Genomic DNA, 426,221 nt, shown 5'->3' with positions numbered 1-426,221 from the left:
CTGTTTTCCATGGTTCAGGTGAGGAACACTTGAGAAAGGGTGGTATGTTCTAGGACACACACTGGGGATATGATGCTGAGCAAGAGAGACATGGCCTTAGCTTTCAAAAGATTAGAGTCCAGTGGAGGAAACAGGCATTACATAAACAATTAACAAATGTATGTACAAAACAAATAAGTACTTCCAAAGAAAGGAATACAATCCTATATGAGTAAGACAAAACAATCCAACCTTGGCAAATACTCTACCTCAGTTGGAACAACTCTTCAAAGTCCCTGCCTACACCCAAAGGACCACTCCTGTCAGCGTCACACTCATGATACACTGCCTATGGGAAACTCATACTTCATAGACTTAGAATGCCCATGACGTGGGCATCAGAGCTAGACACTTTGGCATGTCCCTCTTTCACTATTCCGATATGCATCCAAGGAAAACGTGTGCTATTCACAACATGGAGTGCTTCAGCTCTAACATTCTGTATTCTGACCCCGTAGGGTGTGTGTGTGTGTGTGTGTGTGTGTGTGGTGTATTAAGGAAGATATATGTCTTTCAACATGTTACACAGTAGGACATGTCCAACATACACTATCTTCCAGTAACAGAGTTTATATCTAGGACATAAGGACATGAACTCCTTGTAGGGATCAGCCCAAACCGAGGCTCATAAGTCTACTTCTGAGGTCCCTTTCTCAGCAGTATAGCTTGTGCTATACTGCCTCTTGAACACTACTCCATGAATCTAACTCCCCAAGTTTCTCTGCATCCACAAAGGACCTGAGACTATACTGAGGCAACTTAGAATCTCTTTATATTTGTCATATTCAGATCTTTGTGTGTTCTGGGAGAATACAGAACACAATGCTGGAGACAGCTTCCACTGCCATTGCTGGTTCAGTGACAGCAGCAGAGTTGAGAGAAAGGATGCTGGTATCTGAGCTCTCAATCTCCCATCTCTCTTCATTGAATCAGAAGGTTAATTTACAAACCCCTTACTCCATTAATTACCATTCCTCTCCTCCTTTTATGTACAAATGATTCACTTACTGACTCAACAGTATAAAGGGTTTTCTCAGGAAGACTCTAAAAGACTATCTTAAACCCAAGTAATGTATCTGTGCCTAGAAGTACTGTTGCCTACTGTGTATCAATCCTCCTCCTTCTATCCCAGTAAAACTCAGCTCTTGTTCAGGGTGATCATGGCCCCAGAAATTCTGGCAATACAGAGTGGCAACTGTAGCACTCTAAGGCTGGCACAGCTCTGTACTTTCTGACCTTCTCTCTTCTACCTATTTGCAATTTAAAGCTGATACCTGGAAGTACAGGAACTGTCCTGCAACCTTAAGATGATAAGCTAAAATATTAAGGATAGCGAAAAGAAAGAAAAAGAACATGGGTCCTTGACATGTAAAGACAAAGGTATCTCCTGCTTGTTTAATCCATGTGAACTCACTTTTTTGTTTTGTTTTGTTTTGTTTTGTTTTGTTTTGTTTTGTTTTGTTTCCAGCATAATGTGTTTTAATTGTTATCATCTTAGTTTAGAGGGAGGAATTGTTTAGGGGTATGGAAGGGCTCCTCCCAAGGAGGAGCTCACATGCTGCCCAGGAACAGGCTGCCTTGGCAGGGATAATTAGTCCAAGCCCACCAGGTGCTGATCTCCCATACACGTCACCTTTAGATCCTTCAGCATATTATTTATGAAGAGTTTCAAGTCCTTCCACTCAGGAATAAGTCTGGGTGACGGTGCCATCTTTGTGACATTCCAGCACTTTACAGACATCATGGCTCACAGAACCTGTGGGACGTAAACATGACTTAATCACATCTGATGTGAGACTGGAAATTGAGGGAACTGAGAAAGGGAAGAGCAACAGGGAAAGTGAGAGAAGGGGAGAAGCAAAAGCATTAGGAATAGAAGAACCTCTCTTATTTCAGAAAGATTGGAGTGACAATGAACTACTGACACTTGCAGCAATGTGGATGAATCTCAAAAACATTGGTGAGGGGAAGCCAGACACAAAAGAACAGGTACTACATGATTCCATTTAGATGAAATTCTAGCAAAGAGTAATCTGACCTATAGGGACAGAGCAGATCAGTGGTTACCTGGGTCTGAGAGACTGGGAGATTCCTGAGAAAGGGTAATAGGGGACTTTTTGTAGAAGTGAATGGAATCTTCTATATCTTGGTGGTTATATGAGTACATAAATTTGTCACAAGTCATCGAAACATACACTCAAAATGGGCCTACTTTATTAGATGTAAATTATACCTAATAAAATTGATTTTTAAAAGAGGATAGGAGTGGAGTGGGAGTTTTAGGAAGTCTAGAAATGGAAAAAATGTGGCAAAAGAAAGCTGTCAGGTGAGCTTAGGTGAATCAGTTGCAGCACAGTTGAAAGAATACACGAGCCTGGCTTTGCAACCCTTCCTTTTTAAAAAAAAATTTTTTTTAATGTTTATTTATTTTTGAGAGAGAGACAGAGCATGAGAGGGGAAGGGGCAGAGAGAGAGGGACACACAGAATCCGAAGCAGGCTCCAGGCTCTGAGCAGGCAGCACAGAGCCTGATGCAGGGCTTGAACCCACAAACCATGAGATCATGAGCTGAAGTCAGATGCTTAACCACTTAACCGACTAAGCCACCCAGGCGCCCCTGCCCTTTCTTTTTTTATTAAGATTTTATTTTTTAAAGTACTCTCTGCACCCAGCATGGGGCTCGAATTCACAACCTTGAGATGAAGAGTTGCATGCTCCATGGACGTGAGCCAGCCAGGAGCCCCACCTTCCTTAATTCTCTTCATTGTGATGCTCATTGTTGTATATACAGTTTTTAGACTTAATTATATCTATCCTACTTTACTACTGAAGCCTTTATGTATATAAGTCACTCACATGTTCAACAAATGTTTATTTGATGTTCATTATATGCCAGGCCTCTCAACCTAGAGCTGGAGATAAAGCGAGGAACAAGAATGATTATCTGCCCGCCTGGAGTTTACTATCTAATATGGAAGGCAGATACTCAACAAGTTAAAATAGATGTCAGGTTCTGGCCAGATGCCAGACTAAAATAACCTGAAAGTCTCCCACTTATGAACTTCTAGAAATTGTGGATAACAAGAGGCTGAATTCCAGGAGCCAACAATGAAGAGGGGAGAAAAAAGCAAGTAAGTGCAAAGCTGCCTCTGTGATAGTTCTGAGGAGGTATAGTTATCAGAACCCCAAAATGATTGTAATGGCTAGAAGCTAGGGTAGTGTTGCTCTGACAAAGAGAGGACATAGGACTTGGGCTCATAGGAGATAGGGAGCCAGAACTGAGATCCCTTCATTACCTTGGAAACAGACACTTCCATGGACAGAGCTGGCTTATGACCCACTCTCTGAAAGCTTACACACCTTTAAACTTTTTTCCAAGCATGAGTCAGGAACCTACATACCTCCAAATGCCAGGGGATACCCATCAAGTTCTCCGAAGTGATTCTCTGACATATACCTCACTTGGACTGACAAGGAAGAGGAGCAAGGGGGGGAAGAAGAAATACCACAAAGCACACCAACCATTCTCTCTAAAGAAATCATGTAAAATCTAGACCTGAAAGGGCAATAAGCTAAGGGTCACAAAAATCTCCTTTACAATCTTAGCATGTCCTGTATCACTTATCTGACATCTATTGTTCTCTAATGAAATTCCCAGAACACTGAGAGTCACATTTAATAACCTGTTATATGTGTATATTAAAAATGCTAAGGAAGAGGGGTGCCTGGCTGGCTCAATCAGTACAGCATGTGACTCTTGATTTCAGGGTTGTGAGTTCAAGCCCCATGTTAGGTGTAGAGCTTATTTTTTAAAAATGCTAAGGGGGCACCTGGCTGGCTCGGTTAAGTGTCTGACTTCGGCTCAGGTTATGATCCCATGTTTTGTGAGTTCGAGCCCCACATTGGGCTGTCTGCTGTTAGTGCAGAGTCTGCTTCCGATCCTCTGTCCCCCTCTCTCTCTGCCCCTCCCTGCTTGCACACACACTCTCTCTCTCTCTCAAAAATAAATAAACATTTTTTTTTAAATGGTAAGGAAGAGAGCTTTCCTCTACTTGCTAGAAGGGATGCTGCTGGATTCATGAATTGCTTAATAAAGTCAATTAGATCTTAAAATTTAAAAAAATACTAAGAAAACTACCAAAAAGAAAGAAACAAATAGAATGTAAGATTTAACCACTTGAGGAAGGGGATATGAAATAAAAGAAATACATATCAATCCAATGAAAGAAATATACGATGAAACATCACAAGGAAAAAAGAGGTATGACAAATAGAAACAGAGTAATAGAAACAAGTCAAAATATGTCATTATAGAATAAATATAGACTAAGCTCATTTGAAGACAAATTTTCAGGTTAGATTTTTTTTTAAATAAATAAAGTATAGTTGCATGCTTTTAATAAGGGATGAATCTAAAATGTAAAAACATAGAGGGGTGCCTAGGTGGCTCAGTGGGTTAAGTGTCCAACTTCAGCTCAGGTCATGATCTCACAATTCATGGGTTCGAGCCCTGCATCGGGTTCTGTGCTGACAGCTCAGAGCCCAGAGCCTGCTTTGAATTCTGTTGTCACCTTCTCTCCCTGCCCCTCCCCCACTTGCGCTCTCTCTCTCTCAAAAATGAATAAACGCTAAAAAAATAAATAAAATAAAATAAAATGTAAAAACATAGAAACATTAAAGTATCATTATTGCCATGGCCTTCTGTTCTGAAAGCATCTAAAATCAATAAAGAGAATCAAAGATCTTTGCAAACTCAACTTCAGCAAAACCAAGAGATAAGTATAATCTGTAAATAATAAATTACTCATAAAGGCTGAGAAAAACAACTGAAATCAGTGGCAATTATGACAAAAGAATTGGAAATAAGAAATTATGGAGACAAATTTGAGATGGAGGGAATGGTAATTATGGTAATTTGTTATAGCAGCAATAGAGAATTCAGGCACTAACATTTTTTTGGGAAAATTTATGCACCAAATACTTTCTGTGTATTGTCTCATTTAATACCAACAACCTTCTGAAGTAGGAGCTAGCTATATTCCCACTCTGCAAAAGAAGTTAATTAGTCTACCTATAGCCAGACAGCTAGTAAGAGACAAAGCCAGGATTCCAACCCAGAATGCGTGACTACAGAAGGCACCCCTTGAACTACTGAGCTACACAACCTTCCTAGAGTCAATGGAGCTCACAGAACTTATATTAAGGGTGTCCAAGGTGAAACAGTATCTCATCAGCTGAGCTCAAATGTGAGCCTCGTTTGTCTAGTTTCATAACTGTTCGCAAACAATCAACAAATACTTGTTGAGATTCTACTTTGTAACATTTTGCTTTATAGTATTTTGCTACCAACTGGGGATCCTAAGTTCAAAAGTAGACACGGTCTTCAAGGAACTTCAGATTGTTAAAACTGGATAATTGCTGTAATGGAGCACCTGAAGGTGGATGAGGCACCACAGAAGGAAATGCTGGCACCTAGCACAGAAATAGCATGAGGAGGTTGCCAGGCAGATAAGGCTTACTCAGACATTCCAGGAGGAGAGGATGGCACAAACACTTAAATGTATGATTTGTGCCGGAAACTACATAGGAGTTAAATATTCTTACAGCACAATGTTCAAGAAGGCGATAGAAGAAAAATGGCTAGACAGTTAGGAGTTACTATTAAATCTCATACTAAGGAGTTCAATTTTCATATTGAAACACTGAAAAACAGGGGCGCCTGGGTGGCTCAGTCAGTTAAATGACCAACTTCAGCTCAGGAAGGTCATGATCTCACAGTTTGTGAGTTTGAGCTCCACATCGGGCCCTCTGCTGTCAGCACAGATCCCGCTTTGGATCTTCTGTCCCTCCCCCCCCCCCCCCCCGCTGCCCCTCCCCTGCTCATGCTCGCTCTCTCTCAAAAATAAACATTTTTTAAAAAATAAAAAAAAAGAAACACTGAAAAACAGTGTTAGCAGGGGAGGGATGTCAGATTAACCTTTTAGAATGTGTACTTGTCCAGCCTGGAGCTGGATTGGGAATCAGTCAAGACAACCTGCCAGGAGGCTACTGTGATAGTAGAGATGAAATATAATTAAATATTCTGATGGAGAGCAGTGGGAAAGGAAAAGCAAATGACAATAACAATATAATATATTTAGGATAAAAATATTTGGGGGGTAGGATTTATGGATATTGCAGATTATTTGGGTATGGAGAGTCAGGAAAAGAGAAATCTAGAATGGTTCCTGGGTTTCTGGGTTAGGCTTTGAATAAAATTTGATATATTCAAATGGGCTAAAGAAGAGTAGGAGTGGGTTGTTCCATTGGAGGAGGTTCCATTGGAGGAACAACGATCAGTTTGATTTTGGATTTGTTGAGGTGGTTATAGAATATCTGAATGAAGACAACTAAAATGAATGGGTCTGGAGATTGGGTAAAAGGTCTGGGTTGGAAACAAATCTATGAAATGACCAGTCTGTAGGGATTGCTGAAGCTGGGGATCTGGAGCAGCTTGCCCACAGGGGGCTATGCTGCATGAGAAGGAGACTTGATAAGCAGACAATTAAGGGGGCACACACTGAGAAGGAACAACTATAAAGAGGTAAGACGTTCTTCCAGAAACCTGAGGAAGAGAGTTTCATGAAGGTAGGTCACCTGTAACAGAGAGGCCAAGTGAGACGAAGAGTGGATTTGGCGAACGGTACCGGTGTCCATTAAGGGAACAATATCAGCAGAGCAGTTATTCCTGAAGTCAGCCTGGAAGGAGCTGAGGAATCAGTGAAAAGTAAGAACCTTAGAAAAGCTTCAGGATGAAGGGAAGAGAGGGGTAAGAGGAGAAAGCTAGAGAGAAGGAGAGGGATAGAAGAGTTATGTGGGAAAGATTTTTTTTTAACTCCAGATTTTTCATTAAGTTCAAAAGACATCAAATTATTCTGTCAAATTGCTATAAAAGTTCCTAACTGCTTATTCTGAATTTCTGCACTTATCTTGCTGAGGACCAGGGCAAACAGCTCCCAAGCTGGCCCTAGAGTGCTCGGGAGGACCACGGTGGCAACTCCTATCTCTAGCTGAACATTTCCAAGCATTTTTCTTCCATCTAGCAACAGTCAACTACCTCACTTTAATTTCTACCACAAGAAAGGTTAAACCCTCCAGAATCCTAGATACAATTCTCAAGGACATTCATGGGAAAACCAAAAGACTGGCCCCTGGAGGGAAGGTTTTTTTTGTTTTTGTTTTTGTTTTTTTTAATGAGATCATTGAACGTGTTTAAATGTCAGGAGGAAGAAACCATGAAGGAGAGTGAAAATACAGAAAAGAGAGAGCAGGCTGCTACACCAAGCTAATGTGATGAGAGATGAGGGTTAGATTGCACAAGCTCAAAGACTCTCTAAAACTTCCTCTGGTAATTTAGGACTAGGAGCTCTGGGAAAATGGAAAATGCCTGACACTTCTGCCCAAAACCTGAGCTAACACTCCTTTCCACCAGGTTTGCAGTGAGAGGTATTTCACTTTAACCAGTCTTAAAGGAATGCTCTTCTCTTTTTCCCTACTAAAGCCTTTATTTTTTTAATTTTTAATTGAATTTTTTTAATGTTTATTCATTTTTGAGAGAGAGAGAGAGAGAGAACACGAGCAGGGGAAGGGCAGAGAGAAAGGGAGACACAGAATCCAAAGCAGGCTCCAGGCTCCAGCCTAATAGCACAGAGCCTGACACAGGGCTCGAACTTAAGAACCCTGAGATCATTACCTGAGCCGAAGTCAGTCGCTTAACCAACTGAGGCACCCAGGCGCCCCTCTACTAAAGCCTTTTATTTTTTTTAATGTTTATTTTTGAGAGACAGAGAGACAGAGCACAAGCGGGGCAGGAGCAGAGAGAGAGGGAGACACAGAATCTGAAGCAGGCTCCAGGCTCTGAGCTGTCAGCACAGAGCCCAACTTGAGGCTTGAACTCAACGAACTGAAGATCAAGACCTGAGCCAAAGTCAGATGCTTAACTGACTGCGCCACCCAGGTGCCCCAGGCCTTTAAAAAATTTTTTTTTAATGTTTATTTTTGAGAGAGACACAGAGCGTGAGTGGGGAGAGGGGAGAGAGAGACGGAAACACAGAATCCGAAGCAGGCTCCAGGCTCTGAGCTGTCAGCACAGAGCCCCAGGCAGGGCTCGAATCCACGAACCTTGAGACCAAGACCTGAGCCGAAGTCAGATGCTCAAACGACTGAGCCACCCAGGCACCCCAGCCATGCCTTTAAAAAATAAAGTGAAATAATGAAATTCAAAAGGTTTTACAATGAAGAAGTGCAACAGAACTTCAGGGTGCTATTACTATGAGAAGTGAAGGAGCCATGCTGAGACTGAGGTATAGGACAGACAAAAAAGCAAAACTTCGCAAATAGACTTACGTTTACAATCCTAGATTCTGCCACTTTGATGTTTCCTCTTGCCCTTTAGACTTCTCAGACTGAACAAAGTCTTATCTCACCTACAGCCACATGTCTTAATGAGCTCAGTGGGACCACTGCCACTCAATATACATTCTCCAAGTTGGGAAAAATCTATGACTCACATCGTACAAAATCACAGGCTTCCTGATTCCCTCTTCATTCCCTCCTAGTTCACACACCTTTATCTTCCACAGAAGATAACATGCCCCTATTCTAGATGAGACAGACTCTCATCACAGTTTTCCAGGGAAAGAGTGTCACTAGCTCCAACATCATAATGGTTCAGACTCCCTCAATAACCCCCCCCACCCCCACCCCCCACACACGTCTAGTGATACAGCACTAACATTACTAAGAACCTGCAAATCCCCATATGAATGTGCTAAGTGCCAGGACGTAGGAGGAATCTGGCCCTTTGTTATAGTGGAGTGGGGTCACTACAGTGCACTTGGGATGGAGAGGGCTTAAAAACTGACCTTGTATGACAGAGTGGCATTCGGTCATATTACATCAGATTACAAGACACACTACTGTGTTGGGGTGGGGGAGGGTACAGTGGGAGGAGCTCGGCCTGTTTACACCTGCCAGGAACTGCTTGAAGGGACTGTTGCTGCATCATCTCCCATAATGCCTTAAACCAGGGCTGTCAAATAAAATAGTTAAATTTGAATTTGATTCCCAGTTAAACTTGAATTTCAGGTAAACAATATTTGGGACATAATTATGCTTTAAAAAAGTATCAGTGTTTTAACTGAAATTCAGACTGGATGTTCTGCATTTTTATGCGCTGAATGTAGCAGCCCTCCTTAAAAGCACTATTATACACATATGCAGCCACACAGCTAGATCGTGGTAGGGCCACACACTCCAGGCATGCCCTTGGCTGCTATGCCAGTCACCGGACATGCGGGCATGCGCCCGTGAGGCTCTGGCCTTTATGACAGAGGCCTTGCATCAGCGGCCTGCGTGTGCAGCTGGCTCTGTGTGCTGATAAAGGGTGTCCCTGTGCCCTGTACGAGGGGAGCGCCGGGGCCGCATCATGCCCAGAGAAGCCGCAAAGCAAAACCTATTAATAAAAAGCAACAGTGATAGGAAACAGAGCAGTCAGTACCTAAATATTTCTCTGGCTTCTTTCTGCACCACCTCTCACAGAGGCAAGTAGGTGGCAGGGCGGCCACTGAAAGGCAAACCTGAAACAGATCACCTGGGCCGCCCCGCCTCCCTCCTTCTCCTTTGCCTTCGGTTTAGACACCTTGACGAAACCGATGTCTGAGCGGGTTGGTGTAGAGCGTGCACGCTGCCTAAGCGGCAGCAATCGCTCCCTTCCGCGCTTTCCTCCGTGAAATCCTCCGCGCAGGCCGCACCGCCGCCTTGCTTGGGCTGGTAAAAGCCACTACCAAATTTTGGCGGGAAAGCACGCGAGACCCATCCGCTACGCGTGCGTGCGGGCGGGCACACGGGTGGAGCTAGGGCGCGCGCGGGATTCAGATGCGCGTGCGCGCGCTGGCGCGAGAGGGCGCCATCCCAGATGGCTCTGCACGCGACCCCACTTCCTACCTCGGGAGCGCGCGCAGCTCGGTCCGCCTCCTCCGTGGAGTTCCGCTGCTGCCTTCCTTGGTCGCGCACGCGCTCGGTTCCTTTTTTCGAAGGACTCGCGGCTCCTGTGCAGTTCCGAGCTGGACCCTGGAAGGGAGGGATTGAGAGAACAGCGTGAAAGGGTGGCCCGGCGGGAAAAGTGCGGCACCTGCTTTGAGGCGGGAGACTTCGTCCCTCCGGGCAGGGGGATGGAAAGGCACTCAGCGGCCAGCGGCTTCCACCCCCGGTTTGGGCCGCGGAGGCGGAACTACATTTTCCGACGTCCCTGGTGAGATGCTCCCTAAGCCGTACCTTTATCCATCTCTGCCAGGCACGCGAGGGTTACCGACTAGATTTTCCAGGGTGCTGTCGTGTCCTGCAAACTGCAGTTGCCAGCATGATCCCTCCAAGTCACGGGAGTTTCGCCTTTGCCTTCAACTGCCCCTTTTCTAGAAAAACTGGAGTATATTATCGATATTTCCTGCTTCCAATTTCTTTTCTCTTGTTCTCTCTTGAACCCACTCTAATCAGACTTTTTTGCAGCTGTCACTCAACTAAAACTGCTCTGGTCAAAGCATTGCCAGTGATCTTCATTTTGCTAAATCTAGTGGTCGGCTTTCAGTTCTTACTCGACTTACTAGCAGCACTTGACAGAGTCGATCTTTACTACTTCCTTGATAGACTCTTTTAGTTTCTGTAACCTACATTCTTGTTTTTTTCTCCTACCCAGTAGTCAGTCCTGCCATCTCTGTTTCCTATCCTGACCTTTCCCTGACCTCTTCATGTTAGAGTTCTTCAGGCTACCGTCCTTGGTCCTCTTCCTTATTCACACTCACTTCCTTGGTCATTTTATCCAGCCTTGTGGCTTCAAGTATCATCTATATATCATCTATATACTGCCAAATTTACAGTTCCAGTCTGAACCTGTCTCCTGAACTCCAGACTCCTATATCCAGTTGCCTACTAGACCACTTCACTTCAGTGTCTGATAGGCATCGCAATCTCAATTTGTCCAAAACTGAACTAATTAATTTCTAATCTTCTTCCCAGTATAACTTCTAACTAACTTGATGGTGCTTCCAGCTTTCCACCTGGCCAAGCGAAAAACCTTGGAATCATCTTTGACCCTTTTCTTTCACATTTATATCTTATCAGCAAATCCTGATGGCTTTACATCTAGACAGATCCAGATCTGCTCAATATTTCTCACTTCTTTGGCTTCTCTCTGGTTCAAACCCACTATCCTCTAGACCCTCTGAATTATTGTAGTAACCTCCTCAGTTATCTCCCTTCTTCTTCCTGCCCCCATCCCCTGACTCTATTACCACAATTTATTCTCCATCAGAGTGGTTTGTTTTTTTTTTTTTAATGTAAGTTGGATTGTATCAGTCCTCTGCTCAGAACCCACCTATGGTTCCCATCTCATGCAGGGTAAAAGCCAAAGGCCTTAAATGGCCCAAAAGCCATTATAAGATATCAGGAAAATCTGTATGGTACCCTAGAACTAAGAGAGAGTACCCAAACAAGGACAAACTTGGAAGGATGGTCCCTCTTCCACGACGGGGGTTCAGACCTTATTGGAGAAAGTATATAGTTCAGCTCACTGAGTAGCAAAGAATTTTGCTGGTTTTCCCAGGATGGAACTGGTCTACAGTATCTGGGCAGATAGAAACCAACCCTCTGGAGTGCAGACAGTCCACAGATGGTCAACAGCCAGTGGCATGGGTGTGCAGAGGAAGCAGAGGCTTGCTGAAAACCATCTAAGCTGCAGGCCAACAGCACAGAATGCGATCCACAGGTTGGGGCCCTGGTTTTCCCATTAGTGCAGGAAGACCAGACCAAGGCTGCAAGGTCACTGAGAGAAGGCATGTTCTTGGTGGCTGGCAGTGGCAGGGCTCCTTTGGATATCCTCACTTCTATACTGCTGACACGTTATTCGGTAGCTGGTAATGGCAAGAGAGCCCCGTCCTCCAGTGTCCTTCCAAAGACCTCCACTGAGAAAGCTTAACGTTATGCTCAATGCAAAGGAGAGATGCTTAAAGGAACTCTATCCATAGGACAGAGCATATATTGAAGGGTAAATTTGAAGTTGAGAGGCAATCCATTGACAGCATTGTCTCTAACATGACAAGTACTTTAGCATGTGCTCAGGTCCCTTTGGTCTTCTCCCATCCTTGCCCCCTCCATTCATGTTGATATTGTCCATTGGATGTTCTCTTTATTTTATTTGACCTAGCCTTTTAATGCAATAATAATAAGAAACAATGAACAATTATCAAAATATTTGGTGACTCCTTTCTTCCCATTTCTCTTGTAGGATTATTCTTTTCTTATTTTTAATCCTTCTTCTAAAACCGTTTTCAAAGTGAGACTTTCTGTGACAAACCTTGTGAAGCCTTGTGAGCCTGAAGTGGGTATAAATTTATTTCCCTTCAATATTTTATTCCACAGTCTTCTTGCATCCAAGAGTTACTACAAAGAAAGCTAATGTCAACCTGAACCTTGTTCCTTTGAAGATAATCTAATCTTGGCAGAGTTTGCTTTGATTTTCTTAAAATGCACTACGTGTCTAGATTTGTGTTTTTATTTTATTTCGCAATCTTTTTTATTTTTTTTACTTCTTGGAAATTATAATTCTCTCTTCAAGTATTTGTCACCATTTTTATCTCTTGGAACTCTTATTGCCTGGCTGTGGGCACTTTTATTTCTGTCCTCTATGTCTAAATGGCCTTTATTTTATATTTTTTCTTTGTACGTTTCTGGCTGTCTTCTGGGAGAGCTTCTCAAACTGATCTTTCAACTTACTAATTTCTGTGCTGTATCTATCCTACTGTCTCATCTATTTTGTTCTTTATTTCAGTTATTACATTTTTAATACCTAAAACTGCCATCAAGAGGCAGTGGGTGTAGGATATTCAGAAGCACTAACTGGTAGGCTAGGCTACTACAACTGATAAAAAATGGAATGTGTAGAAGGTCTAGTGGTTTCCAAATCTGGCTGTTCGTTGAAGCCCTGTTGTGAGCTCTTAAGAAACAAAGAAAACTCCCGCACTCGCAGACCTAACCTCCAGAACTCCTGCACCGCCAGAGGAACCACTGCCTTTGTCCATAGGTCAGGAATGGCGGGAATTGGAAGGATCAGCGGTTGGAAGGGATGTGGGGAGAGTGCACACCAGAGGGGAATGGCAAGGCACTGCCTCAGTTTATATTATTCTGTGTTTTATATTGCAGATCTCTTCCCTGATTTGCTTAAGAGTATTTATCTTGATTCTTTAAAATTCTATGTTCACATAGTTCTGCTCCAGATGGTGTGTTTTTCCATCATGTTGTCTCCCTCTTAAGGAATTTGTGCTCCTCAGGTCTGTGTCTACTTTGGCCGGGGAGCTCATGTTCTCTTGGGGCAATCAACCTCCCTACCTATTAACATGTACTGAGAAAGGGCTGAAAACTAGGGAATGTTGTTGGCAGTTCTGGCGAGTTTGAGGACAGGAGAGGAAAGAGACCTAGAGTGGAGTGCCACAGGCCCCAAATAGCCAGTACTGATTATTCCCATTTGTTGATATTGCACTAGGAAACTTCTCCGAGCAGGGTGTCACCTTCAAACCCTCAGGGAGAATCTAGAAAATTTCTAAATTTTTTAAGCATACATTTAAGTCATTTAATCCTCACAAGATGACTAACTGTTCATCAAAATTCATGTTTCTCCTCCCATAGTAGAGAACTGACGTGAGGAAGGGACTGCCCAGCTAAGGCTGCTCAGCCACTTGCGTTTTAGTGAGACTATTAACCATTCCTGCCAATGGAATATAAACAGAAATGGTAAGTGTTGCTTCAAGGCCAACAGATTTGTTTTCTTCACCTCCTCTTTCCTGCATGCAGAGGACTCCCAAAGCCCTAGCAAGGGGTAGAACCACAAGATGGAAGAAATCAGGGTCCCCGAATGATGGATGGAGTATGTATGATCAGGGATATTTGCCGTGTATGCAAATGAGAAATAAGCTTTAATTTCATTCAGCCATTGAAATGTTAGTGTTTATGTTATAGTAGCTAGGTCCAGATCTGTCCAATACTCTTCACTTCTGCTGCTTCTTTCTCCATGGTTCAAACCAGCTGACCTCTTTCCTGTGAATTATTGTAGTAACCTCCTCATTTGCCTCTCTGCTTCCATTCCCTAACTAATACAGGTAGGTGTTGGTAATATACCCATTTTGGGGCGCCTGGGTGGTGGCTCAATCAGTTAAGCATCCGACTCTTGTTTTAACTCAGGTCATAATCTCATGGTTAATGGGTTCAAGCCCCACATCCAGCTCTGCACTGACAGCACAGAGCCTGCTTGGGATTCTTTCTAGGCCCCTTCCCCGCTGCTCTCTTTCTCAAAATAAATAAAAAAAATTTTTTAAATACCCATTTTACAGATGCAGAAACTTGAACCACCAGAAACTTGCAGAAACCCACCAATTACTGACTTACAATAAGCGTGTGGTCAGATCCCAAGAGATCACAGGGAACTGTGACTATTTTGTGTCTCTGTGTTTTTGTATTCTATAAGATGGTTGGTCAGGTGCAGCCGTCAGAGGAGACAGAGGAGAGGCTCAGGAAACCAGTTTATTATACTCACAGTTCCTAGAGGTGGGAGGCATGGCACACCACACAGGGCCACACGAGAAACACACCAGGGTGGTTAGGAGGCAGAAGACAGGACTCAGGGGAAGGCTTAGGCCGTAGTCTTTGTTGGGGGATTCTGAGGGACAGGCAGGGCGGGGCAGGATGAACACTTTAAGATTGGCTACTTTAAATGTTCTCATTAGGTTTTGGACCTAAGAGGTGGTCCCCCGTTGCCTGGCAACTGTCCCTGGCATGATTAAGCCAGAAGAATAGTGCCTCCTAGTCTTTTGTTTACTCTCTCCATTATTACTACATACCTGTTTTTCAACTGCATCAAGGTCTCCAATTATTGACCTTTCTCCCTATTCATCAGCCTCCTCTTGGCTTCATTTCCTTCTCTATCCAGCCTAGGTACCATGAGCATTTGATTTATCCACTCCTCTGCCAGTGTCCTTAATCCTCATTGCCTCTTTTTCCTCCCACTCAGCAAAACCTTCCACGGTAGATCAGCCTAGCTCTGCACATTGGCCAAGTGTTGACAATTGCGCATTTTTTTAACCCTCTGCCTTGACTTGACCAAACTTAAGCGAGGTTTCTCTTCTCTCCCAGACAGCCCCTGACATTTAACTTGACCTCATTTCTGAGCAAGCGCTAAAATGCAGAACATCCTCCCTTAACAGCTCTTCCTGCGAATCGGCTATCAGCTGAACACAGAAATATTTCCTGTCAGATGAACCTGATCATGCTTGCTGCTTACCTCCTTACTTGCCAGTTTCCCCATAAAAGTTCCTGTCAGTCCTCCCTATAAAGAAAAAGCCTTTATCTGATTTAACCACATTTACTGCCCTTGCATCCGTGCTTCTATTAAGCACTCCTGGAGAATATTGCACATCCTTGGAGATTGTTGCCTTGCAGACTCAAGTCTTTTCTCACTCCCTGTACTCTCCCAGCAAATGACTTTTTACTTCTCTCAAGAAAGTGAATGTATTATTGGATGGGCGCTCTTGCAAAGATTCTCTGCTTGACCAAACTTTGTCAGGCTCCTGAATCTTCTCCTTGGCCCATCTATGCACTTTATTTTATTTTATTTTATTTTATTTTATTTTATTTCATTTATTATTTTATTATTTTTAACGTTTATTTATTTTTGGCAGACACAGAGAGACAGAGCACAAGCAGGGGAAAGGCAGAGAGAGAGGGAGACACAGAATCCAAAGCAGGCTTCAGGCTCTGAGTTGTCAGCACAGAGCCCAACATGGGGGGCTCAAACCCACAAACTGTGAGATCATGACCTGAGCTGGAGTCGATGCTTACCCAGCTGAGTCACCCAGGCACTCCACCATCTGTGCACTTTAAAATCCAGTTTTAGGGGAGCATGGGTGACTCAGTCCATTGAGCATCTGACTCTTGGTTTCAGCTCAGGTCATGATCTCACAGTTCACGAGTTCAAGCCCCGCATCAGGCTCTGCACTAACAGCGTGGAGCTTGCTTGAGATTCTCTGTCTCCCTCTTTCTTTGCCCCTCCCCTGCTCACACACACACTCTCTCTCTCTCTCAAAATAAATAAACATTTAAAAAAAGATTATAGCTAGAAGGAACCCAAGACACAGCATTACTAAGTTACAAGCTATAGCATTTCTCCTGGTAAAATGGCCACTATGATGAGTGCATAGATTTCATAGTTTTAGAACTAAATTTATTGGTGTTCACTGCGTTAATAGCTTGGTATATCACTTTCCCAAACCACAAGAGCCAGGACTTGTCTTTGGTCACACGGAAGCTGGCAGCTGATGCATATTACATTCACTTATTTAAGAAATACTTCTGGCGAGTTTAACTATGTTACAGGCACTGTACCAGGCACTGAGAGTAAGCAGTGAACAAAACAAAGTGATTTTCTTCATAGAGCTGACGTAAAATGGGGAGAGATAGATGATAAATACAGAAATGGCAGTTGCTAAGTACTGTGGAGAAAAATAAAGCAGAGTAAGGAGGACGGAGGATGTTAGGGGGAGAAAGAGAAGGGGCCTCTCTGATAAGGCAACATTTGAACAGAAATCTGAAGGAAATGAAGAATTAGCCATGTGTTTTTCTGGGGGAAGAACATTCTAGGCAAAGGAATCATAAGTGCCAAGGCTCTGCCTGGGAATTGCACGTCACGTTTGAGCAAGGTTGCTGCAGCGTGAGAGGAAGAGTGACAGGAAATGTACTTAAGAGAGGTGAGAAGAGGGACTTTTGCTTTAGATGACGTAGGCCTTCTAGGCCATTGTAAGGACTTTGACTTTTCCTCTTGGATGGGGCACAATTGGAGGATTTTGAATAAAGGAAACAATGTGATCTGATGTTCATTTTAAAAGAATCCTTCTGGTTGCTGTGTGAATAGAATATAAGAGGTCCAGGGTATAAGACAAGTGAGACAAGTGAGTTCTCTTTTTTTCATTTAATTTTTTAATGTTTATTTATTTTTGAGAGAGAGAGAGAGAGAGAGAGAGAGAATGTGAGCGGGGGAAGGGCAAAGAGGGAGGGAGATACAGAATCCAAAGCAGGCTCCAGGCTCCAAGCTGTCAGCATAGAGCCCAACACGTGTGCAGCTCAAACTCCCAAATGGTGAGATCATGACCTGAGCTGAAGTCAGATGCTTAACCAACTGAGCCACCCAGGTGCCCCAACAAGTGTGTTCTTTATAATCCAGATAAGATGGAACTTGGGATGGTAAAGCTAGATGGGGCCTACTGATGGATTAGATGTGGGGTATATGTGAAAAAGAGGAGCAAAGAATGATTCCACGGAGCTTGAACAAATGGAAGAATAGAAATTGCCATTTACTGAGAAAGAAAAACTGGGGTGGAGTAGTTTTAGAGGGATGAGATCAGGATGCTTTAAGTTCGAGGTGCCTATTATACAATCTACATAGAGATGTTAAAAGGCAATTCGATATACTAGTCTAGGATTCAGAGTAGAGATTCAGGCTGGAGAAAGAAATTTGGAATGATCAGAATATGAAAGTATTCAAGGCCAAGAGGTGGGATGTCAGCCCCTTTGCGCCACCTCCTCATTTCTTTATTCGTACTGCTCACTCCCTGGAGTTGTCCAAATCTAGTGTCTCTTGGACCCCAATACAAACTATTTTTTGATCCCATAACTTTTTACTGTGCCTTAGCACCCTCACATCCTCACATCCTTCCTTATCATACTTGCCCATGGTCCATGATCCATCATTGTAACCGCTCTCTGGAATAGCCCCTCAACAAAGTTGCCCCTCTTTCCCTGCATAATATTGAACTAGGAAAACCTCCACCTTAGTTAAATTCAATTCCCTGCCTACTACAGGCTTGCATCCGTGCAGATAAAGAGCTGGAGAAATATTGACCATGCTGACTTGTTTCATTGAAATTCTTGACCACTAGCCTCAAATAGGAACATACTGCTGCCTGGCAATTTTACCACATGTTCCAAGTCGATTCATTCTGTCACTGTCCTAGATCTCCGTTTCGTTACTTCTCCTGAAACTTCTAGTACCTCCTTCCTCCTTCCCTTAGTTGATGACTTTGCATCCCATTTCAGTGATGAAGTGAGAAACAACCAGAAGAAAATTCTTCATGCTCCCACTGTGACATTTATACTCACCTATCCATCCTTCTCTCACTTACTATAGATGAACATTTTACTCCATGTTCTTATTTAGGACCCACCCCTGTGATTGCACACCGATTGTTATTACTAACCCTCTTAAGGTTATTACTCTAGTAATTTCCTCCTGTCTCCTGGATCAGTCCCATCATCATATACATATACACTGATATCCCTCATCTTTAAAAAAAAAAGTCCCTTTCTTGAACCCATATTCTCCAGCTAGCACACCGTTTCTTTCTCTGCTCCCTTTGTTTTTCAACATTTTTTATTATGGTAAAATACACATAAATTTACCATGTTAACCATTTCTAGTATACACTTCTTTATAAGTACATTCATAATGTACAGTCATCACCACCATCCATCTCCATACTTTTAGTCTTGTTAAACTGAAATTCCATTCCCATTAAAGTATAACTTTCCTTTCCATCTGCCCCTCAGCCTCTGGCAACCACCATCCTACTTTCTGTCTTTATGATTTTGACATTTATGATTTTTGTCTTTATGATTCTAAGTACCTCAGATAAGTGGAATCATACAGTATTTGTCTTTTTGCGGCTGCTTATTTCACTTAGCATAATGTCCTAAAGGTTCATCTATTTTGTAGCATATTTCAGAATTTCCTTTCTTTGTAAGACTGAATAATATTCCATTATATGTGTATAACACCTTTTGCTTATCCATTCATCTGTTGCTGGGCTCTTGGATATTTTAGCTATTGTGAATACTGCTGCTATGAACATGAATATCTTTTCAAAATCCTGCTTTCAGTCTTTTGGGTTTATAACCAGAAATGGAATTGCTGGATCATATGTAATCCTATTTTTAATCTTTTGAGGAACTGCCATACTATTTTCCATAGTGGCTTTACCATTTTACATTCCCACCAACAATGTGCAAAAGTTTTAATCTTTCTGTGTCCTTGCCAATGCTTGTTTTCTTTTTCCTCTTCATTTTTTATTAATAGTAGTCATTCTAATGGATGTGAGGTGGTATCTCATCGTAGTTATGATTTACATCTCCCTAATGATTGGTGATGTTGAGCATCCTTTCATGTGTTTATTGGCCGTTTGTCTATCATCTTTGGAAAAAGATCTGTTCAAGTTCATTGCCCATTTTTTAACAGGGCTATTTGTGTTTTGTTGTTGTTGAGTTACAGGAGTTCTCTCTATATTCTGGATATTAATGCCTTTATCAGATACATGATTTGCAAATATTTTTGTCCGTTCTGTAGGTTGCTTTTTTATTCTGTTGATAGTGTCATTTGATGCACACAATTTAAAAATGTTCATGAAGTCCAATTTTAAAGTTAAAAAAATTTTTTTTAATGTTTTTATTTATTTTTGAGACAGAGAGAGACAAAGCATAAGCAGGGGGAGGGGCAGAGAGAGAGGGAGACACAGAATCCGAAGCAGGCTCTAGGCTCTGAGCTGTCAGCACAAAGCCTGACACAGGGCTTGAACTCACAGACTGTAAGATCATGACCTGAGCCGAAGTTGGATGCTTAACTGACTGAGCCACTCAGGCGCCCCTAAAGTATTTTTCTTTTGTTACCTATATCTTTGGTGTCATCCAAGAAATCATCACCAAATCCAAGGTTGTGAAGCTTTTATCATGTTTTCTTCTAATAGTTTTATTGTGGTTTTACATTTAGGTCTTTGATACATTTTGAGTTGAGTTTTGTATATGGTGTTAGGTAAGGTTCTAACTTCATTATTTTACATGGGGATATCCAGTTTTCCCAGCCCCATTTGTTGAAAAGAATATCATTTCCCCATTAAATGGTCTTGGCAACCTTGTCAAAAATCATTTGACCATATATATGCAAGAGTTTATTTCTGGGCTTTCTCTTCTAGTGGTTTATATGTATATTTTATGCCAACACTACACTATTTTGATTACTGTAGTTTGCAGTAAGTCTTGAAATCAGAAAGTATGAATCCTCTAGTTTTTTGTTTTGTTTTGTTTTTCAAGATTATTTTGGCTATTTGGGGTCCCTGAGATTGTATATGCATTTTAGGATAGGTCTTTCTATTTCTGCAAAAATCATCATTCAGCTTTTCATGGGATTGCATTGAATCTGTAGGTCACTTTGGGTAGTATTGACATCTTAACAATATTAAATTTTCCAATCTGTGAACATGGAATGTGTTTACATCTTCTTTACTTTCCTTCAGCAATGTGTTGTAGTTTTCAACATACAAGTTTTTCACCTCCTTGGTTCAGGTTAGATTGTAACTATTTCACTCTTTTTGATGCTATTGTAAATTGAATTCCTTTGTAATTTACTTTTCAGATTGTTCATTGTTAGTGTATGGAAATAGCAACTGATTTTTGTGTGTTAACTCTGTATCAGGATACTTTGTTGAATTCATTTATTAGATCTAACAGCTTATTTTGTGTATGGTGTCTTTAGGATTTTCTACATAGAAGATCATATCATCTGCAAACAGATAATTTTGCTTCTCCCTTTTCTTTTCTTTTCTTTTCTTTTCTTTTCTTTTCTTTTCTTTTTAATTTGAGAGAGAGAACACATGCACAAGAGTTGGGAAGAAGAACAGAGGGAGAGAGAGAGAATCTTTTTATTTTTTATTTATTTTTAATGTTTATTTTTGAGACAATGCAAGAGAGTGTAAGCAGCAGAGGGGCAGACAGAGGGAGACACAAAATCTGAAGTGGGCCCCAGGTCTGAGCTGTCAGCCCAGAGCCCGATGCGGGGCTTGGACTCACCAACTGCAAGATCATGACCTGAGCTGAAGTCAGTCGCTTAACCGACTGAGCCACTCAGGCTCCCCTTGAGAGAGAGAATCTTAAGCAGGCTCCACACTCAGCACAGAGCCCATGTGGGGCTCAATCGTACGACCATGAGATCACGACCTGAGCTGAAATCAGGAGTCAGATGCTTAACTGACTGAGCCACCCAGGCACCCCTGCTTCTTCCTTTTCAATTTGGTTGCCTTTTATTGCTTTTTCTTGCCTAATCTAGCTACAACTTCCAGTACTTGATTGAATAGAAGTAGTGAAAACGCATTCTTGCCTTGTTTCTAATCTTAGAGGAAAAGCTTTTAGCCTTTCACCATTGAGTATGATGTTTGCTGTAAGTGTTTTATATATGGCTTTTACTATGTTGAGGTAGTTTCTTTCTATATCTGGTTTTATGAGTATTTTTATCATGAAAGAGTGTTGGGTTTTGTAAAATGCTTTTTATGTTCAACTGAGATGATCGTGTGTATTTTTTTTCTTTCATTCGGTTAATGGGTGTATTACATTGATTTTTTCTTAATGTTTACTTACTTATTTTGAGAGAGAGAGAGCAAGAGAGGGGCAGAGAGCGAGAGGGAGAGAGAGAATCCCAAACAGGTTCTGTGCTCTCAGCGCAGAGCCCAACGCTCATTTTTCCTTCTGTTATTGATTTCTGACTTCATTCTCTTGTTGGAGAAGGTACTCTGTATGACATCTGTCTTTTAATATCTATTAAGACTTGGGGCACCTGGGTGGCTCAGTTGATTAAGCGTCCGACTTCAACTCAGGTCATGATCTCACAGTTCATGGGTGCAAGACCTGCGTCAGGGTCTGAGCTGTCAGAGCTTGGATCCTGCTTGGGATTCTGTATCTCCATCTCTATCTGCCCTTCCCCTGCTCACACTTTGTCTCTCTCTTGTCTCTCAAAAATAAATAAAACATTTTTAAAAAATCTATTGAGACTTAATTTGTGGCCTAACATATGGTCTGTTTGGAAAATGTTCCATTTTTCACTTGAGAAGAATGTGTGTGCTGTTGTTGGGGAGAGTGTTCTGAATATATCTGTTAGATTAGTTGGTCTTTTGTGTTAAGTCCTCTATTTCCTTACTTCTGTCTGGTGGTTTATCCATTATTGTGAGTAGGCAGTTGAAGTCTCCAGTTATCGTAAAACTATCTGTCTCTGCCTTCAGCTCTGTCACTTTTTGCTTTATATATTTTGATGGGCTATCATTAGGTACATAAATGTTTATTTGTTTATTTTCTTTAACGTTTATTTATTTTTGAGAGAGAGAGACAGAGCATGAGCCAGGGGAGGGGCAGAGAGAGAGGGAGACACAGAATCCAAAGCAGGCTCCAGATTCCAAGCTGTCATCACAGAACCCAATGAGGGGCTCAAACCCATGAACTGTGAGATCATGACCTGGGCTGAAGTTGGACGCTTAACCGACTGAGTCACCCAGGCGCCCCATAGGTGCATACATGTTTATAATTACTATATATTCTTTGTGTATTAAAACTTGTATTAGTATATATACTATCCCTTTTTATCTCTTGTAACCATTTTTTATTTAAAGTATACTTTGTCTGATGCAGGGGCACCTGGGTGGCTCAAGTGTCCGACTCTTGATCTAAGCTCAGGTTTTGATCTCAGGGTGTTGGGTTCAAGCCCTGCATTGGGCTCCATGCTGGGCATGAAGCCTACTTTAAAAAAATAAATAATTAACTAAATAAGTAAGTAAGTATATATAGATAGCCACACTTGCTCTTTTGATTACTGTTTTCATGGACTAGAATGTCTTTTCCCATCCTTTTCCTTTCAGTCTGTTTGTGTGTTTGGATCTAAAGCAAGTGTCTTGTAGAGAGCAAATAGTTGGATCATGTTTTTTTAACCCGTTCTGCCAATCTCTGTGTTTTGATTGGAGACTTTAATCCTCTCTCTTTCTCTCTCTCTCTCTCACACACAAAAATAAACATTAAAAAAAGAGAAAATGCTACCATAAAATTTTTAAAAAATGAGTAAGTGTATTTATGGTATTAGAAGTCAGGGTACTGACTGTAGAAGAAAAGACATACTAATATGAAATAGGGACAGGCAAAAATGACCTCTCTGGAGATGGATTGAAATTGAAGGTATTGGTGTGAACTCATGGTCTCTAAAATATGTATGTTTATGTAGATAAGCATGTTTATGTGCACATGCATATATGTACATTTATATGTATTTATACATACACATACAGTATTTCCTAGCTGTGTCTGTTGAAAGGGCCACAAAGTCACCCCAGTAGCAATGAGCACACTTAGTGCCCAAGTCTTAATTGTTTCCTAGGGCAGTTAATAAATTATCACAAACCAGGCAGCTTGAAACAACAGAAATGTATCCTCTCATGGCTCAGGATGCCAGATGTCCCAAATCAAGGTGTCAGCAGGGTTGGTTCCTTCTGGAGGCTCTGAGGGAGAATCTGTTTGTTGGGGAACATCATCAAAAAGATGTGACAGCTGATTGACCCATGAACTGGACCCAGGCACTCGGAGGCTCCTCACTCCCTCCTCTACTCTTGGAATGCGGGCTCTGCTTGTCTTTCCCAGAGGCTCCCAGAGGCTGCTCCAAGGACAGAGCCTTGAGATAATGATGTGGTGCTGAAGGCGCTGCATGGTTTACGTGACTGAGCTCAGGGCCTCTTTATAAACTTTTAAACTTTGGAGATTTGGTGGGCAGGATCCATTCATCTTGCTGCTGCCAAGACAAGCCTCGTATATAAGTTCCTTTTGCCACCTACCAACCTGGAGTGCCGTCTTTCTTCACTCTCTCTCTGCCCTCTGTGTACGGGGACCCATTTCAGATTATACCTGGGAAGCTCCCAAGAGGGTTGTGAATTGTTCTGTGCCTCTCTCCTGTCTTCTCATGGTTGCTGGCAGTCCTTGGTGCTCCTTGGCTTATAATTGCGTCACTCCAGCCTCTGTCTCTGTCATCACCTGGCCTTCTTCCTTGTGCATCTGTGTGTCTCCAAATCTCCTCTCTGTATAAGAACACCAGTCTTTGGATTTACGATCTACTCTAATCCAGTGTGACCTCATCTTAACTTGATTACATCTGCAAAGACTCTTTCTCCACATAAGATCACATTCACAGGTTCTGCAGGTTAGGGCTGTAATATATCTTTTGAGGGGACATAATTCAACTCACAAAAGAGTTTCTAATACCATTCCCCATTAAGAGGAACCAGGTCTCCCCAGAGAAATAGCTAATTCCAGAGCTGGAGAAGGGTGGATATAAGATGAACCTGGAATATCTTGTTATTCCAGGAAGTTATGAAGTGCTAAAAAATAAATGAGGGGGGCATGTTGCAAGGATGCAAGAGGCTGAGGGCTGACTAGAAAATTTGGTGGGAATGCTGCAGTCAGAAAGCCACTTTACAGCCATTGTGGCAATGATTAGATCAACCAGTTAACTAATTAAGAATCATGAATGGATATTCAATCCAAGGAGAAATTTTGATGAGGAGCCAAATATTTGATTTTCTTGGAGGAGAATAAACAATAAAATATAGTGGAAAAATTGGGCAACACATTCACTAAGTGATCAAAATTAACATTACCAATGAGGAGTAAATGGACATCATATGCTCCAGATATGATGCACTAGCAGGATGAACATCATCTATACAGTATTCTCAAGAATGCATAACTTTGATCTGTTTATGAAGAAACGCCAGATGAATCCAAAACAAGAAATGTTCAACTAAGTGTGGGGATGGGCAGGTAGGGAGACTATATTTTTCAAAAATGACAATGTTATAGTCAAAATCCTAGATACAGAAAATAGAATGGTGGGGTGCCTGGGTGACTGCATTCGTTAAGCATCCAACACTTGATTTCAGCTGAGGTCTTGATATCAGGGTTGTGAGTTCAAGCCCCACATTGGGCTCCATGCTGGGCATGAAGCCTACTAAAAAAAAAAAAAAGAAAGAAAAAGAAAGAAAGAAAGAAAATAAAGCAGAATGGAGGTTGCCAAGTACTTCAGGGAGGGGAAGATAGGGAGCTAGTGTTTAATGAATACAGAGTTTCAGTTGGGGAAGATGAAAAAGTTCTGGAGATGGAGGATGGTGATGGTTGCAAAGACGTGAATGTACTTAATGCCACAGAACTGTACATTTAAAAGGTTAAAATGGTAAATTTTATGTCATGTGTATTTTACCACAGCAAAAAAGTGTCAATGTTGTGAAATGCAAATAAAGGCTATAGAAATGTTCCAGATTAAAGGATATTAAAGAGACACAACAACTAAATGCAATACATAACTATAGACTGGCTCCAAGAACAGAAGGGAAAGAATGTTACAAAGGATACCAGGTCAAGGGACAACACTGAAATTGGAATTTGGATGGCAGATTAAAGTATTATATCAATTGAATTTATGGAATTGATAACTATACAGTAGTTATGTAAGAGAATATCCTTGGGGCGCCTGGGTGGCCCAGTCAGTTAAGTGTCTAGGTCTTGATTTCAGCTTAGGTCATGATCTCACAGTTCGTGAGATCGAGCCCTGCATTGGGGGTCTGCGCTGACAGTGTGGAGCCTGCTTGTAATTCACTCTGCCCCTCCTCTGCTTGCACTGTCTCTCAAAATAAATATTTTTTTAATTTATTTTTATTTTTTAACGTTTATTTATTATTGAGAGACAGAGAGAGAGCATGAGTATGGGAGGGAGAGACAGAGAGAGGAGGAGACACAGAATCCGAAGCAGGCTCCAGTTTCTGAGCTGTCAGCACAGAGCCCAATGCAGAGCTCGAACTCACAAACCATGAGAACATGACCTGAGCTGAAGTCAGACACTCAACTGACTGAGCCACTCAGGCTCCCCATAAATATTTTTTTTTAAAAAAGAGAATATCCCTGTTCTTGGGAAATACACACTGAAGTGTTTTATGTAGCTTACCAACAAATAGTTCAAATATTATGTAATATACATACATACACACATACCTGTATGTGTGTGTATACAGATTGAGGTGGGGGTGGAGCTTGGGAGGAATGACAAATGAGGTAAAATGTTAACAATACTTGAATGTGAATAAGGCTATATAGGTTTATTGCATTATTTTATTTTTTCAATTTTTTATAAATTTGAAATTATTTCCAAATGAAAAGTATAAAACAGAAACAAAACCCCAAAGAGTTAATTGCTTTTATTCCATTCTCTTTTTATTTTTTATTAAAAAAATTTTTTTAGTTTATTTTTGAGAGACAAAACACGAACAGGGGAAGGGCAGAAAGAGAGAGAGGGAGACACAGAATCCAAAGCAGGATCCAGGCTCTGAGCTGTCAGCACAGAGCCCTGCGCAGGGCTCAAACTCATAAGCCATGAGATCATGACCTGAGCCGAAGTCAGACGCTTAACCAACTGAGTCACCCAGGTGCCCCACTAAACCCACCCTAGTCAGGCTGTCTATCCCACAACTCCACTAAAATACAGTTGTCAAGGTTACCAATTACATCTAGTTTGCCAACTCCAGTGATCAATTCTTGGTCTTTTACTTGACCTATCACTAGCTTTCACACAGTTTATGATTCCCTTTATGAAACGTGTTCTCTGGAGTTCTGGACACCACTCTTTAATGGTTCTTCTCTCACACTCCTGGCTGCTTCCTGTCAGTCTATTTGGCAGCTCCCTTTTAGTCTCCCCCTTCTAAACATTGGAGTGCGCCAGGCCTAGAATCAAGCCATCTCGGAGTTCCTTTGTGATGTCTGGGTCCATTTCCCAATCTCATTCTGGTGTCTTTATTCACTCACCCTAATTTGAGCATGCGGTATTCTTCTAGGAAATGTAAGGTCCTCCTCCCTTTGAGGTCTTACCCAAGTTCAATTCCCTATTACCTGTTTCCTGGTTCAGAGCAGTTGATAGCTGTGCACAGTACGGGAAGTCTCTCATACTACCCTGAGCACACATTCTAGGAGAGGGATGTGGGGCTGGAAACTCTATTTTTAAAGTCCTGGAGAGGTCCTAAGTGTAATTATCCCTTCAGAAATGAGAAATCTAGGGTCCAGTGAAGGGAAGGCCCTTGCTGTCAGCCATTCAGCTGATTACTGGCAGTATTTGAGCTAAGGCCAAGGTGTCTCTGCTGTCTCCTTAAGTGGTGACTTAACGTATTTGTTTTAGGAACTTCAAGAACCTGATGAAAGCTGCAGACTTTTTCCAGTGGTCAGTGGGGTGTAGCTAGTACATTCTTTTTCATCTAATTTCAGGAGCTTCGTGGCCCCTTAGAGCACATCCAGACCTCAGGTTGCAAACCTCTGCTACATCAGAAAAATCCAAAACATGGAGAAATCTACAGGATAACTGATTCTGTATCTTCAACAAATCAATAGTGTGAAAAACTGGGGAGAGGAGAGTATAAAATTTAAAGATTAAAAGAGTTTTAGGAAGTAACAGTCAAATGCAGTATGTACACCTTGTTTGAATTCTGATTTAAACAAAGTGTCCCCCCTCGGGGGACCACCACCGAAATTTACAGAGTATAGGATGACTTGAAGGAATTATTTTCTTAGATGTGAAATCATTATGTAAGAGAATTTATTTTTTAGAGATGAGCATCAAAGTATTTAGGGTTTAAATGTCATGATGTCTGGGATTTATTTTATTTTTTTATGTTTATTTTTATTAAAAAATTTTTAATGTTCATTTATTTTTAAGAGAATGGGAGAGAGAATGCAAGCCGGGGAAGGGCAGAGAGAGAGGAGGACATAGGATCCAAAGCAGGCTCTGCACTGACAGCAAAGAGCCCAATGCGGGGTTCCTACTCACAAACCACGAGATCGATCATGACCTGAGCCGAAGTCTGACGCTTAACTGACTGAGCCACCCAGGTGCCCCTGGGATTTATTTTAAAATACAAAGAAAAAAATAGATGAAGCAGTTTTTGCAAGAGGTTTTTTTTTTTTTTTAATTTTTTTTTTTCAACGTTTTTTATTTATTTTTGGGACAGAGAGAGACAGAGCATGAACGGGGGAGGGGCAGAGAGAGAGGGAGACACAGAATCCGAAACAGGCTCCAGGCTCCGAGCCGTCAGCCCAGAGCCTGACGCGGGGCTCGAACTCACGGACCGCGAGATCGTGACCTGGCTGAAGTCGGACGCTTAACCGACTGCGCCACCCAGGCGCCCCAAGAGGTTTATGATTAAATCTAGGAGATGGGGATCTGGAGGTTTGTTTTAATACTGTTCTACTTTTGAGATTGAAAAATTTTCATAATAAAAAGAATATACCAATAAGAGGATATCTAGAGTGTCACAGCTAGTACCAAGGTTTTGAGGCTCCCTAAAGAGCCAACCATAGAATTCCTGACTCTAGGACCACAGCAGCTAGATTGTGTGTGTGTGTGTGTGTGTGTGTGTGTGTGTGTGTGTGTGTGTGTTTTGTCATGGTGTCTTATTTTTGACTGGAGGACCCACTGATATCCTACAAAATGAGTTAGATAGGTATTGCTGTTCCCTTTCTGGGAGTTTCAGGGAATTTGTCCATTTCACCTATGTTGTCAAAATTATGGGCATAGAGTTATTCATAGTATATAGTCCTTGTTCTTTTAATGCCTGCAGGGTCTGTAGTGATGTTCATGGCTCTTTCATCCCTGATGATGGCAGTATGTGCACTATCGTCTTTCTGACATAGACAAACAGAGGTCAGAAAGGAAGGATGAAGGATGAAGCATGCAGAGCCAGCTGGACCATCCTTATTTCTGCTGCCTGGTCAGTCATCTTTTTGGGGCTTCCTGTCCCCGCCCATAACTCTTATACTCTCCATGTGGACCTATACTACTTGGCCTCTGAGGTGAATTCGCCTTCTCAGAATGTTCTCTTGCCCTCTACCCCTGGCTTCTCCCACAAAGCTAAACTCAGGTATAGAGAGTGGAATAACAAAGGAGAGCTTGGGATGAGGGGTAGAAAATGGCATAGATGGCTCACCAAAAGCTGATGGAAGGTTCAGCTTACCTGGAGAGAGGCAACTCTGAAGTTCCCATGGTAGGGAGAGGAGATCAGGGAAGGAACACAGTTACTGTCAGGGACAACTTCCTCCACTTTACCACCCCTTCCCTTTAACTTTTGTCTCCTTCATCGCTAGAGGGAAGGGATCATGAGATACACTCAGGGTCTCCTCAACACTCATCACACCTGCCGTTCGGGACTCCCAGCCATCAGCACGCAGAGCTATGAACAGTGGAGTAGAGTCTGCCTCCATTGCAAACCTCCAAACACTATGCTGGGTCTTCTGATTCTAAAGTCCATTTTCTTTCTACTATATCAGTGCCTCTTATATTAATGCCAGATCTTCATTTATTTCTGTGCCAGATACTTTCCTTCCTGTGGTCTTTAGGGGGGGATGGGGGAAGCAAGGAAGGAAGAGGACAAGGACAGACTCTTTTGGCTGAAGGCCTCCAGAGGGTAAGTGCCCAATGCCTTTTGGGATCTTTTCCCACTGTCAGGAATATATATCTGGCCTCCCTGGCTACCTTTCTGGAGAAGCAATGTTTGAGGAACAGGGACACATATTACAGGGCCTGCTGCAAATGAGAGCCTCCTCTTTATTCCATATATCGAAGCTTGTTTCTGGAGCTGGGTAGGGAAAGGGCTTTCGCCTGGCCCAAACTCTATGTGGGCCCTAGGGATAAGGGTCTAGATTATGGTGACAAGGCCTTTCTCCAGGTGGGAGTGAAAAGTCCTGACCTCCCGTCAGTCCCAGATTAGGGGGTGGGAGCAATGATGTGGGGCATTTCCTTGGTGAGGTGAATATCCGCTTCAGGCAGGCTCTTCCAGGCGAGTTCTAAGATCCCATAGTGAGCAATGCCCATGGGAAGTGTGGTACAGACATTATTCTGACCCGGGAGGGACACCACCTCCTGGAACTCCGGGGGACCCTTAGAGTTCTGAGAGCCACTGCAAAACAGGTGGTAAAACAACCGCTCCCCAGGAGCTAGGTCCGTGGCCCATAGGGCCTCCTTGTAGCTGATCTCTTGGGACTGGGGCTCCCCCCTCAGGAATAGCTCCTGCAGAAGCCTCTGGATTCGGGGCGACTTAAGGTGGTGCAGGTCCATGAGCTGGTAGAACTGTTCCATCCAAGTGGCGCTGTCATCTGCATATCGCTGTTGCAACATCCGCAGAACGTAGTAGAGTGCCACAAATGTCTCCCATTGAGGCAGCTCTTCCTTCTTCTTGGAGACGGCCTGTGCCTTCTTTTCCAGCTTGGGCAATTTGGGAAACCTGCCTTTATCCTTAAAAGCCCAGAAGTCCTTTTGAAACATCAGTGCAAGGGTTTGTTTTTCCACTGAGGCCTCAGCACCTGGGAACATGGCTTTTGTGGTGGGATGAAAGTGTCTCCTCTCCATCTCCCTGAGAGCAGCGGACATCTGCTCTGCCCGTGCGCTCCTGTAAGGCTCTCCTAGAAGGTGCCAGTTTACACCCTTTGGCGTTGGAATCCTTTGGGTATCTAATGGAGGCTTTGATGGGGGGACAGCCAGAGGTTTTAACCGGCTTTCCTTTTCCTTTCCTTTTATAGGAGGGATCACTTTCAGGTACTTTGGACCCATGGGCTCCTTAGTGGGTTTTGCACTTCGTGATTCCAGGACCTGCTTGTGACGGTTCACAATGGCTTCGAGTTGGGCCAGATGTATCCGGTCTAGGTTTCCCTTTGAGGTGAGGTCTTTGAGAAGCTGGCACAATCTGTGGAAACTATCCCTAGAAAGCTGTTCTCCTGCCTCCATCCGTTCTAGGACATGGTGGAGCCACTCTACATCCGAGAGTCTTACCTCAGCGCCTGTTTTCTTAGCCAAGATTTGGGGCACAGGTAATTGCACCTCAGTCTGTCTCCTCAGAGATGGATGATGCCACAAAATCCGCTGCCACTTGGGCCCTAGTGGTTTGCCTTGGAGTTTGTGAGCTTCCATGGTCTTCCTCAATATGTGAGATAAACATGAGGTCTTGAAGTCTGGCTCTGGGGACTGCAAAACTCTATCCAAAACTTGGAGAGGTACGGGCTTATGTTTCTTCAACAGTTCTTTTTTATCCAAAAACCTTGACGCTGGAAATGTCCTGGATGTCTCAAGTGTTCTGGCCTTTTCTTCCCAGGATACTTGTTTCATTGACACTGGCACTGGTATCTTCTTTTTCCTGTCCAAAGCTATTGAGATCAGTTTCTTGGAAGGGACTTTCAGAACTTTTAGTTGTATAGCACTGTCTTTGATATCAGGGATTCTTTTTCCAATAGAGGGGATTATTTCTCTTCCTCTTCGGTCTTTTTGTCTTTGTTCTTGAAACTTAGGTAATTTTTCTTTTTTTAAGATCTCTTTTTCCTTGTCTGCCTCTTCTTCCAGTGAGCTTTTCTCTAGTGAGTCTTTCTCACTCAGACTTTCTGAATCTTCCTCACTGATGCTTTCCTCCTCCTCCTCTGATACTTCCTCCTCCTCCACTGACACTTCCTTCTCTTCCCCTTCCTCCTCTTCCTCCTCCTCCTCCTCTTTTTCCTCTTCCTCCTCACCCTGTTCCTGCACCTCCTCCTCCTCCTCCTTCTCTTTCTCCTCCTTTCCCTCCTCTTCCACCTCCACCTCCTCCTCCACCACCCCCACCTCCATCACCCCTTCCCTTACTGCCCTCTCCTCCACTACTCCCTCCTCCTCCTCCTTTTCCTCCTCCTCCTCCTTTTCCTCCTCCTCCTCCTCTTCCTGCACCTCTTTCTCCTTCCTCTTTTTCTTTTTCTTCTTCTCTTTCTCCTCCTCTCCCTCCTCTTCCACCTCCACCTCCTCCTCCACCACCCCCTCTTCCATCACCCCTTCCCTTACTGCCCCCTCCTCCACCACTCCCTCCTCCTCCTCTTCCTCCTCCTCTTCCTCCTCCTCTTCCTCCTCCTCTTCCTCCTCCTCTTCCTCCTCCTCTTCCTCCTCCTCTTCCTCCTCCTCCTGTTCCTGCACCTCCTCCTCCTCCTTCTCTTTCTCCTCCTTTCCCTCCTCTTCCACCTCCACCTCCTCCACCACCCCCTCCTCCATCACCCCTTCCCTTACCGCCCCCTCCCCCACAACTCCCTCCTCCTCCTCTTCCTCCTCCTCCTCTTCCTCCTCCTCTTCCTCCTCCTCAGACAAGCTCTCTCCCTCTATTTCATCTAATAGGCTTTCCACTTCCTTGGAAAAGCTCTCCCTACTTTCCCCTTGACTGGGAAGCTCTCCCTTTGTTGTAACCACTGTCTTTAGCTCTTTTCTCTTTCTCGACCTTTGTTCAAGCAATGGTATTTCCTCTTCTTCCTCTGTTACTGCTCCCTCCTCTTCTTCCTGTATGATTTCTCTCTGTTGTCTGGCCAATCTGCTTTCTTCCTTGGTTATTTCTTCCTCTTTCTTTATCATTCTTTTCATTTCCTTGGCCAGTTTTCTCTGCTTCTTAGCCAGTTTCTTCTCATCTTTGGTTATTTCCAGTTGTTCCTCTGAAAAATCCCACTCTTTAGCATCAAGTTTATTTTGTTCCTTGCCCAATCTCCTTTCCTTTGCAAGGAATGACCTCTTTCTCTTTGTCAGCTCTATTTCTTCCTGGGTCAGCTTCGTTTCTTCTTTGATAAGGTTTTGAAGTGCCGGTAAGATTTTGCCGCTCGCTTTTGATTGTTCCTTGGAAGTGCCCTCCCTTTCTGTAGCCAACTTCCTTATTACTTTGGCCAGCTTCCTCTCTTCCTGGGCATACACTCTCTCTCCTCTGGTATATTCCAGTTTTCCTTTGGCAATGTCCCTTTGCTCTGTGGCCAATATCCTATCTTCATATGCCAGTGTCTTCTCCTCTAGTGACAATTTCTTCTTGATTAGTTCTAGCTCATTCTTAGTCAGTTTCCCCTGTTTTAAGGCTTCTTTGGTCTCTCCTGAGAAGAGAGTTTGCTTTCCCTCAGCCAGCCTCACCTTCTCTTGGGCCAGTTTCTTCATTTCCATGTCCAGTGCCTTTTCTTCCTTGCTGCTCTCCCACTCTCCTCTGAGGAGTTTCAGTTCTTGAAATATCGCCCTCTTCTCCACAGCTGACTTCATCTTGTCCAGGGATAGATTGTGCCGCTTCTCAGCCAGACTTTCCTCTAATTGGGCTAGCTTTTTCTCTGCCTTAGCCAGCTTCTCCTTCTTCTGGGAAAGTTTTTCCTTTTCTTCCATCAGCGTCTCCTCTACCTGAACCAGTTTCTTCTTGTACACATCCAGTTGCTCCTTTGCTTCAATTAATTTATTTCTGTTCTGGGTGAGGTTTTCTTTGAACTTCAGGAAGTTATTTTTCTTCTGAGTAAATTTCGCTCTCTCATAAAGCAGATTCTCCTTCTCCTGAGCCAGAGACTTCCCCCTCCAGGCTAGGATATCCTTGTTCTTCATGAGTTTCTCCTTCTTCTGGACCAATTTTTCTTTTTCCTGGGCCAGTTTTAACTTGTTCTCCATCAGTTTTTTCCTTTTCTGGGCAAGCCTTTCCTCTTCTTCAGGCAGTTTCTCCTTGTCTTTGGCCAGTTTCCTCTCTTCCTGGATCAGCAACTCTTCTTCCAGGGCCAGTGCTTTCTCTTCCTTAATCAGTTTCTGCTCTTGCCAGGCCAGTGTCTTCTCTTCCTGGCCCAGTCCTTCCTCCTCCTCAGCTAACTCCTTCTCTTCCTGGCTCAGTTCTTCTTCTTTCCAAGCCAGGTCCTCCTCCTCCAATGCCAGCTCCTCCAATTCCTGGGATAGTTCCTTTTCTTGCAATGCCAGATCTTGCTCCTTCTGCTCCAGTTTTTCCATTTTCTGGACTAATATTGTTTTTGCCTCAGCCAGCTTCCCTCCTCTCTTTGCTATTTTCTCTTCTTCTTGAGCCAGTGCCTCAGATTTCTTGGCCAGTTTCTTCCTTTTCTGGGCCAGTTTCTCTGCTTCCTGGGTTAGCTTCTCCTCTCTTTGGGCCAGTTTTTCCTCTTTGTGGACAAACATCCTCTCTGCCTGGGCCATTGTCCTGTCTCTTTGAGCCAGCTTCCCATATTCTCTGGCAAGTTTCCTCTCTTCCTGGGCCAGCTTTCTCTCTTCTTGTGCTAACTTCTCTTCTTCTTGTGCCAGCTTCCTTTCTTCTTGGGCTCGTTTTCTTTCAGCCTGGGCCCGTTTCCTCTCGATATAGGCCTGTTTATATTCTTTTTGGGTTTGTCTCAGCTCTTCTTCTTCTCCTCCTCCTTCTCCTTCTCCCCATTCCTGAAACAATTTTTCTCCCTCCAGGGTCAGTTCCTCCTCCTTGTCCTTGAACTGCGGCTCCTTGGACCTGGCTGATACCTGTTCCCAGATCTCTGCCCACTCATCCCATCTCAGCTTCCTCTTGTCCTCATCCAGCTTTTTCTCATCTGCGAGTGGCTTCTTTTTATCCGTTTGTGCTTCCTCCTCTTCCTCAAGATGCTTCCTGTCCGAAGCTTCCTTCCATTCATTCCAGGATATCCTCATCTCACCACGGGCCTGTGTCCACTCATCCCAGGACTTCTTCCACTCCTGCCAAGACAGCTTCCTCTCTTCTGTAACTGGTCTTCCTTCTTGTACAACCACTCCCTCCTCTGGTTTGGCCATTTCCTCCACTTCCTGACCCACATCCCTCTCTCCTTTGGCCACTTTCCTCTGTTTTTTATCCACTTTTATTCCCTGCCAGACTGCTTTCCTCTCTTGTTTAAAGGGCTTCTTAAAGGATTTCTTCTCTTCTTTCTTTGATATTCGTTTTCCCTTGGTTAGGTAACCTGGTTCTAAAAACATAACTTTCTTTTTCTTGCCTTTTTTGGAAATCACCTGGGTTTCCTGCAAGTCTGGCATGTTGCTTGCTTCCTTTTGCACTTGCTCATGTGCCTCTGGTATCTCATCCTCCCTCCTGATCACTACATCTTCTCTAATTGCCCCCTCATGAATAAAAATTGGTTTCTCCTCTGGCCAGGCTACATCCCAGTTGCGGTCCTCAAGCAGAACGTCACTTTTTTTCTTCAAAAAGGGGCAGATCTCCTGAAAAAGTTCCCAACTGGGCTGCCGATCTGCCAGTACCTCTTGAGCCATGGTCACTAGCTCCATGTTTAGAGCTTCTGACATTTTGGTTTGGGAACCAGATATTCTCAGGGTCATAAGACGACACAGAGCATCCCGCCATGATGAGCCATCTCCAGGGGTGGCCCTGTGGCCAGGCACTCCAGAGGCACCTCGCCCTCTGGCCTTCAGCGTCTTCACAACAGGTTCAACCTTTACAGCAGACAGAGATTTCTCAACTGTAACTCCAGATTCTTTTGTCTTCTTCTTGTGCCTCTTTAGGGGCTTCTTAACTGTTTTTTTCTTGCCTCTTCTGTCATGTAATTTCCTCAGCATCTTCAGGGTCAGTGCAGTATGGTCCTTTGGAGTGTCTTCCTCTGGAGGTTGTTGTTCAGCATCTTTTGAAATCTTTAACACACTTACGGTTGAAGACCTTCCAGAACGGATGGCTGTATCCTTCACCTCATATAGTGCAGCTTCACTCTGGTCACTTTCACCCTCTAAGGGACCTGGTGCTTTGCCAGCCCCTTTTATTTTCTTGAGGGCCCGCCATAATTTTCGTGCTGCAGGGAAGATCACGAGACATAGATAAGGAAGGCATGGCATGGAAGGCCTAAGTCACACCCTTCCCACTAATGGCATGAGCTAAGAGGAATTGCCATAAAAGAAGTAGCAACAGAGGGGCTGAGGCTTAAAAAAAAAAAAAAGGATTCTCCTTACTTTATTCCAGTCCTCCCCCCTCCCAAATCCTATGAACATAAGCCTTGAAGTCTCCCTGAGTTTGGGTAGATTCTTCCTAGGAAAGTTCTTTTGGTGAAAACATCTGTCTACTTGTCTCTAGTCCTACCTGGTTGATATCTCTTGACCCATGTTAGCCCTAACTGTGTTGCCTCTTGGGGACCCTGAGGCATGAACCAGATCACCCCATACATACTGTGCTTTTTTCTTCCTGCTCGGCCCCGTCTTTGGCCTTTGCTGGGCTTGATGGCAACTTCAGATTCTTTAGGAACTTCAGGTTTCTCGGAAAGGGACAAAAGTTCAGAAATTCTTGCAACCTCTAAAGAAAATGCAGGCTTTTTGTCTCCCTCTGACAAGGTCAGGTTTTCATTCAGTCGCTGCTCCACTTGAGTGTGAAGCATTTGTAGATCTGTTGCCTGCATCCCCAGCAGATGGTCCAGGGATTCCTCCCCAATCATTTCCCGCCTATGAAAGTCAAAGGAGATTCCTCTGACATGGTGAGTCAGAGACAACAGGGAGAATGAGAAGGAAAGAACTACCATGGAATAGGTTAGGGGCTTGGCAAAGTGGCTAAGAGACAGTGTATGTCGAGGTAAAGAAAGTCCAAGAAGAAAGAAGAAATCTAGAAAGCCAAGGTGGCAATGAATGGAGTTGTTTCTATGGGGATTGTAGGGGTAGGAGAAAAGGATGAACAGGGGAACTTCGAGAAGTAAGGGACACACAGGAGTAGGAGAAGAAATGGGAGACAGGAGTGAGCAGTGGGGATTGTCAGGAGGGTCTAGGAATGGAAAAAGACTATGAAAGAGAAAAAGGACAGGAAGAATGAATGCACAGGTACAAAGAGATAGTGAAGGAAGGGAAGGGGAGAAGAAAACTAGAGGCTAGTCAAGAATTGCAGAAGGCACAAAAAACTTACTGCATCTCCTGGAAGGTCTCTTGGTGCTGGATCAAGTTTAGGAGTGAGGACTTAGTGTGGATTCCAGTGTCATCCATGAGGCTCAGGGCCTTACTCCTCACTCTTTGGTCCTTGTCCATCAATCCTTGGGCCAGAGGCATGGCAAAGAGATGAGTAATCATTCCTAGACGCTTCAGCCCTTCCCAGGCTAGCTCTCGGATCAGTGGGTTGGAATTGGTGGTATCATCCAGTAGATGATGGGCTGTTTCAGAGCGCAGGGCTGAAGACACCTCGTAAGAGGCAAAGATTTGCCCTAATGCACCAATACAGCATTGGTACTTGAGTGGAGAAGCATGGATCATAATGTTGAGGATTGTCTCCACCAGGCTATTAATAGCTATTTCACTCATCTTTTTGCCCAGCCAACTGCGGTTTGCCGAGTCTGTAAGGACACTGTAGGTTACATCCTTGGATAATCTCATTTCTATGAAGTCTTCATCCTCCTTTTCCTGTAAATATACTCCTCCATCACTTACAAATTTTGCCCTACTGTGCCAGAAGAAGAATTGTTGGGACTTGTCCCATTCTATTTCCCGCATAGGTGAATGCAGGGTGCACTGGAGGAATATTGGACTGCCCTCTGGCCAAAGACGGGCACGAATCACTGAGTTGGGGATGTAGCAGTCAGGAGCCAACAGCCATTTCCGCCCTTTACCAAAGTAGCATCGCAGTATTTGGTAGGGGTTGAGTCCCTCCCAGGTAGTCAGCTGTAGTTGGGGAGGAACCACGTAATGGGAGTGATGAGATTTTCTCACCTCCATCGAATTGGTTTCAGAATCATGTCCGAAGGCAGACAGTACTATGGGACTCCCTTGCTCATCTTCTATGACATGGGGCACTGTATGGTCAAAGGCAATGGCCCGCTTATTGATCAGTTCCTCTAGTCCCACTAATTCCTGTTGCCCTTTTTCAAGGTAGATATACTTGGGCACAAACATGGTCTCAAAGGAGAAGAAAAAGCTGGGTATGAAAGGCTTAGGGGTCTCTAGCACTTCATCTGGCATGCTCATAAAGGAAAGGCGAGACAGCAGAGTTGGGTGAAGCAGTTTGAGACAGGACACCAGATAAAGACTCTGGTTAAAGGTCACAAGCAAGTCACCCCGGTCATTTGCAAAGCAGAGTGGGCCAAAGTGCAGTGATGAGTCCAGCATAGCTACAAGTCTGCCATGGAAGTTCCAGACCCGGACAGAGCCATCAATACCACCTGTGACAAAAAGACTCAAGGACAGGCAGACGTCAAAGGATGTGATGGTACACTGGTGCAGAGGCAATGTCTCTATGAACGCCGAGCCTTCCTGTGACTCAGAGGACAGGAAAGCACGGAACTTCCAGAGACGCAGGCAGTTAGTCTCTGTGATGGCACCCACAGAATTGGGTAAGAGTATCAGGTGTTTTAGGTGACAGCTGCTGAGGATGCTGGTAAGGGGCTTCAAACGTACTTTCTTCCCTTCAAACACTGCTTCTGATAGGTGGACGTAGTCATCCATTCCATAGGAGCAGAGCAAAGCATTTTCTCGGCTACCAAAAAGCCCTTCAGGCAGCGTAGAGAGTGCCAGTACAGCTCCAAAATGCATGAACTTCTCTATTCGGGCACAGCTGTGCTGGGAAAGCACTCTTATCACACCACTCTGGTGTCCAGAGAACATTAGTCCTTGTAGACCCCGACCCAGGTAGAAATGCCCGTAAGCCAGGCATCGTACCCAGTCTTGAGAATCGGGTGAGGTGCACAAGAGATACTTGGCCGGGCATGGGCAACGGGTCGTGTCAAACACCAGCACATCTGCGCTGCCTGTCGCTACAAAGAGCTCCTCTTTCTCTGGGTCATAGGCCCAATCCACAGCTTGGTCCAGGAGTGAGAAGGGCCAGGTGAGGAGCAGAAGATCCCCTGTGACTGGGGACACAAAGCGCAATAAGCCATCGTCAGTAGTGCACAGGATCCGGAAGCAGTTATCACCGCAGCGGACCCGACGCACCTGCTGGGGAGCAGAGCCACAGACATTGAAGAGGCTGTAGAAGCAGGGCAGGCGGCGCAAGGAGAAAGAAAAGGTAGTCTGGCAGAAGAAAGTAATGCTGTCAATAAACTGGAGTCGACAGAGCTCCTCCTCGAGTTCGAGCCACCGCAGCAGGTTCCCGGAAGTGAGGTTCCACTCCTTGATTAAGCCTTCCTTGCCAGCCGTCAGCAGGGTGTGGGCTTCGGGCCGGCTGCGGATACAGACTACTGATGAGAAATGGGCCTTGAAACTATGGATAGAGTGGCCCCGAATGAGGCTCCATACTTGGATTTCCCCAGTGTTGTTCCCAGCATAGAGAAGGCCCTGGTCAAAACAGGTGAAGCAGCAGGTGATAGAGGAGCCACTGGTGGTAGAAGTGAACCTCTCAACCTCAGCTAGCTGGCCGTGACCCTGGCGCTCGAGGACCCTCACCATAGTTTCACACAGGGCCAGGAGGGAGCCATTGGGGCCATTCAGCATGATGTCTTGGACAAGCTCATCACCAGGCATGAGAACCATGTGGGCTATTTGGAGGCCCTTGCCACTCCGCTCAATGATCCAAGTGACAATGGCCCCCAGGCTGCCTGACAGAAGCATTTTCATTTCTGGGTCATAGCAGAGGCAGTTGATGTTAAAGCGGCAGGGCACTATACTCAGGGGTTTGAATGACCGAAAGTGGTCCCCAAAGAGCCTCAGGATCAGGTCGCCACAGTAGGCCACGAGGATGTGAAAGGAACCTGTGTGGACCATGGACTGGATAGGCGGCAACCGTTCAGTCATGGAGAATACTCTCTTCTCGACCATGTCCTCAGTTTTGCTCTTCATCCATACTATAGCCTAGAAGACAGTAAGATGCAAACTGCCTAGAAGAGATAGTAGAAGAGGAAAGGGCAGAGCAGTCCACTATTTTCCCCCATTCTTGTCCTGAAGAGGACTTGGAAGACTCTAGAGTGTTTTTACCCCCTGGTTATGGGAATTGGGAATACGGTAGAAGCAGGAAGCTTGGGACCCCTTTCCTAACCGTAGCCTACTTTAGGGGAACCAGAAAATCTACTCAGTGGGGAGACTGTAATCGGAGAAAGGATGAGGGGGGAATCTTAGATCTAGGTCACTTTCATCAAGAGGTAGATTTTCCTTTGTTGGTCTGGGGTGAGAGCTTATGTGGGCATGGCCCCTGTAGAATGGGCTGAGAAGGAGAAGAAAAGCTAGGCAGTTTTACCTGTATTTCTTTTGTGCTTGTCACCCAAGAGAGGGAGGCAAAGAAGCTGGCATCGCTGAAGTAATGGCATATAAGCGGCATATTGTGAGGATGGCGAGACTCTCTGAACAGTATCTGGGACCGGTCGCTCAGCACAACTACATCCTTGTTTGAGTCATCTGAAGCTTGCTGGGGAGAGGTATGGCGTAAGTGAAGAGGCCAGGACACACAGGCACTAAGTATATTCTCACACAAGTCCCAACCGAAGCAGTTCCCAAAGTCATGCCTCGTGCCCATTACCCCCCCCATCTGCACAGCTTTATCCCTTGTAGGACACTCGCGCTTCACAAGCGAGCCACACAACACCCAACGCAAGAGAGAACCGAACCTCTACAGGGCCTATACGGGCAAATTTCATAGTGTGAGCACAGGGGAAATCATGTTCCCAACATACCTGTTCTCTATGTCATAAAAGACGCATTTAACACATTACCCAGGCAAGGGCACCACCGTATACCTACATTATATGTAACAGAGTGTGACCAAAAAAATCCATGCAGCTTGAAGTTCTTTTTGTTTTTTTTATTTTTTAAATGTTTATTTAGTTTTAAGAGAGACAGAGCGTGAGCAGGGGAGACGCAGAGAGAGAGGGAGACACAGAATCTGAAGCAGGCTCCAGGCTCTGAGCTGTCAGCACAGAAGCCCACACGGGGCTCGAACTCATGAACCACGAGATCATGACCTGAGCCGAAGTCGGACACTCAATCAAATGAGCCACCCAGGCGCCCCCAGCTTGAAGTTCTTAAAGCTTAAAAGTGCATAAAGACTTTTAGGACACCCTACCTGGCTTTTAAACTTGACAGAGGAAGATAGTGTGTGTATTATCCCACCGTGATAGAGCATGTGCTATGAAACATGTACCTGGGATGGTTTACACAGAGCCAACCATAGCAAAACTGAGGTTGGCAAATGTTCTGTCCGGTGCCTTCTCCCTTCTCTTTGAGAAAAATCTCTCTCCCCAAAGTGTTCACCTTCCACTATCAAAGTGTACTTGCAAGAGATCCCTAGACTCATTTGGAAATTGATGGCCCATCTCCTACTGTGCCTGCTTCCTGCTTCCATGGAAAAATCTATGCTCCTGTGAAGTGCTCATAACGATTAACACAGATAGAGGCCAATAACAAGTTTCTGTCCTACATATACATTACCTTGTTTTTATGTATGATGTCATTTATGAGGTATTTAAAATCCTGCCACGGGGGAATGAGTCTGGAAGAAGCCATCACCTTGATTATTCTGCGTCAGGACCGTTGCTCAAAAACCTGTGGGAATCCAAAAGAGGACAGCTTAGCCATTACTACTTTTTGAGGAGCTAGGAAACAAAAATCAATTCATGAAATCATGTTTATTGAACACTCTTTGAATGTCAGGAAATATGCATAAGACCTGCCTTCTCATTTAATCCTGAGGTGCTACTAGTAAGGTAGGTATTACCCCACTTTATAGATGAGAAAACTGAGGCTTAGGGAGGATAAATAAAAGAGTGGAGGATTGAATCTCAGCATTGGCTGTCCTAACTCACTAGGTTATTACAGGTGAAGGAAGCAGGGAGAGGGGCCAGAAAGGAATACCATCATAGGCAAATAACATTTCTTTTCTGCTGGTAGTGTGTCAAGAGAGTATTTTGCAAGCACTAGGAGTAATCAAAGCGTGGTCCCTGGACTTCCACTATGGGGATTCCTAGGGAAGGGGCCATCTTAACGTGGAGAACCCTAGGTTCTGGTCTAGACCTACTGAAGCAGAAGCATGGAGATGGGACCCAAGGGCCTTCACTTCTGACAACTTCCCTAGGTGTTTCTATGGACATTCAAGTTTGACTACTGAAACAGAAAATTGAGAGGATGGAGCCCAGGACTAAGAGTCGACCCCACCTTGCACTGCTGGAGAAAGGATCCAGCCATTTGACTTTGCAGGTTTTCCCAGGCTTGTAGAATCAAGTATCTCTCTTACCCGTGATGCATCTGCTGTTCATCATCCTTTTCCTCATTCCCTTCCCCGTGGCCTTCATGAGGACAAACCTCTACTTTTCCTTCTTGGATTGGGAATCCTACTTTTTATTTCATTTCATTTAATTTGTATTTTTAAAGTTTCTTTATTTTGAGAGAGAGCACACAAACAGGGCAAAAAGAGGGAGAGAAAGAATCCCAACCAGGCTCCTCACTGTCAGTGCAGAGCCCGATGTGGGACTTGATCCCATGATCCTGGGATCATGACCTGCGCTGAAATCCAGACTCAGCTTAACTGACTGAGTCCCCCCAGGCGCCCCTATTTTATTTTAATTTTATTTTGTTTTATTTTATTTTATTTATTTTAAAGTTTATTTATTTATTTTGAGAGAGTGTGCACAAGCAGGTCAGAGAGAGAGAGAGAGAGAGGGAGAGAGAGAGGGAGAGAGAGAGAGAATCCCAAGCAGGCTCCACACTCAGTGCAGAGCCTGACATGGGGCTCAATCTCACAACTGTAAGATCATGACCTGAGGTGATATCAAGCATCAGACGCTCAACTGACTGAGCCACCCAGACACCCTGGGAATCCTACTTTTAATAAGCCCCCTCTGTCAGGGAGTGTGGCATTACTGGTCTGACGATGGGCTTGTCTTCCTCATTTGTAAAATGAAAATATCAGTCTTGCCTACTTCACAGGATTGTTGCAAAGATCAAATAAGATAATTCCTGTGAATTGCTTTTTAAGTATACTCTGGAGCAACAAACAACGATTGCTGTTTTTAGACTGGTTTAGTTCTCAGACAAGTATTTATTTCTTTCCAAACCATACTTCGTACTTTTCAGTTGCTCTGGAAACGTGACAGCTAAATTTATAGTCTGGTCAGCAGAGGGCACTAGAGGCTATCCTTGTACCTGCCAGATGAAAGAAAACTGATGAACTTTCAGTTTTAAGAAGTGGCTCCTGAAGTGTGATCTCCTAGGCCAGCAGCGTAAGTTATCACCTGGGAACTTGTTAGAAATGCAAATTATCAGGCCCCACACCAGATCTAAAGAATTGGTAACTCAGAGGGTAGAGTTTTACAGCCTCTCCTGCTGATCTTTATGCCTACTGAAATCTGAGAACTGCTTACTTGGAGAGTATTTGGAGTTCTAGATCAGTTTGGCCTGGGCCTCCTGAGGCAAGGTCAGCAGAATCCACCCTCTGGCATGGCTAAGCCTAGACCCTGTGTTGCCACAGAGACTTGGTGGCTGGGTTTGGGGGGAAACAGTAGGCAAAACTTGTCTTCATCCTCTCATGTGTAGAGTGGGTTAGAGCCCCCTCCCCCAAAAGTTTTCACACCAATCACTTGATTAGTTCTCAAAAGAATTTTGAGAGGGAGATAATATTCATCTCCACTATACATTAGGAGGAACATGAATTCAAAGGGGAAAAGGGAGCTGTTGAAGACTACACAGGGTAGATCCAATCCACAATTCAGATCCAATTCATAGTTCAGGATTCTTCTCTCATATCAGAGGAGGAAGAGGTTCTGTCAGCTGGTGCTCAGGAAACTCTCTGACCCACAAACCTAATGGGAACTGGTGACTGTCAGGCACTAGTGTGCCTCTGTGTCTACTGTCCCCAAGGCTGCCCTCCTGCCGTATCTTTCCTTATTCTAGTCCCCTGTAACCCTATACTTGCTGCTGTCTTGGGCCACATTTCAGGATCCAGTGTGAGCTGCTTCACATCCTGCACATCAGTGGATGGCCCAGTGGGCCAGTCCCCATAGCTCAGATTTACCCCACTGGCTCCTCGACGCCCCAGAATTAGGGAGAGAGTAGTCATTTGTAACAAATTTGTAGTCACTGTCATCAGTTTCCATTGTTTATAATATCTGCTCTGGTCCAACTTCTCTTGACTAGCCTGCAAAAAGCAAGCGGTTGGGACCCTTTGGGGGCAACATTCCTTGGAGGTCAGTGAGAAAGAAGGCCTTCAAACCCCAAACCTGTATTTTTTTTTTTTTTTTTGCCACTCTCTCCTAACCCACATACCAGCTTCCTCCCGTTACCCTCAGAGGATACCTCTCTCCTAAAGTTCACCCACATTTGGTTCCCTAATCCCATTATCTATCCTTCCAAGCAAATCTGGAGTGAGCTCCAGATGCCTTAATCCCAATAGTCTTGACTTTTTACTATCTTGGTAACCCAAAGATGATCTAATGGGAGAATTCAAGCCCTGCAGTCGATTTAGGGGAGTTTGTACTCGGGGCCAAGGTTTGGTATGCCCTGCTATGGAGACAAACCAAGTCTGTGACTGGCACTGCACCACATACTTTTCTTAGCTGCAGTCCACTCCAAGCTACTTTGTCAGTGGTGGTGGGATGGAAGGCCAGATTTCGGCAAGCTCTGCCTTTGTAATAAAGAGAATTGGCTCTAGGGGGCACTGCACTCCATGACACCATTGGGCCCCTAGGCTCCTTGCGGGTCATTCATGCTCTGTTACAGGAAGGTGAGGGCATAGAGTTCTTGCCCTGTTCAGCAGGGAAGGCAGACACCAAAGAGTTGTCATAAAATTGATTACAATGAGAAATTCTGAGTAATGGGTTATATCATTCTTTGAACTTCTCTGCAACTTTTAATCTTCTCAAACTTAAATTATTCTATAGATGCAGTTTTAAGAAGGAAAGGAACACAGTGCTGTGAGTACATATAACAAGGAGACTTGGCCACCCAAAGGAAGAGTGATGTGCCCTCCACACACTGAGGTGGTCCCTGCATGGTGGCTCTCACGTTAGGGAACAGGGGTGCAGAAAGCTGGCACCAGAAGGGCCTAATTTGGCAGGGGGGCTGTAATGCCAGAGGTAATCCTGGGAACTGATTAGGCATTTAAAATATATTGTTTTGTTTTAATTCTTATAATGATTCTATGACTTAGCTAGCATCCTCCCTTTTTAAAAAGGACATAGTAGTCTCTCTCTCTCTGTCTGCCCCTCCTCTGTTTGTGCTCTGTCTCGCTCTCAAAAATAAACATTGAAAAAACTTAAAAAAAAAAATGAACATAGTAAAAAAGAACCAAAAGATACTAAGAAGCATATAATGAAAACGCCACCTTTCACACCTGATAACTTGTTCTTGTTTCCCCTTCACAAAGGTAACCCTGGTTGTGTCTTTTTGCAGGTGTTCTATACATACTCAAGTGTATGTGTAAAAAATATCCTTAGAAATGGTAGTACACTCCATACACTGTCCTGCACCTCTTTCTCACCGAGTATGTCTCAGAGATTAACTCGTATTAATACTCAATAGCTCTGTCTCATTTTTCAGCAGTTGCCAGCTGCATGGTACTTAGCATTTATTTATCCAAACTTCTATTCATGGACTTTGGGCAGTTTCCAACCTTTTGCTATGACAACCTCTGCCACAAATGAGTGTCTTTGTTAATGCCTCAGAGTTTTAATTTTATTTCAGTTTTGGTTAAATGAAATTTTAAAATTGAAGCAATGTAAATGTTTTCTCTTTAAACATAACTTATTTTGGATATATAGGGTTAAATATTAATTTCACCTTCCTCTATTTTTTTAATGTAATAATTAAAATGGCAAATATGGTTGCATTGTATTTCTGTTGGGTAGTCCCGCTTTAGATTGTCACCGTCTGGCGGTGGTCTGATATGCCCACCGGACTTAGCTTCTTCAAGGTAGGCACACTGTCTTCTCGGTGTCCTCACAATCACCCAACCTGGCATGAAGTAGGTGTTTAATACGTTTCTGTTGAATTAATGAGCAAATGAGTGACCCTCTGCCCTCCCCCAGGAATATGTGCTTCCCTGCTTCAAGTCTTACTGAGCATCTTCTTGGAAGAAAGAATGAGGTGGGAAAGGTATCGAATGGGTTTTCTTGACAGAGGACCTTGCACTTCCAGCCAGTTCCCTCGGTAACCCCTATGGAGTTGGAGTGGTATCATCCAGTTTTTGGAAAAAAAGGGTCGGATTCTAGATTATGTCAGCAGGTGGGCTAAATCTGAACAAAATCCCTAGGCGGTAGGTACCCAACAAGCACTAGACACCCTCAGAATGTGTGATCAACGACTGAAAGGTGGCTATCAGGGCCTCCAGGGCAGCCTTGTGGGTGGTGGTCCTGAGGCTTCGTCGAAGGAAGAGCTCTGGAGCTGCTTGCGCAGGAGAGAGGCCACCACATCCGAGTCCCTACACACTCGGGCATCCCTGCCATCTGGCGTGGGCAGGGAGGAGGGCGTGTCCTACTCTTCGAGGCCGGGGCTATGCCTATTACCTGTGACGACAGGACCCCCGACAAGGGACGGGTACGGCGTGTGTGGCGACACCCGGGAGCTCCTATGTGAAGGACTAGACCTAGAAGGAGCGCCTAAGGAGCGACCTTGGGGATGTTGCGGGAGGACTCGCCCGACAGAGCAGTTACCCCCCAACACCGCGCTCCGCAGAGTGTCCGAAGGGAGAGGAGTGAGCGCGCGTGCGCACTGGCGCGCGCCCGTAGGAAAAAGCCCAGCGCGCGCCTCCGCGCGCGCGTTCGAAAGGGGAAAAAAAAAGTCTCCCCCGCGGGAGCCCGCGGCGTTTAGGCCGGAGTTGGCCGGCGAGCGCGCGTGCGCGAGCGCGCACAGACGCCCTCCTCCGCCGCTCCCCTCCACTGGGGGTCTAGCGCACAGCTCCGCTGTCCCCGCCTCTCCTGAGGCTCGCGCCCTCGGGGTAAGTACCTCGCGCCTTGCGGAGGCGAGGGGGTGGTGAATCCGCCGAAGGAGGGCTGGAGGCGGACAGGGCTGGGAGAAAAGGAAAAAGCGCCCTCGCGGAACGAAGAGCTCGGCCACCGGGCTGGAGTCTGCAGAAGACACGCCTCCATCTCTCACGCCCCTCGGGGCTGCGGAAGTGCTCTGGAGGCTGGAGCGGCACCGAGGCGACGGGTGGACTACCATTCCCAGAAGGCGGCGCGGGGCTGCGCCTACTGCTCCCGGCAGTACCCGCGCGCCAGGCTTTTTTCAGTTTGCTGCCTCCTAGGGCGAAACTACAGTTCCCAGGAGGCCTCGCGCGAAGCGGCTTGGAAGTGGGCAGCCTGGAAGTCACTCGGGCCACCGGAGCTAGCGGCGTCTCCAGCAAACCGCGCGGGGCCGGACGCCGCGGTCGTGGGGCCCGCGGGGCGGGCAGCCGGGACGCCCAGGTATGTGGTTTCGGGTGCAGGGGTGGCCTCATGCACGGGTGGCGGGGAATTGGGGTCCACTCGGACCCTGAGGGTCAGCGCGGGCTGGGGACCCGGCGGACGGCCGGGTGTGGGCACCGGTTGTTGGGGGCGGCGGCGCCGGACTCGCGCCCTCCGGACCCGGCCGGACCTGTGCCCACATGATTCAACTTTCGAGACGTGCTACCCAGCGCTGTATGAAAGCATGGAGTGGGCGTCGGGTACCGATGGGTTCGCGTCCTGCCTCTGCCACTCGGGAGCTGCGTTCTGAGGAAATCGTACCGAACCTCAGTTTCCCCTTCGGTAAAATGGGGAGAAGAGTGTCTTTTGGTGGGGGATTCTGTTGAGATGTTGAGATATGGCGAATAAAGCATTTGGCACATAGAATGCACTTACTACGTGTTTGCGCTATTGTTGGCTCCCAAGAAATAGGATGAGGGTATTATCCATAAGCATAGGGTTAGTTGGAGGTGTGCGTGTAAAGGGTCGAGTCCATAGTTAGCACTCAGTGCAGGATGGCTGCCGTTAACAGAAATTATTTTGAGAGCTTTGGTTTGGGAGGCAGAGACCCAGATTCAAATTTAGGCTCTGCCATTTACCAGCCGTGTGACCTTGGGCAACTGACTTCACCTCTCTGTGGCTCGGTTTCCCTATCTGTAAAATGGGGATTTTAATAGCAGCCACCTCATAGAGTTGTTTGGAGGATGCAGTGAGAATACTATGTGTAAAGTGCTTAGAGCAGCAGCTGGCACATAGTCAGCGTTCAATAAATGGTACCATTTGTTCAGCCTTTTCCCAGCGTCCCAGAGACCCTTTGAGGGTGGGGCTCTGACTAGATCTAGGTCTGGGCCACTGGGGAGACCACTGGTCTAGTTGATTTCCTCTTCTACAGCCTCAGGTTCCTCATTTGTAAAATGGGATGACAGTGTCAGTCTCAGAAGGTTGTAAAGATTTGCTGAGATTGTATTCCTAGTCCAGAGCCATCTCTTACTAAGTAACAGCTCTTATGTATTATAATTGTTCTTCTTCAATGTTCTCCATCTGGCCCAGAGACTGTCTAACTGTGGGCTGTGACATGACAGCCCTGAGCTCCCCCACACATTCACTCCCAGCCTCAGTGTCCCATCTGTGAAATGGTAGTCATAGGTTTTTGTGCCAGGGTTGTTTTGATGATTCCAGGAGATAATTCATGTTTAGTGTTTAGCACAGGGCAGGGTGCATAGTAAGCACTTAATAAATGTATCTTGTTTCTCTTAATAAGCCTTTGCTGCTTATATTTATTTACAGAGCAGAGCAGGGATGAGGTTAGTGTCCCTCCCGCCCTAATTTTTACTCATGAAAGATTAAATTGTGGCACATACGTAGTATTAGAGCCTGAGAAGAGATGGTGCTGGCTGGCTGTCATCAGCCCCCTGCTCACCTTTCCCACACTTCCCCCACCCCCCGCCCCCTCCACCAGCACATTCACTCTAGTGCTTTCTGTACCACTCCAGTGCTGCCAGCACTTGACTCTGTCTCAAAGCCATATTAGCCAGCTCCACATGTGGGCCTGAGCTTCCTTGATGTCCTCTGGTGACTTTCCCTTGGGCACCATGAACTCAACGTATTTAACCTAAACTCCTTCTCCTCCCAGACCCAGTAGTCACCATCTCAGCAAATGGGCCAACACTGACCCAGTTGCCCAAGGCAGAAACTTGAGAGTTGTTCCTCTCCCCAGCCTTTCCAGGTCCAGCTGATGGGGAAGAAGGATGCCATTTCATAGAAGCACCATTTCATTGGCCTGTTTTGGCCTCCCATCTCGTGGGCACCGAAAGTGCACCTTGGCCACTAAAGATGGCTTTTCTGATAAGGTTGAGTTGTTTCTTTTAGATCACCAAGGATTAATGTGTGTAAAACATTAGTAAGGGGCAGAGAAGACCCTATGGACTTGGCCTGACTGCAGTGGCCACAAGTGTAGCCTAAAGGCCTGGTTTCCAGGGGGCCCATTTTTACCAGTGTGGATGAGTGGTCAGTTTCTTTCCCAAAAGTTACACTGTGTCAGTGAATTGAATATCCTGTTTGGGAAGAAGGCCATCCTGGGCATTTGAGGCAGTGCACACAACAGAGAAGAGGCTGGAAAGGGAATTTATTACATCCCTGTGTAGGCTTAAATCTGTTGCCAGAAACCTGTCATTGTGATTTCATTTGATGATGGGAACCCATGGTCTCAATCACATTTATGATGGCCACCAAATTTACCTAAGTGGTTTTTTTTTTAATTTATTTATTTTTGAGAAAGACGGAGTGTGAGCGGGGGAGGGGCAGAGAGAGAGGGAGACCCAGAATCTGAAGCAGGCTCCAGGATCTATCTGAGCTATCAGCACAGAGCCCAACACCGGCTTCAACTCACAAACTGCGAGATCATGACCTGAGTCAGTTAAGTTGGACACTTAACTGACTGAGCCACCCAGGAGCCCCCTAAATGTTTTTTTTAATATGAGGAAATAAAGCAGTGACTTAAAGAAATCCTGGTCTTAATTTTTAGTGACAACAGCACATGGTTTTTTAGCAGTCTGTGCGGAATGGTCTAAGAGTTAAATGTGAGCCTGTTTTTCAGAGATTGCAGTTGTCAAGTGGTAAATCAAAAATGGAATTTAGGATGCGTAGATACTGGCACTTTTTTTTTTTCCTATAAAACACATTTCGCCGATATATTTCAAATTTAGGTTTAAAAAATGACACAGGTTGGGGCACCTGGGTGGCTTAGTCGGTTGAGCATCCAACTTCGGCTCAGGTAATGATCTCATGGTTCGTGGGTTTGAGTCCTGCATTGGGCTTTGTGCTGACAGCACAGAGCCTGCTTCAGATTCTCTGTCTCCCTCTCTTTCTGCCCCTCTCCTAGTCTCATGCTTGTTTGCTCCCTCTCTCAAAAATAAACGTTAAAAAAGTGTGTTTTTTTTTTTAACGTTTATTTATTTTTGAGACAGAGAGAGACAGAGCATGAACGGGGGAGGGTCAGAGAGAGAGAGGGACACACAGAATCTGAAACAGGCTGCAGGCTCCAAGCCATCAGCACAGAGCCCGACGCGGGGCTCGAACTCACGAACCGTGAGATCATGACCTGAGTCGAAGTCGGATGCTTAACTAACCGACTGAGCCACCCAGGCGCCCCAAAAAAGTCTTTTTTGAAATGATACAGGTTATGGTAACAGCTTGACCTTGATCTGTTTAACTCTAATAATCTAAATTAAATGTATTTATGTGGGGTTTTTTTGTTTATTTTGGAGAGACAGATTGTGAGTGAGAGAGGGGCAGGGAGAGAGAGGGATAGAGGATCCAAAATGGGTTTTGTGCTGACAACACAGAGCGTTTGAACACGAACCCTGAGATCATGACCGGAGCCAAAGTCGTACATGCAGCCGACTGAGCTGACCAGATGCCCCTAGTGTATTTATGTTTTAATAAGAGAATTAAACAGTCATCTCCTTTAAAGTGTTTGTGTTTAGCTTTTAGAATGAGAAACTTTTGGACTAGTTCGTGCATTTGTGCTTTAAGACTGATACTGTTCTCATTGCTGAAGACTGTTCTGGTCATGGACTTACTTTTACTTTGCCTGTATGGGAATGGGTTGAATTTTGCTTTAAAAAAAGTTATGCAGCGATACACAACGCTTGTTGTAACATGTCAAACAACACAGATGTGTAAAGAAAATAACAGGTGCTGCCCTCCACTCTAAAATCCCTTCCCCCAAAGATAACCATTTATGCAGGCAGTGAGTATTCCACTGTCAGGTTTTGTAGATAAACACAATGGATATGCTTTCTGCCTTTGGCAATTTAGGTAGCTGCTCTCCCTTGCCTTTTTCTGTGCTTCTAAGGATGCACATATTGATTGTTTTCTTCCTTCTCCCTCGCCACTCCCCCGAAAAGGAGGGGGTAGGGATCAAGTCACACATATTTGTAACTTGAGTTTCTCAATTGATGATAGTCAAATCATTACGTACAGATCCTACTCATTCTTTTTTTTTTTTTTTTTTTTTTAAGATTTTATTTATTTATTTTTTCTTTTTTTTTTTTCAACGTTTTTTTTTTTTTATTTATTTTTGGGACAGAGAGAGACAAAGCATGAACGGGGCAGGGGCAGAGAGAGAGGGAGACACAGAATCGGAAACAGGCTCCAGGCTCCGAGCCATCAGCCCAGAGCCTGACGCGGGGCTTGAACTCACGGACCGCGAGATCGTGACCTGGCTGAAGTCGGACGCTTAACCGACTAAGTAATCTCTGTACCCAACGTGGGGCTTGAACTTACAACCCTGAGATCAGGAGTCGCATGCTCCACCGACAGAGCCAGCCGGGAGCCCCTGACTCATTCTTTTTAACAGCTAGACCCACATTCACATTCTTCAGTGTGAAGAGGCCATGCTTTATTCCCCCATTCCCCTGTCACTGGACATTTAGGTTGTTTCTGGGATGTCTTTTATCGTTGCAAAAACACATCCAGTAAGCATTCTGGTACATCTAGTGGCTAAAAGCTCTTGGACCGTGAACATAACAGACGAGATCCTCACTCTCCCAGGGTGTACATTCTAGCTGGGGAGACATGCAATAAGCAAGGTAATTTTAGATGGTTTAAGTCTTCTAGAGGAAATGACAGGCTGAGGGGATAGAGAGTGGCTGATAGGGCAGGCTGGTGGTGAAGAAGAGTTGGTTACATTACCTCAGATGGTACGGGAAGGCCTGCAGGAGCAAGAGGCACCAGCTGTGCCAAGAGCTGGGGGAAGAACATTCCAGGCAGCGGGAACAGCAAATGCAAAGCCCCAAAGGCGAGAACGAGTTAACTACAAAAACAGGGTCGGTGTGGCTGGAGAAGGATGAAATCACATTTTTCAAGTTCATGCTACTTTAATTTTTGTAAAATAATGATAATAATAGCTCCTTCTTTTTTTTTAAAGTTTGTATATTTATTTTGAGAGAGAGAAAAAAAGCACAAGTGGGGAGGGGCAGGGAGAGAGGGAGAGAAAATCCCAAGCAGGCTCCACACTGTCAGCACAGAGCCTGACACGGGGCTCAAACCCACTAACCGTGAGCCCACAACCTGAGCTGAAGTCGGACGCTTAACCAGCTGAGCCACCCAGGCGCCCCAGCACCTTACATTTCTCAGTGCTTCGTCTATACACTTTTTCTCAGCCAGTCCTCACCAAAGTCCAGTGAAGTAGGTAAGTTTATGGGACTCACTTTACAGATAAGGAGCCGATTCCGGACTCCAGACTCTGCCCACATGCCACACTGCTGCTCTTCCCAGGCGCTGTTTACTAGGCTGAGGCAAGTTTGTGAAGTGGCTTCAGCAGTTCCTTTCGAAGTTGTCTGACCTGCAAAGCACTGTGGACTATATTTAGTTCATCGTTCACAGACAGCAGGGGTGGTCCGGGGATGCTGTGGCATCGTTTCTACTGACAGTAAGACATGAGGGGGTCACTTTCTGTCGGGATGTTTGGTTGGTTGTTTCAGAACTGAAGGCCTGTCCTCAAATAAGGCAAAGTTGACTGCTTGAGGCGTGGTGCTGAAGGAGAGTGAACAAGGGGAGGGTCCCATTTGGGTGAGCTTTGATGGGGAACTTGGGCTGGTAGGGTGTTTCTAAGCACCAGACCAGCATTTTTGACTGTTAAATATCAAATATGGTCCAGTAACTAAAAAGATACCTGGCTCTGCAGGTGCCCTAGCAACCTGCTCCAGCCACCATGACTGTGTCCATTTTGACTTGATGTAGCCTGGCCTTGTGGGTTGTTAAATATGTTGAACGAAAGCCAGGCCTGGCTAGATGTGAAGACAGCGGTGGATGCATTTTCAGACCAGGAGAAATGTGGAGAACATCTTTATCCAGCCATCTATGAAACATTTTGTTCTACCCTAGCCTGTGTGCCGGGCACCGTGCCAGACGCTGACAGTATGGAGTCGAATGAGAAGACACTGGATGTCAGAGGTCTGCGACAATGTCCATTAGAAACCCACTGTGAGCTACCAACGTGGACCATATACAGAATTTACATTTTTATAATGGCCAGTTAAAAGTAAAAAGAGGGCCACCTGGGTGACTCAGTCGGTTGAGCATCCGACTTTGGCTCAGGTCATGATCTCGCGGTCCGTGAGTTCGAGCCCCGCGTCAGGCTCTGTGCTGACGGCTCAGAGCCTGGAGCCTGCTTCCGATTCTGTGTCTCCCTCTCTCTCTGCCCTACCCTGTTCTTGCTTTGTCTCTCTCTCAAAAATAAATAAACATTAAAAAAATAAAAGTAAAAAGAAATGGAAGAAACTAATTTGAATCGTATATTTTATTTGATCTAAAATATTATCATTTCATATGTAATCAGTGTAAAAATTATTGAGATGTTTTACATTTTCTTCCCACACTAAGTCTTCACAATACAAAGTGTATCTTACACCTTTAGTGCATCTCCATTCGTGCCAGCTACTGAACATCTCAGGTGCTCAGTAGCCACATGTGTTGGACAGCGTGGGCCTGGGGTATGAGACTCATGGAAATCAAGGGTGGTAGTTCACAGTGACAGATCAAAGATACTATCCCTGTTTTATCTTGGTGAATAAAGGTGGGTGAGTGATGAAAAGCATATTAATCACAGGCAGGTATAGCTAACCCCACACTGCCATCCATCAAAGGTGCCTTATGGGCCTGGAATTGTGCTCATTGCTTGACGTGTGTGACTTATGTTCCGAGGTGGCAGGGACGGGTTATCCCTGTTGTACACGTGAGGAAGCTGAGCTCTGGCAGTGAGAGGCCACTTGCTCGAAATTAGGAAGTGATGGAGGCTAAATTTGAACTCTGGTCCAGAGACCATACTCTTAAATCTCTGTCGGATATGCTGTATTCGTGTTTGAGGGGGATGGGCTCTGAGTTTTGAGCAAGAGAAGCCACAGGAAGGACTCATCACACAAAATGGATCCCCAGAGTTTGTCAGCAACGATCCTCGAGTTTATGTTGGTGCTGGGATGCTGGTGTAGACCTGTGTGACTGACACTTGCACTCCTTACTTTGAGCTCCCGGTTTGGTGGAAACAGGTCTTATCTCCTAGGAAAGAGAGAGGACTTTGGAGACTGAGGAGCAGGGTGGGCAGGGACAGTGAGGGAGGCAAGAAAAGGGCCCAGCCTTTTGAAAGGCCATTCTAAACTGCTTTTTTGGGCACGAGGCCTCTTTTCTCCTACTGCTGTGGACTCTGTTCCCCGAGGCTGTGGCCCTCTGTGGGAGCTGTGTGGCATCTTCCAGTGAGCTCAGCAACAGCCGTACTTACCCAGCACGTGAATCTTGCCTTTGCTCTGATCAAAAGTGGCATTGCTGGATGGGGGGAATGGGGGGAGCGATGCCGCAGTGGTTCCCTCTTTCATCCATGAGAGTCATTGTTCTGGACTTCTAATTACTCTCCTGGTTCAGGGTTGCCCATCTCAGGGGCAGGATGAATCTGGACCTCCTACCCAAGTATGACAGGTCCTGGAGATTCTCAGTTTGCTCATGTCCCCAGGTAGTGGCCTGGTGCCAGTCCCTGTCCCCTGGTGGTGACTCATGAGGGTTTTAACCTCTCCACAACTCTCCTCTCTTGCTGCTGGACAGTGCCTGGTATGTAAAAGACACTCAGTAAGTGTCTGCTGGCTGAAGTAATGATCCTAGCCAGCATTCACCAAGCTCTTACCGTGTATAAAGGCCCTGCTCTAAGTGCTTTTCTTGTAATTTCTCATTTAAGCCTCAGAATGACTCGATGGGGTAGGTACTGTTATCATCCCCCTTTCCCTGATAGGGAAGCAGGTCCTGAGAAGTGCATGTCCAAAAGCTGGAGTGTCAAAGTCAGGATTCAAACCCAAGCCGTTGGCTCCAGAGTCCAGGCTCTTAAACACTCACTGTGCGGTCTCTTGTGGATGGACAGATGGATGAACGGGGTGGGCAAGCAGGACCATACGGACTAGTTGCAGCCTCTCCACTCCACGTGTGGTCTCTGTTCTCCTGTTCTGGGACAGCCCTGCTTCAGCTCTCAGGCCCCTTCGTGCCTGGAGGCTTGAACACCTGTCTGGGCACAAGATTTTTCTATGATTCTGGAACCTGCACTTCCCCTTTCTCTAACAAACGCTAACTGGATATTCAATATTGTTAAGGAATTCTTATTTTTTTTAAATGTGATAATGATACTGTGGTTCTGCTTAAGAAAAAAGTCCTGATCTTTAAGCATACATTCTGAAATACCTGTGAACTGTTAAGGTGTTCATGATTTGGTTCAAAATAATATGGGCAGGCCGAGAGTAGAGGGAGACTGTGTGTATGGGTGAATGAAGAGATGAAGTGAGATTGGCCATCAGTTAATAACTGTTGAAGCCGGCCGATGGGGGATTATTATATTCTCTTTTCACCTTTGTATGTTTGAAATGTCTCATCCTGAAAAGTAAGAAATAAGGACAACGAAAGTCAGAATTTGTGTATTTTGAGCTCAAGTGTAAGTGTGGGGAGTTCCCTGCCCCTGCCCAGTCCACTTGTATGATAAAAACAGGGTTTTTTGGTTTTCTTGTTGGTGTTTTCGTTACAGGAGTCAGTGGTTGGCCCAAGGCTTTGGAAACCCCTTAGGTAAAGCAATGTCCAGGAGCAGTGAGGACTCTGGAAGGTTCCAGCGGCCGCACGCTTCCCCGGCTGCTCTGAGCGCCGGCTGCAGTGGCATCGGCTCTGTGAGTCAGTTTCCAGAGGTCCTGCTTCCCTGAGAAATGTCTCCCTGCAGCACCTTGACCGTGGGGCCCCTCCCACATTTTTTCCAAAGACATGTTTCAACAGGAGGCATCAGATCCTCCCCCAGTCCTCCCCTCAGGACAAACCTGCACCCAATCCTTCCTTTGATGGGTCTCTGTTAAAGCCCCACATGGAACCAGAATCCGGCATTTGGTTTGCCTCTGGCACTGCAGTGGGAGGCAGGGAAGGTGCCCCCTTTCAGTTCTGACTTTTGCCAACAGAAGGAAAGGGGCAAGATGCAGCTTGTGACAGACAGACGGCGCCTGGGACCTGATGGTATTCCTCTTCAAGCCTACGGTTAGAACTCCTTCATGACACAAGAGTAGAGAGGCCCCTGTCGCATTTGTTCTTTTGGGGACTCTCACTTAGCCTGAATCCTTGTGTGGAAATGGCAGGAAAAGAGGACACCCTTGTTTGGGGGTTTCTGCTTGGTGTTTGCCTCCCACGTGGGTAGAGATGGTTGTTGTGAACCTGCTCTGGCTCTGATCCTGCTAGAGGCTGGCATGTTCCAGCTCAGGATGAGTTCTTTTCTCCGGTGCCCCGTGTCTCTACACCACATGCTTGGTTTGTGGGCAGGGGAGGCAGGAGAGCCCCTGCCTCAAACCCCTGCCCCCAGCATTCTCTTCGGTTCTGCCCTTTCTTTTTCTTTCAAAGGCTCTGAGGTGAGCCCAGTGTGGAGAAACCACTAGGAGCGCTGTCACCAACTTAGCTTGATTTTCCCGTGTGTCCGGTGTAGACCTGCACGTGTGGGATCCCCAAATAGTGACTCTGCATCTGATTTTTCAGCTTACTCATTCAGCGGGTGTTCACTGAGCTGAGCAGTCCTCCAGGAACGGGGAATGTGGCAGTGAGCAAGACAGACAAGCTTCTCCCCTCCTCGGGCTGTCCTTCAAGTGGGGGGTTCAGACAGTAAACAAGATGGTAGTAAGTGCTAAGCAGAAGAAATTAAGCAGGGAAGGGGGATATGAAGGATTAGGTTGGTAGCAGGTGTTGTGTTGAGGTTTTAGGCAGGAGGGCCAGAGATAGCCTCCCTAGGAGGTGACTCGAGTACAGGCCTGAGGGAGCTGAGGCAGTGTCAGCAGTGGGGGTGTCAAGGCAGAGGGAGCAGCCAGTGCAAAAGCCCTGAGACATGGGCCTGGTAAGATTGAGGAGCTCACAAGGAGGCCCATGTGGCCAGAGCAGGAGATGAGGGCAGAGAAGTGACAGGCTTGCTGATCTTGTAGGATCTGGTACAAGTGTGTCTTCTCTCTGAGATGGGGAGATATTGCAGGGTTGATTGATTTATTAAATTTCATTAAATTTTGAAAAGTGGCCACATGTGCATGAAACCGAAGGCACAAAAGTAAGACAGTCACCTCCCTTGCTCAGAGGCCACCACCATTCCCGTTTCTTGCTGGTGACCAACTTCTTGACACCGCATTATTGGAGTGAGTTCCCTGGCTTGTATTAGGTTGAGCCATATGAAATTACCTTTTTGCCGTCCAGGAATGTGTGAATATTGGCAATTTTATGAGGTTCGGTGTAATAGCTTCCTTTGCACAGCCTGAGAAATCTGACCAGGGCTTTCCTGCTGCCGGGGTTAGTGGTCGGAGGCCAAGACTCCCCTCCCCCTTTCTGTATCCCACACTGCTCTTTCAGTGACCGGCCCAACAGTGTCGGCAGTGCCTGCGAATGCAGAACCCCGGCCCCACCCACAGCCCCCTACCCAGTCTTGCTGTTAAGCCTGATTAGAGGCTGCCTCTTCCTGCTGGGATCTTACCTGGGGGTGGCGTTTGTCATTCTTTGGCTTTCTGCATCTTGGTGGCACCAGTTTTGAAATCACAGGTAACTCCCAGAGGGAAGGGCAGCCCTGGACTCTTGTCAGATGTTTGGCATGACTCACATGGTGGGGGTGCTCTCTGGGGCCGGGCAGAGCTGGTGGGCATTCTGGATCAGTAACTGGGCAGAGTAGCCGGCAGAGTGTCCGTGGGGTATCTGCTGGGGCTGTGGAGGTTCAGGCTGCGGGAGGTGGTCTGAGGAGTGATGGAGAAAGGCCTCAGCCCCTCCTGTGTGTCGCATCCCTGCACTGACCGGGACAGTCTCACGTCTCTAGAAGCCCCAGGGCCCTGGGCTGGGTTCTGGGTGTAGTAACATAAAGGTAAAGGAGTTCTGGATCCAGCTTTGGAGGAGCTCCGTTAGGAAGTTGTGTCAGTTGGTATGCCTTTGGTTGCAAACAATAGTAATAGCAACAAAAGCAGCACCGAATAGGTAATTTATATAATGTCTACTCTGTGCTAGGCACTGTGCTAGGTAGGCACATCCCACAGAGTGACTCATCCAGACCTCCCAACAATCCTGTAAGAGAAGTATTCATTTTATTCCTCTTTTGCAGATGAGGCAGCTAAATTTAAATAACTTGCCCAAGGTCACACAGCTAGAGAATGGTAGTGACAAGATTTGGACCCAAGGACTCTTGACTCCAGAGGCCTTGCTCTGAAATGACTTGTGTGCTTCTGCAGTGGTTCTCAAACCTTAGCAGACAGCAGAATCCCCTGGAATGCTTGTTAAATTACAGATTGCCAGGCCCCACCAAGAGTTTCTGATTCAGTAGGTCTGGCTTGAGAATCTGCATTTTTAACAAGTACTCAGGTGCTCCTGGGTGCTCCTCGGCCTGAGAGGAGGACATCTGGAGTACCACTGATCTATTGCAGTAGGAAACCCAGATGAAATTGGCCTGAAGTCAGATTTATGATCTCATGCAACAAAGAAGCCCATAGGTTGGCGCCACCTTAATTGATTGACTAAGCACTTCCACAGTGCCTGTAAGCAAGCCCTCTGTTGTGTCACTCTGCCATCCTTGGTTTGTCTCCTGTGTCCTCAGACTCTCCTCGTGGCCACAAGATGACTGCCACAGCTCCAGCTGTCATATCCCGACAAGGCTGCATCTAGTAGTAGAAAGAGGGCATCTATTTATCACTCAATGTTTATCTCTAACAAGTGAGGAAACTTTTCCTAGATACTCTGCCTCTCAGATTCCCCTCATATCTCATTGGCCAGCATTGTGGCACGTGACCACACCTGGGCAAATCACAGGTAAGAGCCGATCATGATGTAGTCTCAGGGCTGAGGCTGGAACTGTCCTTACCTGAAGCACATGACTGCTGGGAAGACAGTGGCTACAGGAATAAAATTGGAGTACTGTTTTTTGTTTTTATGTGTTTTTTTTTGTTTTTTGTTTTTTGTTTTTTTTTTGAGTACTGTTTAGGAAAGGACTTGGAGAAAGGGATGGAATTGGTAGGCAAACACCTGGGTCTGCTGCAGAAGTTAGTAAAACAAAGTGGAAGCATTGCACTCATACATTTTCATGTCATTGTACTGACCCGCTTTGTTTTGTAGTTACCTGAATCAGGACATCACTTTTGTTCTCTACTAATGTCCACCTTCGAGAAGATGTACGCAGAGTCCCTGTACTGTAGGAACTGTCGGTCTTATCGGGAAACCCAATATTTTGTTTGAAAATAGAGGCAAACCCAAGCTGAGTGATGAGGCAGCAGTCTGAGGGGCAGTGTGCATGTGTTTGAGAGCATTTTCTCTGCTCAGAAACACTTGGCTCTCCCTCCTCTCTCTGCTCTTGACCAGTTGCTGTTCAAAGTGGTCCTCGCAGAGGCTCAGTTTCCCCTCCTGAGGACTGGCTCGAAAGGTGGTTGTATGGATGAAAGGAGAGGATGCAGGTCAGGTGCTTACCCCCGTTGCCGGCACGTGGTTGCTTACAAATATGATCTCTGCTATTAACACATGAGATTTATTAATTGAATAATTAAATTACTATTTAATGATCCCGCCCCCTCCTTCTAACAGCCTGTGAAAGTGACCATTCATTTTGCAGACTGAAGATTCCTGTGGATGCCGATTAGTCCCACATATGGACAGACACAGTGTAAAGTTACTGCCCTGCCAGACTACAGAGGGACTGAGGAATAGAGCGTGGGCTTGAGCTGAGGTGGGGCTGGTAGTGATACTGACCTCCTAGGTAGTTGGGTGGATGCCGTGCATTAAAATACGTAAAGCACTTAGAACACTGCAGTCCTGGCCCCCAGTGAGCACTTAATACACACCGTATAGGTGGTCCTTGGACAGGTCAGGGGTTAGGGGCACTGACCCCCCGTACAGTTGAAAATCTGAGTATAACTTTTGACACCCCCAAAACTTAACTACTAATAGCCTACCATTGACCTGAAGCATTACTGAGAACATACACGTATTTTGTGTGTTGTATGTATTTTATATGGTATTCTTACAGTGAAGTAAGATGGAGAAAAGAAATGTTATTGAAAAAGTCATGAGGAAGAGAAAATACATTTATAGTACTGTACCATAAGAACTACATAAATGGAGCTGCACAGTTCAAACCCATGTTCAAGGGTCAGTGGTATTTTTTTGTGGGTGAAAAGGGCAGCAAGAATCTTTATTTTTCTTCCCTTCAGCTGCCCACAGTTACCCCCTATTTTAAGGTATAAGCGGAATCTGATTGAATCTGAGGGCAGAATGTCATGACTATAGCTGATAGTTGTTCAGCATTTTTTGTGGGTTAGGCTAAGTGTTCCCCCATACAGACCTCACCAACTCTCACACACATCCCATTTTACAGATGTGGCAACTGGGACCCAGTTGGGGGGGGGGCAGTCTCTCATCTTGAAAGGGGATCTGGGTGTAGTGGTTAAGAACTGGAAACCCAGAGTCGCTGTGCTGGGATTACCTCTCTGCCCCACCACTTTCTTGCTATGTGATCTCCACGCTGTGACTTATCTATTTCTGAACTTTCTCACTTGTGAAGTAGCAATGATAATAGTACATCCTAGGAGAGTAGCTGTGTGGGCTAGGGGAAATAACTCCTAGGAAGTGCTTAGAAGGGTGCCTTGTGCAGAGTGAGCACCCAGGCTCTGGTGGTTGTTAATATCAGGCAAAGCCATTCCGGGCTGTGCTTCCAAAGCTGGCCGGAGGGGCCCAGAGGCGGTGCTTAATCATTAAGCTACATTGCCTCTGCCTCTGCCTGAGTGAGCAGACCGGGAGTCCGCACCGGGAACGGAGCCCACCTTTGGATTGTGAGGTTGTGAATGAAGCGGGCAGGTGCCAGCCCAGGGCAGGGGAGGCTGTGGGCACGGATCCAGCCCTGGCTCAGTCAGTGAACAGGTGGCCCGTTCCTGGATCAGCAGTAACAGGCGAGCCGTCTTTGTTACCTTGGAGCTTTCTCTTAAGCCCATTCAGGCTCCTCAGACCACGTGTCTGGTGAGTAAGGAGTCCTTTTTTTTTCCCTCCCCCAAAGGGACTGTTGGCGAAACAGTCCTCTTTGGGAGCACGCCTGTTTGCGCAGAGCTCCTCGTGGGGGAACTCCAGTGGCTGGCGTGTTCCCGCGGCTATTGAATAAGTCGCTGTTAGGAGCTGGCACGGCAGGTTCCCGTTTCCGCATTCCAGACACCCACAGTAGGCTGAGCGGGGGAGGCACTGGCCGGGGGCAGCCTGCAGAGCTCGGGCAGGTGGCCTTGCCGGGTCCGGCCAGTCACCTGCCAGCTCTGTGATCAGGGCTGCGCTCAGGACGTCTCTTGGGTGAGTGATGTTTGCTAAGTTTGGTAGTAACTTGTAGAGGAGAGAAAGGTAATGATGTGTTTCTTCTTTTCGGGAATTAGACTGGTGGCTTTTTTGTTTTCTTTTCCTCCCTTCCTCTGGCATGAAGTGTTTACCTGTCTGCTCCTAACTGTGAAGAACGGTGGGCGGAGTGTCGAGGGAGTGAGAAGAAAATGGAGGATATTTTCTCTCCGGAGAAGGAACCAATTGGTGGATGTTGAGCTCCTGTGGGATGCAAACTTCTGTGCCAGGGGCTGTGGGACATCCCGGCCTGGTACAGGGGAGCTGTGTGATCTCAGGCAGGTTCCTTTCCCTCTCTGGGCCTCAGTTTCCCCATCTGATGAAGGGGGAAGTAGGAGCAGTACCCACTCATCTTTCCAGTGAATCGTTATGTAAAGTGCTCACAGCCTGGGCAGGGAGTCGTCCTCAGTGTCAGCTAGCCCTGTGCCCCTGCCCCCCAAATTCCCTGGCCTTATCTTTGACTTCTTAACTGCTGCTGGCCGCACTCCAGCTGCTCAGGCCTCCTTCTGTTCCTCCCTCAGGGCCTTTGCCCTGGCTGTTCCCTTGGCCTGGAACACTTCCCCCGGTATCCCCAAGACTCCCCACCCCCTTCCAGGTCTCTGCTCAGATGTCACCCTCTCCGTGGGGCCTCTGTCCCTATTAAATAGCACTTTCTCCACCACTCTTAGTCCTTCACTGTGCTTTATTTTTCTTCACGGCATTTATTACTACTTGACATGTTTATTATCTGCCCCTCCCCCCCACCTGTAGGCTCCATAAAAGGGCAGGGACATCGGTCTCTATTCTTGTAGAGCAGTTCCTGGCATGTGGTAGGTGTGGGATAAATTATTTTATGAATAAATTTATGATATCAGGTGCAACATTGTCCAAGGATGGATGACTGTCCCCATTTGGGGTTTGAGTTAGAATGCCCCCAGACCTGCAGCTGTGGGGGAGGTGGCATTCCCACACCCTCGCTTTGATTCTCATCAAGCCTGTCTGAGGCATCAGGGCCTCTGGCTTCCTGTCCCTCATCCCCTGCAGTCTGGAGAATCCGGGGCCTGCCAGTGGCTCATCCGGGCAGCCTGGATTCATGTGGCTGGGATCAGACAGCCTTGGCCCTGGTGAGAGTTGAGGCTGCGTGCAGGTTAAATCGGGTGGCGAAAGCTTTGTCCAAGACACTGCCCGCACGTGCACACACCTGCGTGTATCTGGAGAGCCCACTTAATCACCAGGTCCTGCTCAGTGTTCCTGCAGTAAGGTCAGGGAATGCCTTGGAAATCAGAATTAACTGGCCAGGCATGGTTTATTGGTCTTCCCTGCTTTAACAGGCAATAATTCTCGTTCGGGGGCTGAACGCATTGCGATTAAATGGCGAACTCGGAGAGTGTGTCGTGGCTGATCCCACCTCATCAGTGCTCTGGCTCCTGGTGTCGGCAGTTGGTTCTGTAAAAGTGTCCTGGGCGGGGCTTCCCCAGGCTCTGCGGAGCGAGGTCAGTGGCCCTCTCAGATTTCTCCGGACGGCATGAGACACCGAGGCACCGAGGTGCTGATGGACTGCCGGCTGCATCCTGCACTGCCACACCTTTGGGCCTGAATGTGCCAGGTGTCCAAGAAACTGCTCCTCCAGCAGTTAACTGTGCCCTTTGAGCCCCAGGGGCAGTGGTGCAGTTTCAGTGCCCTTCCTGAAAGACCGTGGCTCTTCATGCTCAAGTCCCAGCACTGCCCGCACTCTGGGCACAGTGCTTACCTTCTCCGGGCCTGTGTTTCCTGATCTGGAAAATGGGAATAATTAATAATTCCCACATTAGATGAGAAGTTCAGGTGAGATCAGGTGACCTAGTCAAGCACTGTATCTGGTGCATAGAGAGCACTCGCTACTTGGGGGTGATGATCATGAATTAACTCCAAGCTCCTCTTCAATTTTTTTCTGTCCCTAGTTTGTGGACTCCTCTCTGCCCCACCCCCATGTCAGCATCCTCCCACAGTCCTTCACCCATAGTAACAATCAAGTACTTATGTGCGTATCTTTCTACCTTTCCTCCCATGGTTATATAATCCTGTGGAGAGAAATAGTATCCTACAAGGGATAATATTACCCTCATTTTCTTGCATTTTGCTTTTTTAAAAATATTTTATTTTTGAGAGGGGGGAGAGGAGAGAGGGAGGGAGAGAATGCGAGGGAGGGGCAGAGACACACACACACACACACACACACACACACACACACACACACAGAATCCAAAGCAGGCTCCAGGGTCTTAGCTGTCAGCACAGAGCCCAGTGTGGGGCAGGAGCCCACGAACTGTAAGATCATGACCTGAGCCAAAGTTGGATGCTTAACCAACTGAGCCACCCAGGTGCCCTGCATTTTGTGTTTCTAACATGGCAAAACCATATAGATATGCCTCCAGATTCTCAGGTAGCACTCAGATTTGTTCTTTTTGATAGCAAAAGATGTGTGTAACACATGGTGGTGTGGGTGTACCATAATTAATTTGGCTAGACCATCACTGATGTGCATTCCCTTTGTTTCTGTTTTTTTTTCAAATTATTATTTTTATTGATAGCCTTCTTTAATTAGTTTGCAGGTGTCCAACCTGCTTAGCCACCTTGTTAACTTAAGCTCTAAGCCTTTGAAAATGAATATGAAGTAGTATTAGTATAATGATACCTCTTGCCCAGATAGAAGATGTGTTTTCTGAGGGTTCTCACCAGGTCCAGCACAGTGTTGAACTTTCTACTTTAAATGCTTTTTAATTATAAAAGTAAGTAATAGATTCATCACCCTTAATATGGGTTAGTTGTGTTTAATGAGTACTCGTTAACAAAATAACAGAAGGTTCATATTTTTTTTTCCATTTTAAGGATCTTTGTTATCAATATGCAAGAGATTTTGTTGGGATCTTTGATCGATGGGCACATTTCCTTTTTAGGTGGCACTTTAATTATGGGATATATTTGGCTTTGTGAAACTTGTACAGTGGTGTGCCCAGATAGAGGTTTATTCTAGTTTTCTATTGCTACATAACAAGGCACCCTAAAACTTAAATGCCTTAAAATGACAGACTCTGCTTTACTGAGGCTCATGCGGACGGCTCTTCTCCTGGGCTTAACCGGAGTTTCTTACGCTGCAGCAGACAAAGGGTAGATGGAGCTGGAGCACTCAAGATATTTCGGCCACATTGTGCCTTGGAGATGGCTGGGCCCCTCTCTCTGTAGTCTCAGGATCTCTTCTTCCGTGTGGCCTCACCAGCCAGTAGCTGGACTTACAACATGGCAGCTCAGGGCTTCTGATGAGCCTTTGTAAGGCATAGTCCAGAACTGGCCCAGCTCACTTTCAGCCTCATTCTGTTGGCTCAAGTGAGTCACAGGTCAGCCCAGATTCAGTGTGGGAGGGACAGTGGAAGACTTGAGTTCTGAGAGATGTGCCCACTGGGGGTCATCTTCAGAGACTACGACAGCCTTCGTTTTCTCACGTAAGGAGAGGTGCAGAGGTTAGCAGGGAAAGGTGGTGCTGCAGCTTACCATCTCTCCAGTGTCCCAGGCTCTTCTTTATCTGCACTGCTGCTGCCCTTAGCCTCGTAGCGAGAAGAAGGCTGTTCCACCTCCAGCCCCACATCCTTGTCACAGGCAGGAAGAAGCAAAACTCTTAAGGAAGGGAGACAGTACCTCTATTGTAGGACACCAAAGCCTTCCCTGAAATCTTTAGCTGACTTCTGCTTGTGTCACTTTGGCTAGAGAACTCCATGACGTGACCACCCCTAGCTACGGGGAAGTCATGGAAATGCAGTTTTTAAATTTGGACTTAACCACCACCCTAAATGAAGGGTCAGTATTGAAGAAGGGAGAATGGACATGAGAGTAGGCATCTAGAAGGGGTCTGTTCAGACAGCTAGAGAAGTGGTGAGGTGGCATCTTGTATTCGTTTATCATCTGTTCAGTAAGTACTTGGGATGAGCAGTGCACCAGGCTTCTTTCAGAGGCTGCAAGTATGAGGGAAGGAAGCACAGCTGGGGGTTAAACTGACCAGGATCATTTGTAGGCCTTCACTAGATCATTGCTCAGCTCATGGCTGTCCTCCATGTACATGTTAGAAGTTAGACTAGTGAGAATCATAATAACCAGTCTCATTAAGGGCCTCCCTTGTGTAGAGGAGCTGTGAACCAACCCATTCAGTCTTCACAGGGGCCCCATGAAGTAGGCACTGTGATCACCCTTCCTTTTCTGATACAGAAACAGAGGCACAGAGAAGTGAAATAACCTACCTGCCTACTTACCGCAGCCAGGAAGTAGTGCAGTCGACGCGTGATCTCTGGTGGTCTGGCTCCGGAGTCCGTGAACCACTGCGCTATATTGTGTGAGTTCGTTATAGGAAACATTTCTTGTTGAAATGAATATTTAAGTGATGGCAGAACAAAACATGAAGCAGAAACCACCTACTACTTCATCCCCTCCGCTCCTACCTCCTGCCTCATTGGTCCCATATGTCAGTAACTTGGTGTACATGCTCTCTCACCTCTTTCTAAATATATTCCATTTTTTTAAAGATGGCCTTTGGACACGCAAAATCAGATTAATTGGAATCCTTGGTGCATGAAACACTGGTGTTTTTGGCTCATGCAAAATTGTCTGTTATAATTAACAGTAGGCTATTAGGACATTTTAACGTCCAAGGAATTTAATGCCCAGGAATTAGGACATTTTAATAACACATGAACCTGTGTGGTACTTCCCATTCCATACCCTGCCTCCTGTCCCAGAGGTGACCACCATCTTGAGTTTTTTATTTATCATTCTTTGTCTTAAAAAGAACTATTTTTGAACTTTATGCAAATGATACTGTACTGTATATAGTTTGGTGGGACTTGCATTTTTCCCATAGTGTTGTGAATCTAAGAGTGATCCAGACTATTTTTGTATAGCTGTAGTTCATTCTGGGTTTTTTTGCTGCTATATAATATTCCACTGGCTGAATGTACCACATTTTTATGTTAGTCATTTGCATGCCAATGAACATTTCATTAGTTTCTAGATTTTTTGCGATTCATGGGCTACTGTGAATGTTGCTACACATGTTTCCTAGCATGTATTGACATGAATTTCTTTTGGGTGTTATTAGGCACGAGATTGGCGGGTCGTAGGATGTGAGGATCTTTGACTTCGCCAAATACTGTCAGACTGGTCTCTGAACGTTGCCACCAAGGGCTTGGTTTGGTAAAACTTTTTTATTTTTTGCCAGATATGAAATGAAATCTCATTGTGGTTTTGATTATACTCCTCTGAAGACTGATAAGGCAGAATATCTTTTATCTTTCTTCTTCTGGATAAAACTTGCTCATCACTTTGCGGCATTTTAGTATTGATTTGTAGGTGTTCTTTTTTTTTTTTTTTTTTTTTTCCCAGAGAGAGAGCTTGCATGAGCAGGGGAGGGAGAGAGAGAGAGAGAGAGAGAATGAGAGAGAGAATCTTAAGCAGGTTCCATGCCCAGTGCAGAGCCCAACACAGGGGGGCTCGATCTCACAACCCTGAGATCATGAACTGAGCAGAAATCATGAGTTGAACGCTGAACTGACTAAGCCACCCTGGTGCCCCTGTAGGTGTTCCTTATATACGCTCGACCCTTAAACAGTGTGGGAGTTAAGGGCACATACCTACCCACATAGCTGAAAATCTGTATATAACTTTTGACTCCCTAGAAGCTTAACTACTAATTGTACTGTTGACCAGAAGCCTTACTGATAGTGTCAACAATTAACATGTATTTTGTATGTTATACATATTATGTACTCTATCCTTAAAGTAAACTGGAGAAAAGAAAATGTTATTGAGAAAATCATAAGGAAGAGAAAATACATTTATAATACTGTATGAACTATGTAAATGGACCTGCATAGTTCAGACCTGTATTGTTTAAGAGTCAGCTGTGCTCTGGTTACTAATCCTGAGGCAGCAGCCTATTTAACCTAATTGAAAATGTGGTTCTCATGTCATTATTTCCTTGGTTGTTCCCACCCGTTTACCCTCTCCCCAGCTCCATGATAGCTCTTTGTGTATCTGCAAGCTCACAGTGATTCTTCTTTGGAATAGTTCTCAATTTATGGACGTTTTTATACATTTGTATAGATATAGGACTTGTTCCACTCACTCTGGATGGTCTTTTGATCCCAAGTGTCAGGATTAGGTTCAATTGCATATAATAGAAAACCATATATAAAACAGAATATAATGGCCTAAGCAAGATAGAAGTTTCTTTCTCTATTACATAAAGGAGCCCAGTGATATAAGCAGGCCAGGGCTACATTCTTATTGTGGACGCAGGCTCCTTCTTCCTCTTGGATCTATCATCCTTGTCCTGCCACCTCATGATTCAATATGGCTGCTCAAGCTCCAGCCATTGCATCCCAGCCAGCAGGAAGGAAGGAATGAAGATGGGCACCCCTGTCTTTTTAAAAAGACTTAATGGAGGGGCGCCTGGATGTCAGTTAAGTGTCTGACTCTTGATTTTGGCTCAGGTTATCATCTCACAGTTTGTGAGTTCAAGCCCCGCATAAGGCTCTGCACTGACAGTGCGGAGCCTGCTTAGGATTCTGTCTCCCTCTCTTTCTGCCCCTCCCCCCACTTGCTCTTTCTGTCTCTCTCTCAAAAATAAATAAACTTAAAAAAAGACCTAATGGAAGTTGCACACGATAATTCTACTTATATAGACTCTTGCTCAGAACTTAGGGTACAATACATAGTTGCAAGGAGTCTGGGAAATGTAGTCTTTATTTCACATGCCCCTGTCCTTAGCTAAACATCAGAATCTGGGGGCACCTGGCGTGGCTCAGTCAGTGGAACATGGCACTCTTGATCTCAGGGTTGTGAGTTCAAGCCCCACGTTGGATGTAGACATTACTTAAAAATAAAATCTTTAAAGATCAGATTCTGCTAAGTTAAAAGGGGAGACTAAACATTGGATTAGGCAGCCAGAGGCTTTACTAGTTCTGAAGTGTTCCTTAAAAATGGCTCTTTTTTTTTTTTTTTTTTTTTTTTTTTTTAGTTTTTTAACGTTTATTTTTGAGAGAGCACAAGTGGGGGAGGGGCAGAGAGAGCGGGAGACAGAATCTGAAGCAGGCTCCAGGCTCCAAACTGTCAGCACAGACCCGGACGCAGGGCTTCAACCCACGAACTGCAAGATCATGACCTGAGTTGAAATTGGTGCTTAACCAACTGATCCACCCAGGTGCCCCTCCCTAAAAATGGCTCTTAAAGGAGCTGCCAGGCACTAGGATGGTACCTGAAGGTCATGTCGCTTTGGTTCTTTGATTTATTACACAAATATTAATCAAGCACCTGGTTTGTACAGATGCTGTTTTGGGAGCTGGGACGACTGTAGTGAACAAAACAAATGAAATTTCCACCCTCATGGAGCTTACGTTATAAAAGGGAAGACAGATAGTAAAGAAAGACATATATAGTAAGTCCAAAAGAGACAATCGGTGTGAAAAAAAATGAAGGTGGGTACATGGAATGAGAACAAGTAGCATGTGATGCTATTTAATTAAATCTCCCCCCAATTTTTTTTTAATGTTTATTTATTTTTGAGAGACAGGGCAAGCGGGAGAGGGGCAGAGAGAGGGAGTCACAGAATCTGAAGCAGGCTCCAGGCTCTGAGCTGTCAGCACAGAGCTCCATGTGGGGCTCGAACCTATGAAGCATGAGATCATGACCTGAGCTGAAATCAAGAGTTGGATACTCAACTGAACCACCCAGGTGCCCCTTTTCAAAACATGTTTTAAGGTTATTTAAGTAATCTCTACACATGCTCCTCCTACTGAGCCAGCCAAGTGCCCCTATTTAATTAAATTTTGAAGACTTTTGGTGCTGTTTGAGAGAGTGGGGTTAGGGAAGGCTTCTTTCAGAAGATGACATTGGAACAGAGGTGAAGAGAGGGAGTTGCAGAGCCATGTGGGTATCTGGGGGAAGAGCATTTGGGTGAAATAAGGGCCAGTGAGAGGTTCTGAGGTGAGAAGGTGCCTGGCATGCTTGAGGAACTTCAGAGTGCCTGCAGGGCTGGAGAGTGGTGAGTGAGGGAGAGATGGGGCGGTGGCCGGGGGGGGGGGGGGGGGGACGGGAATGAGAGGGGTGATGGGGGCCGATTGTGTGGGGCCTTGGGGCCACAGTAAGGACTTTGGCTTTACCCAGACTGACACGGAGCTGCAGGAGGAAGATGTCATCTGATCATTAGCCCTTGGCGGTGAAAGTAATCACGAGCTGCTTTCTCAGCCACCCTCTCGGTTTAATCACCTCTAGACACTGTTTGAGAAAAGTCAATAATAGCTTCAGCTCTTCTTAGCTCATGACCACTCTGGGTTTATTTGTATAGGCTGCTGCCCACCCCCACGGGATTATTTTATAGTTAAATAGTTCAGTTTTTATCTATGAAAGATAAGATTTTTAAGGACACAGTGACAATATCATGGTCATGATTAAGGTAACTAACAATAATTGCTTGACATCATCTAGCATCCAGTACATTTCAGATCCTCTCATAAAAGTCTTAGAATTGATTTGTTCCAATCAAGGTCCACTGTGGGATTTGGTTCACATGCTTGTTAAGTGTCACTTAATCTGTGGGTCCCCCCGCCATTCCCATTTTTCCCCCCTTTTTTCTTGGATAGTTTATTTGTTGAGAAAAGCCACATAATTTGCCCTGTAGATCTCCCACAGCCTGTGTCTGGGGTTGTATTTCTCTGGTGGTGGCTAACAAGTTCTTCTGTCCCTGTGCTTCCTGCAAATGGGTGGTTGGGTTTGGAGACTGGATCAGATTCAGGTGTGAGATGTGCACACACACGCATATTGGTGTGTGTTCTGGGTAGGGATGGCAGGGCATTCTCCTGGCTGTTGTGTGTTCTATCCTCAGCAGATGGGTAAAGCCTGTGTTCTCTTTCAGTGACGTCCTGTAGTTAATGGCTGTAAATAACCATTTCTGACAGCTGTGATTTTACTTAGGGTTTGCAGAAATTGTGACACTTGTAATTCTGTCCTCCTCTTCGCTTATTAGCTGGAGTATTCCTTTAGAGAGCAACCTTTCTCATCTATTATTTAGTTACCCTGAGGGTACTGACTCTTTTGAACTTTTGTTTACATTAGAAATGAGTATTGAACGACTGGGCTGGTGGCTTCTGATCTGCGGATTTTTCCTTCGGTGATCCAAATCCTCTTTGTTTTTGCATCCATTCATTCGATGTGTACGGGCCTCTGCTGGCACACCTCATCTTGGATTTGGGAATAAACAGATGAACCGCCACAGTCATCTTACTGTTCAGGCGCAGCTGCTTCGGGCCTTACCTTTGACCAGGTGGGGCCCTGTGTTCGTATGTGTCACCCACCGTAACCAGGGAGAGATGACTCTAGGCCGTTGTTGACATTTCCATTTTTTGTTCTCTTTCCCTGGCCATGAATTTTTCAAACCTACAGCCTCTAGAGAGTTCTTGTTCCATGCCAGGGGATTAAGCCTTTATGCTTGGGGCAAGAGGTTTTTGAGCATTTGGATTTCTTCTGATCTGAAACTCTCTTCCTAGACAAAAGAACAAAAACTGGCTCTGCTCCACGGAGAGGCTCTCCTTCTAGTAGCCTGGCCAGGGGCGCGCTCTGACCCCAGGCACTGTTGTCTGGGTCATAAATTCTTTAGAGCACTAGCACGCATGAAATCATTTGGATGCCTTGGGATCAGTTACGCATTATATTGCACACTACCTAAGGGCTTTCTTTTCTTCTGGAGATTACAACACATTTACTCCCTGGGGGGGGGGGGGTGGGAAGGGCAGAGATTTGATGTAGAATGATGTAGAATTCATTAATTCATTCAGTCACTGACTTGTGCCTTTGGCAAATATTCATTGAGCATCACATGTGTTCCCAGTGCTCGGGTCAGAACCTGAGAAGGCCTGTCCTCCTGGGGTTTTGGTTCACATTGAAGGACACAGAAGAGAAAGTAGTAAACAAATTAATAAGGTATTTCAAGTGGGGTCGAATCATGCTGTGAAGTGATGAAGCAGACTGACGAGAGAGCCACCTGGAAGGCGGAGAGGGCTGTGGGAGGCTGGGGGAGAGCTTTGTCGGGTAGTGATAGCAGCTGAGACCGTAATGGTACGAAGGTGCCAGCCTCTCGAAAGATCTGCGGGAAGAGGTCCTGGCAGAAGGAACAGCAAATGCATAAGTGCTGAGGCAGGAAGGAGTTTGGTGGGTGGAGGAACAACAGAACAGTGGTGTGGCTGGAGCCTTGTAGAGAAGGAGGTGGAAGGGTGGGCAGGGGTGGGAGCCGGGGAGAGGATTTGGTGTTTATTCTGAGTGTCCTTGCTGTCATTGCCTCTGAAGGAGTGGCAATGGAACAAGGAGGGAGGCAACCTTCCCTGGAGGGAGGAGAGGTGCCTGGCCTGCAGAGTGGCATTGGTGCTTGACAGAAGTGCATGGCCTGACAAGTTGCTAAGGGATTGGTCAGAGCATGGGGAGGGGAGTAGATTTTCCAGGGTTTCAGGCTTTGGGCTGCAGGTTTGGATGGATGGCAGTAATGACAGTCCCCGGCCCCCTTTAACTTGGGCTGGGGTGTCCTACTCACACACGTCTCCTGTAACCCTCTTTACGGTAGACTGTTACTCCCCATCTCGCAGATGAAGAAACTGAGGCCCAGAGAAGCGAAGCCCTTGATCCTTGTCACTCAGCTACTTGGGTCTGGTTTGGAACCTCGGTGGCCTGACCCACAGTCTGACCTTACTCCCCTTCCTCTCACTCCAGCCACAGCTGTTAATTCATGATGTTGACACAGCCTGTGCCCAGGAGGAGCTAATGTCCTACATTTATGAAACCAGGAAGGGATCAAGTCCACATCGGTGGCCCTTCCACCATCCCCACTAACCTAGATCCTGTCGTGCCTTTTATTACAGTATTTATTACAGGGCAGAAAACAGGGACTTTCTGGGTGCCGACACATACGTAACTTGACACTTGGGCCAGATAAGGTGTATATAGGCCCGGGACTTGGAGCTCCTGAGCCTGCTTAACTGATTGGGCTGAAAGCCTCCTTGCCCATCAAACTCTTCTTATCTCCTCCTCCAGCGATCCACATGTAAAGGGAGCTCACCCCCCACGGGGTGTGTGTCCTGTGTGATACCTCAGCCAGCCACATGGCTTTCCTTGGCATCTTCTGGGAGACAGGTGTGAGCCCACCCTCCATCTGCATGTGGAGCAGGTGAAAGGAGGTGCTGACTTTGGTCCTGCTTGTGCTCCCCTTGCATGCTCCTCTTGGAGATGCTGATCATCTCCTACTCCTTCTTGCATTTAGGTCACTTGGCAGAAATTTCATATTGATCTTTTTTTTTTTTTTTTAATTTTTTTTTTTTTTTATTGATTTAAAACTTACATCAGCCAAATGCCGATTGTAAACATTTCAAGCAGTGGAGCAGTATGTAAAGCAAAGCATGGCATTTCCTTGTTCCTCTCATGTCCCTGGCACCTGGCCCTCCCCCAAGTGTCTCTCGCCTGCCCAGAGTGACATTAAATGCTCTCTTCTTGTTGTGCGTGCAGTAGATCGTGTTTAAGAGCCTGGGCTCTGGGGCCACGGTTCTTCGGTTCAAACCCCAGCTTTGTCATGTACTGATTTGGGCCTTTACTTAATCATTCTGTGCCACAGTTTCCTCATGTGTGAAATGGTGGTGATGGTCCTAACGTCTTGGCTTGTAAGGATTCATCGTGCTAATATAGGTAAAAAAGTTAAGAGTGGCCCCTGGCATGTGATAAGCACTCACATGTTAGCTCTTTTTATTACACATACGTATGCCTATAGTTGTTTGTTGTACAAACATACTCTCTAGGTATGTTGTTCTACAGACGGCACTTTCCTTTAACAGTCTGCCTTGGAAAGCCTACTGTGGCAGTGGGTCAAGGTCAGCCACGCTCTTTTTGATGACTTCATAGTGTTCCATCCTGTCAGTGCCCTGTTACTGGACATACTGCTCACTTCCACCTTCCATATTGTAACTCTGAACATCTCACACACAAAAACCTTTGTTTTCTCCTTAGATTTTTATTAGACAAAGTTCTGGAGTTGCAATTACTGATACAAAGTGTATAAATATGTTTAAAGACTTGCGATATTTGTCGCTGAATATGTTTAAAGACTTGCGATATTTGTCGCTGACTTGTCTGTTTATTAACCATAGGTATTTCCTTGTTTGTTGCCTGTTTTTCTAGGGGGTAGTTTTTATTTCTTATTGATTTGTAAGGTATCTTTATATTACTGAAGGTAGGAATCATTTGTTACAGGTTGCAGATTTACATCCCCAGTGAGTTGTTTACCTTTTAATTTTATAATGTTACTAAATATCACACTCAGGTTTTTTTTTTTGTTAATGTTGTTGTTTGCTTTTATGCTTTGGCCTTTAAGATGAGATAAATACTGTATTTTCTTCCTACTTGATAGTTTCTTTCTTTCTTTTTCTTTTTTCTTTTTTTTTTAAGATTTTAAGTAATCTCTACACTCACCATGGGGCTTAAATTCAAAACCCTAAGATCAAAAATCACATGTATAGGGGCACTTAGGTGGCTCAGTTGCTTAGGCGTCCAAATCTTGATTTCGGTTCAGGTCATGATCTCAGGGTCATGAGATCAAGCCCCATGTCTGGCTCTGTGGTTGAGCGTGGAGCTTGCTTAGGATTCTCTCTCTCTCTCTCTCTCTCTCTCTCTCTCTCTCTCTCTCTCTCTCCCTCTCCCTCCCTCCCTCCCTCCCTCTCTCTCTCTCTCTCCCTCTCTCTCCACCCCCCCCCCCACTTCTCCCCCACTGCACTCTCTCTCTCTCAAAAAAGAAGAAGACAAAGAATCACGTGTATAGCTTCATTGTTCACATCCAACATCTGGAATTTTTTTTTTTTTCTGGTGTTAGGTGGGATAAAGATCTTAAACCTACACCCTGCCAATAGTTAATCAATTATCTCTTGCAGTATTGATTGAATCATCTGTCCTTTCCCACTGACTTGAAAAGCTTAGTACAAGCCTGGTCCTGGTCTGAGTGTTTTTATTGTTCACCTTCAGCCCCTGCCATAACTCAGTGAAGCAGGTTGGTAATACCCACTTCACAGCGATGAAACTGAAGCACAGAGAGGTGACCTTGCTTACTGTCTAGCAACTTGGATGAGGCACAGTCTGGTTTGGAATAGAGTGGATTTAATCAATAACTGGCTGCCTTATTGCTAATGTATTTTCAGCGGCTTTTCCTGCAGTTCCTTGGCAAACTTTCCTTTTGTCCATGAGTGATTGTCGTCTTGATGGCCCCTCTGCTGCAGCTGACTGTGTTAGGCCTGCCCCCTGCCTCACTGCCCAGCCGGGGCTTCCACGATGATGATAAATGCCAGTGGAGGTCACAGGCAGGTGTGGGTGCCTCAGATGTTTTATCCTGCAGGACCGCCCTTGATGGGGGCCCAGTTAGTCAGGGCCCAGAATTTTTCTGAGTTCCTAAGAAGTCCACGGTGGCCAGTGTGTGGCCATGTCAGTGAAGGACTCATCTGTCCCCCATGGCTGGGCCCAACCAGGGAAAAAGCCGACGTCAAGGGTGACAACTTGAGTACATGCAGCAGTGGACAACATTCTGGGACCTTGATTGAGATGAAGAAAAAAAGAAAGAAAAGAAAAAGACAGAGGTCTACCAGTGGGTCTGTGGGGAGCTCAGCAAAAAGATCTGGAGCTCTGTTGCTGGATCAGTAGAACTGGTTGCCCACCTGTGTGTCGTGAGGCCTGACATCAGACTGCTGAGCTTTGCAGCTTTGCCTTTTCTTGGCTGGGTGTCCTTGGGCAAGTAACTTAACCACTCTGTGATTAAGATGAACCTCAGCTTTCTTTTCTGGAGTAATAATGACTCCTACCCTAGGTTCTTGTGAGGAATAAATGATCCCTGCAAAGTGCTTGGAACTGTGGTTGGCACATAGTAACCACTCAAACAAAGGTTAGTCATTGTTTCTTTCCTTGTCCCCTTTTCTGTGTTCCTGAGGGCGGGGATAAAGGTTCCAGGAGATGTACAAAAGTGTGTGTAGGCAGATATCATCACTTAGGTATTTCCTGAACACCTATGAGATGGCACACAAATGCTAGGGCCACAGCGGGGCCCAGGATAAACACAGTCCTCACACTTCTGGCCCTGACATTCTCGAGGGGAACTGGGCTCTAAACAAACATAAATAATGTGATGTTAGGTAGGGAGATGTGCTGTGAAGAAAACCGACCAGGGGGAAGGCTGGAGAGTGGCACAAGCTACTATTTTAGCAGAGGTGATCAGGGCAGACCTCTGAAGAGATGACTTTAATCAAGACCTGGATATGAGGAGCCAGCCATGGAAACATCTGGGAAAGAACATTCCAGACAGCATAGTAAACACAAAGGCCCTGAGGCAGGAGCTTACAGAGTGCATTCTAAGAAGTACAAGGAGGCCCTGTGGCCAGAGGGCTATGAGGGAAGGGAAGGTGAGAATGGCAGAAGACGAGCTTAGAGAGGGAGCCAGGTAGGAAGTTCTTGGCCTGGGTTCTTTGGGTTGAAAATACAGGAGCCCATGTCCGATCCATCCAAGCCTAGAATTCTGAGATGCATCCTGGAGCTTGGGACCGGCATTGTCTGCTGGTGTTGTGATCAGCAGACCTGGGGCCCAGCCAGTCTCCCCTCTCCATTTCCCACCTCTGCCTCTACATTCTATTTGGTTCCTTCCCTTTCTAGGCTTCTCCAGGCATCATGGTGTCCCCAGGCTCCTTCCTTAATGGGGTGTCCAGGTCCCAGCCACAGTTGAAGACTTGACTGGCTGTTTCCATCCTGGAACAGGGGTCTGATCCAGCTTTGGTCTGTTGGCTATCTCTCCTCCAGTGAGCTCTGGCAAGGCAATAAGCATGACACACACACCTCTCATAAAATGAAGACTTTCTTTGCCCACCTGGCCTGGGGCATCATTCCTGTTCTTACATATGAAGCATTATCACCTTGTGGTGAAGAACCCGGGCCAGAAGGCCTGGATTCAAAGTTCAGCTGCTTGCTAGCTGTGTGACCTTGGGTTTATCACTTCACCTCTCTGGGTGTCAGTTTCCTCACCTGTAAAATGTGGATGGTAAATGTTTCTACCTCAAGGGGCCATTCAGAGCATTAAATAAGTTTACGTAAAGAATTTAGTTTGGGGCACCCGGTTGGCTGTTGATTGAGCATCTGACTCTTGATTTCGGCTTGGATCATTTCACAGCTTTGTGGGTTCAAGCCCCGCATGGGGCTCTGTGCTGACAGTGTGGAACCTGCTGGGGATTCTCTCTCTCTCTCTCTCTCTCTCTCTCTCTCTCTCTCTCTCTCTCTCCCTCTCCCTCTCCCTCTCCCTCTCCCTCTCCCTCTCTCCCTCCCCCCTCCCCCACTCTCTTTTTCAAAATAAATAAACTTCAAAAAAAATTAAAAAAGAAAGTAGTTTGAGCCATAATAAGCACTCAAGAAATATTATTTATCTCGTCCTTATTTTTCCTCCATGAGTTGGATAGTGCTCTGTAGTTCAAGCTAGGACTTGGGAACAGAGTCTGGAATTGATCCCAGCTCCACCCCAACTAGCTCTGTGATCTCGGCCAAGTGAGTAGCTTCTCTCTGCCTCGTAGGGAGAATCACAAGCTGACAGGACTTGTTCACTGCATGGATGTGTGTTGTCTAAGGTTTGGGGTTCTCGTGAAAATGCCAGCGATCCCAGGTGTCTGGGAGCAGTGCAGCCCTGGCTGCAGGTCTCACCCCATGAGTGTGAACTGATGGCAGGGGTGATGTTTGGACCTGCCTCACCTCCTTCACAATGGCTCGTGCAGGGCCCTTCTCTATGTGGCATGGCAGCACAAGGCTCCCTGTAAGCACATCCTTCACCTCTTAGGCTGAGCTCTGTAAGAGCAAACCCAGGTCTGACCCACCCAGCCCCAGGCCCCCATCAGGCTGTGCTGAGTGGGAGCACAGAAACACCTTCATCAGGTTTCTTGTCTTGTCAAAGACATCTGAAAAACAGCTCAAGAAGTGTCGTGTTTGTGTCTGATCATACCTGTTCCCTGGACAGTGGCACTCTGAAACCTGGCTGGGAATTGGCATCACCTAGGGACTCCACTCAACAGTTGGGATTCTCTGGCTTTATTCCTGGAGCATCTGTTGGGGCAGGTGTAGTGGATATCATCTGCTGGTTTGGCCCAACAACCATTCATGATTGTTTTGTGGTTTTCCTTTTGAGGATTTGCTCCCCCACCATCCAGTTCATTCATTCACTGAGCCCAGCTGTATGTATAATACTACTTTCTCTGGTGGGGAAGGGGGATGGGGGTGGCAATGAATCAAACGCCCTGCCCTTGAAAATGAAATGGGGGTAACTAACTATCTTAGAAGTTATAAATTATAAGTTATGCAATAGATAACTGTACATTAGCTAGCAGGGTTATAGCACCAGCACTTTCTAATTTCAGTAATTACACTGTAATTGAGAGAATATCATTGTTCTTAGTAGACACCCACTGATTTCTGTAGGGGTTAAAAACAAGAACAAATTCAGGGAAAAAGGGAGGCAAACCACTATTAGCTGAACAATCATAAAAATGGCTAAGATATTTATCTTTTTTCAGTTTGGGGGTATTGTCATAAAGGCAGCCCTAACGAAATGCTCTGTTGTACGGAATAGGTTTCTGCTCAACAAATCAGTACTTACATTCACAATTTGAGTTTAAAGATTCCGGGGCACCTGGGTGGCTCAGTCGGTTATGCATCTGACTTCGGCTCAGGTCATGATCTCACAGCTCATGAGTTTGAGACCCGCATTGGGCTCTGTGCTGACAGCTCAGAGCCTGGAGTCTTCTTCCGATTCTTTGTCTCCTTCTCTCTCTGTCTCTCCCCTTCTCATGCTCGCTCTCTCTCTCTCTCTCACAAAAATAAGTAAACATTAAAAAGTAAATAAAGATTCTGAAAACTTTAGTGTGTAGAATGTTTATAGATTGTTTTCATTTTTTTCTTTTTTTTATTTTATTTTATTTTTTTTATTTTTGGGACAGAGAGAGACAGAGCATGAACGGTGGAGGGGCAGAGAGAGAGGGAGACACAGAATCGGAAACAGGCTCCAGGCTCCGAGCCATCAGCCCAGAGCCTGACGCGGGGCTCGCACTCACGGACCGCGAGATCGTGACCTGGCTGAAGTCGGACGCTTAACCGACTGCACCACCCAGGCGCCCCTCATTTTTTTCTTTATATTTGTATTTTTCAATTTCTGGAGAGAACTTTTAGAAACAGGAGTATAAAAACAACTTAAAAAGCGCCTCCCCCACCTTCTTCCGCCTTGCGGAGCATTCTGGTCCATGTGGTTTGGATGTGGAACGGGAGCAGTCCTGGGCCATTCAGACTGTTCTCTTCCTCTCTGCCCCAGTGACTGGCTCAGGAAAGGGCTCATGAGTCACATCAGTCTGCTCAGAATTTATACATGTCTTTGGTGAGAGCTGCCAGGAAAGAGGTGCTTTCTTTCTACTGGGGTGCTGAGTTGTGGAGCATAAGCCTAATGTTGCTGGGAGCCATCCTTGCCCAAAGGGTCAGATGGAAAGAACACTGGAAGTGATTGGTTCTTGATAAATTCTTTGGGTAACTGGAAATTGGAATGACCCCTGAACTTTTCAGTAACGTGAAGCAGAAAATTGCTTTTTATTTTCTTCTTGAGCCAGTTTGAGTTGGGTCTCTGCCACTTGCAACCGAGAGTCCTTTAAGTGATTTGGTAATTCTTGTGGGCTCTAGAATCTGTACTTTAAAATTCTCCATAAATGGTTTGTATGATTCAGATGTTTGTGAACCACTTTGCTAGACTTTTCTCTGTGGTGGTCCTGAGACTTAAGGGAGCAACAGACTTGGCCTGGGGAACGTGTTAAAAATATAGAGGCTCTGTTCCACGCTGCTGGTGGTTCTGATCTGGGGCTTGGGAATATCTGAGTTCTGAGCAACGTCTTGGGTGACTAGACGTACCTCAGAGTTTGAGAACCACTCTGATACAGTGCAGGGATCATGCTCAGCCTAGGGCCTTACCCACAGAGGGGACCCAGGGTCTTTCTCAAATGAATGAAAGTAGTATGAGTTAAATCTCTGGACAACAGTCCTTTCCTGCCTGTTACCCGGTCTTGCACACTATATCGTGCTTTAAGGGAAATTTGGTTAGATATAGGACCTTTATTAGCATAATGGTTTTTACCTGTGTGTAGTAGCCCCTCTGCTAACTTAGAAAAAGCTGGATATAGTGCATGCTGAAATGTTGCTTCAGATTCAGAACAAAGTCATCTCTTGAAGAAGGGTTTTGCTAATAGTGGAAACTATTTAAGAGGGTAATTACTGACTCAATCCCGAGTAATTTATGGTGAATACTTCCCTCACGTGTGTGTGTGTGTGTGTGTGTGTGTGTGTGTGTGTGTGTGTGTACACACACGTGTGTGTGCCCATACTTACTTGGAGGTGAAGGAAGGGCCACAGCCCTTTTACTTGGGTGAAAGGGAATCTTTTGAGTTGACCCATTGGGCCAGAAAATCCCTTTTCAAATACTGTCTTGTAGCAGCTTTGCTTTTGAGGCCTTTTGAGGCCCCCGAGAGCTGAGAGGAAGAGGGTGTAGAGCTTGACTGACTGTCCTGTTTGGCTCTAACCCCAGGCACGTGTGACTTTGCCATTGTCTGGAGTCTTTCCCCCCCCCAGGATTTGTACCCCATGCTGAGTTCCTGTAGCTCAGCCACCAGGAATTAGGGCTGGGCTGGCCAGGATTATTCCAATTTGAACTGATCATCTTCAAATATTTTTGTGTTCCCTCAAAAGAATTTTGATAAACTATATCTCCTTGTGCATTATAAAGCTAACATCTAAAATAGTTGTATGGTAACTGTAAAATATTATTTGTGGGAGAAATAATGTAGTACATATTTTGTAAGGTGAGATATGATGGAGATTGACTGTAATTGAAATATTTTATAATATGGTTAGATAAAGTAGGTTTTTCACTACCTTATTGTGTAAAGCACACAGAATCTGAAAGAAAAATCACATACATTTTCCCCTGGGAATTTTTTTCTAGGGGAATCAAAATTTTGATGGTCCTGCAAAACATTCCCTTTAAACGAACCAGGGCCACTAACCTATATATACTGCTTTGAGTATTCTGAATTTAGGGAATCCCAGCACGGGCCAGAATATCCTGTTTTTTTTTTTTTTTTCAACGTTTTTAATTTATTTTTGGGACAGAGAGAGACAGAGCATGAACGGGGGAGGGGCAGAGAGAGAGGGAGACACAGAATCGGAAACAGGCTCCAGGCTCCGAACCATCAGCCCAGAGCCCGACGCGGGGCTCGAACTCACGGACCGCGAGATCGTGACCTGGCTGAAGTCGGACGCTCAACCAACTGCGCCACCCAGGCGCCCCCAGAATATCCTGTTTTTAAAGCCAAGATTCATATTTAACAGAAAGATGTGTAAGTCAGTGAAGGACAGGCAAGCCTGGGGGTTTAAGGAGCTTTCTCATTCATTAAAGACTACTTCCTCCAAACCAGTATTTTCATGTTTTGTGTTGTTTGGCGTCCTAGAGGCTTACACACCCCCTAAGCAGTGCTCCTTAGGATGAGGTGGGCAGGTGTAGTGTAGGGGGATGGACAACCGAGAAGGCAGGCTGGTTTGCAGTCAGATCAGTTTTGGGAAGGAGAACTTGGGGCCATTGAGGATCTGAACATTGCTTCCCTTAAAAACATTTGTGCCCTTGGGTCCATTAAAAGTCTGCATTAAACCCCTGGGGATAAACACATTCAAGCTTGAACAATGTCACCCCAAAGAATCTGGCTGTTTCTAATCTCATGGGAGGAAGTCCAAAGGTAGTTGGGTTATAGATGGTTGATTGGTTCACTACCATCACCATCATCGCAGACCCAGTTTATCTCATTTCCTTGGTTCTGGAGACTTCTTCCTGTGTGCAACCCTAGCCTGATCGCCTGCACTCTGGCAGTGTTGGGCATCCTCAGCAGACAAGACAGTGTCTAAAGGAGTAAGAAGCTGGGCACCTGTCTCCAGAAACCCTGGAAACTCACTCCTTTTATCCTATTGGCCCAGTGGAGATAGGCCAGCCTATCTCCTAGACATAAGTAACAAACTAATATGTTAAGATGTAAAATGCTCAAAAAAAAAAAAAAATCACTCCTTGAATACTAAACAGTTAATATGCTGGCTAAAAAACAGCTTTCACAGCCTTCACCCCGCCATTCCCCTCTGGTCAACAGCATCTCAAACTTGCATCTCTGTTGACCTCAGCCAACCTTTTCATGTCCACACATGGTTCTGACCTTCTACTGATTGTATTTAAAATGTAGTCTTGAGACTTCCTACTCATCATTTGTTAAAAATGTTACCTTGAGAGCATACAATTTTCCCATATAAAAATTAGATGAAAACACGTAATTACGTACATTCCACGAAGTTTGAATATTAAAAACCAAAAAGATACTTTACTGGGGAAAAAATGTCAACCTGGAAGACATTCTTTGCAGCACCCGTCATAAGCCCTCAATAAATATTGCTGTTGAGTGAATTAAGTGGTGAGTGAAATAGGAGGAAGTACAGGACAGTGGTTGAAGTGACAACTTTTTTTTTTTTAATTTTTTTTTTTTAACGTTTATTTATTTTTGAGACAGAGACAGAGCATGAACAGGGGAGGGGCAGAGAGAGAGGGAGACACAGAATCAGAAGCAGGCTCCAGGCTCTGAGCCATCAGCCCAGAGCCCGACGCGGGGCTCGAACTCACGGACCGTGAGATCGTGACCTGAGCTGAAGTCAGACGCTTAGCCAACTGAGCCACCCAGGCGCCCCAGAAGTGACAACTTTTAAGAGCCCTGGAATCAGACCTAAATTCTAATCCTGCCTCTGCTACCTTTCCACTGTGTGTCCTTGATCATATCATTTAATTTATCTGAGCCTCAGTTAATTTCCTAGTAAAAAGAGGATTAACTCAAAGGGTATTGAATTGGTAAGGATGGCTTAGGTTCTGCTGCTGTAACAAATAACCCTCATATCTCAGTGGCTTAAAAGACTTCTCATTGAGTCTCATTAATACCACATATTCTTCATGGTTTGGTGGTAGTCTCTGCTCTACATCGTCTTCATTTGGGGACCCAGGTACCACCATCTGGAACAGGTTTACTTATGCAATAAGGGAAATACAGGGGTTTGTACATCAGCTCTCAAATGATCCCACATGGAACTGACCACCATTGCTTCTCTTCATATTTCATTGGCTAAGGCAAATCTTATAGCCACTTCCAACTTGAGGATGGCAAGGAAATGCAGTTCTGCTCTGTGCCTGAAAAGTGAATGAGAAATAATTGTTAGAATACTATCATCTAGGGGTGCCTGGGTGGCTCAGTCGGTTAAGCATCTTCTTCTTGGTTTTGGCTCAGGTCATGATCTCACGGTTCATGAGTTCGAGCCCCATATCAGGCTCCGTGCTGACAGCATGGAACCTGCCTGGGATTCTCTCTGTCTCTCTTTCTGTTCCTCCTCTGCTCTCTCTGTCTCTCAAAATAAATAAACTCTTAAAAAAAAATAAAAATAAATTAAAGAATACTGTCATCTACTACAATTGCCCTGAAGTTTAAATAAGGTAAATTGTATGAAGCTGTTATCATTAAGCCACAATAAAAGCAGGAAATGTAAGTGCTAGTTTGTTATGGTTGATTATGGCAGGAGAATAAATGATTACTACTTATAGCTTGCAGATTGCAGTGGGGCGGGTGGATGAGCTTGGTGACTAAGGTGCTGGCCTAGGTTCCAATATCAGATCCCCTACTTGCCCTGTTAATAAGAGTAGTTATAGTAGCAAACTCCAGGGGATGTGGTGATTTGATGTTCATGCATGGAAGGGATCAGTCCAGAGCCTGTGCTGGACACAGTCAAAAGTGGGTTGTTCACAAATAATAAAATACCTAGGAATAGGCTTAATCAAGGAAGTGAAAGACCCGAATGCTAAAAACTATAAAACATTGATGAAAGATATTGAAGATGACACAAACAAATGGAAAGGTACTCCATGCTCATGGATTGGGAGAATAAATATTGTTAAAATGTCCACACTACCCAAAGCAATCTGCAGATTTAATGTCTGTATATACATATGTATGTATATATGTATGTACGTACGTATGTATACGTACGTATATATGTATGTATACATATCCATTGTATGTGTATATATTGAGACTACATCAAAATAAAAAACTTTTTAAAACTTTTTTTAAATGTATACACACAATGGAATATTAGTCATAAAAAAGAATGAAATCTTGTCATCTGCAATAATATGGATGGATCTAGAGATTATACTGCTAAGTGAAATAAGTTAGAGAAAGACAAATACCATATGATTTCACTCTGGTGGAATTTAAGAAACAAAACAAATGAACAAAGAAAAAAAGACAAACAAAAAAGCAGACTCTTAACTATAGAGAACAAAATGATGGTTTCCAGAGGAGATATGGGTGGGAGGATGGGTGAAATAGGTAAAGAGGATTAAGAGTACACTTATCATGATGAGCACTGAGTAATGTAATGTATCTTGTTGAATCACTATATTGTACACCTGGAACTAATACTATATTTTATACCAGAACTGAAAAATTAAATTAACAAATAAAAATACATTTGTCTGGGGGAAAAAAAGTAGGTTGTTACTATTGTTGTCATCAATATTGCTTTGTTAGGTGGCCCTGAAATAGCCTACGTAGAGTTAATTTAAAATTACTTAGCCACTTGTCTTTTACTTCTTTCTCAATTACACTCTATTTACTCTTTCCACATACCCTACAGGTTTTGACGTCATTTCTCATGAGTCATTCATTTCTAAATGATTTGCAAATTTTTTTAACTTTTTCAAACTTAAAAAAAAATTTTTTTTAATGCTTATTTTTGAAGGAGAGAGAGAGAGAGAGAGAGACAAAGCGTGAGCAGGGGAGGGGCAAAGAGAGCGAGAGACACAGAATCTGAAGCCAGCTCTAGGCTCCGAGCTGTCAGCACAGAGCCCGATGCAGGGCTCGCACCCACAAACCATGAGATCAGGACCTGAGCTGAAGTCGGACACTTAACTGACTGAGCCACCCAGGCACCCCCGAACTTTTTAAATTCTACACCCAATGTGGGGCTTGAACTCATGACCCCAAGATCTCAAGAATTTTTGTGTTCTACTGACTGAGCCAGCCAGGCACCCCCAAATAACTTGCAGGTTTTCTTTAATGTTTATTTACTTTTGAGAGAGAGGGAGAGTAGGGTAGGGGCAGAGAGAGGGGGGGGACACACAGATTTCGAAACAGGCTTTAGGCTCTGAGCTGTCAGCACAGAGCCCGATGTGGGGCTCATACTCACTGTGAGATCATGACCTGAGCCGAAGTTGGATGCTTAACCAACTGAGCCACCTAGGTGCCCCGTGTGATTTGCTATTTTTAAACAGCTTTATTGAGGTATGACTTTTTGCATCTGGCTTCTGTTACTTAGCATAATGTTTTTGAGATGTTCCATGTCTCAGCATGTATCAGTAGTTTACTTTTTTTTTGCTGACTAATATTCTATTATATGGGTATGCCACATTTTGTTTATCCATTCGCCAGTTGATGGATCTTTGGCTTATGTCCAGTGTTGGGCTGTTATGAGTAATGTGGTGATGAACATTTAGGTATAAGTCTTTGTGTGGACATATGTTTTCATTTCCACCTAGTAGAATTGCTGGGTCATTTGGTAACTCTTGTTGTTTAACTTTGTAAGAAACTGCCAAATTGTTTTCCAAAGTGACTGCACCAAAGTGCACTGCAAAGTGACTACATTGTTAGCAATGTATTGAGGATTCCAGTTTTTTCATGTTCTCACCAACACTTGTTATTATATCCTAATGGATGTGCAGTGGTATCTTCCTGCAGTTTTGATTCACATTTCCCTAATGACTAATTGATCATCCTTAAATGTGCTTATTGGCCATATGTATATCTTCTTTGATGAAATAGCTCTTTGAATCTTTTGCTTATTTCTTCTTGAGTTGTAAGAGTTCTTTATATGTTCTAGATAATAGTCACTCATCAGCTAATGTAATTTGCAAATATTTCTCCTAGTCTGTGACTTTTCTTTTGCTTTTTACTGGCTGCTTGGAGTTTATTTTCCACTTGGTGGAAGGCACACATTACAGGTTGTCGGGAAGGCTCACGTGTGGCTTTGATAGTAAAGTGTGGGGTTCTCTGAACTTCCTTTTTGGTGTTTTGCTGCTTTGATGAAAGAACCCAACTGCTTCTGCTTGCTGCAACCTGTCTCGTCTACTGGGTGGGGCAGGGAGGGGCTCTGAGGAGCTTAGTATATCCTCTAGTCTGGTGGCTGGTGATGGCCACCCAGGACTGGGGCCTGGTGTTGGCTTCACCAGGCTGGCCCCCAGGCTGCTTCTTCATGGCTTCCCAGGCCATGCCATAGGTGATCATGCCACTGGAGGCCTGGGGAGATTCCGAGCATTCTGGGGACTCTAACACTGTGGCCATGAACCAGAGAGTGGACTTTATGAAAAAGAAGCTTGCCCACCAGCGTCCTGAGTGGGCCTTTGGGGCACTGGGTGGTGTAGGATGGCTTCCCCAGGGTACTCTGTACTTCTGCAGGAGCTGTTACTGGAAGTGGAACCCAGGCAGTGCTGGTAGTAGTTGTCGGTGGCCACGAGTGAACGAGCCGCTGGAGGGAGTGGCTGCCTTTCTGTTGCTTGTGGGCTGGTGGAAACCTGGGCGGCAACCCCCCGCTCATCCCCTGCTTAGGCCTCAGCATGTGGGGACAGGGGCGCTAGGCTATGGAGCCCGTTTGCAGAGGAGACCATGGGAGGAGGCTATACCATGAGACACGGGGTGTATGTGTTCATTTTCATTCATTCGTTCATTCATTCATTCATTTTGAGAGAGAGAGAGCACGAGCAAGGGAAGGGCAGAGAGAGAGGGAGAGAGAGAGAGAATCCTAAGCAGGCTCCATACTGTTAGTGGGGAGCCAGATATAGGGCTCAAACCCACCAACCGAAACCAAGAATCGGCAGCTTAACCAACTGAGCCACCCAGGTGCCCCAGTATTCATTTTCTAAATGATGTCTTTGGAAATGCAAAAATATTTAATTGCAGTGAAATCTGGTTTATCAATTTATTCTTTTATGGATTCTGTTTTAGATGTCATTTCTAAGAACTGTTTGCCTAATTCAGTATCACAATGATTTTCTTCTGTTTTTTTCCTAGAGGTTTTATAATGTTTAGCTCTTACCTCTTACCTTTAGGACTGTAGTCCATTTGACACAATTTTTGTGTATTATGTGACGTTAAGGGTCTCAGTTTATCTGTTTGCATGTGACTATCCAATTGTCCCAGCACCATTTGTTGGAAAAAAGGCCATATTACTACAATGAATTATGTAAGCACTTTTGTTGAAAATCAGTTGACTGTTAATGTTAAGGGTGTATTTCTGGGCTCTCAGTTCTGACCCATTGATCTAAAAGTCTGCCCTATTGCCAGTACCACACTGTTTTCATTATTGTAGCTATTTTTTATAGTTTGTTGATAAATTGGGAAGTATAAACCCTTACTTTTGTTCCTTATCAAAACTGTTTTGGCTATTTTGGGTCCTTGCCTTTTCTTGTAAATTTTAGGATTGTCTTGTTAATTTCTGCATAAAAGCCTACTTGGATTAGATAGTGTTCATGTTGTTCTATATATAAATTTGGTGAAAATTCGCATGTTAACAGTAATCTCCCACTCTATGAACATGGGATGCTTCTCCATTTATTTTGATTTTCTTCCATTTCTCTCAGCATTTTTATTTTATAATTTTCAGTGTACAAGTCCTAACACTTTTTGTTAAATTTATTTACTTATTTATTTACTTAGTATTTATATTTGGGAGAGTGCAAGCCAGGGAAGGGTAGAGAGAGGGGGACAGAGGATCCAAAGCAGGTTCTATGCTGACAGGCTGACAGCAGCAAGCCCGATGTGGGGCTCAAACTCACGAACCATGAGATCATGACCTGAGCTGAAGTCGGACACTCAACTGACTGAGCCACCCAGGTGCCCCACTGTTAAATTTATCTTTATCTTCTGGTGTTATTTCTTCTTGTCAATTGTCATCCTGAAGGACTTCCTGTCGTATTTCTTGTAAATCAAAATTTGGCAGCAGCTAATTCTCTGTCTAGGAATGCCTTTATTTCACCTTGCTTTTTAAAGTATAGCTTTGCTGGATATAGAATTCTTGTTTGGTAGGATTTTTTTCTTTCAGCATTTAGAATATGTTATCCCGTTGCCTTTTGACTTCCATGTTTTTGGTGGGAAATAAGCTGATTGCATGATGCTTCCTGTGCATGATAGGCTGTTTTTCCTTTTTCTACTTTTGTATATATATTAAATATAGTATATGTTACATTTATGTTTATATATATCTTTTGCCTCTCTTCCTTTTCTGGGACTTCCATTATGTTCACAGTGGTGTCCTTGATGGTGTCCCACATGACTCTGACAGTGTTTATTTTTATTCATTTTTCTTCTGTTTTTTTATTGTTTGTTTCATATTGGTAATTTCTGTTGATCTGTCTTTAAGCTCACTGGTTCTTCCTCCTGCCATTTCAGATCTGCTGTTGAGCCCCTCTAGGTGAATTTTTTATTTCAGTTATTGTCATTTTCAACTTTAGAATTTCCCTTTTAAAAAAATTTGTTTCTTTATTGTCTCTCCTTTAATTATTTTTAGACATGGTTTCCTTTGTGAACATGTTTATGGTAGCTATTTGAAGTCTGTGTCTGCTAAGTTGAACTTCTGGGCCCTCTCAAAGACAATTTCTGTTAACCACTTCTTCCTGTGTATGGATCACACTTTACTATTTCTTTGTGTGTCACAATTTTTTTAGGTCATACATTTTAGCAACTCTGGATTCAGGTCCTGTCCTTCCTAGGTCTTTGTTGTTGATATATATTTTTTAAGGTTTTGCTTTTAAATCACTTTCCTGGGCCAGTTCTTTGGCCTCTGCTGCCTCTCTCTCCTCATGCTTCTGCTATTTTCTTAAAAAAAAAAAATCTTGTCTTAATTTTAAGCATAAGTTACTAGGGGTTGCCTTTGGTTCAGTATGGTTTAATGGTCAGCTAGTGCTTGGTCAGAGGTTGTCCTGAAAAAAAAAAAATAAGGCTTCCACTCTTGGCCAGTGGATCTGTGTGTGGGTTGGGGAATATTTTTAAGTTCAAGCAATTTATGAATCTGCTCCAGCTATTGCTTTCTGCTTTGCTATGTGGTGTCTTTTCTGCATATTCTTAAAGCCTCATGTTGTACCAGGTATATGTGGATAGCTAGGGCCCTCTCTAGTCTCTCCAGAACTTGTGTGCAGCCTTGTATGTATATGGATTCTTCAGATCAGCAGGGATGCAGGGGAGCTTACTAAGACCCACTATGGCTGTCTTATTCTGTGGATCTGTTCAATTCTGGCTTGTCTGTCTGTAGGTCTGCTCCTTGCTCCCACCAGATTGTAACCACAGTCTAGCCGTGATCATGGTCTTTCCCATTTGTTTGCCACTGAGATTGCTGCTATTTCAGCAGTCTCAGCGGGGCTTTTCCTTGCTCTGCTTGGAGTCAGTCAACCCCTACAACCCTGCCCCCCAGCAGTGAAGTTTTCATGGCTTGCTCTGCTTTGGTCCGATTATAGCTCCGACTCTAGCACTGCTGGAGTGTGTGATGGGAGCCTGTGATGGGACATGTGACGATCATGTGATAGAAACAAGCTAAGTTAAATACTGCATACCTACACTGTGCATACTTGGAAGTTCAACAGTTTCCCTTGAATAAATGTTTCTCGGGTTATTGTACACCTTTGATTTCTAGAGTCCTCAGATGGCTGTATTTAACACTTCAGTTTTATTTTTGGATTTTAGAAGAAACAATTTTCTGAGCTCCTCATTTCATCATTCCAGAGGTCTGGTTGGCAGTTTTGACTTTTGATTTTCTGTTTATCTTAAGACATACCCAGAGGTATTTACAAATTTCAAATTTCAAATGCAAAACCTGGCTTTACTTTGTGATCTGTTGAGGAACTTTAAAAATTGTTTTTGGGGGGCACCTGTGGCTCAGTTGGTTAAGCATCTGACTCTTGATTTCGACTCAGGTCATGATCTCACAGTTTGTGAGGTTGAGCCTCACGTTGGGTTCTGCACTGATAGCATGGAGCTTGCTTGGGATTCTCTCTCTCTCCCTCTCTCTCTGCCCCTCCTGCTTGGGTTCTCTCTCTCTTTCTTTCTCTCTCTCAGAATAAATAAACATTAAAAAAAACTGTTTTTGTATTTTACTTTTTATTCTTTCTTACAAACAGTTGCAAACACAAGATATAGAGCAACATATATTATCTAATCATGACCAGTCTTATCTCATTTATATTCTGAATTCACCTTCCCCCCGCCGCCCCACCTGTTATTTCAAAGCACACACTATATACATTATCTCCTTTCACCCATCAGTATTTCAGCATGTAGTTCTAAAAGGAGGTCTTTCTTTTTGTTTTTTATAAATTTTTTAAATGTTTATTTATTTTTGAGAGAGAGTGCGTGTGCGCACGAGCATGGGAGGGGCAGAGAGGGGGGGACAGAGGATCCGAAGCAGGCTCTGTGCTGACAACAGCCCAAATGCAGGGCTCGAACTCACGAACCATGACACCATGACCTGAGCCTAAGTCAGACACTTAACCAACTGAACCACCCAGGTGCCTGGAGAAAGGTCTCTTTTTAAAAAACGTAACCACAATACCATTATTATAGCTAAAACAGTAGTAACTCCTGAGTAACATCAGGTAGAGTTGGGGAACTTTGAAAAATAAGATTCCCTCCCAGTCCAGTGAGATAAGACTCGGTGGGGGAAGGTCCAGGCTTCAGGATAGGTTAAACTCTCCAGGTAATTGTGACATGCAGCCGAAGTTGTGAACCATTCTTAGATTTCTCGTTAATCCTTTCCCAAAATTGTTCTTCCTTGATAGTTTAAATGCGTTAGAGTCAGAGTATTGTGATAGGAGAAATTCTCTTTTGGAGAATTTAAGGTTTTTTTTCTTTCTTTCTTTTCCTAACATAGAATCAGTTTTTATGAACATTCAATGGATATTTTATAAAGACTGAATCTCATCTGCGTTCTGGTAAAAGAGTTTTATATAAACCTTTAAAACCAAGTTGCTAGTTTGTGTTATTTGAATTTCTCTAGCCTTATTTTTGGCCAGCTTTATCTGTTACTCTCCTAAAAGAAGTGTGTTCTCACAGTGATTATGATTTTGCCAGTTCTTATACTTTTAAATGTTTTAAACATTTAATTTCCTTCATAACTTTTTGCCACGTAGAGTGAAGGAAAACGGCAGCAGACTGTCTCCCTGCCGCCACCCGTCCCACCAGCTCTTGCATTTTCCAGTCCTTAGTTGCACTTGGAATGTTTTCTGATGTTGGTGTCATCAGCTGTGTTGAGTTGACATCAAATGCCATTTCAGCCCTTCTGTCACAGGCCCTGTCTCTGCAGGGTTCATGTCAGAGACCCAGACTTCAGCTGTGTCTTCAGTACAGCAGGACGTTGCCGCCTCCTGCCCACCCTCAGAAGCACCTGCTGCATTTCTGATCATTGTGTGTGGTAGGCACTTTGGGGAAATACGCACGTTAGAAGTGGCAAGCTGTAATTGAACACATGATTTTGCATGGCCCGGGTGTGTACTGGGCTAGTTCTCTACCCACTCTGTTAGTACCATTTGGTCTAGACACAGAGTCCCCCCCACTTCCCGGCTGTGTGATCCATGGCTCACTGTGTTTCCCAAAGGAAGTGCTAATAATTCATTTTGAATTCCTCTTGGGTTTTAATCCTTGGTCCAGAAATGATTTCTTTGAAGAAATGTTCCTCAGGAGGGAGAATCAGCATTGCAGGGAGCTGGCAGGCAGCTGGAAGGGAGCTGCCCTTCCCAGCTTGCCCCAGTAGCCATGGGCTTCTGCCAGTCACATGTGCCACCTGCTTGGGCTCAACAAGGGATGCTTTGCAGTGACTTGCTCAAGATGACAAGGACAGGTTTGGACAGAGCTCCCTTTCCTTAAGGGAGAGTGACGGGGCCTTGATTTCGCGGGGGCTGGAGGGATGTCATTTGGCCAGCTCAGAGTGGTGGGTCGTGGACTCCTGATCTGGGATTTAGGAGCCTTCCTGTGTCTTCTGGATGACTTCTGCCACAGGCCTACCTCCCTCTGTGTTGCCCATCAGAGGCCAACTCTGTTCTCCAGTCTGCCGTAGGAGGGAGAGGCCGGATCATGTCGTGCCAGCCATTCGGGGCGGGGAAGTGGTTTTGATTCGCCTCCACCCTCCTCTCCAGTGTTTTCTAATGCTCAGAACACTGGCCAGGATTGTCTTGCTTCTGTGTGTGGCCTCCAGAGACTTGCACCTCTGCAGCCATTCTCGTTTGTTCTCCTCACCTGCCAAGCAGTCGGGGGTCGGGGGTGGGGCAGGTGTCAGTCGTGCAGATGAAAAACAGGGAGGGCTCAGGACTTTTCTATATCCCAGGGTTGAGGGCAGAGCCATTCCCACAAGGCCAGAGGAGCAAGCACAGTGGTTGGAAACATGGCTTCCCAAGGTGGACAGACCTGGGACTTAACACTGCTGACTGGGGAATTGGCTGCAGGTTACCATGCCCTTCTGGGCCTCAGTTTCCTCTTTGCAGTATTAGTTTCCCGGGGCTGCCATAACCAAGTACTAGAGACTGGGTGGCTCAAACAGCAGAAATTAATTGTCCCGTTGTTCTAGAGGCTGCAAGTTAGAGATAAAGGTGTCAACAGGGCTGATTCCTTTTGAGGCTCATGAGGAAGAATCTGTTCCGTACCTTACTTCTAGCTTCTGGTGGTTTGCTGATAGTATTTGGCAGTCCTTGGCTTCTGCTGCATCACCTTAATCTCTGCCCTTATCTTCACCTTGTGTTCTCTCTGTGTATGTCTGTGTCCAAATTTCCCCTTCTTGTAAGAACACTAGACATATTGGATTAGGGTTACACCCAGTGTAACCTCATTCTAACTTAACCAGCTACATCTGCAGCAACCCTATCTCCAAATAAGGTCAGATTCTAAAGTACTGAAGGTTAAGACTTCAACACATAAATTTGAGAGGGACATAATTCAACCTATCGCATTGGTCATACTGCCCATGCACCAGGGCTGTTGGGTTATTAGTTCATACCAATAAAGCACTTAGCTCCGTTCCTGTCACATGGTAATTGCTCAGTAATGTTAGTCTTATTGAGGGGCTTTGATGACCTCCTCTCTCCATGGGACCGTTGCCATACCTCCTGATTGACTCACTGCTTCTGTTCAAGCCTCTTCCGTTCCATTCTCCAGAGATAGAATGAAGTCACATCATAGCCCGTTCGTAAACACTCCAGTGATTTCCCATTTCTAGCAGTCAGGATCTTAGGGCTACAGGGAACAGAAAACCCAACCCAAACTGGTTTAAGGAAATTGAGAGATTATTGGCTTAACATAATTGAAGTCCAGGGGTAATCTGGTTTAGGTACAGCTTGATCCAGAGTTCAGATAATGTTATTACCAATACTGAGGGTTTTTTTCTCCTTGATCTCTCAGATGGTTCCTCTGAGCTGTTTTTACTCATAACATTTAGGGCACCAAATGTGTGGGGTTTTTCCTCATACCAACTGATTCTCCAACTCTCCAGATGCCAACTGGGTATGTTGCCATTCAATTCATTTCTGACACTAACTACCCAGAGTTAGCACAGACCCTGCAGGTTAAGGGCTCAGTCCCACAAGACTGCCCCCACTTCAGACACCAGTAGAAAATTCCAGATTGCCACCTGTACTTTTGACCAACTGGCTGTAAATTGGGGTTCCAATAACCCCCTTCTCGGGTTTGATGATTTGCTGCTAGAATGGCTCACAGAACTTAGGAAGACACTTTCCTTACGTTTCCTGGTTTATTACAAAGGTTGTGACTAAGGAACAGGCAAATGGAAGAGATGCATGTCCGATGCAAGAGAAGAGAACCCAACAGCCCTGGTGCATGGGCAGTATGACCAATGCGATAGGTTGAATTATGTCCCTCTCAAATTTATGTGTTGAAGTCTTAACCTTCAGTACTTTAGAATCTGACCTTATTTGGAGATAGGGTTGCTGCAGATGTAGCTGGTTAAGTTAGAATGAGGTTACACTGGGTGTAACCCTAATCCAATATGTCTAGGCACAGGGCTTCCATGACCATTTCAGGCACACCACCTCCCATGTGTTCACCAACCGGGGAGCTCTCCAAACCTGGTGTTGAGGGGCTTTTATGGAGGTTTCATTATGCAGGTACTGTTGATTAAATCACTGACCGGGGATGGTTAGCTCTATCTCCAGCCCATCTCCCTTCCTGTAGGTTGAGGGATGGGTGGGACTGCCAGTTCCAACCCTTTCACCATGCCTTGATCTTTCTAGTGACCAGCCCCTTTCCCGAAGCTATCTAGGGGCCTCTCAGCCAAGGGTGGCTTTATTAGCATAAACGCAGGTGTGGTTGAAAGGGGCTTGTTAGGAATAACACAAGATGTTCCCATCACCCCTGTCATTCAAGAAATTCTAACGATTTTAGGGGCACCTGTGTGACTCAATCGGTTAAGCGTCCGACTTTGGCTCAGGTCATGATCTCGCAGTTCGTGAATTCCAGCCCTGCATCGGACAATGTGCTGATACCTCAGAGCCTAGAGCCTGCTTCAGGTTCCGTGTCTCTGCCCCTCCCCTGCTTGTGCTCTGTCTTTGTCTCTCAAAAATAAACAAACATTAAAAAAGAATTTAAAAAATACATATATAAAAAAAGAAACGTTACGGATTTTAGAAGCTTTGTGTCAGCAACCAGGGACAAAGACCAACTATATATTTATCACAGTTCTGGTCTCAAGTTGGTTGTTCTCTGATAGTTACAAGATGATTGCAACAAATCTCAGCCTCAGCCTTGAATTATGAGGCGCAAGTCCAATGGAAAAAGAGAATGAAAGACCTTTTTCGTGGGACCTTCTCCAAAAGTTCTTAAATTCACTGTGTGTCGGCTTAGGTCACGTGCCACAACCATTACCATTGCCACGACCGGGGGAAGACAGGATGCCTTCGTGGGCTTTGTTAGGCCGGGGTCAGGGCTGGAGCTCCCTGGATATCTATCTCGTGGCCTGAAAGTGGGGGCTGTCTGGACTCCAAGTGAAAATAGGGTGCTTTGTGGGAAGAAGTCCTTGTTGTGGCCTACACGTGCACCATGATGCGGCCCCTGCCAGTCTCGCTCACGGCGCAACAGCCAGGCTTTCGTGTAGTTTCTCAAACAAGCCAAGCTGTTTTCCTACCTCAGAGCCTTGGTATGTGCTCTCCTCTGACCTTAAAATGCTCTCTGCCTGTTGGCTTTTCACCTGGCCTTGTCCTTCTTTGTTTATTTTTTTAAGTTTCTTTATTTTGAGAGAGAGAGAGCACGCGTGCACACACATGAGCGTGAGCAGGGAAGGGGCAGAGACTAAGAGAATCCCAAGCAGGCTCAGTGCTGTCCACGCAAAGCCTGTCATGAGGTTTGATCACATGAACCGTGAGATCACCACCTAAACTGAAATCAGGAGTCAGTTGCTTAACTGACTGAGCCACTCAGGCACCCCTGGTCTTGTCCTTCTTATCCCTCAGATCGCATCCTAAATGTCAAGTCTTCTAAAAGGCCCTCCTGGACCATCCTGAATCTAAACTAGGGCCCCTGTTATTCTCACCTGGCAAGCCTTCAGAGAAGTTATCGTATTTAATTATACATTATGTTTACCTTTACATGTTTAATGTCTGTCTTCCCCACAGGAAGGTCAAGCCCAGGCCTATTTATATTCCCTCCCATTGCGTCCCCGATACAGAATAGGTGCTCAAAAAAAACCAAAAAAACAAAAAAACAAAAATGTTTATTAAATGAATGTGGTTGAATTGGAATAGTTTACTCATTTAAAATTACTGCTAGCCTGTCACTGAACTGGAGCAGGGAATAATGACTAGCCGGAAGTATTAAAAACCTGAAGGGAAAGTTTTACTAGTTGATTAACTGAAATGGATGCTTCAGCCATATTTTTGTAGGCCTGTTGGCAGTAATGATGCCCAGAACTTCCTTTTAGAGTCTTGGGGCCAGTTGACCTCTCACCTACATCTCCTAACAATGAAAACTTCACGTTTACTGGAGTATGACAGTTGACACATGTTTTTAATTAGCCCGTTAGTCATCTTATATCTGAGGAGGCCAGGGAGTGGAAAGCTAAGGTCAAGTGTTTTGACCATGCTGCTTACACTTCAGAATCTCTGCGAGGAGATTCTTGTCAAGGATGGAAGCCTTGTTCCAGGTCACCCCCTTCTCTCCTAAAGCCACAGTCAGCCTCTTAGTGCAGAGTGAAGAGGTCGCCAATTTTCTTCCCTGGCAGAAGGCAGATGTGGGAACACTCAAGGATGTGGGGGTGTATCTTATGGAAGAGTTAATTTGGGCAGTCATCAGGTAAAGCAGAAATACTGTAGAGTGAGACCACCTTTAACCTTTCCTTAAGATGTCGAGCATTAGTTAAATAATAGATTTGGCTGCTGTAACAGACCCAGAATAGTAGTGGTGTAAATGAGAGAGCAGTTAATTTGTTGCTCATGAAACAGTTTGAGAGTGAGCAGCCCGGGGCTAACACGGCGGCTTCGCAGTGTTGGGGGCTTGCCAGTTTGTCACTCCCCATTCCCGGGATGTTGCCCTCATCTGCGTGGTCCAGGATGACTCCCCACCATCATGGGCATTCCAGCCCAGGGGAAGGGAGGATGTGAGAGAAGACAGAGCCTCCTTTAGTCTTAAGGCAGGACATTTTTTTTTTTTTTACCTAAGATTCATACAAAATTTACCCTTTTGAGTGTACAATTCAGTAGTTCTCAGTGTATTCACAAGGTTGTGCCCTATCATCACAATCAAATTGCAGAACGTTTTCATTACCCCCCAAAGAAACCCAGAACCTATTCACTCCCCCTCTCCCCCTCCTCCCAACCCCTGGCAACCACTAATCTACTTTCTGTCTCCATGGATTTGCCTGTTCTGGACCTTTCATGTAAACTGAATAATGCAATATCGGGCCTTTTGTGTCTGGCTTCTTTCACTCAGCACAATGATGGCCAGTACTTCATTTCTTTCTATGGCTGAGCATTCCTTTGTAGGGGTGTACCACATTTTGCTTCTCCATTCATCAGCTGATGGACCTTTGGATTATTTCCGCTTTTTGGCTCTTCTGAATGAAGTGTGAACTTTCATTTATGTATAAATTTTTATGTGAACGTATTCTTCAGTTTTCTTAGATGTATACCTAAAAGTGGAATTGATGGGCCATGTGGTAACTATGTTTTAACTTTTTGAAGAACAAGGCAGAGGTTCTTAATGTTGGTGTGCCAGGGACTTTCTGACATCTACTTCTCAAAAGTGAAAGTAAAGAGGTCATCTCCATCTACCCCTCTAAATTACTGGAGTTCAGTTCCTGAATTCTACCACGCTTCAGAGGGGTGACCAGAAGTCATACACACCTCTTCCACTCCCATCTCATTGGTCTGAATTTGGTCAGGTGACCAAATTGCTGCAAGGGAGGCTGGGAACTATAGTCTTCATTCACATCAGCCATGTGCCTGGCTAAATGTAGGAGTTCAGTTATTAAAGGGAAAGGGAGAATGGGTATTGGGAGAAGTCAATATTACACTATACCGCATGCAGCCAGTTTCTTTCTGAGGTCTGTTCTTTCTTCTGAGAAGCACCTGCCAAAGGAGTTTGCCTTTAGAGGCCACGTTGTATGAAAAATGTGCTTTTTGAAACACTAGATGCTACTCAGAGGGGCAGGCTGCTCCATGATGAACTGAGCTTGCCTGAGGGAATAACATATGCTTGACTCTCATCTCACATTCACACCAGAACAAATGCTCATGAAGTGGAATAGTGGACATCTGTGCTATTTAAATTATTTGTCCTTTTTTAGGGGGTGAGAGGATTGAGGGGGTCAGGTGCATCATTGAATATGTGTGAGGTAAACATTTGATGCAACCTCTTTGTACCTTTTTGCTGTGCCATTGATGTGTGGTTGGCTTCTCAAATGACCAAATGTTGGTATTGTATTGGAATGCTTGATTCTAAGTGTCAGAACTCATCTTAGATCACCCAAGGCAGATGGGGACTGATTTATCAGCTCAGAATCCAAGAAAGTTAGCAACAAAGAGAGTGGGCAGCTTGGGGGTACAGAGGTAGGATATTGCAGGACACGTATGGCCCATTGGCAAAGTGACCTCCCCATGGTCTTGGTTGTAGGGGTTGAAGACCAGTGATACTGATGATAATAATGGTAACAACTGGTCTTTATTGATCACTTACTGTATACCTGGCAGGGTGCATGGATGAATTCATTTTACAGCAACCTTGAGAGCTGGACCCTGCTGTGTCACCATTTTCCTGATGCACAGGGATTAATTGACCCGCTCAAGATCATGTTTGTTTATTTGTGGTAGAGGTAGGATTTGTCCCCACAGGGTCCACTTGTGGCCTGTGCTTTTAATTTACCTTAGGAGGAAGGAGAGGGGGGGGGAAGGTAAAGTGCAGGAGTAGAGGCTTGAAATTCTGGACAGAAGAATGTGTGTTTACTTTCATGCCTTTGTTTCCCCAGTATTTATTTTTAACGATGACTTTTGAGTTTCCATAATTGTGCCATCGCAGTGGTACATCTCCCCCCTCCTTAGCGCCACCATGTAAAAGCTCAAGTGACTACTGATCTCTTTCTCTATCAGTTCTAGGCCAGCCCTCAGCCTGGTTTCAGGTTTTAAGAGCCAGTGTTTTGCTGTCCTAGTTTTAAACATGAATTTTTAAAAAAAGCAGTTGATTTGTTACTAAGCACATATTTACGGCGCGCACCAACCAGGTGCCGGGGACACACAGGTACATCATTAAGCAAGTCCTTGCCCTCATGAAATTGACGATCTGGAAGGGAGGCAGAGGATTTAGACACTAAACAAATAACTTCACAAACATTGACTGCCACCGTGATAAATACCATAAAGTGGAAATATAGGGAACTTGGAGGGCATATTAACGTGTGGAGCAAAGGGCCAGACCCAGGGGTCGAGGAAGGTGGCGAGGGGGCTTCGTGAGAAGGTGTGTGTCTGTGCAGAGCCCTGAGGCCGAGAGGGCAGCATCTGGGCAGAGGGGAAGCAGACCACCTCCAGGGTGAAGTTGAAAGGCCTAAGTACTGGTCGTAACCTGCCAACTCCCACTGGACTCTGAGGAGAATGCCTGCCATCAAGGCTCCGCCCACCCCCTCCCCCCTCCCCCACCCCCCCAGCAAGTCGGTTTCCTCATCTTTAAGATGGGAGCGGCGACTTTGGTCATGGTGTCCACTGCACTGGTTCCTGTGAGGAGCAATTGAATATTGTAGACAAGACCTCTAGAGCTGCTCCAGGCATGCAGCAGGGGCTCTGTGGGTATTAAGTGATTAAACCTTTTATGTTGTGGGACTTAAAAACAGCTAATAGAAAACCAGAATCCAAGTTAGGAAGGTGCTTGACAGGTGGGCTACCAGACATGGTGTGGGGGTGTGAGGCGCAACCACTGGATAGCACCCCCCGGGAGGCATTCAGAAATGTGTGGAGCCGTTTGGTCTCACGGTAACATGGGGGCCAAGAATGTTAAATTTCCTGCGATGCAGAAGACTGATGTCGTAACGCGGGATTGTTCCACCCAAAGTGCCGGCAGTGGTCCTCTGGGGACGGCATCCACTAACGTAGCTCTTTTGCTCTCCCTCCTGCTCCTGTTGGATTTCCTTCCCTACATGGAAATATGGCTGTGTGTGTAGGTGCAGGCTGCCCGTGAATGCCCCGACCACCAGTTCCACCTCCTACAATGTTCACAAGCTACCCCCACCCTGTGGCACTGGGAAGCAGTGCCAGCTCACTGGCAGGTGTGAAGCCAAGTAAATAGTCCTGGTTTATCAGTCAGGGTTCTTGGGTTGTAAGCAATAGAAACCAGCCTGGACACGTGCACTAGAAGTAAGACTGGGGTCAGGCAGCCCTGGGGCATCTTGAGGCGGGTATTCGGGGCCACGTCTTCAGGGCTGTCCTGGCAGAGGAGGAGGCGGTGAGGTGGCAGTGAAGACTGTAGCTGGCGTGAATCCCATCCTCACTGCTGCTTCACAAGTTTCCCAGTCTTTCTGTGCCTCGGTTTGTCAGCTGAAAGGGATAAACATAGAGTTCCTGCGAGGACCCTGTAAGGTGACACTTGGGACTTTTAAAACAGTGCTGAGTACGGAGTATGTGGCTAGATAAAAGCCACTATTTTTATTTTATTCCTGTTATTATTATCATTATTTTGTTATTTGTGTCATGAGTACGTTATTAGTAGCATTAGTGTTATTTTTGTCAGCAGCTTGGAATTCACATTCCTGAGGAAGAGCAGCTGATTGGCCCAGCTTGGATCATGTGGCTGGGCGGGGCCTGTGATTCGCCATGCTGGCCGCCCACTGCCCTACCCCCAGGCCCCTGGTTATTTGCCTGTTTTGTGCCATGGCCTGTGCTGAGCACAGAGGACACAGAGGAGACAGTCGTAACACAGGTATCTTCCTGACAGGTCTCAAAGTTCAGAGGGAAAGAGCTGGAGAATGAGGATCCTGGTTAAGACCAAGTGCCTAGAACAACACTTGGCCCTTAGGAGGTCAGTAAATAGTTCTTTTTTTTGTTTTGTTTTAAGTTTGTTTGTTTGTTTATTTATTTATTTATTGAGAGAGCGAGCGAGAGAGAGAGAGGACCAGCAGGTGAGGGGCAGAGAGAGAGGGAGACACAGAATCTGAAACAAGCTCCAGGCTCCAAGCTGTCAGCACAGAGCCTGACACGGGGCTCGAACCCATGGACCGCAAGATCATGACCTGAGCCGAAGTCGGATGCTCAACTGACTCAGCCACGCAGGCACCCCCCCACCCCCAGTAAATAATTCTTGAATGAACAGACACACAGGAAAATGCAAGAAGTTTATGGGAGCACACAACCAAAGCATCTACTCTCTATAGCCACCACTGATTTTAAAAGAAGCTCATGGTTGCACCTGCAGCTTCCAGGTAAAGCGCAGAGGGGCATGTGCCTGCATGTTCTTGCACACAGTAGATGTTTAATAAATGGCCACTGAATGATCTCCTAGGTGCGTAGCCCTGCAGCCCACCCAGTGTGATGGTTGGGGACAGACCCAGAATTGGGGAGCTGGCTGCCTTTTCTGTGGAACAGGATGTGTAGACGTGGCTCCAGGATGCATCTCTGTGGAATGCGGTTGCTAATACAAATGAACTTCCTCACGTCACAAGACATCTATTATGTGAACAGTTGGATGACTCACTGTGGGCCTGGGCGGGCTCTCAAGGGGAGTTTCATAGCCGCGGTTACGTTTCAGGCTTCCCTTCGGAGAATGGCTTTTCTCCACAAAAAAGACTCTTAATAAGAAAGATAATAATAGCTAGCACTTTCCAGGTGCCTGACACTGTTCAAAGGGATTAACCCATGGAATCCTCATTACATCCCATGAGGGCAGTATTAACATGATCCCCATGGCGCTGAGACTCAGGGAGGAAAAATACCTTTTGGGTTCCCAGCCAGTGAGGAAGAGAGTTGGTATTCTGGCCACGGTCTCTCACTCCAGAGCTTAGGCTCTTCACGCCATACAGTCTCCTTTCTCTCCGTAGTACTGAGTTTAAAACAGTATTTCATTAATTTGCACACGGTACCTCAGTGAAAAATAAAATCAACTTTCTTCCTTCCCCTGAAGCAGTCACAGAAGCAGAAGCAGCCACTGTGGCCTGTCTCCTTTCAGAAAGTCTCTGTGTATGTACGACTACTGTATAAATGCTGGCCAGACTCTCATCAACACCGAGGGCAGCAGACCACAGTCCACGGGCCATATTTGGCTCCACTGCCTGTTTCTGTAGGACCCAGGCTTTTACACTTTTACATTTTTAACGGTTGAAAAAAAATCAAAAGAACATTTCATGACATGTGAAATCACACGGCCTTTGGGCTTCCGCATCCATGAATAAAGTTTTACTGAAACACAGCCAAGCTCCTTTGGTTATGTATGGTGTGTGGCTGCGTCCACACCAACTGAAGAGGTGAGCAGTTGCGACAGAGACCACATGGCCCCCAGACTTAAAGTATTTACTCTCTGGGGGCTCTTCGGAAAGGGTTTACTGATCCTTGCACCACATGCTTTCCTTCAATAGTGTGTCGTAGAGCACTTTCCTTGCAAGGTGACTGTGTTCCCTTCCCCCTCACCCATTTGTTTCATGGAGACAGCCGGGCTGCAAATTGTGGGCCAAGCCCAGGTGTGCGGCAGGAGGTGGGTTGGTTGGTGCATCCACTCACGCTCACCCTAAGCATTTCTTGGGCACCAGCTGCGTGGCAGGCTCCCGGCTGGCAGCCACAGCAGGTCTGGGCCTGCACTCAGGAATCCACAGGCACGTGGGGGAGTCAGACATTCTCAGGCAGTCCCACCCAAGGATGCATTCCGGTGCCTTCTCTGACCCTCTCTGTCCATTACTCCTGCTTTGTTTTTACTTGTGACCCTTTTTAAAAATTAGGCCATGCATTTATATGCTTGAAAAGTCCACCTGTGTGTGTGTATGTGTGTGTGGACACACAGTGACAGGTCTTTCTCTGCTACTCCTTTTCCTGCTTGCCTTGTTCCTCCACCCCTTAAGCAATCATTTGTATTAGCTTTTGCATATCCTTCTAAAGTGTTTTAATGCAAATACTGATAATCTATTTTTATACCCCTTTTCCTTATACAAAATGTAGCTAACACCCTATCCTACACTTTGCAGTTTTTTGTTTCTTTTTTTAAATCTCTGTTTATCCAGTCCAGTGGTTGAACACTAGGGGTTAATTAGGGGAGAGAGAAAGGTGTGTTTTGAGGAAGAGCATGTATTGAGAAAACAGCATGAACAGCATGTGTGGAGGTCCTGGGGAGTGTGGCTTCCTCCAGGTAGAGGGAGGGCCTGTGAGCTAAAGCAAAGGAGGAGGGCCCTGTTCTGTCTGCCAGGGCCTGAAGGTCGAGGGAGGAACTGTGGCCTTGATTCTAGGAGCACCTGGGTGTGAGGTTCTGCTCTGTTTCCTTACATGCCCTGCTTTTCTCTGTGGCCAAGTGCATGTGGCCTTTATCACGTGTGGCAAAGGAGAGGCCAAGAATGTCCTTGAGATCAGGTTATTGACTGTGGTTGATAATGAAAGAAAATTTCTCTTGTAAGCTCTTCCTAGGAGTTGTGATCTAGCATCTAGTGGTTTGCAGGCCTGTGCCTCTGGCCTCAAGGGTCCTTACCAATCATGTGACACAGGACAAGTCCATCACCTCTCATCTTTTCAGTAGACACAGTCACGATGCCAACCACAGGGGTTTTTGGAGGGTGACACACACACCGTGCTCAGTTCCGAGGTTGCTACATAGTAAATGCTCAATATGTGGTAATGAGGGCTTCATTTATTTTTATAGGCTTGACTTGGGCTCACACTTAACATAGCTCACAATGAAGACTTTTGATTTGGGAGCCTGATCACCTGGATACTGATAACCCCTCTCTGCCAGTTGCTGTCTACGTTGGGCAAGTAACGTAACCCCTGCGTCTTGGTTCTTTGCTGAGGAGGAAAGGAGTTAACATTTGTATTGCACTTAAAATAGTGCATGCAAGTAGTGACCTCAGTGGATGCCAGCTATTATTATTATTATTGTTACTGCACACACTCTGCTTTCCGTCAGAGTCTCTACATGAGACTCTGGGGAACTTAATGTCAGTGATAGCAGTGCCACCATCATTTCAGGGAAACAGTGCCCTTTGTTACCATTAGCACCTCACCACTTCCAAAAAACACCCTTCTACAAATACCTGGAGCAAAGGGTTGTCAAGAATGGTAATTCCACTAGACTTCTCTTTATATGTCATGGGCCATATAAAACCACGTGACTGCCCTTAACTGCAAGGACGGCTGGGAAATCTAGAGTTTTCCTAATTGTCTCTCCCAGTAGAATAGAAATGCGTTATCACAGGGGTGCTCCGTAAGTATTTGCAAGTCTAACCATCAGGAGGGGCTCTCCTCCCAGCATATGACACACGTCCACGTCCACATTGTTGGGGTTGATTTGCAGAAAGTAACCTATGGATTGTGGCAGAACTCATGGCCTCCAGCCTGAAGTGCTGGAGGAAAGTTTGTGAGGGACACAGTTCTAAAGCCCCTTGAGTTGTATCCGTCTAATCAGGGCAACAATTATACCTCCTAGATCAAAGTCGAGAGGCAGGCGGTGGGGAAGAGTGCCTAGAGCAGCTGGAGAAAGGCTGCAGAACCGGTTTTTTTTTTTTTTTTTCCGTGCAGGTCTGTTTACCTACTTGCCTGTTTGCCTAGAGGACCATCCCATTGGCTCCTAGAGGCCTTCCAGGTCATCACCTCCCTTGGGCTGGGCCTCTTTTTGCAGATGGCTGGGCCCCCTTGGGCCAGGGAGTGCCTACTGTGTGTCAGGGCACTGTCCAGGGTGCTGGAGATAACAATAAGTAACACTGTGCACCGACCATGTGCCAGGCATTGCAGGTGCTTGGTTAACTCAGTTAACCCTCTCAGCAGCCCCAAGAGATGGGTCTGCATTAGGCCCATTACAGACATGTGAAAAAGCAAGTCTTGATTAAAAAAAACCAAAAAAACAAAAAACGGGGTTCCTGGGTGGCTCAGTTGTTTGGGTGTCTGACTCTTGGTTTCAGTTCAGGTAGTAATCTTACAATTTGTGGGATTGAGCCCCGTGTCAGGTGCTGTACTGACAGTGTGGAGCCTGCTTGGAATTCTCACCTTCTCTGCCCCTCTGCAGCTTGAGCTCTTGTTCTCTCTCTCAAAATAAATAAACTTTAAAAAATCAAAATAAAACCCTTACTTTTCATAATGTTCATTTTTTTAAATTGAATATCTGGTATTTCAGAATAACATGAACCTTTTTATTGATGGCTTATTTTGTTAGCCTAATTTTTTTTTTTTTTAGTATTTATTTACTTATTTATTTTGAGAGAAAGAGGGGGAGAGAGAGAGAGAGAGAATATGAATGAGCCAGGGAGGGGCAGAGAGAGAGGGGACAGAGGATCTGAAGCTGGTTCTCTGCTGACAAGAGAGAGCCCAATGTGGGACTAGAACTCCTGAAACATGAGATCATGACCTGAGCCGAAGTCGGATCCTTACCCAACTGAGCCACCCAGGTGCCCCTAGCCTGATTTTTTTTTAAATAGTGTTTGCTTTTCAGAGCACTTTCAGATTCATAGCACAATGGAGGATACCCCCTACCCATGCACGGTATGGGGGTGCATACTTACCCCACCCATGCATGGACCTCCCCTGTTATCAACATCATCCACCAAAGTGGTACATTATTACAATTGATGAACCTACACAGACATGGCGTCATCACCCAGAGTTCATAGTTTACAGACTCTTGGGGTACATTCTGTGAGTTTGGACAAATGTATAATGACACATACCCACCATTGTAGTACCATACAGAGTAGTTTCACTGCCCTAAAAATCCTGTGTGCTCCACCAGTTCATCCTTTCCTCCTCCTAACCCCTGGCAATCATCAGTCTCTTTGCTGCCTCCATTGTTTTGCCTTTCCCAGGATGTTGTATGATTGGAATAATACAGTATGTAGCCTTTCCAGATTGGCTTCTTTCACTTAGTAAATACACTTAAGGTTTCTCTATGTCTTTTTACGGCGTGAGTAATATTCCACTGTTTGGATGTACCAGAGTTTATCCGTTCATCTACTGAAGGACGTCTTGGTTACTTCCAGCTTTTGGAAATTATGAATAAAGTTGCTATACACATCTCTGTGCAGGTTTTTACATGAACAGAAATTTCTAACTCCTTTGGGTAAATACCAAGGAGCATGATTGCTAGATCGAATGGTAAGAGTATGTTTACTTTTATAAGAAACCACCAAATTGTCTTCCAAAGTGGCTGTACCATTTTGCATTACCATTAGCAGTGAATGGGAGTTCCTGTTTTCCCACATCCTCACAAGCATTTGGTGTCAGTGTTCTGGATTTGGCCATTCTACTAGGTGTGTGGTGGTATCTCGCTGTTGTTTCTAAGTAAGCTCTATGCTCATCATGGGACTTGAACTCATGACCCTGAGAGTCACATACTCTACTGACTGAGCTAAGCAGGTGCCCCTCTTGTTTTAATTTGCATTTCCCTGTTGATTATAATGTGGAGCATCTTTTCATATGCTTGTTTGTCATCTGTGTATCTTCTTTGGTGAAATGTCTGTTAAGATATTTGGCCCATTAGGGGCGCCTGGGTGGCTCAGTCAGTTAAGCGTCCGACTTTGGTTCAGGTCATGGTCTCATGGTTTGTGAGTTCGAGCCCCACGTCAGGCTCTTTGCTGACAGCTTGGAGCATGGAGCCTGCTTTGGATTCTGTGTCCCTCTCTCTCTGCCCCTCCCCGACTTGTGCTGTGTCTCTCTCTATCAAAAATAAATAACCATAAAAAAATAAATTAAAAAAAGATATTTGGCCCATTTTTTAAATCTTTTGCAAATATTTTCTCATAATCTGTGGCTTGTCTTCTCATTCTCTTGACATTGTCTTTAACAGAGCAGAAGTTTTGAATTTTAGTGAAGCCCAGTTTCTCAACTCTTTTTTTCATGGATTATGCCTTTGGTGTTGTATCTAAAAAATGATCACTATACCCAAGGTCATCTAGGTTTTCCCCTGTGTTATCTTCTAGGAGTTTTAGGATTTTTTGTTTTACATTTAAGTCTGTGAACGGTCCCTTTTGCATTAACTTTTGCAAAAGATGTAAGGTCTGTGTCTAGATTCGTTTTTCTGCGTGTGAATGTTCAGTTCCAGCACCATTTGTCTAAAAGATTATCTTTGCTCTGTTGTGTCATCTTTGCTCCTTTGTCAAAGATCAGTTGACTGTACTTATGTGGGTCTATTCAGTTCCATTAATCTATTTGTCTGTTCTTTTACCAATACTACACCGTGTTAACTACTGTAGCTTTGGTTTTTGTTGTTGTTTAATTTTTCTTTTAATATTTATTTTTTGAGAGAGCATGAGTGGGGTTGGGGCAGAGAGAGAGGGAGACACAGAATCCAAAGCAAGTTCCAGGCTCTGAACTGACAGCACACAGCCCGACTCACGGCTCGAACTCACAAACCATGAGATCATGACCTGAGCCAAAGTTGGATGCTTAACTGACAGAGCCACCCAGGCGCCCCTTAACTACTGTAGATTTGTAATTGGGTATTATCAGTCCTCTGACTTTGCTCTTCTTCTTCACTATTGTTTTGGCTATTCTAGGGCTTTTGCTCTCCATGTAAACTTTAGAATCATTTTGTCAATATTCAGAATCACTGGGATTACATTGAATCTACAGATTAATTGGGAAAGAACTGATATCTCTTTTTTTTTTTTTTTTTTTTTTTTGAGATGAGGTTTCACTGTGGTACCCAGGCTGAAGGCACTGGCTGTTCACAGGCATGATCCCACTACTGACTAGCACAGGAATTTTGACCCTGCTCCATTTCCAACCTGGGTTGATTCACCCCTCCTTAGGCAATCTAATGCTCCCCTGCTCCTGGGAGGTCACTGTACTGATGCTGAACTTAGTGCTAACACCCAGTGGGCATCCTCATGCCTCAGCCTCCCGAGTAGCTAGTACTACAGGCATGCGCCCACCACACCTGGCTGGAAAGAACAGATACCTTGACAACACTGAATCTTCCTATTTATGAACATAGAATATCTCTCCATTTATTTAGTTCTTTGATATCTTCCATCAGAATTTTATAGTTTTCCTCTTGTACATATTTTGTTAGATTTATACCTAAGTATTTCATTTTGAGGGATGCCAGTGTACCAAGGTATTGAGTTTTTAACTTCAAATTCCACTTTTTCATTGCTGGCATATAGGAAAGCAATTGAGTTTTTTTTTTTTTTTTCAACTTTTTTTTTAATTTACTTTTGGGACAGAGAGAGACAGAGCATGAACGGGGGAGGGGCAGAGAGAGAGGGAGACACAGAATCGGAAACAGGCTCCAGGCTCCGAGCCATCAGCCCAGAGCCTGACGCGGGGCTCGAACTCACAGACCGCGAGATCGTGACCTGGCTGAAGTCGGACGCTTAACCGACTGCGCCACCCAGGCGCCCCGCAATTGAGTTTTTATATTGACCTTGTATCCTACAGCCTCGCTATAATCAACTATTCCAGGAGCTTTGTGTTTTCTTTTGGTTTTTATTTGATTCTTTAGGATTTTCTACACTTATGATCATGTCATCTGTGAACAAAGACAGTTCTGTTTCTTCCTTTCCAATCTGTATACCTTTTCTTTTCTTGTCTTGTCTTGTCTTGTCTTGTCTTGTCTTGTCTTGTCTTATTGCATTAGCTAGGACTTCCAGCATGATGTTGAAAAGTAGTGGTGAGAAGGGGCATCCTTGCCTTGTTCCTGATGTTAGTGGCAAAGCTTTGAACTTTTCAAATCAACTACAATGTTACTGGGGCACATGGGTGGTTCAGTTGAGCATTCAGCTTCAGCTCACGTCATGATTCATGGTTCATGGGATTGAGCCCTGTGTCAGGGTTTGTGCTGACAGTGCGGAGCCTGCTTCGAATTCTCTGTCTCCCTCTCTCTCTGCCCCTCCCCCACTCATGTGCATGCACTCACTCTCTCAAAAATAAATAAACATTAAACATTTTTTAAAAAATTAACTAAGATGTCATAGACTTTTTTTTTCATTCATTAGTTCACCTAAGCCAAATGTTTGGAAGGTGGGGACCTTGCATCCACATCCCTTAGCCCAATTCTGACCATGCGATAGGTTTTAAAAACATTTCTGAATGAATAAGTAAATGATGCACGTGGTACAGTGAACAGCTAAACAGAACTTACATGGAGTATCTTCTGGGCAGATGTCAAATCAGGGTTAGAGAGGCACTTAGAGAGGTGGAGGGCAGTGACTGAAAGCAGACTCGAGCCATGGGCTGAGGTTCAAATCTGCAGCTTACTTGCAGGGCAGTGCCCTTTTCGGGACTTCGGTGTTCTCATCTGTGAAGTGGGGATAATAATAGGACCTACCCCTGAGGTGGCTGTGAGGGTTAAAAGAGTTGGAATTGTCAAGTGTCTGTCTCACAGGCACATGTGTAAGAGTTATCTATTGCTAGTGGGCCTTGTGTGGTAGTTTTGAACAAGAAGAGTGATTGAGTTTTAGCTTCAAGTATGTGGAGTAACAGCAAGCTCGATTCCAGGGGAAGGTGAAGCTCAATCCAGTTCAACCAGTGACTTCAGCCAAAAACAGCTGTCCAGCAATGATCTTGTATTTTATATATAAAATATAAAATTTTATACCCAACTCTGATCAACAAATTTGCTTAGTACAGATCTGGTTATAGAGGTGGAATTTGTGGAGTTGTGAGCAACTATGTGTGCTTTGTGGGAGAAGCTGGGAGAAAGATACAGCTGGGCTGAGTCTCCTGAGAATAATGAGTCACTTTCTCAGATGCCCTGTTTTTCCAGTCTCAGGGAGCACTGCCATAAGCCCTGTGCAGGGGTGGCCTGGGCAATGGTTAAGGGCCCTGCAATGCATTTGCTCCTTTACTAAATTGTGACCTTGGGCAAGTGACATCACTTTCTCAAGCCTTGGTATCTGTCTCCGTAAAATAAAGAACAAGTTCATCACAGGCTTATTAGTGAGCCTTGAACTAGTGAAGCACCTTGTACAGTTCCTGGCACATAGTAAGTGTGCATTAAAGCTGCATTAATATTATTGTAATTGTTTTTGTTGTTTTTATTGTTCTTTCGTTGCTGTGGAATATGGCTGGTCCCATACTCCACAAATAGAGTTTACAACTCTAGCAAACTAGAGCCTGTTGTTCTGGTGAACCCTTCCAAAGAGAGTCATCATTTCCTTAAACTGACTAGAAATAAAGATTCATGTATTCATTCAGCAATATTTAGAGGGCTTCTGCTCTGTGTCAGACACTCAACTAAAAGAGGATACTGTGTGATATGAGCAATTAGTGAGAGGGGTACCTTAGTGGGGTTAGGAAGCACCTGTCTAAGGAAGTGACATTTGATAGGAGATTTGAAGGATGAAAAGGGGCCAGCCATGCAAAAAGTTGAGAAAAGAGGGTTCCTGGCAGAAAGGACAGCAGGTACAAAGGCCCTGAGGTAGGAACGAGTTTGGCAAGTTGGAGGAACAGAGAAGAGGCTGGCATGGCTTGAGTTGGATGAACAAGATTGAGAATGTGATGGGAGAAGTTTGTAGGCCCTGAGTTTGCTCCCTGAAGCCTCCACTTTCTCCCATCCATGAGAGTGTTTGGAGGAAAGGGCTGTGGGAGGCTGATTTTGGCATCTGGGAAGAGGTGTGAGGGGACCAGAGGCCTGGCACCTGCCTTGCTCCAACTTTCTGAAGACCCTTACTCAGAGACTCCAGTCCATGAGGAAAAGACCCTTCACCCCAGAGCTAGGTTCCCTGATTTAAAACACATTTTTTTAAATGTTTTTATTTACTTTTGAGAGAGAGAGAGAGTGAATGGGGGAGGGGCAGAGAGGGAGGGAGACACAGAATCCAAAGCAGGCTCCAGGCTCTGAGCTGTCAGCACAGAGCCTGACACGGGGCTCGAACCCACGAACCACGAGATCATGACCTGAGCCAAAGTTGGACGCTCGACCGACTGAGCCACCCAGGCACCCCCTAGGTTCTCTGATTTTTTAGACAGTAGTGTGGTTTACATTTTTATCCCAAAGGTGGTGGCTCAGCTGTGCTTTTTTTTTTTTTTTTTAATTTATTTATTTTGAGAGAGTGAGAGAGAGAATCCCAAGCAGGCTCTACACTGTCAGCACAGGGCCCTATGTGGGGCTCGAACTCATGAACCATGAGATCATGACCTGAGCCAAAATCAAGAGTTGGACACTTAATTGACTGAGCCACCCAGGCGCCCCAAGCCCAGCTGTGCTTTGATGCTCTGTGTCTGAAGCCTACTTTCTTCTTCCCCAAAGTAGGACAACCGAAAGCTAGCTGCCCTGGCAAAGTGCCAGAGAACAGCGCAGCCAAATGGAGCCTGTTTCTTGGGGGGGGGGGGGGGCAGGGAGGGGAGAGGCGGGGATTAATGAGCTCTTTCCTTTGTGCCAGAGGTAAGGAAGGTATTAAAATACCAAGGCTTGGTACAATAGAGCAGCAGGTAGACTCCTAGACTTGGGTTTCAGCTCTGACTTCCCCACTTCCCCACCCATGGGACCTTGGGCAAATGATTTACCTGTGCCTTGCCTTTGCTTTCTCGTCTGTAGAATGGGGACAGTAGTTCCCATGCTTAGAAAAGTGCACACAGGAAGTGCTGTCTGTAATTATCATCACCTTGCGATTTTACGTCACAGTGAGATGAAGTCCTCTTTCCTCTAGTTGTTCATGAACAGTTACGATGCTTGGATTTGACTCCTGTTTCTCCGCATCGGCCAGATTCTTGCGCAGAAGCTTGGTGTCTGGTAGACAGCCAGGTCTCTGGTGCCAGAAGCAGCTCTGCCCCTGGGTGGTGGGGCGGGAGGTGGGGGGGTGGAACAGGTTATTTGATGCCAAGAAGCTGAGGGTTGATGGGATATCTGTCTCTAGAGATCGAGGGCTGTGTGGAACCTCCACCCTCCACAGTGGCTGCTCCCTCCAAAGGGCCAAAGGGCCAAAGACCCAGGAATGGAGATTTTCTGAGAGCTCCCTCATTTGCATTCACTGAATGTACCCGAGAACCACCTAGGAATCTTGCTAAAATGCAGATTCTGACTCATCGGGTCTGGGGAAGGACCGAGGGCCTGTGTATCCAAGGAGCTCCCAGGGGATACCAATGCTGCCAAATGCCCCTGCTCCTTGGACCACAGCTCCTCCCACTGGACCCCTCTCACTGAATCCAGTCTGCATTTTCACCAAATCCCTTGATGATTCACTATTTTTTTTTGCACTTTGAGAGCCTAGATCCAGGGTTTCTCAACCTCAACACTGTTGGCCTTTTGGGTGGGATCATTCTTTGTTCTGGGGGCTGTCCTGTGCACTGTGGGACTGACCACTGACCATGGGATGCGAGTAGCAGCAGCGCCCTGCCCCCACTCGTGACCATCGAAAGTGTCTGCACATGTTCTCTGGGGTAGGGGTGGCAAATCACCCCCAGATGAGAAGATGAGAACCAGTGGTCCAAAGCCCTCAAGCCTAGCTGTGCCCACAGATGCAGCAGAGGTCGTGGCTACTTTCATTCTGGGTGGAGTCAGGATCCACACCAAGCCTTCCTACTCGGGATGCATTCTTTAACTTGTTAACATCACCGCTCATTGGCGCAGCACATCCAGGCTGGGCCTTGGGTTTCCACCCACCCAGTGAAGGTGCTAGGTCCTTACTGAGCCAGCCTTAGAGACGAGGATTTGGGGTTCACTGCTGTGTTTGTTGATGTTGCTTAGAAAGACAACCATGGGGGCCACCCACCTGGCCTCTTGTTTGGCCTGGTGTCTGTGCATGAATAGAGCTCATATGTTTACTTAGGGTTCTGTGTGACGGGGTCCGGGAGGCACCTTCTCTGGTGTGTCCTCTGCAGAATTCTAGAGTGGTGTCGGCTCCTGTTTCTGTCACTGCTGAGCCACCCTGGAGTGTTTCTGAGTCATTTTATACCACATCTTGATCTCTGTGACCAGATGGACTAGATCACCAGATGCCTGGGGACAGGGATAGAGGCATCTTTTTTTGGTTTGTCAGGTCTGGCAGGTGGTAGGTGCTCTTGTTAAATAGATCTGAGGGCCTCATTCAGTCACTGGATGTCTCTTTGGGGGGCCTCTGGTGTGGCAGGCACCACCTTGGGCATGGCATGAAAGGGGAAAGCAGCAAATTGAGACAATCAGAGGGTTCTCTTCACACAAGACCCTGATCGTGAAGGGAGTGTTTATTGAATTCCGTCTCTTGCCAAGTCCCGGGGGTCTGGAACACTAGCCTCACCTTCATGGAGCTTTCTGTTTGATCTGGGGGTATGGACGAAGTATAAACATATAAACAACCAAACAAGCCAAATAATTGCAAGTGGACTATAATTACTGCTGTCTCATGGCTGGTCAGCAGGTCTTTTGAGAGAGTCTGCTTTTTCTTGATGTGTAGCTGGTGGGTGATCGCAGGGTCTCAGAGGCCCAGTGGACATCTCTACTCACCTAAGGGGTAGGAGTATGTTTTATTGGGTCACTCACACTAATAGTAGCAAACGTTTATATAGCTCTGAGTGCCAGGGCCGATTCTAAGTGTTTTAAATTTCCCACAACCTTATGATGTTGGTTCTATCGTTATTCCCGTTTAACAGATGAGGAAACTGAGGCACAAGGAGGGGAGATAACTTACCTTGAGATCCCACAGCTGGTAAATGGCAAAGCTGGGATTTGAACCTAAGCTCTCTGTCTTTAGAGTCCTTGTCCTTATGCACTCTGTGAACGCATTAGGCATTTGGACGGGACCAAGATGGCTCACTGGTCGATCTGTCTGGAGACCGGAGGAAGGCTCTGCTGGTGCAGAAAGGGGAGCACCAGTGGCAGACCTTCAGGGAAGAAACACCTCCTCACACCCCCAGAGCAAAGGTCATGGAGCAAAACCTAACAGAAGGGAAAGGGAGAGAGCAGTGTCACTGGTCAGTTACCATCACCCTGGAAAGACCTGGCCTGGTTCCTGGAGCTCCCCTGCAACATGAGTTCAGTGGGTCCATTGCTGAGGAGGGGGATGTGCTGATAGCTTCCTGGAGACCGTGCAGAGTAGCAGTTACCAGGAAAAGTGTGGCTGCTGAACTCTGTACTGCGCTGTGCTACCCTGTTACAGAGAAGACGGTCCACCCCATTTTCTCGGAGCTAGAGACTGATTTCTGTTAGGGGCTTGCTGGGAACAGGGAGATCTGGGATGGAGGTTGGGTATGAGGCTGTGAAGTCTTGTAGCCAATGGCTTCGGAGTCACACCGTAGGTAACTTTTTCCTGACTCCACCCTATACTAGCTGTGTGACCTTGGGCAAGTGACTTCCCCTCTCTGAGCTTCAGGCTCTTTGTTTTTAAAATACCTACATTATTGAGCTGTATGTGTATGGGAGTGGTGGTGTCAGTTCACTGAGGTCATCTTACGTGAAGTGTTTAGTCCAGAACTTGGCACTCCATGAGCACTCAGTACACGAGAGAGATTATGCTGTGGGAGGTAGTGTCACCAAGTGCTTAAGGCAGGGCCTCTGGAACCACCACTCCCAGCTCATTGGCCTTGGGCCACTGGCTTTAGCCTCCATGCGACTGCATTTCTTTATCCTAAAACAAGGGTAATGTTAGTCCCCTCCTCATAAGGATGTTGTGAGCATTCAGTGAGTCAGTACTTATGAAGCATTTAGCACACGTTAGCACATGGCCTGACACTCATGGTAAGCCCTGTAAGCACGGGCTGTCATGATGGCAATCAATTAAGAATGTGAGCGTGAGGCCTAGCAACTAGGTGAGGAGAAACCTTTCACTGAATTATGTTATGAATGGGTTGGTTTTAGAAAACTACAGTTTGGTCAGCCTGCTCTCCTTTGGGCATGAGGGATGGTGACGTGAGGTTCTGTTTGGTTGTATCAGAGACTCTTGTCCTCCTTTCGGAGGAGAGTTGGCCTCTCGGGGCTGAGTGACGTGAGCTCAGAGGGGACAGTGAGGAAGCCAGGGAGTGGAGGAGTGCTGTGACCTCCAGGAGTAAAGGAGGGTTCCATTCAGGTTCTGCTATACGCTGGCTCCATGGTCGGTTGTACACGGTGAGAGTGAGCACGAGAATTGACAGACCTGGGTCTCAGGTGTTCCCAGCTACTTTAGGCGAGTTCCTCAGGCTCACTCAATATCAGTGGTCCATCAGCGTAGATCTTGGTCAGTGCTGGCTGTTGTAGGGACAGCAGAGTAGCGAAGAGGTCAGAAGGGCAGCCCCAGAGTCAGTCATCTGGGTTCAGCCCTGGCTGTGGGACCTTGAGCAAGTGACTTAATCCCTTCTGAGCCTCAGTTTCCTCCTCTGTGAAGTGGGAGTAATACCACGTGCTTCACATGGTACCATTTGAAGATCGTGAGTCAATCTGTATAAAGTCCTTAAAGCAGCACGTGGCACAGAGAATGTCCTTCATGCATGTTGGCTTTATTGCTGTTATCTTTAACCCATCCTAGAAGACAATGTAAGTAGAAGGTATAAACCATGGATGTGTCCCAGGGGAATGGCGCCCTCATGAGGGAGTTTGGGAGAGATCTCAGCCTCTGGAAGGGTTATTTAGAGCAGGCATTTGAGCTTTTGTGTTTCTAGAATGGTGCAAGGTACAAGGGAGAGAGCGTGCTGACTGGGAATGATGTCTTAGTGCCATGGGCACAGGTTTCCCAAGGTCAGATCATAACACTAGATAATTTGAGGTGATGTATGAAGAAACACTTTAAACATTTTAATAGCTGTACTTTTATTTTAATGCGTAACAGGAAAAGAATTTCAATAGCACATCAAACCCAGTGTTCCATGGTTATTTCTGCTTTGGGTGAGGCTAACATCGGTATGTAAGCCAAAATAAAAGTGAATACAGTTAAGGAAAAATGCAGAGTAAGTGATAGTACAGGTGGTCTGGGGATAGACATGGCAACAACGGTGCCGGTGTATGTAGATCCTGGCAGTTGGGACACATGACGGTTGAAAAAGCAGCTCCCTCGCGAGGTTGCTGAGCCATCAGGCCCCCGCTGCCCCTTGCCTCTTCTGCTCTTTCGTGCGACTGCAGTCACCTCAGATGGCTGTGGTTCCCTCCATCAGGCGCCAGGCAGGGGATAAAACGTGCCGAGTATTCGATGCTGGCACCGTCTCCGTCTGCAGTGGAGTGTAGACACTGTGGAATGGCCTTGAGCAGCTAACTGTGATAATGGGAACAGTCTTCAACCAACACTGAGTGAGTGCCAGCAACACGCTAAGCAGTTTGCATGCACGATGGCATCGAACCCTTACTCTATGAGACGAACTGCTGGTTGGGACACGTTGGGCCTCAGGTAGCGAGATGCCTGGTGATTCTTGCGTGAGTGATGGAGACAATGAATTCTCTCGCTGCAAAGGATGGAGGAGACAAGCTCCGTGGCCATTGCAGAGGCTCAGTGACACCTTCGAGAACTGGCTGCTTTCTCTCTATTTCATAGCCCCTGTGTACATCCATTTCATCCCGGTGTTGGTCGTTGTGTGGTCATAGGATAACTGCCCTGGCCTGATGATCGCATCCTTACACATGGCGTCCCAAGCAGGGAATAGTGGCAGGGGAAGAGGCTTTTTCTTCCTGTGTCTTTCTTTTCCAAAGGGAACATGCTCTCATAAACACTCCTACCCCCGGTAGACTTCTCTTTATCTCTGAATGGCCAGCCATAAAGGAGCCAGTGATTGCCCCTGGTTACAAGGGAGGCTGGGAAAGTGGATGTCTCCGTAGTGGGGGGCAGCAAGGGACAAGGGTCGGGAGTGACCATAAGCTACACAGCTAAGTGTCTGCTGCAGGTGGATACTATTACTAGCTCCCCTCTATAGATGAACAAAATCAAGAATCAGAGAGATGATCCTATAGATCATCCTATAGATGAAAAGATGGCTTGCCTGGGTCTTTATAGAGTTTGTAATGGCAGAGCAGGGATTTGAACCCACATCTTTCCTCCTGCAGAGCCTGTGGTCTTAACCCCCGTCTAGTACTGTCTTCGTGGCAGGGGACACCCAGATGGCCATAATGCAGGGTGATGAGTGGTGAGTGGTGAGCACCGAGTGCCGTGGGAACACAGAGGACAGAGATTCTGCGCTGCAAGGTCAGGGGGAGTGAGCTGGAGAGGAGAGAAAAGAGTGTGTAGAAAATCGTGCTCAGGGATTGCTCTGGCCTTTGAAAGGTAAGTAGGACTCCTGCCAAGTGCAAGGGAAATGGCATGAGGAGGGTGGGCTCCAGAAGGAACCGAAGTGGGCATTGGGACAGTGCATGCTGGGTAGATTAATCAAGGCTCTTTGCATTGTCAGATGAATTTGTCTTGTGTCACTGGGAAGCCGAGAGGAGAGGAGCTTCAGACCTAGCCCAAGTAGGGGGCTCAGACATGTCATTGGGGCTCTGCTCCTATCCCTTGCTCCGCTTGACTTCACTGTGCAAACAGGCTGGGTCAAGGTGCAAATCCTCCTGATCTATGAAGCCAGTGGAAAGGGGATTGCTACTTGGCCAGGATCTCGTATTACACACTGAAACTTAGATGGCTTGGGTTTGAATATTAGTTCTCGCACATCAGAGCTGTGTAAGCCTGGGTAAACAACCGTACTTCTCTGTGCCTCCATTTTCATATCAGAACCAGGGAGAAAAATGCTTAGGACACTTCCAGGCATATGGTAGAGGTCAGTAAATATTTTTTTGATGAGTGCACGAATGGAAAAGCTGAGTTGGAAGATACGTACAGGTTGTTAGACCTTTTTGGATTTGTATTGCCAGGGGGCCCTCCAGAAAGCCATTACTCCATCGGTAGTAGACGAGATGACCCATTTCCCTACACCTTTGTCAATACTTCTCTTTTAGGGTCTTGTTTCTCAGAAAAAAATCATTGTTCTCTTAATCCGTAATGAAACCAGCCTGATGTTATGGACACGTAATAAAACGTCCAAAGTTTTCAGAGCTGCAAACTGAAACATGTAAGGTAAAATGATGTGATGTCTGGGCTTTACTTTACTTCGGCAAGAAGGAACGGGAGGAATAATAGATAAGGAATAAACGGAGCTCGTGTGGCAGAATCTTGGTAATTATTGAATCTGGGTTAGAGTACCTGGGAGTTCATTGTACCTTTGCACGTTTTTTAGAATGTTAACAGAACAAACCCAGCCCCACTCAACCCCTAGCGTGCACACACACACACACACACACACACAGCCTAAAATTGAATAGTGGTGAACAGCTCCTACTGCACACAGGCAGTTCGAGGGCCCATTGGATAAATGACAGTCTTAGCCCTCGGTATCTTCCCCTCATCCTCTGCCTGGAGCCCCTTTGTGGAGAGAGCCTTTGGGCTCAGCAGCTGAAAGCGTAGTCGCTTTCAAGCCCAACATAGCAATTTCTCCTGTGAACCAGGCATTCAGTGACCTTTTTCTGAAATGAGGGTTTTCTCTTCCCTCCCTGGAGGTGAGACAAACTCCCTGGTGATTAACCCCCGGGAAAACCCCCTTCAGACGTGGGTGTGGTTTTGCCATTCGGTGGAGGGAGTCATAAGCTGCTCTCATTCTGGGATCTGTGTGCTGGTGGCAAAAACATAACTGGCTGATGCTCCGCAGTGACCAGACACTGAGTCCAGCCCCGCTAGTCCTCTGAACACACAAGAGAAGGCCTTGCCTGTCCCTGCCACACAGGCTTTGCTCCCAGCCCCCTCTCCAGATTCACTCTTAAATAGGTGGTGGGCTGGGAGTTTTCCAGCGAGGCTTGTTCCCATCCCTCTGCAGCACTGGGAGTTAGGGAGGGGCCTTCACATCCCATCTGGTGCCGGGTGGAGTCTCAGTCAGTGGAGGGTCAATAGCCCAGGGGCTGACCCTGGACCCTCGAGAAGGGTCATCATTTAAGAATGTCTCTTAGGCAGCCTCGCAGGAGACCCACATGTGGATGTGGTCAGCTGTAGCTTCCGGCTCTCTCACTTGTGCTGAATTTCGGCAATTTCTCATTTCCTTTAGGAAACAGAATGAGTCTGGAGAGAAGTATGAATAATCATGATGACACGCTTGGCAGTAGGAACATTGGGAACCTTGCCCTGAAGCTCAGGGTTGGTGTCACTGTTGCCGAGGTCTTGAGCAGTGTGGACCAGGGAAAAGGGGACTCCTTGAGCCTCATGGCCTGGGTTCAAGTTCCAACACCACCATTTAACAGCCAGATGACCTTGGGAAAGTCACTTAACCTTTTTTGCCTCAGTTTCCTCATCTGTAAAATGATGATGATATCTGCCTCATAGGATTGTAAGGATTAAATTAGAGAATATCTGTAAAATGTTTTTTTTTTTTTCAACGTTTTTTTTTTTTTTTTTTTTAATTTATTTTTGGGACAGAGAAAGACAGAGCATGAACGGGGGAGGGGCAGATAGAGAGGGAGACACAGAATCGGAAACAGGCTCCAGGCTCCGAGCCATCAGCCCAGAGCCTGACGCGGGGCTCGAACTCATGGACCGCGAGATCGTGACCTGGCTGAAGTCGGACGCTTAACCGACTGCGCCACCCAGGCGCCCCTGTAAAATGTTTTAAATGGCCTCTTCTGTAGTAGTTGCTCAGTTAATGCTGACTGTGGCAGTTACTGTTATGGTCAGGCACAGTTAGGATTGAGAACTGCTGGTCTGTAGTAGGGGTCAGGTGGAAGCAGAAATTGGAGGAGAGGAACAGGGAAGGCTCCTTTCTCCCCACGTCTGTAGTTTGAGGAAATAGGCTTAATTTTGCCATTTGAAAATATTATTTTTCACTTGATGTTTAAAAGTCTCACAGAAAAGCACAGGTAGGAGACTTTAAAGGGGGGGAAAATCTCTCTTTCCATATCTCTTCTATATACACACTGTTCACACTAGAAAAAAAGACTGGAAGGAAGTAAACCAACATCTTTACAGTGGTTATCCCTTGGTCGGAAGATGGTGGGTAACTTTATATTCTCCTTTGCACTTTCTTTATTTTCCAAGTTTTTTTTTTATATGCATATATAAGCATATATTGCTTTCATAAGCAGAAAAAAATATGTTAAAGGTAAGGAATCATGTGAGCTGTGGTTTCTGGGAAGGTTGGGTAGAATTCTCCTGGGATGTAGCAGGCTGTTTAATGTTTGTGTCCCAAGAAGCCTGTGTTCCAGAGTTCCTTGATGAGGGATACACTCCAGCTCTATAACATTTCTACTCAAAAAGTTCTTAGTGTCAGAACCGACTCATTATATGTCCCTCTACCTGTCCAGCCCTGCTTTAAATTTTTTTTTTTCAACGTTTTATTTATTTATTTTTTTTTTTGGGGACAGAGAGAGACAGAGCATGAACGGGGGAGGGGCAGAGAGAGAGGGAGACACAGAATCGGAAACAGGCTCCAGGCTCCGAGCCATCAGCCCAGAGCCCGACGCGGGGCTCGAACTCACGGACCGCGAGATCGTGACCTGAAGCCCTGCTTTAGATAGTCACACTCTCTCCTATCCTTCTCTTGAGATGAAAGAGCTCCAGTTCTTTTGTGGCTCTGACCTTGAGAAGGAGCCTCATTTTCAAAGTGGGCGTAACAGTAGTAAGTCCCTCATGGGCTGTCGTGCCTCTCAGTTCACTGCCATGTGCATACAGGTGCTTACATGGTAGCTAAAGTTATGAATCACCAAATCGAGAACAAACCAGTTGACTTCTTTATTCAGGAAGCATGGATTAAAGACCTGTTCTGGGCCAGCTACCAGTGAGCAAGGCAGACACAGCCCACCTCTCCACAGAGAGAGGGAGAAACACACAGCCACCCTGATGAGTCCTGTGTCCTAAATGTTCAGGATAGGATTTTTTTGAGCCAAAGAATAGGGGCTTCCCAGAGGCTCCCCAGAGAAGTGAAGTTTAAGTAACATATTCCAGGTGCAAATGGAAAAAATGAATTTGGTGGACATCTCTAGATAAGCTTCGCTTCTGAATGTTTCCAGCTGCGGGCAGGGAGCTCCAGATGGGCGTTGCTATGGAAGCATCTTCCAGTTCTCGCTTCCTGACAGAGTTTATTTCCGAGTTTCCCGTGCCCATGCCAGTTCCCAGCTGTAAATACAGACATGGTGGGGGTCCCTTCTTCCTGCAGTCTCAGAGCTGTGCAGAGAGCGGATGTGGCTGGAAGCCAGCCTGGGAGCCTCCTCCCGACAGTTAGTTGTGGAACCTGCCGTGTGGTGGCTTCTCTTCCATCCAGCCTCTTTTCTCTTTTCTTTGTCCTCTCGTGGGACTGTGCCAGCATGCCCCAGCCTGTGTTTTGAAACTTTAGACCCCAGCTTGTATTTGATGGAGAAATGAGCTCATGAGGGCTTCCTCCGCCACCCAGCTACCGGAGAAGTTGAGTCCAATCTCTTTTCATTCCGATCCCCCACTGAGGCTAGATTTGCGACCCTCCTGACAGAAACTGGGCTGGCTGTTCTTTGGGGACTGTTTATGAAGAAAGGGCTTGCTGACCTGAACAAAGAAACAGCAAACAAGATGGGGGAGGGGTGTAGCTAATTGAGACCTTTCAGTTACCCTTCAGTGCTTTAGAATAATAATTGCTAATGTGTGGAGAATTTACAATGCATGAGGTATTCTTTAAATCATTTCTAATCCTCTTAACAACCCAATGAAGTGTTTATCATTACTATCCCCATTTAACAGCTGGGGAAACTGTGGCAGGGGCAAGTTAAGTCATTGGCCAAATTGCTGTTACTGCTCTTAGAGCACCTTAAGGCCTGTCATCTTTGCGGCTCAGGCAAAAAAAGGAGGATTTAACCAGAGCGTGCTGGATCGTCCAGAAAAATGAAAGCGAAGCCTCAGGAAGGATTGTGTACTAGTCAGTTACTTGGTTGCAAGTAACAGAAACACCATAAACCCAAGGGAAAGGATTGGCTCGGGCAACTGGAAAGTCCAGAGGTGGGGTCACCTTCTGGGCTGGTTGGGCCAGGAGCTCAGGGCCATCACAGTGACCCACTTTCTTTCTGTCCTTCCATTCTTCCCTCTGATAATTGGGTCATCCTCAAACTTGGCTGCCCTGGAGGTTGCAGACTAGCTGTCCCACTGGTCCAGGTTTAAGACTATTCCTGGCTGGAGAGAGAGGGAAGGTATCTGCCTCCAGTCACAGTGCAAGACATCAGAGCTCCTCTCTGATTGGACTACCACAGGTCCTGTGACCTTCCCTGAACCAATCACTGGGCAGGGTGGAATCACCAACGGACTGGTTGCTCCCACCCAGAAACTCCTAGAGGAAGAACAGAATGGGTGCTGGGAAGTGGCCAGCCTGTGGATTGGAACCAGAACACGAATGTCACTATCAGGATTCTTTCCCCATGGCTTCCCTCTGCCTGTGTCTGCTGTATTCATTCTCTTATATTAGTGTGACTGTCTGTCTGTCTCTCTCTCTGTCTGCCTTTCCTTCTAATGGCTGGGAAACCTGGTGATCCACAGACCAAGTTATACACCTTGCAGTACAGGCTCCTGCAGAGAATAACCCTGTATTCTCTCAGCCCGAGCCCAAAACAACCCAACAAATAGAAAATATCTCCCTTTCGACTCATTAATCAGGACCAGGAAGGGCTTCTCAAGACAGGCCCCGCTGAGGTCAGGCACTCTCCTTGGGCTAATCAGCTGTAGGCAGGGAGGGGTCATTGTTCACTCTGTCCTCTTGTGGGTACCTACTGTGTCCCCTTCCCAGGTCCTCTGGGCTGGGAGTTATTAAGCAAGACCCTGAGAACAGTGATTAAGCTGTACCTTTTTACTATACGAATACTAAAACTTCATTTCACTCCTGGGCCACTAGAGGATGAGGGGTGTCCCATGCAGTGTCCATGTTTCCAAAGCAGTACCCTGTAGAAAGGCCAGCCCAGCATGCCATGATCCCTGCCTGCCTCCTGCCCCTAGCCTCGTCCTGTGGGTCCCTCTGCATCTGCCAGCCAGCCACCTGGCCTGCTTTCAGTTCCTTCAATGCATGGCATTTGTTCCCTGCCCCTGGGATGCTTCCTCTTCTCCCGGTCTTCCCCCGCCCCTTCCAATTCTGGCCTGCCCTGCTGACTCTTCTTTCAGATCTCTCCTTAAACCTGACTCCCAGGGGCCTGCCCAGGCTGTGCTCCACCCTTCGTCCCTGAGCTGCTCAGCTGATGTATTCAGGCCTGTCATCCTCTCAATGATAGCAGCTCTGTGAAGGCAGGGACTACACCTATTTTGTTAAATAAAGGTGTAACACCTTCCACCAGATACATATCTTACTGAATCTTGCTGAGGAAATGAACACAATTATAATAGTAATGTAATAAAAGCAGTAGTGATGGCGAGCAGTGGCTACTTCATAATAGGTATACTGCTAAGCACTTTTACGTACAAAGCTTTTTTTTTTTAAGTTTATTTTGAGAGAGAGAGAGAGACAGGGTGAGTGTTTGCATGCAAGTGGGGGAGGGGCAGAGAGAAAGGGAGAGAGAGAAAATCCCAAGCAGGCTCCACTGCCAGTGCAGAGCCCAATGCAGGGCCTGAACCCACGAAATCATGAGATCGTGACCTGAGCCAAAATCAAGAGTCGAATGTTCAACCGACTGAACCACTCAGGTGCCCCTACATACAAAGCTTTTAAATGATTGCTCCCATTTAACAAATATAATAATGACAGTAGTTACTTATCAAGTAGTGAGTGCCAGCCATTATTCTAAGTCCCTTACCTGTGTCATCTCCTTGAATCCTAATGGCAGCCCTCTGAGGCCACATTGCTCTCATCCCGACTTCACAGCTGAGGTGCGTAGTAAACATAGTTTACATAAGTTGTTGGGCTTTAGTCCTTTTTCCTTTTTCTTCTTCTTTTATTCTAAGTATATGTGCTGCACAGTCCTTTTTCCTTCCTGGCGTGGGGAGGAAAAGCAGGAAGAGGGCGAGAGAGGTAGGAGGGCTTTGAATACTGGCGTGAGAATACTTGCCGGGAGGTGACGTGTTTGCCACACTGCCCCTGGCAGCATCTGTAGAAGTAGGAAGTGCCTGTTAGACGCAGAAAGGTTATTTGACATAAAAAGGTATTTGTGCGTAAGGCTTGTCTAGTGTTGGGCAGAGAGAAGATGGGACCATCACTTTGGAGGGGACTTTGGCAGGATCTGTCATTGTGACCCCCACACGTGCCTGTCCTCTGTCCCAGCAGTTCCGTTTTAGGACTTTTGCCTATAGGTATTTCCAAGTGTGGGAAGTGATCTGTGTCCAAGGCAGCTCATTACAGCACCGATTGTCAGCAAAGATGGGAGCTGTCCCTCCATGTCCATCCGTAGGGGACTGGGTGAATTCAGTTGTCTGTACAGTGGAATGCAGAGGCAACCAAGGGGGACCACAGTCCTGAGAGGGAGTACCTTCCCTGTCTGCGGTACACCATCAAGTATGAAAAAGGAAAGAAAAAGGAATGTCTTCTAATAGTGATTCTTATATCAGAATCTGAGGGAAGAGCATAGGTTTTATGAAGGTGCCAGTCCTGGTCAGCCCTCGAGCACTTTTTAAAAAAATTTTTTTAATGTTTATTTATTTTTGAGAGAGAGAGAAAGAGAGACAGAGCGTGAGCAGGGGAGGGACAGAGAGAGGGAGACACAGAATCTGAAGCAGGCTCCAAGCTCGAGCTCTCAGCATAGAGCTCAACGTGGGACTCGAACTCGTGAACTGTGAGATCATGACCTGAGCCTAAGTCGGACACTTAACCGACTGAGCCACGCAGGAGCCTCTCAAGCACTCTTAACTCTCAGACTAGATCCTTCAGGTTTCTACAGCGGGTGCTGTGTTCCTGGCTCTGTGTGTGTATATATTTTATATACAGACAGATGTATCCAAAATTGTAATATACGTATGCATGTGCTTATTTCATTACTTGATTCAGGTCTCTGCTTGAATGGCTGGGATACTGCCTCAGGCCTTCCCGAGCACCCTAAAATGGCCTAAAGTGACCCTCCTGTCATTTGCATCTCCTGTTTTATTTTTCTTTACAGCACTTGCCAAGAGCCAAACCATAACTGATGTTATGTTTGCTTTTTGCGCCATTCTTAACATGTGAGCTCCTTGTTTTATTGCTATGTCTCAGCATCTAGAGCAGGGCCTGGCTCCTAGTATTTTTTAAGTGTGTGCGGAATGAATGTGAGCAAGCCTGAATAGTGACTGTTTTCCCCATGTTACGGATGTGGACCTGAAGCCCCCCAGAGGCCTTGCCATCTTTTCATGGAACAAACCGAATACCCACTGCTATTCTGACTGGAGAAGAGGCAAGAAATTTGCCCTGGACTGCCATTTATGCTTCTCCATTGACTCACATTTCCTTGAGAGAGGTGGATACAGGCCAGGGTCTCTTCCACTGGGGCCTCTGCTTGTGAAGCACGGAGAAGCGTGCATGGGTAGCTTGGATGATGATGTTCTGGGCACTTACCTCATGGAGAATAGGTAGAGGGAGAAAGAAACTTCCATTTGGAAGGCCTGCCTCCTCAGGAGGACCCTTCACTTCAACCCTCTGCTTAATATCATCAGAGTCCAGTTTGCCCAAGGGACACCCTCAGACTTGAGAAGCTGAGAATGTCGCTTATTATTTCTTCAGTATTCCGGTTACTATGACAGCTTTGCTAACATCTTTTAGGCCTCCCTCTGTGCCAGGCACTTTGCCAGTCACTTGATACCTGTTAGCTCATTTAATCTTCCCAACAGTCCTGTCGAGGGTAGAAATTACTCCTCCTCTCCCCTCCCCTCTGTACTGATAAGGAAGCCTGGGACTCAGAAAGGTCTAGTGAGGAGTCATGGGTCACACAGGTGCTAAGAGGCAGTGCTGGGACTTGATTGTGGCTGTAGCTGACTACAGAGCTGGTGCTCTCCTGGCCACGTGGCCTTATTGCTTCTTCATCTGCTTTTGGGAATTCTCCCAGTGACCAGAACGGAAGGGTCTGGTTTCCTATAATGGGGTATGGATTGTTAATTGTGTTGCAGAGCCCTGCTGGCCAGCACGAGGCCTTGATGGGTTGGAGGAAGCGGGTGGAGACCTTTTGCTTATTTCAGACAGACATTTGCCACACAAAGACCAAACTTCTCTTTCTCGTTGGGATTGGTTTCCATCTTGGGCAGAGGAGAGAGTTGGATAAGCGGCCAGAGGAACTCTGTCATCACCCAATCAGATCTGACCCTCCTCTGCTGATAACCCCTCCCATGGCTCCATCTTACCCAGAGTAAGAGCCAAAGTCCTCACCTTGCCCAACGAGGCCCCACACAATCTGCCCCATTACCTGTGGGTCCATCTCCTCCTTCTGTTCTCCTCACTTGCCCTGTTCCAGGCACATGGGCCTCCTTTGTGCTCCACAGACACCCAGGTATGTGCCTACCTCAGGGTCCTTGTACTGGCTCTTCCTGCTACCAGGAAAGCTCTTCTCTCATACCCACATCCTCCCTAACATCCTATACGTCTTTGTTCATATGTTACCTCCTCAGGGAGGTTCTCATCTCTCTTTTCTGTTTTTCTCTGTACCACTTAACTAACCTATCTCTTACTTATTCTATTGTTCATCTTCCCCACTAGGATCATTAACTCCAGTGTTCTGTTCACCTGGATTCCTAGTGCCTAGAGCAGTGCCTGGCACCAAATGGGCACTCGGTAAACATTTCTTGAAAGCATGAATGAGCTCCCAAGTACAGAATGGTCCAATCTTGTATTATTGTGCTGGGGGAGGAAATGGGTGTGGGGGTGGTCCTGTTTCCGCTCATCAAGCCTCAGTGAGCTCCTCTCGTGCCAGGCTGCAGCTCTGGGCTCCAAACGCCAAGCTAAATACATCCTAGTTCTCCAAGCTCCATTTAAGCCATGGAGGGAGGGTGTATCTGCTGGGTAGAACTCAGATCCTGCACTCGTGGTCTGGCTGCAGGGGAGGCTGTGAGAGCCAGTTCCTGGCCTTTGTAATATCTGATAATGGGAGGTAGGCCCGGCCTCCCACCAAGACCCATAGGTGGGAAATTCCCAAATCATAAGGAATACTATGGGCAGCCAAAATGTTTTTAATTCTTTAAACATTTTATTAAGCTCTGTGTGTGTGTAGATATATAAGCAAGGGCACGTGCTGAAAGTGTGTAGCTAGATGAACTTTCACAAACTGAACACACTCATGTAACCTGCTCTAAGAACAGTATTTCTAGCCCCCAGAAGTCCCTTTCCTATTCTATCCCAGTTACTCCTCTCCTCTAGGCAAAACCACTCTCTTGATGTCTCACACCTGACTTTGAACTTTATGTAAATGCTCCTTTGTGCCTGGCCTTTCTAGTCAACATTATGTCTGTGAAAAGTCCATATCGCTGCATGTAGTTAGATTTCATGCCTACTCACTGTATACAGTCACAGGGAGGCCTTACTGGCAGGAAGAAACCAGCCTTGAGAATAGCTAGAGCAAAATGTGCAAAGGCCCTGGGGTAGGAATAAGCTTGGAAGGGAAAGAAGGCCAGTGTGGTGGGAGCATTGAGCAATGGGTGAAATGGAAGGAGATGCAGTTCGAGGGATTTTTTAAGCAAGAAAGCAATCTGATGTGATTCCTGTTTGATTCGATCACTCTGGCTGTGTGTGGAGAATAGAATCTAAGAAGGCAAGAGGGGACTCCAGGCCACCAGCAGGGATCTGATGGAGTTGTCCAGGTGAAAGATGAGGGTGGTAGCTTGGCTTAGAAAAGAGGAGGGGGCGCCTGGGTGGCTCAGTGGGTTAAGCGTCCGACTCTTGGTTTCAGTTTAGGTCATGATCTCACGTTTGGGGAGTTCGAGCCTTATATCAGGCTCCAAGCGACTGTGCGGAGCCTGCTTGGGATTCTCTCTTCCTCTCTCCCTGCCCCCCCACCCCGCCCCCGCTGCCTCTGTCTCTCTCAAAATGAATAAATAAACTTGAAAAAAAGATAAAGAGAAGAGGAGAAAAGAAATGGATTTAGGAGATATTTTTGGAAACAGTGGCAATAGAACCATTCAGTGAACTTGCCATGGAGGCCATGGAGGATGAGGGAAGGGAAGACATAAAGGATTCTGTTGCATGTCCGCATCAAAATTTGTTGGCTCATCCCTGCTAACAGACACTCAGGTTGTCTCCCATTTTCCTCACTTACAGAGGCTGCTCCAGCCAACACCCACATGTACACATCCTTGCCGAGCTGGGTCTCAAAGGATCAAGGGCAAGGTCATCCAGACAGAGGGGACTGCTCGAGCAAAGGCTGGGGCTTCCCCTACACCAGTCCCAGCTCAGACTGGAGCGTAGGCTGCAGAACGGTAGCAGAGGACCTGAATCAGGTAGACTTGCTGCCTGTGTTGAGATGTTCTCCCATGCTCTCCCCAACACCCCCCCCCCCCCCCGCCTTCCCCAGAGCTGCTTTCTCATCTGTTCCCCTCCCCTCTGCAGGTTAGTCCAGAACTTCGGCCAGCAATGCAGTAGCAGGTGTTTATATTGGAGTTGCTGCCATACGAGGGGCCCTTGCTCTCTGTGCGAGGTCAGCTTTGTTTTCCTGTCTCGTGAGTCACAGTGGGGCTTAAAGCATTGGCTGGCGAGGCCTTTGGTTTGGGGCCAGCCGTAGAGGATGCCTGGCCTGCAGGAAATGAATGAGAAGGCCTCCTGTTTGTATGAGCTTGATTCTTTTGTGTCTTCTGTCCCCCGTTCCCTCCTGTTTCTTGTCTCTGGCCTTGTTCTTGAGAGTGTGGGTCCCTTGGGCAGCAGCCGCTGCAGGCCTCTCTCCCCTTTTCTGAGAGACTTTGGGCATCTGGGAGACTCTAGGCCACTCGGCTAGAGAGGGCAGCTCAGCCAGCGTGAGTTTAAAACAGTGTGACCTGCAAGCATCGGAGGAGAGAGAGCCCCCTGCCCTTGTCTGTCTCTGCCATCCGTGCCCTCAGGTCCCTGAAGATCTGGCTGCCACCATGGCTTGGGCTTCTTTTTTGTGCTATGGGGAAGGGCTGGCCAGACTGACGTGTCAAAATTAGCATCTCCGGGAATCTGCTTCCTACCTGCCCAAGGGCTGTAGAATAGGAGGAATTATGGATCACAAGAAGGTAACATCTGACATGTTTCAACTCATACTAGGTCAAAACAAGAAGGGGACAGGAGGGACAGCCTTGAAGGAGAAAAATACAGGGCATTAATGAGTTCAGCTAAGTACTCTCCCAGGTTGCTAGAGGACGTGTGAATCATTGCAACCTCTTTAGAAGGCAGCCTGAAAAATATTTTTTTATTTTGAATGAGCAGAATATGCACGTGATAAAACATTCAGATGGCACCCAGAAAGTAAGTCTCCCCCTGCCCATCCACTGTAACCTAGTTCCCCTCCCGCGAGGACACCCATTTCAGGTGTGTTCTTCCAGAGACTCCATACAAAACCAAGCGGATGCTACATACACAGCTCTGCATCCTGATCTTGGAACCCCTTCCGTAATATAACTATATAATACCCATAAGTAGTCTTCAGTATAGCAGTCCTGCTCCTGAGAATCTACCCTATAGAAAAAAATGGCCCCAGTGCCAAAGGATGTTTATTACAGTATGGTTTTCAGGGGCAAACCAACCAACCCCCAGAAATAAAATAAATGCCCATTTTTCAGGGAATGATTGAGTAAAATATGGCACATCCATACTGTGGAATATTAGCTGCCAAAAAAAAAACAAACAGTGGGCAAGACCCACTATTAGTTGATTTGGAGGCATTTTTGTGAGAACATTTAAGGGAAAGCAAGATTCAGAGGAGTAAATATGATATCCCATTTATGGAAATTATAATGACTAGTGTATGTATCTGTGTTGTATTTGAGTGATGGTATCACACTCCCTTTCTCTTCCACGTCACATGGCCTTCTTAGCCCAGCGTTCTGTCTGGAAGATGTTGCGGTATCCTTAATTGTGGTCCAGACAAACTTCATACATTGGTCAATGTTAGAGATCCCTTGGGAGGGTGTTCCGGCCACAGGTGGAGAGTCCATGGTGTTGGTGAACCTTCACTTGGACCTCAGACTAGGAGAGGCTAACATGGGTGCTGCGTGAAAAGTCCCTTCTACCTGACCATGACAGGCACTTTGACCTACTTCCCTTTCTCTGTAGAATGAATAAAGCAGCGTTTGGTCAGCTGTTTGAAGCATTCATTGCTACCAGATCTGCTCCTTGTAAGAATGACACAGGGGAGGGGCATCTGGGTGGTTCAGTCGGTTAAGCATCCGACTTTGGCTCAGGTCATGATCTCACGGTTTGTGAGTTTGAGCCCCACATTAGGCTCTGTGCTGATAGCTTGGAGCCTGGAGCCTGCCTCAGATTCTGTGTCTCCCTCTCTCTCTGCCCCTCCCCTACTCATGCTCTGTCTCAAAAATAAATAAATGTTGAAAGAAAGAGAGAGAGAGAGAGAGAGAGAGAAAGAAAGAGAGAGAGAAAGAAAGAAAGAAAGAAAGAAAGAAAGAAAAAGAAAAGAGAAAAGAAGGGAGGGAGGGAGGGAGGGAGGGAGGGAGGGAGGGAGGGAGGAAGGAAGGAAGGAAGGAAGGAAGGAAGGAAGGAAGGAAGGAAGGAAGGAAGGAAGGAAGAAAGAATGACACAGGGGAGTTAGAGAAATGGTAAAGTCGAGGCATCAGGTCCCTGGCTATGTTCCAGATGAAGCTTCTTGGGACAGGCAACACAGGTGATAATTTTCCTTGTGTCCACAACCAAGCCCACTGCACAAGAACCATGCAGTGAAATGTTTCTCACATCCCACTCTTAAACCAGATAAGCCCTACTGCTGGGGAAAGTGGACCTAGAAGGAATGTTCTGGGTGGACACATCCCCACAAGACTGTTGCATTGCACCACTCCAGGGGCACTGTTTGCCCTGTGGTTTGTGATGGCGGTGGCCCTGTAGATGTTCTCTATGAGACTTCATTCCTTCCCCTTTCCTACTTCTGGTTCCAGGATGCATTCTTCCAGGGCTCTGGTGTTTCCCTCAGAATGGGTGTGGCTGACAGTGGTTTGGGGCTAATGACCCCTTTGGGATATAACTTGTCTTCTGCTGGTCTTCACTTGCAGTGGGACTTAAAGGGAAAGGCATAAGGGTCAAATTGACCCAAATTCCTCCCCTGACTAAACCATGTTTATTCACACTGCTTTCTCTCCTTCTCCCTCCCCCCTCTCCTCCTCCTCCTCCTCCTCCTCCTCCTCCTCCTCCTCCTCCTCCTTCTCCTTCTCCTTCTCCTTCTCCTTCTCCTTCTCCTTCTCCTTCTTCTTATGTTTATCTATCTATTTTGAGAGAGAGCACATGTGCAAACCGGGGAGGGGCAGGGAGAGAGGGAGAGAAAAATCCCAAGCAGGCTCCTCACTGTCAGTGCAGAGCCTGATGTGGGGTGTGATCCCAGAAGCCATGACGATCATGACCTGAGCCAAAACCAAGAAAGAATCAGACTCTTAACCCTCTAAACCACCCAGACGCCCCTCCCCTTCTTGACTATATCTCTTGCTCCTCCCCACCCCCACTAAAAAGACAGAGAACACTTCTTGTCTCTGTTTTCTCTCCTACATGTTGTTGATCAGAAGTAAGAGCTCCCTTCTTTCTGGCTTACCTATTTCTCTGTGCCCCTCAGAGATGGAAGGACCTTGTTGTTACTGACTTAGAAGCTTGACCTTGCTTATGGTGTGTGTATGTATAAAAGGATGACCCTGAGGTTTCTGATTTGAGCAGATGGGTAGCTGGTGGTGTTTAGTGGACCAGTTTCTACCAGTGGATGGGAGAGAAACAGGTATGGGTAAGGATATTATGTTGATAGGTAAGGATCCATGTGCGTATATATACGTGAAGAGAGAGAGAATTTAACATCTTTATTGAAAATACAAAAATGTGCCCCACAAAAAAAGCCAGGCAGTGATTTTGTTCATTTATTTAATTCATTTAACAGGCATTTGGTGACCTGCTGTCATTCTGTGCACAACCTGAAGCTGGCAGAAAACCACTTTGGAAAAATTCACGAGACACGTGCATCTTTCTTTTCAGCCTTACGCTCGTGGCCATCCCATCGTCAATGAGGCCTCTGTGTCCTTGATTTGAAATTCACATCTTTACCAGCCTCCTCCTTTCCATTCCTCTGCCCTCGCCCTGGTCCCAGCCACTGCCTCCTCTCCTTGGGTATTACAGTGGCCACCTCATCATTCTCCCTGCTTCTTTTAAACCCTGACCATCTCTGCACAACAGCCAGAGAAATCTTTCAGAAATGTAGATTGGAACACATCACTCTCCTGCTTCCCCTCATACTTAGAATAGAAAGCATGTGTATGACCGCGGCTCACAGGGAGCTCTGGATGTCTGCCACGTCCTGGAGCATTCCCTCTTGCACCACAACCATCTAGCCACACAGGCCTCCGGTGCATTTCCTTGAACAGCCTCCCACATTCGCCTCCATCTCCTGGGATACTTTTTTTTTTTTTCCTTAACTTTCATTAGAGACTTTATTATCAACATAGTGATTGAATCACAGTAGCCCTTTGAGTGCCTTTTAATTGAGATATAATTGACATGTCATAAAATTCACTCTTTTGAAGTACACAATTCAGTGGGTTTTGGTGTATTCACAAGGCTATGCAACCATCACCAGTATCTAATTCCAGAACATTTTCATTGGCCCCAAAAACAAAACAAAACTCATCAGCAGTCATTCTCCATCCCGCCCCCCCATCCCCTCCTCCCAGACCCTGGCAATCACTAATCTACTTTCTGTCTGTCTGGATTTGCCTCTTCTGGACATTTCATGTAAACGGCATCATACAATACATGGTCTTTTGCGACTGGCTTCCTTCACTCAGCATAATGTTTTCAGTGTTCATCCATGTTGTGCATGAATCAGTGCGTCATTCTTTTTATGGTTGAATAATATTCCATTGTGTAGATGCGCTGCTTTTTCTTTATCCGTTCTTCAGTTGATGGACATCCTGGAGACTCTTACTTCCACTTTTCACATGACTTCCTTCTCCTTTCTCTTCAGTTCTGGGCTAAAATTTACCCTGGTTTCCTACGTGGTACTTCTCACCATTCATACTCATACATGTATTTGTTTGCCTGTTTGTTTATTTTCTGTCCCCTGTTCTGGCCTGTGAGGTTTGTGAGAGCAGGGACTGTGCCTGCTTTTGTCTACCAGGTCTCACACCCTGGCGTGCACAGTGTCCAGCCTAGGGGAGCATTTCATAATTACTGAGTGAGTGGCTCAGGAGATCTCCTATAGGTCTTATTTTACCTCCTCGTAGGGCAAAATGGTTGTAATCCGGTTCTGTGAGAAATTCGGTACCTAGCTTTCTGCCTGCTCTTGAGGAGAGATTGAGGGTCCTCTAAAGCATGAGGACACTTCACATGGTGGCAGGTTTCTTGAGGGGTTTCTCTGGTGTGGAACGCTGTGGCCCATTGGCCGTCTGCCGTGTAAGACCATAATATCCTTTGAAAGTACACTCGGCTGCCGGTAGCAGAGACCAGAAATAATAATAGTTTACATTCCACGGAAGGTGGTGTCTCTGGTGATTAAAATGTCCAGAGGTTGACAGCCCTTGGCTGGTATGGCAGCTCCACAGATGTCAGGAAAAGCAGGATCCTTCTGTCTTTCTGCTTTACCGTCCCTAGCAGAAGGCTTTCATCCTAAAGGTGGCATCGTGGTCCAATATGACTCCTGGTGTCAGGCTAGAGAGTCTGAATCCAGATGGGAATTGGGCGGCGGGGTGGGGGTGGGGGGTGGTTTACAAAATTGTAGTCCACTCCATGTTTCTGGTGAGGAATTTTCCTTGAAGCCCCACAACAACTTCTGCTTACCTCTTGTTGGCCACCCCTAGCTGCAGGGCAGGTCGGGAGATCTTGCATTAGCTGAGCACTCAGAGAAGAAAGGGAAGGATGGCTACTGGGTGGGCAGCTAGCACCCAGTAGGTCTGTTTCCTGCCCACAGTACCCTGGGCCCTGGAGCCAGCTTCTCCTCCCTGGCCCGGACCTTCAAGCTTCCTTCCTTCCCTAAGGGACCAGAATCAGAGCAGTGCCTTTCTCTGTGTGTCCAGTGGAGCAGAGAGTGGGGTTTTGAAGCTTTTCACAGACCTTCCATCCAAAAAATTCACCATGTCACCAGCAATAAGAACAATGGCAGCTCACCTTTATCGAACATTTGCTATGTAATAGGTTTTGTTCTAAATATTTTTCATAGAGGGGCGCCTGGGTGGGTCAGTTGGTTAAGCATCCAACTCTTGATTTCATCTTAGGTCATAATCCCAAGGTCGTGGGATCAAGTCCTGTATCAGGCTCTGTGCTGAGCGTGGAGCCTGTTTAAGATTCTCTATCTCCCTCTCCTTCTGCCCCTTCCCTGTTTGCGTGCACGTGCAGTCTCTCTCTCTGTCTCTCTCAAAATAAAAAATAAAAACCTAAAAAATAAATAAATAAACATTTTCATAGAATAATTTATTTAGGCCTCACAACACCCCAATTATTATTTATTATCCCCATTTTATAGGTGAGCAAACTGAGGCACAGACAGGTTGAGTAATCCTAGATGTTCTTACTAATGATGTTTTTTTTTTTTTCATTCTTCCCTTTCAATATATTATGAATAAGAGGATTAAAAAATAAAGACTGACCTATTTTGGTAGATTGACCACTCTTCCATCTTCCATCTGATTAGCTGAGATCTGTGGGAGTGCTTTGTGGAAAAGCACCCGGCAGTCAACCACATTGACGAGCTGTCTTTATGGAGTGCAGGAAGGGGCTTAACTGTTGGCACATCTAGCAAATGGCTGGTGACAGGAGGAAAAAGGACCCACAAGCTCTGCAAGATTTCGCCAGCCTGGGAGCCTGGGGCCAGCAGACCCCAGTGCAGTTGTGCCAGTGGGCTGGGCTTGGCCCTTAAAATCACAGTCTCCCCGACTGCTCTTACAAGTCCATAGAGAGAAAGAAGGCAGCTTGCAGTTCAAGTCCCCCGAGAATTAATTTAGACACCACGTCATCCCTGGATGCCTGTGACCAGTCATGCTTAGTGGAAATCTGATTCCCAAAGTTCATCTCTGAGTCCTTTTGAGACACTTTCAAATCCGTGTTCGTGGCTGCTCGCACTCTCCACAGCCCGTGGCAGCCAGATCCTGGCTGCGGCAAGATGTTTTAGTTAGGCGTGCATTTGGCTGCAAGTATCGGCCTGAAACAGGCAGCATTGTCATTTCAGTACATAAGATGCCGTGTGTCAAGTAACATCTGGAGGGAGAAGATGTGGCTCAATGGTGTGGCAGAGGGCATGGTCAACGCCAGCGCTCCTCTGACTCTCTTACCCCCTCGTGGCCACAGATGGCTGCCGAACCCACTTTCCCAGGGGGCCAGGGCACCCAGAGAATTCAGTCCTTCTGTTCTGGCAGAGTAGTGTTCTGGAGACAAGTGGGACCCTCTCAAATCCGAGTAGCATCACACCTGCATTCCAAGCTAGTGAAGGGACAAAGACTGTGTGAATGAGTCTTTTTAAAAATTTTTTTTATTTTTGAGAGAGAGACAGAAAGGGCAAGTGGGGGAGGAGCAGAGAGAGAGAGAGAATCCCAAGCAGTCTCCACACTGTCAGTGCGAAGCCCAGTGTGGGGCTTGAACTCAGGAACTGCGAGATCATGACCTGAGCTGAAACCAAGAGTCAGACGCTTAGCCGCCTGAGCCACCCAGACGCCCCTGAATGCGTCTTTTTGTGAGACGGACACTCTCCTAGAATTCCTGAATGAGAAATCTTCACTTACACCAACATGAAGATACGCTCCTGTGTTCTCTTCCAGACACACTTGTATTTTGATCCATCTGAAATTGATGTCTGGATGTGGAGTCAGATGTGTTTCGGGGCTCAGCCCATACTCTTAACTGCTGTGTTTGGGAAGTGGCATTGTTGGCAGTTCTGGAGCCAGATCAAGTAGGTTCAGATCCCGGTGGATTTGTGCCATCTACTTGCTGTGTGATCTTGGGCAAGTTACCTCTCTGTACCTCAGTTTGCTGGTCGGTTAGAAATGGGGATGCTAGCAGACCCTCTTCACAGGGTTGTTCTAAGGGTCAAACGAGTTGATAGTTAACTGAAAACAGTGCTGGCATGTAGTCAAATCAAAGCAAAAACCTCATGCTTTAAACCAGAGTGAGAATTTGCAAGGCCACATGGGTCTGGGAACTCGGCAGGGAATCCCAGTCAGTGGGGGAGTGAAGTGTGTCACTGAGGTTACCGTCTCTTCCTCTTTACAAGAAATTGCCAGCTGCGGTCTCAAAATGTCTGTTCCTGTGTATGCTCCCACCCGCGGTGACTGAGAGTTCCCCTTAGCCTGTAACTTCAATAACATTCGGTGGTGTCAGAGTCTGACATTTTGGCCAGTCGGCTGTGCGTGAAGTGGTCACACGTTGCTGCTTTCCCTCAGCAGTTTCTCTGCAGAGGCCTGTCTTGAGCCACTCTACCGCGGAGTTACTTAGGCTAGGCTGGAGGTAGGACAGTGAAGTCCCCAGAGCCCTATATCATGATGCTTATCCTCTGTGGGGGACAGGAAATGAGGATGTAAGACCCTGGAAGTCAGTGACCCAGCCCTAGTCATATCTGTGGACTGAATCAATCAATGAAAGAACTAGTGCTAAGTCGTTAGTGTGTTATTAATAGAATATAGGTCCTAAGAGAAAGCATGATTAATTGCAAGATGATCTCAGCGGCTGCCATACAGTGTAGCAGTTGAGGGCCTAGATTTTCCCGAGGCAAAGTCTTTTCTTCGCACAGCAGCTTTTCTTTGTTGGCAGGTGGGTAGAGACAGTTGAATGAATAGATATTTTCCTAAGTCCCTATTCCAAAGGTGGGATGAGGATGGGCATAATGGGAATCTTCTCTAAGTGAAAGATGATTGAACCTCTTTATTAATAGGTGGGTAGGTCCCTGTGGCCCCAATGTGAAGCTCTGGTAAAGTCTAGAAAGGAGAAGGGAGCTTGTACCAAAGGCCCCCAGTGAGCTGGGTTCTCCTTTACCTTAAGTCTTAGTGCCTAGATCAGCCACTTGCACGGCAAGCTGCGCGGAGGAGAAAGGTCTGGCTGCCCCCATGAGCACTTGGTCAGGAGGAGTGCGTGTGCCGCGGGTGATCTTAGAGGGTGGATGAACACTGGCCAGGGTTGTGTGTCCTGCTCTAAGACAGAGAGCACCAGAGGAAGCCACCATCTCTGGGCACAGGGAGAGAAAAGAGCTGGTGCCTCGTCCTAGCCCTTGGGGCTAGTAATCCTGCCCACCGGAAGGGCAGGTGCCAGCCACTGTCGTAATCTCTGACCCATCAGATCAGCCACCACTTCTTGACCTGGTCTGCAGGGAGGACCAAGCCAAGGGGAGTGGAGAGGTGTAAGCGGATGATCCTTTCCGTACGAGCTGAGATCAAAATCCAAGGGAAGAATAGAAATGTGAGGCCCAGAAGTACAGGAGCAGAAAGGCCCGGGTGCTCGGGCTGCTTTGGGATCAGAGAGCAGCACCCTGGCTGGTTGTCCCTGCAGAAGCACCTCACGCAGAGCCATGGCAATAATGCCTGCTTCATTAAGATGTCAGTGAGGATCAAAACCAAGGTCAGGGGGCGCCTGGGTGGCGCAGTCGGTTAAGCGTCCGACTTCAGCCAGGTCACGATCTCGCGGTCCGTGGGTTCGAGCCCCGCGTCGGGCTCTGGGCTGATGGCTCAGAGCCTGGAGCCTGTTTCCGATTCTGTGTCTCCCTCTCTCTCTGCCCCTCCCCTGTTCATGCTATGTCTCTCTCTGTCCCAAAAATAAATAAAAAACGTTGAAAAAAAAAAAAAAAAAACCAAGGTCAGTAACATGTTAATACTTCGAAATGTGATAGAAGAGATCGGCTTTCCATATGTTACTGTGGAGTGGTAGAACTTCTGTCAGACACTTCCCTGAAAGCCCAATTTTTAAAGCAGAAAAAAAGTGGAGCTGCTGTGTTGCTAAATGGGGGCATGGGGTTCCGCAGCCTCACCCGCTGCCTCCCCTTACCCTCTGCAGTCTCGCCTGAGGACCGTACCTCTGGACCCTCTAGAGAGGCCTGGCTCTGCCTCCCCCTGGGCCCAAACAAGCCACATAAGCGTTCTGAACCTCAGTCTCCTTATCCATCAAGTGGACGGTTCAAACTGGATCAGAGTGTTCTTCACCCAGTTCCTATGGACAGCAGCTTCAGAGCCCTTTGGCATTTTTGAAACACAGTATTTTGTGGGGGTATTTTTTTCCCCCTCTTTCTGGAGAGACATGACATAGTTTTGTTTTGTCAGCTTCTTAGAAAAGATCGTGTTCACCGAAACATGAAGGAATGCTGTATTGATTTCTGAGGTCCCTTCCGGTTCCATCAGTCAGTGATTTCTGTTGTAAATGACAGAATCTTCCCAGCTCAAACTGGCTTAAACTGCACAAGGAAGTTAATGGCTTTGGGACCTGAAAGTCCCAGAGCTGGCCTGACTGGAGCCAACACTCAGGTATTCTTGTCAGGAAGCTATCCTTCTCCGCTTCTGGGTTCTGCCTCTGTCAGCTTTGACTTCTTTCTCCGGTACCCCCCCCCCCCCCACCTCCCAGGTGGCAGAGAGGCCTTCAGCAGCCCCTACCTTCCTTCCATCCCATCCCTTTCCCCCCAGTAATTCCAGCAAACTTTCCAGGGCCTACTCTGATTGGCCCTGCTTAGATCATGTGTCCCTCCCAGAGCCAATTGCTGTGGCTGAGGGGAGGAACCAGTCAGACTGTGAGTCAGGCCAGGCTATCCCCTCACCCCAGCTTCTGTCATCTAGGATTCTGTTTCTTGGTATAAACCCTGGGAAGCGAGACGCGTGGCCCCGCGACCAGGTGGGCTGTTGCTCTGGCGGGTGTGCTGGGATTGATGAGGCAAGTCCAAGGGCCTCTTCCCTTCCCAGGTGGTGTGAAGAGGGGCCCTGGGAGGTCTGGGGTCCTGGCTGAATTGCTGACCCTGTAGCCCACCTTTGCTGCCATTTCCACAACCCCTCAGCATCGTCCTCTCTGCTGTGACCCCTCCCATGTGTCAGGGACCCCACACTGGTGGATATGACAGCTCCCTCCAGTCAGAGAGATGTGGCACCACCACACGTCACTGCTGATGTGACTTAAAAGAGCCATATACATCACTCTAGAGAAAGGAAGGAGGAAGAATGAGAGTGGCAGAAAAGCAATTTCCGCTGTATTTTAAAAGGCAGCTATTAAAATTTTACAGGAGCTTTATTGCAGGGGCTTTCTGATCATCCCAGGAATTTTTTTTTAATGGAAAGTCTGGTGATAAAGGAAATGTTCTGGGTGCTTCTGGTTCCCTCATGCCCTGTCAAGCATCTTGAAAACCACAGTTGTCAGGGCTTCATAGACCAGCTTGGGGGAAAGCCAACTACCCAAGAGACTATTTCTGAGTTTTTAAAGAGTGTGTGTTTTTCTGTATTTGCTGTTTCTATGTATAGTAACTCTGTCTAATTTCATTTTGTGCTTTCCTAAATGCCTTGGTAGTGAGCTATGGGAATTGTCAAGAACTGCACTCAACTCTGCCCTTCTGTGCAATTGAGTCATTTGGTTTTGTGAACAAATGGAAATTCAGGTCAACCTGCTTAAGTGTAAAAAGAAGCATTTGCACTTACTTCCTGGGACATTGTACACTGAATAGCTTCAGGTGTGGCTAGATCCAGAGCCTCACATGAGGTTGCCAGGACCCTGTTTCCTTGTACCTCGTGGCTCTGTATTCTTTTGTGTTGGTTTTGTTGTCAGATAGGCTCTGAAGCCGCTCTGTATATATATCCAACCAGCTAAGCAGTGCCCCAAGAGAAATAAACCCATCTCTTTCCCTATAGTCCCAGGATATGTCCTGAGACTGCTTTTATTGAACCTAATCACCATGGCTTCAATGCCAGGGCCACTCCGAGCCATCTCTGAGGCAAGGAGCAGGAAAGAGGAGGTTAGTGGCTTTGTTGGCCAGACCTGGATTGTATGGCTAGCCCTCCAGGACCCCTTCCCATACAGTGTTCACAAGGATCTGAATCTGCCCCACACTTCCCAGTTATTACCTTCCCTAGGAATCTGCTCTGCCTTTTCCCTATTGGGATTCTTAATCCTGGGTCCATAGACCCTTGAAGGGTCCTTGGATAGAATTTAGAGGATCGCAAAGTTGGCTGGGAAAAAGGTTACATCTTTATTCCCTCTGCCATCTGGAATTTAGCATTTCCTTTTCTTCAGAATGAGAGCCAAAGCTACAGTTGTATTGCAGTACCTGTGACTTTGTCACCACTAGAAATTAAAAATATTTCCATATCACATTACGATTATTGCAGATATTGCAAAATATCACTTACACTCATCTGTTTCTAAATTACTATGGTTATTGGACACACCATTAGGATCTTATAATTTAAAGCATTCATAAAGAAGCACGAATATTACTGTATCTCAGATTAGGTTTTATTTTACAGATACTTTGATATCTTAATATAATTGGTTTCCTTTATAGCCTTGGGTATTGTATCTTGTTGACTTAAAAACATGATTCTGAGAAGGAGTCCACACTCGTCTTTGGCAGGCTGCCCACAGGGCTGTCTGGCATGAGAAAAGTTAAGAACCCCTTTGGGTTTCTCCAGGAACCTCTAGGAGCAAGATTATTGAAGATATCCTGATTCCTAGATTCTGGAGAGCTGGCTAGCTACTCTCTAGGTTTCCTTCCTGAGAGCTGGCTGGAGTTTGAGCTCAGCCTTGGTGTTTGAGTAGCGTTTGGGCATCGTGCTATTGGGGAAAGGGAGGCATTATCTGCCTGTAGTTAGCTCTCTCTTCATTGACCGCCATGGCCACTGGCTTAGCCACATGATCAGGAGTAGGTGAGTAGGCTCTGGAGCCAGGCTTCCTGGGTTCATCCCATCTGTAATATACTTTTGACTGGCCAGGCAGCTTCAGCTAGTGAGTTGTTTGTTGTTTTTTTTTTATCCATTCTGTGCCTCAGTTTCCTTTTCTATACCATGAATGTAATCATAAACATCTATTTCTTAGGCTTATTGAGAGAGTGAAATGAGTTAGCACATGTCTGCTAGGACATGGCCTGGCACATGGGGAGTGAGAGTCATTATTTAATGGCCATTCCTTATAGGAAGGTTCTGGATTATCCTCTCAGATCTCATCTCCCTGATTTGGTAAACCTGGCGTAAACAGAAACATGAGGGTGAACAATACAGACAGTGGAGACATTCATTCATCCATAAAATATCTATTCAAATGTGAACAACCATACTAAATATTCAAAAACATAAATTAATAATATACAGTTTTCATGATATAGCCATTCAAATATGAACAACCATACTAAGTATTTTAAAACATAAATTAATACTATAAAGTTACAAGTCAGGACAAGCGCTATTTATCTCTGCCACTTCTCTATTCAAAATTGTCTGAAGGAAATATCCTTATAATGGCCTTCCATCTGCCGCTATCACCTCCCTGCCCTCGTCTCCGACCACTCGCCCCCTCACTCACCCTGTGCCAGGCACATGGGCCCCTTGCTCCTCCTAAAATTCTCCATATACATACCCTGCCTCAGGTCCTTTGCACTGGCCATTCCCATGGCCTGGAATGCTCTTGCACAGAAAGTCACACAGCCTGTGGTCCTCCTGAATTAAGGTGTCTGTTCTGTGGCCACTCTTGCAAACAGCAGGCCCATCATTCTCCTCAGCCTGCTTAGTTTCCATCAAGACTGCTGACTACTCCCTGACTCCGCATCATGTATTTGTTTTATTGTCTTCCTCCTTTACTGGAATGTCTTCTCTCTGAGGACAGCAGTGTTGTCCTGGTCACTGGTGTTCCCTTGGTGCCTAGCACAGAGCAGGTGTTCAGTAAACATTTGTTGAGGGGGTGAATTTGTAAATGACAGAAACTGCGGCAGGAAGACTCAGACTGGCCAAAGACATAACCTTGTGTTGTTCTTCTCCACAGATGCACGGTCTTTGACATTGGCTCTCGTGGGACCCTCAAGGGACACTAGTGCCCAGAACACACTGAGGGTGAGTACAGTGTGGCTGTTTGCTTAAATTTTATAACTAGTCCACATAGGTCTCTATTATCTTTAAAAATTACTTGAAAAAGTATTGAGGGGAAAATGAAAGTCTCCTTCACTGTCCTATGCATCACCTGCAAGTCTAACACCTTCCCTGAGAGCTAATTACGTCAGCAGTCAGGTGGGTGTCATGACAGACCTCTTCCCGCGAATAGTCCTACTTAACGCACATGCGCACTTACATACTTCGCAGCACAAAGAGAAGAGAAGTCATGCTGTATGTGGGTGCTTCCACAGTGTGTTTCCCACCATCCCTAGCAGCAGAGTATCTCGGAGATCTTTGTTCGTGGCACACATCTGTGTATCACACTCTTTTTTAATTCAATTTTTTAAATTTACACAGAATAAAATTCACTCTCTGGCATAGAGTTCTCTGAGCGTAAGCAATTGCAATGTTTGTGTAACTGCCCACCACCATCAAGAGACAGACTGGCCCCCTCACCCACCCTGTGTGGATGTGCTGTTCCTCTGTAGGCTGAAGATACAGCGTAGGTACTGACACAGAATTAAAACATGTACATATGGCAAATACCTGTGATATAAAGATTTTGAATATGTTATAATTAGGTTTATGGGGACTTTGCTAGTGAACATCCTGTTCTGTGTCTTTGGCATAGGCAAAGCGATGGCACTCAGTTGCCAGTGGGGCATTCCAAAATGAGGGCGCCAACCTTTGTTGGCAGGATGCCATGCGGGTGCTTGGGAGTGAGGGTGCTGTCTGATCCTCGAAGCACCAAATGCCCTTAATGGTATGGCAAGTGGAGAACAGAAGATTCTGACGTCCAGACTCTGCCCGGTTTGTGTAACCATGATGTTGGCTAAGTTGCAGGGACCAGCGGGCTGACCCTTGGGAACCGAGTGAATCTAGACAGCAGCTTCTCTTCTTGGCTGCTTATTGGGTCTCTTCACCTTCCTTCATCCTGGCCCAAGGCTCTGCCCAGGTACCTGGAGCGTGTTCATGGAACAGTCTCAAGGGGCTGCATTTCCATCAAAGGATGCTTCTCAGCACAATTTCTTTTTTTTTTTTTTTTTTTTTTATTATTTATTTTTGGGACAGAGAGAGACAGAGCATGAACGGGGGAGGGGCAGACAGAGAGGGAGACACAGAATCGGAAACAGGCTCCAGGCTCCGAGCCATCAGCCCAGAGCCTGACGCGGGGCTCGAACTCACGGACCGCGAGATCGTGACCTGGCTGAAGTCGGACGCTTAACCGACTGCGCCACCCAGGCGCCCCTCAGCACAATTTCTTTATTAGCTCTTTTATTTTGAAGGAATTTTAGACCCCAGAAAAGTTACACCAAGCGTGCAGAAAGCTCACGTACCTACCCTTCACCCAGCATCCCCTAATGTCACCATCTTAGGCAGCCTTGGCACAGCTACCAAAACCAGGAAATGAGCACTGGTCCAGTACTGTGAACTAAGAGAGTTGAGTCAAGTTTTGCTAGTTTTCCACCGATGTCCTTTTCTTTTCTTTAAAAAAAATTTTTTTAAGGTTTATTTATTTTTGAGAGAGAGAGCAGGGGAGGAGTAGAGAGACAGGGAGACACAGAATCTGAAGCAGGCTCCAGGCTCTGAGCTGTCAGCACCGAGCCTGACGCAGGGCTCGAACCCATGAGCTGTGTGATCATGACCTGAGCCAAAGTCAGATGTTTAACTGACTGAGCCACCCAAGTGCCCCCTTGATGTCCCTTTTCTGTTCCAAGGTCCTATCCAGTATGCCACACTGTGTTTACTCGTCCTGTCTCCTTATTCTCATCCAGTCTGTAATGGTTCCTCAGTCTTTCTTTGTGCTTCATGACCATGCCAATAAATATGCCTTTGATTACCTACTGTTGTGTTCTAGGTACTGGGGATTCAGGAGTGAACAAAGCAGAATCCTTTCCCTGTGGGAACTGACATGCTACTGGAGAATAGAACAACAGACAGACAAGTGAATGTAGGAGAAGTCCGTAAGACAGGAATGGGGCTGCCTAGGAGGAACAGGAGTGATTTTAGGCGAGGTAATCCGGGAAGGCCTCTCTGAGGAAGCCCTGAATAAGAATAAGGCTCCCAACCTAATTCATCCACCAGCCAGCAGGAGATCTAAATAAATTATTTCACTTCGAAACAGGGTTTCAGGAATTGCAGCAACAGGACCATGTTTCCTCTCGGTGGGGCAGCCCCTTCTTAGCTCTCGCCTTTTGTTGCCCTGTAAAAATGCAAAGCATTGCCAGATCCTCTGACATTTTTTTTTCCTGATAGACAGCAAAAATGAAGAATTCTTGCTAGTCCAATAAACCCAAATTATGCTACATCAGATAACTTTTAGTGATTTGTGGATGAACATATTTTGTTTACCTTGTATTTGTTTATTATTATTATTTATTAAATTGCTTTTGTAACAAAAGATAACTGATTTTTCATTTTGGTAGTAATGTAGATTCCATTTTATTTTATTTTAGAGAAAGAGAACACAAGAGAGGGAGAGGGGCAGAGGGAGAAAGAATTCCAAGCGGGCTCCGTATGGAGCTCAACGTGAGGCTTAGTCCCACAACCCTGGGATTATGACCTGAGCCAAAATCAATAGTCAGATGCCCAACTGACTGCTCCACCTGGGGGCCCCAGTAGACTCGTGTGTGTGTGTGTGTGTGTGTGTGTGTGTGTGTGTGTGTGTGTGTGTTTAAGTTTAAAAATGAATTGGTTTAGTGGGGCTCCTGGCTGGCTCAGTCAGTGGAGCATGCAACTCTTAATCTCGGAGTTGTGAGTTCAAGCTCCACATTAGGTGTAGACATTACTTTAAAACAAATAAATAAAAATAAAAACGCATTGGTTTAAAGAAAATATTAAGTAAATAATTGCATAGATGGGACTAGATACAGCTGAAAAGAAGAGCAGAACACGGTGACTGAGGCTCGGTAGGCACTATTCTAATTCAGTTTCCCACTCTTTCTCCTCTAGTTCGGGGGTTCTCATCCGGGGACCTGAATAGAGGTTGGCAAACAGTTACCACGGACAGGTGCCCTGAACCATTTGTGTTATGGTGGGTCCATCAGCCAGGAATGCTTTTAGCTACCAGAACAGAAAGCCCAGCTTGCAGCATTTTAAACCACCGAGCATTGATTTCTCTCCCATAACAACAAACATGAAGGTATTTCGTTAGTTCAGAGGCTGAGTGGTGTCCAGCCTGGAGCTTCTTTGATTTACTCGGCCTTCCCTCGTGATTACAAGATTAGTGCTGTAGCTCCAGTCAGAACAAGGAGGGGAAGGCCAACACCCAGCCACACGTGTTTTCCTTTTCTGGACCACTTACGAATTCTCCCCAAAATCCTCCCACAAGGTTCCACTTACATCTCACTGGCCAGCAATGTGTCACGTGGCCTCCCCTAGCTCCAAGGAAGGTGGGAAGTTTCATTTAGCTTTTTCAGCCTCTCCTGAGGAGGAAGCCAGAGGAAAAGGGAATTGAGAGTGTCAGTCGGGTTAGCCAGCCAACAGTGTCTGGCTCCACAGGGGAAGAGAAACAATAATAATTAACATTAATGGGTACTGACTCTGTGCCCAGCCCTTCTGTGAGCACTTTACACGCATGATCTCATTCACCCCTTGCACCCACCCTGTGAAGTCGCTGCTATGATCTCCCCACAGGAATGACTTGGAAACTGAGGCACAGAGTGGTAAAGCCACCTACCAAGTCAGGGAGCCAGGGTGGGGACCTTTGCAGTTTGTCTCCAGAGCCCTCGCTCTTGGCATTACACTTGGTTACCTCATAAGAGGTAACCTGGGGTCCCCAGACTGCTGGCTGTGTGACCTCGGTTTTAAATTCTTCCAGCAGGGGAGAAACAGGGCAGCGTGTTTTCTTTGGGGAAGTTTCGGTCATTACAAAGCTTTCTTGTGAATCACGTCCGCCCTGTGCTCTACCTTTCCCTGGTCCTGGTCCAGTTCTGGTGAGCCAGCACCGCACATCTTCCTGGCTTGCAGATGGCTGAGAAGGCTAATCCTGGCCTCCCCTTTCCAAAGAAATTTTACCTGTGCTTTTAATGCATCTTTCTAGAATGAGGCTCAGGCCTTGTTTCCTTTCTTGGGGTTCTGCTGGTCGATTCAACACACATTTAACGTGCTCCTTCTCTGTGCCTATTCCTGAGGGGTAGTAGCCTCATGGCTGGTGGACCCTGCACTTAATGGGGCTCCTCCTCCCAGGAAGGAGGCAGGCCCTCAGTGACAGTGACAGCCCAGAGCAGTTCAGGGCTGTATGGGGGAAGCCCAGGGGATGGTGGACCCCGGAGGTGGCTAGCCAGCCTGGAGGTCATCTGGGGCTCCTGGAAGCAGCTTTGGGCCTTAGAGAAGAGAGAGATTCATCAAGGAGCAGTTTGCCCTTCTCCACTCCCCCTGTCTTCAGTGAAACTCCCCTTTCTTCTTTCTGAATCGCCATCCCTTCCTCTGTAAAATTAGGGGTTTGGACTTGGGTTTCCATCCATCTGTCTCGTAAACATTGGTCATTTCCCATTTCCTGCTCTTGTGCTGGGCACGAGGCTTACAGGGCGGCCCTCCTGGAGAGAGAGTATTGTGGGAGAGATCTCTGGGTAAACAGCCTGGAGCAATGGGAGTTCTAATAGGGGAAAGCCACAGGACTGTGGGAACTTGGGGGGACACCGAACCCTAACTTGACATTTCAGGGCAAGTTTCTTGAAATCGAAATGGCGAAATCAGGAATGGTTTGACGTGGTAGCCAAGAGCAAGAGCTCCAGAGTCTGGCTGCGTGCAGAGCAGGGAGTGTAACCCAGGAGCTTCCTAACCCTTGAGAATTGAAAAGTGATTATGGGGGCGCCCGGCTGGCTCAGTCGGTTAGGCATCTGATTCTTGATCACAGCTCAGGTCTTGATCTCAGGGCCGTGAGTTCAAGCCCCGCTTTGGGCTCCATGCTAGGCATGAAGCCTACTTAAAAAAAAAAAAAGAAAGAAAAGTGATTATGAATCTCAAATAGTTAAGAGTAGTGCCTGGCACAAAGTAGCGACATAATACATGAGATGGTGGTGGTAGTGGCCGCAGCGACAGCGGCAGTGGTGGTGGCTTATATGCCTTAGCCTTGACTGTGTGTCCCAGGTTAGGCAGCTTCGTCTCCAGCCCGTGAGATAGTAAGCACTAGCTGGTGGTGTTATGATTACTTATTTACCAAATAGGAGTGTTTACCTTGTGCCCAAGCTGGTATGGTGCCAGGATTAGCAGTGCTGTGCTCTGGGGACACGGCTCGTTCAGCTGAGACCTGGGCCAGAAATCTCACAGGAGCAGAGCAGAGTGTCTCTGTTGTGTATTGGAAACCCACTGTTGTGGGCTTCCCAGTCCTTTTCCACCTAACCAGTCCCTGGGCCTTTCAGCACTGGCTGCTAGCACGTGGGCTGCCCTTGACCTCTGTGGCCAGAACGCATGGATGCTCTGCTCAGCCCATCAGCTGAATCCCAAATTAGACCTGACAGCGTGATTTATTCTCTGGGATGGAGCTGGAAGGGCAGAACCCCAGTGGGTGATTCCGCGGGAAGGTTGTCAGCCCGAATTAGCCCGGGCCCTTTCATGCAGTCTTGCTGGTTCAGCTTCCTCTAGCTAATAGGGTTTTCCAGGGTGTTGCTGGCTTCTGAGCCTCCTCCTGTCCCCAGGGGCTGAGACTTGACTGTGATCCCTGAGGAGCTGTGTCTGATGAGGGCCCCGAGGTGGGCTCTTTCTGAAGGGAGTGGGGGCTCTGGGTCCTTTCATCGTTTGCATCAGGAATTGAAAGTGGCAATTCCCCAGGGAGTAGTCGGTCTGTCCACACACCCCACCCCACCCCCACCCCCTCCACCGCCTTCCTTTCACTGAGGTTCAGTTCTGGCAACAGGAGGCCACGCACAACCTTGATACTCACCTCCCAGTCTGTGATCACCCTTGTCTCTGCGTCTAGCTGCCTTCCTTCCATCTCAGGAATGCTAGCGATAGGCAAGCTTCTGCTGCGATAACAGGTTGACCCTGAAATCCTAGAAGTTGGAAATAACGAATGTCAATTTCTTACTTGTGACACAAGGTAGGTTAGGTTGGCAGGGGGCACTTTACCTTGTACCTCAGAGATGCAGGTCGATGTGGGCTCCAGTCTTGAAGCCTCATGACTAGAACACATAGCCTCCAGGGTCACCGTGGCAGAACAGGGAACTAGAGACTCCCACAGCACAGCACTTAGATGCTGAGGCCCAAAGTGACACAGTTCACTTCCGCTCGCACCCAGAACTAGTTACATGGCCCTGCCTAGCTGCAAGGGGCTAGAAATGTGGAGGTACGTGGGTATTCAGTGAACAGTAAATGTCCTGGCCACAACAGTCAGGTGTGGTATTTATTAAGCACCTTCTGTGGGCCAGACCCTTTAGAGCTTTGGCAATACAAAGGGGTCCTCACCTTCCTGGAACTCATTCTCAGTGGAGGAAACAGAAGTTAAGTAATTACAAAAACAGCTGTGTGATTGCATCTGTGCTAAGTGCCCTGATGGAGGAACCAGCAGGGCATATCTAAGGGGAGTCTGATGTGTTTTGGAGAGATCAGGAGATGTCTGTTGTGAGGACTGACATTTGGGAGGAGGCCTGAAGGATCAGTAGACTTTAATGGAATGCGAGGGAGCTCTGGGCTAGAAGAGTTTGACTCTGCGAAGGAACAGGACGAAGGCCAGTGTAACTGCAGGGTCACTACAGGGAGAAGTCAGGAGGAGATGGGTATTTGGAACACCTACCTTTTGGAGCTGTTGCAAGAACTGAGCTCAGTCATTGTTTCAGCAAATACTGAGTTCCTGCCCTTTGGCAGGCAGAGTTTCAGGTACTAGGGGCAGAGCAGTGAACAAGACAGACAAATGTCCCTGCTCTTGTAGAGCTGAAGTTCTAGAAGGAGGAGCTAGTCAATAAACAAGAAAAGCAAATAAGGTGATTTTACCTGGTTAAAAAATATATATATGTATGACCAATAAATAGGGTACTTTGTAGTAGAGAGTGTATAGCTTGGATGTTTTTGGCTGTAAATGACAGAAAACCCCATGCATGCTGGCGTAGGCAGTCAGGGAATGTGTCCAGAGGTCCAGTCAGGGACCAAGTCCAGAGGTTCTTTGGGCTGTTTTTTGGGCTTGTGACATGGTAGCTCAACAGTGGTGTTGAGGACCCAAGTTCCTTCTGCCACAGCTCTGCTGTTCCTGATGCCGCCTACACTTTAAGGCAGGTCCCTTCCACAGTCCTAGTGTGGCAGTTAGGGACACTAGGGGCACTCTCCTTTGGGAGCAGAAGCTTCTGCAAACTGTGTGTGCCCCAGGGACCTCTGCTAGCTCACTTTTGTGGGTAATGAACTGTAAGGGTGGTGGGAGGGCAATGGGGAGGCTGCTGCCATAGTCCAGATGGGAGGCGATGGAGGACAGGACCAAGGTGGGGGGAAAGGGGGGGCAGCTTGGGAGGTGGACTGGACAGGGCTTGCTAATGGCATGGCTGCTCAAGAGAAGGACTGCTGAGCAGACACACACACATACACTGACACAAACATCGACCTTGCACTGTCTTCTTCCTGTGAAAGCCATGGTACAAATTTGCACATTACAGACTCAGAAATCTTGCAGAAAAGATCCTGCATCTTCACCTGCGAGACCTTATTTTTTAAAAGACACTTAGTAACATGTTCTACAAAAAAATCTGAAAAATCTTGCTTTAATGGTTCTCATCCTCACCGCATATTAGAGTCATGTGGGGAGTTTTAAGAAACCCCAAGGCCTGGGCCCCACCCCAGACCAGTCCATTAGAATCACCAAGGGTGGGACCAGGCGTGGGATGTTTACTTTAAAGCTCCCCAGATGTTTCCAGGGTGCGGCCAAGGGTGAGGACTACTACTTCATCGTATCCTTGGGTGAGCTTCACATTTATTAACCTGTATTGTTTGTTCGCCTCTCTGATTATCAAAGTAATGCTGTTTGTTTAAAAAGAAATCAAAGGACTCAATCCTCCAGGATGATCACGATTGCAAGCTAATGTGTTCCTTCAAAATCTTTTTAAATACTTGGGCTAAAAAAAACCACATGTGTCCTATAACATGGTGTTTCCCATCTTTTCAAAGAGTTTTTTTTTGTTTTTTTGTTTTTTTGTTTTTTTTTTTTAAGTTTTGGGGCCTACTTGAAATGTTTAGGGATTATAAATAATATAATCAGCTGTCTACTTATATTTTTAAAGTTTATTGACTTTGTGACACATTTAGAATCACGATATCAAAAATGCTGAAATCTAAATGTTGCTTCCGTCTTCTCACATACCATGAAAACAATGTTACATTCTCCACAGACATCCTTGTCACGAGAGTCACTTTTTGGGCCATTTACACATATTTCTAGCATCCATCATTTTCACGTTCATCTGAAGTGTTTATGATGTGGCACTTCTTTATTTTTTTTTTATTATTTATGTTTAAATGTTACTTATTTTTTTTTTTAATTTATTTTTGAGAGACAGAGACAGAGCGTGAGCGGGGAAGGGACAGAGGGAGGGAGGGAGGGAGGGAGGGAGGGAGAAAGAGAGAGAGAGAGAGAGAGAAAGAGAATCTGAAGCAGGCTCCAGGCTCAGAGCTGTCAGCACAGAGCCCGACGTGGTGCTCGAACCCACAGACCTGAGCTGGAGTCGGACACTTACCCGACTGAGCCACCCGGGCATCCCTATCGTGGCACTTCTTGAACCTATGTATGATGTTTTCATCGGAGACTGTATCCCAAGCCTCAAGAACCCAGTCATATATATCAGTCAGGTTTTTTTTTTTTTTTTCCAATTAATTTTCCTTTTAGTTGTGTATGGGTAATTTCTGAAGTACAGGCACTAACTTGCTATGTTACATTTAAAAAGAAAATATATTTTCTGGGGCGCCTGGGTGGCTCAGTTGGTTGAGCGTCCGACTTCGGCTCAGGTCACGATCTCACGGTCCGTGAGTTCGAGCCCCGCGTCAGGCTCTGGGCTGATGGCTCAGAGCCTGGAGCCTGCTTCCGATTCTGTCTCCCTCTCTGTCTGCCCCTCCCCCGTTCATGCTCTGTCTCTCTCTGTCTCAAAAATAAATAAATGTTAAAAAAAATTTTTTTTTAAAAGAAAATATATTTTTTAAGGACAGTAACTGAAAATGGGTGAATGAATAAATGTGAATACATAAAAGTGATTACATAAGTACTTGTTTTTGAGTCAGACTAATCATCCCAATATGAATTAAAAATGTCAATTTAGGGAAATTAAATTTCACCCCCCACAGCGGCATTTTGCTTCAAGACAGGTTGCCTTACACACACTTTTTTTTTTTCCATTTTCAAAATTCTAGTTTAATGCCACTCTCTGTATCATAAGACTTTTACATCCAGTATTTTGTTTAGAATAAGTGGATCTGCTTACAATTATTTGCCCCTATTCTTTTTTGAAAGAATATTTAAAGGACCTGTTTAAGTGACTCACAACACTTGGGATTGTGATGTTGAGCCCTTGAGGATGTTTTCTAAATCTATTATAACATATGCTGCCTTTTTATCGTTATCCAGACCAGCATCATCTAAGTCTTTAGGTGCTAATGTGTCTTTCCCAAATATCACTTTGTCCAAAATAGTACGAAAACTCTGAAAGACAATTCTTATTTCTGAGCATCATTTTTGGGGGGAAATCTTACTTTATACTTGGACAGTTCTTGTAATCAAAGTAAATTAATTAGGTTAAATACACAGAATTAGCTCAGTGGTGTTGGACTTTCCTGCCACGAGCAATATAGTTGGAGAGCCCGAGCTCTCCGACTTTCCCAGCTTAATCTCATTCATTCATTTATTCATCCACTCATTCAGCATTGATTAATTTCCAGTCAGCTACCCTAAGAACTGGTATAGATGACAGTAGTAAAAATGGCCTGTGCTGGAACCCCAGCCCTCCAGTTCCACCTGTGTGCCTATGGCTAAAGCACTTACCTTCCTGTGCCTCAGCTTCCCCATCTGTAAACTAGAGGTAGTAATACTACCTACCTCATAAAATGGTTTGTGGAGAGTCAGGGATTTAAAATACAGATCCATGATCCCAGGTGGAACATGACTGAAACAGACTATCCAAATTATCCAGGGGCACCTGGGTGGGTCATTCCGTTAAGCGTCCGACTTCAGGTCCTGATCTCACGGTTCGTGAGTTCGGGGCGAGCCCTGCATCGGGCTCTGTGCTGACAGCTCAGAGCCTGGAGCCCGCTTCTGATTCTGTGTCCCCCTCTCTCTCTGCCCCTCTCCAGCTCATGCTCTCTCTCTCTCTCTCTCAAAAATAAACAAACATTAAAATAAATAAATAATCCAAATTATCCAGAATTCCAAAACACATCTAGCCTAAGAGGTTTGGAAAGGATTCATGAGGTATGAAAGCACTTAGCATAATGCCTAGCACATAATAAATGCCATGTAAATGGTACCCATTTATTATTATTTAAAGTGCGTTGCCTCATCTTCCTTAATCATCATCTTGGAAATGCAAATGATAACCATAGTGAGATAACATTCCACACCCACCTCGATGGCTAAAATAAAAGACGATACAGGAGGAAATGAGGTCAGAGAATTAATGCAAAGCCTTGTAGGGACTGAGGCTTTGTCCTAAATGTATAGTGGGAGGGTTCTGAACACAGAATCGACGTGATCTGAGTCATGTTAACAGAGTCCCTCTGGCTGTGTGTGGGAGCAGGAGTGGGAGCCAGGAAACTAGGGAGGAAGTTCCTGCTAATAAGTCCATGGTCCGGGCAGGAGACACTATGCGGGGATATAGGCAGGTCCTCATGTTTTCAAGGTGGGGCCAACCGTAAGTATGAACGGACTAGGTGTAGGATGAGAGAGGGGCCGGCGAAAGACGGCACTAAGGTTTTGTCCTCACCACCAGGAAGACCTTGAGTTGGGGACCACCTGAGCGGAGGTTTGCAAGGAGAAAGCGAAGGTGGTGTAAAGAATCAGGAATATGCACCTTTGGGTCTGTTAAACGTAGGCAGCTGCCCGAGCTGGCTGGGAAGCAGTCGGTATCCTAGTCTGGAGTTGAAGGGAAAGGTCTCTGCTGCCGAAGGAAATATAGGAGCCCTCAGCAAAGAGACAGTATTTAAAGCCAGGAGACCAGATGAGATCACCGAAGGATGGGTGTTGATAGAGAAGAGAAAAGCTGTCCAAGAGTCAGAGGCTGAGAAGGAGGTATCTGGAGGAGGCAGAGACCCAGAGAGCACGGAGCCTGGAAACAGCCTTGAAAGCTGGGGACATGACAGACAAATGGTTGATGGGCGCAGGTTCAAGAAAGAGCTTTTGGGTTTGTTTTTATTTGTTTTATTCATTTTTGAGAGACAGAGACAGGGCATGAGCAGGGGAGGGGCAGAGAGAGAGGGAGACATTGAATTCTGAAGCAGGCTCCCGGCTCCGAGCTGTCAGCACAGAGCCAGACGTGGGGCCCGAACCCACGAACCCCGAGATCATGACCGGAGCTGAAGTTGGACGCTCAACTGACTGAGCCACCCAGGCACGCCATTTGTTTGTTTTTAGAACAGTTTCAAGTTTACAGAAAATTGATCTCACAAAGGTATGAAATGGATCCAACCTTAACGATAATACAGAATAGGTTGATGTCCCACCCGTGTGTTCCTCCTGCTCTCCCCTACCTCCCGATCTTTTTCCGAGACAGGGCCTTGTGCCCACCTTCCCAGCAGACACGAGCTGTGTGAATGTACGGCCCCGCGTGTTCTCTTTGTTGCTCTGTCGCTGGTGCTGAGGCCACCACATCTGACGCACAGTAGCCGCACAAGGTCTTCTCTGGAGGAGGGATTAGAACTTGAAGGAGCCCTTGCAATCAGAGGCTGTCACTCCAGAATGTGACAAAAATGTGTCTTCTGGACCTGGGCTTCTGGCTCCTCTGGGTATCTTCCCTCTTCCCACCATGGGTTTTAGGGGGAAGGAATAATCGGGAATGAAACCCGGACATCCGGGTGGTCCCCAAACTAACCATTTACTAAGTGCCTGGTCCCGTGGCGGGACTGACATGGCTTCCCCATCTGTAAATGGGATACTAATAGTATTGACCTCACAGAGCTGTTGCATGGAATCAATGAGGTAATGCTGTAAAACACCGTAGGTGTAAGTGTGGGCTGTTGTTAAAAGTAATACCGTTACCATTATTCTGACTTCATGGCACTTCCCTCTCTGGTAGGGGAGATAGATATCAAATAATCACTCAAACAGCCACATAATTTAAGTGGTAAAGTAAACTCTAAGGAAAAGCCAAGGTGCCTTGAGAGAATAGCAGGGTGGGAGGTGAGGGTCTTATTTGAGGCTCGGGTGGGGATGGGAGGGTCCGAGAAGACTTTTCTGAAGAAGTGGCCCCCAAGGATAAATAGGAACTCGCCCAGGGGCGAGGTGTTTTGAGCAGAGAGAATAGCCTGTAAAGAGGCCCTGAGATGGCGCACAGCTGAAGTGTGTTGGAGGGACCCAGGCCGGTGTGTCCTGGGGTGGGGCGGGGGTCGAGTCAGCAGGCCCAACACGTGGGGCCCAGTGATAGAGATTTGGACTTTCTTCCCACAGCCCCTGGGAGCCACAGAAGGGTTTTAAGGAGAGCAGTCATACTATCTGGTTTGGTTTCGTTTGGTTTCTTCACTCCTGTGTGTACTTTCAAGTCTTGGTGTCCTGACTCCTTCCTCGAGGACCGTTTGTCATGCCTGCTCAAGCCAGGGTCAGGGTCAGACGCTCCAGCCCTCGCCCAGCATGCAGCACCCTGAAGCGTGCTGTCTTCTGCCACTCAGTGTGCAGGGTTGAAAGGAGCTTTACATCAGGAGAAGGTGCCCTGGTCCAGGCTCAAGGATCCTCAGGAAAGACGCGGCTTGTCGATCCATGCCTGCCCGGCCACCGGGGGGGGGGGGTGTCGGCGCATCGCGGATCACAGCAGCACTGCCTCTGTCTCAGAAAGTCTCTGGGCATTGCTGACCTGTGATCCCTTCCTCTCAGAAAAGAGACCAGCCTGCTCCCCGCAAAGATTGCCTCGTTTCGCCCCACACCTGGAGCTACCGACTGCACCCTCCCTCCCCAGTTCCCTGTTTATTTTGTCAGATGCCAACCAATATGTTGTCTCAGTTCCCTCTCCTGGGCCAGGCCCCGGAAAGAGGTGGGACAGGAGGGGGAGGCGAGTTTCCAGATGACCTGTGTCTCCTCATCACTGCACAGGAAATAGCTGTTTTGTGAGCCATTTGTTTTTGGAGGCCCTATATCAGTGCCCCAGCCCCTCAGGGTGGACCCAGGTGAGTCTGCCCACCTCCCCTTTGTCGTCGTCCCCCCCCCCCCCCCCGCGCCCACCTTCCAGCCTGGGAATCGTGTCAGATTCCTGGGGTGTGGAGAGGCTCAGGTACCCTGAGCCTCTCCTCTGCGGAGTGACGTCTGTCGGTTGCTGGGTGAGTGGAGGGCCCTGCTGTCCTTCCTCTGCTTGCCCATGGCTGCCTGCTCCCAAAGCAAGGAGGGCTGTGACCTCAGGGGGAGGGGGCCTCCCTTCAGAGCAGTTGGATACATTGTGTCTCAGGAAACCCACAAAGCTTACAGCCTGGGCTCCAGAGCTATGCCACCCACGTAGTTGACAGACTCTTCTAGAGACTCTTAAACAGATGGGTTCCCCACCCAGGCCTGGTCCTTGCTGTTAAGTGTGTCACAGGTATTGATTAATTTAATCCTTCCCACAGCCCTATGAAGTAGGTACTGTCGATTTTATAGATGAGGAAACTGAGGCACAGGTAAGCCAGGTCACTTGTCTGAGCCACACAGCTAGAACGTGGCAGAGCAGGACTCAAACCCAGGCCGTCAGGCTTCATAATCACTGTTCTGTGACTGCCTGCCCACTCCCCTGACACTGTACACACTCTCCTTACCACATCACCCTGTTTATTTTCTCCTTAGCACTTACCAGAATCAGTTTGTTGACTTGTGTGTCACCTGTCTACACCCTTTAGCATGTACGATTGATGATACAAATGATGTGTCTTATTCGTTACTGTAAACCCAAAATAGTATCTGGGATAGCACCAGGCACACGGAGCTTCTCAGGCAGTATCAGTTGAAGGAACGAACCAAAGTTGCCAGTGAAAAGGATGTGGAGATACTGGATCTCTCATAACTCCACGCACGGGAATGTCCAGTGGTACAGCCGCTTGCCAATACAGGTTGGCAGTGTCTTAAAAATTAAATCTATGACTGCGACATGATCCAACCGTTGCACTCTTGGGTGGTTATCTGTCCCTGAGAAATAAGACTAATGTCCACACAGAAACCTACACACAGTTGTTCACAGCAACTGTACTCATAACAGTCAAAAGCTGGAAGCAGCCTCGAAGTCCTTCAGCGGATGAATGGTTGCACATACTATTGGTACCACGCACCAGTGTGGATGAACCCGGGGAAATTGTGTTGAGCACAAAGTCAGTCCCAAATGGGATCATGCACATGCCGTGTAGGACTTCCACGGCTAGAGAGAAGTCAATGCCTGGCCACTAAGCTTCAAAGGACAGACTGACTCTCTAGTTAGGAGTAATGCAGCTGGTGACTAAGTTGAAGCCAGTGCTCAGTGATCACTCTGAAGATCCTAGGGCCCCTAAGAATTATGCTTCCTCGGGGCACCTGGGTGGCTCAGTTGGTTGGGCATCCAACTTCAGCTCAGATCATGAGTTCGAGCCCCACATCAGGCCTGCTGCTGTCAGGGTGGAGCCTGCTTTGGATTCTCTGTCCCCCTCTCTCTCTGCCCCTCCTCCTACCTCTCCTCCTGCCCCCCTCAAAAATAGTAACATTAAAGAAAAAAGAAATAATGCTCCATCTATCTACTCTGCCTCTGCTCTCTAATGGAACAACAAAGCCTGGATGACAGTGCATCTGTTTACAACATGGTTTACAGAATATTTTAGGCCCAATGCTGAGGCCTACTGCTCAGAAAAAAAGATTCTTTTCAGAATATTACTGCTCACTGACAATGCACCTGGTCACCCAGTAGCTCTGATGGAGATGGACAAGGATATTCATGCTGTTTTCACGCCTGCTGACACAATGTCCATTCTGCAGCCCACGGACCAAGGAGTCACTTCAACTTTGAGGTCTTAATATTTGAGAAATACATTTTGGTAGATTCTAGCTGCTGTACGAAGTGATTCCTCTGAGCAAAGTAATTTGAAAACCTTCTGAAAAGGATCCACCATTCTAGGTGAAGTTAGAACCTTCGTGATTCATGGGAAGAGGTCAAAATATCAACATGAGCACGAGTTTGCAAGAAGTTGATTCCAACCCTCATGGACGAATTTGAGAGATCCAAGACTTCGGTGGAGGAAGTCACTGCGGATGTGGTGGAAACAGCAAGAGAACTCGGATTAGAAGGGGAGCCTGGCGATGGGACTGAATTGCTGCGATCTCATGATAAAACTTTAATGGATGAGCAGCGACTTCTTATGATGAAGAAAGGAAGAGGTTTCTCAGGATGGAGTCTACTCCAGGTGAAGATGCTGTGAAGATTGTTGAAATGAAAACAAAGGATTTAGAATGTTACATAGACTTGGTTGAGAAAGCAGCAGCAGGCTTTGAAAAGATCGTCTTTTTTTTAAAAGCAGTTCTCCTGTGGGTAAAATGGGTGAAACAGCATCACATCTACACAGTAATCATTCATGAAAGGCAGAATCAATCAGTGTGGCCAACTTCTCTGTTGTCTTATTTTTCAAAATTGCCACAGCCATCCCAACTTACAGCAACCACCACCCTGATCAGTCAGCAGCCCTCGACATCGAGGTGAGACCCTCCACCAGCAAAAAGATTACCACTCACTGAAAGCTCAGAGTTGATAGCATTTTTCATCAATAAAGGATTTTTAGGTGTTTATTTATTTATTTTTTCAGAGAGTGTGTATGTGGTCAGGAGAGGGGCATAGAGAAAGGGAGAGAGAAGAATTCTAAGCAGTCTCCACACTCAGTGTGGAGCCCAACGTGGGGCTCAGTCCCAGGACCCTGAGATCATAACCTGAGCTGAAATCAAGAGTCAGATGCTTAACTGACTGAGCCACTCAGTCACTCCAATAAAAAGTATTTTTGGGGCGCCTGGGTGGCTCAGTCGGTTGGGCGTCCGACTTCGGCTCAGGTCACGGTATCGCAGTCCGTGAGTTCGAGCCCCGTGTCGGACTCTGTGCTGGCGGCTCAGAGCCTGGAGCCTGCTTCCAATTCTGTGTCTCCCTCTCTCTCTGCCCCTCCCCTGCTTGCTCTCTGTCTCTCTCTCTCAAATAATAAACATTAAAAAAAATTTTTTTAAGTATTTTAAAATTAAGGTATATACGTTATTGTGGGTTTTTTTTAAAGACATAATGCTATTGCACACTTAGTAAACTATACTATAGTGTAAACATAACTTTTATACACACTGGGGATACAAAAATTCACTTGACTCACTTTATTGCAATACTTACTTTATTGCGGTAGTCTGGAACTGAACCCACAGCATCTCTGACGTGTGCCTGTATGTGGTATCTCTGGGTATCTTACAAGTATATGTGAGTCTACAATGATCTCAATAAAAAATTATGTTTTAAAAAAGTTGCCAGAGAGACTGGAGGAGAGACAAAGGAGGAGCAGCGGGTGGCTGTGGCCAGAGAGGCTAGGGTAGGGGCAGGGCAGAGCACAGCACAGGGCCTCCTAGACCAGGGAGTTGAGAGTTTATCCCGAGGTCAGGTCTGGAAGGGGTTCAGGCAGGGGAGGAACCTGGCCAAATCCACATTTCTGCAGGAAAGATTGGGGTGAAAGAATCTGGTAAGTGAGAGCTGCAAGAAGGGGACCTGAATGTGGGGACAAGTGAACTTGCTGGAGAGCCTTTTAGGGGTGCAGCTGCCCAGCCTCCCAGGGAGAGGAGCAGGGATGACTGACGGACCCTAACTTGCTGGGAGTTAGGTCCTAACTCCTGTGTTTGGCCACCCAAATCTGGAAAGGGGCTTTGTGTACAAGGAAGAGGTCCTGGCTCCAGCCTCCTCATTCATGTGGGACAAATGGCTTTATAATAACCCCTGGGCCACCACAGTTCCCTAAGAATACATGTCCCTGTGGTCTCCTCACCTCCCCCCCCACCCCCCAGAGATGGGGAACTCTAGGGGAGGGAACAAAGTACTCAGTTGATACGTGTCATCGGCCAGGCTCTGTGTCTTGTTTGGGGTGTGGGTTACACAGGTATAGACATGTGTCAAAGTTCATTAACCTGTACATTCAAAACAGGTACATGTATGCAATTATACTTCAGTAATTAAATATATTCCATCAAATAAGAATGATAAAATAGTTCATATTTTTTTATGTTTTTATTTTTTTTGAGAGAGACAGAGACAGAGTGAGTTAAGGGAGGGGCAGAGAGAGGGAGAGAAAGAGAATCCCAAGCAGGCACCACACTATCAGCACAGAGCCCGACCAGGGGCTCAAACTCACGAACCATGAGATCATGACCTGAGCTAAAACCAAGAGTTGGACCCTTAACCAGCTAAGCCACCCAGGTGCCCCATAGTTCATATTTATGAAGCCTTTTCTCAGTGCCAGGCTCCATGCTAAACACTTGACACGTGTTAATTCATTTTACCAGCACAACAATTCTGTGGGATGGGTACTTCTCGCATTTTATAGGTGAGGCAGCTCAAGGGAGATCACACGTCCCTGGTCACAGAGCTCCCTGGTGGCAGAGCAGCGATGGCACCCGGCACAGGCAGACTCCGGAGCTCAGGTTCCTTTGGTTTCCCGGTATTCTCACCCCGGCCTTTCCCCGATTCTGATGGGCCGGTGGTACACAGCAGCTGGGGAGGGCTCCTCCTGAGGGCCTCTGGCCATGTGCTGTTGCAGAGAGCCCCACGGAGGTCAGATCTTAGGGCAGCCCAGATCCAGAAGTGCGACCTTTGATTCAGGAACAGAGCCGCTGCGGGAGAGCCAGGCTGGGCTTTCTTGTGCTCTCTCATCCTCGTCCCCAGCCAGCTGGGGATTAACCGCCTGCTGTTCTCAGTAGAAACAGAACATAGGAAACTTGCTGCAGCTCAGCTCGGCTCTCGTGATGAATGAGGGAAGTAACCCTCTGGGGGAGGTTCTTGAGCCCTTGTGCACAAAGGACAGCACAGCTGGCTGTTTCTGCGGCATCACATGCGTGGTGCCATCTGGGCGGGCAGGGGACATGCAGCTTGAGACCTGTACATAATCTCCTTATGTTGGGATTCAGGGTGTCTCTGATGCCCCATTGTCCTCTTACAGAGATTTCTCCTTGTTAACAGTCAGAAAACGGCTGCCTAGTCTTTGGGTCTCCGTTAGGATGCATTTAGATGCAGGTAACAAACCCCCGGCATCATTTGGCTAAATAGCAAAGAAGTTTAATGTGTCTTAGATGTCCATCGGGCAGTGGCTGTCTGGTGGGTGGGATCAGTAGTTCAGATATCTGTCATCAAGGACTCAGGTTCTCAGCATTAGCCTTACCTTAGTATGGAGATATAGATAGATAGAGATATATAGATATATCTATATACAGATACATATAGATATATCTAGATACAGATATAGATGTACCTCTTTGTCCCAAAATGGCTGCCAGTGACAGGGCTACTAGCTTTCTTGTCCACAGACATTAGGAGAGAGAGAAAAAAAAAAAGGCATCCTTTGTGGATTATAAATACTCCCTTTAGTCCGTGATTGGTCCAGCTTAGGTCATATATCCCCACCCTTGCCAGGCCAATCACATCACCAGAGGAATGACATACCTTGATTGCCTTTAACCAGTTGGGGCCCATTATCCAGGAGAAGAGGGAAGTAGGTACTGAGTAGACAATCAAACACCTGCCACAGCTGGGAAAGGCCTCCAGACTCCTCCCTGACCAAGGCTCACTAAATTAAAAAACTGTCAGGCCCAACAGTTTGTGGCATTTAAGGACACAGAAGTACGATTTTCATTTTTTAGTGTTTATTTTTGAAAGAGCAAGAGGGGAGGGGGACAAAGGATCTGAAGCAGGCTGTTCGCTGACAACAGAGTGCCTGATGTGGGACTCGAACTCACGAACCGTGAGATCATGACCTGCACTAAGAGTCAAACGTTCAACCGACTGAGCCACCCAGGTGCCCCTGCTTTTCTTTTGAAGAAGTACAGTGATTTGTGTCCAGTTTGTGCCTTCTGCCTCCCCTTCCACCCTCACATAACCCCACAAATGGGGAGCACGTAGAGTTTGTCTCCCATAGACTACTTGTCTTTTGGCAAAAACTGTGTTGCCTCCTTTCCCCGTGGGTAAGTTTTTCTTACTTTTTCCTACATTCTCTGTTTTTCCTTCCATTCCTTCCCCACCCTGAGGTGTGAGTGGTGTGGTCTATAGCTATGCACATATCCTTGCAAAAAGATATACTGAGATTTGAATAAGAGCTTCCAGAAATGGTTTTGGGCTCCATATATCATTTCTTCCGGTTTTCACCTAACAGCATGTTTTTGAGATTAGCCATGTCACTGTGTGCTCCTGTGTGTTTGTTTGCCCTCTGAACAGCCATAACGTGATGTATATCCGTGACTCCTGACATTTCCAGTCCCCCGTGATGGCACCCAGGTCACCCCCAGCAGACAGCATTCCGTGAATACCCACATACGTGTGTCCTTCTGAGTCCCTGGGGCTTATATCCAGGAGTTGTGTTATGGCAGGAGACAGACAGACAGGCATCTCTCTTCCCCCAGGAATGACCAGCCTCCATGAGGCTGCTCTGGCCCACACTCTCCCCAGAGTACAGGAGAGTCCAGCTCTCCCATTGACTTGTCATCATTTGCTTTTATTCTGCCTCCTAATTTGTGTCAAGCCAATGAAGTTGGGGTCTCAGGTTTCAATGTGCTTATTACTGGTCTGGCTGAGTGTTACCTCCTGCCCCCTCCTGCACCCTCCTGCACCTGTACCCTGATTCAGGCTTCCCTTAGCATGAGTGGCCTATTCAGAGATGAAGGAAGGTGGGGGGGCATGGTCATTAGGGGCAAACTCTGGAGCCCAAGCCAGGCTTGGGTTCAAATTCTGAGCCTGCCATCTAACCTGGCAAGTTACTTAACCTCTCTGAGCCTGAGTTTCCTTAAATAGAAAATGGAAATGGTAGTGGTATCTATATGCTAAGATATACTGCAGATTTAATGAGATAATATATATAAAGCATTTTGGACAGTATCAAGCATATATGTGATATGAAAATATCAGTAGTTAGTATCACTGTCATCATTATTGAGTGTTGTAAGGTTTCTAAACATTCAAATATTTTACTCTCTCTTTTACCCTATCTTTTCTTTTTTATTTATTTACTTATTTTCATTTTTGTGAGAGGACACACACGAGCAAGGAAGAGGAGCAGAGGGAGAGAGAGAGAATCTTTTTATTTTAAAAATTTTTTAAATGTTTATTCATTTTTGAGAGACAGAACAGAGCACGGGCAGGGGAGGGGCAGAGTGAGAGGGAGACAGAATCCAAAGCAGGCTCCAGGCTCTGAGCTGTCAGCACAGAACCCAATGCAGGGCTCCACTGTGGGATCATGACCTGAGCCAAAGGCAGACGCTCAACCGACTGAGCCACCCCGGTGCCCCAAGAGAAAGAGGATCTTAAGGGGTCTTCATAATATCAGGGTGGAGCCTAAGATTCTCTCTCAAGATTCCCAGCTCGGGGCTCAATCCCAGGACCCTGGGATCATGACCTGAGCTGAAATCAAGAGTAAGATGCTCAACTGACTGAGCCTTCCAGGTGCCCCATTACCCTCTCTTTTCTTTTAATTCACATCAGATTGTCTGCCTATGGAGGCATTTCTGGCTTCTCTCTGCTGGCTTCTTAGGGAGCATGAGAGAGATTATAGTGAAACTTGTACAAAGACAAATCAGGCCTGGATATACTCCTCTGTCCCACATTTGGGCAGCTGGTATCTATTCATTTCCAGGTATGTGATTGTATTTTTAATGTTTAAAAACATGGTATTTGAATTTTTAAAAATTTCAACATTATAGAGGTATATGAGGTCAACATTGAAAATGTTGCTCCTTCTTTCCTGGCACTCCCCGCCCCCTTCCAGTCTTACTTCTGGGAGATAAAATAATGATTGTGAACAGTTTGCTGTGTCAGCCGTGTTGTTAAGGGTGTGAACCCTGGACCCAGATGCCCTGGGCCTACATCTTGGTTCCAGCACTGACTGGCTCTGTGACCTACCCTTTGCTGTTGCCGTCATAACACGGTGTTGCAGACTGGGTGGTTGAAACAACAGAAACTTAGGCTCTCCAGTTCTGAGATCTCCAGTGTAAGACCACGGTGCCATCAAGGTTGGTTTCCTCTGAAGCCTCTCTCCTTGGCTTGAAGGCATCTGCCGTATTGCTCTTGTTCCTCTGTGCACACGTGGGCCCCACACGTCTTGTCTGTGTCCTGATCGCATCTTACAAGGACATCAGTCAGATTGGATTAGGACACACCCTAATGGTCTCCTTTTAATTTACCCCTATAAAGGCCTCATCTCCAAATACAGTCACATTCCGGGGTACTGGGGTTAGGGCTTCAACATCTGACCTTGACATTCTGTGCCTTGGTTTCTTCATCCATAAAATGGAGACAGTACACTGTGTCTACCTCATTAGGCTTTATGAACATATGATATATAACGTGTACAAAGTGCTGGCACCCGCTAAGTGGTATATTCCCATTTGCACTTGGTGTTGGAATCACTGGGTCCACAGATGTACATGGTTTCAATTTAATTAACTGACAAATTGCCTTCAAAGGAGTTTCTGCCAGTTAGTACCCCCCGCCAACAGAATAGGGACCTGTTTTTTCTTGCCTGTTGGTTTTGTTTTAATAATGGAAAATTTCAAACATTTACAGAGGCAGAAAGAAGAGCACGCAGAGCCCACAGGTGCAGACCTGTCACTAGAGCCTGTAGTTACTGGCACCCCGCCAAGCATGCTTCCTCCAACCCCTTGCCTTTGGATTATTTTGAAGCGGTTCCCAAACATCGGATCATTTCGTTTGGGAGGGGTTTAAACTCCATGCTCACAATGTTCCTGTGCCTTATGGAAGAGAGGAGGAGATTTCCATAAAATAATCCTTCGTTTGTGTGGGGCTTTTCACTTTCCAGCTGCGTCTTCTCCCCCTCAGTCTCAGATGCCCCTAAAATGCAAGCAAGACAGGTGTATCTGTCAAGAAAACAGAATCAAGGTATTTCTAGGGATTACTCTAAGTATTTCAGGCAGAAGGAATTCAACACAGAGAACTTGTGTTAATGAGCGATGGAGGAACAGAGGAACAAAACAGGGACGGGGAGGCAGTCCTGAGACTAGAACCGGAGCTGGAGGGACACAAGGGGGAGGTGGCATTACTGGAACCCAGGGCAGTGGAGGTGTCTGAGACTCTGTCCAAGGTTGAGGGTGAGAGGCAGAAGCACGCCCATTAGCTGAACTTAACCAGGAATCCTGGGAAATGTAGTTCTCTGTGATTCAGAGCAGAACCGGCAGTGGACCAATCAGAGAAGTTGATACCCATTTAATGATTGCAAAAACCAGAGTGTCTAAATGACCTGGTCAGGGGTATGTTGCTTAGTGATCTGCACCATCCTGGACACTGGGGTCCCTTGAGGCAGCTCTTTGGGCACTGCCTGCCTGGTGCTAGTCCCTGCGCCTGGGACAGGCCTCCCTTGAGAGGCTCAAGGCCATTTGCCCATGGTTACATTTTCTTCCTTTGCTGGAGGAATCCTTTCCAAACTTCCCCCGCCCTGTGCTCACAAGACACTCCCTTTTGCTCTGTCAGAGGCCTGGGTTGTGCCGTGACCTAATGAAAACCCTCCTGAGGACCCTGTGCCTGTAGGCAGGGTGGCTCTGCTTGCCTGCAGAGTCCTGGGTGGGGGGATGCAGGGAGCCCCGGCGGGAGGCGCCAATGTCTCGGGCCAGGAGAGAGGCCAGAGGAACGTCCCAGCACTGAGCGATGCCAGCTGGCATTTAGCGGGCAGTTGTGCACCAGCCAGGCGCTAGGCACGTGGGGTGAGAGGTATACTGCGCATTCTCCTGGAGCTGCTGGCTTTGGGAGGGTGGGGGAAGCCGGGGGAGGGGCAGGGTGCCAGCTCTGTAGACCTGGGAGTTAAACAGCAGTGTGGGGGTAAAATAAAAGTGTAGGCGGTCAGTCATCCAAGAGAGCCCCCAGTCAGAGATGACGAGGATTGCTAACGTTAACTGGGCCCTGCCCGTAAAGCAGGTCTGTTTCAAGTACTTCACACTTCACATAGATTCACTTCTTGGATTCTCACAGCAACCCTGTGAGGAGAGAAAGGCAGAGAGTTAAGTAACTTACCCGAGGTTGCACAAGCCAGTGTTCCCGGCGATCACCTGCGCTGGGCGCTGCTCTAGAACTTTACCTGTCGACTCCTTTAATGTTCACTTCAGCCCCGTAAGGGAGGTACGTCTGTTATTTCCATTTTATAAGTGGGGTAACTGAGGCACAAAGAGGTTAAGTGACTTGCCGAGGTCATGTGGCAGAGCTGGGACTCAAACTCAGGCAGCCTGCCTTCCGAATCTGTGCTCTTAACTGCTACGCTGCACCTAGTCAAAGATAAGAATTAACATTTGCTTGCAGAGTGCTTTCTACTGTACTTTCTCAGATTTCGTCTCCTTAAAGGGGAGACTGATCATGGTAGCCACGTGACGGGCAAGGAAACGGCAAGGATAAAAAGAAGCTGATGGTGATAGCAGCCAGCACACCTCCCTGGCATCCCACCAGGTCCTGTCCACATAGGGATATCGAAGTTTCCTCCCATGCCCTATGAGGTAAATACTCGCAGATGAGGAGACTGAGCTGAGGGAGGTGAAACGCCCGTCGTTCAGAGCTGGGAGGTACGTAGCTGTACTCAGGGCCTGTGTGCGTCACATTCTGGATCATTCACCAAACACTGTGTGCCGACTCTGTGCCAACTGCGCCCAGCACTGTGCTAGTGCTGAGGGACAACAGCGAACAAGACTGTCATTGAATTCAGATTCAGGCAGGACAATGTCCACCAGCTGCCATCCATTCTGGTTGCCTCTTGCCTTTGCCTTACTAGTTTCTAAATATTTTGTATCTCAGCCTGGGTTAGAAGTAACAGATACTCAGCAGTTCTGGGATGCTTCAATAGCTTCACATGTCAGAAGCCCAGGTGTTTGCTTCTGAAATCCTCTTAGCCTTTCCTCATATTTGCAAGATGGTTGCTGTGGCTCCAGGTGTCACATCCTGTCATAGCCATGAGGCAGGAAGCAGGGAGCCAGTCAGGACCATGTTTCTGCCCAACCCCCCCACCCCCCAGCAGACTTCTCGGCTCCAAGCTAGAAAAGTGAGTGTCTGGCTTTTTCAGCATCAATATTGGCAGGTAAGCAAAGGAGAATAGGATTGGAATGTTAAGGGGAGGCCAGTGAGTGTTTGCTGTGGCTTAGGAGGTGAGCTTTACATTCCACTCAGGCCTGACCCCAGGTGTTTTTCTTCGTGCCAGGGACATTTGTGCAGTTATTCATACAAGGCAGGAGAGCCAAGAGGTTAAGAGCATGGACTCTGGAGTCAGTCAGCAGGATTCTTGGAGCCCAGCTTTGCCACTTACCAGCAGCATGACCTGGAGCTTCAGTTTCCTCGTGTATAAAATGGCAATGATAATAGTACCTCTGGCAAAGGAATGTTGTGCGGATCAAATGGGTTAATCTGCAGGGCACCTGGGTGGCTCAGTCGGTTAAGTGTCCAGCTTCGGCTCAGGTCATGATCTCACGGTTTGTGGGTTCAAGCCCCACATGGGGCTCTGTGCTGTCAGCCCAGAGCCTAGAGCCTGCTCTTGATTCTGTGTCTCCCTCTCTTTCTGCCCTTCCCCTCCTCCCTCTCTGCCTCTCTGTCTCTCAAAAATAAACGCTAAAATGGGTTAATGTGCATAAAGTGCACAGAACAGCGCCAGGCACATTGTAGACCCATAGAAACGTTAGGCAGTGTGATCATTCTTTCTCCCGTTCACCAGATGTCATTGAACAGCCCTTGTAAGTGCCAGCACTCGCTGGGAGGCAGGGGAGGAGGGGTGGGGCCTGCCCACAGGAGCTGGTCTCGTCAGATGCGTGTACATGCAGCACCCAACAGGAATGCCAGGTGGATGGCCTTTCCAGACACCACATCGGGAAGAGAATAGGCCAGACAGGGAGGGCACAAAGAGCTTCCCAGGGGGGCAGTGCCAGATGGGCGGGTGGGGGGGAGCGGTCAGGGAAGGCATCACTCAAGAGGCGGCTTGGGAAGTTGATCTAAGGAAGAGGCAGGGTTGATGTGCAAAGAGCAGGGCAGTTACTGCATGTGGAACCCAAGGCCAAGACAGGGAGGCTGGGATGCCGCTCCAGGGACATGTGGTTGGGAATTAGTTGGGAGTCCTGGGGGTGTTTGGCTATGAGTTGCATGGAGAAATCATCTTTGAATCCAAATTTAAAAAAAAAAAAAAAAAAAAAAAAAGATCATCTAGAGTTGGCAAAACCTTTTGGTCATGAGGAAAGGTCTTTGGAAGAGGAGATCCACAGCCTCCGTGATGGAAATAATGGAATCAATAATTGATCACTGAATTAGACACCATGCCCTGTGCTTCATATTTATTCCTCAGTGAGCCCTCCCAGCCTCCTGTGAAGTTAATGGTGGCATTTCTCTTTTCCAGAAGAGTCACTGGACCTTCCCATGCATTTAGTCATTCATTGCTCCTTTAGCAGGGATGTGTTGAGCGCCTGCCACCGGCAGGGGAGTGAGCAGCGAAAAGTCTAAGTTTTGTGGAGCTCATGCTTTTGCTGTGGGGGACAGACCAGCAAACTATTAGATGGAGAAGTGAATTGAAGCCAAGCTTTCTCGAAAGCCATGCTGTGAAGTGGTTAGGGATACAGGCTCACATTCCAGCCTTATCTCTTCCTGGCTCCATGTGACCTTGGGCTACTGACCTCCCCTCACAGAGCTTCAGTTTCTTTGTCTGTAAAATGAGGATCTGGGTAGGACCTCTATCAGTCAAGATCAAACTCTGATACAAGTAACAGGAAACCAACAAGCGGTGGCTTAAATAAGGGAACCGTTTTCTCTTGTACGAAGGAAGACAAGGGAGGATGGGTAGACTGGGGCAGGGCCTCTGGCTGGGAGAGTGGGCTCCTCTGACTCCTTGCCCTGCCAACCTCTGCATGTGGCTTTCAGCCTCATGATCACAAGATGGCTACCTCACCTCCACATATGGCATCCACATTCCAGGAAGGAGAAGGGTGGAAGGGCTGTGCTGGCTGAGGCTACTCCTTTCTGTTGGAAAGCAGTAGCTTTACCGGAAGATCTTTCACCCACCCCCAGCCTACTTCCCTTTAACCTCTCACGGGCTAGAATGGGACACATAGGTAGCTGAAGCTGCAAGGGAGCCTGGCAAAGCAGGCTTTTTGGATGGGCGCCCTGCTGCTCCAAACAAATTCGGGCTTCTCTCCAGGATGGAGAGCAGGTTTGGATTTGAACAACCCTGGAGTCCGTGCAGCCACAAGTATGAGACATTGAGCATCTGGAGCGGCCCCCTGGTGAGGGTAACAGTATTCTCACACTGAGGGCCTGAGTCCTTGCTCTTGTTGTCCAGAAATGACATCGCTTTGTGCTCAGTTTCTTCATCTGCCCATTGGGAGTGGGATTCCTTGCCATAGGCTTCCTGAGCAGCATTCATGAGCTCATGAAAACCTGGATGGGAAGGAGTTTGAGGCACATCCCACCCGTAGGAGGGCTGGAGCTGGCTTTTGTTTGGAAAGTTGTCAGATTTTCTTTTTCTTTCTTTCTTTCTTTCTTTCTTTCTTTCTTTCTTTCTTTCTTTCTTTCTTTCTTTCTTTCTTTCTTTCTTTCTTTCTTTTCTTTCTTTCTTTCTTTCTTTCTTTCTTTCTTTCTTTCTTTCTTTCTTTCTTTCTTTCCTTCCTTCCTTCCTTCCTTCCTTCCTTCCTTCCTTCCTTCCTTCCTTCTTTCTTTTCTTTCTTTCTTTCTTTCTTTCTTTCTTTCTTTCTTTCTTTCTTTCTTTCTTTCTTTCTTTCTTTTAATGTTTATTTATTTTTGAGAGAGAGACAGAGTGCAAGCGGGGGGCGGGGGCAGAGACAGACACAGACACAGAATCCAGAGCAGGCTCCAGGCTGTGAGCTGTCAGCACAGAGCCCGACGTGGGGCTCGAACTCACAAACCATGAGATCATGACCTGAGCTGAAGTTGGACGCTTAACTCACTGAGCCACCCAGGCACCCCCATTTTAGAGTTATTTTTTTTCAGGCTTTCTTCTATGACTGCCTCCGTACATGTGTATAAATGTTTAACGTCATAGTTTATTTAACCATTCTGTTGTTGGACGTTCAGGTTGGTTCTTTTTTTTTTTTTTTTTAATTTATAACCAGTGCCATAATATTTTTTCTTTATTTCCATTGTTTCTTTGGGATCAGTTCCCAGAAGTAGCATTACAGGTTCAGAGGGTAGGAACATTTTTAAAAGCTATTGCCAGATTGCCTCTAGAAAGGTTCCCTCAACTGTGAACATTAAAAAAGAAAGAAAGAAAGAAAGAAGAGAAGGAAAGTTGTCCTAGCAATGAGTGGCCGATTTCATAGTTTCCTGGGCTCCTGTGGAGCCATCGCTTTGGGCTCCTCCTGAGGGCCCGGAGCCCCCTTCCAGCTCTTCTGCCTCGGTGTTAGCATGGGCACCCATCCCGCATGTGGGCCCTGGGCAGGATGTTTGATTACTGTGTTATGCAAACAGAGCTGCAGGCCTTTGCCATCTGCCAGCTGGTCCTCGGGTTGACAAGAGGCTTTGCACCTAGTCAAGGGTCAAGACTAGAGCCTTTCTGGAGCTCACTGTGGGATCGCTTACAGGGGCAGGGCTATGATGCGTGCTCCTAAGGGCAGCTTGGCCCCACAGCCCCCCGTGCCACCACCCTCCCCCAAGGCCTCCTGCAGGGTGGGGGCAGGCCCTTGCCCCTCTGTCCCCAGCTGTTGTGTGGTGAATTGTCCCCAAACCCCTGCTGTGCGTGTAGCCCCCCTTCCCTGCCTCCCTGAGGGCTAGGAGGAAGTGCACTCTCAGCATGCCCAGGATGTTTGTACTTGGACAGGTGAAGTGGCTCTGCCGGTTCTGGGAAGCGGAAACCTTTTTTAAAGGAGAGAAAGTGAATTTTGAGCCAGGGGAGCAGAGAATGACTGGGGTGTGTTGGGGGTGGGGGCGGGGCGTGTGTACAAACACACACAGGTCTTCAAAGAGGGTCTTACTTGTTTTTTAAGATTACACATGTAATAGTACAATCTCATTGTTTAAAAAGAATTCACCCAGTGCGAAAGGCTTTAAAGCTTTGTTACTGTGACACCTAACATTTGCACTGAGGAGTATGTAAATTGTAAATACACAGTTTAGGAAACACTTCTAAAGCAAGCACTTATGTAACGCCCTGGACAAGAAAGAATTTTAGGAGCGCCTGGGTGGCTCAGTCGGTTAAGCGTCTGACTTGGGCTCAAGTCATGATGTCACAATTTGTGAGTTTGAGCCCCACGTCAGGCTCTGGACTGACAGCTCAGAGTCTGGAGCCTGCTTCAGATTCTGTGTCTCCCTCTCTCTCTGCCCCTCTGCCACTTGTGCTCTCTCTTTCTCTCTAGAGTCAATAAACGTAAAAAAAAAAAAAAAAAGAATTTTGCCAGCAGCCCAGAAGCCTCTGTGTACCCCTCCATCGAACACCCCCTCTCACCCCCAGAAGCCACTCCTCTCCCAGACTTCCATGTCACCATTTCTTGCCTTTTGAAGGTTTGTTCGCAGATGAGAGTATAAGTAACATGGTTTCATTTTGCCTGTTTTTCAACTTTATACAAACAGAATCGTAAATTATGCACATTGTTCTTTGTCTGCCTCTTTTGCTCAGAGTCATGTCTCAAAGCTGCATTCTAGCTTTGATGTCAGCACATTTCTGGTACCAGAGTTCACTTCCATTGATACACAGGCTTTACAGATGCTCATATTTGTGCATTTTGTTTGATGAGTATTAGAAAAAATATAACGAATCCCGCACTGGTCTTATTAAGGTTTTAGTAAGTGAGTTGGTTGAAAGGACTAACTTAAGTAAATAATAGTACAGGTGGTCTGTGGGTGTACAGGTGAGGCACGTGACTTTGGGAAGTTTTGGAGCTTCGGAGTCAGTGATAGAATCACACACACACACACACACACACACACACACACACACTGTCACTCCCCTCCCTGGGGTAACCACTTACAGGTAGAGGTTGGCCTTCCAGATCTTTGCTCTGCATCATCTTCGGTGGATATATAGGTATAAAATATGTAGCATAGAGAATTTTTTAATACTAATTTTTTTAATTGTAAGAGGGAGTGTGCCATTCTTCTGAATTTCTTCTGAATACATTCTTCTTGGGACTTCTGGGTTGATTCTCTGATTATAGCAGCCAGTTTCCTTGTAAGATTCCATGTCAGGGTAGGGGTGAGACTGGACAGGGCAGGCGTAAATCCTCCCTGGAATATGAGAAATTAGGGGCTCTAACAATGCCACACGTGGCAGTGGTTCTTTTTTTTTTTTTTTTAAATTATTTATTTTTGAGAGAGAGAGAGAGAGAGAAGGAGTGTGGTTGGAGATGGGGCAGAGAGAGAAGGAGACACAGAATCTGAAGCAGACTCCAGGCTATGAGCCATCAGCACAGAGCCCGATGCGGGGCTCAAACCCACAAACCGTGAGATGATGACCTGAGCCGAAGTTGGACACTCAACCAACTGAGCCACCCAGGCACCCCGGCAATGGTTCTTTTACTTAGCAGACAGTTTGGGATCTGCCTCCTGACTTTTTTTTTTCTTTTTTTTAAATAATCTTAGCCAATTCCTTAGTTTCTATCCGTTCTGGTAATTGCTGGGAACTTGGAATATGGGAGGGAGTTAAGAGGGACCAGGCTTGTACCTTAGGGGGGTCATCTCGGGCTCCTCCAGCAGTGCAGCAAGGTGGAGTATTGGGACCAGGGTTTGCTCCCAGGATCCCAGCATGAGCCTGATTTCTGTCTGAAAATCACTCAGGGATGGAGAGCAGGCATTTATTGAGGCCCATCCTGCTCACAGCTCTATCTCTGCTTTTTAGAGATGACTGTGGTTATGGTGGCCATAGAGTCACCCACCTGGTTCCAGCCCCACCTCTGCCTTTAACCTCACTGAGTGATCTGGAACAGGTAACTTGCCCCTCTGAGTCTCACTGTTCCCTTCTGCAAATTGGGGAAAACCGTAGGGCCCTCCCCCTGGGATGCTCTGTGGGCTGAGGGGGGCTGCCATTGTAACCCCTAGCTTCGGGAACCTGACATTGGAGCAGGCCTCCAGTCTGGGTCCGGGTGGCACAAGTGCCCATTTTTGCTCTTTCTTTTGATGACTGGTCTCTCATGCGGAGTGGTCATGTGAGAGGTCACAGGGCAGACCCTGGAGTCAGCAGACCCAGGGGGTCCAGACCCCCATTCCTCCTCTCATTCTCTTTGTGACCTTGGCCAAGCACTGTCTCCTCTCAAAGCTCAGCTTCCTGATTTTGAAACGGAGATGACAGAGAGCACTGCCTCAGTGGGACATTAGGAGATGAGTTCAGTGTTCTGCAGCAAGCACTCCATGCTGGCTGGGGACTGGCCCTCAGCAGCCCCCAGGGTCAGGGGCAGGTAAGGTGATTATTGCTGGCAGATGGTGCCCCCCTGGCTAGCAAGGTTCACTCCCCTCCCCTCCTCTCCCCTCCCCTCCCCTCCCCTCCCCTCTCCTCCCCTCCCCTCCCCTCCCCTCCCACCACAGGGAGCCTTTCTGTTTCTGTCCACCCCCCCACACCCCCACCAAATCTCCTCAGGTGAGGAGAAGCAGAGCCTGAGATGCCCCCTGTCAGCCCCCTAAGAGCAGGATGGAAAGAACAGGGGTTTAACAGATGTTCTCTGACAAGGATTCCCTGGCTGTATTTAATCAAAATTGTCAAATATTGATTTAATCTCCAAGCCCAACAGATGTGATCTTAGCAGGCTTCGGTGGCAATTAGCTGGGATTAGTTCACAAGTCAGGCTCCGTGCTGACAAGACACTGTCTTCTAAAGGAGGCTCGGCCTGGTCACAGGAGTGAGCCCGTTGGGGGACATACTAAAAACACTTAACCACCACCCCAACCAACAACAGCCGTGGGAGCAGACCCCAAAGCATCACCCCACACAGTGATAGTGGGGACTCTTGGGGCTCCAGGCAGCAGCTGTTTACCAGAAAGTTTCAGAATCAAAATAAATGTCACAGGTACACCAGTGCATGCGGCTTAAAAATGGGCCTGGCCAGAGCCAGTGAGATCCCGGTAGGCACGCCCGGCTGCTCAGAGCAGTGATTGTCCCCCTGCTTAAGTCTCCCCCGAAGGGGCTTCCCCGACCCCAGGCCCCTCACCCATCCTCCAGCCAGTGCAGCTCTGTCGCATCGTCCCAGTGCACACGCTTGGCCTGCTGCTCCTGGGTGGGCCTGGCACGTGCCCATGCTCCAGGGGGCATCCTTTTTTCACTTTGCATTTCAAAGTCTCATTATTTGAAGTGACTAGGACGATGCCCAAAATTGGAACAAGATGCTTAATCCACATGCACTTTGGGGGAGGTGGCAACACCCTCGCCTAACCCACCCGACCCCACAGGGACTCAGAAGGGGCGCCTCCCATGGGCCTGGCTGTGGGCCCCCCAGGAAGGAGGGGCTTGCCCAGCTTCTTGCTCAAGACAGGCCACCCCGGGGCCAGCCGGCTCCTGAGCCCAGAGCAACCAGGGCTCCTGCCAAGGCCACATTTGGTTCTATTTGTTTGCCTGAGATTTTCTTTTTATTGTTATACAAGTAAAATTTTAACAGCTAATACTTGTATGTCCCCGTGTGCCAGGGATATTCTGTCTCTACGTTCATTAACTCATAACATCCCTAAGAGTTAAGTCCTATTATTATCTCCATTTTACAAATGGGAAAACTGAGATGTAGAGAGGCTAAGTGACATGCCCAAGGTCTAGGTAATTAAGTGGCAGAGCTGGGAATTGAACGTGAGTATTCTTTGCTTCCAACCACTGAGCTACAGCCGCCATATCAGGAAATCTCCAGGATCTGATAATAAGTAAGAAAAGCAACTATGAAGGCTGTTTTTATTTTTTTTTAATTCATCTCTCTATGTAAGCATGTAATTATACAAGCATTCAACCTACATCACTTCAGCCATACTAGTTAGCAAACTAAAAGAAGGCGACATTGTAGTTTCAGGATTTAAGTACAGCCTCTGTTTCACTGAGGGGCATGTGGATACAAGATGGGGTGCCCCTTCCTTCCCTCGGTGGGTCCGGATACAAGCAGCTTGCCAGGCCAAGGAGGAATCTCCACTGGGAGTTTTCAGACTCCACGAGCCCTAGGGGCAAGGTCGGCGTGGGGCCGATGCAAGGCTCACCTGTGGAGGTGGTGCCTCCTCATCCGTTCTGACTCTGTGTCCTGTACAGTCTGGGCTTTTCAGGGCGTGGCTTTCCCCTGCCCATGATTCTCCTCACATGCTCACTTCCAAAAGTGAAAACTTAAAGCCTGAGACGCCCCTACCCTGTGCAGTTGTGAGCATTTCCATGTAGACACAGAGAGAAGGGTCTGGAAGAAAGCATGCAAACCTATTCACAGAGCTCCTCTCTGCGGAATGTGGATTCGGGGCAGGGCCTCATAGGGGAGCCTGAAGAGGGCCTTGAACTTACGGGCTTGTACAAATTCAAGCACAGACATGCAGAATTTTTTTAAAAGTTGTCCTTTTATCTCCACTCAGGTTTTACTCCTTAGGAAGTAACCACTGTTAACAGTTTGGTGGGTGCCCTCCTAGGCCCTTTCCTTTATAGACATTTATGTTCTCTCTCTCTAATGAAATCTTTTATTTAAGCTCCATTATTTTGTTTGGTTTTATTCTGCAATTTGCCTCTTTCCCTCCACCAAGTGCACCATAGAGAAGAAACTCTGAAGCTAGATTGCCTGGGTTCAAATCCCAGTGACACTGCTTTCCTGCTGAGTGACTTGGGCAGATTACTCAATCTCTCTGGACTCAGTTGCATTGGCTTTTTAAAAAAAAATTTTTTTTTAACATTTATTTATTTTTGAAAGACAGAGAGAGATAGGTGCAAGCAGGGGAGGGGCAGAGACAGAGGGAGACACAGAATCCCAAGCAGGCTCCAGGCTCTGAGCTGTCAGCACAGAGCCCGACGCGGGGCTGGAACCCAGGAACTCTGAGATCATGACCTGAGCCAAAGGACGCTTAACAGACTGAGCCACCCGGGCGCCCCAGTTGCATTGGCTTTAGAATGAGGATGCTGTGGGGCGCCTGGGTGGCTCAGTCTGTTAAGCGTCCGACTTCAGCTCAGGTCATGATCTTGTGGTTTGTGGGTTCAAGCCATGCTTTGGGCTCTGTGCTGACAGCTCAGAGCCTGGAGCCTGCTTCACATTCTGTGTCTCCCTCTTACTCTGCCCCTCCCCCACTTGCACTCTCCCCTCCCCCTCAAAAATAAGTAAACATTAAAAAAAAATTTTTTTTTTTAATTTTTATTTTTTATTTTTATTTTTTTTAATTTTTTTTTTAATGTTTTTTATTTATTTTTGGGACAGAGAGAGACAGAGCATGAACGGGGGAGGGGCAGAGAGAGAGGGAGACACAGAATCGGAAACAGGCTCCAGGCTCCGAGCCATCAGCCCAGAGCCTGACGCGGGGCTCGAACTCACGGACCGCGAGATCGTGACCTGGCTGAAGTCGGACGCTTAACCGACTGCGCCACCCAGGCGCCCCTAAAAAAAATTTTTTTAATGAGGATGGTGACAGCCTCTCCCTCAAAGGGTTTCATGAGGATTAAATGAGTTCATGTGTGTAAAGCGCTTAGCCTGGTACACAGCGAGCACTCCTCTAAGTATGAGCTGTACCCATTCACTTCCCGGCATGTGGGCATCTTGCAGGCAGGACACCTGGCACTACCTCTGCCTCACTGTTTACTACAGCTGCATTGTGTCCCTGGAGTCGGGGTACCCAAATGCATTTAACCCATCCTCTGCCGCTGGGCTTTTAGGCTGCTCCCACCTCTTGCATATTACGGCAGTGTGGCGGTGTGGCTTCTGGCATGCACTGGTGGGAATATCTGAGGGACAGATTCCTAGAAATGGAATTGTTAGTTTAAAATAAAACAGTGTGTTGGGGCGTCTGGGTGGCTCAGTCGGTTAAGTGTCCCACTTCAGCTCAGGTCATGATTTCGCTGTTTGTGAGTTCAAGCCCCGCATCAGGCTCTGTGCTGACAGCTTGGGGTCTGGAGTCCGCTTCGGATTCTGTGTCTCCCTCTCTCTCTGCCCCTCCCATGCTCACACTTCGTCTCTCCCTCTCCCAAAACTAAATAAACATTAAAAAAAAATTTTTTTTTAATAAATAAAATAGTGTGCACACCTAAAACTTAAGCACATAATTACAATTCATCCCCTTATTCCCCCCAAAGAAGGGGAAGAATCATTTGATTTACATACATCAAAGAGAACAGGCTTCTCAGGAACTCGGACTCCTGGGACCCCCTCCAGTTTGAGTATAATGACTGTAAGATTTAAAGAGAGAGCATGCTCTGGGTTCTTTGACCTTAAATAGGAAAGTGCAAGTTTTTATGGCGTGAATAAAAAATACCTATTTGGTCTTCTGTCCCCAGTTCCTGGCCCCAAGAGCTTCTAAAACCCTTGGAATTTTCTGAGTGGTTTGGGTGATAGGGGCCTCTTTTGTTCTTTAGAATAAGACCCTTTCAACCATACCTGAGTTTATGCTAATGAGGTGATTCTGTGGACTCCTAGATAGCTTCTGGATGGGGGCTGGTTGCCAGGGAAACCAGTCCTGTGATTTGAGGCTTGAAACTTTCAGCCCCACCCCCCTGACCTCTGGGGAGAGGGGAGGGGCTGGAGATTGCATCAGTTCCCGATGGCCAGTGATTTAATCAGTCATGCCCACACAGTGCGGCCTCCGTAAAACCCTAAACAGAGTTCAGAGAGCTTCTAGGTTGATGAGCGCATCCACACGCTGGGAGGGTGGTGCACCCCAAATTCCATGGCAACAGAAGCTCCTGTGCTCGAGACCCTTCTGGACTTCTTGAATATCCCTCCATGTGACTGTTTACTTCTATCGTTTATAATAAACCAGTAATAGTAAGTAAAGTATTTCTCAGTTCTGTGAGCTGTTACAGCAGAACCTGAGGAGGGAGTTGTGGGAACCCCAATTTGTAATCAAGTCAGGTAGACATGTGGGTAACCTGGGGACGTCCCCCCCCCACTGGTGATTAGCATCTGAGGTGGGGGGGGCAGTCTGGCGGAACTGAGCCTGTGGGGTCTGTGCTAACTCTAGATAGTGTCGGGATTAAATTAAATTGTAGGACCCTCATTGGGGTCTGCAGAGAACTGGAGGGTTGCTTGGTGTGGAAGACCCACACATCTGGGGTCAGAAACACTGAGAGTAAAAAACAGATCAGAGTAGTACCTGGGGCCGTGGAGGGGGGCGGTGTTGCTCTCCTGTTTTGGGGCTGATGGCGCAGTCTCTGCCTCAGGGCTTCCTAATGAGATGTCCGGAAGTTCCATCCCATCGGTTCTGTTTCCTGGGGCAAGCTCCACAGTGGGCCTGTGTATGCTCGGGTTTCCAATAAAGTGGAGGAAGACATGGAGAGAGAAAACAGATTCTTAACCTGAAATATGCTGAGCTGATGCTGACTTTCTAGAGTTTTTGTCCTTATGAATTGATTTTGAAGATAACTCGCATCATTTGTGTATCCACACAACATGCTCATTTGGGCTGCCACGTCTTTTAGAGCGTTGGGGGCAAAGGTGTGGGAGCCACACTGACAAGGTTTGGGGCCTCGCTGTCCTGCCTGCCTACCAGCGGTGTGCCACAGGACCTTTGCCTCATCTCTAAACTGGTCCTGCTAGAAGTCCCTGCTTTGTGAAGTTATCACAACACCTGTTAATACACGCCGAGTGTGTGTTAGCCTTGCTGTTACTACTGTCATCACCACATCATCACCCCCTACCCTGCCTGTGCAAGAACGCACATAGTAGACCCTATCCCACTGCAGACTCAGAGCTGCTCAGAGTCCCAAGGGGGACCAAAGGTACTCAGAGGCTTCAAACTCCAGTGGGCTAACTCCAATAGTCCAGGGGGTGTGCAGACCCCTGGGAACTCACCAAAGGGAGGATGGGGAGGATTGTGTCTAGGGAATGGTAGGAAGGAAGGTAGGTAAAAAAAAACCAAAAAGGGTAGGTCAACAGCACTGAGGGACAAGGGTGTGGACAAGGCTTCCCAGAGGAGCAGTCCCCCGAAATACCTCCCGCAGTGGTCACCAGTGCCCTTCAGACCGATAATCATCATCATACGTGACCCCCTCAGCATCCAGCGCTGTGGACCACCTGCCCCTCCCCAAACCACCCCCACTGTTGGGGCCTGCGGGACACCTGCTCCCCTGCTTGCCCCCTGCATTTGCAGCAGATCAGGGCTTGGTGTCAGGCCCTCATTTCTTTGCTCTCTTCCTTCCCCTGTCCTCAGCCCTGGCTGCATATTAGAGTCAGCTGCAGAGCTTTTAAAAGGCTCTCTCTCAGGCCTGGTCCCCACCCCAGAGCAGCTGATTCAGACTCTCCGGGGGTGGATTGTGAACACCTATACTTTTACAAAGCTCCCCTGGTGCCTCTAATGGACAGTGGGGATGAGCACTCCCGCCTGCCTTGGACAAGCCCACGGGGCCTCGTACGCTGGCCACTCCCAGCTTTCCTGCCCGTGCGTGTCAGCCTCATCCATCGGCATGCCTGGTGCACGGCAGGCGTCCTCTCTTCCTATCACCTGGCACTCCACAATGAGCCCTCCCATTGGGAGCAGCCCCCAGCCCCACCCTGTCACAACATTGTGTTCCTTTAAACTGCTGACCACCCTTTGAAGTTACCTTGTTTTCTCTCTTGGTTTACTTACTTCTCTGGCTTCCCTCTCCTGGGAGTAAGTCTATGAGGGAGAGGTGTGGTCCTGCTCAGGGTTGTATTTTCTTCAGCACCTACAACAATAGCACATAGTAGGTGCTTGAGAAGTCTGGTGAATAAATGAATGCATCTTTGGTGCTTGGTGTTTGTGAAATGAATGAATGAGTTATACATGCCTGGTCAGTGTTCAATAAAAGAATAAGTTTTTAGTGCTTTTTCTCTTTTGACTCAGTGAACTTTTTGGGTTAAGTGATTTGGAAGAATGTGATAGGTGTTGGTCGTATGAATGAATAAGCTGTAAGGACTAGTTCTTACTGGACGAATGAACGACTTGTACCTGCCCAGAAACTGCTGAATTGCCAGGCGCATGCAGTGGGGTCATCATTCCCCCTGAGCCTCTGAGAGTAGCCCTCAGACTTGGTGCCACAACCCTGAAGTGTCCAGAGCTCTTAGGTCTCACTAAGTCCCCATTGCAGTGACTGGATCACATTTCCTTGAAGAGGTAATCCCTGGAGCAGATGGGGGCACCCTTGGACGCAGAGGTCTGCTTAGGAAGGAGACCTTGGATACCTACCTGCTCCCCCATCGTAAGGCCTGTGCGAGGGCAGTGTACACACACACACACACACACACACACACACACACACACACTTGCACGTACACACACTCCACACATTACTTTCAGCTTCCTGAACACGCTTCTTCCCAGGGGCAGACACGCTAGGTCACCAAGCAAGCACCACCTACCCTCAGGTCACAGACCCTCACTGAGCTAGCGCTCCTCCTGGTCTGAGGTTGTCATCCATCCACTCATTTATTTAGCAGGTATTTGTTAATGACCTACTGTATGTCAGGCCTGTGGGGGAGAGGCATGCAATAATAAAGATTCTCACATTTCAGTGCCTCACAAACCTTACGTATGGCGGCCAGTTAATTACATGGTAAATGATGTACATACACTGAGGCAGGTAACCCCAAGAGAAATGCTCTGTAAGAGTGCTCTGAGCACGGGGCACCTGGGTGGCTCAGTCGGTTAAGCATCTGACTTCAGCTCAGGTCATGATCTTGCAGTTTGTGGGTTTGAGCCCCGCATCAGGCTCTGTGCTGACAGCTCGGAGCCTGGAGCCTGCTTCTGATTTCTGTGTCTCCCTCTCTCTCTCTGCCCCTCCACTGCTCACTCTCTGTCTCTCTCAAAAATAAACATTAAAAAAAAAAAAAAAAAAGGAGTGCTCTGAGTACTCAGGTTGGGGATTGAACAAGGTTCATGAGGAGGAAAAGTCATGTGGAGAAAGTGATATTTGTCCTGAATCTTGAGAAAGAACTATCTAGGTAAGGGAAAGGGCAACGTGGATGGCAGGTACAAAGGCCCTGAGGCAACAGGGCGGATAAGCCGTAGGCATGTGGAACTGAAAGAAGGACATTGTGGCTGGGACCCCCAAAGCAAGGAGAAGAGGAAAGGACCCTTGAGGGCTGAGGTGAGGATTTTGAATTTTCTCCTAAGATTTGAATTTATACTAAGATTCAAATGTGAATATGAATCCTAAGATTGCTCTGCCTGCTGCATGGCAAAGGGCACTTACAGGACCAGGAGCAGAAGGAGAGGTAATGGGGAGGCTATGGTATGTAGTCACCCAGCTCAGACTGGCATGGGAGAGCTCCCATGGGAGAGTCAGCAGGATGTGGGGTAATGGATTGGATATGTGAAGGGAGTTTCCAGCTGGAGTCCTTGGATGGAAGGAAGTGCCTTTCCCTGAGATGTGGAAGAAGCCAGTAGCTTCTGCTATTCCTATTCTGACAGATATTGTGGCATACCACTCTGTCAACACCAGTCTTCGATGTATGACTTGATTTGGCCAGTCAGATGTGAGAGCAGTGATACGTGTCATTCCTGAGCAGGAACTGTCGCATAGTTCGGCCATGTCCCTTACCCGTGAAATTGGCCAGGTCTCATGTAAGCGCTGCTCTGTCACCTGGGAGTAGAGCTGACATGAGAAGGCCCTTGGCCCGCCCCTGGTAGACATGCAGTACGAGCAAGAAGCAAACCTCTGTCGGGTAAGCCCCTAGTACATGGGGTTCTCTGTTCCTAGGCCATAACTTAGCCCACCCTGACTATTCTGAGAAGGAACGGGCTTTGTGGATGGGGAGAGATCAAGGGTTCAGGTTGGGAATGTGCAGTTTGCAGTTTGCAATGCATGTGAAATATACATGTGGTGATGTCAAGTAAGCAGTGGCTACCCGAGTCTGGAACTCAGAGGAGCAGTTGGATCTGGAGTTATTTTGCCCTGTGTCACCAGTGAGGAGGAGGAGAATTAGAGGTCCAGGACTCCTGCTTGAACTCAGGACTGCCTGACTTGAGGAACAAAGCTGCTGGATTAGTCCCAACTCTGCCACCTTGTGGCCACCTGGTCTCGGGCACATTACTTGATCTGTTCACTTCAGCTTCCTTATGTTAAGACAGAGATAATATCTACTTCATAGAGTTGTGGAATTAAGAGAGATAACAAATGTATAGTGCTTAGAGAAGGACCTGGACTCTAGAAGGATCACATTCATGGTAGCTGCTGTTATAGATGTTGTTTGGTTATGTAACTAAAACATCCAGTGGTGGGAAGTACAATTGTGGTAGCTTTGGGTCCAGCTTGACGCAGACGAAAGTGATGACTACAGCTCCCACATCCACCCCCTAACATTCAACCCCTTTCACAAACGGTTCTTCCTTCTTCCCTCATGGTCACAAGATAGCTGCAGTGATTCCATCCCTCATATCCTCTCTAACTCCGGGTAAGAGGGTAAAGCACAGCCTTCAGCCCTAGGACTCTTGGCACCCATGTCACTGGGTCTCACTGGTTTTGATCAGGTTACATGGTCAAGAAGGATCTCCTCCTCTAGCCCACTGGGTGGGAGTCAGAGAACGCAGGTTCCCAAAGGGAAATCTGGGCCGTTTTTGGAAAACAGCAGAGGATGCAAACCACAAGTGTCTGCCACTGGAAAGCTTGTGTTTTTCCCTTCTGCTCTGCCCTGGGAGGTTCTGCAGACATCGTGACTCCTTCACAGAAGAGCAAGGCCCTTCAGAGCCAGAACATTGAGGCCACTTGTCTGCTGTTTCAGCATCCAAGTTTTGGGGGCCTGATAAGGGAGCACCCTCTCAGCTCAGACTTCCCCAGCTTCTTCACAGGTGACAGTCTGGGAGCATTTACACAGGCACACTATTAGGTGCCTGCTCTTCTAACAGACCATGACATTTTTAGGGAGCCAGTGTGGCCAGCCCCAGACGTAAGTCCTCATTGGCCCATGGGCAATCAGAATGATCCCAGATTCTTGGCTTTCCCAGCTTTCCTTGCTCCTAGAATGGCCATATGTGACCACATTCTGGCCAATTAGACAAAAGAAAGTCTGTGGAGGTAGGAGGGATGTTCTGGCAAACATTCTCCTTCCTGATGAGGGTCAGATGGGTAAGAAGTAAGAACAGTCTCATCTCATCCCTTGCTTTCCCCCTTGCGCATGGTTCGGTGAGAAGGGGGGCTATGGCTGCCAGCTTGCCACTCTGAGGTCGAAAGCCAAAGATGTAAGCCAGCAGCACGCTGAGGGGAGCAGGGGGTGATGGGACAGAGGGGAAAAAAGTGCCTAATGTCATTGCAGTGTACCAAGAGTGGAGCCGCCATACCTGGTCTGCTTGTTACATAAGATAATGAAATACCTTCATTGCCCGAGCCACCATTGGATGGTATTCTGTTACTTGCAGCCAAATGCATCCCCACCTGACTCTCCCACTGCCACTTGCTTCTCGTCATGCTGCCGTCTCCCATTTTTCCCCATCCACCGTCCCCAGCTGCCTTCCTTGTACACAGCAGTGGGTATTATTAGTCAAGGTCCTCCTATGCCAGCAGCAGAAGCCACGTTTGACAGTCTTGGGCAGAAGCAGAATTTATCAGGGGCTTACGGACCACCAGGAGGCCAAGAGGAGCAGGCATAGAAAACAGGCAGGAACCAAGGAATACTGGAGAGAAGAAACTTGTACAGACAGGCGCAGAAAAGAACACTCAGCCGCTGAGCCTGCCCTTGGCTGTGCTTCAGTAATTGGGGGCGTGGGGAGAGGGGAGAAGATATATGAAGGGAGGAACCATAGTGATAGTAGTGGCCATGAGATAGGTGGTATTCTCCCCACTCTCTCCAGATTGAAATTGAATCACAGTTTCAGTAACCAGTCCATGGCATACCAGGACCCGAACCCAGGCAGTCTGGCCTTCATTATGGGGGGTTCCCCATCAGAAAGATGGGCATGCTTTTAGGAGGGGGGAGCCTGACAGCAGGCAGCTGGAAAGGGACCATTGTGCACCAGTCCCTGAATCCCAGAGAGGCTGTGGGTATCACTCAGCCTTCCGAGCATCACCAGGAGACTTGGCTACACCTGCCCCGGGAAGGGAATCTGTGGAAAGACACCAGGGCCTCAGGAACATCTGTGTGTTTTCACAGGAGGGAGCAAAACAGATTGGGGGTTTCTGACTGAGCTGGAAACAAAATGCCATCAGCAAAGCCCATCTGTCAGGATGTGCTTGCATAAGCAGGTCGGGGTCACGTCTGGGCCACTGGTTTTCCCAGCCAACCCAAACGTGGCCTCAAAGGGCTAATCTGCCAGGCGCTCCCAGGCTGACCCAGAGGTGAGACTGCACTGCCAAACATAAGGAGTGCCCCTGGCCAGGGGCACCTGGGTCAGTAGGTTAAGCATCCGGCTCTTGATTTCAGTTCAGGTCATGATCTCGTAGTTCAGGAGTTCAAGCCCCACATTGGGTTCTACACTGACAGTGCAGAGTCTGCTTGGGACTCTCTCTCTCTCTCTCTCTCTCTCTCTCTCTCTCTCTCTCTCTCTCTCTCTCTCTGCCCTTCCCCTGCTTTCGGGCACTCTCTCTCAAGATAAATAATCTTAAAAAAAAAAAAAAAAAAAGTGCCCCCGGCCAACCCAGAGAGGGGGCTTGGAGTGGGGGAAAAGAGGTCTAATTCCCCTTCCCAGAGGCAACCAATGTTAGCAGTTTCTTGAACATCCTCTTAGAGATCTTCTCTGCATGGTAGTTCATTGTTGTTGCTGCTGATATTTTTGTTTTCAAACTGGGAGAAGTTGCATATAATCCAAGATTTCTAGTTTCTGGATTTAAAGATCCTGGGTGGCTCAGTCAGCTAAGCATCCAATGATCTTAGGCTCAGGTCATGATCTCGCCATTCCCAAGTTCAAGCCCGATGTCGCATTGGGCTCTGTGCTGATAGCTCGGAGCCTAGAGCCTGTTTCAGATTCTGTGTCTCCTTCACTCTCTCTTACCCTCCCTCCCTCCCCCCCACTCAAAAATAAGTAAACATTAAAAAAAAATTAAAAATCCAGTGATCTGGCATCCACATTCCTGCCAAGCTTGGTCCCCAGAGCTGAGGCCCACCTGCTTCTTTAGAAGATATCTCTGCTCTCCAGCTCACCCAGGCTCACCTGGCCTTGCTCCTGTCTCCCCTAACCAACCCGACTCTGGGGGCTTTCCACTTCCTTCCCCCCTTCTCTGCCCCCTCCCCTGTGTGCCTCCCTGCTACATCTTCAGGAATGCTCTCTTGGGAGCTAGGAAGACGGTAAACTCTTGCTCCCGACTCCTCCCCCACCCCCTTCTGGTTCTCACTTTCTCAGGTGCTACAGGCTTGCCTCCCTGTTTTGCTCCATGAATAATCTGCTTCATGCTTCCCCCTGGGTCTCTCTCTGCCAGCTCACTCCATACCTAAGGACATGGGTTAGGAAATGGCCCCTACACACACGCACGCACACACGTACACAGCCTTCTCCTTCCTCGGAAAGCACCGTTAGTCATTGGTAGGCTTCCCTTCATAAGGAAGGCTTCATTGGAGAGTTGACATCATACAAGGGAGCCAGCCTGGTTAAGAACCAAGGAAGGATATCCAGATATCCTGGGTGGGGTTCGATATGTCAACACGACAGAAAAGAAGGCCAGTGTGATGGGATCTAAGTCAGGGATGGGGAGAGGCATCAGGAGACTGGCAGGGACCAGAGCCTGAGGGGCTTGTGGGCGAGCAGATGAATTTAGATTTTATTCTAATTCAGTAAGGAGCCACTGGGGAGATCTCAGCCAAGAAGCGACAGGAGCTGATGTTCATGGTATCTATTAATCACATAGAGTTCCAGAGCCATCCCCTGTCCCAAACCTACCAGTGCTCATGGTGACTCATCTGTCATTTTTACTTCCTTTTTTGGTGGGGTGGCTGGTCAGGCAGATTGCAGGACAGATAGACAATAGTCCAGCCTTTACCTGCAGTACTCACAGGGGGTGGAGGAATGTGTTTAATGACACCACAATGGACAAGTCAGCCAGCCAGATTCTGAAAGTGGGGAACTCCACGGGTTGCATGACCTCATTCCTTCCACAAGTAAATAGCATCAAAATAAAGGTGATGGGGGGGAGGGGGACAGTAAAGAATAGAAGAGACTTAAGAAATATTATCTGCCAAATTAGAGTAGGGATCTTGTTTGAATCCTGATTTGAGCAAACCAACTCTAAAAGAAACCTTTGAGACACTGGGGGAAATGTAATACAGATGTGAGGTATTACATGATATTGAAGAATTCTTGTTAATCTAGATGGGTGTGATGAGAGTATTTTTGGTTAATTTTTTAAAGGCTTAACTACTAGGAGTGGCTCAGTTGGTTAAGCATCTAGTTCTTGATTTTGGCTCAGGTTATGATATCATGGTGAGATCAAGCCCCACATTGGGCTCTGCACTGACAGAGTGGATCCTGCTTGGGATTCTCTCTCCCTCTCTCTTTGCCCCTCCGTGGCTTGCAAGCAAGTGTGTGTGCTTGCTCTCTCTCTCTCTCTCTCTCTCTCAAAATAAATAAACCTTAAAAAAAATAAAATAAAGGCCTTGACTTCTAGATAATATAAGCTTAAGTATTTATAGGTGAAATGAGCTGATACCTGGGACATACTCTAAAATATTCTGTCAAAAAAAAAAAAAAGTGTAGGAGTGGGTGGGTAGATGAAATGAAAATGGCGAATAGTTAATGGTTGTTAAAGCTTGTCGGGTGCTCAATAAATACACTATTCTGCTTTGGGTATGTTTTTTAAAATATTTTGTTTAAGTTTATTTATTTTGAGAGAGAGTGTGTGTGCACAAGTTGGGGAGGAGCAGACAGAGAATCTCAAGCAGACTCTGCACTGTCAGTGCAGAGCCCAGTGTGGGGCTCAAACTCACCAACTGTGAGATCTTGACCTGAGTCAAAATCAAGAGACGGACTCTTAACTGACTGAGCCACTCAGGCACCCCTGCTTTGGGTATGTTTGAAATTTTCTCTAATAAAAAATGTTTTAAATGAGTATAAAGCTGTCACACAAAAAGTTTCTCTGGGAACAGTAACATCACATCTCACCTTTGCCTTCTCTCCTTTTTCAGCATGGCAGGGAGGACAGCCCAGCAGCCTGCTGGCCCTCGCCCACATCTACTGCTTGCTCTGTCCTGCTGAGCCGCCCAGTCTGGAGACCCTAGGACAGCACCTGCCTCCTGAGGTTGTCCCGGCTCGGTTGTCCACAGCGATGGTGGAGAACTGGACTCCACAGGCTCACAACCTTCCGGTCAGGCTTCAAGGGCCAGCATCCTTCATCCTGGGACTGGCGGCCCTGAACAATGGCTGAGGGCCAGGGGACCCCATAAAGTTACTCGGCAGCTCACGGGAGCCAGTAGCACTCCAGTGCCCGTGGACTATGACCACCTATCGGCCCATTCCCAGTGATGGTGTGGATCTGGCAGCCAGTTGTGGGGCCAGGGGGGCCGATGTCCTCCCCGGGCCACACGCAGGGGACTATGCTCCCATGGGATTCTGGGTCCAGAACGGGGGCATGCCGCAGCCCATTGGTGAGAGCCCAGTCAGCGCCACCACCCGCCCCAGTCCCACCACCCCTGCAGTGCCCAAGATGGGTGTGCGTGCAAGAGTGGCCGACTGGCCGCCCAAGCGGGACGCCCTGAGAGAGCAGAACAACCCAAGCCCCTCACAGGACGCAGACGGCACGAAGGCCACAAAGGTGGCCCATTCCATGAGGAGCGTACAGAACGGACAGCCTCCTGTCAGCACCCCGGCTTCCTCAGTGCCCAAAGCCTTCCACAGACTCTCCAGGAGAAGGTCCAAAGATGTGGAATTCCAGGACGGGTGGCCCCGGTCCCCCGGCAGGGCCTTCCTCCCCCTGCGGCACCGCAGCAGCAGCGAGATCACCCTCAGCGAGTGTGACGCGGAGGACGCGGGGGAGCCGCGGGGACCCCGGCACACAGGGGCCCTGCCCCTCTTCCGCGAGTACGGCAGCACGTCCTCCATCGATGTGCAGGGCGTGCCGGAGCAGAGCTTCTTCGACATTCTCAACGAGTTCCGCAGCGAACAGCCGGAGGCCGCGGGCCCCCAGCCCCTCAGTGAGCTGCTCCAGGCTGATCCGGGACCCCACGTCCCGGGGGGCGGCGGCGGAGCCAAGGGGGACCCCCGCAACGGGCAGCCCGCCAAGGACAGCCTCCTGGTGCTCCAGCCCGCCAAGGAGAAAGAGAAGGCCCGCAAGAAGCCCGGGCGCGGCCTGGGCGGCGGGGACGCGGCCGACTCGTCCATCTTCCGGAAGCTGAGGAGCGGGAAGACGGACGGCGAGGCCGGCCGGGCCCCGGGGGAGGCCGAGGAGGGCCGGAGCCCCCCGGAGGCCGGCCGCCCGTGGGTCTGCCAGAAGAGCTTCGCCCACTTTGACGTGCAGAGCATGCTGTTCGACCTCAACGAGGCGGCCGCCAACAGGGTGGCCACGGCGCAGCGGCGCAACACCACCACGGGCGCCTCGGCCGCCTCCGCCACGGCCGCCCTCTCGGCGTCGCGGGCCCACGGCCTGGGCGGCCTGGACGCCGCCTTCCCCAGCACGGAGGACCTGAACTGCAAGGAGAACCTGGAGCAGGACCTGGGCGACGACAACAGCAACGACCTGCTGCTCAGCTGCCCGCACTTCCGCAACGAGATCGGCGGCGAGTGCGAGCGCAACGTGAGCTTCTCGCGGGCGGCCGTGGGCTCCCCGGGCGGCAGCGGCGGCGAGGGCCGCCCCGCCGAGCTCACCCTCAGTGCGCACCGCACCAACGCCAGCATCTCGGTGCTGGAGGTGCCCAAGGAGCAGCAGAGGACGCAGAGCCGCCCGCGGCAGTACAGCATCGAGCACGTGGACCTGGGCGCCCGCTACTACCAGGACCACTTCGTGGGCCGAGGTGATGGGGGCAGGCGGGTGGCAGCGGCTTGTCCCCGGGACCCCGCTGCTCATGCATTCCCTATGTGCGCCCACCCACATGGGGGGGGGGGGGAGCAAGACAAAAACCAAAACTTGATTAATGTGCAAAATATATAAGGCAGCATAGGGTGGCAAGTGCTATGGAGAAACATAAAGTAAGGGAGAGGGAAATCGTGTCAAGGTCAGAGGCTTCACTTGCAATAGGGAATGGTTTGGGAGGACCTCGTAGGTAGTTGAGTACAGAGCTGAAGGAAGGAGCTGTGTGGAGCTTGGGGACAGTGTTCCTGCACAGGGAAGAGCAAGTTCAATAGTCCTGAAACACTAAAGGAGGAGGGAGGAGGCCAGTGTTGCTGGGACAGAGTGGCTGAGAGAGTGTGGCAGGAGCTGAGGGAGAGAGGTGACGAGGCACACAGTGTGGGACTTTGTGAGTCATGACGAGGACTCTCACTGTCTTTGCCCTGAGTGAGATGGAGCCACAAGAGAGTTCTGAGGAGCAGAGAAGGCCCTGAAGTGACTCAGGTGTTCACAGCCTCCTCCTGGGGGACAGATGCTGGGGGAGGGGGAAGCAGGGAAGCCAGGGAGGAGGCTGCTGTAGTAATCCAAGCAGGAGAGGATGATGGACACATCCAGGTTGGGAGCCCATGAGTGCGGGACTAAGCAGGCAGGTTCTGGATCCCCTCTGAAGGTGGAGCTATTGACGTTTAGAAGGTGTTAACATGAGGGAGACATGGGCTTCCTGCATCATTAGGTTCATCAGTGCTGGTGGGACAATTTGAGGAGACAACACAGCATCGTGCAGAGAACCCAGGCAGCTACAGGAGCTGGGCAGGGCTGGGGCAAAGGGCAGCTCCTGCTCAGCTCCAGCCCACTGTTGTCATGCAGGAAATACAGGCAAACCCAGTGTTGCCAGCCTTTCCGATCTTTCAGGATTCTCCTGAAATGAAGCTTTTTTTTTTTTTTTTTTTAATGCAGATTCTCCTAATTTTTAAATGCTGACAACTGTATTGGTTTAGAATTGCTCATAACTGCCAGTGACAGACTTTAACTACATAGAAGCTTATTTCTATGATATAAAGAAGTCTGGAGGTCAGCAGCCCAGGGCTGGTAGGGTTACCCCTCAGCATCAGTGGAATGCCATCCTTAGTGCATGGCCTCCAGCCCTCAGGTGGTCTCCTGGTCCAAGATGGCTGCTGCAGCTCCAGCTGTCGCATCCATATTTCCAAGCAAAGAAAGAGGAAAGGGTAAGGGCAAAAAGGCAGATCTCTTGTCAAATCACCTCCCTTTAAAAAGCTTTCTCAGAAGCCCCATCCAGCCACTGCTGCTTATTGACCACTCCTATCTACAAGGCAGGCTGGGAAATACAGGTTTTCAACTAGACAAATCCCCTTTTCCTCCCCTAAGAATAGAGGGTTTTTCTTGAAAAGAAGGGCAGAATAGAATGGATAGGCAGCTAGTACTCCACAGCAACTATTTAAAAAAATTGTTTTCAGCCAGTGTCCTAGCCAAACCTAACAAATTTCAACTAAGTCATTCCACAGGGCTCAGAGTGCATGCAGGCTCTGGAGCTCCAGCATTGGAGTCCAGACAGCCCTGGGTTCAGGGTGCCTGTGTCATAGCTTATTAGTTTGTATGACATATTTCACCCCTGGGACTCTGTCCTCACGTGAGGAATGGAGACGATTGTAGCAGCATCGCATGTCCCAAAACAAAAGGACACAGAAATCGAAAATGAAAGGGTGGGGAAAAAGAAAGTTCCAGACAGTTGCTAATGAGAAAGGTTGTGAATGTTTGTGCACCTGGCAACCTGGGTTAGGGGGATATAAATGAAAAACCGATAAGGCTACAGGGAGAAGTAAACAATCAGTGGGAGACGCTGACAGGGTCTCTCTGAAATTCACCCATCTAGTGGTCAAGAAATGGATTTGAATGACTCAGTCAAAACCTGATTCTACATTTTTGTACCTAACCAACAGAGAACACATTATTTCCAACTCACATATAGAAATACCGGCGTAAGATTGGTGAGGATCAAATAAGATTGTACATTAAAGCACTGAGTTCTTCATTGGGCAGATAGTAAGTCCTCACTAGGGAGCTTTATTTAAAAAAATTTTTTTTTCTTTCAAAATTGGACTTCTTGGTAGCCCTGGAAGTTTATAAATTCCTCATCGGTCATTGTTCAGTGAGCGCCTGCTATATGCCAGGAATGCAGGGTGCTGGCTATGCTTCGGGAGAAAACAAAACAGAACAAGCCCTGCAGATGTTTAGGAATGAACCGATTATCTGTGCAGCAGATACTGCTTATGCTCTCTGACCTGCTGGGGAGATGGTTTAACCCAGTGCAGGTACTGGTCTGACTGGCACCGTTAATTAACACATTATTTAGGCCTTCGATAAGCTTTTGGTTCACTAAAAGTATCTCATGAGAACAGGAACCATCAGCTAAATATTCAGAGCACCGGGATGGGAAGGAATTTCTGGCAAGGGGTGGATGTTGACTTGAGTCAAGACAGGCTGCCGGTGGCTATCCACCACAAGCAGGAAACACTTGGGTTACACATTGGAAAAAACTGTTTGCTGGAAGGATTAGAAAACAGCAGCATGTTTTAGAGAAAGGGGGAGACAGCTGCTCTTTAGGGGAGAGAACAGGAGACCTGCTCCATGATTCAGTGGCTCTATTGAGGGAGGGAAAAGAGTAGCGTTTAAGTATCCTAGGTGTGTAGAAGCATGGTTGGCTAAAAGCGATGCTTGGGGACTTGAATCATGGTCCCTTTTCTGTGACAAACATCACGCCCTGGGATGATAAGAGCTAGCATTTCTTTCGTGCTTACTGTGTACTTGGCTCTGTGCTAAGTGCTTCACGCCTGTTAACCTGTTTGATCCTCACAACTGTGCTGAGAGGTGTGTCCAGCCTTACTGCTCCCGTTTTCCTGATGAAAGTGCTGTGGAGTGCCTTGGCCTGGGCCGTCCATCTAACCTAGTGGCAGACACCCCAGATTTGAGTCCTGCGAGCAGCGCGGTAGAATAGAATCTTAACCACTTCACAGGGCTAGTTGGCAGCTGAGCTAATGATGGACGTTTGCAAATCTGGGATAACCATAGGCTGTGTTTTTTACGTGCCAGACACTGTGCTAAGCATTTAATATTTGTAGTCTCATTTCACCCTCACCTCACATCGACTCGATGAGTTACGGGTAGTGTCAGGGCGCCCGTTTTTCGGATGGAGGAACTGAGGCTCAAAAAAGTTCTGTGACTTGGCTGAGGTGGCACAGTCAGGTCTTGCCGTCAGTCTCTCTGTCGAGTGTGGCCATGACCAGGCGGGAGGTTTGTGTGAGCAGGATCCCACGGGTTGCCCAAGAACCTGCCCCGGGCATCACCCCTCCTTCCCAGAGAACTCACTCAGAACGCTTCCCTCTCAGAACATGCCAATTACTTTGGTGTGGACGAGAAACTGGGGCCAGTGGCTGTGAGCATCAAGCGGGAGAAGTTGGAGGACCACAAGGACCACGGGCCTCAGTACCAGTACAGGATCATCTTCCGGACCCGTGAGGTAAGTCGCATCACCGTTATTAGTTTACGTAAATTACAGCTCGATAGCCCCTCACCCTCTGTGAGCCCTTATTCTGTGTTAGGTGCTTCCCCTGCTTCACCTCACGCAGTCCTCCTAATAACCTCCCGAGAGCACTTCTGTTCGTGTCTCCATTTTACAGAAGAGAAGACTAAGACTCAGAGAAATGAAGTGACTTGTATGGGCTCAGTGAATAAGGGGCCAGGCCAGGACTGGGATCTTGGAGAGCCCACAATACTTACATTGTACAAGAGATTCACTCTGGTTAGAATAGGAAATAAAGGGAGACGTGTAAGGGATCCTTTCAGGATCATGAGATGTCCTGCAGAATGGAAAGAATTAAGGCAGCAAGCCTCAGGCACGGCAGTAATTGGGGAATCTCAGCCACAGCAGGCACTGCTGTTGGTGCCGCTCAGCTCAAAACACTCGCAGTGCTTTCAAGTCTGAGTAGAGAAACCCGTTGTCCTGGTTTGGGCAGAGGAGGTCTTCCCCTAGACTAAATATCAGCCGTGGCTAGGGAACAAGGCCTGCTGGGGGCATCCTGCTCAATTAGGACTCTCAATTGTAATTGACAGAAATCTAACTGGTTCAAGCCAGAAATAGAATTTTTCGGTTCATATAACTGCAAATCCGGGCAGGGTAGGGCTAGCTTCAGGCATAGCTGGATCCAGGCACTCAAATGATGTCACCATATTCTGCCTCCAGACCGCTCTGTTCCTCTAAGCTCTGCTTTTTTGCATTGTGAATGTCATTCTCTTCTCTTCTGCCACCAGCAAGCTCTCTCCATGTCATGGGAAAATGGAGACTGGCTGCTCAACTCTTCTACATCTTTGTACGTCTCCTCCACAAGGAAGAGACACTTGCTGCCAAATCTGTGGGAAGGACTCTGACTGGCTCTGCTTGGATCACGTGTGCTCCACTGGGACAGGGCAGCACACTGTAATTGACAGTTCAGTCGGAATCACCTGGGGGAGGCAGTTCTTCTGCCAAGAGGGGCGCTAGGCCAGCAAAAACAGCAGACTTCCAAAAGACCCAAGTAAGGAAGAGCTTTCCAGGAAAGGGATGGTAGTCAGCTGGGCAGGCCCCCAAAGTGGGTCTCCTTCAGCCCTGCATTGCCCCATCCGCCTTGTTCCTGGCCTTTGCCCAGGTCCCGGTGGGACCCCAGCAGCCTGCTGCTGCCGCCAAGGACTTTGGGTGTGAGGCCAGCCAAACCTGGACGTCATCCAGACTGGCAGATGGTACACCGAGGACCCTAGCCCCATCCCCTCACGGAGACCCTCTTGCTGAGGGGGATGGATGACACAGAGGCTTTGTGGCAGCTTAGAGGAGGCAGTCCCACAGCGCCCCCACCTCTCCTCGTCACCGGCACCTCTGTCACCCAGCCCCTCTTCCCTCTCCTCACCTTTCTGGCCAGATGAGCACTGGGGCAGAATGTGACGTGACAGCTCACATGGCATCAGATTGTGTCACGTCATCTGGGGAACTGCTGGGTGAAATAACAAACACTAGCAAATAATATTTCATTACAACTGCCGTGACATTGCAGATCTACTTAATAACACTGTGTCGGATGTTTTCTTTACCCTTTATGTACATTCATTCACTTACGTGTCACGACAGTTCTGTGATGAAGGCCCGGTTGTCCTCATTGACAGATGATGAAACAAGGCCCTGAGAGGTTGAGGGCTTTGCCCAAAGCAGCATCCAGTAAGTGGCAAGGGGAAGAGTCGGCCTGCTCTCTAGCCCCACTCGGCTGCCTCTGGGATTCCACTGACGGGGCTCAAAACTGCACAGCAGACCCACTGATGAGTTACAAACTCAGCTTAGTGCCAGCGCTTTTGTGCTACTGTTTCTTATTAATAAAAATGGAATATGTAGAATGAATTTTTAAAATACCGGCCTGCACTGCATGTACTGGGAGTCATGAGACTTGGGTGTGGGGATGTTGGGTCGGGGTATATTGTTTCTGCTGTGGTTCCTATTCAGTGAGTTTGAAACCGGCTCAGTGCTGCTCCTGCCTTGTGCCTGCTTCCACGCACTTCCTAGCCCCAACACCCACAAAACAAGCCTCCAGTCCCCCCACCCACCCCCACCCAGGATCGGCATGAGGCTCTTGAGGCCCCAGGACACAGGTCCAGGATTCATCCACATGGCAGAGATTCACCCAGCACCACTACCTGTCATCCCTGCTGCACTCTTGTGGGGGAGGCAGACAATACACACATACTTTGATGAATTACACAATGTGGTAAGTGATGACAAGGTAGCAAGTCAAGCAAGGAAGAGATAAGTGTAAGGCGCGGTTCAGTGTTTAGGCAGAATGGTCAAGGACATATCACTGGGAAGATAACATTTGAGTAATGACCTGAAGGACATGAGAGAAGGAGCCATGTGGACATCTAGAACAAGAGCATTCCAGGCAGAGGGAACAGCCATTGCAAAGGTCCTGAGGCATGATCACATCTGGCACATTGGAGACCTGGTATGGATTCCTAGTTCAGCCATTCACCAGCTGTGAACCTGTACACCTGGCTTCTCCTCTCAGAGCCTCAGTTTCCCTCTTGGGAATCCCAGTCTTCCCACAGTCCCTACAATCTCTATAGTCATGGATCCAGTGGGCTTACACATTAGGCAGTGCTTGGCCTGGCACTTGGGAAGACCCCAGTGAAGTTAGCCATTGGTAAGGGTCTCAGTCTACTGTCCCCTTGTCACATTCCTGGCAGCCCTGTGAATTTTGGCCCACCATGAGGTTCACAGCCACAACCGGGCCTTTTTCTAACCCCACATGCATGCAGGCTCAGCCCCGAGCCCAGCTCCTGGTGGAGCTGCCCTACTGGGCACTCAGACCTGAGGACCTCATCACCTGAGTTGGAGGGCGGGCAGTGGCCAGCAAGGTTTGCTGTGCCTCTTCCTCAAGCCCTTCCTATCATGGCGACAAGGTGGACGGTCCACAGCCCCCAGTAGTAACAACAACAGTATCCGCAATAATAGCTAACACTTTTAACACACATTCTTGCCAGACAGTGTCCTAAATGTTTTATATGCGTGAAGCCCAAATCTTCTCAACAGTCTTATGACATGGGTCCCATTATTCCCATTCTACAGATGAGGATGGGAGGCTGAAGCCCAGGGAGATCATCATTTGTCAGAGTCACCAATGGCAGAGCTGGGACATGGACCAAAGCTTCCCAGGGCCTGGGCCCAGGCTCTTAACCACTCAGCACACTGCCTGTGGGGTTTGAATTCTAGCTCTGGGAATAGACAGCCCTGGGTTCAGTCCAGTTCTGCCACTTACTAACCACGTGACCTTGGTTTTTTACTAACCATGTGATCATGTTGGCTTTACCGCTGGATTCAGTTTCTTTATCTGTGAATGGGCTCTGTGCTGTTTGTTCCCTGTCTCCTAGAGCGGCAGGGAAGGTTCTCATGGACTCGCACACGTGAGGTGGTAGCCTGAGGCTGTAAGGCAGTGAGTACTCCAAGTGGTAGATGCTACTACGAGCCTGGCCTGTCACTGTCCCCACCACCCCCCGCCAGGGTCCGAGGGCCATGCCAGGAACCAAAGGTGGAGTTCACAGGCAGAGTTCTATCCTCCTGTCCACATGTACATATCTTAGGCTCCCGTAAACCAAGGTGTGGGGTCCAGGGTGAAGCGCCTGGGCTGTTTTCCAGGCCAGCAGGCTGGCCCGCCCCAGATGGCCACCCCCGGCCGCTGAGCAGACAGTCGAGTGGGCCCATATCTCCCGGCAGATGGGTTGTGAGCGTTGGCAGCACTGAGCTTCCCGCCAGGGCAGGAACAGACTTGGAGCTGGGCTCTGGCATCACACGCCTGAACAGTGCCCCCCTCCCCCTGCCCCGCCCAGCCTGGACAGGACGAGCCCTGGCCTGAGCCCTTTGCTGGCGTGTCTCTCCCAGGACACAGGAAAACCCCAGGCAACCAGGGACGGTCTGGCCTCCAAGCCCAACAAGTCCCCCTTAGCCCAGCAAACGTGAGTTTTTGATGGGCCTTGATTTTCTTAGGGTTAGAGGTTTGGATTTGTCATTTCTTTTTTATTTAAAAAGTAACAGTCACTCATTAAGAATTTAAGTATATAAGTAAGTGTACAAAGTAGAAAAGGGAGAGTCTCCTATTAAGTGAAAAGAGCAAGTGTAATAGTGTGAACCGACTAGGACTTCATTTGTATTCAGTAGGTAACTCTGATCGTCTGTGTGTGTGTGTGTGTGTGTGTGTGTGTGTGTGTGTGTGTGTGTGTGTTTATGGAAATAATCTCCAAAGCATATTGTTAAGTGGGGAGAAAAGTCAACTATAGCTTCCTATTAAAGGTGAAATGTAAATTCTTAACTATGCATATGGTTTTGTACAAATACATTTGACACGTGTATACATAATAATGACTAACATGTATTGAGCGCTCACTGGATGCCAGATACAAAGCTGAGCACTGTATGTGGATTATCTTATTGAATCTTTACAGCCCTTTGAGAGAGTCATTATCTGCATTTTATAGATGAGGAAAAAGGCACAGAGAAATTAAGCAACTTGCCCAGGGTTACACAGTTAAGGAATGGGTAGAGTCAGGACTTGAATCCAGGCAGACAGACTCCTAGGTGACCTCCCAGAAGTCCCCGACGCGTGCACCCACCGCCCAGCAGAGAAAAATGCATCTAAGTCAGGAGCCAACAAAGAACAACCTGTGCAAACAGAAACCTCCCTGCATACATGGCCTTGAGACTTTTCTATGGCTCGTGTGACTGCTTACCCTCAGCGAGATGATGCCGGGTATCGTTGAGGATGAGGTCACACAGGGCCTTGCAGGCTGAGCAGGGTGTATAGATTTTACTTGGAGAGAAATGGGAAGCCACTAGCCCGTTCTGCACAGAGGAGAGGCGTGGTCTGACTCAAGCTGCTGCAGGAAGAGTGGCCTGGGCCGGGGTGGCAGTGGTGTGGGAGCAGGGAGACCAGAAGGCAGCTATCATCATAGGCCAGGTAGGCAATGATGACAGACAGGACCAGGTGGAGAGTAGAGATGGCCACTCGTTGTGCCCTGCCAGTGCCCTACTTAATCTCCCCAGCAGAGAAGGCAAAGCTGGGAGCTTTTCAAGTAGTGGCTTTTGGTCAAGTCTTCAGAGCCAAAATGTGACAGTAGGCCACCTGTCTCTAGAGTGGGAGAAAGACTGAGGTGCAGGACCATGCTTCTGCTTGGCCCCAGCAGAGGGCGCTGCGGGCCAGTGTCAGCAGGATACAAAAACAGATCCAATTGGTGCATTGATTGAAACCCACAATCCCAGGGCCTCCCACACTGGCAGGGCAAAGCATCCAACATGGTTGCTTTTCATGATCTGTTTCAAGACTACTGTCCTTAGGATAAAAGCGACTTGTTTTTTTATTAATTACCAAGGCTACAGCTGGGAACTCCAGAACACAAGATCACTCCATTCCTTCCATGCATGCCTCTTGCCCAGGTCCTATTTGGCAAGCTGTATGCTTAGAGGCAATGCCGTGACACATTATTTTTGCCATCTCTTGTGTCTGTTGACTTAGGACAGGCATGTTTTTCCAGGTACTACTGATTAATCCTTCTTAGTCTTTTTTTTTTTTTTTTTTTTAGAGAGCAACAGAGCACAAGCAGGGAGGGGCAGAGAGAGAGACACACAGAATCTGAAGCAGGCTCCAGCAGCACAGAGCCCTAGGTGGGGCTTAGGCTCGTGAACCACGAGATTATGACCTGAGCTGAAGTCAGATGCTTAGCCAACTGAGCCACCCTGGCATCTCATCCTTAGTCTTTATATCATAGCTTCAAGTATATCTTGGGTGCTGGTAGCAATCCCCTGAGGGGGGATGTTTTTCCCCGTATTGCTGCCAATACCCTGTCATGCTGCCTTGCTGGGGCTGGAGCTGCGTGCCTGGCCCTGGGCATGGCATCACCTGATGGTCAGCTCACGCTGTGGAGAGAGAAGCCTGAGCTGGTACAAGTGAGGACCTGAAGCCACAGGGACTCTCAGGGCTAGCGGGACATGAATTGGTACAACCACTTGGAATATTCTTGGGCAGTTCAGGAGAATTAAAGATGAACATGCCCAGTGACTCTGCAGTTGCCCTCCTAGGTATAGACCCAGAAGAAGGTTTGTTCATGTGCACTAAGAGGAGCTCCTGTGAGTGTTCCTAACAGCAGTGTTCATAGCTGTCCAACACTGGAAGCAGTTCCCGTGCTCAACAGTAGAATGGAATAAATCCGTTGTGGCAATACAGCCGCTTCTCACAGCAACGTAGCCAATCTCATATCCACAGCATTGAGAGAAACAAGCCACATATAAAAGAATACAAACTGCCTGAAGCTCCAAAACAGGCAGAAATAAATTCTGGAGTTTGAAGTCAGGGTGGAGTTGCCTTTGGGGAGGAGGGAAGGAGTTTTGGGGGGCTGAAAATACTTTTTTGATTTGGTGGGGATTACCTAGGTGTTCACTCTGTGATCATTCCTTTAGGTATGCTTCCATGTGTTGAGTACTTTTCTGTATGAGGATGTACCTCACAGCCAAAAATAAAAATAAAACACTGTCAGCGGCGAAAGCTGTAAGTTTTGGAAAATTCAGGGCTGCGTGGGAATCCTGGTTTAGTCACTTAGCTGTGGTGACCTTGGAGAAGGCACCTAACCTCTCGGAGCTTCAGTTTTCTTATCTGCAACATGGAGATGATAAAACCTCCCCCCGAAAAGACGTGTGCACGTAATTAGGTAATTACTGTTGTACCACTGCACCTTCATAAATGCGACTTTGTTATAAAGGTATATCAGTTAGAAACTGCTTTGCCTGTAGAGTAAACCTGAAGACCCGAGTAACCATAGCTAAAACAAATAGAGGGTTATTTTAATTCTCTAACAAGAAGCCTGGAGGTGGGCAGCTGCAGAGATGGACTTCTCTGGTTTTCTTGTTGTCTCTTTCCTCACAAACACAGGATGGCTGCCACAGCCCCAAACATCTTACCCTCACACCAGTGTCCTTAGCAAGAAGAAATGGGCTGGTGGAAAGGGGCTTTCCTTTAACAAAGGGAAGCAAATGTGTCCAAGAAGTCCTTCCCCAGCTGAATTCCCCTCACATTTCATTACCTGTAGCTAGTCATGTGGCCAGCTATAGGAAAAACATGGAAAGCACCATCTGGGAAAGTGAAATGAGGTGGCCGTGATTGGCCTGACTAAAAGTTTTCAATCCTGGCTACACAGCAGAATCATTTGAATGGCACTGAAAAGGTGTGTGTGTGTGTGTGTGTGTGTGTCTGTGTAAGTATACATTGGTATAAGTATGAATATGTATATGCACATGTACGTAGATGCCTGGGCCCCACCACAGACCAACCGTGTTACTACAGTAATATGTTCACACGTGTTGTAATGAAGACAGTGTTCGTTGAGGGTTTGCCTTGTGGAGCCTGTTTTATTCATTATACATCTTACTAGCTGACATAATCTGTGTCCCCACTTAAATGCCAGTCGGGTGAAGACCAGTTGGGTCTTTGTTTTGTTTGCCGCACCCAGAACAGGGCTCGGTCTCCGGGGCACGTAGTCGGTATTTGTTGACGGATGAAGGTGTGCTCCATCCGTTGTCTCATTGACTCATCCACTTAATCCTCCCGGCGCTCTTCTGGGCTTTGATGCCGTCACCGTACCCATTTCGTGAAAGAGAAGCTGAGGCCCAGAGATCTGAAGGCGCTTGCTCAAGATCACGCAAGCAGGAGGCGGCAAGCTCAAGTCCTGGTCCAAACCCCGGGCTGGCCCTGGGACCCAAGCTTCTCTGACCATCGCACACGTTGCTCTGAGAATAGGACACCCTCATGGGCTCTTGTTCCTTCCTGAGTCCTGAGAGCCTCCTGACCTTCTCTTCTCTCCCTCAAACAGCTCATCACCCTGCGGGGATCCATCCTGGAGGACGCCACACCCACAGCCACAAAGCATGGGACGGGGCGGGGCCTGCCCCTGAAGGATGCCCTGGAGTATGTCATCCCGGAGCTCAACATCCACTGCCTGAGGCTGGCTCTCAACACGCCCAAGGTGACCGAGCAGCTGCTGAAGCTCGACGAACAAGGGGTGAGCCGGGGTTCCGGGTGGGGGGCCCCTGGGACCGTAGCCTGCAGCCCCATCCTGGTACCTCTTTCTGTCTTGGTCTTTTTTGTTGTTGTTCCTTTTTCCAAGAATAGAAACCCACCTAACCTAGTTTAGGTAAAAAGAGGGATCTCTTAATCAAATTCCAAGGGAGCCAAGAGCAAGAATATGACTGGGTCTCAGGAGGAAAATGGTCTGGGGATGAGACAGCCACCAGGTTTCATGGTGGGGGACAGGCTAGGGGGCATGTTCCCATCTCTGCACACTGGCTCCCTTTGCTTCTCCATCCTCCCACAGCTCCCAGAGTTTCTGTGAGAATAACAGCCACGTGCAGACCCCAGCTAGCTGACTCTTGGTCCCAGGAGAGCTTCTGACTGGCCCACGCTTAGGTCAGGTGTCTGTCAAGGTCCAGTCACCAGTGACCAGGAGAATGAGATACATAAAATAAACATGTGGTCACTGAGGGCCCACTCCCTGAAAACAGTTGACTGCACTGAGCCCTGAGCCCTGGAGAATTTCCTTTTGCCAAGTCTTAGCCAGTTCCAGTCCACCTCCTGTGGGCAGCCAGCCAAGGCAACGGTGTCTTAATTCTTGAGAGTGGCGTGGCCCTCCGTAGAGAGAACGAGAGCGGGCTGTGTGACACCTTGTTGTGCCTCTCTGGAATGGGAGGGGAGGGGAGGGACAACTGGGATGTGCCCCCCACACCTTTCTCCCTCCTCTCTGGCTGCGGCCCCGAGTTATTGTGTGACCCCAGGAGCTCCTTGGGCACCACACCTGAGAAAGCCCCTTTTTCCCCTCCCTCTGACGTCTCTGCCTGGCCCGCCTCTGCAGCTGTGCCGGAAACACAAAGTGGGCATCCTCTACTGCAAGGCCGGCCAGAGCTCGGAGGAGGAGATGTACAACAACGAGGAGGCCGGCCCCGCCTTTGAGGAGTTCCTCTCCCTGATCGGGGAGAAGGTCTGCCTGAAGGGCTTCACCAAGTACGCCGCCCAGCTGGATGTCAAGAGTAAGTGGCACAGTGGCCTCGTGGGGGAACCAGTGGGATCCCGGTGGACCACCACCCCACGCCCACCCCAGGGGCAAACGTCACAAGGCCTGATGATACCTGGGTAAGGGCGCAGAGCCGTGGGAGCTCTCAGACTCTGCTGACGGGGGTGCAGAGAGTGCGACCGCTTTGGAAAACAGTATGGCATGTTCTAGTAAAGTTTAAAGACCTACCCTGTGAGTCAGCAGTTGCGCTCCTAGACATGTCCTCTGGGAACTCATGCACATGTGCGTTGAGAGATGTCCTGAATATTCATAACCACCAGTGCTTGGATGGTGCCCAGCGTGCACGGGCAGAATTGTGGTATTTTGTGCGGCAGAGAGCTGTGTGGCAATGACAGCAGTGAACTAGAGCTGCAGGCGTCAGCCTGGACGAAGGCCACGTACTTGATGTTGAGCGTGGACAGGGGGCCTCACAAAAGCAGGTGCCGAAAGATGGCTTTTATTCAACAGTGTATTGTCTGGGGGGTTGTTCTGACGTAGGAAAACTACAGAAAAGCAAGGCCGTGATGGACATGACGTTCAAGGTAGTGGTTGCCTCCAGGGAGAGTGTGGATATAACTAGGAAACGATACTCACATTTTCACAAGAGTATTGGTGGCAGGCGGTCTGTTTCTTAAGGCAGGTGCGAGGTACAACATACCCGTTCTGGCATTTCCACACATAAATACGCATCTATATGCATAATATGTTTATATATGACCTATAGGATTAAAATGTGTCCTGGCAGTTTTGGGGGGTTGGAAGAGTGATGTTGTAAATTGGCGTCACGGCTCCCTATGGGAAGGACCCCTTAGAGGTGAGCTGTAGCTGGGATAGTTGCTTAGGCTGAGTCGGGCCCTGAGTGATGGGGCTGTGGCTTGATCACTGGCTCCTCACCTTACCTGGCCATGCCTCAGTCTCCTCATCTGGAGAAGGGAGGCCCAGATGAGACCACGTTTAGAGACACGGATGAAGTGTTAGGCGGGTGCTTATGGCTGTTGTCTGTTGAAGGAAGCAGTGGGAGGGATGAGCCATTTCTCGTTTAGGGGTGTTGGACCAGTGGCTTTGGCTGTCTCTGCCTCCGTTTCCTCATCTGTAAAGTTGTGTTTACCTCGGGAGCACGGTGTTGAACTATCTTACTGAGCCCTCGCTCTGTGTCAGACCCTGGACCTGCCTGGCCTCCCCGAGCTGCCTGCATCCTGTCCGCTCCTGGCGCTCTGGAAGCCCGCAGCAGGAGTGGTTCCGCTGGTGATTCCTTCAGTGTGGGCGCAGTGTGCTCAGAAAAAGGAAGCAGAGACTTACTGTCCGCCTTCTCAGACAGATGCCTGCTCCTGAGGGTCAGCGTCCTGCACGAAGTGACGGCCATAGTCTTTCCCCCCGTCCCCGAGTTGGCCGTGAGCGTCAGATGCTGGCACAGTGCCTCACAGAGAATCAGCACTCGAGGGCACACCAGCCGCTGCCGTGTGGCTTCTGCAGGAAGCGGATTTTCTCTGAGGACCCCGAGGAGCACGGTGCTCCCGGCCAGTCTCCCCAGCTACCAGACAGGGATGCCCTGGGCTTGCAGCCACCTGAAGGTCTCCTGGCTTCAGGCCTGGCTCTGGCACTGACCAGCTGTGGCTTCAGTGCCCTCACCTGTCACAGCTACCCCCCACCCTAAAATGTGAGGCCTCAAGAACAGGGACTCTTGGGCCTGTTCTACCACTGTTTCCCCAGCACCTTCAACTAGATAAAGCTTGCTGGAAGAATGGGCTTCCCGGGGTGAACATGACATCCTGGAGTTCCTGGCAACATGGTTCGTGGGCTCATTCACGCGCTCCACAGAAACCTCCCAGCCTTCCTCCCTGGGCAGTTCAAGATGATAGGAGCATGTATGGGGCACCTGATCTTATGTTGGAGTGGGGAAGGGCTCCTTGAGAACATGGCATGTGGCCTGAGAAGAGTGAGTTGGAATAAAAGAGGCAATGAAGGAGCCCGAAAGTATTCCAGGTAAAGGAACAGCGCATGCAAAAGCCCCGAGGTCTAAAGGCTGTTGTCCAGGGAAGTTCATGTAGAGAGAGGATGAAGTGAGGAAGGCAGGCAGGACCCACCGTGCAGGGCCTTTAGGGCTGAAGTTTAGGGATTTGGGTGAGAGCAACACTGAGTCCTGTTAAGAAAACACCGGAGTCCCACATCCCGAGTTCCAGTCCAGACTTCACTGCGCATTGCAGTGTGACCTTAGGCAAGTCCCTCCCTCCCTGTGCCTCAGTTTCCCCCTCGGAAACATGGAGCCAACAATCAGATGTGCTTCTGCCTGGTCACAACCCCCTCCCGTTAGAGATAACCAGTATCCTGACTCTCGTGATTATCATTCATAGTTTTGCCACCTATACATGCATCTCTAAACAGCATTTGTTTTGCCTGTTTTTGAACGTAACGCGAATGGAATCACACCCTACGTGCTCCTCTTGTGTCTGGCATCTTTCATTCAACATTGTATGTACGGGATTCGCCCATGTGGTGACTGCGGCTCGTTTCATGGTTGATCCATTCTTGTGACTGACGTTTGAAGGTGCCTGTACCCATATCCCAGGGCACATGTGTACCTTTTCTCTGGATTATGATCCTAGGACACGAAGTGTTGAGTCATCAATTAAGCTGACCTTTAGGTTCACTAGATGTTGTGAAAAAGTTTTCCAAAGTGGTTGCACCAATTCGCACGCCTGACCAGCCGCATAAAGGGCTCCAGTCATTCTACATCACCGCCAACCCTTGGTACGGTCAGACTTTTAATTTTTTTTTTTTTTTTTACCAGTCTGGTGGGTGTCTAACATAAGGTTTCCTTTTTACCTAAATTTATTTAATTTTAAAGAGTAGAGTGAAGTGAAAACATCAAGCTAAAAACTAACACAGATGGCATGTGGGCTGTGGCACAAGCCCAGAGGTTTGGGAAACGTGGTGCTAACTGGTGTTTCTGTTGCAGCCGACTCTACGGGCACCCACTCCCTCTACACGACATACCAGGACTACGAGATCATGTTCCACGTCTCCACCCTGCTCCCTTACACCCCCAACAACAGGCAGCAGGTCAGTGGGGCCCAGGGCAGGGGTCCCATGTGATTTCCAGTTGGTGCACAACTGAACCCCAAGGCAGTCTCCCTCCCCGCGGTCGTTAGCTGGCTGTCTGGCTGGCATGGGCTCTCCTGCTGCCGCCCATGGCCTTGGAGACCCTCCGCACCATGGTCACATCACCTGGGGGATGGAGGCTAGGTCAGGTGTCGTTTGAGATCAGTTTTTTCCTAGCTGTTCCTTAGCCACCCTGCTTGCCTGTAGCTACCCCAGCTCCCCTCAAGGTCTCTTGAGTCATCAGGGTCCTGTGAGAAAGAAGAACAAACCAGTCAATGTTATTTCAACCAGAAGTAACAGAAATACGAACCAAATTGGCATAAACAATAAATGGGTTTTACTGGGTTATGTAACTCTGACGTGCCAGCACAGGGCTAGCGTTAGGTACGGCTGGATCCGGGGGCTCAAAGCATGTTAGGGACCCTTTGAATTTTGCAGCTCTGCTTTTCTTCATAGTGACCTTATTTTCAGGTCTTCCCAGGTAGTGGCAGAGATGCCCCCTAGCTGCCCTCAGCTCACATCCCACCAACGTAGCCACCCCAGTGGGGGAGACAGCTGTGCCTCCCTAGTGTCCCAGAAACGTTTCAGGGCTGAATCTTGTTGGACTATTCACTTGCCAGTCCCCGGGGCCTGGGGCAGGGAAGGAATGGGCTGACTGGCCGAGCCGGAAGCACGTGCCCACCCCTGGGGATGGATGGGGTCAGCTCAACTTGAAACGCTGATAGAGATCAGGCAGGTGCTTTCCTGCAGGGGAGGGACGTAGCTGTCAGGAGAAGAAGGAAAGGGTGCTAAGTGGGCAAGAACAGCTAATACCTGCTTCCTGCAGCTCCTCTCCTAGATGTGCCGTGCAGATTCTGTCCTGAAACAACTCTTCCTAGTTTCTAAAGAACAGAAACCCCACAGACTTGTGGTTCAGCAAGTGTATATTATTTCCATTGGTACAGGTGACGTTGTAGATTTTATAGACCAGCAGTGGTCAGGTGTCCATGGCCTCATAAGGTTAACCTGTGAGCATTCTGTAAGAGCTGTGTGCCGTGCGCTGCTCTCACACCGAGGACACAGCAGTAGGCCGCAAACGAAACAGGCAAAACCACTGGCGTCGCAGGGCTGACGTGTTAGTGGGAAGGGACAGACCAGAAACAGAAGGAAGAGGGAAGAGCCACCGTGTGCCGAGTGTCGATAAATGTCGAGTGACGGCGGTAGGATAGTAGAGAGAGGGCATGTCGTGGGGACACTCTGCAAAGGCCTCCATGGGAGGGAGGTGTCTCAGCAAAGACCTGAAAGAGGGAGCCACATGGAGTTGTCTGGGAAGAATGTTTCATGCCGAGGGAACAGTCACTGCAGAGGCCTTGAGGAAACAAGGCATGTTTGAGGAGCAGCAGGAGGCCTGCGTGGTCGAAAAGAGTGAGCGAGGGAGAACGTGGGAGGAGATGTCAGAGCGGCGGTGGGGGCAGGTGGCATGGGGGGCATGGGGCCCCCTGGGCCATGTGGGGACTCGGTCTTTTCCCCCGAGTGAGGTGGAGACACTGGAGGGCTCTGAGCGAGGAGAGACACGATCCGACCAAGGTCCAGGGCTCTCGCTGGCTGCGTGTGGGGACCAGACGGGAGAGGGGGGCAAGAACCACAGGGCGGTGGGAGGCTGCCGTGAGGGTCCAGGCAGGGCCCTCAAGCCAACTGGTGCCGCCCTCCTGTCCCCTGTTTCCATTCACCAGCTACTAAGGAAGAGGCACATAGGAAACGACATTGTGACGATCATCTTCCAGGAGCCGGGGGCGCTGCCTTTCACCCCCAAGAACATCCGCTCACACTTTCAGCACGTCTTCATCATTGTCCGAGCCCACAAGCCCTGCACTGATAATGTCTGCTACAGGTATGCACCTCCCACGTGGGCCCCAGGGAACAGCCCCGGGACGGCCCCCAACCCCTGCACACACAGGAAGTCACAGCAGCCGATTCCCAGCCTCCAGGCAGTGGGCAGAAAGACAGCCAGCAGAGAGCAGCCGCCCAGGTAGGCCGGCTCCTGTGTTGCTTTCAGGGAAGCCTTGTCCTCACATTCCCGCGCCTTCCAAGAGAGCGATCCTCAGCGAGAAAGGGGCATGTCACCCCAGTGTTGATAAGGAGACCGTCGGGAATTTGTAGTTGCCTGGAATCTTTCGGTTGCAAGGGACAAAAACTCCTCCTCAACCTGGCTTAAGACAGAAGGCATTCGTATACATCGACTCCCAAATGACAGGTTCGGGCGTAGCTGGATCTGCTCCACTTTCCTATATATTGCCTCATTTGCTGGCAGCTCTGAGCTCAACATCCTCCCAGCTGCAAATCCAGCAAAAAGAAAGCTTTGCTTTCCCAGGAAAAGAAGCCCCAGAATTGTGGCTCACTGATCTGGTTGGGGGTAAGGTGCCCATCGTAGAGTGAAACCACCCCTGCGCCACGCCTGGGTAGCGGGCACAGGGCTGAGGCATAGGAGTGGTGGCCCAGGGGGAAATCACAAGTTGGAAGGACGGGGGCAGGGATAGAGGTGTGGTTCTGGTTCACAGATCAACAGGCGACACAGGCCGCAGGCTCATTCAGCATCCTCCCCAAGCCCCAGTTCTCACCAGCGGAGTGGCCAGCACCCAGAGGCCAGATGGAAAGCATTCTGGGTGTGGGGTGAGGAGAGAGCCCTCGTCCTTGAAAACCAGCTGATCAAGGACCTAGGCCCCGGGCCAAGGGCAGCACTTGCCCCTGGGATAGCACTGCAAGCTCCGGGGAATGGGCAAGGGAGCGCTATTTTCCATTTTCTGAGAACGGTTTGAAATTCAAAAGGTACAAAATGTAACATAAAAAAGTAAAAAAAGGTCACAGTCTCCCACCACCCAGCTGTCCTGTTCGCGGTTTCTTGTGCATCCTGATGTTTTATACATACACCAGCACGTGCTTACAAGTATTCTTCTTCACCTCTTTAACACGAATGGAACATAACACACGCTGTTCTGAATCCTGTATTTTCTCACCAATCCTTGAGATCTCTCCAAACCAATACATAAAGTGCTTTTTCATTCCATCGTGCGGATGCATGAGAATCTCCCCCCATCGATGGGCACCTGGGCCGTTTCCTGTCAGCCGCTCTTCCACTCCATCCGGCAGCGAACAACCTTGCATCCACTCTCCTTGCACTTGTGTCCAACTATACAGATGGGAGAATTCCTGAAACTGGAGTCCCTGGGCCCAAGGGTGTGTGCGTCGTGCACTGGTAGTCTTGAGGAATTGCCGGAATCTCCCGTTTTCTTGTGTCAGCCGGGTGTGTGAGAGAAGGGAGGGGGGGGATCCACCGCGTAGCGTGTGTGGTTCAGAACACTGTCCTGGATGTGCCACCCAGGTGGCTGCTGGGAGCCAGCACACTGCATGGCAGGGCCTCCACGGGGCATCAGGCCACAGGCCCCCTGTGTCCTCACCCGTTTGCATCTGGTACTCTGAGCAGCAGCTACCCGTGCCCACACCTCCAGGCTGTGAGAGCCAGAGCTCACTCGGAGGTCCCACGTTCCTCGGCAGCTGAAAGGTAGCCCTGGTGAGGGAAGATGGAGTTGTTCGCGCGTGCGCACACACACACACACACACACACACCACAGAGGAGAAGGCCTCCCTCTCCTGGCACATCAGAGGCAGGGGGTTGAGCCGGGGGCATGGGGGTGGCCTTTCTCCCCTTCCCACGCTCCCACCAGGGCTGTCACGGCAACCTTCCACCAACCCCCCACCTTTCTAGGCCAGCCTTTGCATGGTGTCCAGGATGCTTGCTTGCTTCTGATTCACAAACCCTTCTTGTTTCTTACAATTTAATTTAAAATATTTTTATTATGCAATATTTTAAACATCCTGAAAAGCACAGAAAATAATATAAACGACACCCATGTGCCTACCACCAGATTTAGCAGATGTTAACATTTCGCCTTATTTGCTTCAGCTCTCTCTCTTTTCTTTATTTTTAAAGAAAGAAAATGTTAAAGATACAACCAAAGCTTACCCCCTCCCACACCCTCTCCCTTCCTCTCCCCTCCTTCCCTACAGGCAGCTGCTCTCCGGACAGACCACACCCGGTCCCCTCTGTGTCCCCAAACACATTTCTGTGGCAGCACTCATGCTGTAAAAATGACTTATTAGCGTGGCCCTTGCCTCCCTTGAAGGTAGTAACCCCATGTCACATTCCCCTTCATGTATCTCTTGTGACACGGGGCTTGCCATACAGTGAGCCTTAAAAACATTTTTGCTGGCCGGACAGATGCCTGGCCCAAATATCATAGGCACCGAGAAAAGAATTGTTGAATGAGTAATTGTGAATATTCTGGAAATACTTACTGAGCTACAGTGACCAGGTGACCTGGTGTCGCACCGTCTCCTGGTTGCCTGATGAGATGCCGTCCTTTCCGGTTTCAATGTGCCGTTTCTGGGTGGCACACCAGCATCCCTGCAGCCTGTGGGCTGTGAAAACCCAGTCCGTCCTGCTGGGAAGCAAAGGACCTGCTGTTCTGATTGTCCAGAAGCCTTCAGCAGCTTGTAATTTCATGGTTCTTAAAATCATGAATCAGGACTGTGGGGAAACCCAAAATCCATCACTCTACGCAGCCAAGTGCTGACCGGAGCCGTTGCAGCGCTGTTCACAGCTGTAACGTACAATGCGAACATACCGTTAATTAGAACGACTGGCGAAGTCATCTGGTCCATCCCCCGTCCTGTAGGCAAGGCCACGCCCACACGGTTTTGCCCAGAAAACCTGCCTGGTTTGTGTGGCCTTTGAAGAATTGCACCCCTGGAAAGTGCCTTTTTCCGTCAAACCTGCACCCGCTGTGCATTGGTAGAAATCTGTTTCTTCCTGGTCTGTTCAAGTTTAAATCGCTATTTAAATCAATAGTGAACACCTATGCTGGTGCTGGGGGACCAGCTAAGCTCAGTGTGGCATCTGCCCACATGGCACTCCTGCACTGAAGGAGTGTCACTGGACAGTGAACAGTGCAGCAAGGGATCTGGCCTGACCCACCTGGGGTGTGCAAGGGCTCCTTTGACAGTCTCCTGCCCCAGGCTCCTTCCAGTGCTTTCCTCATGGGGCAGCCATGGTGATCCTCGCAGGTTGTCAGTCTGGTTGTCACTTGTTGCTAGCACCTGTGTCCATCATGGACCCTCAGGAAGCAGATGCCTCCCTTAGGGTTTTAACTGAGGGTTAGTGAACAGTCCATTCACAGGTGTGCTTAGGTTAGGGGAACAAGTACAGGAAAGTGAGGCATCTGGGAACCACCAGCAGCAGGGAGCCATCACCCACCCCTTCGGCTTGAGGTTAGAGAGGATGGGAGAAGTTTCTGGAAGCTAGAGAGAGCTATGGCTCTGGGAGAGGGGGCACCAGGCAGGAGCTATCTATGGCTGTGAGTTGAAGGATCAAGGACTCAACCACAGCCGCTATCCCAGCCCAACAAGAAGGCCGTGAAGAGAAAGAAATTCTTGAACTTCTCTCTCCTGTCACCTCCTGGTGCTTCCTGTTGACCAAATTCACTGGAAGCTGGAGGGCATGGGAACCCAGGTGAAGGGGATAGCCTGCAGAAACCTACCTGCCAGGGCACTGAGCAGGGCAGAGAGCAGCAGACACCAGATCTGGGGGTGCAGATTGTGACGAGCCAGCCCAGATGGTGAAATGATTGCTTGGTCTCATGATCAAGATGAAAAGCGCTAACACGCCATCAAGGCCCTGCGACGCCTGGCCCCCAGTGACCTTTTGAGCATCCGACTCTTCACTGTCTGGGCTCAGACCACCCCAGCCTCGTCTTTCACAGTCAGGCATTGAACATGCAGTGCCCACTGCCTGCAGGGCCCTCCCCTCAGCTCTTCCTCTGGCTCCTACTCAGCCTCCGATCCCATTGTAATAATCACTTCTTCAGAGAGGCCCTCCTGGGGTCTCCCTGTCCATATCAGGTCCTTCTGTTGTTTTGTCTGTACCCCATTCACTTTCTTTGTCTTTATAAGTTAATTTGTAAGTTTGTTTAGTATGCCTCTCTTCCTGGATTATAAAGCCCTGGAGGCCAGGGACTACTGTATCCCCAGCGTCCAAGAGAGCATCCCAGAAATGCTCGTCTCAAATAGATGCAGGAATGTTACACTGCCCCCTTTGTCACGTTGGGGGAGGGTGGGGGCTTGCGAGTCAGAACCCAAGCAAGCCTTACACTGTGTTTGGGTTCCATGGAATATGTTTTAGTTAGGAATCTCATTATTTAAAAATTATCCTACGGTGGGAAGAGAAGCATTAGGAAATCTCTCCTAACGCAGTACTCATAAGGTGAGGTTTTTGTGGAGGATGAATACAATCCTCTAAGAAAATCTTAGCAAGCTGACTGCTCACTCATTTCCAGCAACTCATACTGCTTTTAATCATCATCATGTAAACAGCATAGCTTGTGGTGTCTCCACCACCCTTTAACATCTTCCAGCCAGTGTCGCGCTCCCCTGCCCCTGGGTGGTGACTCTGGGAGGGGCCGTAGCCTCTCTGCCTGACTTCCTGACTGTAGAAATCGGCTGCTCTGTAGCCACTGGAGTCTCCACTCAGTTTGGTCATTGGAACAACACATCTGAGATACTCATCAAATCTCCAGATTTGACTTCTCAGCAAATTCTCCCACCTCCCAGCTCAGGGCTGCTCCTTCTCACCTCTCCTCTGTTCCATGTTGACCTGTTTCTGGCCTGTCGAGGGTTGGAGCACGAGGAGGAAATGGGAGGCAGGGGAGTGTCCCTGGGACTGTGACCACAGCTGACTGCGAATTCTCTGGGCTCCCTGTCCACCCTCCTGGTCCCCCAGGCTCCTCTTGACTACAGGCTCACCTCAGAGGCCCCTGCTGCCAGCGAGAGTGGGTGCAGAGATGATGGTGTTCGCCACCCAGCTTTCTCCAAAGATGTTCCTTCCAGCAGCTCCCTCTGTAGTTTGCGTAGGGGGTAAGAAGGTTCATTGGTTTGGCAGAACAGGTTTTAGATTATTTCCTTTTTACTTTCTCATCCATTCGCTATTTTCATTTCTGTCACCACGGCACCTCGGTCAAAACTGAAGTAGGAAGGGTGCCTTCTAACCTCTCATTACAATGAATTTTCAAAATAACCCACGTAGAGAAGATTTACAAAGTATGTTAAACAATGTCACACAAATGTTTGAAAGAAGTAAATCACATAAATGTCCTGTATCAGTCAGATGTTCCGATAATAATGGTATTTAACAAACCACCCCAAAACTCAAGTGGCTCACAGACATTAACATGTCTCTCTGGCCCACACATCCACAGGTCTGACTGGCCTTGGCTCCCGGCCACGGATTGGGTCCAGATCTGCTACAGGTGTCCCTCATCCTTCTGGGGCCCCCATGGGGCATGTTTAGCTCCCGGAGAAGGCAGGAGCGCAGGAGGCATGCCTTGCTTGAAAACCATTGGCTAAATCAAGTTACCCAGGATCAGTAGGGTGGGGACGTACCTCCCCTCAAAGGTGGAGAGGGAGGAGTGAGTGTTTGCCAAACTGTAACCTACCACATAGTTTGTATGTATGTAAGATGAGAATAACCGAAATGGAACAGCGGTAGGAGAATTCTTCTTTGAACAGCAGTGGATGTTCTAACAGTGGATGTTCTAACAGCAGTGGATGTTCTAGGAAGTAAAAAAAATGCATATCCACGCCCTAAGGCTGTCGAAAGTTTCCAGTCTAGCCAGCAACTTACTAGTTAGACGTAACTATTTCCATTCCTACAAAGCACACTCCTGTATCTGATTGCATGTTTTCTTTCTGAAGGGAATCTCAAGTGCCTTTCTTTCTACCATCTATTTCTCCCTCCTCAGTATGGCTGTGACCCGATCCAAAGATGCTCCTGCTTTTGGTCCCCCCATCCCCAGTGGAACCACATTCCGCAAGTCTGATGTCTTCAGAGACTTCTTGCTGGCCAAGGTGATTAATGCCGAGAACGCTGCACACAAGTCTGACAAATTCCACACCATGGCCACCAGGACCCGCCAGGAGTACCTCAAGGACCTGGCTGAAAACTGTGTCTCTAACACACCCATTGACTCCACTGGCAAATTTAACCTCATCTCCCTGACCTCCAAGAAGAAGGAAAAGACAAAAGCACGGGCAGGCGCTGAGCAGCACAGCGCAGGCGCCATTGCCTGGAGGGTGGCGGCCCAGGACTATGCCCAGGGGGTAGAAATTGACTGCATTTTGGGGATTTCCAATGAGTTTGTGGTGCTCCTGGACCTTCGCACCAAGGAGGTGGTGTTCAACTGCTACTGTGGGGATGTCATCGGCTGGACCCCAGACTCCTCCACTCTCAAAATCTTCTATGGGCGAGGGGACCACATCTTCGTGCAGTCCACAGAAGGCTCTGTGGACGACATAAGGGAAATCGTCCAGAGACTGAAGGTAAGGGAGAGAGCTCGGCAGTGGTACAGCACTTCTGTGGTTTGGCCCAGGCCTTAGGGAACCACCCCCCCCCCCCCCCACTCCCACCCCAGCCCAGTCAGTCAGGCCAGGACACTAACTGGCCCCAAGAGAACCAGAATTGCCACTTACACACTAGGGGGGCTTGTGGGCCCTGCACCCTGGGTTCTTTTCTAGGGAAGGTTTGGGCCAGGGATCCAAGGCTCTCCATTGTCATCACCTTGGGAAGACAGAGATGTATTTATTCACTCTAGAAGTTGATAGGAGATACAAGTTTATGCTTACATTCAAAATGTAAGGGTACTTTGGGGAAGAATTAAAATAGAATGAAAAGCTTCCAGGCCACTAAAGGATAGGGCATAAGCAGGGACCTGGGGAGAACATGAGAAAGCACAGTACAGGAAACAAACAAACAAAATTATATAGCGGGAATAAGTCCACATCAGTAATCACGATAAACCTGAGTGGCTTAACTTCCTCTGTTAAAAGACGAAGGTTCACAGTCTGGGTGAATTCTTACCCTAAACTCCTGGTAGACCTCTCCGACTCAGACTGGTGGTCAAAGCAAGAGTGACAGATTTCAAGTCGGGTGACAGCTAGGTTGGTGAAGGCTTGAAGCACTGTGGTGAGAAGTACTCGGGCCACATCTGAGCTCTGTGAAAGGGAAGGCTGTAGTCAGCAGTGGGCTCTTGGTGGGTTTAACAGGAGGGCGGGTCGTGCATGTGAAATAGGGAAGGGTGCGTAACGTGGGACCCGGGTTCTAGAGTCAGAAGGCCTGGCTTCAAGTCCTGGCACTGCCACTGGCCAGCCGTGCGACCTTGAGCCAAGTTCTTAACTGCTGTGTGACTCAATTTCCCCATCTGAAAAATGGGAACAAAAATTACCATACGTCATGTGAAAGTTTTAAGGATTGGATGAGTTATGCTGCCCAGACAAGCTTGCCTGACTTGGTGGGCTGTGACCTCCAGATCCCACCATGTTCACCCTTCTGGGCCTTTGCACTGTCTCATTAAATTCAGGCTGCATTGATAAGGCCCTGCCCTCAGCTTTCCTCAGCCCAAAATTCATGCTTAGCTTTAGGTAACAACATTAGTTTTTGGTAGCAACACGGATGTGGGGTCGGAGACCCAGGGCCTCCATCTGTTTTATTCACTTGCATATGTCCCATGCCTCCATCAGGACTGCCTGGCACGTAGTAGGTGTTCAGTAAATACTAATTGGTTGGCTAGTTGAATAAGTTTAATTGAACCCTGAGTCTGTGCTAATAAGCATTTTACGTGCGTGATCTCACAGTCTTTCACCACCCCATGGAGTGTAGGTACTGTTCGTGTCTCCACTTGACAAGATGAGGAAATTGAGGCTCAGAGAGGTATAGATACTCACATAAGGTCATGCAGCCAGCAGATGGCAGACTGGGATCTGAATCCAGGTTTTCCTGACTCCAGAACCTATCTGTGCCCAAACTCGAGACTGGTAGCTTATCGGCATCTCCACCCAGGTGTCTCTAAGCCCCTGAAACATGTGCAAGAGCAAACTCCTGGTTTTCCTCCCCTGCCCCCCAGAATTTTCCTGTTAACATAAAGGGCAAGTCCATTGCTCCATTTGTCGAAGTCAAAAGCCTTGGCATCAGCCTTGCTGTTCTCTTCCTCTCACACCCACATCCCGTCTGGCTCCGGTGGGCAGTCTCCAGCCACCCCGCCCCTTCCACAGCCTCCCCCAGCCTCTCCTGGACTCTGCAGTCACCTCCTCCCTGTCTCCCTCGCCTCCACCCTTGCTTCCCTATGTTCTGTCCTCAGTAAGGCAGTCCCAAGGGGTCTGGTCCCATCACTGCTATGCTCAGAACCGTCTGCCCACCCTAGGTGAAAGCCAGAGTCCTTGCAGTAAGTAGCATGTGAGACCCCGCGTGATCTGGCATCCTGTCGCTCTCTCTGCCCTGGATACACAGACCTTTGCTGCTTCCCGAGTATGCTAGGCAGGCAACCAGCCTTTCCACTGCCCGCACTCTCTCGCTGGAGCACTTTAGTCACGTGTCATCTTATCAGGGAGGCCTCATATGTAAAATCGCAACCCCCCACCCCGACTGAGCATATTCCACCCACTTACCCTGCTTTAATTTTCTCCATGGCACTTACCACCACACAAAGTGTATTTGTGTATTTGTTGTTCACTGCGCTGTCCTTAGCACTCAAGCCCGTATGCAGGAGACGCTCAGTGAACTTGTACTGAACGCATGGGTGCATCACTACCCTATGGTAATAGCAAGAGCAAACATTTGTGGAGGGCTGTCCGACCCTGCTCAGTGCCTGGCACGACTTGGCATTTTCTTCTTACAAAAACCTGGTGAAGGGGGCGCCTGGGTGGCGCAGTCGGTTAAGCGTCCGACTTCAGCCAGGTCACGATCTCGCGGTCCGTGAGTTCGAGCCCCGCGTCAGGCTCTGGGCTGGCAGCTCGGAGCCTGGAGCCTGTTTCCGATTCTGTGTCTCCCTCTCTCTCTGCCCCTCCCCCGTTCATGCTCTGTCTCTCTCTGTCCCAAAAATAAATAAAAAATGTTGAAAAAAAAAAAAAAAAAAAAAAAAAAAACCTGGTGAGGGAGATACCATTATCATCCCCACTTCACGGATGAGGAATCTGGAACCCAGAGAGAGTTAAGTACCTGGGTTCTTTAACACGAGAGGATGCTTCCTCCCCAGATCCTGACAGCAGCTCACGTTTCTTGTGCAGTGACCGTGCCAGGCACCGCGCCAGGTTACACATTTTACCCACATCCTCTCTGTGCCACTCCGTCCCACACCCACCCCCGAGCCTACTGTTGGCGCAGTGTTTTGCAGCCCGTTACCGCAGCCCTCCTCACAATCTCAGTGCCCCAAAGCCCACTGAGGAACCAGGTGGCCAGGAAGTGATGACGTAAGCCATCTTCTGCGAAGGGACAAGCCCATCTTAAGTGACTCATGATGGCAAATCTGTCTGCTGCGCAGAGCCCTCCAGGGCAAGGAGTCCCTGCCCTCCCCAGCAGAGCCAGGAGTCAGACATCCTTCATTTGTTAAGTTATGCCCCTGTCTCTGAGCCGGACAGTGCTGGGACACAGCAGTGACCATGATGGGCCGTGGCCGCCCTCCCGGGACTCCCATCTGAGGCAGATACCGAACAAGGAGTTACAAGTGCCGAGAGGTTAAAGAGGAAATATTGAGGATGCCAGGGAACCTATCATGGGGAGAGGTCTCAAGCCCACAGGTTGGATGTAGCCCCCAGACATACTCAGTTGGTTACCAAAGCTTAGCATTCGGAAGACTTCATAGAAGTGTGTCTTTCCGGGGGATCTGGCTGTGCTGGACGTGCATTTGCACAGGTCAGCCGAGGCAAGGCCATAAGTGCCTGCTTCAGATGGGGCACAAGTGCAGCATTTAGCCACATTCCACCAACTTGCGTCTCGTGTCCACTGCCCACCGAGTACCCCAGCTTGTGAGCCTGGGATGGGGGGCTCCCTGAGGAAATAACTTTTAAACCGAGATCAGAACAAGAAGTAGGAATCGTCCTGGTGAAGAATGAGGGGGAAATAAAAAAAGGGGGCAGCAGGGAATACAGCGTGGAAGGTAAAAGCAAGAGTTAAAAAGTCAGGTCTGTACAGGTCTTAACATCTGAAAGATAAGCAAAGCAGTTGTACCTGCTTCACAAGTGAGATATTGGTGAAATTGGGCATATGAAGGGCTTAATCAGTGCCTGGCACACACAGATCAGTCCCCAGGAAGATGAACTTTAAAAAGGCAGGGTTGGCCTGGCAGAGGGTCCTCTGAACAGGTATGTGTTTGGTCTCGTAAGGTGTTCCCTGTGCCGTGGGGCCTTTCTAGAATCTTGTAAACGTCAGGAATGCTTCTGTTCTTCAGGTGGGGCTTCCTTTGGTTTGTGAGAAAAGCAAAGGGGACAGAATTGTCAGACATTTAAGAGAGCAGGGGTGCCTGGGAGGCTCAGTTGGTTAAGCATCTGACTCGTGACTTTGGCTCAGGTCATGATCTCACATTTTGTTACTTCAAGCCCCGCATCGGGCTCTGTGCTGACAGTGCCGCTTGGGATTCTCTGTCTTTCTCTCTGTGTCTTTCTCAAAATAAATTAACTTTAAAAAAAAAAAAAGGTTTGGGGCGCCTGGGTGGTGCAGTCGGCCAAGTGTCCAGCTCAGGTCATGATCTCACAGTTCATGGGATCTAGCCCCTCACTGGGATTTCTGCTGTCAGAGCAGAACCTGCTTCGGATCATCTGTCTCCCTCTCTCTCTGCCCCTCCCAACCCTCTGAAAAATAAATAAACATTAAAAAAAAAACAAAAAAAAAAACGGGTTTTAAGAGACAGCAGCTACAGAGTTCAGTTACCGGCTCTCTCCTCTCTCTCCAAAATGATCGAAAACAACTGTAGTGGGTCGCTACAGGCTGACCTGCTAAAAGAGACTGAGAGATCCAATGGCCAAAACAAGGCGGGAGTTTCTTTCTCTTGTAGTTAATGCCCAGGCTGCTCAAGGTGGCAGGGACAGCTCAGGGACTTACACCCCTTTTGTCTTGTGACACCTCATTTTCCTTCTGTATCGGTTGGTATGACTCCATATCCCCGTTCCTGTCTGTGGGGAGGCAGAAGGCGTGAGTGTGGAGGGCAAGCAATTTTATTCTGAAGAGCACAACCTAGAAATTCTATCACTTCCACTCCTGTCCTGTTGGCCAAAACCAAGTCATATGTCCATACCTAGCTGCGAGAGAAGCTGAGACATGGGGGGCCTCAGCCGGGTGGCTGTGCGCCCGTCCAAATCTGTTTTGCCGTGGGAGGTCTTGGTACTGAAAGGAGGAAGGGAAGAGTGGAGAATGGACGGCAGTGAGCAGCCTCACTGAAGCCTCTGAGGAAGGTCAGGCCCTCCCCACCCCCTCCTGGCCTGGTGTGGCCTAATTGGTCAGGGGCACAGACACACCAGACGTTTCTCTGTAACTCACAACCAGATTCTGTGGACACAAGGGTGACTGCTTCAAGGAGAAGAATTTTAACTCCCCAAGCAGAAGTCACGGGCTAGGATGAAGTCAGTCACAACTTTCTCTTCTGATGCACTGAACACCAGGCTTTCCTCTGCAACCGGTTTTTTAAACTTTTTAACTATGGAAAATGTCAAACATACACCAAAGTAAAGAGACTCACCTAGCGAACTCCTGGGCCTTCACCAGTTTTCCGCGATTATCAGCCAGCCCGTGGCCAGTCTTGTTTCTTCCTTCCCTCCCTTCCCTTACACCTGATTATTTCAAAACAAATCCTAGACATCCTATCATATCATCTGTACACATTTCAGCATTTATCCTGAAAACACACAGACCCCCCAAAAACAACTGTCTTGTCATTGTCACACATAAAGAAGGAACAATAATTCTTTCTTGTCACATGAACAAGTTGGACTGTGAAATCAATTACTGGGTCTCAATCAAGAATTTTTGAGGACAGGATAGGAAAGAAGACAGAGTATCGCAGTCCATCCCAGTAAGTAAGGATAAGTAGTCCTTTGTGAGGTGTTGCCCCAGTGCTACATTTGTCCCCCACTTTCCAAATTCTCCCCATCTGCGTCAAATGTGGTTATGTCTTCAGGTGAGGCCTTTCCCGTCCACACTCTTCATTTCCTGCTACCTACACTCAGGAATGTGATCGATTTGGATTGCAAGGAATATTTGTGGGTTAACGCACGTGTGAATGCATAGACTGGTTTGTGACATACAACCTGCTTAGTGTGCATAGTGGCCAGAAAAAGTGTGAAAGCCATTGTTGTAACAAGTACGTTCAAATACCATAACTTCTAGCCAGGGAATGGCTTCTCACAGGCAATTTGAACTATTACACGTTCTCTTTCCTTAATGCAGTTTTAGGAGAGGGCAGACAGATCTCGATGTGACTTGTTTAATAGCCGTAGCCGTGGCTTGTTAGATTCTTTTCTCCTAAGAAGAGGAGAGAATCCCTAAGGACATGCTGAAGGGCTGAGGTCCTCTTCCGCGGGTCCTCCTGTTTACAGTATACAATATCATGGCAAAAACCACACACGGATGAAGCAAGGCCTTGTGTGGTCTGGTCAGGTCCAGGCTGGAGGACGGTCTGAGGAGGAGATTGGGAAGGGGTTTGTGGCTCTGAGAATGAGGAAGTAAAGAATATGGCACGAGCCCCCACCCAGAAAAGATCCCAGGATCTCTGGTCGGTTGCTCCTCTGGCGTACTTTGTTCAGAGTCACTGTGTCAGGATAAAATAGTTGTGGCTTAGAACAACAAAGGTTTGGGAGGGAGGGGAGGGGAGGTGATGGGCATTGAAGAGGGCATCTTTTGGGATGAGTACTGGGTGTTGTATGGAAACCAATTTGACAATAAATTTCATATATTAAAAAAAAAAAAAATAGAACAACAAAGGTTTATCTGTTGCTCACACTACATGTCCGTCTTGGGTTCACCAGAGATCTCTGCTCCACATTGTTCTAACTCTGGAACTCTAGCTGACCAAACAGCCATTATCTGGAATAATCCTGGTAGCTGTGGTAGCTGTGGTAGAGGGGAAAGGCCTACGGGGCGGGGGGGGGGGGGGGGGGGGGTGTCTCACTCTAGCAAGTAAATGCCCCAACCTAAATGACATGACAGTTCCACTCACAACTCAAGTTGTGACCAAAACAAGTCCCAGAGCCCACCCACCCCAAGGGGCCAAGAAGTATAATACTGCCATAGCTGGGAAGGAGGGAGACCAGGGGCCTTTGGAATACATGGCTGGCTCCTGACTGCCACCATCTCTGCAAGCTAATAAGCCATATAGTTGCATATCCACGTTTCGTCTTCAGAAGTCAGGGGTCCAGGCTGAGACTAGGTAGGTGTTTGTGCTCCTGTACCCTGGCATCACCTGGGAGAGATGGGAGTCAGCAGGGTCTTTGGCCCCAAAGCGGGGAAATCTGTACAGGGATCGTCCAGAGCTGGCCCCCAAACAGCTTCTGAAGGTAGATCCTACCTGTCGCCTACAGGTCATGACCAACGGCTGGGAGACGGTGGACATGACCCTGCGGCGGAACGGGCTCGGGCAGCTGGGCTTCCACGTGAAGTATGATGGGACAGTGGCCGAGGTGGAGGACTACGGGTTTGCCTGGCAGGCCGGCCTCCGGCAAGGTAGCCGACTGGTGGAGATCTGCAAGGTGGCCGTGGTCACACTGACCCACGATCAGATGATCGACCTCCTGCGCACCTCTGTCACTGTCAAGGTGGTCATCATCCCGCCTTTCGACGACGGCACGCCCCGGAGGTAAGGGCATCTGCCCTGTAAGGTGGGAGCCAGGTGGGGGTTGGCAGCTTCCAGAGAGCCCACGTGTGCCCCCGCCCCAGTACTGTCACTCGAGGGCGTTTCTCAGGAGGAAGAGCCACGACGGCAACCAGGTGAGAGTCCGTAACTATCAAGCACATACTGCGTGCCAGTTACGGTTGAAGCTCTGCAAATGCGTACTGTCCCATTTAATGTCTGTAACAGCCCCACGAGGTGGGCACTCTCATCAGTTCCATTTTGTAGATGATGCACACAGCGTGAAAAGTAGCTTGCCCCGAGGCCACACTGTACTGGGTTCACTCCTTCAACACATATTTATTGCGCCCCGAGTATGTGCAAGCTCCATTCAAAGCTGGGGATACAGCAGTAACGAGACAGAGCGCCTGCTCCCTAGAAGTTTGTGTTCTAGAGGGAGGGACAGGCAGTAATTAAATAGATATAATGCAGGACCAGGCAGTAATAAGGCTTAAGAAGAAAACTAAAGCAGAGTAAATAAAGGGCCTGCCCCATGGTGGGAGAACTGCTTACATTATCAGGGAGGGCTACTGGGTGAGGCAGCCTTGTGGTCTTCTCTGGGCCAGGGGGTCCCAGACAGAGTGTGGACAGAGGCTCCAAAGTGTGAGTGTGAGTGTGTGTGACACATCTGTCCGTGCAGCACGGAGAGACCAGTGTGGCTGGAACAGGGGTGAGAGGTGGGGGCAACCTTTGGGGGAGCTTATGGTCACAGTGACAGGCTCAGGTTTTACTCCACGGAAAGTGGGAAGATAGCGGAGAGTTTGGGTTTTTTTTTTACTGGAACACTTCAAACATATTAAAAGTGTACTGAGCCCCGTTTCAACACTAAGCAACGTGTGGCCAGTTTTGGGTTTTCTTTTTTTTCAATCTCTGTACCTCTCTATCTTGGATTATTTGAACCCCTATCTTGGATCATTTGAATCCATCCCAATGTTTAGAATGTATCTCTACTCAATAAGCACCTCTAAAAAATTATGATGATGCTTAAAAATTTTAACAGTAAGTCAGTATCAATTACCCATCTGTGTTTACCTTTCTGTTGTATCAGAGAGATCTTTTTTAAAAATAATTGTTTTGTTGGGGCACCTGGCTGGCTCAGTCAGTTAAGTATCTGACTCTTGATTTCGGCTCAGGTCATGATCTCACAGTCCCCGTGTGGGGCTCAGCACAGAGCCTTCTTAAGATACTCTCTCTCCCTCTCTGTCTGCCACTCTCCCCCTAAAATTAAAAAAAGAAAAATGTTTTTAGAAGAGTTGTTTTGTTAATCAGGCTCCTCCTGTTGTATGTGGTTGATGGGTGTCTTTAGGCTCTCTTAACCTATAAGCTTCTCCTTCCTCTTTTCTATTCCCCTTGCAGTTTAGTTTGGGAAGAAGCCAGGTTACTTGTCCTTCAGAGTTTCTCACTTCCTGGATTTAGCTGCTTGCATCCCTCTGATGTCCTTTACCCTGTTTCTCTAGCACATGAATTTCCTGTAAACTGGAGTTTGATGTAGAAGCTTGATCCAATTCCGGTTAAATTTCTTTTGGTAACACCACTTCCTAGGTGTGTGTCTGTCAAGAGGCACCACGTGTCTGGTTGGCCCTCCGTGAGTGACCCTAAGGGCAGTCGGAGGGTTTAGATGGTAGCAGCTGACCCGTCATTATGCATTGTCCCCCTCAGCAGCTCTTCGACATGATTGCCTAGATCAGTTATTTTGTCACGCATCACATGGTACCGAGTGGTATTCTCAATTCCATCATTCCTCCTTCATTTATTGACTGAAATTTTTCTAAAAAGAATGTCCCTTCTGTAACTATTTGGTTACTCTGAGGTGTAATTTATTATATGGAAAAGGCAAGGTAAATGCAGCTTTCAGAATAATGAGTTGGTACCCTAGCAACCTCCAGAGGTGACCGGAGACAGAAAGAGAGAGAGAGAAAATCACTACCTTCCAAGGGCTGGAAACACAGTTGCACAGGAGACAGTCAAGGCCTTGGCCCTCATAGAGCTACCGAATGGATCAGGGGAGGCAGACGATAAACAAGTAAGCAAATAAGATGATTTCACATAGCAGAGGGGGAGGCAGTTGAGCATAGTGGGGAAGGCAGGCTCTACGGTGAGATTACCTAGGTTTGAATCTTAGCTCTGCCCCGTAGTGACTGTCGCCCTGGGCTAGTGGCCTCTTACCCTGTGCCTCGGTTTCTTCATTTGTAAAATGAGGACAGTAATAGGTCCTTTCCCCAAAGGCAGTTGGGAAGTTGGAGAAAAGCTTTGTAAAGCACAGAGAACAGCCCTTGGCCTGTAGGAGGTGCTCTAGAGACACCAGCTGGGAGATACTGGGTGTGAGGAAGTAAAGAGCGCTGCCTGACTTTGGACAGGGTGGTCAGGGAAGGCCTGAAGGTGAGATGGAGCCAGAAGAAAGGCCTTGCAGGGGGGAGTGGCCATTACAAAAGTGAGGACAAAGGCCCTCGGCTTGTTGACAGACCAGAAAGGGGGTCAGGAGCAGAGTGAGCCAAAGGGGAGGTGAGATGAGGGGGCCCTGAGGGCTACATACATGTGACCTCACAGGGCTGGCGTCATCCTCTTTTTACAGACGAGCAAGCTGAGTCCCAGAGTGGACCCGTCGCTTGCGCAGGGTTGTACCGCTACTAAGTGGCCGACAAACCTCAATCCAGGTGTCCCGGCCCCGCCGTGTTCCACCGCCTCAGAACGCTGTGCGCATGCCCAGGGGTGGTGGCTCCATCCGCCCCTTCTCGCTTGCCCTGACCTTGGTAGGGGGCAGTTCTGGGCACGGCGAAATCCTTCAGCCAAGGGCTTGGCCTCCCCTCTCCCACCTCCCCAGCCTCCCCAGTCTCCCGGCCTTGGGACTCCAGTCTAACCCCAGGCGTCCCCTTCTCTCAGCCCTCTTGTGGCGCCTTGGCCCGGCCACACCCACGCCGGGCTCTGCAGGGGCAAGTCGAGCCAAAGTAAGTCCGCAGGCGAGCTCCCCAGCAGACTCCCCCCCCCCCCCCCGCCTTGCTTTGCACCCACACCCATGCCCACACGTGTGCACACGGTAAGCCAGCCCGCCTGCCGGACGACTCCAAAACTGGAGGTGCGCGAGAGGCCACACAGACTCCCTGGACCTGCAGGTAGGGGCCAACTGAAGCAAAAGTGAAAGTCTGCAAGTTCCTTCTCCAGCTTTGGGGAGGCTTTGGGGAGACCAGGCCAGGGAGGGCATGACCAGACAGATGAGCCCCGCTCCCTGCCCTCATTAGGAGAGCTGTCAGCCTGCCGCCTTTATAAGGCAGCCACAGAAACAGAATGTCCTGTTTGCAAGGGCAGGTGTGGGCTGAGACTTGTGTGGTTTTTGTTGTTCTTCAAATGCAGAGGTGACTAGCTGACCTCATTTGCAGAGCTGATAATCCCAACTTGGGGGTCTGTCCAGCCTCTTGCTGCAGCCCTGGCCTCTTCTGGCTCAAATGGCGAGATAAGCTCTGAGGGGAGACGCACAGGGATGGGCAGAGGTGCTGTCCCTGCCACCAGCCAGGCTCAGCATGGTGTGCATCTGGACCCCATGCTCTTCAGACACTGAATAAGGTAGAGTGAGTCATCCACACACTCCCAGGCCACAGGACGGGTTCTTGAGTGATCCCAGCACCACTGGCCACAGCTGAGCCGGGCCGGGTAGCTGTGAGAACGTCCCACAGCCTAATGAGATGGTCATGTTGATCTTGGGCGCTTGCACAGGCTCAGGAGGGATGTTCTCATCTCACTTTTCTCTGTCACTTCCTGATGGGGAAGGCAATCTGGGATGCTTTTATCCCCTTTAGTTAGACTCAGGAGCTCCAGTCAGGGGGTTAGAAACTCCTCCCTGAGAAGGAAAATTGAAACCACACAAGTAAGTAAGAGAGGGAAGAAAGGAGTCCCCGTGGCCTCCAGCAACTAGGCTGTTGGGAATTGAGGACAAGGAGGCAGTGAGGACAGAGGTCTGTGAGCCTGGGGGCGGTCCTCTCTCAGATGCCTCCTGCATGTGGCTGAGGTTGGAACACGGTGTTTAGTGCAACACTATTGGTCAAGCACAAGACTAGAAGCAACCTAAATATCTAACCATAGAGGACCAGCTAAGTAAATCCTAGGGCATCCGTGTGATGCAATAGTATTTGATTGTTTAAAGGAAATAAAGTGAATTTGTTTGTGCTGAGAGGGCCTGGTAAGAAATAGTAATTGGGGGGGCGCCTGGGTGGCGCAGTCGGTTAAGCGTCCGACTTCAGCCAGGTCACGATCTCGCGGCCCGTGAGTTCGAGCCCCGCGTCAGGCTCTGGGCTGATGGCTCGGAGCCTGGAGCCTGTTTCCGATTCTGTGTCTCCCTCTCTCTCTGCCCCTCCCCCGTTCATGCTCTGTCTCTCTCTGTCCCAAAAATAAATAAAAAATGTTGAAAGACTTAAAAAAAAAAAAAAAAAAAAAAAAAAGAAATAGTAATTGGGGGGGCAAGGAGGGAGGGGGGAGCAAGATGATATTTGGAGTTAAGTGTGCTATTCTTTTTATTTCTATTTTACTTATTTTTTTTAATTGTTTTTAATGTTTGTTTATTTTTGAAACAGAGAGAGACAGAGCATGAGCAGGGGAGGGTCAGAGAGAGAGGGAGACACAGAACCTGAAACAGGCTCCGGGCTCCGAGCTGTCAGCACAGAGCCCGACACGGGGCTCGAACTCACGGACCGTGAGATCATGACCTGAGCTGAAGTCGGACGCTCAACCGACTGAGCCACCCAGGCGCCCCGATTTCTATTTTAAATACTGTTTGCATAGGATCTCTCTGCATAGATATACCTGCATAGAATATTTCCGAAAGAACAGACAAGAAACTGGAAGCTGTGGTTGCTTCTGGTGGGTGAAACTGGAGAACAGGGATAAGGGACAGGAAATGGCATTTTATCTCACTTTAATCTTTAAAAACAGTTCAATAAGTAGGGGCGCCTGGGTGGCTCAGTCAGTTGAGTGTCCAACTCTTGGTTTCAGCTTAGGTCACGATCTCACAGTTCATGAGATCGAGCCCCATGTCAGGCTTCACATTGACAGCACAGAGTCTGCTTGGGCTTCTCTCTCTGCCCCTTCTGCCCCTTCTCTGCCTGCACAAGCGTGCGCGCTCTCTCTCTCTCTCTGAAAATAAATAAATAACCTTAAAAAATACAATTCAAAAACCAAATCAACGAAGTGGTTTCTCAAACTTTTCCATGTGTCAAAATCCTCTTTGACAACTTGGTAAAATGCAAATCCCTGGGCCCCACCTCAAGGAAGATTCTGATTCAGGTGAGCAGAGATGAGACCCAGGTATCTGCATTCCTCTGCTGAGTTCTCAGGGTGGTTTAGGTGCTGGTAGTTCTCAGGCCGGTGGGGAACAATTTGTTCCAGAGCCCCCAGGGAGGTGTGGTTGGACTTGAGAAGATGGAAAGGACACTCACCTCTGAGCCTGTGGGAACAGCAGACAGATTGGCCACAGAATCGGCTGGAGGAGGCAACAGCATCAAATCCTGTTTATTAGGCATGTGGCACATGCCATACTTTCTCCTAATGTTCTAGAATGCTTGCAGCCACCACCATCTTACAGATGAGGAAACTGAGGTTCTGAGAAGGAAATCGTTCGCCCAAGGCCACGCAAGCTGTAAGTGGCAGGGCTGGGATCTGAACTGGCCATCTGTCCCAGAATCCCTGGCTCCCCACCGCCCTGTGCTGCCTTCAAGATTATTGGATAATGTTTCCCTCTCTGAGATCATGCCCAAGGACTCCTCGCCAAAGGCCAGGCTGTCAGTAACTGGGAGAGAAGTCACGGACCCAAGAAATCCACTCATTGGTTCCCACACCACTCTTCAGTGGGCCAATGTGCATCGGCGTTAAAGTTGTGGCCTTTGGAATCAACTTAACTGTATTTAAATCCAATTTCCACCTCTTACTGGCAGTGTGACCTCGAACAGGTTACTTAACTTCTCTCTAAAGTGCGGTGCAGTGATCAGGATTCTGGTTCCCAACAACAGAACCAACTCAAACTTTGTGAAGCAAAACAAAGCCTTTACTGGCTTCTGTACCCTGACAAACCAGGAGACAGAGCAAGATCTAGATGGGGCCAGATGCAGGGTCTCGGACACCCTCACCAGGAATCTTCATCACCTATCTCCTTTTCTGTCACTGTCATTCTCAGGCCATCTCCCACTTGGTGGGAACAAAGATGACCCACCCTTCTTCACAGCTTCAGCTTAGGACTCCCCAGTGCAGCAGCCCCAGTGAACTAGATCCTTCCCCCAGGAGTTCCAAAAACCATTCCAGAGTTGATGTTGTCTCCGTGTAAGGCACATAACAGTCCTGTGCCAGTCGTGGTGTCCAGAGGGAGAGGAGTTTCTGATTGGCCAGGCCCGGGTGACATTCTCATACCCGGAGCCGAGAAGTGCACGCAGACGTGCTCTCAGGAGAAGAGGTGTGAAAGCTGGGCCGGCCAGAGCAGCTGTGTGCGCTGCAGCACCGTGATGGTACCCTCGTCCGCCTCCACCCGGGCCTGGCATTTCTACGGGTTCTGCTGAACATTTGTATTGCTGTCACTCCTCATGTGGTGCCTGGTGAGGCATTGGTGTCAGGAGCTAATGTTCCTAAAGAACACGGCGTGCTGGGCCCAGGTGCCAGAGCACCTACTCGGGTCACCTTTTGAAGACTCCCTAGCAGCCACGTCCTGAGCCCCCAGCCACCAAATCCACCAGATCTCTTGCCAGCCCTGAAAGTTCCCTCTAGAGGACTCAGGAGAGCCACAGAGGATCAGCTCGATGAGGGCACGAGAGCTTCCGGGCTCCTCCAGGCTCAGCTCCCACAGCTGTTGGGAGGTGGATTTCGCGAGCGCAGCCCCCTCCTTGGGCTCAGAGCCCCCTCCTGTGCCGCACTGCAGCAGCGGTGGAGAATGCCAGCCCAGCCTGCGGATCTCCCCGCCTCGAGCCAGGAGCACCGCAGTTTGCATGCCAGCCTGGTCTGGGGGGAGTCACAGGCCGTTCTGCATCTATTTCAAGGTTCTGGATTTCGTGGCTTTTTTTTTTCAATCACCCTGCAAAGTAGGTCACCTGCTCCTCTTCCAGCTGCCTTTGAGCTTCTTTGGAACAAGGCAGATACTATCCTTTGATTCTGAGGGCATCCGCCTTTCTGGCCCCGAGGACTGCTGTGGGGGAAGGGGGTGGGTGCTGAGCCATTCCATGGAGGACATTGGCCCACTTGAGGCCTGGGTGAGGGAGAAGGGTGAGGAAGGAAGGCAAAGAGAGTGTGAGGAGAGGAGATGAGGAAGAGAGGGCCAAGCGGTCAGAGCCTGGGTGTTGGGCCCTGTCCTGACTTCTCCGAGCTGCTAAGTTTCAGATCAATTTAAACGGTATCTCCTCGGCCTTTAAAACAGGCCTTCATGGTTCAGATTTGGCCAGGAAACCCACCCCAGTGTGACGAGACGGCAGCCTCTCCTGGGCAACAGGCAAGCGTGCTGGTGGGCTGGGGCCCTTCGGAGTAACCGTGTTTTTCTTCCCAGGGGCTGGCTGGAGACCTATGACATGAATACCTCGGAGCCGAAGACGGAGCCAGAGAGCATGACCCCCGGGGGCCGGCCCCCCTACCGTAGCAACGCTCCCTGGCAGTGGAGCGGGCCCGCCTCCCACAACTCTCTACCCGCCTCTAAGTGGGCCAGCCCCAGCACCCCCGGCCATGCCCAATCCCTGAGCCGGCCCCCGAAGCAGACCCCCATGGTCCCCTTCCGGGAGCCCCAGCCCCTGCACAGCAAGAGGTAAGGGCTAAAGAGGGGCGCCACCCTGTCTCCCTCCCGTCTAGCTCCTCTGTGCTTTGCCCTTTTCTCTCTCCTACCCCTTTTTTCCAGTCTCCTTCTCCCCTCAGTCTTTCTCTCCTTCTCCTCCTTCTGCCTCCCTCCCTTCCTTCCCTTAAATTTTCATTACGAGCCTCTTGTGTGAGGGCCCGGTGCTGGGGAGCTCCATGTCGGAGGCTGGATATCCATCAGACCATGTATGATTAAAACTATATATTTTTTAAAAGATCAAGGGACTGAGAAGCACGAAATTCAGGGTAGTGATTGCTTCCTGGGGGAGGCAGGGAAGTGGAAAGCAGGCCTGTGTTGGTGCCATTCTAGTTCTTGGGTTGGGTGATAGCTTTAGGAGTTGGGTTTTATTATGATGGTGGATACCTTGCAGATAAATTATTTCGAATGTAGTGTATATTTAAAAATAAAGAGGGGTGCCTGGGTGGCTCAGTCGGTTGGGCGTCCGACTTCGGCTCAGGTCATGATCTTGCAGTCTGTGAGTTCGAGCCCCGCGTCGGGCTCTGGGCTGACAGCTCAGAGCCTGGAGCCTGTTTCGGATTCTGTGTCTCCCTCTCTCTCAGACCCTCCCCTGCTCATGCTGTGTCTCTCTCTGTCTCAAAAATAAATAAATGTTAAAAAAAAAAAAATTTTTTTTTTAAATAAAGAAAATTTTCCAAGAAGTGAAGGAATCCAGCTTGCAGAGGGGCATCTTGCTTCCGCAGCCTGTCAGGCCTCCGTCAGGGCTGTGGAAGCTGACCACTGCATCTGTAGTGGGAGAGGGAAGGCGGGGGTATCCTGGTCTCCCACCACCCTCAGGGATGGTTCAGCAGCCGTCCCTCCATCCTGATAGGAGGGTGGCAGATGAAGCCGATGGGATGTGGTTGGACCTGAGGGAAAGGTCTGGCTTCCCTCCTCTGAGAGCAGGAGCATTCTCACTCACCCCTACCTCCTTCCTCCTGTTTTTGTTCCAGGCCTGTCAGCTTCCCAGAAACCCCTTACACAGCATCACCAGCAGGGGCCGACAAAGTCCCTCCCTACCGACAGCCTTCTGGGAGCTTCTCCACCCCCGGCTCGGCCACCTACGCGAGATACAAGCCATCTCCAGAAAGGTCAGAGTCTCTTCACTCTTTCCAAATTAAGGAATCTGATGAAAGCTGGGGATCCTTCTTCCCCAGGAAATGCACATACCCTACAAGTTCATTTGCCATTTTCTGGGGTTTCTGGATCCCTGAAGGTCATCGGAGGACCTCCAGGAGGATTGGCTATGTCCATTAAGATTTTGGGCCAAGCTGTCCTGGGCAAGACTCACTGTTGGCTTTCCTTGTAGCAGAATTTCAGTTGCCATTTTCTTAACACGTGTATCCCTTGTTTAAGCAAGACCATCTGCCTTTTAGCTTGGCCATTCAACGACCTCTCCAGCTCCTCCTATGCAGGACCAGTCCACCAGCATTACCCAGTTTTCCTGGCCTTTTAGACTTCAGTCCTGTCCCCTTGGACCCGTCTCCAGTCTGACAGCCTGAGGGATCCTCTCAACTCCTCCATGGTTCCCTCATGCCCAGGCTATCCAGCTGCCCTCAGCCCTGGTGCCCTGTGCCCTCCTTCCTCCAGGATCTCCATCTCAGGGGCAGCCGCCATATACCTGTGTCCTCAGGCCAGAGCCATGGGCTTCATCCTGGGTGTCTCCCTTCTTCCTCCCCATTACTGCGGTCCATCCATTCAGCCTCCTGAGCAGCTCGGCCCCCCACACCCTCCTCTTCTCCCCATTGCCTCACCCCGGCCACCTCCCTGAGTCCCCAGCCCTCTGTCCCACCTCCTGTGGTCCACCCTCCACTCAGCAGCCACGAGATCTTTCCATATCAGACCGTGCCCGTCCCCTGCTTCAAACCCTCCCACGTGTCCCACGGCTGTCAGGACACAGCCTTAGCTCCTCCCCGTGGCCACCAGGCCCCACCCGCCTCTCCAGCGTTGTGCAGTGCCACATATCACCCTCCTTGGCCACTTGCACTTTCCTGAGTAGGCTGTCTGAATTTCAGAGCCCTCCTCCGTGTTCCTCCCTCTCCTACAGATTCTTCACACTCTTCACCCCACACTCCCCCATCCTGCCAGCTTGAGCATTGATGCTCCTCCTCTGGGAAGCCTTCCCTGAACCTCCCCCAGCACTAGGTGCTGCCACTCTGCCCTCAGTTCCCTGTGTGTTTCCTGACCGTGGGCTTGAGCATTCTCCCTCCATTCTGTTAGCGCAGTTAAGAGAACGTGTGTGCGCACACATATCTTCAAGATCTAGGACCTTCCCAGTTTGTCTGTACGTGACCGTCACACAGCACAGGGACTGGCACGTGGTAAATCCTTGGGTGGGGTGAGTGTGTGAGTTTGTTTAGATAAGACCCCCCACCGCAAGAGCAGGGATCTGTCCACTCAGCCAATAGGTCTCGATCTTCATCATGCCTCAGGATCACCCAGAAAGAGGCCTTGAAACAAACATTTCCTCGGCTTCACCCCTGAGGCTCCGACGTGCTAGGTCTGGAGCGTAGAACATACAGGATCGATGCTGCCAGTCCAGGGAACACACTCTGAGAGCCACTGAACTAAACCATTGTTGGATTCTAAGCCTCTGCTGTAAGATTGGGTAAAACGTACTTCCTCTTCTGTTTTCTAGCCACCACTATTGAGCTTTCATTCAGCAGCGGGTCTCACACCTGCTGTGTGCCAGATGCATAGAGCACTATTTGAGCTCCTCACTTATCTGTGGGTTCCTGTGGTCACTGCTGCTGGCCGTGGGGGAGAGCGTGCCCTAGAAACAATGTGCACCCTGACAAACACTCTGAGAGTCTCAAGTCTTGGAAGAGGGAGCACAGCCCCGCCCCAGAGGTCAAGGCTGGCTGCCTGGAGGAGGTGACATTTGAACAGGGCTCTGCGAGATCACTAGGAGTTTGCCCCAAAGAAAAGGGAGAGAGTCATTCTAGTCAGAGCAAAGGCCACAGATGTGAGTAAGCACAATGGTGTGGAATACAGTAGGAATGGAGGGGAATCTGGTGTGGGGACCACGGGGACGCCTGGGCAGCAGCAGTAGCCAAGGCTAGAGGCTAGAAATGGCAGTTGGTACAAAGTGATTGGGCAGGAACGGAGATGGTAGGAATGATGTTACTGGTAAGTCCAGGGAGCATTGTTTTTCAGAGTCTTGAGGTGTCTCCCCTTTATTGTTATTTTTAAGCTTTTTGAAATAAGTATAGATTCACAGGAAGTTGCAAAGAAATGCACAGGGAGCTCCACGAACCCTTCACCCAGCCTCCGCCATATAGTATCAAACCAAGGCGTTGACGTTGGTACAACCCATGGAGTTTATTCAGAATTCGCCAGCCATACGCGTGCATGTGTGTGTGGCGAGGGTGTGTGGCTCTGTGCAGTTTTGTCACGTGTGTGGTATTGCATAACCACCACTACAATGTACACACTCAACTGTACCATCACCACAAAGCTCCCTCCTGCTACCCCTTTATAGCCACACCCACCCCTCCACCATTTGGCAACCATTAATCTGTTCTGTGTCTCTGTTTACTGCTATTTTATGAATGTTCTATAAAAGGAATCATATAGTATATATCCTTTTGAGATTCTTTTTCACCCAGCATAATTTCCATGAGGTTCATTCAAGCTGTTGTATCGATAGTCAGTTCCTCATAGCTGAGCTGTATTCCGTAGTTTGTTTAACCAACCATTCTCCCATCAAAGAATATTTGGGTTGTTTCTCGGCTTGGGCTGTTACAAACATTCATACTCTGAACACGCATGAAAACAAATTTTTATTTTCCTGGGATAAATGCCCAGGAATACAATTGCTTGCCAAGATATGGAAACAATCTAAGTATCTGTTGACAGATGAATGGATAAAAGAAACACAGGGCATATACACAACGGAATATTACGTAGCCATAAAGAGAGGAAGTCCTGCCATTTGTGACCACATGGCTGAACCTGGGGGTTTTTACACTAAGTGAAATAAATCAGACAGAAAAAGACAAATACTGTATGGTATCACTTATATGCGGAATCAAAAAAGTCAAACTTAGGGGGCGCCTGGGTGGCTCAGTCGGTTAAGCGTCCAACTTCGGCTCGGGTCCCGATCTCACTGTCCGTGAGTGCGAGCCCCGCGTCGGGCTCTGTGCTGACTGCTCAGAGCCTGGAGCCTGTTTCGGATTCTGTGTCTCCCTCTCTCTCTGACCCTCCCCTGTTCATGCTCTGTCTCTCTCTGTCTCAAAAATAAATAAACGTTAAAAAAAAAAAATTTAAAAGAAAGTCAAACTTAGGGCGCCAGAGTAGCTCAGTCAGTTAAGCATCTAACTCGATTTCGGCTCAGGTCATGATCCCAGGGTTGTGCTGTGCACTGAGCATAGAGCAACTTGAGATTCTCTCTCCTTCTGCCTCTCTCCCTCGCTCGTGCTCTCTCTCTGTCTCTGTCTCTGTCTCTGTCTCCCTAAGAAAAAATAAGTAAAATTAAAAAAGAATAAAAAGAGAGAGAGTAGGTCAATCGGGCTTTAAAAAAAAAGTCCCAAACTCATAGAAAAGAGAGGGTAGATTGGTGGCTGGTTGGGGTGGGGGAAATAGGGATATTTTGGTCAGGGGGTACCAGGTTTTGGTTGTAAGGTGAGTACGTTCAGAGGATCTAATGTACGTCCAGGCACGGTGCCGATAGTTAATAATTCTGCATTGTGCACTTGAAATCTGCTAAGAGAGTAGATCTTGGGCGTTCTCACCCCCAAAAAAGGCAACTACGTGAGGTGAGAGATGTGCTAATTAGCTTGATTGTGGCAATCATTTCACAGTGCGTACGTATATCAAATCATCACGTTGTACACTTTAAATATATGGGTTATATTTGTCAGTTATACCTCAGCAAGGCTTGGGGGGGCGGGAGAGATGCTTCTAGAGTGCTACTTGCTCAGCAAATGGAGAAGAGTGTTACTTCAGTGAATGTGCGTGCTGACTGTTCTGCAGCACACGTAGAGAAGTGTTGGGGGGGGTGGGGCAGGGAATACAGTCGCTTGCTGTGTGGTAAGCCCATTTTTAGTTTAAAAGGAGCTGCCAAACTGTTTTCCAGAGCGCGCAGACCATTTTCCATTCCCGCCGGCAGCGTGTGAATGATCAGGCTTCTCCACATCTTCGCCACCATTGGCTGTCGCCACTGGTTTTCATTGTAGCTATTCTGCTGGGTGCGTGAGGAGACGTCATCGTGGTCTAAATTTGCGTCTCTGTAATGGCTGGTGACGTCTTTTCATGTGCTTGTTTATTTGCCAACTGTATACCTTTTTAGGGAAGTGTCCATGCAGGTCCTTTTGCCCGTTTTCTAATCGGATGCAGCATTTTCAGCTTTGGAGAGTTCTTTGTATATACCGGACATGAGTCCTTTGTCAGCTGTGTGATTTGCAAATCTTTTCTCCCAATCTTTAATTTCTCCTTTTGTCTTTTTTTTTTTTTTTTTAATACTTATTTGGGGGAGAGAGCAGGTGGGGGAGGGGCAGTGAGAAGAGGACAGAGAATCCCAAGCGGGCTCTGTGCCGACAGGCTGACAGCAGCGAGTCCCGATGTGGGGCTCAAACTCATAAACCTTGAGATCATGACCTGAGCTGAAATTGGACCCTCAACTGACTGAGCCACCCAGGTGCCCCCATCCTCTCGTCTTCTTAACAAGGATCTGTCACAAAACAAAAGGTCTCAATTTCGACAAGGTCCCAGTTACATTTTTTTGCTCTTTATGGTTCATGGTTTTGTTGTAAAGTCTAAGAAAGAACTCTTTGCCTCAATCTGGGTCCTGAACATTTTCTCATTTTTTCTGGTTTTTCACATTTATGTCCATGATCCATTTTGACTTCGTTTTTGCATAAGGTGAGAGGTTTGACTTTTTTTTTTTTTTTTTTTTTTTTTTTTTGCCTCCTGACATCCAGTCTGCTTCAGCACCACTTCTGGAAAAGGCTGTCCATCTTCCATTGCATTGCTCTTGCTCCTTAAAGCAAAAAAAATTTTTAAAAAAATCGTTGGAAGGGGAAATCAATTGGGCACGTTTGTGTAGGTCTATTTCTGGATTCTCTAGTCGGTTCCACTGAGCTGAATGCATGATCTCAGTGAGTACTCCCAGTGACTCCACAGGTAGGTACTTCATTATCCCATTTTACAGAGGGGAAACTGAGGCTCAGTGAGGTGAAGCCACTTGGTCAAGGTCACTCTTGCAGGAAGTGGTAGAGCTGGAACAGGAACCCAGGCCCATGTGATTCTGGAGAACTGATACTGACCCATGACCTGTCCTGCCAAAGGTCTCTGAGCTTATCCTCCAAATCAGGGTAACATACACAGTCCCTTCTGGAGTCCCTGCCCCAGGAAACTGTTCAGGCTGTCTGGCACGAACAAGTGGGAAAAGAACACTTCTTCGTTAAACATCAGCCCTTCCCAGCCTATCCCTCTCTTCCCAGGACTCCACAGGAAACCCAGTTCTCAACAGTTTGTTTGTGTGGTTTTTATCTCGGTCAACATCTAGGTTCCAAGCTTTGCAAAGTCTGCTAGCACAACGCATCCCCTAAAGCCTCAGAAGTGTCTTTCCCAGTCAGTCACCAGCCCGTGGTAAGAGGCCTGGAAGCAGGCCAGGGCTGTACCGGTGTTAGCCTCAGCTCCTTTCCCCTCTCCTCTCCGCCCAGCTTCCCCAGGACCTCCTGGAACCCTTGTGACCCCTATGTCTCCTGCTGTCTCCAGTGGGCCTGCTACTTGCCGAGTTCATCAAGCTCTTAGAATTGTGACAGCCCTTAGACACAGAATCTGTCTGGTGCCCATCCTGGATTTACTGAGAGGTAGTAAGATGGCCTTTATCAGCCGTGTGAGTGTGGGCAAGTGACTTCACCTCTCCACACCTCAGTTTGCTCACATGTAAAATGTCTGTCCCTGAGCAGTATTGAGAATATTCAAGGAGGAAACCCTTGCAGAGCACTTAGAACTGTGCCTGGCACATAGTAAGTGCTCCTTAACGGTTATAACAGTTACCACCAAGCGCAGCGCCTGTCCTGGCAGCGGGGGCAATTGCTGCCTCTGCCCTCAGGAGTTTGCCAGCCTCGTTGGCAGGGTGAACAAACCACTCAACTCAGCACGGGGCATTAGGATGCACAGTGCACCCGGCTCAGCAAGCCTGCAGGGGGCGGCCGGACCTTCGCTCAGCAGACCACCTGGATGGCTTTTCTTTTTTCTTTTTCCTGTTTTTCTCTGCCAGCTCCGTAAAGAATGGTGAGGAGGCATTTGACTGCAGGTGACAGAAAACCTAACTTGAGAAGGCGTGAGGCCCTAAAGGGGATTTGTTATCACATAGCCCAGAGGGAGGGTGGCTGTAGGGCTGGTTTAGGGAAGTCCTCAGGGACTGACTCCTTTAGTGATCCATGGTGGCTGTTGTGACCCCCAAGCAAAATCAGTGCCCTGCAGAAAAAAATGAAAGAGCTTCTGTTTGCTTTTGAGAGTAAAGGAGCTGGGTCTCTGGGGGCGTCGGGGTGACTCAGTCAGGTAAACATCCGACTTTGGCTCAGGTCATGATCTCACAGTTTGTGGGTTCAAGCCTCATGCCGGGCTCTGTGCTGACAGCTCAGAGCCTGGAGCCTGCTTCAGATTCTGTGTGTGTCTCTCTCTCCGCCCCTCACCCACTCATGCTCTGTCTCTGTCTCTCAAATAAATGTTAAGAAAAAAAGTAAAGGAGCTGGGTCTCTTACCTATCCCTGAACCATCCCCTGGCAGGGCCACATTGGACCCACTCGACTATCTTAAATTTGTCAGGATTTATCCAGGTCACATGGCCGAAGGATGGGCGCCACAGGGGAACCTGGGCCTTACCAGCAGAGACAAAGAAGGTGACAGTTGTTGGTGTGGCAGCCAATAACGACGACATCATCCACCCACCTCACCCACCTCACCGGTCATCTTGGAGTTCACCCACGCATTCCTCCGTCAGTCCGTGTAGGAGACCAGCAGAGCGGCCAGAGCCCTCCCCTCCAGAGAGGCTCTTGCCCGCGTTCACATGTCTTGGTACTTTCTTCCATGGCCACGTAGGAAGCCCAAAGCCAACATCCCGGCAGCCCAGCCCTGCCGACCTGAAGGCACTCCCCACCAGGCCTCTTCAGGGTCCGCCAGCACATCAGCTCCTGCCTGAAGATGCCTGAAATTATAGTTAGTTTCTCACCACAACCAAAACCCTTTATCTTTAAAGTGATGTCATCTTCCAAGAAAAGGTAGAAGACTCTAACATTTCTCAGATGAGGTTGAGAATAGCTCTGATCTTCTCTTCTTCTGGGGATTTTTGCCCAGAGCCAGGCATGGTGAGGTGCCGGCATGTCCGCATTTCCAAGCAGCTTGACCAGGACTTGGCAACGTTTGAAACGGCGCCAAAGGGGACGCGCGTGCACACACACAAAGACACACACACACACACACGCCCCAAAGAACGGACAGCATAGGTCAGTCATTTTACATTGGGATAATAGGGTTTGTTAGGGAATTATGTGATTGGACAAAGTACAGGTTGTCTTCGTGGAGGGACAGGAGCTGAGTGGTGAAGCATGGTAAAATACTTCCAGCTAAAGACAGTCTGTCAGTTAGGATCAGGTTTAACTGCATAATAGAGAAAACAGTGACTCAGGCGAGACAGTTTCTTTCTTTCCCCTGTGTTGTTAGAGACCCAGGCTCCTCCTCACCAGCTCTCTGCTGTCCTTGGCCTGTGGCCTACTGATCGTAAGGTGGCTGCTGGAGCTTCAGCCTTAAGGAGGTGACGAGGCCAGGGCACCGCAGCACACTTGCAGAGGTTTCTTGGAAGTCCCATGCACCACTGTTATCACACTGGCCAGGCCTGCAAGAGAGCCTGGAAATGTGGTCTGTGAACCAGTTACGTTGCAGCCCCGGGTACAGCCGGGATTCTGTTCCCAAGCCACAAGCCCAGGATAGATACTGGGGGAGCCTCCGCTCATACCTTCCACTTTCCTTGGGCTGACCCCGGCCACCGCTGACATTTTCCTTTAGTACTCGGGATTTGGTGCAGACTTTTTGAGGAAGTGGAATAAACACATCAACACCTCAGTTTCCCTCTGTGGTGGAGCCACATTTTACCAGGCAGTTGGCTGGCTGCTGAGTCAGTATTGAATACTGCTGTGCTTTTTCTTGTTTTGGCTCTGTCTGCCTTCCCTGGAGGTAGTAGAAGTCGAGGTTTGGGGAGGTGGGGATAATACGTATTTTCTTGGCAGGTGGGTGGAAGTGGGTTTTCGGGAAGTCCAGGGCACCCCTGGAGCTCCCCTCTGCTGCCCGGGGGGCGGTGAAGCCTAGGGGTTTAGAGTCAGGCTTTGCAGAAACAGCCCTGGCTTTAGGCTGGTAGGATGGCCCCAGAGACATCAGTTAACTCCTCTTTTCAGTGTTGGGGGTTCCAGTTTCTCAGCCTCCCAAGTTCCAAAGGAAGCAAGTTGGGGAAATCACAAAATCAGCTTCATTAACAGAGGCTCCGTGACTCTCCCAAAGTGCCGGGCCTGTGTCAGTGGGGTGTTCTAGCCACAAATAACTGGAATTTGGCTAGCCCAAACATTGTGGGAATGCATTATCGCACAGAAAAGGAGGCTCAGAAATAGGTCAGGCTCCAGGGAGGGTTAATCCAGCATTTCAACAACGTCATCAAGGGCCCAGTCCCTTCCGCCTTCTAAGTCTTGTATGCTCAGCATTGGCCTCGTCCTCAGGCTGCTAGCCTGAGGTCAACAGCGGGTCACGGTGTTCTGTCTGGACCCAGCAATACCCAGGTGAAAAAGAGAAGCCATCCTTCCTCGTCATTGCTCTCAGGAGCCAGGAGGCTTACCTCAGAAGCCCTCCCCTGCACACTTCCCCCATTTCAGTAACAAACACCTGAAAGCGTCAGTGACTTAAATCAGCAAAGGTGTATCTGGTGCCCACGCTGGAGCTCCACTGCTGGTTGGCAGAGGACCTCTCGGGACCCAGGCTGCCAGAGGCAGCCACTGTCCCCAGGTCGCTTCCCTCACAGCTTGTTGACAAGACCAGGCTCAGACCCCACCTAGCCAATCTCAAGGGGCCAGGAAGTACGGTCCTCCAGCCACGTGGAGGGCCAGAAGTATTTTCTGAGACAATTCGTAACTCTCACAACCTCTCACATCATATCAGCTAAGATTGTGTCGTCTGCCTTTCCCTGAACCAACCCCAGGCAGAGAGAAGGGTTTCAGTCATGACTGGCTCTGATCTGTGGTGGAATGGATGTTGGAGGTGCCCTTGGGATTCATTCCAGGACATAGAGCTAATGCACCTGGGACGTGTGGCCATAGGGAGAACCTTCTGCTGATTCCTCCCTTAGGTCTCAGCCGTCGCTGTGGGTATACAGAGCCAGCCTCCGGGAGAGCCCCTGTCTGCGAGATAACTTTTGTTACTTCATCCACTCTGCTACCCTGTGAAGTAGAAAATGTCATTATCCCATTTTTCAGATGAGAAAACCGCAGCTCATACTAATGAGCACTTGCCTGACCGACGTCACATAGCTAGTAAGGGATGGGACAGGGGTTTGAGCCCAGCTCTGTCTCACTCTGAAGCCTGAGCATACAGCTTCTCTCCTGCAGCGCCTTACTCCGACAGAGGGATGTACACTGAGTTCTGGCCTGTTGGCCACTTCTCACAGCTCTGTGTGTGTCAGCCTCGGGCTAAGTGCTGGGCACACAGGACATCAGTCAGTCCTTTGAGGAAAGGCCTACTGCGATCACCAGCTTAGGAAAACTGTAGCTCGGGGGCTAGGAAGTGACTGTCCCTGGCTGAGAAAGAGGTGGTGGCGAGGTTTGAATCCCAACCTGTCCAGCTCTAGACCTCCTGTACCTACAAACGCTTCAACCCGAGACAGGCGTGGGGGGCGGAGCTGCTGGCAACACCTCACCCCATTTCACAGCCAAGAAACAAGACCCCTGGGGAGCCTACCAGTAGGGCCTCCACCCAAGTGGCTTCTGCCCCTCCTTCCTTGAAGGACCCTGCATTGCCCGGCACTCCCTGGCATGCTTCCCGGGCGAGACTCATTCCTGACCCTCAGCTAATAGCACGTTTCCAGGATTACTCATCTAGGATCCCCTCCGCACAGAGCCTCCAGTGTATTTAAAACCCACCAGTGAGCAGGCCGTTGGGCTCAGATGGTTTTTGACACGCCAGCCCTTCACCCTGTGCTTGCCTCCTCTCGCTCCCCTGCAGGTATGCGGCCGCCCCACACCCGCTGCTGTCTTTTGATCCCCACTTCAGCCACGACGGGATGTCCAGCGGCGACTCCTCCTCAGGTGGCTTGACCAGCCAGGAGAGCACCATGGAGCGTCAGAAGCCAGGTAGGGCCTCCCTGGGACCGGCTGCACCCGCCTACCTTGCCCAGCGGGGCTTCCTATAATTTGCGAGGGGGCACACCTTCCCCCTGTCAGCAACGGATAGAACACAAAGGAAAGCTGTTGGAGCCTCATGTGAGATTAGGGAGGTCGCCCCAGAGAGCAGCAGGGACCAGTGAGCCTGATCCTCCTCTGTCCAGACACGGCGTCAGCAGATGGCACGCACTCAGGAGCCCGTGTACAGACGTGCGACGTGGAGGTGTCAACCTCCCAGGGAAACAGCAGAGAAGGACTAAAAGTGGTGCTCTCGGGGGAGCAGAACTGATTGTGTTCTGAGGCTTTTCATTACATAAACCCTCCTGTGCTCTTTTCTCACTGTTAGATGTGCAGCACATGCTGAGAAAAGAGCCAGATCATGAGTGTCCAGCATGATAACAGGTCACAAAGTGAACACACCCACGTCCCACACCTAGGGTAAAAGGCTGAACATGGCCAGCCTCCAAAAGCCCCCCAGGCCCCTCCCAGTCAGCACCCCCAAAGGCCATCCCTGCCCTGCTTCTCACAGCCAGATTTCGTTTTGCCTCATTATGAATTTCATGTATATGAAATACTCCTGCTGGCTTGATGCGTTTTGTGTGCACGTCTGGCTTCTGTCGCTCAGTACCATGTTATTGAGAGTCAGCCACACGGCTGTGGGAGGCAGTGCAATTTCTGAGTCGTTCTCCGTTGTTCGACTGACCCACAACGTATTACTCCGTTCTGGCACTGATGGACATTTGGGTGGCTTCCAGCTCGGGGCTGCTTAGACTAGAGCTGTTGGGAGTGTTCTCATACCGGTCTGTGCTGAACACACGCTCACACTTCCGCCGGGTATATGCCTGCAAGTGGAATTGTTAGATCACATGTTTAACTTCATGCAAAGCTGCCACGCCTTTGCTCAGAGTGACAAGGCATTTCACACTCCCTCCCGTGACAGAGGAGAGGTGTGGCCGCTCCGTATCCTCACCAACCTTTGGTGGATGCATAGTGGTGTCACATTGTGGTTTTAATTTGCATTTTCTGGTGCCTGATAAGACTGAGCATCTTCTGATCTGTTTATCTTCCTATGTATGATTAATTGTGGGCATGTACACTTTGTGGAATATTTGAAGTAGAATTTCACATAACAAACTTGTCCCCCCTTGGAAGTCTGAGAACTACCCGATGAATGGGTGGGTTCAAAAGAAAGGAAAGGAATGAAGTGTAAAAGAGCATTGACATTGGAGGCGGGGAGACATGGAGCTGTCCTCTTAGAGAGATAGTCGAGAATTTCCAGGCAGCTCCAGGGGCTGACCGTGTCAGAGTCGCCAGCTCCCTCAGGCATGGTGGGACAGGGAAGAGGTTGTGTGTCCCAGGAGTAGCGGCCTGGGCAATTTCTCGGCCCCCCAGCCCTATGGTTCCCTTAAACCAGGGAAAATAGTTGTACTTCAGGCAAGTAGGTCGCCATCCCGACTTCGCTCCCTTCTGCTGCCTCCGGGGCCTCCAGACATGGCTGGCTTCTCTCCTCCACACACCCGATCCTGCCAGCCACTGCCTGCAGCCCTGTGCTCTTCTCCACAACAGACAGATTTGCATCTTTCCTTCCCCACCCAGTTCAGAAAAAGAAAAGTGTTGCTTGGCAATTTCATTACACCAAAGTGTAAAATGGAGAGGAAATTTTTCCAACGTTCACCCAAACAAGGTGTCACAGAAACTCACCATTGTCTTTTCTTCTCTCTTCCGTCCCCTAGGGCTTGGCTCCCCCCTTACTTCCTTGGGACCTTGTTATAAGTTGACTTAACACCACTACCCCCCCCCCCGCTACACACACACACACACACACACACACACACACACACACACAAAGAAATCAGGGCAGTCTGTGATTAGAAATCGTCATGAAGCCTGGGGGCGCCTGATGGCTCAGTTGGTTAAGTGTCCAAGTCTTGGTTGCAGCTCAGGTCGTGATCTCATGGTTCATGAATTCAAGCCCCATTTTGGGCTCTATGCTGACAGTGAGGAGCCTCCTTGGATTCTCTCTCTCTCAAAATAAATAAATAAACATTAAAAAAAAGAAAGAGGTCATCATGAAACCTAGAATGTGCTCAAGACCCAGACAAGGTAATTCATGGTGGAGAATCGGGCACTGTGACAAGACATGGGGATTCACCCAGCCCTGATCAGATGATGTAATCATAGTAACAGCAGGACAGTTTTGCATGCTTGTTATACACCTGGCGCTATACTGGGTACTCTCCATGCCCTCTTACTTCACATTTAATCATCTCAGGAATGTGACAGAGTGGGTACTTTTTACTGGCCCATTTTAGAAATGAGGAAGGTGAGGGGCGCCTGGGTGGCTCAGTCAGTTAAGCGTCTGACTTTGGCTCAGGTCATGATCTCACAGTTTGTGAGTTCCAGCCCCGCATCAGGCTCTCTGCTGTCAGCATGGAGCCTGCTTCAGATCCCCTGTGCCCCTCTCTCTGCCCCTGCCCTGCATGCGCATGCATGTTCTCTCTCTCTCTCTCTCTCTCTCTCTCTCTCTCTCTCTCTTTCTTTCTCTCTCAAAAATAAACATTTTTTTAGATGAGGCATAGGAAGGTTGTCACTTGTCCAAGGTCCCTGCTGGCCTATTGGGTGCTAGGACCCCTCAGCCCCCACCGTCCACAAACACCACCCACAGCCCCTCACCCACAGAGTGTGAGTATTTCTCAAGCTTGAGAGCACCCAGGTTGGGAAGGAGGCCCCTGAGTCACCAGCTTTCCGAGTCTGTGCTTGGCCACAGTTGTAGCACATCTCTCACAACCAAATTCATGTCTGTCACCTGCCTGGTATGACAAGGGAGATCATTCCATCAGGAGAGCCAGAAGGTTACCAGGGGCCATTCAGAGACCCAGTGAAGGGCTCAATATCAGGGCCTGTTAAGGACAGAACTGAGGACCCTGAGGCAGCGCGGGAGGGGAAGGGACCTGGTCCTCCATCCCACTGTTCATTTGACCTATCGCTAATGATAAACACCACACTGGGCACCACAGTGTGAGCCAGACGGGCACGTTCCCTGCCTTCTTGGAGCCCACAGTCTGGTGGAGAGACGGACAGTAGATGGGCACACAGTGATGAATGATCACTATTAAGGCTGAATATCAAGTGGAAACTGTAACACAGTGCTGAGACAGATGGACAGGGTTTGGGGGAATCTCTGAGCAAACTACATTCAGGTGAGGATAGAAAAATGTTGGGAAGAGAACATTCCAGGGAAGGAGAATAATCAAAGACCCTGCGATAGCAGTGAGCGTAGGAGGAACAGTAAGGAGGCCGTGTGGCTGGAGAAGTAGTGGAGGATGAGGTCAGAGAGGGGACGGGGCCAGAGCATGTGGGGAGGACTTTGTCCTTCGCTCAGAGTGGGACAGGAGCTCCGTCCTTCTGAGCGAAGGAGGAATGGGACCTGGGTGTTCACAGGGTCCCTCTGACTGCCGATTCTTGCAGGATAGGTACAGGGGTGGTAGGGATGGGCAGGTTCTAGATACAGTCATTTAAAGGTAGAGTTGATGGCACTTCCTAATCCTCTACATGGATATGAGAGAGAGGAGACAAGGTTGATACCAGGTTTCTGCCCTGAGCAGCTGAAAGGATCAAACCACATGGACTGAGCAGGAAAGACAGTGAGTGATGCAGGTTTGGGGGAAGATAAGCAGTTGGTCTTGGCCATGTTCAGCAGGAGGTGCCTGGTAGCCACCCCAGAGGAGGTGTTGTGAGGTAGCCATCTATACGGAAAGGTCTGAAGTCGGGAGAGGTCCGGGCCAGGGACAGAAAAATGGAAGCCACCAGTGTCATAGGTGGTACTTAAGGCTGGCTATGGCTGTCACAGGCTTGGCTCTCTCTAGAAACGTGGTTTCCAGCATGATCTGGCCACCTCCCAGAAACTAATACTTCCGGGCCTGTGGGATGCTCCAAAGAGGAAAACCATCTCCAGAGGTTAGGGTAGACGGATGAAGTGGGCAGCCTCCCCGCCAACCTCCCCATTGGAAAGTTGGACTTTCCAACCAGGCTGCTTTCTGTGGTGGCCCTGAGTGTTCTGCCCAGCCCACGCAGAGCAGGAGCCTTCCCCAGGGGAACATGGGCCCAGCATGTAGTAGTGAGCTCAGGCTCCAACAGGCCTTGTGGGAAGTTCAGAGTCAGCCGTGTGACCTTGGCAGTGACCTCATCTGTCCCAGCTTCAGGTCCCTCCTCTGTGGCGGACATCCTAAGTGTCTCTCCTTCCAGCATGGTTTGAGGGTCCAGTGAGGTCACAGCTGCCCAGCCCTCAGCATAGGCCCCAACCCATCATTAAGAGAATGGCAAGTCCTGCTTCTCAAACACATGCTCCCCACCGTTGCCAGTGGTGTCATTGCTGGGGAAGCACAGAGAGAGAGTGCAGATGTGGACGGCACACACAGGTCTCAGGCCCTCTCTGTGTGACATTGGACCAGCTACTTGAACTCTCTTGAGTTTTGACATTCGTCACCTTTTGGAAGTGGTACTGATAGCCACCTCACAGTATTCCTTGGAGGACACAGCAAGATGATGTGTGCAAAGCAGTTTTAGTAATACCTGACACAGAACGTGTGTTTAATAGGCACCGTTATTGTAATTATTTTATTTTATTTTTTTAATTTTTTTAAAGTTTATTTATTTATTTTGAGAGAGAGAGTGCACAAGCAGGTAAGGGGCAGGGAGAAGGAGACATAGAATCCCAAGCAGGCTCCGCACCATCAGCGAAGAACGCAATGTGGGGCTTGAACTCACGAACCGTGAGATCATGACCTGAGCTGAGATCAAGAGTTGGGTGCTTAACCAACTGCGCCACCCAGGCATCCCTGCTATAATTATTTTAAATACAGAAGTGATCAAAAGTGTGGGCCTTGGGGTTAGACCACCATGGTTCCTCTGTCCTCTGTTAGTGCATTTGTGTTTGATAAGTAGTAACTAGCCCTCCACTAGAGGGGTTTGGGGGTTGTTTATTTCTTTGTTTGTTTTGTTTTTTAGGTCAGTTGCTAAGTTCAGGCACCTTGACTACCTGGAAGTTTAGACTAATTTACACCCATCCCGGCCATCACGATTTTAAACCTGTTTCACCTTTGAAGCAGCAACTCCACTTGTGGAGTTCCGTCCCAACACAATCCCACTCTTGCTCAGGGTTGCGTGTAGAGGGAGAGCCACCCAAACGTTGTTGTAAGGAAGAATTGAAAATAGCCTACATGTTCGTGGTTGAGGAAATGATGTCCGTTCAACATGATGGAATACTGCACAGCCGTTAAAAATAAGACAACTTTATGTTCAGTTACGTGAAGATGTATTACAAGGATGTAAAGGGAAAAGCAAGTATAAGTATGCTGTAAAGTAAAAAATCAAATTGTAGAACAGTGCTTAGTGTGATTGCATTTTTGTTTACCAAAATAAGTTATGCACATTTAACCAGCAAAGGATTGCTACCTTGCATATATAAAGAACCCTGCTCACCAATAAGATAAAAGTCAATCCTATGGAAAAACGGGAAAAGAGGGCACCCGGGTGGCTCAGTCGGTTGAGTGTCCGACTCTTGATTTCAACTCAGGTCATAATCTCAGGGTTGTGGGATTGAGCCCCACATTGGACTCCACACTGAGTGTGGAGCCCGCTTAAGATTCTTTCTCTTTCTCTGCCCCCTCTCCCTCACTTGTGTGTGCTCTGTCTCTCTCTAAAATAAATAAAAATGAAAAAGAGAAAGAGAAAAAAAAGAAAAATGGGAAAAAGATAGGAACAAGTAATTTACAAAATAGAAAATCCAGGGGCGCCTGGGTGGCGCAGTCAGTTAAGCGTCCGACTTCAGCCAGGTCACGATCTCGCAGTCTGTGAGTTCGAGCCCCGCATCAGGCTCTGGGCTGATGGCTCGGAGCCTGGAGCCTGTTTCCGATTCTGTGTCTCCCTCTCTCTCTGCCCCTCCCCCGTTCATGCTCTGTCTCTCTCTGTCCCAAAAATAAATAAAAAACGTTGAAAAAAAAATTAAAAAAAAAAAAAAAAAAGAAAATCCAGATGGCCAGTAAGGATGAAAATGTGCTCAACCTTCCTTGGGGATGTTGACGGAGGATGGTCCTAAGGCTTCAGTGAATTAACCTTGTAAAGCACTAGACTGGGGTCTAGCACATAGTAAGTGCTTAGTAAATATTTCATCACTGAGTGTTGTTATTCCCCAAGACATAACTTGATGGGGTCATGGTGCTGTATGAGCTGGACAGACAAGCTGGCAGAGGGGTGGAACCAATTTTAGGGCCAGATTCATCAGGTGGACTCAGGCCAGGGCCTGAGTCACCTCTAACCGCTGATGTGTCTCCTGTCTTCCTGCAGAGCCTTTGTGGCATGTGCCCGCCCAGGCCCGGCTCTCAGCCATGGCGGGAAGCAGCGGGAGCAAGCACACCTCCAGGCAGGACGCAGCAGGCAAAGAGTCCCCCAACAGGCATTCCAAAGTGAGTCTGGGCCCCACCTGCTTAATCCTGGGGAGCCAGGACTGCGAAGCTGGCTACTTCACTTCCCTGACCACTGTGGGTCTGACAGTGTCACCTGGGTGTGGGCCTCTGAATGCCATACGTGAGCACATCCTTCTCCTTTGCCATCCACTCCAGCAGAGGGGCCAACTGCTTGGTCTAGAGCCAGACAAACGCACAGCCAGCTCTAGCCCTCACCAGCCAAGTCATCGCCAGCAAATCCCTTTGCCTCCTTGTGCCACAGTTTCCCTACGATTACACTGGTCATGGTCAGTGTCTTCACCAGCTCAGGCTGCTGTAACAAAATACCATAGACTGGGTGGCTGACAACAGAAATTTCCTTCTCACAGTTCTGAGGCCGGGAAGTCCAAGATCAAGGCTCAGGCAGATTCAGTGTCTGGTGAAGACCCACTTCCTGGTTCATAGATGGCCTCCTTCTCACTTCATGTGGTGGAAGGGATGAGGGAGCTAGCTCTCTGGGGTCTCTTGTGTAAGGATGTAAATGTATGTATGTGGATTTAATAATCCCACTCACGAGGAATGGATAACTACATATAGGGATATAAATATGTAAATATGTATAGGGATTTTATAATCCCATTCACGGGGGCTCTACCCTCATAACCTAATCACCTCCCCTAATGCCATCACACTGGGAGAGGCGCACCAGCGGTCAGCCTGTGGCAGTGAGCTAACTGCTCTAACGGATGGTCCCTAAATCTCAGTGACCTCACACAGTAGAAGTTTGTTTCCCTCTCGTATAACACAGTTGGGTGTGGGTATTCAGTGAGCAAGCTTTCCACATGGTGATTCTGGAACCCAGGCTCCCTATCCCTTGTGGCTCTACCATCCCTCAGGGCCTCAGAGCCCTCTGCTGGGTCCTTGCCTGTTTCTGGCAGGTAGGGGTGGGAGAAAGAGGGGTTGGTGTGCGAAGTCTCTATAGCCCAGGCCTGGAAATGGTATAAATCATTTCCACTTATATTGCATTGGCCAGCACTCCATCACGAGGCCACACCTCGGCGCAAGGGAAGCTGGGAAATGTAGTCCTGAGTGCCCCGGAGAAAGGAGGTCGTTTTGGTGAGCACTTGGCAGTCTCTTTGCATCCCTTCATAAGGTGGGAATTTGATGGGTGCATTCGATGTGCCAGGCCCTGGGACCACAGTGATGAAGTGGACAGATGTGCCCAGGTGCTCCCAAAGCTGACACCCCAGTGTGGGCAGCAAGCAGTAAGCAGATAAACAGATGCATTCCATAACACCAGGAACTGGTCTTTGCTGTGAAGGATAACCAAGGCAGAGGTCAGGGCAAAGACTGTCAAGCACTACTGCTTTAGGGTGAGGTGGTCAGTGAAGGCCTTGTGAGGAGGCCTTGAATGAAGTAAGGGGCAGTCCATGAAGATACCTGAGGGAAGAGCCTTCCAGGCAGAAGCAATAGCAAGTGCCAAGGCCCTGCTCAGAGCACAGTGATCAGAAGGGAGGGGGCAGATGAAGTTAGAGGGCAGGACGTGGGACCAGACTGCACAGAGCCTCAGGGCGAGGACTCTGGCTCTTCCCATGAGTAAAATGGAGCCACAGGAAGGTTCTGAGCAGGGAAGGGACATGAAATGGGGCAAGTGTTCACAGCCTCCCTCTGGCTGCATATAGGCAAACCGGGGGCAGAGGTGAGTGGGAGACGGGGATGGGGCAGGAGGACCAGGGAGGAAGCTGCTGCCATGGTTGGTACAGTGGGAGGTGGTGGTGACAGGCCCGGGGTGGAGCCGTGGAGGTGGAGAAGTGGCAGGTCCTAGATCTCTTGAAGATGCAGGCCACAGGATTTGCTGTTGGGCTGCACACAGGTGCGAGAGCAACAGCAGGTCCCGGGTGACTCCAAGCCTCTTGTGTGGGGCAGCCGAAAGGCTGGAGGTGCCTCTATTGGGGCGGGGAAGAGGGATCCGGGAAGGAAGGTCAGGAGCTCAGCTTTGTATGCATTGAGCTTGAGCTGTGGACAGCACGTCACACGCATACTGTCACGCCTCCCTCTGAACAACCCCATGAGGCAGGGTTATCAACAACCCAGCTTCACAGGTGTGGAAACCGAGGCACAGGAGAGCTACGTCACTTGTCTGAGGTAACACGCTCAAAAGCAGGGGAGCCAGAGCTTGGGTGTGGGGAGGACCCAGGGAGGGAAGGTTGGCCCCCACTGTGGACTCTATGGATGACACTTCTCTTGCCTTCCAGGGAGAACCTCAGTACTCCAGTCATTCCAGCAGCAACACCCTCTCCAGCAACGCATCTAGCAGCCACAGCGACGACCGCTGGTTTGACCCCCTGGACCCCCTGGAGCCGGAGCAAGATCCCCTCTCCAAGGGTGGCTCTAGTGACAGCGGCATCGACACCACCCTCTACACCTCCAGCCCCAGCTGCATGTCCCTGGCCAAGGTGCCTCGGCAGCCCAAGCCACACAAGCCCCCGGGAAGCATGGGCCTTTGTGGCGGCGGACGGGAGGCCGCCACGCGGTCCCACCACGCAGACAGACGGCGGGAGGTCTCGCCAGCCCCTGCGGTTGCCGGTCAGAACAAGGGCTACCGACCGAAATTGTACTCCTCGGGCTCCAGCACCCCTACAGGCCTGGCGGGGGGTAGCCGTGACCCACCGAGGCAGCCTAGGTAAGACACTGCTCTTCACCCCGGTCCTCCAAGCAGTTCTGACCGCCTTCTGCTTCCCCCACAGTCCTGACAGGGGGGTTCCCCTCCCTACAAGCATGCTGCTTGCAGATGGATGTGCTTACACACTAGTTTGCTTACAGAGTTGGGAGCCTCATGGACCACCCACTACTGCCCACCATTCACCTTCTAGTCCCCTGGGTAGAGGGAAGGAAACCCCTGGCTGGCTGTTTCGTCTGCCTCTGGTTTACTCTGACCCTCTCTCTTTCCCTCTCTCTCTGCTAAGACCAGTGGTTTTATGCTTTCTGGAGGTCACAGACTATATGTGTTAGGCATGCATTCGGCTGGAGGTAACAGGAAATCTGACCCACAGTAGCTTTAAAAAAAAAAATTTTTTTTTAAGGTTTATTCATTTTTCAGAGACAGGGCATGAGCGGGGGAGGGGCAGAGAGAGAGGGAGACAAGACACAGAATCTGAAACAGGCTCCAGGCTCTGAGCTGTCAGCACAGAGCTCGACGCGGGGCTCGAACTCGGGCAGTGTGAGATCATGACCTGAGCTGAAGTCGGACGCTTAACCGACTGAGCCACACAGGCACCCCTGAGCCACAGTAGCTTAAACAGACGGAGCTTTAACAGTCCCCCGATGAGAACTCCACAGAGGGCAGAGCCAAGCTAGTACAGCAGCTCAGGGAGGGCCTCAAGGCCTGGCATCCTGTGTCTTCCTCTTCCACCATTCTTACCATACTGGCTGCGGCTCCCTTGTCTCCAGATGGCTGTGGTGCCCCTGGGGGGAATGGGCCCAAAAAACAGAGGAAGATGGCTTCTCCTAGTTCCCTTTCCATGAAGAAAGCAACAGCTTTCCCAGAGCCCTTTGAACAGAGCGACGTCACAAGGAAGGCTGAGAAATCACAGCTTAACCCTCTAGCCAACACAGCGAAGGGCAGTGGTCTCCACACAGTCCCCTAGAGGGCTCTTCAGCACAGATTGCAGGACCCCACTCGGAGTTTCTGATTCAATAGGTCAGAGCGCGGCCTGAGAATATGCATTCTTTTAAGTTCCTGGTAGATGGTGATGCTGCTGGTCCGGGGACCATCCTTTGAGGACCACTGGTGGAGAGGCAGGCAGGGGACCAAGGGAGAAAGACCTGGCATTGATGGGCCATCAGTCTGGGGCCTAGACTGCACACACTTTGGGCACCTTATGAAAGCCATGAAACGTCTCTCTGAAGAGCACACTGAGGTGGAAAACCGTTCGGCAAGTCGCCAAGCTCGGCCTGGAGCACGTGCCCCTCACAGGTCTGCAGCCCAGGCAGGGGTCACGGTGCTGCGGTCCCCAGTGCAGACCCCAAAGGCCACAGCCTTCCTTCCATTCCCTGACCGCCCCTGAGCAGGGGCCAGCCCGGGACCCCATAGGGAGTCCTCGTCCCCTTTGGTTTCCTCAGGCCTTTGCCAGTCCTCAAACTACGGCCTCTGTCCACGCAGACCACACAGGACCCATGCACCCAGGCAGTGGCCTCAGACCTTGACCGCAGCCTACAGTGCACTTCTGTCCGTGTCTATGCAGAAATATCTGTGTTTTAAAAAAAAAAAAGGCGAAGCAAAAGTGACCCAAACAGTATTTAGCCTAACCGTGTGTGAAGCACTTTGATGTAGTCTAGTCTGTTCAAAATGTGAATGCAGCTCAATACCTCCTTCAGTGATCTCATGATTTAGCAGTGGTTCTCTGACCGGTTTGGAAACTGCCGTGTTTGAGGGTGCCTGCATTGTGTGGGTACCTCCCCTTGCCCTGGTCAGGGGCCCAGAAGGGTGAGGATGGAGAGGGTGTGTGGCCCAGTGGGTTTAGTCTCTGGTTCAGCCTATTTCCCTAAACAGGTGGTTCTTAAAAAAAAATTTTTTTTAACGTTTATTTATTTTTGAGACAGAGAGAGACAGAGCATGAATGGGGGAGGGTCAGAGAGAGGGAGACACAGAATCTGAAACAGGCTTCAGGCTCTGAGCTGTCAGCACAGAGCCCGACGCGGGGCTCGAACTCACAGACCGCGAGATCATGACCTGAGCCGAAGTCGGCCGCTTAACCGACTGAGCCACCCAGGTGCCCCAGGTGGTTCTTAATCAGTGAAACTCACGGACTCTGGAACAGCTCTTTCATTCGTTATTTATCCCTTCATTTCACTCACAGATATTTCTTAGGGACCTGTTGTGTCACAGACACTAGGGTGGGAGCCGGGGTGAAATAATGAGCAAACTCAGATGAGGCCCCCCCAGCCCCTCACCTCAGCCCATCATCCGCTGAGGGAGACAGACGACAATTAGGCCATCACTGAGACACCTGTCAAAGTGCACCCACCTAGAGGGACTCTGCACCAGGAGAATCCTGGGTGCCGCGGGGTCCCAGGTCTCAGCTCCCCTAGTCCCTGTGCTGGACATAGGCCTGTGTTCGTAAATCTGAGGAACCATAGGGTTTTGAAATCTGCGATATAAAGGCAGCGGCTCTGAGGAGAAGACTGTGGCTGAAGCAGGGAGTGCGTATAAAATTACCCTGTGTCTGACAGAAAGATTTGCTGAACCCGGGAATGAAGGGAATAAAATGGGAGAGGAGCCCACTACAAAAGAGGGCCCAGCGGTTGGGAGCCTTAATTTGCATACAGACAATTGATGCTAATTGCAAATCATTCTTATCTACTCATTAAGCTGCTTCCTGAAGTTTTCTCCTAGGCAACCAGGCTCTGGCACGGAACAGCATTTCCCAAAATGGGGTGCTCGAGGTGATTTGGGTGGTATAGGAGGAAAATGTTTTTGTTTTTGTTTTTTTTTAACAGATAAATGTTTGCTTTAATGAGTATTAGGAAAGGTGTTCCCTGCCCATCCCCTGCTTTTACAGATACTGTCTTGGACAAGTTGAGGAAAATTGAATGAGTTGATTTAAAGAAACATCTGCATGGTAGATGAGAGTATGGACCTCCACCAGGGTTCAAGCCCTCCTTCTTGCCTTGCCTTGGCTGTGTGGCCTTGGGCAAATGACTGAACTTCTCTGGGCCTCGGTTTCTTCGTCTGTAAAATGGGGGATAAATCACATACCTATCTCGTAAGGATATGGTAAAGATTTAATGACCTACTGTGTGTAGGACCCTTAGAACCATACCAGGCAGTAGGCCTTGAGCCTGCCTGTCATTAAAATCACAGGGGATTGTTATAAAAAGAGGAGAGGTATGCCTCAAACTAACCAAATCAGAATGTTTCTCCGGGGCCATGCCTCTTTCAGGCAGTTCTGGGGACACCAAGATGGCTGAGACAGCCCCAGGCCTGCCCTCTCGGGTCTCAAAGTCCAACAGGGGAGACACACCTGTTCCCAGAGTGGTCAGGGCCAAGGTGAGGGAAGCACCTGGGATGCGGGAGCCCAGAGGAAGGGCCAGACCCCATTGTGTGAGAGGCTTTCCTAGAACAAAGAGGCTGATGCGAGCCAGGGGACTAGGAGGGCAGGGCATCCCAGATAGAGAAGGTATGCAAGTCCCATGTGTGGGCCTTACTTGGCTGCCCTCCCACAACTTTCCCGTCTTGGCAGGGGAACCAAGTTCCCAGTTGGTCGCTGAGCACCTGAGCCCAAGAGGCCCACATGTGCCTCCACCTGCCGCCGGTCCGCGCTGCCCCTTACACCGGTCAGCCCACCGGCCTTCTGCATCTGCTCTCGTTTATCTCTTCCCTTGGGCTGAGCTGGGATGACAGCCTGCTATCGAGGGCAGGCACGCGAGCTGCATAGCTGCCCCGGTCTCTGCTTGCACAGCACGTTGTAATAGAGCACCCGTGTTTATTCACACAGCGAGTGCTCATTGTGTGCCTGGCCCTCTGCTGGGCGCTGCGGGCACACACGGCCCCTGCTGTCCTGGCACTGACCCGGTACCGGGGAGCCAGCAAGCAAATAATGATCAAAGTAATAGATGAACTGTGCTAGGGGAAAGCCGGCAGAGGAGACCCACTGGGATCCGCGAGTGGATACGGTCCAGGACTCAAAGGAGTGTCTAATCTAGCCCAAGGGGCAAAGGTAGGTTCAATGAGGAAGGGTCATTTCTGCCAAAGATAAGAACAATAAGGAGGTGGGAGCAAGTGAGTAGTTTCCGAGGGGCTGATGATATATTCTTGACCCAGGATGCAGTCACATGGTGTCTGCTTTGTAACTGTTTCTTCAGTTATATGCATATACTTTGTACACTGCTCTGTGTGTCAGCTATTATACAATTTTTTTAGGTATTTATTTCAAGAGAGACAAAGCAGGAGTGGGCAAGGGGCAGAGAGGGAGAGGGAGACAGAGAATCCCAAGAAGGCTCTGCACCGTCAGCACGGAGCCCGATGTGGGGCTCAAACTCACAAAACCGTGAGATCATGACCCAAGCTGAAACCAAGAGTCAGACACTTAACTGACTGAGCCACCCAGGCACCCCTGTACAATTTTTTTTTAAAAAGAGAGAAGGGCGGGGGGGGAAGGGGGGAAAGGAAAGATGGGATGTAAAAGGGATGTCTCGATGAATGGGAAGGAGTAGCATGTGCAAAGGCCCTGAGGTGGAGAGGAAGGCGGATGCTGTTAGGTCACTGAACACAGGCCCCTTGGCTCAAGGGTAGAAACTGAGGGGCCAGCTGATGGGAGGTTTTTGGGGAAGTCAGCAGGAGCCAGACCATGCAGGGCCCTGTCCACCACATTACAGAGTTTGGATTCGATCCCAAGAACTATGGGCAGCAAGGAGAGGTTTCAGCAGAAAGGGTAGTACAGGCGGATTTATGTTTTGAAAGATAGTGCTGGAGATGAGACTGGAGGCAGAGCCTCAGGGACAGGGCTGAGGCGGAGATATGAGTGAGAAGGAAGGGGTCTGGACCAGAGGACAGAGCAGCTACGCCTGCGTCACAAAGTGGCATTGCTAGGACACCAGGAGGGAGGGAGACACAGGTCCAGGATGGTGCCAGGGAGCAAAGAGTCAAGGCTGACTGCTGAGTGTCAGGAGGCTGCTGCAGACGGGGTGGTGAGGTTCTTGAGAAGAGACTGGGGCAGGGTCAGCCCAGGAGGCACGTTACTCTTAGGTAACAGGACGGACGGCTAGGAAGGCCTCTTACAAGGTTGTTATTTTGTAGGAAGCAAGAGATTGACCCAGGCAGAAGAAACAGCAAATGTCACGACAGTGAAGGTGAACTTATTTGCAGTGCTTAAGAAATGGCCAAGCGGGTGTGCCTGGGTGGCTCAGTCAGTTGAATGTCTGACTTCGGCTCAGGTCATGATCTCACAGTTCGTGAGTTCAAGCCCTGCATCGGGCTCTGTGCTGTCAGTGCAGAGCCTGCTTCGGATCCTCTGTCCCCTTCTCTCTGCCTGTCTCTCAAAAATGAATAAAACATTAAAAAAAAAAAAAAATGATCAAGTGGCCAGAGAGGGAGGAGCGGACAGGGCAAAGGGGAGAGTGACAGGAGGTCACTTGTGCACGGTAGGCCGGAACCCGGTTCTGGCAGGCTTACTGACCATGGTCAGCTGCTGGGATTTGATTCTGAGGGACATGGGAGCCATGGGAGGCATGTGAATGCACAGTCTGACTTAGTTTTAAAAAGATTACTCTGGACTATTTGAAAGGTAGAAGGGATTGAGTTTGCCCACAAAACTCAGGGACTGCCACCAGGGGGATGGGCCGTGCCGAGCAGGGAAACACCTATCCGGTCCCTCCCCGTGCTCCGGCCCCGCCATGGAAGCCGCCACAGCCTGTAGCAGCTTGTGCCCATCGATGATTTCAGTGACTTCGCAGACTCTCTCCCCAGACATTCGTCATGGGAGCCCGGCTTCCAGGCGCACTGCCAGGCGCCAGCGCCTGCTGTGGGCACCGCAGTGGGCTGAGTGATCCCAGGCGGGCAGCCACCTGGCCCCCCGCCCTCTCCTGAGGCAGCACACGCTTCAGAGCTCCCTGGGTTTGCAGAGCTGTGAAGGGGCACTCAGAGGCTCTCCACTCCACGTGGAGCTGACACAGCCAGGCAGGAAGTACGTGGCTTTGCCTCCCCAGGCTGTGCCAAGAGGGAGTCTCTGGGATACACTTCTGGGGGCACAGCTCTTAAAGGTAATGTGAGGGCCTTGGAACCCACTGGGGTCACACACAACAGAGATCCACTTGGGAGAATCACAGTCAGCCTGGGAGAGGAACCCAAGCCCTCTAAAGGAAAGGAGGGAGCAGTGCAAAGGCCCTGAGGTGAAAATGTTTCTGTCTGGGAACAGCTTCCCTTTCACCTGGCTGGAGCCCAGTAAGTGGGAGGAGCTGAGGGCAGAAGGGGCAGGCCAGATGGTGTGGGGCCTTGTGGGCAGAGGGGAGGACTCTGCCTCTGCCCTGAGTAAGGTGGAGCCACAGAGAGTCCTGGGCAGAAGCGGGCTGCGATCTGACTCGGTGTTCACAGGCTCTCTCTGGCTGTGTTCAGTGAGAGTGGGCAGGAGGAGACTGCTACGGCAATGGGCGTGGGGGTGGAGGGGGTGAGCATTGGCGGGTTTCTGCATCACTCTGATCCTGTATCCTCCCTGCAGACCTGCCACTTCTGCTCCCAGGCCACTGAGTGGAATGTGGCCACTCGAGACTCCTACACGATAACTCCAGCCACACGCGGGGACTGATTGAACTCTCAAGGTCATGCCACGCACTAGGGAGAGAGGGCAAGATTGGTCTAGCAGTTAAGGCCAAGCAGTGAGGGATTCCTGGGCTCTGGCCTCTGACTGCCTACGTCCGGATCACAGCTCCAAAGCTGACCCAACCGTGTGATCTCCATCAGGCTCCTTAGTTTCTCTGAGGCTCAGTTTTCTCATCTGTAAAATGGGAGTAATGATAGGATCTGTGGTCTAAGGCTGCCACGGTGAACCTACATCATGCACTGAAAGTACTTAGCGCGGGGCCTGCGACGTAGCTGGCTCCAAAAATAGCAGCTGCTGCCAGGCTTTGTCTGCACGTATTACATATCTGTCGTGACTGCAGTTGTTGAAAGTACAGGCTTGGGGTTCAAAGCCGGGGTCTCTTGAGCCAGACTGGGTTTGCATCCTGGCTCCATCCCTACCAGCTGCATCATTTGGGGACGGGTTATTTAATCTCTCTGGGGCCTGGTTTCCCACTTGAAACACGGGGTTGGCGGTAGCTCCTGCCTCAGGGGGTTGCCAGGACAACTCAGTGAAGATGCTTGGGGCAGGGCCTGGCCATGCTCACAGGCTCAGCACAGCCAGCCCTGTCACTGCCAGCACTCTTCCTCCTGCGCAGGGGCTCAGCCACCCTAGGCCACCCATCAAGACTTGAGTGTAAGCGCAGCTCCGATTTCTCCATCCAACCCATGGTTTTTCAGCTTTTTTTGTAAGCCACAAAACCTTTTCCTCCCACAAAATCTTAAGTGCTTCCCTAAGACAGAACACAGATGAATGCATAACCTCTCCAGTGGGGGAGGTGGGGGTGGGATGGCCGAGCAGGATGCCCCCGCCCCAGTCCTGGCTGAGCCCAAAGTCCCGGCTTTCAGCCCCTGGGCACACCACGTTAACAGTGCACACAAGACCTCTTGAAGTGGTGCTGTCACTGCCTCATTTCTCAGAGGAGGAAACTGAGACTCTCTGAGGGGGAAGGACCCGAGCTCGGGTCCCAGCGTGTCACTCAGAGCTGGGATTGGAACTCGGGTCAGGTGGGCAGCACGGCCCATGTTCTCACCCCACCCCATGGTGCCTCTGGTCTTCAAGTCACAGCTGAGGCCCAGAGGGGGACACCTGTTCCTGCTGGTGCATCAGAAAGAGAGCATGCTCACTCTGGATTGGTGGGTGGGGTAAGAACTCCACCCCGTATGGGGCACCTGGGCTCATGGCCCCACCTCAGGGCTGGGTCAAAATACACAGCACGCTCGGGGGGGGGGGGGGGGGGGGGGGGGGGGGGGGGGGAATAGTTCTGTGTTGAGGCCTCACAAAGCTGAAGACGGAGACAGTCATGGGAATGCCTTTGGCTACAAGTAACAGAAAATTCCAGCTTGGCTGAAGGCAGTCTGTTATCTCACAGAACACAAAATGTCAAGTTAGGGGGGTGGCCAGGATTGGGTGATTTATTGACTCAAAGACCTAAGTTCTTTCTCCTCTTTGTGTTCTGCCTCCGTCAGCCTCCAAGCTGGCTCCCCTCATTCTCAAAGTGGCTGTCCTTCAACCAGGTAGTCACAGTGTCCAGTGGAAGAGAAGGTGATGTTTTCTGCAAGTGTTTTCTGTTTGTTTTTTTAGCAAAGAAATTTTCTCCCAAAGTCACCCAGCAGACAGTCCATATACGCTCTCCCCAAAGTCTCACTGGGCAGAAATACAGTACAGACCCATCCATACCCATCCCAGACAAGTGGCCTCACTCAGTCAGGATTTGCCCCCTGGGCGAGGTGTCTGGTCACCTTCCTCAAACAAAGGAGGAGTAAAGTCAGCCTCTGTTTACAGGTTGAGGGGGGATTAGGCTGACACCCAAAAGGTCTGCTGCAGGACCCGAAGCCAGGCAAGCCCATCTCGAAGGAGGCGGTGGATGGAGCTGGCTGGCTGGCGGACACAAAGGGTGTTCACCTTTTTCCCTTCCTGGTTTAATCATCTCTTGTTTTGTCAGCTCACAAAAGCTGAATGAACATGCCTGAGGGCAAGGTAGAGGAATGTGCTGTAGAAAGTAAAAGTTAGGGTGATCTATTCATAGAATGGACCCCCTGCGGCCGTTGCAGAGAGGGGGGTTCGTGTGGACTGACACGGAGAGAGCTACAGAACGTACGGTTAAGGTGAAAGGGTGCACAGCAAGCTTATGATCTGCTGCCATTTATTTTACAAAGTGGGAAGGATACACACTCCCTCTCACACACGTGTGCTTGTGTGCGCACAGCTCCCTGTTGAAGAAGAAGAAAGGATGGGTCTTGGTTGCAGGGAGAGACTGAGGTGTCAGGTGGCACCTCTGTGCTCTGTGCCATTTGTACGGTTTCATTTGACTTTTATTCTGAACACATCATTACTACCTCCAGAGATAATCAGTTAGTGTAAGCTCCTCCCCGAGATTTTTCTCTAAACCTGCAGCAGCCCAGTTCTTTCAAACATTTTTAAAAAATGTTTTTTAATGTTTATTTTTTGAGAGAGAGGAAGAGACAGAGTGCAAGCGGGGGAGGGGCAGAGAGAAAGGGAGACACAGAATCTGGAGCAGGCTCCAGGCTCCAAGCTAACAGCACAGAGCCTGACGTGGGGCTCGAACTCACGAGCCACAAGATCATGATCTGAGCCAAAGTCAGACGCTCAACTGATAGAACCACCCGTGCGCCCCTCTTTTCAAACATTTTTGATCATTACCTGAAACAGGGAAAGCATTGTACATTTACAACCCCCCAACGGATGTCCAGAATGAAGCTTCACAAAGCACTTACCCTTACTGATGTTTTTTATTCCAGTCTGTTTGGTTTGGGGGCCTTTTCCCCCTTAATAATGGTCAGGAGCCACTCAAATGATTTAATGGCCCACAGTTAGGGAAAAACTGTATGGTTCCTTTTTGTAAAAAAGACAAAACAAAAAAAACTCAATAATCATACAGTGTAACTGTGTATGTAAAAAAAGGAAGAACAGAGTCATGCTTTGTACTGTGCCTTGTACTCAGACATCTGTCCTCGTTCATAAACAAACCTACCTTACTCTTTGAATTGGCTGCATAGGTTTTGATCATATGGGGGTACTTGGAACATCTGTTAATCCCTTGTTAAAAGATGTTCAGGCCTGGGATGCCTGGATGGCTCAGTCGGGCATCTGACTTTGGCTTAGGTCATGATCTCACAGTCTGTGAATGCGAGCCCCGCATCGAGCTCTGTGCTGACAGCTCAGAGCCTGGAGCCTACTTCAGATTCTGTGTCCCTCTCTTGCTCTGCTCCTCCCCTGCTCATGCTGTCCGTCTCTCTCTGTCAAGAATAAATAAAACATTTAAAAAAAAAAAAAAAAAAGATATTCAGGCCGGGTCTAATTTACTGTTTGTTTTTTTTTTTTTTAAGTTTTTATTGTGTTAAGTAATGGGGCTTGAACTCATGGCCCCAAGATCGAGAGTCAAACAAGCCTCCCACAGAGCCATCCAGGCACCTCTAACTTGATTACATACAGTGTTGGCAGTGAACATCCTTGTGTGTGCCTACAAGTACTTGGACAGGCTTTTCTGTCACACGGATTTCTGAGAGGTCAGATGTTAAACCACCGCCACTCATCCTTCACTTCTCAGCTCAGATGCCCTCGCCTCCCTGGGGAGGCTCCCTGGTCACCCTGCCATCCCTTCTGGTGTTATACACTCCATGGCTCCCTGGACACCCCCCACACACACACCAGTTTGCAGCTGTGGCCACATGAATAGATGTTGCTAAATCATAGAAAGCATATCTAGTCAGAGCTTGCTTGTTTTAAAAGAAAAACATTTTTTTAACGTTTATTTACTTTTGAGAGAGAGAGCGCGCATGCACACACAAGTGGAGGAGGGGCAGAGAGAGAGGGAGACACAGAATCTGAAGCTACCCAGGCGCCCCTGAGAGCCTGCTTTTTTTAAATCCAGTCTGACATCTCTACCTTTTGATTTGGCCATTGAAACATTCACATTTAGAGAAATCATTGGTAATTATTGCATTTACATTCCCCATTTTGCCATTTTCTATATGTTCACTGCCTTTCTTGCTCTGTTCTTCCTTTACTGCCACTTTTCATGTTAAATAATGTATATTAGTGTACTGTTTGGATTCCTCCTGCTTTTTTCAGCTATTTTTCCCAAATTCTTATAATATGCATCTTAACAGTGTAATTCAAATTTAGTAACTTGGGACGCCTGGGTGGCTCAGTTGGGTGAGCATCCAGCTCTTGATTTCAGGTCAGGTCATGATCTCACGGTTTATGAGTTCGAGCTTGGCATCGGGCTGTATGCTGACAGTGCAGAGCTGCTTGGGATTCTCTGTCTCCTTCTCTGCCCATGCGCCTCCCTCCCCTCAGTGTGCATGCACGCTCTCTCTCAAAAATAAGTAAGCATTAAAAAAAAAAAAAAGACTTTATTGTTAAAAAAAAAAAGATTTAGTAACTTAATTTCAATAAAATATAGAAACTTTTCTCCAGTATAGCCACATTCCTTTCCCCCTCTTTTGTGCTATATTTGTCATTTTATTAAATCTACATTTGTTACAAGCCCAACAATATAGTGTTGCTGTTGTTGCCTTTTATAATCTTCTATCTTTAAGGAAGTTAGAGAAGAAATAAAACATAAATCTATAGTCTTTAAAAAAAATGTTTTTTAATGTTTATCTTTTGAGATAGAGACAGAAAGACTGAGCAACAAGCAGGGGAGGGGCAGAGAGAGGGAAACACAGAATCCAAAGCAGGCTCCAGGATTTCAACTGTCAGCACAGAGCCCGACACAGAGCTTGAACCCTCAGACTGCGAGATCATGACCTAAGCCAAAGTCAGAAGCTTAACTGACTAAGCCACGCAGGCGCCCCCTCTATAGTCTTATTCTAACCTGCAAATTGACTTTCTTGGATCCTTCATTTCCTCCATATGGATTCAGGTCATCATCTGGAGTCATTATCTGTTGTTTCCTCCTTCTTCTTCTTCTTCTTCTTCTTCTTCTTCTTCTTCTTCTTCTTCTTCTTCTTCTTCTTCTTCTTCTTCTCCTCCTTCTCCTTCTCCTTCTCCTCCTCCTCCTCCTCCTCCTCCTCCTCCTCCTCCTCCCCCTCCCCCTCCCCCTCCCCCTCCCCCTTCTTCCTCTTTTAGATTTTATTTTTACGTAATCTCTACACCCATCTTGGGGTTCAAAGTACAACCCCAAAACTGAGAGTTGCACACTTCACCAACTGAGCCAGCCAGACGATCCTGGGGTCATTTTCTTTCAGCCTGAGGACTTTTTATTTCACCAGGCAGATGAGCTGGCAATCAGTTTCTCAGTCTTTTTATCTGAGAATGTTTTTATTTTGCCTTTATGTGTAAAGGATAGTTTTACTGGATACAGAATTCTTGGTTGGCGGTTTTTTCTTTCCACACTTTGAAAATGTCATTCCATACCATTGTTTCAAATAAGTCTGTAGTTAATTATATTGTTGCTTCCCTTTATATGATGAATCCTTTTTCCCTTGACATTTTCAAGGTTTTTAATCTCACCATTTGACTTTGAACTTTTTCTGGATGTGAATATCTTTTTTTTTTTTTTACTTTAATGTTTATTTATTTTGAGAGAGAGAGAGAGAGCACAGCAGGGGAGGGGCAGAGAGAGAAGGAGACACAGAATCTGAAGCAGGCTCCAGGCTCTGAGCTGTCAGCACAGAGCCTGATGCGGGGCTCAAACTCATGAACTGTGAGATCATGACCTGAACCAAAGTCTGACCCTCAACCAACTGAGCCACCCACTCACCCCTGGATGTGAATATCTTTGTATTTACCATTCATAGGGTTTGTGGAGCTTCTTAGATGTGTAGATGATTTTTTTTTTCATCAAATTGGGGGAATTTTCAGCCATTATTTCTTCAAATATTTCTTCTGCCCTTTTCTCTCTTCTCCTTCTGAAACTTTCATTGCACACGTGCTGGTTTGCTTGATGCTATTTCAAAGATTTTGGTATAGCAGAATGTCTTACTCATTGAACTAGGCAGGCAGATTGGAGGAGCCCCAGGCTAAAATGCCACAGAGTCCCTCTTTTCTTACCTGAAGTACAGCAGTTTTCCAAGCATAGATGATTCTTGCATTGCCATATGCCCTTGGTCAATTGCCAGAGTGCTGAAATGGTTGTTTTTGTCAATTTTGTGCTTTCTGGGGGGAGAATATTTGCCAGTCTCCTCATTCCATTATAGTCAAAAGTCCCACCCCTTCATATTACTAAATTGACCTTCAAAAAGGATTTATTGACTTAGATGCCAAAGGCGTTACTTTTCTCACTAAGTCCCTCTTACTTAAAATGGAATTGGAATTTTACTTAAGTTTCATTATTTAGTTGCTTGTTTGTTTATTTATTGAGAGAGGCAAAGAGAGAGAATCCCAAGCAGACCCTGCACTGTCAGCACAGAGCCCCACGCAGGGACAGAGATCGTGACCTGAGCTAAAACCAAAAGTCAGACATTTAACCTGCTAAGCCACCCAGGAGCCCCAATTTAAAAGTTTTAGGGGCACCTGGGTGACTCAGTCATTTAAGGATCTGACTTCAGCTCAGGTCGTGATCTCACAGTTTGTGGATTCAAGCTCCACGTTGGGCCCTGTGCTGACAGCTCAGAGCGTGGAACCTGCTTCGGATTCTGTGTCTCCATCTCTCTCGTCCCTTCCCCACTCATATTCTCCCCTCCCCCACCCCATCTCTCTCAAAAATAAACAAACATTAAAAAAAAATTTTAAGGGGGCGCCTGGGTGGCGCAGTCGGTTAAGCGTCCGACTTCAGCCAGGTCACGATCTCGCGGTCCGTGAGTTCGAGCCCCGCGTCAGGCTCTGGGCTGATGGCTCGGCGCCTGGAGCCTGTTTCCGATTCTGTGTCTCCCTCTCTCTCTGCCCCTCCCCCGTTCATGCTCTGTCTCTCTCTGTCCCAAAAATAAATAAAATAAAAAAAAAAAAAATTTTAAGGAGCACCTCGGTGCTCAGTCAGTTGAGCATCTGACTTCAGCTCGGGTCATGATCTCTCAGTTTGTGAATTCAAGCTCCTCATCAGGCTCTGTGCTAACAGCTCAGAGCCTGGAGCCTGCTTCAGATTCTGTGTCTCCTTCTCTCTTCCGCTCTCCTGCCTGTGCTCTGTCTCTCTCTCTCACACACAAAAATAAACATTAAAAAAAATTGGGGGAGGGGGGCGGCGCCTGGGTGGCTCAGTCGGTTTAGCATCCGACTTCAGCTTAGGTCATGATCTCAGTTCATGGGTTTGAGCCCCGTGTTGGGCTATGTGCTGAGAGCTCAGAGCCTGGAGCCTGCTTTGGAATCTCTGCCTACCTCTCTCTCTCTGCCCCTCCCCCGCTTGCGCTCGCTCTCTCTCTCTCTCTCTCTCTCTCTCTCTCAGAAATAAACATAAAAATTTTTTTTTTTAATTTAAGTTTCAAAAGTCACTTTGTCTCAGTGGAATAAACAGGTGGGTCCCCAACAGCTGGGTTCTGGTCAGCAGCATGAGGTTCATTGTAGTGTTAATTCCGTGGGAATCCAGCATTTCAGATACTGAGCTGGGGTTTTAGATTAGATCAGTCGGAATGGTGTCTGATGTATAGCGAGTGCTCAAAAAATATTTGAATGAAGAGGCTACTGAGCAAGTTATATTTTAAGTAAAAAAAAAAAATTTTTACAGAACAATGTATTAATGTCATTCCGCTTATATAAAAATACAGTCCTCTACCCCCAAAAAAATTCTTCATGCTCCCCCCCACAAAGTAAAAGGTTCTACCTCTCTGATTGTATTCACGTGTATATTTGTAATGCATAGGAAAAGGGAGAGAGAGAGAGAGCCGGGAAACTGTAAACCTTGTTTACCCCTAGAGACAGGTAGGACCCCCACCTCTAGCTATGTAAGTCGTGCCCAGGAGACAGGGAATCTCGGGGTGCATCCACCCACAGGGGGTGACTGTTTTGGATTCCCAGTGGTACCAAATGTGCCAGAAGGGCATTCCTGGGGTGGGATTGGGGGGCGGTGGGGGGACCTCCTAGGCAACTTGGCCTTCTCCCTGTATAGATTTCTGTATTGGAACTTTCCACAGCAGCGATGTATTTGTATACCTCTTGTGCAAAGGAATTTTTTTGTTTCCTAAGAGTACATTTAAACAGATCAGTTCTGCATAATGAGGAACATACTTGATTGCTTATTTCTCTTGTTTTTACTTTGCAGTGACGTGAGCTCCAGGGCCGGCTACCCTGCTCAGGTTTACAAAACCGCCAGCACAGAGACCCCTCGGCCCTCCCAGGTGGCCCAGCCCAGCCCCTTCCAGCTGTCCGCCTCCGTCCCCAAGTCCTTCTTCTCCAAGCAACCCATTCGCAATAAGCACCCCACAGGGTGGAAGAGGGCAGACGAGCCCCCGCCACGGCCACTCCCCTTCACTGACCCAAAGAAGTAAGTGCCTGGACGCCCAGCAAGGTTCTACAAGAGCCAAGCCAGGCGTCTCTGGGTGGGGAAGGAGGGGACACCTCACTCACTCATTCAGCAGGATGCTGTGCCAGTCCCACACCATCTCTGTGGACAGAGATCCCTTAGTTGGGTGTTCACAGGGCCCCTTGGCTGCCCAAGGGGCACAGCCTTCAAGGAGCTGCTATGCAGGAGACGGGGTTTGGGGAAGGCTGAGCAGGATGGAGGCTGAGAAGGGAGAGGAGGTGGCTTCTGGATGGATGAGCTGAAAGGAGAGCCGCCAGGGTTGCCTGGCAGACCGGACGAGGGTTAAGAGGAAGGGCGAGGTTGAAGAAGACTCTAGGTCCTGTAGCCGGAAGGGCAGGCTTGCCTTGAGGTGAGGGCTGAGCTGAGGAGCAGGCTTGGCTGGGGGAGAGTCCCGGGCAGGTTACTAACGTTCGCGAAGCACAGAAGACATCAAGGAGGAGGCGGGGTAAGGAGTCTGGAGCTGAGGGGAGAAGTCAGGCTGGAGGGGGAAATTTGGGTGTCGTCTCACAGGGGCACGAGGCTAGAGGCATACCCCAAGGCCGGAAGTGTGGGTAGAGAGGAAGGGGGAGTGCAGGGCAGGGCCAGAGTCCTCAGTGTGCAGAGAGTACGCGGAGGAGCCCGGGTGAGGAGCCTGGGCATGATGGGCTGTGAGCTGGGCGTCGCTTTGAGCCTCATGGAGGTCCCCCAGGGTGCAGGAGAGAAGGGTAGGGTGGAATGGGAGGAAACTGTGTGCTCAGCTCATTTGAGGCATTTTGCTCTACTGTAGAGCAGAAGAGAGGGGAAGAGTGTGCATTAGGGAAGGATTTCTGTTTTAAGTTAGAAGACGATACCTCACATTTACTGAGTGCTCACTGTGTGCCAGTCTCGGTTCTAAGCTCCTGTACGTGAATTAGTTCCCTGAGTCCTCACAACAGCTCTGTAAGGCAGACCTGCCATTCACCCCATTTTACAGATAAGGCAACTGAGGCCCCGAGTCACTCAGCTGGTAAGGGATAGAAGTGGTCCAAGGCTCCTCTTCCATTGGGTGTGAGGGGATCTGCCCTCCTCCCCCAGTTCTTTGTAAAGTCTTTCATGACCTGGGTGGACCATTCAAATGTGTGGATGACGCAGAGCTCAGAAGGAGACAGGTGTCAGGAAGACAGAAACGTGACCCTGCAGATGTCCTCAGGAGAGGCTGGGCAACTCACACCAAGAGTCCAGTTCACACGCATCACTCATAGCCAGGGACACGCGGGAGTCTAGGCTCTGACCCTCCGCTCACCTCCACCGCCGGGCTGGATGACGAGGGCTCCATTGACCAAGCACACGAGTACCAGGCACCGGCTGCGGCATGTGCTTCGCCGAAACTCCTGCGCGGACCCTGCTCGGTTGGCTTCCTCCCTCCTCTGGCCTCCCATCCTCCCGCTCGCCCCCTCCCTTCTCCACTCCACTGGCCTCTGCTGCACCTCATGCTTACCAAGGCTAGGCCAACCTCAGGGCCTTTCCGGGGGTTCTCTAGTGCCCGGAGAACTCCCCCACCCCCACCCCCGACCTCAGGGCTGTCTCCGGGAAGCTTAGTCTGATGCCACCTCGTCAGATGGGCCTTCCCAACTAGACCTGGCCCCTGCCGTCATTTGGTCACTTTTCTCGTTCTTCTGGAGAACGGGTGCCATGTCTCGGCTGCCTGGCGCTCCGGGTGCTCCTTCAGTGAACGTACGCGCCATGCATCTCGTCGCGTTCTCGCTGCAACCCCATAAGATACTACGAGACCCCCACTGTTCAGGGTGGCCGGAGGGTCAGTCCCTGCTGACCCCCTTCTGCTCTTCCACCATGGCAGCCGCTCTGGCTGTCCTTCCCCTGCGTGCGTACCTACTAGGGCCGCGGCAGTGAGGTGCCACAGACTGAGCGGCTCGACTCCGGAAATGTACTGTCTCACGGTTCAGAGGTCAGATGTCCGAGATCAGGGCACTGGCCGGGTCGGTTCCTTTTGAGGGCTGCGAAGGGGAACCTGTTCCAGCTGGTCTCCCAGCTGCTGCAGATTTGCAGGCCACGTGTTGGACTCCGTGGTCTGTAGATGCATCTCCCCAGCGTCCGCCTTCGTCCTCACGCAGCCTCCTCCCTGTGGGTGCGTCTCCGTGTTGGCGTTTCCCCCTTTTATGAGGACACCAGTTACTGGACGAGGGTCCATCCTCATTGTCTGAGACCCTATTTCCAAATAAGGTCACGCTCTGAGATGCTGGGTTTGTACTTCAGCATCTTTTTGATGGGAGGGGACCCATAACACCACCTCTCAGGTCTTAACCCAGACACGCCATCCCTGGGGAAATTCGGTCAAGCCCACACCAGGCTCATCCCTTCCACTGACCTCATGCTTCTTCCCTTCTGCGGCACCTGTCCCAGGGTACATCAGAGCATCATTTCCTGGCAGCTGGCTTCCTCTCTGTCCCCCATGGTGGACTGAGAATTCCAGGAGAGCAGAGGTGCCATGAGCCCCACCCGGGGCCCAGTACACAGTAGGTGCTCAGATGATATGCCTGAATATATGATAACACTGAACAAACAAAAACCCACTTTTCCCTATGATAAGACTCAAACAGGGCTTTTTATAGATGTGTATGTTTGTATAAATGTATGTGTGTAAACTAAGTATATAAAATACATATATAAAAATATCAAATAGGGGCGCCTGGGTGGCTCAGTCGGTTGAGCGACTGACTTCGGCTCAGGTCATCACCTCACAGTTTGTGAGTTCGAGCCCCGTGTCGGGCTCTGTGCTGACAGCTCGGAGCCTGGAGCCTGCTTCGGATTCTGTGTCTCCCTCTCTCTCTGCTCCTCCCCCGCTCATGCTCTGTCTCCCTCTCTATCAAAAATAAACAAACATTAAAAAAAAAAATTTTTTTTAAATATATATCAAATATTTGGGGACACACATAAAATAGTTTCATGGCTTCTTATAATATTCAATAATTTAGTTATAGATACATTTTTTTAAAGATTTTATTATTAAGTGATCTGCACCCAACATGGGGCTTGAAGTTACAACCCTAAGATCAAGAGTTACACGCTTCATGGACTGAGCCAGCTGGATACATTTTTTAAATCACATGCAGAAGATAATATGTTAATTTAGAATGATTGCTTTTGTCCACACACTCGCATTTCATAAAGTTGTTTTATTCAGATTCTCTCTGAGCATTTTGGAGATAGTGTCTTTATCATTGTTAAAGATACTTCTAAAAAAAAAAAAGATACTTCTGAGTCACCTAATCTAATTTTCCAGAAAACACCGTCTTCAAGCTAAATTATTTGAGGTTAAACATACCTTTTTTTTTTTCCTGCCTATGAAGCTGTCACTGAAATTTAATCCCAAGGCACAAGAACTCATTTGCATAACTTATTTACCTCCGTATGTTAATACCCACTTTACCAACTACTGTCAGAAGCCCTTCCCCTACATTAGCTCATTTAATCCTCACTATGCAAGTACTTTGCATCCCATTTTCCAGATAAGAAAAATTGAGGTACAGAATGGTTACATTACTTGCCCGGATTCACTCAGTTAGTTAAGGTTAATCACTGCAAATGTTATGTTCGTTCGTTGTGTAATTTGTCCCCACAAGGTCACCACATATTATGAGCTCATCACCCACCCCCACCAGGAGTAATTACCAAACCTGTCTTTCTTTCCTTCCCTTTTCCTTAATTCCGGTCAAAGACCTCTAACATGCCCCATGGAGAAGTGCTAATGGCCTCATCCAACGCAGGGGTTCTCCCTTTCAGCCTGACTGCTGGGCTCAGGCTGTACAGACCCAGCCCCATTGATCCTCCTCACAAGAGGGATCTGTTCTTACCTCCCATTTCCAGATGAGGAAACTGAGGCACAGTTAGAAGTACATAGCCAGGTTACCCAGCTTTCTAGCTGAGTAACGGAGCCAGGATTCATACCTGGCAAGGTAATTAACCATCAGAGTGTCTTGTCATATAAACCACCCAAGGAGGACTCCTGTCCAGGGCAGCGACTCCTATTTCCTGAGGACTAATTTCTTGGACAGAGCAGTGTCCTCTGTATTTGGGCACATGCTCTAGTTGACCAAACGATGGAGTAAGCTAGTGAAGGACGGAGGATCTGTGCTGTGTCTCTCGTGCTCGGCCCTTCTGCTGCAGGCCCTGGTCAACACTGGGGGAGGGACAGGCCGACAGTTCTGCCTCAGGAGATGGCCAGACACCCCTGTTTTGACCACTTAATTCTGCTGGCCATTACAGAACAGCGCGAGGGTCAGGATGGGAATCCGTCAGCTGCCGACCCCCACCTTAACCCGTCAGTTTCCCTCTCTTTAAAATGGGGTGACAGTCATCCCTAGCTCCAGGGTTGTGAGGATTTAGTGAGTTAATCCATGGGAGCTTCTCCCCACCCCACCATGTTCCAGCAGCACAGAGCTTAGCAGGTGAGGGTGTGACCACGCCAGCGTGTTTCTCTACCGGCAGCGGCAGGAGATGTGAGGCTGGAGCTCAGATCGGGAGGTGGAGTCAGCAGCCCCTAGCCGTCCTGGGCATCTCCTCCCCGGCAGGCTGATCTTAACCCAACTGAAGGGACGGCAGTGCCCCTGTGGGCTAGAGTGGCCCCTGGGCCACCCTAAGAAGCCTCCCCCACAAACAGGCACAGCCAAGAACAGGCCGCTGCTCTTCCAGGGAACGGCCATACTGACACCACGTGTCTCCAAGTGTCACACTAGTCAGCGACATTACACAGGGTTGTTTGGACCTATACAGGTCGGGCCCCGCCCGACCCTGTCCCCGCAGACTCTGGGCCCAGTAAGGAGGAGGCAGGCCCTAGCGAACAGTTTCTGTTGTCACACTTGAGGACCCAGGCCCCAAGCATCCTCACGTAGGGCCCCTGAGGGGACGAGGGGAAATACCGTGTGTGGGGGCAGCCTGGATAGCAGGAGCGAGTGAGCACTCGGGGTGACAGGGGTAGTCCCTGAGTCTGACCGTCTCAGTTCACATCCCAGCTCCACCAGCACCTGTCGGCATCGGTGCCCCCACCTGTGGGGTGAGGCGATGTTAGAACCTCTCTCTCACGGCAGCCGTGAGGAAAGAATGCAGCCACACACGAGACACCAGCACCGGGGCGAAGGCCCAGCAGCTCACCAGGAGCAGCTGCTACCACGACCCATGCACGGTCGAGCACAGCTTCCATCATGAGTGAATCTCACGGTGGCTCAGAGCATCCGGCAAATGGATGCTGAGTGTCCTCAACTCACTGTGCCTCAGTTGCCCCAGCCTCAAAAGGGGAGGACAGGAGTACCCATCCTAGAGGTGATGTGAGGATTTCAGTGAATCACAGGGAAATGCCTGGTCACTGTTGGCTGGGCTGACAGGCACTGGCGTCTGTTGGTTGACAGCTGGCCTTCGGGCTCCTTCCTTCCTCGGATTTAGGTCCAGCTCAGTGCAGCCACCAAAGGAGCAGGGGAAAGCCTGTCCCCAACATCCACCCCCCACTCCTCCCACGGCAGGGCAGGCCACCACTGCTTGCTCCTACAGGGCTCTCCCAGCCATCCTTCCAGGAATATCCTCCCTCCGCCTGAGGTGCAGACCTGCTGTGTGTCCTCGCCAGCCGTGCTGGCACAGCCCCCAGCTCAGACAGGCTGACAGCGGTGCTAATTAGCTTAATTAACTCGGCCCCGAGGGAGCCGCCCCAGTTGGAGGCCAGAGCCCAGAGTCAGCTGGGAGCAGGCCCGGCCAAGTCAGAGCCGTTGGTCGCCTTCCACCTCTGGCCCTTGTGTCACAGGAAAAAGGAGTTGCTGTTGTCTGGCTCCTTACTGCAGAGCCTTCTTTGTAAGTTGCCTTTCTTTTTTCTCCACTGCAAGTGGTTTAATTCCACGACACGGCAAAGTCCCAAGTTCAGGCAACATGGGCAAATTAGAGATTATGTCCGGTGCTGTAGGGCAGACATCGAGAGAAGGCACATCCTTCCTGGCGTTTTCTTCATTTGAACTATGAAAGGTAAAACGTGCGCAGGATAAAAACCAAACTAGTTACAAAAGGGTTTGCAACACAAAAGAAGCATCTCTCCCTTCTGTGGCGCCCAGCGGCCCAGCGCCCCTCCCCACATGCAGCCATAGCTCTGTTTCTGCTGCATCCTTCCTGGAATGTTCCAAACATGATGAAGCCCCTGTGATCGTGTGTGCTTCTTCCCTCACCCTCCTCTTCATTTGCCAGTATGGTTCCCCGTCTCTACCCTTCTGCCTTTTTCTCTTTCTTGCTCTTCTCTTACCTCGGTGACGGTTCCATGTTAGCACCAAAGAGGTGATCTCATTCTTTTGAATAATCAGAGAGCGGTCTGTTTTGTCCTCAGGGGTCATTAGGTTTTGACAATTACGGAGACCAGAGATCTTGAGAAAAAGGAAAAAGATCAGAATGTGCGAGCCCGGTTCGGTTGGCTTTGTTAACCTGGAACTGATACCACTTTAAATTATTGCTCAGAATTTGCAGTGTAGGAAATACGTTGGAAAATTCTTCCAGGAGGAAAAGAATTAAGAGCACAAATGATCGATTTGACTCTCCAAACTGAATTCCGTCGTCCTTTTCCCCTTTAGATGCGTCGTAGCAGCACACAGACAGTGTCGGGCCGCGGGACCGGCTGCGGATGAGATGTGTTGCCGAGTTGAGGGTTGGGGGAGGCGGTCATAGCAGGATGTCCTCTGGTGAGCCAGCCTTCCCCCGCAGAATCAGGAATGCCCCCAGGAGAGTCCTGGAGGTCCTGGGAGCTGGGAAGGAGATTTTGCAAATAAACACAAAGGAAACAGAGCAGGGAAGGAATACTTGTGTTCTTTGGCTTAACTTTTTAAGATATCTCTGTACTTTTTCCTCTTTCATAGAAGTCATTTAAGCTTGTTGTAAAAGGAAGGAAGAGGGGTGCCTGGTTGGCTCAGTCAGAGGAGTATGCGACTCTTGATCTTGGAGTTGTGAGTTCAAGCCCGACCATTGGATGTAGAGATTACTTAAATAATTTTTTTTTTTAAGAAAAGGAAGAGAGGGGGCACCTGGGGTGGCTCGGCCAATTAAGCGTCCAACTTTGGCTCAGGTCACCATCTCTCACTTCATGAGTTCGAACCCTGCGTCAGGCTCTGTGCTGACAGCTTGGAGCCTGGAGCCTGCTTCGGATCCTGTGTCTGCCCCTCCCCGACTCACGCTCTGTCTCTTTCTCTCAAAAATAAATGAACAGAGAAAAGAAAAGGAAGAGAGGAAGATTGGCAGGAAGGGGATAGGCAGGTGGGTTAGTGGGTTGGTTGGGAGGAAGGAAGGTTGGTTCTGTGTGATTCACACTGAACAGCTACTTCTGAGTGCTTGCAACATGGCAAGCCTTGTTCCCCACACAGAACAGGATGCAGATGACTGCAGGTGAGGTGGAAGTGGGACCACAAGCACCCAAGTGCCCACGACAAACTGCCAGGAGGTGAACAAGTGAAGCAGCACTCAGGATTGCGCTATCGAGCACATCTGGGCTGGGAGGGAGCGCCAGAGGGCTGAGTGGTCAGGGAGGCCTCTCTGAGGAGGCAACATTTGAGAAAAGCTGGATGGGTGAAAAGCTGCCATTCATGGGAAATGCCATTGAGGACACTCTAGGCAGACACAACAGCCAGTGCAAAGGCCCTGGGGCAGGAATGTGTCTGGCATGTTTAAGGAGCATTGGGAGGCCTGTGTGGGAGGAGATGAGGGCAGAGGCAGAGGAGGGCTTATCGTCAAGGATCTCATGGCTCTCATGGCTGTGGTGAGGCACATTCTTAGAAAGTGAATCCCCCAATGGTACCCATCTTTTGGAGTTGAGAGTTTGGTAAATTTTAATGTATCAAACTAAGCTGTGTGTAAACTTAGTTACTGCTAAAAATGATTTCACACTATATATACCACTTCTTTATTTCTGTGCTGTATCTGAGAGAACCTCTTCCGGTGTCATGTGGATCAGGTCTGCCTCTCTTACTCTATGGGGCCATCGTCCTTCTCTGGGAGGCTTCACCCTTCCCCTTCCTGAAGGACACCCTCCCAGAAGTAGAGCCCCTCGGGCCGAGAGTAGGCATGTTTGAAAGTGTTCTGCAGGGGGTTTTGCATCTGTCCCGGAGGACGGCCTTGTAAACGGTGCCCCTTTTTGCCATAGACAAGCTGAGGTCCCAGCCGGCTCCCTCTCCAGGAGAGATGGGCACAGCACATGACATGCCCTGCGCTGAGTCCCACACATCACCCCCTTCCTTGCAGGGGATTCTGGAAAATGGCGAAACCCCTTTGGCATGGGGAGGGGTAAGCCCCCTTCCAGCTCCCATGGGAGGAACTCATTGAGGGCGTATACGCTTTCTGTGTCTCTTTTTTGGATCTAAAGCTTTTCATTTGCCCAGAGAGCACACTTCAGAGAACACCGTAATGGAGCCAGCATTACCCTAGACCTGGAATTCTAATTTGGGGAGGAATATGACCTGAGAAGAAGAAAAACTCGCCACCCTATCTTCCTTCTTTTGTTAAAATCCCAAGGTGGCAGCTGAGAAAATGAGAAAGGAAATACAGACTTCAAAACCCTCAGGAGCCCTAGACATCTTATTTCTTCCTGGGTTCAAAGACTTTTTCTTTCCTGAGTTACAAAATGATAAAGTCCAGGTGTCACCTTTTTTTAAAATAGTTGTTAAAATGATTATTATTGCGATAGCCTGCGATTAATAAACAGAGACAGTTCAGAAGGGTATCAGATAAAGAGGGAAAGTCCCTTCTCCCCACCTCCTAAAAAGACGCCTACTTCCCAGAGGTAATTTACCATTGTTCATGATTTCTCCCAGAACTTTTTTTCTGCATTTAAAAGATTATTACTAAACCAAACGCGATTATGTTCCACACACCGTTCATCCTTTACATGCCATGTCTGTGGTACAAACATGGCGGTCAAGTACAGTGGTAACGTCTGTAGGCCCTGCAGCCTGGTGGCCTCGGCTAGAATCCTGACTCCTCCACTCACAGGGGCTGTGTGACTTTGGACGCCTGTTGTGTAGTTACTCTAGTCTCTTTGTACCTCAGTCTCCCATCTGTAAAATGGGAGTAACAGTAATAGTGGCTCCCGGGGAGGCTGCTGTGCAGATTCAACGAGTTGCCGTGCATGGAGTCCTCGGGATGGTGGACAGGGCCCGGTACACAGTGAGGGCCTGTTAGCTGTCATTATTTCCCTCCTGGTGACACCTCTGGTCAGGGACCCAGTTTTCACCAGGAAAGTCAGACCTGAGCCCAAAGGCTGGGCCAGAGTCTGAGAGCTAGAGGAGGCCTCAGGGGAAGTCCCAGGAGTGGAGGACGGGGAGCCCCAGGGGAGCCAGAGGATGACGGCCTGTGGGGCCAGCAGAGGGGTCAGGGGAGCAGTGGAGGAGCGTGCGCAGCTCGGGGCCAGCCTCCGGTAAGCAGTTGGGAATGCTTCCCAAGCATTGGCTCTGTCAGGTGCCAGCTGGCACTTTCTAGCAATCCCCACAGTGCTGGGAGGTCAGCATGTTCTCCAGAGGATCGGAGAGGTGGTGTGATGTACCTGCAGCCTCTCAGCAAGAACGACTCAGACCCAGGCCTGTCCGCCTCTGGGGGCTCCTGCTTTTATTTAGCCCCAGGCTGCGCCTCAGTGGCTTTTAGATGGCAGTGTTCTGGAAGGCAGCATGGGGTCAGCTTTGGGTGCTGCAGAAGAAGATGGTGATTTGAGTGACCCGGGCTCACAGACCAGCTTCTGGAACTGGGGGCCCAGTAGAAAAATGGGGATGGTGGCCATCAGGGGGCCCCAGGGCCCTGCCCCGGGTTCAGGTGCCTGATCTCTGGATCTTCCCAGCCACCCCATGATTCGTGAACTCTCTTAGCCCATACGATGGGTGAGGAAAACCAAAGTTAGGGACATCTGACGATGGACCCTGGGGGCCCCGGCCAGAGGTCTGCTCTCCGTGGCCCAGCACTCACCCCATGGGGACCTGGCTCCCAGGAGATTATCCCTCTGTGAGACGCCATGGGACCCCATCTCTCTTCTGCAGTTGGAAGCCCTGGTCTGGGCCACCCTCATCTCTCTTGCAGGAACTTTCTCACTGTCTCCCTCCTCCCGCTCTTGGCCCCACTTCCGTGAGGGTCACTTTTCCATCCAACCACCAAAGTGATCCTTCTAAAACACAAATCAGGATCTCACACTCACCAGTTCAGAATCTCAGAGGCTCCCCAGATGTAGTCCCAGGTCTCCTCTGTGGCTCATTCCTGCAGTTCCTGCAGGATCTGTCCCGTCGCCTCCCAGACCTCCCCTCACACCACCCATCCCCTCCCTGTCCCCTCACTCAGGCCACCCCGCCTGTGGGCCCCTCCACTCCTCACTTACCAAGCTTGAACCCCTCGTAGCCCAGCACCTGCTGTTTCCTCTTCCTGGAGTGCTCTTCCACCCTGTGGGCTCCCTCCTGCTTCCCCCAGACTTCTGTCCATATATTCGTTGTCAGTCTCCCCGACTGGAGGTCAGCGCCATGTGAACAAGGCATGGCCCAGAGCGGGTTCCCAGAAGATAGAAACACTTGCGGGATGAGTGAATGGTGAGGATAGACGCTGCCCCCCCACCCCAGCTCACCTTCACCAGGTGACACGGAGAAGGCTGTGGCCCCTCACCCGGTGGCGGTGGCAGCCAGCCTTGGGTCAGGACCGCTTTGAGAAGCAGCTTGAACCCCTACCCCCCCAAGACCCCTCTGACCCCGATCCTGTCATTCTAGGCAGGTGGACACCAACACGAAAAACGTCTTCGGGCAGCCGCGGTTGAGGGCGTCCCTCCGAGACCTCCGCTCCCCACGAAAGAACTACAAATCCACCATCGAGGACGACCTGAAGAAACTCATCATCATGGACAACCTGGCGCCGGAGCAGGAGAGAGACGCGGGAGTATGTAGAGGCCGCCCCACACACGCACACACAGTCTGGCGGGCCAGGCGGTCATGGGAGGGTGAGGGAGGAAGACAGGGCCCCCTGCAGTCACTCTGCCCATGGCCTCCACCTGGGGCACTGCCGCTCCCGTCTGGGTGTATGTAGCTTCGTAGTCAGGGGTCGGGTCGTCACATTAGTCAGGCACCTAATCGCAGTGTAAGCCAGCCTCGGTAGGCACGTGGGGCATTTCTTCCACACTAGGGTAGCTCATGTGACTGGGAAGGGATGCTCTTAACTGGCTCTCATGTCCTTCTCATGGAGCCCAGGCCGGAAGCAGCCTCCACCCACCCACCCTGCACGGTCCAAGAGTGGAGGCGGGTTCCCAGGAAAGTCAGGCTCCCTTAGACACTGCTTCCCTTCACTCTTGTGCCCGCCTACTCCTGGTTGGCTGTGCTCTCCTGTGGGCCCAAGCTGGCCCCAGTCTCTCCAGGGCGCTGTCCCCAGCGGTCCCCACCGATGACTGGCGTTGCCTTCCCTGACCTTACCTGGAATGGGAGAGTGGCATTGGCCTCTTGAGGGCCAGAACCAAGTGGGGCGTGACTGGGGGAGGAGCTATCCCCAGGGGAAACTTGGGATTCTTTGAGCAGAAAGGGGCAAAAGCAGATGCCGGGTGGGTCAGAAACACGGCCATCCAAGACGGGAAGGTGCCTCCGAGGACAGTGACCGTGAGCCAGGCCACAACCGCGGCCCATGACCCACCCTGTCTCAACAGCAGTCCCCACAGAAGAGCCTGCAGCGGACGCTGTCAGATGAGAGTCTGTGCAGCGGGCGGCGGGAACCCAGCTTCGCCAACGCTGCCAGCCTGGAGCCGGGCCTGCCCAGCGATGTGCTCTTCAGCAGCACCTGCGCCTTCCCCTCCAGCACGCTGCCCGCCCGCCGCCAGCACCAGCACCCCCACCCCCCTGGCGGCGGCAGCCCCAGCACCGTCCCTGCCACCGGCAACAACGGCTTCCCAGAAAAGAAATGTGAGCCCGGGCCCCTGGGGCTGGCGGGGGAGTCTCCCTGGCGATGGGAAGCGGGGGAGGGGGGACAGTCAGCACTGGAGATCCTCAGTGTTGGTGTCATCCATGGTAGGGAGGTGGGGTGCATAGGAGTTTCAGTCGGGTACTGATGGTGTGGCACAGGGTGTCCCACAGAGCAGGGGATTGTCGGCCAGGCACCTGGGGGGTCACCTAGAAGTCTGGAGTGCCCCAAAATTGGAGTCATCTGAGACCAGAGAGAGGGTGTCAGCACCCCCTGCTGCAGCCTGGAGGGCCGTGAGGATCAGGCCTTACAGTTGCTGCGCCCCCAGATCCTGTCCCAGCACCAAGCAGATGGCTTCGCGAGTGTTTATTTACTTACCTGATTCCCCCCAAGTCTGCCAGCTCTTGGAGGGAGGGGGTGTAGGGATATGACTCATCCATCCTTTGACTCATCCAGCGACTGCTTACTGAGCGTCCCCCACGAGGGGGGCACCGTGCACATGGCCCCCATCAGAACCGGTGCACCATTTCGGGCTGGCCCTGCCTTTGGTCCACCCTGCAATCTCTCATTCACAACCCCAAACACTCTACAACTGAGAGGTCATGCAGAAGTTTGGGCCAAGCTCACTGAGCAGCAAAACCCAACCCAGACGGACATGAGGCTATGTATTTGTTGTTCTTCTTTACCCCATCTGGTGTGAGTGACCGTGAACTTCACTGCAGAACACTGTTGTGTTGGATACGGGGTGCTGCCCAGCCGTTCTGGGTGTGGTATGTTATAGCACCTGCACAGCTTTCTCCGATTCAAACAGATCTTGACTTCGGAGATGTGTCCCCAGGGGTTTTGGCCGAGGGCTGTGTCCTGTATTATTGGGATGGAGCCTCCCAAAGCCTCCTCTCACTCAGTCCCCATCTCAGCTCGAGGCGAATCTACCCCTCACTGCATTAAACTGAGACTCAGATTAATACGTGGAAAACGCTTAGCACGATCCCTGATATGCGGGAAAAGCAGTAGCTATTTATTATTTTGTTAGCATTCTACCGTCTGGAGCAAGCATCTTAATCCATCGCGAGTCAGGCTTGTACCTCCGGACTGCAGAGCAGGGCTAGAACGGAGTATTAACAGGGACCTTCTAAACCCCAAACCCTCATGGGGTTGGGCTTAGAGCAGGGTCAGTGTCAGGCCACGCAGTCCAAAGGCAAGTGTCACTACCAGGCAGTGTGAATGCGGGCGAGACGTCTCGCTCTGAGCACAACTCAGAGCCGTAACAGCACCTCCCTCCTGGCCAGTTGGAGGTGAGGCTGGGAGATGATCCCCATGACACAACCTGGCATGGTGCTCAGCAGGAGGACATGTGGTCATTCAGGCCTGGCCTTTCCTGCCTGAGTCACCTCCTGACCTCTCGGTGCCTCACGGCAGTCCTCTGTCCCCTCCCCTTTGGCAGCTGTGAGGCATCAGCAGGCCGAGGCCCAGGGCCTACAGCTGGCACGTGGGACTCAGCCGATGGCTGCGGCAAATGCGGCCGCTGGTGCTGTCACTCCCAAGGGCCTCTTTCTCTGCCTGGCCTGTCACACGAGGACCCAGCAGCTCTCCCCACGGTGACCCTGCCATAACCAGACACTGTCCACGCACTAACGACCTGGATTTATGTCTGCGGGCTGGCACTGCGTCCTCCGCTCCACACCTCCAGAAGCAGACTTCTGGCCTGTCCCCTGCCGTCCCATCTCAGGGCCAGCTTCCGAATCCTGAAGCTCCCCCTGCACCCTGGCTCACACTCACAACCCCTCTTCAGGAAGTACTTTTGCAAGTACAAAATAGATCCAGGGGCTGCCGCTTGTTCCCCTGCCCCCACAGCCTCACCTGTCCTGTCTGCTCTCCTCTCCCTCCTGGACCACGGCAGCCTCCTCACTGTCTCCCCGCTCCCCGCCCCCACACGGTCCGTCTTCTACACACAGCCAGAGAGAGCCCGTGAACACCTCTGTTGGGTCACATCCCTCCCTGCACAGAGCCACCTGAGTGGCTCTGTGTCACTCAGCAAAAGACAAAGTCCTCACCCACGAGGCCCCACAGTCCAGCCCCATCACCTCTGATTTCACCTGCTACTCTGTTCCTCTCTCTCTGTCCCCACCCTCGTAAACACCTGATACTCCCACCCCTTTTCCTGCTGGCGTGTGTCATCTTCTAATAATTGTATTAATCGTTTGTGCTGTAACAATTCTGTAACGTTACACACTACAGAAAGTCTGTTTCCTTCACGTTGTCATTCTCCCCCATCTCCCGTCTCCACTCTTCCTACCCAGCCACCATCTCAGCCTCGGAGCTCTCGCTGGCCGATGGGCGGGACCGGCCACTGCGGCGCCTTGAGCCCGGGATGATGCCGCTGCCTGACACGGCCTCTGGCCTTGAGTGGTCCAGCCTGGTAAATGCAGCCAAGGCATACGAAGGTAGGCGCCTTCTGCCCAACCTGTCCTGGTCCCTACCGACCCCCTGCTGTGTTCTAGAAGGATCAGTGGAGGGCCTTGGGGCTTTGAAGTGGGACACGCTCAGGATCCAGAATTAGGGGGAGCAGGGTTCACATCCTGCCCTGTCACTTATTCACCGTGCAGTCCTGGGCAAGTGTCTTTGTCTCTCTGATCCCGTTACCTCATCTACGAAGCAGGAATGTGACCTGTGCCCACTGCCCAGGGCTACGGTGAAGATTACAGGAAACTGGGTGTAAAACATGTCAGGCACAGAACAAGCCCTCAAAAGACAGTGCCTTATGTTATATCACCGGGCAGACTTACAATAACCCAAATTGCATGTAGATTTGCTTTGGCTGCAGGTGGCAGAAAACCCAAGTTTTCTTGACTTAAATAGGCAAGGTTTTTATGCAGGTTAAAAGTCCTGAGGTGGGTGGTGTGGGCCTGGTGTGGCACTTCCACAAATTCATTAGGGTGCAGGCTCCTCGTTTGAGGGTTTCCTCTGCTCTGCCATCTCCAGGGAGCCTTACCCTCATGGTCCAAAATGGCTGCCAGAGCTCTGGCCATCATGTCCAGCTCCAACCAGCAGGGGAGAGACACATCCCCTCCATTTAGGGACGTGTCTCTAAGCCTGGCGCTCCCCCTGCACTTACTTCCCAATGGCCAGAATATCACACACAGCCCACCTAATAGCTTCAGGGCAGGCTGGGAAATGAGACTTATGCCCAACTAAAATTTGGGATGCGTTATTATGGAAAAAGGGAAAACAGGTGACAAGGGACAGCTAACAATCTCTGCCATTTCTTTCCCACGTGACTTGGGCGAGCAGCTTTATCTTTCTAAGAGTCAACTGTAAAATGGGACTTCTGGTGATCCCTAACACACATGAACATGTTCTTCTGGCTCATTTTTTTCAGTATTTTTCAGACTATAGCTTTGCTGTCCTTCCTCCAGGAGGCTCTCCCTGATATCCCTTAGTCTAGATTAGGCACCTGCTCTGGGCTCCCACAGCCCTGACCCCTCTGCCTGTGCCTCCTCCCTCCCGGCCCTGACCTCAGGGCCTCCGCTGTCTAATGAAGGGTCTGTGTCCCCACTGGACTCTGAGGGCAGGACCTGGGGCCAGCTCGGTCACTACTGGCTTCCCAGCATGGGTCTGGCTCAGCGCAGGATGCCTTAAACCAGACCCATACGGTACATGACCTTCATATTTCCATGTTTGGGCTAGTCCACATCTGGCAGGTGGCCCTGGAGGAAGCTTCCCTCCTACCGTGCAGTCTCTCCCAGTCACTGGGGGAAGGCAGTCAGGCCTCTGGTTATGGGTAAGGTGGCACAAGAGAGCAGTCAGGGAAGACCAGGCCAGGCCTCTGAATCACCGGGAGGGGAGTGGCTGCCAGCAGGGGCCCAGTGCTGCAGGCAAATTTGACCCTTCAGAGGCCTGACGCTCTCAGTGGGGGAGAGGGTTGCTCCATGTGGCGTTCCCAGGAGGAGGTGACCGCGGGCCACCATGACGTTACAGAGCGTCTCTAGGGAGCCAGCACTTTATCACAGACATCACTTCTATTCTCTAGTGTGAGGGATGTGTTAGGATTCCCGGTTACAGATGAGGAAACTGAGGCTCGGCCACCAGAGTCACCTACCTGGCCAAGGGCACACGGCAAGGATTTAAGCCCGGACCTGAACGTTTTCCAGAAAGATGGGCATGGTTTCCTTTATAGAAAAGGAAACTGAGATGGCTCTTACACTTTTAAAAATACACTCAAGCTCTCTCCTAATAAAATAGATGCAAGTCACAACTCACTGAGCTACGCGTCCTCACCAGTCAGAACTGCAGAGATGGAGTTCGAGAGCACTGCTTGCGGGGGAGGGGAAAGGGGCCCCTCGCACGTGGCAGGTTCAGTGTAAGGTGGGTGCGAGCCCAGTACCTGCTGCCAGAGTGAAAATGCACGTGCTCTTTATCCCCACAAATCTCGGGGGTCTTGGCATGGGGAGGCCTTTCCTCTAAGTGTGACCCAGTTGACCATCGTCCCGTGGTGCCTCCAGCCCGGCACAGACTTCATGCTCACCCACTCTCTGAACAGCTGTGGTGGGAAAGCGGGGATAGTTTGGGGGACAAAAAGGGAACTGCATATATTATACTGGTTCATTCATTGATTCCACAAACCAGACGCTGCTGGCCCCAAAAGTTTCATGTGCCCGCCTCCACCCCCCGCCACCACCACCACAAGTCACTGGTAGTGTCGGGCTGAACATTACTTGGGTCCGGGACTTTGGGAGGGACGGGCACAGATGGGGCCCAGCAGAGGATGTGAAAAGTGAAGGCACGGCAGTCTCCTGAGGGAGGTAAGGGCAGGCGTGGTTTAAAGGCAACGCACAGCCCACTGCCTGGGTCTGAGCCCCAGCTTCCCTGCTGCTGAGCACGGTGGCGACCGGTCCGCCTCTGCTGCCTCAGTCTGCTCATCTGTAAATGAAGTCGGATAATATTCCTACTGCAAAGTGGTTGTTAGCGTTAATGAATTTACGTAGGCTCACGGCACTTGTGTCATCATGGGGCGCCTGGGTGGCTCAAGTCAGTGAAGCGTCTAACTTCAGCTCAGGTCATGATCTCACAGTTCACGAGTTCCAGCCCCGCGTCGGGCTCTGTGCTGACAGCTCAGAGCCTGGAGCCTGCTTCGGAATCTGCGTCTCCCTCTCTCTCTCTGCCCTTCCCCCATCCACGCTCTGTCTCTCTCTCTCTCTCAAAAATAAAACATTTAAAAAATTGTTTTAAAAAAATGAGTGGCACCATTCATAGCACCTGCATATTCCTGAGGGCATTTGGGTTTTCAACCCCAGACTCAGGGTCCAGGAAGAGAACCTAAGGGCCTTTACCAGCTGTCTTCTCCGAGTCTCCACAGGGGCCCCAGGGGGTCTCACAGCTGCCTGTGGGGGGAGGGGGGCCTCATTCCCTGGGTTTCCTGAGCAGTGGGCTCTTTTTTTGATGGGGTGCAAGGGGGCCACGTCCCAGGAGGAATGCAGGGAGAGGTGCCAGGGCCACCTCCTCTCCACCCCGTCCCCCCACCCCCCCAAGGTCCAGGCATCCTAGGGCCAGGATCACTGGTTCTGTGGGAAGCAGCTGAGAAGCTCCAAGCCTCTCCCTGGAGACCCAGATGCCAGCAGATGTGTGGAAGGCAGAGCTGTCCAGACACTGGTTCCCAGCTGTGGGCTTATGAGAGGGGCTGGGGGCAACCAAAGCCCCCTCCCCAGTGGCCACTCCATTTACCCCCAAGATCAAGCCCTGCATTGAGCTTTGAGCTGACAGCTTGCAGCCTGCTTGGGATTCTCTCTCTCCCTCTCTGCCTCTCTCCCACTCACTCCCACACTCTCTTTCTCTCTCTCTCAGATAAATAAACCTCAAAAAAATAAAAATGCAGGTGCTCAGGTTGGGACCTGGGAATCAGAGCTTTAACAGCCATGTGATTTCTTTTCTCTCCTCGGTATACGTGGTATTCTGTCTTCTCTTTCTGCTTTTGAAATTTCACAGAGCTTCTCAAAACTACAGTGCAAATGAATCCCCATGTACTTCTCACCCAACTTTAACCCCATCCTCTTTTGGCCACTTTTTTCATACCATTTGTTTGTTGATGAAACCAGGTCATTTATGCTGAATTTGGGTGGTTACTCTGTCACACTGCCATTTAACTTGTTTCTGTCCCTTGCATTTTGTATAAACTGGTCACTAGTCTACAGGCTTGCTCAGCATCAGGATGAGATTTTGTTGTTAGTGTCAATTTGGTTTGGTTTTTTTGGTTGGAGCCCATCCTAAGTGCGTGATCTAACAAAAGTGATTAGGAGTGTCACGGAGGTCTGGGTGGGAGGTGTGCTGGGAAAGGTGGTTGGTCGGTGGGGCGGGGGAGCAGAGGGAGGAGGCACTGGAAGCCCTGCTGACTCCTCTCCCCTCTCCCCTCTCCCCTGTCTCTGCCCGGCAGTGCAAAGAGCTGTCTCACTCTTCTCCCTCAACGACCCAGCTCTGAGCCCGGAGGTCCCACCTGCACACAGTCCTGTCCACAGCCACCTGAGCCTGGAGAGGGGGCCCCCAACCCCCAGGACCACCCCTACCATGAGGTGAGGTTTCCCTGGGAACACCTGGTGGCCCAGCAACTCGGATCCCTGAGGGTGGCCGGCCTGCCCCGTGAAGGAGGGGGACACCAGGCGGATGAGAGACAGCAGCTGCTTGCCCATCCCCCACGCCCCCTCGGCACAGCCAGGGGGCCGTCTCCCCTGAGGGACTTGGGAGTAACCCACACACCGGAACCCAGAGGTGACCTTGTCCGGGTTAGCCTGGTCCTCGTGGGTGGAGACAACGCAGCGTCATCCATATGGTCAGTCGACCTCCGACTTCGAAAAACAGACTCTAAGTGGTGCCCCCCACTGCATCCTCACCCGCCCCGCTCCCTTCCTCCCTGCCTTTGATCCCCCCCCGCCCCCCCCCCCCCCCCCCCGTCTGCCCCTGGGTCTCCTCTGCACATTCCAGAATTCTGAGGATGGCCACCTGATAGTTACTGTTCGCCTCTCCCCTGGCACAGCCCGCTGGGCCAGCTGTGGAAGCGCTGCCGGAGGCCCTACCCGCGTGAGGCTTCCCGGGGAGAGAAGAGGACATGGGTCATCGCACATTTAGTGCAACAGACTTGACCGCACTAGGTTGGCAAAAAATACAAGGCAGGCTCACACCAGAGGTGTGCTGTACTTTATGGGCAAATTAAGTAATTTTCGAGGGAAATTTTGACTCTCCTGGGTTTTGGTGTTTTGCTTTTGTTTTTGACTCTTCTTCACACCCCTCTTTTCACTGGCTTTAGAACTCAACCTCCACCAGAGATGTGGCCCGACTGTAATCACAGGAACTCGGCACTTACAAATGTGCCAATACAGTGAGGGCAGGAACAGGCTGGGTGTGGAAAGGGCAGGACTGTGGGCTCTGGGCGAGCTCCTGGATTCCCTCCGCCCCTGAGCTGACCCTCTCCCACCTGCCCTGCAGCTGCAGGCCCCCAGGAGCCAAGACTGTGGTGGAAAGAAAGGGCAGGAGGACTCAGTGTCTCTCCTCTCCGCTGAGGCAGCACACCCTGCCCCGCCCCCCACAGTGCCTAGTGGAGCCCCCACAGGGAGGGGCTGCCCCTCTCCTCCTCAGGGGCTGGGCAGGCCAGGGCTGGGTTCCAGGGTGCAGAGTCCCCTTCTGCCCAGCGGGTAATGACGAGATGACCTCCCAGACTACACTGGGCGCGGAGCTCTGTTAGATCGAGACTGTGCACAGCGCAGGGCAGGCTCTCTGTCACGGGGGTGCCGTCATCGTCTTTGTCAGTGTCCTCCATTCCCGTCCCCGAGGGCAGGCCCCCATGTTCAGTGTCCCGTGGCAGACACCGTGCCCAGGTCTGCGAGGTGCTCCGTGGATGTGTCTGTGAGGTGGGTTCTGGTTTTGCTCTGTGTGAGGCGCTCACACCTAAAGCACACGCGTGGTTCAGGCCCCGCGGGGGAGGCACACATCAGGGCGGGCACGTGCACAGCCTTCCACAGGCTGCCACAGCCCTCCGTCCACATTCACAGATGTACTGTCTTTGGGTAAAGCGCAGCAGGGAGGAGGGCTGGCTCCTTTCTGGCTTCCCCCAGAGCCTCCCTCCAGGCATCCCTCAGGACCCCAGCAAGGAAAGGACTCTCCAGAACTTCGGGGACAGGAGTGTCCCGTACCCCCTGTTCCTCCGGAGCCCTCCCTGGGGGCCGGTGGGCCTTGGGTCTCACCCTGCCCCTTGTCTTTCCAGCGAGGAGCCTCCCCTGGATCTGACAGGCAAGGTGTACCAGCTGGAGGTGATGCTGAAGCAGCTGCACACCGACCTCCAGAAGGTAAGGCCGCCAGGCGGCCAGCCCTCGTGGCGCACCCCCCCGTTCCGCCCCCCAGACACTCGGGTGTGGGGCGTGGGCAGCGAGGCTGCAGCACCTGTCCCCACCCGACCCCTTCCACGCTGGGAGAGACCACCCAGCTTTGAGTGTCGTCCTGAGTAAAGAGTAGAAGGTGACCGTGCCAAAGGCTGGGAAACACATGGAGGAAACCTGCCTACAGTCTCGGAGGAAGAACACATTGGCCCCAGCCTTTTTGGGGGGCAGGGGGATGATATTTATCAAACAATGTAACTGTCTGCCTTGTTGATCTAGCAGTTCCACTTGTGGGAGTTTGTCCAGCAGAATTTCAAGCATAGGTACAGAGATCCATGAGCAAGGATGCTCATTGCTGCTCTGTTTGCAATAAAAAAAATTGGAACCGGTGCAGCTGTCCCTCCACGGGAGAACGGTTATATAAAGGACAGGACACCCATGCAGTGGAATATTCTGCAGCCAATTAAAATAATAGCAGGAATCTGTGTATTTACTCACATACAAAAGAAGTCCAGTAACTTAAGTAAAAACTGAGCAAGCTACAGAACATTGTCATACTTTAAAAAAAAAAAAAAAAAATTAACATCCACAGGGCAGAGGGTTATCTAGAAGGCAACGTTCCAAATTGTTCATTATACGTACCTCCAGGGTGTAGAAGAATGAGGAGAGAAATAAGGGCAGAGAACTTCCACTTGTTGCTTTATATACTTTTGGGCAAAAAACCAAAAAGGTGGCAGAGTATAATGTGGAAGCCTCAAGCACAGGAATCATAGGGGCCCAGGTTCAAATCCGACCCCACCATCTAATACTGCCTGAGCTTGGACAAGTCAGCGGCCTTCAGATGTGTCATGTCCTGGAAGGGCGTCTCTGAAAGGCCAAGGGAGCCTGTATGGCGGGCAGCCTGCGCCCGCATCCCAAGCTCCCCACTTTCCGTTAGGAGAGGCTGGGTTTCCTCTCTCAGGAAACTGAGGCTAACAGTCCCCGAGTCCTTAGATGGCCATGAGGGTAAAACGGGGTGGTGGTAACTACAGTGAGGTCTGTTGGAAGAGTTGAGGAAATGGGTCCAGAGAGATGAGGCAGTCTGCCCACGGTTACGAAGCCGCTGAGAAGAAGAGCTGGGGCTTGAACCCCTGGCCGCCTGGCTCAGGAGGCCTCGTCTGTGCCCACCCGCTGACGCTGGCCCCACTCCACAGGAGAAGCAGGACAAGGCCGTGCTGCAGTCGGAGGTGGCCAGCTTACGCCAGAACAACCAGCGCCTGCAGGAGGAGTCACAGGCCGCCAGCGAGCAGCTGCGCAAGTTCGCGGAGATCTTCTGCAGGGAGAAGAAGGAGCTCTGAGGCGGCGAGCCGCCCCCACCCCTGCCCGGGCCAGCCTCGGGCTCCCGCTCTCCTGTCTCCCTTGGCTCGCTCCCAGTTGCGGGTATGACCACGATAACCCAGCCAGGGCCCCACCGCCCTCCTCGTGGACACGGAAACCCTGGATGGCCGCAGGCCCCGCCCCGGGCTGTGAGCTGTGGTCTGCTCAAGGTCCTCCTGCCCCACAAGATGACATGGTCTCAGGCCTCCCTCTGAACTGCCCATCTCTGGTCCCTGGGGACTGGACCGTGCCCACACCGCACCCAGGAGGCCCATCTAGCCTCTTCCTAGGACCAAGCCATCAGAAGCTGTAGGAAGGGGAGAGGGAGGGCAGGTGTGTGTCTCCAAACCCCGCAGCTCCAGGAGTCCACAAACCAGGTTTCTTCACCACGTGCAACAGAGTTTGGGCTTGTGGGGCCAAGCCCCCTGCATGAAAAACCAGTGTGAAACTGGCCCGTGCTTCCCCTCGGCCCCAGAGAGATGAAGGCCTGTGTGGAAACTGGCCAGGGGTCTCAGTCCCAGTGCACTAGCTCCAAATGGCACGGACAGTATCCCCTCCCAACCTCGCTCTTCCAAAAAGCAGCCAGGAGCACTTTGTTAGAGTTTCACTTCTTTCTTGGGACCCTGGATGGAGAGAGGACACCCCCAGCATCCAAAGTCAACTTCTTTGAGGGGAAACTCTATTTGCACACTCGGGACTGTTTATACCGTCTTTTTTCTATCCGCCCCTCGACCGCCAAAGGCCACAGCGCCCAGGCCATGCCACCTTCCAGCTACTGCCCTGGCCCCAGGCAGCGAAGCCCTGTCTCTCCTCCCCAGGCCCCACCAGCTCCGACCGCACAGCCAGGGCCTCTTCCGGGCACCAGGAGGGGCTCCACGCAGCCCTCCGGTCAGGGCTGGAGAGAAAACAGCCTGCAACTCCTCTCTGGTTCTGTTTTCCCTTCGCAAGCGGACGCCCGGACACCCTCACTGTGCTTCCTGGGGAGTGCTTTGCTGTGTGAACCCCCCCCCATGAGACGCTGGTTCTCTAAAGGCAATAAGGGGCAGCTTGCCAGGCAGCCGAGCCAGAGTGGTACTACGCTGTTCACCCAGGAAACAGAGTTTCTTTTTTTCCTTTAAAAACAAAAAAAAAAAAATATATATATATATATATATTTATTTTTTCATGTAGAGTTGCGCCAGAACAAGTCTGTATGGCCACAATCTGTGGATTCCCCCAACCTCAAGCTGAGGATCAAGGTGTGTCCCCCGTGGACTGGGACTCAGTGGGAGGACTCAGAGGGATAAAGTCAGGGTGGGCAGGTGGGCGGCCTTTCCTATCTTGGGAGGCCCCAGGCAGGGGGAGCTGGCCCGGCTCCGAGCAGCACCCTCTGGGCTGGAAGCCAGCAGCAGGTCGTCCAGCCTTTGTCCAGAGACACCCCGCCCCCTGCTTTCTCTTTGAGGCCAGAAACCTCAGGGCAGGGGGCTCTGGAACTGCACAGGACACAGAGAGGTGCCGGGCTGGACAGGGAGGTGCCACACTGGGCCGGCCGGCTGGGGCAAGAGAAAAGGGCGCTCCTGTCTCCCTGTGATCAACCTCTGACCCCAGCCACACCGCAGTCCCTCGAGAAGCCCTCAGCTGCCATCTCCTTTCCCTCACCTGTGGTGTGAGATGAGGGCTTCAAGGTGGGACCTGCTTGGTCCTCAGTCCTGGCCAACTACTGTGATATCTCTGCCCCTCTTCCCCACCCCTTTTTGGAAGGGTTCTCCAGGACCTCCCCACCGCCTTTTCCTCAGACCCTAACCTGGAGGCTGCCCCCCCTCTTTTTTTTTAAGTTCTCCTCATCTCTTCAGATCATTTGAATCATTTTGGGGACCTAATCATGTACATTGACAAGTGTAAATTATGATTTTTGGTTTTGTTTTCTGTTGTTTTTTAAGGATCTCTGCAAAACAAATCTATTTAATTTGAGGTTAGTGTTCAATCTGAAGGCTTGAAGATAGCAGGGGTTTTTTTTCATATGCTGATTTCATTTGGATTTTTTATTCTTTATTGTCTTTTTTTTTTTTTTTTTTTTTTTTTTTTTTTTTTTCCTATCCCTGTCTTGAGAATTTTCTGGCATGTTTCTGGAGGTTTCAAAGGAAATAAATGTTTCATAGAAATGGCTTGTGTGTTCACTAGCTGGGCAGCTGCCTGGAGTCACTGATGGGAGGGTGTGGTCCAGCGTCAGCCTCCTCCCCCATCCCCCTGGTCCCAAACGCCATCTCTCTCCCTCTCTCTCTCTCTCTGTCTCTCTCTCCCTCTGTCTCTCCCTTTGTCTCTCTGTCTCTGTCTCTCTCTCACGCACAAACACACACTTCCCTAAGAACCAGCCTTGAAACCCAAATGACAGGAATCCAACACTGAGAATTAAAAAGTCCTTAAGTTAAAAAGGGAGCTTCTACTGAAGAAGTCATATACTGGAGGCCAGAAAGCCAGACCTAGCCCACGGAGTTGCGCTGGTTTTAGATTTAGTGGTCAAACTTTTAAAAATCTGGAGGTTGGCCATAAAGCCGGATTTCCAGCTTGGTAAATCTGCCCTTTGAAAGCCAACTCAGAAAGAACCAAGGGGCCCCTGTCTCCTTTGGCTGCGGTCTCCCCAGGCCACACCCTCCCGGTGCTGGCTTATTTGCATGTCCCCGCCCCCATCGGTGGGAGTAGGCCTCCCGCTGCCAGTCAACTGGTTGGTGGTTTGGGGTGCAAATCAGCCCCTGCTTCCAGGCCAAGGGGAGCACAGTGAGGTGGGGGTGTCCCATGACCTCACCCCTGGGTCAGGCCTCCCTCTAGGGGCTCTCCTAGCTGGGGAGAGGCCTTAAACTCCTGGCCTGGATCTGCATCTGCCCTGGTGAAACACTTGCGGTTTGACCTGGGGATCAGGGTCCAACCGATTTTCTGAATCAGAATTCCACGTGAAAATCCAAGGTCTGGACTCTTGTGGGAAGTCCGGATCTGAGAAGCGGCCCAGCCTCTTGACAGGGCTGGCCAGGTGGCTAGATCTTCCTGACCCACCCCACCCACTTACCTGTCATGGAGTGTTCCATCTCTGAGCTAAAACCTGATGCTCCTCTGACTCAGCCTCTCCCCTCCCCCCCCCAAAAAAAACATCTTTTTCCAAAACGGGTATATATCGTTTTTCCAGAGGAGGTGGACCAGCTATTTCCACATCTAAAAATTCTAGAGTGTTCCAGACACTCTCCCAGTCTCCGCCCTTCTTGAGGCCCCATCTCCTCCCCATTCGGCCCTCCCCCAACCGGCATGGGAACCATGGAACAAGCTGTTCTCACATTCTCTCCTGGAGCCTGTGACACACACCAACGTCCGACGCCCCGCAACTTGCACCCACACTGTGCCCTGCTGGTCCCTTCCCCATCTTGATCTTGCCCCAGTTTCCAACTTCCTCGGCCATCCCACGAGTGCCCTCTTGCACCCTCCCCCCATCTCTCTCCCTCCCATCACCCCTGGCTCTCTTCCCCAGCCAACCTCTGAATCCTTTATACCTTTGGCTCTCTCCACGTTTCTCTATTGTCCCCCCAAATTCTTTGTCCTTCTCTCCCACGAAGTCTCATCTCTGTGTCATTGTCCTGAGACTTGGCCTGTCCCTGGATCCTGACTGTATCTTTCTAACCCCAAATGTGCCTCCCTCTTATTCTTTGGCCTCTCTCCTAATTTATGTGCCCTGGTTCTCTACTTCCCCTCACTGAATCTCTCCCGCTTCCCTAAATCACCGGCTCCTTCCTCCTTCTGTCTCTCCCTGATGTCTCCCTCTCCCACTGAATCTCCATATCTCTTCTGTTCTCCCCCCTCCTGTCACTCCTGTGGCTCACTCATCTACCTCTCTCTCCAGATCTATTTCTTCCCTCTCCTGCTCTTTTTCTGATTCTCTATAAATGTGTGGCTCTGTGTCTCTCTCCTGATCTTTCAGCGTCCTGGTTCTCTCCTCATCCCACCTCGCCCAAATCTGCCTCCCGCCCAACCTCGTGTGCCTGTCATTCTCTCCTTGGTCCTTTCCCCTCCGCTCTTTGCCCCACATCCGGATGGGGGACCCCAGGTGAGGCGCTCTGGGGACCCAGAGGAGGTGCTCTGGGCACCCCCACCGCCTACCATAGCCCGGGAGGGGCGGCCTCTTCATCTTTCCATCCCTTCCCCCAGGCCCCAGCTCCCGCCTCCCCCCTCACTGCTGCTCACTGCAGCTGCAGCAGTCCGTTGCCAGGGCAACCACAGCTGGCTGGGCGGGAGCCCCCTCCACCCCATCCCCCCTCTCCTTTCCCAGCGAGGCTGGGAGGAGCTGGGACAAAGCCAGAGAAAGGCGGGGTGCAGGGGGGAGATGGAGGGAGATGGAGGTCGGGCCGGCTCCAGCTGTTAACCTTGGTCAAGTCTCCCCCTAGGAGGCCCCCATCTCCCCTTCTTGGTGGTGCCCCAGTCCAGCCTGGAGAACGAGGCAGTCGTGGGCAGAGGGGTCAGGCCCAGTTTAATACACAGAACAAGTTAATTCACAGCAGAGGCAGGCAATAAAGGAGACTCGTTTACAAGGGAGGGGGCATGCCTGGATTGGGGGAGACCCCCCCCAAACCCACCACCTCCCCCCACTTGCAGTCTCAATTTCCCTTTTTTTTAACCCGAACAACAAACACACAACCACAAGAAACAACCACGCCCCCTCGCTACCCCCAAAATGGCCAGCGAGGGTGGCAGGGGGCAGCCCGGCCTGGCCGGTGGGGAACTGGAGCAGGGGAACGGGGAAAAACTAGTCCGTTGTAGAGTCTGTGCTTCTCATTCCAGCAGGCGCTGGGCAGGGGCCCGCCTTGCCCGCCTTGCCCCCCCAGCCGACGCCCACCAGCCAGGGCAGGCGGCAGGCACAGAGCGGGCAGGGTGGGGCTCTCAGGGAGGGAGCAGGAACGGAGTTCAAAACCATGGTTCACATCATGCAGTATCCACGGTGGGCACCAAGAGGGGGCGAGGGTGGACACCACACCCACCTGCCCTGGGCACGAAGGGGGACGGTGCCCACATTGGGTGAGGAGGTGGGACAGCTGCAACTCCAGAAACTGGGGGGTGGGGCTGGTAGGCAGGAAGCTGGCATAGACCGGTGCCCAGTGGATGTGCTCGGCAGCACCCCCTCCACCCAGCCAGGCCTTATAGGACTCTTTGTATATATTAATTTCTTTTTTCTTTTTTTTTTTTTTTTTTTTTTTAACTTTTTGACTTTTTCTTTAGAAAAACGCTGTGTCCGTGCCCCGGGCTGGCATCTACCACCCCTCATGCCCGCCCAGAGGCGGGGTATGGCTTTGAGGGGAGCAGAAGCCCCCGGTGCCCATTCGCCAAGGGATGGGGAAGGAGGGAGGAAGGGAGAGGGGCCCTGCTGGGCCCACCAACCCACAGGGCAAACATTCCACCTGCACAGAGGGAAGGGGGTGGCCCCGCCCCCTCTCAGGCTTCCCCTGTCCCCCTCCACTGTGGGGCACTGAGGGCGGAGAGAGCGTGGAGGAGCTCCGAGAGGCAGATAGGTAAGCACCACCCCAGAGGTCCGGGTGAGCCAGAGCCAGGCCTAGGTGAGGGTGATGTAGGCAGAGGCCTTCTCTTTCAGGTGCCGAAGACAGAGGTGACAACTCCAGCTCCCTGTGAGGGTGGCCAGAGGACAGGGATTTAGGCCCGGGTCCCCAAGAGGCTGACCCAACCTCCCAGCCAGCAGACACGGTCTTTGGTCTTCACCAGCCGGAAGACAATTTCCGACCCACCCGCCCCCGTGTCATGCCCACCTCTTCTCTCACCTTCCGGGGGCTCCGCCATGGGGGGGCTCAGGCAGTACATGTGGTAACCCCGATCGCAGTCGTCACAAAACAGCAGCTGGTCCTGGGGGGTGAGACCCGCCCAGCTGGCACCCTGGGGGCACGGGCACCAGAAACCGGGGTGGGGGGCTGGGGCAGGGGTAGGTCAAAGGGGCCGGGGAAGGCGGTCCCTCCCACGAGAAAGGGCTCCGAGACGGGCTTCGCATCACGGAATCTTTGCGAAACCCTGCTTGGCCAAGCAAAACACCCCTGTGGTCGGCCGGTTTGCAATTCGCAGTCTGGGTTTTATAGATTCTGTGGAACACTTCAAACGCCACCGAGATGGTCTGACACCAGCTCTGGAAGCAATGGACGTTGGGTTCAGTTCCCAGCTCTACTAATTTCCTAGACGTGACCTCGGGCACGTCATTTCCCCTCTCTGAGCTCAGCGTCTTCTCTGCGGAGTGGGAACGAGAGCACCTACCTCGGAGGGTGGTTGGGAGGAGTCAGAGAGATGAGGAGCACTAAGTGCCGGGCTCAGTTAATGGACACTAAGCAATAATAATAATACAGGTTACTAGTGTTCACCAGGGAGGGGCTCCAGGGAAAGGCTTTAGGCCCGACTGGCAGAGGCGGAGGTGCCGGACGGGAGGCCACCTGGGGGCATGTCCCAGGGGAGGCGGGCGGGCACTCACGTCGTTCTCCGAGGTGCCGCACAGGCTGCAGGACTTGCACTCGATGCACTGCCAGCGGTAGGTCCGCACGGCCGCCGTCATGTTCACCGTAAACTGTAAACATGAGGGGTGTCCTGGGGGCCAAGGGGCAGGGATGCAGTTAGGGCTCACCACGCCCCCGGTGGTGACTGACCCCCCCCCCCCCCGGGGAGGAGACGGCTCGGCCCCCACCCCTGGGTCCTGGGGCCGGAGGAGCTCCCGTGGCCCACAGCCCGACCCCGCCCCGCGCACGGTGCCCAGCGACCGTACCGCAAGCAGCGCTGCCGCGACCGTGGCCACCAGTCTCCTACCAGCCACCATGGTAACCACATTCTGCTCCCCAGAATACCATGGCAACCGCATTCCATTACCCGCAGTGCTGTGGCAACCACTTTCTACCACCCACAACACCCGGGCCGCCACATTCTGTTAGCCGCTGTGCTGAGGCAGCCACATTCCATTACCCACAGCAGAGTGGCCGACAGGTTCCGTTAACCACAGTAACGCGGCAGCCACGTCCTCCCAGCCACGGCGCCATGGCAACCGTCTTCCACAGTGGGGTCCCCACGCTCTGGGTTCCCTGTGACCCAACGCCCGTCCCCCAGGACGGGCGGGCGACCGAAGTGTTCCCGGCGGTACCGCGCGACGCCGATCCCACAGCCGTCGCACTACCCCAGTGTGGAGACCCCCTCAGCCGCCACCCGGTGCCACAAGTTACGTTCCACGCTACCCCGTTGCCGTGACAACCCTATCGCACTCCCCGTGATACCATGACAACCACAATTCATTACCCACCGTGCTGAGGCAACCACAGTCTATTACCTACAAGCCCACCCTGGGAAACCACATCCCACTAACCGCAACTCCATGGCAAGCGCCCTCGGTTATCCACAGTGCCCAGGCAACGGCCATCCATTACTCACTATCACGGTTCCCTACCCACAATGCCTTGGCAACCACCTTTCAATGCCCCTCGTGCCATGCTAAGCACGTGCTATGACCGGCAACGCCGTGATGCCCGCATCCCATTATTCCCAGAGCCTCTCTGACCACCCCTCCCCCTCCCAGTTTCCCAAGGTCCTCAGCAGTTGAGTCCACTCCACCAGCTCTGGATGCCCCCAGCCCCAGGCCGCACTTCTCTGCCTCCCAGCCTCCAGATCGGGACTCCTGGCGTCCCCTCCACCCGGGCCCCCAGCAACCTCAGGTGAGGGTATCACCTGATCGCCCACAGTCAGCACAGGAGATGAGGTCCTCGGGACACCCCGTCTTCTTGGAGCCACCCAGGCAGAAGTCACAGTAGCCGTTGGGGATGACAGTGCCATCGGGCGCCTTCTTGGCTGAAAGACAGCAGGCGGGGGGTTGACATAGGCGGGCGGGGGCACCTAGTCAAAGGCTGCTGCACAAGTAGGGGCAGAGGGAGGCGTCCCTACCTGTGTGTTTCCTCTGTGCCTCAGGGACCCAGGCCAATTCTTTGTAAAACTCTGGGGTTGGGGGGACAGAGAGAGGGGCTCTCACCATAGGCAAGGCTCCACCCTGCCCCCCAGCCTCAGCCCCGGGGTGGACCCCTTTATCCAGGCATGGGGGAGGTAAGGAGAGAGAGTAGCTACCCCAAGTTGTGGCCGCGGCAGAACAGGGATGGGAGCCCAAATAATTCTCATCAGGAGCCCCGAACTCTTTGAGGACAACTCACTCTTTATTAGGCAAAACTGGCAAATAACAGCTTTAGGAAGAGCCCCCCTGCTTCCCCTTTCTACCACACAACCAGTGCCAACTAAGCCCCGACTAGATAAAAACTGGGGGTACCACTGGCCAAGATCTGATATGCAAACAGACGGATGTTCACAAGAAAAATTCTGAACACAGAGGTGCCCGGTGCGTGGTGAGGACGGGGTGAAGAGACCGCCCTCTCCCACCAAGAGGTGGGTGCGAAGACAGTTTCTCCGCTGGCGGAGCCTCTCCTGAGCCCTCTCCCATCCCTCGGCTGTCAGGGCTGCCACGAGATTGGCACGGGCAGGCGCCAAGGGCTCCCAGGCCACAGACCCTGCCCCTCAGCCAAAGCTTAGCAAAAAAGGGAGAACAGGAGGCAGAGAGGGAGGGGAGTCATCTATCACCCCCCTCCCCAAGCTCTAATTGAAACAATAAATCAGACCCAGAAATATTACGCCCGGCCGGGAGCGAGGGAGAGATGGTTGGTTGCCATGGCAACCCCAGAGCCAGCATCCCCATGGTCGGTGGGGGGAGGGGACCGCTGAGCTGGAGATTTTCCAGAAATGTCTAATGTGCCCCCTCCCTCCCAGGCTCCTCAGCCCCCACTCCCGGGGCCCCTCACTACCCCACAGCCCGCCTGCCTGCTCACGTTTATGGTTGTTTTTCCGGTGGAAGGGCAGGGCGTGGCGCTCGGCGTTCTCCTCCCCCTCCTCCTCAGCCAGGTGGGTGTGGGTGTAGTGGTAGCTGAGCCCTGGCCGGTTCTTATACCGTTTCCCACAGACTGGAGAGCGAGCAGGGAGGGCCGGTCAGCCCTCCCAGCCCATGCGGCTTCCACCCTGGCCTCGGGGATCACACCTCCCCCCTCTGCCAGAGGCCTGAGCATCCCCTCCCGCCGGGCTCTAGAACAGGAGGGAGGGGGCCAGCAGGGGAGAGGTCCCTAGGCCCCACTCTCTCTTTCCCCCTCTTCAGAAGGACTCACTATCACAGACATACGGCTTGTCTCGGTCCTCCAGGGATGCGGTGTCCTGGCGTTTCCGGAGACCCCCGATGCCATATGCCTGGGGGGAGAGGCGGGATGAGGGGCCAAGAAGGGAGGCAACTGAAAGAGTTTTCATCACTGGAGCCTGAAAGGTGAACTGCAGCTCTGCCACTTCCTGACTATGGGCCTCGAGTAACCCCCTTGACCTCTCAGAGGCTTCCTCATGGGTGTGAAGGCGGCTCTGACCCACTATACAATCTCTGTTTTGCCAATGGGTTCATATATCTGAGCCTCAGCGTCCTCTTCTGTGCGATGGGCATAAAATCCTCTACCCCTTCAGGCTGCTCTGGGAATTAGGTGAGGCCAAACTGGGTTAGGGTCTGACCACGATAAACGCTCAGTGTATGGGATCCGTCACTGAGGAGAGAGGTGAGGGAGAAAGATTTGGGGGTGATACCTTTCCTTTAGCCCTGTTCTTCCTCCTGGGAATGTCATCCTCCAAGTCTTCCACCTCGAGATCATGTGGAAACTCCAGCAGCTGCTGTTTCTGGACACCAGAAGGGAGACTGAGGTCAAGAAAATGGGGGATGCTGTCCTTCTCTGTGGGAGTTGCGGACACAGCTGGAGACTGGGGGCGCAGGGCAAGCAGGGAGGTCTTCCGAACAGAGATGAGGTGTGGAAGGATGCGACTTAGGAGGCCCAAAGGCCCTAGGGAACCAGGGGAGATCGGAGAGCGGGAACAGGGTGCGCCAGGGCAGGTGGCGGGGGTGACAAGGCGGCCGGGGCCCCTGAGGGGTGGTCCCACCTGGCAGTCCATAATGGTCTCCTCCTCCTTCAACTCGATCTTCTTCTCCCCTGTCTCAGCACACAGTAGCGCCTCGAGGACAGGCCCTTCGGGGAGGCCACCCTCCTTCTTCAGGGGTGCCTCACAATCTGGGGACAAGGCCATGGTGGGGAGGTCAAGTGGGGAAGTTGTCCCTGGAGGATTTCTCAAACTGCCCAGGTTGGGGAGCCATGCCCTTTGCTTCAGGAAAAAGGTGTTCCCACACTCGACCAGCAACAGACTCAAAGATTCAATCACGCATACTGGGAAGGAGGCCGAGACCTGGGAAAGACACGGCCAGGCCCTCGGATCCGCTCAGACACACTCAGACGGAGACGCGCCAGACCCTCCCTCACTTACACCTGGATGCACGTGGAGAAACACAGATTCTCAAACAGGGTACACATGGGAGATACAGACGGATCATCTGGAGACAGCCAGACACACAAAGGAGGAGATACACCCAGACACTCAGATACACCCAGTCATGTAGAGGAAACATATCCAAACCCTGGGATACACCCAGAGACAATCAGAAAGAGACACTAAATCGTCAGCTATACCTACATCCACGTAAGGAACACCCAGCCAGACCCTACCAGACATGTGGACACACACAGGGGAGATCCAGACAGACACATCTGGAGAGAATTACTCAGATGGACACACACGGACGTACACAGGGGAGCCACACACGGCGCCTCTGAGGCAATCGACACACCCAGAAAGACAGCCAGATGGACACTCCATGGCGCCTTGATCGGCTTAGGTCAGCAGGTTCTGCTCTGGTGGCAGGGTACCCGCTTGCGATTCCGGCTTTCTCTCCGCCCCTCCCCAGCCCGTGTGGGCACTCTCTAGATAAACAAACAGACAAACAAACTTTAAAAAAAAAACCCACACAGATGGACACTTCAATATACCTGGACCCACACAGAGGACGAGGGAAGAGAAAGAGCCAGTGACTCTAACAGTGCTGGTCACATTCAAGAAGCGATAAGGCCAGACGGTCCGGTTGGACCAGCACACGTGGGCAGAGATACACCTGACATAGCAGATACTAGGGGAAGAGATTCTCCCAGACATTCCAAAGCATCCAGACACTCAAAAGAAGAGACACCAGACACCCCGATGCACTCAGACACACCCAGAAACCGCCGGACACTCTGGGAGACCAGACACACACGAGATGAAACAAACCCTCTAATGTCCTTGGAAACACCTAGAAAGAGACACAGATACTTACATCCACTCCACTACCGACGCAAAGGCTTACCACCAGGCACTCTCACACACGCACACACACTCAGGCGCCCACAGGAAGAAAGACAGCCGCACAGCAGCACATCCCAGTTCACCGGGGAGGAGCCACCTAGGCACCTAACAGATAGCACCGGGCCCCGGAATACACCTGGGCCCCAGTAGGAGAAGACACGTCCAAGTCCAAAGCAGTCACTCAGGGAAAACCGGAGAATGTCTGGACTACAGCCAGACACACACCTGCAGACACTCGCTAGAAGGGAAATAAAGGCAAATGCTCAGAACCACACAGGCGTCACCACACACGGATCAGCGTTTGCCCCGGGCCCGGCTGGGGCCACCCCGGGGCACAGGATGGAGCTCCACCCACCGATCTTGTACTCGCAGGGCCGGAGTCTGGGGTCCTCCAGGATGTTAAGTCTCCGTTTCTTTCTCCAACAGCGCGCGGGGTACGTGTAGATCTGTCCCGGGGCCAGACCTGCAGGTGAGGAGGGCGGTGAGGACCGGAACGCCGCCGCAAAGCCGCTGCCCCGCCCCGCCCCACCCCGCCCCTGCCTTCCCAGCGGGTACCAGGTCCGCGGTGGGTCTTTTCCATCCAGATGTAGCAGTTGTTCTGGGCCACGCCGGTCTGCGAGTCGAGGAAGGGCAGGCGCAGGCTGCGCTCAGCGCACAGGCGCGCGTTGTAGCTGCGGCAGTGCTCAATGGCCTCGCGGTAGAAGTCCTCGCCTAGGCTGTGAGGGCGAGCGAGCGGGCGAGTGGCTGTCACCAAGGGCAGGAGGGCCGGGTCGTCCAGCACCCCTCCCTCAACGCGCCGCTCGGGAATGGGTGATCCGACTCCTCCAGTCTCTGCCCTCCTGTCGCTCCTGGACTCAGGAGCCCCCAACCTGAGACCCAAGCAGGCCCGGAGCCAACCGGTAGATACACACACATAATGTAGAAACAGACAAAAATACACCAAGACCCATCCATACGTGCACATATCAAAATACACAACACAAACAAATCACACAGGATTCACACACAAAGAGAGACATATCCCAAAACTCACAAAGGAGAAACAGACAAATCTCACATACGTGCACACACAAATATCTACTGAAAAAAACCACAAACATCGCAGATACATAGTGTGGGACAGGCACAACACACATATATCCACGCACAAATACACATCACATATCCAAAGACACACAACATAAACAAAGCACCCACACAAAGACACACAACATGCAAACAGATCACAGACACCACACTTCACACACACACTCGTGCAACCAAAGACACACACATACACAAATGTTAGAAGAAATGTTAAAACAAACTACCCACATGTGCACCTACACACATATCTAAAGACACAACACAAACAAATCACACACGCACACACACACAATGTCCAGGCACACTATACAAAGAAATCGCACAGATTCACACAGGACACACACGTACACACAATCATAAAGATACACGATATAGAAACCAACATCTAAAACACCACATATCCAAACACAAAGATATACACATATACAATATAGAAACAGGCAAATCCACCCATATTCACACAAAAATGTACACATAAATACACGCACAACTACAAATCCAGACACAGAACACAAATGATGCGGCTTCAAAGGACATGTACATACACTCAAAGACCCAAATATCCCAAGATACCTGGTAGACTGAAAGATATTAAACACATATCCACACACATATCCAAAAACACACACAAAAAAACAAAAAAATAACAGTACAAACAAGTGACACACACTCCACACGCCAAGACAAAGGTAGTGTGGGCTTCACTTAAGTTTACCAAGGCTCCCGCACCTCCAGGCCATTTCACTCTCTCCCCAACCCCGGGGGTCGCCGGGCGGGACATGACCCCCTTCCCCGAAAAGGACCCGAAGAGGACTCCGAGCTCCCCACACCCTCCGCTCGTCCAGGAGCAGCGCATCGGACACCGTTCTTGCCAGAGACCCATGATCGCACACATTCGCACCCCCGCGCAGCACGGCCCACGGTGACAGCCCCCCAGACACCCCTTCGGCCCCACCCCCGGCCGCCACACACACACGCCCGCGCAGACCCGCCCGCGCGCCCTCCCCCCACCTCCCGCCGGCCCGCAGCACCTCAGGGGGCCGGGGATGACCGTGGCCATCTTGCTCCCCGGGTCCTGCCCCCAGCAGGTCCCCGCCGGGTCGGTCCTCCCAGCGCTCGGGCGGGCGCTGAGGCCGCCCATCCATTCATTCCCGCGGGGCGGGAGCACCGGGACCACAGCCAATCACGACGACGGGGCGGGCCCGCCCGGGCCATGCTGGGAGTCGTAGTCCCGGGCCCGGGGACCTGCGGGACCCCGCGGGGAAGCGGGTGCAGAGGTGGGGCCCAGGGAGCGCGCAGTCACTCACACACGTTCGCCCAGACGCACATCTAGTCTCCCGGGCAGACACTCACACATGCACACCTGGACTCGCACACACCCACATACGGCAGTTTACACACACATTCACACGTATACTCACAGCCTCCCACGTAGACTCACGCACACTTCACTCCCACACCTTTACAGACTCACGTACATTTACACTCACACAAACACTTCAATGCCCTGAGACTTAGAGATACCTAAGAGGTGCCCATACAGACGTCCACCGGCTAAGCCTGCGCTTGGCTCACTGACACCTCCCCCTCCCCCCTCCCCCCTCCCCCCTCCCCAGTCCCTCCCAGCTCCAGAGAACCCTATCTAGTCCCTCCAGGGCCGTCACTCTCACAGTGACCCCGCCCTGCTCTATCCCTTCCTTCCGCGGGCTAGACCGCACAGCGCTACTTTGCAGCGGGAGCCACACCTTGTGGATTCAAATCCTGGCTCTGCCATTTGGTGGCCATGTGGCCTTGGGCAAATGACTTAACCTTTCTGGGCCTCGGTTTCCTCACGTGTAAAATGAGGATGACACCTCACTGGATTGTCGTAAGGATTAAATGAGTACATATGTGTAAAGTGTTTTTAAAAGGTACCTGGCAGGTAGTAAGTGTTCAGTAAAACTTCACTCATTCCACAAAGAGGATTTGATATGTAGTTAAGGTGTAAAATAGCCAACCCTTCTAGAAAGAATAATACCCTGGGGCGCCTGGATGGCTCAGTCGATTGAGCGTCCGGGCTGCGGCTGGGGTCAAGATCTCACAGTTTGTGGGTTGGAGCCCCACGTGTTGGGCTTTGCGCTGATAGCACAGAGCCCGCTTCCACGCTGTCTCCCTCTCTGCCCCTTCCCCTGCTCACACGCGGGCACGTGCGTGCACGCTCTCTCATAAAAATAAATAAGCTTTAAAAAAAAGAAGAAGATGGAGGAGGGAGAGGAGGAGGAGGAGGAAGAGAAGAAGAGGAATGCCTGGTACATAAAAGATGCTCAGTATTTGTTGAACGAGTAAATATACTGAGTACCCATGATGTGTCAGACACAGTTCTAAGTACTTGATTCACTGGTGCAATTCTCATAATGACCCTCTGGGGTGATGCTATTTTTACCCCCCATTTTCCAGATGAGGAATCTGAGCCCCTTGTGGCTCTTTGAAGGTGGGACTAAGGGAGGGACTCACTCACCTAGATATCTGTACCCAAGTGCGTTTTTACTTCCTTCTTTTTCCCACTGTCACTCACACAGACTGTACCCTAAGCGATCCCCAGATAGTGAGCTGACCCACCAAGCTGCACCAACACTCACCTGGAACCCCCCCCCCCCCCCCCCCCCCGGTCCAAAGTTTGTGTTCAAGTTTGAGCCCCTGCGTGGATTAAAAACGCCCACAAATGTCCTTGTCCACCAGGGGGCTCTCCGGCAGACAGACTGCATAATAGCCTTCACCTCTTTTGTCACTTGATGCCCCTACCTACCCTCTGGTGAGAGACACCCCCAAGGTCTTCCATACTTATCACTTCTACACACACACACACACACACACACACACACACACACACCTCTAGTGTCTCAGACCCCTCCCACAAACCACAAACCCTCCCCCATCTCCCCCAGATAAGGCCTTGACCTTCCCCCCTCCCCTACCCGCAACAGGACAGAGTAGGTCTCTGCTTCATATCTGGTTGAGAGTAGGTGGCAAGGAGAGTAAGTCGGGGATGCTTACCTGGAATGGTACCCACATTTTCACTCTGGTCTTCAGGCCCCTCCCCTGGTTACCCCGTATCTCATCCAGAGTAAGCCCTCCCCCTCTGCCCAGCAGCTCAGCTCAGAGAATGCCCTTGCCACCTTCCTCTCTCACCTCCCACCACCCACACATGCTTACACTTGCTCCCCACACCTCCAGCCTCAGACACCCCAGCTCACTCCTGCCCCACCCCAGAACCCTTGCATCCATTTGATCGGCTTGGAGGCTGAGTGTAGAAAACTCCATCACCTCCCCAGAGGCCCTTGTCCACCAGCACGATTGAGCCCCCCCCACCAGACCCAGGCTGAAACTTGCCTCCCTTTCCCTACCGCTAGTAACCCTCACAGATCCCCCTCCCACACTTGAACTCCCCTGCCCAAGCAGGGGAGTTCCACCCCCTACCCCCACCCCTGCAGACGCCTTAGAAGATGAGAGCAAAGAAGGGCACTGGCACCCGCACCCTAACGTTGCCCAGACCCCCGCAATGCCCTATGTGGGAACTGGACCGCAAGAGAAATCAATATTGATGCTACGACCACTAATCACTACATTTAGTCAGGGTCAGGCTCTGTACTAAGTGCTTTGCAAAGATCACAAGCCCCATGGGATAATAGGCTCCGTTAGGAGTCCCCAGTACACAGATGGTAACACTGAGGCTCTGGAGGAGGGGGAGAAGGGAGGGGGAGAATTAGGGCTCAAGATGAGGTTTGAAACCAGGTAGTCAGAATACCCAGCCTCGCACTCCCTCCAGCCTCCCACTCCCAAGGGGATTTGGCTCCCATTCTTTCAGAAACCAGTCTCTGCCCTCAACCCCAGGACCTGTCTGAAGAGGAGAGCAAAGAAGGGCAAAGCAGGGCGCTGGCACACCCACCCCAACGCTTCCTCTGACCTCCTCCAAGAGGTCCGGCCAGGGTCAGAGGGAGGAGGCCAGAATGCCTGTAGATCCACCAACCTGCACAGGAACCCTGTCCCAGCCAGCTCGAGGGTGTTCCTCGTGGGGCACACCTCCGTCTGTGTGTTAAGACAGAGTGAGGGAAGCAGAAGGGTGTCACCGTCACACACCTCCTCACACTGACCCCGGCTCCGCACACGCCCTGCAAGCTCTCCTGCTCACCGCAAAGCCACACGTGTAGGCGCGTGCCTATTAACCTCCGCCCCACTCCTCTCCCAACAGACCCCGCCAGAAACCAGAAACAACTGGGGGCCTAGGGTCCAGCCATCAGGCCCGGCCTTTAGGAGGCTGGGGGGCGCTCCCGGCCCCTTCCCCCTCCCCACCCCCCAACACGCGCTGCTCAAGGTCAAGGCGGCGAGAGCAAGAGGTTGGGGGAAGGGGGGGAGGTCGCCACAGTCCCTTTGTGCGGCGCCGCGGGCGTTCGCCCTCCGCCTTCTCCACCCCCACCCCCCCCCCCCCGGGCAGGGGCGGAGGGGGAGGGGAGTGCCGCGCTCGCCAGCCGGGGAGGGAGGGCGGGAACGGCCGCGCGCCTGTCACTCTGAGCCCGCTGTCACCGCCGGAGGAAAGGGGGTGGGGAGCGCTGGGACCCGGGAGTCCAGGATCCCGAAGAGGGAGCGAGAGCGAGAGATGGAAAGAGAGAGAAAAGAGGTGGCTAAGAGAGGAGAGGGATGGGACAGAGCTAGGCTTGAACCCGGGCGTCCAGGTTCCCAGCCACCGGGCCCAGGAGGAAGCTAACGCTCAGAGGAGGGACGCGGACAGGGAGAAAGGGAGGGAATCCCCCGAGATTGAGGGTGCTGCCAGCATCCTCTCCCGAAGCATCCGGTCCCAGATGCTCTGGTTAGATGTGTATGGGCGGGGAAAGGGAGGAATCCCACGGTCTAAACTGACCTGGGCGTCGGAGCTTCTAGGTCCCGAAGACCCGGGGAGGAAAAAAGGGAGCCAGCAGGGATCCGACCGGGAACCCCGACGTCTCAGCTCCCACCCTGCGGCCACGCGGGCCGAGGTCCCCGGAGAAGGAGAGAGGAAAGAGAAAGGTGCTCTGCTGAGGGGGAAGGAGGGTGGTGAAGACCCCGGAGGCTGAGGTCTGGACTTGGGCGTTCGTACTCCCAGCCCTATGCCCCCCGGCGCCCCCGGAGACCCGGAGAAGGAGAGATGGAGGAGGAGGAGCGGGAAGCCCCTACCCCCACTCTGGGTGGGGAAACGGCCTCCGCCACCCCCCAACCCGCGCCACATTCCTTCACTGACAGCGACAAAGAAGAGACGCCCCCGCGACCCTGAAGGGGCTCCCGCCCCCAACCCCAAGGGGCAACAAGGGGCGGCAGGTCCCCCAGCGGTGGGGGGGACGAGCTGGAGGGCCCCCATTAAACTACCTTCCGCGCGCTGCGTCCCCCTCCCCAAGAGGCGGGGGAAGGGCCAGGGGTGGGGGGCGGGGTGGAGGGACGTGAACGGCGGGGACACTCACGACTTGAGCGGGTTCTGAATGGCGGTGGCCATGGCCCGCTCGGCTGGGCCGCCTCCGGCCCGGGGCGCTGCTGCCGCCGCGCGCGGGCCCAGCCCGGCCTGCGCCGCCCGCTCTGCCGCCCAGCGCGCTACGATTTCATTCATTCTTGGGGCTGCGGCGCGAGCTGAGCGGGGCGGGCCGGGGGCGGGGCTCGGCCAATCCCCGCACCTCCCGGCGCACGACGGGACGTGGAGTCTAGGGGCGCACAGCGGCGCCCGAGGGCGCCCCTGACCGGACTACACGTCCCAGGGGGCGCCGGGAGGACCACACGCCCATTGGCTGCTGGGGATACAGGGCGGGGCTGGGCTCGTCCCAGAGCATCTTTTCCGCCTCCCTGGAGGTGCTCCATTCCCACCTCGGGCTCTCCATCCACCAGGAACCGCGGGCGCGGGAGCAGGTGGCCCCTGGCTTCTGGGTCTCCCCAGGGTATGTGGATGACACAAGGATCTGTTGTGTGTTCTTGTCTATGCCTGCTTGTCTGGGTGTCTCTTCTGTGTAAGCCAGCCTGTAAACGAGCACAGAGGTTAATCGGTGTCTTTGTTCACTTAATCAGTGCTTGCCAGGTGCCGGGCACTTTTCTAGGCACTGGGACGGGACACAGAGCAGTGACCAAAGTCGCTGCTCTCAAGCAGCTCACCTTTTAGTGGAGAAAGACAAGATGACAAAGAAGAAAATAAATAGACAAAATCAATTTAGAAAATTATGAATGCTATAAAACGGCTTCTCTGAGAAGATGACATTTGAGCTGAGACCCGAGAAGTTCCAGCCAGGAGACAGGAGGGGAAAGGGAACACGCTTTGACAAGTGCAAAGATCAGTAAGAAAGCTGGTGTGATCGGAGCAGAATGAGTGAGGGGAGAGACAAGGTTGGGGAGAGGGCAAGAACCCAGATCATGTAGAGCCTTGTAGGACATTACAAAGAAAATGGATTTTGTTCTAAGTGCAATCAATCATCGACTCTCTTCTTTTTCACACACACACACACACACACACACACACACACACACACCAAGCCCATCAGCAAATCGTGTTATCTCTACATTCACAAAGCAGATCCAGGATCTACCCACTCTTCTCCCTTCACACCCTCCACCTGGTACTGTCCACCACTGTGTCCCGCCTGGACAACCCCATGTCTGTTCTCCCCATGGCAGTCAGAGTGCGCTACCTAAAACATATGGCGTCACAACGCTCTTGGGCTCAAAACCTCCGGGGGCTTCTTTCATAACTGGAATAAAGTGCAAAGTCCTCAGTCTGCCCTCAATGCCCCAAGTGATCCCCTCCCCAACCTTCATCACATTTCTAACCTCATCTCCCTCTTTCCTTCCATTGGCTAACTTTGCTCCAGTCACACCGGCCTCCTCCCTGTTCCTGGAGCATTCCAATCCCATGTCAGCCACAGGATCTTTGCACTTACTGTTCTCTCTGCTTAGAATATTCCTCCCCGATATCCACATGGCTCCATCCCTCACTTTATTCAGGTTTTTGATTAAATGTTACCTCCTCAGATCGAAGCTCAGCTAAAATAGCATCCCCCATAACTCTGTCCTCTGAAATGCCTTTTCTTCCAATGCATACCATAGTTTGTCATCTTGTACTAAATCTGTTTAGTTATTTGACTTAGTGTCTGTCTCTGCCCATTAGAATAATAGCTCTGTGGGGCGCCTGGATGGCTCCGTCGGTTAAGCGGCCTACTTCGGCTCAGGTCATGATCTCGCGGTCCGTGAGTTCGAACCCCGCGTCAGGCTCTGTGCTGACAGCTCAGAGCCTGGAGCCTGTTTCGGATTCTGTGTCTCCCTCTCTCTGACCCTCCCCTGTTCATGCTCTGTCTCTCCCTGTCTCAAAAATAAATAAAACGTTAAAAAAAATTTAAAAAAAAATAGCTCTGTGAGGGCAGGGATTGTTGTTCCATCCACTGCTGTCTCCCCAGTGCCTAGAACAGCGCCTGGATGGGGCGCCTGGGTGGCTCAGTCGGTTAAGCGGCCGACTTCAGCTCAGGTCATGATCTCGCGGTCCGTGAGTTCGAGCCCTGCATCGGGCTCTGTGCTGACTGCTCAGAGCCTGCAGCCCGTTTCAGATTCTGTGTCTCCCTCTCTCTCTGACCCTCCCTCATTCATGCTCTGTCTCTCTCTGTCTCAAAAATAAATAAATGTTAAAAAAAATTAAAAAAAAAAAAAAAGAACAGGGCCTGGAAAATAGTAGGTGCTCAATAATTATTTGTTGAATAAATAAGTGAATCAACTAGTTGTCATGCTCCGTGTGTCTCCTCACCATCTACTCTGAGGCACACAACTAGCGGGGACAGAGAGTCAGGTGGGGTCCAGACTGTGCCCCACACAGACACTTGGACAACCTGAGTGGGGGGTGGGGTGCTGCATTAAGGAAACCTTCCCAGCAGGGGGTCTAGAGTTAAAGGCAAAGAGAAGGGAGAGGTTAGCAGGCACATTCACTCCTTTCTAGAGGATTATGGTCCCCAGCTCTGTGTGGGCAGGCTGGACACAGCCGTGCTGGCTCTTCCCCGGGCTCTTAAGCTCACAGTCCAGTGGGATAAGAGACCTGTCACCACACAATGGCAGCCAAGAGTGGAGGAATCCCAGGCAGAGGGGTGGAGGCTGGGATAGAGAAGCACAGGCGCTGTGGGAGCCCAGAGGAGCCTCCTGACCCAACGTGGGGCTTGAACTCATGACTCCGACATCAAGAGTCACATGCTTGGGACACCTGGATGGCTCAGTCAGTTGAGCATCTGACTTCAGCTCAGGTCTCGTGGTTCACCAGTTCGAAGCCCCGCATGGGGCTCTGTGCTGACAGCTCAGAGCCTAGAGTCTGCTTCAGATCTGTGTCTCCCTCTCTCTCTACCCCTTCCCCGCTCACACTCTCTTTCCTCCTCTCAAAAATAAATAAACACTAAAAAAAAAAAAAAAAAAAGTCGCATGCTGTACAGACTGAGACAGCACCCTGGGGTGGGGGTGGGGTGCCTTTTGTAGGAGATTCCACGAGAATCCTTTCCAAGTCCTGACCCCTTGCCCTCTCCAGACACAGGGTAAGTGTCTGTTCTGACATCTTGGGGTCCTGATGCCTACTCTTCCCGTCACTGGAGTTTTGGGAACAAACACTGTCCCTGGAAGTCCCAAACTTTGGTCACTTCACTTAACCCTTGAGCCCAAGCATCTGGCCACCAGAGGGCACTGTGGCTCCAGTCTTTGTCCACACGGGCTGTTCTGAATCCTCAGACCTGGGACAGATACCCAGGTGGCAGTGGGGCCACTAGTGGAGACATGGTCCACCCACCCTGAGCCTCAGACCCTGCCCAGCACCCAGCCACTGGTGTCTGACATCCTACCCAAAAGCTCCTGTGGAATCACTAGGAGACCCTCTGTTCCAGACTCCTGGGGGCCCCCCCTGGGCTTCTGAAGAAGACGCTATTGCTAACCTCCCACCCCACATCCCTCTCTTCCCCACTAATCTTCCGAGTATCCAGCCCTCCCCTAAACCTCCCTTGGGATGTTCAGACATGACCTTCAGAAGTCTCCTGACCGGATGTGGATATCAAAGTATAGATGCGGGGCGCCTGGGGGGTTCAGTCAGTTAAGCGTCAGACTTCAGCTCAGGTCATGATCTCACAGTTTGTGGGCTCGAGCCCTGCATTGTGCTGAGAGCAGAGAGCCCACTTAGGATCCTCTGTCTCCCTCTCTCTCTGCCCCTCCCGCGAATGCGCTCTCTCTCTCTCCCTCTCTCAAAAAAATAAACACCTGGGTGAGGGGCACCTGGGTGGCTCAGTCCATTAAGTGTCCGACTCTTGGTTTTGGCTCAGGTCATGATCTCACACTTTGTGAGTTCGAGCCCTGCATACTCTGTGCTGACATCGCGGAGCCTGCTTGGGATTCTCTCTCTCTCTCTCTCTATCTCTCTCTCTCTCTCTCTCTCTCTCTCTCTCTGCCCCTCCCCCACTTGTACTATTTCTGTCCCCCTCTAAATAAATAAATAAACTTAAAAAATTTTTTTTGAAGTACAGAGAAGGTGAGGTTGGGGATCACACAATACCAGGGCAACAACCATAATGATCCATAATAATAACAACAATGATAATGTACAGTCTCATTGGTTTAGCTCTTCCTGTGTGTCAGGACCTGTACTGAGGTGGGTTTTTTTTTTTTTTTTTTTTTTTTTTTTTACAGGTTTTACATCACTGAATCACACCGACCACCCTTAGGGAGCAGGACTTACCACCTCAGCATCAGACAGGCAGTGTAGGCTCAGAGAGACAATACCCTCACCAAGACCTCCTACCCGTCAGGACAGGGAGAGCTAGGATTTGAACCCAGGTCTGACTCAGAAGTTAAACTCACCTTTCTTCCCTGCACTCCTCTGAGCCGGGAGGCTAACCGACTTCCTGCGTCAGAATCCACTCAGGCATTCTGTGAAAGAGCCATCCCTGCCCAACCCCGCCCCCCAACCCCCCAGTCCTAGAGATTCAGGGTCTCTGTCAACAGCCCCTACCATCCATCCCGAACCAGCCCCCACATCTCTCCAATGACCTCATGGCATGAGAACCACTGGGTTAGAGCGTGAGGACAAACACAGAGAGAAGACACAAAATACAGCTGAAGGGATGACCGTCAAGCACTGGGCTGCCGCGGGGCCTGGGGAGGGGGGTCACAGCACAAGCCACAGAGCCGAGAGTGGATGGCATGGGCTCCGTGGGCCAGTGTCCCGTGCACCCCTGTGGCTCTGCGGGAACTTCCTCAATCTTTCTGGAAGTTCAGTTTCCTCATCTATAAACTAGGATTAATTATTCCAGCTTCATGGGTTTGTGGTGAGGATGCTGGGGGTCCACGCAAAGCACTTAGAACAGCGCCTGGCACACCTCACGCGGTAAATACCCTCTGTGGTCCTCATGCCATAAATTCCTGTGGCTGAACACCTACTGTGCACCTCACCTGGGCTCAAGGTTTTGCACAGCAGCCTGGCGGGGGAGGGGCATTATTCCAGCCCCACCCCCCACCCCCCACCCCCCATTCTCTGGTCAGAGATCACAAATACATCTCAAACGCTGGACTTGAACTCGGGTGTGCCGACCCCAAAGCACCCTCTGCGCGGCCCTGACGGGGTGGCTGTGGGAGGAGTCCTGGTCACTGAGCACTCTCACCGGCTAACTGCGCACACTCACGTGACCCTTGCAACAACTCCTGAGGCAAGGAGCCGGTGAGACAGCGTCAGGTAGGGAAGGAAGGGAAGGGGAGAGGAGGGGAAGGGGAGGGGAAGGGGAGGGGAGGGGAGGGAAGGGAAGGGAAGGGAAGGGAAGGGAAGGGAAGGGAAGGGAAGGGAAGGGAAGGGAAGGGGAGGGAGCCCGTGGAGGGCTCCAAGGATAATGGAATGCTGTTTTAGAAGGATCCCCATGGTCTCACGTGTGGGCCAAACTGCGGGAGCAAGGAGGGAGCACAGAGACCCACCAGGGAGGAGGCTGAGGAAGTTCTGGCGGGAGGACTGGGCAGAGTGGGGGTGAGGAGGAGATGAGACATGGCAGAACTTGGCTGCTGTGACAAATGACTACAAACTCAGGGGCTCAAAACAACAGAAATTTCAGGGAGCCTGGGAGGCTCCGTGGATTAAGCTTCCAACTCTTGGTTTCAGCTCAGGTCATGATCTCACAGTTCATGGGTTCAAGCCTCACATGGGGCTCTGTGTTGGCAGCATGGACTCTCTCTCTCTCTCTCTCTCTCTCTCTCTCTCTGCCCCTCCCCCCACTCTAACTATCCCTGTCTCTCAAAAAACAAATAAACAGTAAGTAAATAACATAACATAACATAACATAACATAACAACATAACATAACATAACATAACATAACATTATTCCTTCCCCTCCAGTTCCAGAGGCGCTAGGAGAGAATCAGGTGGGTGCCTCTCCCAGCATCTGTGGCTGACGCCTTTCCTGGGCTTGTGACCGTCCACCCTCCACCCTTCAAATCTCCCTCTGCCTCTCTCTTACACGGACCCTCGTGATTGCATTGGACCCACCAGGATAACCCAGGATAATCTTCCCTACCTCAAGATCCTTAACTTCATCACGTCTGCAGACCCTTCTGCCACGTGAGGTAACATAGTCACAGGTTCTAGGGATTAGGACACAGACATTTCGGGGGCCATTTCTCTGTCTGCCACACTACCCTGTTGAAAATCACAATCAGGGCGCCAGGGTGGCTCAGTCGGTTGAGTGTCCGACTTCGGCTCAGGTCACGATCTCACCGCTTGTGAGTTCGAGCCCCGTATCGGGCTCTGTGCCGACAGCTCAGAGCCTGGAGACTGTTTCGGATTCTGTGTCTCCCTCTCTCTCCGCCCCTCCCCTGCCCCCAGTCTGTCTCTCTCCCTGTCAAAAATAAACATTTTTAAAAATCTTTTTAAAAAGAAAGAAAACCACAACCTTCCCCTCCCTAGCACTTCCAATCTCTTTGCTGTGTCTCATTTTTTCTCTTTGCTTAATTTTCCCCATAATTCTCATCACCTTCTAATATGTAATTCACTCATTTATAATATTGTTTATTATCTGTTTTGCCCTGTTAGAGTGTAAGCTCCTGATGTAGGCAGACATAGAATGGGTGCTCAGAAATACCTGAGACTGAATGAATAGATTACTCTCCAGATGCCTGGACCATGAGCCGCTCCCACATGCAGTGCATGGGGGCCCTATTTCGCCAGGCCTAGCCTAGTGTTTATCCAGTTCACTACCGTGTGTTACCACACACTCCATGCATGCTTGCTGCTCTGTTCTGTTGGTCAATGCCACTGCCAACACTTGGTATCATCCAGCTTGCCTGCTTGCTTGCTTTTTCTTTCTTTATTACTTCCTTGCTTTCTTTTCCCTTTCTTTCTTTCTTCTTTCTTTCTTCTTTCTTCTTTCCTTCTCTTTAAAGATTTTACCTTTAATGGGGCTCCTGGGTGGCTCAGTTGGTTCAGTGTCCAACTCTTGATTTAGTCTCAGGTCATGATCCCAAGTCGTGGGATCAAGCCCCACATCAGGCTCCAAGCTGAGTGTGGAGCCTGCTTAAGATTCTTTCTCTCTCCCTCTGCCCCTCTCCTCTGTTCACACACTGTTTCTCTAAAATCAAATAAAAACTTGGGGCACCTGGGTGACTGAGGCGCTTAAGCATCCGACTTCGGCTCAGGTCACGATCTCACGGCTCATGAGTTCCAGCCCCGCGTCAGGCTCTGTGTTGACAACTCGAAGCCTGGAGCCTGCTTCGGATTCTGTGTCCCCACCCCCCTCCTTACCTTCTCTGCTTGTGTGCTCTGTCTCTGTCTCTCAAAAATGAATAAACATTAAAATAAAGTAAAATAAAATAAAAATAAAATAAAATAGCAAAACTTTAAAGATTTTACCTTTACCTAATGTCTACACCCAACGTAGGGCTCAAACTCATAACCCCAAGATCAAGAGTTGCAGGCTCCACCGACTGAGCCAGCCAGGTGCCCCGGTATCATCCAGCTTTCTAATTTTTGCCTGATCAATAGGTGTTACCTGATATCTCATTGTTGTTTTATTTTTTTGTTAAGATTTTTATTTTTAAGTGATCCCTACACCCAATGTGGGGCTCAAACTTACAACCCTGCTCTGCCAACTAAGCCAGCCAGGCACCCCTCTCCTTGTTTTTGTTTGTTTGTTTGTTTGTTTGTTTATTTTTGAGGGAGGGAGAGAGAGAGAGAGAGAGAGAGAGAGAGAGAGAGAGAGAGAGAGAGAGAATGAGTGGGGGAGGGGCAGAGAGAGAGGCAGACACAGAATCCGAAGCAGACTCCAGTCTCCGAGCTGTCAGCACAGAGCCGGATGCAGGGCTTGAACTTACAGACTGTGAGATCATGACCTGAGCCAAAGTTGGATGTTTAACGGACTGAGCCACCCAGGTGCCCCTCCATAGTTTAATTCTTTACGTTTAGGTCTTTACTTCATTTAGAGTCTTTGTGTGTGGTGTGAGGTAAGGATCCATTTTCTTTTTCTCCATAGAATGTGCAAGTTTTCCTAAAGTCACAGTGAACAAGCCATCCTTTCCTCCATGGAATGGCAATGCAACCTGTCTCGTCTTATGTCCCTAAACGCGCCTGGGTCTGCCTGTGAGTCTGTTCTGTTCCTTTGGTGCATGCACCTGTTCTTGTATCCCACTGTTTTTTTTAACTGTGGCTTTGCAGTTGGTCTTAATATTTGGTAATGCAGAATCCCCTCTTCCTTTTTTTTTTTCCCTCAGGGGAGGGTCAGAGAGAGAGGGAGAGAGAGGATCTCAAGCAGGCTCCCAGCTGACAGTGAAGAGCCCGATGTGGGGCTGGAACCCATGAACCATGAGATCATGACCTGAGCCAAAATCAAAGTTGGACGCTTAACCTGCTGAGCCACCCAGGCACCCCTAGACCCTCCTTTCCTTTTTAATGTTGACTTAGCTATCTGTATACCTTTATTCCTCCATATAATTTTTTAAATATTTATTTATTTTTGAGGGAGAGAGAACATGAGCAGGGGAGGTGCAAAGAGAGAGAAGGGGACAGAGGATCCAAAGGAGGCCCTGCACGAACAGCAGCGAGCCCGACGCGGGGCTCAAACTCACAAACCATGAGATTATGAGCGTCCATCAGACGCTCAACCGACTGAGCCACCCAGGTGCCCTGTGCCTCCATATAAATTTTAGAATTGGTTTATCAAGTATTTAAAAAAAAAAAACATTTTAAGATTGCTTTAAACATGTGGACTAATTTTGAGAGAATTGACATGTGGATAATATTAAGATAGCGTATCTAAGGATATGGATGGTTTCATTTTTTTCAGAATACCTTCTGTATCCTTTATTGACATTTTAATTTTTTTTTAATTTTTAACATTTATTTATTTTTGAGACAGAGAGAGACAGAGCATGAACGGGGGAGGGGCAGAGAGAGGGAGACACAGAATCTGAAACAGGCTCCAGGCTCTGAGCTGTCAGCACAGAGCCTGACGCGGGGCTCGAACTCACGGACCGCGAGGTCATGACCTGAGCTGAAGTCGGCCGCTTAACCGACTGAGCCACCCAGGCGCCCCGACATTTTAATTTTTTAAAAGTAATCCCTGTGCCCAACGTGGGGCTCCAGCTGATGACCCTGAGATTAAGAGATGCATGGGGCGCCTGGGCGGCTCAGTCAGTTAAGCGTCTGACTTCTGCTCAGGTCATGATCTCATGGTTGGTGAGTTCAAGCTCCACATTGGGCTCTGTGCTGACAACTCGGGAGCCTGGAGCCTGCATCAGATTCTGTGTCTCCCTGTCTCTCTGTTCCTCCACTGCTCACACTCTGTCTCTCTCTCAAAAATAAATAAACATTGGGGCGCCTGGGTGGCGCAGTCGGTTAAGCGTCCGACTTCAGCCAGGTCACGATCTCGCGGTCCGTGAGTTCGAGCCCCGCATCAGGCTCTGGGCCGATGGCTCGGAGCCTGGAGCCTGTTTCCGATTCTGTGTCTCCCTCTCTCTGTGCCCCTCCCCCGTTCATGCTCTGTCTCTCTCTGTCCCAAAAATAAATAAAAAACGTTGGAAAAAAAATTAAAAAAAAAAATAAATAAATAAACATTAAAAAAAAAAAAAAAAAAAGAGTTGCATGCTCTACGGACTGAGCCAGCCAGGCACCCCTAAAACTTTGTTTGAATTGGTTATTACAGAGGCACCTGGGTGGCTCGGTTGAGCTTCTGACTCTTGATTTCAGTTCAGGTCATGATCTCACTGTTCACAAGACCAAGCCCTGGATCAGGCTCTGCGTTGACAGCATGGAGCCTGCTTAGGACTCTCTCTCTCTCTCTCTCTCTCTCTCTCTCTCTTTCTCTGTCTTCCTCTACTCCTCCCCAGCACACCCTCACTCTCTCTCTCTCAAAAATAAATGGGGGAGGGGGGATAACAAAAAGAAAGAAAGAAAGAAAAATAAACATAAAAAATAAGCACGAATTGGTTATTATAGTGTTACGGAAATGATCCTGATTTTTGTAGGTTGATCTTATATCAACCATGATAATCTCTTTGCTGACTTGCTGCCCTGCTTATTATGAGGATGAAAAGTATTTCTAAAACATTTTAGTCAATTGTGACTACCAGCCGAATCACTGATAAAAGCCCATTTCTAATATTTATCATTCTAATTAGCAAAACCTCTGGTGTTGATCAGATGGATGAGTGCCTGGTAGCAGCTGCGTCTGGAACCTGCTCTTTTAATTAAAATCCATCTGACACCTTCTCCCCCCCACCCCCGCCGCGTTCCCAGAGTAACTAACCTCTGGGGTGCAGTTTAAAACCAACCCACATAGCCACGAGGGGGCGCTGAGACCTCACTTCTATACGAGGAGGCTTACTGTGTGCGGAGAGAGAACGTGGCCACCAGGGGGCACTGTTTGGGGCAAGCACCTACTGTGTGCCCGACACTGTTCCAGACATGAGGACAGCCATACTCAAGGCAGGCAAGGAGCTAATATTCTGAAGGTTGGGGAGTGTAGACAGACAATAAAATAACAGATTATGTCAGGGTGTAATAAATTCTATGGAGAAACTAAATCAGGGTGACAGGATAGTGACAGAAGGCGTGGCTCCTTAGATAAGGGGCTCACAGAAACCTCTCTGAGATTACATTAAAGGAGGATGAGGGACCCTCAGAGAAGAGTGCTCTGGGCAGAGGAAATGTGTCTGTGGTCCCGGAGGGAGTGAGGTGGGGAAGCGGGAGAGTGCAGGGAGGAGTATATAGGGGAGGGCTTTGGCTTTTGTTCTGAGACCAAGCGAAGCCCACGGAGGGGTTGTGATATGAAAGATCTCCCAGGTGGGTTGTTTTGTGAAAAAGAGCAAGGTTGGGGCAGAATCTAGGTTCCCACTTGTTTGTATTTGCATCAAGAAATCGTAGAACAATACCTAGAAATTGATTTTTAAAATGATGAATTGGAGGAAAGCGGAAAAGGGAAGGGAGTGGATGGAGACAAAGGGGAGAGCGAAGGAAAGGTGTTATCTGGCTGCTGAGTGGGAAACAGACAGAGGCAGGGAGCCTGGTGAGGAGGCAAGTGGGGCAGTTCAAGGGTGGCAGGTCAGAGACACGGTGTCCTTTGGGGCTTTGCCACATCAGAGGGCTTGAAAATCAGTGTTCCCAAGGTACATCTGTGCTAGCCAGGGATGATGCTTAACCAACTGAGCCACCCAGGCACCCCCTGAGATATCCTATCTAAAGGGCAAAACAGGGGCACCTGGTTGGCTCAGTCAGTTATGCATCTGGCTTTGGCCCAGACCTTGATCTCATGGTTCATGAGATTGAGCCCCATATTGGGCTTTCTGCTGTCAGTGCAGAGCCTGCTTCAGATCCTCTGTCCCCCACCCCCTGCCCCTCCTCTGCTCACACTCTTTCAAAAATAAAATGAACATTTAAAAATAATTAGATAGGACATCTCAGGAGTATGAGCAGTCACTAACACTGTAGTATGAGTTAGTCAACCTCTTCCTGACACTGAAGCATAGCAATCACCGCTATGGTTTATAGGAGCATTGTAGGGTAGGAGTTGAGTAGTTGGGCTCTGAAGTCAGGTGCAAGGGACTGAAGACCAGTGCCACTTCCCAGATGTGTGACCTTGGGCACATGATGGCACTAAACTTGGCCTCAGTTTCCTCATCTGTGAAGTCCCCATTTTCCAGATGAGGAAACTGGGAAGCTCAACACATGGGACACCCAGGACTTTAGAACCTAAGTTTTGAGCACAGACCACCTCCACAAAACGAGGAACCAAAAACAGGTTGTGAGAGGGAAGTTCAAAGGGTTCCGTGGGCCCCAGAGGATGTTCTGGGAGATGGGCCCGGGTGATCGGATGCCAGGAGGGATACCTCCATCTTCCACACATTCATTCTCTATGCATTTAGGTGGAGGAAGGGAGACACTGAAGCCTGAAGTCTGTCTGTGTAGGGACAGCAAGGCCACCTGAAGGGCTGGACAGGCAAGGTGTCCCTGCATTCCCCTCTTCTTCAGCCACGTCTTCTCTTCCTGCCAGAGCTCAGACCCCCTGGGATGGGTGCCTGAGCCTAGCTGGGCTGCTGGGTGGCACGGGGTAAGGACAGGGGCTGGGACCTCAAATCCAGTCAGTAGTAGAGGCAATATGTGAAGTGTGCTTTGCCCTGGGGGGGGTGGGGGGGGTGGGGGGGGCGGGGGCAGAGATCCCCTTGCTCTGGCCCTGGCCCACCCCGTATCCTGACTGTACACAGCCAGGACTACAGGTACAATTTGATCTGTTAAAATACTGAAATACTTCTAGTTTGGGTTAAATGGCTACCACAACTTCTGAGCCCTAGCCCCTCCCCTGTAACCCTTCAGGCCTCCCCCTGCTCCAGCCCAGGGGCCTCCCTGCTCCAGCTCCAGGGGACTTGTACATCCTGATTAGCCGATGGCCCTGCCAATATTTGGTATCTTCCCCGGCTTAGCCTCAATGTCAGTCCCTCCACCCACAAGGTTCAGAGTCCTCCGATAAGGGTACCCGTTTCACACAAACTCCCATGCACCCTTCAAAGCCTTGCCTCAATGTCACTTTCTTCAGGAAGCCCCCTTAAATTGGTCTGTTCATGGCGTCTTGTGGTGATGTTGGGCACGTTTGGTTTTGCACGTCTCCCATGATGCAAGGACCACAGACCATCATTCCCACAGGAACCCTGAATGACACCTACTGGGGCCTTGCTGGCTTGTGCTGGGCCGACCAAGGCTGGTGGGGTGGGGGGGTGGGGAATGACAAGATGAGTCCCGGGGGGCAGGGGTGCAAGGTCAGCAGGGCCTGTTCTCATGCTCTCTGGCTGAGGCGTGAGCCTCCATCTGTCGGGCCAGCTGCGGGTGCTGGGACACGAGGAGACGCAGCGGGAGAGAGGGAGGTGTTGGGGGAGCTCGGGGAAGCCCAGTGATCAGGGAGAGGAAAAACAGGCACGCAGTGTTGTTATAGAACCATTACATACAACTTATAAACAAGCCAGGACGGTGTGGAGTGAAGGGGAGAAGGGAGGGGGCCGCAGAGGCGAGAAGGTCAGGGTGGCGCGGTCCGGGCCGGGTCCTGGAGGGGGCTCAGGCTGCTGTCACCAGAGGGGCTGGGCTGGCGGAGACCTGGCTGCTTGTGGAGGCCTCGAAGCTTCACCAGCAGCTCCTGGACGAAGTCCTGAGGACAGGGCAGGGGTCCTGAGAACATGGGGAGGGGTGGGGCCAACCCCACCCACCCAGCCCCCATTCCCTCTGACCTGGTCAGTGAGAGGGAGTGGGGGTAGTTAGGGAGGGGGACGAAAGGCAGAGACTGGGAAAGAGAGAGGGAGACACACAGAGAAAGACAGGGAGAGAAACAGAGTCGGAGAGAAACAGTGAGAGACACAGGGAGAGATAGAGACCCAGAAACTGGGACCAAGACAGAGACAGAGACAGATGCAGAGGGAGAGACGAAAGGACAGAGAATAGCCACAGAGAGACATCAAGAGGTTTCTCAGGCCAAGAGATCACCAGGAAGGTCCCCAGGGACAGAGGCCTTCGCTCCAGGGCAGACAGACACACAATGACGTTTGTCCCTCAGGCAGCCCAGAGCCATTTAGAGAAACATGAATATTTTTCCCTTTTAAAGCAGGGAAGGAAGTGGGAGGGGTTGGGCTGCTCAGCTTCAGGGCCTGCAGGGATGGGAGGGCCCCAGAGGTGGGGAAGGGAGAAGCAGCCCAGGGAGGGGAGTAGGGGATACCCTGAGAGAGGCTGAGCCCAAAGACTGGAGGCCCCAAGGAGAGAACAGCAGAGGAAAGGCAGAAACCGGAGACAGATGGGGAGCGTCTCAGTGGGGAGGAGATAATGGGGCCCCAGTGGCAGATGGGGAGAGAGGAGCCAGGGTGAGGAAGACAAAGACACCACTGGAGATGAGAAAAGGGCTGAGCGACACAGAGGGCTCCCCAGAGTTCCCTCTGACGACCCTGGGCAAGACAGCGCCTTCCCTCCTCCCCAGGGACCCCCTTTTCCCCCAGGATGCAGGGGGCCAGAACAGGGCCTGCCGCATGGGAGGGCAAACTCACCTCTGTGGGGTTCTTGCACGACTTCAGGAGTCCCTAAACACCCGAGCCCCCCGAAAAAAAAGAGAAAATAGTAAATGACTAGCACCTAATCCCCTCCAGCCCCTTCTTTCCCAACAAAGCCCCGAGGCAACAAGACAAAAGGAAGTCAGACTCTAGGGTGGACTTCCCATCTGGTTTCAAGAGAGGAACATGGCCCAAGGGTCTTACAGAGCAAGGAGGGGCAGAGGGGGCGTGGTGGAGGGCGTTAGGGTAGAGTCCAGAAACTCGGGTCAGAGCAGTCAGACTGCTTGGCCTTGACTCCCAGCTCCGCTGTTTCTGAGCTGGGGCCCTAAGCAAGTGATTAAATCTCTCTGGGCCTCATTTTCCTCATCTGGAAAATGGGAGATAATTATAGTGATAATAACAAAACGGAGATGATAAACCCTTGACAGGGTTTGTGAGGATAAAATGAGTTAAGTGCAAAACAACTGGAACAGTGCCTGGCACATACTAAGTGCTCAATAAACCTGGTAACTATTGCTGGGGCGGCAGCTTTCCCCCCCACCCCACCCCCACCTACCTGGATCTTCCGGCTTCTCTCCTCTTCACTCTCTAATTCCAACAATTCATCAATGTTGACCTCATCAGGCATGTCTGCCTCCTAAGGCAGGGAGGGAGGGGTGGTCAGGGTCCCTTTCCTGTCCCTCCCTCGCCTTTGTCCAGGGCTCTGGAGAAGCCCCACCAGCCCCAGGGCCCAGCTGGCGTGTTCTGGAGCAACAATGTGGCAGTCAGGGACAGCACCGCCAAGGCGGGACATCTGGGTGTTGGGGGGGGGGGAGGGGGAGGGGTGACAGATGGGTTGACAGAGGCCAAGGGGCCTGTACCAGCTCAGATGCCTGGGCCCCAAGGCCCAGAGAGCCTTGGGGCTGGCACAGGTCTCTCCTCTTGGCCCCAGTTCCCATAGTGGGAAACAGGCCTGGTCGAGTCTTGGAATGTCAGATTCTGGGATTCAGGAGAGGGGCTGGCTCTGCCCTTTCAAGGAAAAGTCTAAGCACTAGGTGTGGGGGAGGGGAGCAGGCAGGCCAGAGCCTCCCGCTGGGGGGCAGCCCCTTGCCCAAGAGGACAGCAAGGGTGGGTAGGGATCAGGGCAGCCCCCAGGGCCAATAGTGTGCCCTGGTCAGTCCAGAGAGGTGGCCACCAAAGCCCCCCAGAGTGGACGGGCGGGATGAGACACGAGCCCAACTGTAAGCAGCCACGAGGGGGATTTCTAGTATAGCCTCTTGGGGCAAAGAGCCAAATGCAGGCTCATTATCCCTGTGGGGGACAGAATCCAGCTGTCAAAGCAAGAGATCCCTGAGGCTACAGATTTTTTCCTCCCCCACCCAAAGTGCTTCTGACTTCACTGTGGACCTCAGGGCTGGCTGGTCCTGGGTTTGTGTGCGGAGAAGGGGCAAAGGCAGGGAGAGTCTAGAAGTGTGTCACACAGCCTGCGCGAGGCTCTGCGTGTGAGCCAGAGCCCGATGCCAAGGGGCTGGGGCCGGCCCAAGAGGCAGAGGTGTGCGGCCTCGTGTGTGTGTGTGTGTGTGTGTGTGTGTGTGTGTATTGCACGGGGCCTATGGTCCCGTGACTGGGAGGCGTGTGGCTCTGGCTTAGCTGTGTCATCGTCAATGTGTCATGGCAGCTATAGCGCCCACTGTCTGAGGATGTCACCTACCACTGGCAACTGGACTTCTCTGTCCACTTCCAGGAGCCTACCCGCATGTCAGAACAAAAGGACCCCACGTCACCGTGAGGGGCCATGGCTCCTTCCGCCTCCAAGCCTTGCTGAGGAGCATTTGTGCGTCCTGCCCGTACAGCGACACAACCATCATCAGGTCCCCGTGACTGCGTTTTTGTGTTGCACAGTGTTGACTTCAAGCAGAGACTCCAGCCCAGCGTGTGAAATGTCTGTCTGCCGCCTCTGCGTCAACACCTCAGGCGGTAGCTTCGGCCCCGGGTGCCCACGGACAGGACGGCGGTAATTTCTGCCGTCGGGCATCTGTTTCTACCTGTGTCGCTTGTGTGGTTTTCTGTCCGGGTGTAGCGGTCATTCCTGTGATTTTATGTCTGTGAGTGGCTGTCGCATCTGCCATTGTGTTTGCCACGTGGTTATTGGTTTTGCTTTTAGGAGAAAATGAGTGGCTGTTAGTTGAACCATTTGGTGTCCCGGGGTAGGTGAAGCTGGGACCGTCTGTGAATTGCTACACTGTGTATCTATGAAGAGCTGTAACCGGAGCCCTTTTGTGTGGTTGTCGTTGTAACTGTGTGTCTGCATGGGGCTGTGGCCTGTGCTAGGGTGCCTGTGGGTGCCTGGAATTACGGCACACGTTGATCTGTAGGTGACCACAGCGAGTGTCCTTGAGAGCCTGTACGTCTGTACCTGGCTATTGCTTCTGTTGCTGTGTCTGCTAGTGGCTCTAACTTGTCACTGTGCACGTCTGTAAATGCTGTTGCTTCCTTTGCTGTGCGTCTCCTCGTCTTAGTATCTTCCCCGTCACCATATCTATGTTTGGCTTTAAGACCTCCTCCTCCCTCAACTTTTCTCCAGATATGGCCGCTCAGGCTCTGCAACTTTGCCTCCTCACCCCCCGTGTGCTCAATCACTGGCCTTCCCCAGGTGTTTGGACACATCTCTGGAGACCCAAGTGTGTGTCCGTGTCCACAAGCATAGTGCCATGGAGGGGAGACACTAGGGCCAAGGAGTCCCATGAGTGCCTGGTCCCGTGCGTGCGTTCTCTTGTGTGACCGAGGCCAGCACAAGCAACCAGAGACCCGAAGGGCGTAGAGTGTGCGGGCCCGGGGTCTGTGGGTCCCTCCCCCCACCCCTCCATACCCCTCCCTGCCTCACCCTGCCGCGGTACAGCTCCTCCAAGCGCCCGTCGATCCACTTCTCCACGTCCAGCCGCCGCTGCAGCTCCCGCCGGTCATACTTGACGGTGACACGCGCGTGACGTTTCTGCAGCCCCCCGGGGCTTCCCCCCGGCCCGCGGGCCCGCGACGGAGACTGCAGCTTGCTCAGCACCCGCTTGCCCAGCCGCTGAGCTGCCATCGCGGTCCTGGCCCCGGCCCCCGCGCAGCACTGTGCGCTTTCGCCAGGCGCCCAGGGGGCCTCTTACGGGCCGGGGCGGGGCCGGCCGGGGGCGGGGGCTCGGGCTCGCCCGGGGGCCAGCTCCGCCCCCAGGCGCCCGGACCTCAGTTTCCCCGCCTGCAGCGCAGGGACTGGTCTCTGCACCGAGTAAAGCCCGCGGCCGTGCACGGTTTAGGTATGGGCGCGATCCCGGAGTCCCAGGCCGGGGCCCGGCGGCTGGGGCTCCCGCCGCTGGGGCTCCCGGGGCGGGGAGGGGGGGGGGGGCGGGGTCCTGGGACAGGCTCTTGGGGACCCGGCCTTTCTGCGCCCCCTGGCGATTGCAAGGGACGGTGCAGGAGCCCGCGTGCCATCTTTCTCTGCAAGGGAAAATGGAACTAGAATACTCATAGCACATCATTTGTTCGTCATTTCAGTTATTCGTTCACCCACGCAGCCTTTCGTTCATTTATTCACTCATTCTATTCAACAAGTGTGTATTCATTTGACATCATGTCGTCTGTTAGCTTCTCTCTCATATCAGGCTCCCTAAGCCCGATAGCATCCAGATGGGTAATAACCACTCAAGTTATTACCAGGCTCCTCCCCAACACCCTTCCCTACGGGTTTCTTGGTGACCTGTGCACAGGGAGAGGGCACATGCTCCCTTCAGTCCTCTCAACTTAATATATATATATATATATATATATATATATATATATATATATATGCAAAATATCAGTAGTATACACACACACGCACGTGTGCGCGCGCGCGCACACACACACACACACACACACACGCGCACACACACACACACCAGGCACTGTTCTAGGCACTAGAGATAGAGAACAGAAGACAAGCCCAGTCCTCAGGGACTTGATATCCTCGTGGTGGAGACAGGCTGTAAATACAATAAGTAAGCACGATTATACAGCTTATTAGAATATGACAAGTTCTATGAAGGAATACGAAGCAGAAAAGGGGAAATGGAATGAGGGCGGGGTTGCAGTTTTAACAAGGGCGATCACAGGAGTCCGTTACTTCACCAATATTCCCACTTCTTTTTCTAAATTTAAAAAAAATGTTTATTTATTTTTGAGAATGAGAAAGAGAGCATGAGTGGGAGAGGGGCAGTGAGAGGGGGAGTAACAGAGGACCTGAGGTGAGTTCTGTGCTGACAGCAGAGAGCCCAATGCAGGGCTTGAACTCACGAACCATGAGATCATGACCTGAGCTGAAGTCAGATGCTCGACCAACTGAGCCACCCAGGCGCCCCACCAGTATTCCCACTTCTTTTAAAGTTTTTTTTTTTTCAAGTTTATTTATTTATTTTGAGAGAGAGAGTGCACAAGCAGGTAAGGGGCAGAGAGAAGGAGAGAGAGAATCCCAAGCAGGCTCCGCACCGTCAATGCAGAGCCTGATGTGGGGCTTGAACTCATGAACCATGAGATCATGACCTGAGCCGAGATCGAGTAGGAAGCTTGACTGAGTCACCCAGGCACCCCCAGTATTCCCACTTTTAATTTTAAGCAGCAAAAATGATACTTTAAAACTTAAGTTTGGCCATGCCCCATCCCTGCTTAAAACTATCCATAAGTAGGCAATGGTTCCTTAGCTATGACACCAAAAGCATAAGCAACAAGAGAAAAAAATAGATGAACTGGACATCATCAAAATTTCAAAGTTTCGTGTTTTAGAGGACATAATCAAGAAAGTGAAGAGACAACCCACAGAATGGGGAAAAAATGGAAATCATATTTCTGATAAGGTACTTGTATCTCAAAAAATTTTTAATGTTTAGGGGCGCCTGGGTGGCGCAGTCGGTTAAGCGTCCGACTTCAGCCAGGTCACGATCTCGCGGTCCGTGAGTTCGAGCCCCGCGTCGGGCTCTGGGCCGATGGCTCGGAGCCTGGAGCCTGTTTCCGATTCTGTGTCTCCCTCTCTCTCTGCCCCTCCCCCGTTCATGCTCTGTCTCTCTCTGTCCCAAAAATAAATTAAAAAAATGTTGAAAAAAAAAATTTTTTAATGTTTATTTTTTGAGAGAAAGAGAGGGGGGGGGAGGGGCAGAGAGAGAGGGAGACACAGAATCTGAAGCAGGCTCCAGACTCTGAGCTGTCAGCACAGAGCCCGACGTGAGGCTCGAACCCACTAATGGTGAGATCATGACCTGAGGCGAAGTTGGATCCTCAGCTGAATGAGCCGCCCAGGGGCCCCTGACTTGTGTGTAAAATAAAGAAGTGGGGGGGCACCTGGCTGGCTCAGTCAGTGGAGTGAATGACTCTTGATCTCGGGGTTGTGAGTTTGGGTCCCATGTTCAGTGCAGAGATTACTAAAAAACAAAATCTTTAAGGGGCCCTGGGGGGCTCTGTTGGTTGAGCATCCCACTCTTGATTTCAGCTCGGGTCATGATCTCACAGTTCGTGAGTTGGAGCCTCATATTGGGTTCTGTGCTGACGGCTCAGAGCCTGTTTGGGATTCTCTCTCTCTCCCTCTCTCACTGCTCCTCCCCACCTCTAAATAAATAAATAAATAAATAAATAAATAGGAAATACCAAGTGTTGGCAAAGATGCAGAGAAATCAGAACCTTCATACGCTGATGATGGGAATGTAAAATGGTGCAGCCACTTTGGAAAACAGTCTGGCAGTTCCTCAAAAGGTAAAACTCAAGAGTTACTGTATGACTGAGCAATTCTACTCCTAGGACTCTACCAGAGAACTGAAAGCATATGTTCACACAAAAACTTGTACGGGAATGTTCATAGCAGCATTGTTCATAATAGCCAAAAGGTAGAAACAATATAGCCCATCAACTGATGAATGGATAAGTAAAATGTGGTACATCCATACAATGGACTGTTATTTGGCAATAAAAAGAAAGTAAGTACTAGGGTGCCTGGATGGCTGCGGTCACTTGAGCATCCGACTTCTGATTTCGACTCAGCTCATGATCTCTTGGTTTGTGAGATTGAACCCCACATCTGGCTTAGTGCTGACAGCACAGAGCCTGCTTGGGATTCTCTCTCTCTCTCTGCCCCTCCCCATGCTCTCTCTTGTGTGCTTTCTCGAAATACGTAAATAAATAAACATTTTTAAAAAAAGAAATTAAGTACTGACACATGTTAGAGCATAGATGAACCTTCAAAACATGCTAAGTGAGGGACACCTGGGTGGCTCAGTCGGCTAAGTATCCGACTTCGGTTCAGGTCATGATCTCACATTCGTGGGTTTGAGTCCCATATAAGGCTCTGTGCTGACAGCTCAAGAGCCTGGAGCCTGCTTCAGATTCTCTGTCTCCCTCTCTCTCTGCCCCTCCTCTGCTCACACTGTCTCCCTCTCTCCCTCTCAAAAATAAACATTAAAAAAAAAAAAATGCTAAGTGAGAGAGACTAGATTCAAAAGGCCACATGTTGTATAATTATCTGTAATGTCCAGAACAGGCAAATCTACAGACAGAAATTAGATTGGTGGTTGCCCGGGGATGAGAGAATTGTGGGGAAGGGGAGCGACTGCTGCCGAATATAGGGTCTCTTTTGAGGATGATGCTATTTTCTCAATTGATTGTAGGGTTGGTTGCATAACTTTATCAACATACTAAAACCCTTGAATTGTACATTTTAAAAGGGTAAATTGTATGGTATGTGGCTTATATCCCAATAAAGCTGTTATATTAAAAAACAAAGAACTCTCCATAGCTCCCCATTGTCCTGAGGCATTCAAAGCTCTGCCAAGCATGGGGTGTCTCTCTGAATCAGATGGGGGTCCCCAGTGTGGGGCAAGGATCAGGTGGAAGCCAGTGGCTCAGAGGTGAAAGGATTCACCTGAAGCAGAACAAAGGCGACAGAAGTTTATTGAATAGGCCCCAAGGGAGCAGGGGTCAGGACAACAGAGGAGAGGCGGTCTGCAAGGAGGCAGTGGGTGGGGGCGTATTTAAAGTGAGAAGGTGAGGAGGTATGGGGACGTGTGGAATTTTCTCTTTCTTAGTAACTGTGCCTGGTTGTCAGGAGCCCATTGGTCAGGTAGGGCCTACGGGTATTTTGAGGTGGGTCTCCCGATGGGCCCTTCTGTATTCAGCCAGGTGGTGGCTGTGGGCCCTTTGGCCTTGATCAAGTTTCCATTGCTGGAACCTGTTGTTTAAAAGCAGCCTCTATAAAGTGTGGTCCCATCTCACACCTTTGCCCTAATAGTTCCTTCCATCAGGGAAGCTCTTCCTGAGCGTGATATCAGCAGGGTTCATTCCTTCATCTCCCTCAAATGTCATCTTGTGCAGTAGGGTCTTGTCTGACACCCTATCTTATATTGTAACTCCCGTGCCCCCTCACCTGGCTCTGTTTTATCCATAATGTTACATTTTAGCATTGTATACAATGTACTCGTTTTATTTATTGTCTGTTTTGCAACTGCTGTGCCAAAGGGCAATAGGTGTGGTCTACCAGAGTACAGGCAGAAAGGGGGTGCACTGTCCGCAGAGAATTTAAAAAATAAATGAAAACTGGCCAAAAGTTGGCCCAGTTTTTATTACACCATGCGCTGACAACTTCTAAGCAGTAGAATAAAGCGATAGAAATAATCCTCCAAAATAATCCAAAAATCTTTCATTGGTTTACTTGTAAACAATTGACACAATTACTGTTGAGTTTTAATAAAAGGCTTCCAGTTAACATATTTTTATTACTGTATACTTTAGTAAACATTGTATTCGTAATAGTTTTCTATTGTTACATAATAAACTACCACCAACTTTGTAGCTTAAAACTTATTGTTTCGTGGTTTCTGTGGATCCAGGCCAAGCATGGTTTAGGGGGGCCCTCTGCTCCACCGCCTCACTGAGCTATAATCCAGGTGCCAGCCAGGGCCGCTGTCTCATCGGAGGCTCAACTGCGGAAAGATCTGCTTCCAACTGCTTGACCTAATAAGGATGAGGTCTTCATTTTCTTGCTGGTTATCAGTTTGGGCTGCTCTCTGCTCCTAGAGGTGAAGTCCTTGCCGTGTAACTTTCTCCATAGGTCCTCTTACTATGTGGCAGCTTATTTGTTTCAAAGCCAGCAAAAGAGAGTCTCTCCAGTCCACTAAGAAGGAGTCCTGGGGAAAAAAAAAAAAAAAAAAAAAAGAAGGAGTCTTGGGGTGCCTGGGTGGCGCAGTCGGTTAAGCGTCCGACTTCAGCCAGGTCACGATCTCACGGTCCGTGAGTTCGAGCCCCGCGTCAGGCTCTGGGCTGATGGCTCAGAGCCTGGAGCCTGTTTCCGTTCTGTGTCTCCCTCTCTCTCTGTCCCTCCCCCGTTCATGCTCTGTCTCTCTCTGTCCCAAAAATAAATAAAAGTTGAAAAAAAATTAAAAAAAAAAACAAACATTTAAAAAAGGAGTTTTACATAATATAATCATGAACTTCCTTTGCCATATTCTATTGAGAAGAAGCAAATCCCAGGTCCTGCTCACCCTTGAGGGGAAGGGGGTTATACAGCCCATGAGTATGGGGGCTACCCAACATCTGTTTGCTACAAAATTCTAGAGAAGTTAATGTAGAGAATTCCCAGGGTGACTGCTGGCTCAGTCAGTAGAGCATGTGGACTCTTGACCTCAGGGTCATGAGTTCAAGCCCCACAATGGGGGTAGAGATTACTTACTTACTAAATAAATAAATAAATAAATAAATAAATAAATAAAGTTAAAAATAATTTTAAAAATAATTTAAAAATATAGAGAGGGGCGCCTGGGTGGCTCAGTCGGTTAAGCGGCCGACTTCGGCTCAGGTCATGATCTCACGGTCGGTGAGTTCAGCCCCGCGTCGGGCTCTGTGCTGACGGCTCAGAGCCTGGAGCCTGTTTCAGATTCTGTGTCTCCCTCTCTCTGACCCTCCCCCGTTCATGCTCTGTCTCTCTCTGTCTCAAAAATAAATAAACGTTAAAAAAAAATTAAAAAATATATATAGAGAGAGAACTCCCAGGTATACAGTTGACCTCTGCCATATGAAGATTCAGGTTCATTTTGATAGTAAGTTCATAACAATTTGGTATCATTTGGGCTTGTACAGTTTGAGTCTCCAATCTCTGTGATTCTACATAATCTTTCATTTAAGTGATAATAGATTAGAAACTAAAATGATAGCACAATGATTGTAAAGATGAAGAAATTATTCTGTCATTCTACATATTCTTTTGAAATTTTTGTTTAAAATAGTGAATCGGTATGAACTGCAAAATGCAGTATTTTTATTTGGTAAGTGAAAATTTTCATTCATAAATGAAATATTTTCCTGAATTGAGTAATATCTTTGATATTGAAATTTATTCATTTTCTTTTTTTTTTTTTAATTTTTTTTTTTAACGTTTATTTATTTTTGAGACAGAGAGAGACACAGCATGAACGGGGGAGGGGCAGAGAGAGAGGGAGACACAGAATCGGGAGCAAGCTCCAGGCTCTGAGCCATCAGCCCAGAGCCCGACGCGGGGCTCGAACCCGCGGACCGCAAGATCGTGACCTGAGCTGAAGTCAGACGCTTAACCGACTGAGCCATCCAGGCGCCCCTGAAATTTATTCATTTTCAATTGTTAATTTTAAAACTAAAGAACATATAAAATGGTGATTCTTACATGATTCTTACTGAAATAATTTTCTGGTAGTGAGGAAGAGGTATAAAAAATTATCCACGGGGCGCCTGGGTGGCTCAGTCGGTTGAGCATCTGACTTCGGCTCAGGTCACGATCTAGTGGTTTATGGGCTTGAGCCCCCTTGTTGGGCTCTCTGCTGTCGGCATGGGGCTTGGAGCCCGCTTTGGACTCTGTGTCTCCCTCTCTCTCTCCCGCTCACTCTCTCTCTCCTTCAAAAATAAATATTTAAAAAATTGTTTAAAAAGTTATCCACTCCAGGTGTCAAATATGCTAGTTCTACCACTGTTACCAACACTGCAAAGTGAGTTTCACCATGGCAGGAATTTTACTTTGTTCACACTTGTATCTTCTCCAGCATTTACAGCAGTACCTGGCTCATGGTCGGTGGTCAGTGCATATGCTGAATGAACAGACAGATGCCTGAATGAATGGATGAATGAACCTGTGACTCCTCTCCAGCCTCAACTCTCACCATAGTCCTGTCTTCCAGCTCAAGCTCTGCCTTAGTGGGATGGGATGGGGGTCGGGGATTTGGGTGCTAGAGAGACCTTTGTCCTCACATTCAGATTCTTGACCCTGGGTGCTAGGACCTCACTGCGAGATTAAAGAAGATGGTGGGCCAAGAATTTTTTGTTTTTAAGTTTATTTGTTTTGAGAGAGAGAGCTCACACATGAGCAGGGAGGGGCAGAGAAAGAGGGAAAGAGAGAGAATCCCAAGCAGGCTCTGAGCTGTCAGCGCAGAACTCGATATGGGGCTCCAACCCACAAACCATGAGATCATGACCTGAGCTGAAATCAAGAGTTGGATGCTTAACCGACTGAGCCACCTAGGTGCCCCTAATTTACTTATTTTATTTTATTTATTATTTAAAAAAAAATTTTTTTAACGTTTATTTTTGAGACAGAGAGAGACAGAGCATGAACGGGGGAGGGTCAGAGAGAGAGGGAGACACAGAATCGGAAGCAGGCTCCAGGCTCCAAGCCATCAGCCCAGAGCCCGACGCGGGGCTCGAACTCACGGACCACGAGATCGTGACCTGAGCTGAAGTCGGACGCTTAACCGACTGAGCCACCCAGGCGCCCCTATTTGTTTATTTGAGAGAGAGAGAGAGAGAGAGAGAGAGAATGAACTGTACTGTAAGTGCAGAGCCCCATGTGGGGCTTGAACCTATGAACCAAAAGATCATGATCTGAGCAGAAATCAAGAGTCAGACGCTTAACTAACTGAACCAGCCAGGTGCCCCCCAACAAAATTTTTAAAAATAAAGATAGGGGCACCTGGGTGGCTCAGTCCCTTAAGCGACTGACTTCGGCTCAGGTCATGATCTCTTAAGCTTGTGAGTTCCAGCCCGGCGTGAAGCTCGGTGCTGACAGCTTAGAGCCTGGAGCCTGCTTCAGATTCTGTCTCTGGCTCTCTTTGCCCCTCCCCTGCTCGCTCTCTCTCTCTCTCTCTCTCTCTCTCTCTCTCAAACACAAACATTAAAAAAAAATACAGTAAAGAAAATAGTGGGGGCGCCTGGCGGGCTCAGTCAATAGAGCCTGGAACTCTTGATCTTGGGGTTGTGAGTTCGAGCCCCAGGTTAGGTAAAATTACTTAAAATCTTTAGAAAAAAATACACAAAACTGCTTAAGGTAAACACCATTTTGATAACCTAATTAAGGCTCTCCACATATTATTATGACAGGAGGGAGGCTGAATAGTGGGAGTAGCCCTGTATCCCTTAAGGCACTGTTGTCTTTCTTGCCTCAGGACTTTTGCGTTCGCTGTTCCCGTTGCTTGCAATGTGGAATGTTCGTCCGTCAGCCCTTCTTATCCTTCAAGGGTTCATTATCAAAGCTGCCTTTTCACTTCCACCGCTCCAGTCCCTGATCATTCAGTCTGCGCTTCCCCGTCACTCCCCCACTCTAATCGCTCCCCCACCCTATACTTCTGTCTTCACTACTCTCGGCTGTTCCAGTCTGGTGAGGAAAGGGCCAGTCTGACGTGGTCACTGTTGGATTTCCAGTAACGCGCCAAGTAGGCGCTCAGTGACCGCTGGCATGTAGAAAGGAGTAAATTCCTCGCCCTCAAAGGGGGGCTGAAACGAGGCGGGCTTCCAAGCCTGGAACCACAGGTTCTGCACCCTCTCCTCCCACCCCGAGGCCCAGCCCAGGAGCGAGGGTACTCGGACGTCACCAAACCTCGGAGCAGGTAACTGGAGCCTCGGGGCTCAGCAGGTTTGCGTTTCCTCACCTGCTAGGTCCTACCCCCGGCGGAGCCGACGCAAGCCCCGCCCCTTTCCCCCAATCCTGGGGCCAGCGCAGGTGCTCCGGGGGAGGAGGACTGCCGCCCAGGTGCCTGCTCCCTGCGCCTGCGCTCTGCGTGCTCCGCCTCGCCAGGTGCGCCCCGCCCCCTCCCCGGCCGGCCACCTTCGGGAGCTGCTTCGAGGCGCCCGCCATTGGCTCTACCGCCCACCGAGCGCTTGTGGGTGTGGTGGGGGTCTGAACGGTGGGAGAGTCGGCGAAGTGTCGCCGGAGGCAAGGGACGAGAGGGAGGCGGACCGAAGCGTCGTGGGCGTAGCGGACAGACCGTCCGCGCACCGAAGGTCCGACAAGGGGTAGTCCCCGAGACTCCGGCGGGAGCGCCAGGGCGGCACCTCGCAGACCCTCTGGGAGCGCCGGCACCTGAACACGAGGCTCCCCAGTGCGCGTGCGCGGCAAGGGTCTTCCCGCACCTGATCGCGAGACCCTAACGGCCAGCCGCTTGAGGCTTCGCCTGCGCTGCCGGGTGGAGCCCGTCATGGCGCAGCTGTGTGAGCCAAGGCGGTGCGGGGTGCTCCTCGCCCTGCTGGCCTCGCTGCTCCTTTTCGGGGCTGAGGCGGCCGACGGAGAACGTAGCGTCCACGGTGAGGGCCCGGGAGGGTCTCCTGGGAGGAGCAGGAGGCAGAGAGGCCGAGGGTGGGACATTAGGGTCTGGCGGCTGCGTTCGGGTGCGAAGGGCCTTGGGTGAGGTATGATCAGGGCGAATTGGTGGGAGAGGAAATTGGGGGCGACCTGGTGGAGCGGGGCCGTGGTGGAGCCGGCTGCGGGAGATTGAGTCTGGGGAAGAGGTTTGGGAGTGAGGACGAGCGGCGGAGCCCGGGTTGGTAAAGTTTCCTGCGGGTGAGGGAGGAGACTAGAGCTATTGACCAAGAAGGAGTGGCACTGGCCAACAGGAAAAGGGTGAGAGGCTCAACAGAAGACCAGCCACTTCCTGTCAGAGGAAAGTTCCATGGCCCAGAAAAGCCCAGGGAGGCCAAGCCTGAGAGGGGGTTGGATTAGGTGACGCAGTTTTAGCCTCTGAGAAAAAGCCCCCTCGCCCACCTCTTTGGATATTGGATGACAGCCTCCCGAGAAATTTGCAGTAGAGCGCCTCCAAAAAGAAAGGTGTTTCTTCGTGATATCCAAAGGAAGGAGAAGCAAAGCAAAAATGTTGGAGGGGAGAAACGTTACCAGGGTGCAAGACTGGGCCCTTTGGTATAAGAAGAGTGTTGGCATTGAGAAGCTGGGGTTGGGTTTGTGAAACTGGTCCTTAGAAGCTGGCGGAAAACAAGGCCCAATGTTAAACCTCTACATTTTACGGAAGTTTGGCCTGAAACGTCTTTTTGAACAAGTGTTATAATCTCAACTGCTTCAGACAAGGACAGCCAGGCTTTGGGGGGGGGGGGGGGAGGGAACACTTTTGAAAAAAGAATTCATTGATTCAGCAAAACTTATTGAGCCCCTGCTATATGTCAGGGATGGTGCTGGCACCAGTGGCACATTTGTAACTTCCAACAAGCCAGGTCCCTGCACTTGGAGAGCTTATATTTTAGTTGGGGGGGGGGGGGGGACCGAGACAGTGAGTAGGTAAACATTTAGATAAAGAGCAGCCACCGCAGTATTAAGTTACTGAGAAGTAAATGAACAAGGTGAAGTACACAACAGGATGATGTAAGATGATGGGGGCTGCTTAGCTCAGGTGGTCAGGGGACGTCTCTCTGAGGAGGGTGACATCTTGAGCCCTAACAAGAATGAGGAGGCAGCAGCCACATAAGAACCTTGTGGATGAGAGTCCAGTTGGAGGTGATGGAGTACAAAGGCTTTGAGGTGGGGGGCAAGCCTGGGGGTATTCAAGGAAAAGACAGAGAACCATCATAGCTGGAGCAGGAGGCGGGGGTGGGGAGATAATTGGAGGAGGATATGAGGTGGGAGAAGTCGGGAGGAGCCAGGGGGCTTTATAGGCCAGCATTTTGGGTGGAAGGAGAGAAAGGATGTGTGCACACCAAGTCATCACCTGTGGTGACTTCAGAAGACTGTTAATGTCCCTACAGTGGAGGCAGGAAAAATGAGCTAACGGGGATATCAAGGGTTGGTGGGAGAGGATTAAGTCCGTAGGTTAAGGAATCAAGAATACAAGCGTTGATCATTCTTGCAACCTGAACTAGAATTTGACAGTACTTCTGGACTTTTTTCAGTGATGTGATTATGTTAGGATGTACCTTCCAGTTACCTGGCCTGGATTTTCTCAAAACTGAGTTTAGGGTTAACCTCTTGCTTACTCTGAGCTCCCGTGTGTTGTTTAATCCTTGAAACAACCTGGTTTGGTGGTGAAGTTACAGGTCTTGACTCAGGTCACACAATAGTAATTGACAGAGTCACGCCTTCTCTTTTCCCAGTGGCCTTTCTGGTTGCTGTAGACGGCTGGACCTCCTGACCTTTCACAAGTACTGCTGTCTGGCTGTGTGAACTAACGACCTTGCTTATCTGAAGTTCTGTTTGTTTGAAAGCTTTCAGATAGTTTAATTTGAGGCAGGAGGTAGTTTTGATTCCCCACCCCGCTTTCTTCTGATTGCTTTGATTTTTCTCAGGCAGCAAGGTCTTCCACTAAGAGCGAGGTGTTTCTCCAGCCACTTGCAACTGCATAGGTGCCACTAGATGAGTATGAGGCCAGGATGGTTCGAGGGTCACCTACCTGGGTGTGGAAATCACTGAGAATGAGAGGCAGCATGGAAGACAGTGAACTGAGAGGTGAAGTCATGAAGTGAGGAGTAGTGATCTCAGTTAGCAGGTGATACACAGGGTGGGGTATAATCTACTTTAATGATGAGATTAATGGCTAGGGTTTGAGAGGGCAGGAGGAGAATGGTGTAGAAGCAGTTCCAGGAGCAAGGAGCCCTACTCTCTTGGAAGGGCACAAGAGAAGGCATGTCCTCAGGGGAGAGCAGAGTTTGGTTAGAGTAAGAAAGTGACGAGAATGTTGAGAAAGAAGATTGAGGAAATGAAAGATTTTTGCTTACAGTAGTTGCTAAGTTCTGGAAACCCCGGGAGTTAGGGAGAAGAGAGATGGGAACAAAACAGGATGTATGGGGACAAGGGGGGTAATTCAGGAGTCTGTGGCTGATGTGATAAGCAGGTGATAAGAGTGTCATGTGGTTTCAAGACTGACAATGTTGAGCAGGTGCTGGGTGTTGGAGGGCGGATAGGAAGGGGCATGGGATGTAGTGACACTTGGAGGCTAGACAGTGTCCTGACTCCAGACCTCTGACGATGGAGGTGGGGAAGAGCTGGTGCTGCTCTGGGTGTTTCTAGCATTCAGGGAGAGTGCCAGTCTGCCGTGGAAAACACACAGATTATAAACTGTTCATTCCCAAGAGGCCTCAAACAGGCTTTATGTGACTTGTATAGTTTCTAGAACTGGGGAATTTTTTATGGAAAAATTTGTCTTGGGGCTCTGCCTGAAAAATGTGAAGATGAGCAGCACCAGGTCAGTGTTCCCACATAGCACCTATAGTGCTCCTTTGGAAAGGGCATAGACTACTCTCCCTCAGTCTTTATGCACTTGGCCTGCCCACTGTATCTCTAAGCATTTGAGTTGTGACACCACGCCCCCCATCTTAAGAATATGCCCAATTTAGGGGCGCCTGGGTGGCTCAGTTGGTTAAGTGTATGACTCTTGATTTTGGCTCTTGGTTTTTGCTCATGATCTCACGGTTTGAACCCTGCATCAGGCTGACAGTGCAGAGCCTGCTTGGGATTCTCCCTCTCTGCCCCTCCCTCACTCACTGTTTCTCTCTCTCTCAAAAATACATAAAAATAAATATTAAAGAAAATATGTGCCCCACTTAGTAAATGGAGGTCAAAAAAAATAACAGCTCCTTATAAATTGTACAGTGTGGTATGTGTGTGTGTATCATCGCTGTTAGCAAGGGAAAAGCCCTTATCAGGTGGGTACATATGTGTGTGATTTTTTAAATATCGTCCTAGGTGATAAATCCTGTTACTTGGAGTGCCCCAAAATACGTAATTTTAATTTTGATCAGTACAAGGGCAGATAATACATTTGGCCCTTGACCAGCACAGGGTACAGTTGAAAATCCACATGGAACTTTTGATTAGTTCCCCCAAAACTTAACCTACTAATAGCCTGCTGTTGACTTATCAATAATATAAGCAGTTAATTAACACATATTTTGTATATGTATTAAATACCGTATTCTTAGAATAAAGTAGCCTAGAGAAAAGAATGTTATTAAGAAAATCATAAAGAGGAAAGTCAACTGTGTATTCCTTTTCAGAATAGAACCTCAGCAATTCCTTTGGGAAGTTTAAATGTAGTTCCTGCTGCCAGTAACTTTATGCCTGAACGTGGGCATCAGAACTCACATTAATGGTTACTGGGCTCATAGTCCTTTGTTGATTGTTCTTGGGAATTTCCACTAGAGAAAAGTACAGCAGCCTTCATTTGAGAGCCTCCACTGCACTTTCAAGTGATCTTCAGTTTCCATCAACCTCTTGGGTTAATTACAGTTCCCCCAGAACTTTGACTGAATGGACAAACTTTCCAGCACTTCTCCAGTAAGCATGTTATTAGTCACCACTCCTTTCTCTTCTCTTCACCCCCATGGATGGTTGTAAACTGAGTGGTTGGAGATCTGACAGATGAGAGCTAACGTGCAGTTGGTATTGGTGATCAGCTGAGGGTTCTCCCAAGTAGTGTCTTGTATTTTTGCCCTTCACGGAAGAAGCACTTGTTTTGCTTGCTGTCGAGACAGTTTGGTTCCAGGACAGTCTGAAATATTTATTCACTGATTTATTCAAGACCTATTTATTGAACACCTACCAAGTGCCAGGTACAGTAATTTCAGGCGCTGGAAATAGCACTGAACAAAACAAATGACCTCCTGATCCATGGCACCTACCTCGGAGAGGAGGACAATACAGTAAACAAACAAACAGTGAATATATATGTGGTGACAAGTACTATAAGAACAGTAAGATGTGGTTTGGTGTGTCTTAGTATTGAAAACATGGCCTTTGAGATACAAATGATAACAGTCTCTAAAGACAATGAGGGCCTTACTTTCAGGTCCACTGAGGGCAACGCAGCCCCTTTCCACCAGAAACATTCCTTTGCTCTGGTCAGCATTTGAGAGCTTGGCCTGTGATAGAGAAAGCAAACTTCTCTTTCACCTGGCTCCTGGAGCACTCCTCATTTCACCTATCCCCAAAGTCATTGCAACTCTCAGGCTTGTCTTGAGGTAGTTGGCCTGGAAGCCGAGCCTCTGCTACGTGCTGAGGCTAGACCGAGGCTAGCTGAGTGGTGAGGTAGCCCGTGATTCATGTGAGAGGGGAGAGAAGCCTGGAGGGGTCACACTGAAATGACTTCATCAACCCCAGGAAGCCCGGTGGCCTACTGGTGACATGACTAAGGCAGATTTCACAGATGACCCCAGAAGTATTAGCATGAGGATTATGGGTGTCTTTGTGCAGTCCTGGTCACAATGTCCTTTCACGTGTTGTTTCTGACAAGATCTTTTGAAAACTGAAAAGGAACGTTGGAACATGGATGCTGAGTCCCGGTAACTTTGAAATTATTTGAAGTACATTTTCCATTATTAGAAATCCATTTTTGAGATGAGGGCAAGAATTTAAACTGTTTTACACACTAGTGTTTGAGATGGATCTCACCAAAAGGGTCCTGGGTCCATGGCTTCTGAAGTCCTTGAGTTCATAGGTCATATTTTGTGTGTGTCTTTACGTCTGCCATTTAGAGTCTAGAGCATGCCCTTAAGCAGGTGAAAAAATACTAGATTTTATCAATAGTGACCTTTCAAATGGCCACTGCACATAAATAAATATACAGTATGTCCGTGGTATTGAAATTTAATGGGGTGATTAGGGAAACATTTCTAAAAAGGTCTTTAGGGGGTGATAATGGAAAAAAATTGAGAAACACTGTTCTAAGGAGAGGATTTATTAGTTTTGATCAATATGTGAAAATGGACCACTATTCAGAAAATGTTAATTCCTGAATGTGAATTAAAAAAATTTTTTTTTAATGTTTATTTATTTTTGAGAGAGAGACAGACAGAGAGCATGAGCAGGGGACGAGCAGAGAGAGAGGGAGACACAGAATCCAAAGCAGGCTCCAGGCTCCAGGCTCCGAGCTCTCAGCACAGAGCCCGATGCGGGGCTCAAACTCGCAAACCGTGAGATCATGACCTGAGCTGAAGTTGGATGCTTAACCGACTGAACCACCCAGGTGCCCCTCCCTGAATGTGAATTAACAGGGAGTCCCACCCATTAAAGACATTGAAACTTTCCTTCCAAGTTATTCAGAGGGGCTACTGTGATTCTAGTTATAGATTTAGGTAAGGGTAGAATTTATAGTCTTGTTTGAGTGATGAATGTGAGGTGACAGTGGGTAGGAATGGTGGTTTGCATGGTGTTGGTGTTTATAAAATGTAAACTTATGTATCAAAATGTTATATCTAAAATGCCAAGATTTTATATCTAAAACAAGATTTTATGAGTCTTATAATTTAAGTTGGGTTTGTCATTGTAAATGTTCTTTCCTTATAAATACCTAGCAGTTATTTTGAAGTTTCTGAATTACTTATCCTAATAATGACAACTTCCAGGCACCCAAACCTAGAGGAGATGGGTAGTTTTCTGTACTGAAAACAGAAGCACTTAAGTATATAGAACCTGCCCAGCTAACCAAAATACGTGGATTTATAGATCATTTTCAAATAAGGCTGGTCACAGAATAAATGTCAACTTTGGAATTTGGCATGGTAGAATTAAAACAGCCAAGAGTTCATCTCTGATATTCAGTACTTCTCCACTTACACAGAACTTTTAAAATTCTCTCGTTCCTTGGTGAAAAGATACTTGAAGGTCCAAATGGGTAACCAGGGCATTTGTGTTTTTATTTTCCCCAGGCTCTGAACTCTTAATCTCCAGTAATGTGGAGTTGCAGGACTTTGATCCATGTGATAGTTTGCCATTGTCTTACTATGGGTGCAGATAAGGGATGGTGTCACTTTAAGCATGGAAATGGTCACACAGCAGAGAAACAAAGGGAGGAGTGATGATGGTTGAGTTGGTTTGATCAACTCCAGCTTGAGGTGGTACTTCTGGTCTTCCTTATCCCTGGGTCGCATCAGTCATCATATTCGGTTGGACTTTCTAGTGAACTGTGTCATTCTTTTTTTTTTTTTTTTTTCTTCAACGTTTTATTTTTTTTATTTTTTTATTTTTGGGACAGAGAGAGACAGAGCTGAACGGGGGAGGGGCAGAGAGAGAGGGAGACACAGAATCCGAAACAGGCTCCAGGCTCTGAGCTGTCAGCACAGAGCCCGACGCGGGGCTCGAACTCACGGACCGCGAGATCATGACCTGGCTGAAGTCGGACGCTTAACCGACTGCGCCACCCAGGCGCCCCTGTGTCATTCTTTTTTATCTTCATTCCCACTGTCCCTTTATTGGTCTGGCCTTCATAAAAATATAATATCTACTACTTATTCAAAGCTTTGTGCTTATAATGGAATACAAAACTCCTTTAATCTTTAACACTGTTTATGTTTTTGGTCGGTGTGTCAAAGATATTCCTCCCATTTGAGTTGTTAAGAACTGCATCCATCTGCACCCGCAGAATGTATCTCAGTGGAGCCTATGGAGGAGAAACTGACTGAGCCTCCTTACTTTACTGCTAACCAGTGAATTCAAGTTTCAGTGAGTGAACGCCCTTTCCCAGACAAGTTGCTGTCAAAGCAGCCTCAAGATTAATAGTGTATTCCAGACCAGGCGATACAAGTCTAGATGTCACAAAAGGGGACTTTTTGCTAACAAATTTGCCAAAAAACACTTTTATACTAACTATATCCAGAACATGTGTAAATCACACAGAGAGACCCTCACTTCATCTTGGGCTGAGTTATATTTATAATGTCCTCAAGATAGTTCTCTTGCTCACATTCTTAGTTTTACTCTAAACGAAATGGATTTTAAAGAGAAAACTCTCCTGTTTTCTGCAGAGTATTTCTGACACCAGATGAATGGGCTTTTCCACATCAAGCAGTTTTCCAGTTCTAAGTGAACACCTATTTAACTCACTTCTGACACCGACTCCCTGGAGTTAGCACAGACCCCGAAGATTACCAGCTCAGTCCCACAAGACTGCCCCCCCCCATCTTCAATTGAAAGTCCTAAGTTGTCACCTGTACTTCCGACCTACTTGCTATAAATCAAGGGTTCCCACAACCCCTTTGGGTTCAGTAATTTGCTACAATGGGTCACAGAACTCCAGGATACATTTACATACAGATGAATGGCCAGATGAAGATCTGGAGTAAAGGGTCTGGGGAGGGTCCCCAGCACAGAAGCTTCTGTCCTCATGGAGTTTAGGGTGAGCCACCCTCCTGGTACATGATGTGTTCACCAACCCATCTCTCCTAACCCCTTCAGTTAGGGTTTTTTTACTGAAGCTTCATCCTGTGGGCATGATTGATTAACTCAAACTCCCTTTCACCTCCTCTTCCTAGAGGATGAGGGTGGGGCTGAAAGTTCCAACCCTTCAATCTTGCCTTTGTCTTTCTGAAAACCAGCCCCCATCCAGAAGCTATATAGGGGCCCCCCAGCCACCAGTCATCTCATTATCACTCCAGAGATTACCAGGCTCTTAACTCTTGTGTTAGGAACCCAGGTCAAAGACCAATTATTAGAACAAAGGTGCTCCTAGCGCTCAAGAAACCACAAGGATTTTAGAAACCTCTGTGTCTGAAGGTGCGGTTGGGGGGGCGGGGGGCAGTGACCAAATCTATCTCTTACTATGTCACAGCTACACTGGATTCACAATCAGAGCTTTGCTTTATCTTCCTGAGCCCCCCAAGATTCTTCCATTTATATATTCCAAGCTTCTAAAATCTGCAGGATTTTTTTTTTTTTTTTTTTTAAACCAGCCAGGCCTAAATCAGTGAACATGTGGCTTGCTGAATTAAAGAATACGGGTTTAGGGGCACCTGGGTGGCTTAGTTGGTTGAGCATCCAACTCATGATTTCGTCTCAGGTCATAATCCCAGGGTTGTCGGATTGGGCTCCTCACTGAGTGTGTAGTCTGCTTGGGATTCTCTTCCTCTCTCTCCCTCTCCCTCCCCTTCTCCCCTCCCCACCTCTGTCCCTCTCTCCTGCTTACACACAGGCTCTCTCTCAAAAAAAAAAAAGAATATGGGGTTTATACATTTTCCAGCTTTATTGTTAGGTTAGTATGTGTTTATTGAATGTACTGTTGTTCCCATGTTATGAATGAGGAAAAAAACAGGGAGGTTAGGAAGACTGCGTTAGGTAAGACAGTGGATAATAATGGCAGCCAGGGATCCCTCCACACATAGATCCTTTACCAGAATGAGGATCTGTCCTACACACTTTTTCCAAATGACTTTCATATGTGTCACTTCCCATACCAGAACCTTTGGTCATTTCCTTTGTACCTTGTGTTGGCTTACAAGCCCTTTGAATTTTAGGGCTTGTAATGTGATTGAAATATTTTATGTTATGTGATTTTTTTGACTTTTGTTTTTCTGCCCAAGCGAGCCTTGTTCTAATTATAAACCCCTGAAGGGCAAAAGACCGCATCCTCAGTCAATGCTTTCTAGGGATGACTACTCAGCCCAGTTTACCTTGGAGGGTTCCAATTTATGCCACTTTATGTCACAGAGTGACTATTAAGAATGCCCCCTTTCATTCTGAAAAATGTCCTCATCTGGAGGGTACATTGTATGGTGACCCTGTTTACATACAATAGCTATTCACCAAACACTTGTTGCTTCATACTGCTCAAGATCCTAAGGAATTTAGCACATTCAATTTTATTTCTCATGTAGTTTAAAATTTTTAACCAAAATTTTTATTTTGTTTTGTTTTAATTTTTAAAAATGTTTCATTTATTCTTGAGAGAGAGAGAGAGCGCCCGCGCACACACGAGCAGGGGAGGGGCAGAACTAGAGAGGAACACAGAATCGGAAGCAGGCTCCAGGCTCTGAGCTGTCAGCACAGAGCCCAACGTGGGGCTCAAACTCACAAGCCATGAGATCATGACCTGAGCCGAAGTCGGACACTTTACAGGCTGAGCCACCCAGGTGCCCTTTTAACTGAAAATTTTACACAGCAGGGACCATATTCCACTATCCTGAAAAAAACACTGCTGACCCTTAACAACAACAACAACAACAAAAAGTAATGTATTCACAAGATTAGAATACTCACACTGTGTATTCTGGATGGAAAAAAACTGGAAAAGTCTCTCTCCCTCCTTCAGTTCCTTTCCTTAAAGGTAAATTCATACACGTGTCTAAATTAAAAGTTTAGAAAGCAATTACAATACATAAACCATTCTCCTGTTTTTCTCCTCAGTCTTAGACGTTTTTCTATACCAGCACACACACATTTGCCTGTCTTTAACAGCGCTGTTATGTGCATGTCTTACAAGTTACTTAACCAGCACAAATAAGATGTCTTGATGGTGAATTTTCAGCTGTTGTAGGTCTGTGAACACCAAGCCCTCTGGGAATGTGGTAACCGTTGCCCCTGTTGTTTGAAACACTTGGATTAAATGACTCTTGATTGCTTTCTTTGCTTTTTGATACTGAGGAGTGAACTGTGCTCTTATTTTTTGTGTGTAAAATAAGATTTTCAAATGTCTGAGAATTATAACAGGTAATTTCTCTTTCATCATTGTCTTTAGAATTTTCAGTTGCTTTAATGGAAAGAGTAGTGCTGTTTTTAGCAATGGGAGGGTATGCTACAGTGTTCTTGGCAAAGGAAAAACCTGAGGAATGCATGGTCAGTGTTGTTAAAAGAAATGTGAACCCTAGGAGTCTGTTTGATAGCTTCTGACTGCACGTATAAGGCTTGCTGAGTTCTATAATGACAGGGTGGAAAATCTGAACTGGGTGTTTTTATAAACACTCTCTAAAGAAGAGATTAAACTGTATCATGGTTGCTGCCTGCGTATGGCCTAAGAGCTATTTACATTTTTTAATGTTTGAAAAAATCAAGAATCAGTAAAAGTTATATGAAATAAAATTTTAGTGCCCATAAATAAGGTTTTACTGAAATGACAGCCATGGTCATTCATTTACATGTTTGTCGAAGGCTGCCTTCATGCTACAATGCTGCAGTTGAGTAGTTAGAACAGATTGTGACCCACAAAGTCTGAAATAAAGGCAATCCCTGTTTTGCATGGTTTTTGACACGCACGGATTTTAGTTACCAAGTATATTAACTCTGGGTACTTGGATAAAGTACAAGTTTCAGCTCTTCGGTCACAGATCACTATGTAAATGACATATATGCATGGTGATTGATCACTGTATATCTGTTACTCAGTTTACACACACAGCAAATCATGTGGTTTTCTTGCCTCCTTGTTTCCTAGTAATAAACCCGTGTTACAGTTGATTAACCTGTGGTTAATCAATAGAGGGAATTGACCAAAAAAGATGAAAAGTGCAGCAAAGAGAAAAAGTGGTAATGCTGGAAGCAAAATTCCAGTGGAACAGGGGCACCTGGGTGACTCAGTCAGTTGAGCGTCCGACTTCAGCTGAGGTCATGATCTCGCCGTTCACGAGTTCATAAGTTCGAGCCCCGCATCGGGCTTGTGCTGACAGCTTGGAGCCTGGAGCCTGCTTTGGATTCTGTGTGTGCCTCTCTCTCTGCTCCTCCCTGGCTCACACTTGGTCTCTCTCTCTCTCAAAAATAAATAAACATTAAAAAAATGAAAAACAAAAAATTCCAATGGAGCATAAGCGGAGTGATAGAAGAACTCGCTTACTTTGGGAATGTTGAAACTGCCTTGATTTGGAAGACTGGATGTGCAGCCAGAGAAGCCTAGTGAGGGTCCACTTATCAACAGAAACAAGGAAAGTGGTGACAAAAACAATGATGTTCCAGTGGAAGTACCACTGGCAAAAAAAACCCACAAAAAGTAAAGCAACTCTCAGAGCAGTTGTGATATTGAAAGAGAAAGGATAAAATGTTGGGAGCTGATCCAAACCTAGAAAGATGTGTGACAGTTCACTAAGACTAATTGAAACGATGCTTGCTCCATTATCAGAAGTTATATGACTAAAGACCATCACAAGCACTGTTCAAGCTACTCTTGGTAATTTTTTTTTTTTTTTTTGCAAAGAAATTTAAACACTTTAATTCTCAGGTTTCTAATGTTTTAGCCACATTGTACTAAGTAAATATTAATTTTACTGTTCATTCTATACATTTTTAACCCACAATTTTTAATGTTTTGACAAACAAGTTTAAAGGTCATAGAAGTTGGTTTCCATACTTTCATGCAAAGCAAATACTGGCTGTGTTCACTATTTGGCCAGGTATAAAAAATGTTTTCTGAGCTTTGCTCTAGATAAACAGATGGGTGGGAGGAAAAGGACCATTTTATGAGTGACTTCAGGCTTGTGAGATGATCCCAGGCTTTTTGGCCTGGTCTCAGGCATACAGTGAAGCAAGAAGTCAGGGTTGTTCACAAAGCTGGAGGCATCACAATTCCCAACTTCAAGATGTAATACAAAGCTGTAATTATCAAGACAGTATGGTACTGGCACAAAAACAGACACTTCGATCAGTGGAACAGAATAGAGAACCCAGAAATGGACCCACAAATGTATGGCCAACTAATCTTTGACAAAGCAGGAAAAAATATCCAATGAAATAAAGACAGTCTGTTCAGCAAATGTTGGGAAAACTGGACAGCAACATACAGAAGAATGAACCTGGACCACTTTCTTACACCATACACAAAAGTAAACTCAAAATGAATGAAAGACCTAAACATAAGACAGAAAACCATCAAAATCCTAGAGGAAAAAGCAGGCAAAAACTTCTTTGTTCTCAGCCGCAGCAACTTCTTAACATGTTTCCAGAGGCAAGGGAAACAAAAGCAAAAGTGAACTATTGTGATCTCGTCAATGTAAAAACCTGCACAGCAAAGGAAACAGCAAAACTAAAAGGCAACTGATGGAATGGGAGAAGGTATTTGCAAATGAAATATCAGATAAAGGGTTAGTATCCAAAATCTATAAAGAACTTTCAAACTCAACACCCAAAAAGCAAATAATCCAGTGAAGAAATGGGCAAAAGACAGGAGTAGACACTTTTCCAAAGAAGGCATCCGGATAGCTAACAGACACATGAAAAGATGCTCAACATCACTCATCATCAGGGAAATACAAATCAAAACCACAATGAGATACCACCTCACACCAGTCAGATTGGCTAAAATTAACTCAGGCAATGACAGATGTTGGTGAGTTCGTGGAGAAAGAGGAACCCTTTTGCACTGCTGGTGGGTATGCAAACTGGTGCAGCCACTCTAGAAAAGAGTGTGGAGGTTCCTCAAAAAATTAAAAATAGAACTACCCTACGACCCAGCAATTGCACTGCTAGGTATTTTTCCAAAGGATACATGTGTGCTGTTTCGAAGGGACGCGTGCACTCTAATGTTTATAGCCGCGCTATCAGCAAAATGGGCATTTGGGTGGCTCAGTCGGTTAAGTGTCCGACTTCAGCTAAGGTCATGATCTCACGGCTTGTGAGTTTAAGCCCCACATTGGGCTCTGTGCTGACAGCTCAGAACCTGGAGTTTGCTTCAGACTCTGTGTCTCTCTCCTTCTCTCTCTCTCTGCCCCTCCCCTGGTAGCACTCTGTCTCTCTCTCCTAAAAATTAAAAAAAATAATATAAACAACAGATGGACATAAGGGAACGGAACCAAAAATAATATAAAAACAAGGAGGGGGACAAAACATAAGAGACTCTTAAATATAGAGAACAAACTGATGGTTGCTGGAGGGGTTGTGGGTGGAGGGATGGGCTAAATGGGCAAGGGGCATTAGGGAGGACACTTGTTGGGATGAGCACTGGGTGTCATACATAGGGGATGAATCACTGGAATCTACTCCTGAAATCATTATTGCACTATATGCTAACTAACTTGGATGTAGATTTAAAAAATAAATAAAAATAAAGAAGTCAGGGTTCTTTAGTCTGTAGCACCCAGGGGAGTAAAAAGCGTGTCAAAGGCTAGACTCCTAGGAAAGTTCTTTTTGCTTGTTTTAGAAGTAAACTTAATCTGTGTATAAATGCATGAATAAAAGAAAACACCAAGTTCAAGGCAGTTATTTATTCAGGGGAGAGAGAGAAGGTGGGATTGAAGTAAGGGGTATACAAAGGTTAGAATCTGTTAACGCTGAGAAGTAGATATACTTGTGTTATGGTATGTTCTCCGGTTTTCAGAATATTTGAAATGGTTTATTAACTTAATTTTTTTTAGAGTAGGCACAGCTACAACTATACATTTTTGGAGAATTAGATACTGTCTTAAGTCTGTAGAGTTAAATGAAATTGGTAGTGCCTGGGAGCCTAAAATTCCTATGATGTCCTTGTTAGCAGGTGACAGCAGGTTATTCCAGCCCATTGCACATGGAGTGAAGGTGTCTGAGCCTTTGGTTTGTTGTCTTGGTTAAAGCTCTAGTGACTTTAGAACCAGAGGAACCTGTTTTTCATGGCAAAGACCAGGCTGTTTGGCAATTTTATAATAGCCAATGTTCAAAATGCCTGCCAGGGTTTGGTAATTTAGGTTCATATTTCAGATAATATGTGATTTTTAACCATTTCTGATGCTTTTCCAAGAGGATGTTAACTAGTTCCTAAAGACAGGAATTCCATTTTTACATATTCTGAAGCGAGTAGATACAGATTTGGTGCTCTGCAGCTTTTTTCCATTTTTCTTACTCTGCATTTTGAAAACTTACAGGATGTATTTCATTTTCCACTAGAATTTGTGAGCATACAAATAGGACCTGAGGCATTTTTCATGATTGTTTTCCAGTGCTATTCTAAGACCAATATATTGTTTTGTCATCTCTTAATAGTAATTTTTATTACTAATATTTATTACTAATTTTTATTAAATAGTAATATTTATTAGGGAATAACTTCCTGAAAGTTTGTCCTACCAGGTTCCTCTCAGCCTTGACCAGTGGTGCTGTCTGTGACCTTGTCATCAAGTGTGACTGTAAACAGGCCCAGCAAAGGGCCTGGCCTTTTGAGCCCTCAGATTGTGATGAAGGCCCTGAGGAATGTTTTGGCTTTTAGGCAACTTCAGTTTCATGTTTTCCCCACTGCCTGTTACTATAGTGGCTTTTTCTTTCTGTCCATCTGAGGGGTGGTTATGTTAATACTCAGGCTCTGATTGGACCACTATTAAAAATAGTGTACATAATGTGCCTGGCATAATGCTTAGTGAAGGCAATAGGTGGGGTTTCAAAAAATAAGTAAAGCTCTACATTCTTTTTTCCTTTTTTTTTTTTTTAAGACTTGTTTGTTACTTTTTGATAGTGCGAGCTGGGGAGGGGCAGAGAGAAGGGGAGAGAGAGTCTCAAGCAGGCTCTGTGCTGGCAGCACAACCTGATGTGGGGCTCTATCCCCTGAACCACGAGATCATGACTTGAGCTGTTAAGTAATCTCTACAACAAACTTGGGGCTTGAAGTTATAACCCCAAGAATTGCATGTTCCATCAACTTAGCCGGCCAGGCACCCCCATTTTGGTTCATTTTGATTTTAACCTGGATCTACCAAGGTACAGTACTTTAATTAAAAGTAATTTTTTTTTTTTAAAGGAAGATGATAAGTCATGGAAGCCATGTTACATACTAAAGTATTTCTGGCTTTTTGTACAAGCCTTTTGGAGAACAATGAAAGGGAGTGGAGAATGTATGACCTGTGCTTCCTAAAAGAACATTGCCTCCTTTCAAACAAACAAAATTATTTATTTATTTATTTATTTATTTATTTATTTATTTATTTAGAGAGCATGCACATGAGCAGGAGGTGGGGGGCAGAGGCATAGAGAGAGGAGAGAGAGAATCCCAAGCAGGCCCCGTGCTGTCAGTGTGGAGCCCGACCCAGGCCCGATTCCACAAGCCTGAGCCAAAATCAAGAGTTGGCACCTAACCAACAGCCACCCAGGCACCCCCCAAAATTCTTTTTCATGAGTTCACTTCTTAAGCCTAGTGAATAAAAATTTATATCATAGAGGCTTAAAAGCAGTTGAGTTAGTAGAAGCATGTGACAAAATGAGAATTTTCTCCATTTGACAGGGTACTTTCATACTCAAAGAAAGGATCTGTCTTGACACAGTAGGGTGTGGTTAAATTTCATCTTTATTGAACCTAGCTTCAGCCAACTAATCTGCTACTTTGAGCTCTTCTACTCTAATGAAATTTGTGTAAAAAAAGAGAAGCTGTTTTTATTAAGAAATTTTCAAATGTATACAACAATAGTGAAAACAGTTCTTTTTATTTATTTATAGTTTTTTTTAATGTTTATTTTTGAGAGAGAGAGAAACAGCGTGTGAGCGGGGAAGGGGCAGAGAGAGAGGGAGACAGAGAATCTGAAGCACGCTCCAGGCTCTGAGCTGTCAGCACAGAGCCCAACGTGGGGCTTGAACTCACCAACCAGAGATCATGACCTGAGATGAAGTCAGATGCTTAACAGACTGAGCCACCCAGGCGCCCCTGGGTGAAAGCAGTTCTGTGAGCCCACGTGGACTATCGTTCAGCTTCAGTAATTGTCCACATTCTGTCTTTACAGGCTTACTGTATTTTTAGTCCCAAGTTTTCTCTTAATAAAGATACATTTCTGAATTCGCCTGTGCAAAGGAAAAAGTGAAGTCCCCCCCCCCCCCCCAATCCCCTCTTACCCCACCCAGGGAACCTAAAAATAAGGCTGTTTTCTGAAACTTAAACTATGAAGTCAATATGTGGTCATTAAGAGCAGATGTGAGCAGCTGTCTGGGACATAATGGCCTCTCAGCCTTGCAAGATTTGTTAGGAAGGGACCATCACATCTACAGAAAGAATGTTCCAGTCAGAAAGAAGCAGCAGTCAGTATCAGCAGTCAGGAAAGGAAGTGTCACAGAGGCACATCTTGACTGTGTTTTCTTGACCGAGGTGTGTCCTGAGTTGTCTACTGTGTGGTTCTGGCCTGCCTGGTAGATCCTGATGGAGAAGGATGTTCATAGGAATTCTGCTGTAGACTTTTCCTTACTCTGACTCCAAGTGACATGCTCCATTTCAGCTTGCTTTCCGAGGTGGTATGCTGGTTCATATATATATCCAACCTGCTTGACAGTTCGTCAGCATCCTCTCGTGTGCTTTGCTAGCAAGGATCACCGTCCCTGCATCTCATCAGCTGAGGCACTAAGAGTAAGCGTGTGAGTTTACAAAAATAAGGGCCAGATTCTGGGCAGTGCGGACTTCACCAAGGTAACTACTATCCATCCCTAGATAGGCTTTTCTTTCTTCTTTATACACTCAGCCTTCTCTACCTGCACAGAGTGTGTATCCGGCTCCCTTGCTTAGGAAAAGCTACCGAATTCCCACCCTTGATACAGTGGTCTCCCCGTTGCATTCTCTGTTATGGTGTCTGGTGGTTCCCACCTGGCTGCCTTGAGCTTTGTTCGACATTGTGTCATGTTTTTGTTTTAACTGAGATGTAATTTACCTACTATACAGTTCACCCATTTAAAGTATGCAGTTCCTGGGGCACCAGGGTGGCTCAGTTGAACATCTGACTCTTGATTTCAGCCCAGGGCATGATCCCAAGGTTGTGGGATTGAGCTCCGAGTTGGGCTCTCTGCTGAGCGTGGAGCCTGCTTGAGATATTCTCTCTCTCTCTCTCTCTCTGTCTCTCTCTTTCTCTCTTTCTCTCTCTCTTTCTCTCTCCCCCCCTTCCCTTCCTCTCCCTCTACCCCTCACTGTGGCTTGTACTCTTTCTCTCAAAAATAAAAATAAATAATATTAAAAACAAAGTGTGCAATTCCTCCCTTGGGTTTTTTGTTAAAAAGACTGTCCCTGAAACTGCTCAAGAAGCAAGGACACAAAGCAGTCAGTGATCTCCAGGGTGCTCAGCTTGGCAGGGTACTGGATAGGCTGTTGCTTCTTCTGTAGCAGTTGGGTCCTCCCTGCCTTGATGTTGTTTTCAGTTGTGGTTCATAAGTGGATCCTGTGGCTCTTGTCCATCTTGTCTTGTTCATAGCAGTGCCGCCTCGGACATTTGACAGCCACGGGGGTTGAGTGGATCATACACCAGAGAACCCTTTTCCTATCATATTTTCCTTGGGCCTTTGTTGATTGTGTATGGTTTTTTGTTTGTTTTGTTTTTGAGAGACAGCGAGCTGGCAGAGAGAGAGGGAGAGAGAGAGAATCCCAAGCAGGCTCCATGCCATCTGTGCAGACCCTGACACGGGGCTCAAACTCATGAACTGTGAGATCATGACCTGAGCTGAAATCAAGAGCCAGATGCTCAACCAACTGAGCCACCCAGGTGCCTTGATTGTGTATGTTTTGTGATCTTTGGCATGTTATCAAAAGTATCTGCTCCAGGTGCACAATCCGCCGATTCTGGTTGATGTGTTATGGACAGGAGGTGCCCCTAATTTTTTTAACTGCCTTATTAAAATATTTACATGCCATAAAATCAGTTATTTTAAGCATACAATCCAGTGATTTTTAGTATATTTACAGAGTGTACAATCATCTCCACAAATTAATTTTAGAATATTTCCATCATCCCCAAAAGATCCTTGTGCCCATTTGCAGTCATCACCATCCCCCAATCCCCCAGCACCAGGCAGACACTAATCTACTTCCTGTTTCTCTTGATTTGCCTTTTCTGTACATTTATAAGATTCTACTCGTATGAAGTGTCCAGATAAGGTACTTTTTAATTGGTGTTTTAATGGATGGTTGCTTTCAAATTAACAGAAAATTTCTTCAGAATATGCTTTTTCTGCTGTACTAGTTACCTGTGATTTATTGGTGTGTGTGGGAGTTCCTTGAGGTGTTTGTTTTGCCCAGTACTACACCCTTTTTTATCCATAGATTGATGTTTTGTCGAACATTTGGTTTCACGCCCATTAGACGTAAGACATATTTTGGGGAAAAACAAGATCTTGCCCTCTGCTTTTGAAAGCTGTCCCCTAGTTAGTGAAGTAAACCTAACAAACATGAAAACAATTAGAGGAGAGTAAATGACAGCTTATAACTTATTTGAGATGTTAATTGAACACCCTGCAGATTGGAATGCCCTTCTGCCAGAAGACAGACGGGTGGAGGCCAAGGAGTAGGAGAGGTGGTTTGGAGTCATGATCCCAGAAAGATGATAGGTGGTACTGGGCAGACATTGGATCACATTGTCAGCTCACTCCCTTTTCAACTTGCTTTCCATCCTCCTGACTCCTCCAGGAGAAAGGCTTATTTTGGTGCAGGAGACCTCCAGCACTTGCTTATCTCTCTCTTTTTTTTTTTTTTTAAATGTTTGTTTTTATTTTTGAGAGAGACAGAGACAGAATGCGAGTGGGTTAGGGGCAGAGAGAGAGGGAGACACAGAATCCGATGTGGACTCCAGGCTCTGAGCTGTCAGCACAGAGCCTGACACGGGGCTCGAACTCATGAGCTGTGAGATCATGACCTGAGCTGAAGTCGGACGCTCAACCGACTGAGCCACCCAGGTGCCCCTCTGTCTTTTTAAGAGAAAGCAGATATCTAGGTCTTTTGGAGGTATATGTAGCTGGCTGGAATTCTGTGACATTTTTGTTTGTTTCCTTTGTACTAGAGTGGGGTCAGATTTGGGGGCACCTTGAAACCCATGCCCCTCTTGGAATGCTCAGATGGGAGCCATTATAAGTGTTGGAACGGAGGAGTGCCCTCAGCTGCCTTTGGAGTTGGGACAAGGGTTAGCAGCTTCCTTCTGAGGCTTGTGTGGAAATTTCAGTGTGAAGTGGCTGACTTGGGCAAACGGTGGATAAGGAAGGTTAAGACAGGTCCAGGTCCTTCCTGACCTCACCTTGCCGGCTCTGGTCTTTCAGTGCTAAGTTCCCCCTTGATGCCTGGTGTGATGGGCACATACCCGGAAGGATCCTGAAGTGTGATATGTTCTTTTGCCTTTGAAAGCTATATTTCTTTTTTTTTTTTTTTAATCTTTTTTTAATGTTTATTTTTGAGAGAGAAAGAAGAGAGCAAGCAGGGGAGGGGCAGAGAGAGAGGGAGACACAGAATCCTTAGCAGGCTCCAGGCTCTGCTGTTAGCACAGAGCCTGATGTGGGACTTGAACTCACGAATCGCCAGATCATGACCTGAGCGAAAGTCAGACGCCCAACCGACTGAGCCACCCAGGTGTCCCTGAAACCCATATTTCTACATTGGATGTCGTGTGTCTTAATTTTTTTTTTTTTTAATTTTTGTTTAGTGTTTGTTTTTTTTGAGACAGAGAGAGAGAGAGCAAGCGGAGCGGGAGCAGAGAGAGAGGGAGACACAGAATCCGCAGCAGGCTCCAGGCTCTGAGGTGTCGGCACAGAGCCCGATGCGGGGCTTGAACTCACAGAGCCGTGAGATCACGACCTGAGCCGAGGTCGGACGCCCAACCGATTGAGCCACCCAGGCGCCCCTCGTGTGTCTTTAATAAGTTGAGGCAGGGACAAAATCAACGTGCAACTGAAGTATAGTTAAGTTGGGTGGGTTGGTGTCTTTGTTATTAGGTGATGTGTTTCTTTCCTGTGCAAGGAAGGAATCACTAAGCCTAATGGCAACACTTTAGAAACCACTCACGACTCACGGAGAATCTGTGCTGGATCCTGGGCTCTGGGAAACAGCGGGCCTCCTCTTACAGGTCTGTGCATGTGCTCCGTTGGCAGTGAATCCAACTGGTCTCTCTGCTTTGTGTTTTAGAATTCTGTCGAGTTTCGAAGATAGTGGGAAGATGCCGGGCCTCCTTCCCTAGGTGGTGGTACAATGTCACCGATGGATCCTGCCAGCAGTTTGTGTATGGCGGCTGTGAAGGGAATAACAATAATTACTTGACCAAGGAGGAGTGTCTTAAGAAATGTGCTGGTGTCACAGGTAAGACAGTGGTCCTTGGGGAAAGGGCGTAACTTAGAGACCATTTATTAACTTGGGTTGTGGATGCCTTTTGCATTTTGCTAGTTCTTCACAGCTAAACCTGGGGGACGTTTTTAAAAAGCAGAAGAAAGGCCCAGTTTGAAGGTCGCCCACATAGTGGTTTCACAGCAGTACTCTCCCTCCTCTTCCCAGAAGGAGAGTAGGCCACAGGCTTGAGCTGGGGGAGGGGGACATGACCACCTCTTCTCCCCGACTTCCCTTCTCCCACTGCTGAGTGTAAGTCCCCCACCAGGCCTGGCATAGGAGAGTCCTCCAGGGCCACTCAGACAGGTTGCCCTCCTTGCTCCCTGGGCATTTGGGTTATTTTTACCTCTGGGGCAAATGCCTTGAGGAGCTTACCCAGCCAGCCAAGTTGTGAGTCAGATTAAAAGCAGAACAGACTTTCTGGAATCTGTCCTTCTCCCAGCCCTTACCTGGGAGGGACTCAGTGGAGTCAAGAGAATGTTGACTTTGAGAGCCTCATAGTTTAAATAAGAACCTAAAGCCCCACAGCAGAGGGCACTCGCTCCGAACTGAGCCGTGAGGGCCTCCTTGAGGGCTGTGGCAGTGAGACATTGGTCCTCTGGGGTTTGATCCCTTCCAAGTGCTCTAGAGACCTGAGGATTTGGCTAGCCGATAAAACGTCATCGGCGATCTCCCTAACGTTGTTACGTGACTTTTCTCATCCTTTCTTGATGGCACGGCATCACTGCTCAGGCCCTGGATCAGGATTCCGTGAGGACGCACCGGTGCCCTCAGTACTCCCACGTGCCGCCAGCCTGTGTGCCTTGGGCCAGAGGCAGGTCCTGCATCCTTGTTGGGTTTTGTGTCTCCTCACTCACTGGCTATAATCTCTCTTGGCTTTGAGAGCCATTCAGAAGTCAGATACGCTTATTAAAGTTGTGTATAAAGAGGGGGAAACAACAGTGGCCTTGGCTGTGGCCTGAGGTTCAAAACATCGTGCTTGAGCACACAAGTCCACAGTGACCGAGTGCCTCCAGGAACCGTTTACTGATCTTTGTGTGCCGCTGCCCGGCAGACACTCAACAAGTATTTGGATGGCTGAGGGCTGGGTATTGCTTTTGGATCATACAGGCTAGTCCCTCACCTTTTGGGAGCAACTGGCAACCTTACCAGATGGTGACTGAGGAGAATACCATTTATTATATTTTTTTGTGGTCAGCTGTGACCGGTATGGGAACAGGAATTAAAGGGAAATATTTTTGCTGCCTTTTCTGTCAAGAGTTGACTGTCGCAAATGTACCTGCCTGTTCTAGTTTCTCTTTACTTTTTCAGGAAAACAGTTGGAAGTTTTAAGAACACAGGCAGTGAACAGTGGGCACTCAGGATGTTGCCATGAGGGGTCATGGGTGGTTGTGTTTGCTGGAGAAGGCAGACAGCTGTCTCCCTAGAGGTGGGCCGGAGTCCGAGGGCCCAGAAAGCTCATTTGTTGGCACCTGAGTGTGGCTCCACTGCACGTGTTGTTGAAGCACTCTCTCATGAGTCTTTCATTGAGTCTCGTGAGGAGAGCTGGAGCAGCCAGGGCAACTAGTCACGGGGTCTTTTGCCAGCATATTCTCTCCCAGGCGGGTAACCTCTATGGGAAGCCGAATGAGAATGTCAGCTTATTAATTTATAATGAGAACCAGAACTACCCTGGGGACCAGACACTTGGGTCTCTGTGCCTGCTGCACCTGTAGTCCATGTAGGCGAGCCTCTCAGGCAGATTCCCAGGAGGTTGCTTGATGTGGACAGAGGCAGAACAAGGGGAGCTGGTTTGTGATGTGAATGTTCAATGGCATCAGGTTAGGCCGGCCCCGCGCCTCCGCACAAGGTCTGCAGGGACCAGCGGGGAGGCAGAGGAGCCAGGTTCTGTCCCTCCTGGACCCTGCCCACACTTCCTTGTACTTCCTTAGCGGGCTAGCCTCTCCACCCCTCCCCCCATAACTTGGTGTGTATGTGTGAGATAAAACATACGTACCATAACATTTACCGTTACAACCATTTTTAAAAAATTTTTTTAAAGTTTATTTATTTTTGAGAGAGAGAGAGAGAGACAGAGAGTGAGCATACAAGGCAGGGAGGGGCACAGAGAGAGGGAGACACAGAATCTGAAGCAGGCTCCAGGCTCTGTGCTGACAGCTCACAGCCTGATGTGGGGATCAAATCCATAAACCATGAGATCATGACCTGAGCCGATGGTGGATGCTTAACCAACTGAGCCACCCAGGGACCCCCCGTTATAACCATTTTTTATTTTTTATTTTTTTTAATTTTTTTTTTCAACGTTTTTTATTTATTTTTGGGACAGAGAGAGACAGAGCATGAACGGGGGAGGGGCAGAGAGAGAGGGAGACACAGAATCGGAAACAGGCTCCAGGCTCCGAGCCATCAGCCCAGAGCCCGACGCGGGGCTCGAACTCACAGACCGCGAGATCGTGACCTGGCTGAAGTCGGACGCTCAACCGACTGCGCCACCCAGGCGCCCCTATAACCATTTTTTAAATGTACAGTGGCATTAAATACATTTCACACTGTCTCACTTTTTTTTTTAACTTTTTTTTTAATATTCATTTTTGAAAGGCGGGGGCGAGGGGGCAGAGAGAACAGGAGACACATCAAAGCAGGCTGTAGGCTCTGAGCTGTTAGCACAGAGCCTGACACGGGGCTCGAACCCACAGACCGCGAGATCATGACCTGAGCCGAAGTCGGATACCCAACCAACTGAGCCACTCTGGCGCCCCTATGTACTCACTTTTTTAATTCATTAGGTGAGTTAATGCAATTAAACAGATTATTTGGTCTTGGAGGCCATTCTGTCTTTTTAGAAGTCACTTCATACATCTTTGCTCTGATTCCCAGGGAGTTGATCTTAAAGTTTCACCCACAAGGGCAGTCTTGGTTCCTTATTTCCAGAGTTCTAGCAGGCTTGTGGTCCAGCATGTACATCAAAGGGCCCACATAAAGGAGAAACGGGAGTCACTGTGAGAGGTGCATGGGACCATGGCTGCTCAGGGACTCTATTTGTTTTGTTTCACCAGGCAGTCTTGAGGTGCACTTTCTCACCATGTTGTTTGTTCCCTTGTAGAGAACACCATCGATGATCTGGCCACCAGCAGGAATGGAGCAGATTCCTCTGTCCCAAGTGGTAGGTTCTTAAAACAACCGAGGATATGATGAGGACTCTCTGGACCATGAGGACATTTGTAATTTGGGAGCAGTACAAGGGCTTCCGCCTCCTGGTCTGTTTATCCAGAATTGGCAAACAGGGCTTCTGCCTGGGCTGCCAGCTTTTGGCTCCTTTCTGGCATCCTTATGCTGGAAGTTCACATTGTCCAACGGGCAAGAGGGCCACGGGGTTCTACATTGCTTCTGGGTTGGCCTCTGCTTCTTCCTACAGGACAAGGGACTGTGGATGTTGCTGTTGCCTACAGCTCAGGCCCCTTCCTTCTCTCTGAGCTGGCCTCTGCCTGCTGTGCTGCCTTCACTGCCCCACCCCACCTCTCCTTCCCTGATCTGTCTCCTTTGTTCTCTGTCCTCCTTGTTGTTTCCCTCCTGTGCTGAGTCCTCTGTCTTCTGCCATCCCCGCCTCCATTCCCACTGCAGTCCTTGATCCTGAGCTTTGTGTTAGCTTGCTTTGTAGCGCTGACAGCAGCTGCCCCATTCCTCCTTTATGCTTAAAGGACTCTGCATGTATCGGGAGCCTGGGGTGAGTGGTCCAGATGCACTGGCAAGTCCAACCCGGCTTTCTTGAAGGCCAGTTCCCAGGCAATGGGCTCTGCTGGGCAAGACTTGCTGTGGAGGGAGGGAATCTGTGCCCCCCCGCCCACCCCATTTGAGGACAGCTCCCGGGGCCAGTAGCTATGCACTGATTGCAGCCTTGGCTTTGGCCCTCTGGTTCTGACATCGGTGCTCACGTGTGAGTGAGCATTTATTAGTTCAGTGGTTGGCTGGCTTGTTAGAGTCCCTCTCCAGTTTTGCTAAGCCAGGAATCCTGTGACTGTCCCAGCCATTGCTTTGTCTGGGTTCACTGTTTATTTACAGGAAGGTCTCCAAGGTCATCCAGAATCTCAGGCACTGGCTTGATAACTCTGGTTTCCATCCTATTTCAGAAGAAAATATCCCAGGAGAAGGAGGGGCCTCCCTATGTCAGAGAATGAATGAACAAGACCATCTTCCTCATCGCCCCACAAATTGTGGCTGGGATTAGTTTCCATAGTAACCCTGAGGCATAAGGCAGGCCTCTCCATCCAGCATTCATTCCGGTGTGTGTTGTAGAGCCCGTTAGGAGTGGGAGGTGACAGACCTGACCGTGGAGGGGGCTCCATTCCTGCTGGGTGCCAGCGTGTCGTGCTCCCTCAGTGGGCCCTGTAGACTCAGCCCCAGCTAGGCTATGTGTCCTATGTCCAGCCCAGCCTCCCTGATCTGGATGTTTGTGTTTTAGTTCCCAGAAGGCAGGATTCTGATGACCTCGCCAGTGACATTTTCAACTACGAAGGTATAACTTTTAAAAAATATTTATGGGGAATAAACATGTTTTCTTACTTCGTTGGGAATTGAGACACACTTGAGTATTTCCACTACAGAAGTTGTAGAGCACAGCTTCCTGACCTTTTCCAGGTGGTAGAACCCACAAGGATGCCCCAGGCCTGCAGGAAGTGGATGCGCCACAGCATGTAGGCGGGAGCTTGACTTTAGAGAGGCGATATGGCGTGAGGCTCTGCCTCTCACCACCCGCATGGCTGTGGGCAGATCACTGTAGCTCTGCCTCTGAGTCCCCTACGACAGATCTCTTTGAGACCAAGAACAGTGCCTGACTTAGAGTGATCTCTATAGCAACAGAGTCCGGCCGTAAAGAGAAAGATACCTGAAAACATGGAGGAGTGTCAGTTGGGCCAGGCTGGCCACGTCTGTAATTTATAAGTTCCTTTAGCAGAGAGTTGTTTCTCTGTTGGCAGCAGTGTGACTGCTCTGGAGCATTCCAGCTTTGTTTCACGTCTGGGCCCTGCTAATCTGTACTCCTTGGATTGTGTCGCTCTCAGAATACTGCACTGCCAAAGCAGTCACTGGGCCTTGCCGTGCGTCCTTCCCACGCTGGTACTTTGATGTGGAGAAGAACTCTTGTGACAACTTCATCTACGGAGGGTGCCGGGGCAATAAAAACAGCTATCTCTCCAAGGAGGAGTGCATGCACCACTGCTTTGGTGAGCCTGGCTGATTCCTAAAGCCAAGAAACGGTGGGTGGATGAGGCCTCTGGTCCATTTCCCCATCCCTAAAAGGAAGGCCTTGGAAATGCTGTCCGTTGGACTCTGCCATTCTCTGGCGCACTTGTGGGGAACAGGTGGGCTTTGGGCCTGGCTGTTGCACAGACATGTCCTAAGCCCCCACCAGGGTGGCAAGGCCCTCAAAAGAGCTGGAAGAAACCCCTCAGAAAGAGCCTCCTGGCCGCACCTAGTTGCTGGCAGCTCTGGTGGGGAGGGCTGTGAGCTGACCTGAGGGTTGTATATTCTCTTCTAGGCAAGCAGTTGTATCCTGTCCTACCCCATGGCACTAAAGGTAAGAAGCCTCTGGCCCTCCTCCACCTGCTTTCCCTGACCAAGCTCAGCTGTATTTTTGCAGGCTCTTGTTGTCCTCACATGTAATCCTTCACTGTAAACACCTTTTTTGGTTGAGAGTCATGTTTCTGCACAAGAATGGTCAGGCAGCTTGGAACATATGGTGGATGTTTGTCCCACTATGCAGTGCAATAAATGGGGGCTGAAGGGAGGCGGTCTCCGCCCAAGCAGCCCCAGGGTGACTGGAGGACAAGTCCTACTATTATTGTAAGACTTGTGGGGTCTGCTGCACATGGGCCTGAGACTGGCTCCAGGTTTGGAGGGAACTTTGCTGCTGTGGGGTGTACTGAGCTGGTCACTGGTGACAGGAAGCCGCAGAGCCCTTGCTGTGTGTGGGCAGAGCGAGGTAGGGCCAATGCTATTGTCCCCAAGCAGTCTGGTCTGACAAGACACCTGGCCTCCTCTCACTTTTGTTTCTGATTGTGAGCTTGAGTCACGGATGGTGGTGTCTGCGCAAAGGACCTGCTACACTGGTTTGACCTCTTTCCACCTATTTCCCTGTTAAGGAGCCCTGACCTGGCCTGCATGTCTGCTCTGTTTTAGAGGGGGAGCGAAGCTAGAATCTGGTTTGCCAGGCGCGGGGGTGCAGAAAACAGCCCGGGTTTGGAAGGTTGGGGGTAGAGAAAGAATTGCCCCTGTCAGTTCTGTAGCCAGAAGGGGAGAGGGAGCCAGGGAGCTGTCACAGAAGGCCACATTCTTTAGGTGGGGCCCCACCTGAAAAAAAGCATCTTCGATGACCAGTGAGACTGCAGTGGAGCAACCACTGTTAAATTTACCTGGGCAATTAGCACGAGGGTCTCCTCCCGGCCCCGCTCCGAATACGCCCTTGCCCCCACCCTTACTTCATTACATAGGCAACCAACCACCCCAGCCACCTGCAGGGCCACATCTTTCTCCAGCTGGTCAGTGTGCCGTGTGAACACAAAACCTTGGGGTTTTATGTTCACACACTTGCCAGAGGTGTGTGCTTTTTACATCATGGTACACAGTTTTTGGCTTGGGACTCCTGTATGGGTTGCCTTGAGAGGTGGTAGGAAAATACAGAGTTGAAGTGGGGTTTCCTTGTTCAGAGAGAACACAAATACCCACTCTGTGTGCACATAGCACGACGCTTCCTTTTTTCAGTAACCTGCTTCTCCAGACACTAGAGATTCCTTGAGGACTCCCCTGGCGGGCAGTGCCAGTTGTCCACACCCTCCCAGGTGGGAGTCACAGGGGGTCTGGCAGAAGGGCTGCCAGTCCTTACCCTTCGCGAGCTGTGTGCTGCCCTGCTCTGGCTGTGGTCCTTCTCATCCTGCCGGTTCTGAGGCCTTTTTCTCCTCCCCAGTGGTGGTCCTGGTGGGGCTGTTTGTGATGGTCCTGATTGTCCTGCTGGGGGCCTCCGTGGTCTGCCTGATCCGGGTGGCACGGAGGAACCAGGAGCGCACCCTCCGCACCGTCTGGAGCTCTGGGGATGACAAGGAGCAGCTGGTGAAGAACACCTACGTCCTGTGAATGCCCTGCCAGCAAGAAGCCGCCCTTCCTCGGGTCTCCCTGTTGATGAAGAGAACCTGGGAAGGGAGGGGAGACAAGTGCAGAATGTGTGTGTGCTTTTTAAAGTAGAGTGATTGATTTGTATTTGTGCGATCATTAGGGCTTCGGGTCTGTTTATTTCTCCAGAAGGTAAAAGGGCTGTTTCCTGGTCTCCCGGCTGGGTCTGCTTCAAAAACCCTCTCAGAGGTGGGTTCTGTCTCATGTTGCAAGTGGTCTGGCCCCAAACCAGAGTCGGCTGCTCTTCAGTTTAGTTCTTTGCCCCAGGTATTAGTTTTCTTTGCTTACCTTGAATCCTGTAGTGTCTTTTCCCATCACAGAAGTAATGTTTTAATAGTTTTCTTTGTTTTTTGATTTGTGTGTGTGTGTGTGTGTTTTTTAAGTAAGCAGTAACAAATTTTTTTTTATTAGGCTTCTGAAAGGAAGAGAATAAAATGTACAAGCTTAATAAAAAGGGCCTTCCCTTAAATTTCAGCAAGTGTTTTTTTTCTTTATGGGACTGCTGATTTAAACTCTACCAAAATTAACACAGAATACTATGTAAGATGTCCCATTCTAGAAATGAACTCCTTGGGGCGCCTGGGTGGCGCAGTCGGTTAAGCGTCCGACTTCAGCCAGGTCACGATCTCGCGGTCCGTGAGTTCGAGCCCCGCGTCGGGCTCTGGGCTGATGGCTCAGAGCCTGGAGCCTGTTTCCGATTCTGTGTCTCCCTCTCTCTCTGCCCCTCCCCCGTTCATGCTCTGTCTCTCTCTGTCCCAAAAATAAATAGAAATGAACTCCTTAAAAAAAAAATCTCATCTTTCAGATCTTTCTGAATGAAATGCATCTTACATTGCAGCTGAATGCCTATAAAATTTGACCAAACAGGGGCACCTGGGTGGCCCAGTCAGCTAAGCGTCTGACTTTGGCTCAGGTCATGATCTTATGGTTTGTGGGTTTGAGCCCTGCCTCAGGCTCTGTACTGACAGCTCAGAGCCTGGAGCCTGCTTGGGATTCTGTGTCTCCCTCTCTCTCTGCTCCTCCCCTGCTCACACTCACTTTCTCTCAAAAATAAAATAAACATTTTTTAAAAATTTAAAAATTTGATCAAACACTTAGCCTTACCACCTGTGGTAATCTCTGATATTTCCTTATTCTGTTTCACTTTTTAAGGAGTGCCTGAGTGGCTCAGTTGGTTGAGCATCTGACTCCTGATCTCAGGTCAGGTCTTGATCTCAGGGTTGTGAGCCCAAGCCCTGCATTGGGCTCCATCCTGGGGGTGAAGCCTACTTAAAAAAATAAAATAAAATTCTAGCCATACCCTACTGAATTGATTTGTTTTTAATTATTTTTTTTAAGTGTGTTTATCTGTTTTGAGAGAGAGAGAGAGAACACGTGAGAGGGAGAGAAAGAGAATCCCAAGCAGGCTCTGCACTGTCAGAACAGAGCCCGCTGGGCTGATGGCTCGGAGCCTGGAGCCTGTTTCTGATTCTGTGTCTCCCTCTCTCTCTGACCCTCCCCCGTTCATGCTCTGTCTCTCTCTGTCCCAAAAATAAAAAAAATTTAAAAAAAAATTAAAAAAAAAATTAAAAAAAAAAAAAAGAACAGAGCCCGATGTGGGGCTTGAACCCACAAACCGTGAGATCATGATCTGAGTCAAAGTCGAGAGCCAGATGCTTAACCGACTGAGCACCCCAGTGCCCCAATTTTTATTTTTTTATTTTTCAAATAATGAGCCACTATGAACTGTAATCCACACCTTGAGGGTACAGGAGGGTGGGAGTGAGGATGCATCCTATCCAGGGGAAGACAGACCTTCCTGAGATTGGAGTGGCTTTGACTCCAATCACTTTGGCATCCATGGTTTTCATCTTTTCCTGTAGCTGCAACCTTCCTCAGGTGTCCCACGTGCCCCTGCAATGAAATGAAGACAGGGTACTGCCTGGCTGAATTTGGCTTCCAGACTTGGCCCCAGTTGTGCCTACCTGTGAGTGTTCCCTTCCTGTCTCTAGACTCTGGAAGCCCTTCCTTCCTCCCCATCTTCCAAACATATAGTCCTGAGCATGGAGCAGCATCAGGGCGACCTATGGGGTCAGGCAGGCGGTCTGGGGCTTCTACCTGTGGAGGTGACTCGAGGTAAGGTGGGCCTCAGTCCGGGACTGGATAGAGGTGACAGTTTTGGAAGTTGCTTTGGTCCCCTTCCCTTCACCCTTCCTAAAAATCCCCTCAGGCTAAAAAGTTCACATTCTGTGCATTAGGGTAAAGACTTGCATCCCGTTGGGCTTAGAAATGTATTTAGAGGCAAGTTGGGCAAAAGCCTTCCTCATTTGTGGAAGACCTTGCTTGTTGGTTCTGGCCTCTCCCTGCCAAGCATTCTAGGCAGCTTGGCAGTCTAGCCTCGGAGATGATGGTGAGCAGCTGAAACCTGCCTGCCATGTCCCAGATAAATTGGGACCCAGCTCTGGGAGAGCCTGTGGTCCAGGCAAAGAGGACCTTGAAACTGGGAAGAGACTCTCTGCCCACTGTTCCAGGTGTGCAGCAGCGAGCAGGCCGCTCAACTCCTCTGAACCTCCAGCTTCCTCACCTGTGCTGTGGGTGGGTGTGAGGGCCACATGAAATCACAGGTATTAGGTTGCCCAAAGAAGTGCTCAGCAGGGGCGCCTCCTTCAGGGGGCTGGTGTCCACCTCTGCCTCCTCAGTAGCCAGCAACTCTCCCCTACACCCCCCTGCCACCCCATGAGCCACCCTCAAACCCACTCATGGCTTCCTGTGTGGGACCTTGAGTCCAATGATGCCTCTGGCTGAGCAGGGGACCTTTCCACCTACATAAGCAAGAGTTGTCTCTCCTTCATAACTGAGTCATGTGAAAGAAAAGAGTTGTTTTTGGATTTTAAAAGAAACTGTTGGGAGTCACTTTAAAGTAATTCTTCTGCAGTAGGAAGATCATCAAGTGAATTCTCTTTAACACCATCAAGACCAGTTGAGCTTTTGTAGGTTTTTCATACAGTGTACTCTTTATGTTTCTTTTTTTTTTTTTTTTTTTTAATTTTTTTTTTTTTTCAACGTTTTTTATTTTTATTTTTGGGACAGAGAGAGACAGAGCATGAACGGGGGAGGGGCAGAGAGAGAGGGAGACACAGAATCGGAAACAGGCTCCAGGCTCCGAGCCATCGGCCCAGAGCCTGACGCGGGGCTCGAACTCACGGACCGCGAGATCGTGACCTGGCTGAAGTCGGACGCTTAACCGACTGCGCCACCCAGGCGCCCCTACTCTTTATGTTTCTGACACAGAAGTTGTCACTCTGACTCACTTGTGCGGAAATGTGTCCCATGCGTCTCGTGGTTTGGGACGCCCCCACGGCCCCACTTGCTCCCGGCTGATTGACTACATTGGACCTCTGGACCCCTCTTGGTCTGCCTGTGGTGTCTCACTATCGCACTATTCCCGTGTGGTCAGTCAACTCCTGCCGGGCCACTGTGGCCCTTGAAACTAAACTGTGCCTGTTTTCGACTCTCTGGACCATTTACAGGCTAACAGTATTGGCTAACAATGTTTGTTGGAAAGGCTGCCCAGCAGTGGGCCAGTAGCCAAGGCATTCAGTGGTCATTTCACAGCCTTTGTCATCCTTGGGCTCCTGGTATCACTAAGAGGTGGAATGGATTTTTAAAAAATCAACTCAACAAAGACCTGTCACTGTCTCCTCCTGGTATATACACTTTAGTAAGGCCATTTGTTCACTGACTGTAGCTGTCCCTAGAATGGGACCATTATTTCTAGGCCATCTCCTGGGTAAAGACCGAGTCAAAGGGGCTGGGAGCTACATAAACTATTTTGAAAATTTGGGATTCTTTCCTCCTCACTGCTGCATATGGTGCGTCTTTACCCCCTAATGTCAAGCCCTCCTGATTGGTGCATCCTCTGGGGGGTTGGGGTGGGCAGGCCGACCACAAGGGGCTTCAGAGATTGGAGTTAACTTTGAAAAGTCTGCTTGGATTCTCCCTGGGATGACTGGTCGTGCATCACGAAGACTGGGACCACTTGGTGGTTGAGTGCCCTGCATGCCGAATCTCCCTGCAGCGGTCCATGTCGTTGCTGTGACTTTGTAAACATGCTACTAGTTCATTCTCCTGTGACCTTTACAAACAAAAGGTCTAAGGTGTGAGTAGGTGATAGAAGAGGTGACGCTATCCCTACTGGGACATGGGGTGCCTGGGGGGCTCAGTTAAGCGTCCGACTTCAGCTCCGGTCACGATCTCAGCTCATGGCTTCAGTCCCTGTGTCAGGCTCTGCGATGACCGCTCAGAGCCGGGAGCCTGCTTCTGATTCTGTGTCTCCTCCCTCTGCTCCTCCCCAGCTCGTGCTCTGTCTCTGTCCCTCTTTCACAAAAATAAACATTAAGAAGCAAATTTATACCTACTGGACAGGAAACCCTCAGGGACAGGACACCTTAGACCCTGATGGTAGGAGCTGCAACCAGTGCTCCGTCCTGGAGGTCCAACACCACAGCCTGCCAGTCACCTGGCCTGCCGAACCCTGCACCTGGCAGTGGTGGCCTGTCCTGGGCGATTCTGCTGTGCCCGGTGCCATCAGCAGCAGCTCCTGAATGTGATCCCCACCCTGCACGTTTACAAACACACGGACCTGCACAGACTCGTTCCACTCTGGCTGATAACAAAATCACACACTTCAGATGCCCAGGGAGCCGTGGCTTATGCCGTACATAGTGATTGAGGCTACAGTACTCCATGGCACTGCCCATGTGCTGGTGTCCACGTCAGGTTTAACCAATCCTGAACCAGAATCAGTGCCCTGTGCTCCAGTAATCCGTGTGTTGACATGTGGGAAAGAACGAGCCATAATGTCTCCCCATTGGGCACAAGGGTTGCTTTTGGGCCTTGTAATTGGTAATGACGCCAAAGAACCGAGGTCAGTCTGAAGTCCCTTGGGTGGATCCTAATGGATGATAAGATTAGTGTTGGACTCCATCCTGACGTAGGCCCTGCTGATTCACAGCTGGAGGCTCGACGACAGGCCGGCCTCCTATCAACAGGACTCACCGCTCCTTGGAGTCTTGTTGAGATTGCTTTAAATGCTGCATGAGAGAAACAGTGATTCGGTCTCGGGTTCTGTTAGATGATTAATCAGGGTGGCATACTCGTGTGAAAATTCACCAGGAGCCAGGAGGGGTGGCTTGTCAGGAGAGGTGTGTCTCATGCGGCTACAAGGCTTCCTGGGCGTGCCAAGCATATGTGACCCTGCCAGCTGGTTACCTGGGCCACTTCTCAGGGTTCGGTTTGCAGGGAGTGCCTTTCGGGATGAGGTAATGGCTCCCTCTAGGACAAAGAGCAGGCTTGCTTGCTGCTTCCTGTGAAGCAGAAGGTTCCCCAAGCTCTGCTCTTGTAATGCAGCCCATTGCCCCCATCGGGCAAAGGAACCCGACACAAGCTGATGCTTTAAGCTGCTTGCCGTAATAAAGCCTTTTGTCACTGACCCAGGAATCTCAAGGCTTCTGCCAGCATTTTGGAAACAGTTACAGGCTGACTTACTAGCTTGCAAATAGAGTGACATCAAATCCCAGACACAACAGTCAGCTGAGTGGTGGCCAAGCCTGGCTTTCCCTGGCTGGGCTGTCAGCCCCTTGGCACATCCCAAAGGGTGGCCCATCAAGATGTTCTGATCATTAGTTTTCCAGAATGTACAGGGCCAGTGCAGCACTTCTGTGGGAAAGTAAACAGTCTCTACATACTGTGTGCTTAAAGTCCTCCATCTCCTGGGATGTGGTTAAGTTCAAAGAAAATATTCCAGAACAGGGATTATGATGTTTATAGCACCAGGACTCTGTTCATGTCAACTTCAGGAAAGAGATGAAAGTGGACCTTGCACAGCAGTTACTTTTCCAATGAGCAAGGTCAGTCCTCAGATGAGGAGCACAGGACCCCCACGGAGGACTGTATCCCAGCAGCCCACCCCCCTTGGCTTCCCTGGCCACTAAAGTTGGCATCCAGCAACCTCTTCATAAATTGCAGTGATTAAATAAAAGCTTTAAGGGCCTCCGTGACTCTCCAAAGAATGTCAGCTGGAGAAATGTTAGAGGAAGGGTAAGCTGATTTAGTAGTGAATGACCATATTGCAGGACAGTTGGGGACACAAGTCCCTTTTTCCTACAAAGAAGGGGTTGCTTACACCCTCAGAACCAAGTCATTTTAGGCAGAAATAATGTGGAAACACAGGAGGGCAGAGCTGTTAAGAGATCAGGGGCAGGCAGGGCCAGGGGAGACATAAGCTACTGTGTCCGCACCTGTTAGCATGGTACACAAATACTGAATGGAGGGATTATTTTCTCAGAAGCAGGACAATCTTTAGCCCTCACCTGTTTCTCATCAGGCATTTGTGTTCACCTTCCAGGCTTTAATCTGGTGTCCATTTGTCAATCTTCTGGGTTAAAGCAAGGGAGTAAGTGTATATTCACAGCCACCAATAGGGAGTAGTGACAGGATCCCGCATCTGTTTTCCCTCTCTTTCTTCCAGGAAAGTCCCCAGGTTTTACCTCGGTACATGGCTACCCAGCTAGGAGCTGGGAGATCATCATAGTCTCCCCTGCAGCTAGACGTGACCATGTGTCTGACCTGGCAAGAGGGACATGTGCTGTTTCCAAGTGAGGTCCTTAAAGGAGTTGGTGGGCCCTCCATTTGCCCTTTCCTTCCCAGCAACCCAGTGATGGAAGCCAGCTTCCCTGTATGTCCAAGGGCATCCTTGGAAGGATACAGGACAGAGGAAGGAGCCTGGGTCCCTGAGTGATTCTGTGGGAGAGAAAAGTGAAGCTATCTTGTTAACGCTTTCTGTTCTTTTCCACACCCTAACTACAATACAGTTAGTACAATACAGCCAGGAGTGAACAGAGGGGAACTTGGAGGATCAGGCTGTGCCCTTCCCCAGAGCCACTCACCCTCCCCACAATCTTAGCAAAGTAGTAAAAAGCCAGCCACTTCATCTTGTGTCTGGAAGGCCTCCCACTACTGCTCTGCAACCTACTAGCTCAGTGTCGTTGGGTGTAAAACCATCTTTTTGAGGTTCAACTGCCTCATATAGAACATGGGATCCTACTGCCAGTTTAATGAGTAATCTTAGGAGATTGTGTTTGTGAATAATACAAACTACTGTTTATTGAGCATCTACTTACCTTGTGCCAGGCAAAACCATCACTTTCCGAGGGAAGTCTTCCACCGTACAGAGGGCAAAACAGGCAGAGTGGTTGACTTAATTGTCCACAGAGCAAGAAGAGAGAGAGTGAGGACTCACCTGTGAGCAGACTGACCTCCACAACCCACGCTCATAGCCACTCTGCCTGCTGTAACCTGCCATCGCATTAGTAGAGTGCCTGGCATCAGGTAACCTCGCTAATTCACCAAATGACAGCACGCACCCTTTCTGGGTGCTGAGCAAAGCAGACAAGGTCTCCAACCCACGTGGAATTTACGTTTTGCTTGGAGAAACATTTTTTTCTCATATCCTGCATCTAGTTGTGGGCAAAGCCACAATCATGATTCACCACCTCTTCTCACTCAAAGATCAAAGATCTTTGATGTACAAGTCCCCCCACTGTCCATCCCTCCTGACCTACATTTCCCCCTCCATTCTCACTGCCATTCTGAACTCCTTGCAGCTCTTCATCACACAGGTACATTCCTGCCTCAGGACCTTTGCACTTACCATTCCTGCTGCCTACAACACTTCATGTGCTTGCATTTGCTTACCTCCTTATCCAGATCTTTACTCAAAGATTTCAGTAAAGCTTTCCCTGTTAACTCTTATCTGAAATCCAGCCTCTTCCCAACAGACCATATAGTTATTACCTAGCCCCCTTTTTAGCAGCATTTTTCTTCTTAGCACATATTACTTTTTAAAACGTAGCTTTATTGAGGTGTGAGTTACATAAAACTCACCCATTTCAAATGTGCACCTCAGTGGTTTTTAATAATTTTATCAAGTGGTGCAATTATCACCATCAGTCAGTTTTAGAACGTGTTTTCATCCCCACCCCAATAAGATCTCTCATGCTCAAAGTCAGTCCCCGTTCTCCACGCAGCTAGCTCCCAGCAATGGCTAACCTGCTGTCTCAATAGCCCTTCTCGGAACACTTCCCATGAGTGACATCCTACAATACGTAGTCTCTTGTGTCTGGCACCTCTCACCTCGCATGTTTTTGAGGTTCACGTGTGATGCAGTATATGTCAGTTCATTCCTTTTTATGGCTGAGTAACATCCCAGTATAGATACATTTTATGTCCATTTACCAGCTGATGGGACATCTTAGTTTCCATTTGTTTCTAACATTCTGTACATTTTACGGGGCGCCTGGGTGGCTCAGTCGGTTGGGCGTCCGACTTTGGCTCAGGTTATGATCTCACTGCTTGTGAGTTCGAGCCTCGTGTCAGGCTCTGTGCTGACAGCTCGGGGCCTGGAGCCTACTTCGGATTCTGTGTCTCCCTCTCTCTGTCCCTCCCCTGCTCACACTCTGTTCTCTAAAAAAAAAAAAAAAAAAAAAAAAAAAAAAATTAACATTCTGTACATTTTACTTTGTTTCCCCCACTGGAATGTCAATTCCATGAGGCTGGAATTTTTGTTTTTGTTACCTCTGTATCCCCAGCACTTGGACTGCGCCAGGCACATAGTAGGTACTCAACAAATACACGATGAAGGAACTGAGAATAAGGATAACTCCAGATAGAAGTAAGCAAGGACTATGCTGACCATCAAGCAGGGGAAAGAAGTTAAAGGGACGGGCAACGTGGAGCCGGCAGTCAGAGCAGGCCCCCCTGAGGAACCCACTCCGGAGCAGAGGCCGCAGTGCACAAGGCTGATCACCTCCCGTTCATCATCATCCCCAGGCCTCAGTCATCACTGCCACCTGGATGCCAGCCCTGCCTGCCCGCTCCTGCAGGTATGGCAGCCCAGCTCCTGGTGGCAGGGCTGGGCCAGGGAGGGACCCGCAAGGACACTTAGCCTCACAGCAATGGGAGCAGATGGCTCAGGTCTCCCAGCTTCGCCCTCAGACCGACCCGGCGCGAGGAGGGCAGACTGGATTCAGGGGCTGTCCCTTCCTCTGAGCGTTCACCTGGTGAGCCACAGGAACCAGGCAGAGCCTTGGCCGTGAGCCACACTGTCTGGGTGTGAATCCCACTTCCAGCCCATCCGTACTACATTGCCGTTCATCATCTTACTTCAATGTTTGGTCCCTCAGTTTTCTCATCTGTAAAACAGGGATAATAACAATACCCACCTTTTAACTGAACAAACCAAAACATTATTTTACAAGCACTTACTCTGTGCCAGGCACAGTCGTAGGAAACTACTCTTTTTGATCCTTACTACAACCCCATATGGTAGCTGCCATTTACAGATGAGGAAACCGAGGCACAGGGAGGCAAAGCAACTTTCCTGAGCTCACACCACTACTAAGTGGTACAGTGGGGCTTCGAATCCAGCAGGCTTATTCCAAGTTCATGCTCTTCACCCCTTTGGACACTGCTGCTCACAGAGCCATCCAGGGGTTGTTGAAAGTGACTTCAGAGTGTGAAACCTTTGGAACAGTGCCTGGCATGTGGTAAGTACACAGGGAGTGTTAGCATTATGACGGGACATAGGGCATGGGGAGGCACCCTCCCTCTGGTTCCTTCAAAAGCAGGCATCTGCTTTTGAAAAAAAGGCTTCCCTTTTGAGGGAAGCAGATGACAGTTCTAGCCCCCTCCCCAGAAGTCTACAGCTAGCTGCTCATACACTGCCCTCCCAAACCCATCCACACAGTTCCCCCTCACTTGCCAAGTCCACCAGGTGGGGTGGAAGTACAACAATTAACTGAGGAAATCCCCATTTCCCACAGAGAAAAAGTTGGGTGGTCCTGGGGAGGGGCTGTGAGTCAAGGCTAAGGACTCCAAACAAGGCTGGGTGGGGCTCCGCAGAAGTCCTTGGGCAGGCAGCTCCCATGCTCCTCCCCACACCCCTCCCTCTGCCCTCCTGGCACTACAAAGGCCCTCCTGGCGCTCCCCACATACCTTCTCTCACCATGGAGTTCGACCTGGCTGCAGGTGCGCTCCTGGGAGGTGGGGAGTTTGAGGGGCAGGGGGCCAGGTGGAAACCCAGAAACCTCCTCCAAGGGCGCATCTCCTTCGCCCGGACCAGCCCACCCGACTTCTCTCTCCACAGCCCTGGACTCCACCTCCAAGAAGCCACAGGGGACAGCCCAGGTGGGAGACCACAAACACAGCACCCCCAAAGTTCAGGGCCCGTCAGAGGCCGGGGCGGCAGATACACCGAAGGTAAGTCACCTCAGGACCAGGCACGCGCCTCCCGGTGTGAAGGTGGGGTGTTGCCTTTGAACCCAGGGTCCCGCGAGCGTTGGGGCTTCCAACCTGGGGGCGGGGTAAGGGGTCCTGGCCTCACTGTCCTGCCTCCAACTAGCATGGCCACGGTCACCGCAGCTCCTCAGACTCCAGCAGCAGCAGCAGCTCCGGCGACTCGGACGTGGAAGCAAAGGTAAGAGGCTTTCCCCCTCCCACCGGCATTCCAGGTGAGGGCAGAGTCCCGGCCCACATGACGGGCGATCGTTCCACCGGTGGAACCGTCTCTCTCCTCTCCCATCCCCACCGCCCTCGGCCCCACAGCCTCACGCTGCCGCGTCGGACAAGCACAAAAGCACAGCCGGCAAGGTCAAGAAGCCCAAGGTGAAAAAGCAGAAGAAGAAAGAAAAGGCGAAGAAAGAGGCTCCTCACTGACCGACCTGGGCGGGGGTCTCATTAAACCTTTTCTCGGCCGGCCGGACGGCCGCCTTCCGGTCTCGAGGTGCTGTGGTGTGTCGGCCCCGCCCCGCCCGTCCCCCTGCCCCGGCCTGGCCTGCCCCCTGCCGGGCAGCCGCGCGCGCCGCCAAGGAGAGGCCGCCCACGCCGTGCCCATCACGGTTTATTGTTTCCTGAACAGCGGCCGCACTGCGGGGCGGCCTGTGCAGCTGGAGATCTCAGCACCTCGGCGAGGGGAGGGGGCGGGGTCTCGGGAGGGGGGCAGCGCCGGTGCCAGGGCGGGGGGCGGGGCCCCCGGGGGCGACGGGCAGAGGGGAGGCGGGCGCAGCCGGCCGCCCGGAGCAGCAGCTGGAGGCGGGGGCCGGGTCGCCCTCACCGCACCAGGTGGAAGGTGAGCCAGTACATGAGCAGGGGCTGCGCCGCCGCCACGGCCATGGTCAGGTACATGCGCAGCTGGTTCCTGGCCCCGCGCACCGGGACCCCCTCGGCCGCTGCCTCCGCCAGGATCTTCAGCCGCAGCGTCCGGATCTGGGGCGGGAGGGGGGTTCACCCTGAGTCGTCGCCAGGGCGGGGCGCCTGGGTGTACTTCCAAGCCCTGCCTCTCTTCCTCCACGGGGGTGGCTGGGCTCAAGTTTCAGCTCATGGGGAGCCCGGGTTCCCCCCAAACCTCCAAACAGATGGCGAGGACTTCCTCCTACCCAAGCCTTGTGAGAAAACGTGAGGGTTCCAAACTCCAACGGCAGGAGAGTCCCCTGAGTGAGATGGGGACTTCGTGGGGCACACCCTGCCTGAAGAGGTGGCTGGGCTCAGCCACGGCTGCTGCCACGGGCTTATGTTGGCCCGAGGACAATTTTTCAACACAAGCCAGGATGATTTAAAAAAAAAAAACAAAAAACTTTTAAATAATGACATCTAAGTCAAAGTTTATCTGAGGGTCAGACTTGGCCAGTTTTTGCCCTCTGCTCCTCACATATGCTCACACTGCATCCTCCCAGTACCCTGAGATGCAATCATTCCCCTTTTTACAAAAGGGGAAACAAGGTTAAAGAGGGGAAGTGATTTGCCTGGGACCCAGAGAAGCTACTGCCAGGGGTACTGAAACTTTTTTCATCCTAACAGACGTTCTGGCAGGAAAGCCCACCATGTAAGGAGTGTGGAGTGAGGGCAAGAGCCCACTTTAACAGCCCAGCGGGGCTCCTTCTCTTCCTTCAGGCCCAGCTTGGACACCCCCTCTTCCAGGAAGCTCTCCTGATTCCCAGGCTGGGGTAGCCACTCCAAGGCTGCTCAGTGCAGCAATGTGCCTCTTGTATCAATTCCCAACCTGACATCCCCTGCTTGGATGCCTCCAGGGGACCCCAACTCTGAGGGCTTGTGCCCTTAAGCCTCATCCTCCCCTGAACCCCAGCTCACCATGAACACAAAGATAGACACGCAGCACCAGCCCAGCACCAGGTAGTAGCCAATCTTCCCAAAGAGCAGGCCCATAAGGACCCCGCCAATCATCCTGGGAGGAGAGGGGAAGGCTGGTCTGAGGGAGAGGACTCAGGGCTGGGGCTGGCAGGGGGGAAGGGGGAGGGGTACTTACCCAACATATTTGTAGCCCAAGAAGGCCACCAGATCGATAGTGGTGAGGTCGGTGTTGACAGTGACCAGGTAGAGACTGAGCAGGATGGCCAGCACCTCCAATGTCAGCCAGGCCAGCGCAGAGCTCGCCTGCAGCCCCAGGAGGTCTGGGGAGAACCTGCCGGCACCAAGCTCTGTCACTTGGCTGACCGGCTCCCACCCTCCCAGAGGATCCACCTGCAGACAGCCTGTGTTGGGTGGGTCTAGAGACTCAACAGTGACCAAGATGGATCTGGACCCTGCCCGCACGGAAATGTCATTCCAGGGAAGGCTGACCTGTCCTCAGTGACAGCCCAGAGAAGCGAGGGCTGGGATGAGGGAAGCACAGGGCAGGGGAGTTGCTGGACCCAGCTGGGAGAAAGTATCAGAGAAGACTTCCCAGAGGAGAGGATACCTGAGCTGAGGCCTGAAGGAATAAGCAGCTGACTGGGGAAGAAGGACCATGGTCTCTGCCATATCCCCAGTGCCTCAACAATTAATGGATTCTAATGACAATTGTTTTTGATGCCACAAAAGAAATGAACTGGGGCCTATGAGCAAGAGGTGGGGGCTTGGCCCAGGCTGGGGGATGGAAAGGCTTCCCCGAGTAAGTGCCATCAGAATGGAGACGTTGCAAGTGAGCAGGTGCTGAGCAGGTGACGCAGGGAAGTAACATACTCCTGAGTAAAGGCCCCAGAGAGGCAGCACCAGGCCCTCTGGAGGATGGAAAGAGGCCCAGAGTGGCACAGCAGAACGAGGAGGGGCAGAGCGAGGCTGTGTGGAGGCCGTGGAGTGCCAGACTAAGGGGCCAGGGCTTGATCTGGGGAGGGGAGAGCTATGGGCAGCTTCTGAGCAGGGTGGGACTTGGCCAGGCCCACATCCCAACAACACCTTTAGCCGTTGCAGAGGGGATGTGGGCAGGGCAAGCTGGTGAGGAGGCAGTGAGGACGAGCGTGATCTGGTGATGGAGGCTAAGAAGGAGGATGGAGTTAGAGTCGCCCACTACAGGTGTGGTGATAGGCTACACATGGGTGGAAAGCGAGGGAGGAGGGCAGGGTGACACTGAGGGTGACACCAAGGGCCCTGTGCCAGGCTGACTCTGAGGGCGACACCAAGGGCCCTGCGCCAGGCTGACTGGGAGCACGGTGGGGCTGCCCTGAGAGAGGAGATCCAAGACACCTTCCTGACTGCCCCTCAGCCCCCCAGCCCTCACCCCACTCTGCCTACTCCAGGCCTCCCTTACCTATCCTGGGTCCCCAGCGCCAGGCCAGCCACCAAGACATAGGTGATGAAAGCCATAGCTGTGGGAGGCAGACACACAGACACGGGTCAGAGGAAGACGGACCATCCTGGGCCACTAGGCACCTAAACCTCTGCCCTAGACGTGCCCACCCAGAGGGAGGAGGGTGCCGGGCGGTGACGGGGAGGGTGAAACCTGGAATGTAGAGGTCAGGAGCATTGACGTCAAAGCGGGGGGCGACTGGTGTGTCCTGCTGGTACTGTACTTCCCAGTCCTGTGGGGAGAGTGGGGGGAGCAGCAGGACCCCCCAGAGCTGGGCTCCTGCCGCACAGCGCAAACCCACCCAGCATGCCCCTCCCTCACGCCGGCCCGGCCTCTGACTCACCCTCTACCCTCCACCCCCACCCGGAGGCCCTCCCTCCTCAGACCGTGTTCCCCTCGGTGGAGGCAGTGCTGACCTGGTGCAGGTAGGGGAAGAAGAGCAGGCCTAGCTTCTTGCCCACGTACATGGTGTCCACGGCAAAGTAATACTTGAGCTTGGTGACGGGGATGAAGCGGTCAATCTGGGGGGAGGGAGAGCCCAAGCCTGAAGCCCCGGCCTCATGGCCCCCGCCTTCCCCCGACGCCCACCAGCCCAGAACTCACGTTCTTATCCACCAGCTCCTTGCCCTGTGCGGCCAGGCTGCTCCCGTAGGCCATGGCCATGTTGGACACAGGATCGGCCAGGAAGGCCTCCTGGGGCGATGCAGAGGCTGGCGCGTAGCCCAGGCCTCCAGGTGCCCGCTGGGCCCCATAGCCCCGGCTCTGGGCCGAACTTGTGTCATCGAAAAGCTGGTGGGGGTCAGCCATGCCCGGCTGGGACACCGGGATCCTCCGCTTTGACGCTGCAGGGGAAGAGGAGTGGGGAGCCTCACTCATTCTGCAGGTGCTCTCCTCTCGCGGCAGTGAGGCGCTGGTTTTGGTGTCAGATGGGCCACCCAGTCAAGTGCAGGCAGGCTCTGTCTGCCCGTCATGTGTCCATCCAAATAACAGTGACGATACGTTGATGGCTACTATGTACTTGGCCTACTGTGTACCAAGCCTTTTACAAACAAGGTCTCTGTGTCTCCCTTCATGCCCTCCTTCACTTGTTCGCTCCAGCCACACGGCCTTCAATGTTCACCGGAAACACTAGGCCCGCTCCCACCTCACGGCCTCTGCCCCGGCCGTTCCTCTGCCTGGATGCTTCCCCCCTCCCCTCCGCCAGGTCTTGGCTCTGTGGTGCCTTCCCACCCGACCATCCTGTCTACAACCGCATGTCCCTTGGCAGCAGGGACATCCCCTGCCGCCCACCCCCTTCCCCGCTTCACTTACATCGAGAACTCGGTGCCGGCTGACATATTAGCTGTTTTATTTTGTTCACTGTCTCCCCACTAAAATGTGTGCCTCCAAGGGGCGGAGCTTCGTCTTGTTCATGCATGAACCCCTCGCCCCTAACACGGGGCTAGGGCAGGTGCCTGACAAAACCCTGCGAGGTAAGAGGCTATCTCCACGTCACAGATGTGGTAACCGAGGCTCAGACAGGGGAAGTGACTTGTGCAAAGGGCCACACTGAGTGAGTGACAGAGCAAGAGTCTAGCCCAGGCGGGCCTGATAGCTAAGGCAATAACTGAACCACGCACCAGCACTCAGCACATACCAGGCTGTGTGCTCAGCACTGCGGATGAACTCATTCAGTCCTCACGGCAGCCCCACTTTGTGCCAGTGCTATCACTGTCCCCATTTGACAGACAGGAAAAGCGAGCCCCAGAGAAGTTCAGGCCCTTGCCCAAAGTCACTCAGACAGTATGAAGCAGAGCCGGGTGTCAGGTCTGGAAAAAGTCCCTCTGGCTTCCTGTGGGGAACAGACTGGGGTGGGAGACAGGAAGAGGGGAGGAGGGAGAGGTATGGGAGCAGGGTGGGAATCGGGATGGAGGGGTGGGACAGTGATGGGGAGGGGGATGGGCTGCTTCTGGCCAGATTCTGGAGGGGGTAGGGATGGGGCCTGCTGGAGGTGGGCTTAGTTAGGGTAGGGTAAAGAAGAGGGAAGAGAAGGGGAACATGGAGAGGGCGGATTTGAACCCAGCACTCTGGCTCTGGGGCCCCAGCTCCTCAACCGCAAGCAATGCCACCACAGCAGATACTTACGGAGCTCCTCCTATGTGCCAGGTGCCCTTGTGGGCACAGGGGAGGGGTAAGAGGGTTACAATGGGATGGGGGAGAGGAATCGAATAATCTGTGTCCTGGCTTTGCACCTCAGTTCTCTCTTCTGTAGAACAGAGTCAATGGCCCAAGGCCAAGGGACACTTATAGACTCCTCAGCTCCTGGCCTGGCACATAAAAAGTGTCAATTCCTGTCACCTGTTATGGATCACTAGTCCCTCAACTCTTCCTCTCAGTTATCTGCAGCCTGAAAACAGACCCAGGTGTGCTCAATCCCACAGCAAGCGGCACTGGCCTGGCCCCTTATCCCCAAGGCCCACTCTCCTTTCCCCTCTCCCACTTCTGAAAGTTTTGGTGCAAGCCCTTCTTCCCTCCCCATCACTCCCCAAGCCCTTGATATTTGGGGTTCTGGCCCCACTAGCCTCCTAAACACCCCTCTGCACTGCCGGGCCAAGACTGTTAGCCACTGTCATCCGACCCAGGCCCTCGGAAGCATTCGATGCCACTATCCCAAATGCCAATCTCCAACTCTCTGCTCCCTTGGTTTCTGAGACACTGTACCTAAGTCCTTCTCTTTCCTGAGCCCCACAAACACCTCCTGAGCACCCCTATGTCTTAGGCTCCGCTGCAGGCATGGTGGATATACCAGTGATCAAAAAGACAAAAACTCCTGGGGCACCTGGGTAGCGCAGTCGGAGAAGCGTCTGACTCTTGGTTTTGGCTCAGGTCACGACCTCACAGTTCACGGGTTTGGGTCCCACTCTGGACTCTGTGCTGACAGCGCAGAGCCTGCTAGGGATTCTTTCTCTCTCTGCCCCTCCCCCACTGTCTCTCAAAATAAATTAACTTAAAAAAATTAATTAAAACGACAAGAACTCCTGCATTTGCGGAGCTGACGGTCTCGGGATGGGTCCCTCTCCAGCCTTGGCTTATTTTCAGCTCTCTGAAACATGGGGCCACATTTCCCACCCTTCTGGCTTTGCCTCTCACCTAGAGCAATCTCACCCACCCACGTGTGCCTTGGGCCCTGGGCTCTGTCTCCAGTTGCCACCTCTCTCCTGGCTCCACATCCATGTGTGGCCAGTTCCGGACCACGCCCTCTGGCTGCCCCTGGGGCCTCACGTCAGTGTCCAAGCCCCTGACGCCCCTTCTTTCTGACATCCAACCGACTAGTTGCTGGTTCTCGCCCACTGTGGCTCAGTGCTTATCCTCCCTTTTCAGACCTTGTCATCTTGAGCCTGACTTAGATGTCCTCCTACCAGGTCCCCCTGCCTATTCTTGCCCCACCAACCTTCTCTCCGTCAGCAGCCAGATTTTAAACGCAAAAGAATATTTCATGTCCGCTGCCGAAGATCAGTCCCCACTGTGCTGAGAATAAAAGCCACACGCATGACCCAGCTACGCCAACCATCCTGGTTTGCTACCTCTCCTGGGGCTCACAGTGCCCAGTCGCACTGGCCTCTCGGGCCCTGACTCTGCCAAGCTCCTGGCCCACACAGACTTTTGAACATGCACGGCTACCCCTTTGGAACATCTGCCCACGATTAACACCTGCCAAAACAGCACTCGGGCCTCAGCTCAAGTGTTTCTTTTGCAGAGACCTTCCTCACTCCTCAGTATAAAGCACCAGCCTCACCTTGTTCTCATAATATCCAGCGTTCTTTTTTCCCTTCTGAGCATTTACCACATTTGCTAACTATATATACATTTGTCCACTTGTTTACTGGGTACAAGCTTCCAACGCTTTTCCTTCCCACCACAAATCCCCTTCTCCAGTCGAATTCCTCACAAGACATACCTCTTTCAGGAGGCATCACTGACACGCCCAGCCTGGGTCACACGCCTTACGTGGACTACCACAATCCCTCCATCCCGGCCTTGACCCCTCTGCCTGTGCTTCCCCCATCAGGTTACCATCACTCTAAACTGCCGCTGTCTTCTGCTTTCTACTGGTAGTGCATGAGGACAGGAAGCAAGGCTGTCTGGGCACTGCTGTGGCCCCAGCAACACCCACCACAGGGCCAGCCAGGCACCTTCTTATTATGGTGGAAGAAAGGAATGAGCACATGGTGCCTCTGAACCCCCATCACATCCTGGATTATTCCCTTTACAGCCCTAATTACTCCCCAGATTTTCTTGCTGACTTGCTTGTTCCGAGTTTAGTGTCTGTCTCGCCACTAAACTCTGAGTTGTAAGTTAACAAGGACTAGTGCTATGCTAGTTACTACCAGGTACCCAAATTCCAGCAAAGGGCCTGGCACAAGGGGAGCTGCGGCAGGACATGCTGAAAGAATAAATGAGATGTACGCACAGTCACGGAGATGAAGAAGAACTTAAAGAGAGATACAAATTAAGAAAAACGGGAAGAGGAGGTGAACAGTCCAAGATATATAGGTTCAAATCTTATGTGAGAAGTAAACATGGCCCTCTGAGCTCACGAAGGGCTTGAACGCTGTCCTACGGAGCGTGGGCGACAGCCGGAGGCCACGGAAGGGTGGGGAGAAGGCAGCTCGCTAACTGCAAATGAATGAAAGTCGTCTTTTCCTGCACACCACACATTATCCCGCCCAAAGTTTTCTTCCAAAGGAATTTCCTAAAGAAAAGAAGAATCCACCCCAACGCGCCCCCTACCCGGACCTGGCATCTTAGCGCTGTGCACACCCTGAAGCTCTAGATCCCTGACCCCGTGACCTCCGACCTGCAGCGACCTCGCCAACTGCCGCGGCAGCCCCGCCACGCCCCCCGCCAGCCCGCCCGATCTCCTCGACCGGCCACGTACGCCACTTACGCTGCCGGGGCGTCCCCGCCGCCGCCAAGCCTGCCGGGTGCATCCTTTACCGCCGCAGCCGCTGCCGCCGCCGCCACCGCCCCAGCCGCTGTTCGAAATGTGCCCGCCCGGCTCCCGTAGCCACGCCCCAGCGACGGCGCGACAGCCAATAGGCATAACGATCGCATAGAGGCCACGCCCCTCGCGGAGGCCTGGACCAGTTGGCAGCGGGCAAGAGGCGGGGAGCGGAGACCCGTGGTGTAAGGCGAGAGTCAGCACTAAGGCGGGTGGGTGGGCGGAGCCGAGGACAATCCAGGAGTAGGCGGTCTCGCGCATGACGAGAAATGTAGGTATCGGGACAGGAGACTTCTGGGAAATGGAGTTCTCTTTATAGACGGACGCTCAATTTGGATCACAGAGAGCACTGGAGAGCCAGAGAAGGGTGTGGAGCAGGAGAGGAGAGATCCATTTGTGTTCTCGAGGGCCTAAGAGGAGTTATGCAGACTCTTACGCTTGTACAATTAAAATTACAATTTTAATTTTGTATTAAAGTGAATACATAGAGTGAGAAGAGGACACCCAGTAAGTCAGGTAGGAAGAACCAGGGGTCTTTCTTTGGAGGTATCTTTAGACATTTATCCAGAGATTCATAAAAATGCTCTTGCGTTGTGACCTGGCTTCCCCTGTCTGCCAAAACCACTCTGCAACCTCCAGCAACACATCACACACACCCGCAAGTGAGGAGCCTTAAAAGTTAGGTTTCCTCAGTCTTCTCTCTGTCCCTCAGTCTCCCCCTTTTCTGTCCCTCGGTCTCCTCCACTTATCTCAGGCAAAAATAATGGTAGAAGTGACTTCTGGGCAGTGATAGCACTCCAGAAGGATGTCAGCAAGCGTCCCTGTCACTGTGGCTTTCCCTTTCCTCCTCTGAGATCTTGTCTTTTCTAGGAAACTTGAGGACTGTTTCTGGTTTCTCAGTTATGAGTCCTGGCTCATTCGCGGTCCTTTTACGTGAGTGAGGCTCCCCCATTCCCCTTCTGCACCTCTGGCGTAGCATCTGTCCCTCTGGCTCCACTACCATTTCTTCACCTTCAGTTCTCCCTTCTAAGTTCTTCCGTGACTATTTTGTAATGTTCACAGCATTTTATTAATAAAGCAAGTGTTTTGGCTTCCCGTTGGCCTCATATTTACCCCTTACCAGTTTTGGGATTAGTCCATTTTTAAGCCTAAATATTCTCATCTGTTTAATGGGCATAATATAGGAGAGGATGAGGATTCAGTACAAGCCCACTGTGTACACAGGACCCGGCATATTGTAAGTCTTTGATCACTGGCAGCTACAGTTACTGGTTTTATTATCAAGTGTCTCTTCCTGTGGGTTGTCAGCCTCAAGTTGGGCTCTGCCCCTAGAACTGCCACAGTTTCATAAATAGAACCAGCTAGGGTGTGTCTGAGCTGGGCGCTAAGCCCCACTCCTCTGCCATTCTGATGTGGCGGGGATCCTGGCTGCCCTCCAAAGGCCTGAAGGGAGAGTGCTGAGTTACAGCTGGAGGGGGATGTGAGGAACAAACAGGGAACCGGGAAGGAAAAATTTCCCCTTAAACAGAGGTGTGATTCTGGTTCTGCCAGAGAGACCCCGGCTCACTCATATGCACCTTTTTTTTTTTTTTTAAATAGGCTCCACACCCAGCACAGAGCCCAACACGGGCTCTGAGACACACAACCCTGAGATCAAGACCTGAACTGCCATCCAGAGTTGGATACCCAATTGAATGAGCCACCCAGGTGCCCCTACCTTTTTTTTTTTTTTTTTTTTTAACCTAATTCCCTTTAATGTCTCAGCTCAGCTATCCCCTTCCTCGGGTAGTTTTCTTGACCTCCCCGAACTGGATCAGGTCACCTCTTTGGGTTCCCGTGGGCTCCACAGTCCTCTAGGCTTCCCCCATCCCAGCTTCAGTTACTCTCCTGTGCTTCCCTGATCACACACCTGACCCTCTGGGCTGTGGCTCTGTTGAAGCAGCAACAGGGGCTGAGAGCTGAGAGCCCCCTGAGGGCAACGTCTAGAACTCGAGGGCAAGGTCTAGAACTGTCTTGGTCGCTGCTGTATTCCCCGCATCACTCACCAAAGGGTCAGGCACAAAGTAGGCGCTGAGCAAAGATCTGGGCTAAGGCACCCCACTCTGTCCATGGGGACACAGACGACGCCTGCCTCTGTGGTGTCCCTCATTATACAAGCGTCCCCTCCGGGTGGACGCAAACAGAGCACGACGTGGCGAATGGAGCAAGGACTGGATTTCAGTTTGTCCTCTTGTCCCCTCAACCACGAGCCTGGATGCAGTGCGCGATCTCTGCCGCCCGGCGCGATGGCCCTGAGGAGTTGGGGAGCAACTTCTCGGTCTGCGAGAGGAAAAAAGTTAGGCTTTTCTCTAACATAGGGAATCGCGACTCCTGGGCGGAAGAGAGGGAAGGAATGGAGGGAATGGAGGAACCCCCCCCCCCCCCGGCCCCTCCGCCCTTCCCGTCCCGTTGGACTCCTGGGTCCGGGAACGCGCGGCTCCGCCCTCACACCTGGCGCTGGGGCGTGCCTCAGTTTACCGGAGGCGGGGCGTTCCTCCACCCCCGCCCCCCTCCTTTTCCCTCTTCCTCTTCGGGGCGCTGGCAGCCGCGCCTCGAGCACTGCCGGAACTGAAGCTGGGCTCCTGGCGGCCCGGAGGCGGGGGCCACGTCAGCGGGGCGGCGGGGGCCGTGCGAGCGCCGGTCGCGGCGGGCGCCATGCGGCGGGGCGCACTCCTGGCGGGCGCCCTGGCGGCCTACGCCGTGTACCTGGTGCTGGGCGCGCTGCTGGTGGCGTGGCTGGAGCGGCCGCACGAAGCTCGCCTCCGGGCCGAGCTGGAGACGCTGCGCGCGGAGCTGCTGCGGCGCAGCCCGTGTGTGGCCGCCCCCGCCCTGGACGCCTTCGTGGAGAGGGTGCTGGCGGCCGGACGGCTGGGACGCGCCGCTCTCGCCAACGCTTCGGGGCCCGCCAACAACTCCGACCCCGCCTGGGACTTTGCCTCCGCTCTCTTCTTCGCCAGCACGCTGGTCACCACCGTGGGTACGTGAGCGCCGCCCCACCTGGGGACCCGGGAGTCATCACGAAATACTCTTACCCCAGCGGATCACTCGCAGTCCGCCTCTGGAACTAGAATCCCCTGGAACCCCCCCCCCCCCCCCCCAACGAGGATCCAGGACCCACACCGGTGGGATCCGCCTCCCTTGGGAAGCCCCCATCCAAGCCCTTCCTCCCAGCAGGAAACCTCCCCCGTCCCACTTCCCTCCTGGACTAGGGCTGCCCTCAGAGTACCTTCCAGGGAGCATCTGGGACCCCATTCCTCTGCCGGAAACCCCTTGGAGCTCCATCCGTCCAGTCCCCTCTGGGCCTAGGACTACTTTCAGAGACCTCTAGCGAAGACCCAAGACGGTCCACCTGAGACCCTCTCCCCCTCTGGACCCGGACCTCAACCACACAAGGACCTCTGCCCTTCTCTCTGGGCTCAGACCGCCATTCCCTCCAACGCTATCTCCTGAGTCTCCAGATATGTCCTTCGGGGATGCCCCTTGGGAAATCCTACCCCAGCCCCCTCCTGACCCTGGTGCCCCAGCAAAGACCTTGAATCTCCACACCCTCTCAGGGCACCATCACTACAGACTTTACTTCCAGTACAGACCCCTCAACAAGGACCAGGGCCCCGGGTCGGTGATTTCCAACCCCTCTGGACCTAGACCAGTCCCCAGCAAGGGCCCCCATCCTCCTCCAGACCAAGGACCACCCTCATCCTCATATTCCCCATACTCCCTAGCAGGCAGCCCTGACTGCAGACACAGGACCCCTCCATCTTGACATCTCCCCTGTACTGGGAGCCTCCAAGGCAGGGTTTTCCTCCCAGAAGGGCCACCCCCATTCCCTCTGTACCTGGGACTTCCAATTCAGCAGCTCCCAACTGTGGATGTATGAGAGGCACCCATCATGGTGGGAGCTAGAGCACCTCCAGGAAGGACCGGTGACCTTCCAACCAGAAGCTGGTCAGCCAGGACTTCCACCTCTCCAGTCCCAAAACCAGCTCCAGCAAAACTTCTAGCACTTTCCAAACTAGAGACTCTCCATAGGAGCCTCTTTGAACACCAGAACCCCTAGATGAGGCTCTCACCACTCTCTGGACCCTTGTACCCCTCAGTAAGAGCCCCAGAGCCACCTGGACCTTCTCCCAAGGACCCCAGCGCCCTCTGCACACACTGTCTTTGAGAGCCGCATCCTGCTTCACACACCCCCTCCACAGGAGGCCAGCTGAGGGACTGTGCTCTCCATACCTGCTACCCCTGTCCGCCCTGGATTGCCTAAGAATGGGAATCTTCTGGAGATCTGACACCCCTCCAGTCTTCTCCAGACCCACAAATGGGACCTCCGTCTCCACCCCAACACTGCCCCAGCCTGCTTTGGGCCTGAAATTCTCCCTTCTATCAAGGATGCTCCAGGACCTCAGCACCCTGGAACCCTCCCCAATATCCACTCATGACCATTACTGCTTTCCACCCTTCACACTCTCCGCCAGGACCTGGGACACCCGTCCCCTCCCATCATCCCTTTAGCACTGTCTACCTGCATCAGGTCCCCTCAAGCATCCTTGGGCTCAGAAACCCCCTTGCCTGACGACTCCTGTCCTGGTCCCATTTGTGATTCACAAGATGTCCCCACTGGTGCCTGTCCCCTCCTTCCTCTGAACTCAGGATGCCAGCCCCAAAACAGGATCCATTTCAAACCAGGGCACTGGGACTCCCCAGATCCCCTTCTCTGAACACCACCGCCCCCCCTGCCTCCACCAGATGGAACCGACCTCCTCCCCCCAGCTCTACCCTGAAAGTCCCCTCTTGCTTCGTGGCCAGACCTGGGAAATTCCTTTGTTGTCAGGTTCTGCGGGTCCTCCCCACTGCCCTTACCTAGCCCCCAAACTTCCTCTTTGTCTCTGCAGGGGATTTGGACTGGGGGAGGAGACTGCGACAGGCCCAGACTCTTAACTCCCCTTCCTGCCGGAAGTAGCAGGTGGCCTAACCTTTGGTGCCACCCGTTGTGTGGTGCCCATTGTGTGGACCAGCAAGCCAAGACCACAGACAGCAGAGCCAGGATGCTTCTCCCAGACTCTCTTCTACAAGCTGGCCGGGCCGGCCCGACCTGCTTCTGGGCTTCACTGGTCACATCAGTGTCTCCCTTTGCCTCCTCCCAGATCCTGGCTTCTGACAAGTCGCCCCAGGCAGGACAGGTGCAGAAGCCAAACTCAAGGCAGGCACACGCAGGCTTCGGTTCCCACTCAGCTGCTGCTCCTCTGGGCCTCAGTGTCCCCCCTCATCTCTTGAATGGAGATCATCGATCGCACTCCCCACCTCACAATAGTAGTGAAACCCATAGAGTACTTAGCACACACGGGCTTTAACTAGGTCAGTGCAGCAGCCTTGTGGGGCAGGTGCCATTTGCGGCAGTAGAAACTTTTTCAGCAGTAGAAACTGAAGCCCAGAGAGGTTGGATGATTTGCCCAAGACCACACGGCTAGGAAGGCGTAGAGAGATGTGAACTGAGGCCATGAGGCCTCAGAGCCCCATGCTTTTAACCGGTACACCATGCTAGGTTTCATAGGCTTGCGTGAAGAAGGGTGATATTCCTGTGTATTGTGAAAGAAAAATTTATTCTTTTTTTTTTAAGTTTATTTATTTATTTATTTATTTTGAGAGAGAGCACGAGTTGGTGGAGGGGCAGAGAGAGAGGTGTCAGAGGATCAGAAGCAGGCTCCGTGCTGACAGCAGACAGCCCCGTGTGGGGCTTGAACTCAGGAACCATGAGATCATGACCTGAGCCGAAGGCAGATGCTTAACCTTAATTGACTGAGCCTCCCAGGTGCCCCCAAAAGTTTATTCTGATACTTGTTAAAAATGGTAAGTTACTGGGGCCCCTGGATGGCTCGATCGGTTAAGTGTCCAACTCTTGATTTCGTCTCAGGTCATGATCACAGCTCAGGTCATGATCTCACGGTTTGTGAGATCAAGCCCCATGTCGGGCTCCACGCTGAGCAGAACTTGCTTGGGATTCTCTGTCTCCCCCTCTCTCTCTGCCCCTCCCCCACTTGCTGTCTCTCAAAAAATAAACAAACATTTTAAAAAATGGTAAGTTATTGCGATAGGGGAGTGAGACTGACCTCAGTTCTGAATATAGCAAAGACAGCTGGAGATTTAGAGCCAAGAGTGGAGTGAGGGGTCAGTGGATAGAAAAGTTACCAAGAGGCGACACAAGGGGAGGGGGATTCTTAGTAAACTGGCTTAGGATCCCTGCTAAAACCGGGCCTAGTCAAGAGAGCTCAGAGGAACCTGGCTGGCGTTTGGTCAAGGAGGGAGTCCTTGCGGTGCTGGTGATACCTGAGGTTTACTGAGCCTTGGCTATCATTGTCATTGTTGGTGAAGCCAGGAGGCCTGGATTTATCTAGAGAGGTAGAAACCACAGCATCTCTGGTTTTGCCTTAGGCCAGCGTCTTGGGAGGAAGACCTGGGGCCTGGAATCCATCCAGGCAGCCTTGCTGCGGTTGAGGCCAGGCGGGGGTGGAAGAGTCAGCCCACCCGGAACTGGGAACTGGGAACGGGAGAGAGGAAGTGAGCGTTACAGTCATGCTAACTCCTTCCATGCCCTTGCTAAGTGCTATGCCCAGTTCCAGCCTGGAAGGATTATTGCGACTGTGCTTGAGGAAAGGGATTGTTTTGAGTCCATTTTGTGGTACTCGGAGCAAACTGAAGCTCTGAGGGAAGAAACTCCTTGGCCAAGGTCACACAGGGAATAAATGACAAAGCACTGAGTTGGACTCGGCTCTGTGAGGTAGTCAGTTGAGGCTCACAGCCTCCATTCTATGCTAACTCCGTGATGTCTCTGTTTATAAGGTTTTTGTGTCATTAGCAAACCTGTCATTTCAGCTGGGCCACTGGAGTTTCTCCATTCAAATCCTTGTAATTAATGAAGGTTGGAGCCATATGTGAGGTGATAAACCTCACATAACAGTTGCTTAAAAAGATGAATGTTTGTTTCTGGCTCATATTCAAGGTTGTAGGTCCAAGACTGGAACATTGCTGCATCATTAGAGACCCTTGTGCTCCTCTGTGTAGTTTCCATTCACAAGGTCACCTCATGGTCCAAGATGGCTGCTCAACCCCAGTCTTCATGTCTATGTTCCAGCCAACAGGAGGAGGGAGGAAAGAAAGGGGATAGGCATTCTCTGCTTTTAAAGGACACTTGTTTTTAAGTTTATTTTGAGTGAGAGAGAGAGAAAGGAGGGGTAAAGAGAGAAGGAGAGAGAGAATCCCAAGCAGGCTCTGCACTGTCAGTGAAGTGCCCGACATAGGGCTCGAACTCACCGACCACGAGATCACGACCTGAGCCGGAATAAGAGTCAGACGCTTAACCGATTGAGCCACCCAGGCGCTTGAGGACACTTTCTAGAAGTTGCTTGCTTCTCTCATGTATAACTCATTGACCAGAAATTATTACAGAGTCATTCCGAGCTGCACAGGGGGGATGTCTTTATCCCAGGTGCCCATGTGTCCAGCAAGACCCAGAGGATTCTTTTTTACCCCAATTTTTTAAAATGGTGGTAAAACATACATAACAAAATGTACCGTCTTAGCCATTTTTAGGTGGACAGTTCGGTGGTATTCAGTACATTCATATTGTTATACAACCATCACCACTATTCATCTCCAGAACCTTTTCATCTTGCAGATCTGAAACTTACAGGGCACCTGGCTGGCTCAGTCTGTAGAGCATGGGACTCTGGTTCTTGGGGTCATGAGTTCAAGCCCCACGTTGGGCTTACTCAAAAAAAACCACACACACACACATACTGAAACGATACCAGTCAGACAATTATCTCCCCATTCCCTGCTCTCCCCAGCCTCTGGCAACCACCATTCTAATCTTTCTGTTTCTTTTTTTTCTTTTTTCTTTTCTTTTTTTTTTAATTTTTTTTTAAATGTCTATTTATTTTTGAGACAGAGAGAGACAGAGCATGAATGGGGGAGGGTCAGAGAGAGGGAGACACAGAATCTGAAACAGGCTCCAGGCTCTGAGCTGTCAGCACAGAGCCCGACGCGGGGCTCGAACCCACGGACCGCGAGATCATGACCCGAGCCGAAGTCGGCCGCCAAACCGACTGAGCCACCCAGGTGCCCCTAATCTTTCTGTTTCTATGAATTTGCCTACTTTAAGCACCTCCGACAAGTGGAACCCTATAGTATTTGTCTCTTTGTGATTAGCTTGTTTAACTTATGTCCTCAAGGTTCATTCGTGTTATAGTATGTGTCAGATTGTGCTTACTTAAAAAAGGTTTTTTAAATGTTTATTTATTTTTGAGAGAGACCTTGCGTGCGCATGAGTGGGGCAAGGGGCAGAGGGAAAGGGGGACACAGAACTCTACACTGTCAGTGCAGAGCCCGATGCAGGGCTGGAACCCATGAGATGTGAGATCAAGACCTGAGCCGAAACCAAGATTCAGATGCTTAACCCACTGAGCCACCCAGGCACCCCTCAGTTCTTTTGACTATATCAAAACCAGGGACCTTTTTGTATGGAAGACAGGTGCAGATGAATGTCTGCTCCTGTGTGGGGTGTTTCCACATTTTCATTGATCACAGGGTTGAATCTGTGGTCTTTGGGGCGAGACGTTTTACTGTCAACGTAAACCAGGGCCCTTACCACCCCAGTCACACTTCTGACCCTTTGGTTTGATTTTTTTGTAAAATGAAAAGAGATTTTATTTGAAAAAAATTTTTTTAACATTTATTTATTTTTGAGAGACAGGGAGAGCGTGAACAGGGGAGGGGCAGAGAGAGGGAGACACAGAATCGGAAGCAGGCTGCAGGCTCCAGGCTCCGAGCTGTCAGCGCAGAGCTGGGTGTGGGGCTCAAACTCACAGACCACGAGATCATGACCTGAGCTGAAGTCAGATGCTTAACCAACTGAGCTACCCAGACGCCCCAAATAAAAAGAGATTTTAAATTATACATTGCCAAAGTAAGCCGGAATCTCCAACACCTGAATTCCCCTTTATCATCTTTCTGGGTTTGTTTTTTTTTTATAATTTTTTAAATTTTTTTTTTTTTTTTTTTTTGAGAGAGAGAGAGAACAAGTTGGGGAGGGGCAGAGAGAGATGGGGACACAGGATCTGAAGCAGGCTCCACGCTGTCAGCACTGGGCCTGATGTGGGATTTGAACTCTCGAACTGTCAGATCATGACCTGTGTGGAAGTCGGAGGCTCAACTGACTGAGCCACCCAGGTGCCCCGATCTTTCTGTTTGCAGCACTCACACCCACGCTAACCTTCCTGTGTTCCCGCAGCCCTCCGGTAACCCAGTGGGACTTGGCACACCCATTTTAGAGACAGAGATACTAAGGCTCTGAGCCAAACTAGAGCCTGCACCCTTCATTCATTATTTTGACTATTGATCAAGTGCCCACTATGTGCCAGGTACCGGGGCTATGGCGGGGAACAAAACAGACAGGAGCCCCTGCCCTCGTGGAGCTGCACCCTAGCAGGGAGACACTAAGCAAATAAGGAAACCACATAGTATGTCAGAAGGTGGAAGTGCTATGAACACAAACCAAAAATAACAACAGTTAGGGAAGAAGGTATAATAGTTCAGGTAAGGTGGTGAGGGAGGGGAGGCCTCACTGAAAAAGCTGACATTTGAGCAAAGACCTGAAGGAAGGAGAGGGAACCAGCCCTGGGGTGGGGGAAGAGCTTTCCACAGGGGTGGGGGGGTGGGGGGGGGACAGTCAGTGCAAAGGCCCTGAGGTGGGAGCCGTGCTGCCTCGTTACATTGTGCGGGGTCTTGTGGGTCATGATGTCCTTTTACTTGAGTGGGATGGAGCCAAAGGGGGGCTCTAAGTGTGGGAGGATCATGACCTCACTCAGGTGTTCATCGGGTCCCTCTGGCTGTGTGTGGGGAACAGACTCCTGGCAAAGGTCAGGGGAGAAGGGAGACCAGGGAGAAGGCTGCTGATTAGACAGGCCCAAGGTGGGGCCATGGGACTGAGGTGCGGTAAAGCGAGTGGGTTCAGGATCTATATGAAGTTTAAGACAACAGGACTCACTGACAGGTGGAATATGGATGTGAGTGAGTGAAGGACATGAGGCTCACGGCCTGAGCAGTGGAGGGTCGGATGTGCCATTGATGAAGTTTTAGGGTGATGGAAGAGGGGGTTGGAGCTGATGGCCAAAAAAGAATTCTTGAAGACATCTTTGGTACAAAAAGGTGATTGCATTAAAGTACAGGGACAGGACCCATGGACAGTTAGGCTAACTGGTTATGTACCATGGACTTGGGGGAGGTAAAGTCAAAAGGGAAGTTTCCAAAGAGACTTTCATATGCTAAGAAAGACTCACCGCTTACTGGAGGCCTAGCTATTGTCAAGCTAAGGTTGTTCTTCCCTCCAGCAAAGCATTAACATTAAGACAGTAGGGAGTTCCTGAACTTTAGGCCATTGATGGGATTGCCTCTTTCTTATAAACTGTTGGAGACTCTTCCCAGTTAAACCATTTGATTTTTGTCCTTTCCTGTTTTGGGGTAGCCTGGAGCATCCAAGGAATATCACACATACCCCCTAGCGGCAGGGGGGGAGGGCAGGTAGGCTAGTTTGTACTTCGCCGGGCCCTCGGCCTGCCCTATGTTCCCTCATCACCATCTCTTGAGAGACTGTGGGAGGGGCAGTTTCCAGGGTGAAATTAAGCGTCGCTTTAGGGTGGCCGCGGACTCCCAAACGGAGGTGCCAGGCGGACAGAAGGCTTTCCCCTTGCTCCCGCAGGCTACGGGTACACAACGCCGCTGACCGATGCGGGCAAGGCCTTTTCCATTGCCTTTGCGCTCCTGGGCGTGCCGGCCACCATGCTGCTGCTGACGTCCTCGGCCCAGCGCCTGTCGCTGCTTCTGACCCACGCACCCCTCCTCCGGCTGACCACGCGTTGGGGCTGGGACCTCCGGCAGGTGGCCTGCTGGCACCTGGTGCTCCTGCTGGGAGTCGTAGTGACCACCTGCTTCCTGGTGCCGGCTGCCATCTTCGCGCGCCTCGAGGAGGGCTGGAGCTTCCTGGACGCCTTCTACTTCTGCTTCATCTCTCTGTCCACCATCGGCCTGGGTGACTACGTGCCCGGAGAGGCCCCCGGCCAGCCCCACCGGGCCCTTTACAAGGTGCTGGTCACAGGTGAGTAGAGCGGCCGGCCGGGGACCAAGGGTGGGGCACGGCCTTGTCCCGGAGGGTCTGGGGGGCCCGGCCCTGTCCCGGGGGTCCAAGTTCACCCGCCGCCCCTCCGCCGGCTCCGCAGCCTACCTCTTCCTGGGCCTGGTCGCCATGATGCTAGTGCTGCAGACTTTCCGCTACGTGTCCGACCTTCACGGCTTCACGGAGCTCGTCCTGTTGCCCAGTCCTTGTCCCGCCAGCCCCGGCGAGGATGACGACGATCGGGTGGACATCGTGGACCCGCAGCCGGAGTCACAGCAGCAGCTGGCCGCCGGCTCCCACGCCGACTACGCCTCCATCCCCAGGTAGCCGAGGCCGGGAGGGCCTGGCCCGCGACTGAGGGGGCCACGTGACTGGCGCTGCCGTCCTGGACCGTCCGCGAGCGCGTGCCCGAGCTCTCGAGGCACTGCCACCGGCCGGCCGGCCTTTGTTTGACGTGTCCCTGTCCCAGGTTCCACCGCCACCGCCTGGTTCTCCCGCCCCCCCCCCCCCCACCCCATCTCTCACTCCCCACACCCTGGGCTCTCTGGCTTCCCTCTCACTCTCTTGTGTCTCATTCTTTTACTGACTTCACCTGCCTCTCCCTCAGCCGCTCATCACCTGCCAGTCCTAGCAGGCTCTGGGCTCGGACCTCATTCCGGGCACTCGACGGGTCACTACACTGTGGGCAAGTGGCTGCCCTTGTCTGAGCTCAGATGTCCTCGTCTAGTCAAATGGAAACGATACGTCCACTCATCCCCAACCCCCTCCCATGAGCAGGCCCCAGGCTGAGCGGTGCTAGGGACACTGCGGTGGTTGGGATGGCCCCGGGCCCTCCTCTCACGGGTTCCTAGTCCAGCGAGGTAGACAGACCTGTCCCCACACAGTGACGACCCAGAATAGGCAGGACTGCGGTGGGGGAGGCAGGGTGGCCGGCAGCGCGTTCGAGAAGGCCCCGGGCAGAGCGGGCAGGGCTGAGGTGGATGGAGGAAGCACGGGGACTCTGCCCGATCCAGCCCGCAGGGTCAGGGAGATCTTTCTAGAAGAAGGGTTAACAACTCGGCCCTGAAATCTGAGGAGTAGTCAGGGGAAGAAGGTGGACCTTGTTTTATCTCAAGTGTCCCTCGGGAGCAAGACCCACGTGGCGAGCGCGGGGGTTGGGCCTGCGCCACAGAACCCTCCTCAGCAGCCTGGCAGGCAGGAAGCTGAGACAGGATCCGAATGGCACGGACGCCACTGGAACAGCTGTTCCCGTTTCCCGGGCACTGACCGCGTGAGTACCCTGGGCTCTGGAGCCAGCCTGCTTGGGCTCAGACCCCAACTCAGCTGTGTCGTGCCGCTGTCCTCGGGCAGTCACTTCACCTCTGTGATTCTCAGTTTTCCTCATCTGTAAAATGGCAATGATAGCAGTAGTTACTCCGAAGATGACTTCACAGAGGCTGCCGTGTTATGCTGTGACGCTTTCTTTGGCCAGGTTCCGTCCAGGGTTCTTTACACACGAGGAAGATGATGTCATCATCCTTTTCCACTGAGGCACTGGGCGTGGAGGTCCCGTGTCTTAGACACAGAGCTGGGAGGGGACTGATTTTCTGTATACTGCCCCCAGATTTGCCTCCTTCCAAGATGGTACATCGGTCATAGTTCTTGGCGCCACAGGCCCTTCTACTCAACTGTTACCTCTACCAAGCCCCGTGGAGGTTACAGAAGGGATAGGGTGTTTGAGCTGGACCTCGATAGCATTCAGGAAGAGAGGACACTTGGAGGCATTCCGGGCAGAAGGAACCATGTGTGTCTAGAGGGAGGAAAGCATGTCAGATATCAGCTTCTGGCAAGTGGTTTACTCCAACTGGACTATGGGGTGAACGGGGGAAGGAGAGGAGGCGCGGTGGACGTGCGTGCATCTTAAGTATCCTTAAATGACCAGCTTGGGAACTTGGCGTCTTTCTCGAGGGTACTAGAGAGCCATGGAAGGATCTTGAGCAGGAGAGGGCTATGGTTAGGTTTGGGCTTTAGCTGCTATGTGGAGGTGGACTAGAAGGGGAAGAATGGGGCCGGGTGCACAGGGGAGGCTGGGACAGGAACGGAGCAGGAGATGATGGGGCTGGGCAGGGCTGAGGAAAGGGGGAGACGGGCAGTGGAGGTCATGCTCGGGAGGCCAAGTGGACAGGCCTTGTGTAGGCCTTACAGACTTGGGAGGGACAAGGCCAGGCAAAGGCCCCAGGATGGTTGCCTGCCCCTGAGATGGGAACCTGGGAGAAGACAACAGGTTTGAGGGGAGACACTGAGGCTTGTTTAGAACATGGTGGGTGTGAGGGGCTAAAGGGACATCCAGAGGAAGGCATCAGAAGGTCACAGGAACCTCTGGGCAGAGCCTCAGGGTGTGGTTGAGGCTGGAGACAGATGGGGGAACCGAGGCCCCGAGTGTGGGTGTGGCAGCCGTGGGTGGAAGAGAGAAGACCCACCTTGAGAAGTCAGCCTTTGGGTATTTATATATTCATGTCAGTAAGGAAACGCTTCAGATGAGCACTGGGCATTATATGGAAGTGATGCATCACGAAATTCTACTCCTGAAACTAAATTACACTATATGTTAACTAACTAGAATTTAAATAAAAACTTGAAACATTAAAAAAAAAAAAAGTGAGAGCTTTGGGCTGCAGGTAACAAGATCCTGACCAGCACTGGCTGAAACAATGAGATGATTTCTATTGCCCATCACCAGAGTTGGGGAGAGCTCTGGGCAAGAGACAATCCACAGCTCCAGGAGGGTCTTGGGGCCCAAGGTTCCCAATCTCCTTGTTCAGCAGCCCTCAGCTGAAGACTTGGCTCCACTTGGGCTCTTCTCATGGCCCCAAAGTGACTGCCACAGGTCTGGGCATCACAACCAGACACAATAACTTTTAGTGCAAGAAGAGGGGGTCATCTCTCCCATATTGTCCCTTTGGAAGCAAGGAAATCTTTTTCCAAGTGCATCTCCCCAAAGACTTCCTTCTCTATCTCATTGGTTAAAATTAGCTCACATGCCCATTCTGAACCAATCATTGGCCAGAGTGATGGAACTGCCATGATTAACTTGGATGCCTCAGGATTCCCCTGCCACCTGAAACTGAGGCTGGGGGGCTGAGATTTTGGTCTGGAGGCTGCTGAACGTGGGAACAACACTGGGAAAAACACTTCTTCTTTTTTGTTGTTTATTTATTTTTGAGAGAGAGAGAGAGAGCAGAACATGAGCGGGGATGGGGGGCAGAGAGAGGGGGACACAGAATCTGAAGCAGGCTCCAGGCTCTAGGCTCCGAGCTGTCAGCACAGAGCCCAACCCAGGCTCAAATTCACGAATTGTGAGATCATGACTTGAGCGAAAGTCGGACGCTTAGCCCACTGAGCCACCCAAGCGCCCTGCACTGGGCTTCTATTAGAAAGGCAGAAGGGGGAGAATGGGCAGATGTTGATTAACTGGCAGGGTCATCATGTACAATTGGGCAGGTTGGGAACGACATAAGGGATGTCCGGATGGCAGGGTGGAAACAAACGGGGGCTGAAGTTCAAGACTGAAGATGACCGAAAGGGGCTTCTTTTTCTAGTTAACATAAAGGCCCCATATGGCAAGCAGTGACCCTTTTTTTCCTTAATGTTTGTTTATTTTTGAAAGAGAGGGCATGAGTTGGGGAGGGGCAGAGAGAGAGGGGGAGGGAGGATCTGGGGCACGGGGGGGTGGGGTGGGGGGGGGCGGGGACAGCGCAGGCTCTGCGCTGACAGCAGAGAGCCCAATAAGGGGCTCGAGAGATCATGACCTGAGCTGAAGTCAGATGCTCAACCGACTGAGCCACCCAGGTGCCCCAGCAGCGACCTTTCAACTGGTGTCCTCACACAAGAGAGAGGAGCTTACAAAGGAGACAGAAAAAGGAGACCCATAGAGGAGTAGGAAAACCAGGAGGGTAGGGAGAATCCATAAGAGATGAGAGAAATTTAAGGAGAATTCACCATTGTCCAATTATGCTAAAAAGTTACACAAGATTGTTTTAATAACAGTGATAGAAGACCCATAGGATTTACCATGCAGGGTGCTGTTCCAAGCTCTTGATACATAATTTATTTAACCTTCTCAGCAACTCCATTAGGTACATTTTCTACATGTGACAGTGGAGGAAAGGAGGCCCAGAGAGGTTAAATAGCCTGCCCAAGGTCACACAGGAAGTGCAAGACTGGCATCTGAGCAAAGTTTTGGTTGGTCACCTTGTCCCCCAGGAGTGCAGAAAACATCTGCTGTCTAGCTCTTTGCCTGCTTCCTGGCTCCTCGTGGTCCACCTTGCTGCTAAAGTCAGCCGCTGGCTGGGGAAGGCAGTCACTTCTCACCTTGCAGGAGGTGGCTGTGTGATCTGCTTCTGCTCCGCACTGCTTCTCCTTCCAGATTCCTCTAGAACAAGAAACCACGCCCTGTTCAATCCAACACCCAGGGGGGAAAAAAAAGCGTAGGCTAAAAATTCAAAAGGTACAAAAGACTGTACAGTGGAAAGTCAGTCTTTCTCCTACACCCAGGCTGTGTTGACTGATTTCTCAGGCCTTCTGGGCAAATAGCAGTATCCATGTGTGTGCATGTGTGTGTCATTTATTTTTTCCTTCACTCTATTCAGGTGGTACCTAGTATGATAAGGTGGTTATAATTACAGACTTTACAGGCAGAGTCCCTGGGTATAAGTCTTAACGCTGTCACTCTCAAGCTCTGTGACTTTGGGCAAGTGATTTCACCTCCTCGTGCCTGAGTTTGCTAATCTGTAAAATGGGATGATGACAGCACCTACCTCATGGACTTCTTAGAGAGTTAAGCAACTTAATATCTGTAAATCTCTCAGACTAGTGTCTGGTACTCAATAAATTGTTGACTAATGATTACTGTCTTCATCTCTGCACCTTAATTTTTTACATTATATAAGTCATCTATATCTATATCTATCTATATCTTTTATATACTTTTTAAAGTTTATTTATTTTGAGAGAGAGGGAGCAGAGGAGGGGCAGAGAGAAAGGGAGACAGAGGATCCAAAGCAGGCTCTGTGCTGACAGCAGTGAGCCTGATGTGGGTGGGGCTCGAACTCATGAACTGGGAGATCATGACCTGAGCCAAAGTTGGACGCTTATCCAACTGAGTCACCCAGGCACCCTTATATACTTTTTCTAGCACTAGTCTCATTTCTGCACCTTGCTTTTATCACCAACCCAGTAAAATTAGGAGATCATTCCTGAGACATACGAGTAGGTCTCACATCCTTTTTCTATGTCTGCAGTGCCTCCTCTAGGACACACATCCCATAAATTACCTTAACGTCTCACTAATGGACATGTGGGTGTTTGCCAATCTTTTGCTGACATAAATGATGCTGATCTAACAGAGGAACCTCCCCCTGGTAGGGCTGCATTCCTGAGTGGGGTGTGGGGAGGGGTGCCCTCTGCACCGAAGCCTCTGTGACTCTGTTCATGAGTGTAGAAGGGCTCAGGTACATAGCTTGTGAGTTTCTTCCCTCAGATGAATTCACTCCTCTGTGGCCTGTGGGGCTGGGGCAGTGGGGATAGACTTCCATCAGCTGTCATTTACATAGGACATCTGTTCTGTGCTGTGTTGGACAGAGTTGGGAACAACAGTGATGGAGAGAACCTTAGGTCTTGCCCTCATGGAACCTGTGATTCATTGGGAAGCAGTCATGGCCTGGTGTGTGGTCAGGGGAGGGATGGGGACTGGTCATATATTACAGACAAGACGCCAGAGAAGGGAAGTGGTCAGCCAGTGACAAAGTATGGAGTAGTGTTCCAGAGGGTGCTACTGCGGGGAACACAGTCTGGAGGAGAGAGAGCAGGCTGATCAAGGATATTCAAGTCCCTCCGTAAGACTGGCGGTAGAGGGCACAGGTCTATAGGGAGAACAGAGATGAGCTGGATGGGAAGAAGAAAAGGGATGAGATTATGCAGCACTCTGGAAACCAACTGGATTATTTCCCTGAGGTCCTGGGGAGACACGGAAGGCTTAAAGAACTATTTCTCAAGGTGTGGTCCTCAGACCATCAGTATCAGCATCACCAGAAAACTTGCCAGAAATACCAATTCTCGAGCCTCACCTGAGACCTACTGAATCAAACTCTGGGGGGTGAAGCCCAACAACCTGTTGTGTGTGTGTTTGTTTGTTTGTTTTTCCCAACAACATGTTTTAACAAGCTCTTCCAGCAAGTCTAATGCACACTAAAGTTTCAAAATCATAGATTTAGGGTAAAGTCAGCTTTGCAGTTCATCAAAAAGTCATGGTCTGAGTCCTTAACTGTTAGGCATCAGAATACAAATGAAAATTGAAAATCTACTGAATTTATCTGCCAGGCACTCTCCAATGTTATCTTCCAGACTGCCCACAACTCCATGAGATGGTTGCTTGCGTCCGTGTTTTGTAGAGGAGGAGGGTGTTAAGCCGCAGTCGGATTCATTCCCACAAGGAAATCAAACGTGTTTTTAGGAGAATTTTTTACACAAAAGCCCGATTGCGCAGAGGACGAGTAAGGGCTACCAGAACAACCAGCGGGAGCTCCCTGAGGACCTACCTATCACAAACTCTTGTCTCTAGCACCCTCAGCCCCCAGGCCTCGTGCAACAGGGTATTGAGCCCAGCTCTCACCGCGCCACCAAGTCGCAGGCGCCGGTTGGGACAAGCGTTACCGTGGAGACAGGCGCGTGGGGCCGGCAGGTCTCGGGAAAGGCGGAAGTAGGTTGTGGAAGTGTGGGCGGCCATTTTGAAACCGGGCAGGAGGGGCGGGACTGGAGCGGCCAAGTGACGGTTGACCGGTTTTAACTAAGTGACTGGTACCGCGGGGCGGGGAGAAGAGGGAGGTGCCTGGGGCCACCCCAGGGAGGGATGCGGGGGGCGGGGGGCGGAGAGAAGGGGAGGGAGGGGGGAGGCGAGAAGGGGAGAGGCAAAGCAAGGGGAGGGGAGTCCAGGGACCGAGCATCGGAGGGGAGGGGAGGGGCGGAGAAAGGGCGGGGCGACGAGCAGGGAAAGGCTAAGCCCAGAAGCGGAGAGATGAGTAGGGGCGAAGCTGCAAGAGGCGGGGCGTAGAGCCGGTCGCTGTCCAGGGCATGGAAAAGTGTCGTGAAAAGAGAGAGTGGGGTGAAAAGGTGTCGCGTCTCGGGGGGAAGGTGAGGATAGAGAAAGTGCTGACCGACAAGGTAGCGCCGGAGTGGAAGGAGAAAAAGGCGCAGGGCGAGGAGAAGGCGCGGGGCGAAGGGAAGGCCAGTGGCGAGCAGAGATCCCAAGGCAAAGAGAGGGTCTCTAAGGGGGATGGGCGTGGTTTTAAGAGGGGGCGGGGCGAGGGGCAGGCTCGAGAAGAACAGCTCTCCCAGGACCAGGGGAAAGGGCGGGTCGATAAGGAACGGGTCGAAGAGCTAGGATGGGTCGAGGAACAGGGGCGGGACAAGGCGGGGAAGCAGAGGGAGGAGCAAACTCCAGGAGAGAAAAAGGGGCGGGGACAGGGAAAGGGGCGGGGCGTGGGGAAGGTCTGGGCCGAGGATCCGGAGAAGGGAGAGGCTAGATACAGGACTCGGTACCAGGGTAGGGCCCGGGCCAGGAGAAAGGGGAGATGCGAAGAGATGTGGGGGGGCGGGGCAAAAAGTGGGGGCGAAACCAGGTGCAAGTGCAAGTGCAGGTGCACGACCAGAGGGAACAGCAGGACTGGAGAAAGTAGGTGGGGCACAGACAAAGTCAGAAACAGTAACCGAGACCCGGTGAAGAGTAGGGGCCAGATGCAGAGCAGAGGCGGAGCAAAGAACAACTACAGGGCGAGGTTAAGGGGTGAAGCGAGGAGGCGAGGCGAAACCAGGAGCAGGGGCGTGTCCAGGAGCAAGAGTAGAGGAGGCACCTGGACTAATAGTAGAGGTGGGATCCAGAATAGGAGCAGATACAGCACCTTGATCAGGGGCGAAGTCTGGAGTAGAAGCGGAGCAGGAAGCAAGTGCAGGGGCGGGGCCAGAAGTAAGAGCAGGGGCGGGGCCAGAAGCAGGAGCAGGGGAGGGGCCAGGAGCAAGAGCACGGGTGGGACCAGGAGAAAGAGCAGGGGTGGGGCCAGAAGTCTGAGCAGAGGTGGGGCCAGGAGCAAGCGCCAGGGGAAGCTCAGGAGCGTGGTAGCATCTCAGAAGACGGCTTTCCGGCGCAGTCTTGCTGGCGGGTGTTGACCCCCCCATTCTCCAGGTTCGAGCCACGTTGCGCGCTGCCCCGCGATGTACCCTGCTGGCCCTGCGTGGCCGAAACTCCGAGTCCTGCGGGCGCTGTGGACACTACTGGCGGTGCTATTGGCACCGTGGAGGCTGTGGGCGAAGGAGGATATCCAGGAGTGTATCTGGCACGTTGTTCTGATCAAGTTCGAGGCGGTAGGCGAGGAAGGCAGGAGCGACCGCTTTTTTGATCTAGAGCCCCTGGAGACGCTGGACAGTGTGTTCAGCCTGCTGGTGGATGCACCCACCGACCAGAACGAGGTGAGGGGACTGGGGTCAGGTGAATGGGAGAGGTCATGGATCCGCACCCCACTGGGCTCTGGACATTTGCCCAACCTCTTCTTGCAGAAATACCTGGGCTTCCCATACTACCTAAAGATCAACTACTCCTGCGGTGGAGAGGTGAGTGCAGCAGAGGTGAACTCATTCTGTGTGGGCTCAGTTTCCCCAATCTGTAACATTTTTATAGTGGTGGCACCACCAGACCCTGGGGACCCTAAGGATTCAAGAAGATTCCCAGTATCCCACCAGACACATAGTAAGTGCTCAAGTAAGCTTGGTTTTTTTGCCATTAAAAAAATCGAGATGTAACTCACATAAATTCAACAGTTAAAGTGTGCAATTTAGTAGTTTTTAGCATATTAACAAAGTTGTGCAACCATTACCATTATCTAATTCCAGAACACATTCATCACCCTAAAAAGAAACCCTGTACCCCTTTCCTCCAGCTTCTGGAGACCACTAATCTCCTTTCTGTTCCTATGAATTTACTTATTCTGGACATTAAATGTCAACGGAGTTGTACAATAGGTAGCCTTTTGTATCTGGCTTCTTTCACTCGCATGTTTTCAAGTCTCATCCATGCTGTAGCATATATCAGTATTTCCTTTCTATGGCTGAGTAATATTTCATTGTAAGGACGTGCTACGTTTTGTTTATCCATTAATCGATAGATATCTGAGTTATCTACCTTTTTGGCAATTATGAATAATGCTGTTATAAAGATGTGTGTACAAGTTTTTGTGTGGACATATGTTTTCAGTTCTCTTGCTGGGTCAAATGTTAACTGTTTCACTTCTGAGGAACTGCCTGATTGTTTTCCAAAGCCCCTGCACCATTTTACATTGCCATCAGCAACGTTTGAGGGTTCCAGTCTCTCTAAATCTTCACCAACACTTGTTCATCTTTTGGTTATAGCCAAAAGATGTGGGTGTGAGGGGGTATCTCATTGCGGTTTTGATTTGCATTTCCCTCATAACTACTGATGTTGAACATCTTTTCCTATGCTCACTGGCCACTTCTCTATCTTCTTTGGAGAAATATCTATTCAAATTCGGTGCCAACCTGGGTTATTTTTCTTTTTATTGTCGCATCGTAAACTTTCTCTATGTATTATGGATACTAGTTCCTTATCAGATGTATGATTTGTAAACATTTTGTCACATTGTGTGGGTTGCCTTTTTACTTTCTTGATGGTGTCCTTTAAAGAACAAAGGTTTTACGTTTATTGAGATAAAATTCACATACCATAAGATGGCACCAAAGTTTTTGACCTTGATAAAGTCCCATTTATCAGTATTTTCTTTTGTTGTTTGTGCTTTTGGTGCTGTCTAAGGCTATGCCTGGATCATGAAGATTTACTCATGTGTTCTAAGAGTCTTTTCATTTTAGCTCTTACATTTGAGTCTCTGACCCATTTTGAGTTACTTTTTGTGTATGGTGTGAGGTAGGGGTCCAACTTTTGCATGAATATCCAGTTATCCCACTACCATATGTATAAATGAATTGTCTTGGCACCCTTGTCAGAAGTCACTTGACCGTAACTGTAAAAGTTTACTTCTGGGTATAATTCTGTTCCATTGCTCTGTATGCCTGTCCATATATCAGTATCACATAGTCTTGATTACTGTAGGTTTGTAGTAAGTTTTCAGATCAGGAGGTTTGAGTCCTCCAACTTTGTTGTTCTTTTCCAAGATTGTTTTGGCCCAAGTAAGCTTTTTGTGGACAGTGGAGGGTTGTGGCCTAGAAGCGAAGTTTTGGTGGCAGCAGGCCGGGGTTTGAATCTGCCATTGACCTTAACATTTCCTTGGAGGAAGTGTAGCATGATAGTTAATACTGTGGGCTCCAGAGCTGGGCTGCCCGTATTCAAATCCCAGCTCTGCGACCTAATAACTGTGTGATCTCTGGCAAATTCCTTACTTCTCTGTACCAAAGTTCCCTCGTCCTTAACAAGGATGCAATAATGATCATACCCACTCGACAAAATGATTAAATATGTGACAGCCACTGAGCGCAGTGCCTGGTTCATAGAAAGGGCTCCGTGAATGCTAGCAACAAGTTTGTAGAGTGTGACCCTGGGCAGACAGTTTTACTCCACGAATCTTCTCTCCTTATCTGTAAAAATGTGATAATAATACTTTTCTCTGGCCATTCAACACCTTCAATGAGTCAGATTCTTTTTTTTTTTTTTTTTAAACAACATGGGGGATATAATGATTAACAACATGGCTAGATTTTTCTTATGGATTCCGGCTACCAGGGAAGCGATCGGCAAATAAATACATAAGATAATTTCTGGAGAGTCATCAGGGTGAAGAAAATAAAATGTCCTATGTTAGAAAGGAGGGTGTTACAGGGTGGTTGGAGAAGGTCTCTGAAGAGGCTTGAACAGAGACCTGAGTGATGAAAAAGACGACCATGCGGAGACTTGGGGGAAAGATCCCAGGTCAGGGGAATGGCTAGTGCGATGGCCCCGAAGAAGGACAGAGGCTGCTGTGTGTGAGGAGTCATGAGTGAGATGGAGCCCGTGAGGAGGTTCTGAGCAAAGGAGGGCCCGATGGGGGACTCCAGCGTTCCCAGGCTCCCTCCTGCTATGTGGGGGTGGGTGGGCAGGGCAGGGGCAGGGAGACAGTGAGGAGGCTGACTCAGGGTCTAGGCAGGAGTTGAGGGTGGACAGGACCTGGGTCACTGCCGACAGGAGATCCCTGCCTCACCAGCACCTGCTACCCTGTGGTTGAAAAACTCAGAGATAGGGCCGGGACAGGTACCGTTGGCAGGGTTGACAGGGCCCTGGCCGAGGCATTCCTCGGGATAAAGGGCTGTGCAAAGGCGGCTGGACCCATTAAGTCTCTCTCCCTGGTCTCATAGGCCACCCCCCCCCCCCCCCCCCCCGCTCACAGCGTCTTGAATGCACCTTTTTCTTGGGGCTGCCTCCAAGCCTTTGTTCATGCTGTTCCACACACCTGGCACACCCTTCTCCTTCTGTCCTTTCTTCTGCACCCTAAGCCCTGACTGCCTTTCTCCACCCAGCAAGGGTCCTGGCATTTCCAAGAGCTGGCCCTGACTGTCTCCTTCCCCTCCTCCCCCGTTCCTTTCTGTGTAACTGCCCCGTCCCCCCTCACCCACAGGCCCCGGCCGCCAAACCTGGCTATCCTCTGACTGGTGGGGATGGCAGACTCAGATTTCTACCTGGGGCTGAAGCCTCAAGGGTGGGACTGGGACCCCTGGAGTGAGGGAGGCTCATTCCCACTTTCTCATTTGTGCACATCCCGTGCCGCCATTCTGAGTGTTTCCTGCATCCATGTCCTGTCTGAGGATGATGGCCCTGGCCTCACCTCCTCCAGGAACACCTACTGACTCCCTTCACAGCCCCTGGCCCCTCTGCCTGTCTCCTAGCCTGGTCTGTCACCTCCCCAGCACACGGCCTACACCTTGTTCTCCGACCTTCCCATGGTGGAGACTGTTCTCCCACCCAGTCCCAGAAGATGGGCTGCTAAAGGTGGGCTCAAGGCAGGGGTACCCAGAACCTCTCTTAAAGAACATTTTTGGGTCACCTTGCCCTCAGTCCTCCGAGGCCCAGGTCCGCAAAGGCCACCTGACAGGGCTGAAGCCCTTGGTGCTGGTGACCTTCCAGTCCCCAGTCAACTTCCATCGCTGGAAGATAGAGCAGCTACAGATCCAGATGGAGGCAGCCCCCTTCCGCAGCAAAGGTGAGCCTGGAGGGCACCCGGCGGGGCCGTGGCCTGGCAAGGGTGTGGGGAGCTTGCTGGGGGCCTCAGCGGGAGGCTGATGTCATCAGAGGGGCCTGTGGCCTGGCGGGAGCATGGAGGTTTTAGGGGGCCGCGGTGGGGTCTGTGACCTGGAGCAGGGACACGAGGAGTTACAGGGAGATCCCAGTGGTCCGCGGCCTTGGTGGGGGGCCACTGGGAGGCCCGGCAGCCTCAGTGCCCACTTCCTACCAGCAGAGCGGTGCAACGCAGAGGAAGTGTGTGCCATGAGCTGGTACACGCCCATGCCCATCAAGAACGGCAGTGTGGTCATGTACGTGGATGTCCGCAGCAATGGCCTGGGGCCCTTCATTCAAAATAAAAGGTGCCCTTTCCCAGGTCCAGGGCAGCGGGTAGACTCTGGGAGGGTCCTCCTAATCTCCAGATCCCCGAAGAAGCCAGGAGGAGACCAAAGGGAGGGAGTAGGGTAGGGAGGTGGTTGTGAGCTATGACAGGAGCCCCTGAAACTGGAACCCTCCCCTGTGCCCTGCCCCACCCCTGCTGCCAGGTTTCATGTGAACATCAACGGCTTCTTGCAGAAACAGCAAGATAACACGCTCCAATTCACTGTGGGAAACGAGGTGAGGGGCCCAGGTGGTAGAGAAACGTGGTAGAAAACGTGGGTTAAAGACAGCAGGCTGGGGCCCCAATTACTTCCCACACAAGCGGGAGACCCCACTTACAGAGTGCTCACTCTATGCCCGGCCCCCGGTGGAGTGCTCCACTGAATACGCAATCACCTTCGGTCTTCGCAATGACTCCGGGAGGGAAGGTACTCTCACAAACCCATTTTCGAGAGGAGAAAACTGAGGCCCCAAAGGGATGGAGCCATTTGCCCACAGTCTGTCAGCACATGGAAGGAGACTTGAAACTGTGTCTGCCTGTCTCCTGCACCCATAGTCTTTTTATTTTTATTTTTTTAACGTTTATTTTTGAGAGTGACAGAGTGTGAATGGGGGGGGGGGGAGCAGAGAGAGAGGGAGACACAGAATCTGAAGGAGGCTCCAGGCTCTGAGCTTTCAGCAGCGAGTTGGATGCGCGGCTTGAACTCACACGCTGAGAGATCATGACCTGAGCAGAAGTCTGACACTTAACCAACTGAACTACCCAGGCGCCCCTCCTGCATCCATAGTCTTGATCATGGTGCATTCATTCATTCATTCATTCAGCAGTTCATTCGGTGAACACACAGACCCAGATGGAGCTGAAATTCTAGGGGGAGAGACAGACACCATATAGTAAACACGAAATCAAGTAAATTCCAGAGTAGATGAGAAGGTCGTAAGTGCTCTGGAGAGCGTTCAGAGGCAAGGGGATTATGTCTGTGCAGGAAAGGATCGCACGGTTAATGGAATGGTCAAGAAAGGCACAACTGAGAAGGTGGACATTTGAGTAAAGTCTCGGAGGAAGAGAGGAAGGAAGCACGTAGATAGTTGGGGGAGAGCATTTCATATACGGGGAACAGCCAGGGCAAAGGCTCAGAGGTGAGCATGTGCCCGGTGAGCCTGTGAAGCAGTGAGGAGGCCCACGTGGCTGGGAGAGAGCGAGCCAGGGGGAGAGCGGTGGTGGATGGCGTCAGGGAGGTGACAGGGACAAATCATGTGGGGCCTCATGGGTCAGGTGAGGACTTTGGCTTTTACCCTAAATGAGATGGAGCCATGGAGGGTAGGGGGAGTGTTGAGCAGCCCTCCCGCCCCCCTCCCCCCTCCCCCGGCAGATCTTCAATCTGATACCCCGGTACTTCATCAATGTCCCGTCGAGGCCCCTGTGGCACACCGTGAACCAGACACCTGTGCTCATCCTGGGTGGCATTCCCGATGAGAAGTCCGTCCTGCTGACTGACACCAGCTTCACGGACTTCTTTCTCGTGGAGGTGAGTGGTGCAGGGAAGGCGCTGGGCTGGGGCTTCTTGAAGGGTGCTGGGCCTCAGCCCTTCAAGAGTGGGCCCCGGAGCTGTGGAAAGAGTCCCTGAAGCCATAGCAGCTCCCACGAGAGGCAGAGAGCATGAAAGGAAGACACAAGCCTCTGCAGCCAGACCCTCTGGCTCCAGATCCTGGCTCGGCTCCCCGCTGGCTGTGTGACCCTGGGCCAAGTGACCTCACGTACCCAAGCTTTGGATTCCCCCTCTGCAAAATGCAAACGGTATTTCTGTTTTGTCTCATGGGATCACTGTAAGGATGGTTCACGTCAGTCGGACACAGAACGAGTACTTTGCCAAAACCGAACAACAATGCCATTGTAATACCCAACAAAATCAGCTATAACCCTTTCATACCTTCTAGCAGGGTCTTACTTAGTCCGTTCTCGCCAGCTACCTAAAAATATCTCAAAGTTTTTATCCAAATCTAGTTGACACACAATGTCACGTTAGTTTCAGATGTACAGCATAGCGACTCGACGTGTTTCTACATGTGCTGTGCTCACCGCAAGGGTACCCGCCGTCTGTCCCCACCCGACACTCTTCGGGTATCATTGGTTGACTATGTTCCCTATGCTGTTCCTTTCATTCCTGTGACGTAGTCATGCCCTAACTGGAAGCCTGTGTCTCCTCCTCCCCTTCTCCCCACCCCTCTCCCCTCTGGCAACCACCGATTTGTTCTCGGTGTTTACAGGTATCATTCTGCTTTTTGTTCGTCTGTTTTATTTTTGAGATTCCACATGTAAGTGAAATCGTAGGGTGTTTGTCTTTTTCTGTCTGACTTATTTCACTAGCATCATGCCCTCTAGGTCCATCCATGTTGTCACAAGTGGCGAGGTCTCATCTTTTTATGGCTGCGTGAGATTTCACGCGCATATGCGTGTGTGTGTGTGTGTGTGTGTGTGTGTACCACATCTTCCTTATCTGTTCATCTATGAATGGAGCCAGACTTCTTCCATACCTTGGCTATAGTAAATAATGCTACGATAAAACATAGGGTGCATATATATTTTTTTTTTTTTAATTTTTTTTTCAACGTTTTTTATTTATTTTTGGGACAGAGAGAGACAGAGCATGAACGGGGGAGGGGCAGAGAGAGAGGGAGACACAGAATCAGAAACAGGCTCCAGGCTCCGAGCCATCAGCCCAGAGCCTGACGCGGGGCTCGAACTCACGGACCGCGAGATCGTGACCTGGCTGAAGTCGGACGCTCAACCGACTGCGCCACCCAGGCGCCCCAGGGTGCATATATTTTTTCAAGTTAGTGGTTTCATTTTCTCTGGGTAAACAGTAGGGAAATTACTGGATCATAGGCTAGTCCTATTTTTCATTTTTGGGGGGACCTCCATACTGTCTTCCACAGTGGCCGCACCCTTGTGGTTTGGATTGGCATTTTCCCGACGGCGAGCGATGGTGAGCACCTTCTCATGTGACTGGCCGTTGTGTGTCGTCTAAAAACATCTTTTGAGAGTTGGTTTGTTGTTGGTTTGTTTGAAGCAAGTGTTTGAACCAACACACTGCATTTGGTTAAGGCTCTTGTACTCTTCTCGCCTGTACGCCTGCATCCTGCTCCACCCGCTTCCCCTCATCGACCGCCTTCTTTTCAAGCAGTGAAAGCACCAGGGCTTTCATCCTATGGGATCTGGCCGCTGGCTTCTTCATGGAGTGGATGCACTTGCTCCTCTGGCCCCTGTGTGGCTCAGGCTGCCGTAAATAACAACACCGCAGACCGTGAGGCTTAAACAAGAACTTATATTCTCACCGTTCCGGGGGCTTGGAAGTCCAAGATCAAGGTGCCAGGAGAGGCCTCTCCCCGGCTGGCAGCAAGTGCTTATATGGCCTTCTCTCTGTGCCCACGAGAGCAACGAGAGAGATCTCTGGTGTCTCTCCCTCTTCTCATGAGGAGACCAGTCCCAGAGGATTAGGAGCCCACCCTCGTGACCTCAGTGAACCTTAACTATCTCCTTCATGGCGGGGTTAGAAATTGGGAGTGGGGACACAGTTCGGTCCAGAACGCCCCCTATAGTTTTTTGCCCGGAAACTGGTGTGGGGCTCTAGAAGCGTGATGGATTTTAGTTCAGCCTTGGTGCTTTCCCACCGTTAGTGAGCATCGCCAGTGCTAGCGATTGGTCAGTGAGCTCAGATAGCGTCAGCCCGGACAGCCAGCCGTGTTCAAGGTAAAATAGGGCTGTTTCAGATGTGCCCCGAGCCAAGCATGCGATCTTTGGGATCCACATAGGTGCAACCCCGACTGTGACCTGGGGGACTGAGGTTGTTTTGCACCGTTGAGTGTGTTGTGCACTGCCAAACTCTGGGGAGAAACACAGAGTCCCAATTGGCTCTGTCCTGGGTCACCTGCTTTCCTTCCCCTTGTCAGGGAAGCTCGGCCACAAGGTACTACTTGACGGTGAGCAAGGAGGGAGCCCTGGGGGCAGGTGTCTGTGTCCTTCCCAGGCAGTTTTCAGAGCAGCTGTGTCCCCTGAAGGCAGGCCGTGGGGGGGGTGGGGGGAGCCGAGGCAGGCCTGCTCACCGCTGACTCTGACTCTGCTCCCCCACAGTTGAACATTGACAGTTGCTGGGTAGGCTCCTTCTACTGTCCTCAGGCCAGTTTCACTGCCACCATCTATGACGCCATAGCCACCGAGAGCACTCTCTTCATTCGGCAGAACCAGCTCGTCTACTACTTTACGGGCACCTATGTCACCCTCCACGAGAGCAACCAAGGCAGTGGTGAGGGGGTCCCTGGCATCTCAGGAAAGGGGTCCTGCCTGTGGGAGACCCAGGGAGGGCGCCTCAGGGAACCCACCCACTGGATGCCCCCAGGACTGGAATTGCGTGGGTGGGGAGGGGGGCGTTGGAAGGACTTTCCAAGGTCCTTAATGGTCACCACCCACCCTATATGGCTTTTTCCTACCCTCTATATGCTGGTGTGAGGCTTTCGTCTGGACCTGTGAGTGAGCAGAGGGTAGAGGGAGGTGTGAGAGGGAAAGAAGGGAGCAGAGAGAGAGAAAGAGAGAGAGACATGTGCGTGCACACACACTCACACACACACACACACACACAGAGTGTCAGAAAGGCAGAGAAAGAAATGCAAGAGAGATGCATAGCAAAAGAGAAGTTGGGGAGGTGCCTGGGTGGCTCAGTCAATTAAATGTCTCACTTCAGCTCAGGTCATTATCTCACGGTTCATGAGTTCGAGCCCCTCGTTGGGCTCTCTGCTGTCAGCACAGAGTCCACTTGAGGTCCTCTGTCTCCCTCTCTCTCTGCCCTTACCCCGCTTGTGCTCTCCCTTTGTCTCTCTCTCAAAATAAATAAGTAAACTTAAAAGGTTAAAAGAAATTTGGGGGATGGGAGAGAGGCCGGGAGGGTCAGAAAGGCAGAGAGAAAGTAGGATGGGCAATTGCAGAGGAAAAGCCTGAAGGAGACTGATCACGAGGAAAAAGAGAGAGACTTGATTCAGCCTTATCTTTTATTTATTTATTTTTAACGTTGATTTATTTTTGAGAGAGAGAAGAGAGACAGAGTGTGAGCGGGGGAAGGGCAGAGAGAGAGGGGGACACAGAATCCGAGCACAGCCTTATCTTTTAAATGATACCCAAACCCTTCTAGTTCTTCTCAGCTTTCCCCCCTATTGAGAGATGTCATTTTATAGGGTTACATAAACTCGTATTATAACCTGCATTTCATTAGTTAAGGCCCGTTCCCAACAGCTTCATTTTTCTCCCTCTCTCACTTAGGACATTGACAGTAGGACGAACCAAATTAAAATGGACTTAAGTCAAAGAAAGGGGTGCTGGGGCTCCTGGGTGGCTCAGTCCGTTATATGTCTGACTTGATCTCAGCTCAGGTCTTGATCTCACACTTGTGAGTTCAAGCCCTGCGTTGTGCTCCCTGGTGGGCCTGAAGCCTACTGAAAGGAAGAAAGAAAAAGAAAGAAAGAAAGAAAGAAAGAAAGAAAGAAAGAAAGAAAGAAAGAAAGAAAGAAAGAAAGAAAGAAAGAAAGAGAAAACTAAAGAAAGAAAGAGAGAGAGAGGGAGGGAGGGAGGGAGGGAAGAAGGGAGGAAGAAAGGGAGAGAGAGAGAAAAAGAAAGAAAGAAGGAAAGAAAGACAGTGAGAGAGAAAGGGAGGGAGGGAGGGAGGGAGAAAGGAAGGAAGGAAGGAAGGAAGGAAGGAAGGAAGGAAGGAAGGAAGGAAGGAAGGAAGGAAGGAAGAAGAGGGTGTTTTTGGCTTAGATAGGTGCACTGGATTTCAGGTACAATTGGATCTAGGTGCTCACTGTAGCTTAAACAGGCCCCTCCTTGTGATAGCCTTGGTGATTGCCCCCCTCCACCTAGCAACTGTGGCCTTCTATCCTTTCAGGGGCTCCAGGAAAGAGCATCTCTTTGTTAGTGGTTGCAAGCCAGGACTGTCTCTGATTTGTCCGGCATGGTCACATGCTCAGTTGAACCCACTGCTCTGGCCAGGGGAATACGAGGGCGGGGTTAGATTAATCTATACATCGTGGACAGAGTACGAGCAAGAGGGATTTACTCAAAGGTACTGGGCCCTATGCCAGGGGCCCCTCAGACACCGCACGGAATAGCCATTAAAGCCGTGGACATACGGATGAGGGTCAGGCCCCAGGTCTATAGACATGGGTCTGAGGTTCCGTGCTGGCCCCGCACAGGGAGCTGGGTTCGTGTGTTGGCCAACGAGTGCATCAAGAAGCTGTGCCCTGTACATGCCCATGGCAATGGCTCAGAGTACATCATGGCCCTCACCACTGGCAAGCGGGAAGGCTACGTCCACTTTGGGACCATCACAGGTAAGGGTTGGGGCCTCTGGCAGCCCAAGAGACCACTCCATACCCTGGCATCTGTGAGAATTCCAACGTCTAGCGCTCATCCCTCACCAGGCGCCCTCAGGAGGGGTCCCAGGCTGGAGGTTGTCCCTGTGAGTGGGAATGGGTTCATGCATTTACAGGGGTGGGACTTGGGTGTGTTACATATCTTTCATGACGTGTGTGGCTTCAAAGGACAGAAGCCCAAGCCAAAAATCGTCTAGGCATAAAGAATTTGCAGACTTAAACAAGCGAAAAGACTAGAGTCCAACTTCCGGCATGGCTAGGTCCAGGGGCTCCCAGGGTATGTCATCAGGATTCTATCTCTTGGCAAGGTAGCGTAGCACAGAGATTATAGCACAAGTCTGGGGAGAGATCGCTTGAACACACCCGACCCAAGTCACCTGTGGCTTTGGACAGGTGACTTAACCTCTCTTTTTGGTCTCATTTTCCTCATCTGCAAAATGGGGCTAAGGATTATATTGGCACCTGCCTCATTGGGTTGATGAAAGATTAAATAAGTTGGCATGTGTAAAGGTCTTAGAACAGTGTTAGGGACATGGTGGCTGCTCTAAAAGGGTTTATTATTATGAACCCTGAGATTTGGCCTCATTCTCAGGTAGCTACCCCTCTCCTGGGGGCTAAAGATGGTCCCAGGAGCTTGGGGCTCACACGTCCCCGTCCCCGCAGGTGGAGTCACCCCAAAAGAATGAAAGCAGCCTCTTCCATTAGCTCTAGCAGGAATCCAGGGTGCACTCTGATTGGCCCATTCTGGGTGTGTGCCCGGACCTGAGCCAGTGACTGTGGCCAGAGACAGACCTACTCTGGTAGGTCAGGTGTGAGCGAGGGACAGGTCAGGGTGAGACCCGCCCCCCTGAAATCCCAAGGACTAAAGGGGGCGGAGGCACCGGCACCAGGCCACCCTGGACGGTTGGAGACCTGGCGTGGTGGGATGCCAGATGGGCTGGGAAGGGCCTGAGCACCGCCCTGCCCTGCTCCGCAGATGGCCGCGTGTCCTTCGAGTTGCTGCCCCGGCAGCGGTCTGTGTGCGAAGGGTTACAAGGTACCTAGCTCCCAGAGACCTCTGCGGCAGGCGGGGGTGGGGATCAAGGGTGTGGCAGAGCAGGGAAGGGGGGGAGAGGTCCGTGTGAAGAACGGTGTCTTGGGAGGGGTGGGGAGTCACAGGGAGGGGGTGAGGGTTACGGAGACCAGGGAGGGGGCTGGTCCGGGGCTGCTCTGAGCCGGCCCCCTCCTACCCAGTTGTGAACTGCTCCATAATTTGGGCCGTGTTCATTGCTGGAGACTACAATCTACTGCTGCTCGTGCAGATGGAAGACCCCACCACCAGGAAGTATTTCCAGGTGGTCAGCTACGACCTGGGTAATTGGGATGCTGTTGGGGGGCTGAGTGGGAAGGGCCAGAAGCCCAGACTGTGAACCTCCTGCCGGTCTGTGGGGTCCGTGCTAAGGCAGACAGCGGGTCCAGGGTAAGGGGTAGTGGTGGAGCACAGACCCGGTGGGATGGAGAAACAGAGGAAACCAATGTGACTGGAACAGAGGGAGACTAGGGAGGGCGGGAGATTGGAGACGGGAGCAGAAGTCAAACCTGAAAGGGCCCAGTGGCTCACAATAAGGAGATGTAATTTTATTTTACCTGAACAGAGAATAGGGCTGCCATGTACAGTTGTGCAGGCTGCACACTGTACTCTCCAGCCAAGAAGTCAGAGGAGGCAAGTCCTGTGCCCTGACATATGCATTTAAAGAAAACTTAAGGGCTAACAGGCCCAGATGAGAAGCCACTGGAGGGCTTTTGGGAAGGGGTGGGAGGCTGGTGGCTTGCCCAGTTTCAGGTTTTGAAAGCTCAGAGCCTCAGGAGGTTTTGCCGTGTTCTCCCCGGTTGTAGTCAGTAATTACCTGGCCATCCTCTACACCATCCCGGAATTCATCCCTGACGGTAGGAGGGGAAGGCAGGGGGGTCTGAAAAGTGGATGAGGGCCGGGAGGGACCTGGATGGCCCTCCCCTCACTGCTGTGTCCACTCTGCCTCTCCCCCGGCCAGCTAGGGGCCTGGAGTTTCTGATGCTCCTAGGGACAGAGTCTCATACCACCTTCCTGATGGTACCCAAGGGCATGTTCTACAACCAGTATAGCAACCTGCTGTATATCTGGGGCAACTTCCTCCTGCAGAGGTACGAGGCCGGACGTATTCTGCCTTCTCAGCCCCATTAGGGCGGGGGTCCTTTCTGAAGCCATCAAGTTGTCAGAGCATGCCTAAATTCAGAAGTTACCAGGATTGGCATGGGGGAAACACGGGCTGCGGGGATGGTTAGGGCTAGGATGGGGAAGCTGATATTTTAAAGACCTGAGAGGCCTTTCTTAAATGAAACCTGATGTTAAGGACCCAAGCTGTGTGAAAGGCACTGTCTGGGGGAAAGGTTCGGACACGTTGCACCCCTCAGGAACTTAGGGGCTGTTGGCAAACCGCTGGATGGGTCAATTGCTCCTGTCTCCAGATGGGCGGGTCACCCAGAGGCTTGGGAGCAGGACCCGGAATCCCAGGCTTCCTTGCGTGTTCTCCTGAGGCTGGCAGAGAGCTGAGTAAACAGTTCTTGGGTCATGTTAGGCCTGGAGTTGGGGGAAGCAGATATCCTCCAGGGGCCTCGCCTGGGTGTCCCTCGTTCCCATCTCTGCCCCCGCAGCTATAACTATGAAAACTTCATCTACCTGGCGGACTTCCCCAAGGAGCAGTCCATTAAGTACCTGGTCAACTCGTTCCGTGGGGACATGGCTATTGTCACAGAGACTGAGGAGGTGGGGTACCCTGCTCCTCTCCCCAAACCCCAGCGGTCTCCCTTCTCCCTCTGTCAGGGGAAAAGTGTTCAGGGGAGGAAGTGTCCTCAGGGATCCCGCGGAAGGGCAGCTGAGGACCCTGGAACTCAAAGAGAAGTGGTGTTTTCTTCCAAAGTCTTTCAGCAGAGTTAAAGACTCAGAGTCCTGATCTGATTTCCACAGAGGGCCCTCTTTCTTTCCATCATGTGGTTCATTTCATAAATATTGAGTGCTCACTGTATGCCTGACCCAGCGCCAAGGATACAGTGGTGACTGGGTCAGCCATGGACTTGTCCTCAAGGGTCACAGGCCAACTGGGAAGACAGAGTGTTTCCCAGAAAGTAACGATTCAGAGGAGGCAGGGCTGCAGTGGGGAAGATAGTATCTCAGGACAGATGTTCAGAAAGGGGTGGGGCCCAGCTTCCAATTCAATGTGTGTGTGTGTGTGTGTGTGTGTGTGTGTGTGTGTACCAAGGAGGGCTTCAAAGAGGAGGCTGCGTGGAGGAGGGACATCCTTAAGGTTGGACGGACTCCTCCAGGCTGAGTCTCAGAAGGGGATGAGGTCTAGAGTCAAGTGTGTTGGGGGGGTGGGTATCAGTGCGGAGATGGGAAACTGAGGCCAAGGGGATGGTGGGTCCCTGGAGGGTGCAGAATGAGGAGAAAATAGGGCTTGCCCCTAGGAACCCTGGCCTGCAGGGGTGTATACATTAGGAACGCTTCAGTTTCAAGTCATAGCCACTCCAGCCAACGAAACGTTGGAGACAGTTATGGCGAGCGGGGGCTGGAAGCAGGGGTGGCTGGGTTGTGGGAAGTCGAGATGGCATTATAGAGAGAAGGTATGCGAGCTTACCTGGCCTCACCCCCAGAGAATGGGGCCACCACGCTGGGCGGAGAGGTGGGGCCAGAGGTCCCCGCGGCCCTCACACATACCCACCTGGCTGTCGCACCCCAGATCTGGTACCTCCTGGAAGGCAGCTACCGGATGTACAAGCTGTTCCCATCCAGGGGCTGGGAGGTGCACATCAACCTACAGGTGATGCACCAGTCCTCCGTCTACACCCCCAATGAGACCATGGTCACCCTCTTCTATGAAGACACCAAGCTGTACCAGGTGCCAGGTGGGGGGGGGGGTCCCGTGGGAACATGGGGGAGCCTCAGGGCAGCTGGCTGACACCAGCTTACCCGGCCCTGCCTTCCTGCCGCAGCTAGTGTATCTGATGAAAAACCAGCAGGGCCAGCTTGTCAAGAGACATGTGCCTGTGGAGCAGCTCTTGATGTACCAGCAGCTCAGTAATCACTACTTCTTTGAGCGGCAAGGGTGAGAAGATACTGGACCCCAGAGCTGGGTGCGGCCCACACAGAGCCCCTATTCCAGGAGAGAGAGGGAGCCACCCCCAGGGCTGTGACGGGGGAGCTTAGGGTCGCTGGAGGCTCCAAGGAGGGGCCTGACTGAGACTGAGGGCGGTGGGAGCATCAGGGAGAGCTTCAAGGAGGAAGAGGTACAGGAGCTGTGAGCTAGAGGGTGAGGAAGAGTTAGCCAGGGGACACGATGGAGAAGGGGTTCCAGGCAGGAGGAGCCACATGTGCAAAGGCCCTGAGGAGGAAAGGAGGTTGGGCGTTCAAGACTGAGAGATAGTACAGTGCAGAGTGCAGTGCTGGTGGCAGGGTGGACAAGGTGAGCCTGGTGGTCACAGGGAGGGTCCTGGGGAACCATGATGGGACTAAAAGGAGGGACTGCATGGCCAGATGCAACTGCATTCAATAATGATCTATCTGGTCACCTGAGAGGAGCCCGGGAGGCAGCTGGGAAAGGGGTCAGGGAGAAAGGAGGTGGAAGAAGGCTTGAGTTGGGAATGGGGAGGAGGTCTAGGAGAAGGTCCAGAACGCCCGCCTGAGGGACCCAGGGACGTCCCGGAGAATTTGTCCAGGGGCACCGGGGGCTGAGGCTGAGCAGGAGGGTCAGGGCTGGATTAGACCCGGATGGCAGCGCAGAGATGGGAGGCGGACCTGGGGCGGCTCGCGGAAAAGTCAGTCGTGCCCCCCGCCACCCAGGAGCCACCTGACGCTCTCCTTCACCAACTTCTGTCCGTTCTCGGTGATGCGCCTGCGGGACCTGCCCAACCCGCAAGTCTACTCGCGCCAGGAGCGTTACCAGGCGCGTCCGCCGCGCGTCGTGGAGCCCTCGGGCTTCCACAACGAGAACTCGCTCGCAGTCTACCAGGGGCTCGTCTATTACCTGCTCTGTCTGCACTCCGAGTACCACAAGGTGGACGCCTGGCGGGGGCCGGGTCTGGTCCGAGGCGGGGTGAGGAGGCTTAGAAAGCAAGGGCTGCGTGGCTCGAGAACGGCTGTGGAGGCCGGAACCGCCTGGGGGAGTCTGAGGCTAAGGGGGCAGGGGGAGCGGGCGAGCAGGGCCTCGGAGAAGTGGCTTTAGGAGTGTGGCTGCGGCGTTGGACGTAGGGCTCGGGGGCAGGCCAGGGACTGTGAGCTTCGGCTTTGGGTTAGCGGCCGGCATGCCGCCGGCCTGGGGCCGCCTCCGCTGCCCCCGCTCACGGTGCCCGTCGTCCCCGCAGCCGTACGCCGACCGGGTGCACGACTCCACCTGGAGCTGGTCGAACAAGAAACAGGACCAGGTGCGTGGAGAGGGCTGGGAGTCGGGGGTGGGGGCGGTGTCCGCCGTCGGGGTCCGATTTTGCCCCACATCCGGTCCACCAGGATTACTACTTCTATCTGGCGAGCAACTCGCAGAGCCCGGGGAACGTGTACATTGACATGGCCAGCTACGAGAAGATCTACGACCTCAAGGCCGACTACGAGCTGCCCGAGCGCATCTTCCTGGACAAGGGCACCAGCTACGTCTTCTCCGTCTTCCTGAGGGTCGGGGGGCAGTCGCTGGAGTTCACACCCGAGCGCGGTCTGTGGCGGAGGCCGGAGTGGAGCTCGAGGGGCGGGGTCTGCGAGCCCAGGGGCGGGGTCTGGGGGCGGGGTCTGGGGGCGGGGCGAGGCCCTAACCCCTCCCGGTGCTTGCAGTGCTCACCTCCGAAGAGCTGAAGAGCACAGTGGATCTGGGCGTGGTGCTGGCCGACCCGGGCTGCATAGAGGCGGTGGTGAAACAGAAGTTCCTCATTAACCGCAACTCGGTGCTTTTCCGGGTGAGACTACGCGGGGAGGGCGTGCCGGGGTGGGGGCGGAGCGACCGGCGCCGGGCACCTTTCGAACCGTCCCCGGGTCCTCAGGCAGGGTTGTTGACGCCTTCGTTTCTGCCCCCAACCCCAGGTTACGCTCAGTGATAAAAGGTCTTGCTTTGACCAGGGCCTTAGTGGACATCACCTCTTGGAGACCTCCATGTTGCTCAAGGTTCGGTCCAAGTCTGGAGGGGAGGGATACGGGAGGAGGGAAAAGACCGAGCCCGCGGAGCCCACCATCATCACCGGCTCTTACCCACAGGTGGCGGGCGCGGTCGGACATTGCTTCCAGAACACACACCAGGGACCCCGCATGCAAGTATTGGACTTTGGGAGTACTGGGCCCTGTGCTAGGAGGGAAGGGATTGGGATTGGGTCGAGACCCAACAGGACTGATTCTGAGTCTCCCCTGGGAAATCCCACTAATGCACTCATAATTTCTTCCTTTTCGTTCATTCACCCACCCACACATCCACTCACTCTTTTCATCCACTCATGTTTGCAGAAAGGGCTGCCTTTGTGGTTGTATAGATTGCACCCAGGCTTGTATTTTCCTTCTAATATTTTTCTGCAGGGGGCAATAAAGCATCTGCGACACAGGACTTTTGTTCCCAAATGGCACAAAGGAGTCATGTGAGCCACCTTGGCCCTTCTTTCACATGTGACTCTTCATTTCCCCACTCACATGTGCGTTCTTCACTCCATGGGGTCCTTAGTTCCTCACTTGCTCACACATGCAGTGTCCCTTTTGCACAGAGACAGACACTGAGGCTCAGAGATGTGCAAACATCTGCTCAGAGTAACCCAAGGAGCTAGTAAGTGGTAAAGGAGGGACCTCACCCAGATGCTTGTTCTCACCCACTTCCTTGCCCACTCACCAGCAGACAGACTCGCTGCTCCTCCCTCCTGGCTTGGTATATGGCCCAGAACAGTAAAATGGGGGCTGTAGGGGTGCCTGGGTGGCCCAGCCAGTTACGCATCCAACTCTTTTTTATTTTAATTTTTTTTAATGTTTATTATTTGAGAGAGAGAGAGACAGAGCATGGGCAGGGGAGGGGCAGAGAGAGAGGGAGACCCAGAATCTGAAGCAGGCTCCAGGCGCTGAGCTGCCAGCACAGAGCCCAACGTGGGGCTCGAACCCACAGACCGCGAGATCAGGACCTGAGCATCCAACTCTTGATTGCCGCTCAGGTCAGGACTCACAGTTTGTGAGTTTGAGCCCCACCTCAGGCTCCGTGCTGACGGCTCAGAGCTTACTTGGGATTCTCTCTCTCCTTCTCTCTCTGCCCCTGCCTTGCTCATGCTCTCTCTCTCTCAAAATAAAGAAATAAACTTTAAAAAATTTAATAATGAAAAAAAGGTTGTAATAGCCCCCAACTCCTTTGCAGGGAGGGAGGAGAGCAGGGAGGAGTGGCTGACCACAGCATCCAATAAGTGTTTCCTGATATCCTTAGTGATATGCATTATTTTCCTCTTTATCATAACCCCAGAAGGTCAAAGTTAAGGTCCTTATTTTTGACCCAACAGATTCCTTCTGGGAATCTAATCTGTAACATACTGTTACAGAAAAAGGTTGGAAACAACCTAAATGTCCACTAATAGGGAAGTGGTTAAATAAATCAGGGTGCATCCATGCAATGGAAAACTATGCAGCTGTAAAAAAAAAAAAGTTGGGGGGCAGGGGAACAAAGATCTCCATATACTGATATGGAGTAGTCTCCAAAACATATTTTATTCTTTTTTTATGTTTTATTTATTTTTGAGAGAGAGAGAGAGACAGCGAGCACAAGCAGGGGAGGGGCAGAGAGTGGGGGGACAGAGGATCCGAAGCGTTCTTTGCTAACAGCAATGTGCTGGATGCGGGGCTCGAACTCACACACCATGAGATCGTGACCTGAACTGAAGTCCGATGCTCAACCAACTGAGCCACCCAGCCACCCCAAAGTGTTTTTAGTCTTAAGAGAAAAAAGCAGGGTACAGAACAGTTTGTATAAACCATTAGCATGGAGGAGGTTAATTGAGAGCATATATTCACACTGGCTTTTATTTGCATGAAGAAAGTGGGAAAATAAATGAGAAAGTCCTTATAGTGGTTTGCTCCCCTGGGGATGGAGGAGAGGTAGGACAGTTGGGGAACAGGAGTGGAAGTGAAACTTTTCACTGTGTGTGTGTGTGTGTGTGTATCCATGTGACCATGTTACCCATCTAAAAATTAAAGTTTAAAGAAAACCTATCAGTACTTTTTTTTAACAGAATATTTATTATTTATTTTGAGAGAGAGAGAGAGAGAGGGAAGAGAGAGAATCCCAAGCAGGCTCTGCACTATCAGCATGGAGCCCAATGAGGGGCTCGAACTCATTAACCGTGAGGTCATGAGCTGAGCCAAAACCAAGAGTCAGCCGCTTTCAACCTACTGAGCCAGCCAGGCCTCCAGAGGGTGTGTATTTGGAAGTCTTGGAGCCTCTCCCTGGCTCCCAGTGCTGGGGAAAAAAATGGAGACTGAAGCTAATTGATGAACCGTGGCTCCCTGATCTGTAAATATGTTGGATGAAGGAAAGAACAAATTAATTTGCACATAATAGGTGCTCAATCGGGGCGCCTGGGTGGCTCAGTCAGTTAAGCATCCGACTTCATCCGACTTCGGGTCAGGTCATGATCTCAGGTCATGATCTCATGGCTCATGAGTTCGAGCCTCGCGTTGGGCTCTGTGCTGACGGCTCAGAGCCCGGAGCCTGCTTCGGATTCTGTGTCTCCCTCTCTCTCTGCCCCTCCCCCACTCGTGCTCTGTCTCTCTCTCAAAAATAAATAAACAAAAAAAAAAAATAGGTGCTCAATCAAATTTGGCTGAATGAATAAAGGCTGGGAGTTATCTCTCAGCAGGCCCCAGAGATGGGCCTCCCTCCATGGGGGAACAGGCTGGCCTCAAGGGGGTAGACTGGGAATAGATTTCACTTGGTGCACACAGAGCTTATGCATTCCTTCCGCTGGTGCTGGCTGAGTGCCCACCACATGCCAGCATTGTTTTAGGTGCTGGAATTAGAGCCGTGAACAAAACAGAATCCCGGCGTTGTGAAGCTCGTGTTCTGGCGAGGGAAAGTGTATTTGTTTCCTGGGGCTGCCGTAACAAATTACCACAAGTTGGAGTGCTTATTCTGTCCCAGTTCTGGAGGCCAGAAGTGTGAAATGAGGGTTGGTTTCCTCTGGAGGTTCCAAGGGAGTCTCTGTTTGCATGGCCTCTCTCCTAGCTTCTGGTGGCTGTTGGCAATCCTTGGCTTCTAGATACATCACTTCCCTCTCTGCCTCTGTCTTCACAAGGCATTTTCCTTGTGTGCCTGCATCCAAATTTCCTTCTTCTTCTTCTTCTCTTTTTTTTAACTTTTTGAAAAAGTTTATTCATTTCTTTTGAGAGAGAGAGAGAGAGCGTGTGTGTGTGTGTGTGTGTGTGTGTGTGTGTGCACGTGTGTGGGAGGGGCAAAAGTCGAGGGAGAGAGAGAACCCCCGAGCAGGTTCCCCACTGTCAGGGCAGAGTCCAACATGGAGCTCGAGCTCACGAACCGAGAGATCATGACTTGAGCTGAGATCAAGAGTTGGAGGCTTACCTGACTGAGCCACCCAGGCGCCCCTAAATTTCCCTCTTCTTATAAGGATGCTGATCTTTGGATTAGGGCCCAGCCTAATCTGATGTAACCTCATCTTAACTTGATTACACCTGTAAAGACCCGATCCCAAATTAGGCCACCCTGGCAAGCACCAGATCAGGAGTTCAACATATCTTTTTGGGACACACAGTTCAACCCACAGCAGAGAGCCAGACAATAAGGAAGAGAAACAAAAGATATTGTGTGCCAGAGGTGACGAATGGTTAGGGGGAAACAAGTGGGCAGGGAGCATGGGGGAGATTAGCATTTTGTGTGGTTTTTTTGTTTGGTTTGGTTTAAAAATTTTTTTTTAACGTTTATTTATTTTTGAGACAGAGAGAGACAGAGAATGAACGGGGGAGGGTCAGAGAGAGAGAGAGAGACACAGAATCTGAAACAGGCTCCAGGCTCTGAGCGGTCAGCACAGAGCCTGACGTGGGGCTTGAACTCACGGACCGCGAGATCATGACCTGAGCCGAAGTTGGCCGCTTAACCGACTGAGCCACCCAGGCGCCCCGGAGATTAGCATTTTGGACGTCTGGATGGTATAAGGGTGAGAGAGAGAGAGCGAGGTTTCTAGGACAAGATTTTAGCCTGAACATGGAGGGATGAGGTACCATTAACAAAGATGGGTTGTGGATAAACTGAATCTGAGATGCCCATTAGACCTCCCAGTGAGTGAGTGGCTGAGAGCGGTAAAATCTTGGGCCCAGGCCTAGCATGGGAAGTGCTGCTTCCTCTATGGCCGCCAACCCCTCTCCAGTCACTGTCAAGCCCAGGCCACAGTCTTTGGATGCCCATGTCCCTTTGGCGCTTGGATAGAACCCTTGGACCCTACCACCGAAATGGGCCAGAGGCTGTTCATTCTGAAGACAACGTCATAGGAATTCCCTGACCCCTGACCCCCATCCTGGGCTCCGCTTCCCTCTTATATCCCAGGCTCCTCCCCATTCTCTTTTATGAGAATTCAGGCCCAACCTGAGCCCGGTGCAGACCGCCTAGGGGTTGGCCGCTCCACAGGTATGGGTGTTAGTGGTTTTGCGTGTCTTTTGCTGGAGGCAGCAGGAACCAACCTGTCTCAGTTCCCATTCCGTCTCTACCATCACAGGCCTAGCTTTGGGTGAGGAATAAATGGCTTGACCTCTCTGTGCCTCACTTTTGCCATCTCTGAAACGGAGATATTAATACTCTACCATGCCAGGCTTGTTTTGAGGGTTAAATTTGAGTTCGAAGTGCTGGGAACATCAGCCGGTGCCTTGTACACAGTAAGAACTACATAAACTTTTGCAGTTATTAGAGTATTGTTTTAATAATAATAACGATCAAATGGCAATGATGAGGGTGAGCCTGGCAGGAAGTGGTCCTGCGGGGGGGGAAGGGTGTCCTCCCCGTCCAGCCCACCCCCCAACCGGTCCCCCCTCCCCAGGACCGTTCTGCTCCCACTTAGGGCAACTTGATGGTCCCAGTGCTTATCGGCTGCCCTCCGGGCAAGCGCCTGGCCTTCGACATCACCTACACCCTGCAGTACAATCGTCTGCAGAACAAACACTACTTTGACTGCGTGAGGGTGGACCCCGAGATGCCCTGCTTCCTCTTTCGTGATGGTGCGTGTCCAGTCCCCTCGCCTCATTTGTTCACTGTCCTCTGTCCCCAGCACTCGGCCGCCTTCCCTCACTGCTTGCTCACCTCCTCACTCCTCCTCCGCTCCTCCCCTTGGTCCTCTCCTCTCTCCTTCCTCCCCTCCATCCTGCACTTCTCCGGCCAAAAGCTAATTTCTTCGCCTCCTGGTCTCCCTCCGACCCCACAGTCTTCTACCCTTTCTTCTTGATCCAAGACTTGGTGACGGGAGATTCGGGCAGTTTTCAGGGCAGGTAAAGACATAGCCAAGCCAGCGACTGACGGGCGTTGGGGGGGGGGGGTGTAGGAGTGGGTAGGGGGACAGAGTGCGGGCTGGATGGTAGAGGTGACGCAGGACTCCGGACACCGAAGCCAGTCCCCGCACCTCTTGACCTGGCAGCTATGTGCTGAAGGTGGTAGGCGGCGGGCCCACCCTGGACACCATCAGGGAATACAGCGAGGAGGAGATTTACCGCTTCAACAGCCCCTTGGACAAGTAATTCCTGTGGGCCCGGGCCCATAACCGCCCTCCTCCTGCAGACCTCTCTTGCTTCCCAGCCACAGACCTCACCCTTGCTGCAAGCACCACCTACCTCGGTGTCTGGGGCCCTGCCCCAGGAGCAGGCTCCTATGCTTGCCCCGCCCACCCCACTTCGTGAGGCCCCGCCCCCCTGAGGCTCCCCCTACCCCTTCCCTCCACCGCTTACAGAGCCAGCCTCTCTCTGCACCTGCGGGGAGCCGGGCTCCCCTCTCCCCGCCCCCCTCCCCAACTAAGGTTACACGGTCCTGCACAGGACTCACAGCCTCATCTGGACCACCAAGAACACAACGACCACCAAGGACTCGGCCTTTAACATCATGTCCCATCAGAGCTTGGGCATCGAGTGAGTCCACGGCCTGGCTGCTGGTCCCTTTATCCCCCACCTGCCCAGAATCTGCCTGGGCTATGCATCCCTTCTGCCTCTGGGAGATCTTTTGAGCCTCAAGGCCGGCTGACCGTCTTCGTGTTCCTCAAATGGGGTTGACTGTCTGCAGTGCTGGGCCCTCTTACTCTTTCTTCAGGCCTTAGTTCAGATGTCCCTTCATGGGAGGCGGGAGGCTTTTCTGACCATTCTGAATGGGGTATTGGCTCCCACGTCCTCCTGTATTTCCCCCTTCTCACCCTCACGTCTCTGCTTGTGCCTGCCCCGTCTGAACCTGACCCCTCTCGGCTGTCACTGTCTCTGGTGTGGTCTGTCTCCCTCATAGGTCCAGGTCCTGATAAGACTAAACAGTATTTGTTGAATGAGACAATGAGCAAATTCATTCATTCAGTCATGGTAGGCATTTATTGGGATTTGAATGGCGGTCATGATGAATGAAGAAAACAATGAAGGAACAGATTAGTATATAGGGACTCAAAAACGATTTTTGATTCAGTGAAAGGAAGAAAATGGTGCCATGAGCAAATGAGGGAAGCGAATGAATGAGTGGAGCAACAACTTTCCCCTAGTCAGTATTCAACTTGCATTTATCGAATAAATGAATAAAGGAAAGAATAAATGAATGGAGATGTGACTTTGTGCCCAGTAGGCACTCGAGGTATATTTGTGGGATGAAGGAACGAGAGCAGCAAGGAATAAACGAGGACTTGGCACATGATAGATACGCAACCCATACACTAATGGAGGAATCACAGATGGAGACGTTAAGACAGGAGGAAATGAGTGAGTCAACAGCCTGTCACGTGGTAGGCACGGAGTCAGTCTTATTGGATGAACGAATGAAGGAGTGAATCAAGGAAGAAGGAATGAGGTCGCACCTCTCTAGTGCTCAGCCAGAGTTTGTGGGCTGGAGGGAGAAATCAGAGGTTGGCGTGTGCCAAGCATGACTTGTGTCGCATGTTGCCTGAACTCGGGTCCCCAGGTGGCTGTGTCTGGAGAACTCCCCATGCTATGACACCGTTCCCCATACGATCTTCGCCCCCGAGTTCTTCTTCAAGGTGCTGGTGAGCAACAGGTGAGCCAGGCATGTGTCCCAGGGAGACTTGGGGGCTTCCTATGGGGTGCCCGACTCCTCCCCCAGGCCTGAGCCCCATACCCCCTCAGAGGCGTGGACAAGAGCACATACTGTGACTACCAGCTCATCTTACTGCTGCACATCCACGGCCTGCCACTCAGTGCCAAGCGGGCCTTCTTCATCCTCATGGTGAGTGGCTGCGAGGAGCTGCCCCGCTGGGGGAATGGGGCTCTGAGGCCGCCCAGCCAAGCCTGTCGTGCGGCGTCTGCAGGTGTCATCCAGCGTGTTCGTCGGTCTGGTGACCCTCTACATCATCTTCTGCCTCCTGTTGCCTGTTATGGTGAAGGCCTGGAACAGCCTCCGCTGGAAGATCAACAACATCATCATGTCAGAGTCCTACTACACCTACACTTCTAGAAATTGCAGCGGGACACCTGAGACCAGATCCACGGTCAGCTCCAGAGTCGGCTCCAGTGCCAGTTCCAAAGTGGCAGAGGCGAACCAGCGTGCACCTGAGCAAACCTGGAAGAAGAAGCCGTTGGTCACCTGAGCCGCTTGCCTGCCCCCATCTCCACCCGTGCTCTTCCCTCACTTCCTGGGCCACCTTGGAAATGTGTCTATCACCCATCCCAGGCCCTTGTTTGTTTTGCGTCAATTTTCACTTCTTCAGACCTAAATCCTCGTTTCGGGATTAGCCGTGGGCTTGTAAGGACTCACGTTCAGTTAGTTTGTACCACACAGCCATATAGGTCATTAAAGTCAAAATCCTCCTGGGCCACCTGGTAAATGGCGGCTTCTGTGTGTGCCTGTCGACTCCGCCCCTCCTCGGGAGCCCCGCAACCTCCCTACCCTCCAGCAAGGTCTTCCGTGACCCAGGCATGTTGCCATGGCTCGCATATGTTCTGATTGTTCAGTGCCCAGGTTTAGTGCCGGTCATCTAATCTTTTGAATTCCAATCTCTGTTTAGTGTCTAGCTTAAGGAGGGCACTCTGGAGAGGTTAGGATTTTTGATTTAGTTGCAAGTAGCAAAAATTTCACTCAGATGGCCTACATAGAAATGGTAATTTATGGGTTTTAATAATATAGGTTTCAGGTCAGTTTGATGTCAGTTCAATGTCTATTGGACGCTGGTTCCATTTCTCTGTAGCTTTCCCTGACCTTCCCTTCTCTGAGTATGGTCTCTAACCTCAGGCTCGCCCCCCTCACAGTCTGAGGCTGCACATCCGCATATTTTATTGTCCAGAGGAAGAAGGGGGTGGAGCCCATCATTCCTAGGCAAGTCCCAGTCAGTCACTCAGATTGGATGGGGGTGGGTCCTGAGCTTACCACTTTACTACTCACGCTGCCAGAGGTTTAAGCCAATTGGAGCCCACCCCTGGAGCTGAGAGCAGTCCCACCCTAACCTCTTGATTAAGTGTGAGGAAGGACAGTCCTTGTAAGGAAAATGCGCTATCAAGAAGGGAAAAGACCAAAAGGCAAAACACCAAAAGCCAAAAAACCCAAGAAAACAACTGCACTTTGTACTCTACCCCCTGTCCGCCTAACAAGCTCAACGTCAGCTTCCCCAGAGATCTTGGGTGAAGTGACTATGGAGGCTCTCTGACCATACCCCTCTACTCCCCTGTCTGGGAGTAGAGGCCCAGGGGACGCATATTCTGAGGGGCATTAGGGCAGACAGCTGGACCAGCTTGTCCGTGATGAGATAGCATAGCTCCAGAGCAGGCAAGGCCACTGAGGTCATGTTTTGGAGCTTGGAAATTACCAGGGGAGTACTCAGAGCTGAAAGGCCAAAGGATATGGTTAGATGTAGAAAGATACTCCTGTAGAGGACAGCTCAGACTGGAGCAGAGATCCCAGGGAGGCAGTAGTCCAGAGACCTGGGCAGAAGAGGATGGGGCCAGACCAAAGCCTGGTGTAGGGTGGTGAGGAGGCGGCAGGTGGGAGAGATGCCCAGAAACCCCAGTGAGCAGGCCATTGGGCTAGAGGGCTACGAAGGAAGTGGGAGCAAAGGAGGCATTTAAGAAAAGGTCCAGGGCTCTGCCCTCAGGACTGAGGGATAAAAAGGCTGTCCCTGAGATGGAGACCAGGGAGAAGGAGCTGATTTGGGGGACAGACTGAGGCCTTTGGGGTCATGGCCAGTATGGAAGGGCTGAGAGACTTCTGGAGGACACCATCCAAAAGGCTGCAGGAATTTCAGATCTGGGGCTCAAGAGGGAGGTCAGGGATGGTCAAGCAGTATAGCACAATAGCAGTTAAAGACTCATCTATCAACAAAATGAATGCATTGATGCAGTGAGGGAAAGCGTAATATCCTGTTTTGTGCTATCTTAGTCCACTCAGGCCGCTATATCAGAATATCACAGGGGCACCTGGGTGGCGCAGTCGGTTAAGCGTCCGACTTCGGCTCAGGTCACGATCTCACGGTCCGTGAGTTCGAGCCCCGCGTCGGGCTCTGGGCTGATGGCTCGGAGCCTGGAGCCTGTTTCCGATTCTGTGTCTCCCTCTCTCTCTGCCCCTCCCCCATTCATGCTCTGTCTCTCTCTGTCCCCCCAAAAAATAAATTAAAAACGTTGGGAAAAAAAAAGAGAATATCACAAACTGATCAGCTTACAAACAACAGAAATTTGTTTTTCACTGTTCTGGGGGCTGGAAGTCTAAGTTCAAGGTGCTGGCAGTTTCAGTGTTGGGTGAGAGCTTGCTTTCTGGTTCATAGATGGCCATCATTTTGCTGTGTCCTCACCTGGTGGAAGAGGTAAAGGAGGTCTCTGAGGTCTCTTTAATAAGGGCATTAATTCAATTATGGGGGCTCCTAAAGGCTCCACCTCCTAATACCATTACATTGGGGGTTAGATGTCAACATGTGAATTGGAGGCAGGGACACATTCACTCCATGGCAGATCTCTTTTCTTCAGCAAAATATACTTTCTCCTCAAGGGCACATGGAACATTCTTCAGGATAGAGGATATGTTAGGTCATAAAACATATCTTAATAAAACTAAAAATACTGGGTTAAAGTGTCCTATTAAAAGGCAGAGACTGGAAGATTGAATTTAAAAACAATGATCCAGAGGCACCTGGCTGGTTGAGTCAGTAGAGCACGTGACTCTTGATCTCAGGGTTGTGAGTTCAAGCTCCATGTTGGGTGTGGGGATTGCTTAAAAGTAAAAGCTCTAGGGGTGCCTGGGTGGCTCAGTCAGTTGAGCACAGACTCTTGATTCCAGCTCAGCTCATGATCTCACGGTTCAAGGGATCGAGCCCAGTGTTGTTGGGCTCTGCGCTGACAGCAAGAAGCCTGCTTGGGATTCTCTCTCTCCACCTTCCCCCCATCCCCAGAATAAATAAACTTCAAAAAGTATTTTAAAAAATAAAATCTTTAGGGGTGCCTGGGTGGCTCAGTCGATTGAACATCCAACTTTGGCTCAGGTCATGATCCCGCGGTTTGTGAGTTCGAGCCCCGCATCGGGCTCTGGGCTGACGGCTCAGAGCCTGGAGCCTGCTTCGGATTCTGTGTCTCCCTCTCACTTCCCCTCCCCTGCTCATGCTCTGTCTCTCAACAATAAATAAACATAAACAAAAAGTTAAAAAAATAAATAAATAAAAAATAAAATCTTTAGAAAATAAATAAAAACAATGATCCACCTTTATGGAAATAAAAATGATTATAAGAGAATATTATGAAAACTGTACACCAACAAATAAGATAACTTAGATGAAATGGAAAATTTTCTAAAAATTTAAAAACATAAAAACTACTAAAAAACATAAAACATAAAAACTGCTAAAACTGACTCAAGAAGAAATAGAAAATCTGAGTATATTGAGAAGAGGTAAGGAGATTGATTCTGTAATTCTAAAAATGTTCCAACAGGGGGCTCCTGGCTGGCTCAGTCAGGTTTGATCAGCACAGGCTGATCTCAGGTTTATAAGTTTGAGCTCCATGTTGGGTGTAGAGATTATTTAAAAATAAAATATTTTTTTAAATGTTCCAACAAAGAAAAGCCCAGGACCAGATGTCCTTACTGTTGAATTCTACCGAGTTTTTTTTTTTTTTAATTTTTTTCTTAACATGTATTTATTTTTGAGACAGAAACAGAGCATGAACAGGGGAGGGGCAGAGAGAGAGGGAGACACAGAATCTGAAACAGGCTCCAGGCTCTGAGCTGTCAGCACAGAGCCCGACGCGGGACTCGAACTCACGGACCGTGAGATCATGACCTGAGCCGAAGTCGGATGCTTAACCGACCAAGCCACCCAGGCGCCCTACCAAGCTTTTAATGACAAATGATCACAATGCTTATCAAACTCCTCTGAAAAATTATAGAGGAGAGAACATTTCCTAACTTATTCTTACCCTCACACCTTTATAACAAAGCCAAAGACATTACAAGATAAGAATATTAAAGGCCAATATCCTTCATGAATATAAACACGAGAATTCTCAACAATATACTACCAAACCAAGTTCAGCAGCACATTAAGAGGATTACATACTACGAGCAAGTGGGATTTATCCCTGCAATGTAAGAGTTCAAAATACAAAAAGCAATCAGTGTAACACATCACGTTAATAGAATGAAGGAAATAAAATTATTATTATCTCGATGCAGAAAAAACATTTGATAAAACAGTCTTTTATGATAAAAATACTCAATAAACTAGGATTAGATGGGAACTTTCCTTATTATGATAAAAGCAATATATACCAGTCCCATAGCTGACATCATAGTAGTGAAAGATTGAAAGCCTTCCCTTGAGATCAGGAACAATCAAGGATACCCCCTTCTACTTAATGTAGTAGGGGAAGTTCTAGCCAGAAGAATTAATCAAGAATTTGATTCCTTTCCCAGTTGGAAAGGAAGAACTAAAGTTATCTCTGCAGACAACAGAATCTTATATGTAGAATACACACCCCCACACACACACAAACTGTTAGAGCTAATAAGTGAATTCAGCAAACTTGCAGTATGCAAAATCAACACACAAAAACCAATTGCATTTCTACACACTATCAATGAACAATCTGAAAAGGAAGTTTCAAAATAAACCCCAATTCTATTCACAACATCAAAAAAGAATAAAATATTTAAAAATAAGTTTGTACAAAGAGGTAAAAGACCTGAATATTGAAAACTACAAAACGTGGCTGAAAGAAATTGAAGAACACTTAAACAAATGGAAAGACATCCCATGTTCATGAATTGGAAAACTTAATATTGTTAAGATGATGGTACTACCTGTATTCGTTTGCAAGCGCTGCCATAACAAAATACCGCAGATTGGGTAACTTAAACAACAGAGATGTATTTTCCCACAATTCTGGGGCTTAGAAGTTTAAGATCAAATTGTCAGCAGGTTTGGTTTCTGAGGCCTGTATCCTTGGCTTGCCAGTAGCTGTGTTCACATAGTCTTTCTCTATGTGGTCACATCCCTAGTGTCTCTCTGTGTGTACAAATTTCCTCTTCTTAATACAGACTCTTGTCAAACTGTATTATGGCCCACTCTAATTGGCCTCATTTTAACTTAATCACCTCTCTAAAGGCCCTATAGCTAAATACACCCACACTCTGAGGTACTAGGTATATATTTTGAGGGGATATAAGCCCATAAGAAGACCCAAAGCGATACACAGATTCAATGCAATCTCTATCAAAATTCCATTGGCAAATTTGCATACACAGAGAAACCCACCCTAAAACTGATATGGAATTTCCAAGGGCCCTAAATAGACCAAAGTATCTTGAAATAGAGGAACACAGTTGGGGGTGCCTGAGTGGCTCAGTCAGTTGAGCATCTGACTCTTGTTTTTGGCTCACGTCATGATCTCAGGGTCATGGGATTGAGCCCTGCATCAGGCTCCACCAGCATACTGTTTTGATTACTCTAGCTTTGCAGTTTTGAATTAGGAAGTATAAGTCCTCCAACTTTGTTCTTTTTTTTTTTTTAATTTTAGAGAGAGACAGACAGACAGAGTGTGAGTGGGGGAGGGGCAAGAGAGAGGGAGACACAGAATCCGAAGCAGGCTCCAGGTTCTCAGCTGTCAGCACAGAGCCCGATGTGGGGCTCAAACTCATGACCTTTGAGATCATGACCTGAGCTGAAGTTGGACACTTAATCGACTGAGCCACCCAAGTGTCCTTAGAGCATGTGACACTTGATCTCAGGGTCGTGAGTTCGAGCCTCACGTTGGGTGTGGAGCCTATTTAAAAATAAAATCTTAAAAAAAACCATAGTGAGATATCTCATCATACCCATTAGGATGTCTATAATAATTTAATTTTTTAAACATTTATTCATTATTGAGAGACAGAGACAGAGCACGAGCATAGGAGGGGCAGAGAGAGGGGGAGACACAGAATCTGAAGCAGACTCCAGGCTCTGAGCCATCAGCACAGAGCCCAATGTGGGGCTTGAACCCATGAGCAGTGAGATCATGACCTGAGCCAAAGTCAGACACCCAACCGACTGAGCCACCCAGGTGTCCCAAATGTCTATAATAATTTAAATAACAGGTACAACAGGGGTTGGCAAGGACATGGAGAAATTGGAACACTTGTACAGTGGTAGTAGGAAAGTAAAATGGTTCAGCTGCTGTGGAAAATAGTTTGGTGGTTCCTCAAAAAGTTAAACATAGAATTACTATATCATCCAGCAGTTCCATTCCTAGGTTTATCACCCAAAAGAATTGAAACCATGCTGTCAAACAAGTACATGTACATGTATGTTCACATCAGCACTTTTCACAAGCCAGAAAGTGAAAACAGCTCAAATATTCATCAATGGATGGATAGATAAACAAATAGTGGTATACCCATACAATGGAATATTATTCAGCCATAAAAAGGATGAAATACAGATACATGCTGCAACATCTATGAACATGAAAAAAAAGGCTAAGTGAAAATAGCCATATACATAAGGCCACATATCAAATGACTCCATTTATAGAAAATACTTGGAACAGGTGAATACACAGAGACAGAACGCAGATTGGTGGTTACCAGGGGCAAGGAAAAAGGAGGGAATTGGAAGAAATTGCTTAAGAGACATGGCGTTTCCTTTTGCGGTGACAAAAATATTTTGGAGACAGAGGTGGTATTTGCACAACGTGGTGAATGTACTAAATGGCACTGAACTGTTCACTTTAAAAGGGCTAATTTTATTTATGTGATTTTTCACTTCAATTATATATATATATAATATATTCATTATATTATGAATTCATATATATATGAATATATATATATTCATTCATATATAATTCATTCATATATAATTCATATATATATATATATATATATATATATATATATATATATAATGGTATTTACCAAGGATAAATATAGAGCAATAGAATATAACAGATGACTTAAAATATTGATGATTTAAGAGATTATTGAAGAGCTTTTAATATGACACAAATGTCTTTCATTTTGGTGGGAAAGCAATGGTTTATTTAACAAATAGTTCTAGAAAAATTGACTATGAAGATGAAATCAAATTTAAATCCCTACTTCACACCATATGCAAAAGTGAATTGAAGATTAATCAAAATTACATGTGGAAAAACACAATTATTTTAGTAAAAGAAAAATTAGAGAATATTTGTTTTACATTGGCATGGGAAGAACTTCTAAGCAAGATAGAAAATACAAAAGTCACAAAGGAACAGTAACATAAATTGACTATATAAAAATAAAAATTAATGGGGCGCCTGGATGGTTCAGTTGGTTGAGTGACCTGACTTTGGTTTAGGTCATGATCTCACAGTTTGTGAGTTCCAGCCCCGTATCCGGCTCTCTGCTGTTAGCACAGAGCCCGCTTCAGATCCTCTGTTCCCCTCTCTCTGCATTTCCCCTGTTTGTGCTCTCTCTCAAAAATAAAAAATAAACTTAAAAAAAAAATTAAGGGGCACCTGGCTGGTTCAGGTGGTAGAACATGTGACACTTGATTTCAGGGTTCTGAGTTCGAGCCCCACATTGTGTATAGAGATTACTTAGAAATAAAATTTTTATAAAAAAATAAATAAAAGGACAAATAAAAATTTTTCA

General features: G+C 49.5%; 10 protein-coding genes and 3 long non-coding RNA genes across 36 annotated transcripts in view; 6 read left to right on the top strand and 7 right to left on the bottom strand.

The window, feature by feature from the left end:
- LOC131499327 (WD repeat-containing protein 87-like) overlaps window positions 1-8,747 on the bottom strand; it is a 19,795-nt gene extending 11,048 nt beyond the window's left edge. The window contains exons 1-2 of the mRNA XM_058707255.1: window positions 8,424-8,747; window positions 1,673-1,795 (exon numbers count right to left, since the gene is read on the bottom strand). Coding sequence (XP_058563238.1) covers window positions 1,673-1,783 — 111 coding nt within the window. The 5' untranslated portion in view covers window positions 1,784-1,795; window positions 8,424-8,747. The remainder of the gene's footprint in view (window positions 1-1,672; window positions 1,796-8,423) is intronic.
- A 20,831-nt stretch (window positions 8,748-29,578) lies between these two features.
- Window positions 29,579-46,375, bottom strand: WDR87 (WD repeat domain 87). Its single transcript, XM_058707346.1, has 9 exons — window positions 46,173-46,375; window positions 41,107-41,220; window positions 39,920-40,087; window positions 36,671-39,537; window positions 35,951-36,219; window positions 32,086-35,579; window positions 31,867-31,926; window positions 31,738-31,782; window positions 29,579-31,488 (listed from the first exon to the last, which is right to left on the bottom strand). The coding sequence occupies exons 2-9, from the start codon at window positions 41,179-41,181 to the stop codon at window positions 29,758-29,760; spliced, it is 8,709 nt and encodes a 2,902-aa protein (XP_058563329.1). The 5' UTR covers window positions 41,182-41,220; window positions 46,173-46,375; the 3' UTR covers window positions 29,579-29,757.
- Window positions 46,376-46,529: 154 nt separating this feature from the next.
- On the top strand, window positions 46,530-286,156 carry SIPA1L3 (signal induced proliferation associated 1 like 3). Of its 6 annotated transcripts, XM_058707340.1 has the most exons (23): window positions 46,530-47,069; window positions 100,118-100,201; window positions 141,139-141,206; window positions 185,668-187,488; window positions 190,928-191,058; window positions 198,966-199,154; window positions 200,001-200,175; window positions 203,155-203,258; window positions 205,010-205,167; window positions 211,127-211,703; window positions 218,724-218,998; window positions 226,539-226,790; window positions 227,789-227,926; window positions 238,047-238,174; window positions 244,550-244,668; window positions 246,903-247,330; window positions 262,144-262,365; window positions 273,129-273,294; window positions 274,049-274,301; window positions 276,600-276,743; window positions 280,727-280,862; window positions 282,548-282,629; window positions 283,853-286,156. In XM_058707340.1, the coding sequence occupies exons 4-23, from the start codon at window positions 185,976-185,978 to the stop codon at window positions 283,994-283,996; spliced, it is 5,334 nt and encodes a 1,777-aa protein (XP_058563323.1). In that variant the 5' UTR covers window positions 46,530-47,069; window positions 100,118-100,201; window positions 141,139-141,206; window positions 185,668-185,975; the 3' UTR covers window positions 283,997-286,156. The 6 variants fall into 6 exon arrangements, with proteins under 6 accessions (XP_058563323.1, XP_058563328.1, XP_058563322.1 ...); XM_058707345.1 differs by lacking the exon at window positions 100,118-100,201 and having other exon boundaries at window positions 274,052-274,301; XM_058707339.1 differs by lacking the exon at window positions 100,118-100,201.
- On the bottom strand, window positions 170,575-184,566 carry LOC131499389 (uncharacterized). Its single transcript, XR_009255848.1, has 4 exons — window positions 184,427-184,566; window positions 178,229-178,307; window positions 176,756-176,902; window positions 170,575-170,752 (listed from the first exon to the last, which is right to left on the bottom strand). It is a non-coding gene; the product is annotated as an uncharacterized LOC131499389 (long non-coding RNA).
- On the top strand, window positions 247,342-252,758 carry LOC131499390 (uncharacterized). Its single transcript, XR_009255849.1, has 2 exons — window positions 247,342-249,199; window positions 249,429-252,758. It is a non-coding gene; the product is annotated as an uncharacterized LOC131499390 (long non-coding RNA).
- Window positions 286,157-288,478: 2,322 nt separating the features above from the next.
- On the bottom strand, window positions 288,479-302,008 carry DPF1 (double PHD fingers 1). Of its 11 annotated transcripts, none has more exons than XM_058707312.1 (12): window positions 301,847-302,005; window positions 295,848-296,008; window positions 295,648-295,755; window positions 294,003-294,130; window positions 293,655-293,744; window positions 293,198-293,276; window positions 292,868-292,999; window positions 291,942-291,992; window positions 291,729-291,848; window positions 290,494-290,606; window positions 289,790-289,913; window positions 288,479-289,649 (listed from the first exon to the last, which is right to left on the bottom strand). In XM_058707312.1, the coding sequence occupies exons 1-12, from the start codon at window positions 301,987-301,989 to the stop codon at window positions 289,579-289,581; spliced, it is 1,320 nt and encodes a 439-aa protein (XP_058563295.1). In that variant the 5' UTR covers window positions 301,990-302,005; the 3' UTR covers window positions 288,479-289,578. The 11 variants fall into 11 exon arrangements, with proteins under 11 accessions (XP_058563295.1, XP_058563296.1, XP_058563297.1 ...); XM_058707313.1 differs by having other exon boundaries at window positions 289,802-289,913; window positions 301,847-301,998; XM_058707314.1 differs by having other exon boundaries at window positions 289,790-289,883; window positions 301,847-301,998.
- A 12,806-nt stretch (window positions 302,009-314,814) lies between these two features.
- PPP1R14A (protein phosphatase 1 regulatory inhibitor subunit 14A) lies at window positions 314,815-319,180 on the bottom strand. The gene is made up of 4 exons (XM_058707228.1): window positions 318,785-319,180; window positions 316,478-316,558; window positions 315,919-315,951; window positions 314,815-315,035 (listed from the first exon to the last, which is right to left on the bottom strand). Exons 1-4 carry the CDS (start codon window positions 318,983-318,985, stop codon window positions 314,907-314,909), a joined length of 444 nt encoding a protein of 147 aa, XP_058563211.1. The 5' UTR covers window positions 318,986-319,180; the 3' UTR covers window positions 314,815-314,906.
- An 8,809-nt stretch (window positions 319,181-327,989) lies between these two features.
- SPINT2 (serine peptidase inhibitor, Kunitz type 2) lies at window positions 327,990-356,519 on the top strand. The gene is made up of 7 exons (XM_058706409.1): window positions 327,990-328,494; window positions 348,690-348,860; window positions 351,988-352,047; window positions 353,344-353,397; window positions 353,942-354,103; window positions 354,418-354,456; window positions 355,843-356,519. Exons 1-7 carry the CDS (start codon window positions 328,389-328,391, stop codon window positions 356,007-356,009), a joined length of 759 nt encoding a protein of 252 aa, XP_058562392.1. The 5' UTR covers window positions 327,990-328,388; the 3' UTR covers window positions 356,010-356,519.
- LOC131498899 (uncharacterized) lies at window positions 356,406-357,446 on the bottom strand. The gene is made up of 2 exons (XR_009255629.1): window positions 356,823-357,446; window positions 356,406-356,611 (listed from the first exon to the last, which is right to left on the bottom strand). It is a non-coding gene; the product is annotated as an uncharacterized LOC131498899 (long non-coding RNA).
- Window positions 357,447-365,969: 8,523 nt separating this feature from the next.
- Window positions 365,970-366,838, top strand: C17H19orf33 (chromosome 17 C19orf33 homolog). Its single transcript, XM_058708751.1, has 4 exons — window positions 365,970-366,110; window positions 366,229-366,341; window positions 366,484-366,558; window positions 366,687-366,838. Exons 1-4 carry the CDS (start codon window positions 366,008-366,010, stop codon window positions 366,795-366,797), a joined length of 402 nt encoding a protein of 133 aa, XP_058564734.1. The 5' UTR covers window positions 365,970-366,007; the 3' UTR covers window positions 366,798-366,838.
- Window positions 366,839-366,963: 125 nt separating this feature from the next.
- Window positions 366,964-374,762, bottom strand: YIF1B (Yip1 interacting factor homolog B, membrane trafficking protein). Of its 4 annotated transcripts, none has more exons than XM_058708748.1 (8): window positions 374,630-374,762; window positions 370,306-370,544; window positions 370,119-370,223; window positions 369,856-369,934; window positions 369,664-369,721; window positions 368,404-368,559; window positions 368,229-368,322; window positions 366,964-367,346 (listed from the first exon to the last, which is right to left on the bottom strand). In XM_058708748.1, the coding sequence occupies exons 1-8, from the start codon at window positions 374,670-374,672 to the stop codon at window positions 367,191-367,193; spliced, it is 930 nt and encodes a 309-aa protein (XP_058564731.1). In that variant the 5' UTR covers window positions 374,673-374,762; the 3' UTR covers window positions 366,964-367,190. The 4 variants fall into 4 exon arrangements, with proteins under 4 accessions (XP_058564731.1, XP_058564730.1, XP_058564732.1 ...); XM_058708747.1 differs by having other exon boundaries at window positions 374,621-374,747; XM_058708749.1 differs by lacking the exon at window positions 374,630-374,762 and adding an exon at window positions 371,339-371,357.
- Window positions 374,763-377,098: 2,336 nt separating this feature from the next.
- KCNK6 (potassium two pore domain channel subfamily K member 6) lies at window positions 377,099-388,523 on the top strand. Its single transcript, XM_058708750.1, has 3 exons — window positions 377,099-377,699; window positions 385,473-385,868; window positions 385,990-388,523. The coding sequence occupies exons 1-3, from the start codon at window positions 377,378-377,380 to the stop codon at window positions 386,211-386,213; spliced, it is 942 nt and encodes a 313-aa protein (XP_058564733.1). The 5' UTR covers window positions 377,099-377,377; the 3' UTR covers window positions 386,214-388,523.
- Window positions 388,524-392,097: 3,574 nt separating this feature from the next.
- CATSPERG (cation channel sperm associated auxiliary subunit gamma) lies at window positions 392,098-418,959 on the top strand. 6 transcript variants are annotated; one of them, XM_058708741.1, is made up of 29 exons: window positions 392,098-392,720; window positions 394,102-394,385; window positions 394,473-394,526; window positions 397,969-398,113; window positions 398,369-398,495; window positions 398,679-398,751; window positions 399,888-400,043; window positions 402,647-402,818; window positions 404,755-404,892; window positions 405,911-405,970; window positions 406,168-406,287; window positions 406,810-406,860; window positions 406,965-407,094; window positions 407,605-407,716; window positions 408,687-408,845; window positions 408,940-409,052; window positions 409,787-410,039; window positions 410,308-410,367; window positions 410,450-410,648; window positions 410,765-410,886; window positions 411,011-411,091; window positions 411,182-411,238; window positions 416,005-416,161; window positions 416,365-416,428; window positions 416,575-416,670; window positions 416,969-417,058; window positions 418,080-418,172; window positions 418,262-418,361; window positions 418,444-418,959. In XM_058708741.1, the coding sequence occupies exons 2-29, from the start codon at window positions 394,131-394,133 to the stop codon at window positions 418,720-418,722; spliced, it is 3,516 nt and encodes a 1,171-aa protein (XP_058564724.1). In that variant the 5' UTR covers window positions 392,098-392,720; window positions 394,102-394,130; the 3' UTR covers window positions 418,723-418,959. The 6 variants fall into 6 exon arrangements, with proteins under 6 accessions (XP_058564724.1, XP_058564723.1, XP_058564722.1 ...); XM_058708740.1 differs by lacking the exon at window positions 392,098-392,720 and adding an exon at window positions 393,503-393,594 and having other exon boundaries at window positions 409,787-410,000; XM_058708739.1 differs by lacking the exon at window positions 392,098-392,720 and adding an exon at window positions 393,503-393,594.
- Window positions 418,960-426,221: the final 7,262 nt, after the last annotated feature.

Source organism: Neofelis nebulosa, chromosome 17 (assembly GCF_028018385.1).
Source record: "Neofelis nebulosa isolate mNeoNeb1 chromosome 17, mNeoNeb1.pri, whole genome shotgun sequence".
Lineage (NCBI taxonomy): Eukaryota > Metazoa > Chordata > Mammalia > Carnivora > Felidae > Neofelis > Neofelis nebulosa.
This window is presented reverse-complemented; position numbering and strand designations above follow the sequence as displayed.

What these genes read in the sequence shown, in the direction of transcription:
- WDR87 (XM_058707346.1), bottom strand. Translation starts at nt 41,181, where the DNA reads ATGGCTTCTTCCAGACTCATTCCCCCGTGGCAGGATTTTAAATACCTC. An exon ending in AGGAAGAGGAGGAGGAGGGA is followed by an intron (nt 31,927 to 32,085) that starts GTTGTGGGGGAG and finishes GAGGAGGAAGAG; the next exon opens with GAGGAGGAAGAGGAGGAGGA. An exon ending in AAAAGAGGAAGGAGAAAGAG is followed by an intron (nt 31,489 to 31,737) that starts GTGCAGGAAGAG and finishes GGGGAAGAGAAG; the next exon opens with GAAGTGTCAGTGGAGGAGGA.
- SIPA1L3 (XM_058707339.1), top strand. Translation starts at nt 185,976, where the DNA reads ATGACCACCTATCGGCCCATTCCCAGTGATGGTGTGGATCTGGCAGCC. An exon ending in TCATCTTCCGGACCCGTGAG is followed by an intron (nt 191,059 to 198,965) that starts GTAAGTCGCATC and finishes TCCCTCAAACAG; the next exon opens with CTCATCACCCTGCGGGGATC. An exon ending in AGGACCACCCCTACCATGAG is followed by an intron (nt 280,863 to 282,547) that starts GTGAGGTTTCCC and finishes TTGTCTTTCCAG; the next exon opens with CGAGGAGCCTCCCCTGGATC.
- DPF1 (XM_058707312.1), bottom strand. Translation starts at nt 301,989, where the DNA reads ATGAATGAAATCGTAGCGCGCTGGGCGGCAGAGCGGGCGGCGCAGGCC. An exon ending in GCCCTGCGAGTACAAGATCG is followed by an intron (nt 294,131 to 295,647) that starts GTGGGTGGAGCT and finishes CCTTGTCCCCAG; the next exon opens with ATTGTGAGGCACCCCTGAAG. An exon ending in GCGGCACCTCGGAGAACGAC is followed by an intron (nt 289,914 to 290,493) that starts GTGAGTGCCCGC and finishes CCGTGCCCCCAG; the next exon opens with GGTGCCAGCTGGGCGGGTCT.
- PPP1R14A (XM_058707228.1), bottom strand. Translation starts at nt 318,985, where the DNA reads ATGGCAGCTCAGCGGCTGGGCAAGCGGGTGCTGAGCAAGCTGCAGTCT. An exon ending in AGGAGCTGTACCGCGGCAGG is followed by an intron (nt 316,559 to 318,784) that starts GTGAGGCAGGGA and finishes TCCCTGCCTTAG; the next exon opens with GAGGCAGACATGCCTGATGA. An exon ending in AGAGAAGCCGGAAGATCCAG is followed by an intron (nt 315,952 to 316,477) that starts GTAGGTGGGGGT and finishes TCGGGTGTTTAG; the next exon opens with GGACTCCTGAAGTCGTGCAA.
- SPINT2 (XM_058706409.1), top strand. Translation starts at nt 328,389, where the DNA reads ATGGCGCAGCTGTGTGAGCCAAGGCGGTGCGGGGTGCTCCTCGCCCTG. An exon ending in AGATTCCTCTGTCCCAAGTG is followed by an intron (nt 352,048 to 353,343) that starts GTAGGTTCTTAA and finishes TTTGTGTTTTAG; the next exon opens with TTCCCAGAAGGCAGGATTCT. An exon ending in GTGCATGCACCACTGCTTTG is followed by an intron (nt 354,104 to 354,417) that starts GTGAGCCTGGCT and finishes ATTCTCTTCTAG; the next exon opens with GCAAGCAGTTGTATCCTGTC.
- C17H19orf33 (XM_058708751.1), top strand. Translation starts at nt 366,008, where the DNA reads ATGCTCCTCCCCACACCCCTCCCTCTGCCCTCCTGGCACTACAAAGGC. An exon ending in GGAGTTCGACCTGGCTGCAG is followed by an intron (nt 366,111 to 366,228) that starts GTGCGCTCCTGG and finishes CTCTCTCCACAG; the next exon opens with CCCTGGACTCCACCTCCAAG. An exon ending in GGGCGGCAGATACACCGAAG is followed by an intron (nt 366,342 to 366,483) that starts GTAAGTCACCTC and finishes GCCTCCAACTAG; the next exon opens with CATGGCCACGGTCACCGCAG.
- YIF1B (XM_058708745.1), bottom strand. Translation starts at nt 371,119, where the DNA reads ATGCATGAACAAGACGAAGCTCCGCCCCTTGGAGGCACACATTTTAGT. An exon ending in TCTTCCCCTACCTGCACCAG is followed by an intron (nt 369,935 to 370,118) that starts GTCAGCACTGCC and finishes CTCTCCCCACAG; the next exon opens with GACTGGGAAGTACAGTACCA. An exon ending in TTGGGCTACAAATATGTTGG is followed by an intron (nt 368,323 to 368,403) that starts GTAAGTACCCCT and finishes CTCTCCTCCCAG; the next exon opens with GATGATTGGCGGGGTCCTTA.
- KCNK6 (XM_058708750.1), top strand. Translation starts at nt 377,378, where the DNA reads ATGCGGCGGGGCGCACTCCTGGCGGGCGCCCTGGCGGCCTACGCCGTG. An exon ending in CACGCTGGTCACCACCGTGG is followed by an intron (nt 377,700 to 385,472) that starts GTACGTGAGCGC and finishes TTGCTCCCGCAG; the next exon opens with GCTACGGGTACACAACGCCG. An exon ending in TTACAAGGTGCTGGTCACAG is followed by an intron (nt 385,869 to 385,989) that starts GTGAGTAGAGCG and finishes CCGGCTCCGCAG; the next exon opens with CCTACCTCTTCCTGGGCCTG.
- CATSPERG (XM_058708739.1), top strand. Translation starts at nt 393,504, where the DNA reads ATGTGGGGGGGCGGGGCAAAAAGTGGGGGCGAAACCAGGTGCAAGTGC. An exon ending in GAACAGCAGGACTGGAGAAA is followed by an intron (nt 393,595 to 394,101) that starts GTAGGTGGGGCA and finishes CCCATTCTCCAG; the next exon opens with GTTCGAGCCACGTTGCGCGC. An exon ending in GGTGGTCAGCTACGACCTGG is followed by an intron (nt 406,288 to 406,809) that starts GTAATTGGGATG and finishes CCCCGGTTGTAG; the next exon opens with TCAGTAATTACCTGGCCATC.